The 544216-nt window shown below is 35.7% G+C and overlaps 1 protein-coding gene and 1 non-coding gene across 3 annotated transcripts; both read left to right on the top strand.

Moving 5' to 3' along the window:
• Positions 1-99653: 99653 nt before the first annotated feature.
• LOC145660711 (visual system homeobox 2-like) lies at positions 99654-502121 on the top strand. 2 transcript variants are annotated; one of them, XM_081726071.1, is made up of 6 exons: positions 99654-101210; positions 205508-205558; positions 368568-368652; positions 384011-384134; positions 472909-473083; positions 497994-502097. In XM_081726071.1, the coding sequence occupies exons 1-6, from the start codon at positions 100769-100771 to the stop codon at positions 498491-498493; spliced, it is 1377 nt and encodes a 458-aa protein (XP_081582197.1). In that variant the 5' UTR covers positions 99654-100768; the 3' UTR covers positions 498494-502097. The 2 variants fall into 2 exon arrangements, with proteins under 2 accessions (XP_081582197.1, XP_081582198.1); XM_081726072.1 differs by lacking the exon at positions 205508-205558 and having other exon boundaries at positions 497994-502121.
• On the top strand, positions 299360-299431 carry TRNAR-CCG (transfer RNA arginine (anticodon CCG)). The gene has a single exon. It is a non-coding gene; the product is annotated as a tRNA-Arg (tRNA).
• Positions 502122-544216: the final 42095 nt, after the last annotated feature.

The raw sequence follows: 544216 nt of genomic DNA, 5'->3' as shown, positions 1-544216 counted from the left end.
GCGGTATTGGCGCAGAATGCTGCTCATATCATGGACCGAAAGGGAAAGGAATGAAGACGTACTAAAGGAAGCTAATGAAGGACGACAGATCATGAAGATAATAGGAAAAAGAAGAAACAGCATGGTTGGCCATCTTATTCGGCACTCCGATTGGATCACCGTGTTGATAGAGGGAAAGGCAGAAGAAAAACCAGGAAGAGGAAGACCAAGCGTAGAATATCTAGGTGCAGATACGAAGAAGAGACCTTGCCAAAGTATAATACAGGTCTCCCAAAGAAAAGAGAAAAGTTTTAAAATTTCCATGTTTCCCGCCAACCTATGGTTGAGGTCAACAAAAAGAAGTAATATACATAAAAAAACTGAAATTCTTATATTATTGCAAACCTTTGTCCACTATTATCAAACTCTGAAAAGATGTGGTTGAGTTACAGGCTGTCGAAAGCGTGAAAAACTGAAATTTCGAGGTAAACATCTCTAAAACTATTAGCCACCGAGCTTAGGTGGCATGTTATTGTCTTAACTTGTAATTTGCTCTATCCAAAAATGCATGATTCAGAATCTTTTAGTGGCGGCAGAAGAAATTTCACCACAGGAAATATGAGTTTCCCCGTATATTCCGTTGGAAGAGATAGATCCGTTTCATGACACATGGAACAACGTCCCAGTAAATATCGAAAATTCGTTGACACAACATCGATATCTTGAACCTTATCAAGATGAAGAAGGATTTTGGGTGTGTTTCGCGTGCCTGCATAATTACTGCAGGGAATGAGTGCATTGCAAAAAAATGAAATGGAATAAAATCTTCAATTTTATGAGTCATGATCATATTCTATGGGCTATAGACGACAGATGGTTAATGATATTTAAAAATTTTAAAAGCGTTGGGGAAATGAAGATGCGGGAGGAAATGGGAGTATCCATCGGACAAAACACGGATACGATTTTTATCACGAAGTCATTTGACCTCTAATTGAAAGAGAATCCCCTTTGAGTCGAGGTGAACGCTCTACCACTTAACACTATGCACTCATTTCACTCTAATCCACATGAACAAAATATTATTGATAACACGGGAGGCAATCAGCAAAGTGATTACACAAAAAAGATCGAAAAGGTTGTGTTAACGAGGGAGACATCTTGGAAAGTGTAAATAAGTGATCCTTCGTGACCAAGGGCGCCGATTTCACTATATCTTGGGGATCCCATTCATAAAAAATACATATAACAAGAAAAAATTCATAGAAAAATACATATTCATAAAAATACAGGGGAGGGGCAGATGAGCTTAGGGGGGGCCCCCAGCCCCCCAGGATCGGCGCCTTTGTTCGTGACGGATAACGACAATGACGACAAAAGTGCAGTGACAGACAGTCCATAAAAGAACACAACATAAATTGTTGAAATATCCGAAGATCAGACATGTAATAGATCCCTCTGCGCATGAGTTGGGCCCTTTGGGACTCCTCTCTGTATAAGTTTCTGAAAGATATTGTAAAGTTGATCACCTGTACGATTGAGGCGAAATGAGGAACGTCTTAGATACGGTGTTGAAACTGTCCGGATTCGGCATCACAAATGGCAGCTATGAATATAGACTTGCCTGATACGTTAAATACGTATGATATTTGTGAGATTACTGCGGCAACTGCAATGACATTGGCAATGAGATCTTTGCTTGTTGCGATAGGTGTATTAGACGTATCATCTCACTCCAAAAAACAAATCCAATGGATTTATATTACGTGAGCATTGTTCACAAGTGACAGTTCCACCACAGTCAATCCAACGCTCTCCAAATATCTGATTGAGGAAATTCCTGACATCTGCGTCAAAATATGTAGGTGCGACGTCGTGTTGAAACGACATTCGTTGCCTAATTGCTAATGGAACATTCTTTCCACCAAAATGTCACGTAGAAACGAGAGATAGTTGCCTCCACAAAGATGGATAGGCAAAAAATAAGAAACAAACAGGTGGTCCTGTACTCTACTACATCATGCATTTAATGGAAATATGTGCTGATGGAGTTGCAAAAGAGCAACATACCAATTTCACACGCCCGTCCAACCAAATATTGTCTCGTCGGTCCAAAAACTAGAGTTGGAATCTCAAATATGTATGTAAATAGTTTTCTAGAGAAACTATTGGCAAAATACCTGACGGTAAAGAAAGTTTTTCTTCGATAAGGTCTGCACAAATCGTATAAGTGCATTTCTTCCTCACAAAAGACTCGTCACACATAGGATGAGTGCTGGAATCGACTGGAAAAGACAATAACTTAACTGCAAACCCTTCTTAGTTTTTACTCCTTTCAAATGTTCTTAAAATCAATGTTTTAAAAAATAATAATCTATCCCAGCTATCTTCAAACAACCTAGACCAATCATGCACTTTGAACAAGATTCATGTTCTGGGAAGAAAATCACACAATGTATACTGAGAAAAAACCGTATGTGGTGTACATATAAACGTAGATTACATGTGTAGATCCTGTATTTTTTGGATTTAACGTACAGCAAACGTATAACTGAAAAATTATATTTTATATGTATTTTCTGTTTAAGTGTTACGAATAAACGTACTTTCGGTATGAACGAAAAACTGTATATACTAGGTGGTCAGGATGTCACATACAGGTGGACGCTTGTAATATACAATTGAAGTATATAACATACGTGAATACGTGCATAATATACGGAAGACTTTTAGATTTCAGACATCCTGAAACTGCATAATGTAACATCTAATCGGAGAAAAGGGTAGTGCATATGTAGCATGTAGATAACGTTTCGTACTGATTTCTGTAGTAAACATAAGGATTCCGCATATTTGTACCGCTGTCCGGATAACGGATTACTCTCAGTTTACTCAAAGACAACGTTTCAAAGATATATTGACAAAATGAGAATATTTGTCATTATTAAACAATACGCAATTATTGAACATATCAAGCCTACCCTATTTTAAAATGTAACATAATGATAAACGATACATTAAAAGATCAAATACAAATAGAAATATCAGAAAAATATTAGCTACCAGCTTCGATGTTGTACATCACTTGTTACTAAGGTTGTTGGTCTAGGCAATACGAATTAATATTTTGATTTACGCCTATTTACTTCTTTTTATTTCACTATATTAAGGTGAGAATACTCATCACAAATTCACTATATTATATTATAATCTAAATTACTTATTTGTCCTCTTCACTATGTTGCCCGAAATCTTGGTTTACTTCAAATGTCAAATGGGCAAATGGGAAGATAGTTCTCGTGAAGATTTTCCAAACGTAATATAATCAACCTGTGGTTAAATATGAGTTAGCCTTTTTTCTACGATTGTATTCACCACCATAACTGTCCTTACGTACTTTAACAAATACACAAATGTCAAACCACGAAGTGTGTTAACCTTGCTTTACAATTTATAAGGAATTATATTCTAATAAAGAGGCAACACAGCAAATTCAGGCCATGTTTTAAACAGTTTTCAACTGGAAGAAAATTATTTTCTAATTATCACGCTATAATATTAACCTAGCGAGAAAAGGTGAAAGTGAACATACAGTATTAATAATTAAAAAAACATCTGGACGAATTTCGAAATGAATAGAATAAATAACTTTTATAACATTTTCGTAAGAAATATACCATGTTGTTATATAGAGACGTTTTGTAGCATTCCCGGTGCTACGCACAGCTTAAAGAGTTTTCACTACTTTTTTTATTTTGTTAAAAAAATAAATCAATAATTTCAAACCATTGGAATTTTTTTAAAAGTATTCCACTTAATACTTAACGAAATCCTATTAAATAAACTAATAATTAGTTTCTAGATCTTTCATGTTGTGGACAAATTTGAATGTCGGACACTTATGGATTCATAAGTTGTGACGGATATTTGGTCTAAAAGGAAATATCTGGAATCATTTCTTGCTTCATTTACTTTTGAATATATAATGTGGCTGATATTGTTTGTTGCACTTAACATTAAAGTTTGTGTTGTTGACTAACATTTAGAAATCTGGTAGGGATCATAGGGTAGACCCTTAATGGAGACCTCTACTAATGAAAATGTGCCTTCTTGCTAATGAAAATATGTAGTCTAATTCTCTGTACTATTTGTTTACCCGATTAAGTCTTCTAATACCTGTTAGGATTTATGTCTGTCCCTCCTTGCTTATAACCCAATGACAAAAAAGAAAAATGCTGATGTCTCCTCTGTGTCGCCTAATTTAACACTTGTGTGCAGATTATACGATTCGTGTATTTACAGATCTTTGAATTCTTAATAATGAAACAACTGAGTCAATCTATATGAGAATGTCGCCACCAACTTGCATTGAATGAAAGTTTCCCTGTAAACTATGTAACACTCTCCTCTCAGCTGTTAATGCTGTCGCCTATAAATCAGGAAACTCTGATGTTCAAGTAAAAAGGTGAGCACTCCTCGTCAAGGGAAGAGAAAGAAACATATACTCACAAGATAATTCTAAATTAGTTTATACTTTTTTTTTACATCTCTTTTAGATATATATACGAGGGCTGGAATTTCAATAGCAGCAATGTTTCTGTATATACACCATGGAACGGAAACATTGATTTCCACTTATATCACACGTGAGATCGATACATATGATAAATGTTCGCTTTTGAAACATAATCGGCGGTAGCTATTACGAAACTTTCTAAATAATCCTCTCATCACTTGGATATCAATGATCGACGGATATACTGCAACCTTTGGATGGTTTATTTGCTCGAGAGGAGCAGGGAAGTGGTCCATCATCCACTATATTCTCCAGATTTTAGCCTTTGTGCGTGTAATTTCATCCGCAAGATGAAGGAGTCGTTTTATCATTTTTCATTCCGAACTAGTGCTTTCCCGAAATGTTCAAGAGATTCAAGCAGACAAGAGGTTGCTCCATTTGATGAATCAATATGTACTGCTACAGGTATACTATGATTTCCACATCTATGGCAATAGATTGCTCAGAAAACTGAAGACACCGTTGAGGGAGGGTGTAAATAAATGGTTGCCACTATTAAGGTTCCATTTCATCATTTAAATATTTGTCAATAGTTTATGGTTTGTAATTGTCACCAAGGCAGTCTGCACCAATAGAATTTCGTCTTAATGTTAGATTAAAATTAAGTGCATGTTTGGAGTGATAATTTGAAGCTGTGCATTCGTTGAAGAATTTGATTCATTAGAGAATTGGTACTCCCTGATGCACTTGACTCCGGAACTGTTCTTCAAATTGAGGGGATTAGTGGTCCAACAATGGTCCAACCCACATTTTTAAAAATGGAGGAAAATCAAGTTAAACTTAAATACATGTGCTTTTTTGTACAATATAACAAAAGTAAGCACAAGTGGTTGAATGTGTCATACATTTTATATACACATATTGTACAAAAAACCACATGTGTTTAAGTTTAACTTGATTTTCCTCCATTTTAAAAAAATGTGGGTTGGACCACTGTTGCGCTTATCCCCTCAATTGAAACAAAGTAAGACAACACGAAACAGCCCCTTCCATCATTAACAAAAACCTATTTAATAATATACGATTACTTAATCTACAATTTTAATATCTATGTATTTAATAATATAAAGCGAACTATTAATCTCGTTACTTAATAATATGCAACAAAAACGATGTGATAAATGATAATCATAAATAAAACATTCTTTATAAAATATCGAAGCTTTATCGTGCCATATCTAAGTTATATTTAGATTCTAACGTATTATTGATTAAGTAAAAGTTGCTGATCGCCAAATGTCGAGACTTATCTCCAGAAGGCAAGGCCAGAGCAAATTAAAACGTACTGTGATACCGTAAATGTAATATTACTTGTTCCTCCAAGCCTTTGGCCCGCAGTATAGTTATACAGACGTAAATACAGAGTTAAAACAGCTCACTTTAAACACAGGCCAGTGGTTCTAGCATGACTATACTTTTGCATGTTATTTCAACACCGAAAGTCCGGTGTTGTGGTTAACACAGGCCTCGTGTGACCAGTTTAACACAGAGTAGCTGTTGAGCGGCGTGAAAGTAACACGCAGCTATATAATAGAATTAGGTGACTGGGCAATGGAAAACAGAGATAGGAACAGCGCCATATGATCTTTCTATATATATATATCACATGTTCTTCGTAACACCCTAGCTAGCATAGTGAACGCAGATGATTAATATACTAATAGTGGTGAACGAAGCCTTTCATTTGCTAAGAACAGTGACTTAATAAACGTATAACAAGTACCTCGAACTACCGAGTGTCAGATAGATGCACTGTATTCTATAATTTTAAGCCTGCACATTATCTGCCGAGGATATCATAAATATCTAACAACTGACATTCAGAATTGTATTATTTTTTATCATTTCTTGTTATGAGCAAAGATTTATGTGGTATATTTGACATTTAATGCAAACAACAAACTGACACATTTCCTGTAATCATTCATGAAAGTAGCTTTGTAATAATTTTCTCACAATAGTTTTGATTTTTGGTTTGATTTGATTTCAGTTCGGCATCTGTTTCAGCAGTGAGGCTATATGAGAAGTGGATCTACAGCTTAATGTGGGATCTGAGCCACATGAGCTCTCGCCGGGAATCGAACCCGATTCTCCCACACCAAAGATGGGGGTTCTGGTTAACCACGAGGGACCTCTCTCACAACATTTGCGTGAGTAAAAATTGCAATCTGTTATTTCTATGTTCATTATGTCCTTCTTCGTCGTGACTATATTCCATTCCTCAAAATACTTAATTTATTCCACACTTGTCTCTCATAAGCTATGTCCGTTTAATAACATTTTTTTTGTAAAGGTAGTTGTTTGACAATTGTCTATAAACGACATCTAGGGTGTGATACTAAAATAACTTATCATCATGTCCGGTGGTTGATTAAACGACTACCCTTTTAACATTTTACTCCAAGGAGCTAAACAGTTCAGGTAGCAACAGGCGTGTGTCAAAATGTTACTTCACTGAAGTGACATAGAATTGAATTGACACAGTCACTTTTTTTTCGTATCGTATTTATTATATTATTTATGTTTAACGAGGAGGCTAGGAGGCTTAGGTGGGCGGGTCATGTAGCTAGAATGGAAGAAAGTAGAAACGCTTTCAAAGTCTTGACTGAAAGACCAATCGGAAAACGAGCATTAGGAAGATCTAGGCGCAGATGGGAGGACAATATTAAGATGGATCTCACAGAGATTGGAATACAAAGTAGAAACTGGATGCAGTTAGCTAAGGATAGAAATCAGGGAAGAACATAGACTGAAAGTATTTGAGAACAAGATCCTGAGACGAATATTCGGACGCAAGAGGAACGGGAATGGGGAATGGCAGAAACTTCATAACGAGGAACTACATAATTTATACGGTTTACCCAACATTGTTAGAGTCGTCAAGTCTAGGAGACTTAGGTGGGCAGGTCCTGTAGCTAGAATGGAAGAAAGTAGAAACGCTTTCAAAGTCTTGACTGGAAGACCAATCGGAAAACGACCATTAGGAAGACCTAGGCGCCGATGGGAGGACAATATTAAGATGGATCTCGCAGAGATTGGAATACAAAGTAGAAACTGGATGCAATTCGCTAAGGATAGAAGTCAGTGGAGAGCTTTTATGAACGCGGCATTGAACCTCCGGGTTCCATAGGCCATAGAGTTAGTTAGTTATGTTTAACAAATTTATTTGTTACTTATTTATTGAGTATGCCCTCCAACTTCCCCGAATATCTGTCAATTCTGACCTGAGACAGTAGTAATCACTTTCTTTAGTAGGTTATTTCAAAAATACAAGTTGTGACAATTGTGATACTCTGTACTGTAGTTATTAATCACCTCAAGTGTTTTTTAAAGAAATTTAGAATTAAGATTTTACATCGAAACTAAAAACTAGCCCAGGACTGTTGGAACATTACTGACATAAAGACGTAGAACAAACTAATACATAGCTAACAGAATTACGACAGCATAATATTTATTGTGTGATTTGTTTATGCTGTTTGTTGTGTGTTAATCTCCATATATTTGAAGGAGGCACCATATTGGTATTAAGAGCAGTGTTTCAAATAATGCATGTGAATGGTTGTTTTTCCATATGAAAAAGTGCCTACCAAGGAATGTGCAGAAGTTAGGCCTCGACTGTGAATGTAATAGTAATGATGAAATGTGGTTGACAAAATTCAATCGAGAAGAACCTTGAATTATTTTCTACATCAGTGGCTAGGAAACAAAGATGCTTCTGAGGATTTACCTGTATATACACGCTTGCTACCACTAGTGCCACAGGACTAATGGTGTTGTAGAATGAGGAAATAATAAAATAAATCCGTTGCTCGAGAGACACCATCAAAAGGTTCAAGACTTGATTTCTTGCATTAATTCGGAAGCAGAAAGCACGAAACTGATTTTATCAGAATGGAGCTAAACTTAAAACGGAATCAAGAGCAGGAAAGGATACATACACATGGATGAGATTATTGAGAGAAATGTTCAGAAGTACGAAGCTACTAATGATTCCAAACAACACGGAGAGATTTGGACCATTTTCAAACGCTAGATTAATGCACAATGTCCAGTGAAACTGTCGTCTCATATGATGTTAATTCCTCATTCTTCATATATGGTACACTCGTGTCCAAAATTATTGTCGCATGTCTATAAATATGTTGTTGTAGGCATATATTTTGATAACGAATTCGCCCGGTATTTCTTACAATGTTAGTATGTGTATAATCGGCAAAGACATGTGTGTGGCAAATTTCATGTCAAGAGAGCAGTAAATAAGAACAATGAAACGGAAATAAAATTTTCTTGTCCATTTAGCAACACTTTGTTTTATTCATTCTAATTTTCGTATTTATATTTCTTTTCCTATGAAATTTACCTCAAATATTCATTTTCCGATTATACACATCGTATCAGTATTAAAAATACCCTGCACAATCATTATCAAATTATATTCTCACAAGAAGACAGTTATAGATATGCGGCAATCATTTTGGACATGAGTGTACATATGATAACAATAGTAGATAAATGTCTTTAAAAAAAAAAAAAAGACCATAAAGTAAAATTAATAGTGATTTTAAACACACAAAATAGTAGCGTATCAGCCCAAGGTTTCGACTACTTTGCCACATGGAAGCCTAGAAGGAGTGTGAGTGAAATCGGTATTTTATTATTAACTTAATGTTGCTATGTCTACCTATCTCTTTCTCTCTCTCTCTCTCTCTCTCTCTCTCTCGATATATATATATAAATGAAAATCACTTTTTTGGGACTTAATAACTCTCGAATCACAAGACCGATATCCATCAAATTTTTAACATAGTTGAGGTTCGGGCCAGGGATGTATTTTGTTATTTCATTTTGACGGTGTGATTTAAGGAAGGGGAAAATTTAAAAATAATCCAAAATAACAGATATTAGTGCCGAACCCATAGTTTTCGGGATAATTCCATATATATACTTATTATTATTAGTTAAACCATGGAACCTCACTAACAAATAATTTGATGGTATTGATTGCAATTCTCGCGACACCAATCTCACAAAATTTCATAGCATGTATGTAAGCAATAATTCAAAGACTGTTATACCATCAAGCAATAATGCATGTAGCGATATCTTATAGAGTGATTTCTGATTTCTAAGATTAAAGTGACACTCAAACTGAGATGCTTATCGTTTGTTTCTAGGATAGTCATGAACTCTTCCTTTAAAGGAAAATATTCATAATCATATTCAGAGTAAAATGTCAGAAATTCTCTCATGGGAGTGAGGCCAACCAGTGAGAACTCAGTATGATTCTTACGGGGCCTGAAAGCTGCGAAAGGAGAATTTTAACCACTAATTTTTGTTAGTTTTCAAACCTTTCAAACATTAAAATTAGTTATTTATGTTTTAAAATATAATGTGCCTGTATATCTCTCTCTCTATGTGTGTGTGTGTGTTTAAGTTGAAAACAGAACTATTGAAGAAATGTTCATCATTACAGGAAATATAAGTTAGGTATAATAATAGTAATGTGCGTTTCACACGATCACCAAAATCCACATCAGGTTTTCCATTTAATTGGAAAACACGTATTAAAACGGGAAACAATGTGCTTCAGTTTCTAATTAAATTGTAAATTACTTTATCCTGCGAAGTTCTGTCACATTAATTGATATTGAAGAAAATAAATGATACAGGACTCGTTAATTTCAGAACCAAATTATGCATTTCGTTCCACTTATCTGGACGATCGCAATTTTAGCAAATGTGTGCTGAAAATCAAGCTTCTCCCCGGTAAGAATGCTTCCCGTTTCTTTTTGGTAGTTATCAAAGAGGAAGTGGGATGATGATATGATTGAGCCCAGCCCAAATCCGTTATCATTTCGTGAAGCAAAATCTCGCTTATTCCACTTTTACGACTGACAACTAACTGGTTCATCTCATTAACAAACGCGATCAAAGCTCTCTCACCATCACGTAATTATCTCCCTCAGGCGCTGTCGTCGCCCGTTTGCTTCAACACAGCTTTATTAATGAAGAGACATCCGAAGAGAGGGTGGGGGTGGGGGAGTAGATCAGCCAGGAATGAAACGCCACTTTGCAGACAACCGTTTTCGTAATGAGCATCGACGATTTGGACAATTATTCGTGCCCTACTTAGTTATAAAGCATGCTCACTTCTTTTTTCTCCTTTTTTCACTCTTTACCGTCTAATTCACATTCTCATTATTTCATTCTGCGACGACAATTGCAAACAAGAAAAGTGGAAGCAGGAAGAAGAGGAAGAAGCAAAAATCACATTACGCTCGTTAAGGATGACACTTTGAACGTGTTTGTCAGAGCGAGTCTCAGCTTTATTTAACGTCTTCAAATTGGTAGCAGAAAGCGACTGCTCACCGTGAAATAAGCGCCTCGTATCTCCTTCCAAGAGAAAAGGGAGACAACGCAGGCGAGAATAGAAAACGAAAAGAGACAATGAAGCTGCCATCTTCTTCTCAATTGCGGAAGCAGGAGTTACGCACTGAAAAACACTTATTTCTCTCAATGTAATTTAGAAGACTCGAACGGCTTTTTCTCCTGCAGACGAAAAAAAAGAACTATCAACTCATCATGTAAATTAAAATGGTCACAAAATAGTTTTATCCACCTTTGATATCCACAAGGTTCAAACCCTTTTTTAGGTGTGATGAAAACAATACCCCACTAAAAGCGTTTGTGTAACCACAGATATTCAGTTTGCTAGTTTCCACCATCTCAATGAAACTTTAGTAAAGTTAATTGGAACTTTTGCTCGCTCAAACTTATCTCGCTAACTTCAATACAACTTGCTCATATCCATATCCGCCATTGCATACCTCAATAGAATTTAAATTGAATTATTCAGGTTCAGGGCGCTTGAAAACGTGTCCCGAACTCAGCAGCTGGAGACTCTCGAGTTTTTGCATTACGATAATCATCATCATCATTGCAGATATTCTGCCATTACTGGAAGATCACTTGCCGCAACTGAGAAGCTTGTATGGTCTACGGTCTTCCACTAACCTCTTCGTCTTCACGTACGATTTTTCTGTTTTGATGTCGTCCATCAATTGTAGCCTTTTTCGCCCCCTCCCTTTCTTTCCTGCCACCATACCCTGTAGCACGTCCGTTCCTTCTTGGCCAATATCCCAACCAGTTTCTCTTCCTCTTCTTAATAATATCTAAAATTGCTCTTTTATCCCCCACTATTTCTAACACCCTCTCATCCCTTTTCCGCTCTATCCAGCTAACTCTCTTCTTCTTCATCCCTACATTTCGAAAACTTCCATTCATTTTTCATCATTTTTCATCCGTCAATTTTCATGTTTGTGTCCCATACATTAAAATACTCCACACCATGGGAGCCCAAAGGTAGGGGCAGGATGGGGCCCGGGCCCCCTCTGGCTCACGAAAACAACTTAAGTTTCTTAAGATTTTCTTCATACAAATAAAATAATACCAAACGTAATGTAGATGGTCCTCCTCCCTAGGAAATTTTCTTCGGACGCCCATTCTCCACACGAAACATTTTATGAGTCTTTTTCTCAACTCTTTATTCAAGATCCCATAAAATAGTATTTTCCTTCTCCTAAAGGTTTCTTTGGCCATTCCTATCCCTGCTTTTATTTCACTTTCACACTTCATATTATCACTAATAATAACTACTCGCACCCAGATATCGAAAACTATTCACCTGTTCTATTTTCTCGTCTTCTACTTCTCTATTTATATGGGATGGAGAAAGACCCATATGGGATGAAAATAAATGTGAGAAAGACCGCTTCATGGCTTTGTCTTTCTCACATTTATTTTCATCCTATATTCTTCACAGGCTTTCCTCACGTTTTCTAACATCTTCTTGATTTTCTCTTCAGATTCCGATTACGATAGTAATTAACTTATATTTTTTATGCATTGATAATAAATCATGGTTTGTATTATGTACATAATAACTTTTGTTCCTTTTTTTAAAGCATCAGACATCTATTAATTATAATTAATCTATTATTATTATTATTATTATTATTATTATTATTATTATTATTATTATTATTATTATTATTATTATTAATTGGGTGATTTTTAGTAAGTGTATAGGGTATTTTGATTATTTATTTGTATAATTTCATTATTGTTAATCGTATCATAGATCATCTCTATTACGATTATGTATCTGGGAACTTAATACGTATCTGAAAAATACATTAATTATAATTAATGTGTTTCCCAAATACATCATCGTAATAAAGATGATTGATAAAAATAATACAATTAACAATAATGAAATTATACAAATAAATAATCAAAATATCGTGTACACTTACTAAAAATCACACAACACAGTCCTTCATGCTGTCTCCAGCACATCGCACATCTCATAAAACAATTTTGACTTTTTGCAAAGGGTTTTGATAAATTGATTCAACGGTGAGACATATGCCTGAATTTCAAATGAGGATTGTGTGGAGAAATGAGGAAAGACCGATCTACACATGTAGGTATAGTTTACAAACGTGTCTTATGATTTATTTTTATTTTATTTACTTTCTTACTGCTTAGGGAAACATTATTTTCAACGACCCACGTATTTTATCTAAGCTTTAAGGGATTAAGTTCCCTGAATTTTTGAAGTTTCCTTATTTAAGTAATATGAAATGAAAATAATTTTCAATGGTAACATTTGCCAAAAATATTCGATTTCGGTGCATGTCATTTATTTTCTTTGAGATTTCAAGATTATTTCCACTGCTTAGAGTTGAAATTAATAAAATCAACGGGGTGAGTAACCCCTTCCCACTTCCTCTGAGATTTTAAAACTATGTTCTGCGATGACATTCTTAATAATTATTTGATGTTTATATAAGTTACTGACTTTTCCCTCCTTCCATCCACATAAGAAACCTAGCTTCATACGAATGCTTAACATCTTAGTATGTAATGGTAGAAATATAAGTTTCTTCTGATTAATATTACTTTTTCTTTCAGGCTTACAGCAGAGTTGAAGCAAATTTCATAACTTTGGAATGTAATCTCGTCATGATTTTCTTTTCTTTCTTTCGCCAATGAAAGCCTGCAAAGAACAGTCACACTGAGATATGATAAGCATTGGGGAGGTAATGTAATTCCTGCAGCTCTATCAAAATTTGGGTACCTTGTTTCAAGACTGGCCATTTCATCGTCTGAACTTCAAACGTGTATACAACTTTTATATTGGAAAATCCAGCCATCGTTGATTCAGTTCCTTCAAACTTTCGGCATAGACTTCGGAGCACATTTTCAAATTTATACCCACCGATTTCTGGAGACACCATTTTTGTTTTGATTGTGCTGTAATCCCTAGTTCTTTGTCGTTTGTGCTTTTATTATACCTACTAACACGCATTCGTATTCATTTCTTCTAATTTTGTAATTCATTTGCTGAATTTTCTTTCTTTAAAGGACCGTGCAGGTAGTCATTTTTGTGCTGAATTCCAAAACCCGGCAATTCGTACTGCTGACGTCCGCAGGTTGCCGGATTGTTGAATGTCGACTTCGGTGAATTTCCATTATTGGAGCTTTCTTAGCAGTGAGTTATAAAATCATCTTCATATAAAAGCTTGCTGATTTGAAAATTTGTATATAATAATAATAATAATAATAATAATAATAATAATAATAATAATAATAATAATAATAATAATAATAATAATAATAATAATAATAATAATAATAATAATAATAATAATAATTTATTTATTTATTATGAATGATTGCGACCACAGCCTAAGCCATAATGGTCATATATACAAATATATACAATAGAATATTACAAGAAAAAATACAACAAAACAAAGAAATTAAAATACATGAAATCATGACAATCAAGTAGAGAAAAAGAAAAAACATTAACACGAGTTGAATTCAAACTAAATTACAAAATAAAATTACAAACACATCCTCAATTCAGAAAAGATTCAATTAAGTAGGATATATCACTAAGAATTTACATATGTAGATCATAAAAATAAACAAATTTAAAAAATTTTGTAATAAAACACCTGAACAAATATAAACCATATGGATAAAAGAAAGACATGAAAATTCAATAGACAATATACAAAAAAAAAGGTTAAATTAAGTATTTTAATTAAATATAACAATCCAGAAACTGTTTTCTAAGCACTAAAAAATTCGAATCGAAGAAATCAATTTTGAGTGACTTTTTGTTTATGTTGTCAACACAAATAAATAATGGCGAACCAACTAAATTACTATTACGCAGTATAGGACGATAAAGCCTAGATTTATACAAGGGAACTTTAATAAACAAGTATTCAATTACGTTCAGTTTCGCATGTATTATATCATGAATAAATTTAATTTGCCTTAAATTACGTCGAACTTCAAGAGCAAGTAAATCCAATCCAGCGAGAATCTCCCTATTGGGCAGATCGTATAGTTTAAATTTATATTTTAACCAAGCCAGAAAGGAAATCTGGACTGACTCCAAAACTTGAGTAATGCTAATGAGGTTACGGTTCCAAATCAAGCAAGCAAATTCCAAATGGGAACGTACATATGCACAATATAAAATTTTGCAAGTTGTAATATCCTTAAAATCTCTAGCAGCCCATTTGATGAGTCCCAGATTCCTTCTAGCCTTGGAAACCATGGTTGAAACATGATGGTCAAAAAGTAATTTAGAATCAATCATAACACCTAAATCTTTGTTAATTGAAACAGGTTGTATTCTATACTGATTTATTGAGTAAGAAAAATACGATATATTCGTTTTCCTGGAGAACGCTATACTTTTTATTTTGTTCATGTTTAATGGAAGTGAATTTTGTACAGACCATTGGTAAACTGAGGAAATATCGGCTTGCAATTTAAGGTGATCCTGATTACTAGTTATTTCAGAAAATATCTTCAGATCATCAGCGTACAGTAAAAAAGGACATTTCAAATAATTACCAATATCATTCACATATATTAAAAATAATAATGGACCCAAATTGGATCCTTGAGGAACACCCGAAGAAGTCTTGTAAACAGATGACTTAGAACCCAAATATCTAACTACGAATTTACAATCAAACAAGTAGGAAGCGAACCAATGAATCAAGGATTTAGAAATTTCAAAGAAATGAAGTTTATTAAGAAGCATATGACGGGATATTTTATCGAAGGCTTTAGCAAAATCAAAATAAATAGTATCAACTTGACCACGATTATATACAACAGGAGAAACAAAAGTCAAATTTATTCAAATTTAGTTCAGTTGATTTACCCTTCAAAAAGCCATACTGTTCAGGTATAATAGAATGTTCAACGGAACTATAAAGATAATTGTAAATGAGCTGATCAAAAATTTTTGGTATTACATCAAGATTATTAAATATTATTATTATTATTATTATTATTATTATTATTATTATTATTATTATTATTATTATTATTATTATTATTATTATAAGGCCTAGACCTGACTGTTACTCAGCAGGGTATGTCATATGCTGATGATGTCATTCTGATAGGAGACAATATGAAGACAGTACAAATAAATGAGGCGCCTAGTATCGAAATCCGCCATTTCCATTTCACTTAGTTTCGAGTAATCTCGCAAAGTGAAGCTCCATATACACGCGTACAAAGTCCCATATTTGAACTAGTTTTTTAGTATGGAATATTAAGCTTTTGAACAAAATTCTGTTTCCATGGAATTCCTTTAGATCAAACATATAACAAGCGATATATAACTCAATTTCGGTAAAAAAAAAAAAAAAAAAAAAAAAAATGGATTTGGCGGCTTTTGATACTGGGCACCTCAAATGCAGATGCTTTACAAAATTCCTTAACATGACTTTAGAAATGAATGAGCATGAAACTATATACATGCAAATTCGTCCTGACTAAAATACTGTAAACCATTCTATACGTTAAAATCAAGTAATAATTTGGACAAAATTGACACTTTCAAATATCTAGGATTAAAAAAGGGAATTCGTGTTATTATTCAGTTCAAATACTCAAAGTTTTCGAATTTCAAAATTCTGTTGAAGGATTTCAACCTTAATACTTATAAAACTATAATTATTCCAGTTTTTCTATATGGTTGCGAAACATTATAGCTTATTTTGAGGGAAGAACGTAGACTAAAAGTATTTGAAAATAAAATCCTGAGGTGCATATTCAGACTCTAAGATTGACGGGAATGGAGAATGGTGGAAATTTCATAACGAGAAACTGCATAATTTATGCACTTTACCTTGCATTGTTAAGATCATTCAGTCTAGAAAGTTCAGCTGGGCAAATCATGTAGCCAGAAGTGAGGAAACCAGGAACGCGTCCAAAATTTTAACTAGAAATCAAATCGGAAAAGGAGCATTAAGAAGACCTAGGCACAGAAGACGAATATCTTAGAAATAATAATTTTTAAAAAAAATGTAAAAATTGGATCCAGTTGGCTAAGAACAGAAGTCAATCGAGAGCTTGTGAATATGGCATTGAATTTCCAGTTCCGTTCTCCATATACATTATTATTGATGTATGATACATCAAGCGGTTGCTGAGGTCTTTTTATCCCCTGTATGTAGAAATAAAATGAAATCTTTACGTTTTACGTCCCACGTTTATGCTATATAGGCTAAAGGAGATGGTGGTGATGAGAAATAAATAAAATGATGGAATGAATAAAAGTGGGAGGAAACGGGAGAACCCCGAGAAAACCCATGCACACCGTTTTTGTCCACCACTAAGCTCACTTCATGCAACCTAGGATCGAACCAAGGACCCCAGCAACCAGAGGTGAACGCTCTACCACTGAGCCACTGCGGCCCTTCCCCGTATGAAGAGACAGCATAAATACACAGGGCCGAAACTTGTGCGGCAGGGGGCAACTGCTATTTTAAGACAAAATTTTCTTACTCCATATACGATACGAACAAAAAATCATAAATGAAGCATCAAACAGGTTCTTCACTACATTACATAAACAAAACAGCACACAAAAGTAAATAAAACAAAATGAATAATGGCCCATTTCGATAGAGGCCCTGGAAATAATATTTATTCGTATGGCTTTGAGATTTGTCAATAGTGTTCCCTTAATTAATTCGTCATGTATGTAGTCCCAAGGAAGTAACTAACGGCCCCGCACACCTAGCCGTGCGGGAGGGCCCACAGGATGCGAGGGGCCCATAAAGAGTAAGAGTAAGATGGAAAGAGGGGACCCAAGAATTAGGAAAAACTTTTTCTAGGAGACCCAAATACATGTATTAATGCTTCTCCCCCCCCCCCCGAGAAAAATCTAAGTTACGGCGCTGTATATACACATATAGGCCTAAAGGAGTTTTCTAAATCAAAGTCTTCAAGAATTCTCTGAATTCTTATTAAACACGGTTGAGGGTGAAATCGGTTATGGGTAATGGAATGCGGATACGAGGATACTTTAAGGGTACCTTGGGTATGCATGTTTTATACATAAAAGCACATATTTCCTTTGGACTTAAAAAATTATCTTATTGAAAGAGATTGAAATCTTTCAAGGCAAATCGTCGGTAAAGTGCTCCCATCTGCTTTGACAGGTTTTCTTTCACTATACAATACTAGTTATTCAGTCATCAACATATCATTTTCAGAAATATACACACAATTAACAAGAAATGGTTTGCCTCTATAAAAGTGGTTTAGTAAACTCGTAAAATGAATTTAGTAAAGACCTTGACAATATGACTTTTGCCCAAGGTGAAACTATTGGCTTGGCAGAACTACCAAAGTTATGGTAAAATGAAGGTTTGAGGATACGAATCTGAATAATGACGTAAGCTCTGCTTCAGTGCACTTGGAACTGGGGGGAATGTCCCCCGTAATAATCAAATTTGAAAAATGCTTTTTCGGGATAAGTGTGATGATTTGCTTCCTATTACCACAAAGGAAAGTGAGATGAAATTGATTTCTCTTGCCTTTTACATTTATCCTTAAAGATGTAAAGGTTTTAAACTTCATTACATTAAATTTGTCATTAATTATTGTTAGTCTATTTTGAACTATTTTTTTAATTCCTGTAATGATTTTCATGATGCTATTGAGATCATCATCATTATGCTCAAATAAGAGTATTGTTGCGTCATACATAATTGATATTCTTCATTGTTTTGGGGAAGTCAATTTTTATATTATTATAAAACAAGTCTCCTAAAATTTTAATATAAGCCTGCCATATTTTTTCCATGAAAATACGGGACACCTTCGATCTCCCTACCTAAACTTTCCAACACAATCCAATGAACTGTAGCTCTGGTTATGAACAACAGTAAAATAGGCGAAAGTTCCTTCAAGTGAAGCTATTTTTCTCTCTTCAGCATGATTCTTTTCTTCGTTCCCAGCCATATTGTACGAAGTGAAGATATTTACAACTCAACTACAAAAGAATCGACTTAAAAACTCAAGATGATGCTTTATAAAAATGATATAAGGGGAAACAACATAAAAATAATCTTGTTTTATTTGAATCAGTTTACAATGATAACGTTGTATATAGTATTTGCAATCTGTGTCAGCTTATAAAAAGGAATCAGAGGCGAATTATTTGAGCAGTATTATATATAAAGAAAAGAAAGACACATAGAGATATCGAGAGATTATTTTGTAATCGTTAACTAAAAAAGAGAGTTGTTGCTATGGAAACGTAGTAAATATGTGTGTATGTATGTAGACATCTTGTTAAATATGCAAAAGTTGATTATGTACGCTTCTCATGGTTGAATATTAAAAATCAGCTAAGAAAGTGATAAAACGTATGAGTTATTTTGAAGATTACTAAAATTTGAATTCTACGAATCACCTTCTAAATTGGTGCCTCAACACCGGGAAATATAAAAGTGTCGTTTTGAAGAATAGTAAAAACGGCAAGCTTTCAACGTGACCTTAGTGTTACCATATTGAGAAGCGGTAAGGTGATACACCGAAATATGGCCATGAATGCAACAGATAGTGATATAACTGGTGATCAGAGTGTGTATCCAGAAATGAATCCTAATGAAAATTTGACTGACATTTTAAGAGACTTAGCTCAACAAATTAGGAATCAATCTGAGCAAATTAAGGGCCAAGTTCGAAAAAGTGATGAGATAGCTCAGCAAATTAGGAACCAGTCTGAACAAATTAAGGATCAAGTACGAAAAAGTGATGAAATAGCTCAACAAATCAATGATCAAATTCGAAAAAGTGATGAAATAGCTCAACAAATTAATGATCAAGTTCGAAAAAGTGATGAAATAGCACGACAAATTAGGGAACAAGGTCAACACTTTGATGAAAAATTGGATCAGAAGATAAACCACCTAACCAAGGATTTTGAGGAAAAGATAGCGAGATTAGAGCAATGTAATGAAAGCAGATGGGATTTTATTCAACGTCAACTGAGTCAGATGAACCAACACAGTAGAAAAATTTGAACAGTATGACGAAAAAGTGGAAAAAGTAACACAAAAATTCACGGAAGTTCAAGATTCAGTAGATGGCCTAGAGTCAACGATAAACGCTCACGCCAATCACATTAAAATATTGCAAGATGAGGTGAACTTTATCAAGGAGAAGTGTATTGCCGAAAGTGCATTCCAGGACAATGGATACATGAATGTGGTGCATCCTACATCCACTGGTTGTAAACCTACTCGTCACCCCAGATCAATTTTGGAACTTAATGAATCTTCGAGCTGTGAAGAGAGTACTGATAGAGAAAGAAGAGTGAGGCAAACATCCCGGCGGAAACACAACTCCAACAGACGTATGAAGATGAATACAGGTAAACCGTTACGATTCAGCGAAGTTAAATTGCTTACTAAATTTAGTGGTGTGCCGGAAGATATCCCCGCTAGGCTATTTCTCGAAAAATTTCAGGATGAATGTGAGCTTATGGGTGTAGATGAGTCTCAGTTCTTAAAATTATTGCCGCATATATTATTACCACCCTGTTTAACATGGTTCAAAGCTATCAGGGGTAATCTTCGTACATATTCAGATTTCAAGAATGATCTATCAAATTATGAAAATGATTTTATGATAGCGAATAGAGATGCCGTCTTGCGAACGAAACATTTCAATCCAAAATTACACAGGAGTATTACAGAATTTGTAGTATCTACATATAATGAGTTACGATCACTAAATTCAAATCATCCGGAATCCCGAATTATAGCTTCCATTAGAATCTACAACAGTTCGCCATTTCGACTACAACAGTTGTTAATGTCGGCGCAGTGCATTAGCTTTAATCATCTAATTATGTTTATTCAGAATTATGAAAGTCAGTCGGCAATACAGAATAACAATAAAATGCAGGATAGAGGTCAGGGTAATTATGGACGCAATCAGACACAATATGCTTCTGTCCGTAATGTAAATGTACAACCTGAAAATAATTTTAATGTCCATAGCTTTAATAATAGAATGAATAGTTATAATGGTACCGATAACCAAACGCAACCTAATCACAGAAATGGAGTTAGGAATTTTAGAAATAGCAACAGGAATTTCAGTAGAAGTAATAATTATCGCCGATTTTCACAAAATCAATTTGCAGATGGCAGGAATTTTGTAAATAGGAATCAAAATATGGTATCACCCTATGAAAGACAAGAATGTACATTAGATTGTGCTATACAATGTTGCTTAAATGAGCCCTTCGAACGTATAACTTGAACTATCAAAAAGGCGTCCGATGGATTTGTATTAAATTGACCTTTGCTTACATCTATGGTTAATATGTTCTTCATTAGATTTATTATTAAAATGTATGTTAAAAATATATGTAATTGTGAAATAGTTCGAAAAAGTGATGAATTAAGTTATGGTAGTTAACTGAAAATATTATTGAATTTGTTCCTTATAGTATTGTTGCAATTTCCTTTTATAGTATTAACTGACGAAATGTTAATTTGTGTTTCATGCTCAGAAATTATCTAAAAGCTATATTGTAAGACGCTACTCTTGTTTTCGTGTTTTTATTCTATGCGAATTTCATGCGGATATAAATATTTAAAAATAAAAGATCATAATTTTAATGTAAACGTATGAAGGTAATAACAGATATATAAAATAGATGCAACTTATTATATAGAAAGAATATGAATAATGAATATCGAATCTCTTAATTTTTCAAAGTTTATTAATGTATTAAATGATAATTCTCAATGTGTTTATATGTTCTAATTTTGTTGCCTTCTGATCCTACTAATATTTAATATTATAGAGATCTTTATTTGTAATTAATGTTGTTTGAATATGAAGGAAATTATCAGTTAGGTTTAATTTTTGAATGCCCTCATCGACGATAATTGTAAATCGACGTTCTTAGAATTGATATATATTGATTAATATAAAAAATGTGTAATGTTATAATATGTTATATATAATAGAAGAGTAAAATATTTGTATTAAAAGTGATATTAAGTATATACGAGGGTTATTCAAAAGGTAGGTACTTTATAATCTTTAACCCAGGGTTCTTTCCTTCATAGGAAAACTATTACGGAAGTCCCGTCCGGACGACATCTACAACGATAACGTTGTATATAGTATTTGCAATCTGTGCCAGCTTATAAAAAGGAATCAGAGGCGAATTATTTGAGCAGTATTATATATAAAGAAAAGAAAGACACATAGAGATATCGAGAGATTATTTTGTAATCGTTAATTAAAAAAGAGAGTTGTTGCTATGGAAACGTAGTAAATATGTGTGTATGTATGTAGACATCTTGTTAAATATGCAAAAGTTAATTATGTACGCTTCTCATGGTTGAATATTAAAAATCAGCTAAGAAAGTGATAAAACGTATGAGTTATTTTGAAGATTACTAAAATTTGAATTCTACGAACCACCTTCTAAGTTATACAATCAACTTTCAATATTCTTCGCACGTTTAGCAATATTTATTTACATGGATCTTTTTGACAACATTACGTTTGTCAGTTTAGTGAAAACTTAACTGATGTTTCTCCTTGCATCGTGTGTAATTGTCAGCGCGAGATTTACATATTTCTAACCCCTAGACCAAAACATAATTCTGTACCCTCCCTCTCAAAAAGATTATTTATAATTATTTTTAACTTATCTATGGACAAATACCGTGCCCGTAGGTTTTCTCGGGGTTCTTCCGTTTCCTCTCACTTTCTTCATTCCACTATTTCAATAATTTCTCATAATACCGTCTCCTTTAGCCTAACCGACATAACCCTGGGACGTAAAACTTAAAGATTTCATTTCATTTTTTTCTTTTTAACTAATCTAATGTCTTGCTGGAGAAAAAGTCACTTATGTTCCCTGTGCTTGTAAATGTAGAAGCACTCGAAGCTATCTTAAGTTTGCTTGTTTTTTGGTGTTGGAGAGTGTCCAAGTTTGCACCAGGTGCAATGGACAAAGTAGCAATGCAAATTTTAGTCAACTTTATAGTTCAACTTCGTTGCTTTCAGAAACAGATTTCTCCTTCAAATTCGATGAAACCGTGAGTACACTTCAGGTTAGGCATTCTGTTGGTATAAAATTGGAACACTTACTTGTAATGTATTATAAACGACAGCTCAGCTCGTGTACTTTATCAAAGATTGCAGGTCCCCTTGACTACTAACGGACGATTGCAACTCTGCGGTGCAAGTCTATTGGCTTGCTTGCTGTCAAATCGGAGAGGGTGATGTGATATCTTCCTGGAAGCTGTTACATGTTATTGTTCATTCACTAATTACAGGGTTCTTAGCCAATGTCAGATTTTTATTTTTTACTTTTCGAGTAAGCTGATATTTATAGTAGAAAGAGGAAGGGATTAAAATACGGGACATTTGCTTGTCCCGATTAAATTTACGGGAACGTGGGACACTCGGGCCCAAAATCGGGACAGTCCCGTTTCTTACGGGACGTATGGCAGGCTTATTTTAATATGGATCATTGGAGATGCCTAAGTAGAAACATACCAATAAAATATGCATGTATTGAGATTTCAGAATATGTTCAATGCACTGATTTGTAATACTGATATGTGCCACTACTTCAACTACATCGCCTGATATTATAATATGCAACAGGTTTACTTCAGAAATCAGATTCATCTACAGTAATACGAGTATCATGTCCTCCCTCCCCCTTCCCGAATATGTCTAAATCCTCCCGTCTCTCAATGTTGAAGACAAATCTGCTCCCCTGATCCTCCACAGCATTGTGTTTTTAACTCTTCCCGCCCCAATTTTGAAGACATATTTGCGCTGGTTTTCAATCCAAATACCATTAAATGAATGTAAAGAATTAGTGAAAAGAATGTAACATAATATTATTCTGGTTATCAACAGGTGATGTCATAGATTACATAAATAAGCAAAATTTCAAAGTTGACACTAAATTTTGGGATTTGAAATGGCTCTAAGTTGTTACGTATTCAGCGAGCGAGAGTAACGAACAAGGGATGTCCTCTAAATACAAACCGCAAAAAGTAAAGGCACGAAGAGAAAAATAGCTCAATCCGTGGACCAAATGTGGCAAAAAAAAAAAAGTTTGAACTTAATAAGAGTACGAACCAAACCTCACATACTGGAATATATAGGCTAACAAAAAAACGTTGCCAAAATAAAGCCATTATCTTCGTTTTTTTTCCTAACTGCTATATTCCAAACTAATTCTACAGATGAATTACATCAAAATGATATAAGTAACAAAAAGATATGGGCCATCGCACTAAGTTTTCTCGCTCCAATCAGGCTTACCAATCACGCGATAATTTAAACCTTAATGTTTTATACGATGTAGGTGAGTATATGATAATTTTAGAATCCACACCTTTTCTTTTTTTTTTTTTTTTTTTTGTAGTTTTGAACGTGCAAATAAATTGTAGATGTGCATTAAATGATTATAAAACAAACAGAGACTGAGTCTTCTAACAGTCATTCCTGCTTAAATAAATCAAAAACGATTTGAGAATTGGTAAATGCAACCCTATATCTATTATTTGAATTCAACTACGTTTACGAGAATAGTGTTAGTAAGGATTAAAAACAAGTAGTGAGAACAGTGAAAAATATTTGGAGGTCAAAACTCAAGATTACTAGATAAATTTATTATATATTATTGCTATTATTAGTAGTCTTGTACTTGTTTCTACAATTAGGGATGAGCACGAGACGAGTCGAGACATCACTTTTATAGCACATTTTCGAGACGAGACAGCCTCAAATCTTGTCTCGTGCGCATCCCTATCTACAATTATCGCATGCGTAACGAATACAATAAATATATACACCTCCCGCTCTCCCAAATTACACCTTCAACGTGAAATGATAAAAACCATCCCAGACCGTAACCTCATCTATGTTGAAAATTTGATAGAGATCGGTAGGATGGAGTTACAAACATTGTCACTATCATTCATATATACAGCGTGTTAATGAACTATACCAACAAACTGTTTGAGGTGATTTCTTATATCAAAATAAGAGAAAAAGTTCATATATACCAATGGAGAAAAATGCATAGTTTCGGAGCTAGGGTTGTCCAAAATCGCGGAAAAACCAAACTTCAATAGGACCTACTTCGAATTCCAGAATCTGTGGATGGTGGTCCTTGTCAGGATAAAGGAAGTCAAGCATACATATGGACAAAGTCGCCTGAGTCGTTCTTTAGGAAACCCACCTGGATGTAACTCACGCCAAGAGCAAAGTGACCCTAGTGGATTTTTTGAGGGTAAATTATTTATGAGGATATTAAGAAGTTATTTATTTTTTAAATATGAACAAAATAGTTGAGAAAAATCATCCGAAAAAACTCACCTCCAACAGTAAACTACTCCTTTATATTATGTAGGAAACTCCTATAATATGTTATAGGGCCCCAAGTAAAACATAGATTTATGAAATATGAATAAAATGGTTAGAAACGTTTTTGAGGAAATGGCCACTTTTAATTTTTATCGTCCAGTAAATTATCCTCATTTTTAGGGTAAAACGAAAGTTTGAGTAACATCCGAAGGTAATCTTGTAAAAATATTAAATTTAAAATTTGGTGTCGATACGTTGTGTGGTATATTATGTAGGTATATGACCTTTAAGCAAGTGACTGCACGATATTGTATTTATATCGAGTTAAACGGGCGGATGGACGGACAAAGACACATACAATATCCTTTTCTTCCCATGTAGAAACCATGAAATGTATAAATCCGTTGAAATCTCGAATCTGATTTTTTTTTTCATCTAATACTACGGCCTATGGAACCCGGAGGTTGAATGCCGCGTTCATAAAAGCTCTCCACTGACTTCTATCCTTAGCTAATTGCATCCAGTTTCTACTTTGTATTCCTATTTCTGCGACACCCATCTTAATATTGTCCTTCCATCTGCGCCTAGGTCTTCCATCTGGTCGTTTTCCGATTGCATTTCAAGTTAAAACTCTGAAAGCATACCTATTTTGTTCTATTCTAATTACATGACCTGTCCACCTGAGCCTCCAAGACTTGATGACCCTAATTAGGGATGCATTCGAGTCGAGTCGAGTCGAGATTTAAGCCTGTCTCGACTCGTCTCGAGAAAATGTTGTCTCGACTCGTGTCTCGACTCGAAAATATGTTTCTGTCTCGACTCGTGTCTCGACTCGACAGTCTCTGTCTCGACTCGACTCGAATTCGAGTCGAGACGTCTCGAAATTCGAGTCGAGACAAAATGTACGAGTTAAAATATACGCACACATCAGCCAGACCATCATGACTACCTACCTAATTGTCAGTATGTCGACTTTTGGCATGGATAAAAACGGCGACACGTCTTGGCATACACGCAATGATCCTTGATAGGTCGCTGGAGAGAGCTGGCACCACATGTGCTCACTCAGGTCACCTAATTCCCGTAAATTCCGGGAAGGGGGGCGATGTGTTCTGACGTCACGTTCAATCATATCCCACAAGGGACATCACTCAAATGTCCGGCTCCAATTTCAATGAAACTTTTTTTGCTGATAGAAGGCATGTATGCATCATTACTTGTGATGACAAATTTTTGCCATGGTGCATGTTTTCTATTTTTTTTAATAACTTTTAAGAATTGTGATGTGGTTATTAGAGATTACTACAGAAGTCCCTTACTACCCTTTATAAACGGAGCGTTAATGAAGAAAAGTGAAGAAAAACCATGTGGATACATATAAGTCCTGGGGGGGAAGTCGTATGGTAGATATGACCTTGATGGCAGCCATCTTGAAATTCGCCATTTTGAATTAAGGTCAAGTTTTCAAAATGGGAATAGGGTAATATGATACATAATTTCGGGCTAGAATTTAATTAGAAAAATAATGGTGAGGTTAGTTTTAAGATACACCCATTTGGGGGAAAGTTACAGGCATATTAGTTGTTTTAACTTACTGTGTGCCCCTTCTTACTTTCGTCTCAAGACCTGTAAATCGATCGCAACGGCAGAGCCCGGTTTCGCACTAGTGCTTAAAAATCTTTAAACTCACTTGCGGCAATTATAAAAGGTGAGTAAGGTGCGTATGTATTTATAAGAAAGTTTATTTTACGAGTCTTTTGTGGTTCCGCCAACCTATTCTTTAGTTGTTTTTTTTTTTTTTAATACTCATATCTCATAAATAAAAGAGCTATTATAAAATCTCTTACCACTATTCTTTAATACTTATAAAATTTTATTTATTGTAAAAGCACTGGCGAGATATTTCTTATCGCCCACTAAAATTATGGTGGAGCTCCTTCGTGGCTAACGGTTAGCATACTTGCCTTTGGCGTGGGAAACCTGGGCTTGATTCCCGGTGGGTGTTAATGTGGTTCGGATTCCACGTTAATCAGTAGGTCCACGTCTCACATAGCCTCGCTGCTGAACGGGACGTTAAACTCAGAATCTATTCAACTCAAAATTATGGTTTTGACTTTATTATGATGTCATTAGTTTAAACGCCCAACTGCCCAGTAATTATAAACACTGACTACATTATAAAATTGTAATTTGTGACGACTAAAATATCAGAAATTAAAGATTATTCTTTGGGTTTTGGAACATTTTGAAAAACGTGAAAAACTGGTACTGCACCGATACAACACACCTTTTGGATTTATCATAACATATCTTACATAGCTTTGGTTCGATTCTCAACACGGACTGCAACTACCCGTTAAATTGTGCATCCGAAAGGCACTCTTTGTTAAACCTCGCTTATCACCGCTCATCTTAATAATATATATAACTTCACCGCGAAGCAAATATTGCATTTCTCTCTTTCATCCTAACACAAAACAAAACTAACCACAGCTGTGACACAAAGGAGCTATTTCGAAAAGAAACAAGCTATGCTTCATAGAGATGTGTACCAAATGACAGAAGTATAAAGTATTGTTTTCTTTACTGTTTATTGATATCAGTTGGTGTTCTTAATGAGTTTACTCATTAGTTTAGAAAGAGTATATATGGAATTTGGACATATGTTGTACGTATTCTCCTGAGAAATTGATGAGACCAGAAAAGTTATAAGGATAGATGGAATAGGTTTAAGCGCATCTACGTGACTTTATCAAATATTTATTCTCCATAATGGTACCACGCGGAAAACTTGGTATAGGCCTACTTTTATCTTTGCCTCCCTCTGTTAGCTGTTTCGTATCATATATATCGGATGGTTTTGATATTTCTTCTGATCATTAAAACAACGATGGTACCTGTGTGCGTGCAGAAATGCAAAAGCACAAGGTAACTTCCTATTTGTTTTGGAAACAACAAACCCATTTCACGTGTGAGAGAGAAATTGAGCACAGCGAGATCGGGTGTTTACTCACGGTCAGTTCGCAGCAGGAGTCCATGGTAAAAGATTTGGCTATCTCGAAAACACTCGTAAAACCTTACAAATACAAAAGACTGCGCTTCAAAGAAAGTTTAGACACAGATGTTTCAATTTTCTTTTAGTATCTTTCTTCAGCAAAAGAGTCGGTTGATTGTATTCGAAAAAGGGAAGGGAGAAAGGGTGAATTTATATTTTATGTGGGGGGTAACGTTGTAAGTAGTATAAACAATACTACCGCTTCCGACTCTTTACTGAAGTACTTCCTTTAGCGGTATATCACTAGATCTATTCTGACCCTCATCCCACCTCAAGTTGTAAAGTAGAAAGGGACAGAAGTATTCAACATGACTGCGCACTTGAGTTTCAGTTCACAATACGAAAACCAGTGAGCAAGTAAACAGTCTTTTGTAGGATCGTGTTTTACTTCTTGAATTTATTTTTGAACATTTCTGTGAATTCAACAACAGAACACAGTAGAAATACGGACTAGTTTTTACTCCAACCATTACTTTCGCTCCAACCCAGGGATGCCACATTTATGATTTCGTACTAGATTTAGTGATTTTACTATTGAACTAGTGATCTAGTACGTACTTTGGGTAAATAGGCACATTCTAGTGATTTTTTGCATTTTTTTTCTGATGCAGACAAATGAGAAGGAAATGGTTCTTAAAATAAAAGGAAGAAGTATATTGCAGTTCAAAACAAATGTAGAAACCTAAAATTATTTTTTCTTTTCCCTCTGACTGAATGAAACCCCTGCTGTGTAACGACCTTAGGTAAACAACGGCTATCTTTGGTCCGCTACCTCCTTTTGTTAGCCGACATGAGATGGGTTACTTTTTTTTCTGGAAGAAAGTGAAGAAATAATTATCCAGTACATTTACGTTTTGTCAGGCACACAGGCGCAGTCTGTACTTGTTTCCTAACGAATTTTAGCAACATAACATAAATGAAACATATGTACCAGAAAATAGAGGCAGTACAAACGGAAATTTTCATCTGTGACACATTTGATGAGAAATATAGTTAGATGTCACGTGCAAGCACTCTAAACATGTCCTATCCTGTAATTCTATTCGTATGTTTATGTAGGTGAGACTGAGAAATCAAGAAACAATAATAACTGGTTTTCTTCCAGGGGAAAAATCTAAATGTGAAGGGGTGTTACACTGGGACTTTAATTGCGTCCTTTGTACAAGATTAACAAGTAATAGCAATTTTTTAATTTATTTTAGTTCTTGGGGAGAGGAAGATGGAAATTACACAAAATAGTTTTATATATATATATTGAGTTTTAGTCAGGGTTTTCATTCTGCAGGAGAGGGGGGGATAGTAATACCTGACGAACATTTTCTATTCTCAGAGTGTTGCAATGATAGCATTTCCTCCATTATAACTTGGCCAAGCTAGTTGCATTATATGTAAGATGAAGTTAGCCTAAAAAGCTTAAATTTCTATGCCTGTTTTACTCTGTACCATATTATATCTATGGTTATATGAGGTATGGATCTCCAGTTTAAAGTGGGATACCGCTAACAACTTCATGAGCTTCCACCGTAAATCGAACCAGAGTCTCCCGCGATCAAGGCGTATGTGTTAACCATACAGCCACGAGGAAATTCACATAAGCACACACACATATATATTGTTGAGTTGATTTTGACTTTACCGTCTCTTTCAGCAGCGAGGATATATGAAATGTAGACCTACTGATTAACGTGGAATCCGAACTACATGAGCTCGCGCCGGGAATTGAGCCCGAGTCTTCCACGGCAAAGACGCGTACACTAGCCGCGGAGTTCAAACACACACACAGAATCAGAGTCCTCACACACCAAGAGTGAGAGATGTGCTACTGAGTCACAGCGGCCACGGGGCTAGGTCGAGTCCACTTTACGTTCATAGTTTCTTAGTACATAAATGTTACGATTATGAAATAGATTTTCCTTAATGAGCTGCACAAAAACAAAAGCTTTCGAAATGCATTAAACAATTAGCTCGATTTGAGTGTGAACTTAAAGTTATATCAGAGTGTAAATACTGATACGCACCAAAGCTCGAAAACTTAATACACTATTTCTCCTATATAGTCAGCATGTATCAAGCAATCGTTCAGCTTTCATTTGAGAGGATGGAAATCGAAGGCCCCTGAACAACTATGTTACTAATGTGCGGAATGTATTTATCTTACAGTGAACTGCTTTGATGCCAAGTGGCCTAACTCCAAAATTGAAATTTTCCAGGAGTGAAAGTTGAAGTTCAATATCTCATGAACAATCCATATTTCTTTTATGTTGGGAACCAAAACCATAACTACTGTATGTAGTTCATTGTTTTATAACTTAGTGTTTACAAAAATCCTTTTAAAAAATACCTATTCATAGAAGTGAATGATACTTATCTGTACTAGTTCTTGGCATCCAAGCAGTCCATTTATTGTAATACTAGCTTAATATACCCATTCTTCGCATGGGGGCTGTATTTGGAAGTTAACACCTGTGGAAGTATCACCATTCATTTCAGTGACCGCGAAAACTATGGATTTGACACTAATATCAATCAATATGGGCTATTTATACATGTCTCGGTATTCCTCACCCGCTGACACCCGGCCCGCATACAGTAGTAGCTGAATTTGCAAGCCATCGCTGATGGAAGTGTCACCATTGATCTCAGCGACCGTGAAAACTATGGATTTGACACTAATGTCGATCAATTTGGATTACTTTTACTACATGTCTCGCTAAACGCCCGCCTGAGACCCCCTGGTTCCAATTTTGACAAAAACGCTTCGCCTTAGACTGGGACCTGGACCAAGGTATCCGTGACCAAAATTTGGTAACTCTCGGTCAACTTGTCTGGTCCCCAGGTCGGTCCCAGTAAACGTCCCCCCGAGACCCCCCTGGTTCGAAATTTAAAAAAAAAACGCTTCGTCTTGATCTGGGGCCTGGACTAAGGTACCCGTGACCAAATTTTGGGAACTCTCGGTCCACTCGTCTGGTTCCCAGGTCGCACACAGACAGACAGACAAACACACAAACAAATCTTTATTTTATTTATATTAGATAAGATATACTATGTAAAATAGTCTCGTATCATAATATGTGATTTACAACAAATGTTACATTATTTATTATCCGTAGCTCGTGATATGCTGCAACAAAGTAAAGCCTCAGAATAGTTGAGCAAGCGAATAATCCAGAAGTTACGTGACCCTATTGCGTTCATGGGAACGAAAACACAATAATTATAACTATGCTAAATTACTATAGACTACCAACTGCTCATTCAGAGAATTTATGAAGTTCACTTTATCGCAATAGTTTTATACAAACTAGATTTAGACTACGGATAATAGTTTTATACAAACTAGATAATCAATTATTATTATTATTATCATTATATTTGCAGTACAACCAAATACAACGACATTAACTATTAGTTCTAATTAACTGTATTGAGCTGAAAATTAAATCTTGATCTTTAAAGATTAACTATTAATTTTATGCGTTCTGTACCTTTCTGAAGGAATAAAAGCTGGAATTGGTTTCAAGGCTGTTTCTGAGTGAATACTTTCTTCAAAATAATATTAAAAGTTATAGAAAGATTTTCGAGACATTCGAGTCGAGTCGAGATTTTTAAGAGCCGTCTCGACTCGACTCGTGTCTCGACTCGAAAATTCGAGTCGAGAAATACGTTTGTCTCGACTCGTCTCGAATTTTACAAAGTGTGTCTCGACTCGAATTCGAGTCGAGTCGAGTCGAGATTCGAGACATGTCTCGACTCGAGCGCATCCCTAACCCTAATAATGTTTGATAAACGGCATAAATTGTGTAAATCCTCGTTATGAAGTTTCCATATTCCTGTTCCTCTTGGTTCCAAATATTCGTCTTAGGGTCTTGAAGTTTTGAATATAATCATGATATTCTGTGCTTCTTTCGTCGCTCGAAAGTGCCAACGAATATAAGTATGCAATGAAATGAATAACCAAAAAAGCAAACAAGAAACAGAAAATAAAGTTAAAATCACTAATGTCGATGCCCAGGCTAATCCAGGCTGAAAACTGAGTAGTACGTTCGGTTACTTTAGTTTGTGTTATATTAGTGTAGGAGGCTCGCATAATTTTCCAAAAAATGATAGAATTTCGCTTATTTCTACTAATATTACGTTAGTTTAGGTTAGTTCGGGTTAGCTTACGTTAGTTTATGTTAGGTTAGATTAGATTTGGTTACGTTATGTTACGTCTAAGTACTTGCATCACTCATTCCTCCTGTAAATTTTGTGTTTCTTACGTGCTTCTGGACCCCTTGTACTAAACATACCCCTTTTTCTGCACTCGGAAAACGATAGGTAATTATAAAATACTTTCACCGATATTTTCAGAAAAAAATGATAAAACTTTATTGTTTTTGCAAGAAAAAGAGTACAGATGGAGTGTAAGATCAACTTTTCATGCTACATTAATCATTTTCCTGTTAAACAAGGTAGGTTTTAATGAAAAAGTGTACAAATGTATGTTAAGTAGGGAAGATTTTGGGAAGTCCGGGCTCGGTGGACCCAGTGGCTTATCTAGAAGGTAAAAGCTGGGGGCAGCCAGAACCCAGACTATGATATGTATATCATGAGTTTGCTACAAACTTTCAAAAATATATAAATAATAGCTTAATCAGAGGAGGATCTAGAAGGTAAAAGCTGGGGGCAGCCAGAACCCAGACTATGATATGTATATCATGAGTTTGCTACAAACTTTCAAAAATATATAAATAATAGCTTAATCAGAGGAGGATCTAGAAGGTAAAAGCTGGGGGCAGCCATAACCCAGACTATGATATGTATATCATGAGTTTGCTACAAACTTTTAAAAATATATAAATAATAGCTTAATCAGAGGAGGATCTAGAAGGTAAAAGCTGGGGGCAGCCAGAACCCAGACTATGATATGTATATCATGAGTTTACTATAAACTTTCAAAAATATATAAATAATAGCTTAATCAGAGGAGGATCTAGAAGGTAAAAGCTGGGGGCAGCCATAACCCAGACTATGATATGTATATCATGAGTTTGCTACAAACTTTTAAAAATATATAAATAATAGCTTAATCAGAGGAGGATCTAGAAGGTAAAAGCTGGGGGCAGCCAGAACCCAGACTATGATATGTATATCATGAGTTTGCTACAAACTTTCAAAAATATATAAATAATAGCTTAATCAGAGGAGGATCTAGAAGGTAAAAGCTGGGGGCAGCCAGAACCCAGACTATGATATGTATATCATGAGTTTGCTACAAACTTTTAAAAATATATAAATAATAGCTTAATCAGAGGAGGATCTAGAAGGTAAAAGCTGGGGGCAGCCAGAACCCAGACTATGATATGTATATCATGAGTTTACTATAAACTTTCAAAAATATATAAATAATAGCTTAATCAGAGGAGGATCTAGAAGGTAAAAGCTGGGGGCAGCCAGAACCCAGACTATGATATGTATATCATGAGTTTGCTACAAACTTTCAAAAATATATAAATAATAGCTTAATCAGAGGAGGATCTAGAAGGTAAAAGCTGGGGGCAGCCAGAACCCAGACTATGATAGGTATATCATGAGTTTACTATAAACTTTCAAAAATATATAAATAATAGCTTAAGCATTGGAGGATCTAGAAGGTAAAAACTGAGAGACAGCCAGAACCCAGACTATGATAGGTATATCATGAGTTTACTATAAACTTTCAAAAATATATAAATAATAGCTTAATCAGAGGAGGATCTAGAAGGTAAAAGCTGGGAGACAGCCAGAACCCAGACTATGATATGTATATCATGAGTTTGCTACAAACTTTTAAAAATATATAAATAATAGCTTAATCAGAGGAGGATCTAGAAGGTAAAAGCTGGGAGACAGCCAGAACCCAGACTATGATAGGTATATCATGAGTTTACTATAAACTTTCAAAAATATATAAATAATAGCTTAAGCATTGGAGGATGTAGAAGGTAAAAACTGAGAGACAGCCAGAACCCAGACTATGATAGGTATATCATGAGTTTACTATAAACTTTCAAAAATATATAAATAATAGCTTAAGCATTGGAGGATGTAGAAGGTAAAAACTGAGAGACAGCCAGAACCCAGACTATGATAGGTATATCATGAGTTTACTATAAACTTTCAAAAATATATAAATAATAGCTTAATCAGAGGAGGATCTAGAAGGTAAAAGCTGGGGGCAGCCAGAACCCAGACTATGATATGTATATCATGAGTTTGCTACAAACTTTCAAAAATATATAAAAATAATAGCTTAATCAGAGGAGGATCTAGAAGGTAAAAGCTGGGGGCAGCCAGAACCCAGACTATGATATGTATATCATGAGTTTGCTACAAACTTTCAAAAATATATAAATAATAGCTTAATCAGAGGAGGATCTAGAAGGTAAAAGCTGGGGGCAGCCAGAACCCAGACTATGATAGGTATATCATGAGTTTGCTACAAACTTTCAAAAATATATAAATAATAGCTTAATCAGAGGAGGATCTAGAAGGTAAAAGCTGGGGGCAGCCAGAACCCAGACTATGATAGGTATATCATGAGTTTGCTACAAACTTTCAAAAATATATAAAAATAATAGCTTAATCAGAGGAGGATCTAGAAGGTAAAAGCTGGGGGCAGCCAGAACCCAGACTATGATATGTATATCATGAGTTTGCTACAAACTTTCAAAAATATATAAATAATAGCTTAATCAGAGGAGGATCTAGAAGGTAAAAGCTGGGGGCAGCCAGAACCCAGACTATGATAGGTATATCATGAGTTTACTATAAACTTTCAAAAATATATAAATAATAGCTTAATCAGAGGAGGATCTAGAAGGTAGAAACTGAGAGACAGCCAGAACCCATACTATGATAGGTATATCATGAGTTTACTATAAACTTTCAAAAATATATAAATAATAGCTTAATCAGAGGAGGATCTAGAAGGTAAAAACTGAGAGACAGCCAGAACCCAGACTATGATAGGTATATCATGAGTTTACTATAAACTTTCAAAAATATATAAATAATAGCTTAATCAGAGGAGGATCTAGAAGGTAAAAGCTGGGGGCAGCCATAACCCAGACTATGATATGTATATCATGAGTTTGCTACAAACTTTCAAAAATATATAAAAATAATAGCTTAATCAGAGGAGGATCTAGAAGGTAAAAGCTGGGGGCAGCCAGAACCCAGACTATGATATGTATATCATGAGTTTGCTACAAACTTTCAAAAATATATAAATAATAGCTTAATCAGAGGAGGATCTAGAAGGTAAAAGCTGGGGGCAGCCAGAACCCAGACTATGATATGTATATCATGAGTTTACTATAAACTTTCAAAAATATATAAATAATAGCTTAATCAGAGGAGGATCTAGAAGGTAAAAGCTGGGGGCAGCCAGAACCCAGACTATGATATGTATATCATGAGTTTACTATAAACTTTCAAAAATATATAAATAATAGCTTAATCAGAGGAGGATCTAGAAGGTAAAAGCTGGGGGCAGCCAGAACCCAGACTATGATATGTATATCATGAGTTTGCTACAAACTTTCAAAAATATATAAATAATAGCTTAAGCATTGGAGGATGTAGAAGGTAAAAGCTGGGGGCAGCCAGAACCCAGACTATGATATGTATATCATGAGTTTGCTACAAACTTTCAAAAATATATAAATAATAGCTTAAGCATTGGAGGATGTAGAAGGTAAAAACTGAGAGACAGCCAGAACCCAGACTATGATAGGTATATCATGAGTTTGCTACAAACTTTCAAAAATATATAAATAATAGCTTAATCAGAGGAGGATCTAGAAGGTAAAAGCTGGGGGCAGCCAGAACCCAGACTATGATATGTATATCATGAGTTTGCTACAAACTTTCAAAAATATATAAATAATAGCTTAATCAGAGGAGGATCTAGAAGGTAAAAGCTGGGGGCAGCCAGAACCCAGACTATGATATGTATATCATGAGTTTGCTACAAACTTTTAAAAAATATATAAATAATAGCTTCAATTATTTTCTTTACTCAAAAAATTGGGGAACCTAGGCCTCCCAGTCCCCGGGATGGATGGGCTCGGGCGAGTTTTCTTTGAAACTCTACTCGACTCGAAACAAATATCTTTAAACTCAACTCAAGAAGTCGGCTCGAAAAATTTTTCTCCAACTCGACTCGAAACTCGATTCGAATTTGGGTCGAGTTTCAAGTCGAGTCGAGCCAAATCCTGTGTGTACTTTCAAGTACTCTCTTCGAGTATCCTACATAAACAATATAATTATTATTATTATTATTATTATTATTATTATTATTATTATTATTATTATTATTATTATTATTATTATTATTATAACAATGTATATAAGCATGAAAGATAGGCTGTTTGTATCTGAATATTAAAAGCTAATTGACTGCCGACCTCGGTAGTCGTGAAATATAGGAGGCAAGGATATCGTTCACGATGGTCTGGGTTTGAATTCCGGAGGAGAAAGTACTCGGGCTGGAGTCAAAAATTGTTAAAAGTTATACTCTGCCGGAAAAATGTGTTCAAAACAGCTCGGCTCGATTTAGGGAAGTGAGCCGACCCAACAGCTTACCCGAATGAACCCTCGGCTCAGTCAGGGCCGGATTTAGCATTTTGGCGCCCCTAGGCCCAATAATTTTTCCGCCTCCTAGTCTGGTTAAAGTTACTTTCCCAAAAAAGCTTTATTAAAATATTACAGCCAGTTCTCCCATGTTTGTGATTAATGTTGTAACGAAGTTGATGCATAATGTTGAAAAATAGTTTAACTTTACCAACAATTATTTGTTCCAATGAACTTCAAAATCAGAATGCTTTATTAGCCTGATTTTTTTAATCAATTCAAAAAATATGTTAAGTTATGGCTATTTATTTTTATTTCTAGATATTTTTATTTTTTTTTTCGGCCGTGCACCCCCTGGGAGCTTGCGCCCATAGGCCCGGGCATACCGGACCTATTGGGAAATCCGGCCCTGGGCTCAGTTCAGCAGATGGCTCGTCTCAACCGAGCATTTTCGAACGGATGGCTCAGCTGTGCCGAGCCGAAAGAAGCTCATTATAAGAATTCCTTGTCGTCTCGTTATCAAGACAAGACGAGATGCGAGCAGTGTCTTCTCTCGTGAGCAACACTAAAAGTATTCAACATTAGTGTTTTCATTTCTCAAGACTTCCGCTTTCCAGTCTAATCAGGCCATGACTTCAAAACGAGTTGAAACAAGCTGAACGAGCCGTTTATCAAACTCGACTCGGCTCGAAACTCGACCTCAAAACAGTGACTCGACTCAGAACTCGACTAGAGTAAATTACCTTAGATCGACTCTTACCCATTCCTAATCCGCCACTGGGGCCTGGGATCACACCTTCAAGGGATCTACTAAATCCACTTTAGATACCAAAACTAGGCAATGTATTAGGTATTAGAACTTAAACACTGAGAAAAATCCGTTACCCGGACAGCGGTATATTGTACAAATATACGGAATTCTTATGTTTACTACAGAAATCAGTACGAAGAATACGTACTGCACTTACATATTACATCATGTCGTTGCAGGATATTTGACATCCAATAGTCTTCCAGATATTACACACGTATAAGGTGTGTTACATACGTCCATCTGTATGTGAGATCCTGACAGCCTTTATAAACAATTCTTTCGAGAATATGTTTTATTTTGGACACAAAGGGCACCAAAACTGTCACCAATGAATTAGGACCCAAAAAACTATGAATTCGACACTAATATCGGCCATTCTCGATCATATATATATATATATATATATATATATATATATATATATATATATATATATATATATATATATATATATATATATATATATATTCTTTCTCCGCCGCCCCCAAGTTTCGGGAATGAATTTGAATTTAAACAGCATCGGAAATGTCACTGTTCATCTCAACGACCCCGAAAACTATGGATTTGAATCGCCATTTTCAATCATTTTTATATATCTCTTCCTCCCAAGTGTTGGGCCTCAATTTGGATTTACCGTGTGCGTGGGTTTTCTCGGGGTTCTCCCGTTTCCTCCCACTTTCTTCATTCCACCATTTCATTCATTACTCATCATCACCGTCTCCTTTAGCCTAACCGGCATAACCGTGGGACGTAAAACTCAAAGATTTCATTTCATTTTCAATTTGGATTTAAACGGCATCGATAGAGTCACTGTTCATCTCAACGGCCCCGCAAACTATGGATTCGACACCAGTGTCGGTCATTTTCAATATATATCCACTCTTCTTTCCTCCAAGTTGCACCTTGAAAGTAAAATGATAAAAATCCATTTCAGGCCCGACGCCCGAACCTCATCTATGTTGAAAATTTTATCGAGATTGGTCTGGTGGTTCAAGAGTTGTTAAGTTACAAATATAGTCACTTTCATTTTTATGTAATTTGTCGCACTAGAAAACATGTATTTGTTTACATATAAAATTTAGTACATAAGTTTTATATATAAGTCTATATTAAAATATTAAATAATAGCAATTATATGTTTTAATGCATGAGTATTAGTGAAATTTTCCTACTGCTCTCTCTTTTAAGAAGTAACTTGATTGAAATTAACAAAATTTCACCAGATTAAAGAGCACATTAAGAAGTCAGTTTCATTCAAGAGTAATATTTGTTGTAACAGAAACGCTTCATGATGGTAGATACGGTGTATACAACTATTAACATTCTGTAATTAATGCACAAACACGATTAACGACTAAAAAGCACAAAGGAAAGGAGTGCAAACTATAAATTATCAAGAATAGTTACAACAGTTTAATTTTTGAATATTGAAATTTCTCAATTTACCATTTTCACGCGTTCGAAAAGAAAAGGTTCCGTTAGTAGTAAAATTAACCTAATACAAAGATTTTTATTATTTTCCCAATTTTTTCAAATTTTCCGGGAAAACTGGAAAAACGATTTTTAACCGACAGGTTCAAAATTTCCGGAAATTTTACAACACTAGGCCTGCCCTACTCATCTGAAAAAATTAAATTCTGTAATTAATTTCTTTTTAGGCATTGTATCATACCGAGTACCTCACCTCCGAACACTTCCAAAAAATGACGTTTTAACATTTTTCAATATCAAACCTTCCCTAGTGAGAAACAAAATTTCTGACTTAATATTTTTGCATAAAATTGTAAATGGCCATATATCATGTGAACAGTTATTAAGTCAGATCCATTTCGCGTACCCGCTAGAACAACACGGTCTAGTGATCTCTTTTACATTCGAGCTGCGAGTGTTAAATATTGTCCAAAGGTCCCTTCTAAACCGAATTGTTAGCATGTATAATCAGTTACCAGAAACTGTAGACGTTTTTTCGAATGAGCATACCTTCAGATCATCTATAAATAAAATATCTTTGTAATTTTTGCCATTGTACTGTGCCATCTTGATTTCAAATTGTTATTCTATTGTCATGTTACGAATTGTTAAAATGTTTCAGTGTAAAATGGCCTAGGGCTGTATCTGAAACCTATTATAAATAAATAAATATGTTTTAGATGGGAACTAACCAACTGGAGGCCTCGTCCCCAAACCCGCGTTTACTCGGTATACAGCCTCGTATCTTATATGTATCAGTTTTTGCATCAAGAGTGAATTCCTTGCATTTGCCCTTAATATTTCCTGAATTTGGCCAGCTGGGGGCCGCGCCCCCAGATCCCATGTAGCTCGGCCTACGATCTTCACCTCTTAAACTCCCAGTTCTATCGAATTTCAAGTTTCTCTTCCTATTTCAAACCTAAAATATAAGATCTTGTGTCCAAGAAGATAATCTAAGATCTTATTTAAATGACATAGAGGTTTTTCATTTCCCCTTTAGTCCCCCTAAAAACTTAGAAAAATCACTTTTGGTAATTTTCCTGTGAGTTAGTCCAGGATGGTTACAATCAAGCCAAATTTCATTATAATTGTACCGAAAGTGCCTGAACATTTGGGGTGTAGAAAATGTTCCATATTCGTAAATAAAATGGCAAAGATTTTTCAATTGTCCATAAAACCCCACTAAAGTTGGAATATTTATTTTTTGCGATTTACTTAGAAAACGCTAACGAAAACGTATACGCATACCAAATTTTAACTTTTAATTCGAATTCAAAGTACCTAAAACATAATATTATAGGTCTAAAATAACGCGTATTTAAATAACATATGGCATTTCTTCATCTCCCTTTAGAGCCCCTAAAAATTAAAAATATTCACTTTTGTCAATTTTCTTGTAGTTACTCCCCTAAAACTACAATCATGAAAAAAATTAACTTCTCACGTCAACCGGAAGTACCAGTTATTTTATGTCAGTGAGTTGAGTTGATTTGAGTTTAGCGTCCCTTTCAGCAGCGAGGCTATATGAGACGTGGACCTACTGACTAACGTGGAATCCGAACCACATGAGCTCCCGCCGGGAATCGAACCCGGGTCTCCTACGCCAAAGGCGCGTACGCTAACCGCTTAGCCACGGAGGAGCTCTTTTATGTCAGTGAGTGAGTGACTTCATGTAGTTGTATTTATCTCGTAAACGTAACCTAGAAATTATCGTTATTCACTATTATTAATTTAGTTTTTATTTATTTTCAACAATGCATAGTCTTATAAACGTATATAGACACTCCTGACTGGTTGCTGGAATTGAACACGTGTGTCAAAAAGTGAAAGTGTAGACTAGCTATCTCCTTGGAAACCAACAATACTAATTACAGATCAAAGCCATGACTTCATTCAGACAGATGAAACTGAAAAGGAAAAGATTTGTAAGGAATTTTCAGGAAATCATCATCTCACTGCTGAAGGAACTCAATCCACTGAACTGTTTCTTCACCTTTTCTTCAACTAATCGTCTTTTTTGCGTAATGCATTGCAAACTGCTTTAGTCTTCGAATAGAGATTAGAAAAGGAGCCTCATTCAACGGAGAAGTCTCCGTTAGAAAGGTCGGATGACAAATGAGTGGGGGTTTCCGGCAACACAATAGCTCGAGCACATGTCCAATAAGTGGGAAGCCCTGAATAAGACAACCTTGATTGCTAGTGACAACCAGTGTTTAGTGGTGACGGCTCAAATTAGGCTGCGTCGTGTTATCGCTGCAGGAGAGTTCGTGGCCATTTTCCACACATTTTCCCACATGTTCATTTAAACACTCGCTACCTGATTTCAAATCTCCAGTTGCTTTCCCTTGCTTTATACCAAGAGTAAAGTATTATTTTCACAAAAGCACTGAGGAAGTGTTTAGCTGTCCTTGCGAGAGAAGTCAACACAAAGAATAAAGCATATTATTATAATTGCTTGTCAGTTCCCATTTTTTATATATTTATTATTATTATTATTATTACCTTTTTCAGTTAATCGCAGAAATCAAACAATAATACCTTAAGTAGTATAATTCTTAGAACAGATTTCTCATTACAAACTGCAACTTGGAAAACTAACAACTTCATTGTTTTTCAAATGATTTCTCTGGTGCATAGGGTCCTTGATTCGATCCTAGATCGTGTCATGTGAGCTTTGTGGCGGACGAACACCGTGTGTGGGTTTCCTCAGGGTTCTCTCGTTTCCTCCCACTTTCTTCATTCCACCATTTCCTTCATTTCTCATCATTACCGTATTCTTTTGCCTACACGGTATAATAGTGAGACATAAATATGAAAGATTTCATTTCATTTCATTTTGAAATGATTTCAATTAGGCTTAGGAATAGATTTCTTGGATATTGGCATCTATGGCCATGTTAGCCCGTCACTAGGATTAGGATTAGGAATTAGATTTCTGGGCTTTCGGCGCCTATGGCCATGTTAGCCCGTCACTAGGATTAGGATTAGGAATTAGATTTCTGGGCTTTCGGCATCTATGGCCATGTTAGCCTGTCACTAGGATTAGGATTAGGAATTAGATTTCTGGGCTTTCGGCATCTATGGCCATGTTAGCTCGTCACTGGGATTAGGATTAGAAATTAGATTTCTGGGCTTTCAGCATCTATGGCCATGTTAGACAGTCACTGGGATTAGGATTAGGAATTAGATTTCTGGGCTTTCAGCATCTATGGCCATGTTAGCCTGTTACTAGGATTAGGATTAGGAATTAGATTTCTGGGCTTTCGGCATCTATGGCCATGGTAGCCCGTCACTGGGATTAGGATTAGAAATTAGATTGCTGGGCTTTCGGCATCTATGGCCATGTTAGCCTGTCACTGGGATTAAGATTAGAAATTAGATTTCTGGGCTTTCGGCATCTGTGGCCACGTTAGCCCGTCACTGGGATTAGGATTAGAAATTAGATTTCTGGGCTTTCAGCATCTATGGCCATGTTAGACAGTCACTGGGATTAGGATTAGGAATTAGATTTCTGGGCTTTCGGCACCTATGGCCATGTTAGCCCGTCACTAGGATTAGGATTAGGAATTAGATTTCTGGGCTTTCGGCATCTATGGCCATGTTAGCCTGTCACTAGGATTAGGATTAGGAATTATATTTCTGGGCTTTCGGCATCTATGGCCATGTTAGCTCGTCACTGGGATTAGAATTAGAAATTAGATTTCTGGGCTTTCAGCATCTATGGCCATGTTAGACAGTCACTGGGATTAGGATTAGGAATTAGATTTCTGGGCTTTCAGCATCTATGGCCATGTTAGCCTGTTACTAGGATTAGGATTAGGAATTAGATTTCTGGGCTTTCGGCATCTATGGCCATGGTAGCCCTTCACTGGGATTAGGATTAGAAATTAGATTTCTGGGCTTTCGGCATCTATGGCCATGTTAGCCTGTTACTAGGATTAGGATTAGGAATTAGATTTCTGGGCTTTCGGCATCTATGGCCATGGTAGCCCGTCACTGGGATTAGGATTAGAAATTAGATTTCTGGGCTTTCGGCATCTATGGCCATGGTAGCCTGTCACTGGGATTAGGATTAGAAATTAGATTTCTGGGCTTTCGGCATCTATGGCCATGTTAGCCCGTCACTGGGATTAGGATTAGAAATTAGATTTCTGGGCTTTTAGCATCTATGGCCATGTTAGACAGTCACTGGGATTAGGATTAGAAATTAGATTTCTGGGCTTTCAGCATCTATGGCCATGTTAGACAGTCACTGGGATTAGGATTAGGAATTAGATTTCTGGGCTTTCTGCATCTATGGCCATGTTAGCTCGTCACTGGGATTAGGATTAGAAATTAGATTTCTGGGCTTTCGGCATCTATGGCCATGTTAGCTCGTCACTGGGATTAGGATTAGGAATTAGATTTCTGGGCTTTCGGCATCTATGGCCATGTTAGACAGTCACTGGGATTAGGATTAGGAATTAGATTTCTGGGCTTTCGGCATCTATGGCCATGTTAGCCCGTCACTGGGATTAGGATTAGAAATTAGATTTCTGGGCTTTCAGCATCTATGGCCATGTTAGACAGTCACTGGAATTAGGATTAGAAATTAGATTTCTGGGCTTTGAGCATCTATGGCCATGTTAGACAGTCACTGGGATTAGGATTAGGAATTAGATTTCTGGGCTTTCGGCATCTATGACCATGTTAGCCTCTCACTAGGATTAGGATTAGGAATTAGATTTCTGGGCTTTCGGCATCTATGGCCATGTTAGCTCGTCACTGGGATTAGGATTAGAAATTAGATTTCTGGGCTTTCAGCATCTATGGCCATGTTAGACAGTCACTGGGATTAGGATTAGGTATTAGATTTCTGGGCTTTCGGCATCTATGGCCATGTTAGCCCGTCACTGGGATTAGGATTAGAAATTAGATTTCTGGGCTTTCAGCATCTATGGCCATGTTAGACAGTCACTGGAATTAGGATTAGAAATTAGATTTCTGGGCTTTCAGCATCTATGGCCATGTTAGACAGTCACTGGGATTAGGATTAGGAATTAGATTTTTGGGCTTTCGGCATCTATGGCCATGTTAGCCCGTCACTGGGATTAGGATTAGGAATTAGATTTCTGGGCTTTCGGCATCTATGGCCATGTTAGCCCGTCACGTATATGAGGGATGACGTTCCTCGGCGAGCACACGAAAGGGAAGGAAGGAAGCGGCCTAGAGCCTATATGTTAGGTACCATCCCGGCATTTGCCTGGTGTGAATTAGGAAATCTTCACTCAGGGTGACTGGCCTGAAAAATGGTTTTACGCTATTCTGACCGAGTGTCCCTACCAGGAATCGATCTCGGAGCCGATCGCACCAAAGACAAGTGCGTTAGCGACTACGCTACGCGGGGACACTGAAATGATTTGGATTCTCGGTCAGTTCATTACTGAAGCCTTCGACACCATCACTTATTTAAAGGCCGCTCTGACTTAATTTTTGTCGATGAGAAACATGTTAAACCAAACTACTTCGCATAACAGACATTTTGACGGCCTCAGCCGCTCCAACGCCAACGTTGAACTACGTCGAACACGTGGTCAGTGCACTGCGTCGCTCTGGCTCTAGCAGGCGTATCGGGAGCTTTCTACACCTAGTGCCCGTCACATTCACGAGACTACCCAGTTTGCCTCACGACGCTGGGTGGACGCCGAAAATTGGGAAGCACCAGCCGGGAATCGAACCCGGAACCACGCGGATATGAGTGTGACGCTCTAACCTATGGTGTCCCCAATGACAATTATTTCACTAAATATTTTTACATTTTTTATGTATATTTATTTATTTACATCATTTGAAAACAATAAGGAAACACTGAAATGGAACTAATTACTACGCATAAAACTGTGACAAATATAATTCGGTTGTCATTTTCTTGATTGGTTATCGGATTCCCTAGCTTTTGTTTCTTAAAGCCCAGAAAACTTCGTAGTATTGTTATAGAATGTTATTAGATGCTATGGTACTTTGGTTCAATTCTTGGTAACGCTGCGATACATTATATTATTGAAAGTAATTTAACTTAATTTTATTTGCATAATCACTTGTGTTTATTAAAATCATGTTACTTGACAAAGGAAAGAGGAAATAGCGTTATGAAAATTATTTACATTGTTCATGAATTGTTATCTTTGTTACGAAAAGCAAAAACTGCAACTTAGTAACATTACGTTAAAGAGAATTTACATAATGAGGTTATTATATAACTGTTAAATTATCAGTATTAAATCAGCATCATGATTTTCTTCACTCTAATGCAAGATAATATTTCAGCATGTTTCATCGTCTCGAGACACATTTGTTTATGAAGGATATAATATTTAGGTTGCAAGGTATGTCTGATTTGATTTCATTTTCAGAGTTTAGCGTTTCTTTCTGCACTGAATTTATATGAGACGTGGACCTACAGTTTAACGTGGTATCCGAATCATATGAGCCCCGACGAGAAACGAACCCGGGTCTCCCACACCACAAGCACATACGCTAACCGCTTAGCCACGATTGAGCTTTGCGAAGTATTTAGTAAAAGTATGTTCAAATGTCTTAATGTGTCCGCTATGTACAATCTTTAATCTTATAATAACAACGCAAATATTTCCTGAAGACTGGAAAATAACACTAATTTGTCCAATATTTAAGTCGGGTGATACGTGCAATATTGAAAATTACAGGCCAGTTGCTGTCATTTGCGTTCCGGCTAGGGATTTGGAACATATCCTATATAGTAGAATTTTTAATCATGTAAAATGCTTTATAGATGTCAACCAACATGGATTTTACCCTGGTCGATCTACAACTACAAAATTTAATTAATTTCGTCCAAGATATACACACTTAATTTTCAAACAAAACTAGTACACATACGATTTACTTGGATTTTAGTAAAGCCTTTGACAAAATAAATCATAGGATACTTTTAAATAAATTATCATCATATGAATTAACTCAAACATTTTTTTTAAATTTAATTAAATCGTACTTATCCAGAAGGAAATATTATGTTCAATATAAACAAACAAAATCATTAGAATACGTAGCTACCTCAGGAGTACAAGGATCAAATCTTGGTCCATTATTTTGCCTATTGCATATTAATGACTTACAGTTCTCAATAAAACATTCCAAATACCTTGTATACAGACGATATAAAATTATATAATGAAGTAAGATGTATTACAAATACAGCAGAACTGCAAGATCTTGATTTAATATATAAATGGAGTGTAGAAAATAAGCTTAATCTCAATATTTAAAAATGTGCATGTATGATAATGTCAAGAATGAAAGAGCATATTAATTGTTATACTCTTAATGGTGAAAAATAGAAGAAATTACCACATATAAAGATTTCGGGGTAAACATTACACGTAATTTATCATTTGATAACCATATCACCGGAGTGGCTTTTAACGCCTATAGACAGTTTGGTTTTATTATACGGAACCCCAGAAATTTAAATGATGTTGTATCTATTTCTATGTTGTATAATAGCTTGGTTCGGGCCAGAATAGAATATACATGCATTGTTTGGGCTCCATATTATAAATCTCTTCAGGAAAAAATAGAAAGTATTCAAAAGAAATTCTTCAGGTATCTCGATTTTAAACAATGGGAGCTTCCGCTATAAGAAACAAAATATCGTATAAAACCCTTCTATATAAATTTAACTATGTTAGTTTGAGTATCAGACATGAGTTTTTTCAACAAATTATTTCTCTTATGTTATGAATTCTTATGTTGACAATAGTAATTTCTTACAGAAAACTGGACTCAATGCTACACCAGGCTATCTACGTAAGCGACATCTGTTGACTGTAGGTGTTCCAAGAACTAAACGTATAAAGTCTCACCATTATATAGAATGTGCAGTAGGTTTAATAGCATATCAGTATTAAACAAAGATCTAGATTTAGCATTACCTCTGTCTCTGTATACAAAGAAGTTAAAAATGATATTCTGTTAGAACGTGAATACATGTGTTTGCATACATATGTGTAAAGCAATTATTTGATATCTAATGGTTCCGTTATTTGTAATACTGTCCACATTTAATGGTTTTATACTCTTACGATAGTTATTATTGTCGTTGTCAGATAACTACATGAATTCTTCAGTTTTTTTATACAAATATTCTATGAACTATCTATATTATGTACCTTCTGTAATTGGAGATTCAATTCTCCCGTTGAAGGACAATAAATAAATAAATATTTAATATTACTTTTATTATATTATCTTTTATGTATATGTCTATGCAAAGAAACCAGTTTACGTTCAATGTTAATAAATGGGAAACCTCAGACTATTCTTCCATCCAGTGACGGATTGGCTTATTTTTACGGATGTACATTGCATTTTTTGGGATCATAATGTAGACATCCAATTTACAAATATATAGACTAGATGTGTGTTAAAAGTAGTACGATGTAGTCTAGACACCAAAAGAAGACATGTTACTCATTCTAAATAACTATGAATTAAGGAACCACAATGCCTATTGTTGCTGGAATAAAGCTTTTCTACTAGATTCTATCTTGTACCATAACATCCTGCTTTATCTTATCCTCCTACTCTCTTTTCGTTCTCACCACAGATCTTTATCCCAAAGGCTTCACAACTAGGAGCCTAAGCACCCACCTGTATCACCCATATAAGCAACGTCTCTTGCTCATATTAGAACACTCTATTCCATTATCCGTATGACATTCGGTCATTTATAGTTATTGTAGCTATTGAAAAGTCCAGCATTACACAATTTTCTACATTCACCAGTGGATTCATATCTTTTCGCAACAAATGATTTACCCTCTCAAACTGTTTTTACTCCGCTCGTTAACAAGAAAATTTTCCATTCTTACAATGCAACGAGAAGAGTCTTGTTTCATCAACTTTTCCTTTAACCCGTCAACGCCCAATGTCACCTACAGGTGACACTGCTTTAAAGACGTCCTCTTGTTCACCAATCGTCCATCAGGGGGTCCTAGTGGACCACAGTAGCACCAGCTACTTACATATATATGTTGCATCACCACCAGTAGCGTCATTTCAGATTTGGCTTGGAGCGGGCAAGACCCCTTGATATAAGTAAAATTTCTCATTTTTCACTGACTTACTACTATTATATTGATAAAATCTATATAAATCTCCAACTTGGGGGGCAAATGCCTCTCCCTGTCCCCCTAAATGTCGCCCCTGATCACCACACAAAATAGTTTCGAAATTGAAGTACTGTACTAGGAAGAAGACGCCTTTGAAGTAGCGTCACCTGTAGGTAGCACTGGGCGTTGAGGAGTTAATTTTCTCGATATTGGTAGCGATGGTGAAAGGTTTTGTATGAGGTTAGTTACATTCATTTCCACACACTGATCCACTTCATTTCCTTCTTGGATTTAGATCCGTTTTCTCTGTGCGATAAAGGTTTCGGATGGTCAGAAAATGTTTTAAAAAATTGGAAACATGCCTTCTAAAATGTTGCTCAATAATCACTTATTTATTTTTATTCACTCGTCAGTTTAGTTCGCGCTAAAAATAGATTTCCACACTAAGTAGCTTAAGTGTACTTTCGAAAGAATTTTGAGCAAGGAAACGATTTAGTATAAAAAAAATAGACTCTGCGTTGATGTTAATAAGCGTCTTCAATACTAAAACGAATTTTAATTAAAGAACTAGGAATTCTTCGCATGGCTGAGGAGAAAATGATTAAAGCCTGTATACAATATTTTTCTGATTCAGAATACTTGTTGATGCTGATTTGATTTCAATGGAATTACGTAAGTCCTCATACGACTTACGTAATTTTATACGACTTCAATTTCGATTTTCTAGTACTTGAAGGCAGTGGACGCACCTAAAGCCATATAAAGCGTTAGGCAAAATATTTAGTGAATTCCCATCATTCCGAAGCCACTTGTTTTTAAAGAAGCGTCTGTATTTTGTAAAAGTCAAGAGAGCGTTAAGTTACTTCTTTGCATCGACTATGGCAAGGTTTTTCAACGTTCCATGTAAAATGTTACTCAAAAATCATGTTCCTCGAAAGTACATTCTCAAAAAGTCACTCTTAAATGCACTTTCTAAGTCTCGAAACTTTGCCAAATTGATTTCTTGCATGAAATATTTGTACACTACATGCCAATATATTGTTGTAATATATAAATTTCATGGCTGCTAGTTGAGCGTTTCAAATAATAATAATAATAATAATAATAATAATAATAATAATAATAATAATAATAATAATAATAATAATAATAATAATAATAATAATAATAATAATAATAATGAGAAACCTTTTAATGACAATACTACCGGTACCTCTCGGAGTGAATTACTCAAAACTTTGTAACATATAGTTTAGAGTATGTAAAGAAAATATTTGTACAAAATTTCGTCTTCCTAGAGCGAGAAGAAGTCTAACCCCTTTTCTGGACCGTCACCAGTGAACTTAGTGATCTCAGAAACTATGGATTTGACAGTAATCTTAGCCATTTTGGACATTCTATTTTTCACCTCTTCTCACCCACTATTGACTTAGATTCTATAACGACTCACCAAGGGTAGTCATTAACCTGGTTCGATCGTTGATATATATGAATTTCGAGTGGTAGCAATTGTTTGCATGCAAAAATATCTTTAATAATTATATATACTATTATTCTCACCTTTTCTATAAGAATTATAAAGTCGATGAACGGAACTAAATGGTTTATTAGTTGATCCACTTTATAATATATTTTCATTCAAACTGTCATGCACACAGACATGATGATTAGGTATCCATAAACAACTACATAGCAACTAATTACATAACACTATCTATATCTCTTACAGATATTAAAAACATTCTTCTTTTGTTAATATTAAATTAACATTCTATTAAGTATAGTGCACATGTATGAGCACTTTCTGCCCAAGGTACAGGTAATTAATAATCTATCCAAAGTATTTCGTTATATAAAATGTCGCCCGACAATTGGACTGAATATAAAAGTCATAAGCAAGCTTGGCTTTTATCTTCAAGAACCACTGGTCCGTTTACAATAATGGTCTTACATTACATATGTTCATCACATTTTGATCGCCCCTCGTATGTATCTTCATTACATATCATAGATATAGATACATTTATAACAAATCTTTCACTTCATTAATACTTATCTTTTATTACATTAATTATATTTTATTATTAAAACGTCGTCGCCTATTTATTTAATCTTTGAAGGGTGCGAAATCAAAATCGTAAGAAGCAATTGCAGTTAAAACATGAGTTACCATTATCCAGGGCGCATTATATAGTAATTATATTAGGTGATATTTTAAAATAAACATTGGATCAATAAGGCATCAAAATATAGAAGAATCTCATTCAAGACAGTCGTTGAATAATTAACTTAATAGAATGAATTTTATACTTAACATAATCTTTGACAGTTAGGTTTTCAACACAAGTCAATCTAATATAAATAACCTTTGCTTTAAATCATTTATGAATCGAATTATAATTCTTCACATTAACAAGAGAGAATTAAAATCATTTGAAAATTAACTTTCCAGTCTATCTAAAACTATATCTAAGCACTTCAAGTATTCATAAGAGTCGTTTTCATTATCAACATTAACTCATAAAATTGAAAATAAAAGTTCACAAGAATCTATAACTGATATGGGTTTAACCTAATTTCATTAACGGTAATCAGCTTACATTCGTACTTGCATATGATTCTAATAAAGTACACTGTACTGCACAATCATGATTAGGTTCCCCAATATGCTGTATATGTATTTCATCGTGATTCTGATTTTGATACGAAGTGCCATCTCTTGACCTCCAATTACGTCTATCCACGTAGTTTGTTGTATTCTTGTAATTTCGCCCTATATTCCGATAGTTTTTATGTCTACTTCTGTTGGGTGATCTGACATCAGGATTACCACGATTAATTAGGTTAGGCTGATTCCCTACATAACTTTGCCTGTTTTGCTCGTTTTGATTGCTAGAATTTACTCGGCTTAGGTTGTGTTCCGTATCATTCACACTTCTGATATTTAGATTCCGAACAGGTACAAAATGATCTGAATTATTCTTATTTTTACCTACTCCTGCTTGTTGATTCAAAGCATGGTATTGAGTTTCATAGCATTGGACAAGCATTAATAAATGGTTGAAACTCATACACTGTGTAGAAAACAAGATCTGTTGTAACTTAAATGGGAGCAAATTTCGAATCGATGCTATTATTCTAGATTCCGATTGCAAGGGATTAACGACTTTTAATTCGTTGTATGTATTTACAACAAACTCAACAACAGATTTGTGCAAACGAGGATTGAAATGTTGGTTTCTAATGGTGGCATCTCGATTTGCAAGCAAAAAGTCATTTTCATAATTCGCAATCAGCGCTGCTTTGAATTCCTCATAAGTATTGATGTGATCACGTACGGCTTTAAACCATAAAGAACATGGTGGGAGTAATACATGAGGGATTAATTTCATATATTGTGATCTATCTATACACATTATATTGCATTCGTCCTGAAATTTTTCCAGGAAAGAAGTAGCGTTTTCATTACATTTACCACTGAATTTACTCATAGCCCGTATTTCACTCATTTTAACACTTAACTTTACCTTCCTTTTATCATTCCGTGTACTTATTGGGTGACAATTCCTATCCATGACGTGATGTGTCGTTGCACCATCCCTTTTCCGCCCATCTGTCCTCTTCGGATGAATTTCTTCCAAAATAATATCCTCATCAGACACAGGTGAAGGCGAAGTCATCTCTGGTGAGTGGGGAAAATCCAAGCGATCACTACCCATATTATTGTGGTATGTGTTGTCCTTAACCTGTAGCGTTCTAATTTCTTCCTGTAGAGTAGCTATCAATTGCGTATTTGCACGTATGTTGTTAGAATTATTGATGACCTGAATCTTTTGCTGTTGAACAGAAGATTCTATTACTTCTAAATCCTTTTTTACATCACTGATTTCTTGGCTCAGGTGGTTGTGATTATCCTGGCATTCCTCAGATATTCCTTTTAACTTTTCCTCGAACTGCGAGGTGATATCGTTCATCGTCTGGATAATTAATTGTTTCGTTTCATCTGACTTTTGTTCCATTCGTCTGCTTAATTCCTCGTATTGCTTGTTGGATTCTTCGGAGTTCTGCTCTATCTTCTGCTCTATCGTCTGCTTCAATTCTTCGTATTGCTTATTGGATTCTTCGGACTTCTGCTCTATCGTCTGCTTCAATTCTTCGCATTGCTTGTTGGACTCTTCGGACTTCTGCTCTATCGTCTGCTTTAATTCGGTAGACATCTGAATCAATTGTCGCTGTAAGGCTAGCAAGATTCGGTCTTCTGATGTCATTCCTGGTGCTACACTATGTTCACCGTCGTCACTATTATTGGATTCTTTCTCAATTGCCTCACCGTTCATTTTTCTTATAATTATTCTACCACTTCTTAGTCTGGTGAAATTTGTATTCATTAACTTTATTACAAAAGTAAATTCACCCTTACTTTGCTTCGGGATATGAATTTACAGCAAGTCCCGGGTGAGGTAAACCAAAATTTTTATAACGACTCACCAAGGGTAGTCATTAACCTGGTTCGATCGTTGATATATATGAATCTCGAGTGGTAGCAATTGTTTGCATGCAAAAATATCTTTAATAATTATATATACTATTATTCTCACCTTTTCTATAAGAATTATAAAGTCGATGAACGGAACTAAATGGTTTATTAGTTGATCCACTTTATAATATATTTTCATTCAAACTGTCATGCACACAGACATGATGATTAGGTATCCATAAACAACTACATAGCAACTAATTACATAACACTATCTATATCTCTTACAGATATTAAAAACATTCTTCTTTTGTTAATATTAAATTAACATTCTATTAAGTATAGTGCACATGTATGAGCACTTTCTGCCCAAGGTACAGGTAATTAATAATCTATCCAAAGTATTTCGTTATAATTCACGTGGCATCTGGAATGTCATTATTCATCTCAGCGACACCGAAAACTATCGATTCGACACTAATACTGAACGTTTTTGATTATTTTTATATGTTACCTCCTTCCTGTTCTAGAGATGCCTTAACCCCATAATAATTATTAATCTAGATTATAAGATATGTGTGTATATGAACGTGTCTTTAAGCATGAGTTTAGATACTACGTTTCAACATCGTGACATAAGAAGCTCATGAGGTACACTTTTTTTTTGTATATATATTTTAAAACCTTCTCCCTCATTCAACGTTCTCTCTTATCGTCTTAAGATATTCATAAAAGAATTCTAAATAGCAAACGATCTCTTCCAGACTTTGCTCTCTTCGATATAATTACTTACAAGTATGCTTAAGCACCGGCGTGTATTTGCATACCGGACAAACATACCAACAAACTAAGAAACAAACAACATTCATTTTCATATAAGATCATACCATACTTAAAATCGAAAGTAAACTTTAAGACATAATTTTGATGTCTATCTCTTTAGCTATCATCGAAGACATTAAGACCTTTCCCTTTTTAGGAAGTCTAATATCCTCGGACGGAAGAAGTGGAAAAGACGTAAGTTCTAGAATAGCTTAGCCTAAACAAGCATTCAATAGGAAAAGAGGACTACTAACATCAAGAAATGTGTCCTTCGACGTTCGTAAACGATTTATAAAGACACTGGTATGGAGCGTGGCGCTTTACGGATCAGAAACGTGGACATTGAGGAAAGCTGAAATATCCAAGCTGGAAGTATTTGAAATGTGGTGTTGGCGCAGAATGTTCCGAAAGGAAAAGGAATACAGACGTACTAAAGGAAGCTAGTGAAGGACGACAGATCATGAAGAGAATAAGAAAAAGAAGAAACAGAATGCTTCGGGACTCCGATTGAATCACCTTGCTGATAGAGGGAAAGGCAGAAGAAAAACCAGGAAGAGGAAGACCAAAGATACAATATATTGATGCAGTTACGAAGAGAGGCCTTATCAAAGTATAAATCAGCTCTTCCAAGGAAGAGAATAGTTTTAAAATTTTCATGGTGCCCAGCAACCTATGGTTGAGGTGAACAAGAAGAAGATGTCTTTAGCCACACAGTATACTGTTGTCTTGCAAATATAGGCTTCATATTAATGTGTGACTTGGTTATCGTACAGAATCAATTACACTGATATGCAAAGTTTTGCTGTTTTCAAGTGAAGAGGTGTATCGGAATCGATTTTTTCTGCAGATTACGAAAATGACCTTCAAAATTGTGTACCACGTCAGGTTTTTTCACAAATCACGAAAATGTCAAAATTTGAAAGGAACGTATTTTTTAACCTGTAGACGCCTGCCAGGGAATTCATATCTTGACGTTGTCATTCCTGGTGCCTCTCCTAATCGTTGCAGAGACATGAACCACTCCTTGTTGGAAAGCTAATAGAACAAGTAATACAACGAGCTATGTTTGGTGATCTGAGCCCCCATTCGTAGAAGAAGAAGAAGAAGAAGAAGAAGAAGAAGAAGAAATTCGAAATATTTGTAAAAAATGTCATTTTTTAAAATTTCCGGCTACGCTGGAACACTGTTAGTTATTCTACGTTGGTAAAAAAAATTAATACGAGTTCCTTACATCATCATATCAACCATATAGAAAAATGAAAGCCGTAGCTACAATAGTAAGCGAGGGAAAAAAAGCAAAGTGCAACCAACGTTTATAAATATTTTTGGTTCGTAAACATTCACCTTGTTACCCCTAGCGCCTCCTAATTGTCACAGAGACATGATTGATACCTTGTTGGGAAGGTAATAGAGCAGGAAATCCAACGAGGTATGTTTGGTACCCCCTGAGCTCCCATTGTAGAAGAAGAAGAAATTCGAAATATTTGTTAAAAAAATGAATTTCCGGTCCGCTGACAACACTGTTAGTAATCCCACGCAGATCAAAATAATAATAATAATAATAATAATAATAATAATAATAATAATAATAATAATAATAATAATAATAATAATAATAATAATACAAGTGCCTTACACAGTAATACCAACCATATAGAAAATGAAAGGCGTAGTTACAATAGGAAGGGCGAAGTGCAATACAAAACGAAGTGCAATCACCTGTATAAAATTTATAATTTGGTTTGTATGCATTCACATTGGCAACCCTGGCGTCTCCCCGACTTCTAATTGTCACAGAGATATGAATGACATCTTGGTTGGAAAGCTCATGAAACAGGGAATGAAACGACGTATGCTTCGCAGCCATAGTCTAATAGTCATAGAAGAACCGTAAGAAGAAAGAAAAAAAGAAGATAAACATAAATGCATAGTTTAAAACATACATACCTAACATTCGTCACCGGGTTTCCCTTAAAACTTCCTATTATTGGATTTTTCTTGGTGTTCTTCCATAGAGTATCTTTTTAACATCCAGCAATAGTCAACGATCATATTTACAGTCCGCCTTCCTTGGTATCTCTTTTCCATTACTTTAATGTCCTGATGGAAACGCTCGCCATGTTCTTACATAAAATCACCAAGATTGTCAGGAAAGTAATTGAGATGAGCATGAAGAAATTGAACTTTGACGCTCATGTTGCAGCCAAGCAGTTTAAAAGATTCCAACATCTCGTCGATTAAAACGCTGTAATTTGCAGCCTTCTTGTTCCCCAAAAAGTTTTGTACCACATTTCTGAACGCAGCCCATGCTTGTAATTCTATCACACTCATACTTTTCTCAAATGTTTCGTCCGCCATCTATTTTCGGATTTGTAGGCCTATGAAAATTCCAGCTTTAATTTTTTCTGACGTGTTAGATGAAAATTTACTGGCAAGGTACTGAAAGCATTAACTATCTGCTTAAAGCTCTCACTAATTTTTTCATTAAACCTAAATTTATATGTAACGGTGGCAACAGTATTTTAGAGGGATCAACCAATGGAAGTGAAACAATGTTATTTTTGCCAGGTATGAAAGTACTTCTGAATGGCCACTGCTTTCGAACTCAATGTTCAGTTCCTGCTCTGGAGTCCCACTTACACAAAAAGCAAGGATATTTTGTGTAGCCTGCTTGTTGGCCTAGCAATATTCCAATGATTTTGAAATTCAGGGATATATTTCTCTTTACACATTAATTCAATTTAAACTTTCCAACAAGTCGATCACATCGTTTTTATATATGGTTAGTATGACTATATGAGGCACTCATATATATATATTACATATATATATATATATATATATATATATATATATATATATATATATATATATATATATATATATATATTACCTGTGTAGGATTACTAACAGTGTTGCCAGCGCGTGGCCAGAAATTCAAAAAAAAAGTTAACATATTTTACAACTTTTTCAACCTTCTTCCTTTTCTTCTACGAACGGGAGCCAGGGTTACCAAACATATCTCGTTGGATTCCCTGTTCCATTACCTTTCCAACAAGGTGTCGATTATGTCTCTGTGACAATTAGGAGGCGCCAGGGGTAACAACGTGAATGTTTACGAACCAAAAAGTTTTATAAACGTTGGTTGCACTTTGATTTTTTCCCTCGCTTACTATTGTAGCTACGGTTCTCATTTTTCTATATGGTGGGTATGATTATGGAAGGAACTCGTATTAATTTTTTTACCAACGTAGAATAACTAACAGTGTTGCCAGCTGGCCAGAAATTCAAAAACTGACATTTTTACAAATATTTCGAATTTCTTCTTCTTCTTCTTCTTCTTCTACGAATGGAAGCTCAGATCACCAAACATAGCTCGTTGTATTACTTGTTCTTTTAGCTTTCCAACAAGGAGTCGTTCATGTCTTTGCAACGATTAGGAGAGGCACTAGGGATGACAACGTCAAGATATGAGTTCCTTGGCAGGCGTCTACAGGTTAATTTTTTTCTTTTTTAAATTGACATTTTCGTGATTTGTCAAAAGAAAAACTGACGTGATACGTAACTTTGAAGGTCATTTTCGTAATCCGCAGAAAAAATCGATATGGATACACCATTTTATTTCAAAACAACAGAAAAAAGTTGAAAATTTGCATATCAGTGTAATTATTTTTTTTAAAATATATATTTTATTGATTTTTTTAAAACTTCGTGAAAATCACATTGTTCAGCAGATTAAGAAGAAATGATAGGTGTATCGTCATATTTGGACCTTTGTGTATCTTTAATTCGTATTTGTAAGTCTCAAATTACCTGCTTATCCACTTTTCTAAATTATAATATTCTTTCTTATTATTTACTTACTTACAAAAATAGAAATATGAAAAGAATCGCAAATATTTCTGGAAAATTTAATGGAAGACCCTTAAACTAATTCATTAAAAAATAAAAAGTGTTAGGGATTGTTTCATTCGTTTTAAGCTTACCTGTTTTTCTGAGTACCGATTCTATATACCGGCATATGAAACAACATGGACATGCAGTTTAAGATGCGATTTGAAACATATGAACTCTCACCAGGAACGGAACTCAGGTTAATCGCCCCGAGGACAAATATGAAAGTAATTTACCAAGAAGAACCTTATAAAAGAGTATTTTACATAATTAACAAATATGTTCGTACAAAACAGTGTACGTTACTTCCATATACTAGGTAGATTTAAAACAGTGGTTCTCAACTGGTATGTCGTGACACATTGATGAAAATGAAATGAAATCTTTAAGTTTTACGTACCACGATCATGCCGATTAGGCTAAAGGAGACGGTCATGATGAGAAATGAAGAAAATGGTGGAATGAAGAAAGTGGGAGAAACGGGAAAACCCCCCAAAAAACTCACGCACTCGGTGTTTGTCTACCACAAAGCTCACATGGCGCGAGCTGTTATCGAGATCAAAGATCCCATGCACCAGAGGTGAACGCTCTATCATTGAACCACTGCGACCCTTCGCGACACATTGATGTGTCACGCAATCTCACAAGGTTTGTCGCAGGATTTTAAAATTTATTAATCAGTATACATTAATTAATTAGTTAAAACCAATTTTGAGATAGACTGTATCAGTCAACTCCACCTGCAACAATACTTAGTACTCACCGTCTCATATAGCCTCGCTGCTGAAAGGGATGTTAAACTAAAAACCAACTCAATGATCAAGGTTAGTACTCATTAGTTCATAGAAATTTATAGTCTTGCACTACTATAACTTCTGTTATTATTAATAAGAAATCAAGTGTGTGTGTCGCGGTTTCATTTACATTCAGTAAAATGTGTCATCTATCAAAAAAGGTTGAGAACCACTGGTCTTAAACATGAAATCATTCATGTATTTTTAATGAATAAATTTATTTATTTATTTATTTATTTCAAAAAAAATACTTTAAAATTCTTTCGGCGCTTGTCGTCGGGCCATTTACCTGAGATGGATCCATTTCTTCTAAGTATTTCCACGGCATGTATGGAGTGCAGTTATTTATTTTGCTACCGCCACCTCCACTCGACTTGAATTCCCTTGAAAGGCATGGAAAGATGTGTTTAGCGAGAAATCAATTGTTGAGGAATAAAGAGTGACAGCCAGCCCCTCGTGTATGGAAGGACATTTCTTTTGAGGGTGGGTGGAAGGTTCATTTTTTTATTTTATCTTAAAGGATGTTGTGATGGTTGCTTTTGAGGAGTAGCACGTCCGTTCAAAGAACCAAGAATATGGAAGAGAATTAACAAAAGGCCATTGAATTACTCTCGACAGGAAATCTACCACCGGGGCAAAGGAAAGAAGTTCCTGAGATTTTCACATCGCCTCCAGTTTTAACTCTAGAGGCAACGTCTGCTACCACCTACGATTCAACATGATTATGAAGGCATTCGTCAACACTAAGCATAGGGAACGTTTGGTTTTATTTTAGATGTTGATAAACCCTAGTAGCTGATAGCATTTAACAAGAATGTCATTAACATAATTATGTATACCGGTATTATATGGAGGAATTCTTTTATTACACTAGATCGCAGTGGCATATTTAGGATTTTGTTTCGGAGGGTCTACGGGGAAGTAGGGTGGGCAATTACCCATCTGAATTTGAGAATTAAATATATTTTCATTTATGCATAAATTGAAGTTTTACGGACTGGAGAATCTTATGTGATATGATACACACAAAAATTTAGCAGTGAATATAACCTTTTATTCCGTTCATAGAAGGAAAAGAAAACATCCTCTTGGCCTACCTAATTTTCCGGGCTACTTATTCCCCCTCTTGATTTTCTTTAATTCAAACATTTTCCTTTCTTTAAAACTAAACGATGTAAATATTACTTTACTATAATATACGGAGGTAGAATCCGTTCCTTGGAAGCTGAATCCATAGTTTTCGGGGTCACTAAAATCCTGTTATGTTGATATCCGTGCAAGTTGATAAAATGAAATGAAATGAAATGTACTGCACTTCATATACGGGTGATATTGCCCAGTGGAACACCAGTTTCGCTTATCTACTCCTCTTACTTTTGGTATTACTGACGACGGCCGACTTGAAACACAACTAACAACGGTCGAAAGTATGATAGGAGAAACGAAAGATAATAACAACTAAGAAATGAAACAAAAGAGTAGAATGAACGAAAGAAAGAAGGAAAAACGAAGTTCTTGCATGCAATGAAATTTGACAAATACAGTAGACCTATTATTTCTGAAAAAAGAGAATAAAGAAAATGGAAAGTCAATGAACTTCTTAGAAATGATAAGAAGGGTTATTGTTGTACGTGAAACGCGAAAAACTAACAAATTTATTTCGGAGGAGGGGGGATTGAGCCCGAAAGCACCCGGTTGCAATAGGTTAATAAGATCAGAAATAGAATCCGTTCCTTGGAAGCTGAATCCATAGTTTTCGGGTTCACTAAGATGAACAGTGATACTTCCGATTCCGTTAAAATCTAAATTCAGTCACGCAACTTGGGGGAGGAGGAGGGGGAGATACATAAAAATGATCGAAAATGACCGGTATTAGTGTTGAACCCATATGTTTTTGGAGATGAGGTAAAGAAGTTGTGCATTTAAAGTTTTTATATCAACCCAGCGAAACGGGTAATGGATGCTAGTCTCTTGTAATTCTATTTATGACTACGGGACAGCCCTCTTCTTCTTGTATTTTTAATTTTAGTAATAAACGTTACGTTACAGTTTACGTCTGAGCGGTATGCCGTCACAGCAGTGTTGGGAAGTAACGTAACGCAAGTAACGCGTTACTTTTTAAGTAACATTTCCTAGTAACGCGTTACATTTTTTTCCAAAGTAACTGTAACGGTAACGCGTTACAAATTTGTAAGTAACGTACCTAGTTTGCGTTACTTTTTTCGCGTTACATTTCGGATGAGTAACTACAATATATGTATTTTTTTTTTTTTCGGAAACAAATGTTTCTTTCCTGTAAGTGAATTTCTCAGAATGAAACAATCGAGCATGAACTACGTGTGTCAGTGACCGACAGTCACAGACATACAAAGAAACAGGTAAGTTCGTAGTGCCACTTGCTGTTTTTGGAAGATGAGGACAGCCTTAGGGAAATCACGTGTACTGATTGCAAGCACCTGGAAGATTTTGTCGTAGATTTTGACAGCTCCAAATCAATACATTCAGTGAGTGAACTAGGAGTGCAATGATACCGGTAGTCTATTTTACTTTAATTGGTGTTGTTTTTATAAAGATGGAGAACGAAAATATTTTACTGTTCGAACATTTGAAAGAATACTTTTTTCTTAAGAGCTGAGAATGATGGTGGACAGAATTTAAAAGTAAAGTGTCTGAACTGCCCCGGCAGAAAATATTTATCAACAACTAGGGTTCCATAATTAACGATTTACAGTAAGGGGTTAATATGAATAAACTGTTTTGATGAGCAGACCTACTTTATTACTAGACTAAGGGCATAATAGTTTGCTGATGATATGTAATATTGGACTTCTTTCAGATCAGTTTGCTTATCCTAGAGTCCCGTTGATTATAGAGTAGTGTAATGTTTTTCTATATTCTTTATTTTTAATTTTACATAACAACATTGTTATTATTATATAATTAGTTTAGCAGAATAATTATAAGCAACCATTTTTTCTAACGCATAGGGATGAGCACGAGTCGAGGTAAAATTCGACTCGACTCGAATTCAAGTCGAGTTTCGAGTCAAGTCAAGGGTAATATTCTCGAGTCGAATTCCGAGTCGATTCAGTTATTTTGCGTCGAGTTTCGAGTCCAGTCGAGTTTGATAAATGGCTCATTCGTTTTAAGTCGTCTTGAAATCATGGCCTGATTACACTGGGAAACGAAATCCATGAGAAATGTAAGCTAAACAGTAATACGGAAAACTTTTAGTGTTGCTCACGAGATGGGACACTCCTTGCATCTTGTTTCGTCTCGATAACGAGACCACAAGAGATTTTTTATAACAAGCTCAGCTCGGTTCGGCTCAATGAGCAGAGGGCTCTAGCCGAGTCGGTTGGCTGAGCTGTTGGCTCGGCTTACTTCTCGGTTCTGGTCGATAGTGAATGAGCTGTGAACCGAGCTGCTCGAGTCGTTGACAATTCTAAACCCGGGCCGAGCAGTTTTGAAGATATTTGGCCAGTGCCCTATAACTTTTAACAGTGTTCGGCTCGAGCCCGAATACTCAACCTACACCCTCAATCCAAATTCAGAAGCTCGTGAACAATGTCCTTGACTCCTAGACTTCACGACTACCGAGGTTGGCAATCAACTATCTTTTTAGTATAGAGCCTACCTTCCTTTTTATATACAGTGTTATTATAAATAGTAATAATAATAATAATAATAATAATAATAATAATAATAATAATAATAATAATAATAATAATAATAATAATAATAATAATAATAATAATAGCGGTAGTAATAGTAGTACGGAAAATTGAAGTCATAATTTTTTTCACATTTTTAAAGTTTCGGACCTAAAAGTAACGCGTTAGTAACGCGTTACTTTCGAAGTAAAGTAACAGTTACTTTTTGGGGACAAGTAACGCGTTACTAACGCGTTACATTTTAAGAGAAAGTAAAGTAACTTGTAACGCGTTACATTTTTACAAGTAACTTACCCAACACTGCGTCACAGAGAACATTTTATAGCATTCAGAGACTTCAGAAAAACTTGACAAGCAAATTTAAGGTCTGTCAAGAAAATAAGAAAGAAATGGGGAAAAGATAGAGGCGGATCGAGCAAGGGACGGGAGCACTTAGGCCTCCCAGATTTTTAGGTAAGAAAAAATGAATCTAGTATTTATATATTTTTGAAAGTTTATAGTAAATTCATGATATACACTGAGAAAAAAACGAAGAAACGAATGTAGAGTACGCAGAAACGTAGGTTACATGTACACTGAGAAAAAAAATGTAGGTGGCGTACTTAAAAAGATAGGTTACATACGTAATTCCTGTAGTTTTTGAACTTAACGTACAGCAAACGTATAACTGAAGACACGTTTTATAATACTTTCCGTGTAAGTGTTCCATACGCACTTTGCGTATGAAACAATATAGGCGGTCAGGATCTCACATACAAATAGATGTATATAACATATAGCTGACGAAGGTAACATAAGTATATGCATGTGATATACGGAAAACTGTTAGATGCCAGACATCCTGCAACGGCATGATGTAATATCTAAGGGCAGTGTGTTGTAGCATACGGATAACGTATTCTCCGTACTGATATCTGTAGTAAACAAGAGGATACCGTATATGTGTACAATATACCGCTGTCCGGAGAACGGATTTTTCTCAGTGTATAAATCTTGTAGCTTTTTGACTTAACGTACAAAACGTTTAACTGAAAAGTATATTTTATACGTACGGTACTTTCCGTATAAATATTAAGAATAAACGTGCTCTCCATACGAACGAAAGAATTGTTTATAAAAGCTGTCAGGATCTCACATACAGGTAGACGTATGTAACATACAGTTGGCGTATGTAACAAACGTATACGTATGTAATATACGGAAGACTCTTAGATACCAGACATCCTACAACGGTATCATGATATAGTGGGAAATGGACAGTACATATATAGCATATGGATAACATATGCTGCGTACTGATTTGTGTAGTAAACATAAGGATTCCATATACATGTACAATATGCCGCTGTCCGGATTTTTTTCAATGTACCTCCTACCTTTGTCCGGGTTCTGGCTGATCCCTCCAGTTATTACCTTCTGAATCCACCACTGGAAAATGTAGGAAATGGAGCGTTATCAATCCCACAAAATTTTGAGCTCCTGTTGCAGTGTTGGAGCTCAGCTCATTAAAATTCCTTTTACTAATTATCGTTGCCAATTTAAGATTTGATCCATAATGTCTTACACTTTTCAGAGTTGAGTGTATCACAATATTCCATGATTACTGGAAATCACAGGAAAATATTTTTAAGTAAGAGAATATTGCAGACAAGATAAGCGCGAGAAAGGCCTTCTTTGTAGAGGGATGCGTATGAAGTTGAGAGCGAAGAACCTGCTGGCCACTTTCCCAGGCGGCTGGCTTCTGTGTGGAGAGTAGAGAACGTAACAAGAGCTGAGATTAGGTTTTGTCACGTTGCCCCACTAATTGACCCCTTCTTTCCTTTGCTCTTGAACCCTCTTAACGCTATTACCATCTGTGGGAAACACCAAACAATGTTGTGACAGCATTTGTGCCAGCGCATTGTTTAAAGAGTAACTTGATACGCCCAATGACAACCCACTTGCTGGATGATTCAATTTCCACGTTACAAACATGTGGACCACACTTACATGAGATGCTTTCTTTACCTACTTCTGACACTCGACGTTTCGCTTTCTTAATACAACCAAAACAGATTTATGCTTCAGCAATTATCAACCTATAAATGGATCTTTAGATCCCTTTATATAAACTTTCGCAAGGAATTTTAGCTGAATTATATTATTATTATTATTATTATTATTATTATTATTATTATTATTATTATTATTATTATTATTATTATTATTATTATTATTATTAGCAATTTCTTTTGGGGGAATGGATTTAAGACAGAATATTGAAGTAAAAGAACATTAAATTTACTTTTTAAAAGACACTTCGACTTTATTTACTTTGTCACCTCATTTCCTGAATTGAATTACTTCGTGGCTAAGCGATTTGCAAACGCGCCTTTGGCGTGGGAGACCCGGGTTCGATTCCTGGCGGGAGTTCATGTGGTTGGGATTCCACGTTACTCAGTACGTCCCGTCTCATTTATAGTCTCACTGCTAGGGATGCGCAAGAGTCTAGTCGACTCGAGATTTAAGTCTGTCTCAATTCATCTATTGAAAATGTTGTCTCCACTCGTGTCTCGACTCGAAACTATGTTTCTGTCTCGACTTGGTTCTCGACTCGACAGTTTCTGTCTCGACTCGACTAATATACAAGTTAGAAAAGACAAAATAAACAAGTTAGAATATACACACACATCAGCCAGAACATTATGACTACCTACCAGTGCCGGACTGGCCACGTTGGCTACTTGGCGATCGCGAAGGGCCCCGCAGGGATCACTAGGTGCATGACCTGCCGGCCTTGATCGAATTTTTGCGATAGAAAATGCTTTCTCGAGACTTCCTACGAAAATGGTTGCGGAAGCCTAACTTCGTCTTTCCGAAATAAGTCTTCTCGGCCCCCCTTGCTCATATCAGTACGGCCCCGTGCAGAGATGGAGTGGGTCAGTGTGTCGGTGGGTCAGTGGGTCAAGTGGGTCAAGTTTTCCGAGTAGGTCAGTGGGTCGTGGGTCAACAGCATGTGACCCACTGTGACCCACCACCCACCATGACCCACTGTAACCCACCACCCACCATGACCCACTGTGACCCACCACCCACCGTGACCCACTGTGACCACCCACCATGACCCACTGCGACCCACCACCCACCGTGACCCACTGCGACCCACCGACTCAGTATGATCTACCGACTCTCTCTGTTCACTGCATTGTAGAGAGTATCTTCTGAAGACTGGTAAATTTGTCTCCGTTTTACTTTCAAGACTTTCATTTCCCTTTCTTTTCCACTTGTTTCTGTCTACTTACCTGAGGTGAGTATATCTAACCAAGTGAAAAAAGAACTTCGAGCACTTTTGGATATTGATATTTTTAATAGTAATAATAGCAATAGGACTTACACTACAATTTGGCTTTCGAGACCTGTGAGTTTTTAGAGCTAACTACTGGAAAAAATACATTTTTGAATCACTGTAATATATAAATAATTTATAAAAAATTGAATGTAAATATGTGTGCCTGATCATCACGATCAAATTGCAAAGTCAAATGAAATTACGTTTGGTATATAGTTAGGCCTTAATCCAAATTGGGATGTTACATTGCTTTTATTGTAATGCATAATATCCTAAGGAGGTAGTGAGGATCTGAATTTTTGCGAAAAAATAATGAGTATCTCGCAAGCCGTTAAACTTACGGAGCTGAAATTCAGTGTATTAACTCTTTATTGAAAATAAACTGAATGTGTCCTAGCACTTTTTTAAAATTCTCCTTTATGTGTGTGTGTGTGTGGGGGGGGCACTATCTATACATGAAAAATTGGTAGTGAGTTGGTTTGTAAAAATGATCGAAAACGATCGATGTTATTTCAGAAAAAAAAATCAGAAACAAAAAATACAGTGCTTGGCTTCACATATCCATTGTTTTCTGTATAATAATTGCTGAAGCTTATTTTATTGTATGGAGCGCTCACAGCACAAGGCAAACAACCATGAAGTTGTGAGAAAAATAGGCATAAAATTTGTACTGTAAGCTTAATTACACGGAAATTTGAAGTTTGGATTGTACGCATAATTGTATGGAAAATTTTACACTTTTTTTCCTTTTACGTTGGTCTACTTTGATTTGGAACTTTGAAATTTCATCCTTTTTTCCACTGAAAAGTATTGATAATTCAACAAGGAAATAATTATACTATGATAATTTAATTGAAATTCATCGTAATTTGGCACATGGCAAACACCAGTGTGGTAATTGAAGTTGAAGAAGGAGGGGAATTCCCATTCACCTCTGAATACTTTCCAGAAACCTCGTTCCCTTTCGCTTTCTAGACGGGGGAGGGAACTTGGTAATGGTATCAAACCTTCATGTGTAATTACAAAAATTAAATTTATAAACAAATAAGAAATCATCAGTTTATCAGGCTTTAATTGATAATTTATTCACAAGATTCCCTATCAAAGGTGTGGTAGATGAAGTTTCTGTTCTACATGGGTCGACACTGCCAACTGACATGGTCGATATGGAAAAGATGTATGGTGATAGAGAGATGATACTTCTTGCTGAGTATTTCAAAACTGACCGTGAAAAATCGTTATCAGACTTAAGTCTAACAAGTAGATTGTCGATGAGAAGTTGCAGAAATCGGGTAGAAGTATTATCAATTTCCACGACAGAATGCGAACGGGGATTTCCCCTTATGAATTTACAGATGACTGATATTTGAAATAGATTAAGTGCTCAAAAATTGTCTAACTTGTTGCTCATCAATGTTAATGGCCCACCGCTAGACAAGCTCAAAGTAGACGAGCTAGTTATTTCTTGGCTGAAGGATGGACATCATTCCACTGCGGATGATTTACCGCCAAAAAGTTACCAACAGGAAATAAATCCGATTTCAGATTTGTTTTAAGGTGGAAAATTACGAGTTACGGAAATTGTATACTTGTATTACTAATGGCTTATTTGTGTTATTCAACTTTGTACCTACTTTTTAGTAACTCTCTTCTTTGCTTTAGGTAAACTACTTTTGAATAAATATTCATAATAATTGCAATTATGCATATTTGTAACTTAAATTTAACGAGGTGTTTTAGTGATTACACAAATTACAATTATGAGCATACTTTATGGAGATGCTCTCACATATGGTACCCGAGCACCTTTATACCCTATGAACAACTGATTTTTCAAGTCTTTTGTGAGAAAAATACTGTGAACTGAGAAACCATAACCTTTTCCATATTGTACAGGGGTATTTTCCTGCGAATAGAAGTTTCTTGTGGAATGAGTTCAGAAATTAACACTTGCAAGAATACTCTCTTAGTGCAAGTATATTTTACGCACACACTAATTTCCCCTCACCTCGAACTGTTTCAATTTCCTCACTGACAAACGCTTTACCATTTTATATCGTAAAGGTCAGATCCACCGTTATTGTAACAGAGTGGTGCTTGAGCGATTGACTAGAAATTCAAACTCCGATTAGTGACAATTTCACAGTCTTGTTTTATTACAAGTGTAAACTCTTTAGTCAGTTCAGAAGAGGCCGTGAATCGTGTTCAGAGTTGATGACGATGGATTTTGGTGAGTCAGAATAGGTCAAAGTGGATGAGAGTGGCTCATGGTGGGTGATGGGTTACGGTGGGTGGTGAGTCAGAGTGGGTCACCGTGGGTGGTGGGTCACGGTGGTGGTGGGTCAGAGTGAGTCATGGTGGGTGGTGGGTCACGGTGGGTCTTGGGTCAGTGGGTCGTGGGTCAAGTTTTCATTGACCCACGTGAGCCAATAAAATTTCATACTTGGCAAAGGCCCCCTCTAGTCCGTAACGGTCCCTTGCTCTTATTCGCTTTCACCTGTTCTCATGCGCAACAGAGTGATTTCTTTAGTAATTTGTGCACTTCTTTCAAATTTGTTCTTATCCTCTTATGTACTCAAGTCACATGTGAGAGGACATTTTCTAAATAACTAGACTAAGATCTACGATAAATCAAAATCATTTGCTTCCTGTACTTTTTATGTTTACAGAAAGATTTATTCCAGAATATAGACAAAGGAAAAGTAGGCTAATTGATTTGATTGCCACATCAAGTGAAGAACTACTTTAAAAAAAACTGTTAAAGTAACTGAAGTAACTTCTCGATTACTTTTGATTGTCTCAGTATTATTGTAACCTTTTTTTTTTTTGCGATGTTTTGTCCTGTATATTTATTTAATGCAGAAAATATATATGATATGATTTGAATTCTTTTAATCATATACAAAACAGTAATAATCGTACCCTAGATCTAGTTTTATCAACTTCAGAATCTGTAGAAATTATCAGGGAATTACTCCCATTAGTGCCAGAAGATTAACATCATCCCACTATAGTAATAAATGAGCGTCATGAAACTTATTCAAAAGTAAGTCATGATTGCAATTTTAGAATGGCGAATTTTATGAGATTATATATCAATCTAAAGTGTGTTGATTGGGATTGCCTATGGGAATACAGTAATATTAATGACCTAGTGAGTAAGCTATATGATATGATCTATGAAGTATTCGATACGTGTGTCTCTCGCAGGAAAAAACTCTCCTTAAAATTTCCGTGTTGGCTCACTAAGTAGATAATTAATAAGCTAAAGGTGAAGTATCAACTAAAAACTAGTAGTAGTACTTCCTATTAAATGGAATTTATTCGTTTGAGAAGAGAGATTAAAAATGACATCAAATTTGTCTATGAAACATTCTTACGTAATTCTGAAAATCTTATCATTAAGAATTCAAGTGAATTGTGGATTTTTATTAAAAATAGGAAGAGACATCTACCGTCGAAAGCATTAAAGTTTCAGGGTCATAATCTTTAGTAATGAAGAAATAGCGAATACTTTCACGAAGTATTTTAGAACAATGTTCGTTCAATCTTCAGAAACGATAATTGACCGTAACATAAATCTGGGAGATAATAGGGATGGTAACATAAATTCACTAAATATTTGCCAAGTAGATTTGAAAGAAATACAAATGACTATTAAGAACCTTAAGTCCAAAACGGCAGTTGATTCAGACGGAATTCCCTCCTACTTTTTGAAGGGTTGTCCTGATATACTTAAATATCCCCTATTAATTGCATTCAATTTATCATTAAAAACAAACACTTTTCCAGACAAATAGAAATCATCTTTAATTTGCCCAATTCCAAAATCCAACGGTAGTCAAGATATTACGAACTTTCGACCAACAGCAATATTACCTACTTTTCCCAAGTATTTTAGCATATTTTGTATCGACGAATCTTTAATCATATCAAACCGGTTATCTCAGTTAATCAGCATGGCTTTATTCCACAAAGAACCACAGTAACAAATCTTGCAATCATTACAGATTTTATAGCGAATTCATTAGATGTAGGTAGCCGAGTCGATGTGATTATATTGTCTTAAAAAAGGCTTTTGAAAAATTAATCACAACATATTATTGGAAAAATTAAAGCTTTTTCACTTTTCTCCGCCCTTGATTAAATTCTTCTCGTCATACGCATCTAATCGTAGACAATCCGTTCTTTCTAACGCATACAAATCTAAAGAATATATTGCATCCTCAGGAGTTCCTCAGGGTTTAAACTTAGGACCATTGTCATTTCTCTTGTTTATTAATGATTTACCTGACTGCATTCCTGACCATGAAAATTACAATATGCGAATGATCTGAAAATATATATGCTAAAATCAATTCTCTGAACGATAACATAAGACTGCAGCAAAGTTTAGATCATGTGAGTAACTGATGCTCTTCTAATCAACTTGAAGCCAATGCAAGCAAGTGCAAAGTGTTATCGTTCACTAGGACCATATCACCTCGTCACTTTGATTACCGGTATGTAATTAATAAATATGTAGTAAATAGACATGATTTAGTTAAGGATCTTGGTGTTACGTTTGATGCTAAGTTAACGTTTGACAGTCACATTGCAAATATAACAAGTGAAGCATTCAAACTATTAGAATTCCTATTTAAACAGGAAAAGAATTTAAGAACTCTTCAACATTACAGAATTTGTACAATGTATATGTTCGTTCAAAGTTGGAGTATGCGTCTACTATTTGGAATCCTTCTCAATTAAAATATCGTAACCAATTACAAAGAATACAGAGAAAATTTTTGAAATTTATAAGTTACAAAGAAACTCACAGTTATCCCACTTATGACAGCTATAATACCATCCTTGAGAACTTTCGTCTTCCAACACTAGAACAAAGACGTCATGTAATTGATTTATTATTTATTCAGAAACTAACTCAAAATATTTTGGACTGTCCCGACTTAGTTTCTTCATTTAACTTTCATGTTCCTTCATTAAAAACACATAAAAACACTGGCCTCTATTACTGTAAAAACTCAAAAACTAATATATTGATGAAATCTCCAATCTGGAGAACAACAGCTTTGTATAATAGAATGTGTGTAAATAGCAATTAATTGAATATATGTGATATGTTGCCTAAGAAATTTAGAAATACCGTTATGAATATGTAATTATGTACTTCTCAACACTGTAATTGGGCTATAGCCTATTGTGTTGACAATAAATATATAATATATATAGGGCGTTTCAAAACAACACCGACAACGTTTGGGAGGTAATTCTTGACACCAAGATAAGACGAAAAGTATAGACCAACCTGGGTGCACAAATGCTTCCTTTCGGAGTTATAGGCTGCCGAAAACATGAAAAAATGGAATTTAAAGGTCCATAGCTCTAAAACTATGGGACCTACCGTAGTCGGGTCAAGAGTTTATTTTGGAACTAACATGTACCCTACCCAAATACCCATGTTTCAGAATCCTAAGGTACTCGCGGAACAATTTGTATAGAGTCAGTTTGACTACGGGCATTTAATTGAAGTACTCACCAACTACCTCCATGAAAATTGTTACGGAAGTATCGCAGGATACTGAAACATGGATATTTGGGCCAAAGGGCCTCAACTTGGCCAGCCGGACTCTGCTACCTACCTAATTGTCAGTGTTGTCCACCTTTGGCACGGATAACAACGGCGACGCGTCTTGGCATGGACGGAATGATCCTTGGTAGGTCGCTGCAGAGAGTTAGCACCACATGTGCAAACACAGGTCATCTAATTCCTGTATATTCCTTTTAGGGGGCGATGCGCTCTGACGTCACGTTCAATCACATCCCAGATGTGTTTGATTGGGTTCAGACCCGGTGATTTTGGGGCAGCCCATCACTGGGAACTCGACCCTGTGTTCCTCGAACCACTCCATCACACTCCTGGCCTTGTGATATGGTGCATTATTTTGTAGAAAAATGCCACTACCGTTGGGAAACATGATCGTTATGAAGGGGTGTACGTAGTCTGCAAATAGTGTGCGATACGCCTCGGCCGTCATGGTGATTTGCTCGAGCTTCACTGGACACATGGTTGCTTACGTGAATGTTCACCAGAGCATAATTAAGCCGCTGCCAGCTTGTCTTCGTCCAGCATTACAGGTGCCACCTAGCAGTTCCCTTGGATCAAGGCGGATTTCCACACTCCCATCGTCATGACGAAGAAGGTATCGGGATTCATCAGACATTGCAACACTCTGTCACTGCTCCAAGGTCCAGTGGTGATCGTCACATGTTCATTTCAATCGTAGTTGCCGATGTCTTGGTGTTAACATTCGCACATGGATGGGTCGTCGGATGCGGAGGCCCATCGTTAGAAGTGTTCGGTGCACTATGTGTTCAGACACACTTGTACTTTGCACAGCATTAAAGCCTGATATTAGTTCCGCCACAGTTCGCTGCCTGTCCTGTTTTACCAGTCTGCCCAGCCTACGACGTCCGACATCTGTAATGAGGTGGGGGGTGCCCAAGCTTTCGACGTTTGGACATCGTTTTCCCTTAGTTCCGCCATTTGTTGAAGACACTCACCACAGTACTCCACGAACACCCGACAAGTCATGCAGTTTCCGAAATTCTCGTGCCGAGTCTCCGAGCCATTACAACCTGCCCTCGGTCAAACTCAGATAGATCGAGCGCCTTCTACACACAGCCAAGACTTCACTAATTAACTGAAGTGAGCTGAAAATTAAATCTTGATCTCTAAAGATTAACTATTACGTTTATGCGTTCTGTTCCTTTCTAAAGTAATGAATACCGAAATTGGTTTCAAGGCTGTTTATGAGTAAATAATTTCTTGAAAATAATATTAAAAATTATAGAAAGATTTTCGAGACATTCGAGTCGAGACGAGATTTTTACGAGCTGCCTCGACTCGACTCGTGTCTCGACTCGAAAATTTGAGTCGAGAAATACGTTTGTCTCGACTCGTCTTGAATTTTACAAAGTGTGTCTTTACTCGAATCTCGATTCGAATTCGAGTCGAGTCGAGTCAAGATTCGAGACATGTCTAACAATTTGCACTTTTCTAGTTTCTCGTTTCAGTAAATTACCAATATCTTAAGAGGTACTGGGAAAATTCCTAAAATCCCCTGGGCAATCTGATAAAAATCTGAAGTTTAAAAGTTGTTCTGAAGGCGACGAATGTTCATATAATCAGGGGGATATCCAAAAATAACTTGTTCGGCATTTGACTAATGAAATGTGTAGATTTTTTGAAATGTTGAATTCGCTTTTCAGACTTCTTACGAGTAACTATGCTACACAGAGATATTAGAGAGACAGGATGACTGTGTAAGTCCGTCTGTCTAGAGGTATCGGAACAAAAATGGTGAGAGATGAGAATGTTTTTTTTTTGGTTTGGATTAGGGATGGAAAAAACTTTTTTTATGGAAACCGAGAACCAGTTTCTACAAAACAAAAAAAAAAACTAATATTTCGGTTTTGTCCCACTGAAACCGGTTTGACAAAAACCAAACCTTTTTTGATAGAAAATCAAACCGGTTTTAAAACTGAAATGGTTTTCTTCATAGAAAAGTGAAACGTTTGTACCGTGTGCACTGGTTTTCTCGGGGTTCTCCCGTTTCCTTTCACTTCCTACATTCCACCATTTCATCATCATCGTCTCCTTTAGCCTTGCCGGCAAAACTGTGAACGTAAAACTCAAATATTTCATTTCATTTTCATTTTTTGAAACGGTTGTAAAATCCAGTCTTCGAAAGTCTTCAGAACCCAGTTTTGTTTCTTCTAATAATAGAAAACCTAAATACCTATTTTTGTACCCTTATCCAACTATCAAAATCGAAAGTGGAAGAAATCTCGACATCCACAGAACAAAGTAGTAAGACGTAGAAATAAATGGTTTTCTCATTTGAGTTCCAACGTCTCAAGAATTGAGTCTATGTTCATCACTGTTACGTATAATAATTTCCATAAAGAAGGAACAGTAAGAAAAAGCGAGAGATGATTCTGCATATCAAAAATAGGTCCTATCTCGGCCCTTATTCCTATATTCCCGACCTGGCCTAGAGGTCATGATCCAGGAGAGCATAGAACCACACCCTCTAAATTTTCGGAGGGGGTACCTTGGCTCAATCCTAAATTTTGGGAGGTGTACATAGGAGCATATTCATTAAATTTTGAAAACTATCAAATTAAAAATTTGGTATGGTAGTATGGGGCATGGGTATGTACCTCTATAAATCTGGATGATCTATCTCGTGCCCTTTCGTGGGTATAAAATTGATAAATATGTATATTTCGGAGGATTTTACTTTGTCTTCCTTGAGGCGTTAGCTATATGATTAAGTACATTGCTCCATTCCCTTTCATAAGACATAGATACATTGACGCATCCCTTTTAAATTTTGGCGGAAATCATAGGACTACCTCTTATATTTGTGAATTGTCAAAAGTCAAAATTTGGTAATGCTTTCTAGAACTTACATATATTCCACTGTTAATTTCTGTAGTCCATCTTGTTCCCTTATTATGGATATAAAATTGCCAAAAATTCAAAATTTGGAAGGTTTGGACCTAATTATGACTTGTGATGAGGGTTTAATCACATTATATGGTTATATGGATGAGCACAGGGGCCCAATACCTTTAATAAGACATGTGTACGGGGGCCACCCTTTAAATTTAGGAATTGTCAGAAAATAAAATTCGGTAAATATTCTCTAGGACTCGATTGTATAACTTGGTAAATTATATATCGAAAAGGGAACTCTGCCACCCATAACTACCAGTTTCTCACTCCTCTGAAGAAAGTACTACGACTGTAATTTTTAACCACCATTGAAGATTGGCTTATGCCATAATTTCAACTCTGTAGGATTGTGTTTTATATATATATTATATATATATATATATATATATATATATATATATATATATATATATATATATATATATAAAGTGGGCATTCAAATTTATGAATCAGTATCGGTGGGAATTATGATAAGGAATAATGTAGAAATTAGGGTAATAAGACCTATTTGACTAAAATTATTATCTTTATCTTAATATAAATGGCAAACTAGGAAAATTTATTTTCCGATTATATTCGTCGTAGTATAAGAGAAATATATTATCAGTGCGAAGGAAAACCTTTACACTCAGCAGAAACAATTTCACAACATATGGATACGTTTCCACGAAAAGAGAATTCTTTCTCAACATGGGTGATGATTTGAACTTTAACAAAAATTATTATAATCACAGCTACAATAAACATTCTTCAATTAATTATTTTAACAGAATGTACGTAGTTACAGTAGTTCACGCTTCGTTAATAGAAAAATTACATCTTGAAAATAGATATCCTGTTTCTTCTCTAACATTAGCTATATGCTAAAACTTCCGGGTTAACAGAAGAATTCTATTTTTGTGGTTTTCTACAAATAATCTTGTAGTTTCGTAACAAAGCTCGTTATAACCTTCTTAAAGTGTAAATCTTGAGTTAATGCGTGAGAAACAGATCCTTGAATTTCTTGGGAAGTTAATACTTCAAGTTAACAAACTTGGATAAAGTTTTGGTCGTTACTTTGTGAAAGTAGGTGGATTACGCTTAATGAGAGAGGCAACAAGTTCGATGAATATCATTATTAAATTAAGATGAATGCAATATACAAATAGTAAAACTTCTGTAGTAAATTAATCATTACGGCACACATGCTTGTCAAAGTAGAAAAACACATGCTTGTCACAGTTAGAACATGGCAAGTTTCCTAAAAGCTAATTTCCATTAGTGAAGCATATACATGAAAGTAAGATTAGGTTCTCTTAAAAGGCTTCCAGTTTTTATCACTCTTATTCACGAATAATTCTGTTATAATTCATCCATATGGATTACCAAAGAAAATTACGTTGTGCATTAAAACGTAGGCGTACAAACGGGTGATATTTTTTCAATGTAATATTTTCAACGAACTAAAAATTTCGTTACTGAATTCTCTATGTATATATATTTCAAAAACTATTTCAAAGAAGTGATTTAATTTTTAGTGACACTCTTATCGTTTCCGAGATATCGACCAAAAAACTTCCGATTTCGGGAGATTTACTCGTAAGGAGCCACATCATGGGAATGGTAAGTCATAGAGAGATAATATTGGTGTTCATCAATACCTAAGAGGATAGTGAACATTGGTACCAAATAGTAACCGGTGGCCACTGTCCAACTGGTCACTGGTTTGGCCACTGGCCACCGGTTACTATTTGCTAGTACCGAAATGTTTCTATCCTCTTAGGTATTGACTAACATCAATTTCATCTCTCTATGGCTTGCCGTTCCCAAGATATTGACAAAAAAAGTTCCGATTTCGGAAGATTTAAGGAGCCATATCTCGGGAACCGTATGTAATAGTGAGCTCATGGTCGTGTTTTTCAACACCTAAGAGGATGGTTAACATCTTGGTACCAAATCATAACCGGTGCCAATCGGCCAACTGGTGACCGTTCACCAGATATTTTCAAAAAAGAAAAAGAAAGAAAAAGAAAAAAGAAAGTTTGGATTTCAGGAGATTTAAGGGGTCATATCTCGGGAACAGTAAGTCATAGAGCGATGATATTTTGCATTTTTTTTTTCAGTTTTAAGCATTCTATTTTTAGCATGAGTCTTCGTACAACAGCGTATCATAGAACGTTTTAACAGAACTTTTGAAGAAAACATGTGGAAAAAATTTAGTACTCAAGGAAATTATAAGTTGATGTATATAAGAATGTTTAATAAATATAATAATAAAGTACATAGAACAATTGGTGTAAAGCCTGTAGAAGTTACTTAGAATAATTAATTCTTTTTCAGTTAGTTGTGGCAATGCTCTTGGAGCATTCTTAACTTTTTTTTTCTAATTTTGAAGAAAAAGTTACATGTCAGCCTTACAATCACTAAATAACATAATTATTATTGATCAATGTTATTAGAATATAGTCGGAAAATGATTGTCCGAAGATGAGGAAAATATTTATCAAACTGAACAGAATGACATGATTGAGGGTAAAATCTTATGCGTAGTTTTTGAGATGAAAACAATTTCTTTTATTAACATGAAAATTGATGCTTTACGGAAACCACATGTGACCTATCAAGATGAAACGAAACAATATATCCTCATCAAATCTTTCGTTACGTCAGTGTACACTACTGTGATGGAGATATAATAACCAAAAATTATCATTAACTAATCATGTTTGTTTATTAACGTGATATTTGAGTAAAACGCTATACGTGAGCATATATTCTCATGCCTAGTTAAAATTCATAGTATAGTTTTGTTCATTTACTAATTTTAAACAATTGAAGCTGTGACTTCCATTACCACAAATGTCAAGCTGAAGACATATTGAGAAAATCAATAAAAACTTAATATTTCTTGGAAATTTTGAACTTGGAAATAAGACTTTTTCATACTTACACTTTGCTGAATAACAAATGTCACTAAGTATTAAAATAACAAGCATTACAAGTAATTTGTCTATAATAAAATAATGAAAATACTCTGCTTGTGTTATGGAGCTTATTAGTCTATTACATTGGCTCTAGACATTATAACTCTGATTTGGAAAAAGAATATACCGATGGTTGAGCAATAATATCTGGAAATGAAACAAAAACAGTCACTGTGCATAAACCCAGTCTCTATTTTCACAATAATGAAAGACAGCAAACAACACGTTTAGTTTACATCTTTCTTTCACTTAATCAGAATCCCAGACTTCCTGATTCCTCACAGCAGGGAGTCTGATCTTTACCATAGTGTTCCAGAAGTCTCTGAAAGTAAGGTTGCTCTGCAGGTAAAACTTGTGACACTTATTTTTCAATATTCCTGGCTTTAGCAGCTTTCAAGGGAATTTCAGCTCTATATGCTCTCTCCAAGTTTTTCTAATGAACTTTTGCTTTTTCTGCCATCATGAATGTTTCTGTAACCAAGCAGCTTCATGTCTTGCTTGCAGTTCTGGTTTTTGATCTGTATTCAATTAATATCATTTTCTACTTTTCTTGTTGTTTAGTAAGTGGATTCGGATTTTTAATTTTAGAAAAACCAGCCTTAAACTCTTTAGTCATACTTTGTTCCACTTGAACCGCATTAATAATTCTTGATGCATTTTATGACGTTTATCCAATCATCAGGTGTATATTCAACATCCTGCTTACCTTTAATTAGCGTGAGCGATGTCGGCTGTTTGCTTTCCAGAACAACACAGGACCATGGACTTTGTATTATTCTATAATTTCTTTTTGACTCGCGCAACATTGAATTTGCTGTTTTCTTCAGTCTCATCCTTCCATCTCATGGATTTCCGGTGAGAAACTGAATTAAGTTTGGCCCAGTTGTAAAGTCGCCAAAGCAGCAATTGCAGCGAAAAAGATGTTGTTAACGCAATCCAAGTTCGTTGTTGCGGGGGTAATTGACTCACGTGAATTTGATGTCCCGATTAGAACATACATACCTGTATATTATTATCAACAACACATTCTGTTAAATCAAAATTACATTTTAAACATTCAATTAATAATTTTGAAATGAACTTAACAACGAAATTCTATATTGTTGATTGATTGCTATCATATAACAGAATTGTATATACAATTAACATGAACCAAATAGGAAAATAACAGAACATATTCAAAGTAAATCTGGTAAGTAAATAGCATCTTGACAATAACATCACAAGGTTTATCAATTTTCGTATTACTTGCAACATTTGATGATGACGTCACAGCGACATACGCAGTAGTGAACAATCACCTTAATAGCCTGATAGGGAAACTGAGTTATAATAATGATGTCTTCAGTTATTCATTATGTTTAAGATGTTTCAATTTCCTTGGTAAATAGTTAAGTTATATGGCATGATAAATAACAATGGCATTAGAGCTTATAACTTGTACGTGAATGTTTATGGGTTATAATAGCAATATTGAATAATTCGTAGTTCATAATCGTATATTTTAATATTCGTAAATCTTCTTTAGTCTACAAACGTATTTTATTGACGATTACTTCTTTCTTCATTTAGGTTCCTGGTGTTATACTGAATCAATCGTGCAATTATTTAGACGTAAGCATTGCTATTACTATTATCGTTTTATCATTATTTATGCAGTTTTATCTTTTCTTATTATTTTATTTAATTATTCATTCTTATATTCATCATTCATTTACTATAATCATCATTATTACTTATTCTATATTTTATGAATTCCGTAATATTTAATTTTCCACTCTATTTTATATAACACATACGCCTTCTTGCATACATCATTGTAACACAAGATTATTAATAATATACTTGATATAACTTTTGCAGATTACCAGAAAGAATTAGCCAGGGATCCTAAGATGACAAAACAGAGGAAATCACAAGTAGTGCGTACTACAGATGAAATCACAAATATTGCAAACTGGAATTGCTGCTGTTTCACCCATTATATGCACGCATGATGACACATAGATCACATGTACCTTAATAAAGTATGCCATAAACTACGTCAGTTCCGTTATGCTAAATATTAAGTTCTTTGAACATAAACCAATTACCAAACCGTTGATTGTAACAGGTAATGCCAAATTGAACTTATACTGAGAATTTTGTTGATAGGTAACTGCCATCATTATAGATCTCTCATTTTGAGTGACTAAAGGTTATGAACGGAAAAGGTTTCCACTCTCCGAACCTGCTGTTCTAGTAGACTAGCATTTTAATCGCCATCATCCTTCCACCAAATTCTAAACTGAAATATATAAATAAATATAAAAGTCACAATACCTGACGGTGACAGAATTTGTTCTAAAAGAAACAGATTGCAATCGTCGTATATTGTTGTTCCGCGCGCCTAGAACAGAAGCTCTGTATGTCTGTAAGACATTAGTGAAACAGGTTATCTTTAACGACCAGCAAGTATCCTTAGAATGATTTAAAAACTTACCGCCTGCAGAACATACTTACGCAGAACTTCCTTTACTAACAAACAAATTTATTTCTTATATTAGATAAAGGCTCCACACGTAAGTCTATAAGTCGTTCACTCTGTTGCGATAAGCGAAATTAATGGTTGTATGAGTTTTTTTTAGATCTTCATTAGAGTGTTTGCATTCTTTTTCTATGTTATTTACATATATCTATTCATTTTTTAAAAAATAAAATTTCTCCTTCTTTTTGAGGTGCAAATTTATTTCATTAGCACCATTTGATTTTCCATTCGTAAAAATCATAACTTTAAACATAACCATATTTTTGAAATAATAATGAACAAACAACTCTTAAAATAATAACTGACACAGATTGAAATAAAATGGACGTGTTAATAATATTAATTGTAGCGTAGGCAATTTTAATTGTAGTCAGCTGTAGCGGATCACTACAACTTGCATGCTATTGTAACTCTAAAGGCCAGTCCAGGACCTGAGGAAGATAATACGGGAACCTGTGTTGTGTTTGAATGTGAAACGATATAGCTCAGTTAGACGATTACAACGATAGGTATATAACTCATATAGTGCCAAATGGTGGACTTGTGCGGTTATGGAATGCAAGGCTTCAATTGCTTCTTGAATGTTATAATGACCACTAAATGTATATTACTATGAAAAACACCAGATTGTAATTAGCTTAATGCTTGTTTTTCATATTTTATATGTCCTTATAGCCCTCAGTTCGTATATTTATATAATCCAGGTTACTGTTTTATCAACATCCATCTAAACACTTCATTTAGATATTACCTTTTTTTATTGTAATACGTAATAAATTAAACATTTACACATTTTTAAATATTGTACATGTATATATCACAAGATGGATTCTCTATATATTATATGTTTTCCGTTGCTATGACGACTTACAAAACATATCATATTACTATCACAACAGAACGTCAATATAATAGCAGAAAAGAAATTACTTTATTTCTCTTTATATTTTCTTCTTGTTCCTTTTGAACAGCTTGTGCATATTTTAAAAGCACATTTTGGCCGTAAATACAAATTATTATACAAAAAATTACACAATACCATTACAATGTTTGAAACGTCCTCCCCTTTAAAACAAAATAATGCGCCTTTCATTCAGTGCTAAATTTCTAACAGCTACAGTCGATGACACAACTAATATGCACCCAATGGCTGCTATATTACTATGTAACACAATTACACATATTAGATAATGTATTATATTGTAATGTTGAGCGTTGTTTGGAAATAACGAAGGTGCCTGTTGCTGTATATGTTTTAGAGAAACAGTTCCTATTTAAGGAAAAGCTAAACACATGTTTGCAGGAGAACATAAAGACAAGATAAGTTATGCAAATTAAGTGTTTCTCCAGCATTTCTCGTTGGTGAATCTGAAAGACCGCGTTTGCAGCCTTTCGAGTTTTCTTCTTCATAACTTCTTTCGGCTCAAAAGAATCATTAATATTCATGCACGCCTTCTGTTCCAAATATTTGCATTCATTATTAATTAATTCAGTTGATATGGGAGCCATTACTTATATCAGCAAAATCTTATTCATATCATGGAGTTCAACGAGGCCTCTTAGAATTTTATTACTTAAGAAACAAGAATTTCATTTTCATCCAGACATGTTAGTTTTCCTGGAAGAACTTCTATACTCAAGAGCTTGATTCCTTGCAATATATCGTCACTCATTATTTCGCATATTTAGAAATAATCGATTAATTATTCACCATTAATAAATATAGCAAGTACTGATTCATCTTTCAATTCTGACTTCGGTCATCTTTGTAGCATTTTAATATACAGAAACGTCGAAAAGCATTGTAATTATTCCTTGTTCACTTGAGACACCACTCTGTTCCAGAGAACAGAGAATTTGTGCTTGTTGGTATGTATTATTTTGAAAGAAAATAATCCTTTATTTTCCAGGATTCACTCGAAATGTATTCAGTCCGTTCATGTATTTACATTTCTAATAGAACAAAAGGTTATGTTTCCCATCACTGTAACATCTAATACTTCTTTCGGGAGATATGATGGCTCCGTGGTGCAGCTCTTATCTCTGATACATGGAGTTCTTGGTTCGATCCCCGGCCAAGTAACTTTGTACTGGACAACATAGTGTCCGTTGGTTTTCTCGCGGTACTCCAGTTTTCTACCACGTTTTCATTCCACCAATTTTTCCATAATCATTTACTTGCCTTGAACATCGTCACTCTTAGCCTAACGACTATAATCGTAGGACCTTAAACTGAAACATTTCAATTCATTTCATTTCTAATACTTCTTTCCACCATCCCTTACAAAGCCTCGTGGACGTTTTCTTATCTTTCTTTAATTCCAACTTGTTATTGGCTGGGAAATAGTCTTCATACAAAATCATGTCTAAAGAAAACGAATTTCAAAATTAGGTCATCGTGTGTATTTAATGTGAAATAAGTGTTTTGAATGAGAAATAATGTAACAAAATTTTACTGTTAAGTGTTTGAAATAAGAACAGCTTCAGAATTGCAATACAGAAGTTCTCGACTGAAATAAAGATTCAAACATTATGCAACACACCTCACACCAATGTAAAGCGGGTTGCAGCAAACACGAAACTTTTTCCAATGCTTTCAATTCGAAATTCAAGAACATGTCCACGGAGAGTTGGAATTTTCGTTCTATAAATAATCCGAAAAAAACTAGGAATGGACATTTTTAAAGTTTTTAATATTAAATGACTTTTTCGTTTGTTGAATAAGATATTGAAATTTATTTTATTTAAAGTTAACGACACGTGGTGTCAAAAGTTGTCTTTCGCCCTAAAAGTAACTTAAAAAAATGTAAATTTTTAATGAAATTTATGCTTTAAAAGATGATTATATACTTTCTTCTGGTTTTACTTCTACTTATAATCACGTATTTCCTTGTCATTGGATAACAGATAAAGGAAAATTGTATGAAGAATTTAAAATGCAATAATATATTTTTTACTAACATTATGATTTGATTCTTGCGAAGATGAACTGCTATGATGAATGTGTGGAGTGAAGCGGCAGGACGGAATTATAATAATGAAGTGATCCCAGAAGTAGTAAAGATGAGACTAGAAGTAGGACAATTTCAAGAAAGTAGACTTCAATGATTTGATCATACAAGAAGAAGACCTTCGGAGTACGTAGTTCATCGTGTGAATGCTATAGAATTGAATGAAAAGAAAGAAGAAATGGGGAGATTATGTGAAAAACGATATGGTGCTGTGAATATATATGTGAACTAAAAAAAGAAACAGCCAAAAATAAGGCAAGTAACTTGTATTTACACCAAAATCCTATTCTCGTATTGGAAACTCAACTTATTTTTTTAAAGGCTCTAGTGACACGAAATACAAGGATTCGAGAGCAGAAATTGAATGTGAGCTCAGTGGTAAATAAGAAAATGGGAGACTTATGCGTCTAAAAAACATCCTTACAGAGGTAAATGTGGGCAGCGCCTGTCGGTTTACGTCAATCACGATCTCTCTGCGAAGAGAAGTTGGCTAAGCGGTTAGCGCATGAGCATTTGGAGTGGAAGACCCGGATTCAGTTCCCGAAGGAAGCTCATGTGCTTCGAATCTCATCTTAGGCTCCAGGTGCACGTCTTATATAGCCACGCTGTGGAAAAGGACGATAAACTAAAATGATATCAAATGAAAATCTCTGTGAAGACACTCCATAGGTTTAGCGACATGAGCTAAATTTCAGCTTTCCATTCAGAAAAATACTGACAGGAAACTGGAAGTTGTTAAACTTGAGGACACGAGATATGAAATGCCTTTAACTTAGGCAGGAAAGACTTTTCGCATAATAGTATCAAGCGACTATCAAGAAACTATCAATAGTTGTAGAAAAACTAACGTAAACTAACGTTGTGATAGAAAAAAGTTTTGAAATTCATTTGCGGGTGGGGAACCGTGAAGTTGGCTTGCTCATTTATTTCTCGAATAAAATCGTAATTTTTGCGTAATTAACGATAGTTTTAGTAAAACTAACGCAAACTAACGATAAACTAACGATGTGAGATGGAAATTTATGATAATTCTTTATGGGCGGGCGAACTTTACATTTGGAGGGAAACCTTATTTCTCGAATAAAATCGTTATTTTTGCAAAACAAACGTTAATTTTAACAAAACTAACGTAAACTAACTATAAACTAACGATATGAGTTGGAATTTTATAAGAATTCAATATGAGCGGGCTAATTCACAGTTGGCAGGAAACTTTATTTCTAGAATAAAATCGTTATTTTTACGAAACTAACGATAGTTTTAGCAAAACTAACGTAAAGTAACGATAAACTAACGATGTGACATGAAAAACTTTTGAAATTCATTTGTGGGTGGGGAACCATGAAGTTGGCCTGCCCATTTATTTCTCGAATAAAAATTTTATTTTTTCGAAACTAACCATAATTATAGCAAAACTAACGTAAACTAACGATAAACTAACGATGTAGATAAGAAAAAGAAAAATTCGTTAGGTGGGCGGGACAACTTCACAGACGTACTCTTGTCTGCTGGTTACTTTGTGGTGGACAAACACCGTGTGCGTGGGTTTTCTCGGGGTTCTCCCGTTTCCTCCCACTTTCTTCATTCCACCATTTCATTCATCTCTCATAATCACCGTCTCCTTTAGCCTCACCGGCATAACCGTGGGACGTAAAACTCAAAAATTTCATTTCATTTCATTTCTTGTCTGCTGGTTGAAATCTTAGGAGTAAGTTGGGTTGCATCTATCAAGGCGTTGTGTTAGCAACAAAAGTATTGGACCGGGCTTAATGGAGTTACAGCAGTCAGGAGGAGATGCTTTTGTTGCTGACTCTATTAATCATAATAAATGAAGAGTACACAAAAAGAACGGGTTAAGTACATTTTTACTGAACATGAGTTGTTAATGCCGTTGTATAGTTCCTATGCTTAAATTCAATTTATGGAGCTCCTTCGTGGCTAAGCGGTTAGCGTACGCGCCTTTGGCGTGGGAGACCCGGGTTCGATTCCCGGCGGGAGCTCATGTGGTTCGGATTCCACGTTAATCAGTAGGTCCACGTCTCATATAGCCTCGCTGCTGAAAGGGACGCTAAACTAAAATCAACTCAACTCAAATTCAATTTATAAAGATGAGGTGACAGAACTCATGCCATAGGGACGTACACCGTACACTCTGCAATGAGAGAATGGGTGAAGTTCTTGGACAACGCGAAAAGAACGGAAAAATTGATAAAATGGATTTAATTCTCTCTTTTCGTTCTTTCCGTGTACTCTTCATTTTATTTATTTATTTATTTATTTATTTATTTATTTATTTATTTATTTATTTATTTATTTATTTATTTTTACCATAGATTTCTTGTGAAGTTATTTCCTCTGTTACGGTGCGGTTACCGAAAATCAAATTCATTATCACAAATGAATCAGAATTTGGTCATCAACGGTTTTTAGTCAGTTCTATAAATAGTTTAGTATCTCTTATTTATACTTTGTTGCTTTATTATAACATATGGTAGTAAATAAGGTTTCTTTAATTTTACGTTTAATATATACATTAACCGGCACTGCAGAGAAAAATAAGCACTTACCAATATGATCACGATTTATTTGGAACTCTCACAAACTTCAGTTTAGATCTTTTTTTTTTTTTTTAACTCAAAGTTGAATTGCAGTTATACTGTTATCATACGCAGTCTTGGCACGCGAGATCCGGGCTTGATTCCTGCTGAGAAATCATGTGGTTTATATTTCACGTTAAGCTGTGAGCTAAGTGTGATATAACCTCAGTGCTGAATAGATGTTAAATTGCAAAGCAACCAACAGCTGTTTTGACTTATAAGGATTATACAGATGCCGTATTTTTCGCCGAAAACTATAAAAGGAGGAAGTGCTACACCGAATATAGTAATGAGATTAATGCTTATGCATCTTTTCAAGGGAAGACAACCACGTTTAGTAGTGTACTTTATTCTATGTTCTATGTTCAATTCAAGCATATCTTTTAACATGGAAGTTACTGTCTCCACTTTCCATCGAAACCGAAGAAAATCTGGAAGGTTCGTGGCAGAAGGAAAGCTATGATTTTTGTTTCTTTTAATTATCAAAAAACTGTCAATTCAAAATTCATTTCTGAAATAATAATAATAAACTAGGAGATGTATGTGGATATTTTACGTTGAATGCGGAAGTACATTTGTTGTAAGGGGCATGAGATATGGCGAAGTAATAAAACTTTCTGCATTGCAATGTTTCTGCCCACCAGACACTCATTGCAGAGTTTCTCATCAAACGTGGAACTCTGCTTTACAACATCTGACTTACCTTTCGGATGAAACATCTAAAGACACAACAATTTTGAGTAAAAAAAAAAAAAAATGAGGTGCAAGATGCATCTCAAGAGGTAAAGATTCCAACCCACGATTTCCAGAAGCTCGCAAAAGTGTGTCATTGTCCAAATAGATTAGTTTGCTGGTTGTGTACATCGTATAAGGAAGTATAAGAAGTATAAGAAGAGACCCCGAACACCTGAGTTCCACCTGAACAGAGAAGTAGTCAGTAGCAAGGGACGCCAAACTTAACTGAGATTATGAAATAGAGTAGTAGAAACACCTACAAAATAACAGTTGAACCGAGCTCATGTTGGCAAATGTAAGCTTGTTTCTATACAAAGAACTCTGTCACTTGACGTTTTGTGAGCTACCCTACTGAGACGTAGGACTTGTAGTAGCGGAGAGTAGAGATATCCGTTAACATTACTTTATCCTAGAGGCAAAATATGCATTGATTCCATAACAATTGTAAGACAAACACAATTGCATAATTAAAATTAAAGTAAATAATCACTATCTCGTCAATATCACAATTTATTAAATATTTATATCAATCAGCAACAATAAAAACAATAATCATTTATTAAAGGTGAAATTAAAACTCTCTTTAGGTGTTTCATTTCGTACTTTATTCAAAACGTGAAAGTTCCACAAAATGTCATCCGATAGAAGTTTAAGTTCTTTTCTTATATTAGGGTTGTCAGATGTTTACATTTTTTAGATAAGAGTACTTATTGTATTGAAAAATATTGTCGAGACACCAATATGTCTTTTGCATTAAAGAATAAAATGGTACAAGTGTATTTCTTCGGCATAAGGAAAAGGTAAAAAGTAACCGAACGTTTTACTACCTGGTTAAAGTAATCGGAAGAAATTAAAAATATAACTTATATTACAAGTAATTTTATTTCTTTTCACTTTAGGTCACCGAACAAAGAACCAATTCTTTACTTCATGTACTGTATGACAAACTTGAAGAAGTAAAAATTTTATCAATTTGATCTAATTCGGAAAAGGTGAAACTGCATCGATTCATCCCACACATCTTAGATATTACATATCTCAATTTTAGTATTTTGATCTAACGTTTGGAAGGTGATTCCTGACACCAAGATAAGACCAACCTAGGTGCACAAATGCTTTCTTTCGGAGTTTTAAGCTGCCGAAAACATGAAAAAATGAACTTTAAAGGTCCATAGCTCCAAAACTATGAGACCTACTCTATAATGCAGTCAAATTACCAAAAAGTAAGGAACAAATTAGTAACAAGCTGAAACTTGGTAGAGATGTTGGGAATCATGTTCTAAACAACATACTAAAAGTCCCCTGAGATCCCACGTGACCTTCGCCAAAATATTGGAAAATGGCCGCCGGAAGTGCCAAATGAACAATGCTCCGATAAAAATAGTAATATCTTCTCTATGGTTGAACATAAAGAGATAAACTTAGTGTCGTTTTATAGAACATAGATAACACAATATATATATATATATATTTTTATAGAGAAACAATTTTTCATAAAACTCATACTTTTAGAAATATTTAGCTCTAATTTTTTAAATTTCGTAAACTATCGCCGTCAAACTGATTTAAAATTTTATGGAACTTAGGAAGTAATTATTAACAAGTTAAAATTTGACATAGATGTTTCTAAAGATTATTTAAATGACATACTAAAATCCCACAGCTTCTTAAAGGTACATAGCGAAGATATTGCTCCCCTCTCCCCACATTGTATTTATGAATATACAATATTTGGCATAATTTGAATGCAGTCTTAAAATCCTGATATATGCCTTTTGTATCTGGATAGGTCCCCCCAAATTTACATTGAAATCGGCGCCCTTGATATCAACGAAATGTTATACGAAAAGCAATAGTCAAGAGGGAAGAATACAAGAACTATAAAGGTAATATGGTGCCAAGAAGATCTATTCCAAATGTAATTTTGTGCCATTGTCCAGGTAAATGCAGTTATTCATTGATGATGACACAGAACATAAGATTTGAAATATTTCTATGGATTAGATACCAAAAATATGCAAGATACCTATTTGCAAACATTGACAGAAGTAGAAAAAAGTAAAGCATAGGGTGGAAACAAAGGTGATGTTGGTGCCAGTGAAGCATCACACTCATTAAAAAAAAAAAAAAGTTTTAAGTACAAGATAAGAATCAACGAAGTTCTTACTTCAGTTTGGAAAAATGTGTCTACAAATCCATGGACCGAGAGGCAGGGATTCAGTTACAAGAGTGCTAAGTTAGTTCAGAATAAGCTTACCCTTCTGGAAAGGTACCTAAAAATACGAGAAATAATTGACCACCTGGTTACGCTGAGTGACTACACTACAGGTTATGAAGATTTCTACGACATCCTTCAGTGGCCAACCACAGGAGTTATGTGTAACGTAGACAGGGAATATGAAGATGAGTAGTTCAGGACAGACAGACCTACATAGAAGATTAAAAGGGAATCGTGCCTTTTGTAGGACACTGATAACGTGATTAACTTCGTTATTATGGGTACATTCCTATTCTAATCATATTACGACTTTTCATGTGATATTCAAAAACATAGGTGTAGTTAATAACTTTGTGTTTTTCTTTTTAAAACAGAATACAACAGCAAATGTTGTTATTTCGCTTGTTAATTTTATGTTTCCTTCCGACACAACTAGTTTTATTGCAGAAACCCATTAACTGGAATTTTTATATATATTTTTTAATTAATTACGGAGTAATCTAGTTACAAGCATTATCCAATTCGCGAGCAAATTAACTAATACTCCAAATTTGATGGAACCCTCAAATTTGTTATTATGAAAGATAGAATGTTTTTTTTTTTTTTTTTCGTTTTCTCTAAAGTTTCAAAAAGTGCACTTAGCGGTTTCTGAAATAAACGATTCAATTGGAGTGAAAACAAAACTTTCGAGAAGGTTGTTGTATTTTCTTTGCTTTTCAGTTTCTCTGCGATTAGCAACAGCTCCAGCGTTCATTACTGACAGAGGGAGACTTGAATGAGCGTATGTATCAGCGCATGTGAAGTCCCACAATAAACATTTACCTCTCATCCATGGAACCAGTGTCATCTCATCTGGTCGCTTTCCATCCGAACGAAAGCAACCAGAAGGTTCCCGTATTGAAGGAAATCCAGCTGTGTTGAGGGCTCGTAGTATTAAAATATATCATTAACGGAGGAGTGTCGGGCGAATCCACCAGCGCTCTTCATGCATGTTCCTTATTCCTTAAAATAATCCTTCTTCTACTACTAAACTTTTTCCCCAGTTAGCTGGGATCGACTTCTCAAATCACTTTCCTGCACTGTTTCTACTTTGTGTCATATCCTCAGTGACATCCACACTGCATCATATTGTTTTTTACATAATTTCCTCATTTTACGAGGGCTATCCAGAAAGTAGATTACGTTTTGGAATAAAAAATCAACAAAGTATAGGAAACAAATTTTATTATATACAGATGAAAGCCACACACAAATACTACTTTTCGACATAGTCACCATTCAAATTAAGGCATTTATCGTAGCGATGTACGAGCTTGGAAATTCCTTCGTCGAAAAATTCGGCCGCCTGCGACTTCAACCACTTCGTTACCTCTTCTTGCAGCTGTTCGTCGTCATCAAAACGCTGCATAGCCAGCCACTTCTTCATTGCTGGGAATAGGTGGAAGTCGCTCGGTGCCAGGTCGGGACTGTACGGCGGATGAGGAAACAACTCCCACTGAAAAGATTCAAGAACTTCACGCGTGACATTTGCCGTGTGGGTCCGGGCGTTGTCGTGAATCAACAAGATCTTAGAGCTCAACATTCCTCTGCGCTTGTTTTGAATTGCTCTTCTGAGGTTTTGCAGAGTTTGGCAATACCTTTGAGCGTTTATTGTAGTGCCTCTTTCCAGGAAGTCCACCAAAATCACACCTTTTCTGTCCCAAAAAACAGTCGCCATCATCTTCCTTGCCGACATTGTTTGCATGCATTTCTTGGGTTTTTGGGGAGAACCTGTGTGCCCCCACTGCATTGATTGCAATTTCGTTTCACAGTTCACGTGTTTCACCCATGTTTCGTCACCAGTAACGATGCGATCGAGTAAAGAGTCACCATCCTTATTGTAGGCGTCCAAAAAGTGCAACGCTGCAGCCATTCGCTGATTTTTGTGGTCCTCTGTCAAGATTTTTGGAATCCATCTTGCACAAAACTTGTGGTAACCAAGCTTTTCGCTGATGATTTCGTGCAACAAACTTCGCGAAATTTGTGGAAAACTCAAAGAAAGTTCCGTTATTGTGAACTTTCGATTTTCACGGACTTTAACATCGACTTTTTCGACAAGTTCGGCAGTCACTTTGCTGGGTCTCCCACTTCGATCTTCGTCGTGAACATTGGTTCGGCCATTTTTAAATCTTATGACCCACTGTCGCACTCCACCTTCAGTGATAATGTTGTCCCCATACACTTCACACAGCTGCCGATAGATTTCTATCGGTTTACAGTTTTTTGCTGTCAGAAACCTTATTACTGCACGCACCTCGCAGCTCGCGGGATTTTCAATTAACGCAGACATTTCAAACCGTCACAGTATCTTAACGGAGCACAGCACGAACCTCTCACTAGCACGGCTAGATGCCGACTGAGCTGCGCAACGCTCTGACCCCAAGATGGCCGCGCTAGCCCCGCCCCTAGCGGACACAGACGAAAACGTAATCTACTTTCTGGATAGCCCTCGTATCTTTGGCTAGCCTCGCGCTCCTTTTCCATTTAGTTCTATAGATCCGCTCGGTGAGCTATGTACTCCGAATGCCTTCTTTATACATGACCAAACCATCTCAGCCTATTCAATTGTACTCAGACTTTACATCTTCTTCTGTTCTTGTATTTTCCAACAGTATTATCCCAAGTACTTGAATTTCCCTAGTTTAACCCGAGTTCTCGTCAATTTTTTTTATGTGAAATTGCATTACATCAACTTTAATTTTTGAAAGAAATTGTAATCCCTAAAACAAAAACTTTTATGTGCTAGTCTCGCCAGCTGCCGAAAAGTACCTTAAAAAGGTACTTTTCGGCACCTGGTTATCCGGGACTGTTCAAGAAGTGTCATATGTGAAAAGTATCGTACCTATGTTTTGGAAGACATTTCCGCCCGTATATTCACTGGACAAATCAGAATTGCAGGTAGATTTTGATCCCTTCTGAGGCAATTCCTATCAGTCACCGGTAGAAGTGATGGAGTTCAGGACACTTTTGAACATGTTTAAAGCTGACCGAAAGCCGTTACAAAAACATTAAATCATGTTCAAACATTGATTTATTTTTTGCAGCGTAGCCAAGCTTAACTTCAAATAATAGCTGATATACTTGTTCAACACTAAAGAAAATAATACTGATGGCTGTTCGGTTTATTTCCCTTTAGGCTAAGCGAGACTACTTATTGTGGTAAATAAAAGATGGTAGAAGAATCGGGGGAATGAGAATGAGAGAGAAGACCTACATTTTTCTCGTAGTACTCAGAGAAAACCCACAGAAACGATGTTGTCCCCATAAAATGACTTGGTCAGGGGATCGAACCTGGGACTCCATGCACCAGAGGTAAGCGCTCTACCACTGAGTCATCGTTTAAAGCAAATCCCCCACCAAGTTTGGTACAAATTGACTTAGAAACATGGATTTGTGAACTATAACCCTATGTATTCGATTCTAGCCCCAGATACAAGTTGGAGTGTTTTACATTTGAAAAATAATAGTTAAGAACTTACAGTCAGTGGCATACGCAATGAATCGTTTTTGGGGTGTAATCCCCTTTCCTCGACTAAGATATTATGGATAAATAAACATTTACTACATAGGCCTTGTATACAAAAATCATGCTTGTCGTGAAAGAATATGAGATTGGGTGCTTAAACTTCCCTTGATGAACTTTTGTGTACGCCACTGGTTGCACACTGAGAAAAATTCTTTATCCGGACAGTGGTATATCGTATAAATATACGGAATCCTTATGTTTACTACGAAAATCTGTACGAAGCATACATTATGTATATGCCACGTACGTACTGCCCTTTTACCGCTTATATGTTACATCATGCTGCTGCGGGATGTGTGACATCTAACAGTATTCCGTATATTACACACGTCAGCTATATGTTATACATGTCCATCTGTAGAACGTATAGATGAAACACTTACGCGGAAAGTATTAGGCCGTATAAAACATATGTTTTCAGTTATACGTTTGCTGCAGGTAATCGTACGTTAAGTCCAAAACTACAGGATTTATGCATGTAACCTACGTATGTACGCCACATTCGTTTTTTCTTCCCCTCTGTGTTGTTAATAGGGGATGAAAAAGAGGATATACAATTTACGAAAGATAATGGGCCTCATTTTTGTCCACCAATATTTCAACCGTGTAATCATAGAACCTGTGTACTATCATGTTTTTCATTGTGTAAAAGAAAATATCAGATACTTTGTCTGCTGAAGAAAGAAGTAGTACAGCAACCCTTTTGAACCGCTTCTGACGTTCTTATCTTCTTGATACACAAATAGTAGAACTAATATTTTCACTCAACCTTTCTGCAAATGCTATAACAATAGTGAAAGTAATATCCCCGAATTTTTGCAGTTGGAAAAATCTTTGATGCTCAATTGACAGCTGGCTTTTTCAAAACTGGTTGTCACTTTAGCGGGTTCCATTGCAATTCTTTCTTACTATTGACCCCTAGAATTACTGAGGATGTATGCTGGCACTTTTTTTCTTCTCGTCGAAGGAAGGCTATAGTATGGAAGTGGAAAATACTTCCATTAATACTTACCTTGTATTGTGTATAAGTGCAAAATTGATGGGACAATTCTGAAAGTCCCATTCTTTAAACTCTCTTTAATGAGATTCATGATTACGAACGTATGCAAAATAAAACAAGTATTTTTTTAAAAATAAATCAACCTTCGTCTAATAAGAACAACAACTCTGTGTAATCACTTTGATTGAGGTTTTCGTAGCTGTGAGGTATTAGACGAATCTCGAATAGGTAAAACTTGAAGCTTTGATATTATATTTGGCATACAAATCATGTTTAGAATTGTGTACTTCTAATATTCTAATATCGTATAAGAATGCAAACTGTCAGTTATAGAAATTAGAGGAGGAGGCCGCAGAAACTTTTGCAATGGGCCTGCAAACCTCAAGTTGCGCCTCTGCTATTCTTAACTCCATGTTCAACAGCAGGAGTGTAGCCGGCCATAATAATATAACGGACTCAAATTTGAAAATGAAATGAAATGAAATCTTTGAGTTTTACGTGGCACGGTTATGCCGGTTAGGCTAAAGAAGACGGTGATTATGAGAAATAAATGAAATGGTGGAATGAAGAAAGTGGGAGGAAACGGGAGAACCCCGAGAAAACCCATGCACACGGTGTTTGTCCATCACAAAGTTCACTTGGCGGGAGCAGGGTTTGAACGGACTCAAATTTGAGTTTCAACTACCAAAGAATTTTATTTGACCTTTTGACCTAGCCTAGGAAATTCTGCAAGACCAGGCCATTGGTGTTTATTATTATTGTGTTCTCTTTTTGCCAGATCCTAAGATTTTTTAAAAATTTGAGCTTGGATAGGCTGCTTCCATGTTTCTCAATCTTCAACTTCCTTCCAATATTTTCTTGTATTTTTCAAATCATCGATCAATTGTGTTCTTCTTCTTCCTATTCCTAGCTTTCCTTCCATCTTTTCTTCTATGGCAGTATGAAGAAGACAATTTCTTTGCGAGATGTGTCCAATCCAATTGCTCTTCCTATGAAGGATGGGGCTAAAAGCATCCTCTTCTCTCCTATCCATTTAAAATATCTTCGCTTGTTACTCTCTCTGTCCATTTTATCTTCTCTATCTTCCTCCAAACCACATTTCGAAGTTCCATTGGTACCGGGCGGGTTTTAAAGAGGAAAAAAGTAAAATTTCATTTGGTTACACTCAAACTTATCTAGCTGTATTCTAATTGCCCTAGACGTGTAAAACAGGAATCACGATTCATAGAAAAAAAACAACAAGGATCCAGAAAATGTGTAACTTCCCCACTACCAGTGAGCTATCGCCTCAGGAAGGAGGAAAGGTCCTGTGCCTTACGTATGGTTCATGTTCTGTCCTGAAGTCACTGACGAAGTGTTGTATTGAAGAAATTGTTGCCATTTTGGATATTACCAAATATTTTAGATAGGTCTACATTCTTGAAGTAATTAATTACATTAAGCAAATGCTACTGGCGTTTAGTGTTAAGAGAAAATAAAACATGTGATGATGATAGTTATTCTACAATCAGTTTATATTCTTAGTTGAATAACTTATTCCTGGAATATATTATATAACTATGAGTTACTATTTCATTGAAATAAACTTTTATGTTAATTAGCACTGTAAGGTATGTATTACCTCCATTATTCCGAAGAACTCAAGGTTTTGGAAGACAATATAAATGTAATATAAGTAGGACCTACAACACGTAATACACGAAGTACAAAAATAACATATAGACCTAATATGATCTATCTAATACTCTGCTTTATGGAAACCGAAGGTTCATCGCAATATAAGCAAATCTCTTTATTCGATTCTATCCTTTGTTATACCAATCCAGCTTAGGTTGTTAGTACCCACCTCCTCATTGTCCTGTGATATCCTGCTCCTCTTTCCTGTCCTCATACAGTTATACGAGGTGTTACATAATGTGTGGGAAATTGTCAAATAAATACTATTTAAACAGAAATCATTCTCAACTAATACTTATACATTAATGTCATGAACAGGGTCCCATTAATGTCTTGATAGAAACGGTTTTCACACAATTACAAAAAAAGAAAAGTATTCTAAGTAAGCCATGTGATGTCATAATCGCGTTTATTCATAATTAACTTTGCATCCTTATGATAAAATCATCATGACGTAGGCATTCTAGTAAGATGAAAATCAGTCTCTTGTATCATTTCCTGTTATTCCTTTTTTTTAAAAAAAAAAATAATAAAATATAATCAAGATAGCAATTTAAGTCGTGAGAAAAGTTCATGGTCCACAGTTCTTTCCGTCAAGGAAGGGAAATAATCACGTGGAACAAACAGATTGACAAAAGTAATAGATATTACCATGAAAATACAGAAATTAAAGTCACTGTGGAAGGGGCATATTGCAATAAGGGAAGAAATTATGGCCGATTTATTATACACAAAAGCAATTCTTTACTGAATACTAAAATACAAGAAACCCTAGAAACCATGCTCATACAAGGTTGTATGACGAAATGAAACAAGACTGTGAAGTGACGTGGAAAATAATTACCCAAAGTACATGGACATAAAGAAGAGTTGGAGAGATTTTCGTTCAGCATTGCATTGACAATGGTTACCTAAGATAATTAGAATATTTTTTTAAAAAATATGTGATTTATGAAGAAATTCTTTTTCGCGTTCTGTTGTAGTTAAAGCATTTTGGTAGCAGAGAGTCATATAGCAATTAAAAGTGTCGTTTAATTTAATTTAATTTCAGTTTAGCTTCCCATTCAGCAGCGAGATTATATGAGACATGGACTTACAGCTTAATGTGAGATCCGAACTACATGAGCTTTCACGGGAAATCGAACCCGGGTCTCTCACGCCAAAAGCGCACACCCTAACCGCTCAGCCAAGAGGAAGCTCAAGAGTGTCATTTGCATTTAAAAGAACTAGCTTATTCGAGACTTGATAAGGAACTGCGAGGAAACAAGAGCAGAGGATAATTTGTATTGTTTTCTGCAAATCGCCTCAACGCTAGGGATGCGCACGAAACGAGTCGAGACAGGATTTTCCTGACAAAATTCGAGTCGAGACACGGCTCTTCCAATAGAGAAATATACATTTTTCGAGTCGAGACATCACTTTTACTGCACATTTTCGAGGCGAGACAGCCACAAATCTTGTCTCATGCGCATCCCTATTCAATGCAGCTACGGACTAACGTGTTCCGCAGAATGCGGTTTGAGAATGAAGGTAATATAGTGAAACATTGGCAAAGGATAGAGATAAAGTACGTTAAGTGGTATGAATACATGACTCCACGTATTGTGGAAGTTCTAGCTGTGAATACGCGGAATTAGAAAGAGGGATGGTGTCATCTTGCCTAAATACAATAAAGGTCTATGGGAATTTGAAGTTTTATCAAAACATTCTCGCACCCATTTTTTTTTTTTTTTTTTTTTTTTTTTTGGGAGAAGTCGAAGCTTGGGGGAGGTCCAATATTACAAGCCACTAGGTCTATGTAGTACTGAACGGGTGTTAGTCGAAAAGACAACAAGTAATTGTAAAGTCTTTCACCTATATTTTCAGAAAAAATATACAACTAAATTGTTTTTTTATAAGAAAAAGAGGACAGATGAAGTCAAAGATGAATTTTTTGTGCTATATCAATCGTTTGTCTCTTAAACAAGTACAGTCTTATTGAAAAAGTGTGCAAATATAAGTTGTTAGAGAGTTTTTTTGGTGTGGGGTTCCGCACCCGGCGCTCCCCCCCCCCCCATTGAATGCGCCCCTGTCTTGAAGTAATCACATTCTTATCTCTTGAAACCCTTGAAACGAAAAGAATCCTTGAAACGAAAAAGTATGTTATCAATTGTCAATTTATGGGAAATATAGACCTTATGGTTGTGGAAATATAGAGCCATATATTTCTGTACTCGGAGTCAAATATGATAGACTAATACAGGGTGTCCAATATACAATGCAAAAGTTCTATCATAATAATTTCAAAGTTGTTTTTTTTATTATTGTTTTCAGGAATTGCACAATGTAGACAGATCCTTAACATACCTTTTGATGCACTGAAACATCAGCAGTGTTACCAATTTAGAGTGTTAATTTATGAAAACTACGATTTCCCTAGTTCCTTCTTACAGAGACCTCATCCGATTAGTTATCGGTGGAAATGAAAAATTATTTTTTCAGCTCCATAGTTTACAAGCTACTCCAACTAAACAAAGTTAAAATTAAGGGCAGAATACGTATGAGTTGTGAGTCAATTTCCATATTCTGCAAAAAATTAATTAATTAATTAAATGATTTACACCTTCCGTTACATCTGGCAACACTGTGTGGTTCCTAGTGTACTTCAATCGTTGCTTCTTAGTTTAAAAATATAGGCATGAACAAAGCTTCAATTTGGTATAACCATTATTTGTGAGTTGAGTTGATTTTGAGTTTTACGTCCCGTTCAGCAGCGAGGCTATATGAGACGTGGACCTACTGATTAACGTGGAATCCGAACCACATGAGCTCCCGCCGGGAATCGAACTCGGGTCTCCCACGCCAAAGGCGCGTACGCTAACCGCTTAGCCACGGAGGAGCTCTACCATTATTTGTGTATCGCTTCAGGTTCAAAAGTTCTACTATCCCAAACTCCGGGTTACATTGTATATTGGACACCCTGTATTAAGTGGGAATTTTGCATAGTAAAGAACTACAGTTCTTGTATCACGCGCTTCTTAGAACTATCCATGAACAGTAATGAGAATTCGATCAAACCAAAATTGTAACAACCGTCTAAGGCTTGAAATGTGATACCGCACCAAAAATTATAAACATCTAATCAGCGTTTTGTATACATATTTTGTTTATGTATGACTATTTCAATTTTATACCTATACACTTAATTCGTGGCTATTTGATTAGCATACGTGCCTTCGACGCGGAAGACCTAAATTCGATTCGCAATAGAATATCATATTATTCGGATTCCATGTCCATGTTTCACGTAAAGTCGGGCTTGAAACAAGTGCTACGCTACAAGCCAACCAATTTAAATGTACTGGCTGAACCTGCGCTATTTACACAGCACACAGTTCTACTATGAGCGTGAATCTCCTTCCCACTTCTCAGTATATCTATGCAAGTTCCTTTACGTTTGTCATTCAGATTAAAGCAAAGCGCCTGAAATGTCCATCAACCCGTTATACATAGCTCCTCTGCTGGTTGCCTTTCACAAGGGTATCAACCTAGTTGCAATAGTAACATTAATAGGGTCAAAACGACGCCTAAAATGTTGAATTTAGTATAAAAATAAAGACAAGTGATTTGAAAATTTGAATGAGAACTGGCAAATTGAAATCGACCAGTGAAAATTGCACGTTTCTAGCACTTGTGGTTTTTGAGATCTCATTGTCGAAAGGACAAACATATAAACTTTTCTAGCATTTTAAAATATAGATATACGTAGATAGTTGTGTGATTATTTTTCTAGTCAAGATTATTAAATCTATATTACTTAGTAAACCGTTAACATTTCTTCTTTCATTTGTAATATTCTAGCAGTAGTTAAACTTTTTGTCTCATCTTGAAAACGACATGAGAGCAAGCCGAGACGAGAAACTTGATATTTCTCCTCTTCTTTTTCAGACAACAATAAAGACGAAACGAGAAATGTCTCCAATCTCGTGGGCGACACTAGTTCATCTCAAATACTCTTTTACTGTTACATGATTCTTAGGATCAGTGGCGGATCTAGAAGGTAAACACTGGAAGGGGTTCAGCCAGAACCCAAACTATGATTTGCATATCATGTGCTTACTACAAACTTTCAAAAATATATAAATAATAGCTTAAATTATTTTTTGTCACTCGAAAAACTGGAGGACCCGGTGTAGATTCACCACTGCATACGATAAAATCTGTAAGTTGTTAAAAAAAAAGTATTTGTGTCAACACAATGAAGAGCATTTATCAGAGTTTAAAGATACACAAGTCATTACGCAATATACTCCAATAATAAATATGGTTTAAATGTTGTTATACCACACCTTCCGTGGACCTCCCGTGAAGTACACGAAAATGAATATGAAAATTTGCAAAACGAAACAATGAATAAATTTACAGAATGAGAAAGCTTATCTGGGAATCAGAACGAGGCGAGACAAAAAAGTCTTCAAGAATTGAGACGAAATAAGAAAACGGTTTCCCGTCTCACTCGTCTCATAGGTAACACTTCACAGATGTCATATCAGGACAAATGTAACTTTTATCCCTTTAACTAAGGGAAGGAAGTTTTCTTAATGTACTAATTGTTCTGTATAATAATTAGGTAAGTTTTCTTTCCTTAGTTTGAAGCCATAAAAGTTTGTTTTACCGATGCAGCCTCCCTCAGAAGCCGCCACTGCATTCTAATAAAATAAGACTTTATTCATACCTCAAGATAGGCGGCCAAATATCGAAAGAGGCAAACTAATTACCAGGAAGATAATGCCCTCACTCCCACCGGTGGCTTGTCGTTAAACAGGCAAGAAAAAAAAAAAAAAAGCCTCTCTAGAGTGTTTGTTTAATACTTGATCCCTAAATCACGAAAACTAAACAAGGGAGCATTCTCACACGCTGTCACTACAACCCATTTAGCAATGCATGTTGGTTATCCTATACATTAACACCTACTCAACATCAAGGCCACTCTTCTGATTAGTCCTAAGCTCGAATAACATGTTTTAGGTTTCGCGGCTCAACGACCATGCTCTTGTATAGCCAGCTAATATTGGAGAGCTTAGAAGCAATGCTCTGTCACTAATTGGTTACGAAAACCACCACTGAATAACTAAGGTTCATTTACAAGTCTCAGCTTTACAATTGCAAAGAATAGGTTTGGGCTCCATGTGTTTATGTGTAATGTTTGACACTGGCATCTCGATGAAGGTGTCGGCCAGTTCTACAAGCAATAATGATTCTCCCGCTGTATACAGCGAGCAAGCAGATAAGGTCGAAAGTTGCATGAAACAGTTCTCTTTGCGGGAAGTCAGTTGGTTTGTCGGGGCGGGCTAATCGAGTTGTAGCCTACCAATCACATGTACAACCGCGCCACCTTATTGGGCAACTCACGGAGCGGCCCACAGACTAGGAGAGGCGTAATCAACACACAATGGCTAATACTAGAAGCTACAGCCGTCCAACAACACCGCCCGGTACTTCAGTTTAAAAATCCGCCAATCTTGGATGACACCGGACGCGGATCTAGTTTTTCGCGTAGCAGACAAGACACCGACCTGTCTCGATTTCCCTCCCTCTCTCTCTCTCTCTCTCTCTCTTTCTCTCTTCCCTATCTTCCTCTCTTTTCCCCTCATTGTCTTTGGAATCAGCAACAGTGGGATCTCCATCGCCATTGTTGAGAGCGTGAGTTGTTGGGGCTACTCACACCACTTTGAAAGTGACAACACAACGACGTGCAGGCGAATACGCTTTCAGAAACAGTCGCCTGGTCGGTAGAAACAGGTTTCTATTTTGTTAAGAGACAAAGATGTGGCAAATGGTTCACCGGAAGCAGACTTCTTTGTTAGCCGGAATCAACATTTGTGAGATTAGGATCTAACCCCCAGACGAACTTTGACAATATGTAATTAGTTATTATTACATAATTAATTGTAAAGACAGTTGGTGAATTGCTGCTACAAGCCAATTCGCTTTTGAAATTTTAAAAACTGTTTGTAACTTGGTTCTTCATTTTTTAATCATCTGATTCTTGACACAGAAGTTCATAATGAGTGTAACAAGTCACTGGATTCATCAGTTGCGCCATACTCAATGCAGTTAGTTATCTCCGTTCATTTACTGGAGATACAGAAGGTACTAAAAGTATATAAACCAAAGATTTAATTACGGATATTAATCGTAATTTCAATAAATTGAAGAAGACTGGAGCTACAGTTTCCTACTGTAAAATGTGTCGTGATGCAAATTCTGAATACTTTGTTTACAGTGATGTGGAATTTCTTAGAGAACAGAAGCAAAAAGGACATTTCTCCAGCATAAGTAACGTTAAAATAACAAAACTGTGAGTGATTGATGACGGAACAGTGTGTGTTTAATAGTAATTTATTACGTAAAAAACAACTTAATTAAGTGTTTCCTACATCGTCTACTGTGCAATCCTAAATGTATACTATTTACAGTTAGTGAATTAATTTGTGATTTTATGAATGAGTACTAGTGACAAATTTCACAAAAATATTAAGAAAATTCTATTTGTTGTGGTTTTAACCAGAACTGTCTACTGTTAATACCATGAACTCTTTACAATCCGACAGAGGAGGTACGATTCACGTCTCAGCACCAAGCGTCCTCGGTTCGAGTTCAATTTCTCAGGTGACCCCACCGACTTCTATGCCGCAAAGATCTCCGTTTGCTATCCAAGAACTGCTGGGCCTAGGCGCCCATAGTGACTCTACTAGTCATCGAAGCCCGACGGCGGGGATTTCGGCAATTACACCAAACACTTACCCAACCCCGAGATCCTTGCTGTCGCAGGCATCTTGTTTCGCGGACCCTTTGAATTCCATGAGCTCCACCAGTCGAATGTATTTCAACGCCCAGGCGGCTGCGGCGGCCGCTTTCCTGCCCAATGTCAACGTCTCGATGCCGTCAAGCATGGCGCCCATGACTCCCGCGACGCCCGGGGTTCTCGGCCTCAACCAAGGCATCAGACACGATACAGCGAATACAACGGGTAAGTAGGAAACAGTTATTTTGTATTTCAATAATACAAGTGTGCAATTATAATTTTTCCTTACTTTTTAATCTAAATGTACTGCTGTTTAGTAGTAATCTTTTGTAGATTAAAATCAAAGTGTTACGTAGGTAGAATGTTTAATTTATGCTACAACTTTTTTAATTATCAAGTATATTAATGAACTAAATATTTGATGGTAAAACTATGAAGTTATTAAACCTATTACACTCTCTACCTTTATTTTTTAAAATAGTTGTGAACAAGAAATACAGGGAGACCTGTTCTGTTTAACTGATAATTTATTACATTATTAATTGACAGCATACTCGGAAAAATTTGCTTCTATAGCTTGAAATTTATTATTATTATTATTATTATTATTATTATTATTATTATTATTATTATTATTATTATTATTATTATTATTATTATTATTATTATTTACGAGAAATTCAAAGTTTGATGTGTAGTCGGATAGCAATGTGAGTTACTGCGGTTAATTCTGTGTTATCTTACTTTATGTATCAACGAGAAATATAACATTATTGACAAACGCTTCTCATTCCGAATTCCTTCGTTGTTTATAGATACAAAATTTAGTGAACTTTCATATTAAGTATAATTATTTTTAATCGTGTAGTAAGATTATTACATGAATATAAATTGTTAATTGAATTAACACATTGTTATAAAACCTTTTTGTTTTCTGGTTAGTATCATTATATACCATATCTACTACAGATATCTTTATGCTTCGGTTCTAATATTTTTAGAAACGCAACATAGCCATATCTTAATTTCACATGTTTACTCAGGTAGGCATAGGCCTATCTTCAGAATAATTTCTAAAATAGTGTGAAAATCATTATTCAGATCATTTAACTGTACCAAGAACATTTTCAAATTTAGAATTTAGTAGTATGTGAATAAGTTTTGTGAGGCGTTTTATTATTATTATTATTATTATTATTATTATTATTATTATTATTATTATTATTATTATTATTATTATTATTATTATTATTATTATTATTATTATGTTAACACTTTACAAGAAAAATACTTTTCAAGTAGCGAATTGTAGTTATCTGTACATTACTAATAAATGTAAATGAAATTTCTGCTTAAAATATCGGTATTCATTAGGTAAAAATAATGAGTTTTAATCGACTAAGTGTTTGAAGTTTATTCATAAATATTCCTGTTATCTTGAGATGTTTTTGCTATCTTGATTTGAGATTAGGGATACAAAAAAATTAGATTTTAGATTAAAGATTTTATTTTAGAACTTCCATTGTTAACCTTTTCCATTGCATTTTAATTTGACTTCAAGATTTCGAAACTTTTTTGCTTGTTAATATCATCATTTCGTGTTAATACACTATTGGCGCAATTGAATAGCCGTGTAACATTTTAAATTGTATTATTATTTTAAAATCAAATGCGATTATAAGTTATGAATGCTTATTGTATAAGTTGAATACTAGTTTCAGAACATATTATATAATTTTCCTTAACCAAGCAGTAATGGTTTCCATTTTATTTATTTTTGTTCTGTGTGAAGTGTTCACTTGAGTATCAGTTCAAACAATTTAATAATTTATTTGTTTGTTTATGTATTTTTATTTGTTTTTTTAATAATAAAGTAAAAACTAAAGTACTTATTGTTATGTTAATAATCAAAATATAGGAATCATGGATGCTTAAAATTTACACTTTTTTTAATGCATCTTGTACATCATAATTAAATCTATAATGAAACATTCTTCTGCCTAAAATTTCAAACAAAAAATACGAAATAATTTTATTCATTACAAAAAAGTGTGACCTGTTTTTGTTACTAAATATTTTATGTAGTAAAAACAGCATTGATACATTTAGGTTTCGCCTTGATATTTTCATTTTGCAATTCGTGTTTTTTTTTCTTTATATATCAAATAAAACAATATATCTCTAAAAATAAAACACAATTCTTGTAAAAGCAATAATCATAGATTGTGCATAGTAGTTCGAATATTTATGACTTCTCCTGGGACAATAATCTGCAAATTTTTCATTAAGATTTTAACTTTTGACCAACCTTTCACATTTATTAAAGCTTTGAATTTGTAAAACATGAAATAAACATAAAGTATTTAACTATACCGTATATTTTCCGCGACATTACAAGTTATTGAGTTTTCCAATATCTAATGGAAAGTATGCACAAAAGTACTCAGAATTAGTAACAGAAATATCTGAAAACGTAAATACAGGTGAAAAATGACCAGAAAAATAACATATCTAATAGCCATAATGGAAAATATTTATTATATTTTGATGTTATACTACACTTATCTTTACTAAGCCGAGCTAAAGCTTCATGAGATATCACAGAAGATATCTAAAGTATTAAACATGCTCTATAATCTAGATAGTTTAATATAAAACGATTCAATAGTATATTTTCTACAAAAGAAATCTATTCATTAGGGACGCTTACCTAGTAGATTATCAGTATTAGTAGCAAAATAAATGCATTTCTTTTCTTATTTATGATTTATATTTAGTATTCTTAGAGGGAGATTCTTTCTGACTATTTAATCTACTTTTATAACAATTAACATAGCACTCAATCTAATAATTTGCATCATTTGCGTCTTGTTCCTAATTAGCTATAGTACAGAATTTTTAACATAAATGAATATCCCTGCTTCGGTAAATGTTTTTTTGTTTCATAAAGTAAACATTAAAAAAGTTTCTATTTGCGTATCTTTGTGTGGAACACAAATAGGTGTTATCATACTCTTCTTCGTTTGGAAAAGTATATATACTCTTCAAAAGTTTTAAATGTTTTACTAATGAACTTTGAAATTTTTAAATTTATTAATTTATTAATTTATTATTCATCTAAGAAGTTTCCAGACGTAGCTTTCGAAATTGATTTATATTAGAATTAATAATAATAATAATAATAATAATAATAATAATAATAATAATAATAATAATAATAATAATAATAATAATAGCATTGAGAACTGTTACTCCAACGTATATTTAAACATACCATGCCTTTGTTCGGAATAATTCGAGAAAAATTCTGATAAAACCTTAGTCAGAATGGCCATTAACAGAGTTTAAATCCAGAATTACCGCATTGCAAAGCGATAACACTAGCCATTAGTTTACGACCGTATTGAAAACATATACTTATTGAATACAATAATGTTGCATCAATATTAATGCAATATAAATACGATTTTTATACATGGTAAATTAAAATATTATTATTCAAAAAATACCGCCAAAAAGGTTAATAGTTTTTCAAAATAAGCAGTACTAATAATAGTAAATATTGTTATCACGTTATTTGTCAAGAATAGGAACTACCAGTATTTTTAACAATAAGTTTCCTTGGGAGGGAGGGCAATATTAAAATGGGTCTTGCGGAAATAGGAATACAAAGTAGAAACTGGATGCAGTTGGCTAAGGATAGAAGTCACTGGAGAGCTTTTGTAAACGCGGCATTGAACCTCCGGGTTCCATAGGCCATACAGTTAGTTAGTTAGTTAGAGTTTTATTTTCTTAAACCAAAGTTATTATTATTATACAAACTACAAACTGTAACTATGTAGTAATCACTACACTGGTCCTAATATTAGTTTGTCCATTGATGTTATAGAGTTTCTGGGCGTTTTCTGGCCTTTTTTTGCTTCTCATTAATTTTTATTTTGTTCCAATATTCTAACGATGCTCAGTATGTAAAAACCCTTCGTATAATTTAGATAGACATTATTACAATTTTCTTAAACTCAATATTGAATGTGATGTCCTGTGTGTAAATGAGTGATCTGCAATTTGCTTTCTGATCAATTGTTTGTGTGTATGAAGTGACCAAATTGTAATACATGCAAGATATTACACTGTATACATTTCGGACGAGCAATATGTTTTTACGTGTCTATTATAGGCGTATATGATCTAAATCTTTTATTACGTTATTCATGAAATTGGATATTTACTTGATTTCACAAATAATAAGCAGGCACGTTGCTCTCTATGCGTATTAGGCTCGCGATAGCAAAACTTGTGTGTCGCGGATTCGAATCCCGTTCTGCATATGCAGTTATGAATTCAGATTTTTTTCGGGCGGGGGGGGGGAGCTCTGTTCTTGATTCCAATAGAGCAGCACGAATCTAAATTCGCGACTTGTTTTTGTCTGGTTAGTTGCAATAACCAACGTATTGCCATTTTCCCTAAGTAACGTTGTAAAGCGTTAGTGTGCATCTGTATCTAATTTCCAAGTTTTTTTTTTAACTTTGAGTTTATACGAGAACGCGCTTTGTTAATTAGAACAAATAGGTTGGGCAAAAGTAGAAACTAATTTTCTTTTAAAATACAAAAAATCTTTACTTTTAAGACTTTTACTTCCGAAAAATCAAACAGAAAAAAAAACAAATATTTCGATGCATGTGTAATTACAGATATTCCAGGAAGGGGCGCACATATATTCTAAGCTGATTCAGCCTCCCCCCCCCCTGAACATGCCTGAATTCAACATTGTACATGTGGATGTTACATATTGATTTCTTCATAATTCATTTTCCTTATTATTCACTCCTTATCGTCTTGTTATCTTAAAGTGCAGAATCGTGGAAATTAAAACTGTAAATATACAATACAATATAAGACTATACAACCATACAACTGTCTGTAGCGCTTATAAATTACAAAGTCAGTACATGACCAACTAAAACGTCCAATTTTCATTTACCTATAAGAAAGTTCATAAACGGAAATATCATACCCAAGAAACATATTTTGTCTAAACTCTAAAATATATCTCCAGTTTGTTTCTTATTACCTTGTAAATAGCTATTCCGCTTTATTTAGATTTTCGTTCAAGAAAATTTATGTTCCTAGTTTGAATTTAGAAGTTTAAACAAAAGGGTAAAAATTACCAACAAAACGTTCTTGCATCTTGCACACATGTTACCATGATCTATTAAGATTTGTTATTTTGTGGCTGAAACAGGTATACAATAGTAAATTGTTTATAAAGTACACTTTTCACTAATGAAAAATTTCCAGTATAATTAAATACTTTCTAACTATATTCTTTATACATATTATTTCTTCGTATATTTCATTACTTTTCCCACTCATTTACTATCTAATATTAGCGATAAATATTTAGTTACATTGTAAGAACTTGTTTTTACATATATCGACATAATCTTTTAAAAAAGCACTTTTTTCCGTTAATAAGTTGATTTTCGTTTTGAAAAAAAAATGGCCATTAATCATCTGGAACATTCTTTCTGCAACAACAACTTTGAGTTTAACGCAAGTTAATTAATCATAATGTCGAGGTAATTCTCCATTCATTTGCATAATCACAAAATAATGTGAAAATCAGAAAAGTTTGACTCATACTTCGACCCACAGACACTTGTTATTACAATTAGTTCACAAATTTAGTCTTATTAGTTCTAGTCAGTGTTACACTAAGGATTTTCATTAAAATCCCCACCTCTTATTTTTATGTTTAGCTATTTTGGAAATAACTCTATGACTCAATAATAAAAGAAATATGATCATTTTGGAAACTAGGCCTTTTTACGATATATTATTAAATTAATCTATAGCTGTTATCAAGACTTTGCATATAATACCAAAAAAAATTGAGTACCCGATAGGATAATTATAACCTCAAAAGTTGCGCATCTAAATTGTCAGCAAAGCAAGGATCTCAAACAATAATTAGTTTATGAATTATTTATGTAATATTGCTCAAATACTATGTAAATCGCTGTTTATTTTGAAAAAAATCTTTTTATAACCTTTATATTTTTCGAGAAACCTCGGAGGGCCAAATGAGGTGCAAATTGTACCCCACTTATATTTCTCTATGATAGCTCTTCATGTAGTAACTATTAGCTTTCCATTTTTCTTATAGACGACTTTAAATAATTTTTGTATAGAAAGTGTTATTTTTCGTTTTAGAAAAAAAGTACCATTGTTTGATTGGGGTAGAAAATGTACCCCACTCGGAACTCTGTGAAAATAATTTTAATTATTGCAACATGCATTCTTTTACATTTGGGCTGACACTTTTGCTTCATAACATAATAAATTCTGAGGTAAATATGCAAATTCTTTGGATACGGTATAGACATGGCGTTATTTGTAACGTGCAAATGAAAGAACTATTCCTAGAATTTCAAAGACTTTTCCTGGCACTTTCTCCTACAATGAGAAATAGATATCATGGAGCTGTACATTTTCCATTGGGTAATTTATTGTCAATTTCTTTCTTTTTATTTATTTTAATAACAACTTATAAGAAGTATTGGAATACTGTGTACAGAAGGAAACTTCATAGCCAATTTATTCTCTTTTTTGCAATTTCTAAAACAATATAACATCAGAAAAATAATAAACACTCATAGATGAAAATACAGATCAAGTTAGCCTATATCTAGTTGCAACATAATAGGAAACAAATTAAGGACTGTTTAAAAAAAACATAAACCGTCGATTATATTTTCGTTTATTTATCTATATAAATATAAATCCTACAGTGATAGCTAGAAATAATTATATACCTACTCACTTAAGCCATTATTTGTAAACACCCATAGAGATATGTGATAGAGCAACTTTGTAATAGATAATATTATTTTTCTTCGTGGCCTGCAATATCATATAAAGGAAAGAAAACAATCAGAACAAATTGCCATCGGAAGATATTTCGTGAATGATATAATGAATAAACCGATTTTGTTGTAGTTATTTTAGCAGAATTTTGTTCTCCCTGTATCAAAGAAACTTGTTTGTAAATTGCTTAATTTGTTATAAGGTGATTGACAAGAAAAACATGAATGAGAGTTTTATGGTAACTCTACAAAACAACGATCTCACAAAGAATTACATGAACGAAGTTACCTAATTATCATTGTGCGAACGCATCCTAAATATATTATCTTGTCTTATACCAACCAAATTGATGCTATGTAGCCATAACCATAACCAAATCATCAATTTAAAAATATGTATACAACGAACCAATAGCACTTAAAAGTACTGCTTGAAAATTCGGCTTATGAGTGTTTATATGAGTATTTAAATTCGGGATATTCATAGTATAGCTAAATCAAACACTCAATTCTTTATTCAAACTAGCAGTTGAGTTATTATTTTAGTTGATTGCATATTGAACACAAAAAATATATATTTACTGATAGTGCTCAGCATTTCTATTTATGGTTACTATTCATAAATGTTTCTTTTATATGCTAAATCATATCTTCAAAGTAAGAAATATATCAAATATTCGTGAAATATATCAACTGTAGGACTTTGTCTTTGGACAGTATTATACACCGTATAGTGTATGCTCCTTTAACAGGTATTACACCTAATACACTTAAGGTGTTGATATGTTCTGATCCTTCGTGAAATTATATCAGCGAGTGCATTTTCCTGTTCGGAACATGATAGAATTTTAGCTAATGAACTTAGCAAGTTTTCATGCACAATTATCATTGATAATTAATTAATGGTTGTTCAGGGAAAAATACAAATACAAAAGGGCGGGAACCTTTTATAAACAATGAGGCTGAAGTATTTTTATTGATTAAATTTTAAAACAACAAACATGTTCTACACAAGAGATAGACATATTCCATATATTTATCAGACAATTGCATAACTAATCTAAATATTCAGATCATTTACTTCAAATTTCGTAAACCTTTTGATTTAATTTATTGTCTAACTTAGAATTTTTTTCCAAAATTTGAGAAAGACAATTGGAAATAATTATTATTTCGTCATTTGTCTACCTGTGAATAAAGTGGTATTAACAAGTTAGTAATGAAACTTACGTTTAATGGATCACCATGTGTGTAAGGTATATACAAGTTTCATTCAAAGTATATGCTACAATTACTTCAAACTTTCACATCAGAAAACTCACCGCGAACTTACCATAGACAAGTGTGACTATGGTTAATCGTCAGAAACCATTAAGTGTCTCGAAGTTTCTTTTTTTTAAAGTCCATAATTGAATAGGAAGCGTACCAATTTGAACAAATATCATTGTCAAAGTTTATTTTAAAACGTCGAGGAAACATAAAACTTCCGACGAAATGTATTACTTTTATATATAGCTATATTAGTATTTACAGTTGGTCTTAACAGTAGGTCACAGAAGTTACTCCCTGTTCAGTAAGAACATTTGTAGCTGTAGCTTCGCATAGACATGATTGTCTTTTGCTTTTTGGATTAAAATATCCAATATATTTCAACAAAAAATTTCTTGTACGCCTTATATCTGGAGACCTACGTATAATGCAGCCAAACCCAAACTATTACTTAATTCAGTGTGATGTGCTTATTCCGTGGAAAATACAAAAACTCAATTTAGGGGCCATTCAAAAATTTTGTGGCCCCCTGATCGAGAAAGTAATTATTAGCCAAAATCGCAGTCTTTTGATCCATTTTTGGTTTTCCTAATTTTCGTTATCTTGATCGATATATTACATAGAGTAGGCACATGAAAGATGTTCAGTTTCTTTATCATAGCTTGAAGGCGACTTATGTTAAAGATAGTTTGAAAATATTTTATTTTATAGTATACAACAGCATAACCTCAATTAATTCGTAATTATGTATGTGGTGTAAAAGTGTTACTATTGTTTGGTTACTTTACTTATGTAATTATCTTTTTCGTTGTTTGTAATTAACGTAATAAACCAACTTATTTTTATCCGTAATTGCGCCTAAAGCATTAGAAACGTAATTATAGACCGCGTCACCTGAAATGGGGGTTGACGTTAGCCAATAAGCTTGCAGTGCTCTAATTCCAAACCTTCAGTGAGGAATTTAATCTTCGTAATTGATTTTCTTCGTATTTATGGTCATTTACGAATGTTTAGATACCTCACTGAAGATTTGGCAACAGTGCACTGCAGGCTTATTGGTTGACGCCATACGCCAATTCGAGTGACGCGGACTACAGTTTAAAATTTAGAATTAACCCTTAATTATTCCATAATTTCACTTTCCCGAAATTTACTAATTGTTTTGATGACAAACTAATGTAGGTATATTTCAAGTGAAACACTACAAACTATTGATTGCGTCTAAAATGCTCCATAACTATCTCTGAAAATTGAATATATTACTTATTCTATATTTACACTTTTAAACTTAAACTTTATTTACTTTTACGATTTATTCATGATAAGGACAGTAGAGTGTAGGCACATTGAGGGATTGCTGAGGATCTGACGTAATACTGCATTATATATAGACCCATTTCTCTAATATTGCACGATGTGTCATTCTTTATGTTTGCATATAACAGTTCATCCTTATACTGCTAATATATACAAGAATATATGTGTGAGTGTGTCATAATATTTTTACATACAAAGAAGCCACCCAAAGCCACCAAATTTTGTACACAGAAATCAGAAGCCACCTTCACCAGATCTAATCGTGTACTAAGCAGTTTCTTTTTTAAAAAAAATTTGGTTCTAGGGGGGGATTAAGGGGTCTGAAGATTGAAAAATTGTAAAGTATCTAAAATTCTTCAAAGTTAGACAAACTAAGCCACTCCATTGTGCTACAGGTTACGTATGTTCAATCCGTGCAAGAAACTGGCATTTCTGCTGGTACATAATATACTATTACTCACATATGTAATATAAGAGTAGGTTATTAATAATCTAGACCAATGGTTCTCAACCGATGTGTCGCGACACACTGGTATGTCACGTAATTCTCTAAGGTGGTCGCAAAAATTTAGAATTTAAAAATCATGAATAATTTAATAATAATTAGTTAAAATAGAGACAATCTGTACCAGTCAACGCCTGCAGTGCAGCTGCTTAGTGCTATATTGGGCCATTATAAAAACCAATTGGTTTCACTATTATAATACACATTATTATTATTAGGCCTATTTATAATTAAAAAATATCAAATAAGTGTTTCGCGATGTCCTAGATGAACAGTAAACTGTGTAGTGAGTCAAAAAGGTTGAGAACCACTGATCTAGAGCTATTCATATTATTTGCAGACTTGACTAGACAATTTCCTGATCATAATACTGTACCTTATCTGACCAATCGATATAAAAGTTTTAACAATATGAAGTAGGTTATACGAAATTGGAATATTTTAATGTATTGGAACAACGCAAGTTGTAGGGCTAAATCAATACAATTTTAGTTGAGAATTATTATGTCCTGTAACATATTAAAATATTTTTTCCCTTGGCAATTGTATGGCTTTATTTTATACCCGCATTAACTTGTAGTGATTTGCTGTTTGGCTGCTCGGTAGATCAAATTAACTAGTTCTGCAAAGTCTTAATTTATCATCAGAAGTTGTTTCAATAACTTCGAAGTGGTGATAACAAAAAGGACCTGCTGTTGTTTACGCAACTGCGAAGATTTGTTTCTTTATGGTAAAATTTGTCCTTTCACGATGAGTAATAAATCATAGTATCGGCCAACGATGGATGCAGAGAAAAATAATAAGTCTATGATGCTCAGGTGGGCACGTCATGTAGTCAGGAATGGAAAAAAGTAGGAAAGCTCTCAAAGTTTTAATTGGGAATCCAGCTGGAAAACGACCATTAGGAAGACGTAGGCACAGGTGGGAGGACAATATTAAGATGGATCTCGCAAAAACAGAAATACAAAGTAGAAACTGGATCCAGTTGACTAAGGATAGAAGTCAACGGAGAGCTTTTGTGAACGTGGCATTGAATCTCCAAGTTCCATAGGACGTACAGTTAGTTAGTTAGTTAATACTATAAAATTTGAAACATTGAGCCTAGAATGCAACAAAATTTCATTGTATATTATATTTGTTGTTCGTATATTTTAATACCAGTAGCAAACATTACCAACATTTTGCTTTTTTTTTAAAAAAAAATGTAAAGGTTAATTTGTGTTATTTCCCGATTTAGCAAATTAAAAGTTAAGAGAAGGATTCTCACGGAGCAAGATGAGACAGAATTTTCATGAAAGAATACTAGATTGAGTCATAGCTCTGTCAATAGAAACAGACATTCATACTCCAAGACGAGCTCGTACTTTCACGACAAGTTTTCGAGACGAGACAGACTCTCTCGACATCTCAATTCTCGTCTCGTAGACAACTTTAACAGATTTTCCTTTTTCAGAGAAGTAGATAAATTGATTTTTATTTTGATTTGTTGTTTAATGAGATTGTCGTCGATTACAGTTTTTGAGGACTAACTTACTTAGTAAAATATACGTATTTGAATGGCTAGTTATATAATTCCTTAGGGAAAGCAACCGCTTTTGTACCATATCCTGCGCCATATAGAGTCTATTCAATCTCTGTTGCTAATTTGATATTTTTTTTACTGATTTCTCCTACTTACGTGGCACACAGAATATAATATAATGTTATCTTTCTGAAAGAATTTTCACTGTTTCTTATATTGGATATCTCAACTTTTAGTTTTTAACTGTTGTAGTTTTAAAACGGGTACCCATTCTTCCAATAAGCCATAACACTTATATTCCGCAACGAAGTCTTTCTACTGACCGAGTGGTCTGAGGCTTTAAGCTGATGATTGTGAGGCGGAACCCATTGGGAGATCAAGTCCCTCTGAAGGATATGGGCACTTTTGTCGATGGTTTCGTCTTCACGTTCCTATCGAGACTAGTAGTCATGAAGAATATAGAAAGTGAAAATTATTATTATTATTATTATTATTATTATTATTATTATTATTATTATTATTATTATTATTATTATTATTATTATTATTATTATTATTATTATTATTATTATTATTATTATTATAAGTATTCTGATTGTTGGCAGATCCTGGCACTGAGTTTTTTTTCTCGATCTTCAGCTGCTCTTTTAACTCCCACTATTTTCTTATATTTTTGAAATCATCGATCACTTTGTGTTCTTCTTCCTATTTCTCACATTTCTTCCATCTTTCGTTCTATATATAGTGGTATGAAGAAGACAATTTCTTCGCAAGAAGTGTTCAATCCAATTGGCCTTCCTACGAAAGATGCTTGGCCAGAAGCGTCCTCTTCTCTCCTACCAGTTTTAAAATATCTTTGTTTGTTACTCTCGCTGCCTATTTTATCTTCTCCATCTTCCTCCAACACCACATTTCGAAGCTCTCTAAATATTTCTTCTCTCACTTCCGGAATGTCCAAGTATCTGAACCATAAAGTCCAATACTCCATATATAGCACTTTACCGATTTCTTCCTTAGTCCAATATTAAGCCTGCTAATTAAGAGTGATCTTTTCTTGTTGAATGCTTCTTTCGCGATGGCAAAGAGAACATCAGAGTGGATAATAGATTTTTCTCTTTTAAAATGGTAAACTCCTCATTTCTAGTGGAAGTGGTCTCTGTTTCGATTTCAGGTCATGAAAATTTGTCGTAAACAATATCGTGTCTGTGACTTTTCTCCATGTTCTACTATTTTCTTCCACATTCTCACAGGGGCAGATCCAGGACCGACTTCTGGGGGGGGGGGAGAATGGGTTGTCATACTGCTACTTTTAAGGGCTCCAAACTTCGGGATGGGTTTTATTTATATATATAAAATAAGAAAGTTTCCTCTTCTGGGGGAGTGATCTCCCCCCTGAATCCGCTCCTGCATTCTCATTGTATCAATTGAATAATTATTTGATAATCACTCACTTTCCTTATTCACTCGTTTCCTTTAACTTACAAGGCATAATAAGATTAGAAATTCCATTTCATTTTTCATTTGATATTCCTCCGCCCACACCAAAAGAAAACAAGCAGTATTGCTTCTAAGCTCATTTAATACTTCTGAACAGTATTGTCCACGAGATACGACGAACGTTTCTGAATTTGAGACAAGATTAGACACATTAGAATTCTAGTCCCGTTTTCAAGACGAGACAAAAAAAAAATCATGAGTTTCGTAAACAACGCAAATTCATCCAAGTTTCAGAACTCATACATTGCCTCATGAGTCAAAACATAAAATTAGAAATTGATAAGGTGATTATACCAACACAATGAAGAGCATTTATGAACATTTAAGAGTACACAAGTCATTAAACAATATGCTCCAAAACAATAAATATTATTGGAATGATGTTAGATATATCAAACCCTTCGTGATCCTCTCATGAAACGGAAGGATTTTAATAGCTTCTAGAGGATTTTTTAAAGAATCAGATTAGATTTTGTACATAGATTTACAGAACAAGTGGTGAAAAAATTAGTCTCGAGACAAGCGAAAAATTAGAGAATCTAGACGAGGCTTCTTTAAAATTTACGAGACGAAACGAGAAAACCTTATTTGTTTGCCTCTTCTCTTGTCGTTTACATCATCAATTTCAATGTCACACATTGCATCATGGTCCCTTACGTGTAACCCTCATTTTCAGTAGACCCATTTCTTCTGCATTCCTCAATTTGTACCTAAATAAGTTGTGAACTCAAGGTACTATCTCTCATTCTTATATGTATTTTGTCCTCAGACAAAATGCCCTAGGCTCTATTATATACTCTTTAGATGATTACGAAAAGTGTTGGGTTCTTTAGCACATGCTTCTGAATAAAAACCATTATTTAGTTTCAACCGACAACTAACCTACACGTACAACAACGATTACGAAAGTGGGTAGCAAGATTCAAGCATTCACGAATTATCCTACGAATGGCGCTACGTCAAACTAACAATATTTATGAAATAATATTATTCAGAAAAATTGTTATAATTTTACATTTTGTCTAAATTTTTTTCAGGGTATTGGAACTATTAAGATTTAAGAAATTTTTCTTCAGTTTTAAACAATAATTCTATAAAATATTTGAAGCTTGTGTCTAACAGTCCAAACAGCACGTCTTCGTTCGGTAAAATATGGGAAGAAAATGGATTTGAAATTCAAAATAATCTTCTAAGCAGTATTGACCACGAGATGAGAAATAAGGTTTCCTCATCTCGTATTGATTCTCGAAAACATTTTCTCGTCCAATTCAGTGATGGTAATCCGTGAGGAGAATCAAATATTGTGGGACTTTTTGAAAATGATTTCTGGAAATGGGATAAAGGAAATTTTCAAAAAATTGGCATGATTTATGGGATTTTTCATATCTCTCTCCCATTGACACCAAGAAAATTGACTAGGGACTAGAAGACAAATGGGTCTTGAATAGACGTGGAAATAAAGCCATTGTCATTTTTTTTACAATGAAATTAATGTTAGTGTAATGTTAATTCTAGTTTTCTATTTAAAAAAAGAGAGAGAGAAAGAACGGAATTAACGGAACAAAATGTATCATACTAAAAGACTGAAGAATGAAAGTTTATCTACTTTTATTACATTTAATAGAAGATCATAACTCAAAAATGTGATGGAAATACTAAACTGATAAGAAAATGTACTTATTTTCATAATCATTTTCAATTATTTCTTTCAATTAAGGAAAATATGTGTTCATAAGCTATTCGATAAACGTAGAGAATCGGATTTTTTGGATAATTCACTCATACAGCATATGTATTGAAGAAAATGAATTATATATACTAATTTCATTGTTCCTGTATCGAAACTTTTGAAAATTTTGATATTAGTATAACGTGGGAAATTCAAGAACAAAATAGGAATTTCTGCATCCCAAAATAGAATTTTATAACTTTTCAGGTTGGCATCACTGATTTCATCTCATGTTGTAAGTCTATGTAGAAAATTTTTATCTTAATTTCGTCTTGAAGTTACCAGAATCCTTTCACATCATAAGAGGTGCACGAAAGTTATGAAATGACAACACTTAAATAATATTTATTATTGGAGTATATTGTATAATGACTTGTATTGGTTTGAACGCTGATAAATCCTCTTCATTATGTTCGTATAATAATTTTATCAATTTATAGTTTTTATAACATGAATCACATAACACTAAATTGGTGTTTGAGATCTAAGATTAGAGTGAACTAGTATTCATCACGAAACTCTAGAAATTCATTGTCTCGTCTCGAAAACGAATCAAGAATTCCAGTTTTTTATCTCGTCTCGAATTTGAAACTGTACTTTCCGTTTGGACTCTTGTCTCATTTTAGGCAAGAATCGAGGCGAGAAATTTCTCGTTTCGTGGGTAACAGTAACTATACTTTTCATTGTTTTTCTATTGGCTGTACTTAATGTATGTTCTTATTTTTATTTTGTAAGTATATAGCCTACTGGTATAGGTCAGTAGGATAGAACTTATAAGCATTGCTTGTAAGAAACAATTCATACGCATGAAAGTTAGGATTAGGAATTAGATTTCTGGGCTTTCGTCATCTTTCGTCCATGTTAGCCGGTCACGTATGAGAGATGGCGTCCCTCGGTGATCACACTATCCGAGGAAAGGGAAGGAAGAAAGGATTGAGGAAGGAAGAAAGCGGCCTGAGACCAATATATTAGGTACCAATCCGGCATTTGCCTGGTGTGAATGAGGAAAAACTAGGAAAACCTTACTCGGGATGGCTGGCCTGAAAAAGCTATTATACTTTTTCAACAGAGTGTCCCACCGGGAGTCGAACCCGGGACCGCTTATAGGCATGAAAGTAAAGGCGTTTCTGTTTAATTACATACGTGTTGCAGTAATTTGGTAAAAACTTATTCCCTTATTAATATATACTATAAACTTGATTCACAATGCTACCTCAATATTACAGCACTAATTTCTAAAATAAATAATTTCAGTGGTTTGATTAAATTTTATCTGCGCATCCATGTAGCCATCTTGAACACTCCCTTCTGGTCTACTGGCTGGCTTTGGTTCATGTGGTTCCGAGTTCGACTCTCAGTTTGACAGTATTGAACATATTGAACACATTACAGTCCTTCATATTCCATCTTTATATAAGTCATATAGGTCCACGTTTTGTATGGTCTACTGTAGGTGCAGAAAATCTATGCTAAATTTAAATAATAATAATAAAAAAAACATCTCAACCAGTGGCGGATCTATCCTGGGCCCGGGGCCTTTCCCCCCTCAGTTTTGAAATGACAAAAATAATTTATGCCATTATTTGTATATTTTTGAAAGTTTATAGTATGATATACCTATACTATGTATAGGCCTACTATATACCTATAACTCATGATATACCTATTATAGTCTGAGTTCTGGCTTCCCCGCATTTTTTACTTTCTAGATCCGCCACTGATCTCAACCTTGAATTTTGTATGCGTAATTCAATTTGCGTTAATAACTGATTCACGGAATCCTTTTCGGACGAGAGGCGCGTTTATTAAATGAATAAACTTAAACATTATGTCTCTGAGAGTTTGTGTTTGAGATAATCTGTTCCTATGTTGAAAAGACAAACATTTGCTCTCGATCCGGAAGGCTGAAGTAGTGTACAGACGGTGTGAAAGTTAAGACTCATAGACGCATCGTCACCTACTACACCACGCTCTCTTCACCTTTGACTTTCAGGTTTCTCCAGGTAGACTCTACTCTCATTTCACAACAAAGGATTTGTGAAGCCTTGTCTCGCTTTCTGGACGAGAGTAAAAGATGAATAAATCCCGCCTTTATCAAGATCCAATCCTTCTCGTTCTGTTAGGGCTAGTAAGCGGACACCATTCGTCACCACGACTATTTGAGTTACATTGTATTTAAGGAGTTACATTGCAGGTTTGGTCTGTCCGTGTACCCTCCATTCGAGGAGCAGACACAAAATCTGATCAACGACTTGGTGGACCAACATCAATTTTGGCCAGGATTTTGGCATGAAAATTTAGAAATTGAGTTCGTTAATGGTGGTGATCCATCGACCGGAAGTGGTAGAAATAAGGCATTTCCGGCTTTAACGTTGATCAGTGTAGAGCAAAAACGATAATACATAGCGAGGAAACGATTATGCGTCCCAAGAATACATTTAATCTCCATCCTCTGGTATGTGCAGTCCCTGATTCGATCCCCGACCAAGGAAGTTTGTGGTGGACAACGTCTCGGGGCATTCCCCTTCCCTTCCACATGCTCATTCTACTAATTCTTCCATCATTTATTTGTTTTAATCATCTATCTCCCTTAGCCTAAAGGACATAAACGAGGGACGTTAAACTGTTAGATTTATCATTTCACTTCCCATCCTTAATTCTCTACTCAAACAGAAAGCGATAGAAGTTCCTGCAAGCTACAGTTTCAATCCTAAGCTACATAGAGTAAAAATCCTAAGAGATTACTAATTTATGAAAACACGAAGTTTTTTTATTTAAAAAAATCGATTTAGCGTTCTGTGAATAAGTAGAGTGAACAGAGGGTTCTGTCTTAATCCTCTATTCGAGCCAGAAGTAGCAGAAATCACCAATTCCTTCTTTAATGTTCATGAATATAGAGTAAAAATGATTATAAATTGTGAGAAGCAATGTCCAATCAATAGAGCATCTTAAGACTATATTTCGTTTTCATTCTAATCTCTCTCTACTAAACCCAGAAGTATTAGAAATCTACTACCACTACAATTTTCTATATTAATTGAGAAAATAACGGCCATACTCCTAACTCCTTCAGGTGGTGTAAATGTTACGCTTCTATTTGTTCTCAAATAACGATCTGCTACAATAAAACGGGTAGTTTTTCATTGGCAGAAACGATTCATGTTATCAACGTGTGTGACAACAAAATTTAGTGTTTGAGAATTTCTAACTCCATTTTCTCTTAGGGAAAAGTGATCATCTCAGGGAAAAGTGAAAATACAATAGTGTCTTGCTAATTCTAGTTGACTCGAACTGTGGCGACTACAAATTGTTCGGAAAGAGAGAAAACCGGTTTTATAATTTCACACATCTTAATGAAGTTTGATATAGTATAAACAAGCTACGGTAAATTTATTTTTAAACCAACCAAATAATACAATTTACAATTATACTCCTATTGGTTTTTAACTTGTTTACTTTCTTTTTTCTTTTTTCTTTTTTTTTTAAAGGAAAAAGTTTGTCCTGGACCATCGATAAATAGAACTGTTCTATTTTTGTTCCATTTTCAACGTCTATCTTCGGTGGCAACTTTACCCGTTCCACACTCGACAGAAATCTTTTGTGCAATTTCTCCTCAGTGTAATCTGCATTGTCTCTTAGCTTTCTATAGAAACATTTTGTTGTTGTTATTTTTAACACTCATTCTTTTAATTAAACACTCTAAATCAGGTTTTCTTTTAACCTATCGTCCATGAGCCTCGGAGAGCTGCAACATATTGAAAGGAAGTTCACGGAACATTACCTAGACATAGGGTATATAGAATCATTTTTATAGAAATACAATACTCTTAACGATCGTTACCTCATATTATTTAATGAAATGCAATCTCTGATTATAAAATTATTTATTTTATTTATTTATTTATTTTTGTAAAAATCGTGTATAATATAGTTCATTACAAACCCGTATCCAGGGAGGGTCTAGGGGGGTCGGGCCCCCTAAATTTTTGCTGACCTCCCTAAACTTTTCACGGTACGCTTGTAAATGAACTATAATATGAACTATCATATGGTTGGATCGGACCCCCCCAAACTTCAGCCGCCCCCTCCCTACAATTTTGGGTTGGCTACGGGCCTGGTTCATTACTCTTAAAATCAGGTCGAATTTATCTACGAACAAACCCGTAATTCAGCTGAGCGAGTTTGGAACACTCAACAAACACATTACACCGATATAACTGTGTTATTATTATGCATTTAGCTGACTGGTGCCCTAACTACCAGCTTAATTGACTCCCTGCACCTGAATCAATTTGTATCATGTGGTGAATATCTTGCTTTTTATATACCTACAAAAAATAACCACAAACTTTCGATATAATTAATAGCCTCACATGCTCTAAAACATGTAAATATGTAAACCATAAAAATCGTCATCGGATGTTAAATGTATGTCGAAGATTTCCGATGATCATTCCTCAAGAGTTAACACTAATAAGAATGAAAGCGGAAAGTTGGAGAAAGTCTTTGGAAGATAGATACTTAGAAATTAGAACAAAAAAGAAATATCTCGAGTTCAGCGGAAAGTAAGGCTACAAGAAGAACAATTGAATGAAGTAAAAAAAAAAATTAATATTAAGGAGAAAATACCAAAAATTGTAATTTGAATGTGAGAATAAACACAAAATGCAAGAGAAATGGCGAATTTAGAAGAAGGTATGTGACCGCAGACTCACCGTAAAGAACAAAGGGATGATATATAAAACAGGATTAGACCAACAATGAAGCAGAAACTTAAGAGTATTCACTCCAGTGAAATTAAACTACCGCTAATTTTAGAGTTTTTTTCTGTAATATCTTCAAAACAAATAAAAAATATTCGAAAAGCAGAAACGTAGTAAACTAGACAATACGACTTTACATGTGATACCTTTACCACAATTCACCTATCTGCTTTTGGAATGGCACTATATATAGAACCCGCAAAAAAAATGCTAAATCTATCTACAGTTGCAAATCGAAAGCGGATAGATGAGTTGTGATAATAGTATCACATGCAAAATTGTATTGTCTAGTTCACTACGTTTCTGCTTTTCAAATATTTTTATTTGTTTTGAAGATATTGCAGAGAAACTCTAAAATTAGCGGTAGTTTAATTTCACTGTAGTGAAGACCCTTAAGCAGTAAAGAAACCACATGAAAAGAATACTGAAATGAGAATGCTATGTTAGATGTATGGGACAACAAGAAAAGACAGAGTGAGGGAAACAACCAAGGTTATACATAGGGAATATGGGTAACAGTGTCATGTTTTTAATTAAGTATCCAAAGAACTCGTTTTTAAGTTCCACAGCTGGGCATCCTGACAGAAGTTATTCAGGGTACATCTTGAGCCTGAGCACTCGAACGTCGGAATTGCATCTTCAATATATAAGCTAGATCTTGTTCCTAGAATTTCTTCAAGTGTATACTGTACATACTTTTCTTTCTTTCATCAAAATTCTTAACCAACTTTATAGCTGTACAATCTCCTCTGTTGCATTCCTACTCTACATGTGATTAATTTTCGAAGTGAAAATTCTTTGCCATTTTCACTTACTTATTTACATCCCCAACATCTAGATTACGAGTCCTATTTCTCGTGCTACATAATTCTATAAGATATTACTTTCAATTACTGAAACATTTTTTCCATCACAAACTGATCATTGCTACTTTCTACTGCTGTTCTTTTGTCCTTCATTTCTTCTACAATACTTCCATAAATTTAACTTTCCAATACACATGTTTGTATTTTGCTACTTCTTCTAATTTCTCTACCTTCTCAGAGTTCATAATCATCATAGGTATTCTCCATTATTGGCAGGTTACATGTTGCAACTGAAAAGTCAGCATGCTCGACTGTGATCCTAACCTCTTCATCTTCACGTACAATTTTTCTATTTCGATATCGTCCATCAATTGTAGTCTTCCTCGCCCTTTCATTCTCTTTCCTGCTACCATACTCTCACGTCCCTCATGATACAGCTCCTTGTTAGCCAATATCTCAACCATTTTCTCTTCCTCTTTTTAATAATATCTAAAAATTGTTCTTTTCTTCCCCACCATTTCTAACACATTCTCATTCAGTTTTCGCTCGACTCAGCTAATTTTCTCCGTTATTCTCCAAACACATATTTCGAAAGCTTCTAGTCTACTTCTATAATAATACTTATTAGCTTTCACGGTTTCTCTTTTTAATTCATTATTTATCTTCGTGTGGGTGTTTCCTTCTTAGCTGCTTCCTTGTGTTCATTCCATTCTTGCCGCGTTCCCTTCAAGATTGCTGTGGAACTCGTGGCTACTCAGTTTTGCTCTGGTCCTGATACCCAACGAATTATCAAGTTTTATCATGGCTAAATACAGCTAAGAAAGAACCTTCGGTGCCAGAGATCTGGCTTCGGTTCCCGGCGAGACCTCTTGTGGTTTGGATTCCAATTGAAAATGTAGCTCCATACCTCTCAATCTTTTTCTGAAATGGAACTCTGAACTACATACCACGAAAACACTCTACACAGCTTGTTGAACACAAAGTAAAAGGATAAAAATTATTTAGTTTGATTTATAATGGGGTTATTCAACTGTTTGACTTAAGAGTAGGGGGGCGCGGTGGCTCAGTGGTAGAGCGTTCACCTCTGGTGCTTGGGGTCCCGGGTTCGATCCCAGCCCCCGCCAAGTGAACTTTGTGGTGAACAAACACCGTGCTCGTGGGTTTTCTCGGGGTTCTCCCGTTTCCTCCCACTTTCTTCATTCCACCATTTCACTCATCTCTCATAATCACCGTCTCCTTTAGCCTAACCGGCATGACCGTGGGACGTAAAACTCAAAGATTTCATTTTTGACTTAAGAGTTTCCTTTCTAAAATTTTCTACTCCCTGGATTCTAAAAGTTTGATAGAACTAAATGATTAAGATGTCAATATACACATCATAATCTTGGGACTGGCCCTCGCTATGTGATTCCACGTTCAATTCAATAGAGCGAAAATAAGGTGTCGTTTTATTAAAATATACAAAACTAAAATGTTAGTGAAAATTTTGTATGCAGCATCAAATAAAATGACTCAACGAGAATGTTCCAAAAATATAACAAAATAAATAATTTCGACTTTTCGAGGTCCCTTGTAGCTAAGCGTTTAGCGTACGCGCCTTTGATATGGGAGACCCGGGTTTGATTTCCGTTGGGAGTTCGGATCCCACGTTAAGTTGTAGATCCACGTGTCATATAGTGTCGCTATTGAAAGGGATGTCAAAATAAAATCTTTTAACTTTTAAGTTAATAATTCATTCTTACCATGTGTATTCGGGCAGAATCTACCGTTAGTTTTAGTATCCAACTGGGGACATACTTTAATCTTTGTTACACGTTTACATCTGTGGATGACTTCACTTGTCTACTTTTCCTTTCAAAGGACGGGGTTCGTGTGTCAATCACCGTTGAAAACCTTATTTAATCACGTGCTCCACTACATATCGAAACAACAACAAGAAGCAAGGAGCTTCGCAGGGGGCCAGTCTGTGGCAGAAACCCCATCATGTGAAGGACAAGTGTTGGGCACAGTTGTTGATTTTGTATGTTTCAACCAAGTACTGAAAAACGTATGTTTTTTGGTGTGTTTTGAAAACTAGTAAAGAAGACAGAGGTTTAAAAAAAAGCTGAAAAAATTCGGAAATTCCTGTACTAAGTTATATATTTAGAGACGAATGCAAAATTACGAACTATACGGACTTTATTTTCTCATTTGTTTATTGAAGTTTCGGCCACAGGTACCAGAGCCTTTTTACACTCATTATCGTTATACTCTGCCATTACTGGTGGCTCATTTGTCGCAACTGAGAAGCTTCCATGCGTCACGGTCCTCAGTTAATAGTATAACCTATGAGACGAGAAACAAGGTCGTCTCAATTTTGTTGGTCTCGTCTCGATTCTCGAAGAACTCTTTCTCGTCTCGTTTTGAATCTCTCAGAGATTTTTATTGTCTCTTCTCGTTTTGTGAATTTTGTATAAAATTTATTCCCTGATTATTTTTTAATTTCACCTAAAACTTATCGAAATGTAAAACAAAAGGTTATATATAAACAAAATATTATATATAAACAGTTTAAGTGAACGGAATATATTGCATACTCTGGAATTCCACAAGGCCCCAACCTAGGTCCATTATTGTTCATCATTCATTAACGATCTTCCTAACCATATACTATTAAGTTACAAATCGCTTTTGGCGGATGACCTGAAAATATACGCTAAGATGAAGATCATTCGTGACTATCTCAATTTACATGAGTTAGAAAATATTGCTGACTGGTGTTCTCTTAATAAACTTAGTGTATCATAAATAAATATAGCATTTTATTGTTTACTAGAAACAAAAATCGAATTGAGTTTAACCAGATCTTATTAAATAGATTAAATTCAGTCAAAAATATTTTAGTTACGTTTGATCCGAAACTGACATTTAATACCCATATAGTGAACGTAGTTAATGAATCTCTCAAGATGTTAGGGTTCATAATTAGAACTGGAATAGAATTAACAGTAGGTTATTACCACACTAACGAAAATGTATTACTCATGTGTCCGATCAAAACTGGAATATGCTGCTGTGATCTGGAATCCATCGCAACAGCAACACTGTCACCAACTGGAAAATGTCCAATCGAAGTACTTGGCGTGCAAGAGAATTGGAATTTACCCATCTTACGAAAACAATTTTACATTAATAGACAACTTCTGTATTCCCACACTTGAACAAAGGCGAAATGTGATTGATCTTATTTCTCTCCATAAAATTATACAAAACGAGTTCAACTGTATTGGTCTGTTGTCGACACTAAATTTTCGTGCCCTGACACTTAAAACTCGTGTTGACAACTCTGGCCTGTTTTATTAAAGAAAAAAAAAAAGGACAATGTATTATTGAAGTCACCAATCTGGACTAGTCTTATGATAGAATACGTGTCGAACATATAGAAATTGACATCTGTAATATGAACTATATGTTTAAGAAAACTATTGTAAATTTGTTTTGTAATACACCAACACTATACTTGGGCTTATGCCTGTTGTGTTGTTGTTCACAAATAAATAAATAAATAAATAAATAAATGTCAAACTGCTGCCGCTGAGACTATTAGTGAACCAATCCTTTAATTAATGACTAATCTTTTTCAGTTCTAAATAAATCATCCGGAATTGTACTTCGTTCAGTTGACAATCTTAAATGTAAGAGAAAGATATTTTCTTTCTTGGAGAACTAGAAACGTGACAGGTATTAGCAATTTTTGTAGGATGGCCATTTGACAACTTGAAAAGCTGAATTAGTGTCAACACAAGCACGAGACGTGGAAGATTATGTCCACCACAGTTCCCATAGAACAAGCAGCAGACGATTCAGGCCTACTTTCATCAGTAGCAGTATCGTAGAAGCTAGGGGAGGGGGAAGACGAAGGACAGGGATAGAGTCAAAAGGAAAGCGATCTCAGATGTGAAAAGAGGTGTGAGACTGAGTTAAGGAGTGGTAAGGGAGCAGAAGATCTTTTCAATGGGAGGACGATACTCTGACACTTCCTCAAGAAGTAGGTCATATTGTGGGAAAGCACCTGAAACCAGCCAATTTGTGTTGACAATGGACACACACCTGGAACATTCAATACCATTTCTTTCCTCCTCGACGTTACAATGAAGCACTAAAAGCATGATCGACACTCCCACCGGCATCGTACATCAACACCTATTTAACTCTATTATTCGCACCTGCAAATCTCTAAACAATGCACAATTCTAAATCCGCGATCACATTGACTGAACGTAGTACGGCGGACAGACAAATATGAATACTCATGGCCGACCTTTAATTGTCTCTTTAGGATAGTGCATATAGAATCAACGTTCATTAAATATCGACTGCTACCCAGATTCTACAGTTTCACAAAGTAAAATAAAGAATAAAAAATCTAATAAAAAAATAACAATTGCACAATTGCTATTAGTATGGATTCATTATACCTAGGTGGATATATTGACTATATTTAGTGCTTATAGTGACTATAATATATAGTGACTATAATATATAGTGACTATATATTATGCTTTACTAATTATAATTTTTCTTTTATGCCTTCCATTAAGAATGAAATTTTGTATTACTTTCGGCAGCACTATAATACATTGATTACATTGCAAAACAAATTTAATTTCCAATGCAATTTATAATTTTTGTATCCCATTTTCGTTAGCAATAGAAATGGATATTAGTTTTATATTTTAATGTTTTACGTTATTAAATTGTAAAAATAGACCATTTTTGTATATAACAAACCCGTATCATAATAAACAGCAAAATAGAAAAAGTAATTAGTTATTTTTTCTAGCATTGTGTCATTCTGCAGATTACCTAAGAAAATATCTGGTTTGCAATACTGCCGTCCTAAGCGAAAAGACCTTAACTCCACATTTTTCGAAAATCGAGATATTGGTATGGGAATGTTCGTAGTACAATTCTGCATCTATCTAAAGTGAAATTGACGTCGTTTGACCAATAGGTAGGAAGTAATGACGCCATGAGTGTGTACCTTATGTTCAAAACTGTAACTGAAAGTAAGCAAAAAGACCTTAAATGGCAATTCATAAGCAAAAATATTTAACTGTATTACCACACAAATTTTAGATCGTCGAAATATATTTAATAAAGTTTTACTGAAATACACCAAATTTGAACGTTCAGCCTAAGCCAAAACGCGTTTTGCTTATTGTATTGAAAGTATATGAAATGGAGATAAGGCCTTTACGCTTAGCAGGGCAGAATATGTCAATGAAGTTTATTATTATTATTATTATTATTATTATTATTATTATTATTATCAAGTGTATAATCCGTGATGCCATCAGGAAAGGAGAAACTGGAGTTATACAGTTTACGAAATTAACGTATACGCGTATTTCTATGACAAAAACAAATAACTTGATTTCACACAAGTATTCCTAATTCATACTCTGGCCAAATTATGTCCGGATCAAGTTTGATCCTCTTTTTGTTTTTGTTTTTTGTTTTGTTTCCTTCATTGTTTCAGTGAAAAACAAAAGGGATATCAAAGGAATATTTTTGGACCAATGCTATGAAATAACCATGCGGAGATGCCATTTATGAACCCCTTACTATTGTGCTGAAAATATCAGAAAAATTAGTTCAGCTAAAGTTCCATGTTTTCGCTATTTATCTAATTTCCGAAAAGTATGCTGAGCTCATGCATTTGTAAAGTCCATTCCAGCATTTTATTTCCATATGCCATATACATCAAAGGGCACATGGTCTCTTCGTCCTCAATTCTACGACCATTCTCCAGTAATGTAGTGTATAGTACATGATAGATTGGTAAATATTAATGAGAATCAAAGAGGCATCTAAAAGTAAACGCTTTTTTTTTTTTTTTTTTAGGGGAAATTGATCACAACTACATATGATCAGAAGAGCCTTTCTGTCATAAAGGAAAAGTAATATTAGGGTGTTGCATCGCAATTCTATGATTTTGTGTAGTAAACAGCGATGGGATACCGCTTTAAAAGAAACAGTGATACATACATACATACATACATACACACACACACACACACACACATATATATATATATATATATATATATATATATATATATATATATATATATATATATATATATATATATATATATATATATTATAGATTTATATAAACTACAAGATATTACAGGTTTCTGAATGAAATAGTGAATTATGAAAATTAAAAGAAATCGTTGTAATAGTTTTCCTGAAAATTACAATTTTTGATTGCACTATCCAGTAAATACATGTAATTCGGGGAATAGGGTGAAAATTAGAACTTCTCCTTCCCTGAGAATCTTATAAAAACCTTTAAGTTTAAAATTTAGTTCGAATACATTGAATGGTAGGGCTTCTGTGTGAGTGTATATGCGTGTATATCAATATTAACAGATGAACGGTGGGACAGACATGCGTAAATCACTTGCTTAGTATGTAGAGGTAATTCAACATGTAAATTCATTTAAGTCTGGAATTCGATTTGTTTCAGGATCACGATAGTTTCTTGTTGCTCGAAAGAAATACAATTCAAGAAATCAGGGGTTTGTGAGTGTAGAACAAAAGCCACTGAACAAATGTTTATTATTCCTATCTTGATAATACTGTACATCAAATGAGTTAGGTCTACTTTGGTGGTTAAATTATCATCTCAGATAGTTGACTACCAACATACACAGAATTTAAGTGAAATTGGCGTGTATAGTGGGCCACATAAATTCTTGAGGTACAAAATCTGTGAGTTAGGCAACCCAATTAACGCCCGCTCCAAGATTAATTAGGCCTGGTAGAGCAGCTAGAACAGCAGCATGAAGTTGACCCCACTGGTGAAAAGAAAAAACCGTAAAGAGTGTTTTTGTGCAAGAGTGAGGCAAAACGCTGGCTGACGAAATGACAAAAGGGAGTCTTTGGACACTTGTACTCACAGTAAATAACACAGTACCAGAAAAAATATACAGACACCAGAGGCAGCCATGAGAAGATAACAGTCGGGAGACTTAAATAATCTTATAATTAACTCAAATGAGGGATTATATAAACAAGTTAACTTACTTCAAATGACTATACTTATATGCGTATCAATGTACGGATAGATTATGCGGTATACACCGTATGTAGTAGGTTATTTTTTTTAAGTAAATACAAAGCCTTGGGCTGAGTTTTGAAACTATTAATAGTAGTGCTACCTGCAAATCAATTAAAGTATGGATGGATCATTCAGGGGAAGAACCCAGGCCGTAATAAAAATTTTGGGGACCTAACAGAGCCTGAGCTCCTAGGTTCCGGCGCCACTGATTGATACGTAATATTACTTCGAAAGAAGAACTTGTCCGATTTCATTATTCCTTAAATGACTTTTGAAAATGCTAAATATTGGTATGCAGTAATTTATTTGTAAATACTGTATTAAAAATGCAGAATCGAACCTGGGTCTCCCACGCCAATCCCTCATTTGAGTTAACTATAAGATTATTTAAGTCCCCCGACTGTTATCTTCTCATCGGCGCCTCTGGTGTCCATATATATATATATATATATATATATATATATATATATATATTGGGGGGGGTACTGTGCTGTGTACTGTGAGTACAAGTATCCAACATACTCCCATTTCGTCAGCCAGTGTTTCGCCTCACTCCTGCACAAAAACACATTTTACGATTTGTTCTTTTAACAAGTGGGGTCAACTTCATGCTGCTGTTCTAGCTACTCTACCAGGCGTAATTAATCTTGGAGCGAGCATAAGTTGGGTTGCCTAACTCATGAATTTTGTACCTCAAAAATTTATGTGGCTCATAATACATTTCAAAATGAAGTAGTAATTAAAATATTTTGATCTTTTCAGTGCTGTTTTTAAGTAATTCTTTCACATCATAACCATCATCATCACCATAGTTAATCTGTAATTGTTGCCAAGGCACTTGACTCAAACTGAAAAGCTGTTGTAGTCAACATCGTTTAACGTCCCACGAGTATATCCTTCAGGCTAAGGGAGAGGACAACATCGTGTCCGTGTGTTTTCTCGGGATACTCCCCTTTTTATCCACATTATCATTCCACCAATTCATCATCATCTTTCACTTGGCTTAATCATCTGTCCCCCATAGCCTAAAAGGGCATAGTCGTGGGACGCTAAACTGAAAGATTTCATTTCATTTCAAACAGAGAAGCTTACATGTATCACAATCTTCAGCTAATCTGTTCGTTAGGAATCTCTTGTCTTATTACTGTCCATTACGTAAGTGCAGGTTCTTTAGTCCCTCCCTCTCTTTCCTCCCATAGTACCTTCCCTCGTGTTCCTCATGACACAGTTCCTTGTCAGCCCCTCCCAACCAATTTCCCTTCCTCTTTCTAATTATTTAAAAATTGATTCTTTTCTCCTTCACTAACTTCTCATTTGATTATCGTTTGACCCAGGTAATTCAATCCATTCTTCTCCATACCCATATTTTAAAAGACTAGTTTTTGTCTCATCGCTTTTACGTAATGTCCATGTCCCTGTCTAGTAAAGTACAATACTCCATTCTTAATAATAATAATAATAATAATAATAATAATAATAATAATAATAATAATAATAATACAGATAATGGGTATATCTGTATGTATGTCTGTCATCAGTTTTTCTCATACAAAGAAGTCACCTAAAGGAAACAAATTTTGTCCACAGATATTTTTTCACCAGATCTAATCACTCATAAAGCTCTTTGCTAGAAATTTTAGTAAGGAGAGGTATTACGTTGGCTTAAAATGTATTCATAAAAGGAAATGATAAATACCCGGGACGCCGAATATTAATGATAAATTCATAGTTTTCGGGCTCGCTGAGATGAATAATGACCCTTCCGCTGAAGTACAATTTTAGCCCAAATTTTTATGGAGTTTGGCGGGCTCGTGAAAAATAACATGTTCAAAGTTTCAGATGTTAGTGTCGAATTCATAGTTTTCAGGGTCGTCAAACAGATTAGTGAACGAACATATGATATTTGAGTACAAATTTAAGCAAAAAGGGATATGGCACCCGGTCCGAGAACTGATAAGGACAATTTCGAAGGTCGTTGCTCTTCTATATTTATTTATTTCACTCATTTCTTTACCTTCAAATATGATATTCTCCCCGTACGAAGAACGGGTATCTCAAATATTATTAAATACTTTATGAGTCTTTTTCTTAACTCTTTATTCAAGAACAGATAAAACAGACTTTTCTTTCTCGTAAATGCGTCTTTCACCATTCTTATCTTTGCTTTTATTTCACTTTCAGACTTCATGTCATTACTAATAATGTTACTCAGGTGTAGGAAACTACTCACTGTTCTATTTTCACCCTGTATATTTCTAAATTTGACACCGACTGCTTCGTTTCAGTGATCATAGTTTTTGTCGTTCTGACGTATATTTTCATCTCATACTGTTCACAGCCCTTTCTCAAGTTTTCTGCCATTTTATTAATGTTCTTTGAGATTACGCAATTAGTATCATATCATCTGCAAACCAAATGCACCTATTAATAATTCCACCTCCTACCGAAACAATATATTCATTGTGTAGACTCTTCTTCACTGTCTCCTCTAAATAAATACCGTATTCAATAATGCTGGTGAGAAACAATATCAATGTCGGAATATTCTTCCAATTGCATTCTCCTCTGTCATTTCTTGGTCTATTCTAACATTTAATTGTTGGTTCATACATAAGTTTCTTTCATAGATAACTTTAAATGCCTAACGAGCATCATTGAAGTAATTTCCCTGCATGCCATAAATACTACGTCTTCTGGGAGGTTCTTTCAAGCTACTACAGCTACTACAAAGCATCAGTACAAACCAAAAGAGACTTTGGATGAACATAAATTAATCAGAGTAGTTTAAATAGAATTTAAGTTTGCCCAGGAAATTAGGTACATATACTAAATCAGGGATGCAAATAACCACCTGGTGCGGGCGAGTTTTTAATATCACTATTATTTCAAACTGAAAAGACTGGGATGTGGGCTTTTTTCTTGGGCTAGTAAAATTTTGATGCTTATTGGCATCCCTGCACTAAATGAATAATAATTTAGTTTCAAAAGTTCATTTTTATAAATGAAAATATCTTGGTTTTTACAAAAAAAAAAAAAAATATTTTTTCAAACAACTAATCAGCTTGTTTACGTTTAACATACAGTAATACTTCCCTCAACGGACACCTACTTACCTCAACGGATAAGTCTCAATATCGGACATCTACAAAATGCGGACATTTTCCTTTTTGTCTCGGAAAAAAAATGTATTACTATCGAAGAGATCCTAGTATTTATGCACGCTTCCAAACACAGACAGATAATCGTATTTTACTTCCAACACTTAAATAACCTCTTTATAACGAACAGCAATTATTTATGTTTATTTAGAAAGGAAATACTTTCTGTAACCTGGAAATAAATCTTCACTTAACACCCTAATTGATCCTACAATTACAAGCAAATTTCAACAAGAAACTAATGCCCGCTGGATTATACAGCAGACAATTATTTCAGACTTTTTCCTAAGAAATTCATAAAGCGCCATGATTGTTTAGTTCTGTCTAATTTTCACTATTTAATAATAATGTTGCATGTTCTTATTAGGTAACTTTTACATTTAATAATGTTAATATTACAAATAATGGATTTTTACAAGGAATAAGGGATACGTACTTCAAGAAAATGATCACATATGAAGTGTTACGGTACACGCCTATATAAACCCTCCATCAGCTATAGTTTTGCTTCTTTACAGAGAGTGTTTCTCTATCAATGCCTAGTAATTTGAACACTGAGTATAGTAGTTAGAATTAGCCCATACTTATATAACTAATGTATTTAGAGTATACTGTATCCAATTGTCTCATGAACTGATCTAAATCTGTGTAACCCCTCTCTAACTGACACCTTTCATACACTTGCAGATAATCATGTCCCATCGGTGTCAGCTATTCAGAGATTTCACTGTAAATACAACGTTATTTTAACGTATATATGTATCTATATTATCTATTTCTGTTAACTAATTTTAATGAATCTTTAATAGAATTATCTGTATAATTCACAAAAAGCTTACGACTTTGTATTTTGTACGTGACATTGTAAGGATCAAATTCTAATATTATAATGCTAATATATACAGAAAAAAAAACGAACTACTTTGGAACCTTTCAGACTTTTATGAAATTATGACTTTTATGAAAATTGTCCCAAGCATTTCTATTTCTCTCAGCACGATGGGTCTAATCCTACGCCAAGCCAACTCACTTGGATAAGTTATATTTTAAATATGTTTTAGCGGCATATTTGTTAAAAATTTCTTAAAATTTAAATCATCCATCTACTATCAGCTTAAATCATTTTGGTGACAGCAGTTCACCTTTTAGGTGTCAAAATGGAATCATGTCAACACTGGAGACTCGTGAGGCAAGTCGCACGACATAAACATACTGCATATTGTAGCTGTTTTTTTTTTTTTTTTTTTTTTGGCATTTTACTTATCCATTTTGAAAACTCAATGCTCTATGATTTAAAATTTCTGGTCTAAATGATGCAAAATGGTCCACTTTGAAGCAAGATCCTCTTTATAAATTCTACAGTAGTATTCTAAATCGGACCACTAATAAAATGAAGGTTTCGACTCTATTATGTATACACACATTGCATCCTAACACAGTGTCACCACTCAAGTAGTTTATTCAGGAAGCAATCCCATTTACAGTGCTTTTGCTCTATGGTAGAGATGCAGGGGCTCGGAAAAAAACCGGCTTTTTTGGAAAAAAAACTTGGTTTTTTCTGCTTCGCTTTTTTGCTTGGGAAATTTTGGGCTTTTTTTGAAAATTTTGCTTTAAACTGATAGAGCAGACTTTGTTTCGCTTCTCTACCACAAAAAAAAAACCTCATTTAAATAATGGTTGATGCAGATAATAATATGAAACCTCGAAAATAAACTATGAATTTCAAAAACATTTTTTAAAATTCTTAACATATTTACATTATGAATTCCAAGGGATTAACCAATATATGTAATAATATTTTAACCTCGTATATACAATAAGTACTTTAAAAAATGATACACAAATAACTAGCAAAATTGTATGTAGTATTTTTACTTCAAAATATCACACACCCTCTTTTTGAAGGAAAATAAAGAAAATCATGAGAGAAATCTGCACATCAAGAGCTTCGTTTTGGGTGGTTCTGTACATTAATGAAATTTTTCAGTTAAGTTTTAACTTTCATATACATTGTATGAATATTTCGAACAAATTTTTCACTGATTGATCACATACGTAATAATCAGTTACCACCTATCAGTACTTTCGGATCTGCAAAATCGGTAAAGCTCCAAATTCTGTAATGCACTGACTGCTCCTTAAGCTTGTTCAGAATTGGGAAAGTATCGAATTTTCTGTTCATGGATCATATACGTAATAGACGGTTCACCTGAACGTATGGTTTCCTAGGCTGTAGAATATATAACCACCATCACGGTTTACCCAATGCTGAAGGTTTCTAAATTTTTAAATGCTGAAGGTTTCTAAATTTTTAACAAGAAAATTCAACATATAGTTGCGATTTTTTTTACAAAAAGAAAAACTATGGAATACATTTAAAAAGAGTGGAAGAATCAATCACTGTTCCAATTCACAAGAAAGTCGACAAAATTGATTGTAATAATTATCGAGGCATTTCACTTAACATTCTATTAATAAGATTGACCCCATACGCAGATGAAATTATTGGAGATTATCAGTGCGAATTTAGTCGAAACCGACCAGATATTTACCATTTAACAAATACTCGAAAAGAAATGGGAATATATTACCCAGTACATCAACTGTTTATTGATTTTAGAAAGGCTTACAACTCGGTTAGGAGGGAAACACTGTATAACATTCTTACAGAATTTGGAATGCCGAAAAAGCTAAATTTATAAAGTGTTTAAATGAATCCCAGAGTAAAGTCTGAGTAGAAAAATGCGAGCTTCCACGTCTAGATTGGCCTGAAACAAGGATATGAGTTATCGCCGTTATTATTCAGCTTTGTTCCGGAGTACGCTATAAGAAAAATCAAAGATAGGAACCAGGGCCTAGAGTTGAATGGTATTCACCAGGTTATGGTGTATGCTGATGATATAAATCTGATAGAACGATCGAAAGAAATGCAGAGGCCTTATTAAACGTTCGCAGGGACATGAGTAAATGCAGAGAAATCTAAATACAAGGAAGTTACGGTAAATTATGAATGCGTTAAAATGTCAATTAATACTTTCGACACAATGGATACTTTCAAATATCTTGGATCAGTATTACCAGACCAAAATCATACCCACAAAGAAATTAATTGAAAATCAGGAAATTCTTGTTATTATTCAGTTCAAAATATTCTGTCGTCGCGAATTCTGTCAAGGAATTTAAAGCTTAAAATATATAAAATGATAATCATGCCTGTTATGCTTTATGGTTGTAAAACATGGTCGGTTACGCTGAAGGAGGAACGCAGACTGTAATTATTTGAGAATGAAATTCTGAGACGAATATTTGGACCCAAGAGGAACGGGAATGGGGAATGGTAGAAACTTCATAAGGAAGAACTACATAATTTATACGATTTACCAAACATCGTTAGAGTAATCAAGTCTAGGAGGCTCAGATGAACAGGTCATGTAGCCAGAATGGAAGAAGGTAGGAACGCTTTCAAAGTTTTAACTGGAAACCCAATCGGGAAATGTTCATTAGGAAATTCTAGGCCCTAGCAGAAATAGGAATACAGAGTAGAAACTGGATTGAATTGGATAAGAAGTCAATGGAGAGCTTTTGTGGCCATAGAGAAAGAGAGAGAGAGAGAGAGAATACATTTAAGTTAAGCACAAGTGCACAACAAACATGAGTGAGTGGTTATCTTTTGCGCTTCTATCGTGAAGTCTGGGATTCAATCCCGCATTCGACCATTTTGACAAAAGCTTTTTTTAATTCCATCTGTAAATGTAGAGATAGTGCGTGTACTGTGAGTCCTGGCCGACTCACTGTCTAATCGTTTTTAAATCTTTGTTATTATTAATTACCAGCAGTAATGGATTTGCGAAGAGGGTTAGGGTGGGGATGTCTTTCGGATTGAAGCCTCTATCCCGAAATTACGGAATTTCTAAAACAAACTAAATATTTGTTTTGCCTTTATTCATAAACTTCAAGCTGTCCTCAAATTAAAAAATTAGGATTTTTTAGAAAACTAATCATTAAAAAGAAACCCTCCCAAAATACTTTTCTAAATCCGCCACTGATTATCAGTACAAAATGGTCTCTAAGGTTGTATCTGGAAGATTATAGTTGAATATACAAACGAAACGAAATATTTGTTATGCCTGTACTCATAAACTTAAGCTCCTCTTAAATAAAAGTTAGAAATTTTTAGAAAAACCAAACATTATTCAGAAAAAAAAAACCCTACCAAATATTTTTCTAAATCCGATACTGATTATTTCTATCAAACGGTATTCAAGGTTGTGTCCGGAAGATTATTATTAAATCATTGCACAGCTACAGTATAACGGAAATGTGGAAATACGCTCTGACAGATATATTGAAAAACGCACCCTCTGATGGATACATTGAAAACCATAAGTTTAATTATGTGATAGAAGCTAGAGTACTAAGCTCTAAGAAGTGAAACACGGATGACTAAAAAGAAATGATCTAGAGAAGAAAAAATGTCGATAATTCAGAAGTTAAAATCAAGTTAAATAGCTTCTAAAATTGCTCTCAAATACTACTTTATTTTTAGTTTAATTCATAAACCATGTGCTCCATCCATCATGATGGTGAATTACAGAGCGAAATATGGCATTCAGGTCATGAAATCTTATTTAACTTTAGAGTATACTATAAGAAAGCTATTTAAACAGAAAAATCATGAAAATGAAAAAAGCCAAAATTTCCAAAATTCTCGTTTTTTTCCCAAAAAAGCCGGCTTTTTATGTGCAAAAAACCATCGATTCAAAAAAGCCGGCTTTTTTTGCATCTCTACTCTATGGTAATGAATATACGCCTAGGAGATATATAGCCCATTATGCATATGTGTCCGTTGGGTTGTATATCCTGTCCTCAAAAATTTTGAACACGTGCCAGCCTCCCTCTTCCATTTGTGTAGTGCGTTATAAATTATCTATATCTTTTATGTACGCATACATGGTATACCAACTATTAGTAATTGCTGAATAATTTATCGACTAATCGTTTGTTCATTTGTATTACACTTATTTTACAATTGTATGTCCAATTTTCATTTGTTCTCACTACATTTGTGGGTTCACAACTCACAGAGAAGTACTCAAACTCTGGGAGTTTATAGAAGAGTTATGTGAGATCTGCACGTCGAGTTTCGTGGCTATATGATTGGCATTTACGCCTTTGGTGCGGGGGGACCCAGGTTCAAATTCCGGTGGGGGCTCTTATGGTTCGGATGCTACATACCAGATTCATGTCTCATACACTTTTGATGATAAAACGGGACGTTAAGTTCCAAATCAGAATCACCGTACAGCAGAAGGAAAATAATTTGCTTTTAAAAATATATTCTTCTCGGGAAATTTCTTGGCCACTGATAGTTGCACGATTATCATTGCATCGAAGGATATTAAGATTAAAAGAAACAGCGATGATAATAATGACCAAAATGTGGGGTGTAGAAAGTGGAAGAAAACGAGAAATCCTGAGAAAACCCAAGGGCATGGTGTTTGTCCACCAAAGAGACTACTTTTTGCGAGGTAGGATCGAGCCAAAGAACCCACGTACCAGAGGCGAGCACTCTACCACTGATCCATAGTGGTGTCAAGAAATAAGTTATTGATAGTGAACAAATTCTCACATAGACAAAACTAGAGTCTCATATTTCTATTCTTGTGAACTAGAATAAGATAATTAGATTTTTCTTCCCTCACCTTGTAGCGAGAAAACTGTAAATTTTAGCGATGAGACTTGCCTCACGAGTCGCCAGTGTTGACACGATTCCATTTTGATACCTGAAAGGTGAACTGCTGTCACCAAAATGATTTAAGCTGATAGTAGATGGAAGATTTAAATTTTAAGAAATTTTAAACAAATATGCCGCTAAAACATATTTAAAATATAACTCATTCAAGTGACTTGGTTTGGAGTAGGATTAGACCCAACGTGCTGAGAGAAATAGAAATGCTTGGGAAAATTTTGCAATTTGAGAGGAACCCAACTATTAGGAAAGAGGAGGATTTGTTTCTGCGGCAATGGATCTTCTGTAATCTTCACACTTACAGTATGCACTTTTGCCCTGACTGTAGAAGGAGATTGTTTCCCTGTAACATGAACGTACACACTTGAATAATTTGAAACTTAATATATAGTGAATTTGGAGTGTTTCATTTTATGTCATTTATTTGCCTGTTTCATTAGCTTACAAAACGTGAGAAATTCTCATGTAAGCATTACAGTTGTCACTAAAATACATACAAAGTATTATCAAGTAACAGAAAGCATACACAATATTATACTTATGCATCTTACTAAAATATAAAACCATAAAATAGGAGATATCATGTATATAAATATGACCATTTACATCGTAATTATGAAACCATTTACACCAGAACTGGCAGGTAGTAAGGAGGAAGTATCAGTTACCAACTCTTCATTTAATGAGTCATTATATATTCCTTAATAGTATAATAACACTTTACAGGAAGTAGGTTAAACAACTTCTTACGAAAAACGGTAACATTAGTCATATTCTGTTACATACGAAGTTTATTATAAAATCTAACACAATTCATATACACAACTTTCCTTATATTTGCATATTTTTGGTGCATCACAAATATGTCACTGTCTTGTCCTGTATTATGGCTATGAACATTTTTGTTCAAGATAGAAAGATGCATGTTTTCACAGTAAAAAGAATAGATTTATAAATGTGTAAGCTGGGAAGTGTTAATTTTTTTGCTTCTATGAAAAAGTTTTTACATGACGACTTTGTGGGTAATCCGAAAATTATTCTAATCGCTTTCATTTGCAATCGGAAAATGCTTAAACTATTTTCAGCAATTCCCCAATGTATTATTCGAAAGCTAATTAATAAATTAAACTTGGGGTAGTGAAAGATAAGAAGTGTTTCTCTTGACACCTTATCTTGAAGTTTATATAGGTCAAAATACATATATTGAATGTTGAGGAATAATTTAGTATATTGTATAACGGAAAGAATATCTACAAGGATGAATTAAACAGAAATTATTATTTAAAACCCCAACAGCAAGTTGTCGTATCATAGGAGTAAAATTTCAATGGTTTCTTGTCATATTATGTAAATGTTAGTTCGAGCAGAAAGTGAATCGTCTCATTCCGATAAAAAAAAAAAAAAAAAAAAAAAAACACTTTCACATAACTTCGTCATGTTTTACAGATAAACATCTTTCTTAATTTTTTATGGAACATGTAGCACATGAAATCAAGAAAATAAATATATTTGCATAAAAATATAAAATATGTTAAGATGAGATAGAATTGGTGTGAATTTCACCACCAGGAGAAATTATTTTCAACGAACTTAAAAAGTTCGTTACTAAATTCTCTATGTCTGTGTCTGTCTGTTATTTCCGAATTTTTCAATTTTGAACCTTCCATCCGATACAACATCAAAAAATATCTGAGAAAGTCATGGAATTTTTCGAGTCACTCTAGATATTGGCCAAAACGTTTGCGATTTTGGAAGATTTATTTTCTAAGGAGTCGTGTCTCGGGAATTATAAGTGATAGAGAGATCATATTGGTCTTGATCAGTACCTAAGAGGATGGTAAACATTTTTGTAAAAAAAATAGTAACCGGCTACCACTGGCCAACTTTCGACTGTTCCCCAGATATTGGCCAAAAATGTTCGTATTTCGGGAGATTTAAGGAGCCATATCTTGGGAACCGTAGGACATACACAAAGATGGTATTTTGCGATTTTTTGAATTTTGAGCCCTCCATTTTGATCATGTGTCTTCGTAAAACAATATATGGTAGAACGTTTTAACAGAATTCTTAAACAAAACATTGAGTACTGGAAAAAATTGAGCACTCAAGGAAATTATAAATGGATAGATGTATTACAAGAATTATTTAATGAGTATAATAATAAAGTACATGGAACAATTGGTATAAAGCCTGTAGAAGCTAATAAGAAAAATTAATTGTTTTTAAGTTTGTCCTCACCATGCTCTTAGAGCACTCTCAACTGTTTTTATTAATGGAATATGTAACTGTTGAAATAAAGTAAATAAATTTATTTGAATAAACATATAAAAATGTTAAGGCGAAATAGAATTGGTGTGAATTTCGCCATCAGGGGATTTTTTAAATTACTGAATTGTATCTTGTACGTACAAAGCATGACAGTTTTGTCTTTAAAACCTGTTAAAATTCTGCAACGCAATATGATAATTTGTGAATTCATATTTCTTGTTGATTGATTTTACCACCCGGCTATGCGTCTTTTCTTTCCTTTGCAAGGCATTTTCTTTCTTCACACAGGTTTTAATAACAATAGAACTATTAGTGTATGTAAAATTAGGATGTATGAATGTTCTCTGGGCCTATGAGACACATGTTGTGGTGTAGGGAGGGGGACAGGGGAGCCAGATGAAAGGCGTGTAGAGGTAACTGGAGCTCGTCCGCCCGAGCAGCGGGGTTTCTCCTCCACTCGCCACGGGAGTTCCGGCTGACAGCTTCCACAATAGAAACTTCAAGCGTTTCGGAGGCAAGGAATCTTTCTACTGTAAACAGATATCTGGCAACCCTGCACAGCATTAAAAGGTAAAAAAAGAAGAAACGTATTCACTCAAGAGTACTCTCTCCGTCTGCACATTCAGAAATCGAATCATGGTCTTCCTGCTTGCAAAAGTCTCGATGCTGGAGGGAGAACAAGCAAATAAGGAAAAAAAGGTATTTTGTAGGTCAACTGCAGCCTGACCGGAAATGATAACATGTTGAAAGAAGCATAAACTTCAATGATGAGGTAAACATGTTATTAGGTGATCCTGCAAATAAAAAAACCGGAATAGCAAATTTGAACTTTTATTCGTATGAGTATCAGAATTAGGCCAATCTTGTAGCTTTGTTGCTGGCACAGTTATACTAATTTAGGACATATATTTAAATATTTTTAAATATACTAAAACTGTGGCGTTACAACTCATGCATGAGCAATGGCTAGCTAGACAGACCATCAACTTGGGCCATGTCTAGTTACTTCGAGTTTATTGTATCTAAATTCAAGTAATGCAATTATCTAACAATTCTGTCACTCGCACTGAGGATATAACCAAAGATACACGCGAAAGACTGTTACATAGGGGCTCCTGAAACTCGTAGATAAAGATGTAGAATTGAATTGAAAGGTACGGTAATAAATAAAACTGAATTACTGAATCTGCTGCTTCAATATGAACATACGTAACGCCTCGCATAATTCCAAACGATGAGACACTGGTGCCATCTATTAGATTACATGGAAAGGTTGTTGCATGAGAAATTAAGGGCACACACTCAGCCATATTGATTTCATTTGATTTGATTTTGAGTTTAGAATCACTTTCAACAGGGAGGCTATATGAGACGTAAGTCTTCAGCTTAATGTGAGATCCGAACCACATAAACACCCGCCGAGAATAGAGGAGGGGTCTCCCACGCCAAAGGAGGCACAGAGCCGCATCGAAAAATAAATCATTGACAAGAATTTAAGGAATGATCAAAAAAATGCATCAAAAGATTGCGATCTTGGCCAATAATTAGTTTTTGGGTCGGGGGCTACAAAATTTTTGAACGGCCCCTAAATCGAGTTTTCGTATTTTCTACGGAATAAGCACATCATACTGAGTTAACTGATAGTTTGGGTTTGGCTACACTGTATGTAGTTCTTCAGATATAAAGCCTACCAAAAAAAAAAAAAAAAAAAAAAATGACTGAAATATAATTGATATTTTGATCTAAAAAGCCAGCGCAATTTTGGATTGTTTATACTATGAAGTTCATAAATTTTATTACAGAAATTCATTCAGCTTTCCCCGTACGGGTCTAATATTGATTTTTTTAAAAATTTCTATAGACTAGATTTGCCTTAAAATTTGCTCCATTATATCTATTTTTAATCACAATGAAGATTTAATAAATTTCAACTCGCCCCTATTTGTTAAATGGGTCATTATTTTCTTGAACACATCCAGAAAGTGTTCAAAAATTATTACATAGGCATTTAAAAATAAACAATTTTTGGATATCACAAAAAAGAGTATGATAATGAAACGCAAAGCTGAGAAAGAAAAACGGAATTTATATTTTAAAACGTACTAACTTTGTTATTCTGCATATTGTATAAGTTGGTAACTAAATAAATGCATATTTAACTTCCTAGTTAAATGCTGAATTTGTAATACAGTCAAGAATAGAAAACAGGTAATACAGTCCAAGAAGTGAGACTTCATTTTTATGACAAACATTTAATAACTTAATAACACTCAAATGTTGATTCCTAGCTAATGTTTTAGCCAAATGTTAATCGGATCCAGTTATATTTTTAAACATTCTAAACCAAACACTAGTTAGGGGCCGCGGTGGCTCAGTGGTAGAGCGTTCACCTCTGGTGCTTGGGGTCCCGGGTTCGATCCCAGCCCCCGCCAAGTGAACTTTGTGGTGGACAAACACCGTGTGCGTGGGTTTTCTCGGGGTTCTCCCGTTTCCTCCTACTTTCTTCATTCCACCATTTCATTCATTACTCATCATCACCGTCTCCTTTAGCCTAACCGGCATAACCGTGGGACGTAAAACTCAAAGATTTCATTTCATTTCCAAACACTAGTTTCACTTTTCCACTCGAGTGGATAACAAAGGGCACTGTGAAAATAATATTTCAAAGCCAATTCTATATATTTAATTCTCTGAAAGTAAAATGGTGTCTTGAACGTCAAAAGCCCATTGAGCCACTTTGTTTCCCGGTATACGGACAAAATGTTGCGACCGAAACACCGCCGAACAAAATCTCATAGGTTAAAACGCGGTATGTGAAAATAGGCAGACAGAGATCGTGTCAGAACAAAACCTAGTCAAACAACACGTATGAGTTTGTAGGGTAATAATAATAATAATAATAATAATAATAATAATAATAATAATAATAATAATAATAATAATAATAATAATAATACAATTATTATTACTATCCAATTAATACAATTATCATTATTATTATTATTATTTAAAAAAAGAACATGGTTTAAATGTCATATCATACGCTTCAAGGACGGAGATTGTAAAATGAAACACTTGTTATGTTTTCCAAACTAAGCTATGCATAACTATTTATTTATTTATTTTATTTATTTAACGGCAGAGTTAAGGCTATGTTTGCCTTTTCTTACACTCAACCAACTCAAATGTATACAAGACATACATACTACAATTGATGTCAAATCCATAAAAAATACAATTACTACATTAATGCATATGTACATACACACACATATACCCCTACACACGGATCTGCTCCCTTACATACCCCCTCCCCCCATACCCTCATACTATTTATCATAAAAACAAGAAAACTATACACACAGCATACACAGAACGATATATTTATTCTTAAAAGTATACTACCTTATATTCCCCCTCCCCCATACCTCCCCACTAACCTAGTATTATAGATACATACCTCAAGTTTCTGTTTACAATTGGTTGCTACTGCTCAGCTTTATGGAAAAAAAAAAAAAGAAAAAAACATCATTCCCGAGATTGGTGTACATTGGCTAAGGCTATCAGATATTGCTTCAAATTTCTTTTGAATGTCGCAATTGAAGGTGAATTCCTTACATCTGGTGGAAGTCTGTTCCATTCTCTAATACCAGAGATTGTGAATGAATTAGCCATTTGATTCGTATTATGACGAGGTATCGACAGCAGTGTTGATCTGCTAGAGCGAGTATCACGATTGTGGCTATCTCTAACATACTGTAGTTTATTGTGAAGATATATAGGCACACCAAATGTCAAAACTTTAAATAAAATTGTCATTGATTGATATATGTAGCGAGCTTGGATATCTAGCCAGCCCAATTCATTAAAAAATGGCGTCAAGTGATCTGAACGTTTAAGATTAAAAACATACCGAACGCATGCATTCTGGACCCTCTGTAACTTTCTTAGCGCTTCTTTATTTACGTTGCCATAAGCTCCAATGCAATAATCAACATGTGATAGTACAAGGCTTTGTACTATAGATGCCTTAATTGGATAAGGCAACGTATTTTTCAAACGGTATAGAGAGTGCAGTGCACCAAACGCCTTTTTGCATACATGATTTATATGATCCGCCCATAGAAGATTCTGATCAAATATGAGGCCCAGATTTTTCACTTTTTCATCAAAAGCTATATGTGTGCCATTTAATGTAATTTTAGGAAGTGCGGTGCTCTGCAGTCTGGAGAGGATATTTCTCGAACCTATTATGATACATTTAGATTTATTGGGATTTAGATATAAATTATTAGATTGGGCCCAGGCACTTATGCGCTCAAGGTCTAAATTTATGAGTGAGATAGTTTCGTTTATGTCTCCAAGATCTGTCGAAGTATATACTTGAACATCATCTGCATATAAGTGATATTTAAGGTGGCGAATTTGTTGAGACAAGTCATTTATGTACATAGAGAACAGAATCGGTGCTAAGACCGTTCCTTGACTAACTCCACAGTGCACAGTTGTCCATGAACTTTGATTGTCCAGAACAGAAACACGCTGATATCTGTTCTGAATGTACGAACGAAACCATTTAACCGACGTATCTGTGAAATGAAAGAGTGACTTAAGTTTTGTTAGAAGAATTTCGTGATCGACCGACTGGAATGCTTTAGTGAAATCTAAAAGTAACAGTATTGTGAGTTGTTTCTTATCTATGCTTTCTCTAATGTCATCTGTAATTTTTATAAGAGCCGTATGTGTGGAGTGTCCTTTTTTAAAGCCAGATTGATATGGACATAAGAGATCATGGGAAGTTATAAAATCAGACATTTGATTTAATACAATATGCTCCAAAACTTTCGAAATACACGGCGTCACGTTTATTGGTCTATAATCGTTCGCCGTTAGTGGTTGTGCTATTTTCTTGAGGGGATGAATGAGAGAACTATCGGAAGTTTTATAGAACGGCTGTGTTCGTTTGTTTTGTCTGTCGAATATAAGGTGTCTAAAATGTTCATGTGAATTCAAAGAATTCTGTCTTCAAGCAACCTAATTGTATTTAAATGACAAGACTAGAACTCGAAAGAGGAAATTTTCTAGTTTCGTTTCGTTGACGAGAGATGTCGCTAGAGTACAGAAAGTGACACAGTGATGACATCTCCCGCCAATCAGTTAACGTGCTATGGGGGTACGGTGTTACAATGATATAGCACTTACCTCTAGTGCTTGGAGTGTGAGATTCGATCCCGGCCAAGTAAGTTTGTGATGGGCAACATTATATCCGTGGATTTTCTCATGGTACCCTCGTTTCCTCCCACAATTTCATTCCACCAATTATTTCATCATTATTCCCTTTTTGTAATCATCCGTGTCCGTTAGTCTAAAGCGCATAATCACGGGACTGAGGGCATAATAACTGAAAGAAAGTCAACTTGCCAACTCTTCTCACAATAGTATTCAAGGTACGTCAACAGTTCGGCTATCGACTCAGTGTGTGCCATGTAAAAGGAAGAGACTACGTTGAAGGTAGTGAACTAAAATTAGAATAATTTTGCATTTTGAAAAATTTGCATTGTTATTTTAAAAACATTATAACACTAACATTATAACACTTCGAAATCGGACGATGTATGTCCAGGCCCGTATCCGGGGGGGGGGTGTAGGGGGCCGCCCCCTAAATTTTTTCTGGCCCCCATAAAATTTTCACGGTAGGCTTGCAAATGAACTATAATATGGTTGGATCGCCCCCCCCCCTAACTTCAGCCAGGACCCCTACATTTTTGGGATGCCTACTGGCCTGTGAATGTCTATGTCAATGAACTTGAATTTTATTTATTTATACATATTTCCGGGAATTGCCGGCATCTACGTACGGCTTTAAGCCCGTCAAGCATGAGGGATAACGTCCCTAGGCCAGAAAATTATCCGGATAAGGGGGGAAGGAAGAACGGAATGGGGTTTGAAGGAAACAAACTTGAGTTTATTGAGTTGATTTTGAGTTTTAACGTCCCGTTCAGCAGCGAGGCTATATTAGACGTGGACCTACTGATTAACGTGGAATCCGAACCACATGAGCTCCCGCCGAGAATCGAACCCGGGTCTCCCACGCTAAAGGCGCATACGCTAACTGCTTAGCCACGGAGGAGCTCGGAAGCAAACTTGAATCTGCATGTTAGGTACCATTTCGTCATTTGCTGGCGTGAATGAGGAAAACACAGGAAAACTTCATTCACGATGGTGAGCCTGAAAAAACTGTTGCAGTTTTCGAACGAGTGTCCCTTCTGAGAATCGAGCTCGCGATCAATGAACTTGAAGACCTATTGTTTCAAACTGTAGACACTTCATTGAAATACATTAGTCGTTTCCAAGCTACACAGAGGGTACCACCTTGATGATTTTACAGACAACCTCAATTAAGAAATAATTTTTGACATATTCAGTATAATGTAAGATAATTTTAAAAAATCAAGTGAATTTCGTTTCATGGTTGTGAATCTACGGTAGACTTTCAAACTAATATTGAAATAGATCTATAACTTCTGACTGAAATAGAGGATAATGTGAGATGAATTCTGTTAATTAGTAGATTTGTACCGCTTCCAATCTTAGCATAAAATAAAATGAATTCTTTGAGTTTAACGTCCCAAGATTATACCCTTTAGGCTAAGGGAGACGATAATTAAAGCAAGTGAATGATGATGGAAGAATTAGTGGAATGAGAAAGTGGCAGGAAACGGGAGTAAGTGGAGAAAAACCACGAGCACGATGTAGTCCACCACAAACTTACTTGACCGGGAATCGAATTAGAAATCCCACGTACCAGAGCTAAGCACTCTACAACTGAGGCACTGTGCCCCCTCCAACCTTTGTAGCAGAAGATTGAATCTTTCGTTAAGACTATGAATCGATTGCAAAAATATCCTTGTCATTATCTCCCTAGTACCGTTTTTCTTCTACGGCGATGAACCTTAAACCATAGAAAGTGAAATCTACTCTTAGGAGGCTTAATCGATTGCAAAAACAGCTCCTCTATAGGGTCTATCTATTACCATATTTGCTCTGTATTCAAACAAGAAATATTAGTAAATTTCAAACACTTCCAGCTTTGGTAGAGTGTATAAGGTAAGGTATGATATGTTCTCTTAAGACACTGAAACGATTCCATAAAAACAGCTTATCGCTATCTATTATCGTTTTTGTTCTATGGCGATCAGCGTTGAAATCGGAAATGATTAATTTTTACTACTTCCGGTTTCAATAGAAGGTTAATGATGAAGATGGTACCTACTCTTGGTTCTCTGAATCGAATGCAATAAACCGCATCTCAATATGTCTTAGTCTGTGGCTATTTGAGAATGCGTTTTCGAAGCGTTACCCCGTAGAGCGAACGCGACCAAGGTGGCTATATAGTAGCTTCTTTAGCCAGAGACATAAATCATACTGTGAGCCAGTCAGGGTTTTCAGGTCTTTCTTGCCAAGTCCAGGTCTATAATAGCAGAGTCTCAAAACTCTGCACAAGGCATCTTCAAAGCAGCTGTTTCTTGCTAAAATCCGCTTGCCTGGCAACACGTCTTTCCTTTTTTTCCTTCCTTTTGACATCTTTTAAACAGTATGGGGTCTATTGTTCCGAAATGCACCAAATACGCTCGATCTGACGTTTTCTCCGCGTTTTATTGCTTTAGCGTTTGTGATTAGCCATCCACATTTAAATACATGGTCAGCGTATTCGAAGCGTACGTATGAGCAATAAAAACGCGTTACGATCGCTTCAAATAGCCGCCCTGTTATGATTTTTGTTCTGTTACTTGTCGACAAACGGAGGGACAGACAGCCGTTCTATACGACCTCCGAAATTCATACATAGCATGGTGAGGAAGTTTGAAAGAAAATATTTATTCATTGTAAAAAAAAAAAAAAAAAAAAAAGTTTTCTCATCTTGCATAAATATTTCCCTTATCCAACTTTTAAAGCGGTTTGTTTATCAAAACTTCTTTATATATGTATACTGTCCATGTGTCCAACTGTCCACCTGGGAGACTAAAACATCTAAAGAACTACTTGATGGATCATTACCAAATTTGGTCTCGAAGTAGAGGATAAAAACTTGGGAATCGAGTTTTTTGATGAAACAAATATTCATACCGGAAATAGCAGAAATTAACAATTTTCGGTTTTAAGGTTGATCACTACAGAACAAAAACGGTAATTGAGAACGAGAAATGGCTTTCTGCAGTCTATTAAACATCCCAAGGATACATCCCATCTCTATCCCTAACTCTGTACTAAAACCGGAAATACTAAAAACCCACTAGTCTCCGGTTTCAATATTGATGTACATAGAGAACAAACGATACCGATTTAGCATTCTAAGAATAGGTACAATCATATGGCTTAACTCCCTGTTCAAACCGGAAGTGACAGAAATCAACTACTTCCGGTTTTAATTTTAATCCTCATATAATAAAAACCGGTGGAAAAAATCATTGTTATGTCGTCCGCTTGCTTCGTAAGTAGAATTTTGAGTTAATTCAGAATCAGTGGTAGAGCGTTCACCTCCTCGTGGTTCTATCTCAGCTTGCGGTGGGCAAACACCGTGTACGTGTTTTAGGGAGGTTCTCCCGTTTCCTTCCACTCCTCTTATTCCAACATCTCATTTTTTCTTATCATCACCGTCTTCTTTAGCCTACACTGCATAATCTTGGAACATGAAAACTGAAATATTTCGTTTAATTTCATCTTGAGAATTCCTCGCGTACGCTTCATTTCTTTTCCTAGTAAAGAGTGGTCGGTTGATTTTACCTTTATAAGCACAACCAGTTTCTTTCCTATATCATCATATCTAATGACTTGTGTATCTTTAAACGTTCATAAGTGTTCCTCATTGTGCTCGAACTACTACTTCATCAATTTATAGTTTCTTATATTGTGAATAATACAGCACTCAAACAGCGTTTTAGGTCTAACATTTGGTGAGCAAATGTGCCTATGAGCAGTGTTCGAAGTGGAAAAAAAAAAGCAGAGGCGGTATGTTTTATTATGATTTTGACTCAACATACCGCCTATTTAAATATTGTCTTGATCACTGAAAAACCAGAGACGGTATGTCCTCATTACTGAAAAACCAGAGGCGGTATGGCATACCACCGCATACCGTCTCTCTTCGACCACTGCTTATGAGACTCATGAAATTTCTCGACTTGTCTCGAATTTAGGAAGACAATTTTCGTGCAAACTCTTTATCTCGTGAGCAACGCTGCTAGATAAGTGAGGATGAGGTGTTGTGAGTTCGGTGACGAAATGATGTTGTAAGTGTAAAGTCGACGGAGAATAGTATATAAGGAAACCTTCGGTTATCAACAACATTTATCATCAGTGGCGTATTTAGGGGGGGATTCTGGGCTTAAGCCCCCCTGAAATCTTACTTACTATAGTAAAGTATATGAAATATCTTGCAGAATTTTCACATTTTCAGGCAAATCCCCCCGAAAGTTAGCAACCCCCTTCCGAAACAAAATCGTAAATACGGCCACTGTTTATCATTATACTCTTCCGAAAATTTACAAACGAAAATTCTCTGAAGAAAGCAGGTAAAAATATCTTCATTCCTCTCTGTGAACGAGAAATATATTTGTTTTAAAAGAAAAGGGAAAGCAGCTGACATTTGATCATTAGATGAAGATCACACTCTTTCTCCCCTTATTTTGGGAAAAGGGAAATACGGGACTTTCCCACAAGAAACAATAAATTCCGTGTGGAAGCCAAGTGTGACGGAGAGTTAATGATCAAACACATAAACAGAGTTTTAAAAGCTGTGGGAAGCGAAGTTGCTCTTTCATTTTGTTTTCAACAGCAAAAGACCAGCAGAAATTAAAGTCTTAAAACTTGAACACAATTAAGAGATTATTGCCCCTTGTTCGGGGGCTCCTTGTTATTAAGGCAGCGCCCAGACGTCGTTGGACTAATAAATTCAATACTTGCGCAGTTTAAGAGCGTTATCAACGAGTTTTCCGTGCTCTACAAACATCTACCTAAGATTTGACACAAGTTTATAATGGTATTCTTGTACTCTTTTGGGAAGTACATTAGCGCCATGCAGAAATTGTGTATTTCTATTATTACGACTGGAAGCTTTTGTTAAACGTAGCTTGATAAAACGCGTGTTTTAAAACGCCACGCTAAATAATGCAATATTAACCCGTAAACATGTTGGTTTCTTTATCAACTGGGCAACATTCCCAGCGTTCCTCACAAAATGAGCTAACTTGTGGCTTAATTACTTGTTAAGTTAAGAATTTCATTTCGGAGTTTCACAAATCAACGCCGTTGGACGGCTGTGGGGTCGCTACGGACGAGGGTAACAACTCTCGTCAGAATGAGAAGCACCCAGCGAATGAAAACAGCGGAGTGCATACAAAAATAGCCATTTTGCAACTTCACAAACAAGCAAACCAAAAAACAAAAAACAATGAAGAAATCCGCATGGCTGCATAGTTAATGAAAGAATCCCGCAATTTGTTCACAAAATATCTCTGTAATTGTGTTGTATCATTACAGGCAACGGACGAAGCGCTGCTGACGAATATATGCTATTCTATTGTTTCATCCTATTATATTGTTTCATCTAAACACCCAAGGGAAACCGTACACAATTTCATAAATAACATTTCACCAAACTGTCCGTATTGTTAACAAACTATATTAAACTAGAATGCGAATGTTACAGAAAAATAAAACTTAGAGGGGGGGAAACATAAAAATTAACTTGGAAAAAGTTAATGTGCGGCGAGACTGGTCTGTACCGTATTGTGTTTAAAAAGTCACCACACAACCTAAATTTTCGAATCACATAACTTACAAACTATTTGGGAATATTGCGGTTTTGACGGAATGGGGACATATTATTAAGTTAAAATTTCTCTCTAATGTTATATTTATTTTTCTTTAAATATATCGTAATTAGGTAGGCAGAAATTAATGTTGGCCACTAGGTGAGAAATTTATCATCTGGTTTACCTTTTAAAATTCGAGACGAGCCAAGAAACAGGACAATTTTGGAACAAGGTGAAAAATTTTACAAGTCTCGGATTAGGGATTAGGGATTAGATTTTTGGGCTTTCGGAATCGATGGCCATGTTAGCCCGTTAAACATAAGAGGGATGGTGTCCCTCGGCAATCACAATGCCGGGGAATTGGGGAGGAAGAAAGCAATGGGGAATGAGGGAAGCGTCTCATGGGAGTCTCATGTTAGGTACCATCCCGGCATTTGCTTGGTATAACCTCATTCAGAATGACTCTCCTCAAAAAGCTGTTACACCTTTTCGACCGAGTGTCCCCACCGGTAATCTAATCTGGGACCGCTCGAACGAAATACGAGAGCGTTACCGACTACGCTTCGCGGGACCAAATTTTAAGAGTTAAATTGAGTTGATTTTGAGTTTAACGTCCCGTTCAGCAGCGAGGCTATATGAGACGTGGACCTACTGATTAACGTGGAATCCGAACCACATGAGCTCCCGCCGGGAATCGAACCCGGGTCTCCCACACCAAAGGCGCGAACTCTAACCGCTTAGCCACGAAGGAGCTCCCAAATTTTACGAGTCTCGTACGCAATTTTAAATGTATTTAAAATTATGTATTTTTTAAATTATGTATTTTTTAAATTATGTATTTTTTAATGTATTTTTTAAATGTATGAATCATGTATTATTACTAAAACAATGTTTGAGATATAAGACTTTGGTGAGCTAAAATTGGCTCAACCAAGCCTTAAATCTCAAACATTGTGTTAGTAATAATACATGATTCATACATTTAAAAAATGTAAATTGATAAAGGAATTGTACGAACACAATGAAGAGCTTTCTTCAACAGCTAAAGATACTCAAATCATCACATAATGCATTCAGATAGGGAAAAAAATACGGTTTAAATGTTGTTATATCAAACCCTTCGTAGACTTTTCGTAACGCGGAAGAACTCCGATACCTATACAGAGAAAAAAATTATGCGGTGTACGTAAAAACGTAGGTTACATGTGCAAAACATGTAGTTTTTGAACTAAATGTACGACTATATGCAACATCTTGCAGCACATGTATAACTGTAAACGCGTGTTTTATAATAGACCCTTCCGTATATCATAAGCGTACTTTCCATATGAAACAAGGAAATGCATATAGCCAATAAGGATCTCATATATAGAAGGAGTACGTAACATACGGCTGATGTTTGTAACATAGTATACGTATGCAATATACGGAAGAATCTTAGATTTCAGACATCCTTCAGTGGCAAAATTAACATCGAAGGGGGAAAAGGGTACTATCTACATATGGATAACGTATATTGAGTACAGATTTCTGTAGATACTAAACTTATCGATTCCGTATATTTATACAATATACCGCTGTCCGGAGTTTTTTCGGTGATTCTAGATGATTTTTTTTAAAGTCAGAGCATAAATTTTGTACATAATTTTACTAAAAGAGACGACGAAATATCCTTCAATTGAGACAAGACAAAAAAGCATTCGTTGAGAATTGAGACGAGAAAGGGTTTCTATAAAGCTCACGAGACGAGACGAGATAACCTTGTATCATATACGGATAGATACCTGAGCTCCTTCGTGGTTAAGCGGTTAGCGTACATGCCTTTGACGTGGGAGACCCGGGTTCGATTCCCGGCGGAAGCACATGTGGTTCGGATTCCACGTTAATCAGTAGGTCCACGTCTCACATAGCCTCGCTGCTGAACTCAAAATCAACTCAACTCAACTCAACGGGTAGATGCCGTTAGAGTCACTATAATACCCTGAATATGTTAACACAGTGAGTCTTTTAACTGAATCGGCTGGGAAAATTTATCTAGCTGTCTATTGAAAGGAACAGAAGTAAATAATTAGGTTTCGTTCAGGAGTTTAGTGTGGAGTAACGGACGGATGGATGGATTAAACGTACAGCCTTATAAGGCTCACTATGCTGATAAAAATAAAGCAGATACGACAAGAATGTAATAAATATACTGAGTTAACTTAATAAACTATTATTTGAATATCGTTTTTCTAATTTAATTTCTCCAGCCAATTAAGTTTGTGGTATGCAACATCGTGCCCGTGAGTTTTCTCGGGCTACTCTGTTTCCTTCCACATTCTCATTCCGCCAATTCTTCCATCATCATTCACTTGCGTTAATCGTCCATCTTCCTTAGCCTAACGTTCATAAATATCAGACTTTAAAATGGAAAATTTCATTTCTAATTTAATTGAAAAGCATTCAACAACGCTTTCCTTTGCACTATAAAATTTTTGTTTTCGTCCATGAGGGTTCATGAACAGCTACCCATTCTTCTTCCTTTGCATCAGCAGCCACTCACTAGGTCCGCCCCGTTATGCCAAGCAGTGTTGCCACAGTCTTCGCTCTGGAATGGGCTGAAAAATAGTACCAAATTGAAACAAAAAGGGCTGAATTCATCATTACTTTATACCCAGGGCCGGATTTAGCATTTTGGCGCCCCTAGGCCCAATAATTTTTTCCGCCGCTTAGTCTGGTTAAAGTTACTATTACAGCATATTAAAACGTTATTAAAAAATTATATCAGGCCTATATGTTAATTGCTTAAACACCACTTCACGATGCAATTTTATCATTGCAAGTTTTTTGAAAATTTTACTTGGTTCTGGGCTTAACAAAATACCGTTAATATATTAACAAAAGATTGGTGAATAACTGGTTTTGTTCAATTTAGCCATTTGGGGAAATAAATATCAATGTTGAGCAATCAATGTTGTAACGAAGTTGATGCATAATGTTGAAAAATAGTTTAACTTTACCAACAATTATTTGTTAAAATGAACTTCAAAATCAGAATGCTTTATTAGCCTGATTTTTTAAAATCAATTCAAAAAATATGTTAAGTTATGGCTATTTATTTTTATTTCTAGATATTTTTTAATGTTTTTTTTCTCTCGGCCGTGGGCCCCTTGGAAGCTTGCGCCCATAGGTCCGGGCCTATTGGGAAATCCGGCCCTGTTTATACCAGTGTAATACATGGCTGTATAACACGAAACTAAAAGGGGTGAAGTTCTATAACACTCCTCCTCCCCTTCTTCGAAGAGTCCAAATCAAGAAAGTGTTCTTTTTAAAAATTACTTTTTAAAACCATCCAAATAGGAGGACCCGGTGTAGGACCGTTTTCTTGTAGAATCTTTGCAACGACACATACATTACAGACTTACTTGAGCATACGTACTGATCTTCTTCAGAACATTCAACGTGTTATTAATATTATTATTATTATTATTATTATTATTATTATTATTATTATTATTATTATTATTATTATTATTATTATTATTTCAAGTTAAAATTTCCACAACACTGCCTCTTTCTCGTCTCCATGCGCGGCGCTGATGAGTCCATCTAGCATCATTTGTTTCCCCAGTATAGTTTGAATTACGAATATTCCACAAAACGTTCGTAGCGTTATGCGGTGCAACGTCACAGAATGAATGTTCAACAGCATTTTTTAAGAGTCCAACACGCAGTATGGGTAACATGAGATGTAGGAAAAGTCTTACTGACGCTTTTGAAAATGTATTAGTTAAATGGTGCTGAATTGGGTAGAATTAGGGATGCGCACGAGACAACATTTATGGCTGTCTCGACTCGAAAATGTGCTGTAAAAGTGATGTCTCGACTCGAAAAATATATATTTTTCTATTGGAAGAGCCGTGTCTCGACTCGAATTTTGTCAGGAAAATCCTGTCTCGACTCGTCCTGTGCGCATTCCTAGGTAGAATTGTACCAAATTTTTCACGAAAGGGGCTGAAAATGCCAGCGTGGTACCAACGGGCCGATGAATGACAAAAAGGGCTGAATTTGGTACAATTGTACCAAGTGTGGCAACACTGATGCCAAGAGTTTGTTAGTTTATTGTATCTGTATATTATTGCTTCTGGTTAAAAGAATATGGCATTCTCCTGAAGGCTATATTTGAGAGATTCTTTTGAAGGCTATACTTACAGAAAAGGCATTGACACTTCGAAACATTCAATTTTGTCTTTCTACGTTATTTTCCAAATCTATATACATCTTATTCTAGGGGTATTGTACGGTATTGATTAATATTGTGATCAGTTGTTCTTTCAGAAAAACTGTTCCGGGGGGCACATGTAGTATTACGGGGGCACTTCTGGTACTATTTATTTATTACTATATTATAGACGTATTATTTTGGTCTCATCCGGGGGGCACTCTCAGAGCTCCGGGTGGGGGGCAGTGCCACCCCAAAAAAAAAAAATGTCTGAAAGGAACACTGATTGAGATCAGTTATATAAACAGGTTCTATATAAAGATATACTCATTTTACAACGTAAAAATGAACTCTGGCAAACTTTCGAAGCTTTTTTTTTTTTTTTATGTACTGAATATCATATCTCCTTCCCGTCCAAAAGAAAAAAATGAAATCTTTGAGTTTTACGTCCCACGGTTATGCCGGTTAGGCTAAAGGAGACGGTGATGATGAGAGATGAGTGAAATGGTGGAATGAAGAATATGGGAGGAAACGGGAGAACCCCGAGAAAACCCACGAGCACGGTGTTTGTCCACCACAAAGTTCACTTGGCGGGGGCTGGGATCGAACCCGGGACCCCAAGCACCAGAGGTGAACGCTCTACCACTGAGCCACCGCGCCCCCCCCCCCATCCAAAAGAATTCGCCGTTTCGAAAGCGGCGAAACTGTTTTTCTCTTTGTGTCAGTAAGGGGGAAGGTCCATAGCAGAAAGCAACCAAGACTACCCAGAAATTTGCACATGGTTTGACTCCTTGCAAGATGAAAAAAATGTTGCATGTCCCTTTCAAGAATATGTTTACATGAAGAAATATTGTAGAAATATTGCAAGATTTTTTTTTAATGACTGCTACAAGATTCTTGCAGCATGGCAACCTAGATTAATAATAATAATAATAATAATAATAATAATAATAATAATAATAATAATAATAATAATAATAATAATAATAATAATAATAATAATAATAATAATAATATGAAGAAATATTGATAAGTTTCCTAATGCTTTTGGAAGTGGAACAAAATCTCTTCTTCTCCAGGAAAGGGGTGATTTTTTAATTCACATTTTAGTATGGTATTTCTTTTATTTTTCCATGACATCTCGTAGAAGGGGCCTAGAGTATGGTAACTAGCTTTACATACGCCACTGAGTGTACATATCTTTTACACAAATACGAAAACAATTATTCCGCTTAAACCTGTAATTACGTATCCTTGATATATATTTCTCTGTATCTAAAGGTAACTCTGATATTTATTACAAATATTCAAGAATTCTTGAATGAACACATATCACTTAATAACGGTGTGTTAACTTTGAAATCCCGCCTAGCAACATGCATTGCGGTTGTGAAATCTATAGCCTAATTTGTGTAAATGTATCTGTTTCAACCTGAGAACCATCTTCTTCCGCCCTAGGTGCACCGAAAGACACAATTAACCATCCATCTGACATCTCAATTGGATATTAATTCAATTTTCCGCTTAGTTTGTAGTCCAATAGACCTGTGTGATGAGGTGAGCTGTAAGCGATGTGGGAAATCCAATAATTGCTGCTACAGCGGCTCAATGATTCAATCCCAGTGGCCACAACAAATGTCGTTGGTTCGAGCAGTTCGTTTAATACGCAGGCGATTCACTCACGTTGACAATTACAAGCATTCCCTACATTAAAAGATAGGAGCAAGCTTTTTAATGTTTTCTTATGAAAATAGAAAGAAATCTAATTTCAAACTTTTATATTAACTCGACATTAGCCTTAAGTTTATTACTTAATAGTGACGTAGCAAGAACAAGGTGCAATGAAGTCGACCCATTACACACACTGATTATTATTTTATGTTATCATCATCATTATAGTATTCTGCCACTAGTGGCAGGTTACTTGCCGCAACTGAGATGCTTCCATGCTCCGCGGTCTTCCGCTAATATCTTCGTCTTCATGTACGATTTATATATTTTCATATCGTCCATTAATTGTACTCTCCTTCACCCCCTTCCTCTCTTACCTGCCGCCATACCCTGTAGCACGGCTCTCATCATACAGTTCCTTCTTTGCCAATGTCCCAACGAGTTTCTCTTTCTCTTCTGAATAATATTCAAAATGTCCTTTTTTTCCCACCATTTCTAACACCCTCTCATTCGTTTCCTGCTCGACTCAGCTAGTTCATTCCATTATTCTTCACACCCACATTTCGAAAACTTCCAGTCGCTTTTCCTCGTCTTTACGCAATTTCCACGTTTCCGACCTATACAGTGCAATCCTCCACACGAGGCATTTCATGAGTCTTTTTCTCAACCGTTTGTTCAAGGTCTCCCCCTCCCCTCCCCAAAAAAAACAATAGTATTTTCTTTCTTCTAAAGGCCTCTTTCGCTATTCCTATCCTTGCTTTTATTTCACGTTCACACTTCATGTCATTAGTAATAGTACTAACCAGGTACCGAAAACTGGTCACCTGTTCTATTTTTAGGATTGTCATAATGTTTTGATCCAAAATACGGACAAGCCTTAAAATGACAACTCATCAAAGTTACGGTGCCCAAACTCAGAACAAATATTTTGAAATTTCTTACCTAATAATTACCTTTTTAGATTATCACACAACTGTTTACTATAATACTTAAAACACTATTGGAAAGTAACATGTTTCATATTTTTTCATTAACACATAGCTACATAATAAATCATACCATTAAATTACGTGTATTAAATCTAACCAAAAGGAGCCTGGAATGGTAAAATGGGACTCTATTTAAAAACATAACCTACTTTATTAATTGTAACCAAAATATGATGAAAACACAATTCTTTTCACCCGAGAGTTTAATGATTCAGGACTCGGAAATTTTTGGTCAGCTCCAAAAACTGTCAAATACGGACATTTTCCTATTTCATGCTTTGTACGATACGGACACGGACATGAAACCAAAAGTACAAACTGTCCGTACAAAATACGGGCATATGGCAACCCTATCTATTTTCTCCCTCCTACTTCTATATTTGACACCGACCGCTTCGTTGCAATCATCACGGCTTTTGTCTCTCTAACATTCATTTTGATATATTCTTCACAGCCCATATTATTTTATGTGATATTAATTAAAATATACATGAAAATCAACATTTAAATATATTATTTTTCTGTAGTCATTATAAAGAAATTGCGCTGACGGTTTTTTTTCCTTTCTTTTTAAATGAAAAGTCAGTAATAGTTACAGGACTCTGATATTTTACATTATTACTGGTTCCTTTTTCTGAAAGGGCAAAATGAGTGGTAAACTAAGTAAATAAAGAAATAAAAAGTGTATCCGATCCCCGGCCAAGTAAGTTTGTGGTTTACAATATGGTGCCCGTCAGTTTTCTCAGGGTACTCCCGTTTCCTCCCACTTTGTCATTTCGCCAATTCCTCCATCATAACTCACTTGCCTTAATCATCGTCTCCCTTAGCCTAAGGGGTATAATGGTGGGACGTTAAACTCAAAGATTTTATTTTTTTTTCAAAAAGTGTATCACAGCTCAAATTGTTAAACGGACAGCCAGTATTTTTTAAAATATTATTTTTCCTTTCAGAATTTTACATGTTCCACATTGTTTATCCTTTTTTCTGAATTTTTGGTCCTTTCACAAAGGATCTAGCGATGACTGACAACATAAGAATAAATTTTGTTTATACACACAGGCTAGTTGGTACGTATTTTAAGCATTTGTTCCTCCAATATAATATTGGTGTACAGTCAGCAACAAAAGTTCTTTCCGTTTCGTAAAATTTATTTTGGGAATAACCATGGTATGACTGGAACGTAGGATGGTTGATGGCTGGTAGGGATACGCACGAGACAAGATTTATGGCAGTCTCGACTCGAAAATGTGCCCTAAAAGTGACATCTCGACTCGAAAAATGTATATTTCTCTATTGGAAGAGGCGTGTCTCGACTCGAATTTTGTCAGGAAAATCCTGTCTGGACACGTCTCGTGCGCATCCCTAATGGCTGGAACGTACAGAAAATTACAATCATTTTAATTTATTGAAAACTGAACTCAAATTATCCCTCCATTCTGAATATATTTAAGAAAGTAATTTTCGTCAAACGGAAAGATCTTTTGTCGCTGACTATACATGATAAAGTAGCAGAATGTCTCGCGGTGGCTCTGTGGTTCATGTGCGGCCATGGTTCGTTCTCAGCTCTTGCCACTTGACCTTTGTGGTCGACAAACTCCGTGTCCGTGGGCATTCTCGGGATTCTTCCGTTTCCTCCCATTTTCGTCATTTTAAAATTGTCATCCTTCTTATCATCACCGTCTGTCTGACCCTTAATGAATAATCAGGAAACATTCACTAAACACAATTAATTTTTAAAAAAAAAAAAACTACCATCGAGAGGAACAAACAAAGTTATTTAAAAAAAAAGCCATAATACGAGCTTTATCTGGTTTTCAAGAAACTTGATACATGCTTGATTTTACTGGAGTTACATAAACCCAGGGTTGCCAACCGTCCCGATTCTGTCGGAACTTTACTGATTTCTGACTTATTTGTCCCGCGTCCCGACCAGACTGTCGTCCGGAGGCATATTGTCCCGATTTATCGATTTTCAAACTTAATATTTTACTGGGCCATTTTTACAAAGGAATAACTTATTGCTTTACACACAGTTTTATTGTATAGAATCAATTTAACATATTTGTGTTTTAATTTAACGTATTTATTGATATTTCACGTTTATTAGAACTATAATGTACTTACAAATATATTAATAATTATAATTGTGTAACAATTATATAGCACGATATAAAATTATTGCATAGGTTGACCGTGTACATAAATAAGTTTGTTAAACATAATAAAGATTATGTGGAATTCCCAATGAATGTGACTGGCAATTTCAGTCCTCGCGGTGAAATATCGCACACTCCCGTTTTCATATTGTTCGGAGTACATTAAACGAAACATAGTGTACTTCGATACATGGTTCCATATCTATTCCATGGATGGGTTTGTTCACTGAGGCATTTTTCATAGGAGTATGCTGGTGGTATAGTTTGTTTTAATTTGACTCATGTTCCGGACAAATGTTCGGAACCGATGTTCTGACGACTTAATAAGAGCTGAGCTACTCATTACTTTAAACTTCGACATGTTTTGTGCTGACTTTATCTCAACTTCCAAGAGCAGCAAGAAATTGATGAAGGCTATAGGAGTACTGAGAAGTATAGCTATATATAGTGCAATCAAATTACCAAAAAGTAAGGAACAAATTAGTAACAAGCTGAAAATTGGTAGAGATGTTGGGAATGATCTTCCAAACAACATATTAAAAGTCCCCTGATATCCCACGTGATCTTGCCGCCATATTGTAAAACGGAGTGTCAAACAAACAATACCCAGATAAAAATAGCAATATCTTCGCTATAATTGAACATAAAGAGATAAACTTAAAGTCATTTTATAGAACATAAATAACACCATATTTTTTGTAGGGAAACGATTTTTCATAAAACGCATACTTTTAGAAATATTTAGCTCTAAATTCTAAAATTCAGAGAACTACCGTCTTTACCAATATCTAAGAGACCCCTTACATTAAAAAAATAACTAAAAGCAAGTCCGTATGGATCCATGAGCAGTTCCGGAGCAAGAGCTGTCCAAAGATGTGAAAAAATGCATGACGCTAGGTGATATTTCGAACATGAGAAACGGTGGAACAGTGGAATAGATAATTAATAACACTTCCGACTTCCTGCTGATGTATTTGGCGGTCACTGCTGTTAGGTCTTACTTTTTGCTTACTTTGGACTCACTTTTAGGTCCGAGCATGTCTTGCAATTAATTCCTTTGCGTGTCGAAAATTCCTTGCGTGTCCATTCTAAATTGTTCAATTATGTCTTTTTTCGATATGTGACTTCCATTGCGATATAGACAGCTACTCCAAGGTACACGTGTTGCAACATCGTATTTTTCCACGGATTTAGACGACTTTGAGTTGGAAACTCTGCACTTTTTCCCACAAGTCCTTACGAATTCTCTGTTTTTTCTACAGGGCTAGAATAAATGATTTATTCATTTTGAAAAAGCTATATTTTCGAAAGTATTACAGCTACACACATGGAAGATATATGAAAAGAAGCACAAACGTACCAAGTTTATACGCCCTCTACAAATGTTCAATATGTGCCCCTTTGATGCCACGACACATGTCCAAACGATACTCAAGCTCATTCCATACATTGTATAGCATAATTATGTCAGTTGTCTGTACTGTAGGACTGATGCGTTCTCTGAGCTCAACTAAGAATTGCGGATACTGGGAGTACGTAAACAAGATCCTTAACGTACTCTCACAGAACGCTGTCGCAGGGCGTTAACAGGTTAAGTGCCACCTACATTGCAACAAGAACATCTCCTATAGCCAAAATGCATTTTCTTAATAGTTGTTTTCTGTGCGTCTTTTTAAAGTAATAACTTATTTATTTTGGGTAATTCTGTAGTATCGGTACTATATAAAATTGATTCTTGTGGTAACACGTTGGTCTCACGTGGCCTCAGATAGACCGTGGTCCGGAGTAGGCTTAGTGAGCACGTGAGACCAACCTACTACACACTGCAATAGCTTTTAATGTAAAAAGTAAGATCAGTTAGTCACCACAGGATATAAGCTAACAAGAACTTGTGTGAGACCAACCTGGCACTATGGGCCGTAAGGAAATATTTTATGTGAGACTAACCTGGTCTCACAAGGAACGTAACGTGTTAAATCAGGAGATCTGGGAGGCTAGTGCTTTTTTCTTTAGACAAGCAACCAGTGTCCTTGAATTGTTGATACTATCATAAAATGTTTTGTTTACATGGCGGTTCTTTTCCCTACTTTCTTCTGAAAGTGCGTTGCACAGCTATAACAGACGAACATCTGGCATATTCAAGCACACAAACACTTCTTTAGCGCGCCATAGACGCACGCACTTGCATTACCAACATGTATGAAAGGTTTCTTTCATCATGCATCTTGAAAGAATTTTTTGCCCACACACGTACCAACGTGCTGTCCAACATACTGAAAGTAGTTTGAGAAATGTGGAGGACGAGGAAACGTATCCTTTTTCTTTCTGCAACTGCACGACCTTGGCATGCGACGGAGGAGAGACTCACGTGATTTCTTCCACTGTCGTGATTGGCGGACCTAAATATAAAACAGCCACCTTGCATGAACGAGCCCATACACGGTAAACATGCACGCAGAACGGCAAAAATATCAAACATGTTTTCAGAAGATTTTGAAAACTTTCAACATGAATGAACGAGGCCATACACGATCAACTTGCCTGTGGTTTTATCATTTTTCATACAAGTCGGGCTGTTTCTTCAGGCATGTGTTTACGTGTATGGGCTGCTTTTCTTGCTTTCCCTCCATTTTCGACCGGTCTTACCTCGTATTGCTACACTGCCACACCCGATTGGAAAGATAATGGACTCGTGCTGTCACACAATAGCAACTTGGTGAGTTTGTAGTTCCTTTCATATACTTTTCATGTGTGAATGTGTAATACTTTTGAAAATATAATTTTGAAAACGAATGAATCATTTATGCTCACCCTGTATTTTGATGTGACGAATAACCTTTTACAATTTGTTGGTCTAGTTTAATAACTTTGCGGGATTAAACACAAAAGTGTAGTAGTAGGTTCTCTTTGGGCTAAGTGTATTACATATGTGTTCAACAATGTAACCTATATTGTAACAGAATAACTGTTTTAAGGAAGTAGTTATCCCATTGCGTTCCAATAGCATACATTTAACATTTTTTTAAAAAATAGAACATTGCATATATTTATTTTATATGCAATGATGAACACAAAAGGGAGAAGCTCTTTTTCTCTCGTTTCCACACAAAATATGATCAATCCCGCTTACATTATTCCGTGACGTCGCCCAGGCTCCAAGCTGCAACTTGTATCCTCCCAAGTTATTTCAGAGCCTCGGGAATATATTCAGCTCCGTAGAGATGTTTCTTTCGATTTCTTCAGAGATTTTCCCTTAAGAACTCTTCGAATTATTTAAAGGAAAGCATAAAAGGCATTTGTAAAGTTACTGAACCTCTAAAATAAGCATTTATACGTAAAATAGGTTCTTTTATGCACAATAAAAGGCTATGCATGTATTTGAGATTTACAAAATGGCGACAAGCCGATCTTTACTTAATACGCTTTGCTATAGGCGGAAGTAGTCTGGAACTATAGGATTCCCCCTAGTTTTCTGGAGAAAAACTTTTTCAGTGGAAGAAACAGCTTGGAAACATTACTAGTACTTGTTTCGCTTCCAGAATACCATTGTTGCTTCTTTAGAATTAGTGCACAGAGAAAAATCCGTTCTCCGGACAGGGGTATATTGTTCAAATATACGGGATCTTTTTGCTTACTACTGAAATCAGTACGGAGCATACGTTATCCGTATGCTACATATGCACTCTCCTTAGGTATTATATCATGCTGTTGCAGGATGTCTGACATCTAACAGTTTTCCGTATATCACATGCATATACTTACGTTACCTTCGTCAGCTATTTGTTATATACGTCCATTTGTATGTGAGATCCTGACCGCCTACATTGTTTCATAGAAAAAGTACGTATAGATGGAACACTTATACAGAAAATATTATAAAACATGCGTTTTCAGTTATACGTCTGCTGTACGTTAAGTCCAAAAAGTACAGGAATTACGCATGAAACCTATCTTTTTAAGTACGCCACCTATAGAGGAAAGGGGGGCAAAGTGGATATATGAGGCAAAGCGAATAACGCAATTTACAGTCAACTGAAAACAGAGGGCAGGAAATGTTTGCCCCAGTTTATGACGTCACTAGTGAAATAAGAGAAGGACATTACTGTTTTGTGTGTACGTGTTGTTGTTTAGACGAGAGAGGAGAAAAAAGGAAAATACGCATTTTGCTAAAAAATTCAAGAGGTAAGAATTTTGAAATATTTTCTTACTATTCCGTAGAATGTTTGCGAACACACTATGCATGGATAGGGTGGGATCTTACCTTTGTTATCATGTTTGAGAATTATCGTAAATACGTCGTCCATATGCTGTAGACAGTCTTTTGTCTCATGTGGTAGTGTGGGGCAAAGAGAATAATTTTAGAAGGGGCAAAGCGAATAGCGATTCACTTTGCTCCAAGCATAATGCAGTACTGTTTTAGAACATCTGTTTGGCACTAAATGTGGTATTGATGGTACGTATACGTTTCAACACAGCTAATTTGAATATTGAAATTCATATTGAATTTGTTCCGTTAACACTCGCCGAACAAAAACAGCAGTAGTAATAGTAGTAGTGGTGGTAGTTGTAGTAGAGTAACATCAATAGTTGTTGTAGTAGTAAGTTGGCTTAGGATAGGAGTTCAGTTAAATAATCGCAGCGGCTATTAACGCAACTTATCCTATATTAAACTATGTAATTCTATACCACTGTTAAGAAACTATTAGTTTGATTTTACATCTTTTAAAATGATTTTAATTAACTTCAGTTGTTTGTCTGTTTCTTCGTTTCTCTACTTTTTGCCTCGAATCAATTTACGTAAAATGTTCCATACATGTTCAGTACTAATGACTACAGTGGCGTACGGTGAAATTTTGTTCGAGGAGGGGGGAAGCTTGAGGTCTCTACGTGCAGAGGAACTAATGAGTACCCTTATCAAGAAATGTTTAAAACAGAAGAGTGCGAAGAAGTATAGCAAGTCTACTATGTCTACCGAACCAATTACTGGTGTAACTTCCGTAAAGGAAGTACCAGAGAAAAGAAGGAAATCTACCTTTCAAGGTTCTCCTGCAAGAAGAAATGTTTTGCTGCGGCTATAGCTCTCCCAATTACATCTGGAATTACAAAGAAAAAACATTCGAAATCACCAGAAGGAGACGGTAGTTACCAATGCAAGTTCTGTCATGAATATTATTCAGATCCACGTAATGAAGACTGGATTCAGTGTTCTATTTGTCTGTCATGGTTTCACGAAAACTGTACCGATTATTATAAGGGGCAAGACATTTACATTTGTGATCTGTGTAAACCAAGCGTGTGATGTGATATTATTTTCAGCCTTAAGCGTTATTATTGTTTTTTTTTTAAATCTGTTTGCTACTACGTAGATTGTACTCATTAGGGTTAATATAGATTGGAAGAAACTAGATACTAGATGCCTACTTGATAAATAAATAAAAAAAAACTTCTATGGACTTGAGCTTTTTAAACATATTTAGGGATCATGTGTATGCAAGCTTTGTCTAGACTTAATTCTATATTTAAATGTGTTAGGCTAATACTCACAAAATATTAAACATTTTGATCTTCTGGTAGGTAAAGCAGGTCATTTAGGTGTCATTCTTTTATTATCTTAGACTGTGTACACATATATTGTTCTATACAATTTCTATTTTGCATATCTGTTTTAAACCCTGACTTTTAATGTATGAGTTTTTGCTTATTCACTTTGCCCCACTGTCATGATCCGCTTTGCCCTACCGGTGGGGCAAAGTGAATAAATTGTAGTAGTTCAGTAATTAAGCAATATCATTTATGTATATGCAATCCTTGTTGCTATTGTATTGTTATTTGAAAGTTTAATAATCATAAAATATTTCCTAAAAACTTTGGTTTCCTAGTCTTAATTTTAGTTGCCGTTTGAGGCCCTTGAAGTTAAGTGATCCGCTTTGCCCTCCTTTCCTATAATTTTTTTTTTCTCAGTGTGATAACGGTGAAAATTATAGTATCTCCTTCACTCGAAGTATCTAATTCATTAAAGTGGGAAAATAGTATTGAAGGCCCTGCTTCCTCTTACAGCATTATTTAAAAAAAAAAAAATGGCTTAAAATATGATCACAAGGAATCCAAGGAGGTATATTGGGGGCTATCGCTCCCACTCGATTTTTGAGTGTAACATTCGGTAAATGTTTTAAACTAATTCTTGTATATCGCCCTGAAGGATCAGCATCTAGATTTCTCGCTATACCAACACCCAAGGATTTCTTGCTATTTAAAATACTGTTCGAAGTTAGACAATATGCACCAGTATGTTATTCCGGATTCTTTTCGCATTGAAATGAAATATTTCAGTTTAACGGCCCACCATTATCATTGTTAGGCTAAGGGTGACGATGATTAAGGGAACTGAATGATGATGGAAGAATATTGGTGGAATGATAATGTGGGAAGAAAGGGAAGTACTCCGAGACGGTATTGTCCAGCAGAAACTTACTGGACCGGTTATCGAACCAGGTATCCCACGCACCAGAGATAAGTGCTTTACCACTGAGCCACAATGCCCCCGTCTTTGATTGAGAAAATACCGTTAAGGCAAAGTAGCATAACCCTTTAAGATCCTTTTATATTTCTCGAGTTTGGAGTGGTGTGAATTAATTTGCCAAATTACAGCATTTCGTATATAATGATACGTTTTCAAAGTTAAAACCCAGTACCGTAACGCCATATATTGTCAGGTGTGAATATAATACTTTAAATATTGCTCACTAGATGTAGTAAGAAGAAAAACAAGATAATAAACTGGTATTGGACGAAATCAACTACAGAAAGCATGTCGAGCGTGGGCCGATATCGGATTGGTAGGGTACGAACAATATTAAATGTTGAGTCCAGTGAAGCCATATCTAGCATCTTGGTGCTAGATCTGACATAATTCACATACATTTAGCATCTAGCATCTTGACTTTAGCATCTTGGCCAAATCTAGCATAATTTCATTCTTCCCTCTGATGAACAGAAAAAGAACGAAAATTTATATGGTTCAAGGGCCGTCGGGAATTCTTCTTCTTAGGCCACATTGCCACTTTAAATGAATCTTGTAGCTGTCATAAAAAGCCTTGCAACCCAATCTTTCTATTTACTGTGTACATATTACAACTTCTTGAAAGCAAGGAAGGTATTTCCACCTATGCAGCACTGCACTCTAGTGGACAAACAGTGAACCTCCTCATTAAAAACGTGTATTTTGGCGCACCCCGCCCCTCCCTGTCCAAAAGAATCCGTTGTTTCGGAAGCGGCGAAACTGGTTTTTCCTTTATGTCAGCGGGAGAGCGATAGCAGGTAGCAAGCAAGTCGTCCCAGAAAGTTGCACACTGTTCGACCCCTTGCAAGATGGAAAAATGTTTTATGACCCTTTCAAGACTATGTGTACATGCTGAAATATGGTAGGGTTTCAAGATTTTTTTATGACAGCTACAAGATCTTCTAACGTGGCAACCCCCTTTTAGTTGAAGCGATGGTTGGAACAATGAGACGCGGTTGTAATTTATTGTTGAATTTAGAAAAATGTTCAAAAATAGCAAAACGTGACTACAAAACTATTTACTTACCCATAGTTTTATTACTGTTAACTGAAAAATGATTGTTTGGTTATCTGGGATGTTTATGTCCCTTTTAATTTACAACTTGAGAGGGGAGGGATATGAGCGTCAGGGGACAGCTAGTAATACACTAAAAGAAATGCTTCAGGCCTGTGTCGGAAGCGGCATGTTGTGTATATATTTCTTAAAATGTTATCCATTCATAAAACATAAATTCGACCTTCCTCCCCTATAATATGCCATTTACCAATTTATTTCTTTATCATTCCTGACAGCGTCATATTAACTTTGTATATGAATACAGTTGAAACACTTCATTAAAATAATAAAGATAAGTAGGGGTGGGTCTTTAAAATTAGTTAGGAAAGATAATTTGAAAATCTGGCACAATTTACAAAAATCTAGCATAATTCAGACCCGTATTTGGCATCATCGCGAGTCTCGAGTGTGGCAACCCTGGTTGAGTCCTACCCGATAAATGTATAACAAATCTGATTATGATCTTAAGCTTTTATGACATCATGTTAACTCTGATCTGCTTGTTTACTTTACATTTACTGATGTTGAATTGGAAGAAGACATAGATGCTATCAAAAGGCTTATTCCTGAAACCTCTCTATTAGCCGACAAAACCCCATCATATATCATCAAGGTTTGTTCCGAGTTACTAAAATATCCATTATGGGCGATATTTAGATCTCATTTCTCACCTAGATATCTGTCCAATTCTCCAGGCTAATGCATATAATACTGATATAAGAAATTACAGAACAGTAGCATCTTAGCACCCGACACGATATTTGAAACTATTATTTAGAAAAAAATATTTACACTTTTATCCAATTATTTCGCAAAATCTGCATGGTTTTCTATCCAGAAAACGAACAGTAACTAATCTCGGGGAGTTAACTTACTAGCAACAGAAATTGCCAATAGAAGTGAAGTAGACAATTTATATAGATTTCATAAAGCGCTTGATGTCATAAATCATTATATTCTTCTTGGCAAACTTGCAACTTTTAATTTTTTACATACCTTACGTAAATTTCTATTATCGTATCTCCGCGAATAAAGACCGTGTTAGCCTGAGTTCTGAATTTGTACTTCATTAGGTGTTCCGAAGCGGTTTGAGTTGTTTGTAATCCTTGTGTATGTCCAAAGCTAGAATATGCGTTGATAATCTCGAATTCTAGTACAGAAAATTCGTACACCATGTAAAATTTGTTGGATTCAAATATGTGCGTTATTCAATATACAAGGATATAAGATCGGCCCTAGGCAATTTGCCGCACTGTGCAATGGTATCATTTGCCGCCCCTGTTTCTACAGAAAAAACAAAATTTAAAAGCAACGATTTTTGGTATGCTACCCCATCATGAACAACAAAGGGGAGGGAAAGTTCACTCGCACTCAGAAAGGCCTAAACACTACAAATACAATTTCGTTGTGACTTTTTTCTTTGAATAATAATCTATTATTTAGTAAAAGATAAAGCAAACACATCTGCAGAGGAAAGATGGTAATCCTTTGTATAGAATTCAATATCGAGCTTTAATCTCAATATATCAGTTTGCAATTCCAGTGCGCTTAGGTCTTTTATCTTTATTTCTTGGTTTTCCTTCTACGTCTGTTAAATTTAAACAAAATTTGCTTCTACTTTCAATGATAAGGAATTGTTTGCGAAAGACAAGACTGGTTTTCATATAAAAACTGTGATAAGTAACTAAATTCAACAGGTGTTCGATAATGTTCGAGAATTGAGTTCTTGAATTTGACAACAATCAAGCAATTTATGCTGGGATTTGTTTGACCATTTGCTTTAGTATTGTCCATATGACCTTAAACTAATGCGACCTAAACATGATTCGAATGAATGTAGTATTCAAATAAAAGATCAACTTACAAGGAACGGGCATGAACGTGTCTTCCGGACCTCCGAATCAAATCTAGTCCAAGGGGACGCGGTGGCTCGGTGGTAGAGCGTTCACTCTGGTGGATGGGGTCCCGGGTTCAAACCCTGCTCCCGCCAAGTGAACTTTGTGATGGACAAACACCGTGTGCGTGGGTTTTCTTGGGGTTCTTCCGTTTCCTCTCACTCTCTTCATTCCACCATTTCTCATAATCACCGTCTCCTTTAGCCTAACTGGCATAAGCGTGGAACGTAAAACTTAAAGATTTCATGAGCTACTCCGTGGCTAAGCGGTTAGCATACGCGCCTTTGGTGTGGGAGACCCGGGTTCGATTCCCGGCGGGAGCTCATGTGGTTCGGATTCCACGTTAATCAGTAGGTCCACGTCTCATATAGCCTTGCTGCTGAAAGGGACGCTAAACTAAAATCCACTCCACTCAAAGATTTCATTTCATTTTTTTTTTCAAATCTAGTCCATTAGATAAACATAACAAAGGTATGTTCATGCACAAAAAATTAGATGCCATGGACAACCAAGTAAGTTCCTGGGGCCCATTAACCCTGTTACTATAAAGAAAATCGTAGATTCGCAGTGAAATCAACACTGTTTATTGGAAAGTCATGGTTTATAGTTTATTCTCTTCAGCACAAAACAAGCTTTCCAGAATTACTATGTATTGGAGCCCATAATGTATTTCAAGAGGGAAAATTGGGAGAATATCAGGATCATTCCCTCCAAAAATCCCTCCCATCAACTTTGGCTCCCCTCTGGGGTGGCCCCGGACAAAAGCACAACATCCAAATGTATCTCGAAAAATACCATAGGAGTTAGGAAATGGGCGTATCAAGTTTCGTTCTGATAGACTGAATATGCATGAGGGGAAATGTTGTATAACAAAGTCCCCCTCTGAAGAATTGGGTATCTCCCACAAGTTTTGAACTTTCCCATGTTAATTTTCTCGGATGTGCACTTTACCTCCTCTTTGAAATGTCCAAAACGATAATCATGCCTGTTGTTTCGTACGGCTGGGAAACATGGTCACTCACTCTGAGGGAAGAACATAGACTGAAAGTATTTGAGAACAAGATCCTGAGACGAATATTCGGACCCAAGAGGAACGGGAATGGGGAATGGCGGAAACTTCATAACGAGGAACTACATAATTTATATGGTTCACCCAACATTGTTAGGGTCGTCAAGTCTAGGAGGCTTAGGTGGGCGGGTCATGTAGCTAGAATGGAAGAAAGTAGAAACGCTTTCAAATTCTTGACTGGAAGACCAATCGGAAAACGACCATTAGGAAAACCTAGGCGCAGATGGGAGGACAATATTAAGATGGATCTCGCAGAGATTGGAATACAAAGTAGAAACTGGATGCAGTTAGCTAAGGATAGAAGTCAGTGGAGAGCTTTTGTGAACGCGGCATTGAACCTCCGGGTTCGATAGGCCATAGAGATAGTTAGTTAGTTAGTTAGTTGAAATGTCCTTTAATTTGCACACTGACTCCTACCGGCTCCTGTTTCGCTTCAGAGGACGTACAACTGGGCAATAGGGCTATTTTGGAAGACATTTTTCGGACTTATCACCAAATTCCTCCTCCACATGCCATGAAACAATGTGCGTGATAACTATTGAAACGCTTGCTTCATTCTACAGAGAATGTGATACAAATCTTGATATCAGGATAAACAGTACTGAGTTCATATTTGTATATTATGTTCTCTTTATAGGTCAGGTCATGGATTCAGTTGGTATGTACAGAGTGTATTGATATATAACCTTTTCCCTTATACCTATTCAGTATATCAAAAAGAAACTTGATATTTTCTACACCCATTTCCTAAACCCTATAGTATTTTTCGAGATACATTTGGATTGTGTGTTTTTATCCGGAGCCACTATAGAGAGGTCCAAATTTGATGGGAAGGATTTCTGGAGGAAATTTTCCGGACATTCTCCCAATTTCCCTTGTTCAAGTACGATAGGGGTCCCAACACGTAGCACCTTTGGAAAGCTTGTTTCATGCTGAAGAGAATGAACTATAAACCATGACTTTCCAATGAACAATGTTGATACAATAGCTATTTCACTACGAGTCTACGATTTTTTTATACTAACAGGGTCAGGGGCTTACTTGGTGTCCATGGCGCTTTTTTTTTTTTTTTTCATGAACCTATCTTTGTTATGTTTATCGAATAGAATAGGTTTGATTCGGATGTCCGGATGACACGTTCATATCCATTCCTTGTTAGTAAATTTAACTACCATCATCATGAAGTATTTTTCCAACAAGAAATATTTATTTTAAATTATATAGTTATGACAGATTTTGCCGCCTTGTGCAAATGCACGTGTTGCATATATGGTAGAAACGGCCAAATTATCTATTGCATCGTCCTGAAGCTAAAAGAACTATTTTTTAAATAAGCGTATATATATATATATATATATATATATATATATATATATATATATATATATATATATATATATATATATATATATATATATATATAATGAGGTAGATTTAGCAATGTTACTGCCAGAAATTTCCTACCAGGTCCCGAACAGGATAGTGAGCTTGCGGCCACAAACATTTTACGAAACATCACAGCGTACTAATGTATTGGAAATATCGTCTATTACAAAAATGTGCTCTTTGTACCGGTATATACTGTCCAAATAAGAAATTCTACCATAGATATGTACTTGTAGGACTTGATCTGCAAGTAAAGCAAGACTATAAAAATATACTTTAGTATCTATATATTATAATGCTAGGTTTATGTATAAGTAGTCAAGAAAAGTTTATATGTTTGTCCCCAATCCTTTGGACAATGACATCTCGAAAACTACAAGTGCTAGAAACGTGCCGTTTTCGCCCTAGTCGATTTCACAGTTTGTGTAGATGGTCCAATTCTAATTGAATATTTAAGAAAAAAACATGGCCGTTATTTCTTTATTACATTTTTAGGAGGGAAGCGGTAGGGGTAGAGGTATTGAAACTTAAAAGAAAACACCATATCCTACGAGTTATACATTCCAACACTACATATTTGTATACAGGGGTTGTATATTTCTCTCAGGTGTTTGTTCCATGGCCAAATTATAATGAAAATCGAAAGATAACCATTTCTCCAGTATAAGATGAATCTTCATTGTTTGGAGTGTTTTACCCAATGAACACTATATATCATTGACATTATAATTAATTGTGTATGTACTGTATTTGCTTATTATATTATATATCACGTAAGAAGAAAGAAAGCACTGATCATACATGAATTAGAAACTGCAAACGGAAGTAAGCTTAATCTTCTAAATGGTGCGAGATATTGAAAAAATAATCGAAAAAATCTCCCCTTTATAGTACCCCTTACCGATTTTTATCAAGACGTCTTTCACTTGTGTCTGTAAAGGTACATGTACAGATATTATGAGGAATGACAAGGAGATTTATGTTCATGTGTGAATGACGCACTGTGTAGAGAGCCCACGTTCAGCTAGGCTAGAATAAAGATTTACCTTGTAACTATGTATGTACTATGTAGTGCTGAACACTGATATCAATAGGTGTATACCTATGTGTTCAATTTATTATGCGTGTGTGTAAGATGTACTCAAGTTAGCCCGTACTAAAATGACTTCAACCCCCTGTCCCCTGTCTTACAGTTGTGGCTATAGTCCTGAATAGCACATACAAAAAAATAAATAATAAAATGAAAATATTTATGTATGATACGTGATATTTGAGAAGAACTCTTGCGTTAAATTATGTTAGTTACTAACAAGCCTGGATATCGGTCGATGGAGAATTCCTCTCTCCTCCCCTGCTTTCCCTCGAGAGTTTCCTTGGACATTCTTTCATCCCCGGCTCCTTCGTCTGAATTACTTCAGTTCATTAAGTGGAAGGCCTTCACTAACGACCTCGCTCATTTTTCAAACGCTCGCTTAATTAATTCTAATAAAAGTGCATTCACACCACTTACTCATACATTCGCCCTACTACAATGAATAGTAGAACGTATGTGTTGCATATTGTTTCATATACCTATATTAACAGATATTTTCATAAACATTAGACAATTAGGAAATATGTGTAGTTTGAGCATTGCTTATACCAAAGGCCATTTTTAGAACTATCAAAGCATATTTCTCTGTCAGATTAAAGTGAACAGAAAGTAGGCTATGGAAGTGATAAGAAAGACTTTATGAGTCGAAATAATATGCATTTTTATTAATTTACAAGTACACAGAGAAAAAAATATGTAAAAATGCACGTTACATGCGTAAATCCTATAGTTTTTGGACTTAACGTACGATTATATGTGACATTCTGAAGCTAACATATAGCTGAAAACGTATGTTTTATAATGCTTTCTTTATAAATGTTTCATTTAGAAGTACTTTCCGTATAAAAGAAAGGATTGCATATAGGTGGTCAGGATCTCATACAGATAAACTTATATAGCTAACGTAAATAACATATGTATACGTACTAATATACTGAAGACTGTTAGGTGTCAGTCATCCTGCAGTTGCATGATATAAAATCTAAGCGGGAAAAAGACAACATATAAGTAGCTTATGGATAACGTATGTTCCGTACAGATTTCCGTAGCAAACATATGATTCCGCATAGTTGTACAATATACCGCTATCCGGATAACGGATTATTCTCACTGTAATATGAGCGTAACTGTTAGGAATACATGTGTATTTGTTAAGAGTATGTGTATCACAGCTAGGAGACCAATCCATTAACTTAACACTCTATCTTTACGAATGCTGTAGGTAAAGAAGTAAACAGTATTTTTTAGTAGAATAAAATCTCCTAATCTTGGCAACGAACAATATTCTTTTTAAAGCCATAAAATGAGTGCTTCTCTATTTTGTCAAAAACTACTTACAGGAATGTAACCAGAAACAATAATTCTGTTCATCGTGATGTCGACTAATAAACGAATCAACTTTGAATATTATTTTAGTTAAGCAGTTTTAAGTATTAGTGATAACTTTGGGCTACATCTCATTCATTATGCAATGTGTTGTCATCTTCTGAATATCACAATCACATGTCCCCTCCAATCTTGGAACTGGGGGGACTGTCCTCCCACCAATAATTCGATTTGAAATGTATTGTTTGGGGAAAAATGTGATGATTTGTGTCCGATTGCTACAAAGAAAAGTGAGATGAAATTGTATCCCTCCCCCCCAGAATAAGCCTCAAATCTGCCGCCTTCCAATGTTGAAGACAACTCTGCTCCCTGATCCTCCACAGGATTGTTTTGCAATTTCACAATTATTTTGAGCATCGCTTAACAAAAACAACAACGAAAAAAAGAAACAGTGTTACTTCCCCCCCCCCCCAATGTTGTACACAGATTTGCGCCGCTGATCATAATGGTCTCTCCTTTCCTCCCCCAATTTCCCGAGTAGTGTGATCGGAGAGGAACGTCATCCTTCATACGTGGTGAGCTTCGATAGGCCTTAGATGCCCAGAAATACAGTTCCTAATTTTACATAATATCTCCTTAGAGTCGACTTTTTTTTTTTTTTAATGAAATTACATTCCTGTGAACACAACTAATTTGCTGCTCCTTTGTTTTTCTCCTTGGCATTGGCCGTATACTTCTATCTCCTCACGAGTTAAGAACTCCCAGTTGAAGAATTCTTAAGTTGAGAAGAATTATCGTCCCGTCCATTGATTGGAAAATAATTTGCCTTCTTTCTAATCCTCAATGTATTTGTAATGGCAAGATTTCTCCATGACAGTTGGACTCTGAAAGTGGAGAGGACAACGTTGATGTCATTCGATATTTGTTTTGTGAAGACGTATTGTTGTGGGCAACAGCAGAGGCGTGGCGCTGGAACGGAACTGGGGAGAATTTGACACCTGGGATTCAGAGAAAGAAATCCATTTCCCCCGACGTCAGTGTCACTTTCCCTTTCTCATTCAACAACTCATCCGTTCAACAGATGGGAAGAGGAATTCTTCAGGGTCTTTCCTACAACAATTATTGCTGCTGGAAGGAATCATAAAGAAAGGGCAATCATTAAATAATTAACTTAGTCTTCACGTGAGAACAGAGTTATTTCAAATTAATAATTCAGTGAGTGAGAAGTTGTCTTGTACAGGTCCACAAGTACCCATTCTGGTATAGAAATAACTATGAACAACGGAGTTTCATTTCACAGTGTTCTTTCTGCTTTGATTGACTTCCAACCGATGAGGAAAACCGGAAGCTCTACTACTTCCGGTTTCAATATAGGAAAGATGAAACCTTTTATGGAGACAATAGATCCATATCAACCACTTTTCGATTCTCTTTCCATTTTCGAGCTGACACCAGTTGACAGACAGACAAACATAGAGATAGTGTGGGTCAAGTGGGTGAAGATTTGTCAGTTTGTCAGTGGGTCGTGGCTCAACAGGGAGTAACCCAGTCTGACTTACCACCCTCACTGACCCACGATCCACCATGACCCAAAGACTACTCTGCTCAGTGACAGTATCCTCTGAACACTGATGAATTTGTCTGCGTTTTACTTTCAAAGCGCCTGTTTTTCTTCCTTTTCCACTTGTTTCTATTTATTTACCTGAGATGAGTATATCTAAGTGAAAAAGAACTTCAGGATCTTTTGGATATTGTCATTTGTGATTGTAATACAGTGAAAGCTCTCAATAACGGACACCAGTGGGACATGAATTTTTGTCCGTTACTGAGAGGTGTCCGTTACAGGGAGGTTACAGAAATGTAATTTCTCGCAACGATAATTGTATGCAGTAATATATAGTAAATACATTATGTATGAGCATAAATACGTAAAATTCAATATGAAAATATTCTATTTAGTACGTATTTGAATTACTGAGAGGGATGAAGGAGCAAATCATTTCTGTTAAGTAATATTATTGCTGGGAGATGTATTAATATATTCGTATACTGCAAAAGATAATGCATGTATGGTAGTTTTCTTAAGTACATGTTATCACTCTGTAAAAAATCAATTAATTCACATACCACATATACTAAAAGCAAAAATAGTTTAATAAGAGCATGCAATATTATTATTAAATACTGAAAAGGTGGACAACAAACCCACCAACTGTGATTTTCTTGGGAAAAATCTATGAAATTGTCGGGAAAGATGCAAGGCCCAGAGGCAAAAGGACCAAATTTGTTAGGGAAGGGAAAATCTTTCGCATAGGATTCTTGGCCATACGACTGAACTACATGAGTGTTATTGCTTATTGAAGATTTTCTAGGATTTCCACCAGAAAGCAGTTTATTGCGGGCAAAAAAAAAAAAAAAAAAAAAAAAAGAATTTTAAGTTCAGCTTGAAGCTGTTCTATTTGATGGTTCATCAGGTACTAGTAGGGGAAATACTTTTCTGTCTATTGTAATATATCACAGAATCGAGAATAATTCCTGTCCGTTATGAAGAGGTTATTGAAACGTTTGCGGGAAGAAAGGACTGTCCGCGTCCCTCTCTGAGAGTGTCCGTAAAAGAGAGGGTTTTGTTCCGTAAGAGAACATATATTTTTGCCGGGACAAAATATCTGTCCGTATTATAGAGGTGTCCGTTATTGAGAGGTGTTCGTTAAGGGAGGTTTCACTGTAATAGCAATAAGACTTACTTTTTGCCTTTCGAGACAGTCGAATTTTCTCTTTTTTTTTTCTTTCCGTCGGCCAAATTTACCTTGATTTGAGACTCAAATTTTATCCTATTTGTAATTCACTGAAAAGTATTTGTAATTCAATAAGGAAATCATCATATATGATATTTAAATTGAAATTCATCCTAACGTGGCCCATGACAAACACTTTACCATGTTATATCGTAAAGACCAGATCCAACGGTATTGTAACAGAGCGGTGCTTGAGCGATCGACCGTAGAAATTCAATCTCTGATTAGAAATAATTTCACAGCTAGGGATGCGCACGAGACAAGATTTGTGGCCGTCTCGACTCGAAAATGTGCTGTAAAACTGATGTCTCGACTCGGAAAATATACATTTTTCTATTGGAAGAGCCGTGTCTCGACTCGAATTTTGTCAAGGAAATCCTGTCTCGACTCGTCTCGTGCGCATCCCTATTCATAGCCTTGTTTTATTACAGATGTAAACTGTTTAGTCAGTGGAGAGGAGAGCGTCCATCATGGGTCAGAGTTTATGACGACGGGTACAACGACTCACCAAAGGTAGTCGTTAACCCTGGTTCAGTTATATCTTCAGTGGCAATAATCGTTTTCACCTTAAAATATCTTCTGAAGTTATATTCACTAGTACGCTCACCTTTTCTACTGAAATTACAAGTCCATGATGAATATTAAATAATTTATTCTTTGATTCCCTTTTAATGTATATTCACACAAACCGACTTGCAATCTAACATGTTAACTGAGTATCTATAAACAACGACATAGCAACCCATTAGACAATAATGTATATTTCTTATATATTAAAACATTCTTCTTTTATTATTTTTAATTAACATTATAACAGGTATAGTGCTTGTGTAAAAGCACTTTCTGCCCGAGATATATGTAATTATGAGCCGATACAAAGTATCTCGTTATACGGGTTGGGTGGGTGGTAGATCATGGTGGGCCGTGGCTCCGAGTGAGTGACGGTGGGTCAGTGAGACATGGATCAAGTGTTAATTGACTCTGGATGGACATATATCGTCACCAACGCAAAATTATGGACTATCACTGAATGGAAGAGAGCAATAACTTTCACCATGTTTCCAACAACAGGCTAGGCCTGGAAGCACTGAATCTAGTGGTAGAGGGCTTACTTCTGGTGCGATGAGTCTTTAGTTAGATTCCCGTCCACATGAGTTTATGACTTGGCCGTGGGTTTTCTCCAGATTTTCCCATTTACTTCTTAGGATTCGGAATTAAGAATTAGATTTCTGGGCTTTCGGCATCTATGGCCATGTTAGCCCGTCACTAGGATTAGGAATAGGAATTAAGATTTCTGGGCTTTCGGCATCTATGGTCCTGTTAGCCCGCCACTAGGATTAGGATTAACAATTAGATTTCTAGGCTTTCAGCATCTATGGCCATGTTAGCCCGTCACGTATGAAGGTTGACGTACCTCGGTGATCACACTATTCGAGGAAATGGAAAGGAAAGAAGCATTCTGGGACCTATATGTTAGGTAGTATTCAGGCATTTGCCTGGTATGAATGAGGAAACCCAAGAAAACCACTCATGTCTCAATTTTACATTTTTTCGACCGAGTGTCACCATCAGGAATCAAACCCTGTGAGGACATAGTATGTTAATGAGGTTAATGTTGCAGTGTAATTGATGGCTAAATAATGCGTGAAGCAACTGAACCTTGTTGAAGTTACAGAAACTGAAACTAACCCAACTACTCAAAGATCCTGTTAAAATATATATCTTTATTCTATTAACAACCAATCATGTCTGACAGGAACCCACTTTGATCCTTAAGCAACTATATCACTTCTAAGTAAATCCATAACTATTCGGAATCTTCCATAATTTGTTTCCATAGAATATACTTCTTGCCTATGCCAACAACAAGGCATGTGCACAGTAGTAAAACACATTTAGCCCGCAAATACAACTCTTGTTCTAACCTATGTTTTTACGTACGCCGAATGTGATTTCTTTTTGTAACATAAAATTTCAACTAGCTTTTCAATTACCCTACTGTATATTCACTAAATAATTTATCCACCACATAGGGCTATATTCTATTTTGTCATTAACCTCGTATCAAGCACCCCTTTGACCATGATAGCTTGAGTATGACAAACAACAACATTTCGTACTTTGCTGGAAACTGTTTAGAAATTTATCCATTGGTTCGAAAGTTATAGCAGAAGATGTCGGATGGTTAGCTAAGACACACTTCTCTCAGCAACTGCACCTTTCTTACTGAAACAACGCAGAAAACCAATTAAAAACTTATTATTTTGACTTTAGTAACAATTGTCAAGATGAGAAGAAAAACTTTATTTCTAAAAATTCATGAACATTTCGAGCGAAGATATATTTTTTTTAATGTAAAATTACTGAAAAAGGATGTAACATTACTTGATTTCAACGGATTGACACATTTCAAGTTAGATCCTGAGTAACGTATGGTTTCTCTTGTCAGTAATCCATTCGTTCAATATATCAATAATATATTTCTTAATTAAGATAATTCTGGGGTTTTCAGGGAATATTATAATTATTATCCTCCACAGCAAGGGCGCCGATCCTGGGGAGGCCGGAGGGGCCGGCTCCCCCCTAAAGCTCATATGGGTCCCCCTGTATTTTTATGAATATGCACTTTTATATGTATTTTTCTTGTTATATGTATTTTTTATGAATGTCCCCCCCCCCCAATCGACAGTAAGTGTAGTTTACTGAAAGAAAATAGAAAACTATGATTTTCGGAAAAATGTCTCTAATCAATCATTTCGTATTTCATAAGTAAATATGTTATAGCTGACGCTAATCCACTGTTATGACACTCGTACCACTAAAAATCTCGTATACATAGCTACGTGTTCTGTATATGGTTGGCTAAGGACAGATATCAGTGGAGAGCTTTTGTGAATATACAAAAGGCAGATTACCGTTGATGACGAGTTTTCTACGATTTATTTTTTTCCAAAACGTCTGTAGAAACGATATATTTCAGTTTAACGTCCCTTATTATATCCATTAGGCTAAGGGAGACGATGATTAAGGCAAGTGAATGATGATGGAAGAACTGGTGGAATGAGAGTGTGGGAAGAAACGGGAGAACCCCCAGAAAACCCACGGACACGATGTAGTCCACCACAAATTTACTTGGCCGGGAATGGAACCAGAGATCCCACCCACCAGAAGTAAACACTCTACCACCGAACCACCATCCCCAAAAGTTCTGAAGAAATTTTAGTTACAGTTCCCAAGTAAGTATCTATATTTCAATACTAGTGCTACAATATGATTTAATTCATTTCTATAGGAAAATTCCCAGGAGGCTGATTTTTTCAGATTCGAATCAGGGATTAGGTTTTTTCGGATATCTTTTATGAAAATATGTGTAATTACGCTATTTCATGTGTATGTAAAACTTCCATTAATAGCCCTAAAACATAGGATGATTCATTTCTTAATCCGGTGGCTAGACCTACAAACGTAAGTACCCCTTCGTCATTTCTCTCAGAAAAAAAAATATACAGAAAGAGTAGTTTCCTATTGCTTGGGGATGAGTTGACTATGCTAGTGCAGATAACAAACTATAATTAAAGGTCAAAATTACTTTGTATTTTGAAGAATCCATAGCTTTATTGTTTAACCCCTCACCTCCATGCTAACGAGGGCATGAATTTGGACTAAATGGTATCAGGAATATCATTATTCATCTCAGCTAAGCCGAAATCTAATACCAGTTGTGGCGTTGTGCCTTAGTCGTAGAGCGTTCATCTCGGGTACCTGGGGTCCGTGGTTCGATCAAAGATCGCGACAAGTTGGTTTTATGGTGGACGAACACCATGTGCGTGAGTTTTCTCGGTGATCTTCCGTTTCCTTCCATTTTCGTCATTTCATAATTATCATAACCGTCTACCTTAGCCTCGATGCATAATTGTGAGATAAACTAAAAAAAATAAAAGATTGTGTTTCCATTATTTGTTTTTACCACCACTTCTCATTCCGCTCACCCCCATCAGAAACTTGTCAATGTAATATTATAAGAACCTTTGGAGATCTATAGTTGATAACCATACCAAATACTATTTTAAGAACCCTAATCACTGCGAAATGAAGATACCGCTAATTTTACAGTAATTATCTGATATCTTCAAATAGATAAAAGATAATCGAAATGTGGGACAAGAGCGCGATAGACAATATTATTTTGCATGAGATACGGTTATCATGAGTCACCTAGTAGCTTTCTGTTTGCAGCCATTTATAAACGCGAAAATAAATTTCAATTTTCTAAATGGCTTGAAACCGAAAGCAGATAAGTGAGTCGTGATAACAGTATCTCATGTAAAATAATATTGTCTAGCGAGTTCTTGTTCCACTTTTCGATCATCTTTTATCTATTTAAAGATATCCCATAATTACTGTAAAATTGGCGGTATTTTAGTTTCGCCGTGATAGGTAGGACCTCTTAATTAGTTCAGTAATTGTTGCGTGATACCATCACACACAAACTCACCTTCAATTTTATCCTTATATAGATTTTGGAGACGATTTTCTAAGATACCATGCGAAATAAATGGAAAAAAAGAAGCAAACATTCGAATTCAAAAATGTGTGTCTTTACCAGACATATAAGATATGAAAACACATAACCAATGAGAAACCGGATTGAAGTTCGTAATACTCCCTTCCAGCAAAGTTGTAGTTGGTTCTGTTACGCTCAATGTTAATAGGTAATTATAGGCTTATGGCATTCCACAATCCATAGTTTGCAGTCAGAAAAAAGTCAATTTAATATAAGCTCTTATCGTAAGCTAAGACTGAGATTGACTATGTAATTATTTGCTGACAAAAGCAGGCCCCCGGAGCAGAAGAATGCAAAAGAGACTTAAAACGTCGTTAATCAGCTTAATTTCTAAATTCCAAATTAGTTTCTTCTGAAGTGGCGGATGGCTTCATAATCCAATCGTCAGATTACATGGCTATCTATGCAGTCTTCCCCTTTTTCATCTCTTTAGATGCTGCGATTACCAATTCTATACAATGTTTTCTATCCCACTTTTATTCTCACAGAAACTCTCCAAGAATTCATAAAAGAAAATACTCACTTAAAAAAATAAATATTTAAATGCATGTTTTAATATTTATTAGCAATAGCAACTTCAACAATGTTCCATACAAACATTTCAGCATTATGCAAGTCATTTCGTTTAATGAATAAAAGGAAACATGCCTACTACCGAAAAAGTAGTCAACAAGTTTACGTTACTGGGATACACTTTTTTTTTTTTTTGTTTTATTTTCACACGATATGGGAGGGGGCAGCGGTCAACGATACAGTTTAGCAAAGGGATAAGGGGCGTAGTGCTTTGTCTTATGCAGAAATGGTGCAGTAGTGTAGAGTGTATTGCATTAGCAACAAACGTTAGTCTTTGCCATTCGTAACCTAATAGATTATGAATTATTAAAGTGAATGAATAACATTCACGTTTGTCACACTTTCACCGTAAGTGTTAAGGATAATGATATCCAGATTAAAATAATTATTCAAACAACCATTCAGATAACGAATAATCCTTCCAACATTATAAACGAATGTTCAATTATTCGAATATTCCAATAACAGCGAAAAAATATTCAAATAAAGAGTACTCGATAATTCTGACACCACTAGTTCAGGATATTCGCTATACCAAAATAGTAAGAGCTCCTTCGTGGCTAAGCGGTTAGAATACGCGCCTTCGGCGTAGGAGACCCGGGTTCAATTCCCGGCGGGAGCTCATGTGGTTCGGATTCCACGTTAATCAGTAGGTCCACGTCTCATATAGCTTAGCTGCTGAACGGGACATTTAACTCAAAATCAACTCAACTCAACCAAAATAGTAAGTTTCGCTATTACCAAAAGATAATTGTCCTTCACTGAGATGTTGAAGGAAATTTTACGCAACTGTATTTACAGCATAGCTAATCCATTATTTCATCATTTACCTTGTTATACCTCAAATTTGCTTTTTATAACAGCGTTATCCCATATATTTTTGTTCTAAATAGAAATTAGAGTTCTTTATTTATTTCTAGAATTTGACGAAGTCCAAAGACCAACATTGTTGGACTACGACTCGGGAACAAAAGGCCTGCACAACATAATCTAATATATAAAACTGAAAGTGGCTTCATAACTTTTGAACTACCCGACCGGTCTCGACCAAATTTTCAACATAACTGAAGTTTTGGTCTAAAATGGCTTTTATCATTTCACTTTCACGGTGCAACTTATGGGAGAGTGAGGGGGATATATTTAAAAATGATCGAAAATGACCGATATTAGTGCCAAATCCATAATTTTCGGGATCGCTGAGATGAACAGTGACACTTCGGATGCCGTTTAAATCCAAACTGAACCCCGTAACTTGGAGAAGGGCGAGGTGATGGAGATATATATATATATTTAAAAATGATCGAAAATGACCTATATTACTGTCGAATCCTAGTTTTTTAGGATCGCTAAGACGAAGAGCGACACTTCTGATGCCGTTTAAATCCCAATTCAGCCCACATTGCCTTTTTGTCCAAATGAAACGTATTCTCACCGTGCAAAGAACGGGCAAACTGCTAGTATTTCATAAATTCGTCAGTCTACAATCATGCCATATTTTTATCCAGATCGAATTGGTTGATTTGCTTCGTACGATATATAGTGTACTTGTGATCGACTTTTAAAAAAAGAGTCAAACAAAGGAATAAAAATACACTAAAAATATTGGAAATCTTTGACAATTGGAGATGCTACGTTTTAAGCGTAAATTTTAATGATAATCCAGTCAAAATAATATGTGTATGTAGTCTGTGAAAAAAAATACTGAACACTTATTTCTGTTTAAATCGCAGCACGATAATCTCAAAACTAGGGCCCAGAATTTGAGGAAAAATCCTCTTTTTTACGAGTGTCCAAAGACGAGGCTTAACATATGTTCATTTTGGGTCATTGTAGGGCAGAAAATGGTGGATTTTATTTGTCCTTTTTTTGCCTTTTTCGGCGATTTTTTGTTTATTAGTCTTTTTTTAAAGCTTTTCTTAGGTCTTAACGTCTTTTTTTCACTTCATCTTTCGAGAATAAATTTACTGGCTATTAACTGGAATCACCACCACCTCTTAAACATCTTTTCTTTACTAAAGAAAATTCAAAAGATAAGACATTCTTCAACGACTGGACTGATAAGACCAGATCTGCAACAATCACAAGTCAGATAAGAAGGCGTAACAATGTCCTCCAGCAGGTGGGGGGGGGGGGTTAGGATGGGAAAGTTTTCCTATTTTAGTTTGTACTTCAGTTTGTGGAAGAAGCACAGACCGTTAACCTACCAGAAGCTTGTATTTCTTGAGCATTATATTCATTAAATATGTAATTCTAATTAAATTGGGTCTTATTTTTACGTTCTTTTTTCCAGTTTTTAGGTCCTTTTTAGATATTTTAGGTCTTTTTATAGATCCTTTTTATGCCATTTTTAGGTCTCCAACTTCCGAGCATTACTCATAACTTCAGCAACGACGTCTCAAATTTTAAAGAATGGCTAAAGAAGATTTACATTTCATAGATAGTGTTGGTAATTTAGCCATTTTTGGCTATATATAATGAATTTGATATACTGATTAGCTATTAAAAATTGGTTTAGCTATTAGCTATCATTTTTGAAAATTCTGCTTGAATAACTGTCAATTTTAGCAATTTTTCTCTTAGCATCTTCTTTTCCTATTTTCCATTTTTTTAAAAGAGAAGTATAAATTGAAACAAAAAGTATAAGGTGGCCCATAATTAACTATATAATGTTTGACTGACTTTAGTATTGTTAATTCTGGACAAAAAGCTTCGGCAATACTGTATAGCCTGAGAGTGAGGATAACGGACTTAGAACCGTTAGTATATGCCAGACAGGATGAACGAAATATTCCCGTACCGCTGCATCTGTCGACATGGATCCGTGGAATTGCCAGCTCGATATCCTGACTTAACACCACCTGACTTTTTCTTATGGGGTGTTTTAAAGGACAAAATGCATCAGCATCACAAACAACGGGAAATTATCACAGAAGAGTAAGACAGGATATCAGTACTGGTCTGCCAAGCTGCTTCTGACATTGTTCTTCATCTCCAGGCATGTATCAATATTAATGGTGCATTGGTAAACCATGCAAGGGAGAACAAAGATTAAGATTCTTGTAAGGAAAGATATGAGAGTAATGTCTATATGTTCAATTTTATGTTTAAGTTATGTTGCTAGTTTCTTTACCGCAGTCTTTACATACTTATGGGCCATTCTGTAGCTTGCTATTTTCTATTCCCTGTACCTGCAACAGTACTTCTTCAACCTCTATCGCCACACAACAATAAGTATCTTACTTCTTTATTCTCACCTACGTCTCTCGGCCTCAGCGATAATCAGAGTTTCTGAAACTCTCAGTTAAGTTCAGCTTGGAGTTAATTTGTGTATGATTTGTTTAGAGTGTATTTATGGCTTGGGTTGTGTGGTTTTAGTGTCTTTCTAGGCTAGTAATGTCATTAAAATGTAACCAGAAATATTGCAACAATTGGGAACTAAAGATATAATTCAATCGATTTTAACTCTCCTTGTCAATGAAGGACTTAATGTACTGAAAATATTTTAAGTGTAAATCATTAAAGTGTTTAAGTCTATCAGAAACAATATTACAGTATGTTTTAAGTTAGAACACTAAAATTAGGAAAGAATTTGCTCACTTCACTGTTAAATTCTGTTAGTTATAATATAATTTGAGGTAAGTTTAACTATCTTTAGCTAGATTCTGTGAGTCATTTAGCTACTTTCTCAAGACATCTGTTGGCAACAGTGTTGATGGATGAGAATGCGTGTTGCAAGTTATTGTTAAACACTACACATATGGGGCCGTATGCAGAGTCATTTTGACGCGTGATTAGTGCCATACTAAAGAGTTCGACTAACATAAGGTTCCTGTAGTAGTCAGGCTTTTAGTATGACGTTAATCATACTTCAAAACGACTCTGCATAAGGCGGATGAAGTCTATGCTTCTTTTTGCGAGGGATGATCAAAAAGTAAGATTACAAAGCATGCAGTGAAACGTGTATATTTTATTTAATACAGCCAACAGATAATACACACATTAGGTTATTTCGCGACATTGCCTCCATATCGGCTGAAGCACTTGTCGCATCGTGGGATGAGTTTCAAGATTCCCTCCTTGTAAAAATCCTGTCCTTGTGTGTTCACGCACGTTCTCACAAAGTGTTTCACCTCCTTGTCTGAACCGAAGCGATGGCCTTTTAGGTACTCCTTCAAATGCAGGAGCAGTGAAAGTCGCTTGGAGCGAGGTCCGTGCTGTAGGGAAGGTAATCGATGATGTCCCAGTGAAAATACTTCAACAGCGTGGTGGTCTTCTGTGCTGTAAGCAGGCGCGCGTTCCCGTGAAGAAAGATGACGCATTCGGTTAGCAGTTCTGGTCGTTTCCTTCTGCTTGCTTCGCGCAATCGTGTTAAGGTCTCACAGTATCGGTCAGCCGTCAGCACTTACATGTTTCGCCCACAGAAATCGAAAAACTGAATGCATTTCTTCGCAATACCAGTTTTCCAAACGAGTCACTATTTGTGTTTACGTACAACTACTGCCGTAGGTGGTTGGTTGTGATTGACTGGTTCTTTTTCGAGATTTAATATACCTTTCAGTATCGTAAGACGTGGACATACAGCTTTACGCAAAACCATATGAGCTACGACCTGAAATCGAACTTGGTTCTTTGGCACAGACATATGTAGAAGATGAGAAGCCCTAGAATAACGTTGGAGCACAGGCTGAAGCTGGTATAGCCAGAAGTAAGGTACCATGGCCCCTTAGCAAAATATCCTAGTTACGTTAGAAGCTTTAGTAGTTTGACTCCACGTTCAACTGTAGATCCACGTGTCATATAACCTCTATGCTGAACGAGATGTTAAACTCCAATTGAACGATCAGAGTCACAGGCAGTCTGTTGTGGAGGTCCATCTCTGGCGCGTGGAATCCGTAGTTCGATCCCAACTCGCGCTATGTGAGCTTTGTGTGCTGAGAAAACACGGCATGGAAAAAGTCCTCCCGCTTTCTTCATTCCACTATTTCATCTATTATCCTCATCACTGTCTCCTTTAACCTCGGTGCATAATCGTGGGCCGTTATACAAGAAATTTTATTTCATTACCTATTTCCAAATCAATAACCAACATGGCCAATGGTCCCTTGTCCTGAAGGAGCATATTATAACCACACAGCCCCAAAAGGATAACTTACGTTCTTTTCTTGCTAACAGTTCTAAAGAAATATCATTTATGATCACAAGAGATTCATAATACCTTTTTTTTTTAAAATACGCCTTTCCTAGACAGTAGTTTTATACACTCTCCGACGGTAACGCTGCATTTACTTATATAGTTTGGAGTGTATATTCCATGTCTATAAATAAATATTAAAAAAAAAATAAAAACATAGTTAAAATTGGTTAGTATATTGTGAAGAAGAATCTAGTCTACTAGGAAAATTATTGGGAACCAACTTACTTTCAGGAGAGAGTAGGGCCGACCAGTGAATTGAGTTGATTTGAGTAACATCCCTTTCAGCAGCGAGGCTCTATGAGACGGGACCTACTGATTAACGTGGAATCCGAACCACATGAACTCCCACCGGAAATCGAACCCGAGTCTCCCACGCCAAAGGCGCGTACACTAACCGCTTTGCCACGAAGGAGCTCTCGACCAGTGAATTATTTGGGGTACTTCAGGTAGTTCCAACGCTTAATATTTTTCATAATTTCATATACAGTGTGTCCATAAAGTCTGGGTATATGTGAAAAAAGTACATTTTAGCCAATTTAATGTTCATGAATAATATTTTCAACATGATTTCCCTGCTGTTCAATGTATAATTTGATACACTTTGCAAGATTAAGGTGAATTCGATGGAATAGGTCTGAATTGCCGTCGATTTCAGCACACTGACTGGTAATGCGTTCTGTCAGGCGGTTTAAATTTCTAATCTTCACTTCACCATTGACATAAAACACAGTTTCATCACTGAACAACACACAGTCTTTAGTAAAATTGATATTTTCATCCAATTTATCTGCAAACCATTCAAACATCTGCATGAGTTTATCGGGATCAACATCATTTAAGTGATGCAATATCTGTAACTTGTACGGATGAAACTTCTCCTCTGTCAGAATTTTGTGGATGTTTGACCTTTGAACACCCTACTCCGTTGATGTCCAAAAAAGCGATTTCTTTGAGCTAGCATAAACCTTAGCCAAGAGAGACTCTTTCGTTTCTTCTGAAGTCTTTGGTCATCCGGGATGGGATTTGTCCAACATACTGCTTGTTTCTTTAAACTTTGTGATTAATTTCCCGACGGCAGTAAAACAAATAGGTTGACGATGAGGGTGTCGAATCAATTCTTCAGCAATTTTGCGATACGACCATCCTTCTCGTCCACTTAAGAGTACCAACTCGACTCGTTCTTCTTTACACAGAGCCATCATTCAGTCTGGAAAACAAAAACAAATCGTGAACAGGTCTTCTCGGGCTATCATCCAGGTAAATAGACCCCCTACTGTTATATCTTGCGACGTTTAGAGGGCTGATATCGTCCTCATCTTCAGGCGAATATGATGGGGCAATATAGTGTATGGAATATATACTTCATGTATGTGTGATTGGGCTCTTCTGATTGGTGGTTGAAATGGCGGGATATGAGCAATAGATACGTCGAAAACAAATTATTAGAATTCCCTATAGACCCCCTATAACCAGACTTTATGGGCACACTGTATATTTTTCTATTCTGATCAGGGTCGCCATATTTTAAAATTAGGAAAGCGGGGATTCTCAACCGTAAGTACTGATGTGAGCTTGTGTATTACAAATACTAACCTGGGATCCTTGTTTTTTTTAGTGATTTTTTTGTTTGTTTGTTAAGTGAACGAAACTAAAGTAAAGCAAATTTAGTTTTTGCCTTTAATGTTTTATTAAGTTCAAAAAAGGTAAGGATAAATAAGGATTACAATAAGATATCTGTAATTGTAAGGATATCTATAAGGAAGTTGTCAAAAAAAAAAAAAAAAAAAGCAAACGATACATGGCAGATATTGTTCATAAGGTTTCCTCTTTAAAAAAACACAAAATAATTTCTAAATTTTTATCATAAGAAAGGTATGTAAAACATATTTAGGAGTTTAGGTCCATCTCATAACATTTCTATACTAACATACAAAATTATCACGATTTCACAATATATTAAATACAGCATAATCATTTTAAAAGAAAAAAAAATATTAATAATGAATCTAATCTAAACAAAATGCTAAGGATACCGTAATTCAATTTGCAATCATTTCTGAACATATAATTAAAGGTTACATAAAAACATAAACTTGTACAGTTGAACTGGACAGAAAGGTCATCAAAGAAACACGCACCCGGGAGATCATACCTTAGTATTCATGAGTTGGACCATAATGTGTATGATTATGCCACATTTTTTACATATTTTTAACTCCCTTTAACTTTCTTTAAAAAAATCTCTATTGCATAAACCCTTCAGTCCAAAAAGCGTATGGTTTTCGTGATTAAGAGATAATTAAGCGGGGGACGAATGTAGGACCTGAAAATCGGGTGGTACCCGCTAAAATCGGGTAATATGGCAACCCTAATTCTGATCCATCGAAAAATACACAGTAGTCACTTTATATGACAAATCCGGAATATGGTGGACTTTGTATCCATGCGAAGGATCCAATGCGCCCGGAATTAGTCGTGAAAACTTCGTAACTCACATAAGTTTGTATGATTCTTTTTTAAATAATACTAATACTTTGTTTAGCAGAAAAATTATTATGTAGTACAAATATTTGATCTTAAATCTACTCTTTGATTGTACTCTTTCTTTTCTTATGAAAACAATCTGGTTCAATTATACATACATATATATACAGTGGCGGATCCAGGATATGATCAAGAGAGGGGCTAAACCATAATTTGCCGTTTTATCCAGTGTAAAGCAGAATTGAAGCCCATTTTATCCAGTGTAAACCTGAGCGTCAAGGAAGGGGGGCTATAGCCCCGTAGCCCCCCCTGGATCCGCCCTTATATATATATATATATATATATATATATATATATATATATATATATATATATATATTCTGATAATATACACAGATGGCAGTAATTAATAACTGTTTACTGTCTTTTCGGGCATAGATACACGGGCTTAATACCACATAGTGTCTTGTAGTATAGTCCTACCTTCAAACTTTAGACCCCTTAGAACCAAAAACTCTAGGTCCACACCTGGATCTAACAACCTAAAGAAGTAAGACGCTAAAGGTATTAAAATAAATAAATAATAAAAAGTTTGAAACAAAATGGTTGTAGGCTAGCGGTCAACGTTGTCTTGAACGGAACATGGTAGAAGTGTGTTGCACGTAATTTAGATGGCAGCACCGTTGCTTGAACAGCTGAAGTCTGGGCAGTGTTTATGTCAGTGTTTTCTGCTGCCATGCTGACTGTGTAATTGGGCAGAAGCAACTGTATATTCCAAGGCCTGATGAGTATGGTTGTAGAGGCGCGAAGAAACACTGTCATTGGAATTAAATGAACAAATGAGCTTCGTTGGGCTTTGTTAGCGTTTCCCTTAATCGCCGCTCTACCGTGTTATTTGCCTGTCACACCTCCGCAATTACCAATTCAATTCTTCTCCGCGTGGCTTCTCTAATGCGCAGGTAGAGGGAGCCAAACGAGGACTTTGACTGCCACTTGATTATTGTTTCCTGCCTACTTCTTCCACAGAATATTCTTTAAAACTAATTTCTTCTTCTTCTTTTCCTTCCTTTTCTTTTTTTAAAAAAATCTGTTGTAATAAACACTCTACGTTGCTACGAAAACTAATATAATTATGTCTGTCACACTTTATAGCGAGGCTGGTTTCATAACTCATTATTTCGTAACTTTGTAAATAGAATTCTTGCGCCAAGGATTCACATTATACAACTGTAACCTAAATAACGTCAACTTAAAATAATGAAAAGTGATAAATAAATATCTTTAAGCTTCTTCAAATGAAAGAAATTATTCTTTTGCTTATTTTTGATTAAACAAAATTTAATGTACCGTTTTTACGTACATATTTCTCGATTTAACGGATTTCCGAAGCAAAGTCAAAATCTGGAGGAGCTGATTTAGACTGAAAAGCCTAAGAAATGTTGAACTAAACTAAAATGAAATCTTTCAGTTTATTCCACAATTATGTCCTTTAGGCTAAGGGAGACGGATCATTAAGGCAAGTGAATGATTATGGAAAAATTAGGGCAGCCATTCCCAACTTTTTCCATACTGCAGCCCAAGGGTGCCCATCAGGGGGGGCAAGGTGGGGCGCTCGCCCCTAGAGGAAATTGTACTTCAGAATATCGAAAATCCAATAGAATTTTTACATTAGTTACAGCAAAATTTGGAACTATTTTTGAAACGTCGCTTATAATTGCCCCCCTTGGAAACCACAACATGGGCGCCCTTGCTGCGGCCCATTTTAGCGTCTACAATGCATGTAAAGAACCTCTTGCAAAATATACGGTTAGTATTTTTTATTTCTTCTACATATATAGGTGTGGGTGTAAGTTTATTTTTCTTTGTAGTGATATAATCATGTTAGAGCCGTATGATGCTTATCCCGTAATCGGGTAGTCGTGTCCTGAGTTTCAAACCTGGGGCCGAACACCTTGACTAAGATGTTGCAAATATATAAATAAAAGTACGTAGGCCTATAGTAGGCCTATAGGTAACTTCTTGTAGTCTAATATCACTTCTCACACAAATTGCCTTGTCATTATTAATTCGATCATTTAATTAAAATGGTTTCTTTCTCATCACTCTGTATGCTTTTTTCAGATTGGCTTACGAACCCCCTGAGATCGTCTTGAGGATTCCTGGTGGTCCACGGACCCCAGGTTAGGAAAGGCTGAATTAGGAGAATGAAATTGTGGGAGGAAAGGGATTCATCCCGAGAAACCCAACGTCCACTATGTTGTCCACCACACACTTACTTGGGCGGAGATGAAAGCAGCGACCCCACACAGCAGAGATAAATATTCTAGCACTGAATCACCGTGGTCCACCTGCGCTAAACTAAAAATGTTGACTTTACTTATTATAGTGGATAAGCCTATTTACAGAGTAGCAAGTATTTCACTCTCTCAGATTGGATAGTGTGCTTCATTAAAAGTATAAAACTGTATTTTCTCTCTCTCTCTCTCTTTCTTTCATAGAACCTCTTCTTCCTTTTTGTGGGGGGGGCACGGTAGCTCAGTGGTAGAGTGCTTACCTCTGATGCGTGGGGTTCTTGAATTGATCCTCGGACAAGTAAGTTTGTGGTGGACAACATAGTGTCCGCGGATTTTCTCGGGTACTCCCGTTTCCTTCTATCATCATGCATTTGCTTTAATCCTCCGTCTCACATCGCGTAAAGAGCATAATCCTGGGATGTTAAACTCAAATATTTCATTTCATTTTCTTCTTTGTTTCCGCGTTTGCCCATGTTTGTATGAGATGGCCTTTTCCGTCTTTAATTCTTTTCCTTTTCTCTACTCTATTCTTGGTGTCTTCTATTCTTCATCCTCTCTTGCTAATCATTTTGTTCCTTGTCCTTCCATCCCATTTTGAATTCTTCTTCTCTTCTTTTTATTCCAGCTTTCCTCATCCTTTCTTCGATCTACCTGTCCCATCCCAGCTATCTCAGCCTCCATTCTTGAAATATTTTACTCAAGGGTCCCACTTCAACAGTGCCCCTTATGTAGTTCCTAATTCTATCATTCCTCGTCACAGCACACATCCATCCTAACATTCTCATATCTTCTTTTCCTGGTCCCTTTTGATTGCCCAGGTTTCACTATTGTCCATCATGGCCGCTCTTATTATCTGAAAAAGAAGTCTTCGTATCACATATGAATAAAATCAAAACGGCTTACCTATCTGACTAAAGAGTGAACAACAATAACAAACACATATCCCTGAACACCAAGCTCAGACACTGTTGCACTGTCATCTGATCACAGGCTCTGTATGCAGCGAAACGTCAGAATGAACAAATGGTATGATCGAGAAATTGAACACCAAACAAAAATGATCTTGACAAAAATCTTGGAACCAAAATCTTTTAATGGTGAATTTAAAAGACGGCAATCTAGAAGATGGTTACGTGGCTCGAATGGGCTGAACAAGGTTGGTCAACCTGACATCTTCATCTTCTTCGATAACAAAAGACGAAAGAAATCTGGTTCAATGAAATAGGAAAAGATTGGTGGGAAATAAAATCACATATCAATATATTCAGGAATGTAAAGAGCTCCAACAAATTTCTGTGACAGAAGAAGCTGAGAGTGCTCTTGTTGTTCTGAATTATAGTCCAGTATTATTCCAGCATTAGTGAATTATAGTCCAGCATGATAGCTATATATCTATTAAATATATCTCCGTGATCGTCCGATACATCACTGCAACTTTTTAGAAAGAACTCCAAGTTTCAGTCCCTGAAATGCACTTTCAAGGGCACGTTGCATCATAAATGTTCGTAAGCGTTGATTACTTTATTCACAAATTCCTTGTATTTCGAGTGTCTTCTACTCCTAAGGAAGTTTTATGTAACTTTATTGCAATATATTCACGCTCGTTATTTCTTGGTCTGTTAGGCATGCTTCAAACTTTGATCTTGTTGAACTTGTTGAATCTGAGGAACCATAATTTCATCTCTAATTTTAACATCTGATATACGAGGAAATCCTTCTGCAGGATATCAGACTTATTGATTATTGAACCACAAACTTTGGAAATGTTTAATGAGATCCAGTTTTACGTGGAGGAATCAACAAGTATAATATCTTCACGAAACACCAGATTTTGCTGCTGTACATTTTAATAGTACTACTGTATTGGCAATTCATACTTACAAACATAGGAAATACTTGTATAAAGAAGGAAAAGAGAAGTCATAGAAATACTACGGAGACCCATTTACACTGAATTTCTATGTCCGAAGAATCCAAATAAATCAATTTTCAATTCATGTAAATCCATGCTTTCTTACTAAAACTTTATGGTTACCATCCCATATTATCTAAATAGTAATGTAAACGACTAGAAAAGAGTTAGAAATGCAAAAATCATTGCTAGTGTTCTCCACAGATTCACTATATTAGCTGCAAAAGGTGATGACTTGTGTTATCTCTGTATTTATTGAAGTTATAATTACTGATGTTCCTGGACTATCCCTGACAGTGAAATTCTGATTTCAAAACACTGTAATATCGTTTAGTATTACTGATTTCCATCCTACAAATAAAACCTTCATAACACAGTGGTATCGATCACTAGAGATTTTTTTTTTTTTTTTAAATATCGTACTAATGATATTACCTTACGTTTCGGAGGAAGGGGTGCACCCGCTAGGGGAGGGAACAGCAGGGTAAGGACCCACCCAAAACTTCCTAACTGAACATACATTTGTATACTTTGTCAATAAAACTATACTTGTTTGACAGGGAAATGTTTGATGTAGCATGAAAATTTGATCTTAGACTTCATCTGTGCTCTGTCTCTTATGAAAGCAATCTACTTCTATATTTATGTTTTCAAAATATAGGTGGAAGTATTTTACAATTACTTATCGTCTTTTCGAGTGCAGGATAATACCCGCTCAATACTTTATAGTGGCTTGTAATATTTGACCCCCTTCCCCCTAAAGCGCGGACCCCCTAATAAAAATTTCTGGGTGCGCGCCTGTTTGTACGGAAACGGAACTATTTCCCTTGATAAGCAGAGGTAGATTCTGTACACTATTGTCGCATATATATAACTGTCTTCTGGTAAGAATATAATTTGATAATGATTTTGCAGGATATTTTAATATTGATACTATGTGTATAATCGGGAAATGTATATTTATGGTAAATTTAATTTCATTTTCAGTTTTATTTTTGTTTTATTGTTCTTATTTACTACTCTTTTGACATGAAATTTGCCACATATACGTCTTTGCTGATTATACACATACTAACATTATAAGAAATACCGGGTGAATTCGTTATCAAATTATATTCCTTAGAACAACATATTTATAGACATACGACAATAATTTTGGACATGCGTGTACATTTGGGACTATCCCTTCTAAACCAGGATACCTTGGAGCTCTACTCATAAGTGTCCGTTATTTAGAGGTTTCACTGCATTAACATAAAAATTACCCATAAGGATTCGAAATTGGTTTTGCATTTCACCAACAGTACACGGTATCAAGTAATAAGTATTATATCCACAAAGTCCATGATTGGAAATGATTGTTGCATAAGGAGATTTCTAAAACTAGTGCTCATGATTTGATAAGTTGTCAATTAAGTCGTATGTGCAACGACAAATATTACAATATGGAAGATAAGTGGAAAAACGTCTAGAGGGCCATCTGTCTCTGAAAGAACACATTCTCACAGCTGTGCTTATTAAATTAGTATGTAGTCCAAGCTTTCGACCACAGCAAATCAGTCTTTATCACTAAGCAATTAACATCAAGCAAGCTGAATCGAGGAACAGCAGCATAAATTAAGTCCCAACTAGCGACAAATGTAAAACTAAACGCAAAACACATTGAAGACTGAACCACACAAATTACAGAATTAGTATTTCTAGTTAATTCCATTATATATTTCTGAATACATTATAGCTCTTATGGAGTAGAATCATGTATATGAGAGAAACGGCAGAAGAATAAAAATTAACTTTGAAAATATGTATGAAGAAGAATGGAATATAGCTGGACCGAATGAAAGCTAATAAGGAACAACAATACTGGATATATGGAGAGAATAGAACAATACTGGAAGCCATATGAAAGAGGGAAAAGAAACTGGGTATTAAGTTCCTGAGGAAAGATTGAACCTTAAGGGACATAATAAATAGAAGGTGTGGAGGAAGGAAAAAGATGAAAAAAGATGGTTGGGTAATATATAAACAAATAGTTCGTTAGTTAAAGCAAAAAGGTTAGGTAAAGAAGGTAATATACCGTCGTCAAATGAACTGTCAGTGAATGTCAAGTACTTAATTGATTATTATTGTACTTAACACAGACACACGATTCAGAATTTTAATATGCAATTTGACGTTACTGCCATATAGTAGCGTATTGTCTTAATTCTACTGAGTGAACCATCAAGAAAAGTATTTTAAATTCAATTAAATAAGTTTGAAGAAATTTTAAATTTTAAGAGAAAAAAGTACTATTTTCGTTTATTTCAACTTTTACGACCAGCGTTCATCAAAATAAAACCCAAAAGATATCTATTTTAAGAAAAATGTCCTGAAGTCAAATATTAGAAAAGCACATCTTCTGAGTCTTGACATTAAGTAAGTATTCTACTAAACCCACAAAAGAACTGAATATGTATGACAGTGCCGTATTTAGGGGGGGCTTCCGGGCTTAATTCTTTCCCGAAATCTTACTTACTATAGTAAAGTATATGAAATATCTTGCAGAACTTTCACATTTTCAGGCAAAGCTTCCCACCACCCCCGAAAGATAGCAAAGCCCCCCGAAACAAAATCGTTAATACGCCACTGTGTATAGAAGTTGAATGTATTTTATGTAAATATTCATTAGCATCCATTAGTGAAGAAAGAGAAATAAAGAAGTAGAGACGATTCTGTGTTGATTGTCTGATGGGAGAAAAGATAAAAAAGTGTAACGTAAGAGTAGTCTATCTGTATCCAAAGGACATTGTCCCCGCTCCCGGACTTCTAGTGACTATGCAACACATCTTTGTTTCAAATTGTATAGCATTCTCTGGGCTCCAACTCCCCATTATATTTATCTAGTCTACTTCAAACATTTCACACGCTAAGTTAGAAGGGCAACTTGGACGAAGGGCGTGTTATGTGACATTTCCTTCTAGAATTTTCAGTATGTTTCATCTACAAAGATGCGTTGAAGAAAATGTCAGACACACTTGGGGAGAAAAGCACATCCTTCGGACGCTGCATGATGTTATGACTAATTTAAACGCAGACAATTTGGCTCTAATTAGGAGGTTCTCTTATGGTAAGTTACAGTACAGCAACAATAATAAGAATCTTGATGAAATGGTGTTTCATATAACGCGAGCTACTTATAATAATAATAATAATAATAATAATAATAATAATAATAATAATAATAATAATAATAATAATAATAATAATAATAATAATAATAATAATAATAATAATAATAATGTAAATTCATATTAAAGAAATGTCGGATAAAATGCAGAAAATGCGGGGATACATCAGAAACAATTGAACAGATCACCTCATGTCGTATAATGGCCCTCATAGACTATCTAAAAAGACACAACAATGTTGCAAAAAGCATTCAACAGTGTTTGGCACATCACATGAAACTACTCACCGATACCAAGCCATACTACAAATACCAGTACTTGAAAGTGATAAATACAAACTCTACTGGGATCGAGAAATCAGAACAGATGTAACGGTACCCAAGGGCGCCGATTTCTCTGTAAATGTGGGGGGCTCATTCAGATGCAGAAGGCATATATATGAGGATTTTAAGACAAATTGCATTCAAATTATGCCAAATATTGTATATTCATAAATACAATGCGGAGTCCCACATGAGCTTTGAAGGGAGCCGGGCCTCCTCGCCCTCGAGGATCGGCACCCTTGACGGTACCTGCAAACAAACCCCACACCACTATTAACCATAAAATGGACCAAGAAGTAACTTTCATAGATATAACAGTGCCATTGGCTCATAACTAGACATCGGATTTTTATGCACTTAAAATTCATGAAATATGCATGCAAGTATGCTGCTGAATGTGTTAAAATACGCTCTTAGTATACACTAATAATGCATTAAAAGAAGGAATTTTCAAACGCAGCATAGGTATGACAAAATTTTGTAGGTGAAATATAACATCGAAAGGATAATTTACCTTTCGGGGACTTCTCTTTAGAATTTAATTTAATGATAGTTACAGTTTATATACTCTTAAAAAATAAACACAGTAACACGAGAACAAAATCTCTAGATTTTCTTCACATTTCTATTTTAGAGTACTTATTTTACACGAAATAATACGAACCTTAACATGTTTCCATTGTACAAAAAATAAATAAATAAATAAATAAAGTCGTTTTTAAGGATTTACTCTTTCCCGTAATTAGCCTCACAGTATATCAGAAGATGCTTTTTTTTTTTTTTTTTTTAAGTATCAGTTTGTGACATTTGTAGCCAGAAAATATCTGCTAACTTCAATAGATGTTACTAGACAAATTTTTATGGAGACGAGCAAGCTTAATGTCTACATTTTCTGGCAAGTTGAAATTTAACCCTTGAAGGTATTTTCCCATGTCTTCAATTGTTTTGTGTTCGGAGTTTCTGGCAAGAACATCCATCAATTTCTTTTTCACAGAACGCCCGAATTTATCAGGACCTGATTGGAGTTTACGCCTAATTTCAACTAGAGCTAAGCATTCACTGAACAGTATTCCTCGCGTCTCTTGTTTCTGAATTGATGTCTATACGATATGTACAACGTCTTCATTATTATCAGATTTCTCTTAACCATGGACGCCCAAAGAAAATTTTCTAGGGGATATCTCCCTGGTTCTAATAAGAAAATCTTAAGAAATTTAGGTTGTTTTTGTGTGCCAGGGGAGCGCCCCCCTCGGGTGTCCATGCTCTTAACACCTTGACAATTGTATGCGTCTTTGCTCTGCTGATCGGTTGCTAACATTATTGGTCCTCCACTAACTAGGCATTCTTCCATCCTCCCCCCCCCCCCAAAAAAAAAAGATTGCATAGACATGTAAGTACATTTAAAATACAAACTAAAACTGGATTTATTCCATACTATAAGCATACATTTAAAATAAAAACTTATTGAATATGATTAATATGCTATTAAGCACTAGCTCTAACCTTAGAAATATGCATTTATATGCACTATAAAACTTCAAATCCAAGCTGTATTGTTGTTGTTTAAAATCCCTACCAAGTTTAACAGAGATGCAAATTAGCAAACAAAATATGCATTTGCATAAAGTCTGATATCTACTCATAGCATACGTACAAAATTCAGTACGAAAATAAGTAAATATAAAGACTTGGCTGACGTAATCAAAAGTTTGGAACGTGCTTGAACCAGAGATGGAGTGAGTCAGTGGGTCGGTGGGTCAAGTGGGTCAAGTTTTCTGGGTGGGTCAGTGGGTAGTGGGTCAACAGCATGTGACACACTGTGACCCACCACCCACCATGACCCACTGTGACACACCACCCACCATGACCCACTGCGACGCACCACCCACCGTGACCCACCGACTCAGTATGATCTACCGACCCTCTCTGCTCACTGCATTGTAGACAGTATCTTCTGAGGAATGGTAAATTTGTCTCCGTTTTACTTTCAAGACCATTTCCCTTTTTTTTCCACTTGTTTCTGTCTACTTACCTGAGGTGAGTATATCTAACCAAGTGAAAAAAGAACTTCAGGCACTTTTGGATATTGATATTTTTAATAGTAATAATAGCAATAGGACTTACACTACTACTTGGCTTTCAAGACCTGTGAGTTTTTAGAGGTAACTACTGGAAAAAATACACTTTTGAATCACTGTAATATATAAATTATTATATAAAAAAATTGAATGTAACTATGTGTGTCTGATCATCACGGTCAAATTGCAAAGTCAAATGAAATTACTTTTGGTATATAGTAGGGCCTTAATCCAAACTGGGATGTTATATTGCTTTTATTATAATGCATAATATCCTAAGGAGATAGAGAGGATCCGAATTTTTGCGAAAAAAATTAGTATCTCGCAAACCGTTAAACTTACGGAGCTGAAATTCAGTGTATTAGTTCTTTATTGAAAATAAACAGAGTGTGTCCTAACATTTTTTTAAATTCTCCTTTATATGGGGGGGTCACTTTCTATATGTGGAAAAATTGGTAGTGAGTTGGTTTGTAAAAGTGATCGAAAACGATCGATGTTATTTAAGAAAAAAATTAGAAACAAAAAATACAGTGCTTGGCTTCATATATCCATTGCTTTCTGCTATAATAATTGCTGAAGCTTATGTTTAATACTTGGAGCGCTTACAGCACAGGGCAATCAACCCATAAAGTTGTGAGAAAAATGGGCATAAAATTTGTACTGTAAGCTTAATTACACGGAAATTTGAAGTTTGGATTGTACGCATAATTGTATGGAAAATTTTACACTTTTCCTCCCTTTACGTTGGTCTACTTTGATTTGGAACTTTGAAATTTCATCTTTTTTTCACTGATAATGCAACAAGGAAATGATTATACTATGATAACTTAATTGAAATTCATCGTAATTTGGCATATGGCAAACAGCAGTGTGGTAATTGAAGTTGAAGAAGGAGGGAAATTCCCATTCAACTCTGAACACTTTCGAGGAACCTCGTTTCCTTTCGCTTTCTAGACGGGGTAGGGAACTTGGTAATGGTATCAAATCTTCATGTGTAATTACAAAAATTAAATTTATAAACAAATAAGAAATCATCAGTTTATCAGGCTTTAATTGATAATTTATTCACAAGATTCCCTATCAAAGGCGTGGTACATGAAGTTTCTGTTCTAGATGGCTCGACATTGCCAACTGACATGGTCGATATGGAAAAGATGTTGTATGGTGATAGAGAGATGATACTTCTTGCTGAATATTTCAAACCTGACCAAGAAAATTCGTTATCAGACTTAAGTCTAACAAGTAGATTGTCGATGAGAAGTTGCAGAAATCGGGTAGAAATATTATTAATTTCCACGACAGAGTACGAACGGGAATTTCCCCTTATGAATTTACAGATGACTAATATTAGAAATACACTAAGTGCTCAAACATTGTCTAACTTGTTGCTCATCAATGTTAATGGCCCACCGCTAGACAAGCTCAAAGTAGACGAGCTAGTTATTTCTTGGCTGAAGGATGGACATCATTCCACTGCGGATGATTTACCACGAAAAAGTTACCAACAGGAAATAAATCCGATTTCAGATTTGTTTTAAGGTGGAAAATTACGAGTTACGGAAAATGTATACTTGTATTACTAATGGCTTATTTGTGTTATTCAACTTTGTACCTAATTTTTAGTAAGTCTTTTCTTTGCTTTAGGTAAATTACTTTGAATAAATATTCATAATAATTGCAATTATGCATATTTGTAACTTAAATTTAACGTGGTGTTTTTGTGATTACACAAATTACAATTATGAGCATACTTAATGGAGATGCTCTCACAGAGGGTACCCGAGCACCTTTATACCCTATGAACAACTGATTTTTCAAGTCTTTTGTGAGAAAAATACTGTGAACTGAGAAACCATAACCTTTTCCATATTGTACAGGGGTATTTTCCTGCGAATAAAAGTTTCTTGTGGAATGCGTTCAGAAATTAACACATGAAAGAATACTCTCTTAGTACAAGTATATTTTAGGTACACACTAATTTCCCCCCACCTCGAACTGTTTACATTTCCTCACTGACAAACACTTTACCATTTTATATCTTAAAGGTCAGATCCACTGTTATTGTAACAGAGTGGTGCTTGAGCGATTGACTAGAAATTCAAACTCCGATTAGTGACAATTTCACAGTCTTGTTTTATTACAAGTGTAAACTCTTTAGTCAGTTTAGAAGAGGCCGTGGATCGTGTTCAGAGTTGATGACGATGGATTTTGGTGAGTCAGAGTAGGTCAAAGTGGATGAGAGTGGTTCATGTTGGGTGGTGGGTCAGAGAGGGTCACCGTGGGTGGTGGGTTAGAGTGGGTTACCGTGGGTGGTGGGTCACAGTGGGTCATGGTGGGTGGTGGGTCGGTGGTGGGTCAGAGTGGGTCATGGTGGATGGTGGGTCATGGTGGGTGGTGGGACAGTAGGTCATTGGTCATGGTGGGTGGTGGGTCAGTGGGTCGTGGGTCAAGTTTTCATTGACCCACGCCAACTCTGGCTTGAACTCTAAAACACTGCAGGGACCGCGGTGGCTCAGTGGCAGAGCATTCACCTCTGGTGCTTGGGGTCCCGGGTTCGATCCCAGCCCCCGCCAAATTAACTTCGTGGTGGACAAACACCGTATGCGTGGGTTTCCTCGGGGTCCCACTTTCTTCATTCAACCATTTCATTCATTACTCATCATTACGGTTTCCTTTAGCCTAACCGGCATTGGGACGTAAAACTCAAAGATTTCATTTCATATCTAAAACACTGCACAGTTATATAGTCTAAGTAGTAGAGGAATCTTAAATATTTTTCCCTCTTTTATATCATGACCGTTTTTCATGAGTTGTTAATGTTGAGTAGACGTTTCTTGCTTTCTGTTTTAACATATTATTGTAAGTTTTTATTTGATTGTTTGATCGAAAGAATGAATGCAAAATACTACTACTACTACTACTACTACTACTACCACTACCACCACTACTACTACTACTACTACTACTACTACTACTACTACTACTACTACTACTACTACTACTACTACTAATAATAATAATAATAATAATAATAATAATAATAATAATAATAATAATAATAATAATAATAATAATAATAAGTCTACACGAACAACAACCCCATTCGACTATTAGACAGGAGGAAACCACTAAAAGATTTAAAATGCTCCAAAATATGCTGTAAGTAAATTTTGCATTGACTTCACCAATTTTCTTTAAACAATATGGTAGTACAGCGATTCCCAAAAGGTGTGTCGCGACCCGATAGTTACAAAATTTTAGATTTTAAAATTAAATTTTATAATCTATAGGAGCCTAAACCAATCTTTCCCAATTGGTGGTCCATGGATCCCCACGAGTTCGTGGCATTATTTAGATCTCATAATTTATACAAGATGTAAATAATGCCAGGAACCCACTGTATGTATGTGTTAATAATAATTAAAGGTTTGTTTTTAATTGTTAATGTCGTCACCTACATCTCAACTAGTCCTATATTAAGCACACACGAAAATTTAAAATTGTGGGGTTCCTACCTTGCCTGAAGAGGGTCCACAACTCTGAACTTACTAAGAACTACTGGTATGGACTACATACCGGTACGAGTTATTTTACTTTTAACATGAAGCACTTAAGGAGAAGTTAAAATTATATAATCGTAATATGGCCCATGGCTAACACTTTACCATTTTATAGCGTAAAGTTCAGACCCACCGGTATTGTAACAGAGCGGTGCTTGAGCGATTGACCGTAGGCATTGGAACTCGGATTTTAGAGTTAATTTCACAGCTTTGTTTTATTACAAATGTAAACTCTTTAGTTAGTGGAGAGGGGGTGGATCAAGGATCAGAATTGATGGCGATGGGTTTTGGTGGGTGGTAAGTCAAACTGGGTCCTGGTCGGTGAGAGGTTGGAGTGGGTCACAGTAGGCCACGGTGGGTGGTAGGTCATGCTGGGTATTAGGTTAAAGAGGGTTACAGCATGTAATGGGTTAGGGATGATGGGTCAGTGTGTCATGGGTCAAGTTTCCATTGATCCGCGCCATCTCTGTCTCTTTCAGCAACGAAGCTATATGAGACGCTACAACTTAACGTGGAATCCGAACAACATGAACTCCCAACGAGAATCGAACAAAGTTTCTCAAGTTAGTTAAATGAGAGCACAAAGTGTATCATTAATTTCAATTTTACTTATTTTAACATGTTGACGTCGTTTATTCGTTTATATTTAAAACGTTTTTCAGATGCTTTTTTAAACATTCTTCATTTTCTGTAAGATTTAAACATTAATTAAAATAAAATATAATAGATAAGGACGGAGGAATTTACCTCCCCGTGTCTACATCCTGAACTGGTGGCTCTAGAGGTACTTTCATCATTAGCTACTAGTCCAGATGTCACCCCCGGAAAATTTTAAAAATTGACTCTCCTGAAAATGCAATTTCAGGTATTTTTTAAAACAAAAATAGTTTTCTTTTCACAGTGGAAAGTGTTATTCAGTTCTTTTCACAGTATTTCGGGGGATATTCTTGGATTTTAACCCCTCTCTTAGTTCTCGTGACCCATTTTGAAAACTAATTTTGATTTACTAATTTTAAAGCAAATGAAGTTACATAAATAAAAGTAATCAAGGACATATTTATGTATAATGTCCATTCATACGATGAAACAAATTGAAATGAAGGACTTGCCTTTAGTTTTAAAAAATGTGTTATATCCTTAGCCCCTCTACGGAAAAATCGGACCCTACTACAATTTAAGAAATGGGGCGAAAGATTCAAACTTTTCCTTTTTTACTTTATTCTTTTTCCTTTCTTCTTCTTTTCGTTATTTTTCTTCCTTCTCTCTTGTGTGGGACTGAACACTCCTTAAAAATTCTCAGGTGTACTCGAAAACCGGAACAGAGCTTCTCTGTGGCTAAGCGGTTAGCATACGCGCCTTTTGTGTGGGAGACCCGGGTTCGATTTTCGGTGGGAACTGATGTGGTTCGGATTCCACATTAATTAGTAGGTCCACGTCTTATATAGCCTCGCTGCTGAACGGAACTATAAAAACAACAACAACAACAACATCGAACACCGGAACACCCTCGGGGGTGGCGGAAATTAGAATTTTTGACGTAACTGATAAAAGAAAGAGAAATCTAGGGCGTCGCCTGGCTAGAAACTATATCAGAAGGATACATTTATACTGTACAAGATGAGATAGAAATAAATATTAACTATCCTATATTCATCACTTATATTAAGACGTTTCTTCGATACACGTAAAAATGATTCGTTCATAATGTTTTCCAACATACTTAAACTACTGTTTTTCCAAGTACATTGTAAGTGTTTTTTTTTTTTTTTTTTTACTTGTGTTTTGTGCACTTTAGAATAACAAAATTATTATTGTGAAATGAGGTCGAGAGCATTTGCTTGTGAAACAGGCTTGCCAATCATGCGCTAATTTAATTTGATATAAGATCATTTAAACCCTTTAATTTAATATACGACAATGGCCTTGCCATAATATGTCAATATACGATAATTTTAGAACACACACTTTTTTTTTTTTTTTTTTTTTGCAGTTTTTGAATGTGCAAATGAATTCTAGATGTGCATTAAATTATTATAAAATATACACACATTGTGTTTTTAACAGTTATTCCTGCTAAAATAGATCAATAACGATTTGAGAATTGGGAAATGACAATCCTGTATCCATTTTTTAAATTCAATTGCGTTTTGGAAATATTTTGTGTTCAGAGTACATAGTGTTAATAAACATTATTTTTTTTTAAATGTTGATATAACGCCAATTTGGAGTTCGAAAATGAAGGTTACTAGATAAGTTTTTATACATTATTGCTAATATTAGCAGTATTATACTTGTTCTTACAAATATCACCTGCATAACGAATAAACGATAATTTATTGTAATATATGATAGGCCTAATTTAAAAGATAACAATCGATAATTTTGTCCTCTGAGGTTGGCATTATCATATAGTCACTCTTAATAACTGGTAACATCAAATAATGCCCCAACAGCTGCTTTGAAATAAACAATTAGGCTCCAAAAAATAATTATTAGTTCTTGATTTGTTGAAATAATCGCAAACAGATAAAATACCATTATAATTAATGATTAACAATCTTTAGTGATGTGAAACATTATCTTTATGTGATCAATGAATTTAGTAAACAGAATTAAGATACTCAACACATACAATGATTTTTCCTGTCATCTTTTTGTGTTAAATATCAAAATAATTGTTCGAATAAAACCGGTTTTAAAACATATAGAGAGCGCTTTATATTGAAAACATGTGGTTAAATAATTTTTCGTTTGTAGTTGTGGTTTTCTTGAAGGAACACATGCTTATTGTTATTTTAGGTTTTCCGCAATTGAAAACTTCCCTCAACACGGGGACTTCCTGCATGTTCGGTAAGTAAACAACTTTCACACTATATTTACAATTTACGTGTCATCTTTGTTCAGACGTTTGGTCCCTCTTTCAAAGAGAGAAGATTTTCAGCAGTTGTTTTACCCTTGTTCAGTGTTTTATTAATCTAAACAAAGATTGGATTTGTATTACGCAATGTTACTTTTTTCTGGAGCATAAATTGTCCAAACGTATTACACAGTCATTCTCAAATGTGCACTACAGTCAGAAACAAATAAAGAATAATAAACAAATACAAGAATTAATCTATTACGAAGAGTACAAACATAAATAGGTTTCAATAGTACAGAATATGTAATACTTCAATTCTTCTGAACCAGATAAAGATCTAGTTCGAATTTCTTTCATTTACAATAAGAACGCAATTTCTTACAAATTTTGTACTAGAGCAGTTTCTCAAAATGAAGGTCGCAAAGATAAGTGGAAAGCATAAATCTCATGCCGGGAAATACTTTTAAATATTATTTTGAATTTTGTTCTGATAGGCATATTTTGATTTTTATACATACTGTTAAGAACAACGAAAAAATAGGTCTACTAAACATTTTCAAAAGGTGCAGAGGTGTTTAAAAATCAATTTAAATGAAAGAGGTACGATACCAAACTAATGAGAACTACATTAGAAATACAACAAAAAATGCATATTGAAATATCGTACTAAAATCGATATGGTCTAAAATCACTGTCGGGTTCAATCTTCACGACCCACATTATAAAGTCATTTAAAATACTTAATAACTGTCCAACTCAACAACTGTCCAAGTTTTCTATCCAGAGTTAGAAATCACTTTATATTTTATCACATGACCCAAAATTAAGGGAGTTACAAAGTTTTAACATTTTTTAACGGCCATCATTTTAAAACAGTATGACGGATAGAATTCGATATTTCTAATATAATGAACTGACCAAATTTGGTTTTAATCCATTCACTTTTAGGGAAGTTACTGTATCCAGTATATACAAGAAATGGATTCTACTATTATTTTCTTTTCTATAGAAACAGACAGATATCGTGAGATAGGTATATTAAAAAATCCCACACAAGCTTATTGCAAACTAGTAATTATTAGGGGTCACTGGAAAGAGGATGTGATAAAATGGGGGTCGTGAGAGGAATTAAGTTAAGAACCACTGTACTAGAGAACAATAGCATACCCAAAACTTCATCAGGGAGCTGAGGTTTCCAAGTTCATTTGGTTTCAGAATTTTTGTAATCTTAATGTGTTAAATGTTTAATTTTTATACCTTTCTAAAGGTGAATTAAATCCCCTTTTAGTACGCCGCTGATAGCGATATATGTATTCAATATATCTATTCCGTATGTTATGTGTTCCGTAGACAGTTATGCCGTCTCTTTGGTAATGAATTTCTTTTGATATTCTATGAATGATCTATGTGAATTTTTTCTAGGTATATTAGTTTTTGATTTGAAGAGATAATAAAATAAAAATTATGTCTCATGCATGTGCAATTGATGAAAAAGAAGTGTACAATTAAAAATTAATTAAAGGTGAACTGTTGTGTAAGTGATTTATATACTTGTTTCTATTTTTATTTTTCTTATTTTTGTTCTGTTCCATTTTTATTTTCCGGATTTTTAAAATTAATTTTTGTAGTTTATTTAATTATTTTTTTTTGAATGGATGATTCAATTATTCAATAATCATAACACATTGACATAATAGATTAGAAAAAGATATACGAAGTCACTATTTGCTGCACCAGTATAGAACATGATTATTCTATGCATATCAATTCAGTTGAAGATTGAAACTAGTGAAAAATTTAACCCAATTCATTACAGAGCAAAAGATGAATAAATTAAGAGATGAAGGATTAACGGATGATTAGTGTTAGTTTAAGAAAACGATGCAGGTAAGTGCTTTGTACGGCCTCTTAAACTGGTAAAGAAATAATGTGTGTCGAATAATATAACAGTGACTAGAAAATGCTATTAAAGAACTTAACCTAATACATGAGACCTAATCGCAGACAAAATACCAATATTATTATAACATTTTATCACCTTCTCCATTTGGTATCCTTCCATCTCTAAAAAAATTGGTGATGCTCAAAGTTTTTTATTTTTTTTTTAAGTATCCATAAGAAAACGAAAAGTGAAAAATCGACATTCGATTTTGTTTCTTCAAAATGCGGTTTGCTTTCCATCGAAATTGTTTCCATTTTCTCCGAAAGAGTTTTGGGGTTTTTATTGAAATCAGTGTGATTTTCACTAAACCTGTCTCTGTTCTTGTTTTTCTAGTTTTTAATTCCAGAGAAGTTAACAAAGAAGCAAAAAGCAAACCAGTTTGGTAGAAACCCGAAATTGTTTTTGATAGAAAGCCAAAATTGTTTTTGATAGAAAACCAAAATTGCTTTTGATAGAAAGCCGAAATTATTTTTGATAGAAAGCCAAAATTGTTTTGTTAGAAAGTCAAAATTGTTTTTGATAGAAAGCTGAAATGAGTTTTGATAGAAGACCGATTTTAAAACCGAAACAGGCTTGATTAAAGACTGATCCAGTTCTAATAGAAGGCCAAACCGATTTTGAGAAATCATTTTTTCGGAATGTTTTATAAACCAGTTTCAGTTTTTATGTCTACCAATGTAAATTCCAATACCTACTAGATTACGCAATAATCTACACAAAATTGCGTGCAACTAACATAAAACAATTTTTTTTACAAACTTTCATAATTGAAGGAGTGACTTGGAAAAGTACACTTTCTATGTAATAGATAAACTAAACTATTGCTATTTTGCTCTTTATAGGTTGAGAGAAACAAGGAACACCTTTCTTAATTTTTGATCCTCTATACTGAGATTTGCGGAAAAGTCAGAATAGAAAATGAATCACATTTTTTTTTGGAAGTGCTCATTTTTATATCTAATGTCCGAAAGTTGAGATTTGTGAAATGTGTTCTGTTTTCAATTCACTTAACTAACTAACTCTATAACCTATGGAATTCAAAGGTTTAATGCCACGTTCACAAAAGCTCTCCATTGACTTCTGTCTTTAGTCAACTGGATTCAGTTTCTACTTTGTATTCCTATTTCTTAGAGATCCTCTTAATATTGTTCTCCCATCTGCGCCTAATGGTCGTTTTCCGATTGGACTTCCAGTTAAAACTTTAAGAGCGTTTCTACTTTCTTCCATTCTGGCTACATGACCTGCCCACCTGAGCCTCCTAGATTTGATGACGCTAACAATGATTGGTAAATGGTATTAATTATCCTAGTTCCTCGTTATGAAGTTTCGGTCATTCCCTGTTCCCGTTCCTCTTGGGTTCGAATTTTCGTCTCAGGATCATGTTCTCCAATACCTTCAGTATCAGAGTAAGCGATCATATTTCGCAATCATGCAGAACAACAGGCATGATTATCGTTTTGTATATTTTAAACTTCAAATTCCTCGACAGAAATTTCAATTTTCAATTCACTTATACAATTCTAATACAGCATTATGACATTTATCGTAATAACCACAGAATATAACCAGCCAGTGCTGCAGTAGTGTAAATGCATCTTTGTGCTTCAACGTCATCATCAGGTTACTGCAAAACTGAGACTTCAACTTCTTATAAATACTCAAATATTCTCCAAACATCATTAAGTTCATTCGCAGACTTCTAATCACTTTATCATCTTCCTGTAACTCTAATTGTATCCTTCATTGTAACTTGTCATCAAGAAAATTACAGATGTCTATCATGGATCCATTTTCTTCGATAGTTCTTCTCTGAATTTCCTTCACTGCACAAAGAACCTTCTTACAAGGGACGTATGCGAACCGTGACAGCTAGATATTTATGAAAATTGGTACACAGACTAATTGCGAATCGCTAATTATCGTGGTGATAGTCACTCGATGCGGAAATGCCTTATTTACCCGCTAGCCGAGTTATACCCCAAAAACTCCGAAAAAAGGGAGAAAATGAAAAGTGTATGCAGGTAACCTGATACCTACGGGAAGGGGACACGTGATCAAGAAGACGGCAGTAGTGTCACACAAGCAATGTTGAAATCCCAAAACAAACTTATAGTTTTTCAAATAGAACGTATACCATTTTATGGCATTAAAATAATTGGCATAAAACGTGAAAGAAAATAAGCAAAAAGTGGCCTATCAATGTAGCCAAATAAGAGAGATATGAGACTGTAGAGTTGAGAAATTATGGAGTTCTTACCGAGAAACGAACAAATGTACAACAACAAGAGTGTGGAAGAAACAAATGTACAATAGGGAGTAAATTGCAGCATGCACAGCATCAAGAGACTAATGGGCTTGATACAGGATTCATCTAAAAGAGCAGATGTTAAAATAGCCGCAGAAAGAAGTCCCATGTGACATAATACGGAAATGTGAACAGCAAGTATGCCTGTAGCACAGCAATTCCAATGGCGTTTGTATGGAACCGATATATTTAACCGTTCTCGAGAGCACTAAAATTGTCTGGGGTTGTAACACTGCACAAAATCCTGCATGCCTTCCAAACCACTGAAACGGCGGTGTAGCGCTTGAAAAGAGTACAAAATAGCTGTGGCATGAAAGTACATCAGAATCGACTCGCAAATATCAATGACTTGTGATAGGTGTCTTCGGGAGTATAGGAAACGTTAGCAAGTGAGACAATGATGAAGATAAAACACACTGCATTCAGATTTCCAGTAATATACGGGCGCAAAATATTTCATACGGAATATTTTGCGCATATAAAATATGCGGAAACTTTCTTATTTTATATATAAATAAAATCCATCCCAGAGTTTGGAGCTCTTGAAAGTACCTCTAAGTAGCAGTATTACAACCCACTGCTCCCCTAGAAGTCCATCCTGGGTCCGCCCCTGATATGATGTATCAAGCCCGTTAGTTACTTGATGCTGTCCATGCTGTAGTTTACTCCCTATTGTACATTTGTTTCTTCCGCACTCTTGTAGTTGTACATTTGTTCGTTTCTCTGTACGAACCTCATAATTTCTCAGCTTCACAACCTCATATCTCTCTTATTTGGCTACACTGATAGCCCACCTTTTGCTTATTTTCTTTCACGTTTTATGCCAATTATTTTAATGCCATATAATAGTATACGTTCTATTTGAAAAACTATAAGTTGTGTTGGGATTTCAACATTGCTTGTATAACACAACTACCGTCTTCTTGGCTGCGTGTCCCCCTCCCGTAGGTATCAGGTTACCAGCACACATTTTTCATTTTCTGCCTTTTTCTGGCGTTTTTGTGGTTTAAGTCTTCACAGCCTCACCCGGTCACTGCTCGGTATCTGTATTATACGTAGCGGGTAAGCAAGGCATTTCGGCATCGAGTGACTATCACCACGATAATTAGTGATCCACAATTAGTCTGGGTACTAATTATTATAAATATCTAGCTGTCACGGTTCGCATAGGTCCCTTGTTATTATACTTAAAGTTACTCCAAGTTTATGCTTTATTTTCTGTAATCCTTTCTTCCACCGACATATAGTGATCTTATCTTCATCTGAAGTTCTTGATTTTTTTGCTTTCATCTCCTTCTGGTCCCTTAACATGTTACTCATTTCTTCAGTACCAATGTAATGTTATGAACAATGTGAATGATGTGATAATGTGTATGAAAGGCAGATTATCATAAGATGTTGCTATACTTAGTGAATTGTTGAAGCATGTGATCTATTTCTACCCTCTCACTAATTTCAACCCTCAAACTATAGGAGAAAATCTCTAATCTCCAACAAGACACATACTACATCATTTCAAAACATATGAGTGTTGTTAATGTGGTTATACTATGAGGTATCTATGATAAACATAGAACGTGACGTACGCGAGAGGTATGGGAATAACCATCTTTATATATACAGAGGTGGAACAAAAAATCTAAAACGTTTGCAAAAGTGTGAAAATCATACCTAGTATTGTGTGGGGCCTCCTTTGGCGTCCTAAACAGCTTGGATCCCACGTGGAATGGACGTATATAGCTCCTGAATCGTGGTATGTGGAATTTTGAACCATTTTTCCTCCAAAACATGTTCCAGTTCCTTAAGGGATGCTGATGGAGGGTAATGAGAACGAACACGCCGTTCGAACTCAGACCACAATGGCTCAATGATGTTTAGATCTGGTGATTGTGGAACCCAGGAGAGGTATCATAGCTCCTGGTCATGCTCCTCAAACCATGATTTCACCGTTTTTGCAGCGTGATGGGGTGCCAAATCATCTTGGTAGATGCCATCACCATCAGGGAACAATATTTGGACCATGGGTAGAACCTGGTCCCCCAAAATGGCGTCATACGCCTTAGCATTCATCATTCCATGCAGGGCTATGATGAGACCTGCAGAAAACCACGATATCACTGCCTATACTGTAACAGAACCACCCCCATGCTTTATAGTTGGGAGCAGACAGTCTGTATCATAGGCCTGCGACGGTGATCTCCATACGTAAACACGACCGGTTGTTGGAAACAAGATGAAGTTCGATTCATCGAACCACATTACGTGTTTCCATTGCTCATGAGTCCACGCCTTGAGGTCCTTGCGCCACTCGATACACCTCTTCGCATTTACTGCTGTGACCAGGGGTTTGACGATAGCGGCCCTGCCATGAATTTTCATTTTATGAAGTTCCCGTCGCGCTGTTTTCGATGAAACCGGGTTCTGTAGGCCGGAATTGAGTTTAGACGTAATTTTCATTGCAGTGGTCTTCTTTTTACTGCTACAATCCGTCTTAATGCCGTCCGGTCCCTATCTGACAGGATTGTCTTTCGACCACTGTTGTGCTTTGCAGACGTCGTTTGTCCATGAAATGTGTATGCCCTCGTGACATTGGATACAGTGCCTTTCGATATCCCCACAATGTTCGCCACTGTTGCCACTGAAGCTCCAATCAGACGGCACCAACGATCATGCCTCTTTTTTAGTCTGTCAGGTCGCCCATTTTACAGCACCACTTTCACACCACGACATTCACAGGTGAACTGATTACTGCTGACGGAAGAGGAAGGTTCACATGACACATTGAAAACAAAACAAACAAACAAAAAAAAAAGAACGGTAACCGCAACACGTGTTGTACAGTGGAGGATCAAACTTACGTGTCCTGTATGGAGTGCTTTTAGATTTTTTGTCCAACCCCTATATATATAGAGTGTCCCAAAAGTAATGGTAAAAAATGAAACCACAGATTCCTGGCACCAAAACAAAAAAGTTTGTATAACCTATAGTCCGAAAGTGGACAGGGGCTGAGCTAGAAGCTTTGAATGTTGGGGAAAAAGAACTTCACACCTGTCAGCGACATAATGGTAGGTGCTAGAAAGGAGTTTCATAAATATATAAATATCTTCTTGACATGTTAAACGCATGTTACATAATTGCACCGGAAATTTTACATAAGTCATTTATTGATTCTTCGAATATCTGTACGGCAGGGGTATTGAAACAGTGCAGTAAAGATGGAAACCATACAGAAAAAAATTTGTCATCTGTGGCACGATTGCACGCACATGTACAATGGGAGGTAAAGCAAATACTATTTAGCATGGTTGCATAATATCAGGGGACAATGGAAAGTGGTATACCAGATAGAAACTTGCAGAAAGAGGATAGAAATAAGAACAAATATAACTAGTCGCGTATTGTAATGAAATAACAGGTAGAATACACAACCACGTACTTTATTTGTAGCATAGTATCTTACACAGAGTGGCACTAGGAACTACTAGGTCATACGTGCTAACAACAAAGGCACATAGAGAAGAAGTTCCAAGTGCTGTCCTCCCGTGTGTATGCAACGTGCTAATCGTGAGTTTGAAATGTATTCCATCACTCACAGTGTGTTCCGTAACTGTTCACACGCTTCTTCAGTGCGGTTTTGTAAGTCGGTAAGTTCCTTTCCCTAAGTGTGAAGTTCTTTTCCCCGCAACATTCGAAGCTATTTAGCTCCGCTCCTGTCCACTTCCGGACTATAGGTCATATAAACTTCTTTTTTGTTTTGTTTTAATGCCAGGAATCTGTGGTTTCATTTTTTAACATCACGTTTTTTAAGACTAGCTGACAGCTAGCCACCTCTTAGGATGTGAAGGACTGAGAGAAATGAGAAATTGTGGATGGTCTAAGTGAGGTTAGGTTATGCAGTATTTATTTATTCTTTATTATTCCTTATTCCATAGGGACATTATGATCTTTGCGACCATAATCATTCTGTAAGGTGGGATGAAAGTACACTATGTATAACATATAAAGCAGACATTAAATAATAATATGAATTATAAAACGCGTCAGTAATAGAAAAAGTGCAGAGGAACGATTACGAAAAGGCTTAGAGACGGGAAAGTATAAGTTCTGAGTTAATAAAGTATAATGAGAAATATAAATAGAAAGACTGAATTATAATGGGCATGAAGGATGAGGTGAGGTATGACATTTAACTTCTTCGTGAGGTTTCATGACAATTTTCATTTTAAAATTGCCGACTTTCGTGTAATATGTCGTACATTTTTTGAGCATCCCAATCACTCATTCTGCGTAGAGTTAAACTCAGCAAATAACAACATAGTGGTTTCCCAACTCCCTGATTATTTTTAAGAGTTCCATTATTGTCTTTGAGTTTCTTCCCCATAGCCCTAATGCTTGAAATTGAAATCAGTTAAGAATTTAGTTCGTAATGTGAAATGAATTATCTTCTCCCTCTGTCGATTAAAATATATGATGATCGATATCTTTCTTAGAAATATTATATTTTCGTACATGATTCCCGCTACTTGGATTTAAAGCCAATCGAGAATGATAGTAACCTTATCTTCCCATTTTCATGTGTTTTAAAAAAATAAGTTTTACGATAATTATTCGGTTTGACATACCATAGTTTATGTATCTATTGAGCTTTTCATTTAACCGTCACTACTTGGTGTTGAAGTCAATCAAATATGAGAACTCAGTCAAAATCCCTCGATTTTAAAGTATTTTACGCTACTTTTCGTTTAAAAAAAGAAAAAAATCTATGTTTTTCGAATATGACGTATTTTTTTCTGAGGATTTCCAATAGTCTCAGCTGCTTGGAGTTGAAATGGCTAAATAAAAAGGGAACACATTTCCCGACTTCATATTACATATTTTCAGTAAATATTTATTTTAAAAAATGATATTTTTATAGACCAAAGCGTGTGTTTTGTTGGAGATCAGAGACTTACATGTATAATTTTTTTGCCTGCTTAGCATCTCTACAGGTTTAGGTGTCCATAGTTATTATGAATGATAGAGTAGGATGTTTCTCTGACCGTCTTTTGTTATGGTGAGTTCGTAATATTTAGGGATGATGGGTAATACGTCATATCATCATCTAATATATGTTAAATCCCCCCCTCTCTCTCCATATATCCTAACTATATATAAAACTACATGAGCTGACATAAATTATTGAGCACTTTCTATAGGGGTACAATGATTAAATTTGGCATGATTGTAGCTTTCCGGAACTAACACACAGGAAAATTGCCTAAAGTGAATATTTTTAATTTTTAGGGGTCTAAAGACGGGATGAAAAATGTCCCTATGTTATTTAAATGGGCCTTTTTTGGACCTATAATCTCATGTTTTAGGTACTTAGAATTGGAATAAAAACTTGAAATTCGGTAAGCTTGTACGTTTTCGTTAGCACTACCTAACTAAATCAGTAAAAATAAAAAAATCCAATTTTAGAGTGGTTTTATAGGGAACTGAAAAATCTTTCCCATATTATTTATATGGGACACCTTTTACACCCCAAAATTATAGGGCACTTCCTTTAGTGCTACAATGGTTAAATTTGACATGATTGTAGCTTTTTGGGACTAACCAACATAAAAATTGCCAAAAGTGAATATTTTTAATTGGATGAAGAATTTCCCCGTGTTATTTAAATGGACCTTTTTTTGGACTTATAATCTCATTTTTAGGTACTTAGAATTGGAATAAAATCTTGAAATTCGGTGTGCTTGTAAGTTTTCGTAAGCGTTACCTAAGTGAATCATCAGAAATGAAAATTTCCAACCGTAGAGTGGTTTTATGGGGAACTGAAAAAATCTTATTATTGTCCCATGTTATTTATATGGGACGTCTTCTACACCCCAAAATGTTTAGACACTTCCGGCATGATTAGAACGATGAAATTTGGAATGATTATAGCATTTCAGAACTAACCGACAGGAAAATTGCCAAAAGTGAATATTTTTTAATTTTTTATTGGTCTAAAGGGGGATGAAGAAATTCCCGTGTTATTTAAATGGGCATTTTCTTGGGATACAAAATCTTATCTTTTAGATATTTGAAAATAGGAAAACAAACGAAAGAATTGTGGGTTCAAGAGGTGGAAGGCCGCAGGCCGAGCAAAGACTGTGTGTGGGAGCGAAACCCCCGGATGGGCAAATTCAGAAAATATGAGGAGCAAGTTCACGAAATTCAATGTTGATACAAAGGCCGATAGATAAGAAATGCGAAGCCGTAGGCCGAGCAATGTTGGGGGTCTGGGGGTTTCTATTGATATTTTCATATTTCTATTGCAATTTTCATTGATATTTTGATAGATCTATTGATATTTTCATTAAACTCTACTTATATGGTAGGATTTCTATTCTTTCATAGTTAACAAAATAAAATAAAAAATAGAACAAAATACGCTGACAAAATATGTATTGAGGAAGTATGAGGCGTGTTTTAAACAAGAAGAGAAAATGTACCATAATTGAGAACATATTGAAGCAATTACTGTAATATTCATGCAAAAGGAATGAAAATTTCATCCTCATCTTATCTGTCAAAGAAATACAAAGAGGAATCTCAAAAGGAAAGACAGAAATGTAAAAATTATTGTCAATATTTTCAGTAGTTGTTGGCAAATAATTTTGTAAAATACCTTGAAAAGTTTTCCATTTCTTTTTTCAAACAAAAGAGTGTATCAGTGCAATTTTGTAGTGGTTGAAAACTAATTTCAGTAGATAAATATATTACTATTTTAGATTTTTTTTTAAAAAAAAAAAAGTGTGTAGCTTTGATAGAAAAAGACAAATCATTACAGTAGCTGGATATCTTGGATAGACAACAGGTATTAAAAGCCAAAAAAATTTCCAGACAAAAAGAAGACAGGTCAAAACCAAAAGAAATTAAATATTATGTGTATTTGATGAAAATTGTGTCCGCCGTTACCAGAAAACAGATGAAATTTCATCAACTTCTGCTCCTTATTCATTACAATTCAAAGCAGTGGCGGATCCAGGGGGGCGATCGGGACGGTGTCCCCCCAGAAGGGGAAAGTTTCTTATTTTTTATATATAAATAAAAATACCCAGAGTTTTGACCTCTCATAAGTAGCAGTGTTCCAACCTACCGCCCCCCCCCCGAAGTCCGTCCTGGATCCGCCCCTGCTTCAAAGTTAGTATATGAACGTTGTGTTCAATGCTTCAATAGTACTTCAATAAAAATACACTATACTCTAACTTGTAATAAAAAAGCAGAAAATTGAATTTAGCAAGTTGAAATTTAATGTTCATTCATACACATTCTGATTAAAATATAAGTACCTCGTTTGAATTACATGATTTCCCATCAATTCTTGGGAGGAAAAAATCTTTCTTGTTAATTCGGAGTTGCAACGTACGGTTGAGAACTTTTTCGCAGTGGAGACTCCAGACTTCTTTCGCCACTGAATACAAATCAGTGATAATAACCTGAAATGCTATAAAATCCCATCCCGAGAGGCAAAACATTTCATTTTGCATCTTAAATTCCCACGCTGTACTCCTTTTCCTTCTCCTCCTCCAACTACTACAACAACAACTACTACTACTACCACCATCACTACCACTCTTGCTACTACTACTACTACTACTACTACTACTACTACTACTACTAATAATAATAATAATAATAATAATAATATATAAACATATCAAAATGAAACTTATGTATGTCATGTGTTGCAGTTGTTTTTCAATTTTGGGGGGAATTTTCATTAAATTTCGATCTCCCACATTTATAAAATAATTTGCTAAAAACTATTTTCCTTAATTAAGAACAAGTACCTGTATTTAGTTGTTGTCAGAAATGCAGTAACTCCATCACATTTTTGTACCATCACCTTATATGAGCCGAATGATACTGGGAAAGTTTTGTTCTCCATACATTTCATGTTGAACGTTTGGAAATAAATGTTTCTCGTTTGATAGTTTACTTTCTTTCACTTGTTCATTTTTTTGTATTCTTCTTTCTTCATATATCAGAGCACAAATTTCGTTTCTTAGTGTTTGATTTTTAAGAATCACTTATGCTTAATAAGTCACTTCTCACTAGCACGAACTTTGCCGATAACAAAGAAAAGACTTCAATCTAAAGGTGAAAACACTGACACGCTTATTGACGACTCATAAATACTTACCGCTCCCAGAGAATCTTGTAGGTGATGATTATATACAGTGGCGTATTTACGATTTTGTTTCGGGGGCATTGCTAACTTTCGGGGAGGGTTTTGCCTGAAAATGTGAAAATTCTGCAAGATATTTCATATACTTTACTATAGTAAGTAAGATTTCGAGTGGGGCTTAAGCCCGGAAGCCACGCCACTGATTATACATATAGTAAAAAATTTCATATATGTTGTCAATTTTGACGAAAATTCCTTTTATCCCATTCCAAGTAACTGTCAAAAAAATCCCACATTTTTTTTCACGAGTTGGCATCACTGAATGCAATTGTTGGCTGAGCGATGACAAAATGTATGGTTGCAGACCAAAATTAATTTGATTAATCAAGTTGGACAATTTTCATTCTTTTAGCCTTTCGAAATGATGCACATGGCTCGGAAATTTCATTTCCACCAACATAATCTTCAAACTCCGTGAAGCAGATGGGTCTTGTATTAATGAAGATACAGACAACTCGTCAGGTCTGTAGCCAGCCCAAGAATGTAGCGGGGTAGAAGTTAGGGGGGCCTGATCCAACCATATTATAGTTCCTTTGCAAGCCTACCGTGAAAATTTTAGGGGGAGGCAGTAAAAATTTAGGGGAAGCCGGTCCCCAAGACCCCACGTGGATACGGGCCTAGAAGTCGTGTCTTCAAAACCAGAAGCTGCAGCATTAACCATGTACCACAACATGAAATGTGCAAAAACTGTCTCGCCATTGATATTCCTGGACTGAAGAACAAAGGAGTGTAATTTTCATTTTTTTCTTTTAAATTTAATTACGGCTCGTTACTGATCGTTACAGCTCTCTTCGGCATAATGCAAGTACTTATTACTATTAGTACGAAGTGGCTGTGTCCCACTAACTTTAAAATGATGCATCGTTAATCCTGAGGTAATTGTGTTATGAAGAGTTACGATGACAAATGAAAGATAAGGGTGAAAACTGGTCTCATCTTTAATGCATCATGGCTACAGATTTTTGACTAGTACAGCGTGAGAAAAAAGAGGCAAAGTTTGTGTGAAGAAAATTAAGCGATTTGTTTGTTGAGGCGGAGGCTGTTCATTGTTTTGATGTTTGCAACCAGCCAATCTCTTGGCTTCTTCTTCCCTCCTTCCGGAAGGAAACATTAGCTTAGCAACGGCGTAATTGCCCAGCGATGCGCTAATTTCAACGGCGCCCTTTGTCAAGTCAATGTTTTGAAAATCATATTATCAGAACGAAAGCGTCATGCTTCATCGTCTTTCTTCGCTCTTAAATATGGTAGCTTAAGTGGCAGATTGTGTTCAAAGTGTGGGGCCAAATTACATGTTCTGCTATCAGTGTTTTAAGTGGAAGGGTGAAGTCTCGTTCTACAATACATTTACATCACACAACAAGTAAAACGTGAGGACAAATTACATTAAGTATAATGAACAACTTCTCTGATTTATTCAAATACATTTTTTTCTTGATTGAATGGCGTACATTTACTTTACGTTGACATTAAAAATTCCGTCACACTCATTGAGTATTCGATATTTCTTTGTCAACTACAGTATTAGTAGCTCAAACGTGAATGGAACAGTCACGAATTGATTGGCAGACAGTAAAGCCTCGGATTTCCTACAGAATTCAGTCCTCGAACGAATACAAAGCTATACATTTAGCCGTTCAAATATATACGGTACTCAAGAAAGTGTCCCCAGCTATAAGAGAAAACTTATGAATCAAGTGTATTTGAATTACAGTTCTAGGTGCATAACTCTGCATAGGATATACAACAGAATCCCTAATCGATGTGTCAAGCATGACATAGCCTACTTTCACCAATATTTCCGGCATCATTTCTATCAGAATCCTACTGGAGCTGTGGGTCAAGCATTACATGCAATCACCAATGTTTCTGGCATCATTTGTATCACGTGGGTTTGAAAGAAATTGGTGGGTCGCACTTTCACCAATGTTTCCGATATCATTTGTATCAATAGATTGGAAAGAAATGGATGGATCAAGCATTACATACTTTCACCAATGTTTCTGGCACCACTTGTGTTCGGCCGATTGAAAAAAAAAAGTGTATAAGTGAAATTTACTGTTTTTTTTTCTTTGCCTCGGCCTATAAACATTATAATCAAAGAGAGGATTGTACATTTTTAAAATTAATCTCCAAAATAAGTAATTTTAAAGAATAAATAGTTCAAAGGTAAGGAAAGATACTGGATGGAAATACGTATGGATTATCTACAGGCGTATGCTTGCTTTATCAACAAATCGTACTGTTTGGAACCAACAGTGTTTAAACCCTTCTGCTTTCTTTGCCACCGGAAGTTATAAAATTACTTGGGTCATGCATTGAAATGACGTTATCCTGTAGTCAGGATTTCTTTTAGGTAAAAAAAAAAAGAAAAAAAGAAAAGAAAAGAAAAAAGTGAGATGAAAAATGGCCTATATCCATTTTCTATATATTTCTTTCATAATCGTTTGTGGACTCTTCAACTTCTCCATCGGACCCTTCAACTTCTCCATATTCAGTCCAGAATGTGGTTAATTGTAGGTCATGTCAGTCAATAAGGACGCTAATAGTAGGTCATATTATTGGTAACCTACTTATTGTATAAAGGAATAAATCTCGAAAAACATAGATAGAATAAAACAGCAACTGAAGCCCGCGGTTTGTCAGTGGTGGAGCCTTCACCTTTTGGCACATTTGCAAATGTTTAATTAGGTATATTTTGATATGAATAATACAAGAAATATATATCTTCACGAAATGGCCATATTTTCTCGCTGTACGTTTTTACACTAGTCTACTGATATCACTGTTTACGAATATATTGAATATATACACGCAAAAGAGAATTAATAGAAGTTACCGGATATACGGTATATAGAAGTTACACTGATTTTTATCTCCAAAGCATCCAAATAAATTAGTTTTAACTTCTTAGAAGTTGATGCTGTAACTTTAAGGTCAACGTGTCACACTATCTCAACAGTAATATCAACGCCTACATAACAGTCGAAATGCAAAAGAAATAATGTTGCTACCTCTTTCCACAAATTCAGTAGATTTGTTTATTTGCTGCAAAATAGTGATGACTCACATCATCCAAGTATTCAAATTATAATTACTGAAATTACTGGAAAACTATGCCTGAGTCTGAAATTCTGGTTTCGGATTTGAATTTATTTCCTACAAAACCTTTTACAATTACTGATTCTTCTCCCAAATATAGAATCTTTGCAACACAGTGTTTTCGGAGTATATATGGAATACAAACATAATGACTAAATTTCTCACTTCTTATCCACGAAAGTTTCAACATTTCTAGTCTCGTCTCAATTGTAATATGGGAAACGAGACGAGAATTGTCATATATCTCGTCTCGCCTCAAATTTAGAAGAATAACTGTTGTCTCGTGGGTAGCACTACTAGAGACGCCAAGCGGCCTAGATGTAAAGCTTTGCTTCCGTTCTCAGTGATTATTCGATTCGTGTGTAGATTATAGCGATGAGAGTAGATAACCACCAACCGTAAACGGAACATTCACTGATTAATCCCACACAAACGACACATTACATTAGCCAGCGTTTCCCAACCGATGTGCCGCAAATGGGCCCCTGGTGTGCCGAGAGGAAATCGAAACAAAATTATTAATTCTAGAGCAACCAAATTGCAAGAAATAAGAAAAATATATATTTGTATTTCACATTACTATGATTATCTACAATGGAAAAAAATATTGTAATTGCAATATATTATTGTGCATACATTACTGTGTAGCAGGTAGTATTTCGAAAACAGAATTTTATTTGCCGCAACCTCTTACACATTTCTACAGCTATTTCTAGAAAGGCTGTGAAAGTTGTCATTCCATTTTCTACATCCTACTTAAGTGGAGCAGGATTTTCTGCAATGAACACAATCAAGTGTAAGAACAGGTCACAACTGTTAACTCCGGAACACGATATGAGAGTGTGTTTATTAACTATCCATCCACAATTGAAGAAGATTATGAAAGAATATTGTACTTAGTGATGTGAGGTGGAAAATTTTCCGCTATATTTTTCCGGAAAATTTTCCGCTCTAAAAAATATCAGTAATCAAGTAACAATTCCTCAGCAATCATGAAATTGATTGAATTCATGTATAGAAATGTTAAAAAGTGAAAGATCGTTTAAAGAACCTCAAAATTTTCATGGCTCAGACAATTTTCAGTACTATGTAGGAACAAGTGAAACAATTTTTCATGAATCCAAATATTTTCTGCCTTATATGGAAAAATTGAAGAACTTTTTATGAGTCGGAAAGTTTTCATCATTTTGAAGCAAAAGTAAAACAACTTGTTTGTGAATCGGAAAGTTTTATTGCTCTGTAGAAACAAGTGAAAGGAATTTTCATAGATCGGAAAATTTTTATCACGATGTAGAAACAAGTGGAAAACACTTTTCATAGGCCGGACAATTTTGGATATTATATGTAGTGATGTTAAGTAGAAAATTTTTCACTATATTTAACTGCACATAGAGCTGGAAAATTGAATTTCAGTAGAGTAAAGTTAGTCAGCAACAAATTATAATTTTCCAATTAGCTTTCGGGAACCGGAAAATTTTCTATTTCAAGTTGGGAAATAAAATTTTACAGTGTTTCTCTCTCTCTCTCTCTCTTGCTCTGCGAGCTATTTCGTTGCTAAGCGGTTAGCATACGGGCCTTTGGCATGGAAAACCTGGCTTCGATTCCCAGCGGGAGCTCATGTAGTTCGGATTCCACGTTAATCAGTTGGTACCGTTTTATATAGTATCGCTGCTGAAAGGGACGTTAAATTCAATTTTATGAACCCTGACGAATTGTTATTTCATCACTGATATTTGTTAAGAATGGAAAATTTTCCGGAAAAATATAGAAGAAAATTTTCCACCTCACATCTCAACTAAACAACGATGTAGGAAGAAGTGGAGTATGTTTTTATGAATCGGAAAATTTTTGGAAAATTTTCATTGTACAGGACAGACAATTTTTCGATTCATGAAAAATTATTCCACTAGTTCCTACATCGTACTGAAAATTGTCTGAGCCATGAAAATGTTCAGATTCTTTAAACGATCTTTCACTTTTTAACGTTTCTATATATGAATTCAATCAATTTTATGAATACTGACGAATTGTTACTTAATCACTGATATTTGTTAAGAATGGAAAATTTTCTGGAAAAATATAGAAAATTTTCCACCCCACATCTCGACTAAACAACGATGTAGGAAGAAGTGGAGTATGTTTTTATGAATCGGAAAATTTTCCGGAAAATTTTCGTCACTGTACAGGACAGACAATTTTTCGATTCATGAAAAATTGTTCCACTAGTTCCTACATCGTACTGAAAATTTTCTGAGCCATGAAAATTTTCAGATTCTTTAAACGATCTTTCACTTTTTAACGTTTCTATATATGAATTCAAACAATTTTATGAATACTGACAAATTGTTACTTCATCACTGATATTTGTTAGGAACGGAAAATTTTCCGTAAAAATATAGAAGAAAATTTTCCACCTCACATCTCGACTAAACAACGATGTAGGTATAAGTAGAGTATGTTTTTATGAATCGGAAAAATATAGAAAAAATTTTCCACCTCAAATCTCGAGTAAACAAAGATGTAGAAATAAGTGGAGTATGTTTTTATGAATCGGAAAAATATAGAAAAAAATTTCCACCTCAAATCTCGAGTAAACAAAGATGTAGAAATAAGTGGAGTATGTTTTTATGAATCGGAAAATTTTCATCACTGATTGTACTCAAGTTGGACATTAATTTTGCTTCGTGCACCAACCTGTTTTCCTTATTTTTGAATTTTTTAAATCTTCATATATTAGAAAATATTAATATTTTTTTTAAATAAATAATTGTAACCTTCAACCTAGATTTTATTGAAAAATTGTTAGATTGTAGAGAATATTATTGAACAATTCTAACCTTTGTGTAATATTTAAAAATTGTAACGTAGGCCTATATTAACCGTGTTAATAAATTATGTTTCACACTGTATTACTTTTCTGTACATTTTTAATGTCGAAAACAAGTACTTTTTATCATTGTTATAACCATTATTGCTTCTTTATTGTTTCAAACTATTTCGTAACTTAACTTTTAAAATATCATTCAATCCTTTCGACAAATTACCTACATTTATACTTTTAAAGTATAAGGGATTTGTTTGTTCGTCCGTTATTTAGTGATCTTCCATCTTAGTGAAAGGTTGGATACAGTTTTCGAAAGAGTATTTTTAAAAACCTGAGTCCTATATTTCATTGCGGTTATTTTCTATTTTTAAATTAGAATGAAATAATAAGCATAATGGTTTACCACGGGGAAAAACCAGTGATCGAGCTTTCTTCTTTGTGAGACGGAGATCAGTAATCACAGGGGGAAAAAAACACGGTATTTTATATTTACAAATGAGTGTGCCGCGAGAATTAACCCTTTCACAGAAGAAGTCGACTTTTGTCGACAGAAAGAAAATTTCCTTAACATGCGAATGTCGACTATAGTCGACAGGTTAAAATTTGTTTGTCCGTATCTCGGCTTTGTCGAGAATAGTCGCCGAAGTTGTACCGTTCAATTTTTTGTGTTCTACTGTTTTCGATAAACAATAGAAATCACAAAGAAAACCTTTGGCGACTATAGTTAACTAAAACAAAACCAAGATACAGACAAATTTTAACACGTCGACTATAATTGACATTCGCAGGTTAGGGAAATTTTCTTTCCGTCGCCTTCCACAGTGAAAGGGTTAAAATTACACCTGTAGTGTGCCGCGAGTTTGAAAAAGGTTGGGAAACGCTGATTACCAGTCACTTTTGAAAGAACTGCAGCGGGAAAGGATCAATTTTGAACATAGACAGAAGGTAAAGAAGACAACGAAATTTTAGGCAAAATGTTGCAATTAGAGTTTTTGTCGTGTCATCATAATTCTTGTCTCGAAAACAACACAAGAATCGAGACGAGAAGTACATATTTAAATTCAAGATGAAACGATAGTTTCATGAGTCTCGTGACCAACACTAGTTTACACAATTCTTAGATTTAAACATTGTTTTAGTGTTAAGTTATTCATAGTATAAAAGTATAAATTGATAAAGTAATTGTACGAACATAACGAAGAGCATTTATCAAAATAACTTCTAGATAAAATTAAGAAAGTTTCAAAACATAAATTTCAGACTAAGGAAGTTGGTCAAGTGTTATATATGGAATATTCGACTGTATGGTTCAGAGACTTACACAGTACTGAAATTAGAGAAAAAAAAATATTTAGAGTGCTTCAAAATGTGGTGTTAGAGAAAAATGGAGAAGATAAAATGGACAGAAAGAGTAACAAACGAAGAAGTTTTAAAACGGATAGGAGAGAAGAGGACACTTTTAGCTAGCATAATTGGTACGAAGGCCTATTTGGTTGGACACACCTTGCGAAGAAACTGTCTTCTTCATATCACCATAGAAGGATAAAGAGAAATAGGAAGAAGAAGACCACAACTGATTAATGATTTGAAAAATAGAAGACAATATTGGGAGTTAAAACTGGAAGCTGAAGATCAAGAAATGTAGAAGAAACATTTCCAGGTTCAAACCTAAAATTCAAAAAAAAAAAAAAGAAAGAAAAGAAAAGAAAAAAGAAAAAGGAAGAAAAATAAAAAATAAAAATAAAGAAAAAAAGAAACTTGTTGGTCCCAGAATCTGCGAACAGGAAGAATATAATAATTAGAGATGCAAAAAAGCCGGCTTTTTGGAATCGATGGTTTTTTTTTTCACATAAAAAGCCGGCTTTTTTTGGGGAAAAAACGAGAATTTTGGAAATTTTGGCTTTTTTCATTTTCATGATTTTTCTATCTAAATAGCTTTCTTATAGTATATTCTATACTTAGATAAGAATTCCATGCCATATTTCGCTCTAAAATTCACCAGCAACATCGATGGAGCATATGTTTTACGAATTAAAACTAACGTGAAGAATGTAGTATTTGAGGACAATTTTAGAGGCTATTTAACTTTATTTTAACTTTTGAGTTATCGACATTCTTTTCTTCTCGGGATCATTTCAGTTTGTCATCCGTGTTTCATTTCTAAGAGCTTAGTACTCTAGTTTCTAGCGCAAAAGTTAAACTTACATTTTTCTATATATCCGTCAAATCGTACTTCAACATTTCTGTTATACTTTAGCTGTGCAACGATTTAGCAATAATTTTCCGGATATAACCTTGAATACTAATTTATACAAATAATCAGTAGCGGATTTAGAAAAGTACTTTGGGAGGGATTTCTCTGATTGTTTCGTTTTCTAATATGTCCTAATTTTATTTGGGAGGAGCTTGAAGTTTATGAGTACAGATATAACTAATATTTCGTTTCGTTTATATATTTAGCGATAATCTTCCGGATACAACCTCATTCAAGATCATTTTATACTGAGAATCAGTGGCGGATTTAGAAAAGTATTTTGGGAGGTTTTTTCTTACTAATGTTTAGTTTTTCTAAACATTCGTAATTTTTATTTGACGAGAGCTTAAAGTTTATGAGTAAAGGCATGACTAATAGATATTTCGTTCGTTTTAGACATTAAGTAATTTTGGGAAACAGGCTTCAGTCCGAAAGACCGCTCCCCTAACCTTCGCAAAACCGTCACTGCTGGTAATTAGTAATAATAACAATTTTAAAATAATAAGAAAGAAAGTCGGCCAACTCACAGTACACGCACTATTTCTACTTCACAGATGGAATGAAGAAAAGCTTTGTCAGAATGATCGAATGCTGAGTTGAATCCCGGACTTCCCGATAAAAGCGCAAAAGCTCCACTCAGTCATGTTTGTTGTGCAGTTGTATTTATCTTAAATTAAATATATTCCGTAGTCCTTTTTTTGGGGGGGGGGATGAGGAGAGATCCATAATGATATGAAGGGTATGAGCCAAGAACATGATAACTAACAAATTTTCAATTGCTGAGTTATGCAGCACCAGATAGACAGCAACGCATACCGCTTCGTTTAATCCTTTATATATAATGTTATGTGAAAAATTAGCTTTCCGACTTTCAAAATGGATTGTGCAGCAGAAAATCTCTAATTTCTAAAAATAGTAAAATTGTGGGTTACCATGTTCTTGCCTCATACCCTTCATATGTTGAATCCCTCTTGTTAAAAAATCAGAAAACTTGAGGACTGAGTAAACCGTGATGGCGGTTATATAAAACTGTAGAATTTCAAGAATATACAAAACCAAAAGCTCTAGATTTGCAGCCTTTAAGTGTATCATATAAATCTAAGTATTTTTCTTATGTTTTATTTTAATTTTATTTTGTTCCTAAAAGATGGTATGGAATATTTTGAAAAATACTACATAGAATTTGCAAGTTATTTGTGTATTTTTTAAAAATAAGTATTTACTTTTAGGGTTGGCTGGTTTACACCAGCTAGTTTTTTTCTTTTTTCTTTTTAAATAAACAACTGGTTTAAACCAGAAAAAAATAATAAAAAGAACGAAAAATGCGAATCGTGTGAACTTCATGGTGACGTTTCCCCACATCAAACCATCTGCATTAGTTTTATTTCCTTTTCACCTTTTAATCAAGGTGTCCCATGTTAAATTCTCGGTCGAACCACAACCCTTTTTTCATGCGTAAACAAAGTAGCGGTTCGGATGTCACTTTAAGCGAAAGTCTTCTTCTTGATAACCTCGGTATTACGTAAGGATGTTAAGCCTGAACATACGAAACGAAACCAAATTGTATATTTCTGCATGCCTGAATGCCTGTTGTTTTATAAAGAAGCCAAAGTTACTTAAATATATTGATAGAAATTGGCAAAATTTATCGATTACCTACGTAGCTTCCAACATTAGCTTAGATTGGACTTTCAATGATATGTACGTACTAAATTTGTAATTTAATACCTCAGTTGTACTGATTATGATATGTTGACCTTTAAATTTTACATGCAAAGCAATAACAGGATTTTTCCGTTATTGTTTTACATTTAGAGTAATGACGGGATTTTCCCGATGGCTAGGGCGGGAGTTTCCTAATTTAAGAAATTTACTGACCGGACTTCTTTAAGCTTATGTGACCTCTTCCAGCATAACCCCATTGTTGCATAATAACACCAAGGCAAAACAAACTTATTTCTGTCAATATGTAATATAAATACATAAAGCAAAATATCTAAACCCAAAGAAGCCTGATTTAAACCAAAAAAACCTAGTTTAAACTCCCCCAAAAACGGGGTTTTGGTATTTTCAAAAACAACCACGGTTCTTGCCAGCCCTGCTTACTTTTGTATGTAGGAGGTTAAAAAAATCTCATTATATACATTGGTTAATCCTCTGGAATTCATAATGTAAATATGTTGAGAAGTAAAACTGTTTGAAATATCTTTTCGAAATTCATGGTTTATTTTCGAGGTTTTATATTATTATCGACATCAACCACTAATTAAATGACTTTTTGTGTTATAGAGAAGCGAGACAAAATGTGGTTTATCAATTTAAAGCAGAATTTTGAAAAAAGCCCAAAATTTCCCAAGCAAAAAAGCGAAGCAGAAAAAACAGAGTTTTTTTTCCAAAAAAGCCGGTTTTTTCCGAGCCCTTGCATCTCTATGTACAATACGTAAGTAGATGACCAACCCTACTTATTTGAAAAAGTAGTTGCCTAACTCTTAGGTGCACCCAGGTTAGGAACAATAATGATACCCATTCAATACTAGATGGAACTTGCTGATTCCTTTTGACTCTTTATTTCCGTATGATAGGCATATACTGCAGTGGTAGTTATAATCAAAGTTCATTTGTGCTGAAAGAATTGCTGAAAGAATAAATTGTCAAAAGTTGCTGAAAGAATAAATTGCTTAAAACAACAACAAAAGAAAGCTGGTTTGCTCCAACTTTGGATTTTTAAAATATAATAATAATAATAATAATAATAATAATAATAATAATAATAATAATAATAATAATAATAATAATAATAATAATAATAATAATAATAATAATAATAATAATAATAATAATAATAATACATTTTGTAGATAAATTTGCAAAACAAGACGAGAAAATTTTCGAGACGAGGCAAAGCATATTTTTCTAGAATTCAAACTAGAAGGTAACTATAAAATGTATGCTGCAGTACAAACTATGCTGCAGTAGCTGCTCATGGGCAATACTAGCTGCAGCACAAACAGAATGTGTTCAAATACAATCGTTTACAAAAACTTGCAAATGTAGAATTACCTTATTTAAAGTTCATTCGTGTTATTTCTGTAGTGTTTCTAAAGAAGGCTCATTGAAGTAGCCACTCAAATAAGCATTGTTATCACAACCAGTGTAGTTGGATATTACGTCAGAAAGACGGGCGAGACGCTTGCTTTTTTTCCCTACTGCTAACGGACAGCCTTTCGAAACGCGAAGCCAGCCCTCATCATGACTAGACATTTTCTTTTGTTATGATTATTTTTCTAAGCAAGCCACAATGAAAATTTCGAGTCATAACTCTACACACAAACACGAATCGCTTACTTGGAATAAGAAGCATATGAACTGAGATGAAACAGAATCAACTGCTTTACAAGTACAACTTATGATAGAAAACTTACGTAGATATTAATTTTTTGTGTCTTTAAATATTTTCAGTAACTGGGTACTAATTAGTACAAACGTAAGTAAAAGCAATTTCAAGATCACCCTTCAATTTGGTGACCGATTTTATATAAGGCCATCCTTAGACGTGTCTCAATGAAAACTTAATCGTATGCCTTAAGGCTGCAGACTACTAAATATTTTTGGAAAACTAATAATTTTTCTTTTGCCCGTTTTTCGTAAGTGGAAAGACGTAATAAAATGTAACTTACCACAATAATAGATAATATTATTCTACATTCGAAAATACGAATCGGAAGAATTTTCAGTGTTGCCATCCATAGAAATTACAGTGTGACCAGAATTTGAATTACTCAAAAATCTAGGTAAAGGCAGCGACTAGAAAAATGAACTCAACGGTAATTGATGACTTATTATGCTGTCTAGGTTTCTTGTTTACTACTTTTTAAATAATGTTTCTATTTATTTTGTAATAACTTATTTATTTTGTAATAATTTATGTAAGGGTTATAATATAAATAGAAATGATATTTAAAAAGTAGTAAACAAGAAACAAAGACAGCATAATAAGTCATCAATTACCGTTGAGTTCATTTTTCTAGTCGCTGCCTTTACCTAGATTTTTGAGTAATTCAAATTCTGGTCACACTGTAATTTCTATGGATGGCAACACTGAAAATTCTTCCGATTCGTATTTTCAGGTGTAGAATAATATTATCTATTATTGTGGTAAGTTACATTTTATTACCTCTTTCCACTTACGAAAAACGGGCAAAAGAAAAATTATTAGTTTTTCAAAAATATTTAGTAGTCTGCCCCCTTAAGGTGCTCGAAGGTTCATTCCAGCAGAAAAATAGACTTCTCCATTTGATTCTACGTACCAAGTGAATTTGAAGTACTACCATGAGCAAAATAAATGACGCGTCTCTTTATTCTGAAGTTTTTTGAAAATATCTCCATTTTCTTTATATGTTCGAAATTTCGGAAGGTTTCCCCAGCAGGACAGGTTAATAACAAACCCGTTTTTAATATTTGTGTTAGATATTAGCTTAAAATAAATAAATTAAAAGCAAAAAACATTAAATCGACAGAAATATCGAGAATCACCAACTCTGCTAAAGTGGGAAATTTTCAAGAACGCGAGGGAATTCTGCAGTTCAACACGAAGCAGCGACATCTATGTCAGTGAAAGAGAATGGATTAGATCTACAAACGAAACTTTTAACGAAACATTTCTAATGTGTCTTATTACATGCATTATCAGCGAACTCCAAATATATGAATCTGTGCTAAGTATTAACGTATAGATAGAGCAAATAGTGGAAATTACCTATGGAAAAAGACGAATTCTTAGCACAGTCGTAATGAAAAATCATCTTTACCGTAGAACAGGTTCAGTTCACGTAAGGAAACAAGTAGCTCAGTTAGTTAAAATAACTAGTCTATATGCCGAAGGTGTTGGGTTCGAACCCCATGGAAGTGCCGTTGTAATTTTTATTACTGTGGTTATTTTATTTATTTTTTATGTGGGAAAAAATCAAATTGTAACATATGTGTAAAACTCATGACGATACCAAAAAAACATGCCGTTCTCGCACTTGCATTAGTGTCTCTAATTTTTGTTTGCAAACAGTTTCGTAATAATTTCCCCTGTGCTCACTACTCACTACATGCTCACTGGTGCATAACGAATGTTTTCCAGAAAATGTTAATTCTAATTTGGAGAATTTTATAAAGTTTCACAATGTTTCTCGCTTGATAGTCTTCTATCTACTTTTTTGGACACTTTGATAACAGATTTCCCTATTAAATGTTTAATTTCCCCTATATATATTTAATTAAAGAAAAGTTTTACATGTATTTGTCTTAAATTGAAATTGTTTTGAATTTACCACATGAGGTAAGTAGCCCGAAGGAGGAGAACTGAAGTAACTGATATTCTACGTAAACGCAACCTATTGTAGAATTATTATGCTTCTTAACTTCAGCACATAATCTTTACGTTGGTCAGACAGAGAAAAACCCTGTTTTTTCCTGTCCTATGACCACTAATCTTAAAGCTCTACATGTAATGATTCGTGTCACATAATTTCGGCTCTTCAAAGACATTTATTATTATTATTATTATTATTATTATTATTATTATTATTATTATTATTATTATTATTATTATTATTATTATTATTCCTGAATATGCCACCCTTACATAATGTAACTTTAGATATCTTGGTTTAAAGTGCTTTCTTTAGTAATAATTTGAGCAACCATGTAACAAAATTTAAAATGTATGAGGGGGCAGGAAGTTTTACTTCCCCCCCTCTCTCTCTTTTCAGCACGGTCCCAACAGAAAGTATATAATTTCTGACAAGCAGAGTAGACAAAATGAATAAGAAATATATTTAAAGTAACCTTTCCTCCTTCGTGAATGGAATATCACGTAACATTTTTTATTCTACTGAAGACGACCCTAGGCCGTTATGGTTAGGTAACAAAAGAAATACCTAATATATTTATTGCGCCCCTTGACTGTAATATTACCTCTTCTTTATTTGTGCGAGGCCACCCTACATAACCAAGGGTGACAAAAAGAATAGGAAAAGTGTCTAAAGATTACAAAACACTTTATATTTTGTCAGAAACAAGGCAGTGTATACACAGCATTGCTTTCGTTAACAAGTGTTTCACTGTTGAGTCGCTTATAAAATTAGGCAGAATAAAGTCTTCTAGAGGGATTTGTCCAGGATGGTTTTGTGTCGGGCTAATAACGATGAGTATAATTATTTACATCACCGTTAAAGAAATAGCAAACTTTCTGAAAGGAACTTACTTAGGAAACATCAGATCCTCCTTCTACTTAATTGCAACTGGCGTTCTGAGTGAAAGTTCTATGGGACTATTAGAAAAATATATATTCCCGTTTCCACGCTGATGGTAGAATTTCTTAAGCAGTTATTGTATTACGTTCGAAGCATACACGTAAATAACGCCCCCGCAACCCTGTGGCGTGGGGACCGCACAAGCTGCAAGGCCAAAAATATACAGAAAGTACGCAGGGGCGGACCAGGCCAAATTTTCACCCGGGCAAAGTGACTTTTTTGGGCCCTTCCCCTAGTACTAGCCAATATTTTACATTTTATCATAGTGTTTTTTTAATATTTTAAACCCATTTTTCAAAAAGACATTCATTACCTAGGAAAACTTCACAAAGAATATGGCCCGCTATAAACAATACGAACTCCCCGCCCCCCGCTTGGTCTTGTGGCTAGCACGCCTGCCTTCTGTGGTACCGGATCCAATTCCCGGTGGATTACTGTTGAACGATACAAGTGGTTCAGATTCCACTATAATTAGTATCCACATCTCCTTTGGCCATTAAGGCATAATCGTGGAACGCTAAACTCAAGCAAACAAACAAACAATACTTACACCCCCGCCACTCTTTATTCTGCATGCCGTCTCCATTTTTCGATACAGCCCCCTTATTACTATGAAACTCTCTTCTTCCATGGTTATGTAATTGCCACTACTTTACAAGAATATAAACCAAAAACGTCAGTAGAAAACACGTTCTAAAATTTACTTTTTGAGGCTCGTTTTGGCGCCCCTCTTTCTCTGGCGCCCCGGGTAGTCGCCCGGCCCTTGGCACGCACCTGAAAGTACGGACGCATAACTAAGGACTGCGGAGGAGAGGTTAACCTTCATATTATGCCACTGGTTTGACGTGTTTGAAATGTTCAGTGACTGATCGGTTAGTGAAATAATTTCGACGGTTACTGATGTTTAAAGTTTAGCTAAGACAAAGTTACCTAAGCAAATACATTTGATATCGCGATGTCACAATTTGATTTTTCCTCACCTAAAAAAAGATAAAAACAATCAATAGTAATTAAAACCCTTACTCGTACTGGGCTCTAACTAACAACCTAATTCGTACAGACTAGTTGCTCTGACCAACTGAGTTTCGATTTCTTACGCGAAAGAAGTCTGTTATATTACGAGGCATGTTTTTCATTAGCAAAACTGTTCGAAGTAATACGAACATGGCTCAAGAACAGAGACGGAACTGAATTACCACTCGATTGACCTTGAGGCCAAATCACCAAAGGGTAGCTATAAACGTAAGTTCAGCATGCATTTCTGTGGAGTTCTGTTCAGTATTCCTATCTGCCAATCACGCTTGTTTGTAACAGTAATATTTTACAAACCTAACCTTTCGATAGAGCACAATAGCAAAAGAATAAAAGGGAAGGAATTCTTGCCCTTGTGAACGTTGGATACCACCAAGTGCAATAAAACTGTCGCGTCTCCTTGGAGTGATATTTTATCGAAAATAACTCTTTTCCCTTTATATATCCGAAGTTTTTGAGAGTTTCAAAATGAGGAAACGTTACTGACAAACAAGGACGCATTTAGGGGTGGGTACAGGGGGTCCGGACCTCCTCTGAAATCCCAACTTTTCTGTAAATTTAGCCTAATTTTTGGGATTATCTTTTAAAATTTTATTATAATTTATCCTAATATTGAAGTCGGGCCCCTTCCAAAATAAATTACTGTATACGTGCCTGCTGACAATTTTCAATATATTCGTTAAATAATAAAGTAAAATAATTAAATTAGGAGCAAAAAGCTTCAACACGGGCTAACTTTTGTCCACTGCCAATATTGTTAGAAGGGATATTAATAGCAAAAACTGCTAGTCAATGCTGAACCTTGAAACTTCACCCCGAACAGCAAGCCTATTATTGAGAACTACATATGAAACATTTTATCAAAACTTATCTAGCTTTTATCTGGCATGAAATTATTATATACACCAAAATGCACTATCCTAAAATGTGTATCTAAACATTGCTCTACGTATCTACGAAGCAATGAAAATTTTTTATCGAAATATTTGGGCAGGAAACTCTAACAGCCAGCCATTTTATTTAAATCGTAATAAACCCTGTAACCGTGCGTTAACGTGAAGACAAAGCTTGGTCCATTGGTAAAGTGTTGGAAGAATGAAAACTCAATGTTCGCAGGTTCGAATCTATCCACTCACCAGAGCATTTTATTCTTATGTGTAACGATGAAATAAGAAAGAAAAAATGTATAACCGTTAAGACAAAACTTCAACCAAGTCTGAAGAGAACAATACTAAAATAGTAACACAATGACATCAACCAAGAATTATTTCGTGTAGCGTTTGGACGAAATTACAACTGTCAACAATTGCAGAAGTAAAAACAGGCTGATAGGCGTAATGTAGTCTAGACTTCTGAATGCATTTACTTCCTCAAAACTTCCGTCTCGTCATTGGTATGCCGTTAGTCATGGTAAAACCTTTCAATTGGAAGTGAAATGACAAACTAAAACAGTTTTAAATCAATAAATGTCTATGTGTAAAAGTAGGTGTCTCTTATCTGTAGTTCTGAGTTTCTTTTACTTTGAAGTGACAAATGAGAAAAGAAAGTATGGTGATCGAAAAAAATCAAATTTGAGATTTCAACGAATTTACACGTATTGTAGCCCCTAATACCGAAAAAGTTATTTTTTGATACATGTCCATCTGTTCGTCCGTCCGTTCGCTACACTTTTCTGTGCACTCGCCTAGAGGCCAAGTGTTCAACTTATCTGCACCAAATTTTAGTTTAAAATTTTCATAGTATTTCCTATAGTTTCTTTTATTTCCCTCCTACTCCCAAAACAAGGGTAGTTTCCTGTACGATGAAAATAGAAAAAATATATTTTCTCATAACTGGCTCTAACGATCTTGTTTTCTTTCTTTTTTTATAAATCAATATTTAATTAGCAACCCTATTTTGTGGTATAAGGCATTTATCTGAGAAAAATCTACAAGGGGTAGTTTATACTTAGGGGTAAGTTTTTTCTCAGTGATTTTCTCAAAATGGACTCAAGTGTTTTCGTTCATATTTCATAAATAAATATTTCATTAATAACTTAACAATATGGCATAAATAACTCGTTTGTCCTAAAAAATGCGAGGGGTAGTTTATTCTTGGTGGATTGTGTTGTCTGGGCGATTTTCTCAAAATGACTCAAAAGAGTTTGTTCGTATTTCAAAAATACATATTTCGTTAATAACCGAACAATATGGCAAAACTAGTTTATCCTGAAAAAAATATACGAGGGTTAGTTTACTCTTGGGGGTGTTTTTCCTCCACGGTTTTCTCTAAAATGAATCAAGCAATTTTGTTCGTACTCAGAAATAAATATTTCATTAAAAACCTAATGATATGGAATAACTCGCTTGCCCTGAAAGAATCCTCAAGAGATAGTTTATTCGGGGAGTTATTTTTCCCTCACGATTTTCTCCAAATTTACGTGGACAATTTTATTGATAATTCATAAATAAATATTTCATTAATAACCCTATATTTTAGTATAAGTCATTTCTATGAAAAACAATTACGACGGATAGATTATTTTGGGGGTCAAGGCTTTTCCCAACAATTTTCTCGATCGACAGGCGATTTTGTTCAAATTTCGCAACTAAATATTTCATTAATAAGAAAAAGTATATCTTAACTCATTGTTCGAAACAATTCACAAGAGGTAGGTTACTTCTGACGTGTTCTTTTTGAACGACTTTCTCGAAAATGACTCATTTGATTTTTTCATATTTCATAAACAATTATTGCATTAATTGTTCTATTGTGTCTAATGAAAATGTGCTCAAAGTGTGAGTTAGTTTTGTAGTGTGGATTTTTTATTCGATAATCTGACATTCGATGTATTTGAATAATACGATATTTTTTTTTCGTATTATCCAAATACACACTTCAGTAACAACTGCGGCCTAACACAGTTAAGAAATTGAATTTAAAAAGTTTAGTGCGGTGGCCCTGTAATTGAATATTTTTTGGTAAACACCCTAGCTTTTTGTGGTAAACTCAGGCTTTTCTTTTTCGAGCGACAAAAGAGAGAAGAAAATATGGTGATTGTGAAAATAGTATATAAAATTCAGATTTCAACGGCTTTACATACTTCATGGCGTCTACATACCGAAAATGTGATTTTTCGATACCCGTCCTTCCGGTCCGTCTGTTCGGTACACTTTTCTGTGCACTCGCCTAGAGGCCATACCGTTCAACGTATCTACACCAAATTTTAAACTTAGGGTTTACATAGTATTCCTACTGGAGATTTTCCCATTTTTCCTACCGCCTAAAATAAGTGTGGTTTACTAACAGCCGAAAATCGAAAAAAGCTATTTTCTCCAAAATGGTTTTAACAATTTTGTTTATTTTTCATTAATCAATATTTAATTAACAACCCTATATTGCAGTATCAGATATTTCTCTTAGAAAAATTTACGAGGGGTAGTTTATTCTTGGAGGTGACTTTTTCTCGACGATGTTCTCAGAAAGGACACTGGCAAATTTTGTACACACTTCATAAACAAATATTTAACCTTGCAGCATGGTATAAGTCAATTGACCTGTACTAGCTTATTCTTGGAGTTGAATTTATTTCCAGTGAGTTTCTCAAACACGACCAGTTGGCAACCCTGTATCTTGACAACGAAGCTGAACTCGAAAACTGCAAGAGGGCTATTTGTCTTCTTTTGATGTCACGAATCATCTCCCGAAGTTTGTGGACATCTTTCAGGTTCACCCTTAATGAATCTTCTTTTCGAAAAGTTAACTATTAACTTTAGACATTGTTTATTTTTTAAAAAAATTACAAAAGCCGTTATTAATTTTAAGGCAGAGAGCTACTTTTGAGAGAATAGATCTTTAAAAATAATTTTAAAACTTAGACTTTTGTTTTCGAGACATTCCAGACAAGACGAGACATTTTAAAAGCTATCTCGTGTCCAAAACATTTGTTACGTCTTCTTTTGGATGTCACAAAGCGCGTCTCGTCTCTTTCTCGAGACATGTCTTATCTCGTGCGCATTCGTTAACACTTGGGAAGGACTATCTTTCTACTCAAAGCATTACTTTTATAATGGTTGCATATTTATGATAATTGCCGTCAACATAAATTACAGTTCTTTCAGTTGAATTAATTGTTTATTATTATTATTGAAATTAAAATTAAATGGAATATCTAGTTTAACGTTGCACGATTATGCACCTACGCTAAGGGAGAATGATGATGAATGAAATGAAATGAAGAAAGTGGGAGGAAAATGGAAAATTCCAAGAAAACCCATGCCCATGCACACGGTATTTGTCTACCTCAAATTTCACTTGGCGCGAAGTGGAGTCGAGCCACGGACCCCATGAATGCTCTATTATTATTATTATTATTATTATTATTATTATTATTATTATTATTATTATTATTATTATTATTATTATACTAATAATAATAATAATAATAATAATAATAATAATAATAATAATAATAATAATAATAATTGAAGTGAGCTTAACGAGTTTCAACCGTCCGACTCAACCAATCTTTGGGTGCCTGTTCGTCTACTCCATGACAACTTTTCATAAAAGACATTTCCTTTTAATGAAACTAGTAAGTGCCTTTTAGCTTTGAGAAGTAACTATGCTTGGAATTTGAAATCTGCAAAATATAAGAGGTAAAATTAACCAAATGGTGCAAGTTTACACTAATGTACACAAAACAATTTTGCAATATCAATTACGTGAATCTTGTCCCATAAAGAAGCCGAAACCCCTACACCGAAGAGCCCTCCGAGATTTGATAATTGTCCACAAGGACTGAAATTGTCATTTGAAGCCAAGACTTTAATATGAAGCCAATAATTTCTTTAAAATAGACGAAAAATTCGAAAGTTATAAGCATTTTCATATTTTTGCCTTTTCCCATAACGGAGCCGTAGCACACTATACTGATGAACCCCCCCGACTCCAGGATTTGATCATTCTCCATCGGACTGAAATTGCCATTTGGAACCAACACTTTAATACGAAGCCCAACAATTCTTTAAAATAGACGAAAAATTCGAACGTTAGAAACATTTTAATATTTTTGCCTTTTCTCATAAGGGGCCCGTATTAGCCTACACTGAAGAGCCCCACGAGATTTGATCCTTGACCACTGGGACTGAAATTCTCATTTGAAACCTAAACTTTAATATGAAGCCAAAAATTAAACTTTTACATCAATTTAAACTGACTGGGTTCCAGTTCACCCCACTATTATGTTTAGTTTAGTTAAGTGGTAATTTGTGACAGCTTCACATCATCAAAAGAATATTTCACTCAGAAGTTTGTGCAGGATCCGCCACTGGATTCAATAGACATTTTTCCTATTCTTTTTATCACCTTGTTGGGGCTCCCTCGTACAAATAAAGAAGCGGTAATATTACAATCAAGGGGCGCTATATATTAGGTATTTCTTTAGTTACCTACCCCTAACCGCACAGGGCCATCTTTGGTAGAATAAAAAAATGCTACGTGATATTCCAATCATGAAAGGGGAGAGGATGCTGTAAATATATTTCTTATTCATTTTGTCTACCCTGCTTATCAGAAATTACTTTCTGTTGGAAGGGTACTGAAATGAGAGGGGCAAAATAAAACGCCGTACCCCCTCCTACATGGTTGTTCAAATAATTACTAAAGAAAGCACTTTAGACTAAGATATCTAAGATTTAAACTAAAAAGCTAAGTTATCCTTACATTATGTAAGGATGGCATATTCAGGATTATTATTATTATTATTATTATTATTATTATTATTATTATTATTATTATTATTATTATTATTATATGAATGTTTTTGGAGCACCGAAATTTTGTGAGACGAACAATGGAATGTAGAGGTTTAAGATGGGTGGTCATAGGGAGGAAAAACCAGAATTTTTTTCTGTCTGACTCTCTAACGTGAAGATTATGTGCTGATGGCAAGAAGTATCATCATTCTACAATAGGTAGCTTTTACGTAGAATATCAATTACTTGAGTTTTCCTCCTTCGAGCTACTTATCTCATGTGGTAAATTCAAAACAATTTCAATTTAATACAAATACATTGTAAAACTTTTCCGTAATTAAACATCTAGGGAAAATTAAACATTTAATAGGGAAATCTGTTATCAAAATATCCAAACAAGTAGATAGAAGACTATCTAGTGAGAAATATTGTGAAACTTTATAAAATTCTCCAAATTAGGATTAACATTTACTGGGAAACAACGCCCCAGCGAGCATTACGTATAGTGAGCAGTGAGCACAGGGGAAATAATTACTAAACTTTTTGCAAACAAAATTAGGGATGCTAATGCAAGTGCGACAACGACATTTTTTCTTTTTTTGGTATCGTCATGAATTTTACACATATGTTACAATTTGATTTTTTTTCACATAAAAAAATAAATAAAATAACCATAATAATAAAAATGACAATGTCACTTCCATCTGGATTCGAACCCGCTACCTTCGGCATACTGACTAGTTGCTTTAACTAACTGAGCTATTTATTTCCTTACGTGAACTGATCCTGTTCTACGGTAAAGACGATTTTTCATTACGGTCGCGCTACCAATTCGTCCTTTTCCATAGACAATTTCCACTTTTTGCTCTATCTTTACGTTAATACTTGGCATATATTCATATATTTGGAGTTTGCAGATAATGCACGAAATAAGACATATTAGAAATATTTCGTTAAAAGTTTCGTTTGTAGATTTTATCCACATTTCTCTCAGTGACATAGATGTCGCTGCTTCGTGTTGAACTGCAGAATTCCCTCGCGTTCTTGAAAATTTCCCACTTTAGCAGAGTTGGTAATTCTCGAGATTTCTGTCGATTTAATGTTTTTTGTTTCTAATTTATTTATTTTAAGCTAATATCTAACACAAATATTAAAAACGGGTTTGTTATTAACCTGTCCTGGTGGGGAAACCTTCCGAAATTTCGAACATATAAAGAAAACAGAGATATTTTCAAAAAAATTCAAAATAAAGAGACGCGTCATTTATTTTGCTCATGGTAGTACATATATCCGTAAGATCTTGCTTTGTACTACCCTCTCGTGTTCATATTTCTTGTAGGCTTTGGGACTAAGAACCCATGCAGTTCCATGCAGTTCTCCATGTGGTATTAAAATTACGAAAACTATTCTTATTTTTTAAATTTCAAAACGCTACTTATTAAAAAAAAAACAAGAATCATGGTAGTTTTGTAGTAGCAAGCATTTTCCGCCCTTTCACTTCATTCCTAAGTATTACTTCTACACTTAAATGTTTAGGCTATTTTAATTTCTACTTACTGACTAAGGTGTTTCTCTGCGCAGTTTGTTAGAACAAAATATATCGCACAATCTTTAGAAATCATTTTATGCATTTAGGATGTGTAGGACTCCTAGACAATCCTAATATAGACGGGGAAGTTCCAGAGTTACATAATTTCTTCCTCCAAACATTGTTGAAAACCCCAAATCTCTCTCTATTTTTCTTCGAAACTTAAGTTATTCGGTATGTTCAAAAGTTCTACCCGTGTATGGTGTGCGTATCGAAGTGCTAAGAACACAAAATGTAACTAACCTAGGACTCTGTACCAGCTTGATCAATGACCTCTGTTCATTATTTCGTAGAAGATGAATTCTACGCCGATAAAACTCCCTAGGTTTGGAGTTGAAGAACTCACGTCAGAGCTTCTACATTAGCAAAGGTCTTCCTACTGAAGGAGGTTTGCAAAGTGCAAAGGTTTATTAATTTCTGACATGTCATCACACCAGTATGTGGGTTGTTAGCCTTATCATGTTGGATGCTATTCCGTTGGTACTGGCCGCTTACACTCTGATTATTCCTGCTGTCTTGTCTAGCTATTGACAGTAGAAGGTTGTATTAGTGGTTTGATTTGATTCCAGGACGTCCCAATGAATTATGCATTGAACATCTCAAAAACACCTTCTTGGGATGAAGTCGATGGCACTAAATTAGAAACGTGACAGGCAGTCCTCCGGTACATAACCCACTTCTCACCACCTGTGACAATCCGTAACAACAACCGTTATTGTACCGTTGAAGAAACATATCCTAAATCACACTATTGTTGAGTTACGTTCAGGTGATATGAAACATAGCATCACAAGCCTTCCTTCCATTTTTGTCTTGCGTACCTGGAAGGTTTCTTCTAATGCATTTACAGTAGGATTCTGAGTGGCTGTTAATATTAGTCCACAGTATTCTCTTCGGAAAATGCTGATGAACGTCCAGACCATGGTTATGCTTGACAGCCTCTGTCGCCTTCCCTGAGTTTTCGAACCACCGACGACATGTACGTTGTCAGCTCCATCTTGATCTTACACTTGCTCAATGTTGGCAGACAAGGCCCTACTACTGCCTTATGGAGTTCAAAAGTAAACAGAGCCTGATCTATTCCTTATTGGTCTCCATTTGATCAGCACAACTCTCTCTCTCCAGTTACTAGCCCTGTACGCATACGTTGATTGCTGCTGGTGTAATCAGTGATGACAACCTGAAACGCTATAAAATCCCATCTCGAGAGGCAAAAAATCCATTTCGCATCTTAATTTCCCATGCTATTCTACTACTACTACTACTACTACTACTACTACTACTACTACTACTACTACTAATAATAATAATAATAATAATAATAATAATAATAATAATAATAATAATAATAATAATAATAACAATAAAACCGTTCTTCCAATGATGACAGCATCATAAATATGATGGTTTATGTATACTTTGTAAATAATTAACCATTCGAAGGAACGGCTTGCTCTTCATGTAACAATACTATCTAAGTAGGTACTAAAAAGTAGACACTTACACGGTGTACCAGAAGTACTGACACATCTTTTGAATAATCAGTACATTTTAATTACAAACAAGAACATAAAACAAAATCGCACGTACAGAGGAATGATGTAAATATCAAGTACTTTACAGTATCTAATCCTTATTCTCCATTTGAATTTCCATCTGGCGGCCATTAACATCGATGCATGCCTGTAATCACAGACACACATTTATGCACGCATCTCGGCACATCTGGACAGGAATATTGTTGAATTCCTCAGTGATTCACGCCGTCAATTCATGTTCAGTCACCATATTTGGATTTTCAGGATGACAGTACATACAGTTGTGATGATTCACTGATCCTGACGCATGGAACTTTGTCTCGTCCGTCCAGGCTATGTGGTTTACGAAGTCGGGATTTTCCTCCAAAGTCCGATCGTACCACCCAACAAACTCGATACGGTGATCGGTATCGTCCTTCTCGAGTGCGTGCAGGAGGAGAGGATGATACGGGCGCAGTTTCAGGTCCTTGAGAACACTGGCAACCGACGACTTCGGGATATTCAGGGTGTGGGCAACCATCAAATCGATTTCGATTTCTGCGGTGATCTTACAAGTTCCACCTGTATCTGAGCAGCATTTGCGGGGTTGTTGAAGGACCTAGGCCTATCCGGCCACTTGGCGTCAATTACACCATCAGTGGTATCGAAGGCTTTGTTTACCCTTGTTATTACAGATGGTGATCAGAAAAATGGAAACACCTGTAGTTGGCAACACGTCAGATATATGGGTTGCAGTGGTGTCGTGGCGCCCGCAGCGCCGGACCGCTGGTGGTGGTGTATTAGGTCGGTCTTCATACTACGTCAGGCGCAGTGGAACAGCAGTGTCCAGTGGCTGCAGCAGACGCAGGTAGTGTAAAATGGGAGACCTCTCAGATATTCAAAGAGGGCAAATTGTTGGTGCGCGGTTATGTGGAGTGAGTGTGACGGCAGTGGCTACTGTGTTAGGTATGTGGGACAGTGTCGAAGGTAATGACGGCCTACACAACACACGGGAAAACCACATCAGGGGAGCGGCACAATGGGCGAAAGAAAATCATGAGTGACAGGTCGCGCCGGGTATTAAAGCACATTGTCACGCAGAACCGTCGTGCCAGTGCGGAGCAAGTGACAGAGGAACTCAATCAGCATCTCCTCCACCCTGTTTCGACAATCACAGTCCGCTGCGAATTACATGACATGAACTTACGGGGTCGTGTTGCACGGGCCAAACCGCTCATCAGGGACCATATCGCTTTTGCACGCCGCAAATGGTGCCGCGACCATTCAACTTGGACCGTTGAGGACTGAAAACGTGTGATATGGTCGGATGAGTCATCCTTCACCCAATTCCCAACCACGGGCCGTGTTTATGTGTGGAGAACGCCCAAGGAAGCTTGATTTGCAGTGTCTCCGCCCAACTGTGAAACATGGCGGCGGCTCGGTGATGCTGTGTGCCGCCATATCATGGTTTTCATTGGTTCCTGTGGTCACACTTAGCGGACGAATCACTTCCAACGATTATGTCGCAATTTTAGGAGACCACTTGCATCCTATGGTCCGGATGTTGTTCTCGGACAATGCCGCCATCTTCCAGGATGATAATGCACCCATTCACACAGCTGGCGTTGTTGCAGCGTGGTTTGAGGAGCATCGGGATGAAGTTCAACACCTCTCCTGGCCCGCCCAATTCCCAGATCTCAACATAATTGAACATCTGTGGTCCGTCTTAAAAACACGACTCCGGCGACGATTTCCTCCTCCATCCTCTCTCACAGAGCTGGCCGATGCCCTGTACGAGGAATGGTGTAAAATTCCACTTGCTACCATTCACGACATCTATGCCTCCATCCCACGTCGCATCAAGGCTGTTCTGAAGGCGAAAGGTGGCCCAACACCATATTAATCTGGTAAGTTGCAGTTTCGTTCAGGTGTTTCCATTTTTCTGATCACCATCTGTATCTTCCGCTGTGGCGCAGGATCGCCGTACAGCTCCTTCACTCATAGTTGGACTTCCGTGACGTTGTGTGTCTCAGAAAATAGGCGAACATATTGGACATGTTTCTCAAGCGTGAGGCGAGCCACGATCTTGTAGTGTTGCCAACTGAGAAAAGGAAAAACACCATTACACCACAACACAAACAAACAACATCAATCATACAGCCTAACCTACCACACCTAACAACAAGTGAGCCACTACTTTTGGGACACCCGGAATTTTGCTTTCCTTTATCTTGCTTGTACATTTGATAGACACTACTTTTGCAATCACCATTACGTTTTTCATTCTTACGCACATTTTCGTTCCATATTCATTACAAGTATACTAACATTATATTAGTGTCCTGTTCAGATTCATTTACAGTAGATCCTATCATTTACAGTCCTTAACCCTTGTCCGGGCAAGCTATTTTTGTAACGTAGACGGCAACTGGGGCCTTACCAACTCAATATATTCATGACTTTAACTTCGACTAAAGATAGAAGAACTCAGAATTTTATGTCATCGAAATATTTATGGTTATTGAGAAATTCGAAAAAAAAAGTACGAAGCTACTGGGCCTGGGAGGCCCCGGTTGCCCGGATAAGGGTTAAACACCTAACACTTCTACTTCAAGGTAAAATATTGTCTTCCGTATGTGAAACCTTCTTCACTACCTCTTCTAATTAAGTACTAACTAAAAGAGATGAAAGACTACATTCCTTTCACTCTTCCATTACTATACACAGTCATCTGTCATTTCTTTTCTCATTCTAAATTGTACTTGTTGGTTCACATCAGGATTTGCAGTAATTTCCGTAATTTAGGCAAATTTTTTAGCAGTATTTAGTTAAATAGCAAAAAGGGATTTTTAAAAGGCAAAATGCTGAAACCCACGAAAATAGTTATTTGAATTGCAGACAGACTTTTGTGTCCTGTTTTGCTTCTACCTACATTGGAAAGTAATTGACATGTTTCAAGCTTCTTTCTCCTGGAGAATAAGAGCATTGACGGAGGGAGATCAAAGCCCGTTATCTAGTTCAAATTCTTTTATATGTTTCAATTAAGAAATTATCAAGTAAACCATTGCCATAAGCATGCTTACTGTGTGTGCGGCAAGATTTAGGGGTAAATGTCCCTCCCTGGATTTTCGAATTGGCTTCAGAACTTATAAGTACATGGTAAAGCATATTGAGTTCGCTTATTGGAACATTATGATAAAATATGTTCATATTAAATACTATGGTAGTCACGTGTATAAAGCTATGCAATGCCTAAATAATTGCTTTGTTTGATTGTTTATTGAAGTTTAGCTTCCCTTTTCAACACTGAGGCCATATAAAACATGAATCTACAGTTTAAAGTGGAATTCGAACAACCGTAATGCGTTCAAATTTCGAGGCCATACACCGCAAACTGAAGCCAGAACCAACTACACTAAAGTTGGAAGCTCTAGTCACTAAATTAGACTTTTCAATCAGCAATAAACGTTAGCGTCACTCAAGGGCGCCGATTTCTCTGTAACTTTAGGGGGTGGGGCATTCAGATGTGGGTTTGCATATTCATAGAAAAATACATAGTCTATAACAATAAAAAATTATATTCATAAAAATACATGGAGCCCCAGTGAGCTTTGGGGCCCGGGCTCCCTCGTCCCCCCAGGATCGGCGCCCTTGGTGTCACTCTGATATTACTTACACTCATGCACCAACCAGGTAAGTATGTTTATTCGCGACTGCAGTCCAATGATCTCAACCTGGAACTAATGAGACCAATTTGGTCTCTTTTTGGCTAAATCTAACATATTTGGAGAGGCACTTAGACACAAATTCACAAAATGCTTATAGCCTTAAATATAGCTTATTCTTTGAAACTCTTTTGCCCTTTTCACCTTTTTTATTAGCCTGTAAATAAACTCCCAAAATACCTTTTTGTTTGAAAATAATGTGTAAACTTAAAAAAATGAGTATCTGTCATTATACACATTCGTATTAATTGCTTTCTTAAGACAGAGGATGTTTTATTACGCAACAAACTCCCTTTTTAAATTCTCTTCTCTCCTTACTCCACAGATTTGTAGCTACTTAACAATACTTATCAACTCAGAATTTCATGCTCCGGTAACGGCTCGATTTGCTACTTTTTAATTAATTTCGCATTTCATTGTATAAATGAGAATTTTCTAATACAAATTTAATAAATTCAGTTCTTCAAGCTTTGTAGATTGTTTTAGTTTATTACAGGAAACAAATAGATCTAATTATGAATTTAGTTCATGACTTCAAAGAATTCACACTATCCCACTATGTTGTTTTACAAATTGGAAATGAAAATTAAACGTGAATTTTATTTTCTGTAAATTTTGAACACAGTAATGAGTAAGTTATAGACCTAAACATTTATTTCCAGTTAACACATTTTGGATATTGTGTATTTTTTATGTGTAAATAAAAAAAACGCCTCAGTATCATCAGAGGTATCGAAAACAATGGCTGGTGGAAAATGAATTCAGGATTAGATTTCGGAAATTCCTTCAGATCCAACAAAAGCCCGATGTACAGTCAGGGGTAAAAGTGAGGGGGACGAAGAACGCCGTCCCCCATCATCAAAAAATATGTACAGAGTCCTCCCAGTTCCTAAAAGATTATAATGGGCAAAGATAGGCAGGGGGACGGCGTGACATCATGCCGCTACCCACCGTCCCCCTATCTCTTAAGATCTACTTTACCCCTGTGTTCAGCAGTGGCGGATCCAGTGGGGTGATGTGGGCAATTGCCCCCCCCTCCCTCAGAAGAGGAAACTTTCTTATTTTATATATATAAATAAAACCCATCCCAGAGTTTGAAGCTCTTAAAAGTAACTCTAAGTAACAGTATGATAACCCACCGTCCCCCAGAAGTCGGTCCTGGATCCGCCCCTGGCGTACAGTAGGTTTTGCAAGTGCGACATAAAGACTAAGAGGTACGATGTATCCCTCTAGCTGCGACATCAATGGTGACTTATTTCAATTTGACACAAATCAGGTGAGTTGTTGAATTTTATTGTAATTTAAAGTCATATATGTTACTTGCAAGTCTTCAATATATAAAATTCAGCATTTCGAAATTTACTATAACTCACTTATAGTCCTACATACCAAACAGAGGGGATTCAAAATCTACAATCTCGGGTATAGGTTAGCCGTTCAGAATCTAGCTATTTTTTTAATTTTTTTTATTTTTTTATTTTATTTTATTTTATTTTATTTTATTTTATTATTTTTATTTTATTTTTTTTTTTTTTTTTGCTTAAACGTGTTTATTTCTGAAGGCCATCTAGCCCTTTTTTTTTCTTGAGACGTTGTTGGCAACATTGCCTGGAACTTTCTAAAATCCCATTTTGTACGGCAGAATTTTTTCTTTTAAATTTCCCATGAGCTATACTAATTACAAAATTTATAAAATATGAAAATCAAAACTACTATACGTTACATGCTTTTTTTCGATATTTGAGTGAATTCTTCGTAAATTCTAATCTTCTAAATTCCTAATAAGTATTTTCCTCAATTAAAATAGACTATTGAAACTGTTGATGAAAACAAGCATATTTTGTTGTCAGAATTTAGTATTTTTATCACACTTTTGTGCCATAATGTTCTACTAAACATAATGAAATTAAACAACCTTCATTATAAAGTTATTCCGTGTGAGATGTTAGACAAATTGGCTGTTTATTGTGTGATAATTTACTTTCTTCTGTTCATGAATTTTTTTTTTTTTAACTTCAGAGTATAATTTACGTTTCTTGTTTCTTTTTTTTCTTTTCTTTTTTTTTTAAGATTCGCAGATTAATGCTTAAATCATTTTCACACCAACATGCAGTTTCAAATAACAAAAGTTTACAATAACACAGATTTCGCGCTGATTCAAGCATCATTAGTATACAGAAGTTTGTTGGTGTTGATGAAATAATCATATGATAAATCCCATATATGCTGACAATTTTGACGAAAATTACCTTTATCCGTATTCGAAAAATTGATCTAAAAAATCCCTCAAAATGGGATTTTCCCAATTGGTTGGCATCACTGCTGTAGGTTCTGCCCAATGGAAAAAATCCTGTGGCCATCCCTGGCTATAAGCAGTGTTCGCATGTTTCCGTAACAAAATTTCCCTCAAATTACTCCAAATGTTCCTCTTTTTTTAAAAAAAAAAATCAAAATTTCCCTAGATTGTTGAGTGTCCAATTCCTATGCCAGAAGTAATGTCGTAAGATGAATTTTGCTTTATTAAAGAAAGTGCCAAAAACATTTGTTTTTTGCTTATATTTTTCACAGAATTTCCCTGGATTTACAATGTTAAATCGAAAAATTCCTCTTTGCTAGGTTTACCTATGAAACTTCCCTAGATAACGTAAATTTCCCTTAAACTACGAATACTGACCGTAAGTACAGAAAGAGCTGTTAACAAAGTAAGAAAATTTAACTATGAAATGAATTTTTAAACTAAAATCACATCAAATTTTATTTATTTATTTATTTTCACCGTTTGTTGGAAACTTCACTCAGAAATTTCTGAATACTAGTTCATACATAAGTTTTTTTCAGGAGCTTTCTACTTAAATTGTACGTCAAATATTCGTTTAGTTCCGAAAAGGTTCGTGTGCACAATATTAGATAAAAACCAGGCATAAAAATAAGAAAATGATATGTTTACAGATGAAAGATTTAATCCGTGAAAACCACAAGATTCCGCAGGTGAAACAAAAGAGATAACTCGTTTATTGAAAGATGTTCCTTATTTATTTGGGAAAGGATTCCTTTGTTCTGTGTAAGAGAACATTTTTATTTTCCTAAAAGGAATCTAGCTAAGTGCTCAAATAATAACAGCATAAAAGGATAAAGATGGTGTTAGTTTTAAGGAAAAAAGTAGACGCTTTAAAGAATAAGAAATAAATCAATTGGCTTTATCAAGCCCTGTGCATGAATGAGACTCAGGTGGCTTTTTTGTAAGCCAGCGCTCAACTGGAAACACGGGACTCTCCGTATTCCTTGAATATCATTTCGGGAGTGGAAAGAAACAAAGGGAGAAAAAGAAAATACTTTGAATCTTACAGTTCCCCCCCCCCCCACTCTTTTTCTTATTTCTTTGCACATTCAGGATTCTTAAAACACACGTTCATCCAATCCATCTCCCTCCAATTCCAGCACAATGCGATCTTCATTTTTTCTTCCATTATTTCGTCGCTTCTTTTCCTGCTCTTTATTTCAGTCGAACGGAAGGATGTTTCAACCATGAGAACAAGAAAGAGGTGGGGGGGAAACGTAAGGGTTGCTTGTTTCAAGAACTTACGATGTGGAGAAGGAGAGGGGGAAGGTTTTTTTTTTCTTAAAGGCATATCTGCAAATGGAATTGTTTCTCGTGTTGCTTGTTAATCGATGTTCAGTTCTCTTAATGATATTCCTCCCCCTTCCAGCTCCCGTCCCTAAGAAATACTCATGTCCCAAGGGTGTCTTCCAAGGTTTCCCCCGGAAATTTTTCATTTACTTCCTCCCTATTTCCAACCTTAGATTGTGACTTGCAAAAGACACCACAATTGTCATAAAATGTGTGGAATTCAGAAGGAAGGAAGATTTAATCATATTTTTTTGAGGATTTAATTCCAGGTCATAGTTTACTCATTTCGTTATATAGATATATTGGTACTTGCTTGATAATTTAAACTGTAAATTTTTCGAATAGGTTACAAAGAATCACTGGCAATCACACTCTTTAAATAGCATTTTAAAGATAATGTCCAAACCATACTAAAACTTGTAATATTGCAAATAAATATAAATGTTTTGTACAAATTATTAGCGTATAAAGAAGTGTTCAAAGATAATGTATATAAACTAAATAATCAATATACCTAATTGAAGTAAACAAAAAATGATATTGGTAAGTGTATATCCTTATGCATAATTTAATCGACAGATATCTTGTCAAAATGGATGCTGTACAATAACCACACACCCTCATTAAGGTTGGTTTAAATGAACAAGTTTTGTTGACAGATGTCATTACAGTCTTCGTATCTCTCTCATGTATTTTTACCTTTCACGAAAATTCACAATTTTTCTTATAAATTTCAGCCTACAGACTTCAATTTTTTTAGAGAAAGAACTACATAACCTATTGAAGGCAACAATCCATGCCGATTTTTTTATTTAGAATTTTCTTGATTGTTGAATATCTTCATTGTTGAGATGGATATCCAAACCTTTAACAATGAAGAAAATACTAAATGAAAAACCGGCACGGAACGAATTGCTTTCGACTCATTATGAAGTTTATTCTCTAAAACGTTGAAGTCTTCAGGTTGAAATTTGTAAGAGAAATTGTAAATTTTCGTAAAAGGTTAAAAAAAAATACACGAGACAGATACGAAGACCGTAGTGACATCTATCTGCATAACTTGTCCCTTTACACCAACCTTAAGCAGGGACACATTTGAGATTGCAGGGGGGTGGGACAATTGAAAAGTACGGGGACAATGTTTTGCTCCGTCGAAGTGTTCACCAGTGGAATGAGAAATTCAAAAGTCTGCACTTTCTTCGTCCTTTACGCATGTTCGACTGCTTTTGAACTGTTCATTCCGTTGGTAAATACTTGGAAGTAAAACATTACCCCGGAAATGTATCAGAATTTTAGCTCCTGATACAGTAGACAACAAAAATGGGTTATGGAGAGCTGTTCTGTGGTGCAAAGGGACAGCAATGCGGCCATATTTGCTTCTTAACAGCGCAAAACGAACTGACTGAAGTGATAACGCTTAAACCTGTCATAAGTAAAGACAATGATGCCATCTAGCGGATTGCAAGCGCGGAAACCCGTACAGCGAACCTACAGATGATTAGATCAAAAGAGCACATACTTACTGTCTTATCCTCCTAGATTAACCAAAAACATCAGCATATATTCTCATTTATACATACTAGTATAACAAAATATAGGTCAACAGGTGGAGAGGAAACATATCCTCTTCATTATTTTTCCAAATATTGATGCAATATGATGGTAATATCTGCAATTATGTTCTAAATAGCTTCTTATTGGCTACCGGTAGGGCCGGACTTAAACCGATTGGACCGATTGCTTCTAATCGGGGCCCGAGCTAGAGTGTTATCAATCTCAGCTTGTCAGATACACACAAGAACATATTGCAATACACGACTTTCTTGACAATTCGAGCGGTTGTAGCACGTGGAGAAGGAAGTTTTTCCAAGTTGAAACTGATCAAAACTTATTTGAGATAATCAATTCTCCATGGAGTTCAACCGTTTCGCAATTTTGTCCATTGCATCTGAAATTAGCAGGAGTTTGAATTAAGATAAAATACTAAAAGATTTTGTAGAAAAAAAAGCAAGAAAAGTAAACTCTAATAAAAAGGGATAATAATATAAATTATTTGTAGTTTATGAATGATAAATAACTTTTAGAATTTCAAAAACGTCGTGCTGTCCGGAGATATTCTCGCCTACAATAATAATCACATTTCGGTTTTCCTAAGCGTAACACCTTCTTGACGGATTTCCTATGTGTAACAGCTTCTTGACGGTTTTCCTATGTGTAACAGCTTCTTGACGGATTTTCTATGTGTAACAGCTTCTTGACGGTTTTCCTATGTGTAACAGCTTCTTGACGGTTTTCCTATGTGTAACAGCATGTTGACGGTTTTCCCGATGATCATCCTGTCGCTAACATGTTCTATGTGGTTGTCTACCTTTGCCATCTCATGTGTGTATGGACACTTGCTTCTGTTTCCAATCTTCTTTTCATTAAGTGTTTCCATACTTGTGAAACATATTGTTCTGCTTGTTTCATATGTTATGCTGTACTTACACTGCAGATTTCGCCTTACAACCATTCGGCTACATTTCATATTCGTAATTTCAAGGTTAACTTCCATCAGCCCCTGACGGCTATGCCACCCACTCAACGGGGACAAAAGTATTCATTTTGTATCTGCGATGAAGATTTGATACAAAGTAATTATTCTTACTGGGTGGAAAACAACTCCATCCATACCCACTTGGACCCATCTTCACTTGACAGATTATCCGGGGGCTCCCTTTGCCCCTTTGGGGAATCCCTTAAGAACGCATTGCAGTGTTTAAAAAGAGTAGATATGACTTCAAAAGTGATTTTTAAGCTGGATTCTCACGTTGGATAGTTCTTGAAATATACGCCTCTGAAGTTCATTTTTCCACACTTTCGGCGGCTTATACCTCTGAAACAACGCGTTGCAGGACAAATGTTTAGCGATATTTTTGGTCATTTATAAGATGATTCAGATCTTGAAGTTTGTCAGTGGAATTTTTTGACACCAAATATATATACTGTATATATATATGTGTGTGTGTGTGCAAGTTGGCTGGGAATGTGGGAGCCAGTTCCAAGTGAGGCCACACTTCGTAAGCCTGGCCGGCTCTGGCTACCACTGTGAAAATTAAACTAACTTAACAAGTATATTTAAATAATAATAATAATAATAATAATAATAATAATAATAATAATAATAATAATAATAATACAATTTAAATCTCTTATGCCTTATAGGCTATGTTCCCTTTTTATAGTATAACAATTAAAGTGCAATAGCAATCAGGATGCAAACATATTTACATTATCATTATCAATATATTCCTTTCCTTTTAATAGCATGCGTGTGCTGTTATACTATTTTCTCTCAAGACTGGAAGCTTCAAGAATATTCTCACTTAAGGACAACTCTGAAATACGTATGTGCGGTTATGGAGGAATTTAAGGTAAATTTTTATTTTTACATAACATGAAAAATGGAGGAGGGGGTTTAAACAGGTTATTTTCTTTTTTGGATTTTCCTTCTAAATTTGCCGATGGAAGTGAAAAGTTCAAAGGCATATTTTTCACCATTTATCCATTTCTTGTTTTCTCCCAGAACTTATTTATTTCCAATAAGCTCCATTTCATTGTTACCATACGGTTAAAATAATTTCCAGACTGAATCCTTTATAAATCATAGTTTGTGTAATTTTTTTAAAAAATGAGAAATTATTTGTAGGATCATAAAAGTCCATATTACAGGGCTTCAGAGCTTTTAGTGGAACTTTTATTTATGAAATGAGAGAAAATTGACGAAATACTGTCTAAATCTCGAACTCTACCAGCGAAGTAACTAACCTACTTGTCGCCCGGGGTAAGAAGTCTCCTTAGCGCCGAGCTGACCAACCAAACCGAAATGTTCCCTCACATATTTGCCCAATTTTGCGCCCTCCGAATTCGGCGCCCGGGGCACAAGCCACATTTGCTCCACCTACTTAAGAAAATGAACTCTACCCCTTGTGAATTCATGGAGTATGGTTGTTAGTTAAATATTTATTTATAAAGCATGAACAGAGCCATGTGAGACATTTTTCAGATAGTTATCGGGAAAAAACTTAAGCCCAAGACTAAACTACATTTCTTCCCTCAAAAATATTATTTTTAGTATTTGGTCCGGATACATTCAACGTTATGGTGTATACAATCGGTACAAACGGAGAAACAATCCACAGATGCCCAAAATAATTTTTTCAGCACGTAGAAGCCACAGAATGTGTGAATCAGACCCGTATCCAGGGGTGTCTAGAGGGCCGCCCCCTCCTAAATTTTTGCTGCGCCCCCCCTAAAATTTTCACGGTAGGCTTGCAAATGAACTATAATATGGTGATGAACTATCATATGGCTGGATCGCCCCCCTCTAACTTCAGCTAGAGCCCCCTACATTTTTGGACTTGCTACGGGCCTGATGTGAATCACTTTAAATCTCAAATTCGATTTTATTCACAATCACCATAGTTTTACTTGTTCTATCATCGGTCGAAAGTAAGCTCCTCGGCTTGTGATAAAATGTCTTTGTCAGTTTGTGTTGTTATCGTTGAATCCTTTGTTGGTTAAGACGTAAAGTTAGTTCATTTATTGCAGAAATGTTTGATATGTGTGGAAATCGTAATATCTAATGAGTTAGTTCCTTTAATTCAGGGGTAAAAGTGGATATGAAAAGGTGGAGGGACGCATGACGTCACACCGTCTCCCAAGCCCATCTTTGTCCATTGTAATTTTTTTTAGAAAGTGGGGGGACGCTAGATATTTTCTGGAAGTGGGTAAACGACGTCCCCCCGCGTTCGCCCATCACTTTTACCCCCTGCTCTAATTACAATTCAACAATCAACCACAATCGAGAGACAAAATTAAAGTATATGTTTCATTTCACCGTTTCAATCTAGAAAATAAGCAAACATCACTCTTATCACTCTTTGTAAGGACAAACATATTAAAATAACTGATTTAATATGTGTCCAGACGACAACAAAGTACATTGAATGAAAATATTGCACACCAGAGATGGCGTGGGTCAATGAAAACTTGACCCATGACCAGGCCCGTATCCACGGGGGAGCAAGGCCCCCCCTAAACTTTGGCTAGCCCCCATAAAATTTCACGGTAGGTTTGCAAATTAACTATAATATGGTGATGAAGTATAATATGATTGGGTCGGGCCGCCCCTAACTTCTACTGGCCCCCCCTAAATTTTTGGGCTGGCTACGGGCTTGCCCATGACCCAGCACCCAGCGTAACCCACAACACACACACACACACACACACACACACACACACACACACACACGCAAGCAAAACAGTATTAACTTTTTCATGTAGTTAAGCGTAACGTACAAAGTTTATATCTCTTTTCGTTAAAATATTGTGAATGCCCCATATGTGCACTAATGTGAGCCGAGTTAACCCTATGACACACATATAAATGAGCCAATATGAAGGAATTGCCGTTTACACTCATGTTTAGTTTTCAGAACATCACCTAGTTAATAGAATCCTGAATTGGCACTTGAGGACACTTAAAGGGTAATATAAAAAAGGGTAATTAATATATATTATTTTTCACTCAGTTCAAACTAAAATAGTGGAGTCCCGATCATCCAAGTTTCGATTAACAGAGATTCCGCGTTATCCGAGATTAATTCAAACAAGCAAACAAAAATTTAAAAACTAGTTAGTTTACAACGACAAGCAGTCTGCAGACATTTCTTTCAGCAAAAAAAGCTAAAGTAAAGGTCGCGTAAAGATAACGACACCACCTGAAGTTGCCACACATAAGTGAGCGAGCTTTAATTGTTGCACGTTTTGAGTTTCAGTTTGAGAAGGTAGGCTCTACATCGAACAGCGAGACGACACGGCCAGCTGACATTATGATGTTGCGACGTCTGCACAATATAGTGACCAAAAACGAGCCAGCTTGAAGCAGAACACTATAAAACAGTTTTTTTTTTTTTTTTTTTTTTTTAATGTGTGTATACTAAACAGTACCTTACTTTTATTGTGTTTTACTTACTCGTATGTACCTATCAATATCTAACCGCATTTTATTTATTGTATTATAAATACAGTAGGGTATAATAATAAATAATGTAATAGAGAAAAATTAATAACCAACAATAATAAATACTGTACAAAAATTTCTATCCATCCATCCGTGTTCATAGGCTCCGACTTTTGGGGGGGGGGGGTTAAGACGCTTTTGACTTACCAATATTTATAGGTGGGGTCCTCGCCTCTCCAATATAATCCATTCAAGGAATAATTAACAAAGAGGAGCAAGAATTTCTGTCGTAAACTTCGTCGTGCTTTTAATTCAATATATGAAGAGCCTTTTTATTCGATAGAAAACGCCATTTTTAAAACTGTGTTTAATGGAGCACTGAAGCTTCAACCAACACTGGCAGCCCTGATATGACAAGTGAAGATCAGTGTGGGCTCAAACGTGCAATGAAGTTCCCAAATTTTGAACTTGAATTTGTTTTAAAGCCTTTAGGCAAATTTGCATTAGGTCGTGAATTTGGATGCAGCGAAGTGGATGCAGCTTACCGAGAACTAAGGGGAAGGGGGTCTTCATCAAGCAGTTGATAGAAAACGGCTGAATATGATGATATATTTATTCATTGTTTTGGCACCCCCAATATTTTCTTCAAGTCGGCGCCTATGTCCGTGTTATCCGACCTTTTGCTTATCCGAGGTAGATCTGGTCCATATTAGCTCGGATAATTGTGATTCTACTGTATTTAGAAGAAGTAACAAAAAGTCTGATGCTACTAATAAACGCAAACGTCTCAGTCTGTGGGTCATGCTAATCTAGGAGGATTAGATTTAGAAAATAGAAAACTGGCGTAATTTGATAATCCATCTAGGCATAGTCATGAGTATTTCGTTCTTCATGCCACTCTTGAGTTACCATATGGCAGACTTTTAAACAAGAGAACACTAAACGAACGGATATACATTACGCGCCAAATCTGTTAATAGCATAACGAGAAAACGTAATTTATGCAGTTGAACTTTTATAATGCAGATTACGAAACTATTAACTTTCTTTCCTTTGCATGTACAGTACAGCTTGGTCTGCTGTATTTCCTTGGGACTTGAATATTTCAATTTTAAGTCAAGTCAGTTTTCGTGTCGATTTTAAGATGGATGGGTTTCTAGCTTTCTTGCTACTTTATTCAATGTTCTTCTTTCCTTTCTCGTGTATGTGTATTTATACACGTTGAAAGAAGCTTACGTCTGTGTACCGATGACTGTGGATCTCTTTCTTTAGTGGACTCATTCATGTTTTTACTGTTATTCCTTGTGGCTTATCTGTTCTTCTCTTTTTTTTTTTTTAAATAAACATTCTCTTTGAGATTTAGTTTGTTAGTGTTCTTTTTTGTTGTAGTTAGTTTTCTTCTTTGTTTTAGTTAGTGTTCTTTATTATAATTAATGTTCTTCTTAGTTTTAATTACTGTTCTTTGTTTTAATTAGTGGTCTTCTTAGTTTTAATTACTGTTCTTTGTTTTAATTAGTGTTCTTCTTTGTTTTAGTTAGTGTCTTCTTTATTTTAGCTAGTATTCCTCTTTATTTTAATTAACGTTCTTTTTGTTTTAATTAATGTTCTTCTTTGTTTTAATTCCTGTTCTTTGTTTTTGTTTTAGTTAGTCTTCTTTGTTTAAGTTAAAACCTGGAATGTTTTGACTTTGGTATTTGGTAAACGCACCAGCCGGGCATCCCGGAATTTACTTATGAGAAACGGGTTTTAAGTATTATTTGTTTATGTTTCTATTATCTGTTCATGATATTAGTTTGTCAGAGCTTGTAATATTGTTGTTGGATTGGGTGTATCCTCTTCTGTGAAGTAATACTGATAAGAATTCTTGTGTTGTAGTTTCTGAAAGTATTTGAAGTTTAGTTGTTTTATTGTTTGTTTCATCTGTTTTAGGTCCACTAATTCGTACATTGTTTCTGTGTCTCCTTTGACCTCTAATATGTATCTTCAATTTTAATACACACAACAGTTATATATTACGAATCTTGAAGCAGTTACCTGTTCACCCAAAAAGAGGATATTTCCCATTTTTCTTAAAGCCGGTTCAGATCATTTTTAGAATTTGGAAAAGAGGACACCAGTAACCCTACGCCACTGAGGAAGAAGTTTCTAGCTTTTTAAAAATAACTAGATTTTTGTTTTTGACGTTATTTCAGTCATATTTTTTGATGACTAAATTTCTTGTAGACTTGTTTACTACATAGCTGTAAGTCAAAAACGGGACCCTTGTATTTATCTCGGGACAACGGACGACATTAAAAAAAAAAAAAAAAGACAATCCGGTTACAAAACGTAACGTCTGGCAAAATTACAATACTTTTAATAATAAACAGTCACATTGATAGATGTCCCTACCTGCTCTATTCCATGCCTTCTAACGGATAGGCTATAGATGTGCGCTAACCCCTTTACTGTATAACGAAATCCTTGAATAACTGCATAAATATGATATAAAGTATACCGTAGTTGGTAAGCAAACTATTTTTTTTAAAGAAAAATCTAATTATGAATAATTGGAGCTTTTATTTAAGTAAGCTTTTAGTCTACCGTGTGTAGGGGCTGAAGACTCGACGGGGATAGCTAGTAATGGTAAACAGACAAATGTGAATTTGATTTTTCTTCTTTAAATTATAATGTAGTTAACACTCAAATTATTTACTGTAAGAAACTTCTATGATTTAATTTTAAATTATTATTACTGTTATGCTATACTGACTAAAGTAGCATATTGTGGGTAGCTAAAGTTCTTCTCCAAACACTTTCCCAAAGACAGTTTCACACATCCGGCTGTTAGTTCCTAGTTCTGTAGAGGAAGAAATGGTTTGAAGAGAACCATAAACAAACTGTAACGAAGGGATAAATTGTTAATTATATGATATATATGTTTTTTTAGCAACAGGACAACTTTTGTTGCTCTGTGCATGAGAGTAATGTGATTACCATTGGGCAACGCCTTTCATTATTGGTGAGCAAACACTTTTGTTGTCTGTACATGTTGTTGTGGTTGAATTTGGGAGCAGAGCATGCAATTTCCATCCTCCCCCCAGGAGTTCACTTGCACATCATAAACATGGCGCAGGCAGGAGTAAGTGGATGGGGAGACGGTGTTTGGTATTGATTTTAGCTAAGGGCTGAGAGAGACCCCTTTAACCAGTCAGAATGAGACAAAGCCATTTCTCCGTGAACTTTCGTCCTCAACAAGCTACAACACAATAACAATGACGGGACGGATTCCTTCACCAACAGAGCAAGAGCTTAATTTACGGATTAATTATCCTATTTTTGCAACACTCTTTTCACTATTTCTAATATATTTCCCTTCAAACAAACTTGAATAAATTAGAAGTATTAGGAAATACTACAGGGCAATGCATTTCACACAAACGCTATGATATTTCCTAATGTTATTTCCGTTTCTCAAAATTGTTTTCTTCAGGAAACCTCAAACGATACAGAAATAGTGTTTAATTTTAACCCTTGTGTATTACCTTGAAAAATACAGCATATGAGCTACTGTGGGATCCTTTTGAGACTCGAGTCAAAAAGAAGTATTTGCACAGCCTCACAAAAAATTAAAAGTTCTGTGCACCTGACCCCAGACTATGGAAAGAAACCAAATTTCGAAACCCCAGGATGATTGACCCCAGACTATGGATTCAATGTATTTTGTTACACAGAATCCAAATTTCGAAACCCCAGGATGATTGACCCCAGACTATGGATTCAATGTATTTTGTTACACAGAATCCAAATTTCGAAACCCCAGGATGATTGACCCCAGACTATGGATTCAATGTATTTTGTTACACAGAATCCAAATTTCGAAACCCCAGGATGATTGACCCCAGACTATGGATTCAATGTATTTTGTTACACAGAATCCAAATTTCGAAACCCCAGGATGATTGACCCCAGACTATGGATTCAATGTATTTTGTTACACAGAATCCAAATTTCGAAACCCCAGGATGATTGACCCCAGACTATGGATTCAATGTATTTTGTTACACAGAATCCAAATTTCGAAACCCCAGAAAGATAGAACGTGTCTTTTTTTTTTTTTTTTTAATGGGCGAAAGACATGTGTGCAGTCTTATGTATATTCTCTCTATCCAAAATCGCTAAAGTTTTTCGCCATAAAAAATTGACATTGTCGATTGTCCTGGGGTTTCGAAATTTGGATTCTGTGTAACAAAATACATTGAATCCATAGTCTGGGGACCGGTACACAGAGCTTTTATTGTGTGTGTGTATGTGTAACTTAGAGACCTGCACGGGCCGAATTTTTCGGCCCGAGCCCAATCCAGCCCGAACGCACCTAGGCCCGGCCCGATAAGTTTTTCAAAATTCTTGGCCCAAGTCAAAATTTAGTACTAAATTTGACCTAACCCTCAGAAACATTTTCTAAACTTTGGTTCACAACCTGACGCTTGCCTTCCGAATCGTACCATTGCCTCCTAGAACTTTGCCTGTCATAGAAAAAACAAAACTCCATTCCTTGTAACAAAAATCTAACTTAATTGATTTTTAGCATAAAGTGAAGATGGCAATATTATTTAGCGACAGGCAAAACATTCCCACCCCTTCTTTTTATATTTTGAGTTCAGTAAAGGCCAAGGTCAGAGCTCAATTTACCGCATAATGTCTGCAATCCTCTATAGTGAAAGTGGAGCCGCTAAGCAACACAAACTGTAAATAGCTATTGCATTCTTTGTAACATTTTTCACGAACACACTTCTTCAACGTTTGGCTTTATTCCAATTATCGTTTAAGGAAAGTCAATAATTATTAAAGAATTGCAATTGATCGGCCCCAGCCCGGCCCGACCTGAAGACAAATCAGTGTCGGCCAGCCCAAGCCCGGCCCGGCCCAAATAAATAACAGATTCGGCCCACCCAAGCCTGGCCCGTGCAGGTCTCTAGTAGCTGCTATTGGTGTTCGGTACAGGAAATTTACACAGATACATTACAAAACAATACTTTATTTGCATTAAACTTCAATTCAGACTGTCACCTTGATATCATCGTCATCCCAAATACAAAAGAATTACTTGGGACAACAGACACAACTACAACCAAGAATAATAAAGTCACATTATGTTCTTGGGGTTGTTACCGGAACCAGGCCAGTAGCCAGCCCAGAATTGTAGGGGGGGTCGGCTAAAGGTAGGGAGGGTAGATCCAACCATATTATAGTTCATTTGCAAGCCTACCATGAAAATTTTAGGGGGCCAGCAAACATTTAGGGGGCCTAGACCCCAGTGGATACGGGCGTGACTGGAAGTAATAGGCTTTAACCCTTTAGAATTAGCCACTTTCTTGTTCACAAACTGTTCAAAAATATAGCTAAGCGGGTTTCGAGATATCTATTGCTTCAAACCGTAACTTCAGAAAGAAAGACACAAAGCCATAAACAATGTAGTGTAATGCAAGGTAACTTTTTCTTAGTACACATCCAACTTACTTTATTACGTCAATAATCAGGGCCGGATTTCCCAATAGGCCCGGTAGGCCCGGGCCTATGGGCGCAAGCTCCCAGGGGGCGCACGGCTGAGAGAAAAAAACATTAAAAAATACCTAGAAATAAAAATAAATAGCCATAACTTAACATATTTTTTGAATTGATTTTTAAAAATCAGGCTAATAAAGCATTCTGATTTTGAAGTTCATTGGAACAAATAATTGTTGGTAGAATAAAGTTAAACTATTTTTCAACATTATGCATCAATTTCGTTACAACATTGATTGCCCAACATTGATATTTATTTGCCCAAATGACTAAATTGAACAAACCCAAAGTTATTCACCAATCTTTTATTAATACATTAACGATATTTTGTTAAGCCCAGAACCAAGTAAATTCCTCAAAAAACTTCCAATGATAAAGTTGCATCGTGGAGTGGTGTTTAAGCAATTAACATATAGGCCTGATATAATATTTTAATAAAGGTTTTTAGGAAAGTAACTTTAACCAGACTAGGGGGCGGAAAAAATTATTGGGCCTAGGGGCGCCAAAATGCTAAATCCGGCCCTGTCAATAATGAAGAATTTTCGGTAACAATATATTAGTAACTTCTACCCTCTATTGAGCATTTGTATAGTGTTAATTTTGTTCGTTTGGTAAGACGAAACAAAAAAGAGAGACATAATTGTTTACTTACATAAAGATTACCTTGGGGTCCTTTTACGACCCAGTAGCAAAAAACAAATCACTTTGTGTATAACAGTATACAACAGCAAACGATATTTCGTTCAATATATTAACATATAACTGGAACAAAATACAAGAACAGGATTTTAGATACTTATGTTCATTTTTTAAGAGATATACGGTAGTAGATTAAATTTGTCTGGAGTTCCAAAAGAACCTCAATGTAGTACATAAGGGTTCAGAAAAGAAAAGAACTACCGTAAAATGGGGCTACTTTGACATTTAGGGTTACTTTGACATAGAGCGGGGCTACTTTGACAGATGAGTAATTCGTGCTTCCTGTGAGAATTGTTGCATATACTTTCATAGAAAAAGGCTGATATGGTGTCCACAGTGCGAATTGCCGGAGGAGATAAGGGATTTCTCCCATTGTATTTCTACCCCCTCTCAATATCCTTCCTGTCCCCCAATATATAATATAAGGACTTCTAGAAGGAAGCCTACAAAGGAAGATAGAAGGCTATGACGAAAACATCTGTGCCATTTGTATGTGTGACTATCGAAAGTACAAGGGTGGAAGTGAGTGGATTCAATGTGTCCTGTGCAAAAAATGGGTGTGTGAGTTTTGTAATGATGGATCAAAAAATCCTCAGTATGCTTGTTACGATTGTGATGTTGACGACTAAGGTTTTTGTTTCCATTGTTACATGTAAAGATAACATACCGGTACATATGTAATTATGTTAAAAGTAAAGTAAAGTATAAAAAATAAAGTCGAGTAAAAAAATAAAGTAACAATGTAAGGTAAAGCACCGTGTATGTTCAAAGTAAAAGATGTTAAAAGTAAAGCTTTAGAAAAACTTGTATAGTGGTGTATAATGATGTACCACAACAAAATAAAGATTTCGTGCTTATCAAGTATACAGCATACCGTACCTTACACATGACCAAAACAGTGTTTTATACACTTTACATAAATTCCATGTAAAAATAACTCCATACGTTGAGTAACTTTGACCTTATGCAGCAAATACATAAGATGTCAAAGTAGCCCCACCCCCGGGGCTACTTTGACCGGTATTCCTTAATTTCTTCCCGCCAAAACTTACTTGTAGAGACTTAGGTTTAGTAGTGGATGTGATAGCCTAGATACCTATTGTTATGATGAGAATAGTATCATTCATTGGTTGCAGAAAGTGTTTTGTGTACACATCTAAACTAGTCCAAAACCTGTCAAAGTAGCCCCGTTTTACGGTACCCATATTCATGATATTTGGATAGTAATGCATCTTATCTTAAGTTTGACTCAGATTCTTTAGCATCCTTGAAAGTGATTCGAACTAAAATTCAGTCTTTCTTCCTTTTAAAACGTCCAAACTATGCTACTTATCTGTACTGGCGCAAATCCCGGGGGAATAAGGGGAACATGTCCCCTCCAATCTTGGAACTGGGGGGACTGTCCCCCCAATAATCCGATTTGGAACGCATTTTTGGGGGAGAAATGTGATGATTTGTGTTCGATTGCCACGAAGGAAAGTGAGATGAAATTAATGTCCCCCAGAATAAGCCTCAAATCTTCCCGCCTCCCAATGTTGAAGACAACTCTGCTCTCCTGATCCTCCACAGCATTGTTTTTCAAATTCATAGATATTTTGAACATCGCTATAAAAAGAAAAGAAGAAGATTATGGGAACGGTCTTACCAGTCCCCCCCCTCCCCCCAATGTTGAAGACAGATTTGCGCCGCTGCTTATCTGTAAGGAAATTCTTAGAGAATGACTATACTGTTTCCTATTTGCCACCAAGTATCAGAACAAAAAGTATAATACATACCTAAAAATGATTTTTGATTAAACGTTCCAACAATAAATTCCAGTTCCAACTCTCTCTATATTGAAACCGAATCATCACTTCCGGTTTTAACATTGATTGATATAGAACAAAAGTAGTGACAAACAGATTTTTGATATGACGTCTGCAAGATTCCATATCTGGTTTTGTTTCGCTATTGAAATAAAAATTAGTAGATCAACAGCTTCAGGTTACAACATTTAATATTGTCCAGGAGACGGGAAATTTGCCATCTGGTCTTAAAAACACGAGACCAGAACTACGTTTTAAAATCCTCAACCAAATGAGAAACAACACAATTTCCGTCTCGCATACGAGACAGGAAGGTTCTGAGTCTCGTGGGCATTCTCACTCAAGTCTTAGATGTCAGACACTGTTTTAGTATTACACGATTAAAAATATAAAATCTATGAATTAATAAAGTGGAGACCATTTATTAACGTTTAAAGATTCGCAAGACATTACACGCACTGAGAAAAATCCGTTCTCCGGACAGCGGTATATTGTAAAAATATACGGAATCCTTATGTCTACTACAGAAATCTGTACAGAGGATATGTTACGCACATGCTACATACGTATTACTTTTTCCTTCTTAGATGTTGCATCATGTAGGATGTCTGATATCTAACGGTTTCCCGTATATTACATACATATACATATGTTACGTACGCCCGCTAAATGTTATATACGTCCATCTGTATTTGAGATCCTTACCGCCTATATAGAATTCTTTCTTTCGTGCGTAAAGTACGTTTATTAAGAACACTTATGCAGAAAGTACGTTTATTAGGAACATTTATGCGGAAAGTACGTTTATTAGGAACACTTATGCGGAAAGTACGTTTATTAGGAACACTTATGCGGAAAGTACGTTTATTAGGAACACTTATGCGGAAAGTACTTTATTAGGAACACTTATGCGAAAAGTACGTTTATTAGTAACACTTATGCGGAAAGTACGAATGAAACATACGTTTCCAGTTATACGTTTGGTACAAGATGTTACATAAGGTTGTACGTTAAATCCAAAACTACAGGATTTACACATGAATCTACGATTTTACGTACGCTACATACGTTTTTTCTCAGTGCAACACATTCCAATAAAAATATGGTTTGAATATTATTTATATCACAAACTTCGTATACTTTTCGTAACACAGAAGAATACAGATAACTTTTACACGAAGTTATGATAAAAATCATATCATAAATTTTGTACATAAATTGCTAAAAGTAGAGAAGACAAGCAATCCAAGTATCCAGACGACACTTCTACAAAATATCCGAGACAATACGAGAAAACTTTATGTCTCGTCTCGTCTCGTTGAGTATATTATTCACGATGGGTTCGCATGATTTTGAATGCCGACCGTCGCTTTACAATAGGGAACGAAACTCTCTTCTTTAAAAAAAATCTGTAGAACAAAAGCTTACGCTAAAATATGAACAATATAACTCATAGTGTAACTACATACAATTCATACCTTATTATTCTATTATATTTCCCTGTCGATTTTATTAAAATAATACATTTACTTTGTTTAGGAAGTCGAAGCTTAGAGCTTCCTGATGGGTGTTTACTTTGTAAACATTCCTTTTAAAAGAAATCATTTCACAGACAATTAGGTTTGCTTTCAATAACTAAATACAAAATTGTTCTGTAAAGAAAAAAAAAACATCTGTAACGATTGATGGATGCTTTTTAAAAAAAGAAAAATAAACAATAAACGTATTTTAAGATTCACTTTGTATTTACTAAATTTCGACTTATCTCGGGAATTAAGAAGTTGCTACACGTTTCACATCGGGAATTAGGAAATTTGAAAAATCAAACGAAATATTTCAGCTTAAAGTCTAACGATTATAACCTTTAGCTTAAAAGATATGATGATTAAAGCAAGTGAATGATTACGGAACAGTTGGTGGAATGAGAAAGTGGGAGGATACTGGAGTACTCCGACAAAACCCACGAGCACGATGTTGGCCACCACTAACTTACTTGTCTGGGGATCGAACCAGGGACTTTACGCATCAGAGGTAAACGCTTTACCACTGAGCCACCTTGTCCCCAATGAGAAAATTACATCTTGACTGTTACTCAAACTACATTCCTCGAACTAGGGTCATCCACGAGACAAGACGGGACATATTTTTGTGACGAGATGCAACAGGAGACAGAACTCTTTCCATGACGAGATACCAGTTTCATGGCAGCTTTTCGAGACGAGACCGTCGCAGCTGTTGTGTGGTAGGCAAGTTTATCTCGAGTTGCATTGAGTAGGATCCACAGATATCACAGATATCTAAAGCTAAGTCTAATACTCAAAGAAGGAACAGAACAATAGGAAGTTCAAAGAAAATGTTATCATTATGTTTTCACTTCATGGACACCCGATTTCTAGATTTCTGTAAGAGAAAGAGGCATTGTCATTAGGAATGATAGTTAATCGATAATTGGTATGAACTCTGTCATAAAATTAACATTTCATCCTCAAATAGTGTTGCTAACAAGACAAGAAATTTCTGGTGTCGTATCGGAAACGAGACAAAAAGAGTCGTTTTAAGGTCGAGTCAAGACGAAAAATTCGAGTAATCTATCAGGCAACACTAGTTTACTCAAACCTTTAATCTTAACCACAGGTTTAGTGTTCGACTACTCATAGTATACGCTATAAATAGATAAATATATTGTATGAGAACAATGAAGAGGAGTTACCCATGTTTAAAGATACAAATATGATTTGAATGATGTTATATATTATATGATGTTAAATGACCCTTCATGGACCTCTCGGAAGGATTCTGATACATCTAGATCAGACATTTGCAAGTTGGAACAAGGAGTGGACCAATCAGAGAGGACTTACTGACGTCGAGGGCCATACGAGACAATGTACAACATTTTTCACAAGAATTAACCTTTATTTAATTTATAAAATCATTCGTCATACACTAATATCACAGGAACATAATAACTGTTATAACGATAATCAAAATATTTATTTATTAAAGAAAAGCAAAAAAAAATGTGTTTCTTTACCATTTTAATGGAACATTTGGCCAGTTTACTAATGTTCGATGGTACACTCTACACTGGATGTTCCAGTTTTTCAAGGCGGACATCAGTTATCCAAGGAAAACTACCAGCTCAACTTAAGATATTACGTAAGATATTCATTTTCAATAACGAGTCAGGCGGGCCGGATTAAAGAGCTCTGTGGGCCGGGAGCGGTCCGAGGGTCGGCTGTTGCACATGGCTGATCTAGATGAACATTTTTAAAAAAATCAGAACAAATTTTTTACATAAATGTACAAAACGAGACGAGACGAGACGAGAAAATCTTGTTTTCCTCTTGTGCTAAGTAGCTTTATTTCTCCCATACGCAATAGAAGGGTACACGAAAAAAAGGGACTTATTACAGGTTTTGCGGAGAAGTCGATATGGGGACCACCTGTTTGTGCTAGTTTGTACTTCTAAATGCATTACGAATATTGTGAAAAAATTAACTCGTTGCAGAGTAACTTACACAAGAAAAACAGCCATACAAGAAAACAAGGCGTCCATCTACATTTTAAATTGCTTCTCCTGAAAAAAAAAATGTAAAATGCCGATTAGCCACTTCTTTCCCTGTGCCCATCAATAGAATTAAAATGTCTATGATAGAATAACAAATTGTACCAGTAAATTAATGAAATGTCTCAAATGATGCAATACTGTGGGGAATAAACTTATTGCGTAATTTCTCATACCCATAGAATCTCTTCTCACAATCAACACAAGAACAACTATGGCATTATTAACGCCACCCTGCAGTCACTTGTTTGTTTTTGTATCTTTGTTACTTATATCAAACCAGCGTCAATTACCCGCTTCGTTGGTTCAAAATAAGAAAACTTATAGTACGGAAGGTATAACGTCGTCTTCCCGCGAAAAGTTGTAGTGACGTTTATAGAGAGTGACCAGCTTGGTTATTCGTAGCTCGCTGAGCGCAGTAGACGGTTGGTGGTGATTGGCTACCCTCTTACCACACCCTCAGTGACGAGCAAGTCCAAGCGCGGGAAACCAACGACGTTATACCTTCTGGACTTTAGTAATATCTTCCGTTAGTCACTTAGTTTTCACTATTACTGAAGTGTTCTCTGATAACGGTTACTTTCGATCATTTTTATATATTTCTCCCTTCTCACTACCCCGAGTTGCAGGACTTAATTTGGATTTAAACGGCATCTGAAGTGTTAGTGTTCATCTCAGCTGTAGTGGATCGAAAGTGTTTGCATATATTGTTATTAGCCGTTTTAACAATTGAATAGAAAAGTGTGTACATTAGTTTGTCTGTGAGCATATTGTTGTTTATTATTTGGTGAATAAATAAGGAATTATTAGAGTAAAATGAATTATTATTTTTGAAGTTCTTTTCAACTAACCATAGTAAAGGGTTATGTCTAGTGTTGTAAAAAAACGGTTTTTTTTCTGTGAAGTTTTTTTCAATAAAAAACATCGTTCTTTTTCATGTTTTTTTTCAAATGTCCGTTTTTTTTCTGGCAACTATTATTTATTGATTTACGGCGCAGATTATTGAAATAATCAACAGAACTTGAGTCGAAGCCCTCGTAACTTACAAATCTTTTGTTTCTTTGCACCTATATACTAACAAAATGGTGTGATTATTCCTTCCGGCCCCAGGTCATTTTTGGCGTTTTCCTACATTTCCAGTTAGTGACTTATTACTCAAAAACCATTCATTCGATTGATATAGTTAAGGCCTTGTTTTTTAGAAAATGGATGTGGCTATCTTTTGGTGTAAGTTGCATTGCAGTGTTGCCAATGGGCGGGAAATTATTGAGGGAAATGTAGGGGTGAAAATTTATAAAAAATTCCCCAACCGAATTTCAAAAAAATTTTGTATCTAATACCACTGCTGCTATACGGGTTCAAGTCGCCTAAAAAAATCTTTGGTGTGTTGACAAGGTACAGTGAAATCCTGAAGTCGCTTGCTTCATCCAAAGAGGGAAAGAAAAAATTCTTTCATACACATGAAATTTTGACACTTTTTACGCATCACAAGCAAAAATCAAATATGCCGGGGCTACAGCTTCTCTAATTATCCTATTGAAACTTTTTATGCTGCGTTCTGTAGGGCAAAGAGGAAGCTTTCAGGTAGTGGTACGTTTGTTTCAATGTAGCCAGTAAGAGGATAATAATAGAGGGGAAAAGGGAAATTTTCCGAATTTTCCACCTAAAAGAGGGAATTAATTGTTTTAGCTGGAAACACTGCCATCAGACAGACGAAAACTATCTGGAAATAGCCCTTAGTACTCCAAGAATATATCCTACAAGTATTATGGCGATATATAACAAAGTAAGCATGAAATTTTTAAAAAAATCTCATTCTACCTCAGAAATTCACCATTTTCTTACCACTTACAGAACATGGTTTATTATAAACCTCAACTGTACTTTCCCTAATTATTCTAGTGAAACTTTTTATGGTGCGCTGTGTAGGCTAAGGATGAGGCTGTTAGACACTGGTACGTTTGTTCGATGTAGCCAACAAGAAGGAAATAATAGAAATAAAAAAGGGATTTTTTCCAAAATTTGCTCTAAAACCTGGAATTAAAATTTTCTGTAGCTGGCAACACTACTACCAGACACACACAAACTATCTTAAAGTAAGCTTTGGTATCCCTCTAATATATCCTACAAGTATTGTGACGATGTCTAATAAAGTAAGCATGTCAATAAAAAATATCTCATTCTACCTTTAAAAAAATCACAGTTATTTTCCCAATTAGAGAACAAAGTCTACTGTACTTTCCCTAATTATCCTATTGAAACTTTCTATAATGCGTTGTGTAGAGCAAAGACGATACTTCCAGATATTGGTACGATTGGTCCGATATGGCCAGCAAGAGGGATATAATAGAGACAAAACAGATAATTTTTCCAAAATTTCCCCCTAAAATCTGGAATTAAAATTTTCTGTAGCTGGTAACACTGCTACCAGACAGACGCAAACTATCTTAAATTAAACATTGGTACACGACGATATTTAAGGAACAAAACTTCTAATTACCAAAAATATATTACTGTAAACAGAAAACTAGGGAAAAACTAGAAAAATCAAGGGTTAGAACCTAAATACGAATATTTCGTGCGTTCCCTAATTACCCCATTGTAACGATCTGTACTTGCGTTTGTTAAGTAAGAACAAATGTTAGATTGGCGTAAGTTGACTTGCACTCAGACGTATAGGTACGGATTTATAAACAAAAATTTCTATTTTTCCCCCCAAATTTAGGAAAATTTTAATTTCCCTAATTGGCAACACTGTGCGCAGGCCCGTCCAATTGATGTCAACAGTTAGGTATCCATCCGAGGTATTTAGCTGGCAAGTATAAGGAGGTCTTTCTACAACTAAGGAAGCTACAGGGAAAAAAGAAGTAAAGGAAATTCGAAATTAGAAAATTCTCGAATTTTTGACTGGGGGAAATTTGAGAAGGAAATTCGACACCAGAAGAAAAATAAATAATATGATAAACTATAGTCCAACCATATTTTGCAAGAATAATATCCCGATATCTTAATTAGTGTCCACACAGGAGCGGATTAAACAAATGACACACCCGTGTGTGCCACTTTGGCTACCTGGGCCACCGAGTATACATTTGATTACATTTTTTGACTACTAACTCGTGTTGTTGTTGTAGTTATAGTCTCGACTAATAATAATATAGTTGTAAACAATAACTTTATAAGGAAAATTTTCTCTCCTTTTTACATCTTAGTTCCAACACTGTTGGTGAGAAATGCAGGGTGTTTCAAAATGAATTTTGGGATTTTAAGTCTTCGAAGTACTTATTACATTTTACGTACAATTATAAGCAATGCATCAAGTAAAAGAGCACCTCAAACAGTCTTTGCTACAAGTGTTCAATGTGAGATTCATTTGTCACACGGTACACATCTAGTCGATAGGCGAGAAAGGCCCATAAATTTTCCGCCATATGGCACAAAACACATTCAATTTAGGGGAGTCTCGTTTCAAGTGTACCATCTCCTGAGGATTTGCTGAGGGCCAGATACAACCATTGTGAGTGTTCACATTAGCTCTTAGGTGAAATGTCGATTTATCACTGAAGACGACACGATCCAGAAAATCTTCATTGTTATGCAGCAATATTTCACTTGCAAAATTGGCACGTAAACCGTAGTCTGTAGGCTTTAGACCTGTAGCAACTGCAAACGATAAGGACGTAGTTGCAAGCGTGTCCTTAGTATTCTTCACACAGACCGTTGCACTGTACAGATTCAGTCTCTATTAAAACACAAAAAACTTTCTTTCTCTAGTCTACATCTTTGTTGCTTGCTTTTTCTGACGGCAGACAGAAGAAACAATGCATGTACATGCGTGCGTACAAAACTGTTTGAGTTGCTCTTTCATTTAATATAATATTTATAATTGTAATAGATACTACAAAGTTTCAAAACCCAAATATTAATTTTGAAACACCCTGCATTACTTCAAATTGTGTCATCCTATATTCATGTCTTTTATATACATGTCATCAGGGCCGGTCCTAGTCAATTTGTCGCCCGATGTAATGGCATAATTTGCCGCCTCCCCCTTTCTCCAGAAAGAACAAATCTTAAAAGTCATGATTTTAAGTATGCTACTCCAGCATGAACAACAAAGGTGAGGGTAAGTGCAGTTGCACTCAGAAAGGCTTAAATACTTACTAAAAATGCAATCCCGTTGTGTCTTTTTTTTTTTTTTTTTTTTTTTTTTTGAAATATTAATCTATTACGTCAGTGAAAGATAAAGCAAACACACCTGCAGAGGAAGAATGGTAATCCTTTTCATAGAATTCACTATCGAGCTTCAATCTCAATGTATCAGTTTGAAATTCCAGTGCAACTAGCTCTTTTATCTTTGTTTCTTGATTTCCCTTCAATATCTGTTAACATTTTTTTTTAATGTTTCTATCTTCAATGATAAGGAACTTGTTTCTGATAAAAACAAGACTAGTTGTCATAACAAAACTGTGATAACTTACTAAATGGAACAGATATTCACTACTATTCGAGAACTGAATTCTTGCATTTGGCAACAACCAAGCAATTTGTTCTCGGATTTATTCGACCATTTGCTTTAGCATTGTCCGTGTAACCTTAAACTAATGCAACCTAAACATAATTTATGAATGTAGTATTCAAATAGAAGGTCAGCTTAGTAAATGTAACTACCATCATCATGAAGTCTGTTTCCAACAAGAAATATTTAATTTAAATAATATACTTATGACAGATTTTACCGGACCATCCAAACTTGCCGCTCCACGCAAATGCACGTGTTGCATATATGGTAGAGCCGGAATATTATATATATATCTAGTCGACAAATTATTTATATATGACATTTAGAAAAATACTATTAGGCAAATTAGTATTAGTTTTTACCTTTAGACAAGTTATTTGAATTGTATACTGTTCGTGACATTATTTTCGTATTTATTAAAGGCCTGCTTTCACGAAAAAACAAAATTTCATTTCTACTTTTATTTCTTAGTTGATATTGATGAAAACTGCTGAAACCCGAATTGTTAATAGGTATGGCATTCATGTAAAATGTAAAATATTTGTAGCGTATCAGTATCTAGCGTTTAATTTATGTTGCATTTTACGGTGATTATACCTATATAAAAAATTTTAATACTTAAATAGACGTAAGATGCATTAGAAATGACTGTTTGAAAAAAAAAACGAAATTTAGAAAAAAAACGAGAGGCAATGTTTTTTTTTTCTAAAAAAAAACGTACATTTCTGAAAAAATACGAACGGTTTTTTTTCTATTTACAACACTAGTTATGTTCAAGGTATTTTCGGTATATTAGTGGGGTAACTCTTTACTTTGAGCAAGGCAGTGATATTCTGTCACTGTTAACATTATTCACAGGTTGTCACTAATTCTTTGCTGTTCCTTATTCCTATAGATATTTTCTCACCAATGTCGTTGCCATTCCTGATACACATAGTATTGCGGAGCGAGCGTCAGCGAGTAAAGGCGGGTTTAGAACCCCGCAGGGCACGTTGTTTTCTGTCTTTCGTTCTTGGGAAGTGTAACTGTAACTGCGGGAACCGGTTCAGATGAATCGCTTATTGTCACTGCCTTGCCTAAAGTAAAGACTTGCAATTCCGGGTTCCATGGCTTTGTATAATAGCAGGTTATTATTACCCAACCGGTGTATTTGTGCTATTGCTTACCTGGTTCTATAGTAAACCAATGCTGAAATGTATTACTGCCTTATGGAATTATATGAAAAGGTCTAAAGTTATTATCAGCGACCCCAAAAACTATAGATTCGACACTAATTTCGGTCATTTTTGATCATTTTTAAATATCTCTACCTTTTCTAAAATGTACCGTCAAAGTGAAATGATAAAAACCATCCTAGGTTTGAACCTCATATATGTTGAAAATTTCATCGAGATCGGTCAGCTGGTTAGAGAGTTATTAAATCACAAACATAGTCCCTTTCATTTTTATTTATATAGTAAAACTCTGTCCCATATAGGTTGTAAGTAGAGCGTTAATAAGAAGAGCATCCGGAATCGACTCACACTACCGGCTTTTATTATAATTCCACTATAAACAGTATTTTACGAAAATACTGTAAAGATAATTTCTCTAAGTTTGCAAGGTTAGATATAGGTAGTCTTTGACCACAAGGTCGCTGACAGGATCTCCACATAGCCCTGTAGCAGGCTAAGCAGAGTGGGGTTAGGGATCCCAATGCTCCGTGGCAAGCAGAGGGTTGGTTAGATGACCAGAGTCCCGTAGCAGGCTAAGCGGTTGAGGTTAGGATTACCGACAGAGCCCCGTAGCAAGCTAGGCTAGGAGAAAGGATAAGCCAAGAGTCCCGTAGCAGGCTAGAGGCCTGGAGTTAGGTTACTCCTAATGTTCCGTTGCAAACAGTTGGAGGGACACCAGAGAACTGGTACTGGTCCTCAGTCTCAGTCTTGTTCCTCTCAGGCTTAGTTGCCTCTGTGAGAAGTTTCGGGCCGAAGCCCATGCCTTCGTTCTTTGATTGTGATTGGCTGTTGGTGAGGTGGTCAGATGTTGGTTGTGTTGCGGAGTCGCAGCTGTCGCGTCCTCCGGTGATCAATTACTGATCCTGATCAGTCGGGCGGTTTAGGCATCCTATAGATTTGTCTTCTGGGCTGCATTGTTCCAATTGCTTGCACATGTGGGTGAGGAGAGGTTCTGATGCTTCTCCAGAATTTTGCACTTCTTTTTCTTCGAACGTCCTCCAGAAGGGGAAGGTCCAAGTCTTCGTGAATTTGCTCCACCCTGGTGTCGATTGAGTGACCCGTGATGGCCCTGGCTGCCCTGTTCTGCAGGACTTGCAGTTGACGGAGTGTAGTTCTTGCTGCATGTTGCCACGCAGGGTGTGCGTACAGGAGGATGGGGCGGATACTCATCTCGTAGACGTGTTTCCTTGTCTTGTGAGTTAGGGATGGGGACAGGAGAATGGGTAGGAGTGCCAGGAACCTTTGCATTGCCTTCTTCGTTACTGTTGACACGTGTGTTCCAAAGGTGAGTTTTCGATCGAGCTGGACCCCGAGGTACTTTGTTTGCTCAACTTCCGTTAGCGGATGGCCATCTAGGTGGAGTCGCACTGGTGTCCTTGTGCGGTTTTTCGTAAAGTCGACAATTGCTGTCTTCCTTGCGTTAACTTTGATCTTCCATTTTTGGGTCCAGCTGTCAAGCAGTTGTAGATGGCGCCTGAGATATGTTGAGGCATATCTCTCGTTTCCGTGACTTGCGAATATGGTGGTGTCGTCTGCAAAGGTTGCGATGGAGGTGTTCAGGGTGGTAGGGATGTCATTGGTGTACAGTGCGTACAGGATGGGTGAGATGCAGGAGCCTTGTGGGACTCCTGCATGGATCGGATGGGGGGGAGATTGCTGCCCTGCGTGGGAGACGTAGAATGACCTCTGATACAGGTAGGAGGCGATAACTCGGATCATGTAGTGTGGAAGGGCTTGGAGATGGAGCTTGTGAATGAGCCCTTCGTGCCACACCCTGTCGAAGGCCTTTTCTATGTCTAGAAAGACCCCCAACGTGTGGCCTCCGTCGTTAAACCTGGACGTGATTATTTCCACTACTCGGACCAGTTGGTGTTCTGCGCTATGTCCAGTTCTGAATCCGTACTGGTGGTCGGGGAGTAGCTGGTGATCCTCAATGTGCTGCTTCAGTCTCCTTTGAAAGATTCGTTCGAATACCTTGCTGGTATGCGAAAGGAGACTGATCGGGCGATAGTTGTTTGGGTTGGACCGAGTAGTTCCTGGTTTAGGGATCATCACTATTCTTGCCTGCTTCCATGCCTTCGGAAAGTAGCCTGTAGTCATGATTCCGTTGAAGATTCTGCAGAGCAGAACCAGGGCCTTACGGGGTATGTTTCGGAGTGCAGCTGGTGTTATCCTGTCGGGTCCGGAAGCGCGGTGCAGGTTCAGTCTCTTGATGACTTTTTGGATTTCTCTAGGGGTGGTGAGAGCGGTTGGAGGCGTAGGATCGTCCAGGTCTGCTTCTTCCAGGGTGTGCCTGACTGCATCTTCAGTTTCCTGTGGAGTTTGGATGTTGTTTGTCTGCAAGATGCCTTCGAGCGTTTCTGCAAACAAGTCAGCTTGCTCTTGGGCTTCATACAATGGTCCTTGGGGTCCCAGTAGGGGGTAGTTCCGAGGTCCTGAGGATGGTTTGGTGAATCCTCTCACCAGTCGCCAGAAGTCCCGGTTGGGAGAGTCTAGTTCCTGCAGTCGCTGGTTCCAAGCCTGTAATTTTAACCGTAGCAGTCTCTTTTTGACCCTGGTGGTGAGGCTGTTCCACAGTTGCTTGAAGTTGGGGTGGCGGGTGCGTTGCCACTGCTTCCTGGCCCAGCGCTTGAGGTGAATCAGAACTGTTGTGCGTTGCTCTTCGGGTGGTGGAGTTGGGAGTCGTGTGGGGTTGGTTGTCGTGGCTTGTCTGAGTGCATTTTGGATTTGGGTGGTGATGGTGGTCACTGTCTCGTCTATAGTCTCTGGGCTGTTTACGGGGAGTCGTGGGTTAACTGTTTCTGCCAGCAGCTGCCTGAAGTATTGCCAGTCGATGGTGGTGATGTTCGGGAGTTCAGAGTTTTTCAGATGGTGGCGGATGGCAAGTGTCTGAATCACTGGTATGTGATCTGATTTCAGAGCATGGATGGCTGTTGGTCCTTCCAGGAGAGCGAGGTTGGCGGTAAGTACCATGTCCAGTACGTCTGGTCTTCCTCCATTGCGGGGTAGTGTGTTGGTTCGTTCGGTGCGGCCGGGAGCAGATCGATGTGCCTGAGGGCCCTGTGAAGGATGTTGCCATTCTCGTTAGTTGTCCTCGAGTTCCATTCATGATGTTTACAATTGAGGTCTCCCCCAATTAGTATCTTCTGTCCTTGCTGGCGTAGTATTCTGAGGTCCTGCGGCTCCAGTCGGGTGTTTGGGGACCTGTAGGCTGCAAATATCTTGACCGGACCCTCAGGTGAATGGAGTGTGATGCCCGTGACCTCAAGGGATTGGAGTTGGAGGGGAGGAAGGAGATCGTGGGGAAGGTGATTCTTGATGATGATTGCTGTACCGCCCTTGGTGGTGGCCCCTGGGCGGTCGGTTCGGTGAACTGTATAGTTTTTGAGGTTGAAGAGGATTGGAGGTTTTAGGAGTGTTTCTGAGATTAGGGCGATGTCAACTCTTTCTCTCTGAAGGAAATCTTCGAGGGTGTGTTTTTGTGTTCGGATTCCCTCCGCATTCCAATGGACGACCCTGAGGTCACGGGAGATTGTCGGCCTAGTCCGTACCATCATCAACCAGGGTTGCTATGACTTCGAACATGGTTGTTATCCTGGTGACCGGATCAGTAGCTTCAGCTATCTTCCTCAGCCCCGTCTTGATCTTCTCCAGGAATGTCCTCAGGTTGAGCCCTTGGAACAGTTGATCTCCCTGATCATGTCCATGATGGAGGTTGTGTCTGCTGGTGGTTTGGTGTCGTTTTTCTGGTCTGTGGTTTGGTCACCTGTCTCATTCTTGTTGGTTTTGTCTTCCGTCTGTCCTTGGTTGGGGGTGGGTGGCTTGGGGTCGCTGTTGAGTGCTCCGGCGTAGTTCCGTCGTCTTTGTGGTTTCTGAGTTGGAGTGCTCTTGTTTGCGGTATCACTGGTAGGGTTGGGGGGAGGTGGTTCGGGTTTTGATCTTTGTTGAGTTCTTCTTGCTTTGGCTGCCTTTAGTGTCGGGCACCCTTGATAGTTCGCTGGGTGTTCCCCACCACAATTTGTGCACTTTGGTGGAGTTTCTCTATTGGTCTTAGGGCACATTGTACTGAGATGTCCCTGTTCGCATTTTACACATCTAGGTGCGGCGCAGCACGTTCGTTGCGAATGTCCTACGCGCTGGCACCGGTAGCACTGAAGTACACTTTGTCCCCTATATGCTTCCACCACTACCCGGTAGCTTAGGAGGTGTTTTAGGTCGTATATTTGCGATACTCCTGGGGTCTTGACAAGAGAAACCAAGAATAGTAGGAAGAGGGGCTTCTCGCCGTCGGGGCCACTCCTCCCCCGGAGTTGAGTCACAGATTTGACTGGATAGTCAAGGTCCAATAAGTCTTGTTGTATGTCGTTTGGGTCGGTGTCAATGGGTAATTTCCTTATTACCACCTTGAAAGGACGATCCCGCTTCGGGGTCTCAGTTGCATATGAGCGACCGGTTTGTTGACAGAAGGTTTCTATCTTTTCGAAGTCACTGAGTGTGGCACATCGGAATGTGATGAAGTCTTTTCCATGACTGTCCACTTTGGGGGGGACGGCACATATGGCTGACACAGTTCTTGTGAAATTGTACACTTTTTCCACACCATAGATGTGGAGAGGGGGTATATGTTTCTTGGAAAATGTGCTTGCTTGCTCGTTTGTCTCGTCTGTGGCGTGTTCTGTCTGGGGGTCGTCGGGGCTTTCGTCTGCTAGGGGCGAGAATTGGTTTCTGAATTGTATCAGGGAGGGGATGTTGGTGGCTTCTTGCCGGCGGGCTCTCTTCTTGGCTTGCTTGAAGTCGTTGTCAGACTCTTGGTTGCAGTCCTCGTCTGAGTAGTTTTCCATGTCAATGAGGTTGTCTTGGTCTTGAGTCTGGGGGGGGCTGGGGCAGACTGTGTTTCTGCGCTGTCGGTCGTGGAGTGGTGTTGTGGGGGGGGCAACGCTGGGGTTAGCCGCCTCTTGTAGTTCGTCTATGCTGACTGGTATGAGTTTAGGCTTGGTTCTTCTCTTCTGTACTGCTCCAATATTGCTGAACCGCATGGATTTCAGCTGGTTAGTCAGAGTGGCCAGGGGGGTTGAACTGGGGGGTTTTCTGATGGGGGGTTCGGTGGGTGCGGCCCCTGATGCTGATCCTGTCTGCCCTGTTGGCGTGGTTTTAGTCATCTCTCTGCTTTGGGGGGGGGTCGGGGGGTTGAAAATTGTGGGGGGCTGGAAGTTTTATGGGGGGGCTTAGCACTGGTGTTGCACTTGGAGACACTTCTGTTGTACTATTGGTGTAGATTATGTGGTACGAGAGTCTGACTGTATAGAATGTTCGCCGTGGCCCTTGAAAGGACCGCTGCGCGTGGGAATAACGTAACTTTTAACCAAAAATCACTAAAAGTTTGTCTCTTGCACTGTTTATGCACGTTTTTGCGTGCCGGGGCTTTTTTTGGCTTGCGCCCGGCTGGCCGATTTTTCTTTTAGCCGATGTTACGAATATAATTATTAGTCACTAACGTTTTCTTATTGGATTAGTGGTCAATGTTTATTGATAATGAGTGGGAGCTAATTTTCAATTTTTGGGCACTGGTCACCACGATCCGCACACTGCCACTTCACTAGGCAGACTGGATGAATCCATCCAATCAATCAATCAAAACATTAACTTTTCTCTGACTAAGTCAGAGACGGGCTTCTAGCATGAATGCTATTTTGCCCAGTGTGAACTAAGTGTTGTATGGCAGTAAGTGTATGAACAAGTCGCGAGATTGGCTTTCCTGTGTTATTCCGATGTAGTGTGTTTGCGACTTATTGAAATTGACTTGTGGCTCTGTGTCCGTGGCTCCGAGTGGTGTTGTTTAGATGAATTTTGGTTTTGTATGCTAATTCAATTTCATATTTGAGAGTTTTATTGTTGATGTGTGTAAATTAGGTAGTGACTATTTTGGTTGGTTAGGTTTGGTGGGTTAGGTGGTGAGGAACGTGCTTAAGAATTGTTGGAATTTAAGATTTGGTGTGGCTTTTTTTTTTTTTTTTTTTTTACATGGTTAGGATGGCATGAAGGGTGGTTTTTGGTGGGTTTGTTGGAGTTCTTTCTAGTTCAGTGAAGTTATCTCTGAAAAACTGTTTGTCCATGATTCTTTCTTTGTATTTTCTGTTGAGCTTCATGATGACATCTTTGATTGGCTGTAAGCGAAATTGTTTGTAGTATGGCTTGATGTCTTCATCCTGGAAGTTGTTTGTGATCTTTCTTATCCAAAATCGTTCAGCTCTGGAGACGTCTGCTATGTTGTGTCTAGTGAAGAGAGGATGTCCATATATGAGCGTAGGTCGAATGATCATTTTATATAGGTACAGCTTGCTTTTAAGGTTCAACGTTGGGTTTATGCCTAGCCTGTTGATGGCTATTATTGTTCGAATAGCACGCTTTCTGACCTCCTGTATATGCGAATTGAAAGTTAATCTTTTATCAAGGAGAACTCCAAGATATTTGGCGGTTGTTGTAACAGGAACTTCTTGATTTTGTATTTTTATTTTATTCCGTGTGTCCTTAATGGAGTGTCTGCGTCTTCGAGGTGGGATGAATAGGATGATCTGGGTTTTATTTGGGTTTAGCTGTAGTTTCCATTTGGTGCACCAGTTTGCAAATTCATTTATTTGCTTTCTTAATCGACTGAGTACGTTGTGAGTAAGTAATGTGGAGGTCCAATACGCCGTATCATCAGCAAAGAGACCAAGTCTTGTTGTAAGCTTTGAGTTTATGGGCGTATCGTTGACGTACAATAGGTAGATGAGAGGGGCAATTGTCGACCCTTGTGGAACTCCTCGTTCTATAGAAATATTGTTAGAGTATAGATCGTTTAGTTTGATCCGAGTGGTCCTGTTAGATAAGAAGTTATGGATCCATCTGATAATAGTTGTGGGTAAATTATAGTGTGTGAGTTTGCATAAAAGGCCGTCATGCCATACAGAATCAAATGCGCCCGTGAGATCTAGGAACGCTGCTCCAGTGATATGTCCTTTAGAAAAGGCGATCTGTATGTCATGACATATTCTCATTAATTGGTCGATGGTGCTATGTTGAGGTCTAAATCCTGCTTGCTGTGGTAATAGGAGTTTGGTGCTGTTCAAGTATATATGAAGCCTTAGGGCCTGTCTTGTCTTTTATACGAAATTTGAATGCAGAATTGCTTCCGCCAATCAGCGTGCAGTATTTTCGTTCGAACTAGCCAATCACGGAAGGGTGCTTTCCTTCGGGTCCGCGCTTTCAGATGACTAGTTTTTGCTTTTCAGTGCTGTAGCGTTAGTCTGCTGTGTGCGTTTGGTGGCATGCACATGCACACACTAACTACAGCCTAGCTACTAAATAACACTTTCAGAGCACTTTCACAGCACTGCTTCTCACTAAACTTTCACAAAGTGTAGCGTTAGTGTTCCGATTGGTTTTTATAATGTTTCTGGGGCGAAAATGTTTATTTTTCCTCAGAAAAACACACGAATATCAGGAGTATAAACAAGCGTGGGTCCACTGTTTACAACTAACATCCGGGTACGGTACTGGTCCGCTGTCAGCCATCAAATTTATAGGGGTCCTCGGACGGCGGTGGCGCTGCTGCTTCGTGGGAGGAGCCAGAAGTCCGTCGTCTGCAGGTAATAGTGGTCCATCTGGTGTGTAGTAGAATCTTCTTGTAAAACCATGTGGTGGTGTTTGTAAACGTAAGCGTAAAGTTCTTCGTATACAACATCACGTGGGACATTACAATATAGAGTTTCATTATTAGACTTCCAAACTATGCTATGTATTAATACCGGAACTTTTATAGAACGACTACGTCCGTCCGTCTGCCTGCAACTCAACTTTTGATTTCAATATTGTCATGGAGCAAAAGCCGTAACAGATACCGAGAAACTGTTTCTCTGACATTAATTTAGTGAAAAATAGGTTGAATCTCAGCTTTAACGTCTATTGATATCGGAAGTCATAGTAATCTATCACTTCCGGTTTTAATATTCAATTTTTATAATGGAAAATGTTAAGAAATTGTTTCTCGATATAGATTCGGCCCACTTTTCTCTTGAAAACAGAACTCATAATTCCTGGTTAGAATATACACCACATAACTTGGAAGTCTACCGTAGTGTTAAAAATTAGAAATGGATGCTCTTACAATTTAATAGCACTATCTAGTTCTGTAACTGAACATTTACTGTAGTTCATTGGCCTCACACAAGGACTGGTAGGCACGCCCCATTCCCATACTGTTTTCACCTCCTATGCCACAATAATTGATTAGTTTACCATTTAATATAGGAAGTGAAATACATCTATTCTTACTTGTTTGACAAGATATGGATTTCAATATAATAGAATAAAAGATATGAAAAAATCGAAGACGATTCATATCAATTTATCAGCAGACTTAGAAGCACACTGAAACTACGAGGCGTGTTCAGAAATTAAGTTTTCCTAGGGCGGTAAACACACAAAACACTACTTTTCAACATTTTCACCACCGTAATTTAGACACGTGCTATACTGTGGAACCAACTCTTGTACTCCAATGTCGCAAATGTCAGTTGTCTCAGAGTGGAACTAGTCTACGACAACTACTTGTTATTGTTCATTATGTTTAACACACAGGAAGAAGACATGAAAATTCTACGTGAGTCCTTTTAGTGTCTATTTTGTATGTTTTACAACCTATATAAGTTCTAGTCTTAGTGAACATTTATTATAAAGAATGTTGCTTGAAAACATGAAGATTTACATGTTCAGTGGCGAGTTTAGACATCTTGCTGCCCTAGACAATTTATGATCGCAGGACTCTCGCCTACCACTACATCATTCCGCGATAAGCTACTAGTCTACTATTCTAGTAGTCTACTAGTGAAATTGTTCTAAATGATTACTTTTATTTGGCAGCCCCTCTGAGTTCTGCGGCCCTGGGCAGTTTGCCTTGTTTGCTAGTCGGGAGTCCAACGTTGCACATGTGTTTAAAAAGCCTTGTCCTGCTGCGTTGTATGAAACCTTCTGTATACCCCTACCTATTTTAATCACCAATTTAACTCTTAAAAAATGCTGTAACAATACCGATAAATAACTTATTACCTATCTTTTTTAAAATTTCCCCTATGTTGTCAGCAATAGAACCAGTACTCAGAAGAGTTTTCTAATTTCCATCAATTTCGTAATTAGTGAACATTCTAGAAGCGAAATTTAATTAATAAACTCACTCTTACTTCTCTATATTTTCTATACAAAACATAAACTATTTAATTACATAGTTTATTATACTTGTTGTCAATAGGGTGTGTTCTTGAACAACAATGCCTCAGATATAAATTATATCCGTCACCAGAGAAGCTCTCGCTGTTGTTTCGCAGAAAGAGAGCTATTTACTAACAGTGTCAAAGTCAAGGTTTTGTATACGGTAATTCTGGAAGAGTTACATACTTTTTTTTGTTAAAAAGTGTATTTATCTAAAAGTCTACAAAATGCCTCAAAAATTCCAAAATTTAAAAGGGTTAATGCAAGCTTAGTTTAGAATTTCTCTACTTGAATAAGTTTAACCAATACTTCGTCTATTAGGTATATTAATTAGGCCTAATTATAAGACAAATAATATAAATGAATACAAAGTGAAGATCTAAGATTTATTTACTACTTATTTTTATCTGCCGTTAAAATATTATAACTAACATCACGTTACTTAATATTTACATCACATTACTAAAATGGAAACATGGAAATGTAATATAGATGATGATGGGTCATCTCTACTTAAGGAAAATGTGGTTATCTCTTCTTATTTGTCTGGACAGACGCCACACCCTCATTCAAAGGTAAACTTCTCTTTAAGATGTCTGCTTACATTATAACATGTAATTTAATATATCCATTTAATGTTGTTAGTATTATTAATGTTTAATTCTGCCAAGTAAAAGATATAATAAACAGGGTGAACGAAAAAAAGTACAGAAACCCTTACAAAAATCATTAATAAAAAGTAACAATTTTAATTAAGATCTCTATGTGACAACTTCTCCTCTACTGCTATAATACGTCTAATATCTATGACACCAACTAACAGATGTTTTCAGAAATATGATTTTTCGTTGCTGTGGCATCATTCCTCGCGTGGCTTCTCTCCCGGAATAACACTAGAATATGCAGATAATGTGTTTTAAGTTACATTTAGACGTAAATTGCTATTAATTTTCATCAAGAGTAGTTCTTTAAAACTTTCAGTTTTACATCCCATGCCCTTTAGGCTAAGGGAGATTAAATCAAGTGAATAATGGAAGAATTAGTGAAATGAGAATGTTGGACGAAAAGGGAGTACCCTTAGAAAATCCACTGACACTATGTTGTCCACAACAAACTTATTTGGCCGAGATCGAATCAGGAACCCTACGCACCAGAGGTAAGCATTCTACCGCTGAGTCATCATGTCTCCTAAGATTGCTTATCACTAGAGTAAGGAATTTAATGTTTTTAAATCTACATTATCAGAAATATGTTCCCAAAGCTTTAAAAAACAGAAAATCATATCTAACCTATTGAGTAATTTCACAAAAAATACATGTAATAATAATAATAATAATAATAATAATAATAATAATAATAATAATAATAATAATAATAATAATAATAATAATAATAATAATAATAATAATAATAATAATAAAGTAGTAGTTTTAACATAGAATATTCATTAGAGATATATAATAAAAAATTAGTAATGTTCTAATAAAAAATTTTGCTCTTAAGTATCAGACAAGCGCGTCGGGACCGTAATACGGCAAATTGTGGATGCCTTAAAATATTAAATAATACTTTTGATAAAGTGGATACTTTGAAATATTTAGGATTGATATTAACAGACGAAAATCATATTCACGAAGAAATTAAATGTCGACTAAAAGCAGGGAATTCGTGTTACTATTCGGTTCAAAATCTCTTGTCGTCTCGAATTCTGTCGAGGAATTTGAAGCTTAAAATATACAAAACGATAATCATGCCTGTTGTTCTGTATGGTTGCGAAACATGGTCGCTTACTCTGAGGGAAGAACATAGACTGAAAGTATTTGAGAACAAGATCCAGAGAAGAATATTCGGACCCAAGAGGAACGGGAATGGGGAATGGCGGAAACTTCATAACGAGGAACTACATAATTTATACGGTTTACCCAACATTGTTAGGGTCGTCAAGTCTAGGAGGCTTAGGTGGGCAGGTCATGTAGCTAGAATGGAAGAAAGTAGAAACGCTTTCAAAGTCTTAACTAGAAGACCAACCGGAAAACGACCATTAGGAAGACCTAGACGCAGATGGGAGGACAATATTAGGAGGGATCTCGCAAATATTGGAATACAAAGTAGAAACTGGATGCAGTTAGCTAAGGATAGAAGTCAGTGGAGAGCTTTTGTGAACGCGGCATTGAACCTCCGGGTTCCATAGGCCATAGAGTTAGTTAGTCTAGTATAAAGGTGGGTGAAAGCAAGAAAGAGCGAGCGCCTGTCAGAAAAATTCCTTAAACGCATTAATCAATAAAATGGAACTGTTCTAATAGCTAAAGCAGTGACAACTATGAAATCTGCAGAATAAATAGTTTTGAAACATTGACAACCATGACAGATAGTAATGATTTCAGATTTTCTTCGGGGAGGAATTTCAACACACTGGGGGGGGGGTAAAAAGTAGTAATACTAAAATATTGCGAATTCACATTGAGTACAATAGGAAATATGGTCCCCGGGGGTGTATTTCGTGGGTTCGAAATACATTTCCTGAAACCAGTACTAGTCACATATAATTATTTAACCAAGCTTCAGAGACAGTGGGAAGCCAATTATGTGAATTACTTAGAATCATCATTAACATCTACTGGGAACCATCGGTTGAATCATTAGCATTAACCGACAACAATCATCAACTGAATCATTAACATTGAGCAACAATACAACAAAGGAAAAGAACAGACAGGTTCTACAATCAAAACCACTATTTCGACATTCGCCAGGAAAACTGTAGAAAACGTAAAGCACAGGTGAATCGCGGGACACCACATTCGAACTCAGGACTTCCCGATTGCAAAGCAAGAACGTTTACAACTAATAGACAACTCTTATTATTTATTTATTTATTGTAATTAAATCACAGCGTAGCTATCATCTGGTATACACGCACATTGTTTACATCATATCTTCCAAATTTTTTGTAACAAAATATTTTCGGATTTTAAAGAAATAAATTTTGGAAAATTTGAAGAAAATAATGGAAGATAATGGATTAATTATACCATCTTCTAAGATAGACAAGTTGTGCTCTATTCTAATGTTTTGTCACCTTATGCTCTTTATTCTATTGCTATAAATAAAATACTCCCGTTTCAGCCTAAAAATTCATCTATTCAACTTGCAATTTTTTCATGAGTTCGGAAAGTAGACAACGAAATATCTTATTATTATATCCCATTCAAGCAATGTTCATTATATTTAGAAATTAAGACGGAAGTATGTCGGTTTGTTTACCGTATTCTTCGCTTCCGACACTAACGTTCTATAGATACATTCCTTGTGTACGATGAAAGATCTCTTTTTTTCAAATTAAAATAAATTAATTGACCGAATAGTCAGCGATTACTTAATAGTTCGGAAAATTCGCAATCGTTTGAATGTGTTAGAACCTTTCTATTTAAAGTGTGGTCCTTCTGGCGCTGCTGCCAATGGGTGTTTTCACGTACCTCCCTCGAAAGAGCAGGGACAAGTTGTTGGGGCCGAGATCTTTCAATTGTTTGATGCGGAAGGGTTGCCACAATGACTTATTTCACGAACTTCGCTGTCTTCTATCTTGTTAGCCATTCTAAGTAGCCTACGATCTTCACTCGTCAAGACCAAGCGATTGAATGACAAATTGGCAACACAGCAGAGATCATTCACTTCTTTCCTAAAAGCAAAGGGGGAGTGGCCTCCGTCAGAGGGTGGTGGGGGTGGGGCTGAAGTATGTTTCGCATATTTTTCGAGGGTACACATGAAAGAGACAGGCTCTAGAACAGTAAGCGAGATAATAACGGTATTCATGGTAAGCGTTTACAGGAATGAAACGAAGTTTGTGAGTGAAAATCGAAAGTATATGTGTTATACAAAAGAAGCAGTGATCTGCATTTTAACTGCAATGTTTGAAAAAAAGAAGGAAAGACGGAATAATGCAATCGCAGAGAAAATATTGACAGATGAAAGATAAGGAATTGACAATGATGAAAGTCATGAGCAAAGAATCAGAGAACTTAAATGATAACATCTGATCAATGTTCAGCGTCATCTTTTCGCGACTCAATAACGAAATGACAAATGTAAATAGAAGAAATGTTCTATTTTTGTTTGTTCAGTATGTTATATTAGTTTTGATATGAACGATAGAGCTATCAGGGCTATGTGAGTGTCGCTTTGGGATTTGAACCTAACCTTTCACAATAACCAACGACAAATTGAATTACAGTTTAGCGCCAATTTCGGAATCCAGGCTATGTGACATAAAATTTCCGTTACTGAAGAAATCACATTTATATGGGATATTTCAACCACTGGAAACTAAGAGTTAACCACTAAAATGTGCCATCTTGACATGAAAAAATTAGCAGGCCGCTGTGGCTCAGTTGTACAGCGTTCACCTCTGGTGCATGGGAAACTTAATTCGATCCCAGCTGGCGCCAAGTGAGCTTTGTAGTGAACAAACACCGTACGTGAGTTTTCTCGGGGTTCTCCTGTTTATTCCCACTTTCTTCTTTCTACCATTTCATTCATTTCTCATCATTACCGTCTCCTTTAGCCTAATCGGTATAACCGTGGAAAACTTAAGAGGATCCTTCATGGCGAAACTAAAATACCGCTAATTTTGCAGTAATTATGTGATATCTTCAAATAGATAAAAGAAAATCGAAATGTGGAACAGGAGCTGGGTAGACAATATTAGGCCTACTTTACATGAGTTATCGTTATCACGATTCACTTATCTGATTTCGATTTCCAGCCATTTAGAAAATCGGCATTTATTTTCGCATATGGTTGCAAACGGAAAGCTAGTATGTGACACACGACAACGGTAAATCATGCAAAATAATATTGTCTAGCGAGCTCTTGTTCCACATTTCGATTATCTTTTATCTATTTGAAGATATCAAATAATTACTGTAAAATTAGCGATATTTTAATTTCGCAATGATTAGGCCTCTTATAGGTTTCATTTCATTTCATGAAAAAATTGAAGTCTGGAGAAACCTCAGTTAGAATGCGAGATTCGAATCCAATATTTCCGAATTGAGAAGTGAGGAAATTAAAGCTGACTTATACCAGGTCAGTTTGTGTTATTTTAAGCTGGGAGCCAATAAGCAAAGAGAATAAATAAAAAGCGCATCTCCTGGAAATCTGAGGACTTGAGAAGAAACTCTATCCATTGGGAAAAAGTAGCGAAAAGGCGTCGACAATGACAAAGTGTTAAATGTCTGTTTGTTGTCAGAGGGAGTGCGAGGGCTGAATTAGCAGCCACTGACAGATGGCTCTTGTCACTTGTTCTCAGTTTGTGCTCGAGATGTTCTGCTATCTTGTTTCCTTTGATTTCGGCGACAGGCGCCACTTTGGAAGCAGAAACATTGCATCTTAGCATCCTTGCCTTGAAACTTAACCCCAACTCCTCAAATTATTTGTATTCGGAAAGAATTGGATGGATACAACCCAGCAGTTGTCATAAATCAATAACTAGATTTACTGTTAGGATCAATGAATTGTTACATACTCGTTAAGATAAATATTTCATTTTATTTATTAACGTATTACAATTTATGTTTTCTAATTTATTGAAGACTACAATTTTATATTATTGAACTTATGACTTGTGTTTTACCATTCGACCCGATCAGGGGCGGATCCAGAATATGATCAAGGGAGGGGCTAAACCATATTTTGCCATTTTATCCAGTGTAAAGCAGGATTGAAGCCCATTTTATTGAGTGTATACCTGAGCGTCAAGGGGGGCTATAGCCCCTATAGCACCCCCTTAGATCCTCCACTGGACCCGATGTTTCTTGCTTGATGACTTCAGTAAAAATTATGCAGTTTTAATAAAGTTGGTGCATTTTTTGAAGTTTAAGAAGTACTCTATACGTATTGTTTGAAATCGAAAGCTATGAAAATAAAGAGATAAAATGGGGTATACAATGTGATAACGGACTTTTTTTTACTATAGATCTAATTTCCGTAAAAATGATTTTATTGTAATGCAACACGGCGTAGATAAGGCTTCTTAAGAGTCTTCATCCCGGCGAAATTAAAATACCACTAATTTTACAGTAATTATGTGATATCTTCAAATAGATAAAAGATAATCAAAATGTGGAACAAAAGCGCACTAGACAATATTATTTTACATGAGAAACCGTTATCACGACTCACTTATCTGCTTTCGATTTCGCGCCATTTTGAAAATCGGCATTTATTTTCGCGTTTCTAAACAGCTGAAAACGGAAAGCCACTAGGTGACTTGTGATAACGGTACCTCACGCAAAATAATATTGTCTAACGCTCTCTTGTTCCATATTTCAATTATCTTTTATCTATTTGAAGATATCACATAATTACTGTAAAATTAGCAGTATTTTAATTTCGCCGGGATGAAGACTTTTAATTATTCCCATTCGTTGGGATCAAAATTGTACAAAGTTTAAGAGGAATAAATTCAGCTGAAACTTCAAGGTTTCATCATAGTAGCCTATATAGTGTGATATCAAAGCATTTTTTCACGGAAACTTTTGTAAAAAAAAATACTTAATTTTAATACAAGATGGCATGATATTCTTTGATGTTTCGTATTGGATGGGATTACAATCATCCTTATTAATTAGGGTTGAAATTATGCAAGAATAAAGTGAATACACTCTGTCTTTTAAAAGATGTTCTTCGACAAAATAGCTGGCAACTATAGACATGCGCGGGCACCGATGTTCAGTTGTCGAAAATGATAGACTGTAGGTGTTGTAAAAGAGGTGTAAGAATGAAAACTACTTTATGTTAATATTCTACTGCAACTATACACTGAAATAGTAGTATAACTTCACATTACTTCTTCTTTGTTACAACCACAGTTAATCCAGCCAACTATCACATACTAAACATAATTATGCAACACTAAGCAAATAATCATAAAAAAGTATGTTTTATTGAAACGTATGTGAATCTGTAACTTCGCAAAAAAATACAAATGAAAACTACCCCTACATTATGTTATTTCCAGACCAGACCCTTCCTTCTCTCGTTGTCTGCAAGTTATTTTTTTTGTAATGTATGCCTTCTTAGCCCTATCCTATTCGTGGTACTTATGTAGCCTGAATAAGAAAAGTGTAATCTGTTCGCAGCATCCGTTGTCTCCTGCATCTATTCATTCTTCTCAGCTACGCCATCTAGTTCTTTAAAATTAATATTAACATATCTGATTATTTTTGCAAAGGTTACACACTCACGTACATTTTAATAAAAACTATTTTTCTATTATTATTGTTCAGTTGCTTAGCGTTGCATGAATATTCAGAGCATAATTTATATAACAATGACTCATTTCAATTCGAAACACTTGGAAGAAGTTGATGTTCTGTGGCCATCTAAAGCTTCTTTCGTCATCTGCTCCATTCTGTCAGGGCTTCACTCCCCCCTTCCCCCTCCCCCGTCGTGCAACAGATAGCTCGTTAATTAACAAAGCCATATAATAACACTTAATTGAAGCATTAAAAATGTGAGTTTAACGAACTATTTAAAGAGCCTTAAGTGACACGATTCATTTTCTACGACGCCCAATTACCTTTCAAACTGTAGGTGGGAAGATGTGGAGCAACAAAGCCCTCTGCTTATTTGTATAGAATATTCTTTTATCAACAAAGAAAAAAGTATTGTATTGTCTAGAAAAGAGAACACAATGCATCTTCTAATTGGCCAATTACATGAACAAAGTTGTCAATATAAAACACATTGTTTCCGTCATATTTACTAAAACAAACAAAGCAGTCTTTCTTCACATGTTATATCAAAAGCTTATTATTACTCCAATGAATAATATTTGCAATTTTCCATTCGGTCGTTGGAACATATTTAAGGGAACACTAATATTTGATAACGATGGTAATGAAGATGCTAGTTTCCTTATTGAACAATAGGTCTACATGTATCTCTAATACACTGACGCATATCTCTTTCTATGCTACAAACTAATAGGGTGAATACTAATGAGATACTAAATTAAAAGTAGTTTGTTTGTTTTTATTTTTAAGTGTATATTTGTTAGCTTCGTTTGTTTTTGTAGACCCTGTCTCAATTCTTTCTCAAAGGCCTCGCGTTGCCCAAAATTAGAATCACTCTTTATAGTCTCAATTAAGGATTTTCGTCCGCATTCCCTTTTCTCTGAATTTTGGCATACAACAAATACATAATCATTAATGGCGATTTTGGAAAGTAGTCAATTCAATCGTAGGAACTACATAATGTATATCGTTTTCCTTGCATTGTTAAGGTCATTCAGTCTAGAAAGCTCGGGTGAACAAGTCGTGTAGGCAGAATGCGAGAAAGTAGGAGCGCTTTCCAATTTTTAACTGGAAGTCCAATCATGAAACGACCATTAGGAAGACTTAGGCGCAGATGGGAGGGCAATGTTCAGATGGATCTCTCAGAAACAGGAATACAAAGCAGAAACTGGATCCAACTGGCTAAGGATAGGAGTTAATGGAGACCTTTTGTGAACGCGGCATTGAACCTCCCGGTTCCATAGGCCATGGAGTTAGTTAGTTTAGGCACTTCAATAGTTATTATCTACTAGCAAATGCAGCAGCGGTGTCATTTCAGAAGGGCAGGGCAGGAGCCCCCGAGTTTGAGTAATATATATAATTTCACTCATATTTACTAATATAGTAATAAACAATGTGATAAGCTTATGATAGTGAGGAATTAAAATCTGAATTTACGCTGCCGAAATGCAGTCGTGTATTGGCTAATGTTTTGCAGTCCCTCTCCTCAGTGGTGTAATGCTAGAATTTTTGGACGTTATTTCCTTCTCAAAAATATAGCGTATATCCATCCTGAAAATTTAAGATGAGTACACGATGAGCTATACAAATTTTAGGTTGGTATACACTGTATACTCCCGTATAAAAAACAATATATCCCAGCCACTTCCCCAGTCCCCTCTTTGTAGGTTGCGCATATAGTCCAGAAACAAATATGTAATAATATTGAAAAGGTTTTCCATCGGCTTTATCCCATAAAGGTAAATTTTAAAAGAAAAAAAGTTATACCTAGAGTCAATGGTTATACACATTAGTACAAAATTTCAAATACTTTGACCCAAAAGTTTCGATCAGGTGAACGGCGAAATGTAGTTGTATCACTTTTTCTTCGTTGTCTACGAGACGAGACGAGACGAGAAATAAGGCTTTCACGTCTCGTTATGTAATCTTTTTTACAAGTCTCGTCTCGTCTCGATTTTTGAAAGGTTCTTTAGTGTCTCGTCTCCATCCTCGGAAAGCTTTTTCTCGTCTCGTTTTATCTCCTCGTAACAACAATTCATAGAAAGAAGATCTTGCTATGTAAACAACCTAAAGGAAACTTTAATGTACACATGTCCAAAATAATTGTCGCATGTCTACAAACATGTTGTTGTAGAAATATAATATGATAACGAATTCGTCCGGTATATTCTAATAATGTTAGTACGTGTATAATCGGCAAAGATATGTATGTGGAAAATTTCGTGTCAAAAGAGCAGTAAATAAGAAGAATAAAACGAAAATAAAACTTTCTTATTCATTTAGCAACATTTTCTTTTACTCATTTTAATTTTCGTGTTTATAATTATTTTCCTGTGAAATTTACCAGAAATATACATTTCCCGATTATACATATGGTATCAGTATTAAAAGTACCCTGCAAAATCATTATCAAATTATATTCTTACAAGAAGACAGTTATAGATATGCGACAATCATTTTGAACATGAGTGTACACAGGTTTCCAGTAGCACGGCCACCCTCATGGTTAAACTCCTGTTTGGGTATCCCTTATAATGGGCAACTGAAATGACAAACGTGTAGCGATGATTTTTAATAAACGATACAAAGCAATTATCATTATACAGAAAATAATTATACAGTACATAACTTAGAGGTAAATAAGGAATTATTAATTTCATACTAAATGTAAAACTTGTTAAGTAAGAATACAAGATTTCCATTTCTGATGTATGATCATCATCATCATAGGTATTCTGCCATTAGTGGCAGGTCAGTTGCCACAACTGAGAAGCTTCCATGTTCCACGGTCTTCAGTTAACCTTGATATACGACGATAATTCAGAAAATTAATCTTTCAGGGATCTCATATTTCTTTTGCTTTATGGTGAATATAGAATGTATTGTGGTAAAATTGTAACCCTATGGCTAGAATCGTTTTACCTTTTTTCTGTAGCAACACAATAATCAAACAAAATGGATGAAGAGCAAGTAGCAAATGTTCTGAAGGTTGATAATTTCCAGAAGATCCATAAAACACTCATAAATATAAATTACATGTCCAAGATATTAAATACAAGTTTGTACATACTACGTGTTTAATTTACTTGCCACTTGTGTTGCTCTCTTCATACAAGACTGTACCGAATAAAGTTACACAAAAGCGACTTATGCATAAACGGTTTTCATACATTTTCCATATTGATGTTTTATGTACACTCATGTCCAAAATTGGGGGCGCGGTGGCTCAGTGGTACAGCGTTCACCTCCGGTGCTTGATGTCCCTGGTTCGATCCCAGCTCGCGCCGTGTGGACTTTGTGGTGGACAAACACCGTGCTCGTGGGTTTTCTCGGGGTTCTCCCGTTTCCTCCCACTTTCTTCATTCCACCATTTCACTCATTTCTCATTATCACCGTCTCCTTTAGTCTAACCGGCATAACCGTGGGACGTTAAACTTAAAAGATAAAAGATTTCATGTCCAAAATTATTGTCGCATATCTATAACTGTCTTCTTGTAAGAATATGATTTGATAATGATTTTCCAGGGTACTTTTAATACGATACTAGGTGTATAATCAGAAAATGCATATTTATGGTAAATTTCATAGGAAAGGAATTATAAATACGAAAATTAGAATGAGTAAAACAAAATGTTAATAAATGGACAAGAAAATTTTATTTTCGTTTTATTGTTCTTATTTACTGCTGTTTTGACATGAAATTTGTCACATACATGTCTTTGTCGATTATACATGTACTAACATTATAAGAAATACCGGGCGAATTCGTTATCAAATTATATTCCTACAACAACATATTTATAGACATACGACAATAATTTTGGACATGCATGTACATTTTTTGTTAACCAAAAAGCATTAATTTCATGCACCTTTGTAGCGTTTCCAGCCAATAATAAAAATAATAAGCAAGTTTCGCATCTCTTCTACTTCATATTTCTTTTATAAAAAAATATTTTCATGTAAGTAAAGACTATCTGATTGAAGTAATATTGAAACAGTTCCCCCAAACAAGCAAAGTAGCTCAAATGATAGAGCGTTGGCTTCGAATTTGGAAGGTCTGTAGCGCCCCAGAGGATGGCCCAGAACCTCTGAGTGCTACAGTGCGGAAGGCGTCTAACGTACTTAGAACGCAGACTAAAGAAAATCCAGAAAACTGAGTATCAAGGGGTCACCAGTCTGTGAAAGATGATATGACAATGAAGTATAGGGCGCACAGACAACGTCCGACAACATGAGGCTTGCCCACACCAGCTCTACGAGAAGGCATGAACAAACCCCCCTTCCTCTTCTTGCTCCTGCGTATACCATAATTTAGAAATAGCTAACCTTAAATTAAACTTATCTAGCTACTAGGGACTTGCACTTGAACAACAACACTTAAAATGGAAAAGATTGTTTATTATTTGATCAAAAGTTGGTGTTAGGGCCATGGAAGCTTGATATAGAACAGATACTTTATAACAGGTACATATACTATCATGCACGAGAACATATATTCGTATATTTATAAAAACAATAAAAAAAAGTCATGCGTGAAAATATTTAGTTATAGTTGCATGATTACATCAAAATTCTTGCAGCTATAAACAATTGAGGAGGGACAACCATCTTCACCTCCCTTGTATAATGATTGAAACATTAACACACTTCATAATAATATGCAAGTTAGATTCTTACCAAATTCCAGAAGAATTGTCACTTCTGAAGATAATGACAGAAATAGTTTAAATTTATTATGCAAAAGATAATATCGTATCATAATTGTTAATTGTTGTACCCTGCAACTAGACTTCAAAGATAATAATATAGCTATAAGGTACTAGCCAGCGTATACCCACCATCGGGTGCGCGCCTACATGTGCACTATTCAAACATAAGTGCAAAACTCAGTATTAAAATTGTTACCACTAAGAAAAGGTATGCAATAAAATTATACACATTCATCTAATAACCCATTGAGACTGATTACCTGTTACTATGAGATTTACATTCCACATATGGGCATTCTGTGCCCTTTTCTTGATTGAACTGGCAACATTATGCTCCACCCCGGTGAGAGTGGAGCTGCCATGAACACATGTAGCGTTAAGCTTGTTTATTCAACATTGTGATTCTTACCTAAGAATATGCACAAAGCATACTTACTAATGAATGATGCATGTATTCAGGATTGATGCTCAATAAGATAAGATAAGATGGAGACACTTTTGTGTAAACAACACAACTGCACTAAAATGCGAGTGGCCAACATTATATGGAGATTATAAGGGACACCTAGCACCGGTGAGAACACAAAACAGCTATTCGTGAAGTAGCACTGACAAATAGTAGAGGATACAGCTTACTGCAGCTATGAAGCAACATAAAAACAAGATAATTTAGTAGTGCACCACACTTGTAAACACAGTTCTTCAAAGAACACCATTGAAATGAGCTTGGAGAGATAGCACTATTATTATGAGAAAGCACTGGCTAATATGCCTCTTTCACTCAACTCAGAGAGCACTGAACATTATAAACACTAAAGAGGGCTTAGAAAAGTAAGCTTTCGAAGAGCTTAACTGGGCCTGATAAATTAACAGGCTATATCAAAGATGAGCTTTAATACGCACAAACATGCTCAAACATAATTGAACATAACTAAAACAACATACTCATCAAAAATGACGAATGTGGTTGCTACGAAGGCAACCTTTATCAGGAAAACACCTTTAAACTGCCCATCTTCATATAAGAAACACTAACACAACAGCATCTCATCTCACTACCAGTTGATCCTGAGCCAAGACTGGGCGGAGCTAAACCAAAGGGGGCTCCAAGGTAACTCCTTAATAATGGAAAAAAGTATGAAAAACTCCAGAGAAATGTATTGTGGTGTAAAATAACATGTCCCAGAACTGCATTGTCGCTCGACTAAACACTGAGCGAGCGGCGGCGAAAATAACGGGTGGATTCTTCATGCTGCTCATTCACCTGGGCTATGGGCCACTAAAATGCCTCTAAATTATTCCAACTGAATATGCGTTTGGCATAAATCCTGCACCACTCTACAAGCTGCTTGTTAATAGACTAACACTGCTCACTTAAGAAACTGCACTGGTTCACAACAACACATATGAAGGATATTGGTTTGGAATAAACATGCTACTTGCTACTAAAATGCCATAAGTAGCCATAGCATCCAATACTTGGTACAGTAACAAGTACACTAGAATGTAAAGAAGCCACATTTTTGTTGAAGTACATGTTTAAGTTCAAGGAAGTAGTGTTGTAGCAAATATATGAATGGGAATCAGCATTTAAATCGTTTGTACGTGAAAACCAAGTTACTTCCTGGGAAGGTACATTGCTGATTCGTTACAATCCTTGTAAAGATCTGGACTCTTGATGATTCTGTGCTAGATGTTGAATACATTGCTTCCTTCACTGATATGATACCGGACAGAGCGTGCATGGGGCGGGTTCCCACAGAAGTTTTTAGTGCTTCATTATGATTTCATACATTATCACAACTAAGAAAAACTTCATGAAAATTGCCATCATCGTATTAAATGGAGAATGTCACTAGGACGAACACAGAAACTTGAAATATAATTAATGGAGAGGCACACACTGACAGACAAAAACTTGTAGCTATGACAAAACACGTGGGAGACCACGTGCTCTCCTTTATAAATTCCTCTTGGAAATTGCACACCAAAATTATGATGAAAAAGTAACCGTAAAGCTTCACTTACACTCAATGTTGCTCTGTCAAAACTGTTGATTACTAATAAAAGGAGGATGGCTACGAGAGGCCTAGATTAACTATAATTTTAGGCTTCATTTTTACAGATATCGAGAAGCCATGCGGTACACAATCTCTTTCTTCGTAGTACAGCGGAAGTCACCCGCTCGTCTTCCCTCCACAGAAGCGGAAGTATCCATGTTGCCAGATCTTACAAAAGAGAGTTAACAATACTACTTAAAAATATTACTATTATAAAATAACACAATTACTAAGGGCACTACAGGTCATGGATTCGATTTTCGCTGTCGACAATTCTGACTGGGGTTTTGCAGATCTCCTCAGTCCTACCAGGTAAATGCTGGGGTGGTACCTACTAAATAGGCCCTGGTCGATACATTCCCAAATGTTTTCCATTGTTTTGTTGTTGTTAGATATCCAGTGTAAAATGGCCTCTGAGGTGTATCTGGTGATTCTTAAATAAATAAACGCATGTATTCAGCTTATAATCAATGTTTAAAGATATGCCTATTTTTTATTTTGTTATATACTTCCTGACACACTTCCACTAAAAATGTACTAAACTGCCAGGAAACTGGAATTTGCATATCTATATAAACACAGGAGCGACAGTGTTAATAATATTTGTAATCTTATCTTAATTAAGACAGACTACCTGAATGTGATTCAGACCATTAATAACGATTACAAAGGTCAGTTCTGTATAATTTATATCATTTTAAAAGCCTACTCTTGCTTGAAAGAATGACCAATATTTGCGAATTGGCAACATTTATTTATTTCAGTTCGCAGTCTCCCTCTTTTTTTTTAAAAAAAAAAAAAAAAGTGAATGGAAACTCTTTCTTTGAAGAGGGAGAGTGAAAGCCACGTCCTCCCCTTGTTCGCAATCTTAACAGTGAATCCATTGAACAGCATACTCGATGCACATCCCGAGCGCCTGCATGTAATCCCCTGAAATGCTCAGGGCTTAGAAAGTCACTCGTAACAGCCTCAGAGTATTGTTCAATCACTCAACATTGGCGTTGCCACACGACATGTAAGCCGATTAGAAGCAGGGAAAACTTTTCCTGTTTACATTCATCAACTTCCTGGAGATCACAATGCGATGTTTCTTTTTTTTTCTTTTTTACTTCAATGTTCAGTAAGAGCAGACCAGAGTACTTAATCAATTTATATATTTGTTGTTTAACCAGTTTATAATAAAATAATTAGTGAAAAATATATTATGAAAACAATAATAATATAGGCAACCAAAGCCATGTCAGATCTACCCAAATCAACTGCTAAATTTGAAAACATGTCGTTCCATAATATCGTCTCAAGCAAAACTCCGCCTAAAGGTTTACTACAAGAATAAACAAAATATACTAACGTGCATGTGTAGTCACACTCAACAGTGCTTTGCTCATATGGAGAGGATTGCGGTGACTCAGTGGTACAGCGTTCATCTCTGGTATGTGGGGTCCCTGGCTCCAGCTTGCGCCAAGTGAACTTTGTGGTTGACAAATACCATGTGCTAGTTTTTTCCCAGGGTTCTCCTGTTTGCTCCCACTTTCTTCATTCCACCATTTCATTCATTTCTAATTACCACCGTCTCCCTTAGCCTCGGGTCCATTTGAGTCGAACAATCAAATTAGACAACCAACCGTACAGTGAAGTAAGCAGGGTTGCCTGCATTCGAGGGGTAATATGCTTGCAAAAGCACTTTGTCTTCGCGTAAACAAATGCATATCATACATTAATGATTTATGTTGGAGTATCATGCAAATCGCTTTCAACAATATTCGTATATAAAATTAAAGATACAAGCCCCCTTTTTATTTGTGTCTATTTTGATTCGCTACGAACTCTATATTAGTTGATAATTGTGAAGCAAGTGAGGAGTTTTGAATTAAGAGATTTAAAAATCAAGTAGTTCAACGAGATGACTATCCATCATTGAGTTGAAAATGTTCTATTTCTTCGACCTTATCTTATGATTCAGACACCCATCATTTTAGAATTTTTGAGAGTCTTTAGATGATTTATTATCAAAGACAATTATGAACGAATGATGAATCTGAGTTAATTGGGGTCCAAGCAGGAGCTACTTAAATGACAGTCCACAACAGAGTTTTTCATCCTGGAGGTCGCCAACGGAGAGCGAAGAAGATATATACGTATTATTAGGATCTATAGAAATCATGACGATTCGTGAAGCCCAGTCTGTACACCAATCATAGAGCTGCTTTGCCTCACCGTGATGCATCGGAAGAATTCGGTACGATTCATGGAGCTGCCTTCCGAACGCACGCTTGCGAAAACTTGAAGCAACGGAAGTGCATCAACAATGTTGCAAACTTAGAAGACATTATGAACTAATGACAAAGATAGCACAACGTGAACACTAATAATTACTCGAATTAAATGGTAACAGTAATAAAAGCAAAATATGAAACAACAACAATAGCAATAACAAGAAAATGAAAGTTAGTGGCTATCCGATAACACTGCGCCCTCAGGAGATGTTCTCCAAGAGACGGCATTGGCAACATTTCATGGGTGGGGGTTGAAGACCTGGACATACCCTCGCGTTCTATTGGGTGTTGGAATTGGAAGATCTAGGTCAAGCTTCACGGCTCCTTGCGACCACTATAGTAGCGGAAAAATATTTTTTTAAACATTATTTTGAGTTTCTTGTTTTGCCAGACGTATTTTTATGTGAGAAAAATATTAAATGGATATCCTCAAATTCGTGAATTACATCATTATTGCCTACAGCGAGAGTTAATTTTATTTATTTATTTATTTATTTATTTATTCAACACAACACAACAGGTTCTAGGTCCAGTTACAGTGTTGTTCCTTAGAAATATATTTACCCACAGTTATACATTTTCATTGTCACGTATATTTTTAAGTCTATTCATATATACTGTCTCCGGTATTTCAATAACATCTATAGCAATATCGTTTCAATTGCATTGTTGGAATGGGGGGCGCGGTGGCTCAGTGGTAGAGCGTTGACCTCCGATGCTTGCAGTCGCTGGTTCGATCCCAGCTCGCGCCGTGTGGACTTTGTGGTGGACAAACATCATGCTCGTGGGTTTTCTTGGAGGTCTCCCGTTTCCTCCCCCTTTTTTCATTCCACCACTTCACTCATTTCTCATCATCACCGTCTCCTGTAGCCTAACCGGCATAACCGTGGGACGTAAAACTGTTTCATTTTCATTTTATGCATTGTAGGAAGCACTCATTCTCCATATAGGAGACTTACCGAGGATATTTGTTCTTGCCTTTTTGCAATAAAATATACTGCTATTTCATACGCGAGTTTTACCTGATGGGACATGCAATTGTACCCAGCGGCGCAAATCTGTCATCAACATTGGGGGGGGGGACGGGTAAGACCGTTCCCATCTTTTTTTTTTAAAGCGATGTTTACGGGAGCAGAGTTATTTTCAACATTGGGAGGCCAACACATTTGATGCTTATTCTGGAGGACATCAATTTCATCTCACTTTCCTTTGTGTCAATCGGAAACAAATCATCACATTTCTCTCCAAAAAACACATTTCACATCAGATTATTGGGGGGACTGTCCCCCCCAGTTCCAAGATTGGAGGGGACATGTTCCCCTCATCCCCCCCGAGATTTGCGACAGTGATTGTACCTTCCTAATAAGATCGGGACAGTCAATTTTACTATGCAGTAATTTGTACATAAAAATAAAAGATCCGTGTGTTCCCTCCGTTGTTATAAAATGTGCATATAAAGTTTTGCACTATTTCTGAATGACTCATATTTTGGATACATGCCAGTTCTTCCCTAAGCAAGTAATTTCAAGAATCATATCTATGCGTTTTAGTGTTTTTGGTGACCAAGACGGAGTTTCATATTCTAATTGTGATCTCAAAAAACACAAGTAGAGTTTTATGAATATAGCATCGTTTTGAAACCCTTTGTCTATTCTCATAATAAAACCAAAATTTATGTATGCATTATTAATAATTGTTTCAACATGATAAGTAAAACTTAATTTAAGATGAAATAGCACTCCTAGATCTTTAATTAAATAAGGTAGGAAATTAATTTTCTCATAACATCCCATGGATTGTGCTTCAAATATGAAATTTTATGAACTCATAATACCAAAATAAATAAATTCCCTCGGCATTTTCCGTCGGTTTCTAAGAGTTTTCTGCTTGACTTGTGTTCCACATCACGTGTATTTTCCTTTGTAATATTATAAATAGTTATCTTGGAAAGCAGTTTCGCTAATAGTATTAGATGGATTATCTTGTTTACAAATGTATTCAGAACTATATGTCCTGTACACTTCTTAAAATTCTGTCGTCGCTTGATTTTCCCAATAACATCTTGTTCACTGTCACAAATTACTTGAAATAAGTCTATAACTATTTCTGCTTTCGATTGATCGTTCCAAGAAGCGACAAATTTCTCCTGTGTTCATATTGCTTCCAATACCAATAGTGAGACATGGATAATTACTTAGCACCTACAAACATTGAACAAACACCTCGCAATTTTGAGTAAACTTTTACTCAAACTTTTGAGTAAAATAATACGAATAAAGAACAAGTTCTGTGATATTTAAAAATTAAACTCATTAACACGTTGTATGCCCTTAGCATGCTGAAAAAAATATTTTCAGATTCCGTATGTTTATTTACGTTTGACCTAATATAAGTACGAGAACATTGATCTTAAATCATACTGGTCAATATATCGATACCAAAATTAAAATTAAATTTTCAATTAAATTGTCCAATGGATTTTTTTTTAATTTTTCCTCCACGCTGCAAAAAATAAAGCTAGTTTACACGAAAGTAAAAATTAAAAATTTGTTTTCTAGAAAATGGCTGCAACGATTGCATTTATATTTCATAATCAGAGGTTTTATTAAGTAACGTATGATATGGTGTGAGTTATTCCTTTTGGAAAAAATCCTTAAATATAAGCTTATTTGAAGACAGAATTCTTACCGGACAATTTTCTCAAAAATGACTTGGTAATTTGTTTACGGTTTACAAATAAATATTTCACTGACAATCATACAATGCTACATAAGTTATTTCTGATGGGGAAAGTGACAAGGGTAATTGTAAGGCGACTTTTTTTTGTCTCAGGCGATTTTGTTTAAACCAGCACAATGCAATTTTTTAGACGTAATTCATGAACAAATATTTCAGTATCAACCTTAGTGGCATGATTCTATGATTTCATTTTAAAAGCGGGAACAGATAAAGTTTAGTTTGTTGCTACGTATCATTAAATAGTAACCAAAGGTGAGATATCTAATGACGTATATTACACAACCGCATATAAAAGAATAAAATTTTTACACGCAGTGGACCCCAGGGTATGAATTCGATGTGTTTTGTTACGCCGAATCCAAATTTTGAAACTCCAGGACAATTGATCGTGTCAAGTTTTTTTTATGGGCGAAAAACTTGAGCGATTTTGGATAGGGAAGATATTGACGTTTTTCACCCATAAAACAAAATTAAGGTTGGTTTAAAGGGACAAATTTTCGCTACAGTCTTCGTATCTGTCTTTTTTTTTTTTTTTTTTTTTTTTTTACCTTTCACGAAAATTCACGATTTCTCTTACAAATTTCAACCTACAGACTTCAAATTTTTAGAAAAGAAACTTCATAGTCTATCGAAGGCAACAATCCGTGTCGATTTTTTTTATTTAAAACTTTCTTCTTGTTGAAATGGCTTGATTGTTGAAATGGATATCCAAACTTTAACAATGGAACTGTTTTAACAATGAAGAAAATTCTAAATAAAAAATCGGCACGGGTTGATCCCTCTAATAGGTTATGAAATTCCTTCTCTAAAAATTTGAAGTCTCTAGGTTGAAATTTGTAAGAGAAATTGTAAGTTTTCGTGAACGGTAAAAAAATACATGGGAGAGATACGAAGACTGTAGTGCCATCTATCTGCAAAACGTGTCCCTTTACATTAACCTTAATAGGTCAATTATTCTATGGTTTCGAGATTTAGATTCGGCGTAACGAAATATATCGAATTGACACCCTAGGACCCGTTGCACAGAACTCTTTTTGTTTCTTTGTTTGTTTTTGCATAGCTGCAGTGGTGGATCCAAGGGGGCTATAGGGGCTATATTCCCCCCTTGACGCTCAGGTATACACTGGATAAAATGGGCTTCAATCCTGCTTTACACTGGATAAAAACGACAAACTATGGTTTAGCCCCTCCCTTGATCATATCCTGGATCCGCCACTGCATAGCTGTGTGGCGTGTTTCCCCCCCATCCAAAATCGATCAAGTTTCGTATAGCAAAATGCATCGAATCTATACCGTGGGATTCGCTACACAGAACTTTTATTTTTTGTGTGTGATCCTATTGCTGAAGAACCTTTGAAAATGAAATAAAATCTTTAAGGTTTTACTTCCCATGATTATGCCGGCTAGGCTAAAGGAGACGGTGATGATGAGAAATGAAAGAAATGGTGGAATAAAGAAAGTGTGGAGAAACGGGAGGACCCCCGAGAAAACCCACGCACACGGTGTTTGTCCACCACGAAGTTTACTTGCCACGATTTGCGATAGAACCAAGGTTCCCATGCACCAGAGGCGAACGCTCTACCAGTGAGCCACCATGACTCTGAAGAAGGTTTCATCTTGGGTGGATTCTGACGCGAAACATCTATATCCATAAACTGTCTAGTATTATACAACAGGAAAATAGTCTTTAATACCGCAGTACTGACTAGAAATTGACACATTGCAGAAACAGAACTATCCTTTAGGTGATAATCTTTATTAAACTTTGTGGTCGTTATTAAGAAAAAGTTAATTTTCTTTCAATTAATATTATTGAAAAAAATTAGAGAAAAAAGCAAATGCCTGTCTTTAAATCACTTTTTTGGTGTTATAAACTATTTGTTCTAAATTTAATGAAGCAATTCTTTCACTTATTAAAATAAATAGCCTTCTGTACTATAATAATGTTGGCACTTAATGGAATATTGCCACAATGAAAAGAACTTTCTTCCTCCGCACATTTTTCCTTTCCTAATTAAGAAGCGACACCCACTTTATTAAAATTAAGAAATTTACCTCAACATTCCTCTAATTCCACGCCAAGCAACCGACTGCAAAATAATAATTTTAAAAATCCGTCTTCTTCTTCTTCTTTCAGAAGGGAGGGGACTAAAAAGTTTCTCGTCGTGTGTTAATTTTTCCGCTTCCCTGCCTGTTTTAAGCTTTTTTCGTCCCTTCGTCCCCCCCCCCTCGCTTTTCGTTTGACGGTTATAAAAGAGTTTTCGCTCTAATCTGTTGGTAGGTGTGCCTCAAAGCCTAATGTGCTAATGACGAACCAGCCTCTTTCATGGCGAAGGAGAATTAGGAGCAGCCATGAAAAAGAAAGTCTCACTAAGACCTTTATTGCTTTTATTAGTTCCAAGTCTAGGATATTTTCTAATTTTCTCTCCTTTCTTGCACACTGCTTGTGTATCATACATAGTTTTTTTTTTTTTTTTCGGAAAACGCTAATAAAGAAATGCTAGTACAAAGAAATATCTATGCAACATATCTTATTCAATAATTTACTTTCTTTTTTTAGTTCTCGAACAATTAAAATCGTAATTAGGAACGAAAAAAATGCAAAAGGGAAGTAAACTATTTTCAGAGTTTCTTATTAACCTGGGAGTGGCAATTATAAGACCTTACTGTGAAAAGAAGCTTTGCGCTAACAAAAGTGGTTACTGAACTTGCGCAGATGGACCCAATTCAATTTGTCAAATCTACTACTTTTTTTTTCCTTCAAGGTTCTCTCCAGAGATTAACGCAGGGGACGCGAGTTGACTGGAATTCGTTCGAGTCTAAAGCCGGATTCACACGTTTCTATAATGATATAATGCGTTTGCAGTGACGGTGAACGTTTTCAGTACAATACTAAAAGAAATGTTATCGAATTACAAAGAAAAAGATATCATCTAATGATCCACGGTGAACTAATTAATATAAAAATATATTAGTTAGATTAGGTTCGAAATTGATTTGTTAAGCTAATTACATTTTTACTTGCGAACGACAATCCAGTTGTAGAAAATTGAGTAATTTCAAACGAGAAATTCAAGATTGTAGAGAAGTACGTTACATCATGTCGAAAAATGCTTTGGTCGACGTAAACCAATCTGCACTGAGAAAAATCCGTCATCCAGACAGCGATATATTGTACACATATACGGGATCCATAAGTTTACTAGGGAGCGTGGTGGCTCAGTGGTAGAGCGTTCACCTCCGGTGCTTGGGGTCCCTGGTTCGATCCCAGCTCGCGCCGTGTGGACTTTGTGGTGGACAAACACCGTGCTCGTGGGTTTTCTCGGGGTTCTCCCGTTTCCTTCCACTTTCTTCATTCCACTATTTCACTCATTTCTCATTATCATCATCTCCTTTAGCCTACCCGGCATAACCGTGGGACGTTAAACTTAAAGATTTCCATAAGTTTAGTACGGAAATCTGTATGGAGCATACGCTATCCATATGCTAAATACGTACTGTCCTTTTTCCTGCTTAGATATTACATCATGCCGTTGCAGGATGTCTAATATCTAACAATCTTCCGTATATTACATACGTATACATATGTTATATACGTCAGCTATATGTTACATACGTCCATCTGTATGTGAGATTCTGACCACCAATAGACAGTTCTTTTGTTCGTACGGAAAATACGTTTATTTGAAACACTTATACAGGAAGTACGTATAAAATTTTCAGTTACACGTTTGAAACAGGATGTTACATAGGGTTGTATGATAAGTCCAAAAACTATCGGATTTACGCATATAACCTACATACACCACATACCCCACATACGTTCTTGTCTTTTTGTGTGTTCATCTATTCTTATGTGCAAAAATCTAGCGCAGTGCTTTAGAACCCTTCTCTTATGTTGATATCCCATTAGTACATATAATTTTATACGACACCCATTCACTGATATTAATTGTAAAACAAAAAAGATTCTATTGCAACAGTGATGATTTATCTTAAAGAAGTATTACTTTTATAGGCCATTTTTCAAGTATAATAGCTACACTAAACATCTGTTTTCACAAATTGAAAATTTTATTTTAGTTAACGTCCCACAATTAGTTCTAAGACTAAGGATAGTAAACAATATGATGGGATTAAGAAAGTGGGATAAAACAGGAGAAACCCGAGAAACCCCGCACATGGTGTTTATTCATGTCCGCTTGACGCGAGCTAGGATCCAACCACGGACCCCATACACCAGAGGTGAGCCCCTTAACTCAGAGCCATCAGGGCTCCTGGAAACTTTCTGTGACCTTCTTCATGTGACAGTCCAATGACACACATTGGCATGAAGAGCGTTACAAATCTGTCTTACACTGGGAATATTCCCAAATTTCCACGGTTAACTGTTCGTAAATAATCATAACAGGAAAGAGCTTTCACATACATATATTGTAGAGAACTGTAGCAAAATGACGAGAGCTCTTTTACTTGCGTGAGGAAAATGTTCTTGAGCTGAAGCACAGAATTTGCGTAGATCTGATTGTTGGTGCTAAAATTCTAAAGTGCGGTTATTTTTTATGTGTGCCAATTTCTCTTCTACAATAAGTTTTAAGTCCACATGTACTAGAAGGTGCAAAAGAACTCGCTACTTTGTCATATTGACTTATGTTTAGTAATGAAAGATGTCCAGGTAAACTCTTCTTCAATCATATCACATGATCATGAACCAATTAATTGCACATTTAGAACTCAACGGAAATATTTCAAAATTGTTTGCGTCACCCATGCATGGACTTCATCTTTGAAAGCTGCAATTTTGTCTGTAGCGGCAAGGACATTTCCATCCTTATTTTGTGGACTAGCATTTTCGTGTTTAGTATATTAAGTATTTCGGGAAGGAAAGCTAGTTTTGTGAGCCGAGTCCGTCTTTTCGGCAGCAAATTAGGTTTTCTCTTCTTCTCAAATGAAGAGAATGCATAAAATTAAACCAACTCATTCAATGGCCTATGGAACCCGGAGGTAGACGTGTACCGAATCCCGGTTACTTGGTTTCGTTCGGTTTAAAGTTCAAATCGAATTTCTTTTTGTTTCAGAAACCAAACCTTAATTTGTTTCGGTCCGGTTTGAAAACAGACACTAGATTGACACTTTTCAGAACATTCTTAAATATTCTGGAAAAGTTCCGAAAGATATGTAATAATTTCTTTTTAGGTTAAGTAATTTGGATCTACTGTTTCACTTTTGAATGACATTACGATGTTTCTCTCTATATTTTTGGGAGAACAGGTTAATGGTCAATAGAAAATAGAACCGCTTTACGGTTTGGTTAACCGATTCATATTACAAACAAAAACTGAGATTTAAGACTCCTCGAACCGTCTAGCTCTACCCGGAGGTTCAATGCCACGTTCACAGAAGTTTTTCATTGACTTCTGTCTTTAGCCAATTGGATCCAGTTTCTACTTTGGATTTCTAATTCTACGAATTCCAAGTTAATATTGTCCTCTCATCTGCGCCTAGGTCTTCCTAATGGTCGTTTTCCGATTGGATTTAAAGTTAAAACTTCGAAAGCGTTCCTACTTTCTTTCATTCTCACTACAAGACCTGCCCACCTGATTATCTTAGACTTGACGACCCTAACAATATTTAGTAAACGGTATAAAGATGCAGTTCTTCGTTATGAAGTTTCTTTCATTCCCAATTCAACATTCCCGTTCCTTTTGGATCCGAATATTCGTCTCAGAATTTTTTTTTTTTTTCACAAATACTTTTAGTCTACGTTCTTCTCTAACAGTAAGCGATCATGTTTTGCGATCATACAGTACAACAGAAATGATTATCACTTAATATATTTTAAGCTTCAAATTCCAGAACAGAATTCGCAACGACTGAAGATTTTGAACTAAATAATAACACAAATTCTCTGCTTTCAGTCGTCATTAAATTTCTTCGTAGGTATGATTATGGTTTAATATTGATCCTAGATATTAGAAAGTATTCACTTTCTCGAAATGATTATTTGATATTTTCACGTATCAATAACTTTCAGTATTACGATCCCGGCGAAGTTTCACGTATTTAGGTTTTTTTTTTTCATTTACTTCTAAATCCGTGTCCCTGAAAGCGTAAAAGATCTTTGCATTCCTTTCTCTTTTTCTCCTATATCTCTCATCAGCTTTACATTATCTGTATACATTATTTGTATACACCACTAATGTGGTGAATACAGTTCAGCCCTAGACCCTTTTTGCTACCTTTGATTTTCCTTATGGGTACTCCAGAACAAAGTTGAATAATAATAGCGACAACGCGTCTCCTTGTTTCAGGTCATTCTCAAAGTGAAAGCTCGTGGCTAAGATTTTTCCTACTCGGACTTTATTTTGGGATTCATTTAAACACATCTTAATTAATCTAACTAGCTTTATTGGTATTCCAAATTCTGTGAGAATGTTCTAATTGTTTTTTCTAGCAGAGTTGTAGGACTTTCTAAAATCCGGTGTGGTGTATTGTGTTCCCATTTCTTTTCGAGTATTTGTCCAGTGGAAAATATCTGATCGATTGTTGCTCAATTTCACCTAACTCCACACTGATAATCTCCAATAATTTCATCTGGGTATGGGATCAATCTTGCTAATAGAATGTTTGAGAGGATTTTATAGGATGTTGACAGAAGAAAAATGCCTCGATAATTATTACAATATCTTCTTATTTTCCCTCTACATTAAAGGAAAGGATATTTTATCGGTGACCAAAGTACAAAATTGCTACAGTAAATTTGGAGCAACAGTGAAATCGAAAATATAATCCAAACACTAGACGCTATACAGTCAAACACTTCTTGTTGGAATTGGTAGAGCGTTCACCTCTGGTGCTAGGGGTCCCGGGTTCGATCCCAGCCCCCGCCAAGTGAACTTTGTGGTAGACAAACACCGTGTGCGTGGGTTTTCTCGGGGTTCTCCCGTTTCCTCCCACTTTCTTCATTCCACCATTTCATTCATTACTCATCATCACCGACTCCTTTAGCCTAACCGGCATAACCTTCGGACGTAAAACTCAAAGATTTCATTTTCATTTTTTCACTTCTTGTTGGAATGAATCATTACATGCATGACTCCCGGCTTCCTTCAGTGCTCAAAAATAGATTGGAAAAAATTAGCTATTTGACTTTGAATATTTTTGTTTTGTAAAAGACATCCTATTCCTAACAAACCATTTTTATGAAGATAATCATTCGTTTTCAGCACAAAGGTTATATGAGACATCATTCTACAGTTTAAGATTCAATCAAAGCCACTGTAATGTCTTCACATTTCAATGCTCTTACACTGGGAATTGTACCCTGGACTCTGTTCACAAAAGGCGCGCACATCAAAAATAAAAATCCGGCTGGAGAACGAAACAAAACATTCGTTTTCAAGCTTTGACAGCCCAGAGGCAATCACCGAGAACTTACTTAACTCAGTCAGAGCACACTGTGAATATCGTTAACCAATATTCAAAAACATACTTACCATTCAAGATACATCGGAATTATATAAAAATGAAGCCAGTTACCTTTGACTTTCCTGACTTCATGAATCCAAACCGACTCCGAATGAAGTTCTGAAAAAAAAAATATTACTTCCAAACCACATGCAAAAGAAATAAAGCGACAAGTCTACAACAATGAACTACGAACGACAGTTTTTAAGTTGAATTACCAATTCAGGTTGTCTCACATCCACGAACTTTTGCTACTGGAAGTTGCAACAATGCAACACACACACACACACACACACACACACACACACACACACACACACACACACACACACACACACAGAGGGAGAGACAGAACACACACAAAATGTCAAACAACAACACTCTATCTGTGCTACAAAATTATCTGCGCTTTAGAAATAAAAATATAGGTGAGCTACGAAATTGTCTAGGCTACTATAACAAAATTCTGTGCTAACAAATTGTCTAACAATAAGAATCTAAAGGTATTTAAGAAAGTTATGTAGCTTCCTATGGAGGTCTGTGTTCAATTGAGTTCAATGCGAATGGAGATAAGGCGAAGTTTCAGTTGTTGGTGTGGGTATATTCAGCATAATACCTGGTTGTGGCAGTTCAGTTACACCGTGAATTTCCGGAAGAACAGAGTGAACATGGAACCTCCACAGAGCGTCATAAGGGCGTGTATACTATAAAACTGGGGTCAAACTGGGGTCAAACGCCGCTGCAATGGGGCGGAAGATATGCCAGGCCTTTGGTGAGGGTGTCGTGACTATGTGGACAGTATAGCGGCGGTTTAACAAGTTTAAGGACCATGACGAAACACTCGAAGAAACACCACGTGCCGGAAGAAAAAATCTTCAAGCAGCAATTGAGGCGGACAGTGGGCAGATATGTGTGGAAGTGGGACTACAATTGAAATGAAATGAAATCTGTGAGTTTTACGTCCCACGGTTATGCCGGTGAGGCTAAAGGAGACGGTGATTATGAGAGATGAGTGAAATGGTGGAATGAAGAAAGTGGGAGGAAACGGGAGAACCCCGAGAAAACCCACGAGCACGGTGTTTGTCCACCACAAAGTTCACTTGGCGGGGGCTGGGATCGAACCCGGGACCCCAAGCACCAGAGGTGAACGCTCTACCACTGAGCCACCGCGCCCCCGGGACTACAATTCAGTGTGAGTGGAAAAACCATTCGGCAGCACCTTCGTCAACTTGGGAAGCACTACAAGTTGGATCGATGCGATCCACATGATTTGACTCCGGGCAAGAAGGCAATACGAGAAGACACCTATGTTTCTTTGTTGTCTCGTCTGAGGAAGGAGCCATTTCTGGACAGGGTGTTGACATGCGATGAGAAGTAGGTATACTGTACGAAGCTCCACGGCGCCGTCATCATTGGTTAGCATTTCATGAACCGGTTCTAAAATAGCCGAAACCAGAAGAAGGTCCTCCTGTGTGTTTGTAGGACTTCTCGTGGCATCGTGCATCGGCAACTGCTACCAGCTGATCAGAACATCAATGCAACTGTGTATTGTCAGCAGTTAAGCCGTGTTCAACAAAAACTGAAAATTCTGGAGCCAATACTTCTGAATCGCAAAGGGGTAATTATGTTACAAGACAACGCTAAGCCCTACGTAGCTAGGATGGCCTGGGACATTATTCTACCCCTTGTATGGGAAACACTATTGCATACACCATACCGTACCCCCCGGACATTGTACTGTCCGATTATCACCTGTTCTATTCCTTGGACAATCACCTTAGAGGACGCCAGTTCAAATCTGTAGTAGAGGTCCAATGCACTTGATACCTTCTTCACTACTTCATGGCTCACCAAGTTCTACCGCGATGGAATCCATAGCCTTCCAGAACTTTGGCAGAATGTCGTCGATACTGATGGGGTCTATTTTTGACCTTCCATGTACATCTTAGGTGATATGTCGCTATTCGAAAGTGGTGGGTGAAAAAGCGACAGAACTTTCTTGGTTACCTTTATACAACAAATTATAGCTGTGATACAAAATTCTTTACGCTTCTATAACAAAATTGTAGGTCCTACGAGATCATTTAGGCTTCTAAAATAAAATCTTAGGTGTGTTACAAAATTGCCCCGGTACTCTACAAAAAAATTGCAGGTATGCTACGCTTCTACAACAAAATTATAGGTGTGCTACGAAATTTCTCAAGGATTCTGGAACGAAATTCTATGCGAACTACTAAGTTGTTTAGGCTTCTATAACAAAATTCGAAATATACTAGGAAATTGCGTATGTTTTTATAACAAAACTTTAGTTTTCTACAAAATTATCTAAGCTTAAGTAAATAAAAATATAACTGGGTTACGAAATTATCTAGGTTTCTACATCAACATTCTAGATTGCTACGAAGTTGCTTAGAATTCTGTAATGAAACTGTATCTTGGTACAAAATTGTCTACGTTTCTATAGCAAAATTCTAGCAGTGTTACGAAATTGTCTATGTTTTCAGAACATAATTGTAGCTTAACTATGAAATATTCCTGAGAGTAAATTTCCAGACGTATTTTTATGTAGACTGCGCTATGTAACTCACTGTTTTTACCTATTTATTTTCTTATTTTTCTTGAAAAGTTGTTTTCAAAGTCATTCTTGGTTATTCATTGAGAATTACCTGCCAAGTTCCACACCTCTACGATAGTGCTAAAGTCGATAAAATATAATTTCTAGTTCTCCTGCAATTTTTATCTGCACCAGTACAATGTAAAGATACCGATTCTTGAACATAAAGCAGTGTCTAGAGGAAAAATAATTTCCTCCAATAGGCTATAAGGCTCTGCCTATATGCTAATAAAACAGGCACTCCCTTGCTTATAATAACATTAGGGAGTTTATTACGTTTTTGTCTTGCTAGTCTGCGGTCTTTTGCTTCCTCTGATAAATATATAACCTCGATTAATTCAAGAATCTTGAGCGACGTCGATGAATCCGTTTGTAAGGAATAAGGTTTACGCTTCGTTTTACCAATCATAAAATTGTTCGCCGCCATTTCATCCATCCACAAATTCTCCTCGATGTCTTCTTCCAGAGCATCAGGTAAAACGCAAATTAAACGTAGTTTTACTCTGCAAACGAATAGGAAAATCCTGTTTCAGACTTTATGGGCATTAAAAACAAGTCGCCGTTTCCTCTCATTACATACTATGGCTTCTTCCTTTCTTCCATTAAGCTAAATTTCTCTGAAGAAGACCATCTTTAAGACGTGGAATTGTTTTTATTACCATCCACCATATCTCCCGTCATACAACACAAAGATTTCTGCACGAGTTAACTGCCTCCAACTTCGATCTGGTCCTTCTAAGTAACTCAAACACGTCATTGTTCACGATTTGTGTTCGTAAGTTTTAATACGTAATAAATAGTATTAAGGTTACATGAGAGGCTGAGATCAAAAGGTGAGAATATGGCTAGCTTACGTATTTTAATGGCTAATGTCTCTAGTTTACATAGGTTAACAAACGGAAAAGTATGAATTCGTTTTACGTCATTACAAAGAAATGAATAAGTATTGCAAAATGCGGTAACCAGGATTGTCCAGGAGGCAAGAAGAGGCAGAATTTCGGTGGCGGGATATGAGTCAAAATAGAAACAGATGCATACACTTTCCGAGATGAAAGTAGCTTCTAGTATTGGACAAGGGCACCGATCCTGGGGGCCCCGGGCCCTTCCCCCAAAGCTCAAGTGGGCCCCCGCATTTTATTTGGCATAATTTGAAAGTAATTTGTCTTAAAATCCTCATATGTGCCTTCTGTATCTGAATGCCCCCTTCCCCCCAAATTTAGAGAAAATCCTCGCCGTTGGTATTGGACGCCCTAGACCCAAAAGCTTGGACTTCTCCCAACAAAAATTTCTGGCTGCGCACCTGATAAGAAACATCGTACTGTATTTTCTTCTTGTACTCATTGTCACTTTGTGAGTAGGCCTACTGTCTGAGTATCATACTATAAACAGATTAAGGTGATTTTTAAGGGGAAGTAAGGATAGATGGCAGCAGATGTTTGAATATATTGTGTAGGGACCAATAATATTAGAAATTATCCAAACAAATTAAAGAGATGAATAATGAAACTTTGTCCAAAGAAAAACTGAATCAATTATCCGTGTATTTTTTTATTATTATTTTTTCATTATTGAGAACAGTGGGATCTAGGCCGGGACCGGGAGGCCTAGTCCCCAGTTTTTTAAGTAACAAAAGTAATTGAAACTATAATTTATTTATTTATTAAATATTATAATAAACTTATGTGTATCATAGTCTGGCTTATGGCTGTGCCACTCCGTTTTTACCTTTTAGATCCGCCACTGATCCAAATTCTGAAGAATTAATATTATTATCTGATTGCTAATTCAACTTATCTTTGGTCAACGTTTACCGTCCAAACCGTCATTTGAATGTGATTGAATTGTTTTGAATACTGTTTTGCTCTCTACAAAATACATAGGAAGAATAGCAACCGAGAACCAGACTGGCTTTCTCTACTTAAAAATAGTTTTTACTATTAAAATAGCATATGTTGTAACAATAATTATAACGTTTTGGAAATTAACAGAATAACGTAAAATGACTTGAATTAAAAAAACTAATTTGTTGGCAAAATCATTGATTGGCAACATCCCTTCTATAGATATCTAATGACCAATGGAATAATATTTTAGTTCTTTTTTTGAAAATATACGTTGTTACAAATTTCACTGGATTAAAAAAATACAATTTTGATTTTATTTTCATTTTTTCATGTTTCAAGTTTTACCGTGCTTTTTTATTACTCCTAGTTATTTCTGGTTTTGTATTTAACAATACTTTCTTTTAAAAAGTTTTCTTATGTACTAAGTTTTTATCACATTGATTTCTTTAAATCATAAACTCTTTGAATAAAATCAGTAGTGCAAAGAAGAAAAATTTCACAATGAGGGACATGATGATTTTATAGAGGCCTAGATGGGGCACGGCCGAAAAGACGTTGGAAACCACTGGTATTAGTCAAAGGATTTTAATGAAACATCCTCGGTTATGCTGTTTAGAAAAGTGTTTAGGCTAATTGGTTTAATTTTTATGTAACTCAAGAATGTTTTCTATTAAAGAGGGAATAATACTTCTTTTCTTTCTTTTTGCTTTTCTGTGCATCCATCTCTAAAACCCTGCATGACAACCAAGTGAAATATAATTAACGAAAATTATTATATATTTTTAATATAGAATATTTAGTGCACTTTTTCTTTCACAAATAATATTTCAAAAACAAAACAGAAAAACAACATAATGGTCTATGTTTTCATCAGTTAAAAATGTAAATTTTTCTTTAAAAAAAAATAAGAACAAAACAAATTTTGTAACCTTGCAGTTGATTGATTGTTTTTGAATTAATTTCCAGTTAATAGACTACCCATAATATAATTTTCAATTTAGATGGGAAAGTGTTAAATTATGGATAACCTTCAGTAGAGAACAAGAAACGATTAAGCATTTTTCAAATTAGTAAATTTAGATGAAAGTAAGGAAATGGTAGACATTATTTAAGTTTAAATACTAAGGTCAATAATGTTCAAGCCCAGAAAGACTAGTTTACAGCCATACAACTTAATCAGAGCAGGATCTCTGATTGTGGATTCGGACGAACAACCAAAAGATAGTTCTTCTTTGGAAATTTTATAAGCTGTCCTTCTTTTACTCACATTGTAAATCAATGGTTCCCAACCTTGATTACTTACCGCCCGTTTCATAAAACTTGCATACTTCACGCCCTCAACCCTTGTACTTTTTGCTAGTTGGCCATATGTGTTTTCTGGCTGACCACTTCTGCGACTTCAGATATAGCTTTGAATTCTAATTTTCCAATAATAATAATAATAATAATAATAATAATAATAATAATAATAATAATAATAATAATAATAATAATAATAATAATAATAATAATAATAATAATCTATACTCACGAGTTTATATTTGTTTTCAGCAAGTCTTCAGCATATCATCATAATGCATTATTATTATTATTATTATTATTATTATTATTATTATTATTATTATTATTATTATTATTATTATTATTATTATTATTATTCATGAAACTTCAGTTCCTACTCAACATTTATTTTGCGTTTGTACATTATTTAATTTAAAGATTCATTTTATTTAATGTTTGTTACACTATTTATAATATTTGAAAGTTAAATAACCACAAAAAAATCGTATTATAGTATACTATACATTCCTGGCTCCTTGTAAATCAGTGCTATTTTTTTAGTACTGTCAAACACACCGACAATCCTTTCGACAATTAAAAAATCTCTTCCACTGACTATCATCTCTCCTGATTTCTCGATCACTTCTTGCGAGGCAAGATCTTCCCTAGTGATAAGGTGTTGCAACATGAAATTAAAGAATTCTTCAGATGGCAGATCTTCTTTCTCACGGTATCCAATCGTGAGCAAACGTCTGTTGCTGCAGTCGAAAATTACTTCGACTAAACAGACAGTAGTCATGTTTCTCTTTTGGAAGTGTGACACCCGTAAATCGGATAGTGTGGAGATATTATTGTAAAAAACGAAACTATCCTTTACCCAAACTATCCTTCATCCATTTGTCTTTGACTCCTTAGAAAAGTAAAAATTAAATCTTTGAGTTTAACGCCCCAGGATTATGCTCTTTAGGCTAAGGGAGACGATAATTAAAGTATGTAAATGATCGAAGAATTGGTAAAATGAGAAAGTGGGAGGAAACGGGAGCAACTGGAGAAAACCCACAGACACAATGCTGTCCGCCACAAACGCACTTGGTTGTGAATGGAACCAGGAACCCCACGCACCAGAGGAAAGCGCTCTACCACTGAGCTACCGTGGTCCCCTCCTTAGAGAAGGGAGCAAGCTTGTGGTACGTAAATCTCAATAATGCAACAAGGGATGCGCACGAGACGAGTCGAGACAGGATTTTCCTGATAAAATTCGAGTCGAGACACGGCTCTTCCAATAGAAAAATATACATTTTTTTAGTCGAGACATCACTTTTACAGCACATTTTTGAGACGAGACAGCCACAAATCTTGTCTAGTGCGCATCCGTAAATGCAACATACTAGCTAAAAACGTCATAAATTTACTAATGTAACACATGGGATAATTCACATGCTAATGAACAGGAACATGAACTACTTAGAGTACGCGCCTTTGGCGTGAGAGACCCGAGTTTGATTCCCGACGGGAGTTCATGTGGTACGGATCCCACGTTAAGCTGTAGGACCACGTTTCATATAGCCTTGCTGCTGAAAGGGACGCTAAACTAAAAATCAAATCAAATCAAATCAAGGGGGAAAAAAACTATATATCACATGCATGCAACTTGAGCGAATTGCCTCTTATGCTACGTATAATTAAAAACAGAAAGGAAGCCAAATCGATTCGCTTTTTTTCCCTTTAAATAAACAATACGGCTATGTATTAGTAAAGCTAAGGCACATGTCTGTCTGTCACGAAACCCTACCAGTAGCAGGATCATTTCAAATTTTGTTTGGGTAAGGGAGAAGGAAGGCTCTTCAATAACATGTTCTACGCTTTAATTAGTATACAATTGATTAAAAATACAGAAAGATGTAATATTTTAAGTTTATGTATGCCTTTATTCCTTACCCCACTTCATTTTCAACTCATTCTAAAAACTACATACGTAGACAAGTAATCGTTTTATCGATATATAGGCAGAATGAAGCCATTAGTAAACCAGTTGAGAATGCTCTAAGAGCATTGCCCGAACGAATTTAAAAAGAATGGAAAGATGGAGCGAGAAGGATAACTGTCATTGTTCCTAGATGTAAAAGTAAACCCTTTTATCCGCATCTTCTGTTTCTCGCAAAAATTCGCAAAATATCATCACTCTATGACTTACGATTCCCGAGATATGGTTAATTAAATCTCCTGAAATTCGATTTTTTGGGGGTCAATATCTGGGGAACGGTGGCCAGTTAGCCAGTGGCTATCGGTTACTATTTTGTACCAAAATGTTCACAATCCTCTTAGATATTGATCAACACCAATATGATCTACTATAACTTACGGTTCCCGAAATATGGCTCCTTGAATCTCCCGAGATCGGACATTTTTGGCCAATATCTTGAAAACGGTAAGAGTGACGAAAAAAAAATCCATCACTTTCTCAGATCGTTTTTTATGTTCTATCGAATGGAGGACTCAAAATTAAAAAAAAAAACGCAAATTGCACACACACACATACACACCAGAATTCAGCAACGAACATTATAAGTTTGTTGACAAACTCATTACTTCAATCATTATATTCTTTAATTTAGCAAGTATCACAGCCATCGACCATCCTTCGTATTTTGCATATACATAAGCTACGGGTATTAATTTCATGCACTAACAAGTCAAATTGTATGCCACAGGTGACCATTAGTATGTTATTGCTCGTACATTTGCTGCAAATAACTTACGTTTTGAAAGGATATGTCTTTTATAAAATTTATTCTGCTTCACTTTTATTACCGACTTCTCTAAAAAAATTCCCTTAAAAAGATCTTAGGATTCATTATTATTAACGTAGAACATACAACGATCAAATCACATCTACTTACTTCTTGAATGACATAAATTCAAAATCTTGTGGATACACAAAAGCGATGTTATTTTCTACTAGAGTTTTGGATTATTTCGTAGCGTATGATGTATTTGACGGCCATTGGGAACGCGCTTAATATTTGCAGCATAGGATCAAATTGGACGTTCCTCTGTCAGAAGCCGCGTGACAATCTCGTGCTTAGCTTGGGTTTATGAGCCTCTCGCCTGTATTTCGCGGTGCCTGCGGTTTTTACTATTACCGGACATGGAAGGCAATATGCGTGACCTCCTGGTCTCTAACAGACGTTCTGTCACGTTCACTCATGTGCAGGGGTTCTTGTGACAACGAGCCACACTGATGCTACAACACCACCACCACAGCTAGCCTCTTACTACAGACAAATTGTTTTACATATTTAAAAACAAATATTTTCTTTTTATCGTCTAAAAATATTTTCAAATTTGTATTTCAAACACTGATAACAATCTAATTTTGTATTTTCCATGCTTTACAAATCAATAGGACCTTAGGTATTATTGAGTGGCGCAAATCTGTCTTCAATATTGGGGGACGGGTAAGAACTTTTCCATATATATTTTTTTAAGCAATGCTCAAAATATTTATGAAGTTGAAAAGCAATACTGTGGAGGATCAAGGGAGCAGAGTTGTCTTCAACATTGGGAGGCGGGAGAATTGAGGCTTATTTTTATTTGGGGGTGGGGTGGAGATGAGACTCATATTACAGTAGATGAATCTGCTTTCTGAGGTGAACTTGTTGTATACTATATATCAGACGATGTAGATGAAGTAGTGACATGTCACTATTACAAATTAGTGCCGTGAACACATTCTGAAATCTGAATACATGCATATTTATAATTGGTATCTTTCTACTTAGGCAAAAAAAACACATTTCAGATCAGATTATTGGGAGAAAAAGTCCCCCCGGTCCCAAGATTGGGGTACATGTCCCTTTCATCACCCCCGGGATATGCGCCAGTAGTGGTATTATTCAATACTTTAAAACAGATAGTGTTTCAAACGATATCAAAATTACAGTTTAAAACAGAAGAGCTCGAAAGAAGATTGTATACAAAAGTGAAATTAGGGTTCATATTGCTGCCTGCTCATCATCACGACCAGTTTTTCGTTTGTGTTCTTTTGTGGCAAAGAAGTGGACGCGCATGTTTTCTGCGCGACGTGGTCTTAGGTTCAATCCCCGGTAGAGGTTGCATGACTCGAAAAGAAATGCAATTAATAAACCTCCCAAGCGGTGTAGTTACTAACGTGCATGGTGCATTTAGTGCGTGGTGTTGCGTTTGATTTTCAGTGGGAAAACATTGAAATTATTTGAGTATTACATCCCGGTTTAGTCGAGACAGACTCGAATTTACATCAGCTGTCTCCTTGTTCCGAAGAGATTGTTTCTTACTCCAGATGTTGCAGTTTAACTCAAAATACAGGGTAATGTCCTGTATAATGTATAAGTTAAAATCATACACGCAATAGTAAATAGAAATGACATAAAATAACCTTTTTTCTGTTCTAAAATATTTCTGTCTTCTTCTTGTTGTTGTTCACCTCAACCATAGGTTGGTGGGCAACATGGAAATTTTAAAACGATTCTCTCGCTTAGGAGAGCTGTTTTATATTTTGATAAGGTCTTTTCTTCGTAACTGCATCTAGATATTGTATCCTTGGTCTTCCTCTTCCTGGTTTTCCATCTGCCTTTCCCTCTATCAGCACTTATGGCCAAGTATGCTGTTTCTTCCTTTTCCTATTATCTTCATGATCTGTCGTCCTTCATTAGCTTCCTTTAATACGTCTTCATTCCTTTCCTGGTACTTCTGTAGATAGAAAAACTTAGTTTTCTTATTTCTAAACCACCCAACTCCCCTACCAAACCATATATTATTATCTGATGTATCTGTTGTAATGTTTTTTATACACATGTATTTTAAAAGCATTATCCATTGTTAAACATTTAGTCTCTTCTGCATAAAAATCCTGTTGGAAACGTTGATGTCTTTTTAAAAATAAAAAAGAATAAAAAACAAAATGTCACATGCATCGAGTAAAAATAACCTCCTTTTTTTAACTTGATTGGACTATTTTTTATTAAAGTAATTTATATGCAAATGTTTAAAAGTGCGAATTCCGTACATGACCTAAATATTATAACCTGTTAGTTATCAATTTATTTATTTATTTTTTTTTAAGGGAAAATAACAAAACTCACTTTTCTACGCAAAGTTTTCAGCCATATGATGCTCCTTCATAACAAAGAAACTCAACAGTTTTTGACGCCAAATGTGACACTGGCAAACCACAATACGTATGTTTGACGTCAAATGTTTCGTAGAAGAAATGTCTTATTTTAGGTCTCTGGTGTATTATTAAGAAAAGCCGTTTTTGTTTATTCTCAGTATCCAGTAATCACAAAAGCTCTCAACAGAATGGTCTAATTTTGTTAGGTGTTATGAAACAACATTCAATGACTCATTCGCGTGCACTTTTGATACCACTCACTGGACATGTGGCTAACGCACTGGCTTTCTGTGCGAGTATATGCTGCTTTGATTTCGGTGGGGGCTAGTGGCGATGATGGAGGGGTGATGACATCCAAATATGTAATGTATGTGAAGTAATATAAAGTTTATTTTCGGAATGCCAAAAAATCTGCACCCGCCGCCCCCTCCCCCCCAAGAAATTAACTGGCGTCGTCACTAGTAGGGGCACTCGTCTCAAATAAACGCCCGAATAGTGGTTTTGATTTCACTGTAAGTACCAGGTGTCATCTTGTAAGATCCTCAGTGCTGAGAAAGAAATACTAAGATCCAATCAAGGTATCGACCAAATTTTTATAAAATTCAGTCAAATTCTCTTTTTACAAAATAGGTGTCTAACAAAAGGCCTGTGTTTCTTTCAGGCACACTTTTAGAACGATTATATGTTACTGTTCTGCAGGGCAGGTCTTTTGGTATGTAATACAAAAGAATGATCGCTTATGTCTTCTCTTAGGTTAACCGTGTTTAAATCCGCATTCACGAAGTTCGAATTTTCTTTTGCTATCTACTTACATTGAAATAGTGTCCAAGTGCAGTCCCCTAATGGACAAAATTTTCCGAAAATCAAAAAGCCTGCAAAGAGCTATATTAAAATAGGAAGTTGGAAATACTTTCTAAGCATCTAGACAATATGCACCTAGCTAGACTACTTAACCAATAGTCTTCTTCTTAGTTTGAAAATAAATTATCACTTATCCTTCTGTTCTTGAATCAATATCAAGGAACGCCCTGAGCCCCAGAAATATACGAATTATTTAGTACAAACAAAAGTACTGGAAACATAAAGAAGAAACGTATTTCAGAGTCACGTAAGGGTTTCACTGTTTCTCCCACCACTTTTTTAGAAGGTTAATGAATAGCTTCAAAAGAGAGAGAAGAATATTAAAGAAAATTTTGAAGATAACCTATATAAAATATTATTAATTGAACTAAAAAGTGTTTAGAGATCTCTACAGGCGCATAGAATGGTTTATATCTTCCTCCAAAGTTACAATTGCTAATGGCAGCATGATAAGATTTGATGATTGTGTAGTAACATTTCTTTTTGACAAATTTTCGATATTGTTACTAGGCGCTGCGATGGCTCAGCGTGGTAGAGCGTTCGCTTCTGGTGCGTGGGGTTCCTGATTCGATCGCAGCTCACGCCAAGTGGACTTCATGGTGGACAAACAACCTGTGCGTGGGTTTTCTTTGAGTTCTTCCGTTTCCTTCCACTTTCTTCATTCCACCATATCATTCATTTCTCATCACCGTCTCCTTTAGCCCAGAAGGCATAATTGTGGGACATAAAAGTCAAAGATTTCATTTCATTTCAATATGTGTTATAAAATAAGCATGTTACTCCAATTGAGTATTGAGAGACACTTTGGTTCAGTGGTAGATCGATCACTTCTGGTGCAAGGGATCGTTGGCTCAACTCAAGCTCACGTTAGTCTCAGGTGGACCACTTCATGTCATAATAAGTGTCATCTCCAAATTCTTTTCTTCCTCCCACAGTCTCATTCTACTAATTCTTTCCTAGTCATGAACTTTGATTAATCATCCTCGCACTTCAACCTAAAGTGTTTATCGTTGAACGTAAAAGATTTCATTGTTTCATTTTACAAATAATGTTATTAACCAAGCATATAGATAGGTCGGCATAACCTCTATAATACATGTGAGCGGGTAATGAGACTTCTGACTTCAGTAATCAAGATCTTAGACAGTATTATCTCAATGTTCTTTGCAAGCAAAATCATTCACAGTTTACCATATTTCAGTATATTGCAACAAATCATTAGCAATTTTGCTAAAATCCTTGTTAAGTCTGAGTGCTGGGTATGGGCAACACAAAGTATATGATCAGGCGCACACCCAGAAACTTTTGTTGCATAGGGTCCAATACCTTTATTGTTCCGTACCTGAAAACACAATAAGTAATTGTATGTTCCCCCCCCCAAAAAAAAAAAAAGATTGAATTAAATTATCTGAGGAAGGTTGTTACATCGCCAAAACTGAACTCCGCCCCACATATATATACTTACTTTGGTCAATTGGAGTTTTATTAACAATCTTAAGAGTCTTCATCCCGACGAAATTAAAATACCGCTAATTTTACAGTAATTATGTGATATCTTCAAATGGATAAAAGATAATCAAAATGTGGAACAAGAGCGCGCTAGACAATATTATTTTACATGAGAAACCGTTATCACGACTCACTTATCTGCTTTCGATTTCGAGCAATTTTGAAAGTCGGCATTTATTTTTACGTTTCTAAACAGCTGAAAACGGAAAGCCACTAGGTGACTTGTGATAACGGTACCTCACGCAAAATAATATTGTCTAGGGCGCTCTTGTTCCATATTTCAATTATATTTTATCTATTTGAAGATATCACATAATTACTATAAAATTAGCGGTATTTTAATTTCGCCGGGATGAAGATTCTTAAATAAAACTGCTTTTTATAAGAGAAAGAGTACAGATGAATTTCACTGAGAGAGGTAAGATCAAATTTTCATGCTATACATCAACCATTTTTCTGTTAAATAAATATAGTTTTATTAAAAAAATGTACAAATATATGTTGAGTTAGGAAGTTTTCGGGTTTCCAGAGCCGATGGACTCCCGAAACGGCTCTGCATATCTACGATTGTTAATTAATAATCGTAATGATTCATTGTTGATATATTAATATCAACACTTTACCTTATGTTATTTATCTACGTGATTTAAGAAGGATATAATGACACCACATTTGACAGACACTCAATGTAATTTTAAAGTAAAATTGTCCGTTAGCATTGAATTCTGTAAGTAATGTAATTGGAAAGAAATGTAAATTATACAAAATGATAACAATAACACAGTTATTAACGTGTAACAATGTCGCTTCCTAAGAGAGAAAACACGCTCCTTTTGTTGCACCCTATTCAACGTATCGCCGACCAAATACCAGAATCGAATAGGTCAGCACTGAAATATTGATTGATAAGGACGTAATAGAACATGATTGTGAGGGGGAGGCGTATTTCTCTCCCCTCACTAAAGTCATGATGGACTACGTGGAAGAAGGGTAACACGCTGAGAAGTAAAGAGTTTAGCACAAGAGTTAAAATGGCTCTTTCCAATCGGAGACCAGATGCTGACTCAAGACCAACGTGTACCAGAGCACTCGACGCCTTGCAATTATCATAACGACGAATTACACAAAGCGACCATTCGCAAACTAAAATTAGATTTCGCTGCTTAAATTGTGATTGACACACGTGCAGCTGGTAGATTATAGGCTGAACTGCATAGGCCACTCCTCTGTTTGCAAACATGGATGATGTAAAAACTCCTGAGAATAAAAGGACCGTTTGGGTTAACTGCCAACAGACATAAAGGGTTGAATTTTTCACACAGAAACACACAACCCCTTCCTATTCTAAAATCCCAAAGGAACTATCGCGGTTTAACAATGACAAAATAATAGTCTTTGCAGCATTCACAATCCGAACATTAAAAAAAAAACCTTATAAAAAGTATTGTAGAAATAATAAGCATTAAGGCGAAAGACATTTATTTTATAATGTTCCTCGTTTCTTAAAAGTCTCCTTGGATTTGTCAGTCGCTTCCGAAATGGGGAACAGAGACGTCTTCTAACTGATCGTCACGTATTCTTAAGTAAGTAGAACCAACGCATTTCTTGTACAGATACAAGAACCTTCCTTATTCCTTCGTGTAGTCAATATAAATAGTCAATATATAAACAGGTCAGTGTTTTAAGAATTCTTCAGATAATTACGAGCATTCCATTAGTTCTTTTTTTTTTCTTTTATTGCAACGTCCCAAGATTATGATCGGAGGCTAAGAGAAGTGGTGATAGTGAAAATGATCAAAATGGCGGAATGAAAAAAAGTAGGAGAAAACGAGAGAACCCCCACATATACTGTTTGTCCATCAAAAAGCCTACTTGATGTGTACTAGGATAGAAGTAAGGACCTATTTCAGTATTCGTTACTTGAAATTTTTGTTGAGAAAATGTAATTTATTTATTTAAGAATATAACAGGTCTTTAGGGCTTAATTACAGTATTCTAAACTGCTTCAACAATTCTGCTCGGAAATCGCCTGCAGACATAGGCCTACTACATATACATAGGTGTATCTAAACTTTTATTTACGTTGCTGTACCTGTTATAAGAAGCACATATTCGCCACATAGAAGACTTCATTAATACATTCGTCCTAGCTTGTTGACAGAAAAAGAAATCTGTATTTGCTAGTATCGTTCTTAACGTAGGAACCTGAAGTTTAATCTTATTCGTTAGTTCGGAACAGTTTGTCTCATTGTTAATGATTTTGAATTAAAATAATACACCAAGAATGTTTCTCCTTTGCTCAAGGATTTCAAAATAAAAATTTGCTACTAGGATAGCAGCTGAATCAAATTTAGGGTAGTGACTTGTATGTTTATAAGTGAGATATCTTCCGAACTTAGTCTGTATTGTCTCCATTTGTTTTGTGTAAGTAACATGATTCGGGTTCCATATTTGGCTGGCATATTCTAATTTCGATCCCACGAAAGATGTGTATAATGTCTTGAACACATGCATCGTACTGAACTCTCTACCTATTCGTATTATCAAACCTAAGTTTCTGTATGCTTCATTAATTATATTTCTTACCTGAGTTTTAAATGACAATCAGCTATCATAGGCTATACCCAGATCTTTCAGTGATTCTGTCTTTTAAGTGGAGTTCCTTCTATCGAGGGTGGAAATGTATAAGGACTTCGGCTCTTATTCGAATTGTCAAATATCCCAATATTCGTTTTTCAATATTCATAAACAGACCGCAGTGCCTTAGCGATACAGCTCTCAGTTCTCGTCCATGGGTTCCCTGGTTGGACACTAGCTAAGTCCAAGTGGGCTTTGAGGAAGAGAAATACCGAGTGAGTGGACTTTCCCGGGTTTTTCCCGTTTTCTTCCACTTTATTCTTTCTATTATTTCATTCATTATCATAATCAAACTTCGTAGAGTAATCATAATAATGAGCATACGAAACTAAAAACCATTGAACAATTATTGGATTAACTATTAGTTATTGAAATAACGTTTGAAAGAATCCATTATTTGAAGGTTTCGAATTTTAAGACTACGAATAGAAAGCCCAGAAATTTGTTTCTACCCATTGCATACAAAGATGATAGAGTGGGGATGTAATTTGGCAGAAAAGGATTACTATTTAGAATGGGGGTATAATTCGAAAAAATAACTTCTGATTTTTGCTCTGAAATAAACTATTCATAGTTTTAAGTAAACAATACATATTTCCTGTTGAGATCAGTAGGAGAAAAATTAATTTCAGTTTTGATACGCTAACCGGTGTGGATTTGATCCTACATATGGACAGAGAGACATCTTAAAATCACACTTTCTCAGTATACATTCGTTCAAATCGCGAATTCATTTTCTTTCTTTCTTTGCAATTAACACTTCCTTAATTTCTATCATTGTTTGAAAGTAAAAATATTATACTTGCATATAGAATATGTGTTAATTTGTTCAGAGAGTGTCTTATATATATAGGGTCGGATCCAGAATTTTTTGACGGGGGTGCACCAATAACTACCAATACATTTTAATTAAATTTAAAATTTTTAAATGCCTTTAGGCACTGTGGTGTAAATTAGGGATGGGCAAAACCGGCTTTTATAAAAACCAGAAACTGGTTTCTAGAAAAAACGAAACTCGAAAACCGACATCTCGATTTTTCAAAACCGGTTCGGGTTTTCACCGAAACCGGTTTCAGTGAAAACTTTTGGAAAACACATAAAACTACTTCTGTGGAAACGGAATCGGTTTCCGGAGAACAACGAAGCACTATTCGGTCAGAAATAGAACAAATTTTTGAAATAAAACGGAACCAGTTTTGAAGAAAACCGAAACCGGTTCCGAGGAAAACCGAACCGTTTTGAAGAAAACCGAAACTGGTTTTGGAGAAAACCGAAAAAACGGTTTTTGTGCCTACCACTAGTGTAAATATGGAATTGCCCTGGAAATGATCAGTGTCTGGTCTTGGAAATCGAACCTACGACCTTCCAAATGCAAAGCCAACGCTTTACCAAGTAAGCCATGGCGAATGTTCATTATATAGTTAGCTTGGTGCCTCAGATCAGGATTTTTTTTAAATTCTGGACATTTGGAATGTGATGAATACTTTTATCATTTGAAAGTGTTGCTATTTGCACTGGTAGCTTCCCATTTTAGATAGTGTATATTCACAACAAATGGGTGCACGTGCACCCCTTAAATCCAGCTCTGCATATATATATATGCGAACCTCATTCCCTCATTAAGGATATGGTCTTAATCTCACTTTCTCTTGGTTGTTACTCTTCGTTCCGACTTTATATGATTTCACATATAACTCTAAAAGTACATTCAAAACAAACTTTGACGCACTTGTCTGCTTCATTGAACTATTTGTCACGTAAAATATGACTGTTTGCTTTCATTCATTGACATGATTAACTTGTTAAAACAGTTGGAAATGTGTACAAGGCACGTGATTTAGTCAAATGAGGGAGGAATTGCTTAAAAATATCTCCAATAACACAATAGATCGTGCCTTTTGACGTTCCCTCGAACGTTTTAATTTAAATGTAAACAAGCCTAATGTGACGCTTCCACTACATCAATCACTACTAATTCCACAAATCGTTCGATATTACTCGACGCAAAAATATTTATTCTGTGCATATTTTATTTTTAGAATATGCGTAGAATTTAACAAAGCTGAAACAGTACAGTGTCGCTAGAAAATTTAATAATGAACAGGAAAAGCTTTGTAGTAATAAAGATTTGTAATGATTATACATAGGCTATTACTGTAATAGATTGGCGCATAACAGTTAAAGACCATATTCAGAAATTCTGTGTTTCAAGTCTGTCTTCTTTATTAACCGCTTAACGGTCGAATTTATTTTAGAGAAACGTCCCAAAAAAGTTATATTTTTTTATTTCATATTTTAAATCTATCATAAATGCGTGCTAACACGATCTATTTTAATTGTCATTTAGAACCAAATTTCGAAAGTTGTAACCCCTCAAAATCCAGAGTTTTTTCGGGCACAGTTGAAAATAAAATAATTGTAAGATTAAATGAATTTGCGTGCAGAAAAAATATATTTTATTTAAACAAAAGCTTTATCTGCTAAGTCCTGAACAGAATCATGGCAAAATTTCTATCGTCTTATAAGCAAGGTGACCAGACGTCTCGTATTAGCCGGGACAGTCCCTTTTTTCCAACCGCTGTCTCGTTTTTTTTCTGATTCTCAAACGGGACACCTAAATGTCCCGTTTTTAAGCAAAAGTGACCTAAGTGTCCCGTAATTATTATTCAAAATATAAATGGTCAATGCAAATTCTACACTCTTCCTTACCAACTCTCATTGGGAAGGTGCAGCTGTGTCTGGATCTTCTGAATGTTCCAAGCATGGCTTTACTTCATCACCCATCAAGTTTCCATTTCGCAGTAGAAAAAAATACAAGGTCAAACATTTACAGTTTTTGAGGTAATTTCTGTTTTATATAATTTAAAGAAAAATTTAGCTTCAAAATCTCAAGATTGCTTCACTTCAGTAGCTGCGAGGAAAACTCTTGAGAATTTCGATAGGAGGAGTTTTATTTCTGAAAGAGCTAAGATTCGCCAGTATGTTCATACTTTCTATCAAACTGCAGTTGAATATTTAGATAAGTGAATAAAGGCCCTTGAAATTTTTGAAGCAATTTAGTTAGATTACGCTTAAAGGTGTACCATGTTGGCAGGATATATAAAAACTGTAGACTTTATTCAGGAAAATAGTCCTTTCGTTCAGATTGATGATACTGCTCTTTACAACGACTGTGTGTATTTAAAAGAATACTTGATACCAGAAATATTGACTAAGTGGAACTCAAATAGTGTATCTCCTGACAAGTTCTGGGTAGAAAGTATTTTCCCATTTCTGTTCTAACGTACCGTACTCAAATCTTCTAAAAGTTGTGGAGTTCCTTCTCTGTTTACCCGGGACTAATAATCCAACTGAACGTGTATTCTCGCACATGAATGTTTTGTGGACAAGTGAGAAAACCAAACTGTCTATAGATACTTTGAAAGCTGTGTTGATCAGCAAGATTAATTTTGATCACTCTTGTATTAATTTCTACAAACTGTTGAATGCAAGCAAAGAACTGTTAAAGAGAATCCAGTCATCCCAAAAATACCAGTGAAAGTTACGCTAGATGATAGTAAAGAATAACGGATGTTCAATAATGAGGTAAGTAGTTTATTAGTAGTTAAAAGTACTGTTGGATAGTACTTAAGTTAGAAACGATACTCTTACTTGTGTATTTTATAATTGAAAATACTAGTGAGTCCCAAAATGCAACCTAAAAGTCAGATATTTATCCCCCGTCGCCGATTAGTATGCTTCCCGTTTTCGCAAGTAAAAATTCTGGTCACCTTGCTTATAAGTTGAGGCTATTTAAAATGTGAAAACATTCAATCGGGATTATCCGGAAATATTTCGGGCACTGCAGGAGTAATACACTGCCGCCTGGTGTAAAAGTCAATAAACCAAAACAAAAGACGGTTAATTTGCTTGTTAAGATTTGCTGCCTGCACCTTTTCTTCTCACAACGAAACATTTCGCTTAAATACAGATTCGAACGGAAAAATATAGTTTCAACGTAATAACTCGGGATAATCAAGATTTACATATTACCCTTGAACGTAATAATTCGGGTAAAACCCTTTAAGCGGTTAAATAGGGATTTGGTTGACAGTTGTAGATTGTTTCTGATAGACACAATATCGTAAATACATATGTGTTGTTTCCTCTTACAAAGAAGATCACAAATTAGAGTTTTTAAAGAGAAATTACCTACACCTTTAAAAAGGAACGAAATATTTCGCACTTAGAACAATGTCTCAATATCTTGGATTTCAAAATTAGGAGACAGAGCGAACGCATGCATTGTGGGAGTAATGATACGTGCATGTACGAGTTTATTTATAGAACATGTTAGAACTTTGCTTGTTAGTTTTCGGAGTTCTCGTTTTAGTTTAATTCAGTGTCCTAAACACCTTTCAAAAAATTAGACTCCGACTGCATGTATGAAAGGTGAATGCTACCCACATTATGCTTTATTTTTTCCAAATTATGCTTTATTGTTAATTTCAATCATTGTTTAACATAAATCGTGTATAATGTATAATGTTTACTATACATTAAATATTCTAAATATCTTGATTTATTTATTAATATTTTATGCGACCAGTTTCTTTCATATTTAACACACTTTCGACTTAATGCACTTTAAAGAGATATGCTTTACTCGAGTCAGTTTTTTCTATCATTTGTGTGCGCCTTAGAGGTGCATATATACAGAAAGGGAAAGTAAAAGATACCACCAAAAAGTACAGAAAGTGCCGAAGTTTAAGAGGTACACATAACAATATAGTGTGGAGCTCTTGTGTACTATTCATTATTGGCGGAAATTTTATTCTTTTCCTTTTTCTCTTTTCCACATCAAAGGATTACACTGAAAAGTTTACAGAAATAAAAATAAGCTTTTCATTGTTGCATTGCTATGTTCTCAATAATTTTGCATTGTAAGTATTGGTTTTAAAAGTATTAATACAGCATGTTAAACTTGCGGTTAAGTGCTATATACTTTAAATTATGCTTTATGCTTTATTTTCTAAAATTATGCTTTATTACGCTTATAAAATTAGTTTCTTCTGAACCGTTAGACAACCACAATCATGTTGAAAGTATCAACTATATGTGTAAATTGCTGTTATGCTTTTTATGCTTTTGGGTTGCCCTAGTAATAACTGTTCCGTCTGTTCGTTATTTAAATATAGTTTAAATTATGCACTGAATATTAGAAAAATTAAATTGACGGTACAAAGATAGAGAAAAGAAGGGCATTATCATTGATAAAATGTGTGTAAAGAAAAAAATATTATCCTATATAATATACTTCACAACAAATCTTATATGAAGAAATTTTGAGATAGAAAAGATTTTATATTTAGGGAAAAACGAAAAGAAATGCAAATAAGGTACCTCCAAAGTTATGTCTATAGTTGCGGACCAAAACTCTCAACAAAAGCATTCAAGAGAAGGAAAATGTGTTAAAAAAATAAAAAAAAAAAAACATTCTGGAGGACATTTTGTCCACTGTAAACTTGAGAATAGATGCAGCCTTTTAGTTTCTCTTATTCTGACGCCTTTTCATAGTTTTTGCTTTCATATCTATCCATACCAACAGCAGGACGGCACGGTGGATCAGTGGTACAGCGCTTACCTCCGGTGCGTGAAGTCCCTCATTTGATCCCCAGCCAAGTACGTTTATGGTGGACAACATTGTGTCCTCTCGTTTCTTCCCACATTATCATTCCACTAATTCATACATCATCATTCAATTGCCTTGATCATCCGTCTCCCTTAGCCGAAAGGATATAATCGTTGGACGTGAAACGAAAGGATTTCATTTCACAACAGTATATTTTCGTAAACATCCTTACTTATCTGCTTTTTTTTTTAAAAAAAAAAAAAAAAACTGTTTCCCCACGAGCCTTCGGCCAGCTTCCCCACATTCAACAAATTTATTTATTTTTATTTCTCATCATCCAACTCCAGACTATATTTATGCAATTATTCAGACTTCATTATACAAACATGCGATAGAGCAAGTAACGACAGGTTATTATTATGATTAAAGTGATATTAGTACTAAAATGATATTAGGTTAATTATCTATTAGGGTTTTCTAATATAAATATAATTCCATAAATAATTACAAAATTATTTTCGAAACACGTGTTCCCATTAAATCAAATTTAGCCTCAGATTGATAAATGAACTTGGTGGGACAACAGCCATCCATAACTATTATTTGAAAATTGGTATTAATTGTGTTACTTCGTACTCAATTATTAAAATTAAGCTTTTGATTTATGTATTTGTTGTGGATATTCTTCTTAATTAAGTTGATCTTAAAATGGATAATAAATGTTTTGTAGTTGAGTGAAAATGAAATGAAATGAAATCTTTAAGTTTTACGTCCCGCGGTTATGTCGGTTAGACTAAAGGAGACGGTGATAATGGGAGATGAGTGAAATGGTGAAATGAAGAAAGTGGGAGGAAACGGGAGAACCCCGAGAAAACCCATGAGCACGGTGTGTGTCCACTACAAAGTCCACACGGCGCGAGCTGGGATCGAACCAGGGACCCCAAGCACCAGAGGTGAACGTTCTACCACTGAGCCACCGCGCCCCCTATTGTAGTTTAGTGATTATTGGTTCCAAATTATATACTATTTTAAATAAAGCAATTCATGGTTGAATGTTCAAAAGTTTGGCTTTAATGGACTTTTAATCATTTTTCATAAAATCAGATGAATTTTCAGATCGAGTATTACATTCTCGAAGAAGCACAACAAGAAACAACTCTGAGCAAACTCCTTCAGAAGAAGCATTATAACTTTAATTAAAAGAAGTACGTGTAATGTAACGTTTTCTACGGCAAGGTCACTTTCTTAATACTTATTTTCGGGAATGTTTGTTGTGTATTTGTTTAGCGTCCGTTTCACCACCGAGGCTGTATGAAACGTGACGAGGAGAGGACGAATGTTGCTCACGAGACAATACGAGATGAGAAATGTGGTTTTCTGGTGCCATCTCCTCAATTTTCTGGAAGTTTCGAATCTTGATATGGCTTTACTTGTCTAGGCTTGTTTTGTAAATTGGAACTAATCTTGGTAGCATTTTATACTTACGAAGTACATTAAAATACTATATACGAATAACCATTGAGTAACTAGCATTAATTGAAAGAGATACATAACAATTAGGCCTACATATTCCTAGCTTCCTTAATTAATATTCATATCCAAAAAGATTTCATAGCTCGGAACTACTAGTCATGCTGGCCATGGAAGCCCGAAGAAAATTTTCTAGTGGGGGGCTCAAATCCCTGGTTTTATATTACGTTTGATATTTTTTTATTTGTATTAAGAAAATCTTAAGAAATTTAGTACATTTTCGTGAGCCAGAGGGGGGGGGGCTCGGACTTCACCCTGCCTCCCCATTCGGGCACCCATGATGCCGACCGTCCTCCAATTATGTAGCAATATCGTCTAAAGCTGCAGCTTGTTTTCGAGTCCTCCTGACTTCCTGTTCTTGAAAGCACTTTGCTATTGACACGTCCGCTAATAATGAAAAGAACTATAGCCGTAACTGATTGGTGAAATTCAGATTTTTTCGCAAAATTGTGACACAGCATTAAATTTATATGTTTCCAAGGCAGTGAGGGTAAACAAATGGGCTGGACCAGACCGGAAATAACAGCGATGGAATACATTAACAAATTCTAATAAAACACATTTTGGAGTCTATGAAATGCAAAGAATCGAACTAAACTATTGACCACTTACAGGCACAAATAGTGTTTCCCACGAGAATCGTAAAATTTCTCTTATCGAGTCGAATTTCAAAATGCTCTTCTAGTTTCTGATGACAAAATTAAAGCATGTAAATTCTTATAGTGATCGCAATGAGTCGTGAAGCTTGGCCTAGATTCACCCATTTTATCACCCAATAGAATGTGAGGGTGTGTCCCCGTCGTCAAACTCCATCCATGAAATTTTGCCAGTGCCGTTTTCATGTTACACAAAGAACACCTCCCGAGGATACAGTGTTGTCAGATTACTGCTATTGTTGTTGCCATTATTTTATATTTTTGCTATTATTTTGTTAACGTTTACTTCGAATAATTGTTAGTATTCATGTTATTGTTGTTTAAGTGCTGGTTTTTGTCATTCGTTTGCCATGTTCTCTAAGTTTGGCAACGTTGTTGGTGCACTTTTGCTGATTCACTTTTTCTTAACTTTTGGTTCGGAACGAACCTCTACGAATCGTACCGAATTCTTCCGATGTATCACATGTGAGAGAAAGCAGGTCTATGCTTTATGTAGAGCCCAGGCTTCATGCGTCGTTGAGGCACTATAGTGGAAGAAATTAAGGAAGGCCGTAGTGCAAGGAAACTGGTAATTTGCTTTAAGTAGCCAGCCAACGATGGCAGAATACTTATGGTCATCATGATGGCGCCGATGACTATGATTACAGACTGGGGGCGAAACCAGAGGGGGCAGAACAAACCTAACATTCTGCGGGATCATTTATTCTTCCGATTTACGTGATTGTGATTTCAGTTTAATGTCCCTTTCAGCAGCGAGGCTATATACTATGAGATGTGGACCTACTACTTAACGTGGGATCTGAGCCACATGAGCTCCCGCCAGAAATCTAACCCGGGTCTCCCATCCCAAAGACGCGTATTCTTCCGATGAGAACCTTTAAAACATTCCCTGAAATAATCATATTAGTACCATGAGCAAAACGTGAATTTGTAGCATCGGTTGTTTTTGTAAAAGACTAAATTGTTTAAGAAGTTCAGCGACAATAATAATTACCAGAAAGGACGTCTTTCCTTCTCTGTAGGTTTTTCAAATCCTTTTTTTCTTAAAAAGAAGGAAAATCCACTTTGGTTCATTATGTCTTAGGGAGTTGAGTGAATGAAGAGATTAGCTAGTGTTGGTTGAAAAGCCGGATAAGTTGGCCATCAGGAAATCACGCTTTGTGATCGCTGGCACAAGAAAGAACAACCTCCATCCAATGGAAGACTCTCCCAGTCATTGAGAAAAATGAAAGAACACAATGATAAGAGCAAGGCAACTTGACTATTTCTTCCTCCACGACGTCTTTTTTCATTCTCCTCACTGAGAAAAAGAGTACAAAAGAAGGGGAAAAATCATGACCTGGACTCAATTTTCTTACATTACCTTCTCTGTCTTTTTTTTCTTTCCTCTGTAAAGACGATTTTTTTTTTTCGTTTCAGTCAATCTATCTTATTTTATCTTTCAGTTCCAGAGACTTACATGAAATAAGATGAAGCTAGTTTTCTTCGCAACGGGAAGTTTTCAATTTCGATTAATGCGTCTTTTCAAATGAAACTAGCTTTGTGGCTATTTATTTGGCTAGCTTGACTATAAATTTTCCCTCCACATTTTCCATTAATGTGAGTGAGAAATGCTTCCTGGGAAATTGATTTCATACTGACAAATCTTAATTACGTACTGAGTTTTCTCTTTCTCCTTCTTAATTTTCTTTTATTTCCGGAAATTGCTTTAAAAATATTTCTGGAATCCCTCTCTCCCGGGTGTTATAGTAAATTAAGTTATAGATAGCATAATATACCTTATATAGCAATAGAATATTTTAAGATCTCTTTCAAGAACTTAGAGGGATGAATTGATCTTGTAGAATGTGGCAGTGTTGCAACGTACTACGAAATTCGTCACCCGGTAACTGGTCTGAATCAGCCCCGAAGATGACAAAATACTGTGATACACATGGCTGTATAAGGTTGCTAATGTGATTCCAAAAACACGATTTTCTTTTTTCTCTTCTCTTCTGACTAAATTTATATTTTTTTCTTTCTTTCTTGCGTGTGTCTGTTTGTATCAAAGCGTTCTAGACAAAGTTTACCAAACGCATGGGAAAAACATAACAAAACTTACGCTCTCTTCTTATGAGAGATGATCAAATTTATTGGAACGAAGCCTGTAAAATTTGTGTTCTACGAGGGAGGATCGGAAAGTAAGGTTCCAAAGCCGATATTTCGGCTGACATACAGGAAAGAGGAGAGTGCGGTAATTTTAATACATGAGTTGGCAACTGTGCAGAGTTTCAGCTACCTGCCACTCACGGCGCTAGTTGCAGGTAAACACAAATGGCGACTCGCGAAGAAGTCCTCTCAGTTATTCGATTTCTGTGGGCGAAACATGTAACCGCGGCTGAAATTTACCTTCAGCTGGTAGAGGTTTATGGATGCTATAATGTCCCGTCAGCATGTCGCAAAATGGTGTCGAAAGTTTACGGTTGGCAGAGAAAACATCACCGACGAGGAGCGCAGCGGCCGACCACACTGTTGAAGCAGTTTGCTGGGACATCATTGACCACCCTTCTTACAGCCCGAACCTCGGTCTAAGCGACTTTCACTTGTTTACATACTTGAAGGAACATCTTGGAGGCTGTCTCTTTGCTTCAGACGAGGAAGTGGCAACGTGTATGAACACGCAAGGACAGGATTTTCACCAAACTCATCCGAAGAAGCGATAAGTGCTTCAACCGATATGGGGGCTATGTCATGTCTGTTGGCTTTAGTGTTATATAAATTAATATATACACGTTTCAGTGCAGGCTTTGTAACCTTACTTTCTGAAAACTCCTTGTAGAATATGTTAGATATAGGTGAGCCGAAATACATTTTGAGTACGTATTCAAAATCACTGCTCTATTTTTCAATGTAGGAAATTATATTTGAAACACCCAGGACCAGAGGTGACCACTTTGACCTAACCTCACTCAACCTCACGCTCACAAACTAATTTCGACCTCACACTCACTCAACCTCACGCTCACAAACTCATTTCGGAGCTTACACTCACTCGACCTCACGCTCACCTCACCGCTGTGACCTCACGCTCATCTCACCGGTCTGACCTCACGCTCGCATAACCAGTCTGACCTCACACTCACTCAACCTCACGCTCACATAACCAGTCTGACCTCACGTTCACTCAATCTCACGCTCACTGCGTGAGGTTGAGGTCGAGTGAGCGTGAGTTCCAAACTCGTGAGTGCCGACCTCATGAGTTTGGACACCTTTGCTCAGGACATGACACCTTGGTTAAGAAATATCACAAGGGAACGAATGGCATGAAGATTGGGACTTAACTAGTGAACATCATTCATCCAGTATGAACTTCTGCAATAGTGATATAAAGCTCATATTTTGGGTGTTTTTGGGTGTCCGAGTTTCCAATTCTGTCTGAATCGCAGGGTCTGTCCGGGTCATCATCTAAGCAGTGCCTCAGCTGATTTGTTAGTTTATTATACTGTATGTAAGAGAGTTGTACATCATTCGAAATTCCAAATTAACAGTGTCTTTGAGTTGCAAAAAATGTACATGATAATTTTCTTAATACTTTAGTAACGTACTGAATATGGTAATTCCATCTTTAATGTCTATTGATAATTATTCCTAAATATCTAATACACATTTTCTTCAAAAATGAGATCTTTATAATCTATATTTTAAAATGCTAGAAAAGTTTATATGTTTGTGGATAATCCTTTGAATAGTGAGAACTCTCGAAAGCCACAAGTGCTAGAAACGTGCCGTTTTCGCTGTTCGATTCCAAATTTTGCGTAGATTTGCCAGTTCTCATTCAAATTTTCAAATCACTTTATTTTTAAATTCAACTCTTTAGGCATCGTTTCAGCCCTATTAGTTTCATTATTGCAACTAGGTTGATATCCTTGTGAAAGGCAACTAGTAGAGGAGCTACGTATAGCGGGTTGATGGACATTTCAGGCGCTTTTGCTTTAAGCTGAATGATAAAACCTATTGTAAGCTGGCAACTTCGAAGGTTTGTGGACCCACACTCAGGCATACTCGGATATACTTGCATTTGGTATCTTCTATCACTTATCCAAGTTTGCCATAAACTCCCCCCAACATTCGATATATTAAAATATTACATTTACATGTTTGTCTATAGCAATTCACTCCGTTTGAGAGTATTCCTGTCCTTATCTTGTGTTCGTAAATGGACTTGCACAGATATAGTAAGAAGTGGAAAGGAGATTCAAGCTCAAATTATAACTGTGCGTTGTATAAATTGCGCAGACGCAGTATAGTCTTAAAGTTTTTCTGAGAAATATGCAATTTTAATGATTTGTATGTTGGCTGTCAAATAGCAGGTGAAAAGGTCTATCATATTTTTTTCTGAAAGAATGTTTCTTCCCCGATGTTGCCAATAAGCGAGAGAACATAATGAAGAAAAAAAATGTTGATGCTCATATATTGCTATTGAAGCGAACATAGCGAGTTTTCACTATTCTACTAAACTGGCATTTATGCGTCTCTTTGTCTGTCTGTTTAACGGAAATTTTCCAATTTTAATGAAACTTGGTATATATCACCCTCCAACCTTTCTCACTAATTTTACTGTTTGGGATTGGAATGCATCAAATATAAGAAGATAAAATGCTACTCATATTGTAAGTTTTACACATATACAGTGTACAGAGAGCAGTAAAAGTTAATCTATTTTGATAAAACATAATGCATAATGCATTTAGATCACCCCTGTTAGTTGCTGTTGAAATATAACGAGAATTAGTGGATAAGAGGCAGTTAGTTCTTTCGATAACGGATCTTTAACGGAAAATAATGACGATACTGATCAGGAATTTAGTTGTATCAGTATTATAATATTCTGTAAGTAGAGTTAATAAAGTCAAGGGATTTTAGCCCTTCGGTAGGTAAGGTATATTTGAGTCTTGTTTTTGTTGTTGTTCAATTCAAAAGCGGTAGGTAAGGTATATTTGAGTCTTGTTTTTGTTGTTGTTCAATTCAAAAGCGGTAGGTAAGGTATATTTGAGTCTTGTTTTTGTTGTTGTTCAATTTAAAAGCGGTACGTAAGGTATATTTGAGTCTTATGTTTGTTGTTGATCAATTTAAATGCGGTAGGTAAGGTATATTTTAGTCTTGTTTTTTGTTGTATCTAATTTCAAAGCAGTAACTGAGGTATATTTCAAGTCTTGTTTCTGTTGTTTCTGATTTAAAAGCGGTACGTAAGGTATATTTGAGTCTTGTTCTGTTTTGTTAAATTTAAAAAAAAGGTATGTAAGGAACATTTGAGTCTTATGTTTGTTGTTCAATTTGAAAGCGATCGGTATAGACCAAGGGCCAAGGGGTTGACAACTTCCCCCTCCCCCTAGGGAACTTTTGACACTATATTAGAAATGTTCCTTAGGGTCCTTAGAATCAAAAAATAGTTGTTGGTCAACGTATAAGTGCAACACCTGGGTCCTGGGGCCCTTAACCATTTAGCACTCGTGTATATTTACAGACATCGATGGGATCTCTTTAAATGACCGTAGATCAAACCGTTAGTGCAACACTGAAACAAGTTATACCTCGATCGATTTGTAAGACTGAAGGCTTTCAGTTTACGTTATGAACGGGACATTTCTGTATACAAGGGAAAACTAATTGAGGGATATTTAAGAAAATTTCCCCTAAAAAGTTCCTTCTCGCGATTCTTTTAGTTATTATGTGGCAACATTGCAAACTACGTGAATAATAAAATATATTTATGTGTCCCATTTCACGTTCAACTTACACTGAAAATTTCATCTTGATCCATCAAATAGCAGCAAAGGAAATTTGTTTTTTATAGTTTTCACAGAGTTCATTATAATAGATTTTCATGAAAGTACGAGTATGACTTTATGTCAATGTTCTGACCGTCAGTGCAACACTGGAACAAGTTATACCTCGATCGATTTGGAAGGGTGTAGGCTTTCAGTTTACGTAACGAAAGAGACATTTCTGCCTACGAAGGAAAAATAATTGAGAGAATTTAAGAAAATTTCCCTTAAAAAAGTCCCTTCTCGCGATTCTTTTAGTTCTTACGTGGCAACACTGCTAACTAGATGATTAATAAAATGTATTTAGGTGTTCTGTTTTATGTTCAACTTAAACTGAAAATTTCGTCTTGATCCATCAAATAGCAGCAGAGGAGCTATGTATTTTATAGTCTTCACAGGGTTCGTAATAATTGATTTTCATGGAAGTACGAGTATGACTTTGTGTTAATGTACAGTTATTACGTGGCAACACTGGAAGCTACGTGAATAATAAAATGTGTTCATGTGTCCTCTTTTATGTTCAACTTAAACTGAAAATTTCATCTTGATCCGTCAAATAGCAGCAGAGGAAATATGTATTTTATAGTCTTCACAATTTTCATAATAATTGATTTTCATCGAAGTATGAGTATGACTTTGTGTCAATATTCCGTTTTATTTTTCTATAGAAAACAAGTGATACAAATTATTTTAGTTGATTTTCTCATTCGTTATATTATGACAGATTACTAGTACCGAGAAATCCCCCAGGAAGGTTTTATGATTTGTTCGTCCATGGTATAATATAAATAATTTCAAAGCAATAATTTTACTGTTGTGCGGTTACATTATGTTCCTTTGAAAATACTTGTTGTTCTGTTATTCTACAATGAATACATTTCCAAACATGTCTGCTGATATGTGAAGTTATCAAACAACTCTCAAAGTTATTGCGTAGGGCATGTATTCCTATTACATGTGCATACAGATAATCGCACTTAATATAGTATGTAATATGTAGTTTTTTAATTGCCGTAATATTAAATAATTTGTTATATTCTTTGTGTTCTTGTCTGTCTGTAAGTGATAATAATAGCACATTCACCCTGAAATCAACGTGTTCTCAGTTATTCTGGAAAAGAATGACAAACAAAAGCAAGCCAGTCAGACAGACGACAATTGCAACAAGAAAAGCGATTACTGTTGTGAAAAATCGAAAATTCTGAGTAATACACTACGCATAAAAGGAAACTGAAACGACGACAAATTTCATTAAAAAAAAAATCCATAAGAATTTTCAGGTCAAAGTACTGCGGCAAGAGACTGACATTGCAAAACTGCACCACTTAACATCAGATTGCATCCCAAGTTCTACAGAATACGACATAAACAAACACGGTCTATTCCTGGGACTACCAAAGTTTCATAAAATTACCACGATTGCTAAGTCAGTCTGCTGAATCATGTGTGGCGGAAAATTGTACATTCTTAGTGGATAATTCACCATATTTGGAGCGTACTGTTATACGGCAGTATGTAGCAGACATCCTGTTTAACGAGCAGCAGTGCGTATTTGGCCAGAAATAGAGCTAAAATTGGGATCACGAAAAAAGGGAAAGGGTGTTTTATTGGAAACTCTAGTGACATGTGTCACTAGAATAGCTGAACGTGTCATTAAAGGAAGACCTATTCGATAGGAAGACGAATCACTACTGTTACAGATTCAAGAAGTGAATTTCATAGTAGCCGAAATGAGGTACCACAACTTGTACCAGATCATCGAGCTGAAATTGTTCATGGAACAAACACGATCCGAACACAGTGATCCGATTTTTGTGATCGGAAGGCGTATCAGAGACAGCAATCCATCAATGACTTTTGACACAATACGGGAACAGTGTCTTCGAACAGACTGAAAAATTCAGAAATGTTCGCGCAAGTGTTACGGACTACCGCTACGGCCACAAGTGACAACATTGAGGTACTCTTAGACAGACGAGTTGCTATTGATAAAGTAGCACATCTTCTGGAATTTAGTCATGGTTCTGTGAACGAAATCATCCACAACAGACTTGGGTTTCATGAAGTCACGTTCCTCTTTAGTGCAAATTTCTAATGGAGTGGCCATAATCTATCTGCAACAAAAGGAAGACAAATATAGTAAATAGGATAAAACTTTCATAGCATAACCACAACAGCATAGCAATAAAATAAACGAGGACAGAAGTCAATAAGAACTATGTAAAACAATTTATAGCTACATTGAGGATAATTTTTGGCTTACCCTCGTATATCTTTGAATACATTCTATAAAAAGTTGCAGGTTTAACTTTCTGACAAAGTAATTAGTTAATTTCTTTTTTTTTTTTTAACTCAAAATTGTATTATTGAAAGTTTAATTTTTCATTTCATACTAAAACATTAGTGTCATACTAATATTATTAATGTTAATTTGACTATAATAAGTGAATGTATATGCGTAAATAGCAAACACAATGTCCAACCCAATTAACGAAACATTTTCGACAACAACTGTGAAGCAAATTAAATCAGTATTAAACTTGAAACGTGTAAATATCAATTTATACGGCTAAAAATAGCTTGTACAGGTAGAGTCTAAGTTACGAAAATAACACTTAATGTTTCGAGTTGGGAGAAATTTTAGTCTGAGGGGCTGGTAGGTGTTGTGAGCCAGTCAGAGAACTTAAGTATCTATATAGGTTCAGCTAGTCTATATATTAAAATGCTAGGTTTATATATTTGTCTCCAAAGAAAAGTTTATATGTTTGTCTCCAATTCTTTCGACAATGAGATATCGAAAACCACACGTACTAGAAACTGACGTTTTCACTGGTCGATTGCAAATTGTGTGTAGATTATTTAGGCCTAATTAGATATTTTTTTTTGAAAAAAACATGGCCGTTATTTATTACATTTTTAGGGTTACATTGGAAGTGTTGAAATTTTAAAAAAGTAAATCGTCATATAAGTTATACATTCTAAAATCACAAATTTGTATACGGAGGTTAGTATACCTCTGAGGCGTTTATTTCATGGCCAAGTGATAATGAAAAACAAAGTATAACCATTTCCCCAGTCTAAGATGAATCTTTATTGTTTGGAGTGTTTTGCCCATCAAACACTGTATTTCACTGACATTATAATTAATTGTGTGTGCAATGTATTTATGCAAGAAGAAAGAAAACACTGATCATACATGAATCGTTGCGTGTTACTTGCCACGGTGTTACTTGCCACTATTGGAATTTCGTGTTACTTGCCACGGTTACCTTATCGCATATTTATCTATCTATGACAGCGTGTCCGTTGCCACGCACCTGCATCTATATTTGACCTGGAGGGGGTGGGAGTAATTTCCCTGTGTTGTTTTATCTTGGCTGGAAAGCTCATTCTAGTTTCTATATTTCTTCTTTAATGAGGCGTTTCTCTATTCCCTCAATTAATTTTTCATAGTCTTTATCACTAATTAAAGACATGCTAGTCACAAATCAAAGAATGTATTAGTTTCCATTGCGAACACTTCTTTTCACGCGCTACACACGGAACGAACTGTTACGTGAAAAAACTTGTAGAAAACATTTATTTTTTACCTTTCTATTTGGAGATATCTCGGCAACTTTTCTATTGCCGTCGCCTCAGTGAGCGGACTCCCATAAGATTCAATGCATTTTTAGATGTTGCGCAACTGTTCCGTCGCCGAGCTGTTGCCCTGCTGTCCCCTGCTTAGCAACACCTCGGCAACTTTTCTGTCGCCGTCGTCTCAGTGAGCGGACTCCCATATGACTCAATGCATTTAGCCAGAGCAACAAGATAGTTGCCCGACAAAATGTTGCCAGTAAAAGGTAGGCCTAAGGCAACAACTTGGCGACGAAACAGTTGGGCAACATCTAAAAATGCATTGAGTCTTATGGGAGTCTGCTCACTGCGGCGACGGCGACAGAAAAGTTCCCGAGGTACATCCAAGCAGAGAGATAAAAAATAGATGTTTCGAATTACTGAAGAACTTCAATTGTTTGTGTAGATTTGCGAGAATATTCCTTTCATCAGAATCTTGTTTTGTTTCTTGTATTTCGTGCGAGTTTTGTGAGTTTTGTGACACGCATAAATGTAACAAGGTTCCTATTTCTTAAATCAGAAATTTGCTTTGTTTCTTGTGTTTCAGGTGGTTGCCTTGCTTTGAAAATTGCTTGGAAAATTACTCCCACCCCCTCAAGGTCAAATATAGATGCAGGTGCGTGGCAACGGACACGCTGTCATAGACAGATAAATATGCGATAAGATAACCGTGGCAAGTAACACGAAATTCCAATAGTGGCAACTAACACCGTGGCAAGTAACACGCAAACACATGAATTAGAAACTCTAACCGGAAGTAGGCTCAAATCTTGCAAACAGTGCGAGATATTGAGAACATAATCGAATAAATTCCTCTTTATGGTACCCTTTTCCGATTTCTATCAAGATTTCTTTCACTTGTGTCTGTAAAGGAACGTGTACAGATGTTGTGAGGAATGACAAGGAGATTCATGCTCATATGTGAATAAGGCACTGTGTAGAGAGCAGCTTCAGCTAGTAACATTAAACATGCAAAATAACCCAAATACTTTAGATTATCAATAAATAATCATGACAAGCTTCAGTTTTAATTTTCTTGTATCTTTTTTCTATTTTCTATTAACGTCCCACGATTATGACCGAGGCTAAGGGGGACAATGATGATGAGATGGACAATAATGGTGAAATGACGAAAGTGGGAGGAAACAGGAGAGCCTCGAGAAAATAAACGCATATCGTGATTGTCCAGTGGAAGACAGCTTATGGGAACTGGGATCGAACCACGAGCCTACGCACTCGAACCGAGATCTCTATCACTGAGCCACGGTGGTCCTTATAAAGACATACACAAAGTGGATGGAAAAAGAAGGAGAAAAAGATATCCGAGGAACCACTGAAATAATGCAAAGAGGTCAGATAAGGACAATGAAAGATGGAAAGTTTCCTATTTGCAGTAGGCAATTCTTCAACAAAGGTAGTGGTTCTAACATGCAAAGCTAATTTACAAAGTTTTCAAGACATTCATACTCTTCCTGCATCCTGATGTTCCAGGTGACAGAGTGAGCCTCTTGAGATTGATAAGTTATTGTTAATCGAATTTCTTAGCGTCTTTTCATTCTCTTCAATAACTTAATTTCAAGCGAGGACTAGGAATGTGACTTGGTTTTGATTTTCAGCTACCAAATCTAGAGTCTGGCAGAAACAAAGCAATTGGCGAGAGAGAAAGGAATCAGCTCCCCTATTGTCTTTGCGCATGCTCGATATATAGGAGCGAATCCCAGGCTTCTCTTCTCCCCCCTCCGTTCTATTGTTTGGGAGGTGTGACGCAGGGAGCACCTAATGAAGACCGGAGCGCTGGAACTCCACAGCTAATGGCAATATTGGCCATTACGCGTTCCTGCACCCGCGTCCCCCCACCTTCTCCAGATAGTTGTGCGGGAACGTGCCCACAGAATTAATCAGCCTCCATGGATATAAACCGTGAATCGCAGAGGGGGTACAATGCAATCAGAAGTGCCTTAAATGCCCTAAATAGCTCTCCGTCTTAATTCCTGGATTCCGCTCTGTCTTAGCGAATAATTTCATTTTATCTCTTGGCCAGAACAGCGTCTCGTTCTCTTTATGAAATACCATTCATCTTTCAAAGGTATTTACTACTCTTGCTTTCTCTGACAGGGCAGCTACAAACTGATTGACGAAATGAGCTTCTACGCTCTTGCATGTCTTCGCGTATATGCCTGCCAATGGATTGCATAACTTCGTTGTGATACAAGTACTGGAGGTAACAAGAAACGTACATGCGGATATTATAGTGAAAGTAAAGGAACGGGAAGTACAATCTTGGTCTGATCTAAGGTAGTTGTATTGATATTCAAGAATTAATCAGAGACGGAAATGGAGTCTTACTTTCATTAACTTACAGTTTACCTGTTGAAGTGAATACTTCAACACCGAGGCTGGGTATAAAAAGTAGATCTACAGTTTAAGATGCAGTGACGAATCTAACGGGGGGCCTTGGGGCCTAGCCTCCACTTTTTTGAGTTACAAAAATAATAGAAGCTATTAAACTCATGATATACTTATCATACTCTGGGTTCTGGCTGCTCCCTCCCCCAAGTTTTCATCTTCTAGATCCGCCACTGTTAAGATGGAATCCGAACCACCGTAATGTGTTCAAATGTTAATGCTTTTTCTCATTGAGAATCGAACCCGAGACCAGGGGCACACGCCACCTACTACACCATCAGTGAGGGCTCATTAATTTACAGCAATTTTCCAGTTTGAAATCTTGTGATTGGCGTCGTTATTCATCTACAAGCTTAAGTGTTGGGAGATTGGAAAGATGTGTTAAATGCGTTAGTATTGGCAATATGAAAACTGATTAAAAGAATAAAGAATTGTATTGACTGTACATGATAAATTTATATTCGTTGATATGTCTTTTGCACGAAGATACGAAGTATTTGTTTATATTGCCCAAGTTTTATGTATGTGTTTATATTGATGATATATTGAGTGAGAATCATAGGTATATTTGGTATTAAAGTACGTGTCCAGTGGTACATTTTGTTAATGATTTATTTGCAGTATTGATATATAATTTATATATGAGAATGTTATTGTGTAGTTAGGCCTATTTAGTAAGCCTAACACTATATGGAAAGTTACTGTTTAACTATCAACTACAGGAGAAACATGAAATTTGAAGAGTAGTAACATTAAGAAGAATAGAATCCACTATTAACGTGGGTTTCGGAGCTACTAAGGATTGAATCCGGTGCAGTTGTCGTCTGCACAGAGTATTCAAGATCATGATCAACCCTCGTATTACTGGTCGATTCTCCACTAAACTATCCCGATGGGAACACTCGGTCAAGAAGTGTAAAAGCTTTTTCAGGGCAGCTATCCTGAGGGAGGTTTTCCTGGGTTTTTCCTCATTCACACCAGGGAAATGCCGGGATGGTACCTAATATAAATGTCCCAGGTCGCTTCCTTCCTTCCCCATTTCTTTCATCCTTCTACACTTTCTCGGGTAGTATGATCGCGGAGGGACATCATCCGTCATACGTGAGGGACTATAGATACCGAAAACTCCAAAATACAATTCCTGATTCCCTTAATTCCAGAATAAACAATTCAGATAAGGCATGAAAGAGAAGATCCTCAGAAGGGCCCTTTCAACCTACGCTATGCATAACTGTAATAAATCTTATAGAATGGTTATGGCAGTCCGTCCGTATTAATCTAATTCAGAAACGAGAACATATAGCAAAAAATGGTTTCCTGACATGGATTCAATCTTCCAAGATAGGTTCCATCTCCTCCTTTAACCTTCTATTAAAACCGGAACTAACTGAAATGAACAATTTCTGGTTTCAAGGTTCACCATCTTAGAACATAAACAGCGGTAGATAGCGATATTAAAAAAAAAAAGAAAGAAAGAAAAAAAAGATTCAGCATTGCATGAATTGGTTACATCTTCAGCTCTCTAAAAACTTTGGTAGAAATCTACTATTACTTTCGGTTTCAATATAGATCTCGTAAAGAAATGGTAAGGATAGCAGGGCAAGGGGCAACTGCCTCTCCAGGGAAGCTTCCCGCCGTTCGAGGGGGACCCACTTTAACACAAAATTTTCTTACTCCATTCACTCTTCACTATATTATATAAACAAAACAGCACACAAAAGGTAAATAAAACAAAAGTGAGTGGTGGGCCCATTTCAAGGAAAAATGTCTATTATTAGGGACCCTAGAAATAATATTTATTCGTATGGCTTTGAGATTTGTTAGTTGTCCCCTTAATTAATTTTTCATATATGGAATGGGCCCAGGGGCGTGCGGGACTGCCCACAGGCTCCGGGGGCCTACAAAGAGTAACAGAAAGATGGAAAGAAGGGACCTATTTTTAAATTTTGCGTGAGGGCCCAAAACAACTTTTTCTAGGGGGCCCAAATATTAATGAGGCTCCCTCCAGAAAAAATAATCTTAGATATGGCGCCGAAGGATAGGTAGATATAGATTTTTCATATTGATTCTACGTCACAACAATACGGTTTCTCTCCATACATATTCCTCTATTTATCCAAACCGGAAGTGGTAGTAATCTATGATTTTCTGTTCCAACACTAATCGCGATAGAGAGTAATACAGTAATAGAGAGCGAGAGGTACTATTATGATATGCATTCAGAGTAGTGAGTATAGGTTGTATCTCCGCTTCTTATATCTTTAGTAAAAATGGAATCTGCAATCATCTTCCATAAGCAGCTGGTTTCAATCCTGAATCCGTTAGAGCAGCAGCGGAATAGGAATTTTCATATGGAATGGGTAGCTGAAAATCAGTTTCTATCCCCTACCTTATTTTTACATTTGATCTCGAAGTGAGGGGTGCAACATTTCAGGCTTCAATGTTGAAGACCCAAAGATGAAGTGGTTACCGTAGTTTAACCATATGAAACCCAACTCACATTGTTTATTTTTTTTAATAGTCTTTAAACACTTGCAGGGGCACGGTGGCTCAGTGGTAACCGTTTACCTCTGGTGCGTGGGGTCCCTAGTTTGATCCCCGACCAAGTAAATTTGTGATGGACAACATCGTCTTTCTGTGTTTTCTCGAAATACTTCAGTTTCCTCCCACTTTCTCATTCCACCAATTATTCCATCATCATTCATGTGTTTTAATCATCATCTCTCTACGGATATAATCATGATACGTTAAGTTGAAATGTTTCATTTTATTTTTATTTCAAAACACTTGCATGTTGAAGTGCTGTGGCGATTCTTTATAAACTCCATTGTCAACATCCCTGCTTGCTGGTCTAGTGGCTACCGAGCACTTTTGGTTCAGTGATGCTTACGAGACGAGATGAGACAAGTAAGGTTTCCGTCTCGTCTCGTCTCAAATTCTTCCTCTTTGTATTTTATAAATTCATGTCCAGATCTTTTTCTCAATTTCATCTAAAACTGTTCAGAGTCCTTTCGCCATCGAAAGAGGTTTACGAAATAATTTGCATATCTTTAGACTTACATCGTGGCTAACCGGTTAGAGTATGCACCTTTTGTGTGGGAGACCGGCTTCGATTTCCGGCTGAGCTCATGTGGTTCGGATTCCAAGTTAATCAGTTGGTCCACGTCTCATATAGCCTCGCTGCTGAAAGAGACGCTAAACTCAAAATTAACCCAACTCAGTGTATTTTAAACATTAATGAACACTCTTCGTTGTGCTCCTACATCACTGTATCGATTTATAGTTTTTATACTATGAACCGTGTAATATTAGAACCAAGAAATCTAAGACTTTAGTGAATATTTTTGAATATGAAACTCGTGATATTTCTAGTGATGAGCAAATGCAAGACCAAGACCAAGACCCAGGTGGTCTTGGTCTTGGTCTTAGTCTTGGTCTTGTACATCCGGTATTGGTCTTGGTCTTGTACAGTCTGCAGCAAAAAACCTGCAACATGAGCATGTAAGTTTATTGTGAAAAGATGAAGCCTTTTGCTCTAAAATAAATGTGCAGGGGAGGATGCAGAGGTTTCTCTTGGCGTGATTCGTGCCACTTAGACGTTATATTGATTCTCTTTGCTATTAGGCGTAGTTTTACAATAAACTTTCATGCTCATGTTGCAGGTTTTTTGCTGCGGACTGTACATCCGGTATTGGTCTTGGTCTTGCTTGCAAGAGTGTTGCAAGTCTTGTTTTTAAGAAATCTTATGTTTTTCATAGGTAAATTTTACTCTGGATATAAGGGATAATAAATTCTACAATGTGCTAATAGTATTGGAATTACAATGTATGTTTTTAAATGTAATATAGTTTATCTTCGTGTAAGTATACAAGATAGACGATGGCCTTTATTTTGTTTTTAGTGGGTGCCCATGCTTCACTACTTATAAGATAAATCAAAAGTTTCGTATCTTTTTATATTATTTAACAGATCCAATACTCCACTGGTTCCCAAACTGAGGAGGCTATCCCTGGGACATATCAAAGAAAATCATGGCGGCACAGATTACTGAAATACTATGAACTTCAAAATTATTTTTACACTCTAAAGACGTCACATTTTTTTTTCTTTTCAACCACGATTATCTAATCTTTATATTGTACAAACTTCCAATTAAATATTGAGATTTTGTTTTACTGATTCCAATATGTATTCTATGAGGCAGAAACATAGACACTAAGCAAAAGCGAAAAAAAAAAAAAGATGGAGAATTTCGAAAAGTGGGTATGAAGAAAAAAGGGAGAATTAGCTGGGTTGAACGGAAACCAAATAACAATGTGTTACAAATAGTAGCAGTAGGGGAAAAAAAGGAGAATTTTAGATGTAATTAAGAGGAGGAAGAGGAACTGGTTGGGACATTGGCTGAGGAGGAACTGTTTTATGAGGGACGTGCTAGAGGGTATGGTGGAAGGAAAGAGAGAAAGGGGACGAAGGAGACTATAGTTGAAGGAAAGTATTAAATCAGAAAATTGCTGCGTCAAGACGAAGACATTAGCTGAGGATCACCGTACATCGAACCTTCTCAATTGCAGCAAGTGACATGCCAATAATGGCAGAATAGCTGTGATGATGATAATGACACTATGTTTAGCAATATTGGCCAAAAAAGAGAGAGGAAAAATAAAATAATAATGATTATAATCAAACCTCTTAATATTTTAGAATAATTTGAATGAAAACTTAAAAGACTAAAGTGTTTATGTCTTTTGTGTAAACTCAGTTTATGTAAATAGTTTTGACCTATATTAGAAATACAAAATAACGACATCAAACTCCAAGTTATTTTAAATTACTGTACAAAATCACTCTCACTTGTGAATATGGATTATTAATTGTTGTATAATGTTTTATCGCTCAATCCTTGATGTACCGTATGCCTAAGGAGGGTAAAAGTTATATTGATAAACAAATTATTCAACGTGTAAGCATCCGCCAATGAAATCGAACTTGAGGTCACATGCACTAAGTTTTTGTCAATGTCATGAAAATCTTATTTCGACATTAATTTTATGAGCACACATTAAAATTTGCAGCGGACGCTTGAGCCTCGGAGCCAAGGCCATACCCATGTAGTCGGATCGGCATCTATGGTGTACGGAATTACGGATATTTAATACTAAATTTCTTTTTAGTTTTGGAAGCAGAACACTACTATGTTTTGAAATGAAATGAAATATCTAGTTTAACGTCCCATGATTATGCACCGAGTCTAAGCGAGATGGTGATAATGAGAAATGAATGAAATGGTGGAATGAAGAAAGTAGGGGGAAACGGAAAAACCTCGATAAAATCTCCGCACACGGTGTTTGTCCACCAAAACAGTTCACATGGTGCAATACACATTTCTTTGCATCAAGCTTTGATTAGAATGACACATGTGTGATTTGTAATAACTACAGAAAACTCGAACAACCGTTTTAGAAAACGACATACTGTAGCTGTATGCTACAGGGGCAGATCGACCCACACAGATTGCATAAACTATTGGGAACACATTCACTCCAGCAGCATTTTTACTGAAGCCAAGAAATTCAAGTGAAAGATTCAACCGGTACTTGAGCAAGATTCTTGCGCAAGAGTCTTGATCTTGGTCTTGGACTTGCAGGTATGGTCTTAGTCTTGCATCGAGGTTCCTGGTCTTGGTCTTGCATGCAAGACTCTTGCACAAACTATAAAACCAAGACTCTTGCGCTCATCACTAAATATTTCTTGTATAGTATTATCTCGAAAACAAAACGAGAATTGCTGTGGTTCCAGCCTTCTTTCGTATTTGAAAAGTTACTTCTGGTCTCATGGGTAACATTATTTGGTACATGGTGTCTCGGGTTTGATTCCCGATGGGAGAGCATGAATCTTTGGGCACAATATAGTGATTTGAACTTCGCATCAAACTATAGGTTCATGTCTCATATAACGTAGGCACTAAAAGAGACGCTAAATTTCAATCCAAACAATCCGTTGTTAACATTAGCTGTGCTTTGCTTTCGTGTTGTAGCAGGGACTCGTAAGCTGGACTATTCGAATACGTCTCTTGAAATATCAACACAAACATCCAGAATTAGGAGTGTATACGTAGGAACGTACTCCTCGTAGGACAGACCAACGATCTGCCTGAGAACATTGTGTTGGTAACCAAAATAGATTTCCGCCACTGATCGCACTACTTCTGTCTGTCTTTCTTTCTTTTTCAGAGTTTACTGCAGTCGTGAGCTTGTCGACAGCATCTAGTGAAGTAGTTTTTCAATGATTGTGTCAGCAGCTCCCTCCTCTGCTTTCGAATCTCCTCCCCCTCCACTCTATTCGGTTTCTCAATTTCATGAATTACAAGAAGGTAAACAGGGAGGAGAGATGGATGTAGGTTCGAGTGCCGCTGCTGCATTATCATAGGTAATGGTGTGCTTGAAAAGGGCATTGTGACGTGGGCCAATCTAATTAACTAACACCAATAGAATACACAGAGGGGTTTGAATGGGAGACTCTACACTCTCTTTTGGGAATTCAAATCAATTCGAGTTCTTCCCAATGCAACACATCCTTCCTTTCTGTTGTTATAACCACCAACCATCGGAGCGAGAGATACATTAACCAGAAACGAAAAGCGTTCCTCCCCTTCTACACTTAGAGTTAATTCTATAAATCAAGACAGCGAATTAAAATTGTACAAAATTATTCTTTAGATCTGTTTGCTTTCTAATGTCTGAAGTTAGTGTGTTTTAATTATGTACTTACAGGCTTCTCCACGTAATCTGTCATTTCAAAAAAGAACCAAGTTTTTGTGAGCACTAGAATATATTGTGTTGACTAACGTTTATATCTGTGAAGTAATAAAAGTCGTTTATCATAAAGTGACTGCTTAACAAAACAATTCATTACAACTGTTGCAGACGTATTCAATATAAACCTTGATTAAGTAGATAAGCAAGTAATTAAGTAAATAATTAATTTAGTAATTTAGTGCACTAAAAGAATGTCTGCTGTCTCAAAAGACTACTAATGAAGCAACTTTATAAAATTACCAAGATCTGAAGGATCTGGTCTTTGGTGGGCCTATCAGGAGACCTCCATGAGAATATTTGTAAATACATTCTCAACAAGACAAATTCAACTTAATAAAAAAGGTAAACTTACATACAAATCTTCGTACTGAGGAAATTCTCAATTCTCGTTGAAATCTACTTAAGCCAGTAGTCCTTCCCCTCTTCTTTCTACATCACTGGAAATTTTGGGAAGTATTTATATGTATCTGAACAATACTTTCTCTGGCTTATAATACATAAACAACTCGGACGTCACACATCCTTGTAGGCTATTTTGGAGTTGTTTATGCATTTGAAAGTTTCTATATTTTAACAATAAATCATGTTTATAGGTCTTTGAGTTCCTGTGCACAAAAGTTTTTGATACTTAAATAATACAATAAAAATTTTAATATTTCACAGATATAAACGTTGTTAACGTTAGTCAACACAATATTGTCAAAAAGAATATATAATTTTATACTTTACATACAATATCAATGTCATACATAGAAGATACCGGTTAAAAAAAAAATGAGTCAGAAGCGAAAGGAACTGGAGTTTGGAAAGTGTTTATGATAACCTTACCGTGTATCCAGGAAGGAATTCAAGAAAACATTTGTGAATGCTGTGAGAATCAAACGTATGAGTTGAATCTTGAGAAACGATATAAGTAGGCCTAACAAAAATAGTTTCATATAGGAGTAACATATTTCCACCGAGAGGGGAATTTTTAGATTTACAAACCATGTTATTTCGAAGTAAAGAGAATTTCATAGACCATCCATCTGTCTTTAAGAGGTATCAGAGCAGAAATTATATGCTATAGTGAGAAACAATTTTCTGATATAGATTAAGCGTTCCAAAAATAGGTTTGACATCCTTTAGACAACAGGATTGGCTGACGCATAGATTCTCGACTCAGGAGTACGACCGAGTAATTATTCTCCCCTGAATAAGAACCCGAGGCGAGTGAGATATGGAAGTTATCGCCCTATATCAGAATGTCAGGTGTGGAACTTGTATCACTACCGCGAACACACCTGGATTTTCACGCTCACCTGTAATTCTACCGATATGCACACAACTTACACTACGTACAACACAAAAATGGCTTATATCGTTGAATACTATTGTGCTGTATTCAGCTCGCCCAATACCATCATTTTTGACGATGAACAGATGACAAGGGTAATCAAAGTGAGAACGCGAGAACGTACACCAGCCCCTACAATAGAATGCTTACTGTTCGTGAGCTTACATGATGCTCACTTGTAATTCTGACTGTACTGGCGGTTATCGTTCTGTTAGGATGACCCTGTATGGTCATTCTGTCCAAGCCCTCCCTGTGAGACTCAGGATACACTGCAAGAAATAAATCAGTGTTAACATGATTTCAACTATTTTTTCAGAAACTACTTTTAATCATTGTTTAACCCTTTTAGGATTTTTGGTAGCTTTTGTTACCATGCCGTAGTATCGTCTTTCATCGCTTATTAAGGTTCTATAACAGGTATTTAAGCCGGTTTTCTTTATTGGTCAAGTCAAGGATGGACCAAAGAATACCTCAGATGCATTTTGGAACCGGACGGACAACTTGGCGCGAGGGGCGTGGTTTTTTATTTTTTTGTTAAGGCAAATTTCAAAACTTTTCCATGTCTTTAATTTTTAAGATATCGGATTGAAACTTTGCATATTGATTGTATGTACCTTTGGGTATTTCTTCAATTTTTTTTAGATCCCTACGTGGAACCAGGGCCGAGGCCGAGGGGCGCAAGTGTTCCGAGGGGGTGATTTTTTTTTTTTCAGAAAAATATCCTGTGTTTTCCCATTTTTCCGGTTCAGGTGTACGATACGCGCATGTGAGTGATACATTTTATGTTGAAGGGATATTTTATGTTGAAGAAAATGACGTTTGCACCATGACTCTAGGCTAAATGACAATAATTTTTTTATATGTACTGTATAAAGGGCCTACATTTAGGCTTTCAACAATTTTTCCGCCCTCTGTTTTCAAGATACAATTGAAATTTAGCACATGTATTAGGTACATAACAACGTATTTTTTTTAATCAATCAGATTCCTACATGAACCCAGGCCCGGGCCAGAGGGGTAAAATATTTTGGCGGGATTAAAAAAAATCCGGGTTTTTTAATATATACACGGAAAAAAATGGGTCATCTTGAAACTTTCAAAAATTTCTCCTTAGTACCTTAGTTTTCAAGATACAAGATTAAAATTTTGCACACGTATTATGTACATAGCAACGTATTCTTTTTTTTTTTTTTTTTTAACTCAGATCTCTAAGTGAACCCAGCCCGGGCCAGAGAGGCGCATAAATTTGGATTTTTTTCGAAAAATCTCCCGGTTTTACCCGATTTTCCCGTTTTGGTGTATAATAAGGACAAACGAGTGGTACCGTTGAAATGTACGCTCTATCGTGAAAAAACACGAGGTATGAATCATGATTCTACAATAAATAGTAAGGAAGCAGTAGCTGTTTTAGTGAAAGTCTAAAATTTATCTCAAAAAATGGAAATCCTAAAAGGGTTAACATGTCCAAAAATATCCTGAAGTGTTCCATTAGTGAAAAAAGGTCTTGGCTAACAGTGATTAATAGAAACTTCCCTAAGAGTATGCACCTGGGCGATAAATACTAAGAAAGAAATTGATACACACAACATCTTATCATTCACAAGTTCAAATCATGTCAAACGCTTCCAATGAAAAAAAAAAAAAGTTTCAGGCGAGATTACAGGTAAAGTTAGTATGAGAGTAGACGATGCCACAGCTGTTCAAACAACCGCCGCAGATTTTGTTAATGAAATCAAAATTTTTCATTAGAGAGCATGAGTTGACTCCAGAGCAGATCATTAACGCAGATTAGTCCAGGTTTGATGAAGGATAATTCTGGCAGAACTTATGCTATTAAGAATAACACGATCTTTGATGCCATGGGTTCAATCGGCAACCGCAAGCTTTTACTTAACTCAACGCAAATGAAAGCGGGCCTAATTGCTGAACCATGCGTAGTTTTTGAGGTGCAGTATGAAAAATATCCAAACATTTAAGTTTTCCTGGCTACCACCATCGTCACGCACGTGTTTTCTTCACGTTTTTGCCATGTCCTCACTTTTTTTCTCCACGTAATATCAGTCCTGATTTTTTTTTTTTTTTTTTTTTTGCAATAATTTATTCACATACAGAATTACTTTGAGGCCTAAGCAGCAATTATTAGCACTTTGCCAACATGAGATATTACGCCCCAAAACATGGCATCAAAGTCAGTGTTCGCCTGATTCGTACGTTCTGAGCAACTGTAGTTTTTGTACACGCTTTCAAATTCAAAAATTGACACTCCACCGACAACGAAGATGGCCGCCATTCAATAACACTTCTACGTACGACAATGTGAATAGTGTTATTAACCTCCTCATACACAATGATCATTACACTATTTTTTTTTTAAACTTTCGGAGATGATCGAGCAAACACTTTCACCAAGTTTGGACCACTTCAGATGGATTGACCCATTACAAACTTGGATCACATTTGATGATAGGGAACTAATACGTTAATATGAAAAGTTGGAAAATTGCTCTCCTTAATCATCCCTTACTGTTTAGCTACTGGTTGTTGGTACATTCAGAGAGCATTCAATACCTATCTCCCTATTTTATTTCATTTTTCTATTTGGTGTGCTTCTTTTCTGTATGAGAATTCTTTCTGATTTTGCAAAAATAATTCAAATTTTGCTATTATTGTTATTTAAATACCGATATGTACTAAATGTTGTAATATTAAAGCATGTGGAGTGAAATACCTTAAAATTGAACATTTGGAAGTGAAATGTACAATTATAACAATTAATAAGTTGTATGTTTGTATATATAGTATATAAATGAAAATATATGTATGGATTCTCACTTCTTTCGTTTAATTGGATCTTTTGATAGGAATACAAGACTTTTTCAAATCAGGTGGGTTTTCATACTTCTGAACAAGGCTGCATACAATAAATAAATTTCAACGCATTTCTATTATATATTTTCTTTCACATATGGACTCGATAGTATTGACAATGCATGGGAAAAAATTTCCAGAGGTGAAATATGACAAATCCTGACGAAATTGGTGCGACAAATCGCCGCAGCTGTGAATGAGAGCACTTATAAACTGACAATCTCGTCTTCCATAAGTCTTTCTGGTACCATGTTTCAATCAAGTAAGTTCTACGTTAACCGGGTTTGTATATACAGTCTCCGAAATATGAAAATCTTTAGGATCATTCAAACCTCAATCGTTTTACAGGTTTAATCTGTTTTACGTAAGTTATTATGACGAGAAATTACACTTGACTTGTCTGAAAAGTGCGAAAAATACATTGCAAAAACTGTTACTTCGAATTATTCGCTGGAAACTCATCCGTATCTGACTGTAAACAAAAGCTAGTTGGTAGCAGAAAACAATTTTATACAAATATTTAAAATATGTTACAGATGGGATAAGAAATAATCATGCGTTTTTGAGTGAGTACTTTGTCAATGCGATTTTATGTGTCAAACCCTGTACAAAGTCAAATTTCCTTTAAATTTATTTCTTCGGGTGCTCCTAACTTAATCCACACACAGAATAGTTCCCTAAACACTACATTTGAAACTTCTTTCCTTCTAGACTTAATAGGAGAGAATATAATGCGAATCACTAATGTAAAATGTCATAGCTGAAAATAAAATATTTAATATGTTCGGTATACCCCCTATCCTCTGAATCGTAACATAAAATCATTTAGTAAGATTTTTTTTAACAAATATAATATTTTAATTGTTTTTTGTTATACATTTTCAAATGGAAAAATTATAGTTTCCTTGTAAATGATTGAAGTAAATACAATAGGTATAATGAAAATACTGCCATGAATGATCCCATTTCCGCTGGAGTGTTTACCTTAGATTAAAACTCGAGTACTATCTCAAATTGCACTTTAAAGTGAGTCCTCTTCTATATAAAACTGATTCTGGAAAGATACATGAAACACTAATTAATTAGTCGATCAATGAAGCTAATACAGTTACAAATATGACACAGTACGTAGTAAAAGTGAAAAAAGGAAATGAAATAGAACGTCCCACGCCTATGCCGGCTAGGCTAAAGGAGACGATGAGGATGAGAAATGAGTGAAATGATGGAATGAAGAAAGTGGGAGGAAACTGGAGAGCCCCGAGGAAACCCACCCTCACGGTGTTTGTCCACCACAAAGTTCACTTGGCGGGAGCACAAAAGTGAAAAAAGAGTAGTAATATCAAATATACGTAAGTTAGGATTTGGTAATATTTTTACTATTCCATGTTGTATACACTTGATTTAGTAGCGGCGCCAATCGAAAATCCGGTCAAATGCGAACTACAGAGTTCATACAAAGAGGAGCGACAATAAACTCACAAGCCTATTGTGAAACTCTCCAACGACTTCGACTCATTCAAAACAAAACGTGGAATGCTGTTGACAAAAGTGTTGATGCCAGGCCTCATGCATCAGCATGAACACAGCAGGAACTTCAGAGAGAAATCTTTGGTCATTCTCGTTAAAGCCATGACTTGGCACCAAGTGATTTTCACTTATCTCCGAAACTTAAGGAATTTTTGGGTGGAAAACAGTTCGCAAACGATGAGGAACTCAAGCAAGCAGTGATAGCCTGGCTCAAATCTTTGGCGACATATGAGTTTAACATCGGCATTGAAAAACTAGTCCCACGTTATAACAAACGATTACATAGAAAAGTACAGTACATTTATAAATAAAATTTTGTGCTGATATATTTTGCTTTTAACCATGCCAAAACGTCTTTTACTTTGTGGGCGACCCTCGTATTAAATAGTGTAATGAGTGAGTAAGCAAATCTAACATGTTTTGACATGTATTTCGAAGAACCAAACCCTTTTAAAAAATCCAGACGAGCATTCCTCCCTCGTGCTCCCTACTGCGAGCGTCCCTGCCCACAGTTCAATTGATTTAGATTTGATTTCAGTTAGCATCCCTTTCAGCAACGAGACTATATGAGATGTAGACCTACTGATTAACGCGGAATCCGATCCACATGAGCTCCGCCGGGAATCGAACTCGAGTCTCCCACGCCAAAGGCGCGTACGCTAAGAGCTTAGCCACGAGGGAGCTTAACCTACAGTTCAAATTTAAAAGCCATCCCAAGCATATTCTTATGATGTTGACTTCATGGGAGAACTATAACATTGCATTTTATGATTTTTTGTTTTATTTTAATCGATCCCATCTCGAACTCGAACTCTGAAATCTCGACTAACAAAGTAAATTCTCGAAGTGTCCCCTCGAGATTCGTGTAAAATTGATTCAAATACAAACTTCTTCGAGGCCCAATGTGTATTAAACTAATTTTTGTGGCCCATACCGATAATTTGCATATTTATGGGTCTTCACATATCCGAAATTCAATCATACACTACTATAACGCTCGGACACAAAATTGCTTTTAGTTTCTTTAGATGTAACTGGACATGTGTATGGCAAAACAAAGTGGATCAAGTACTGCTTCTCTGATACATGTTACCCACCTCGGCCGCCATCTTGGATCTGCCATATTGAATTCAACTTTCAGTTTACAGATGGGAATAGGTGCAAGTGATAAATCAAATTCATGTACAATTTTCTCAGAAATTCACTGGTGTATTGGATTTTACCGTAGATTGTACTGTTTGGATGGTATTACATGTTGAATCCCTTCAGGCACTTCACGAATAGACATTGCAGTTACGCTTTCGTTTCTGTTGTTGACAAATCACAACAATTTGTAACCGGAAAATTACTGTAGGTATAATCAAACTCTATACAAGATTGGTGTCATAATTTTACTACATTTCTGTGAATGATTATTATTATTTCCATGTTATACTATAACAAAGAAGTATTGTATTACGGTCAAAATGCCTAACGTAAATCCAGATACGACCAAAGTCCTACTATTTTCGTATTGACGCGGTCTGTGTATTTGTATCTATGTATGTTCAGAAAATATTTCGTCAACGACAAATCACGTAAAAGATTACTTATACATACGGGGCCCTGAACAACTTTCTACTTGGTTCAATATCCGTGAATTGCCTGACATTTAACATGCAATATCTTGTAAACGGTAAAAGTTACGGTAAAACACTGACTACACCAATGAATTTCCGAATTATATGAGATTTGACTGATCCTTTCACTTTGATGAATCTAGTATTATTCTGTGAAATGTAATTGTAAGATGACTACTTTAAATTTATCCTTTGTTTATCTATTTCTTTCAATCAGTTTGAAAGTTGTGATAACGTGGCAAGGAACTTATTTTCAGGGGTATCATTTGGGAAGGGCAGGGGCAATTGCCCCCACTAAGCAACAAATGTACATATAATTTAATGAATTGTATACTAATATACTGATAAAAGAGTGAAACTCTTATTTCCATGCAGAACTTTGTCCTCCCCTCCCCCCCCCAAAAAATCTGAAATGACTTTCCTGCTTATTCCACTTATTTGACTTTCAGGATGTGTGTGAAACTAGTTTTTTCTGTCTTTCCTTTTACGATACTGTGTAGGCCTATATTTTATATCTGATGCTATGCTTTATTTTTACTCTAAACTGTTCGCAATATTGTGCTAAAGTTTATTATTATTATTATTATTATTTTAACATAAGAATTTCAGAGGAATGGATAAATTGTTTCGAGGCAAAAGTTAAAATGAATTCTTATTTGTATTTTTTCTCCCAATTCCCAGCCGTTCGCTTCTCTTTGAGAGAAAGGCGGGCCAATGACGTCAGCGGAGGTTGAGTTTTGTACTCGCGAATGAAGCATCTTCAACAGCGCTGGGATCCAAATGCACCAACACTTCTTTCTCTCTCTTTTTTTTAGTTTTTATGGCAACCGAGCCGTGGCGCTAGTCTTTCTCATTTCTCTCATGGGTCAAAATGTACTGGAAAATCCCCTAAAGATTTTCCCTCCGCCAAGAAAATTAGTTCCGAGATCCCGAGAGAGCAGTTGGCTTGTATTGACTAGTTAGTTCCAGGCTTTTGCGTTTTCCCCCTGACACACACACCCTGACACACACACATACACGGATGCATGGTAGATAGAAGTAAATATAAATGGATTCTGTAGCGGGAGAAACGTGTTGTTAAATGAAAGAAGAGATCCGTTAGTACAAAAGATATTTTCTATTAATAAATACTAGTAACTACATTAGAAACAGTCTGGTTCCCTGCTTTCCTAGACTTTTCCTTTTTCCCTTAATAGACCACACGCATATAACACCATCCTTACATATCCCTGAAGATTTCTTTTTCTCTCTTTTTTTATACTATACACGAGACTCTAAGGGTCGGCAGATTAATATAATTAAAATCGTCCCCCTGGTATGTGAAATAGCACTGAGTTGGACTCGAAAAGAAATTAATCTGATGACCGCTCGTGGGATAGGAAGAACACAGGAACGGGTCTCGCAAATCGACCGTGAACTTGTAATCAGGAGGATAAAAGCCCATGAATAGCCATTCCATCTCCCTATACTGTGCATAAGGGACAACTCCACACATACAAACACACTCCCATTGGGGGAAGGAGGGGGAGATGTGTGTTATGTGGCGGAGGTCTAACACATTCTCTTCTGTGAATCCATTCCACTAACTCTGAAATTAAACAATAGAAAAGGAGAATGATTCTCCAAGTGCTAATCGAATAAGAAGCTGAAGGGATGAAAGTATAATCGACCGCTAACACTGTTCTAATCGGAAGAAGGATTTTGTTACAAAACACAGCTGACAAGGGAAATGGTATTCGCTTGCAAATCACGAGATGATGACTTGTCTTCACAGCAGGGAACGATTTACATTTATGTACTAACAACGTATTTACGGTAACATTCTCTTATTGAAAACTGGACTAAATGAACCAGAAGACAACTTAGTTGGTAGTCAAATCTGATTACCGACATACTATATATTTTAATTAAACAATTAACGCAAAATAATATATTACCTCTCAGAAAATCCTTAAAACCTTAACAATGTTTGCATCTTCACTTCACTATACAGTGGTATCACGATTTACCGGACTAATTCTTTGCAAAATGTTACTCGAATCATGAATATTTTGTCTTTGAATCAAATTTTAACTTCCCCACATAAAATAATAGGTCCTAATAATCATCTTAATTAGTTCCATATTCCAAAAGTACTGTTACAGAAATCAAATTAAATTATTATTATTATTATTATTATTATTATTATTATTATTATTATTATTATTATTATTATTATATTATTATTATTATTATTATTATTATTATTATTATTATTATTATTATTATTATTATTATTATTATTATTATTATTATTATTATTATATTATTATTATTATTATTATTATTATTATTATTATTATTATTATTATTATTATATTATTATTATTATTATTATTATTATTATTATTATTATTATATTATTATTATTATTATTATTATTATTATTATTATTATTATTATTATATTATTATTATTATTATTATTATTATTATTATTATTATTATTATTATTATTATTATTATTATTATTATTATTATTATTATTATTATATTATTATTATTATTATTATTATTATTATTATTATTATTATTATTATTATATTATTATTATTATTATTATTATTATTATTATTATTATTATTATTATTATTATTATTATTATTATATTATTATTATTATTATTATTATTATTATTATTATTATTATTATTATTATATTATTATTATTATTATTATTATTATTATTATTATTATTATTATTATTATTATTATTATTATTATTATTATTATTATTATTATTATTATTATTATTATTATTATTATTATTATTATTATTATTATTATTATTATTATTATTATTATTATTATTATTATTATATTATTATTATTATTATTATTATTATTATTATTATTATTATTATTATTATATTATTATTATTATTATTATTATTATTATTATTATTATTATTATTATTATTATTATTATTCTGCCTTTTGGCAGGTCCTGGGACTAAGGAAGGTATTTTATTCTCAATTTTAGACTTGGGCCTGGAAATGTTTCTCGATCTTCAGCTTTCTCACTTAACTTCCAATATTTTCTTCTATTCTTCAAGTCCTTGATCAGTTGTGTTCTTCTTCTTCCTATTCGTGGCTTTCCTTCCATCTTTCCCTCTATGGTGATATGAAGAAGACAATTTCTTCGCAAGATGTGTTCAATTCAATTGGCCTTCCTACGAAGGATGTTGGTTAAAACTATAATCTTCTCTCCTACCCCTTTTTAAACATTATCTTTTGTCATTCTCTCAGACCGTTTTATTTTCTCCATCTTCTCCAATACCACATTCGCAAGCTCTCTAAATGTTTCTTCTTTAACTTCCGTAATGTTCAATTCTCTAAATCATAGATTTCAGCACTCCATACAGCCTGTAGCACATAACCAGCTTCCTACTTACTACAATGTTAAACCTAGTAGTTAGGATGATCTTTACTTATAGAATGCTTCTTTGACTACGGCAATTCTTGATCTGATCTCTTTGGTGTAGTATTTACATGGTAACTATTGTTTAAAGGAAAGATATAACAACTTATTTGTATGAAAAATTAAGCGGTTCGCCATAGATTTGCAAGACTAAATTTGTTATATATGTTTGTTTTCTTTCTTCATCTCTTTATGTTGTTGTGCGCCAATTTTGCGTAGCTGATGTTGCATTAATAAATGCATAATGACATTTAAGCTAAACATGGTTTAGTATATCGAAGACAATATAGTATTTTAATAGGTATTTTCTTTAAAAGAAATGAAAACTCATTTCTAAACATAGATGAATTACACACAATTTAAGTTATTTTGCCATGTATAATATAAATAAAAATCTAAAATTACAAGAAGTTATTTTTTTTTTAACAGTACAATTAGTTACTTTACCATTTAATTCATACACTTCATGTGTTTCGCTCTTACAAGGTAAATTCGCGAAGTCTCTCCTCGGGATTCGTGTAAAATTGATTCAAATACAAAGTTCTCTGCTGTCCAACGTGTATTGTGCTAATTTTAGCAGCCCATACCGGTAATTTGCATATTTTTGGGCCTTCATATATCTGGAGTTCAATCATACGCTCGGACTCAAAATTGATTTTAGTTTTTAGATGTAACTGTACATGAATGCGGGCATATGCAAAACAAATTGAATCAAGTACTGCTTCTCTGACACATGTTACCAAGAATGTTATAAAATAGAAGATCTGCCCATACAACAAAATCGTGAAGTCATACGTCACAGCTTCGCCACACCTACTCTGCCCACTCCGAGCCACTAAGATCGCAAAGTTTCGAGCCAACAATCATGGCGGAAACGAGAGTAGCCAATCAGACGTTCCGGCTCGGACAATGCTCGGTTGTTTTTTGGCTTCATTGAGTTCATATGATGAAGATACGTATGGGCAGATCCTTGCATGTTACCCACCCTCCCACAATCTTGGAACCGTCATATTGGACTCAACTTTCACGTTTTTCAAATGGAAATAGCTTCAAGTGATACATGAAATTCGTGTTGTTTAACATAATTTGAATAAATTTATTTATTAAAAGAATTAGTCAACGACCCTAAAATTTCAAGTTTCCATTGTATATAAACTTCATCAAAAGCTTCCCTTTTACTTGTTAGGCTCTCTAATAATCGCATTAGTATTTGTTCCAATGCTCATATGTTCAAGGTGATCCATTTGCATCGTACAATTAGTAAAGTTGGACAACCAACTATACAGTGAAGTAAGTAAGTATGCAGTTGTCTGCATCCAAAGAGTAAAATGATTACGAAAGCACTTTGTCTTCGTATAAAAAGATGTATATTATATATTGAAAGTATTATGCAAATCGGTTTCACCGATACTAAAAGAAATGCGTTAAATTCGTATAGCATAAGAAACATGGAAGGTGTTTAGAAATCAATTTTTGTACCAAGAAACGTGAGATTCAACAACAATCTAAATTTACTGTAAATGAGAGATTTTTTTAAAAGAAAAATAACCTCAAAGACCGTACGAAGGAAATTGCTAATGCAGGTTATGTGCTTAAGCAATTATTTTATTATGGGATCAAGTTCCATAACAAAAGGTCTGATTAGCATCAATCGAGAGCAAGTGTTTCTAATAAAGTCTAGTCGAAACTCCTGAATACTATACTAGTAATTAGTAACCAAATGCTAAGTAATCAAAGATTCCAAGCATTTATCCATTTTGTTTACCAATTAATTAAATAAACAACCTCATTTTAGACAATCTAAACTACAACTTTGTTCTCAATTAGCAGAAATCAGTAGGTTTCAAAACCATCACTAAATAAGATGTCTTCCACCTAAAATAAGGAACCTCTTCTTACATATTTAAGCCTTCCATTCCAACCAATTCACAAAATGTCCTCTTGTATTTAACTTACTTAATCCAGATACGCCAAATAATAACTTCAAACGGATCAGTAAGAACATTACAAATACAATTAAATAATGTAGAAACTATCTTGTTTATCAGAAAACATTTTAAGATTACTCCATCGCCATTTGCCGAACGTTCCTAAAGGAGCATGCAAACCGAAGTGAATTATACAGAACACTAGTAAATGAGCATTTGAAGAGCATAAGTAGATGTTAATTACCATTCTTTCATGCTATGCCGTGAGTCGGTTACACCAACAACTCAATTGGAATATTAAAGCTTGACAAACGCATTAAACTAAGTTGGAGCGCATTCGGAAGAAACAACTTCATATCTATTGAAAAGTAAAATGCCGATATGCCTGAAACGGAAGATTTTAAAAAGAATTTATTCTATCTATTTTGACATACGGATCGAAGACTTGGACTTTTACAAAATCAGACATTCACCGTCTTCAGACTACACAAAGAAGCATGGAAAATGTATGCTTAGAGTAACCAGACAAGATAGGACAAGAAATACATGAATCAGACAGGTGATAGAAATGATGGATATAATCGCAAAAATAAATCTATTAAAGTGACAGTGGTCGGGACGCATTGTAAAAAGAACTGATGGCAGGTGGACAAAAGTAATCCTTGACTGGATATAAAGAGTCAAGATGAGACCTAGAAAACGTCCTAATACGAGGTGGCGAGACGAAGTTGAGAAGCATTGTGGATTAACTTGGAAACGGACTACCCAAGACAGATGGTTGTGGAGAAATATTGGAGACACTTTCATCCAGTACTGGATCAATAACGGTTGATAATGATGATGATGTTATTATTATTATTATTATTATTAATTTTATTAGATATTGGCCTCGAAAATAACAAATAGGCTTACAAGAAATTTATTAAATCACTGGTAATTTTAAAGATTATTCATTGTGTGTGCAATTATGTTTAAATAAACAAAGAAAAAAATGAACGCTTCACTTATGGTAATCCTAGTCTTCCGCAAATTGGATAGTTACCACTAAGCAAGAATCTCTCATGAATTGTTACTTTCCACTCGTGTTTTATTCCTTTCCCATATCTCTCCAAAGTCCAGCAACACTTTAGTCTTCAACAATTCCGCGTATTTTCCTTTTCGTGTTTCTTTCAGTAGATGGTAACCAAGTGTTTGTATACAAAAACCACCAAGTAAATATATTTTCATCTGTTTGGTCATTTTTTGGTTTTCCAAGTGCATATCCACTCTCTTATCTTTCCAGTTGGAAACACGTAGTTGTTCGAGCTCTACGGCAAGGAAGTTGTGGACATGTGAATCTAACATTTTATTTGAAAGTAAGTTTGCGAATATTATTTTTTCAGATTAAAATACATTGCAATATGGACGATATTCCACGACAGTGGCGTAGGGAAGGGGGTCCCAGAGCGGCCGGCCTCCCCAAAGAGGTCAGACAATGTACTTTGGTACTTTGACGTTTGTAATTTTTTTTAAATATATTTTTATGTTTATATATTTTTGTTTGTAATGTTTCTATATGTACCTATAACAGCACTTGGGTCCCCCCAAACACACATCCTGCCTACGCTACTGTTCCACGAGGATAAGAAATAAGATAAGGAGACAATTGTGCTGGGCAACATCTTTAGAAAAGTACATACGCAATTTACATTAACGCCTTTGAGTGAGGGCTCGATAGAAAGGATACCTTCGCGAAGACCCTGCAAGACTGATTTTTTTTTTACAACAGAGAGAGAGAGAGAGAGAGAATAAGAATGGATATTAACATCTTAAACAATAAGAATTTTCCTGATATATTTGATTGAACCCGCCATGGCTGTTCTCGCTCTGTTCACAGAAAAGAACGAACACTATCCATAGTAAGCCCATTGCGCAACATGAAGACACGAACTATTGTTTACTGTAATGCAATACGGCATTTTAAATGAAATTTCACAAATCACTACGACACCTCTAGGAGCCAGGACGCACAGTTTCACATTCATGGATTATTGAAGCAAAATTGTCAACTCGGAGTAGTTCATGATATAATAGTGTAAGCGTGAAGTCATAATTCTCAAATAAAATAGCATTACATACTTACTATGTGTTGGATCTTTTGAAAATAACCAATCATTCTTTTTACATTATTCTCGTTGTTACGTAGTCGTCTGTGTCTTCTTGCTTAACGTTGTATAAACTGTGCATTCTAAATCATTTCTTTATACCTAAATACATGTACCGGCAGTAGTAATCGTATTGGCAATCGTTCCTGCAGGGGTAAAAGTGGATCTCGAAAGGTAGGGGGACGATAGGTAGCGGTATGACGTCACGCCGTTCCAACTGCCTATCTTTGGTCATTGTATTTTTTAGGAACTGGGTGACGCTGTACATATTTTTTTCGAGGTGGGGGACGGCATTCCCCCGCGTTACTCCCACTTTTACCCCCTGCGTTCCTGATATAACTTTCGAGCTTCGCACGCACTTCGCTGTGTTTCACCATAAATAAGAATCGTGTCTGTGTACTCCTCACTGGTAAAAGTACCTGCAACACCAGGCATCTCGTCACAAATGAACTTTGATTATAACTACCACACCACTGCAGTATATGCCTATCATACGGAAATAAAGAGTCAAAAGCAATCAGCAAGTTCCATCTAGTATCCAATGGGTATCATTATTGTTCCTAACCTGGGTGCACCTGAGAGTTAGGCAACTACTTTTTCAAATAAGTATGGTTGGTCATCTACTTACGTATTGTACGGCACAAGTGGACCACATGATACGAAAATAGCCCAGTGGCCAGCGCAATCCTAATGAAAAGCCTTCTACTAATAGCAAACAAGCAATACTCGCTATTTTCTTCTTTCATATGCGTGATTCTATCTTCGTAGCCAAAAGAATCCTCAAATTGGTAATTAACAACTATAGATATTCCATTCTGTTACTTTCCTCTTCTCTCTTTATTATTTATTTATTTATTTATTTATTTATTTATTTAATCGAGGGAGTTGCAGATACGTGAAATATGCCAGGCCATCGTAGCGAAAAATAAACAAGGCGTGACATTTGTTACTTGTGTATTAACGAAGAGTGTGTGAAATTCACTATGAGCGATGCAATGCTTATTATTTAACTAGATTCTAAGCTGCAATTCATGTTCACTTAAAGGAAAGTTGTTATCATATGGAAATGAAGAAAAATTACAATAGTCTTTTGTTGTGCTTGTTAACGGTGGTAAGTCTTTCAGAAGTCGCAGATGCTATTATGTCAATCGTGTACCACGTAGGATTGTCCACGAGGCGCAGACGAGACAGAATTTTACTAACGCGATAGCGTACGAGACGCATAAGAGACAGAATTTTACTAACGCAATAGCCTACAAGATGCAGACAAGGCAGGATTTTCCTGACAAGATAGCCTACAAGATGCAGACAAGGCAGAATTTTCCTGACAAGATGCAGATGAGTCTTTTAAATGATACAGAAAAGTCTTTAAAAAATATTCTATTATATTTACTACAATTTAACTTGTATTCCTAAGGCGAATCTTCAGATCCTAGAGGAACGGGAATGGGGAATGGAAGAAACTGTATAAACGAGGAGCTGCATACTTGTAATATGTACCGTTTATCTAATATTGTTACGGCCAGATGGGCAGACGATGTACTATAATGGAATGAATTCGGAAACCTATCAAAATTTCAACACGAAACCCAATCTAAAAAATACCATTAGGAAGACTTAAGCCCAGATGGGGGATAATGTTAAGATGGATCCCGCGGATAGATATAGAGTAGACATTGGTTCTAGTTGGCTAGGGACAAAAGTCAATGGAGAAATGTTGTGAATGTGGTATTTATACGAAGGCTCCATAGGCATAGAGTTGGGTAAGATGGTTTCATTTCCTTAAAGATGGTTTCATATCCAGGGGTCCATTTACCACATGTTCTTGTACTTTTTTAGATAGTATTTTAAATCTATGTGACTTTTCTCCCTTCTTCTTGATGCTAATACAAAAAGAAAAAGCCACTTGTTGGTGGTGACCCAAATCACACTAGTGCGATTTAGGCAACATTGTTGTGATGCAATCTGTGTGCATAGGTCATTTTTTAAAAAATATGTTTTACTTGTCTAGTATTTTAAGTACAGATTACTAGCAATACGTTAATGTTGTATTATTAAACAACATTCAAATATGATAAGTAATTCAAATGTAAAATAAGGTACTCACCTTCCTTAAATAACTTTGTGAACCACTACAAAAAATAACATGTCAGTCTTTTCTTCAAACACACGCATAGCACATCGAACTTTACTATAAAACATCAAATTAATGGATGGTACTTGGGATGGTCTTAAGTTTCAGAAATTGACGGTAAATGTCATCTATATCCAATAGCTTTGTTAGAACACTAATGGTGCTATTTAAGAACTACTGCGATAAAGCAATCCTCCCGTGCTTACTGTTTTATTGAAAGAAAACTCATATTTTAAAGATATGATTATAGACCTAAGTGAATATACCTAGGTATAGAAGTTGGGAAGGAATAGTTACATATTACTTTTAATACGTTAATTTGTATCGTTACAGGAATCGGTCACCTGGACGCAGGCAAAGATTTCTCCACCGATGGCTTAGGATTTAATAAAAAGAAGAAGAAGAAGCGGAGACACAGGTCAGTGCTTTTATTAATATTAATATGACCTCAAATAGAAAATAAATTTGGCCTAATTATGAAAAAATCGCTATTCCATTTCTTGATTGATTGATTTGTACAGAGTTCTTTTGTCAGTAGCAAGGCAATATATAGGAATGACAAGATCTCTAGAGTTAAATTGAAACCTAAATCACCATAATATGTTCGATATTCTTATAATAGGAATCAAACCGGGACTTCGTTCACTAAAGGTGCGCGCGCTAGAGCAACGAAAGAAGGGCCAATTCAAGCGGTACCCATACGGTGATATCATCGATGTGTAGCACTAAAAGGTTGGGTTCACAGATAACTTATTTTATAGATGGTACAAATAACTATTGATATTAGCATACAGGGTGTTCGAGAAAGAAATGTAGACTTTCGTGTTGTATAGAAATAAGGCCACACTTGGGTAGTAGGATGATACGTACGCCATATTGTTTGTCAACTCAAATACTTTGTTTGGTGCAAAAACAAACGCATCATTCACTTCACGTCACTTGTTTAGATGATGTGTTCGATAAATCAATAATTTCACATCAGTAGGGATGAGCACGAGACAAGATTTGAGGCAGTCTCGTCTCGAAAATGTGCTGTAAAGGTGATGTCTCGACTCGAATTTTGTTAGGAAAATTCTGTCTCGACTCGTCTCGTGCGCATCCCTACACATCAGACCCTATCGAGCAAGTGTAGCGTAACAGTCCTAACACCTCGTTGATTCTTGCTGTCATGTAGTTTATGTTATCGAGTTTAACACGCCACACAGTATCTTTAATAAAGCCCCTCAACAAAAAACTCACATACAAACACACTTGAACCTTTCCGCCACAATAAAGGGGATTCTGGTAGCGCTTCATTCGTTTTTGCACTAAACAAACGAAACAGAATCTTACTCAACCACTAAAGTGCCATGACTTCTGCACAGGACTCACGAAGATCCTGTATATTGTGAAGCTGCGGATGTTTTTGTTCTGAAGCACAGCTTATTGTGATTTTACATTTGTTTCTCTGAACGCTTGACATCTTACGCCACTCAAGACCATATTCATATATTGACCATTAAAAAAACAAACATATATTATAGAAACTTGAAATGGCATTTTATTTAGCGTAAACATGACTTATATACGTTTATGCTTTATTGCATTCCATGTCGTGCCCAACCCATGTTTAAACGTATAATGATGATAATGATGTCTACAAAATCCATCGTTATTTCATTAAAGATTCAAAGTTTAAGACAACACCGAATTACAAGATAAAAAACAATTCGGAAAGAATTTTTGACGAGTTAAAAAAAAACTCTCGTCGGCAATAGTTCCTGCAATGCCAGGAAATTTAGTTTTTAAAAATAAATGGGAAAGGGCTCTCCTTCCTACTCTAATGGATACTAGAGAACGAGTGGCTATTTTTTAAAAATTTTATTTTAAAAGTCACATTAACAATGTCCATTTCCCAGGTTGGCCGTATATGATAGTTTTGAATAGACCTATTTTTTGTAGTTATTTTACAGTTATAAGTTACATTATTACATTAATAACTTATATGAGAATGTATAACACTTTTTAAAAAAAACTAAGTAAGAAAATCTGCACACAATGATTTTTTCAGTATTTTGGAAGTAAATTGAATGAAGATCGAGAAAATACCACTGAATCAAATGATATCTCAATTAAGCACGTTGTAGACTTCAACTCTAGCAAACGGAAAATTAAAATCAGCATAATTGAAAAAAAAAATGGTTACGAGATATTTTCATAAATCATAGTTATTGAACAACGTATAGGCCTATTTTTTGATATTTAAAACATTAACACCTGGAAAACTGTGTTTGTACGTTGAAGTTTAGCATTCCTTTTCAGTACAGAGACTGTATGGGACATGGACCTACTGTTTAAGTAGGAATCCAAAGCTCTGCAATACGTTCAATGCTGCTCGACCTGAAATTGAACACGTGGTCACGTATGCTAGCCACTAGACCTGCAGGAGGGCTGAGGGATCGAGTTTTCTACTGGAGAGGAAAAGCTACATAATTTTCTGTGTTGAGCTCTTTATGAAAATCATTGCAATCCCTATTGTTTCAGCAAACTACCCTTTAACTAAGCTTTCTCATGAATGAAGGTCAGTGGTTCAATGGAGGCATCAGCACAGGCCATTTGTCTCAAGGTTTCCCACAATTCAAACTCAGGTAAATCACTTTTTAGCATCAACAACCTAATTTCATGATAATCATAAGATCTCTTCCCTAAATGTGTTTTCCTATAATGATCGCATATTGAGCTCTTCTAAAACAGGGGATGGATCAGTAGTGAAGTTTTTATGCGTAGGGTGTGTGGTTCGATCTTTGGCGAAGTATTTGTTGTGGACAGCGTTCTGTTCGTGGGTTTTCTCGTAGTATTCCTATTTTCTCCCACATTCTCATTTCACCGATTCTTCCATCATCAGTCACTTGCCTTAATCATCTGTTTCCCTTAGTCTAAAGGGCATAATCATGGGACGGTAAACTAAAAGATTTCATTCCATTTTCTTTTAAAGCAACCAATGAGTGAGTTTCCTGAACATGAAACATAAATAACATTCTAAATCGCTTTCTTGCGCTTAATTTTTTTTTTTTTTTTTTTTTTTTTTTTTTTTACGGAATTCCATAAAAATGTTACAAGCCCATGAAGTAAACTTTCCTACAGGAGGTACTAAATGATTTCTTTTAAATCGAGGCCTCGCTAAATCGTTTCACTCCTCCAGCAAATGTTTGATTCACGTCATTATATGAGCATATTTAGCTTTTCCAAAATCACCTTTTTTTTTTTAATAGCCCTTCCAAGTAAGTTTTCCCAATAATGATATACCACTTAATCTATTTTACACATTCATGCTATTCCATGAAAATCTTCATGACCGAAAACTATAATTTACTCTCTTCCATGAAAATGGTTAGAAGCCTTCGAAATGAGTTTTCATTGTAAGTTGTGACTTACTAAATCGCCTTTTTTGTGCCTCAAAACAATGGACCACTAAACTTAATCAAAATCGTAAGGATCTTTATTTATAAATGCCATTAAACAAATTTCCCCAGCTTTGTTGCACTCGAAAATGTGTTTTCAGCAAATTTAATCACGATTCTTTGAGCCGTTTCGAAAAAAGAAAGAAGAAAAAATTCACTTCATACAATTGAAGTAGAAAAATAATAATTAAAAATAACACAGCATTCGACTTATATGAACTACTGGAACAACTAATATTTTCTATTGTTTAACAAATCACCTGCATATGTATTAGAGCGGAGAGAATCATTTTTTGCGTTTATTCTCAACATAATTAATTGAGTTACTATACTGTAAAAACGCAAAGTATAACTTAAACAGCACATACATCCCAATGCTGAAGAGTATGTCCTTTACTCTCAGTCTACATTCATTTAAGGAATAAGGTGGAAACAAGGGTACATCTTAAAAACAATATGTAACCAATATGTATTTTCCATAAATCAATTACATATACTTTATTGTAACTGATGCATACAAGTTATTTTATTTCTAACAGTGGATTGTACAGTAAGGGACACTTCTGGATTTTACACTCATATGCAAATTTACGGCAAAAGTGTACCATCCAGAAGTGTCCCTTACTGTACAACTAAATCAGTTTAATACTGTCCAGATATAGCTAGCTTAAAAGTAAATAGAAATTAGGACATTGTTCTGCCTTCAATTGTAGCCACTGAATGAGAACGCAATTTTCTCGTATTAAAGGTTAGTCACTTCGTTTGTTTCCTACAACTTCTCAGTAAACGAACACTTTAGGAAATAGCTACTAAAGTTCAAATAACTAGGAACAGTTCGAATTCATTTTTAGACCGTATAAGGAACATAATCATGCCTGTTGTTCTGTACGTTTGCAAAACATACTTGCTTACTCTGAGGGAAGAACATAGACTGAAAGTATTTGAGAACAAGATCGTAACGCGAATATTTGGACCCACGGAATCTTCATAACGAGGAACTACATAAATTATACGGTTTACCAAATTGTTAGGGTCATCAAGTCTAGAAGGCTCAGGTGGTAGGCCATGTAGCCAGAATGGAAGAAAGGAGAAATGTTTTCAAAGTCTTAACTGGAAGACCAATTGGAAAACGGCCATTACGAAAACCTAAATGCAAATGGGAGGACAATATTAAGATGGATCCCGCAGAAATAGGAATACAAAGTAGAAACTGGATCCAGTTGGATAAGGATAGAAGTCAGTGGAGAGCTTTTGTGAACGCGGCATTGAACCTCCGAGTTCCATAGGCCATAGAGTTAATTAGTTGTAAGGAACATTTTAATAAACTTGAACAAGAAACTATCCAACTCAAATCATTTAAATTACCATTTATTTCAAAAATAAGAATAATGTTCCCCGTTTACATCAATCAGGAGAGAAATTAATATTACATAGCTATTCAATAATCTTAAGTCAATTTCTGAATAATTGTTGAAGCTATTGGATACAGGAACCAATCACCAATGAAGAATAGTAAGAACATTTTACACAAAGCTTGAGCACAAGTTATACATTTAAAGACCCTATTCCAGTATTCATCTAATAGAATTGGGACAGCTCTTAAAAAAACTTAGTTATGTTGACCAGTGACGGGATGTAAACTCAGAGGTTACTCATTACAAAACAACAACGCCAATTGTATGTTTACATCTGCTATTAATATAGCGTAGGTTATGTAGGTTACTTGAACAACATAAATAAACAAATAAATATTTTTTTTCTAGCGTCACAGTAAATGAGGTGTTGTATATGGTTATAATGGTTATATTAGCTCAGTACATGAACGGAGATGAAGAACTCAGATTCATATGTATTGTTTTTATTAGAAGAAATGATTGGATAACGTATTTCCGGTTGCTTGACACCATAAAATTGTTTGTCAGAGGCGCCGTCGATCTAATTCCGAGTCAACAGCACACGAAACGCAACATCCGGCGGTAACTCCATTTATTAGTGGCTAATGATTCTGTCTGCAGTTTGGCAGCTGTTCTCGACTGCCGATTATCTCGTCAATCTTCGATCAGCTTTTACACAATTCCTTTCAGTCGCATCACCTAAATGACAATCATTTCACTTCTTTATTTTGTTTTCGAATGTACATGTGCTCTTCGATAGGACAATATTGCAGAATATACTACACATTGCGTAAAAACAAATGTTATATTAAGAGTTAAAACACTAGTTATCACCATCATCGTGTTCTGATGTCTATCCTCTGCTAGATGAATGCTTCTATTTTACTTGCAAAAGTTTCTGCCAGATAATTTTCTCATCTAGTGAGTAAGGTGGCTCAATGGTAGAGAGTTTACCTTTGGTGTGTGGGGTTCCTGGTTCAATACCTGACCAAGTAAGTCTGTGGTGGGGAACATCGTGTTGGTGGGTTTTCTCGGGGTTCTCCCGTTTCCCCCCATATTCTTATTGCGGCAATTCTTCAATCATCATTAACTTGACTTAATCATCCGTCTCCCTTAGTCTAAAGGGGATATAATCGTAGGTCGTTAAACTAAAAGATTTAATTTCGTTTTCTCAAGCACTGAATTCCTACAATATATATATAATTTTAATTTAATGTCGCATGGCTATGCCCTTTAGGCTAAAGAAAGTGGATAATTTACAAAATGGAATGATCATGAAATAATTGGTGCAGTGATAGTGGCGGGAAACCAAAACCCCAAGAAAAACTTGCACACACAATGTTGTCCATCACACATTCACATGACCTGGGATCGATCTAGGAATCCCTTTACACGAGAGTTAACTCCTCTACCACCGAACCTCCACATAGCTTGTACAAAACGTCCGATTCTGTATATTCGGTCGTCTTCTGGGTCCCTTCTTCTCTCTGAGAATTTAAAGGAGAATATTTATCATCCATCTCAAATCTCTTCTCGTAGCCATATGACCCGCACATCTCCACTTGTGTATCTTCGCAGCAATGATCATAGTACTTTATTTCAAAGTGGTTCATTTCCTTTATTCTCTATATTTACCACGCTGTCTCTCAATCGCTCTGTGGTGAAAGCAACAAGAAAAAAAATGAAATGAAATGAAATCTTCGACTTTAACGCCCCACGATTATGACCATTAGACTAAGGGAGACGATGATTTAGGCAAGTGAATGATGATGGAAAAATTGGTGGAATGAGAAAGTGGGAGGAAGCGAGAGTACCAGGGGAAAACGCATGGACACGATGTTGTTCACCATAAATTTACTTGGCCGGGAATCCCAGGAACTAGAGGTAAGCGCTCTACCACTGAGCTCCCCGAAAGAAGGAAAGAAAAACACTGTCAATGTATATCAACTTTCAAAAGTATTTTAACATTTCGCAGTCAATAATCGTTTCAAATAATTCAATGTTTACGTATCTCTGACTCTTATCTCAGTTGCACATTGACAAGACGCAAGACTATCAAGCCGAGGCAGAAGGAGCCAGGATAGGATGCAAAGAGAGAGAGAGAGTATTGGTGTATATTGACTGTATGTTTCAATCACAAGGTTGGAAAGGCCTTTGTCTAGCAGGTGCGGGACGAGTGCGTAATATGTAGTACGAAACTTTGTTGCATTCCTCAAAGTCCTGTCCCTCGCATCGGTTGTCATGTCCTGTTGTCAGTGTGCGGCTGGCTTTAAAGTGTACAACTGAAAATCTGTGCAAGCTATATAATAAAACGGTATGTATGTATAGGGCAAGGCGGATCACTTAACTTCAAGGGCCTCAAATGGCAACTAAAATTAAGACTAGGAAACCAAAGTTTTGAGGAAATATTTTATGATTATTAAACTTTCAAATAACAATACAATAGTAAGGAGAATTGCATATACATAAAGGATATTGCTTAATTACTGAACTACTGCAATTTATTCACTTTGCCCCACCGGTAGGGCAAAGCGGATCATGATATTGGGGCAAAGTGAATAAGCAAAACTCATACATTAAAAGTCAGGGTTTAATACAGATATGCAAAACAGAAATTGTATAGAAGAACAATATATGTGTACACAGTCTAAGATAATAAAAGAATGACATCTAGATGAACTGCTTTACCCACTAGAAGATTAAAATGTTTAATATTTTGAGTATTAGCCTAACACATATAAATATAGAATTAAGTCTAGACAAACCTTGCATACACATCATCCCTAAATATGTTTAAAAAGCTCAAGTCCATAGAAGTCTTTTTTCTTATCAAGTAGGCATCTAGTATCCAGTTTCTTTCAATCTATAGTAACCCTAGCGAGTACAATCTACGTAGTAGCAAACAGATTGAAAAAAAAACAATAATAAGGCTTAGGGCTGAAAATAATATCACACGCTTGGTTTGCACAGATCACAAATGTAAATGTCTTGTCCCTTATAATAATCGGTACATTTTTCGTGAAACCATGACAGACAAATAGAACACTGGATCCAGTCTTCATTAAGTGGATCTAAATAATAATAATGACAGAACTTGCATTGGTAGCTACCGTCTCCTTCTGGTGATTTTGCAGGTTTTTTCTTTGTAATTCCAGATGTACTTGGTAGAGCTATAGCCGCAGCAAAACACTTCTTCTTGCAGGAGAACCTTGAATGGTAAATTTCCTTCTTTTCTCTGGTAGTTCATTTACGGAAGTTGCACTAGTACTTGGTTCGGTAGACATAGTAGACTTACTATACTTCTTCGCATTCTTCTGTTTTAAACATTCCTTGATAGGAGTACTCGTTAGTTCCTCCGCACGTAGAGACCTCGAGCTTTCCCCCTCTCCGAACAAAATTCCACCGTACGCCACTGTAGTCATTAGTACTGAACATGTATGGAACATTTTACGTAAATTGATTCGAGGCAAAAAGTAGAGAAACAAAGAAACAAACAAAGAACTGAAGTTAATTAAAATCATTTTAAAAGATGTAAAATCAAATTAATCTTTTCTTAACAGTGGTATAGAATTACATAGTTTAATATAGGATAAGTTGCGTTAATAGCCGCTGCGATTATTTAACGGAACTCCTATCCTAACCCAACTTACTACTACAACAACTACTGATGTTACTCTACTACGACTACCACCACTACTACTATTACTACTGCTATGTTTTTGTTCGGCGAGTGTTAACGGAACAAATTCAATATGAATTTCAATAGTCATATTAGCTGTGTTGCTACGTATACGTACCGTCAATACCAGATTTAATGCCAAAGAGACGTTCTAAAACAGTACTGCATTATGTTTGGGGCAAAGTGAATCGCTATTCGCTTTGCCCCTTCTAAAATTATTCTCTTTGCCCCACACTACCACATGAGACAAAAGACTGTCTACAGCATATGGACGACGTATTTACGATAATTCTCAAACATGATAACAAAGGTAAGATCCCACCCTATCCATGCATTGTGTGTTCGCAAACATTCTACGGAATAGTAAGAAAATATTTCAAAATCCTTACCTCTTGATTTTTTTTTTTTTTTTTTTTTAGCAAAATGCGTATTTTCTTTTCTTCTCCTCTCTCGTCGAAACAGCAACACGTACACACAAAACAGTAACGTCCTTCTCTTCTTTAACTAGTGACGTCATAAACTGGGGCAAACATTTCCTGTCCTCTGTTTTCAGTTGACTGTAAATTGCGTTATTCGCTTTGCCTCGTATATCCACTTTGCCCCCCTTTCCTCTATTTTCCAGTATGATTCTGAAACGCCAGGAACAAATTCAATCAAACTTGGTGTACATATGAATGATGGATGTAAGCGTAAGACGCGCCTAGCGTTCCTAGTGGTGGATTGATGGATGGGAAGGGGGTTGCGTTACATAAAGTAATGTTGGTTGACTACGTAACAGGGGTAACGCATTTATTGAAATGTGTATCCTTCAGGAAAAGGAATTCAACCTTTCCATAAATCTATAATTTCCGTGCGAAGAACGGGCATTTCCGTTAAATTATTACTACTCAGTTTTTTGTATCCGTAACCCTACTCTTCCCAATCCATCTAACCACTTCTCTATAATTTCCTTTTTTTAAAAAAATAATATACTTCTAATTAAATAATAATAATAATAATATAATTACTGCTATTTGTAGGCTGGCACAATATCCATTACACTTTCAAATATTTTAATACTTCCAGCGTACCCTTAAAAATGTAATAAAGAAATAACGGCCATTTTTTTTAAATATTCAATTAGAACTGAACAATCTGCACAAGATTTGCAATCTATCAGTGAAAACGACATCTTTCTAGAGCTTGTAGTTTCCGAGATATCATTGTCAAAACAATAGGCCACAAACATATAAGCTTTTCTTGATCACAAACATATAAATCTAGTATTTTAATATATAGATATTAAATATTTCAAAGCTGTGATAATTGGTAAGAGGGACAATGCACTACTTTTGTCTAATTCAATTCAAGTGACATTTAATAAAGCTGGGAAAACATGCAATAAATTCTTCAAAACTGTTACCTAATACGTTTCATGCAACAAAAATCTAGTGATTCTTGTTTGAAAAGTGTGTGAGCTGTTTGATTGTGTCCAAATGGATAGCTTTTCTAACGACCAGCTAGACTTCTATTGCTCGATTTTCTTCAAAATTTAGAGCTCTTGTGTTTGCAAAAAACAAACAGAAAAATAAAATGAAAGAATGAAAGAAAGGAAAAACACGAGATGAAAAAAAAATCCACTTTGAGATTGAAACTCATTACATGATTCAAATTCTAATTTGTGTGTTTGTACGGATATGTGGCTAGTTCAGAAGAAGAGAAAACAAATATAACTCTGGTTTCAGGTTGCGAACAAAGTTCTGCTCAAAAATTGATGTTTTTCTAAAGGACTTCGGTTGTTTTTAGCTCTTTCATCCTTATTTTACAACTGAAAATAAATATTTATCAAGAAAACTGTATAAAATGTTATGTTTTAATTCCAAATAAGACAGAAAAATTTAGTACTGAATTTACTGAATTCACAAGAATATACTGAAGACAAAACTAATTGAAAAACAATGAATTATTCTAGTCTTACTTCAAAAGCGATGGTTGAAGGTGCGGGGAATCGGGAAGGGGGGAGTGAGACTGCTTCAAATGATCTTTTTAAGGTTAGTGTAAAGGGACAAGTTTTGCCGGTAGATGACACTACAGTCTTCGTATCTCTCCCATGTATTTTTTACCTTTCACGAAAATTTACAATTTCTCTTACAAATTTCCACCTAGAGTTTAAATTTTTAAAGAAGGAACTTCATAACCTATTAAAGGGAGCAATCCGTGCCGATTTTTTATTTAGAATTTTCTTCATTGTTGAAACAGTTCCATTGTTAAAGGTTTGGATATCCATTTCAACAATCAAGCCATTTCAACAATGAAGAAAATTCTAAATAAAATATCGGAACGGATTATTGCCTTCGATAGCTTATAAAGTTTCTTTTCTAAAAGTTTGAAGTCTGTAGGTTGAAATTTGTAAGAGAAATCGTGATTTTTTGTGAATGGTAAAAAATACATGGGAGAGATACGAAAACTGTAGTACCATCTATCGGCAAAACTTGTCCCTTTACACCAACCTATGTTATCATCATCATAAATATTCTGCCATTATTGGCAGGTCACTTGCTACAACTGAGAAGTTTCCGTGCTTCACGGTCTTTAGGTAACATCTTCGTCTTGACGTACAATTTTTCTGTTTTGATATTATCCATTCATTGTAGTCTTCTTCTCTCCCTCCCTCTTGTTCCTGCCACCATACCCTCTAGCACGTACCTCATGATAAAATTCCTTCTTAGCCAATGTTCCAGCTAGTTTCTCTTCCTTTTGTTAATATCTAAAACTGCCCTTGCCCTCCCCCAACAGTTTCTAAAACCCTCTTATTCGTTTTCTGCTCGACCCAGCTAATTCTCTCCATTCTTCTCCAAACCCACATTTCTAAAGCTTTCAGTCATGTTTCATCGCTTTTGCGTAATGTCCATGTTTCTGACCCATACAGCATAATATTCCACACGAAACACCTTATGAAACTTTCTCTCTACTCTTTATTCAAGGTCTCACAAAATAGCACTTTCTTCCTCCTAAAGGATTCTTTTGCCATTCCTATCCTTGCTTTTATTTCACCTTCACACTTCATATCATCACTAATAATACTACCCAGGTATGGAAAACTATTCACCTGTTCCATTTTCTCCCCTCTTACTTTTATATTTGACACCGACCCTCGTTCCAGTCACGATGGCTTTTGTCTTTCTAACTTTAATTTTCATCCTATATTCTTCACAGTCCTTCCTCAAGTTTTGTAACATCATCTTGATTTTCTCTTCAGATTCTATATTATGTTATAATACATAAATACCTATAACCATCCTACAAGCCCTGTAAAACACAAAGAAACAAGTGTTATTATAATATCAGAAGCATCCCATACTTTTTAATATAAATTGGGAATTATTTGAACTTCCAGAGCATACCAAAAAGTGTTTTCTTTTTCTTTCTAACCCAAATGTTTTGTCTGAAATACTTCTTTTTTTGTGTGTGTGTTAAACTAAATTGAAAGTGTTCTTTGTATTCATCTTGCCTGTGAACACACATTTTTTCGTCCCATTTTTCAACATCACTTCAAATGTAACTCCGAACAAACCGTACTTATTTGTGTGTGTGTGTGTGTGTGTGTGTGTGTGTGTGTGTTAGGAGCATATAAACTGTAACTGTCATAAAAATAAATTCTGAAGAGAAATTCCTAAATGGTAAAGTACACTTTCAAAGCTATATTTGATCTACAAAAATTTATCACAACTTTGTTGCATGTTTGAAAATGCACTCTTTTATTGCATTGTTAGTGCATATTTTAGCACATTTAACTGCATAGTTGCATGCATTTTCAGTAAATTTTAAGTGCATAAAAATCCGATGTCTAATTATAATTACTTCACAATAGTTTATTAGAGACAATAATGGCCATGAAGAAATGGAGAACAACAAATGCAAATATATCTTTCTATATTTGAAATTATTGCCGTGTATTGTTCACTAGCAATTACACAACACACGAAAAATACTGAAACACAAGAAATTGGTGAATAAAATATACATTTTCTTTTCAACACAGACGCTTCTTGAATGATATGTTTCCCTGGAAGCTCAAAGAAACAAAGATACCGATCATTTGCAAATATCATGATGATGGAAGAAAGTTTGATCGTATCCGAGAATGGGGTGGGTAAATAACCACTGCCTGTAAGAGAAAATGAAAATATATTAAATATAGTATATGTATTTAATATAAATATATTAAATAATACTTTTGTTAAAATGGATACTTTCAAATATCTAGGATCAGTATTAATAGACGAAAATCGTATTGAAGAAGAACTTGAATGTCGACTAAAAGCAGGGAATTCGTGTTACTATTCGGTTCAAAATCTCTTGTCGTCGCGAATTCTATCGAGGAATTTGAAGCTTAAAATATATAAAACGATAATCATGTCTGTTGTTCTGTATGGTTTCGAAACATGATCGCTTACTCTGAGGGAAGAACATAGACTGAAAGTTTTTGAGAACAAGATCCTGAGACGAATATTCAGACCCAAGAGGAATGGGAATGGGGAATGGCGAAAACTTCATAACGAGAAACTACATAATTTATACGGTTTACCAAACATTTTTAGGGTCATGAAGTCTAGGAGGTTTAGGTAGGCAGGTCATGTAGCTAGGATGGAAGAAAGTAGAAACATTTTCAAAGTATTGACTGGAAGACCAATCGGAAAACGACCATTAGGAAGACCTAGGCGCAGATGGGAAGAAAATATTGAAATGGATCTCGCAGAGATAGAAATACAAAGTAGCAAATGGATCCAGTTGGCTAAGGATAGAAGTCAGTGGAGAGCTTTTGTGCACGCGCCATTGAACCTCCGCGTTTCATAGGCCATAGAGTTAGTTAGTTAGTTATAGTACGTGTACATCAATAATGCAAATTTATCCGAAAGGATCAGTTGGTGAATTTTTGTTCTTCCTGCTCAGAACTTAGAATGTTTCAGAAAGGCCAGACATTTATAATTTTCTCAATACTTTGATTGTTTTGCTTCAACCTTGTGTCAAGTTAAAACTAAAACATAATGACAAAAACAAATTTAAAAGCAAAGTGTTATTATTTAGAGTGTTAGGAACAATGACAAGCCAAATACAGTACTTTTTTTTAAAAAAAAAATTAGAACTATGTAAAATAAAAGAAAATGTTAAAAAATTAAGAACGTTTACTTCCTTACCACAATTTCAGGCCAATAATGACTTACTATGGAAACATATTTATTGTCCTTTTGTTTAAATACACGAATATACAAGTATCGTAACTAATATTGTTAGGAATAACTTCTGTTATAGTTTCTTAATACCCTACTTAAAATAGTCCTTCTGTTACATATTATCAGTGGCGTATTTAGGGGGAGGGCTTCCGGGCTTAAGCCCCCCCCGAAATCTTACTTACTATAGTAAAATATATGAAATATCTTGCAGAATTGTCACATTTTCAGGCAAAGCCCCCCCCAGAAAGTTAGCAAAGCCCCCTCCGAAACAAAATCGTAAATACGCCACTGCATATTATAATATGTGATTCGTTCTCTTGCATAATATTAGAAATCCAATAAAGGAATAATAATAAAATCTATGTTTAAATAGGTAGAATTGGCGAAGCATCAAGGTCCTAGCCCTTCATTTATCCAGCAGATCCTCAATCCCGTGACAAGTATGATATCTAGCATGTAGGCTGTTTCTGTGTATTTCTATATTCCCCGTCATGCGTTCAAATGATCTAAGAGCTCAAATGGAAACAGTTCGAAGCTTACATTTCAAAACTTTGGCAAAAAAAAAATCTCCAAATCGATAACTGGTAAATTGATTGAGAAACTGATAAATTGTTTGTTCACTAACTTTGGGTTACTATATATCTTAAACTAGTTGAATATATCCATGATTCACACGGGGGCTGTATTTGGAAGTCAACGCCTGTGGAGGTATCACCATTGATCTCAGCGACCCTCGAAAACTATGGATTTGATACTAATATCTGTCATTTTGGATTACTTTTATATGTCTCGGTATCTCACCCACCCACGGTGATCCCCGGCCCGCATACAATTGTAGCTTAATTTTTCAAATTATCGCTAATGGTAGTGTCACCATTGATTTCAGCGACCGCGAAAACTATGAATTCGACACTAATATCGGTTTTACATGTCCCGGTAAACGTCCCCCTGAGACCCCCCTGGTTCGAAATTTGAAAAAAGGGCTTCGTCTTGATCTGGGGCCTGTACCAAGGTACCCCTGACCAAAATTTGGTAACTCTCGGTCCATTCGCACGCAGACAGACAAACACACAAACAAACTCTTTATTTTATTTATATTAGATTAGAAGATTAGATTAGGCTAGGATAAGAAAGAGAAGGATAAGTTAATTAACATCAACATCTTGTTATCTTTATTTCTGTTTCGCGTAGTGAATTATGCATTGCAACCTAATATACCCTATCCTTTCTATTTTATTCTAACCTACTTTACTTGATTTAACCTAAGAGATAATTATTGAGTCAAATTATCTGTTAGGCACGGTGGCTCAGTGGTAGAGCGGTTACTTCTGGTGTATGGGCTCCCTAGTTCGATCCCCGGCCAAGTAAGTTTGTGGTGGACAACATCGTGTCTGTGGGTTTTCTCGAGGCACTCCAGTTTCCACCCACTTTTTCATTCCACCAATTCACCCATCATCATTCATTTGTTTTAATCATCGTCTCCCTTAGTCTAAAGAGTATAATCGTGGGACGTTAAACTGAAAGATGTCATTTTTAAAAAAATATTCCTTTCTCTTTTAAATATGGTTCGTATTCCACGTTAAGCTGTAGGTTCACGTCTCATATAGTCTCGCTGCTGGAAGGGATGCTAAATTAAAATGCAGCTCAATTCATTTATCTTTTTATCAGAATGGTTAGCAATGCTTAATTATATTTTGCCAGACGACTTAGAAATAGGGATGCGCACGAGAAGATTTGTAGGTGTCTCGTCTCGAAAATGTGCTGTAAAAGTGATGTCTCGACTCGAAAAATGTATATTTCTCTATTGGAAGAGCCGTGTCTCGACTCGAATTTTGTCAGGAAAATTCTGTCTCGACTCGTCTCGTGCGCATCCCTATTTAGAAATGAGTATAATAACTTTCTCCTAGTTTGTCATGGAACAGAAAATAGTGTATTACTCATAGCATATATATACATTTTTTTACATATACATAGCATATTTTTTTTTTTTTAGTTGTACTCATACAGTACGTATGTATATTGATTATTTCAACAGTATCTGTGCTTGCAGGACGATCTTCACTAGCTACCAATTAGAAGAACTCGAGAAGGCGTTTAAAGAAGCTCATTATCCGGACGTTTATGCAAGAGAAATGTTGTCTTTGAAGACAGACCTGCCCGAGGATCGAATACAGGTAACTTCTTATAATACATGATTGTTGAGTATATGTTTGTTTGGCAAACTCTTCTTGCAGTACGAAGCTTGACTTTCAAAATATTTGGTAATGTTCATGTAAACATATTATAGCAATTTAATTATCTGAAATGTAGTTCTTGAAAGCGTGCGTATGGAGTGTACCACAAAAGATACTTTTTTTTTATCTAGTGGACTGCAAAATTTAAGCAGAAAGACTAAAGAAGGTTGAGATGGAATTAAAATATGAATGTATCCTCAGTGGCGGATCTATCCCGGGGCGGGAGGGGCCTATCCTCCCCTCAGTTTGTTGAGGAACAGAAATAGTTTAAGCTATTATTTATATATTTTTGAATATCATAGTTTGGGTTCTGGCTGTCCCCCAATTGTTATCTTCTAGATCCGCCACTGTGCCTTGTGAAGAACTTACGAACTAACAGATAAAAATAGAGTCAGAATAGAGTTAGAATAGAGTTAGAATGGACAGAAGAATGTGTAATTGGAACGGTTTTCTGCCTCAGGGAAGATAGTCAAGAATAAAGAAAGGTGTTTCGGCAAGAGGTAGAAAGATTAACAGCATTCACTCGGGATTAGTTGTGTAATTTGGTTTCTTCCAGACCGATAGCCAGTCCAAAAATGCAGGGGGGCTCGACTGAAGTTAGGGGGGCCCGATCCAACCATATTATAGTTCATTTGCAAGCCTACCGTGAAAATTTTAGTGGGGCCAACAAAAATTTAAGGGGGCCGGCCCCCGTAGACCCCCCATGGATACGGGCCTGGTTCCTTCACAGAGATAAAAGTGAGGGGAACACGGGGTACATCGTCCCTCCACTTACAAAATATCTATGGCGACCCTCCACTTCCTAAAAATTACAATGGGCAAAGATAGGCACGAGGGATGGCGAGACGTCATGCGTTCCCCTACTCTTTCAGATCCACTTTTACTCTTTTTCCTACACAATATTCATAAACGTTCTGTTTAGAGTAAAATAAAAAGAATTCAATTTCATAGAATGATTTTAATGCGTGTCAGTTATGTTTATTCGTGTCTGTTGAAGTGGTCCAAGTACCGTATCATAACTAGGTATACCGTATCGTAAGTATAACTCTAATGTTCAGGTTGGATCCAAGATTGGATACGGAGTCTAAGATCGCAACTAGTTTTAGGTAGATTACTTCTCTAACATTATTAGTGAAGTGCGAAATGTGAATGCGAAAAAATCGAGGATAGAATGGCTTTTCAAAACTGAGAAACTTTTTTTTTTCATAGATAGTGGAATAAAGAATTACGACAGACACTTACCAAATATTGAGTTGGGGACAAAGTTCATTCGATTTTCCGTAAGATTTTATTTGTAGCGTTTACTTTTCTTTAACTTTTCTTGGAATGATTTCCTGACGTGATATTGTAACTGTCTGATCAGCAACCATATTAATTTAAGCTTGTTCAAAATGGTGCAGTTCACTATTTAAGATGGAAGAAAATCAGCAATATTTTTGTCAATCATATTTTATTATTTCAAGAAGCAATAACGCAGCTAAAACACACATATACTCACATCCACAAAAAGATTTGCGCAATGTATGGTGAAGATTTAATTGATCGAAAATGTCAAAATTTATTTACGAAATACTCCACCATCCGGCAAGAGTCGGGTAGACCAGTTTAAGTTAATACTAATCAAATCAATATATTAATTGACAATAATCAATGTTTATGTGATATTATGTAGGAGATATCTGATATTCTGATATGCTGCAAATATCCTGGCAAAGCACTGAAAATAAATTGCACAAGCTTGGTATGTATATTATTTGCTCTGATGTTTGTATCATATTTCTTCATGCAGCTCTATACATAAATGCAGTTTTCTTCTGGCGGTACGCAACGGTACAACTTACCGGCACTTTCTAATGAGAACGCAATATTTCCTCTTCTGTCTTAAAAAGGGGATTACAAGAAACTTCGAAAATACCAAATGGTAAATATATAGTTTTATTAAAAATCAGTTTTTATTGTTTTCCTTTTCCTTTTTTCCTTTCTAGAGAAAGAGTTGTGAATCTTTGTCCCTTCTTGAAGTCAGTTAATTGTATTCAGGGACTAGAAATATCTGGGCCCTTTTGTCTTGCATTCGCTGGCACGTCCTCGCGCCTAGTTTTGTGTTTTAATTTCTTTTTCGCACGGTAATATAAAACATAAAGGCTCTGAACCGACCAGTTTTTTTTTTTTTTTTCTGAAAAGACTGACCTCCCACAACGAAATAATCCCAAGAAATTTGTCTGTCGCTGAAGTTCAACTAAACTGAAAGCCAGTACAAAAATTCTGTTGGGACTGCACCTCTGTACTTTCTCCCCAGAGTAGCCTTTGTTCAGTTCCCATTTTATTGTATCAAATTAATTGTTTTTATTCATTATTAGGAAGAGAATTAGGTGAAAACATCGCCTAGATTTTTCTCGCAAAGTATATCCATTAATTTAATAGAATTTTCTAGAATATTGTAGTAGCATGACTAGTACTGTGAAGGATATTATGTGAACAATGTACTATATGTATGTTGTTATTGAAATTCAGTATTTTTGGAACTCTTGATGCCTTTTGAAAACAAATAATAGCAGCTTACGCTCGCCCATTTACAGAAAGAGAAAAAAACAAAAAACAAATCACTAAGAAATATTGATTATCATTACGTTTATTGTATTATAAAATTAAGATGTAAGAATCAGACATTTTTAAAGCATCTTTATATATATCCAGTGGAACCTGGGTAAGTCGAACTTCTGTAATTCGAAAACTTCTTTATTTCGAATTTTTCTCTTGGTCCCAGGTTCCACACACATATATATATATATATATATATATATATATATATATATATATATATATATATATATATATATATATATATATATATATATATATATATATATATATATATATATATATATAAAGATGCTTTAAAAATGTCTCATTCTTATATATTAATTTTATATATGTACCTAGGAGTTTTTAATTACAAGACGCAGTGATATGCTACTGGACATTATTGTTACTATTGTTAATAATAATAATAATACTCTGAAACGTATGACACTTTTTATCCCTTATGAATCTGAGATCCAGCGTACCGGCACCTTTATTCTTAGAAATAAAACGTTGCATAAATGTAATACCATTCTGTTTTCAAAACAATTTGTCACGGACGAAGAACAATAGATACTTCAAAGTAAGAGATCGTGGTTCAATCGAAATGAATCATCAGGAACCAGCACCAAAGACTAATGTTTAACATTGATGGTACTGGAATGGAATCTAGGATCAATATTAACAGAGGAAAATCATATTCACGAAGAAATTAACTGTCGACTAAAAGCAGGGAATTCGTGTTACTATTGGGTTCAAAATCTCTTGTCGTCGCGAATTCTGTCTAGGAATTTGAAACTTAAAATATATAAAACGATAATCATGCCCGTTTTTCTGTATGGTTGCGAAACATGGTCGCTTACTCGGAGGGTAGAACATAGACTGAAAGTATTTGAGAACAAGATCCTGAGATAAATATTCGGACTCAAGAGGAACGGGAATGGAGAATAGCGGAAACTTCATAACGAGGAACGGGAATGGAGAATGGCGGAAATTTCATAACGAGGAACTACATAATTTATACGGTTTATCCAACATTGTTAGGGTCGTCAAGTCTAGGAGGCTTAGGTGGGCGGGTCATGTAGCTAGGATGGAAGAAAGTAGAAACGCTTTCAAAGTCTTGACTGGAAGACCAATGGGAAAACGACCATTAGGAAGACCTAGGCGTAGATGGAAGGACAATATTAAAATGGATCTCGTAGAGATAGGAATACAAAGTAGGAACTGGATCCAATTGGATAAGGATAGAAATCAATGGAGAGCATTTGTGAACGCGGCATTGAACCTCCAGGTGCCATAGGCCATAGATTTAGTTAGTTAGGTGTTGGAATGCTCTTTTTAATTATGAACTTTTTCAGGAAGACAAAAAATCTAGTTGCAACAAACACTGTTTCCATTTCAGGCAAAGCCGGTCGAGCTCAAGTGATTCGGATTCCACGTTGAGCTGTAGGTCAACGTCTCATATAGACTCGCTGCTGAAAGAGGTGCTGAACTGAAAATGAAATCAAATTAAAAATCCATTTAAAGGAACTGAAAACACTACTGAACGAGAAACGCCGGAGTTGTTCAGAGAAAATAGAAAAGAATGTTCCTTTGTCAGAAAGACGAAGAGTATTACAGCCTCGGTGGGAAGTTCAGACTCATTCACCTATTTACCATATATTGCATCGTTGGATTTCCATTTACTTCGATTTTAGTTAAATACTCTTAGTGAATTCCTAGAAGACTTCAAACGACTTCTAGAGTACTTGCTTATTGTTTTACAAAGAATCGGAAATATTAGCAACAGAAGTTATAAAATTTGTTGAAAGGTCTAGAAAGTATGGAGGAAGGAGAAGTAGGGAGAGGAAACAACAACAGTATTAAATTGTACAATTGCACGTCTAGACAAAGAAGTTAGTTCAGTATCGTGATGCATGTAAAGCTTCTAAATTTGCTTTAGAACAAAAAAAATGCTTTATTTTTTTTAAATGTTAAATGCATAAAAGTTCTTCATCACCAATTTTTGCTTGCATTGTTTCATTGCCTAATCACAGAATCGTCAGTTCTACAACAATACAACTAGCGTTGCTTAGAAAATAGGACAAATTTTGTATTTTCGAGAATCGAATGTTTTCTTTACTCTTGCCTACGAGATAATACGCTACAAGAAGTGACTCTTGTATAGCCCATCAACAATGACTGAAGCCTGGCATACAAGAATAACTATTTAGAGCAGTTTATGTAAAATAAGTAATCTTTATCTAATATCTTTTGCATTTTGCAATATAATACCCTCTTGTAGTATTTTAATTTTATTTTCGGAAATTCTGCTGAAGATTAAATCATTCTTGTTCGGGTATATTGAAACATTTATTACCTATTAGAATCTAGTCTGATATGAGACTACATGAAAGAGAGCAAGCATGATTAATATATAAAAAGTATTGCCTTTTCCTTTGACATATTGTCGATGCGTAATCCCCCCATTTTTCGATTTATTCATCACATAAATGAACGTCACATTACGCACCTCTAACACTATGATCATTTCTTTGTTTCCTCACGCAAAGTACAACAAGTAGCTTGATTGGAAATCTAATTTAATATAATTCTTTGTTTTCTGCGTTGCTTTAAAACTTGTGAAAGAACGCCAAATCTAAGAAGACCTCGCCTTTAATCACCGGTTGGTGTGAACAAGAGATTTAGTGTTTAAAATTAAGAAAAAGTAAATGAAAATTGAAGGATCTTAGCGCGAGAAATACAAATCAATAACCATGTTTGAGAGGGGGGTTGTATGGATCGCTATATGTTTGAATAACCATAGAGGATTGATCGTTGGACACGGAGACGGCCAAATTCAACGAGATGTTGACAGAAGAAAATTGCCTCTCCTTTCACGATTTTTCAAACATCAAATTCAGAGCGTGTTCTCCCCCTCCCCCTGTCTCTGAACAATTTTACAATTCTATCCTGAAGTTAACTAGTGGCAGAAAATCTCCTTCTGAAGTCAATTACCAGGAGGAACGAAAGCACATAATGCCAAAGCGTGCGCCTTTCCATTTCAATGGAAGTGGGAAGCAGGGAGCGAATTAACTTCTGTTACAAGCCTTCTAATATTTGCTGGCCCTTTGCTTCATTTCATAGGCTGAACAGATTTATCGACCTTTCTTTGCGCATGCTCCATGGGCGCCCTTGCTACGCTCTTCCTCTACATCAAAGTCCCACAACTAACACATAACTTGTACAAATTTGCTTCAAGGATTAAATTCCCAGACTAATTAATTTTACGCTTGATAATGAAAAACCCTAAGAGCCAAACTGTATTTCACAAGCACACACCAACACTGAAATCCGTTTGTATTCGTATCATGTTCTCAAAATTTCCTGTCACACGATTTCTTACTTGCTTCTTTCCTAACTTCATCGATCTACAATTTAATTCAGGCATAAAATGTTCAAATAAAAATTTTAAAAAACTAACTAACTCTCTAGCCTATGGAACCCGGAGGTTCAATGCCGCGTTCACAAAAGCTCTCCAATGACTCCTATCCTTAGCTAACTGCATCCAGTTTCTACTTTGTATTTCAATCTCTGCGAGATCCATCTTAATATTGTCCTCCCATATGCACCTAGGTCTTCCTAATGGTCGTTTTCCGATTGGTCTTCCAGTCAAGACTTTGAAAGCGTTTATACTTTCTTTCATTCTAGCTACATGACCCGCCCACCTAAGCCTCCTAGACTTGATGACCCTAACAATGTTTGGTAAACCGTATAAATTATGTAGTTCCTCGTTATGAAGTTTCCGCCATTCCCCATTCCCGTTCCTCTTGGGTCCGAATATTCGTCTCAGGATCTTGTTCTCAAATACTTTCAGTCTACAAATAAAAATTTACTATTTTAAAACTCTTTCTAATGCTGCAGAAAGACTTCTCAGCTTGTTATTTACAGTTGGACTTTCGAAATGCGGAACATCGATTTAGCAGAAAGGAACTCAAATTAGTCTCAAGATGTTACTACATATTTTGGTTTACAAATAATTATTTGTGTTCTGATGCCTTCATATGAGTTTCTATGTAAAATATAATACGAGTTTTATCTTCCAGTTGTCGTAGGAGTAAATATGTGCTCTTAATAGCGAGAAAATAATTCGAGATTTTAACACATATTTGTGTTTTATGACTCTGCATGGCGACAACGGAATTTCTGGGGTCTCCGTCTGGCTGAATGTTCAATGAATAGAAACCAAATTTTAATCTGAATGTTTCAAAGAATTCTGTTTTTGTTATTTAAACCCTATTACCAAGAATAAAAGGAAACCAGTTGAGAATAGGGATGCGCACGAGACGAGTCGAGACAGAATTTTCCTGACAAAATTCGAGTTGAGACACGGCTCTTCCAATAGAAAAATATACATTTTTTGAGTCGAGACATCACTTTTACAGCACATTTTCGAGACGAGACACCCACAAACCTTGTCTCGTGCGCATCCTTAGTTGAGAATGCTCCAAGAGCATTGCCGGATCGAACTTAAAAAGAAATAGTCTTTTTAAAATGTATATGAAATTATATATTACATTTATTTGATTAAATTCAATAGATAATTCACTTACATATTTGGAACCTGCGTATTAGGGGATCTATTGAATTAGCTATATTGAGCTGTCACTTTTTATCATCGTATATGCACTGAAAATGCAGATATAACCAGTGGCTACGGCCACTATTTGGTACCAAAATGTTCACCATTCTCGTGGGTATTGATCAATACCAATGCCATCTCTGTATGACTAACGGTTCCCGAGATATAGCTCTTTAAATCTTCCAAAATCGGAATTTTTTTGGCCAATATCTGGGGAACGGTAAGAGTGACGCGAAAAAATTCCATCACTTCTCTAGGTAGTTTTTGATGCTTTATCGAATGGAGGACTCATAATTGAAAAATTCAAAAATAACATACAGACAGACACACAAACACACACATAGAGAACTCAGAAACGAACTTTTTGAATTCGTTGAAAATGTAACTTCTTAAAAGTGACCTGAACTGTTTTGTTGTGTTTCATAAATCAATATAGCCGTATCAATAAGAGCCTAATAAACATAACATAACTTATATCTCTGAGAAAAATCTTTTTAAAAAATACTGATATGGTAAATTTTGTTAATTCGGTTTTCTGAAAAACGACTTGAAAAATGTTATTATTATTTCACAAATCGACATGTCATCCATTACTCTTAATTCATAGAAAGAGAAAGAAGAAACATGGATATTATGATAATATGGCCTTGTGTCCATCTTGAATAAAGAAAAACACAGCTTTCTTACAAGGCTGGCTACAATATTATCTATTATATAAAAGAGAACGCACAAATCCTTTGTTAGCTCATCACGCTAATACGGCTGAACCAATTTCTTTCATTTTTGGGGGGTTATTAGGATTTGGACCCTAGATGGTTTTTATCATATCACTTTAATTTTTAATTACCAGTGTCTTGAGATAATTGACCATTCAAGTGTGCATAACGTACAAATCCTTTGTTAGTTCATCATAGGTATAAAAATAAACGTATTTATATGCAACCCGCATGACCGTGTCACTCGGCGGGTTAACATAAATGACAGGCGCTATAATGTTAACATTTACTGCAATCACTTGAAAGCGAAAAAGTAAAAATTATCTAAGTAACAAAGTTTATTGCGTTCCGGGGTGACCGCAGCGAAGCGGGGCGGGTTAACATAAATGACAGGCGATATAATGTTAACATTTACTGCAATTTTCTATGGTTTTTATCATATCACTTGAAAGCGAAAAAGTAAAAATTATCTAAGTAACAAAGTTTATTGCGTTCCGGGGTGACCGCAACGAAGCGGGGTGAACGCTGCTAGTTTACTATAAAAATAAACTAGAAAAGTAACAGTTTCGGAAGTATAACACTTCCTTCCTCAGACTACACTCTACAAACCCTACATTCTACACTCTACACTCTACAAAGACAGTTGTAGAGATTAGTCTGAGGAAGGAAGTGCTATACTTCCGAAAGCGTTACTTTTCTAGTTTATGTTTATAATAAATATTCTAGCCAGCCTTGTAAGAAAACTGTGCTTTTCTTTATTCAAGAAGAAACACTGAATTTTGAATTGACTTGATTTGATTTTCAGTTTAGCTTCCCCTTTCAGCAGCGAGGCTATATGAAATGTGAACCCTCTTAATGTTCGATCTAAACCATATGAACTCTACTGGGAATTGAACTCGGGATTCCCATGCCAACACTCATTTTTAGAAGTGGCTATAGTCGTATGACGAATTCGACAATACGTACAAGCGTTTTCAAGTTAAGAAGCAACTATGTAGCATGCTACTGAAAGCATACTGTCATACCAACACCGTCCCTCATCTCCAAGCCGATAGGGGCTGAACTTAAGTTTAAGAGGTCCCATCACGGCCAAATTAAAATAACGCTAATTTTACAGTAGTTATGTGATGTCTTCAAACAGATAATAGATAATCGAAAAGTGGAACAAGAGCTCGCTAGACTATATTATTTTACATGAGATACCGTTATCACGACTCACTTATCTGCTTTTGATTTTCAACCATTTAGAAAATCGGCATTTATTTTTGCGTTTATGCATAGCTGAAAACGGAAAGCTACTATGTAACTCGTGATAACGGCAGCCAGGGTGCGAAATCATTTGAAAATGGTGGGGGGGAAGAAGTTCAATTATCCACACTAATGCTTCGTGGAGCCTCCAAAAATTGAAATATTAATATTATTATTATTATTATTATTATTATTATTATTATTATTAAAAATAATAATAATAATAATAATAATAGTAATAATAATAATAATAATAATAATAATAATAATAATAAATGCTCAAACTTGTCGTCATTGTTATTTAAAAATATTTATGTTATTTATTCATTTAACCAAAATTGGTAACTTATCTACTGCATTTAATATACACTTCGGTGCGTATGGTCCAGGGTTAGACTCTCATGGGAGCACAGTACCCTTGTGTTTACCATCATATTGAAGACCACATTCACGAAAATAGCGGTAGAGATCTATAAGTCAGAAATAATTGTCCTTGAGAACCGATGTCCTAACCAAGCATTAGAACTACTAACTTGAAGCGCTTCACCTGGCCAGCCATAGATTCCCATGAGCTGCAGAGTCAGAGTATAGTTTTTATTATTATTTATGAAATTCTCGTTTCTTCGCTAAGTACGTACCGTAAATGCGGGCTACTTGGACCCTTAAGGGGCTACTTGGACCCATACCAAAAACTCGTTTAAAGTCCCATATGCAATGCAATAATGAGTGAGTTCAGAGTTAGATCCGTTAGATGGGATCATAATGCAGGCGTACACACATTGAAACTAGTTCTGTGGTAGGCTACGATTGAGCAGCATTGGTGAGAAAGGTCGTTGACGAAAAGAGTGTATTTATTGACCGCCAAACTTTTATGTGTGGACACTATTTGCAAGGAAGTGGAACCAATGCTAAGTAAACACATAAGTAGTTACATATAGGTTAATGAAATTGACATGGTAAACTTTCTCATATACAATAAGATGTGTGCGTAATTGCATTATACAGTATATGAAGTGTGTACATATGACCTGGAAAACATGGATATTTTGTCCCACATCTTTTGTTATCTTTATCCCACCCCATCCTTTGTTATCGTTATCAATAAATAATAAAGGTCTGTTGTCACCTGTCACACAAGTAAGGACTTTTCATTGTTTCCTTAAGGATACCGGTACAAAATGGTACATCAATATAAAATATTGCCTGCAGGTCGAAAATATGCTGATTTTTCATAACAGCTTGAAGAATGTTTACCAGCAATTCAGTCGGGTAAAATGTCGCAAAAAGAAACAGAAGCTCACTTCAAGATAAGTCGTTCCACCATAGAAAGAAGATTAAAGAATAGGTCAAGGCAGAATCCGGGCCATCTGAAAGTGTTCACTGAAGAAGAAGAATTAGCCTTCGCTAGTCATCTTGATAGAGTTTGTGATTTTGGATTCCTCGTTAATTAACTTGATTGCAGATTTATTGTGAAGTCCTATTTTGCCATGCATGGGAGAACTGTCATTGCTTTCTAAGACAATCTTCCCAGTCGAGATTGAGTGAAGTTATTTTAGAAAATGCACCTCCAGTCAACGACTAGATTCGCTGCTTTTATAGATAGGGCTCGTGCAGCTACAGAAGAAAACGTAATCAGCTATTACAATCATTATATTTGATAGTACCTCTTAAAATGTTCTCTTTGTGGTTTGCAGTAAATTAAAAGTGTTGTTCTTGGAACACCTACGTCCTACTTAGTCTCAGAGCAGATTTCAATGGTTTTCTGTAGGAAAATATGGGGGTGGGTTCAAGTAGCCCGAGCGCGAGTCTTACTTGGACCCATTTTTTACAATAATCGCCTGTGCTTTGTTTTCAATATATGTAACTAAAACTGTCCTCGATATGTGCAATAAAGCCTGTAGTTTCACTTAATATGGGTAATGACAATAACTTTCGAGTTTTCGTGGATGAAAATAGGCCGAAAGAACGAATTTGTTGCAAAATTGGGTCCAAGTAGCCCGCATCTACGGTAGTGTTTCAGTTTGGTCGTTCAGATATTCGGTCACCTTTGAGCTCACCTCAAGTGAGAGGGATCATTGGCTGGATCCTAGCTAGCGCCAAATTCTGCTTGTGGTATACAAACAATTGTGTGGGAGGTTTCTCGGGATCCTCCCGCTTCCTTCCACTATCTTAGTCCACCATTATAATTCATCTCATCAGCCTTGGTGAATATTCGTAGGACGTTAAACTTTAGAAAATAAAAGCACAAACGCTATAATACGATTGATTTGCTGATTTAAGTTTAATGACCCTTTTCAGCAGCGAGGCTGAGATGTGGACTTACAGTTTAAGGTGGAATCCGAACCACGGTAATCGTCAAATTTTTGTAAGGCGCTCCCACCGGGAATCGAACCCAGGACCCCGTGCACCGAAGATGGTACGCGCGTGCTAGCAACTAGACCACCGAAGAGAGCCACAATAATACGAGTATTGAATGATTGTGTTACTATATTTATAGACCTAAAATATAATTTGTAATAATGTATCTTACCTTAGAGAAAAATTTTAAGATTAAACTTCACTTTCTTTCCGTGTGTAACGAGAGTTGAATATGTGATGGCCAGAAGAAACCCACGTATGAGCAGCAGTAACAGTATCCCATAATTTTAAAGGAAATCCCCTGAGTTTAATTATCAATAAAGACTGCAAGGTACTCGCCTACATACGGTTTCTTTAGGAACTTTTAATATGAACAACACTGAATCCACGTTCACAGGCAGCAGTTGATAATGACACAGAACGAACTTCCCGCGTTAAGGCTTTAAGAACTTGAAAATCATTTACCGACTTAGAACTTAACTTGTACTCTCTCCATTCTGACACTGTAGAACCCCCGCTTGGTCTAGTGGCTAGCACGCTTGACTTCGGTTAGCGTGGTCCCTGGTTATTCCCGGTGGGGTACAATTGAACGACCAAAGTGGTTCGGATTCCATTATAATCAGTAGGTCCACATCTCCTCTAGCCTAGCAGGCATAGTGTGGGACGTTAAACCAAATCATCCTGACACTGCAGTATCAAGATCCAATCCAAATAATTGAGCTGCTTTATATACGTCTACGTTACCGTACAAACCACTCATGCTATTACGATCTTTATTTTCAAACACTGAAAAGAACTTTACCACTTCATTAGAAGGAAACCTTCTTTCTACTTCGTCTACTAAACCCTGGATTACCTGCCCCCTTATTTGATCAAACTCACTATCATCACTCCCTGTATCAGATGCTGTCTGCAGTGCATTAAATATTTATCTTTACAAAGACTTTGGTATACATCATCTTTCATACGCATTTCTCTCAGAGCTTGGATTGTAGATTCAATTTTTTCTCTATTTCATTGTACGAAACTGCTTCCTTTTGCATCGTTTTACTAATATTAGACAGAATGGACGCAATATCCAGAAGAAAACCGAGCAATAGAATGTTCTTTTTCCCCTACTTTTTTTTTTTTTTTGGTAAATACCACTCAGTTGAAAACTGTCTCTGTTGAAATGGTCAGTATTTTCACACTCCAAAAGTAGGAATTGCATTATACAAGAAAAATATGTAAAGACTGCCAATAATGCATCCTTCTCATTAGAAATCCAACGTATGTGAAACAATCTTTTGATTTTCAGCAGTGTCGCGATACTTTTAAGTTTTGCAGCTGTAGATGACTTACTGAACACTTTGTAAAGTTCGCCTAATAAACATTCAAAGTTGTGAACAGCATTCACAACATCAAAATCTCTTTCAGAAACAAGATCAATTCGATGTGCCATGCAGTGTACGTTAATTAGGCACAGGTTGACATTTCTTCTAATTTGAGCAGCAACACTTTCGTTTCTCCCAGTAAACACTGCATCCCCGTCCGAACTAGATTCAACAAGTTTTACTTTAAAATTAAAAATATCAGTGCCATCTTCGGAAAATGCTTGAATAATTTTGTCAATTTTGTTTTGAAGGGATTTTGCATCCGCATTTTCTACAGGCGCTAATTTATAAAAACGACAACAATGGTTATTTTCTTCGTCCACATATGTTACATATAACAGCAAGTGCTTATCCGCAAACCTGTTTGTAGATTCGTCAACTGAAATTGAAAAACAATCTGTTTGTTTGAGAATTTTTTACCAATTTTGCATGCAACTGGTACGCTAGAGAATAAAGATCTTCATCTCATCAGCAACCAAACAACCGAAAAAGTTAAACACCTGCTCCTTTTACAAATAAACTAAGTTTTTTAAAAAGCATGCATTTAAAATTATTGTTTGTCTGAAAATTTTCATTATAGACCTACTTATATTTTCCTATTAAGGTGTCCCCCCTTACAGATTTTGGTGAGGGGGAAACGCAAGTGTAAAATTTTTGGCGGGGGGAAATCCCTCCCATTCCCCCCCCCCCGGGATTTCGCACCCTGACGGCAGCTCATGTGAAATAATATTGTCTAGTTCGCTCTTGTTTCACGTTTCAATTACCTTTTTTCTATTTGAAGATACTGTATCAAATAATTACTGTAAAATTAGCAGTATTTTAATTTCGCAGTGATTAGGCTTCTTAAACACCATAGGGAATGTCACTATTCATCTCAGCAAATTCCAAAGCTATGAATTCGAAACAAATGTTGGTCATTTTGGGCGCATTATTTCATCTCCCCTCTCATGGCGATGGGGTCTACGTTGGAGTTGAACGGTACCGGTAGTGTTTTATTCATCTCAGTGATCTCCAAACTGTTAGTTATACACTAATATCCGTCATCCTGGCTATTTATTCTCTCTTTTTATGCATACATTCCCTTTCCCATACCGATTTTTTAAAACGATTTTGTATGCGATTATAAATCGGTCTTATACATTCCCTTTCCGATACAGTTTTTAAGGGAGTTTGGCTACGGGCATATAATTTGAAGTACTCACCAACTACCTCTTTGCAGCAGTATCACAGGATTCTGAAACATGGATATTTGGATAGGGCACATACTAGTTCCTAAGTGAAGTCTTGATCCGACTACGGTAGGTCCCATACTATTGGAGCTATGGACCTTTAAAGTTCATTTTTTCACGTTTTCGGCAGCCTATAACTCCGAAAGGAAGCATTTGTGCACCCAGGTTGGTCTATACTTTTTGTCTTATCTTAGTGTCAGGAATCACCTCCCAAACATTGTCGGCGTTGTTTTGAAACACCCTGTATATTTCTATATGTTTACTCATTTTTATTAAAGCTCTGGTGCTTGGGGTCCCTGGTTCGATCCCAAGATCAATAACAATCAATGTTTCGCTCAACAACAAAATTCTACGCTGACAAAATTATATTTACTTATAACTATTTTCGTTTTAATTTTTAGTATGATTTCATATATTCTTTTAAGGAAACATATTTTCTAAAAGTATTATTTTAAATTTTATTTATTTTTTGGCAGTATTCCCAAGTAAAATATAATGGAGTGCTAAGAACGGATGTGTGGCAATATCCCCATATAAACGCCTTTAATAATAAGCGTTCATTTGATTGATTGTTGTGTTTAATTGCTTTATATATCGCATCTTTTCGACAAAAGTATACAAGTCAAAAAACCTTAAGGTCCAAGTTCGTATCCCTTACGAGAAAAGTGACATAACGTGAAATTTGTCATTTTTGTGTTAACACTCTGATTTTGAGATAATTTTAAAGCCACATTTACAACACTTTTTCACATAAAAGAACGAACCATTATGATTATAAAATAACTTTAAAACAAGTTACGAGTTATGTCGTTTTTCTTGCGACGGATACGAGTTTGGACCTTAAGGTTTTTTCACTTGTGTCACTTTTCTCGAGGGGCTGCGGTGGCTCAGTGGTAGAGCGTTCACCTCTGGTGCATGGGGGTCCCAAGTAAACCTTGTCGTGGACAAACATCATGTGCGTGGGTTTCCTCGATGTTCTCTCATTTCCTCCCACTTTCTTCGTTCCACCATTTCATTCATTTCTCATAATCACCGTTTCCTTTAGCCTAGCCGGCATAACCGTGGGACGTACAATTCAAAGATTTCATTTCGAAAAGGACCGATATGTTCCTTTCTATTTTATACAGATGAATGGTGTTCCTGGAGTAGGAGCTTAAAGGCGAATTTTTGTATAGCAAAATGTATTGGCGGATGTCGGTGCTTCAGACTGGAATTTAATTCATTCTTATGTTCTGCAAACTCCTTAGCCTACGGTTCGTGAAGCTAAATTGTCACAAGTTTATGACTATGCTTTTCTCAAAAAGACAAATTAAAACTTTGAGGGAAATAGTCATTATATAGAAATCATGTGTAAAATACGGTTTCTCAATAGCTACTAAAGAAACTCCGTGATAACACTTTTGTTTTCATTTTCCAATAGCCGATAACTGCGTTTGTTGAGGTTCATAAGAGGAGAACATTAACGTATTTCCGAGTTGTCGGTCAATCTGTCTGCAGGAATTAACTAGCGACGCTGCTCCTTCGTACCGGAGCCAATCACGTCTCTAATTGAATTGTCACCATCGCCAATCGGACGCATCCACTCTCGGGATGAGGGAGAGCATCGCGAGCGACTGACAAACACAGCGCTGCTTTGTTATCAAAGTTAATAGACTTAGGAAATTCAGTTTCTATTTTTGCTTATTTCATATCCCGTTAGTCGTCTTCATGTATATACGATTATTACAAACATTATTTAGACAGAACAAAGAATACATATTTCTGCTAATTGTTCGATTGAATGTCCTAGGGTCACTCGGATAAAGATTTCCGATCGTAAAAGAAAATAAACAGAAAAAGAGAATAATTCTATGTTGTTGTTTTGTGATTGAAATTGCCGATAATTTCTCCAGTACACATGCCACGTTTCTCTATCATTAAGTGCCAATCACTGTTTGTTTTATTTACCTACATTAATATGCATGTGTCAAACAAACACAGATTGAAACTGGAAATAGGATGTTCAAATATGACACCATAGCACACACTTTTAAATTAATGCTAAGTTCATCATCGTTTATATCAAAACATCCTACGGGAAATTGTTCAACCAAGAGATATTATTTTATATTTTATTTTACTGAAATGCGTACATTTCTGTAAAGTTAAACAAAAATGTAACTGATTAAATGTCGACTAAACACAGCGAATTCGTGTTATTAAATTAAAAATCTTTTGTCGTTGAGAATTCTGTCGAGGAATTTGAAGCTTAAAATATGTAAAACTATAATTATGCCTGTTGTGCTGTATGGTTGCGAAACATGGTCGCTTACTCTGAGGGAAGAACGTAGACTGAAAGTATTTAAGAACAAGATCCTGAGATGAATATTCGGACTCAAGAGGAACGGGAATGGGGAATGGCGGAAACTTCATAACGAGAAATTGCATAGTTTATACCGTTTACCAAACATTCTTAGGGTCATCAAGCCTAGGAGGCTTAGGTGGGCAAGTCATGTAGACAGAATGGAAGAAGGTGGGAATGCTTTCAAAGTTTTAACTGGAAATTAATCGGAAAACGGCCATTAGAAACATCTAGAAGCAGAGGGAAGGACAATATTAATAGGATACAGTTAGAAATACGAAGTAGAAACTGGATGCAGTTGGCTAAGGTCATAAGTTAATGGAGAGCTTTTGTGAACGTGGTATTAAACCTACCGGTGTTCCATAGAGCATAGAGCTTCATAATGTACAAATTGTAAGGGTACTGCAGCAATGAAAGCAATTTTTACCGAAATCACTCCATTCCTTGGTACGTACTGAGTACGTACCAATAGACAGAAAATAAAGACCTATAGACAATATTATTATTTCCCCTACTTAAAATGTAATTGGCATTAGATGTTGCGAATTTCAAGTATGTTCTTGCCATATATTTTGAAACAGAAATAACATTTTCAAAGCATAAGTCTTTATTTTCTGGTAACTACCATGCTACTACCGTGTTCGCCAATCTGTACGTGATATTTGTTGTCTATTGTAACTGTGCTTTAAATACCGCACAAGAGTAGTCATGCAAAAAAAAAAAGTATTGTATCCAACTTAACTACGCGTAACTATGGTAAAAACACGGTATTATGGAGAATATCTCTTTTGTACTTTCAATTATACTATTTTTGAGCATTTTAAAGCATTTTTAGGGCATTTAAAAAGATTTTTAATTTAAATGCATTTTTATTCTACATTTTCTTCAAATTTATGATGCAATGAAATCCTAAAATATGATTATTACATCCAAAATGTTGTGCCTGGCAGGAAAGCACCTTTTATTAAGCCTAAAGCGGGACATGAAGAGATTGCTGGTCCTTCAGACTCAAATGTGTACATGGTTCACTTTGTTAAGAATAATAGAAATAAATACCTTTTATTCATGAATGGACATTGCTTTGAAAATTTAAATTAGAATGTACAAAACTGAAAATTCTCAGCGTCATGTCATCTTGTTGTCGGTTAGTTGAATAAAAAAAAAATGAATCATTGAACAGGTAAAAATAAATATCATTGTTGATGATTTTACTGCTGCCAACAGGAAATACTTTAGCAATAAAATATATCAATATGTCAATAGAAGTAAATAATTACCGAGGTCGAAATTCTTTTTACTGAAATGTTACTCGTTCGGTATTTAGTAAGTGTTTTGGGTAATTTGACGTCCCGCATATAAATCGTCCCTTTTGGCGTGATTTGGGACGCTGAAAATTTTTTTCAACATCGTCATTTCTCACCCTATTTCGGGACAGGCGGCAAGCCTAGTCCCTTGGTACATCAAGACCTACGTCTTTTGGTATAAACATTACCCTATTCGCAAACAAATGAATTCTAGAAGAGGCACGCATAATAAATTAAAATTATCTTAATAGTAGATAGGTGGCTTAAATGTAGATTCAATTGTAAGTTACTCAGTGGAAGGGAGCTCATTTCCACTGCGAGGCGTCCCTGTTCGTTTCAACTCGACGTGAAATTTTGATGAACAATCATGTTCTCGAGGTTCTCCCGTTTCCTCCCTCATTCTCATTTTACTAGTTTATTAAGGCCATAATTATGGAACGTTAAAGATTGCATTTCTTTTCATCTTTAGTGACGGGGATAAATAGCCTCGCCGCTGATCATAATAATTTAGTTTTGTAATATTAGTAAACATGGTAAGTTCTCAGATAAATTTCAGATTATGTAAACTTTATTGTACTAATGTATTCAATTGGAATACCAATATTACACTGCTGTAAAAAGTAAATATTAGATAGATAAAGTAACACAAAATATTTCGTAATCGCTTGAAATGAATGAAAGACCGGTGGCGTGTTGACAAGGATCTCCCACACGTGCTTACGGAGAAAGATGTTGCATAGCGTGACGTCAGCGTGACCGTAGCTCTGAATAGGTCTGCCTTCTAACACGAAGCAGTTTAATGAAAGGGATGAGAAAGTATTTGTCAGTCAGAGAGCTGTTAAGCTGTATTCAGGTGATGTTATTCCCAAGATGGCTTGGAAGTAACGTTTGAGTGACTTCACACTGGGAAAAATCGTTAGAAAACTGAAAAAGGATAAAGTATGAGCAATGTGACCCGAGAATTTTGTATTCTCCAAAGCGATATATCAAGTAAATGAGAAGTATCTTCAGTCACAGACAATGCTGGGCGAAGGAGAGGTGGTGCTCGACCACGGTCAACTAAGCAGAGGGCCACCTCAGTATTTTGAAACAGGCAAGAAGATACCAATATCAAACAGTGGGTGCAATTTTAACACATTTAAGAAGAATACAAGTCGCTCAATCTCACGCTCCATGGTAGCATACCGACTTCATAAGGGTGGTCTCTTTGTGCAACGACCTTTACGTTGTATTCTATTGACGCCCGCACATCGGCAGTACCCTTTGTAGTGGTACAAGAACATCAGATCTGGACATGAAGAGAAGTGAGTTCGCGTTCTCTTCTGCGATGAGAGTAGATTTAGTCTGGGTAGTGTTTCTGGACATACACTCGTCTAGTGGGAGGTATAAACACACAGCAACATTGTAGAACATGATAATTTTGATGCTCTGGTGTTCTTGTAATGGCATACGGACCTTCTAATTTTTTGGTGTGGTATTCACCAGTGAACATTATTGTGACACTACTCCTCCACGTGCATCTTTGCAGAGGTGCATTCGACCACAACATCTTTACGGATGACAACGAGAGGCCGAATTGAACAGCTCAGGTCGCAGAGCTCTTGGAACATGCGGATATTCGGCGAATGGACTGGCCTGCATGTTCTCTCGACTATAATCTTACCGAGCACGTTTGGGATGCTATGATCAGAAGTGTTGCAGCACATCCAGATGCATCAAGAACCATCCAACACTTGTCAAGAACGCTAAAAGAGTAATGGAACTCCAAACACAACAATACATTATAGACCTAGTGAGCTACATAGGAGCACGTTGCAGAACAGTGAACACACACTTTTAAGTGTCATTTCACTGTGTTTGTAATGTTAAAAGGCATCACGAATAGCAGCGCTTTCAGTGTAAAATATTGTCTTTGTTAAGTGCCATTTTTGTACCTCTAATGACGTGTTCCTTTCCGTTGTTTACTGTCTCGTAGTGTAGCACTACTTTCTGTGTATGGTTCATGTTTCGTGTATATATGCCATTTGGGAGTGATATAGCATGCGAAACTTATTTTCGTCCTTAAGATTTGCACACCATTTACGTATTTTAAGAAATGTAATATTAGTATTCTTTATAAGATGCTGGAAATGTAATTGGAGCTTTATATTGTTTAGTAGTCAATAACTTAATGTGCTATTTTCTGTGAATTTCTCAAATTCTTACACGCGTTAACTATCAATGGAATTTTATTTCCCATTCCGAAACTATGATACACTTTGCAACTATAATATCCAATATTTCTGTCGGACGCAATACATTAATAGTACTTCCGGTTTCAGTGAAGAGACTGTAACGAGATGGAATCTCTCCTTTGTGGATTGAATTCATATCAGAAAATGGTTTCTTGCTCTCTCTGTTTTATCATTTTTTTTCCATTATGAAAATCAGTGTCGAACCAGAAGTCCATCTATTTCTAGTACTTTCTGTTTCAATAGAGAGACTCTGGTGAAATGGAATCTATATTTTGATTTCATACCAAAAAAGGTTTACTTGCTCTCCCTATCTTAGTATTTTTTTTCTTTTTGCTTTATCGGATCTAATATTGAAACTGGAATTTCTTATATTTCTACTGTTTTCGCTTTCACTAGAAATACTATAGAGAAGTAGAATGTATCCTATGTGGATTGAATTCATATCGGAAAAGGGTTTCTTCCTCTTATTAATTTTCTCTTTTGTTTATAGGAACTACTATCGAAACCGGAAGTACTCAGATTTCAACTACTTCCGGTTTCAGTAAAGAAACTAACGGGATGGAATATAGCCTCGCTGCTAAAAGGGACGCTAAACTAAAATCAACTCAACTCTATCCTTAGTTGATTGCATTCGTCTAAAAAGGTTCCTTTGTCTCTCTCTTAATATTCAGACTCCTGAAGTACGCAGAATTATCTCTGACCTGAAATATCTACATAAAATAGTTAATGAAAGCTTAAGATCGGAAATATTACTTCAGGAACTATCCTTACGTGTCCCTTCCCGCATCACCCGGAATACCCACCTATTCTATCTTGCCCGTCCTAGGTTGGCTGCTATACAGAGGTCTCTTTTTTATAGAATACCAAACTGTTATAATCAAGTAAAAACTGATGTGGACATTTTTTCGAGCTACCCAGTGTTTGAAACAGGAGCGTCATTTCAGATTTTGCTTGAGGGGGGGCAAAACCCCTCGATATAAGTAAAATTTCGCGTTTTTCACTCATTTACTACTACTCTATTGATAAAATCTATATAAATCTCAAACTCAGGGGGGCAAATGCCCCTCCCTGCCCCCCCTAAATGACGCCCCTGGTTTGAAAGAGCAATTAAACGAGCTTTAACGGAATAGTTTTACTTTCACACTCTTTTTTTCTATGTTGTTGTTATTGTTGTCTTGTTTTTTTTTTCTTTCTTCTGTTAGCATGTCCCTGTGTAAAATGGCAAAGTTATGCTATATCTGGGAATTTGTTCAATAAATAAAAATAAATAAATTTCTTCATTTTGCTTTATCGGAACCAATATAGAAACCAGAAGTGCTGGGATTTCTACTTCTTCCGGTTTCAATTGAGAAACTAAAGCGAGATGGAATCTATCCTTTCTGGAGTGAATCGATATCAAAAAAGATTTATTTTTTTTATCATGTTTTTCTTTTGGTTTTATGTAAATGAGTATTAAAACCGGAAGTGCTGAGATTTCTACTACTTCCGGTTTCAAGAGATTAATAAATAGAAAGTAGATAAATCTATTATTGCAACTCTTGATCCATATTAAGAAACTCTTTCCTTCCTGCCCATTACCGTTTCTTTTCAATAGCAATGAAAATCAAAACCAAAAATGGTAGATATTTCTACTAGTTACGTTTTAATAGGAGTATAAGGGCAGTTTGAATGCATTGCTAGGATGCTGAATTCATATATATATTTTAAACCTATTTTTGCCTTCTGCCACTAGTTTTGCTCTGATACTTTTGGACTGACGTCATAATCCTTCTCTAAGAAGATATGTATAGCATTCTTCAGAAATCTGAAATATAAAATCTGAGAAAATTTATTTTACTCCTTTCTTGGTAGAGTTTATTATTGTTGAAGCGACTTTTGTGGCTGGTAGTCCATTGCTCCGTGTACCGTAGCACTTCACCACGCGTCACAGTTTGAGCCGAATATTGTGTTTCATGCGTTCTCTCTAGTTACCTCATTAGTATTCTGAAAAGAACTTTCAATTTGTGATGTCGATCCAATTACATCATTAGCGAAGCCACTTGCACGCCTTCACAATTCCTCTAATTACATCATTACCATGTTTAGATATCAGTCGGATTACATTACTCCATATTCATTTCCATTCAATTAAATATTTGTTTCCACGATCTGTTGTTTTTTTTCCTCTTCTCTAATTATTTTTAAAAGAATAAAACAAACGTCTCTCGTATACAAGCAGACATCTATTACAACAATATCTGGTGTCATTAGGCATAGCTTTAATTCAAAGTGTACACCCAGATTCTGCAATTACAAATTTCCAGAAACCAAATTAGTTGTTCTCTTCGTGTTTAAATGAAATAAGAAAGAAAGTTCTTTTTCAAAGCAGTAAGGGAATACATCGAAACGTGTCTTGGTACAGTATTCAATGTAACGCACATTTTTGTCTACGTTTTTACTAATTTTTTTGTCATTACGTATTAACAATTTTATTTTCATGTTAATACAACACTGCTTTCATACTATTTGTCGGTTGAGTGCACAAAGGAATCAAGTTCACTTTTTGGTCATTTTGGATATACAGTAGAGTACCGATAGCTCGGCCTAATGTAGACCGAAGGGTTGCCGAGTTTGTGAAAATGTTGGGTTATCTGAAATGGGGTTAGAAAAGAATAAGTACAAGTGTTTCCTCAGAAAATACAGTACTGTACTTGTATGCATTAGTTGCTTGAAATTAGAACAGAGAATAAACTGCTCAATTACCCTTAAACAAAGGAAAAGTACACACTTTATGAAGGCATAGAACCTTTACTATACACGAAACTGAAAATTAATGAATACGTACTGTACAATAATTTACCTGATAAGACAGACCCGGCAATGACTTCGAACGGGTCTGTGCACTTTTTCTTTTTTTTTCTTTTTTTTCTTTTTTTTTTTCCCTGCCAGGATGTGGCCGACTTATCCAGACTACCGAGTTTTAGGGACTCTAATGTGTTTCATCTTTAAGATCTGCATCTGAAGCTCCTTTCAGAACTTAAAAGATTCATAAAAATGAAAAATGATATACGAGGTGTATCCAGAAAGTAAGTTTCCCACGCGTCCCATAGCTAGGAAACCGTATGTTGAGCGAAGCGACTGCGTGTACGTGAGAGAGTAAGGTCCTAACATGGTGCATACACTAGCGGACCTTTCCTAGTGCTCTCAGTAGCGTCGTGGCAGTGGTTGAAGATGGACTTTCCTATTCCAGCTCCCGCCGCGTGTGAAGTGTCAGGAGTGATAAAGTTTTTGAATGCACAGGGCAAAGCACCGATTGAAATTCATCGTAGCTATATCATTTCAAAAATGTCAATGCTGCCCCTGTGCGCCTTGCTTTGTGCTCTAGGGTCAGTTGCTTCAACATAAAATTTCTTGATCAACAGCCACTCCGTGACAGTGGTGTACAATAAGGAGCTGAAAATCTTGAGGAACTGTTTCCTCATGCCGTTAGTCCCATGGACCTGGCACAGCTAACGATGGATTTCGATTGGTGTTATGTCCTGTGCATTCAAAAACTTTATCACTGCTCGCACTTTACACGCGGCGGGAGCTGGAATAGGAACGCCAATTTTCAATCACTGCCACGACGCTACTGAGAGAATTAGGGAAGTTCCGCTGGCGCATGTGCCATCATGTTAGGACCTTACTCTCTCACGTACATGTAGTCGCTTCGCGCAACATACGGTTTCCTAGCTATGGGACGCGTGGGAAACTTACTTTCTGGATGCTCCTCGTATTTTAGTTTAAGGTCCCACAATTATGCCCTGTAGGCTAACGGAAACGATGATTAAGAGAAGTTAATGATGATGGAAGAATTAGTGGAATGAAAAAGTGGAAGGAAGTCTGAAGTACCCTAAGAAAACCTACAAACACAGTGTTCTCCATTTCAAACTTACTTGGCCGGGAATTGAAGCAGTGACCTCATGCACCAGAAGTAAACGCTCTAGTACTGAGCTACCATGCCTCTTAAAACATTAATATCCAGATGCAATATATATTAACTGTTATCGTGTAAAAACAGAGTTAGAATTTCCATGTACTTAAGAGTATCGTACAAACTTCATGTCATAACCTTGATAATTGAACTTGATTCCCTTGTGCTCTGAACGCCTCATTTCTATCTTTCGAAGTGCTGTGCCTAGTTTTATCGTATTCTTCTATCAATGATGAATTGTATTAGGTGAGTTTGTGTTTATTAGATTTAACACCCAGCGGTGAGGAAAACCTTGCTCTTGCATTCGACACAGGCTAGATTCATTAAGATTATTTCAATAAAATAATTTATTAGGAGCTGGTAATGTACAATGAGTATGTACATTTCAACTTGTGTGAAATCAACAAAAACATTATAAACATAAGATTATGATCATTAGTTTTACGAAAAGGATTATTTGAGGCGCCTAGTATCAAAAACCGCTAAATCCATTTTTTAAAACGTAAATTGAGTTATATATCGCTTGTTATATGTTTGATCTAAAGGAATCCCATGGAAACAGAATTTTGTTTAAAAGCTTAATATTTCATACTGAAAAGTAGTTCAAATATGGGACTTTGTTACACGTGTATATGGAATTTCACTGCACGTTGTGCGAGATTATTCGAAACTAAGTGAAATGGATGTGGCGGATTTTGATATTAGGTGCCTGATTTGAGGTCTTAGTGATAAACCTCATTTATAATAATAATAATAATAATAATAATAATAATAATAATAATAATAATAATAATAATAATAATAATAATAATAATAATAATAATAATAATAATAATAATAATAATAAATATGGGGCCAGAGATTTGTATTTCCTCAAGAGTATCCGGGTATTCGAATAAGAGGAGAAAAAAACATTGTAATAACGAACAATCATTTAACGAGCATAAGTCACGAGGTGTGGGGCGATATGGTAGCTCTGTGATACAGCACTTACCTTTCATGCATGGGAATTGTGGTTCGATCCCTGGCCAAATAAGTTTGTGGTGGACATCGTGTCTGTGGATTTTCTCAGGGTACTCCTGTTTCCTCCCATATTCTCATTCTACTAATTCTTCCTTCATCATTCATCTGCCTTCGTCCGTCTCCCTTAGCCTCGGTAGCATAACGTGGGACGCCAAACTGAAATATTTCATTTTCATACTAGTCACGAGATTATGCAACCCGAAATAGAAGTAATGTTAGCGGGTTGCATAAAGCATAAGGCGTTTTTTCTCAACTATGTTCTTTTGAGAAATTTGGTTTACCAATGTCTCCTTTATACTATGTTTATGCTGTCTGTCTGTATGTGTCCGTGAAACCAACATAGCTAGAACTACTTAATTCACCAAACATATTTTTCTTAAAAATGCTCCCCACTCATAAAAATGTCCCTGGGATGAAACTGTGTAAATTCAGGAACAGAAAATACACGTACAATTATCTGAAAAGCTATCAATAAATATATTATATATATCTGGCTGTTCACTAGAGAAGCAAAGTGAGTAATTACACGTTAAGACAGAATGAATCACAAATGGTTCCGAATTCTCTGATCAATGAGCACCACCAACGCAGCAATGGCCGATCGACGGTGTTTCGAAGTTTTTTATTTCCCTCGCATGTTGATAACATGTCAAGACCTCGCGTGTCGCTTCCACGTCGGCTGTCAATTAAACATGGGTTTCCAATCTTTGCAAAATAGACAAAGTGTCAAACCAATTTGCAAATCTATCCGTAAACTCCGCGGGGCTGCTTCTGAACCTCCACTCCTAATCAACTCCCGGCTGGACTCGTCAACTGTGGGGAGGGAGGTGAACAGCCACTGACACAAAGGGTGCGAGCTGCGTTGCACTGTTATTATAGGAAGAAATGTTTTGTTCTCAACATATAGCTTCTGTAATTATACGATTAACAAGTTCTACATGCTTTCTTTTCTTCTTTGTTAAATTAATCACGTAGCTTAAAAGCAAGAATAAAACCTCCATTCACTTTTGGTTTTATATGATAAACGTTGACTTATACGGGAATATAATAATCTATATTGTTTCACATATTCTTGTGACATGGGTTGCAGTACTGTATTGTAGCCTCACTCGAAACAATTTCACTTTCTTTCTTCAAGGGAATGCTGCCCTATTCATTGGGTTCTTCGAATTTTCACCTACACTGTTCTGTCTTCGTCCCCAGGAAAGACAAAAAATGAACATCAGCTGTTGGTGGCACGTACAGATGACCACAATCATTACCAATTCTTATAACTCGTGGTGGAGCTACTCTCAACTCTAATCAAAGCTCACCAACTGGTGAGGTTATGAACAAAGACCGGATGTTAGGCTAAATATCTATTTATTAATGCTTGAAGTATGATATTTTTTTTAAAACTTAAACGCAGAAAATAATTTGTAAAAAGCTCTAAAAGCAAATAATAATAATAATAATAATAATAATAATAATAATAATAATAATAATAATAATAATAATAATAATAATAATAATAATAAAGCACTTAAAAATAGAAAATAATTAATTACTATTACACAGGGTGTTACAAATAAGTGTCAGTATTTTGGGAACAGATTCCTCACATAAAAAAAGAAAAAAAAAAGAAAAAAGTTCATTTGGAACAGTGCTCAAAATTGGATAGTTTCAGAGTTATAGGGTGCTGAAAACATGAAAGAAGTGAACTTTAAAAGTTTATAACCTGCTGTGGATTCAAATGAGAGAAATTTTTGAATTGCTGTGTTTTGTTTACTTGCATATGAAAAGTCGCAGTTTTTGTACTGATCATACAATAGACATTCTACAATCATATGAAATCAGTTAATGACAGAAAGAACACCTTGATTAGCAACCGCTCTCATTTCTTAACCTATATTCCACATCAGCTGCTCGAAGTAGTTTGCACTGAATATATGTCCTATTTTAGGAGCTCATTTTTCCAAACATCATACATTTTTTTTTATTTATATGGTGGCTGGAATATTTTTGCTTTCAAATGAACCCAGAATTTCTCAATGGGTCGGATTTGTGGCACATTTGGTGAATGGCGCTCTTTTCCCCAAAACTGCACTCCTCCGGTCCAGCAGTTGCTGCGTCCCTATTGAATAGTGAGAAGAAGCTAAATCAGGTCAAAAGATGTAATCACCATTTGGATAGTTTTCTTTGATAAATGGGATAAGTCTCTTTCGAATGCATTCTTTTTGATATATATTTTGATTAATTGTACCCAATGATTACTTATGATAATATGACCGAGGATGATCTTTTCTTTTATTGCCATCCAGATGAGTGGTTTTTCTGGAAATTCAGTTTTGAACTTAAACTTTGCGGATTCAGGGAGAGGAATGTGACCAGATTCAAAGTACACATTTCCACTAAAATCACAATTCATATCAATATATATTTCGTCATCCTTTATTACGTCCCTATCGTCATTAGAGGCACCAAACTCGTCCCTGTTCAGAATGACTTTTTTTCTTTTTTTGTTTCTCACCTGCATATGAAGCATCCTTTTTTGTCTTCCGTTTGGTCCACAATTCCAGGAGCCACTTTTTCATAACATCACGACTGACTTTTAATGCACGTTCAGCACTTGAAATGGTACATTCGTCGCTCGCGTCCACCAGTCCTGTCTCTTTTTTTTTTCATTGAAATCCCATCTTTGATCCTTTTTAATGTTCTGTACGCAGTTGCACGACTCAATCCTTCTTTTTGAAAGTGATTCTCAACTTCAGCGTCAGAGAATCCCGCATTCCTCAGCAGAAAATAACGAACACGAGTCCGATTCACTTCCGCTTCTAACGGCTGTATATTTCCCGCTGATTGTCTCCTCAGCAGACAATGCCTGAAATCTCACAACAGAAAACGTAATGTATAAAACAGTACAAACATCAGTCTCTTCAGGTGTGTGTGTCATGAGTAATACGAGTTCAAAATAGTCTCATTTGAATCTACAGCAGGTTAGCTCCACTACTATGGGACCTATCGCAGTCAATTCAAGACATCAGTGAGGAACTGGTATGCGAAATATCCAAATATCCATGTTTAAGAATGCTCCAGCACTTGCACACCAATTTTTAGAAAGGTATGTGGAGAGTTATCAAGTACTCCCAAATAGTATCTCTAAAACAGGGGCGTCATTTAGGGGGACACGAGGGGACAATTGCCCCCCCAAGAGTTTAAGGAATACATATACTTTAATCGATTGTCTACTAATATACTAATACAAAACGTGAAAATCCTATGTCGGTGGTGCTCTTGCCCCACTCAAGTAAAGTCGGAAATGACGCCCCTGCTCTAAAAATGATTGTGCAAGTACAAGAGGTTCTGAAAGATGGATATTTGGATAGTTCACATAATTGTTCCTCAGTGATGTCTTGACCCAACTATAGTAATGGAACTATGGACCTTTAGTGTTCATCTTTTTCATTCTTTCGCCAACTTATAACTACGAACTATGCACTTCCGACCACAGTTCCATATGCATTTTTTCTCTTATTATGATGTGAGGCGTCTATTACTAAAATTTTGTGATAAATTTTTGTAACACCTTGCATTTAAAAAAATTAAGTCTGTACCAAGTCACACAGATGAATGTCTAATATTAAATTGATTGATATAATAATTTTATGACGCATCAATTTGTGTGACTTGGAAAGAACAGTGTGTATATAGATAATTCTCATGAATTATTTTCTGCTTTTAAGCGCTGTTTTATTACTATTATCTGCTTTTCAATGCTTTTAGTGCTTTTTAAAGTATGTTAATATTGTTCTATTCTTTTTGTTTTCTACTTTGTATGGGCATTTTTAAGTTACTTTTAAGTTTGTTTAATTTTTTTCAGTTTTTGTTACCCCGTAGCTTATGTAAATATTTTAAGTACAGATAGATAACTAAGTTCCTATAAAAGAGGTCAGCTTACGAAACCTACGTGACTGGGTGGACCATCTATTGTGATAACTCTTAAACTAACAGACAAAAGACGTTAAAATTTGGTACCATGCAATTCAGTAAGGACACATTGTTTGGAATATTGTTTGATATTACAAGGCGTTGTCAACCCAACAAAAATTTGTATTTTGTTTTTGATACTAAGTGAGAGGCACAGTGGCTCAGTGGTACATAGCTTACCTTTGGTACGTGAGGTCCCCAGTTCTGTCCCCGGCTAAGTAAGTTTGTGGTGGACAACATCGTGTCCGTGGCTTTTCTCTGGGTACTCCTGTTTCCTCCCAAATTTTCATTCCACCAATTCTTCCGTCATCATTCACTTGCCTTAATCATCCGTTCCCCTTAGTCTAACCGGCATAACCGTGGGACGTAAAACTCAAAGATTTCATTTTTTTTTTTTTTACACTTTTAATACAGTATTGCGAACTAAGGAAGCTACAGCATCCAAAACATCGAGAAACAACTATATTTTGGAGGGTTCTACAATAGTAATAAGGCAAGTGAGACGAACAGGGTAATCCACATCCAAAATACCTTAATATCAAATAATACGATCATCATATGAGGTATCTCGAGCAATTCAAAATTCGATTTTTTTTCCAAAGAACATTATTTCGAGAAAGTTATTAGATAAGTATCACATTCACTTAGGTATATGGTCTTCAATAGTCATAATAACGTTTACAGGAATTTGATATCTCTAACTACCTCGACACAAGTGTAAAAAGTGGTAACATTCGATATATTGCTGAAGGTACGCATTTGTAGGATTTTTTTATTTACTTCGATCCTATGATATCACAATACGTTTTAGTAAGTTTATTTACAGTAAGTTCGCGGAATTACATAATTTTAAACACTGTTACTAATTTTAACAGTATTTACTATTTCTCTAAACCATGGGGATTGCAACTAAGCGGACAGGTGTCAAATATGTTAAAAGGAGTTATAGAAGAGGTAGCTAGTTTTCTATACATGTGTAGTATTACTAGCGATGATATAGAGTGTAAACGTGAAATAAAAGCAGAGGTAGGAATAGCGAAAGAAACTTTCAGGAGGAGGAAAGTTAGAAAGGTCTGTTTCATGGGACCTTGAATAAAGAGTTGAGAAAAAGACTCATAAAATGCTTCGTGTGGAGTATTGTATTCTATGGGTGAGAAACATGGACATTACCCTAAAATTATGAAAAACGACTGGTAGCTTTCGAAATGTGGGAGTGGAGAAGAATAGAAAGAATTAGTTGGGTCGAGCGGAAAATGAATGAGAAGGTGTTATACATGGTGGGGGAGAAAAGAACAATTTTAGATCTTATTGAGAAGAGGAAAACAAAGTAGCTGGGACATTGCCGAAGAAGAAACTGTGTCATGCAGGACGTGCTAGAGGGTATAGTGACAGGAAAGAGAGGGAGGGGTGGAAAAAGGCTACAATTGATGGAGATATCAAAACAGAAACATCGTACGTGAAAACGAACAAGTTTGCAAAAGACAGTGGAACATGGAGGCTTCTCAGTTGGGGTAAGTGACTTGCCAATAATGGTAGAACACCTATGATGATGATGATGATCATGATTATGACGATGATGATATCTCCAGAACGATTTGTGATATCAAATTGCTGTAAATGGCATATTGATCTTCACATCTCTTAAGAACCATCTACAATTTTCAATCCCTTGTATATTTGTTTGTGTTCATTTGAAATGTGCATATACTCATTTTTTCATATAAACTTCCAAGTTGACTCTCTGGAACAGTTCTCAACAGTACAGGAATTTTATTAGCTTGTTGTAATCAGCATGAATTGGTCCTTCAAATGGCATGCTTAGTTTCTCTGCAGCCGAGTGCGTTCTCCCGAAGTTTCAGGTATCTACCTTAAAGACTTTCTCCAACTCTCTACTGTATTGCATAGTCCAATATCATCAGCATCATACACCAGGGAGTTTCATCTCTCACATCTTAAGTTATAACATCCTTGGCAATGTTGAAGAGCTACGTGTTTAAGACAGGAATTTAGCGTAATCCAACTTGAACAGGAATTTAGCGTGTTAATCCAACAATACTTCTTACTTGTGTCGCAGCTCCTGTGTACATATCTTGGATTATTATCCTTACAAATTTCTCTGGCGTTCCTTTCTTTATCATACATCTCTATACTTCCTGACGTGGTACTCTGTCCTAGACCTCAAATCAATAAAGACCATACTCAATCCTTTTTGTTTTTCATGATATTTTTCCATAGTTTGTCTTAGTATAAAAATTGAGTTCGTTGTACTCGTTCCTGCCATAAATCCGAATCCTTCTCTGATTGATGAAGAATCGCCCATCTACAATTTTTCCAAAATCTTCATCAAATGTGACGTTACATATTACGGAATTACATGTGAATCCACTCGGTTTTAATGCTATCAGCTGTTGAAGAGTTTCATGGACTTTGATAAAATTTGTATGGAACTAGAGAGAAAGTATACTTTTTGAAACTGAAAAGAAATAAAAATTTGGATACCTTCATTGGTAAAAATTTCTTTTATAGATAATAGTAATGAACTGTTTTCTGTTCTAAGCGCTTAGATAATAATAATAAGCGCTTTATTATTATTATTATTTTCAGATTTTTTTTAGTGAATTCTTTTAAGTCAGTTAATTCTTTTCTAAGTTTATACACAATGACGCCTATTTGAGTTCGAGACTGATTTTTTTCTCAACATGTGGCGCAGCTTTTCAAATGAGCTATGGTGCAAATAAAAGAAGAATGTTTCATGAGTAAGTGATACAAATGAAAAAATAGCACTATTAGTCATTTAATATGCAATTCAGAGTGAGCAAATTGTGCTGCAAGACAATGTTGAAGGGAGACCAAGACGTAGAAGATCATATGTAGATAGTGTGGAGAAAGAATGGTAACATTAACAGATGAAACAGCGGTCAGAGATTTGAATGCTTCCATGTTTCTCTCCAGCCTTTTGAGTAAGTAGCAAAGAAGAAAAAGATGAAAAATTCAATTGATAGTTACAGAATGAAGAAATTGAAGATCATATAAAGGTGATTGGGAAAACTATACTTGCACTATTTTCTGTTTTATTTGCTTTGTTAACGTAGAAATTCTTCTGTTTATTTTTCACTTTTTAGTTGCCGGTCCTCAAGTGGACTGATAAATAGTAGAACACATTCTGTTCCTTACAATTTCCGGTAATGTTAGATACATGTTTTCAAGGGGACAACCCAAGTCAATGGCCCGTAATTACATTTGACGCTTCGTTGATAAGATAATCATCTTTTGCTCAGAGGCGGAGCTACGGGACGAATGAAAACTCTTCTGTTGGTAGCTTTAGATTGGCGCGAACGAAAGACCGCAGATGCTTTGTGGCTTTAAAGGCAATATGGAGGCCCCAGGAGATTACCTGTAATCAAATGTCAGTTTGAGGTGGAAACTGCCAGCAACTTCCTATTGTTCTTCCGATATCTTTTAGGGTGGATGTTTCGCCGCACTGAATACTTCGACGGAATCGCTACCTGGGTATTTGAAAACCTTCTTGCAAGTGGAGGAAGGTGTCACTTCACGGATCTCCGTTCCCAGTCAGGCAATCATCATCTTCGGCCATTCATTATTTTATTTCGTCATGACAAGTTAACCTATCAACCCGTCTTCCTTCTCTTTGTGTACTCTGGAAGAAGGCTTCACAAATATGTGTTTGTGACGGACTCGCCTTTTTCTTTGGTATTCTTATTCACCAGTTGAGAAGCTATTTCAAAAACTGCTGAGTCATTATCTCTATTCAATTACATTTAGCTTCTACCTAAACAGAGACGAATGTAATTACTTGAATCACAACACAGAAAAAAAAATCAACAATACCATCTTATTACATATATATTAGGTATCAACTACGCAAAAACTTAGAAACTGATTTTTTTTTTAAATCAATAACATATCGTTTAGTTTGATTCTTTCATTCACAATAAAAGGGATCTCAGGTTCGAACTAAGTACTGAAAAAACATGATGCGCATTAAACATTTTGACAAACTTGATTTTATGGCAACGTAGTGTGTATAATACACTGCATTCCAAACTTATTGCACTTCGCGTTTTCATCTGCCCCCATAAACGAAAGAGGAAATAACTAGCCTACATAACAAACGTTTATACTAACGGTCCCATTCCCCGCATTCATAATGATCTCCCTCAAAACTCTCAAACACTCCTACTGATCAACTTACTAACTCTATGGCTTGTGGAACCCAAAGGTTCAACGCCGGACTCACTAAAGCTTTCTATTTCCTTTCGTCTTTAGCCAAGTGGATTCCGTTTCTACTTTGTACAGTGAAACCAATACTAACGGACACCTCCATTAAGCGGACACCTCCCATAACGGACATATTTTGTAATCCCCAAACACTCTAATAGGAAAAAAAAAAACATATGGGAAAACCTCTCTAAAGCGGACACTCTCTAGTACGGACACGGACAGACTGTCTTTCTTGTCTTTTATAGGTATTATTTACCTCCGTATTACGGACACTTTCACTAGAAACAAGTTGGAAAGTGCAGTAAAAATACACTTTTAGTAATTCATACGTATGTCACCATCACCAAGGAAGAACATGTGAGTGTGACATCATTTTGCCTCCTCAACTGTCTGTGCAGCAACCCAGAGGAAGTGTCTCTGTTTCACAACACCCTTATATCCTTTGCTTGCATTCCACTCCCACCCAAACTGCTTCAGAAACAAAAGTGATTGACAGTTGCCCACTGTTTGGAATGACACATCATTCTACTGTTCCGCTGGAATCTCTAATCAAACAGAAGACAAATTTGGTATTTTTGACCACGGGTACGCTTATTGCCTTAAAAAAAAAAGTCATTGCTGGACTGCAATTAACTCACAAATTAAAGCAACACACCGAAAACGTAGTAAGTAGCGATAAGTGTAAAGTGCAGAGAACTATAACATCTTATTCCCATGTTGTGCCTCGAATTGGATTTCGCAAGATAATACAGGTAAAGTAACTTTTTTTTAATATTCATAAATACGTGATTCATGCAAAAAAAATATTTCTAATTGCATATTACCTTGTTTTTTAATTTACGTAAGAAAATATTGAAACCTCTCTAAGGCGAAAACCTCTCTATAGCGAACAATTTTTCATTCCCCACGGCTGTCCGCTTTAGGGAGGTTTCACTGTATTTAGTTTGTGAGAGGTCCACCTTGATGAAATGAAATCTTTAACTTTTATGTCCCACGCATATTCCGGCAAGGCTAAAGGAGACGGTGATGATCAGAAATGAATGAAGATGATGGAATAAAGAAAGTAGGAGGAAACAGAAGAACCCAGGGAAAACCTACACACACAATGTTTGACCACCACAAAGCTCACTTGGTGCGACCCGGGATCGAACCAAGAACTCCATGCACCAGAGATGATCGCTCTACCACTGAATCACCGAAGCTCTTACGTCACTTCTCGAATTTTGAAAGGTCTCGACTATCTCGTTTTCGTTTTTGAGATGAAACAACAAGAACAACACTAATAAAATAAAATAATTAAAAAAATTCAAATAATTTCTTACAAGAAAGCATGCTTCTGTATTAATCAATGGAGTAGGCAGTGAAAAACCTTGCTGAAACTTCAAAATCTTTAGCATTTTCATAGTAGTAGTAGTAGTAGTAGTAGTAGTAGTAGTAGTAGTAATAACGTTCAACAAACTTTTATTTCCCAGATTGCTAAAAATGAAAGATGACAGCATAATCGATAGCAAACGTTATTGAGCATATTAACCAAACCATTTTATTGTTTTTAGCTAGAAGAAAGCTAGCGCAGCGAAAATAATATTTTTATGCACGACAATGAAAAATCAAACTAAATTATCTTCACTGTTGTGATAATTTTCCTCTTTACTTCAATAGAGATACTTAAATTATATTTATAAATATGCGAGAAATATCAATGAGCGTAGATCTCTCTTGTAGCTGTATTGCTGACATACGCCCTTTTGGCGAGGAAGACTCAGCTTCAATTTCCGGTGACAGATCATTTAATTCGGATTCTATGTTAAAGCTGCAGGCCCACATCTGATATACTCTTGGCTCTGAAAAGGAAAGTTAAACTCCATATCAAACAATAAGCAATGAACGTACACATTTATTGATATAACACATTTTCAAATAAGTCTGTGGGGCTAGTTTACGCTCGAATAATTAATAAACTCTGCTAAAAACAGTAAGAATGATCATACCTAGAAGTTTCAATTTTGTCCGGCAGGTGTCTGCTATCATCTAACATTGTGATGTATAATTTCCAGCATTGTAGAATGAACATTTCCTTTCTGACCAAAAGTTTTAATTTAATGATTCCTTCGTGTAGAACTACTGTTCAATACAGCACATACCAACAATCTCAGAAAAGCATTTCTTTATTATAGAGGTACAAAGATTCAAACAAGGCGAAAATGCGCTATTTACGTCACGGTTAAGCTGCTCAGGTCTGACGTCATATATTGGTTCCCCCTGTGGGCAGTATTGAAAGCTTGAGAGGATACTTCCATGTCGCAGTTTTTTGCTGTAAACTACAACTAAATTAATGAAATAATAAAAGGAAAGTGACAAAATAAGTAAAATATTTACTGTCTATGAAAATAACGTGTTAATAAAATCTATTCTCCTGGTTTAAAATACACTAAAAGTCATCTGTAATGTTCTATCATTTTAAATATTTTAGATTCTTTATATCAGCAGGATTATTTTATTATATTATTAGACCAGAAACATTAGGAGTTTAGATACTCCTAAAATTAAAAATAAATCATGCGCACATTGAGAATATCAGGGCCACCATACTACAGCTACAAATATATATTTTCTTTAATTTCAAAACTTGGCTTTCGGTGCTTTGAAAGTTCATGTTCTATTGGCGCTTATACCTTTCAATGACTCTTAATTGTACATATCCAAAGCTTGTCGGTATTTATATTGCAAATATAGTGAATCTCCATGTTCTTATACCGCAGATACAAATATAGTCCTTTCTACATTATAAAGCTCTCAATGCCTTTGAAATGATTCGTATCCTTAATTGTACACATCGAAAATTTGTTGGCATACATATTATAAATCTAGTAAATCCCCATGCTTTAACACTACGGCTATAAATATAGCACTTTTTCACCAAAATGCTCTTAATGCCTATAAAAGATTTGTATCCTACTACATCCTTTACATTATTTCTACTATTTGCTGTACACGTTATTACTTGATTACAGCACACTATGGCTACAACTATTATTTTAATGTATAAGTCATAAAACGATAATCATGCCTGTTGTGCTGTATGGTTGCGAAATATGGTTGCTTACTCTAAGGGAAAACTCAGACTTCAAGCGTTTGAGAACAAGATCCTGAGACCAATATTTGGACTCAAGAGAAAAGGGAATGGGGAATGGCGGAAACTCCATAGCGAGGAACTACATAATTTATATGGTTTACCCAACATTGGTAGGGTCGTCAAGTCTAGGAGGCTCAGGTGGGCAGGTCATGTAGCTAGAATGGAAGAAAGTAGAAACGCTTTCAAAGTTTTAACTGAAAATTCAATTTGAAAACGGACCATCAGGAAGACCTAAACGCAATGTTAAGACGACAATATTAAGACAATCTCGTCAATCTAATGAGAAGACAATATTAAGACGAATCTCGCAGAAATAGGAATACAAAATAAAAACTGGATCCAGTTGGATAAGCACAGAAGTAAATGGATAGCTTTTGTGAAAGCGGTATTAAACCTCCGGGTTCCATAGGCCATAGAGTTAGTTAATTTTAGTTATGGTATAAGAAGTCGTATTACGTAGTATCTTTATTGTTTTACTGTATTTCCACAATGCAAATGCTCTTGTGGTCACTGCGGTGGTTTGGAACTGAAGAAAGCTATAGCGAACAAAATGCAGACTAATAGTACTTTGGCGGAATTTATAATTTTCGCTTTGGGCTAAGCATAACTGCTCAGAACAGTAAATCTACTATTGGCAACACTGCTCCTGTGCAGCTAACTTTCTCCCCCCCCCCCTACCTCTCTTGCCCAACACAAAAACCATGCACAAGCTTTAAACGCAGAAGAACATAAGTACAAGAGATGAAAAGTATGTTAAAGCGCAAGTAGTTTTTAAGCATGTTTTAAAAAAACAGATTATTGTGTATATTACTCTTCATGACGTATCATAAACATTCGTATTTATTCAGTAATCAGGAAATACTGTGGAAAAGTGGTGTAGAACTCACTTTCTATTCGATGGGTATCTGGCTCGATCCCAGGCCGTGGTAATTTATGAAGGACGATATTGTGCCCGTTGTTTTTCTTGAGGTTCTGACGTTTCTTCCCACATGACCATTCCACCAATTCTTTCATAATAATTCACTTTTCATTAATCATTCGTTCCTCTTACCCAACAAGGTATAAAATGAGATATCAAATTAGAAATTCCACTTCCTTTCAATCAACAAGAAGCCAATTGGAACCAGTTTCTTATTATTACTGTGCTTCTATATCTTTTATTTGTTGATTTAAATGTTAAGTTCTGTGCTCAAAACACTTCAGTCGATCTCTAAAGTTTCATATGAACCACTACTACCAAACACTTTCAATTATATCGTTGTATACATTTCATGCAGAATACTGAATAAACAATTGACCAGTTTGTTCCCTTATGTTAAAAAAAGTGAAATAATACAGTATTGTTAATATGTAAACTAGTCCAATAATAATAGTGAAAAATTCTTACAAAGCTCATGGATATGATATTATCCTAAGTTTGTGCCTTCTAGTATTGAATTCAGTAGAGAATTAAACTATTTGTACTTGAAGAAATGTTTTCCCCTAGGTAAAGTTGCTATTCAACTTTGTTCTGTAATACGCTATAAGGAAAATCAAAGATAGCAACCAGGGCCTACAGTTGAACGGTATTCACCAGGTTATGGCTGATAATGTAAATTTAATAGGGGATGATAGGAGAACAATAGAAAGAAATGCAGAGATCTTATTAAATGCTTGCAGGGACAAGGGTCTAGAAGTAAATGCAGAGAAAACTAAATATATGGAAGTGCGTCAGGACCGGAATACAGCAAATTATGGATGCCTTAAAATATCAAATAATACTTTTGATAAAGTGGATACTTTCAAATATCTAGGATTAATATTAACAGACGAAAATCATTTTCACGAAGAAATTAAATGTCGACTAAAAGCCAGGAATTCGTGTTACTATTCGGTTCAAAATCTCTTGTCGTCGCGAATTCTGTCGAAGAATTTGAAGCTTAAAATATCGTATAAAACGATAAGCATGCCTGTTTTTCTGTATAGTTGCGAAACATGGTCGCTTACTCTAAGGTAAGAACATAGACTGAAAATATTTCAGAACAGAATCCTGAGACGAATATTCGGACCCAAGAGGAACGGGAATGTGGAATGGCGGAAACTTCATAACGAGGAACTACATAATTTATGTGGTTTACCCAACATTGTTACGGTTGTCAAGTGTAGGAGGCTTAGGTGGGAGGTTCATGTAGCTAGAATGGAAGAAAGTAGAAACGCTTTCAAAGTCTTGACTGGAAGACCAATCGGAAAACGACCATTAGGAAGACCTACGCGCAGATGTGAGGACAATATTAAGATGGATCTCGTAGAGATTGGAATACAAAGTAGAAACTGGATGCAGTTAGCTAAGGATAGAAGTCAATGGAGAGCTTTTGTGAACGTGGCATTGAACTTCCAGGTTTCATAGGCCATAGAGTTAGTTAGTTTATATATAGGGCTATATCTATATATATAGAAATAGGAATACAAAGTAGAAACTGGATCCAATTGGTTAAGGATAGAAGTCAATGGAGAGCTTTTGTGAACGCGGCATTGAACTTCCAGGTTTCATAGGCCATAGAGTTAGTTAGTTTATATATAGGGCTATATCTATATATATAGAAATAGGAATACAAAGTAGAAACTGGATCCAATTGGTTAAGGATAGAAGTCAATGGAGAGCTTTTGTGAATGTGACATTGAACTTCCGGGTTCCATAGGCCATAGAGTTAGTTAGTTTATATATAGGGCTATATCTATATCTATATCTATATATATATATATATATATATATATATATATATATATATATATATATATATATATATATATATATATATATAAATAGAAATAGGAATACAAAGTAGAAACTGGATGCAGTTAGCTAAAGATAGAAGTCAATGGAGAGCTTTTGTGAACGCGGCATTGAACTTCCAGGTTTCATAGGCCATAGAGTTAGTTAGTTTATATATAGGGCTATATCTCTATATATAGAAATAGGAATACAAAGTAGAAACTGGATCCAAATGGTTAAGGATAGAAGTCAATGGAGAGCTTTTGTGAACGCGGCATTGAACTTCCAGGTTTCATAGGCCATAGAGTTAGTTAGTTTATATATAGGGCTATATCTATATATATAGAAATAGGAATACAAAGTAGAAACTGGATCCAATTGGTTAAGGATAGAAGTCAATGGAAAGCTTTTGTGAATGTGACATTGAACTTCCGGGTTCCATAGGCCATAGAGTTAGTTAGTTTATATATAGGGCTATCTCTCTCTCTCTCTCTCTCTCTCTCTATATATATATATATATATATATATATATATATATATATATATATATATATATATATATATATATATATATATAGAAATAGAAATAGGAATACAAAGTAGAAACTGGATGCAGTTAGCTAAAGATAGAAGTCAATGGAGAGCTTTTGTGAACGCGGCATTGAACTTCCAGGTTTCATAGGCCATAGAGTTAGTTAGTTTATATATAGGGCTATATCTATATATATAGAAATAGGAATATAAAATAGAAACTGGATCCAATTGGTTAAGGATAGAAGTCAATGGAGAGCTTTTGTGAACGCGGCATTGAACTTCCAGGTTTCATAGGCCATAGAGTTAGTTAGTTTATATATAGGGCTATATCTATATATATAGAAATAGGAATACAAAGTAGAAACTGGATCCAATTGGTTAAGGATAGAAGTCAATGGAGAGCTTTTGTGAATGTGACATTGAACTTCCGGGTTCCATAGGCCATAGAGTTAGTTAGTTTATATATAGGGCTATATCTATATATATAGAAATAGGAATAGAAAGTAGAAACTGGATCTAGTTGGCTAAGGATAGAAGTCAGTGGAGAGCTTTTGTGAACGCGGCATTGAACTTCCAGGTTTCATAGGCCATAGAGTTAGTTAGTTTATATATAGGGCTATATCTATATATGTAGAAATAGGAATACAAAGTAGAAACTGGATCCAATTGGTTAAGGATAGAAGTCAATGGAGAGCTTTTGTGAATGTGACATTCAACTTCCTGGTTCCATAGGCCATAGAGTTGGTTAGTTTATATATAGGGCTATATCTATATATATAGAAATAGGAATACAAAGTAGAAACTGGATCCAATTGGTTAAGGATAGAAGTCAATGGAGAGCTTTTGTGAATGTGACATTGAACTTCCGGGTTCCATAGGCCATAGAGTTAGTTAGTTTATATATAGGGCTATATCTATATATATAGAAATAGGAATAGAAAGTAGAAACTGGATCTAGTTGGCTAAGGATAGAAGTCAGTGGAGAGCTTTTGTGAACGCGGCATTGAACTTCCAGGTTTCATAGGCCATAGAGTTAGTTAGTTTATATATAGGGCTATATCTATATATGTAGAAATAGGAATACAAAGTAGAAACTGGATCCAATTGGTTAAGGATAGAAGTCAATGGAGAACTTTTGTGAATGTGACATTGAACTTCCGGGTTCCATAGGCCATAGAGTTAGTTAGTTTATATATAGGGCTATATCTATATATATAGAAATAGGAATACAAAGTAGAAACTGGATCCAATTGGTTAAGGATAGAAGTCAATGGAGAGCTTTTGTGAATGTGACATTGAACTTACGGGTTCCATAGGCCATAGAGTTAGTTAATTTATATATAGGGCTATATATATATATATATATATATATATATATATATATATATATATATATAGAAATAGGAATACAAAGTAGAAACTGGATGCAGTTAGCTAAGGATAGAAGTCAATGGAGAGCTTTTGTGAACGCGGCATTGAACTTCCAGGTTTCATAGGCCATAGAGTTAGTTAGTTTATATATAGGGCTATATCTATATATATAGAAATAGGAATAGAAAGTAGAAACTGGATCCAGTTAGCTAAGGATAGAAGTCAGTGGAGAGCTTTTGTGAACGCGGCATTGAACTTCCGGGTTCCATAGGCCATAGAGTTAGTTAGTTTATATATAGGGCTATATCTATATATATAGAAATAGGAATAGAAAGTAGAAACTGGATCTAGTTGGCTAAGGATAGAAGTCAGTGGAGAGCTTTTGTGAACGCGGCATTGAACTTCCAGGTTTCATAGGCCATAGAGTTAGTTAGTTTATATATAGGGCTATATATATAGAAATAGGAATACAAAGTAGAAACTGGATCCAATTGGTTAAGGATAGAAGTCAATGGAGAGCTTTTGTGAATGTGACATTGAACTTCCGGGTTCCATAGGCCATAGCGTTAGTTAGTTTATATATAGGGCTATATCTATATATATAGAAATAGGAATACAAAGTAGAAACTGGATCCAATTGGTTAAGGATAGAAGTCAATGGAGAGCTTTTGTGAATGTGACATTGAACTTCCGGGTTCCATAGGCCATAGAGTTAGTTAGTTTATATATAGGGCTATATCTATATATATAGAAATAGGAATAGAAAGTAGAAACTGGATCTAGTTGGCTAAGGATAGAAGTCAGTGGAGAGCTTTTGTGAACGCGGCATTGAACTTCCAGGTTTCATAGGCCATAGAGTTAGTTAGTTTATATATAGGGCTATATCTATATATATAGAAATAGGAATAGAAAGTAGAAACTGGATCTAGTTGGCTAAGGATAGAAGTCAGTGGAGAGCTTTTGTGAATGTGACATTGAACTTCCGGGTTCCATAGGCCATAGAGTTAGTTAGTTTATATATAGGGCTATATCTATATATATAGAAATAGGAATACAAAGTAGAAACTGGATCCAATTGGTTAAGGATAGAAGTCAATGGAGAGCTTTTGTGAATGTGACATTGAACTTCCGGGTTCCATAGGCCATAGAGTTAGTTAGTTTATATATAGGGCTATATCTATATATATAGAAATAGGAATAGAAAGTAGAAACTGGATCTAGTTGGCTAAGGATAGAAGTCAGTGGAGAGCTTTTGTGAACGCGGCATTGAACTTCCAGGTTTCATAGGCCATAGAGTTAGTTAGTTTATATATCGGGCTATATCTATATATATAGAAATAGGAATAGAAAGTAGAAACTGGATCTAGTTGGCTAAGGATAGAAGTCAGTGGAGAGCTTTTGTGAACGCGGCATTGAACTTCCAGGTTTCATAGGCCATAGAGTTAGTTAGTTTATATATAGGGCTATATCTATATATGTAGAAATAGGAATACAAAGTAGAAACTGGATCCAATTGGTTAAGGATAGAAGTCAATGTAGAGCTTTTGTGAATGTGACATTGAACTTCCGGGTTCCATAGGCCATAGAGTTAGTTAGTTTATATATAGGGCTATATCTATATATATAGAAATAGGAATACAAAGTAGAAACTGGATCCAATTGGTTAAGGATAGAAGTCAATGGAGAGCTTTTGTGAATGTGACATTGAACTTCCGGGTTCCATAGGCCATAGAGTTAGTTAGTTTATATATAGGGCTATATCAATATATATAGAAATAGGAATAGAAAGTAGAAACTGGATCTACTTGGCTAAGGATAGAAGTCAGTGGAGAGCTTTTGTGAACGCGGCATTGAACTTCCAGGTTTCATAGGCCATAGAGTTAGTTAGTTTATATATAGGGCTATATCTATATATGTAGAAATAGGAATACAAAGTAGAAACTGGATCCAATTGGTTAAGGATAGAAGTCAATGGAGAGCTTTTGTGAACGCGGCATTGAACTTCCAGGTTTCATAGGCCATAGAGTTAGATAGTTTATATATAGGGCTATATATATATATATATATATATATATATATATATATATATATATATATATATATAAAAGAGAACGTACAAAATCCTTTGTCCGCTCATCACGCTAATACGGCTGAACCAATTTCTTTCATTTTTGGGGGGTTATTAGGATTTGGACCTTAGATGGTTTTTATCATATCACTTTAATTTTTAATTACCAGTGTCTTGAGATAATTGACCATTCAAGTGTCCATAACGTACAAATCCTTTGTTATTAGTTCATCATAGGTAAAAATAAACGTATTTATATGCAACCCGCATGACCGTGTCACTCGGCGGGTTAACATAAATGACAGGCGATATACAGCGGAAAATAGCTTGAATCTTCTGTTTAAAATTTTTTAATTGATTTGCTTATTTTTACAGACACTTTTACAATATGCCAGCACCGGGATGACCGCAGCGAAGCGGGGCGGGTTAACATAAATGACAGGCGATATAATGTTAAGATTTACTGCAATCTTCTATGGTTTTTATCATATCACTTGAAAGCGAAAAAGTAAAAATTATCTAAGTAACAAAGTTTATTGCGTTCCGGGGTGACCGCAGCGAAGCGGGGTGAACGCTGCTAGTATATATATATATAGAAATAGGAATACAAAGTAGAAACTGGATGCAGTTAGCTAAGGATAGAAGTCAGTGGAGAGCTTTTGTGAACGTGGCATTGAACTTCCAGGTTTCATAGACCATAGAGTTAGTTAGTTTATATATAGGGCTATATCTATATATATAGAAATAGGAATACAAAGTAGAAACTGGATCCAATTGGCTAAGGATAGAAGTCAATGGAGAGCTTTTGTGAACGTGGCATTGAACTTCCAGGTTTCATAGGCCATAGAGTTAGTTAGTTTATATATAGGGCTATATCTATATATATAGAAATAGGAATACAAAGTAGAAACTTGATCCAATTGGCTAAGGATAGAAGTCAATGGAGAGCTTTTGTGAACGTGGCATTGAACTTCCAGGTTCCATAGGCCATAGAGTTAGTTAGTTTATATATAGGGCTATATCTATATATATAGAAATAGGAATACAAAGTAGAAACTGGACGCAGTTAGCTAAGGATAGAAGTCAGTGGAGAGCTTTTGTGAACGTGGCATTGAACTTCCAGGTTTCATAGGCCATAGAGTTAGTTAGTTTATATATAGGGCTATATCTATATATATAGAAATAGGAATACAAAGTAGAAACTTGATCCAATTGGCTAAGGATAGAAGTCAATGGAGAGCTTTTGTGAACGTGGCATTGAACTTCCAGGTTTCATAGGCCATAGAGTTAGTTAGTTTATATATAGGGCTATATCGATATATATAGAAATAGGAATACAAAGTAGAAACTGGATCCAGTTAGCTAAGGATAGAAGTCAATGGAGAGCTTTTGTGAACGTGGCATTGAACTTCCAGGTTTCATAGGCCATAGAGTTAGTTAGTTTATATATAGGGCTATATCTATATATATAGAAATAGGAATACAAAGTGGAAACTGGATCCAATTGGCTAAGGATAGAAGTCAATGGAGAGCTTTTGTGAACGTGGCATTGAACTTCCAGGTTTCATAGGCCATAGAGTTAGTTAGTTTATATATAGGGCTATATCGATATATATAGAAATAGGAATACAAAGTAGAAACTGGATCCAAATGGTTAAGGATAGAAGTCAATGGAGAGCTTTTGTGAACGCGGCATTGAACTTCCAGGTTTCATAGGCCATAGAGTTAGTTAGTTTATATATAGGGCTATATCTATATATATAGAAATAGGAATACAAAGTAGAAACTGGATCCAAATGGTTAAGGATAGAAGTCAATGGAGAGCTTTTGTGAACGCGGCATTGAACTTCCAGGTTTCATAGGCCATAGAGTTAGTTAGTTTATATATAGGGCTATATCTATATATATAGAAATAGGAATACAAAGTAGAAACTGGATCCAATTGGTTAAGGATAGAAGTCAATGGAAAGCTTTTGTGAATGTGACATTGAACTTCCGGGTTCCATAGGCCATAGAGTTAGTTAGTTTATATATAGGGCTATATCTCTCTCTCTCTCTCTCTCTCTATATATATATATATATATATATATATATATATATATATAGAAATAGAAATAGGAATACAAAGTAGAAACTGGATGCAGTTAGCTAAAGATAGAAGTCAATGGAGAGCTTTTGTGAACGCGGCATTGAACTTCCAGGTTTCATAGGCCATAGAGTTAGTTAGTTTATATATAGGGCTATATCTATATATATAGAAATAGGAATATAAAATAGAAACTGGATCCAATTGGTTAAGGATAGAAGTCAATGGAGAGCTTTTGTGAACGCGGCATTGAACTTCCAGGTTTCATAGGCCATAGAGTTAGTTAGTTTATATATAGGGCTATATCTATATATATAGAAATAGGAATACAAAGTAGAAACTGGATCCAATTGGTTAAGGATAGAAGTCAATGGAGAGCTTTTGTGAATGTGACATTGAACTTCCGGGTTCCATAGGCCATAGAGTTAGTTAGTTTATATATAGGGCTATATCTATATATATAGAAATAGGAATAGAAAGTAGAAACTGGATCTAGTTGGCTAAGGATAGAAGTCAGTGGAGAGCTTTTGTGAACGCGGCATTGAACTTCCAGGTTTCATAGGCCATAGAGTTAGTTAGTTTATATATAGGGCTATATCTATATATGTAGAAATAGGAATACAAAGTAGAAACTGGATCCAATTGGTTAAGGATAGAAGTCAATGGAGAGCTTTTGTGAATGTGACATTCAACTTCCTGGTTCCATAGGCCATAGAGTTAGTTAGTTTATATATAGGGCTATATCTATATATATAGAAATAGGAATACAAAGTAGAAACTGGATCCAATTGGTTAAGGATAGAAGTCAATGGAGAGCTTTTGTGAATGTGACATTGAACTTCCGGGTTCCATAGGCCATAGAGTTAGTTAGTTTATATATAGGGCTATATCTATATATATAGAAATAGGAATAGAAAGTAGAAACTGGATCTAGTTGGCTAAGGATAGAAGTCAGTGGAGAGCTTTTGTGAACGCGGCATTGAACTTCCAGGTTTCATAGGCCATAGAGTTAGTTAGTTTATATATAGGGCTATATCTATATATGTAGAAATAGGAATACAAAGTAGAAACTGGATCCAATTGGTTAAGGATAGAAGTCAATGGAGAACTTTTGTGAATGTGACATTGAACTTCCGGGTTCCATAGGCCATAGAGTTAGTTAGTTTATATATAGGGCTATATCTATATATATAGAAATAGGAATACAAAGTAGAAACTGGATCCAATTGGTTAAGGATAGAAGTCAATGGAGAGCTTTTGTGAATGTGACATTGAACTTACGGGTTCCATAGGCCATAGAGTTAGTTAATTTATATATAGGGCTATATATATATATATATATATATATATATATATATATATATATATATATATATATATATATATATATATAGAAATAGGAATACAAAGTAGAAACTGGATGCAGTTAGCTAAGGATAGAAGTCAATGGAGAGCTTTTGTGAACGCGGCATTGAACTTCCAGGTTTCATAGGCCATAGAGTTAGTTAGTTTATATATAGGGCTATATCTATATATATAGAAATAGGAATAGAAAGTAGAAACTGGATCCAGTTAGCTAAGGATAGAAGTCAGTGGAGAGCTTTTGTGAACGCGGCATTGAACTTCCGGGTTCCATAGGCCATAGAGTTAGTTAGTTTATATATAGGGCTATATCTATATATATAGAAATAGGAATAGAAAGTAGAAACTGGATCTAGTTGGCTAAGGATAGAAGTCAGTGGAGAGCTTTTGTGAACGCGGCATTGAACTTCCAGGTTTCATAGGCCATAGAGTTAGTTAGTTTATATATAGGGCTATATATATAGAAATAGGAATACAAAGTAGAAACTGGATCCAATTGGTTAAGGATAGAAGTCAATGGAGAGCTTTTGTGAATGTGACATTGAACTTCCGGGTTCCATAGGCCATAGCGTTAGTTAGTTTATATATAGGGCTATATCTATATATATAGAAATAGGAATACAAAGTAGAAACTGGATCCAATTGGTTAAGGATAGAAGTCAATGGAGAGCTTTTGTGAATGTGACATTGAACTTCCGGGTTCCATAGGCCATAGAGTTAGTTAGTTTATATATAGGGCTATATCTATATATATAGAAATAGGAATAGAAAGTAGAAACTGGATCTAGTTGGCTAAGGATAGAAGTCAGTGGAGAGCTTTTGTGAACGCGGCATTGAACTTCCAGGTTTCATAGGCCATAGAGTTAGTTAGTTTATATATAGGGCTATATCTATATATATAGAAATAGGAATAGAAAGTAGAAACTGGATCTAGTTGGCTAAGGATAGAAGTCAGTGGAGAGCTTTTGTGAATGTGACATTGAACTTCCGGGTTCCATAGGCCATAGAGTTAGTTAGTTTATATATAGGGCTATATCTATATATATAGAAATAGGAATACAAAGTAGAAACTGGATCCAATTGGTTAAGGATAGAAGTCAATGGAGAGCTTTTGTGAATGTGACATTGAACTTCCGGGTTCCATAGGCCATAGAGTTAGTTAGTTTATATATAGGGCTATATCTATATATATAGAAATAGGAATAGAAAGTAGAAACTGGATCTAGTTGGCTAAGGATAGAAGTCAGTGGAGAGCTTTTGTGAACGCGGCATTGAACTTCCAGGTTTCATAGGCCATAGAGTTAGTTAGTTTATATATCGGGCTATATCTATATATATAGAAATAGGAATAGAAAGTAGAAACTGGATCTAGTTGGCTAAGGATAGAAGTCAGTGGAGAGCTTTTGTGAACGCGGCATTGAACTTCCAGGTTTCATAGGCCATAGAGTTAGTTAGTTTATATATAGGGCTGTATCTATATATGTAGAAATAGGAATACAAAGTAGAAACTGGATCCAATTGGTTAAGGATAGAAGTCAATGTAGAGCTTTTGTGAATGTGACATTGAACTTCCGGGTTCCATAGGCCATAGAGTTAGTTAGTTTATATATAGGGCTATATCTATATATATAGAAATAGGAATACAAAGTAGAAACTGGATCCAATTGGTTAAGGATAGAAGTCAATGGAGAGCTTTTGTGAATGTGACATTGAACTTCCGGGTTCCATAGGCCATAGAGTTAGTTAGTTTATATATAGGGCTATATCAATATATATAGAAATAGGAATAGAAAGTAGAAACTGGATCTACTTGGCTAAGGATAGAAGTCAGTGGAGAGCTTTTGTGAACGCGGCATTGAACTTCCAGGTTTCATAGGCCATAGAGTTAGTTAGTTTATATATAGGGCTATATCTATATATGTAGAAATAGGAATACAAAGTAGAAACTGGATCCAATTGGTTAAGGATAGAAGTCAATGGAGAGCTTTTGTGAACGCGGCATTGAACTTCCAGGTTTCATAGGCCATAGAGTTAGATAGTTTATATATAGGGCTATATATATATATATATATATATATATATATATATATATATATATATATATATATATATATATATATATATATATATATATATAAAAGAGAACGTACAAAATCCTTTGTCCGCTCATCACGCTAATACGGCTGAACCAATTTCTTTCATTTTTGGGGGGTTATTAGGATTTGGACCTTAGATGGTTTTTATCATATCACTTTAATTTTTAATTACCAGTGTCTTGAGATAATTGACCATTCAAGTGTCCATAACGTACAAATCCTTTGTTATTAGTTCATCATAGGTAAAAATAAACGTATTTATATGCAACCCGCATGACCGTGTCACTCGGCGGGTTAACATAAATGACAGGCGATATACAGCGGAAAATAGCTTGAATCTTCTGTTTAAAATTTTTTAATTGATTTGCTTATTTTTACAGACACTTTTACAATATGCCAGCACCGGGATGACCGCAGCGAAGCGGGGCGGGTTAACATAAATGACAGGCGATATAATGTTAAGATTTACTGCAATCTTCTATGGTTTTTATCATATCACTTGAAAGCGAAAAAGTAAAAATTATCTAAGTAACAAAGTTTATTGCGTTCCCGGGTGACCGCAGCGAAGCGGGGTGAACGCTGCTAGTATATATATATATAGAAATAGGAATACAAAGTAGAAACTGGATGCAGTTAGCTAAGGATAGAAGTCAGTGGAGAGCTTTTGTGAACGTGGCATTGAACTTCCAGGTTTCATAGACCATAGAGTTAGTTAGTTTATATATAGGGCTATATCTATATATATAGAAATAGGAATACAAAGTAGAAACTGGACGCAGTTAGCTAAGGATAGAAGTCAGTGGAGAGCTTTTGTGAACGTGGCATTGAACTTCCAGGTTTCATAGGCCATAGAGTTAGTTAGTTTATATATAGGGCTATATCTATATATATAGAAATAGGAATACAAAGTAGAAACTTGATCCAATTGGCTAAGGATAGAAGTCAATGGAGAGCTTTTGTGAACGTGGCATTGAACTTCCAGGTTTCATAGGCCATAGAGTTAGTTAGTTTATATATAGGGCTATATCGATATATATAGAAATAGGAATACAAAGTAGAAACTGGATCCAGTTAGCTAAGGATAGAAGTCAATGGAGAGCTTTTGTGAACGTGGCATTGAACTTCCAGGTTTCATAGGCCATAGAGTTAGTTAGTTTATATATAGGGCTATATCTATATATATAGAAATAGGAATACAAAGTAGAAACTGGATCCAATTGGCTAAGGATAGAAGTCAATGGAGAGCTTTTGTGAACGTGGCATTGAACTTCCAGGTTTCATAGGCCATAGAGTTAGTTAGTTTATATATAGGGCTATATCGATATATATAGAAATAGGAATACAAAGTAGAAACTGGATCCAATTGGCTAAGGATAGAAGTCAATGGAGAGCTTTTGTGAACGCGGCATTGAACTTCCAGGTTTCATAGGCCATAGAGTTAGTTAGTTTATATATAGGGCTATATCTCTATATATAGAAATAGGAATACAAAGTAGAAACTGGATCCAAATGGTTAAGGATAGAAGTCAATGGAGAGCTTTTGTGAACGCGGCATTGAACTTCCAGGTTTCATAGGCCATAGAGTTAGTTAGTTTATATATAGGGCTATATCTATATATATAGAAATAGGAATACAAAGTAGAAACTGGATCCAATTGGTTAAGGATAGAAGTCAATGGAAAGCTTTTGTGAATGTGACATTGAACTTCCGGGTTCCATAGGCCATAGAGTTAGTTAGTTTATATATAGGGCTATATCTCTCTCTCTCTCTCTCTATATATATATATATATATATATATATATATATATAGAAATAGAAATAGGAATACAAAGTAGAAACTGGATGCAGTTAGCTAAAGATAGAAGTCAATGGAGAGCTTTTGTGAACGCGGCATTGAACTTCCAGGTTTCATAGGCCATAGAGTTAGTTAGTTTATATATAGGGCTATATCTATATATATAGAAATAGGAATATAAAGTAGAAACTGGATCCAATTGGTTAAGGATAGAAGTCAATGGAGAGCTTTTGTGAACGCGGCATTGAACTTCCAGGTTTCATAGGCCATAGAGTTAGTTAGTTTATATATAGGGCTATATCTATATATATAGAAATAGGAATACAAAGTAGAAACTGGATCCAATTGGTTAAGGATAGAAGTCAATGGAGAGCTTTTGTGAATGTGACATTGAACTTCCGGGTTCCATAGGCCATAGAGTTAGTTAGTTTATATATAGGGCTATATCTATATATATAGAAATAGGAATAGAAAGTAGAAACTGGATCTAGTTGGCTAAGGATAGAAGTCAGTGGAGAGCTTTTGTGAACGCGGCATTGAACTTCCAGGTTTCATAGGCCATAGAGTTAGTTAGTTTATATATAGGGCTATATCTATATATGTAGAAATAGGAATACAAAGTAGAAACTGGATCCAATTGGTTAAGGATAGAAGTCAATGGAGAGCTTTTGTGAATGTGACATTCAACTTCCTGGTTCCATAGGCCATAGAGTTAGTTAGTTTATATATAGGGCTATATCTATATATATAGAAATAGGAATACAAAGTAGAAACTGGATCCAATTGGTTAAGGATAGAAGTCAATGGAGAGCTTTTGTGAATGTGACATTGAACTTCCGGGTTCCATAGGCCATAGAGTTAGTTAGTTTATATATAGGGCTATATCTATATATATAGAAATAGGAATAGAAAGTAGAAACTGGATCTAGTTGGCTAAGGATAGAAGTCAGTGGAGAGCTTTTGTGAACGCGGCATTGAACTTCCAGGTTTCATAGGCCATAGAGTTAGTTAGTTTATATATAGGGCTATATCTATATATGTAGAAATAGGAATACAAAGTAGAAACTGGATCCAATTGGTTAAGGATAGAAGTCAATGGAGAACTTTTGTGAATGTGACATTGAACTTCCGGGTTCCATAGGCCATAGAGTTAGTTAGTTTATATATAGGGCTATATCTATATATATAGAAATAGGAATACAAAGTAGAAACTGGATCCAATTGGTTAAGGATAGAAGTCAATGGAGAGCTTTTGTGAATGTGACATTGAACTTACGGGTTCCATAGGCCATAGAGTTAGTTAATTTATATATAGGGCTATATATATATATATATATATATATATATATATATATATATATAGAAATAGGAATACAAAGTAGAAACTGGATGCAGTTAGCTAAGGATAGAAGTCAATGGAGAGCTTTTGTGAACGCGGCATTGAACTTCCAGGTTTCATAGGCCATAGAGTTAGTTAGTTTATATATAGGGCTATATCTATATATATAGAAATAGGAATAGAAAGTAGAAACTGGATCCAGTTAGCTAAGGATAGAAGTCAGTGGAGAGCTTTTGTGAACGCGGCATTGAACTTCCGGGTTCCATAGGCCATAGAGTTAGTTAGTTTATATATAGGGCTATATCTATATATATAGAAATAGGAATAGAAAGTAGAAACTGGATCTAGTTGGCTAAGGATAGAAGTCAGTGGAGAGCTTTTGTGAACGCGGCATTGAACTTCCAGGTTTCATAGGCCATAGAGTTAGTTAGTTTATATATAGGGCTATATATATAGAAATAGGAATACAAAGTAGAAACTGGATCCAATTGGTTAAGGATAGAAGTCAATGGAGAGCTTTTGTGAATGTGACATTGAACTTCCGGGTTCCATAGGCCATAGCGTTAGTTAGTTTATATATAGGGCTATATCTATATATATAGAAATAGGAATACAAAGTAGAAACTGGATCCAATTGGTTAAGGATAGAAGTCAATGGAGAGCTTTTGTGAATGTGACATTGAACTTCCGGGTTCCATAGGCCATAGAGTTAGTTAGTTTATATATAGGGCTATATCTATATATATAGAAATAGGAATAGAAAGTAGAAACTGGATCTAGTTGGCTAAGGATAGAAGTCAGTGGAGAGCTTTTGTGAACGCGGCATTGAACTTCCAGGTTTCATAGGCCATAGAGTTAGTTAGTTTATATATAGGGCTATATCTATATATATAGAAATAGGAATAGAAAGTAGAAACTGGATCTAGTTGGCTAAGGATAGAAGTCAGTGGAGAGCTTTTGTGAATGTGACATTGAACTTCCGGGTTCCATAGGCCATAGAGTTAGTTAGTTTATATATAGGGCTATATCTATATATATAGAAATAGGAATACAAAGTAGAAACTGGATCAAATTGGTTAAGGATAGAAGTCAATGGAGAGCTTTTGTGAATGTGACATTGAACTTCCGGGTTCCATAGGCCATAGAGTTAGTTAGTTTATATATAGGGCTATATCTATATATATAGAAATAGGAATAGAAAGTAGAAACTGGATCTAGTTGGCTAAGGATAGAAGTCAGTGGAGAGCTTTTGTGAACGCGGCATTGAACTTCCAGGTTTCATAGGCCATAGAGTTAGTTAGTTTATATATCGGGCTATATCTATATATATAGAAATAGGAATAGAAAGTAGAAACTGGATCTAGTTGGCTAAGGATAGAAGTCAGTGGAGAGCTTTTGTGAACGCGGCATTGAACTTCCAGGTTTCATAGGCCATAGAGTTAGTTAGTTTATATATAGGGCTATATCTATATATGTAGAAATAGGAATACAAAGTAGAAACTGGATCCAATTGGTTAAGGATAGAAGTCAATGTAGAGCTTTTGTGAATGTGACATTGAACTTCCGGGTTCCATAGGCCATAGAGTTAGTTAGTTTATATATAGGGCTATATCTATATATATAGAAATAGGAATACAAAGTAGAAACTGGATCCAATTGGTTAAGGATAGAAGTCAATGGAGAGCTTTTGTGAATGTGACATTGAACTTCCGGGTTCCATAGGCCATAGAGTTAGTTAGTTTATATATAGGGCTATATCAATATATATAGAAATAGGAATAGAAAGTAGAAACTGGATCTACTTGGCTAAGGATAGAAGTCAGTGGAGAGCTTTTGTGAACGCGGCATTGAACTTCCAGGTTTCATAGGCCATAGAGTTAGTTAGTTTATATATAGGGCTATATCTATATATGTAGAAATAGGAATACAAAGTAGAAACTGGATCCAATTGGTTAAGGATAGAAGTCAATGGAGAGCTTTTGTGAACGCGGCATTGAACTTCCAGGTTTCATAGGCCATAGAGTTAGATAGTTTATATATAGGGCTATATATATATATATATATATATATATATATATATATATATATATATATATATATATATATATATATATATATATATAAAAGAGAACGTACAAAATCCTTTGTCCGCTCATCACGCTAATACGGCTGAACCAATTTCTTTCATTTTTGGGGGGTTATTAGGATTTGGACCTTAGATGGTTTTTATCATATCACTTTAATTTTTAATTACCAGTGTCTTGAGATAATTGACCATTCAAGTGTCCATAACGTACAAATCCTTTGTTATTAGTTCATCATAGGTAAAAATAAACGTATTTATATGCAACCCGCATGACCGTGTCACTCGGCGGGTTAACATAAATGACAGGCGATATAATGTTAAGATTTACTGCAATCTTCTATGGTTTTTATCATATCACTTGAAAGCGAAAAAGTAAAAATTATCTAAGTAACAAAGTTTATTGCGTTCCGGGGTGACCGCAGCGAAGCGGGGTGAACGCTGCTAGTATATATATATATAGAAATAGGAATACAAAGTAGAAACTGGATGCAGTTAGCTAAGGATAGAAGTCAGTGGAGAGCTTTTGTGAACGTGGCATTGAACTTCCAGGTTTCATAGACCATAGAGTTAGTTTATATATAGGGCTATATCTATATATATAGAAATAGGAATACAAAGTAGAAACTGGATCCAATTGGCTAAGGATAGAAGTCAATGGAGAGCTTTTGTGAACGTGGCATTGAACTTCCAGGTTCCATAGGCCATAGAGTTAGTTAGTTTATATATAGGGCTATATCTATATATATAGAAATAGGAATACAAAGTAGAAACTGGATCTAGTTGGCTAAGGATAGAAGTCAGTGGAGAGCTTTTGTGAACGTGGCATTGAACTTCCAGGTTCCATAGGCCATAGAGTTAGTTAGTTTATATATAGGGCTATATCTATATATATAGAAATAGGAATACAAAGTAGAAACTGGACGCAGTTAGCTAAGGATAGAAGTCAGTGGAGAGCTTTTGTGAACGTGGCATTGAACTTCCAGGTTTCATAGGCCATAGAGTTAGTTAGTTTATATATAGGGCTATATCTATATATATAGAAATAGGAATACAAAGTAGAAACTTGATCCAATTGGCTAAGGATAGAAGTCAATGGAGAGCTTTTGTGAACGTGGCATTGAACTTCCAGGTTTCATAGGCCATAGAGTTAGTTAGTTTATATATAGGGCTATATCGATATATATAGAAATAGGAATACAAAGTAGAAACTGGATCCAGTTAGCTAAGGATAGAAGTCAATGGAGAGCTTTTGTGAACGTGGCATTGAACTTCCAGGTTTCATAGGCCATAGAGTTAGTTAGTTTATATATAGGGCTATATCTATATATATAGAAATAGGAATACAAAGTAGAAACTGGATCCAATTGGCTAAGGATAGAAGTCAATGGAGAGCTTTTGTGAACGTGGCATTGAACTTCCAGGTTTCATAGGCCATAGAGTTAGTTAGTTTATATATAGGGCTATATCGATATATATAGAAATAGGAATACAAAGTAGAAACTGGATCCAATTGGCTAAGGATAGAAGTCAATGGAGAGCTTTTGTGAACGTGGCATTGAACTTCCAGGTTTCATAGGCCATAGAGTTAGTTAGTTTATATATAGGGCTATATCTATATATATAGAAATAGGAATACAAAGTAGAAACTGGATCCAGTTAGCTAAGGATAGAAGTCAATGGAGAGCTTTTGTGAACGTGGCATTGAACTTCCAGGTTTCATAGGCCATAGAGTTAGTTAGTTTATATATAGGGCTATATCTATATATATAGAAATAGGAATACAAAGTAGAAACTGGATCCAGTTAGCTAAGGATAGAAGTCAATGGAGAGCTTTTGTGAACGTGGCATTGAACTTCCAGGTTCCATAGGCCATAGAGTTAGTTAGTTTATATATAGGGCTATATCTATATATGTATAGAAATAGGAATACAAAGTAGAAACTGGATCCAATTGGCTAAGGATAGAAGTCAATGGAGAGGTTTTGTGAACGTGGCATTGAACTTCCAGGTTTCATAGGCCATAGAGTTAGTTAGTTTATATATAGGGCTATATATATAGAAATAGGAATACAAAGTAGAAACTGGATCCAATTGGCTAAGGATAGAAGTCAATGGAGAGCTTTTGTGAACGTGGCATTGAACTTCCAGGTTTCATAGGCCATAGAGTTAGTTAGTTTATATATAGGGCTATATCTATATATGTAGAAATAGGAATACAAAGTAGAAACTGGATCCAGTTAGCTAAGGATAGAAGTCAATGGAGAGCTTTTGTGAACGTGGCATTGAACTTCCAGGTTTCATAGGCCATAGAGTTAGTTAGTTTATATATAGGGCTATATCGATATATATAGAAATAGGAATACAAAGTAGAAACTGGATCCAATTGGCTAAGGATAGAAGTCAATGGAGAGCTTTTGTGAACGTGGCATTGAACTTCCAGGTTTCATAGGCCATAGAGTAAGTTAGTTTATATATAGGGCTATATCTATATATATAGAAATAGGAATACAAAGTAGAAACTGGATCCAGTTAGCTAAGGATAGAAGTCAATGGAGAGCTTTTGTGAACGTGGCATTGAACTTCCAGGTTTCATAGGCCATAGAGTTAGTTAGTTTATATATAGGGCTATATCTATATATATAGAAATAGGAATACAAAGTAGAAACTGGATCCAATTGGCTAAGGATAGAAGTCAATGGAGAGCTTTTGTGAACGTGGCATTGAACTTCCGGGTTCCATAGGCCATAGAGTTAGTTAGTTTATATATAGGGCTATATCTATATATATAGAAATAGGAATACAAAGTAGAAACTGGATCCAATTGGCTAAGGATAGAAGTCAATGGAGAGCTTTTGTGAACGTTTCATTGAACTTCCAGGTTTCATAGGCCATAGAGTTAGTTAGTTTATATATAGGGCTATATCTATATATGTAGAAATAGGAATACAAAGTAGAAACTGGATCCAGTTAGCTAAGGATAGAAGTCAATGGAGAGCTTTTGTGAACGTGGCATTGAACTTCCAGGTTTCATAGGCCATAGAGTTAGTTAGTTTATATATAGGGCTATATCTATATATATAGAAATAGGAATACAAAGTAGAAACTGGATCCAATTGGCTAAGGATAGAAGTCAATGGAGAGCTTTTGTGAACGTGGCATTGAACTTCCAGGTTTCATAGGCCATAGAGTTAGTTAGTTTATATATAGGGCTATATCGATATATATAGAAATAGGAATACAAAGTAGAAACTGGATCCAATTGGCTAAGGATAGAAGTCAATGGAGAGCTTTTGTGAACGTGGCATTGAACTTCCAGGTTTCATAGGCCATAGAGTTAGTTAGTTTATATATAGGGCTATATCGATATATATAGAAATAGGAATACAAAGTAGAAACTGGATCCAATTGGCTAAGGATAGAAGTCAATGGAGAGCTTTTGTGAACGTGGCATTGAACTTCCAGGTTTCATAGGCCATAGAGTTAGTTAGTTTATATATAGGGCTATATCTATATATATAGAAATAGGAATACAAAGTAGAAACTGGATCCAATTGGCTAAGGATAGAAGTCAATGGAGAGCTTTTGTGAACGTGGCATTGAACTTCCAGGTTCCATAGGCCATAGAGTTAGTTAGTTTATATATAGGGCTATATCTATATATATAGAAATAGGAATACAAAGTAGAAACTGGATCCAATTGGCTAAGGATAGAAGTCAATGGAGAGCTTTTGTGAACGTTTCATTGAACTTCCAGGTTTCATAGGCCATAGAGTTAGTTAGTTTATATATAGGGCTATATCTATATATGTAGAAATAGGAATACAAAGTAGAAACTGTATCCAGTTAGCTAAGGATAGAAGTCAATGGAGAGCTTTTGTGAACGTGGCATTGAACTTCCAGGTTTCATAGGCCATAGAGTTAGTTAGTTTATATATAGGGCTATATCTATATATATAGAAATAGGAATACAAAGTAGAAACTGGATCCAATTGGCTAAGGATAGAAGTCAATGGAGAGCTTTTGTGAACGTGGCATTGAACTTCCAGGTTTCATAGGCCATAGAGTTAGTTAGTTTATATATAGGGCTATATCTATATATATAGAAATAGGAATACAAAGTAGAAACTGGATCCAGTTAGCTAAGGATAGACGTCAATGGAGAGCTTTTGTGAACGTGGCATTGAACTTCCAGGTTTCATAGGCCATAGAGTTAGTTAGTTTATATATAGGGCTATATCTATATATATAGAAATAGGAATACAAAGTAGAAACTGGATCCAGTTAGCTAAGGATAGAAGTCAATGGAGAGCTTTTGTGAACGTGGCATTGAACTTCCAGGTTCCATAGGCCATAGAGTTAGTTAGTTTATATATAGGGCTATATCTATATATATATAGAAATAGGAATACAAAGTAGAAACTGGATCCAATTGGCTAAGGATAGAAGTCAATGGAGAGCTTTTGTGAACGTGGCATTGAACTTCTAGGTTTCATAGGCCATAGAGTTAGTTAGTTTATATATAGGGCTATATATATAGAAATAGGAATACAAAGTAGAAACTGGATCCAATTGGCTAAGGATAGAAGTCAATGGAGAGCTTTTGTGAACGTGGCATTGAACTTCCAGGTTTCATAGGCCATAGAGTTAGTTAGTTTATATATAGGGCTATATCTATATATATAGAAATAGGAATACAAAGTAGAAACTGGATCCAATTGGCTAAGGATAGAAGTCAATGGAGAGCTTTTGTGAACGTGCCATTGAACTTCCAGGTTTCATAGGCCATAGAGTTAGTTAGTTTATATATAGGGCTATATCTATATATGTAGAAATAGGAATACAAAGTAGAAACTGGATGCAGTTAGCTAAGGATAGAAGTCAATGGAGAGCTTTTGTGAACGTGGCATTGAACTTCCAGGTTTCATAGGCCATAGAGTTAGTTAGTTTATATATAGGGCTATATCTATATATGTAGAAATAGGAATACAAAGTAGAAACTGGATCCAGTTGGCTAAGGATAGAAATCAATGGAGAGCTTTTGTGAACGCGGCATTGAACTTCCGGGTTCCATAGGCTATAGAGTTAGTTAGTTATGGAAAGCTATCATTAAAGTCATCGGTACCTGTGAAGTGTTTAATGGATCGACTCCATTGTAGTAAGAAAAGCCATATATCAGGCTTTTGTAGGCAACCAATATTTTTTGCTACTGTGCAGGTTGCATAGAAGCTAGGGATTCTTATAGATTTCTAACGGGATATGGATAGCTACCATTAAAGTCACCGTTACCAATGGAGATGTTAATGGATTGACTCCATTAATGAACTCGGTGGAGATAATTGCAATAAGAAAAGCTATATATCATTATATTGTAGGCAACCAACATTTCTTTGCTACTGTGCAGGTTGCATAGAACTAGGGAATGTTACAGATTTTAAAGGAGAATATGGATAGCTAAATCGTTACCCATGAAGATGTTAATGGATTGAGTCTATTTACGATTTTGGCAGAAGTAATTGTTCTGGTTATCTTTTGAAGAAAACGCAATTTAGGGTGGATCACCACCCGGAAATCTGTACATATTTGAGCTCATTCCCTTAACTACTGAGCAATGAAACATTAGGCCTACATACTGTATTATAAATGTTGTGCTATAAAATAGAGTTCTGTTTCAGCTACAACACAAGACATTGATTCATTTGGTTATGTCTTCTGATATTGAAAAAGGTAACAAATAGAAGAAAATATTTGATTCGTTTTACAATGAGCACACAAGATGGCACTTGCTGTTAGATCTTACTAGAAGTGCTAATTTTTATGAAATGTTTATTTGTATGTGTAAAATATGTAAAAGTAACAATCTTATTAGAAAATAGATATATTGTTTGACCGTTTTTCGTGTTATGTTTCACATTTTATTTAAATATTAATTTACATTTAAAGAAATAGATTTTGAGAAGAAACTTGCGCAGAACGCCATAATGCGTTGTTGCCAAATTTGTACGTTTTTTTAGGTAGTCACAATAAGAAAATTCCTAGATTCTGGCATTGCAGTACGAGAAGTGAAAATCAGCTATGAATTGCGGTAAGGGTCGAAAAGTAATTTCTCCAGTAAGTATCCACGCAGAATTTCATAATTACTTCCTCTATTATCTGGCATCAGTAAACGCTTGACACTATCTGGCAACTCCGCACTATTTATTATAGCACCGAGAACACCTAGTGACCCACCTTAAAAATCATTTTTGTTCAAGAGTCACCGTGTGGAGTAACGGACATATGGGTGTATGAACATGGGTGTATGAACATGCTTACATTACAACTTGTATAAGTCCCACCGCATTTTTTTTAATTCGAAGAAAGACTAACTCGATGTGATAGAACTAAAAAAAAAAAAAATAACACCAAAAAGCTTAGTTATGATGCCCGACAACGGTATCACCCAGGTATACTGATTGGGAAGCAAGAAGAAAACCACTAACATACTCTCGTGAATTGAAATAGAAGTCAAACTAGAAAGAAATCTTTTTCTTTCTTTTTCTTAAAAAAAAAGCTTGATACAGGTGAACTCATATGTCTTTGAAGCATGGATAAGTTTCGGAGAAAACTCTTTCCATGTCTGTGTGTGAGTACGACGGAAAAGGCTACAATTGCAAGTCTCAAGGCAATCAACGTGTGGCAGAAGAAGATAATTAGACTCTTGAACTCTCCCTTTACGGTGTACGACGGGCTAATAAAAAGACTGAAAAGTTTGAATTCTGTTTTTTTGGCGTCTCGCCTGGCACTTCTATTACCCTCGAAACGAAAACATCTACCTCATGTGTCACGTCTCTTTATCTGTCGCCGAGGCCTCGAGAGGATTTTCCACCGGAACGAGTGTGTCGTATAGTTTCTTCTACGCTTTTTTTCACGTTCCATAAAAAGCATGCGAAATGTGAATAACGCTACAGCAACGGAAAGGTGCAGTAAAAGAAACGAATAAAACATTGCTACAGAAATAAGAGAGGAAAGTGCCTCTCACTACAATAGACTTGTTTCCTTTTCTCTCTCTCTCGTTACCACATTTTCTCTAATTAATATGAATTGAAACATCATGCATTTTCATTATAAATGTACAGACATACTTTGTCCTGGGTTGCCAACAGGGTGTTAATTAAATTGACAAAGAAAAAGGTAAAATCTGTTATTATCATCATCATCATCTTTTTTTAGTATTCATCTACTATCATTCATTGGATGTTTATTTACTGAAAACCTGAGAATCTTCCATTCACTATGATCCTTCCCGTTATAACGTAAGATTATGCATTTCAATGTAATATACCAAATTCAATCTTATTCTTTCCCTTCCTGTTTCGTCTTCCATCATATATTTTATTATATTCGCCTGTTTATTTCGAGAACAACATAACTCAAAAATCGCCCTTATTGACTTATAGGCAGAAAATGAAAGCTAATCTTGATGTCAATCTCTGGTAAAAATTTCACAGATGCGATTACAGAACTGGGCTAGAGAGCACTTTGTGTCGTTCTTGCGCCTATTTGTTTTCATTGAGTTTCGAAACTTGAAACGCTTCTTCTGAAAAGTTAGAAATTTTGAGTTATGTCGTTCTTGAAATAAACAGACGAATCTCTAAGAGATTTGAAGTCAGTCAGTATATTGGGAGTAAAATCTTGATCATAGATCAGCGGATTGTGTGTCAACAGTGACAAATTATGACACACTACCTACTGTGATCTTGGTCTAAGATTTTAAAATTTCACCCTATTTTCCACTGAAAAGTACCTTCTGTAGTTCAACTGTAAAACAAATGTAGAAATTGAGATTTATCGTAATGTTGATTATCATTCACCTTGTTCATATCTTAAAGATCCTTATCTATAAATGGAAACAAACATAACAAACGAGAACCTCCTATCTTGTTTAACACCATTATTACAAGTATCCTATCCAAAACTCTTCTTTGAATGTCTGTTTCCCAGGAGAGACCAATAACCCAGTAGAGCAGAGGTAGAATGGCATGCTATACTCTCCTCTGTGGACCAGAAAGGATTACGGTAAGTTTGAATTTAAGAGGTGGTGTATAAGATAGGGTTACCACTTCATCCCGAATTCAGTGGGATATTCCGAACTTTAAGAAAACTTGTAGCGTTCCGAAACATGCCTAAAAGGTGCACATTCATATAGAAATAATCCAAAACGCTTACAGAAGATGAAACATAAGTTCTTAGCGGCATTTGTAAATTTCGACCCACGATGTGTACCTATCGCGCTATCATCATAATTTTATCGCTAAATCTTTTGTATTGACCGCAGTCAGTGGCGTAGCAGCTGCCCCCGCAACCCCCGCAGTGCGGGGGGCCCCGAGGTATAGGGGGCCCCGAAGTCTTGCAATGAATAAAGATTTGAAGAAGTAGAACCTAAACCTTACTTCTATAGGCTTTACAACTAGGGCCCCTTCTCCATACTTTGCGGGGGGGCCTGCAAAAGTGTGCTACGCCACTGACCGCAGTCCACCAACGATGTTCTTGTTTTGCCGGTTCAATGTTTCACAGCTTCTGTTCCAGTAACCGACAACAAGCTCACGTTATGAGTTCTCTGTTTCGTGTCTTTTTCGTTTATTTTCATTGCAATTTGCATTCATGAACATATGTGTTCCTTTTTATTATTATTATTATTATTATTATTAACGTTCCACGTATAAATTTGGGTTTGAGGAACTGGCAATAAATAAGCATGTCCTGCTTTATTCTTACGAAAACGTGGCAACCAAAGTACAGGAGTAAGTTGAGTATTAGGGTAGGGATACAGCGTGTACACTGTTTAATTAGACGTCATTACACAGGTAGTCATTTGTTCATCGCAAGCAATAGTCCTTCTCAGGTGCATACCCACATGGGGGTCGCACCGGGCCCAGACCCCCAAACTTTATGATTCGACTCACTTAATAAATCTGCTCTTGTTTAGCGAAGAAATGGTTGATGTAGTCTAAAGATTTGAATTTACAATTCATCTGCTCCCTTTCTTTTCTAATAAAAACAATTTAATTCTATATTTCTTCTGAGAATATAGGCCTAGGTAGCAGTAATTAATAAAGGATTGTCGTTTTCTCAGGTACAGAATAACACCGGATCCAAGTACGTACGCAAAGGTGGGCCTGGGGATTCGGACCTTCCCAAAATCCTGATTTTTGTGTAAATTTAATGTAATTTTACAGGTGATTTAACAATTTTTAATACAATTTATCCTCATATTCAATATCGATCCCGAAAATCTTTGCATCTCTCCTTAAATAATTTCCTTTGTACGTGACTGATTGGGTTAGTACTACAAACGTAGTATGTTTTAGTACTGGATGTATCAACAAAAATTTGTGGATACGCGTCTGGTCCTCTGACATTTTACAGCCTGTGATTGTTCATTTTTTTTCAAACAAGAATGTTTGTTATACATATTTCTGTATCCTCCTTCTTTAAATTCTCCCTTTTCAGAATTTAAAATAAAATTATTGTCTCACTGATGTTATTTCTTGCTTTCCAGATTGGATCTTCCTCCCTTTTAACTGAAATAAGTTATGGGTTTTCTGAAATTGGCAGGTTAACACCGAAAATTCTCTATTCTTACAAGCACTTGGCTTCAAAAAATGTTTTTTTTTAAAATTACCTTCATATTTTACATATAGCATTCATTAGAAACAGAAGGCAAAGAAACATTAATATAAGAAAAATGTTGTCGTATTGTCAATCTGTAGCGTATCTAGTAAGAGCTTAAAGAAAAGAAAAGAACGCGAATGAAGATGTAACAGTTTTCTCATCGTCTTCTGTTCGTGTATAGATCAATGCTGACTACCGTTCGTGACAAACGACGGGACAACGGCGTGAAAATAAATTTATTCATTTTAGACTTGATATCGTTTATGCTCGTGGTAGTGTGTGTCCATAATTTGTCATTACATGAAATGTATCCCCCCATTTGAACCCCAAGTGGAATCGGTTAGTGATGAGAGGGGAGAGAATGACATGATCATGTCTGAGATAAATGATCCAGAAAGAAATTTGATTATGTAAAGTTGAGTCTGGTGCGTGCAGTGCGACGTTTCCTGGTTTCGATGACATCAGCTGCCACACTTCCGTGTTCCTCCATTCTCTTGCTTTGGGTGATGGATAACTGTTGGTTGTGGACCTGCTGCTAAATTCAATTACTTCAAGTGATTTCGGTGGAATGTCAGACTCTACAATCACAAAATTAATAACATTAACTCACGTGAAATAATTACATTAGAACATAAAAAATAGCAACATTACTGGCAAGTGTAAATTCAAATTATTATTGTCTCTTCCACCACATTCAAGAGATGTCCCTTTTGTAAATTTATAGTTATGACTTGACAATTTGACAATTTAAACAGTCCTCCCCCTTACACATTTCCTTCTCACTTTTACTGTAAAATATCTTTAAAAAATTATATTATTAATAATATATTTAGTGTTTCCATCAGCGTATCCCTTAGAACAAAGTTTCTCAAACTGGGGGTCGCGATACCTTGAGGGGTAACGAGCAGGTTTAAGGGGGGGTCATGAAGATAAACGGAAGTGATAAATATAATTAGAATCTAATACCGGAAAATATATGTTTAAATATTATTTTGAATTTTGTTCGGATAGGCATATTTTGATTTTTATACATACTGTTAAGAACAACAAAAAATAGGTCTACTAAACATTTTCAACAGGTGCAGAGTCGTTTAAAAATCATTTTAAATGAAAAAGACAGGATATAAAATTGAAATACCAGAAAAATACAAATGCAAGAAAACTTGCATATTGAAATACAATTAAAATTGAATGCTAATGAGTAGGGCAACCCAAAAGCATAAAAAGCATAACAGCAATTTACACATATGGTTGATACCTTGAACACGTTTGTGCTTGTCTAGGGGCCCAGAAGATACTAATTTTCAAAGCATAATAAAGTATAATTTTTAAAAAATATAGCATAAAGCATAATTTTAAATATATAGCACAATTCTTGGAAAATTCTGTTTAAGCTTAACGTACCGTATTAATATCTTGTACAACCAATATTTACGATGCAAAATCTTTGAGAACATAACAATGCAACAATGAAAAGCTTATTTTTATTTCTGTAAACTTTTTGGTCTAATCTTTTGACGTGAAGAAAAGAAAAAAGGAAAAGAAGAAGAAAACTTTCCGCCAACAATGAATAGTACACACGAACTCCACACTATATTGTTATGTGTAGCTCTTGAACTTGAGTACTTTCTGTACTTTTTGGTGGCATCTTTTACTTTCCCTTTCTGTATATATGCACCTCTAAAGCGCACACAAATGATAGAAGCATATCTCTTTACAGTGCATTAAGTAGAAAGTTCATTAAATATGAAAGAAACTGGTTGCATAAAATATTAATAAATAGATCAAGATATTTAGAATATTTAATATATAGTAAATATTATACATTATACACGATGAATGTAAAACAATGATTGAAATTAACAATAAAGCATAATAAAGCATAATTGAACAAAAAAATAAAGCATAATATGGGTTGCTCTACTAGAGTTTAATTATACAGATCCCATATCAACACTAAATTTTCATGTCCTGATACTTAAAACTTGTGCTGATAACTCTGCCCTGTTCTATTGAAAAAAAAAAGCAAGGACCAACGTACTGTTGAAGTCACCAATCTGGAGAATAAGCTCTTCCTATTACGAAATATGTATCGAACACAAAGAAATTAACATGTGTAATATGAACTATATGTTTAAGAAAAGTATTGTAAATTTATTTAGTAATACACCAACACTGTAATTTGGCTTATGCCTGTAGTGTCGATGACGAATAAATAAATATACAGATTCACAACAATCCGTTCAGTAACAAAACACATCATTAAGAAGGCAGTTTTATCATCATTCATATCATCATCCTGTATGATAATTAAAGGTGCAGATTAAGATCACGGAGGCACCTTTTTTGGGGGCTAATTTGAGGTAAAATCTATGTATTTGCAAAGGAAACAGGCAATATGTGGAGAGAGATGTTCAATTGTCTCCTCTCTCCTACGTTTGAGAAATGTATATTTTTAATATATTGTATATTAATATAAAAACATGAAACTCTTAAATCGAAGGTGGGGAGCTTCTTCGTGGCTAAGCGGTTAGCTTAAGCGCATTTGGCGTGCAGTGCCGTGCCGTGTGGGGGCGAGTGGGGCGACGGCCCCAGGCGCCGAAGTAAGGGGGCACAAATTCTGGAGGAAAAAAAAGAAAAGAAAGAAAAAAAGAGAAAATACTTGGAATATTTTAGATCAACAGCAATATTTTTCCATCTAATATTTAATTTGCATGTGCACATATATAAAATAAAAAGAAAAAATAAAAAGAAAAAGTAATAAAAAGTGCTCAAAATCAAGGAAAAGCATTTTAATTTTTTTTTTCTGCTTCGCGCCAACCTGATGGCTCTTCGCGGTTGCTCTGTTGATCTCACTCATATGTGCGAGGGCGGCATCGTATATTCCCGTCCCAAGCGCTGATTTTACACGACACTACACTGTTGGCGTGAGAGACCCGGGTTCGATTCCCATCGGGAGCTCGTGTGGTTCGGATTCCAAGTTAATCAGTAAGTCTATGTCTTATATAGGCTCGCTGCTGAAAGTGAATTCAAACTTAAAATCAACTCAACTCTTAAATCGGTGGAGAATTTTAACCCGCCCCCACTCTAAAGCATTATCTGAAATGCTACTACTAACAGAAAGAGTAATGTTTTAGAAACTTATTTATGTACACGTCAAACATGGAAGTCATGTATCATCAAACAGCATTAAGGAAAATAAAGCGTTTAACGACACAGAACATTCAATGATAGACTGACTGTACGAACATAGTATCTTCAACATAAGTTCGTATGCGATCATAATTCCAAGTAAGAGTTCTTTCTATTCGAATGATTTTCCAGATTTTTCCGTGTGAATCGATCTACTCGAACGTGATAGAAGATCCACCCATTTTTTATCATATGACCTGGCCAATTAGAATATTATTTCACAATGTCGGTTAACTTCCGCAAAGTTTTTCATGATACCTCTCCCCTCTTGATATAAATTAAAGGACCAACTTACTCTGGTGGAAACGCATTTTGGAACACATCGTGAGGATCTTTTGATTTGAATGAAATTTGCACTACAAAATATGTTTGCCCTATCTGTTGAAGACATACTGATCTCATTCTAATAAGTTCATCCCACCGCCAGAGTGCAAGCAGATAACGATCAACTGAAGAGCGTAGTATTGTATAGTGGGGGCTGCGAAAGGCCACATCGTTTTTTTTTTCTTTCTTTCTTTCGCAGAATTGGTATTCCTATCCGTCGTGATTTATCTATGGATCATAAAGGTTAATTCACACATAGTGTACCGTTTTCCATACCATGTCTCGTCTTTGCCGTAGTCCAAGAAGTTTCTTTTTAAACTTTTACATTGAAAATTCATTGCGTTGTCTTTTTTTTTTTTTTTTCAATTCTCTCGTTATTTGAGTGCCTGTGTCGTTTTCATCCCGTGCTCCGACGGGCCGCTTTGAATAGAAAACAGCCCGGTCGTGGCTCGTTGGCCGCGATCTTTCGGCTTTCTTCGGAGCACACGAAGCGACACAAAGTTTTCTTGCTTAAAATCTATCTTGGGAAAGGGAAATGGTGTAGAAAACAGCAACAGTACGGCATGACGTTCTTGAATGGTCGCGGCCGTGGCACAGCCTGAGCGTGGAAGGGGAACGGCATGAGCACATCAAATACCAGTTCGTAACTTGGGGAGTCGAGCACCTTAATCTATTCAATTTGTCATTAAATCAAGACCTTCAATTAAATCAGCACTTGATTGCGTGTAAATATTAGGCACAACATAATAATAATAATAATAATAATAATAATAATAATAATAATAATAATAATAATAATAATAATAATAATAATAATAATAATAATAATAAACAGTCCAATTTTCAATGCATGGTAATTAGCTATTAGGTCCTAGATATGTTTAAACTGTGTAGGTGTGCAAATGCTCTGCTCAATGGACGTTCTAGGATTTAAGCTGGACACAATAGGAATAGAATAGGACGGAGTAATTGATCGTTTCTTCTCTGGTTTAACAGTAGATGAACAATCGGGAATTAGGGAGCTATAGGATTAGGGAGGCTACGTACGAGAACTGAGAGACAACTGCATACTCTGGTACCTTCTTGTACAGTCTTGTTCATAAAATCCTGGCCTCCACCTTTCTTTAAAATATCGCATTCTCACAATCGTAATTCGAAAAATTATAATTTTAGCTTGAAGTAAACGAGGAATGAAGGTTAACTTTTCTTTGATTTACTGTTGCTTTTGGACAAGAGTATATTTTTTTACTGCTTAGAGAGACGTGTTACTTTATATGTATATTTTCAACAAGACAGTATCTGCCAATTAATATTCCTCCGATATGAATCTCTGTAAATCTTTACTCCTTTAAAAATACTTCCTCGGTAGAAAGCGTTTAAAATTATAAAAACATAGAATACCTTAAGTTGTTGATGTTTTAAGGTAGCTCATATAAATATTTATTTTTCATGCCAATATAAGCAGAGGATGATTTTGCTCCACTTGGAGTGAATCGAAAAATACATTCTGTCTGCTCTGCAAACGCTTAAAGTTACACATATAATTGGTTAAACTAGTGATATAGTATCCTAAGTAGAAATCAAAGTGAAATGAAATATTTAATTTAACGTCCCACGATTATGCACCGAGGCTAAGGGAGACGTGATGAGAAATGAATAAAATGGGGAAGTGAAGAAAGTGGGGGAAGCGGAAGAACCCCGAGAAAATCCACGCATACTGTGTTTGTTCACCACAAAGGTCACTTGGCGCGAACTGGGATAGTACCAGGGATCCTACGCACCACAGGTGATGCTCTACCACTGAGCCACCACGACCCTAGAAATCAAATTACCTAATGAAAGGTGTGGTACATGATTGATTCAAGCCTACATATCAGGCATTCTTTATTTAGATTGGTTTGTTTTCAGTTTAAGTTTTTATCACGAGGATAACATGAGACAGACCTACAGTTTAACGTGGAATTCGAATGATCGGGATTATTGGTAGAGTGTTCATCTCTGGTGCATGGGGTCCTTGGCTCAATCTCAGCTCGCGCCACGTGAACTTTGTAGTGGACAAACACTATGTGTGTGGGTTTTCTCGAAAGTCTTCCGTTTCCTCCTACTTTCTTGATTCCACCATTTCTTTCATTTCCCATCATCACCGTCGGCATAACCATGGGAAGTAAAACTTAAAGATTTCATTAGTTTTCGAATCATCGAGAATAGAAGCACTGCCTCCCGCAATGAAGCCAAAGCTCTTAGTCAGGAAGGAATTGACGTTGTTTCGCATAGCATAGTGTGTAAAAATTTGTATTAAAGAGGAAATGAAGAGAAGATTATTTCTTTGGGAAAATGCCACTTATTGTGAAGCACGCAATGTTGCTGAGAAAGATGAGAGTTTCTGTCGTGGGTGTTTGATTAGGTGTTCGATTGAAGCGAACTCTTTCTAGCATCGCTCGAGGGGCGAAAGGGGAACTTGCAATTCATTGGCTTTCCTGGCGACGGGGGAGGGGGAGAATCCAACTCCCGGAAATATAAATGAGCCTCAATCATGGTAATATCTCCAATTTGCGTTATTCGATTTCCATAATGAGATAGAGGAGGAACGCGACAAACCTTACAGCCTATGAGTGATTGATTAGTTCTCTATACACGATGACAACGAGGAAATTGTAATGAGGTGGAGAACTAAATACTCAATCCTTTCCCGTACAGAATGAATACACGCTGCTGATGACAGTCAATACCGATTGTATGAATATGTACTGTAATCTTTAATAGGAAAGAAAATTAAGGAAAAGATCTCATTAAAACATAAACGTTAATTGCATAATTACTTAATGAACAAATAAGTACAATTATTTCACATAATTTTCACGGATGTAATCCATTAAATTAAATCTTTGATGTTCTATGCATAGTTTATTTATTTAGACTCATTGGGCCTTATGCAGAGTCATTTTGAAGTATGATTAGCGCCATACTCAGATTTTGACTAAGCCATGGTTTTCAGAAGTAGTTAGAGAATCTCTGATTAGCACGTAGTAGTTGACTAAGTTAATCACGGGTGACTAATTAATTTAGAGCAGAGGGTACCCTGGTTTAGCCACAATAAACTTACATTTCCTTTCACCTCATCGGGTGAGTTAACTATGAGGCAGCTATAAAGTCGAGTCCTCTACAATAGCAGAACTGTTTCTTAAAGTGAACACTGAGAGATGAGTAGAAAATTTCGTTTTATGAAGGATAGACTCTACATACAATTGATCGATAAATTGTCTTCCGTTATAATTGATTTCCGGTCGAAAAAGTGTAAAAAGCCTTTTCAGGCCAGTCATCCTGAATGAGGTTTCCTTGGGTTTTCCTCAGCACACCAGGCAAATACCGGGCTGGTACCTAACTTATAGGTCCCAGACCGCTTCCTTCCTTCCCTTTCCCCGGATAGTGTGCTCGCCGAGGGACATCATCCCTTATACATGACAGTCTAAATGGCTATAGATGCCAAAGGCCCAGAAATCTAAATCCTAAATCCTAATCCCTTATAATTACAACTTAATCCTTCTATTGTCGCTAATATTAATTGACATCTACTTATTCCTGCTACACTGAGAAAAAAATCGTATGCGGCGGCGTAAAAACGTATGTTACATTTGTAAATCCTGTAGTTTTTAGACTTAATGTACAGCAAAAGTATAATTGAAAACGCATGTTTTATAATATTTTCTGTATAAGTGTTCCATCTGTACGTACTTTCCATATAAAGCAATATAGGCAGTCAGGATTTCACATACAAATGAACATATATAACATATAGCTGACGAAGGTAACATACATATATGTATGTAATATAAGGAAGACTGCTAGATGTCAGGCATCCTGCAACGGCATGATGTAACATCTAAGGGCAGTGTCTATGTAGCATACGGATAACGTACGCTCCGTACTGATTTCTGTAGTAAGCAAAAGGCTTCCGTATATTTGAACAATATACCGCTGTCCGGAGAACGGATTTTTCTCAGTGTATATATACATCCCTCAGAAAGTTAATTATAATCTGATTTCGTAATTATTTATAAGTTGTTTGGATGTCAAACCAAAAAGAAAACATTTCGAATTTCGTGTTTCATATATTTTCATTTCTACAGACTACGCATTATTTTTCTGACAAGATGTGTTGGGGTTATGTTAGTTAATCATACCCCAATCAACTTATTAGCTGAACTCCAAAGAGACTCTGAATACCAAAAAATATACTTTCCTTAGTACAGAACTAATACGACACGAACTAATCATGTGACTAACGCTTGATTAACGAATTTTCTCTGAATACAGCCAATTGTCTGAGTTATAATAAACATTATACAGTAGCGTAGGTTATTATGAGTAAGAAGTGTGTGTTGTAAACAACATTAGCATTTTAGATGTCTTAGGTATGCTCTTATTTTTACCAGATGTGTCTCACTTTGGTAAAATCTTCCTCCTTGCTGTAGTCTTCTAGTGATTCCTTCTCTAATTCGCCAATGTTTCATTTCTACCATTTCCAATTTGAATAAAGTGTTAAGAGAGGGTACGAAATCTATTCACGGGATACTTAAGAGTCTCTATCACTGCGAAATTAAAATACCGCTAATTTTACAGTAATTATGTGATATCTTCAAATAGATAAAAGATAATCGAAATGTGGAACAAGATCTCCCTAGACAATGTTATTTTACATGAGGTACCGTTATCACGAGTCACCTAGTAGCTTTCCGTTTTGCAGTTATTTGGAAACGCGAAAATAAATGGATTTTCTAAACGGTTGGAAATCGAAAGCAGATAAGTGAGTCGTGAGAACGGTATCTCACGTAAAATAATATTGTCTTGGGAGATCTTGTTCCACTTTTCGATTATCTTTTATCTATTTGAAGATATCACATAATTACTGTAAAATTAGCGGTATTTTAATTTTGCAGTGATAAAGCATCTTAAGTATCCCGTGAATAGATTCCGTAATTTCGCAGTGATAGGGCCTCTTAATCCATTCTCATTAAAATCAAATGAAATCTATAAGTTTTACGTCCCATGATTATGCCGGCTAGGCTAAAACAGAAGTGATTATGAGAAATCAATACAATGGTGGATGAATAAAATGGGAGGAAACGGGAGAACCCTAAGGAAATCCACGATTACGGTGTTTGTCCACCACAAAGCCCACTTGGTGCGAGGTGGGATATAAACCAGGGACCCCACGCACTAGAGGTGAAAATCTACCACTAAGGCACAGTGTCCATTTTCACTAATTCTTACCGTTTCTGATCTGATAGTAGTCAACAAACGGACACCCATAGCCGTTCTATAAGACAACCCATACTTATACAAAGCATAGTTTGAAAGTCTAAAACAAATGAATTAGTCAAATTAGATCCCTTCTACAAGTAAATTCCAAAAATGGAACAATTCTTCAGCAAACGAAAACATTAATATTTCAGTATTTGAGATTCCGCCGGAGACCAATTGGCATGTCTACTATTACTGTGAAGATTTATTTATTTATTTATTTTACTTGCACAATACTAATATTAAGTTTTGGCTTAAACTCCGAAGTTGATCGTCTGTTTCTTGCAAAATTTTGAAAATTTACCGAGAAAAAATGGATAATTTGCTCGTTTGTGTGCTTGATAATATACATATAAGAACGGCGGAAGTTCTGTTTAATCTTTTATAAACGGTTATAAATATAGAACTATATGCAACGGAGGGAGCTACTTGGTGCAAGGTTACCGCATGCTTAAATTGTGGAAAGGTAACGAGCATTTATATTCTAAACATGACTGCAGGTGTACAGAGATGCTCTAGTTCGTATCCTGACGCAAAGACGAGAAAATACACTGTATTAACTTTAACAAAATGGGTCCAAACGTTCCTAACCCTAAGCTTACCCGATCCTACCCTACTCTCAACCTACTCAACTATACCCTAAGAGCTCTTTCGTGGCTAAGCGGTTAGCGTACGCGACTTTGGCGTGCGAGACCTGAGTTCGATTCCCGGCGATTCGCAAATTTTAACATACAAACTCAGGTTACCAATTATGTCCAAATTCTCATTGCTTATCATTGATTAATCTATAACACACCCGGTGCAGTAATTTTACAACAACATTGTTGTCAGGGGCCGCGCATCTGTAAAAAATAAATAAATAAATAAATAAAGAAAGAAAGAAAGAAAGAAAGAAAGAAAAAATTACGGACTTACATTAAATAGCCTTCTTACATGGCAACATTACATCAACTTTGTCACATTTTCGCAACAATGGATAAATGTTGATGCATACTGCACATATACGCAAGGATTCACCCGCAGGAAGTCCAGTTTTCTGCAACTGAATATTTATTTTCTTCATTCTCTACATTTTTTATTTTACACTTTCGGTAGTTTCTTTCGTTCTCACACAAAACATTACAATTCTAACATTGGTCATGATCTCGAAAATATCTGCATAGAACACGCTTACATTTGTTTTAAGTCCCAGGTCTTTATCATCCTTGATTCAAAAGATATACGCAATCAAACTTTGGGTTGCACAAATTTACGGATACACTGTATAATGTACAATTTCCAGTAAGTATTGAATTCCATAATAGTTCCACACTGTGAAACGAATCTTACTTGTTTTAAGTGGAACCGTTTATTAATGAGAACTTTCTATGACTCACTTTACCTTCGTTCTCTTACACGTACCACAATATCAGTACGTATACTACTTATACAGGGTGTTTCAAAACAACCCGACAACGTTTGGGAGGTGATGCCTGACGCCAAGATAAGACAAAAAGTATAGATCAACTTGGGTGAACAAATGCTTCCTTTCGGAGTTATAGACTACCGAAAACATGAAGAAATGAAATTTAAAGGTCCATAGTTCCAAAACTATGGGACCTACCTATTCGGGTCAAGACTTCACTTAGGAATTAATATGTGCCCTATCCAAACATCTATGTTTCAGAATTCCAAGGTACTTACGCAACAATTTTTATAGAGGGAGTTTGGCAACGGGCATATAATTTGAAGTACTCACCAACTACCTATATCAACTTTTCATCTTGTTAAATTGTATAACCTATACGTATAAGATTCTCAACCAGTGGCGGATCTTGAAGGAAGTAACATCGGTAAGGAACTGAGTTTTATTGCTATAACGTAAGCCTAAGGGAATTAAGGTTACCTAATGTAGTAATTGTTGCATAGAAGTTTCCTAAGCTGTATGAAGCTTTCTTTCATAACTTGTAGCTTGTAGCAATAAAAAATGTTTGTTTGCAGGTGTGACTGCTCTCAAGAGCGCCACTGTACTCAGCTGTAGTGTGCAATACGAAAACACTTGAATTTTACTTATTTGTTCATTTCTTGTTTTTGAACCGATGTTCAATGTAAGAGAACCACAAAAAGACAGACTTCGAGGATCAATTTTGGTGCCCGGACCACAGGTTGATACACCTTGTGTTCTATTGGTTATGTGAAGCATGATTTTAAAATCAAATAAACCCACAAAACCTTTAATAAACTATTAGATTACTATTTCAGAATCATTAAGCAACGAAAAGGTGAAACAAAAATTTGCAAGTGTAACACGGAAGTAAAGTTGCTCGGCTTTAATGATCTGCATGAAGGGGAAACTTGCTATGAAAAGGGAACGAAATGCGATTTCGTTAAACTCATGTTTCACTGTATATTGAATAAATAACAAAAGCAAAATTTAATCACCTTAAAATGAGGAAATGCATCCTCCCAGCAGCCACTTTGTTCAGAACTAGTTGATCAATAGTCAAAGCCATAAGAGACAGGGATAAAGTTATCATCATCATTTGTTTGGTGGGAAATGGCTTCTCGCACGGAACTTTCACCTCAACAGTCTTTTGTTTCCTTCTTTTTATCTGTTCCCCCATCGTAACTTGGACTAGTTGCTAATATATTCATGGGATGGCGTAAGAAAAAGATCATTGGGAAACCAGCGTACAATTGCTCAGCAGGAGGCGAAGGCCCACCGCAGCACGTCGCCAGCATCATTATCCGGAAGTTGGAGGTAACCGCGGGTCAGTGCAACTTGCTGTAACGACCCGATCTGCACGTGTAAGATACCTCATTAGCTCTTGATTAAGGGAGCTATGCAGTGGCACACTGCCCACACCCCTTTCGTCTCGCACCTTCCACAAAGAGAATGGGAAAGAAGGAAACACACAAAACACAATCCACCCTATTCTTCCCTCTTTCCTTTCTATGCACAAATTGACCGAATGCATGAGACTGATTATTACTAAACTAAGGGTGAATCTCTTACGTTAAAATCGTTAGTTTTTTAAACATAGTTCTTATGCCAAAAGAATTCACATGCTCTAGTTGACCGCAGAAAGTTCCCTTCTATAGAACTGACTATGTTATTATTATTATTATTATTATTATTATTATTATTATTATTATTATTATTATTATTATTATTATTATTATTATTATTATTATTATTATTATTATTATTTAGGTTGCTTCCAAACTATGTATAGCTTTATAAAACGGCTATGTTCTTCCGTTCGTATATCTGTCTGTCACTATAGTAGTGTTCAATAGTTTACTATACGTATTTTAAAATTAGAATTTGTTTCCTTCCTTGCCCTGTTAACATTTTAACAGGACATTTCAAGAAAGGGCGCGTTCGGAAAGACTTGACGAAATTGAAGATGTTCATGAATTAATCTGTTGCAGTTGTTTTCCGAAAGTTCGTTCGTTTCGTTACTTCGTGAGCGCCATGAATTGGTTGTCATATTAACTAACTATACTAACGCAGAAGTGGAGTCGAACTAACACTAAAAACGGTGTTAATCTGGTAGTCTGACCTTGAATTTTAACACAGGAGGTCTTAATTAACACCAAAACGGTGTTACTTGTATGGCTTTGACCTACAATTATGAGATGGTGTGTTGAAATAATACGAAAATGATGTTGAGATAACACATTGACAATGTGATATTGATGCTTGACATGGTGTAATATTAACGCAAAATAATTAACACACTACACACTGTGTTACTTTCTACGTGTTTGTGCAACACCGTCACAAAGTAACACTCAACACTTTTACGCACACTACCGACTCTGGCATGGTGTCGATCAACACCGAAAATACTAACACAGATCCGAATTTAACATCACTCAACACCGGTTGTGTGTTAAAAACGTAACACCCCCCCGTGTTAAACGCCAACATCGCAAGATCAGTGCTGAATTAACCTTCATAGTGGTAATTACGCTGGAAATACTGCCCTGTTAAAATTGAATTAAATTAAAACAACATTTTTTTACTGTGTACGAGTTACAAAAGAACTGTACTTACAAAATTAACCTCATACATTTCCACCGAACAGGACCACGAGCAAATAAATAGCCTAAAGTAAATGCCATAAACAAGGTGTATAACAGTTATAAATTAATGCTATGAGTACATGAATACACGAGGTGGTATAACTACTCTGTTTGTCTATATGTACACTCATGTCCAAAATGATTGTCGCATACCTATAACAATCTTCTTGTAAGAATATAATTTGATAATGATTTTGCATGATACTTTTAAAACTGACACCATGTGTGTAATCGGGAAATGTATATTTCTGGTAAATTTCATAGGAAAAGAATTATAAATATGAAAATTAGAATGAGTAAAACAAAATGTTGCTAAATGGACAAGAAAGTTTTATTTTCGTTTTATTGTTGTTATTTACTGCTGTTTTGACATGAAATTTGCCAACATTATAAGAAGTACCGGGAGAATTCGTTATCAAATTATATTTCTACAACATATTTATAGACATGCGACAATAATTTTGGACATGAGTGTACATGCTATCACCTTCAAAGTAGTCCTTGCACAGGAAATAGCTCTTGCCACTCTGGAGTATGTCCTGGAAGTTCACTTCTTGAGACGTGTCAAACATTTTCTGCAATTCGCACTGGGTCTCTGCCATGGTCCGTAATGGTATCAAAACAGCGACCTTTGAGCTAGATTTTCAACTGCGGGAAAGGGCAAAGTCCGGAGAAGCCAAATCTGGAAAATACAGGGCATGCAAAAGTGAGATCTCGTTTTCCTGAATAGAGATGTTTAGATGCTGAAAAACTATACTAAAATAAGAAAGGAAAGATAAATTTATGTTCCTTTTGCTATCTTCACCTCCCTAGGACGTTTCTAAAATTTCAGGTTTCTATATCTTTCTTTCGCTCTCCTACCTATGTATTAACTCAGGTATTGTAATTCCTATAGTTAGTGAATCATATAGATCTTATAGATGTTGTGTCTCTTTCTTTCTCTTCTCTCTACATCATGTCTGGAGGTGAATGTTCTGACAAATAGCCTGCAGAGGCAATTTTTAAAAATCAACACAATCTACGCTAACAATGATACATGTTAACTAACTAACTCTATGGCCTATGGAACCCGTAGGTTTAATGTCGCGTTCACAAAAGCTCTCCACTGACTTCTGTCCTTAGCCAACTGGATCCAGTTTCTACTTTGTATTCATATTTCTGCGAGATTCATCTTAATATTGTCCTCCCATTTGTGAATAGGTCTTCCTAATGGACATTTTCCGATTGGATTTCCAGTTAAAACTTTGAAAGTGTTCCTACTTTCGTCCATTCTGACCACGTTACCTGCACATAAGCCTCCTAAACTTGATGACCCTAACAATGTTTGGTAAATGGTGCAAACTATACAGTTCTTCGTTATGAAGTTTCCGCCATTCCCCATTCTCGTTCCTCTTGAGTTCGAATTTTCGTCCCAGAATTTTATTCTTAAATACTTTCAGTCTGTATTCTTCCCGCAGAGTAAGCGACCTTATTTCACAACCATACAGCACAACAGGCATCATTGTCGTTTTATATGTTTTAAGCTTCAAATTCCTCCACAGAATTCGCGGCGACAAAGGATATTGCGGTGTTTACTTTAACATATAAGACAATAAATCGAAAAACTGAAAATATGAATCTTTTCAGAGATGACAGTGCACTGATGCTTCAAATCTGCGCTTTTACTCCGTATACCTACGTTAATTCCCTAGTCAAACTAAAAACTCCTCAAATTAATCACAGATTCTTATGCAACTTTCCCTTCCTTGGAGTACTTCGCGATCACATACCAGTCACGGCGATGTAAAAGCACTTTTGGCGATGAGGATACAAGTGTGTTAAATTTGACTGTACTTAGATGGAGACTTCCCTACAAAATGCTAAATGACCCCTAATATGGGTCATGTGACATCTGGTTCAAAACCTGACATGACTCTTCTCTTCCTAAATCTATTAGTTTCTCGGAAGCTTACGAAATACTTTCTCAGTAATAGTGCTTTCATATTTCAAGGGTGGCAATTAATTTCACATAGGAATTAAATATTTCTGTTATTTACCGGTATTTAATTCTCGCAGTACTACAAGGGCTTATCAAAGCAAATAAGCAGTGTCGGTAAGCTTTTGGCCCTGCAAAATAGGAAGAAAAAGTTTTACTGTGAGGTTTACTCTCTTCCGGCAAATGCGAAATTGACTACATTTTCCGGATTAATCTAACAATTTAGCATGTCAAAGAAGAAAACTGGAAATTCTTGGTTTTCATGCAAGCACTCTTTCATGTCTAGCGCTTTTAAGCGCTCTCTTCCCCTTGTTTTTTATGCTACCTTCTGCTTCACATTTCCACTTGGCTTTGTCACTGTACTAGCAGTGACTTAGAATTTTTTATTTGTTACTTATTATTGTAGCTTTATGAAATCTAATGTTACCTATGAATTATTTTGTAGAGACAATCCATTATCATGTTGATAACTTGAAGGATCCTGTTGAAAAGCTTCCAATTAGAACTTTATTTTCAGTTATGACGAAAGTTACAGAAATACTTCAATGTATAGGATTTACCAGGTCCGCACCCACGGAGGGGGGAGGGGATCTGGACTCCCACAAAATTTCCTAACTCAACATACATTTGTACAATTTCTCAAAAAATCTCTACTTGTTTAACAGAGAAATGATTGATGTAGCATGAAAATTTGATCTTATACTTCATCTGTACTCTTTCTCTTATAAAAACAATCCATATATACAGTAGTTCTATCATGTTTTTTAAAACTGAAAATATAGGTGGAGGTATTTTACAATTACTTATCGTTTTTTTGGGTGCACAACAATACCCATTCAACACTACCAGTGGCGTATTTACGATTTTGTTTCGGGGAGGGCTTGGCTAACTTTCGGTGGGGGGCTTTGCCTGAAAATGTGAAAATTCTGCAAGATATTTCATATACTTTACTATAGTAAGTAAGATTTCGGGGGGGGCTTAAGCCCGGAAGCCCCCCCCTAAATACGCCACTGAACACTACGTAGACTCCGACCCCCAAAGCTCGGAGACCTCTCAATAAAAAACATCCGGGGTTTATCAATAGTAACTCAGAACTTTAAAATTAGATACAATGAAAACTACAAGTGACATATATACACCCTCCATTCCAAAAGAAACCGAACGTTTAAAAAAAACAAAAAAGCAATGTACATTTTGGAACAAATCATTTTTATTAATCAATGTATTCCCCTTCTGCATCGATACACATATTTGCACGCTCCAACAAGTTGTCAAACGACTTCTCCATGTCCTTTATTGGAATGGTCTTTAGGACGGCGGTCGTCGCCTTCTCAATGCCATCAATCGATGCGTGCCACTTTCCTTTCATCGCCAAATGCAGTTTCGGGAACAGATAGAAATCGCACGGAGCGAGATCTGGTGAATAGGGCGGATGATGCAACCGAATAATGTGATTTTTGACCAAAAATTCAGTTACAAGTCGCGAACGATGTGATGGTGCATTATCGTCCAAAAGAGTCCAACTGCCGATTTCGCGATATTCGGGCCGAATACGACGAATTCTTGCCAGCAAACGCTTCATGACGCCCAAGTAAAACTCTCCAGTGACTGTCTGGCCGGGCTGAACAAATTCTTTGTGGATAATTCCTTTTGAATCGTAAAAACAAATCAGCATCACCTTAACTTTTGACTTCACCAAGCGACATTTTTGGGTGTTCCTTCATCCGGCGCTCTCCATTCAGCACTTTGCCGCTTTGTTTCGGGCTCATATTCAAAACACCACGTCTCGTCACCAGTTACAATCGATTTCAAGAAGTTTCGATCCTGCCGAGCACTTTTAACGATGTCTTTGCAATGCGCAATTCGATCAACTTTTTGGTCTTCGGTGAGTTTGTGTGGTACAAACCGCGAATTAACCTTCTTAAGGCCCAAAACTTCGGTCAAAATGCGGTATGCGGTTGTTTGAGGAATGCCTAATTCCATTTCAATAACTTTCACCGACGATTTTTTGTTATGTTTGATGAATTCACGCACTTTTTCGATGTTTTCTTCCGATAATCCGGTTCTGGGACGGCTTGATCTTTCGTCATCATCCAGCGTCTCTCTACCCGATTTGAATCGCCTGAACCACTCGTAAACTTGCGTACGGGATAGACACTCATCACCATATGCATTTTGTAGCATTTGGTGCGTTTCACTAAAAGTTTTACCCAGTTTAACACAAAACTCAATTGCAGCTCGTTGTTCGAAACTCATTTTCCGACCGATGTACACAACACACTGACAGTTGAAACGCAATAACTTTGTTGCCGTGCATCCAAATGTCATGACATTTATACCAGTTGTCAATGAGGGACTACGCCATCTACCGGAAAAATATTACAACAGATGGCACTAGTGGTACTATTTGTTTTCAAAAGTTCGGTTTCTTTTGGAATGGAGGGTGTATAAAAACAATCAATGGTATTATGTTTTGAAGACAGTGTTCAAATGTTCTCCTATGCTTCGGTGGGTGGAACGGGTTATTCCGTACTTTCTGCACGAACAGTTCCCCGGATACGTTTTATCGAAAGAAAAGGTAACGAAAACTAGCCGTACAGAATGTGATTTCTCCTCCTGGGTTATTTTCTATGAGGTTAACTCAAGTCTTAGGTGTATGATAATAAGGCGCCAATTAAGGCTAAGAATGAGAGGGAACGCGGGGACATCCCCCACTTACTAAAATATCTATGACCTCCCTCCACTTCATAAAAATTTACAATGGGCAAAGATAGGCACAGGGGACGGCGTAACGCCATGACGTCATACATTCCCCTATCTTTTCAGATCCACTTTTATCTCTGAAACCAACACTTACTTGAAGGAAACATTGAACACAGCATTACGAATCAATTACGTAATATGTATACAAAAGTGCTACAAAATAGTACACAAAAGTGAAATATACAAAAGTACCTTCAGAATTCATTCTACCCACGGAAGCAGAGGAGGACATGTGAATGAAATTAACTTCAAAATATAATGATATTGGTTACTTTTGAAAATAAAATTAAAATTATTTCATTATCTCTTGAAGTTTTCATTCAATTTTGTTATAAAATGTTGACATTCTTATTGGTGAGCACTTTATTTGGAACAGTTTTAAAAGACGAATCAGAGAAACGATAAGATTGTTTACATTTTTTTTTTCAGTTTAGAGTGGTCAAAATTAGGATTGAAATGCCACACGTTGCGTTTAGAAGGCGACTACCCCCTCGTGTATCTTGTCTTCTTGGCTTACATATTTCATTCATCTTGGAGATATGGTTGGGATCCCCTCTTCCGTCGTGTTTAAATACTTGTGGAGTACTAATTCTCCCTAATTCTGCTGGTAAGAAAGTCTTTCATAGGAGCGAAAGAAATATGGCAGTTCGCACTCTTGCCTTTATTAGAAACAAGCTGTAGTAAAGACCAGTTCAATTCATGAGAAGCATTTTCGACACTAATGAAGTCGAGGAGCTGCAGGTCGCGCTATTGAAACCTTCAAACGCCGTTCAATTAATGGATTCCTCCGAGTGTTCGGCGAGTGATTAACTTAAGCGTACATAGTCAAGAGGCTATACACTTCCTTCCCCCTCCGCCCTGACTCAGTGACCTGGTATGTCATTAGCGCCACCATACGAGGGGGAGCCGATCCCTAAGCTGCTTTTCTAATCTGATAATGGGAGAGCGAATTGGGGGAACATATGTGATTGCGCATGAACGAAAGCCATTTTATTCTGTGATGCTTTGCAAATTTGCATTTCTTTGGTTGTTGCCACACCTCGGTTCTCATCTTCCGGTTAACATTATTCTGTAAATATCCTTTCCATTCTGTTTATATAGACTTGTCTCAAAATATAAGTGGAAATCTATTAATCTATATAATGGACTAACTGGTGCTATGTCTTCAGGAATACGAAGATTATCATTGCTGAGAAAAAGCTATCCTATGACAATTCTAAGGTATTAGTTGTGATACCTTCACATGATCTTTTTTTTGTACTATGCTGTAGTCAGTATAAACTAGTATGGCATACCGATAGTAAATAAGCGTACCAAATATCATATTAACTATAAAAAAATTAAAAATAAGCTCTACTGCATTGGAATACACACTCGTTCATTTGTCATTATTTTCTTTCTCTGTCTGTCTCTCGTTTCTTTATCATTCTTGCTGGTTTGAATTGTACTAATGACTTCCTTTTCACTAAACACCATTTATTTATAAAAAACACAATCCTAGACATGTCGCCTCGCGTAGAGTAATCGCTAACGCTCTCGCCTTTGGTGCGAGCGGTCCCTGATTCGATTACTGGTGCGGACGCTCACTTGAAAAAGTGTAAAAGCTTTTTTTCAGGCTATTTCCTCATTCGCACCATGCAAATGCCTGGATGGTACCTAACGTGCAGGTCTCAGGCCACTTTCGTTCTTCCCCAATCCTTCCTTTCTTCCCTTATCTCGGGTAGTATGCTCGCCGAAGAACGTCATCCCTCGTACGTGATGGGCTAACATGGCCATAGATGCCGAAAGCCCAGAAATCTAATTTCTAATCCTAATGCTAGTGACGGGCTAACATGGCCATAGATGCCGAAAGCCCAGAAATCTAATTCCTAATCTTAATCCTAGTGACGGGCTAACATGGCCATAAATGCCGAAAGCCCGTAAATCTAATTCCTAATCTTAATCCTAGTGACGGGCTAACATGGCGATAGATGCCGAAAGCCCAGAAATCTAATTCCTAACCCTAATACTAAAAATCCTTGATGTATCAGTAGTGCTTACGACCTGCTTCAGACAATTCTGTAACAATGCACATTCAATATTACAGTTTGCACGTAAGAGAAGTAAAGAAACAAGCGGGTTTCGTTTCATAGATCTCAAACTGCAGTAAGCTTCTAAACTATGCAAATTCATAGCTGAAAAGTTGTATAACTATGGACTGGAATAGGAGGATAGAGCCGCTTCTGATCTTAGTAGAGAGAAAGAGGAGAAGATTGAACCCTTGCTTAAGACGCTGAATCGATTACTGAAAACGGTTTCTTGCTATTTGTTACCTTTTCTGTTCTATTTTGATTAACATTAGAAAAGGAAACGATTAATTTATACCACTTCCGGTTTGAATATAGAGTTATCTGAATAGATGGAACCTATTCTTGTTACGCTATATTGATTCCATGAAACCTGTTCTCGATATCTCTTACCGTCTTTACTCTATATAGCCTCAATCAATATTGAAACCGCAAATACTAGAAAATTTCAAACACTTCTGGTTTTGACAGTTCTCTAAGACTTGTCATGCCTACTCTATGCATGGCATACTTTGGAAATCTAAAATATGTGATAATTGCTTCTATCGTGATTTCTGAAAATAATAAAATTAAAATAATTTAGTATATAAAATTGAAAGTGACTGTTTGTGACTTCGTACCTTTTGAACTAACCGACTGATCTCGATCAAATTTTCGACATACAGGGTGGCCCAAAAGTAGGTGTACAGTCTCGTACTGATCAACTCATTGCTTTTTGTATCATTTCTTATTGTTATCAATCAGGTAGACTAATTTTTTTATTATTTATTCTTAATATATTTTTACTTATACCTTAAGCTCGGTACCGCCGATGCAAATAAACCCGTAAACTAGAATGTTACACTTGATCAATGCAGGGGTGTATACCTACTTTTGGGCCACCCCGTAGATGAGGTTCGGAACTGGGTGGTTTTTCATTTCACTTTGACAGTCCTACTTAAGGGAGGAGGAAAAAAGAGTTATTTAAAAATGATGAAAATGATGCATATTTGAGTCGAATCCATGTTTGGGGTCGCTGATATGAATAGTGACACTTCTGATGCTGTTGAACTCCAATTTCAGCCTCGCAACTGTATATAAATATATGATTGAAAATGTCCGATAGTAGTGTCGATTATATATTGTGTTTTCGGGGTCGCTGAGACAAACAGTAACACTTCCGATGCCGTTTAAATCCAAACTCGGCCTCCATTGCCCTTCCAGTCCAAAATGAAACCTATTCTCCGCATGCGAAAAACCGGTATTCTGCTAGTAGTAGATAAATAGAAGTGATTATGTATTTAATGCTTGTAATAATACTGAAAACTTTGTTGTCCTACTTTAGAATCTGCATCGGACAGCAGTTGAACAAAGGGACAGTATCAATTAAAACAGAATATCTGGCCTCCTTAGTGAAACCACAAATTAATAGTGTAGTCAGGGAAAAAAGAAAATAAGAAATTGTACCCACATTTTGATTGGTCGTTTGCATGTTTGGAGTTTAACGTCCCTTTTCAGCACCGAGGCTACTTGAGATGTGTATTTTTGTGTGAATCTCATAGAACCTGGGATTCATGCATTGATGCCACATACACTAACAAGGGAGCACTACATACATTATAAATATCATCCATACTTTTTATTTTATCTATGGTTCTTCAGCGATAGTCAAAAATTTGACAAATGCTCCAAAATCCTAAAGTTTTTTTAAATTATACTTAGAATATCCGATGGAGTCATTCCCTTGCAGCTCACAAAGGAAGAAAGACAGCTTGAGAGGATCGATAATTTAAAATGTGTGGGAAAATTTTTGACGAGAGACGCCGCTGACTGCACCAAAGAGATCAAGCCAGAAATTGCCATAGCTAAAGAAGCATTTATCAAGAAAAGATTCCTCTTAACTAGCAGCCTTAATATTGGACTAAGGAAGAAATTGGTAAAGTACTAGTTATGGAATATTGGCCTTTTATGGTTCAGAGACTTGGACATTACGGAAGTTAGAGAAGAAACATATTTGTAAATAATGGTTTATAAAATGATGAGTACATGGTCGATAAATAAGGCCAACAAAAAATCTACTGGCTCTCATTATCTACAAAACATTATACGTTATAAAATACTTAGAAACTGACAAAGTTGAATGTGAGTTTGTTGTACTTTCTTGGCCAATGCCAGTCTCTGTAGTAGGGCTGTCTATCATGTTCGGGCCTAGTTGTTGACAATGGGGAGTTGGCAGGTTCGAGTTCTACATTGGTGTCTTTCATAAAGTAAATATCTAGTTATAATGCATGCGAATGGCTCACACCACTATTTTGGGGTATATTCTAAGCACATTTTCGTGCGGTCCTGTGTGTTCGAGGTATCGTGATATCGTTCACAATGCGCGAATAAATGGATCGGTGACATGCGAAGCTGTAAACAGTGCGGTGTATGGGTATATGACGAATGCATTGTCTTAGTCGATGCCGATGATGAGAAATTCATTTGCTACAAGTGTTACCAAGTGTAAACATTGTTGAAAGTTTGTGTGAAATCTGTTTTCAATGGTGACTTGTTTATTATATGTTCAAGCTTATTCTTTAAAATTCAGTTAGTTTGTACGACTTAACTAACGACTGCATAACACATGGAAGATTACCTATATCCTTATTATTTCATATCCATATTGTTACTAAATGTCCTTTTATTATTAGTATTTAAAGGGCTGTGAAAATATTAGGTGTTAATTGAGTTCCAATGGTCTCTCAGGTCGTAAAATTTTACTTTTCAAATAGTGGCCTTATTTACCTACTGTGCTGGTAATAAGGCCATTTTGTAAGTTTCTCTTTTAATACGTTTTTCATACAGTTAGATCAACATTTAAGTTAAAGTAAATATACCTTAAGATAGATAAAACATTTACAAATGAAGTGGGTATCAATTTAGGTCTAATACATTATAACTATTTAAGTAATGAAGCAATTTTTCTTAGGTGGGTCTCATTTGCCACAAGTACCTTATATTTTTCAAAATTTATGGTAAGCGTTGCCTTTCATTCTTAATAGGATACTTCTACGATAACATTAATAGTGGTGAGTTGTATTTTTATATTCAATATTTATTTTCGACGATAATTTCTAACCTAAAGGTTAATTGCAAAATTTTTCCATATAAAGTGCAATGTCTTGTGACTAATCTGTTTAGCTACCATACCTGAAAATGCCTACAATGTATTAATTGCTAATTCGTACTTGATGTTTAAGTGTAACTAGTGAATCGAATCATTCGTTTTTTGTTCCTAGTTCCTGTTAACGAAGTGCGTTAACGTATTTCAAATTAAAATTATTTGCTTAAGCTCATGATCCCGCACTTTTTACCTTCTAGATACTCCACTACCTGTAGGATACATATATCATACATATAAGTGTTACCTCTCTTATGTACGCAACCAAGGGCGCCCATCAGGGGGGCAAGGTGGGGCGCTTGCCCCCTAAGAGGAAATTGTACTTGGAAATTGTTATGTTGTTAACAACTTTTAAATAATATTTAATCCCTATTTAGGTTAAGTTCTCTAATTCACACAACAACTGTTAGGTTAGGTTCCCGCTAATTTATTATTTCCTAAGGTAGTTTACAAATATATCTCTTGTAACATACCAGCGCCCAATGCCTCCATATGTTTCTTGACTTCAGCTATTTATTGTTACTTTTACACAAGTACAATTACAACTCTTACAAACTCCTTACTTCACTTCTATCAATCATTTCTCTTTTCTGCTAATTATCTTTTATCTATTTCCTCTCTACATCTAACTTCTTTCAAGTTCCATTTACTATTTATCAATTAACTAAACTTCAATCTGTCTAAACTCAAAATCAACAACTGTTTCTAACCACATCAAAAACTCTCGTCCTCCTTTTCTTCTTCTGGCTAGTGCTATTTTTTAAACATTTCTAACCTAACTTCCTACACTAATTTCCTACTACTAACAGAAATATCGAAAACCTAATAGAATTTTTACATTAGTTACACCAAAATTTGAAACTATATTTGAAACGTCGCTTATACTTGCCCCCCCTTGGAAACCACAACATGGGCCCCCTTGTACGCAACCAACAGTAAGTTACGAAGTGTTGTCTAATCTGTTAGAGGCTGTCATAAAGACATATCCCCTTTCCACCCACCCTACACATATTAGAGGCGTCTTAGCCCCACAGTCTTTTTCTTTTATTATTGTTGAATTGTTCTCTTGAATATGTGCATCAATTTTGATTGAAATCGCTCTATGTGTTCACAATGATGCTAGAACATATATATACGAGGTCCATTCAATAATATAACCGAAAAAGTATAAAAATAACAAAACTTCGACAAGGTTTGTGCTTCTTTGTTATTTTTTGGTAGTGTCTTAGAACTATTATCAGATGGGCCTGGCACACCTTTCTCGCGAAAGAAATGCTGGTAATCAGTGAAACAAGGTGGCAGCACCCTTGCAGATTTGCACCAATATGGAGCCCACGGAGTGTCATTAGATTATTGTTAGCTGAAGTGTTGAAACCAATGGAATTTCACCGTCGGAGAGCAGTGTAATATGGTGAAAGTTCTTTCAGTCGAACACAAGTGAACGAGTGGACAGATAAATTCAAACTGTGTGTATCAAGTGTTAAAGATTCGCCACGCCCAGGACACTTTCTATTCTATGCAGTCACAGAGAGCAACATTGTGAGAATTGATGAGAAGAAACGAGAAAACAAGAGTTTCGCACTTGTGTTCAACGCAACCAATTTTCACCATATTGCACTGCCATTCGAAGGTGAATTCCAATTGGTTTTAATCCTTCAGTAGCAGAAATCTAATGACACTCGGCTGTTTCAAGTTGGTGGAAACCTACAAGGTGCCGCCACCTTGTTTCAGTGATTCCCAGCATCCCGTTCGCGAGGCAGGCGTGCCAGTCCCATCTGATAATAGTTCTAGAATACTACAAAAACAAAAAAAAAAAAAAAACTTTGTCGAAGTTTTGTATTGTTTATACCACTTTTCCTATGTTTATTGAATGGACCTCGTATATGTGTACTGTATATGGTAGATTTGCTACAATCAATGAATAATGAATATTTCCGCTATGGGTAAACTAACTACTTATGCAAAGTATACAGTCTATAAGTAATATACAAATGCACTTTTCACATTAAAACTTATTTCTTTCTTAAAATGTATTGGTGGATATCAGTTGTAAATTTATTGCTGTTCAAATGAGTTTAAAAAGTTCATCAAATGCAGCTTTTGCCTTATTATTTAACATTCAACGTGAGTACTTCTTCAACACACTCCGTTAAATATCTTTGTATATTGGTTTGTACATTTCCTTGTATATAACTTTATTTTCTTTGTTTTCGTCTACTCTTTCTAACCCAAATAACGATCTCATTTCACGCTTCCCTGAATATTTGCTTCGTCGAAATAAGAAAGCTGTGAACAAGGGTTTATTGTGTGTAACGAAATTCATAGACTTTGCAGTTAATGGCGTGTAAATGTACAGTGTTCCTATATCTTCTTTACTTATTTCGCTACAACGATTGTCTTCTTTTTTTCTTTCTTTGTAGGTTTGGTTTCAGAACCGACGGGCAAAATGGCGAAAGACAGAGAAATGCTGGGGCAGGAGCACCATCATGGCAGAGTACGGTCTCTATGGCGCCATGGTGCGCCACTCGCTTCCTCTACCGGAGACCATATTGAAAAGTGCTAAAGACAACGAGTGTGTTGCCCCCTGGCTGCTAGGTAGGAAAACACTCTGAACTAAATACTTCATTGTGAGTATTCTCTACCAAGACATGGGTATTAATCTAATCCCGAGACGAAATTACTTCAACCATTTTAACACTATAGCACAGTTCTCTTCAATTGCGTTACCGAGAATAACAATCAATTGTTGCTAACATTGACGTGTCTGGTAATACTTTTCTTGAAAGTCCAGGTGAACTTGTACAAATTAACAATAAAGCAATATATGGCCTGTCGTGATTTCGAGGATTAAATTTAAATTTAAAGCACGAATTCTCAATTAAATAATTTAAATATTGCTGAACGTTTCGGCCTTTATAATATATAGAATTGCATACGAGACAAGAGCCTACCTACCTCGTCTCGAAATGTTCGTTAAAGTGCTGTCTCGCTTCGGAAAATGTATCTGTTTGTCTTGTCTTGCACCCTGTCGCAAAAATGCTATCTTGTTTCGTAGATAATGTCAACAACGATAATCTTCCTTAAGCAGAGAGTACACTATATATACGGAATATCTAATTTACTGACCAGAACATTTTCTTGACCACCGCCGAAATTATGACAGCCACCAATTTGAAATTTCACAAAAATGTGTAATTCAATATCACCAACATACTCACCAAGTTTCATCGAGATATCACAATGTTTGCCATATATCTATATCAAAAATCACTAAAATTTTGGTATAACTTGTCCACCTCCGAAACTATATGTAAATTAAACTGTAGCTCAAAGAAACCTGGTGGATATATTGAAAATATTAAGTGATATATTTTCGCCAAATTTGAAATTGGTAACCATCATAGTTTCGGCGGTGACTAAGGAAATGTTCTGGTCAGTAAATTAGATACTAACCTATACATAGGCTGAGATTACATCATGAAAATACAATGATAGAAAACAGAAGAACTATTCTTCGTATACTTGTGACGAAAGACGAACAGGAGCTGAGAAGTCAAGCGTATTGAAATACGCAATTAAGAATTTTATATTAAAAAGAAGTAAGTTCTTTCTAAAAAGTGACAGTTCCCTTACACTATTAACTTTTTCAGGAAGACTTGCTACCTCCGCATGATTAAACAGATGTTGATTTTTTAAATTTGATTTTTAGTTTAGAGTCCCGTTCAGCAGCGAGGCTATTGAGACGTGAACCTACATCTTAACGTGGGATCGAAACTACATGAACTCCTGCCGGGAATTCTAACCTAGTTCTCCCCAGGGGCGGATCCAGGACCGACTGGGGGGGCGGTGGGTTGTCATACTGCTACTTTTAAGGGCTCCAAACTTTAGGATGAAACCCTTTGAGTTTTACGTCCCACGCTTATGCCGGTTAGGCTAAAGGAGACGGTGATTATGAACAATGAATGAAATGGTGGAATGAAGAAAGTGGGAGGAAACGGAAGAACCCGAGAAAACCCACGCACACGGTGTTTGTCCACCACAAAGTTCACTTGGCGGGGGCTGGGATCGAACCCGGGACCCCAAGCACTAGAGGTGAACGCTCTACCACTGAGCCACCGCGGCCACCAACTTTGGGATGAGTTTTATTTATATATATAAAATAAGAAAGTTTCCTCTTCTGGGGGGAAATCACCCCGATCACCCCCCTGGATCCGCCCTGGTTCTCCCACACCAGGAGACACGTACAGTATTAACATAGCCACAAGGTAGTTCTAAACAGACGCTGAAACAGTACTTCGGATTCACAAGTCAATGATAAATTACCGCTTGTTTACAAAAAACAAAAAAAGGGCAAAAACTGGATTGTATTTTCTTTACTAGTTATTATTTTCTATTTTCCTACACGCCTTCTAGTTTTCTTTCGTCACAAGTGTACAAATAAAATCAGAGGCGGCTCGTGCATAAGACTTTATGGTGCCAAGCCTTTCCAAACATTTTTAATTAATTGTTATCGTTTTTATATGATCATAGAAAAATGTCTGTATTATTGAAGCTGTAGTTTCCCTGTGAACGAAAAACAATGATAATGACTCTTTCAAGTCAGTTTTTTTTCATGTTCTGTCTCTCATATGGGCATACCATTGACGCGATTAATGCAAAATAAATACAAAAAAGACCTGATGCGACCTACTATTTCCTGCGTTGAATTTTACTACAAACAATCTGAAAAGCCAGTGTGAAGATGGGTGGCATGGCCGGCCAAGGAAAGCCCTCGCCACCTAAGATTAGTAGAAAATGTCTTACCATTGCAACTGATCAACACCGAACAAAAACAAATGTTTTAAGGCAACCTAATATTGTTTGTCATCAAAATTTACTTTGTCAACAGAAATTGAACCGTCAGGGAATGAGTCCGAAAAAACTGCATAAATGATAGAGTCTTCATCCAGTAACCATTAAATTTGTTCTTTAGAACTTGAGAACTATAAATTATACCACTTGCATATAGAGCAAAGCTTGGAGATAATGTAAAATACAAAAAGAGTTTTTCGATTTTTTGGTCTTTATTCCCTTCTTGAAAGTAACGATTCAATTCTTGATTTCCCATTTTCACTTGTTTTGTCCCGTTACGCTGCTCTCTTATTTTATCTACCACTGAAGAGTTGCCATATGTTGATCCCTCAACTTAGTTATGCATCCTCTGAATGTGGTTTGTGCTACTTCCGTTTCCGGTGCTTTTGTTAGATTGGGTGGCTAGTTGAAGTTTAACTTCCGTTTTCAGCAACAAAGCTATATGAGAAATTGATCAATGGTTTAATGTGAGATTTGAACCACCGTAGTTCTCTCAAAGGCTCTTCCACCAAAAATCGAACCCAGATCTCCATACACTAGGCATTAACTAGCCATTAGCAGTTCGGTGTTTTTGTGATTGTATATATAAAGTTAGCCAAGAAAGTTCTGTCACTTTTTGTGGAGGCCTGTGTTCAATTGGCTCTCACACCGTGAGTTGAATGTCAATGGAGATAAGGCGAAGGTCAGTTGTTGCTGAGGGTATATCCAACTTACTACCTGGTTGTGGCAGTTCAGTTACATCGTGAACTTGCGTAAGGAAGAGTGAACATGAGACAACAGAGTGTCATAAGGGAGTGTATACTGTGCGAGTTCAAACTGGAGTCGAACACCTCTGCAGCGGGACGGAATATATGCCAGGCCTCTGGTGAGGGTGTCGTGACTATGTGGACAGTGTAGCCGTGGTTTAACAAGTTTCAGGACGGTGATAAAACACACGAAGACGCACTACGTGCCGGAAGACCAACACATGTACAAAATTATCTTCAGGTAGCAATTAAGGCGAACAGTGGCCAGACATATGAGGAACTGGCACTACAATTCAGTATGAGTGAAGAAAGAATTCGGCAGCACTTCCATCGACTTGGGAAGCACTACAAATTGGGTCGATAAGTCTCACATGATTTGACTCTGGGCCAGAAGGCAACGTGAGCAGATATCTGCGTTTCTTTGCTGTCTCGTCTGAGGAAAGAGCCATATGTGGACAGGGTGTTGACATCTGATGAGAAGTAGATCCTGTACGAAGCTCCACGGCGCCGTCATCGTTCGTTAGCATCCCATGAACGGTTCCAGAACAGCTGAAACTAACACTGCACCCAGAATAAGGTTCTTCTGTGTGTCTGGTTGGTTGCTCGTGGCACCATGAATCGGGAACTGCTACCAGCTGGCCAGAGCATCAATGCAACTATGTACTGTCAGCAGTTGAGCTGAGTTCAACAAAAACTCAGAACTCTGGAGCCAGCACTTCTGATTCGCAAATGAGCCCTCCTGTTACAGGACAACGCTAAGCCCCACGTGGCTAGGATGACCCGAGACACCATTCTACGCCTTGGATAGGAACACTATTGCATTAGCCATACTCCCTGGATATTGTACCGTCCGATTATCACCTGTTCCATTAATTGGACAATGGCCTTAGAGGACGCCAGTTCAAATCCCTAGTAGAGGTGCAAAATGCACTTGACACCTTCTTCGCTTCACGGCCCACCAAGTTCTACTGCGATGGAATCCATGGTCTTCGAGAACATTGGCAGAAGGTCGTCGATGCTGGTAAGAACTAGTTTTTGATATTCCAGGTACATTTTAGATGACATACCGATGTTCGAATGTGATGGGTGAAAAAGCGACAGAATTTTCTTAGTTACCTTTATAGTTAAGAAAACGAACTAGGTGAAAACGTGTAGTTGGAATCGCAATTTTTAACTTACTATTATTTTGGTAGTGCTAGTAATAACAAACTATTTGTTTTAAACTTGACCGATGCTGCTCTTTGTTCCACAGAGTAAAGTATTCTTCTGTTTTCCATCATTATACTTTATTAGTACTTTTATGATGTAATCTATTCATAAGTGTTCTAAGTATACATACAGTGTATTCTATGGTTATGGAAGGTTCGCAATGTGGAATCGGAACGCTTTCTGATATATATACGGATAATCTTGTATGGATTAGTTAATTCAGAACTATGGAGTAGTTTTTGTTTAAACTTTATCAGAAATAGTTCAAATTATCATAATTATAAATTAACTTTATTTTTAGTTCCTTTGTAGTTTATGAAAAGTGATTGATATTCTGTACTATAGTGTATATGTCCCTACCACATGCATGCAAAATGGTTGTCTCCGATTTCTGGAAAGATAATTATATTAAAAGTTAACTGAGCAAATATTATCATTTTCATCATCATAATCTGTATTCAGGATTGCAAGATGAGGATCTTTAACGTTCTTCCTGAACCTCTTCGTTTTTACATAAAAATAGTAATCTGCCTATTATAATATTTTCCTCCCCTTGCTTTTGTTCCATCATATTTCTAATACATCATTCAGAGTACAATTCCTGATCAAGAATTGTCCTTAAAAAAGTTTTTTTTTTTAAATTTGTAATACAGTGAAACCTGTCTCTAGTGGAATTGAACGGGAATCGCAAAAAATTCCGTTAAACATAGGTTTCCGGTTAACGAAGGTAGACTTATGAAAAAAAAAAGTACGTGCATGTAATGGACATACTGAGATAAAATAAAATGCTGTACGTATCTCTGTCAATTTACTGTATTTCTTTCTGCTACGCATTAATACATGCGAAACTTACAACGAACAAAACAAAACAAAACAAAACAAAACAAAACAAAACACGTTAATTTAATTTTTCTAATAGTCAAGAAGGGTTTTCTGTACACATCGCTACTTGTCTGTTCAACTTTACAAAAGCTTGAGAAACCACATTAACCATATCAGTGTCATTTCGACGTAAGGCAAATGTTGCAGTTTCTTTAAACTTTCAACAGAATCTTGAAAATCTTTAGCCTACACTCTTGTTCTAACTGAATGCCTTATTTGTCTTCTACTTCCACCTCCCCTTTCCCTTTCAGACTTTCCGTATAATTCTCAATTAAAGTATACATATCTGTTATGTCTGTTTCGGTTTGCACATTACTGCCTGTTTTCCTAAAAATATATCTAATTTATCATAGGATGTCTAAAAACTTTTTAATGCTGCAGTCTGAAACCTGAAGTTTTCCGTTAAGAGGCTTATTTTGATTTTCCTTCTCCGCTGAATACACGTTTTACTGTATAGGCTTCTCTATAAGAGAGGAGAGAGAGAAAGATTCTCTCCTCAAACATCTTCAATACGAAATTATACGAATAAACCAAGGCTGAATCAATCACCTAACAGAAGTAGATTAACAAAGATGATTGAACATTATTGATAGTAGTATTTGTTACAATGAAAGTTAATACATTTTAAAGACAATAAAAATAGAACATTATGTCATTTTACTAATGTGTCAGATTATGTCATTTTTCTTTGCTAGACAAATTACATATTTTTTCTATGTTCATAGTATCTTATTCTATTGTTGTTCTTCAATTGACTTTTCAATTTAAAAAAAAAAAGAATAGAAGGGTAGTGTATATGTCATACGATATCGACGACGAAATGCATCCCATCTTATTTATTTATTTATATATTGCTAGATACAACAGGCTACATAACCCAATTACAGTGTCCGTTACATGTATTAAGCAACTATAACACATTCATACATTCATATTAAAATACATTTATAGTTATAATGTGGTTGCAATATCATTGATGTTCTTTCATTTACAATTATTTCTTATTACATTACAAAGAACTTCCTTGAATTGACTTACGCTGTTACTATTAATATCCAAATCTATTCTGTATTTTGTTAATCTATTGTAGGTTGCACTCAATCTCCATACTGGTGACCTCTTGTTTACATTCGTGTGTAATATGTCGCAATAAAAGAAATTGAAATTTTCAAGACGAGTTACATTTGTAGGAGTGCGTGTTTTAAATTCTTGCAGTAAATTGACGCAGTCGATTTTATTATTAAATAGCTTACATAGAAACACCATATCTTATTCGTCGCTGTTCTAAACTTAATGTATTAAAATTAAAATTTAAAGATTTACTATTATATGTTTTCGGATATACTTCTGTCTCCCTATATGTCAAGTACCTTAGATATTTATTCTGAACTTTTTCTATATTATTTATATTTGTTTTCATGTGAGGGTTCCATACAGTGGCTGCGTATTCGAGTTTTGTATATACATACGTAGTGTTCATATAGCTTTCGGATAGCGATAATACTACTAAACTCTTTACTGATCTTAATGATAAATCCAAGGTTTCTGTACGCCTGGTCAATCATGTGATTTATCTCATTCTTAAATGTAAAATTTCTGTCATACACCACCCCTAAGTCCCTGCATGACAGTATCCGAGGTTGGTAAAGTTATGCTATTCATCTTATACGAAAATTTCTGAGGGGTTTTGCGATTTGTAAAGGACATTACATTGCATTTGTTAGTGTTCACGTTTTTGATGTTCTCTTTGGACCATCCCATCGGTTCATTCAAGTCATTTTGAAACATTTTACAGTCATTTAATCTTTCTATTGCCATGGATATTTTAACATCATCTGCAAATATCAGCGTCTGAGAGTTTTGTATACTTCGCGGAAGATCATTGATAAACAGTAGAAACAACAATGACCCTAAATTTGACCCCTGTGGCACACCTGATAGTTACACATACTCCTGAGACTTATAACCCTTGTAATGAGACTTATAATTGTTTTCTGTTTTCCAAGTAAGATTTAAAAAGATCAATAAGTTCGCTGCTGAATCTAAATTATTTAAGCTTGCTGAGCAATCTGTTATTATTTACGTTGTCGAACGCTTTCGCGAAATCTATGTATATTACATCTACTTGTCCCCCAAGTCTAGTGTTTTACTTATAAAGGTAGATATTAGACTAAGATTTGCGACCGTTGACCTACCTGTAAGAAAGCCATGTTGCGATTCTGTTATAGATGGCCTCACGTGTGCTATTATCCGCTATTATAAGACTGTTTCATAAATTTTAGCAAAGGTGCTTAAGATTGAGATGGGTCTATAGTTTTTAATTTCTCTCTTATTATTATTCGATTTCGGGATAGGTGAAACTGTCGTTGTTTTCCTCTCATTAGGGAATTTTCCGGATTTAATTGACAGGTTAAATATGATTTTCAACGGTGTTAGGAAGTGATCTATACAACCCTTTACAATATAGCTTGGGATTCCATCGGGTCCTACTGCTCTTTTGGATTTCATCTTTTTTATTATATTAGGAATTTCCTGTATTTCTATCGATGATATACGCAGTATATTTAGACCGTTATCTACCCACACTAACTGTTCTGTTGTATTGTCTTTACTTTTACTGTATAGAGACTGAAAGTAGTCCGCAAACTCCTTAGCGATTTCGTCATCGTTGTTTATTTCTTTACTATTATCAGATAAGAATTCAGCATTTAAATGCCGTGTCTTACTTTTTACAAAATTCCATAATTTGGATGGATTTTGTTCTAAGGATGCCTCGGACATTAATACAAAATTCTTATATGCATTCCGTACCTCACTTTTAATTTCTCTCCGTAATCTATTGAACTCTTGTTGATGGAAACTTTTACTCCCCTCCCTCTTTTTTATTTTCCTAAAATTGGTCAGTGATAGAACTTAATAAGCTTAGTACACGTAAGAAATATGATGTACAGTCCTTTGGTTCCTGAATTATTGGCCATCAAAGTTGAGGTTCATCTTAGTGAAAGTTATTACCTAGATATATGCGGTATGCTATCAATGACACTAATCCGATCTTCAGCAAATTTGGTATGATAGTAGACCTCGTGTAGTTTAGTAAGTACATTAAAGATTATGCTATACAAATCATTGGTTCTTTAGTTATTGACCACCAAGCATTGGTTTGGACATAGTAAAATGAAGATACGTCAGTGAAAGCAATTGATGGAACTCATTCGATATTGGTCATTTTTTTAATGATACAGAGGTTGAGTTACTTATATTGATCCGAATTTGAGTGTGCCATTTACTTAGCAGATGCTTCCTTTCCACGACCGGATGTCTTTGATCTGCGAATCACCTCTACTGACTATTGTCCAGCTTTGGAGTTTCAATTGCAGGAGATTGTGTTGCAGTTGGACGATGAGTATTGCATCCCACCACTCTTTACTGGCTTTCCACAGCCCAGTGATGGCGCGGACTCGAGGATGGGATTGTTGCCGCTGGAGAAGTCCGAAAGCACAATTGCCAATTCCGCTTGCATCTGGACTCTCCACGGGATGTTAGTGAAGAGAGTTGTTGAAATTCCAGTTACTTGTATCATAGGTGATAGAGTACCAGCGATGGTTTTGCCATATGGCTAGATGCGTTTTCTTCGTACACTTAAACTTGTTTCACATCTTGTCCATACAATCCTGGAATTTCATGCTGATACATTTCAGTTAGAACATGAGTGTCGTAGTACGCACCATTGTTTTTAACGTTTCATTCCATCTTTCGGAGACCAAGTTTGCCTCTATACGAGAAATCGACCACAATTATGAGCCCTTTTGGGAAACAGTTCTAGGTGGTCGCGTCTGTGTGGCGGGGAAATGGGGAAGGACTCCGTGGCACATATTTCCGTATAATACGATTCATAGTGACACGACATACTCAAAAATTACTCACTTTACACATTTCTAAACTGTGCCACGCCTTAAGCTTAGCGTCAGAAAGAGCCACTATGAACTACTCCTAGAATATGTTCAGTTTTGGCAGCATTAGAGTCCGCTCGACTACAGTTGTCTACTGCATGACTAACGAAGTACTGTTGCTTGCCTCGTTGCTATCTCATGGAGATGGGTTGCACAGGCGCTTTACAGTTGCACATTGACATAACTGAATCAACCTCTATAGTAGACCTCGTGTAGCTTAGCATGTACATTAAATATTATAGTATACAGATCACTGGTTCACGAGTTATTGACCACCAAACTTGGGTTTGGACTTAATGAATTGAAGAAATTTCACTAAAAGCGATTAAGTGGACCTCATTCGGTTTTGGTCAAATTTTGAATGATTTTAGAAGTGTATCAAGGATATGAAATATTATCTTGTGCAGATCTTTCGTCCTCCATCTATTTGATATTTGGTTTACTCGAGTCCAAACTCCAAGTCTGATAGACAATACCTGTAGAACTTAATGTCTGTACACCATGCTGTTTCACACGCATATTAAGCTTGTTAAATTATCAACATTTCATGGAGATCTTTAGCTCCCGAGTTATTGAGCAAGAAATTTTACGGGAAGTAAGTGTAGTACGTATTTATAATCAAGATTTAATAAAAAATAATGTACGACTATTTTCTTCCTCTATACAGAGAAGATTACTAGTTAGCTTTTATCTCTTGCGTCTACTACATTTGGGAAATAATAATTAATTTAATTATGGTGGAATAAAACTACGACAAAATAGAAAAAAACATAGATAGTAAAGGGCGCATGTGAAAATCGGTACTATGAATGCTTTTGTGAGGAAAAGGTAGGACAAAATAATACTTAAATATGATCTAGATGAAATAAATAGAGAGAAGAGATGAATTGATAAACTTTTGCCAACAAAACTTGCGAGTGAAAGAAACAGTGTAGTACAATCACGACAAGAGAAGAAGGTAGATTAAAAAGTCTCCATTTCACGAGCAGGTATATCAAATACATTATAAAAGAATGTAAAGGATATATTTCAAAACACTAAAAAAAACTTAAAGATTCTCTCTGGAATAATACCTTCTCAGTAGGACTTTCATGATCTGGTGCTGGAATGGAATCCAACTGATGAAAGTTTAAGTTAGACCTTGCAAATTTTAAATATGGGGAAATTCGAAGAAAAGAATGAAAGAAAAGTGGATAATCAAAGTTGTTTGACAAAGACAAAGCAGTATACTATAGACATAATATACTTTAATGTGATAACAAAAGGAACGAAGGTAATAACAAAAGATAAATTAAGATAACAATAGGGAAATTTGAATAATGTGAATAAAGTCAAACTTAATGGAAATAGGAAGGTAGCAAAAATGAACTACTATCAAAATATAGAAAAAAGTTAAAATGCCTTTAATGAGCAAAATTCCGTTTCATAGAGATGGCAGGAACAAATTGAGAATTTGTATGAAACCAAGAATCAACTCAGTATTAAGAATGAGAAAGCATTTGCAATATTCAGAAATAAATTCGAGAAATACCGATATTATTTTTGAGTTTATTAATAACGTGAAAGAAGTAAATATATCAATATTCCGAATTCGTAATCAAGTGGAAAAAAGAATGGCCATAACACGTCTTGAAAGAGTGAAGATTTCGTTAGTTAAGAACTTGATTTAAAAAAGAAATGAGGAATATAAATCTAGTAGTTTAAATACAGTGCAGCCAAAATTCAACTGCAATGATCAAAAAGAGATTATATGAACGCATAGATGAAAAAATTGAAAAATATTTTTGATTAAGAAGGAAAGGGTACGAAATATACTATATACAAATCCTTATATAATCCTTATATATACAGTATAATCCTTAGCCAAGAAAATAACTATATCTAGTGTTCGTTGATTTAGAAAGTACTTTGACTGCGTGAACTAATATCTGAGGTATCAAAGATGCTTTCGTAGAAATGGAAAGATAAAAGACTCAAAAGAAAGATATGTGATCCAACCACTAAGAGTTAGAAGAAATTAGAGAGGATAGTGTAATTGGAAGAGATATCCGACAAAAATACTGCCTTGCATGGATATTTAAATATATATTTAATGTCAATTTGAAAGAATAATGAAGTGTTTGAGTAAAGAAGAGGTTTCTGTAGGAGGTGCAAGGACAACTGCATTTGCTTTACAGATAACACAGGTAAAGTGGAACCTAAATCGAAAACAAAACATAATCGTAGCATAAGAAAACAAAAGTGATTATAAATACAAAAGGATGGAGAACGGATATAGTAGTGCCTGGACGGAAGTATTGGAAGCTGTGACATCTACAGAAGGGTAAAGAAATTAGTTTTCAGTCTCTAGAAGTATTATTAACAAAGATTGAAGGAACTAAAAAGCAAAAGTAGAAGTGATAAATGGTATTTTAGATTTTATGATGAGAATAAGTCGGTGAATGAAGTGTTACAAGAAAAACTTATCAAATATTGATATTGCACTATAAAGAGAAGAAGCGTGAATATTACCCATAAGTGATGAATAAGACTATGAATGTTGAAAAATGTTTGTTGTAAGGAAGCAGAAACCTAATTGAGTGAATAAAACACAATGCAGAGTATTGGAAATAATAGGAGGGAATAATTCAGTTGAGTTGATTTTAGTTTAGCGTCCCGTTCAGCAGCGAGGCTATATGAGACGTGGACCTACTGATTAACGTGGAACCCGAACCACATGAGCTCCCGCCGGGACTCGAACCCGGGTCTCCCACGGCAAAGGCGCATACGCTAACTGCTTAGCGACGAGTGAGCTCCCAAGAGGGAATAATATAATCGGAGATAATTCAAGAGAATATAAGAAGTTGCTGAAGGAGAAAATGTATTTTGAGTGACATGGTAGTAGGTATGGTGAAATGAAGACAATGAGGGGAGAAAAACTTAATTTAATAGATATTATTAAAGCAGAAAATTCATTTGAAGATGACGAACTTGGTAACTGAGGGCCGTAGTGCATGAAACCTTCTTTTTTTGTAGCGAGTGATCTACCTTCTTCTTGTTTACCTCAACCATAGGTTGGTGGGCAACATGGAAATTTTAGAACTTTTCTCTCCCTTGGAAGAGCTGATTTATACTTTGAAGTCATCTACCAGTGATGACAAAAATCATAATGGATGAAACTTGCACTGGCAGAGTAATGTTTCGACCTTAACACAGTGTCTTAGGTATAATTTAGTACTCATAAGCACCTTAACCAGCAATCAATTCAATAAGGAATTTTTATTCTGTCTCATAATATTCGATCTTAAGACAGCCTTTGACAGTATCTGGCAGTGGATTGATTTATAAACTCCATTTATGCCGATAAATAATGACTTTATAAGCCAATTTCTTTAAAATAGAAAAGCTAATGTATCTGTTAATGACAGCTTAACCTACTCGAATTTCGAAGGAGTTCCCTAGGATTCAGCGTTATCTACATTCAATAATCTTGCATATAAATAAGTACTACTTCTCACATTTTGCAGACGATAGTGCCCTGGTAGTCTCATAGTATTACAAGGCATGTAACCATCACGAATTCTCAATCTAGTATTGTGATTGTAAGCCTAAAATCAATAATGTATAAGGTATGTAAAACTATTTTATTGAGTTTCTAATTAGGCAGTCATTACAATAAAATATTTTAAAATTTCTTGGCATTTAAAACTCACCAGAGTGGCTAATGCTTAGATATGATTCTGTTCTTTACTGTCAAGTGTAAGGAGTTTTACACTAAACTTACTTTCAGCTTCAAGCATAATGTCAGAAGCTCCATCATAGCTTATTCTAAAAAGTAAAGGAAACAGGTTTGAAACGGTAGAAATGTTATTCTTATTTAATCATTGTTAACTTTATATGAAATGCAATTTTGGGAAACATTCATTCATTTGCGAATTTTTGTACTTCGCAGGTAATTTCATGAAAAAAACATCAACATTTAGCAGAAATAAAATATTTTATACTGTCACGTTTAGTTCATTTTTTATTAAAAGTTAAAAATAAACGTATTTTTGAACAAAGAATTAAGCGAAGGATTCATGAAATCATTTGTATTATAGTACTCCACGGCGCAAAAACATGGATTCTACATACACGCGACGAACAACAATAAAAAACACATTGGGAATATGAGTGTAGAGAAGAATTGGGAAAAATAGGAAGATGGAGCAGAAAACCACTGATAAAATATTGAGAATAATATGGCTGAGAAAAACAATATTGCATGTTATTAAAAATACGGAAAGAAGTAGGTTGAGGTCAAGGGCTCCGATCCTAGGGGGGCCGAGGGCCCTACACTCTAAAGTTCGTGGACCCCCTATTGTAGTTATGAATATACAATATTTGGCATAATTTGAGTGCAATTTGTCTTCAAATCTTCATATATATATACCTTCTGCATCTGAATGGGCACCCCCAAATTTACAGATAAATCGACGCCCTTGGTTAAGGCGTTGTCTGACGAGGAGCCATGTGCTAAGGGAGAAGGTACAGTGGAATGATAATAATAATAATAATAATAATAATAATAATAATAATAATAATAATAATAATAATAATAATAATAATACATTGGCAATATCATAAACTCTTTTCTTGATGAAACCTAGAGTTGAATAATATTAATAAGTAACACGTATATAATATGCCAAGAGAGTAATAAATGTTCCATTGTAGATTTTAAGATAGCATCATAACTATTTAACGCTAAAAGTGAATATTTTCTCATACTTTGTCAGATACAGCATCTGTTCTAGATGGGATTGATAGCTTCTTTATGTTCTCAGAGGGCAGACTTTGATGACTGGAGAGGGACGTCTCTTTCAACTGAAAATTAAATATACGTCTACCTGGCAACAATATTTCGTTGTTACTGTTGTCTCCCCTTGAACCCTCTCCCTCATCGGAGGAATAATCCAAAGCAAATTGAATTAATCCAAAGAATCTGTCCTCACAATCTCGAGGGACAGAGGAAGTTCTCAACTAAAAAGAAAGGGAAATCACAGAATACTCCAATCAATATGAGGAAATCTCTCAAAGTTGACAGTTAAAATATAATCAGAGTCTTTTATACTTACAAGTAAACCTTACGTTTGGGTGAATCGAGTTGCTGACTGAGACACATATGAGAAAGTAGTACTAAATTTGATCAGTATTCCAGTGAAGTTGTAGTTGCGAAGCCCCAAGGGATTAGGAGATACAGCTACCAGAACATCACATGGAAGTACAGAATAGTGTTCATACAGTTGGAGGTAAAAGCTCTGTAAGACCTCTTGTAACGACAAAAGGTGAATAACAAATATATGGGTACATATTAGGACTAGGGGGAAGTCATATAGTAAGGGTATACCTGATGGCGGCCATCTTGAAATCCGCCATTTTGAATTAAGGTTAAGCTTTTAAAATAGGAATAGGGTCATGTGATACATGATTTAAGGCGCAAATTTAATCAGAAGAACAGTGGTGACGTTAATATTGATTTACGCGCAATTGGTAAAAAGTTACAGGGAAATTAAATATTGTTGCAGCATATATATATGTCCTTTACCCCACCTTGTAAATTTTGTTTTAATGATAATAATTAAATAAAAAGCAGGTGGATAATTATTGGGTCTGTGGTAAGAGTTGCCTTGATGGCGGCCATGTTCAAATCCGCCATTTTGAATCAGACAAAAGTTTTAAACAAAACGCATAACAGTGACACCTTATTAATAGCAAATTTGAACATGGCCGCCATCAAGGCAACTCTTACCACAGACCTAATATTTATCCACCTGCTTTTTATTTAATTATTATCATTAAAACAAAATTTACAAGGTGGGGTAAAGGACTAATACATATGCTGCAACAATATTTAATTTCCCTGTAACTTTTTACCAATTGCGCGTAAATCAAAATTAACGGCACCATTGTTCTTCTGATTAAATTTGCGCCTTAAATCATGTATCACATGACCCTATTCCTATTTTAAAAGCTTAACCTTAATTCAAAATGGCGGATTTCAAGATGGCCGCCATCAGGTATACCCTTACTATATGACTTCCCCCTAGTCCTAATATGTACCCATATATTTGTTATTCACCTTTTGTCGTTACAAGAGGTCTTACAGAGCTTTTACCTCCAACTGTATGAACACTATTCTGTACTTCCATGTGATGTTCTGGTAGCTGTATCTCCTAAACCCCTGGAGCTTCGCACCTACAACTTCACTGAAATACTGATCACATTTAGTACTACTTTCTCATATGTGTCTCAGTCAGCAACTCGATTCACCCAAACGTAAGGTTTACTTGTTAGTAATAGAGGAGAATACCCATGATAATATGGTATTTATTACAAAGCATCTGTTAGAATTCCTTTGGGACAATCAGAGTACAACATAGACATATTGTTGTGCGTTATCGAAGCGAACTTCTACCATTCGACCCAGCGTGCATATCCTTTTTCTCTGTTCAAAGATAACCACTACCAGACTTAATGTATTGCCATCCCTAGCTCGAAAGGTGTTTGCCACCCTCAGAATTTTATTTTAACAGAATAGAAAATTTTATAAAATAAACTTCTATTATGGATACCTTTGTTTCGACTTTTTAATGTAAGTTTTAATAAATATCCGTATTGAATTTGCTACAAATTTACGTTGTTTTTAAAAAAAAGTACAGAGAATAATTAGTATTATTTTCATAATATACTGTATACTTATGCAATAATAAAAGTAAAAATGTCACTAAAACGAATTGAATAATTGTTTTGATTGTTGGAATGTATGTTTATACTGAAACACGAATGATTATTTTAATTACAAGAAATATTTTTCAATATTACCTTTTTTCCATTCACACGAGTCATAAAAGTAATTGAAACAGTAGAAAAGACTATTATGACACTCAGCTTCGCCCAACGCGCGCCCCTAAGAGCCAGGGGCTGCTAAATATGCGATTCGAACTGGCATTGGTCGCTGGAAGTGTGACGTCACGCGGAAGAGAGGAAATCGCGTCTTCTGCTTTTAGCATATACTTTTTGTATACTCCGAGCATATTCTAACTTCATTTGATTGTTGAAACTACATAGAGACAAAAATATTACTAACACTACAAATACGGAGGGTAAATTGCTGTATTATAATAAATTTATATTAATGTTATCATCCACTCATTGTTATTGTTTTATGGATATTGATAGGAAATGTTGGTGATAATTCTAATTGCAGCCCTCAGAAGTCACAGAACCCGGACGCATTAATTGTTTTTCCGTGCACTGTGTTTCTTCATTGTTTGGGCTTTATTTTTTAAGGTTGAGATTGCTCAAATAAATGTTTTTTTTTTTTTTTGTTTTTTTTTACATGTGTTTCTACTATATTTTGGGTTTAGTTCACGGAAAATGTGCCCGAATAAAATTCGTAAGCGCGAGTGCCAGGAGGCTAATAACTGTATGTCTCATTAAAGGATCTGATCCAGAACCTGACTAAGTACGAGCCTGAATGAAGGATGTGAGCTAAAGCAAAAATGAGTACAAGCCCTACCAATGCCAGTGAGCTCGAGTCCCACTGAGTGTTGAAATCTGAGCCCAAGTAAGCGCTTGCCCGAAAGAGATCAGAGAGCACGAGCTCCAAGGAACCTAGTTAGTGCAAGCCTAATTGAAAGATATGAGCCCGGGGCCAAATAAACACGAGGTTCTGCGAGAATAATGAGCATGATCACACTAAAGGTAATGAACCACATTAGTGAAAACAGCGCTTTTATCAGTGAGCTCGAGTTATATTGATGGTAGTGAGAAAGAGCCCAGCTGGCGGAAGTGAGCCAACACAAGTGAGCACGAGTCCAATCCAGATTAGTGTGCCCGAATCCAAGCAAGTGCGTGACCAAAGGAGACTAGACAGCGCGAGTTCCAAGGAGCCTAGTGAGTTGGAACTTCATTAAAGAATGTGATTTCTAGACCAAGAAAGCGCAAGCCTCAACGAGAATAAATAGCGCGAACCTCACTGAAAATATGGAACCCGAGCCCACATTAATACACACTGGTGTCAGTGAGTTTGAGCCCCATTGATGAGTGAGCTCGAGCCCAGTTGACGGGAGATAGCACGCGCGAGTGAGCAAGAGTCTAATTAAGATCAGTAACCCCGAACCTAACTAATTGCGTGCTCGCTCGAAATAGATTAGATTGCGCGATCTCCAAGGAGCTTAGTGAGAGTAAGCCTCACTGAAGGACGTGAGACCGATCCCGAGTAAACGCGAGCCTCATTGAAGGATATGAGCCTGAACTTGAGTAAGAGCGAGCCTTAACGAGAATAGTGCCCACTGAAAGTAATAAATTCATTGCAAGCCCCACTGACGTTATTGAACACGAGGTCATTAATGGTAGTGACCCTTACTGTAATTCAGACTAGTAAGCCCAAGTTTTATTGAGTGTAGTGAACCTAAACCCAATAAAGTGTATTCCAATGAAATGAAAATGAAAATGAAATGAAATGAAATCTTTAAGTTTTACGTCCCACGATTATGCCGGTTAGACTAAAGGAGACGCTGTTTATGAGAAATGTATGAAATGGTGGAATGAAGAAAGTGGTAGGAACCGAGAGAATCCCGAGAAACCCACGAGCACGGTGTTTGTCCACCACAAAGTCCACACAGAGCGAGTTGGGATCGAACCAGGGACCTCCACCACCGGAGGTGAACGCTCTACCACTGAGCCACCGCGCCTCCACCCCCAATGAAATTAGTGAGCGCGAGCTCCCAGCAGTCTAGTCGCCCCGATCACCCCCTGGATCCGCCCCTGCAATCGATTAAATTATATGTATTACTCAAACTCTTGGGGGGTATTTGTCCCCTCGTGCGCCCCTAAATGATGCTCCTGTGTGTTCGTTCTTAACAGTTCCATACCAATTCGATATATGCAGAAAAGAAATTGCATGAGGGCGGAACTTTTTTTTTCTTACAGGTAGTTTATGAAGTTCGTGTTGTAAGTCTGTCTCACAATCTTTCGGTAAGAAATGAATAAAATAAATATTAGCATTGTTTACATCGACTCTGTCTGCGCGTTTACACCGAAAAACTCACTGTCGTTGTATCAACATTTTAGGAAAGGGGTGCTATGTTATACATGGAGTCTTCCTTTCTCAATTCGGACATTGAGCAACAACAAAGTTATTTTTATTCATTTTTGTCTCAATAATTACCCATTCTTTAAAAAATTCACGCATCGACACCGCTTACTGTATTCCCTACAACGTGTTTGTTTCGTGCTCTCTTCCACGTGACGTCACGTTGCGCAAGAATTCTGGGTAATTTTTTCTCTTGATAGCAGAAAATATGCTACCTGTAATACTCTATATACATTGCCTAAGAGCATTGCATCCCTAGTGCAGCGTTGCCAGACTCACAGATCGGAATTATTCCAAAACCTGATCGAAATTATGCTAGATTCGGTCAAATTATGCTAGATTTTCATAATTACTAATTCAAGAGTTTTAAAAGAAAAAAAAACGAAGTTGACATACGATAATGTAACTTAAAATACGCAGAGCGCAAGAATGAGTGGATAGAACTCAATACTTCACGCACCAAAGCTTTAACTCAATTAAACTAGTGCAGTCGTTGCCAGACTCAATGGCGTATATATCGTATAAATGAATGCAAAGCGTTTGTTTACATATTTTGAGAGAAAATTACCTCGCAGCATAAGCGGAGTTGAGAATTGTCTGCTGTACTTTTGGTCGGTCTCGGACCTTTCATTTCAGGAATAAAGATGGTCATGAAGTCAGAAATAAAGATGGTGAAGTTGTCAAAAAGTTGGGGGAGAATGGCCCCCATAGCTCCGCCCATGCCTCGCAGTTAGAGGATTAGAAAACCCTGGGTGGAGTCACACACACACACACAAAAAAAAAAGCCCAAAGCCGTTTCTAACTTACTTCGGAAAATGAGACTTTCTGTATGGTTTACCGACTGTATGAATCAATGGGAAAGGATTCATTTCTGCCGTTCTTTATCTTCCCACGACCAACTTCTTTCTCATCTCCAGGTTTCGCGGCTTTTTGATAAACTTGCTGAAATTATGCTAGATTTGGGCAGGATGCTAAAAGCAAGATGCTAGATGCTAAAGGCATGCAAATTATGCTAGATCTGGCAACGCTGCCCTAGTGGTAAATCTAGCCCTCATGTTAGGACTAGCTCGGAAGAGTAATGCTCGCGGAAGTAGGAACGAAATACACAGTTCTGATTGGTTGATGTTATCCATTTCTTGCCACGTTGCATTCAAATAGAAAAAAAAATCAAACGGTTGCTGCTGTCGGCCCTCGTGACCAAGAGTGCTAGTAGCGCTATGTGCTAGTAACGAATATTGCTTTTGGCGTGGGTTCAAACCTGGCCCAAGAAAAGTTTTTATTATTATAATTATTTTTACATTTTCATAACACTTTTTAATTAAAATAAGATGAAAATAATACTCAGAAAAGTGATTTACTTACTTTTGTGCAGATAAGTAGTAGTAGTAGGAGGAGGAGGAGGAGGAAGCCCCGCAGGGCTCGTTTTGCTCCACCTTGATCCCCATGATATAAATTTTTGGCCAACTTAAAGCAGTTGGCTAGGATAGCGCGTAAAATAGCTGGCTCGAGTAGCGCGCGAAAAAAGTACTTCCGGGAGCATTACTCTCCCGAATGGGTCGTCTGATCATTACTTATGTAACATTGAGCCGATTGCAATGAAATCTGGTGAGTCTTTTCTTTCGGACTTAAAAAAAAATCAACTTGAAAATTTCTGCATATACAGTACTGTTTGTGAAAATTGTAACAAGAAAGAAATGGAAGAGTGGAAGCAAGTTTTATCCACAGATTCGTTACATGACTATAGAGAAGTACAGTATTGGTTTTTTAAGATAAAACATTGACATTTAATAACGGACGTAACTAGGTAAAGGTTAGTTACGGAGCTAATTTTCGTTGCACTATCTTCATGAGAAATGAAGGTATAGATGTTCAAAAAATGCCTGAGTTGCTTCATGTAATACACATACTGAGTGTTCCAGCCAGAGATCTCGTTGTTAGAAAATATGCATGTAGGAAAGGGAAACTTGGTGGCTGAGTTAGCGTTATTATCTTTGACATGGATGACCAGGGTTCAATTCACCTGCGAATTCGTGTCGTTCGGAAAGCACATTAAGCTGTAGATCCGTGTCTTATATAGCATCGCTGCTGAAAGGGACGCTAATCACCGATCTAACCAACCAAATCTAATCACTGATCTGATAGGAAATTGAAGTTTTGTCTCCTATTTGATGGCAGTTGCCCTACCACAGCTTTGGCCGCAAAAACAAAATTTCAATTTTTGTCCTATTCAATTCTATGTTTTCTGAAGAACATGAGTTACTGTATGATATTTTTGTTTAACCGTCAACGGTTTTGTTCAACTTCTTTACGATACCTTGAAGGTGTATTGTTGCTCTCCTTTTCGACAGATTATAGGGAGGCACGGAGGCTCAGTGGTAGAGCGTTCCCCTCTAGTGCATGGGGTCATTAGTTCGATTCCAGCTCGCGCCAAGTGAGCTTTGTAGTGGACAAACACCGTGCACGTGGGTTTTCTCGGGGTTTTCTCGTTTCATCCCACTTTCTTCATACCACCATTTCATTCATTTCTCATCATCACCGTCTCCTTTAGCCTAGCCGTAGAATTTCATTTCATTTTTCCTTAAAAAGAAGGACATAGTCGTGAGACGTTAAACTGAAATATTTCATTTCATTTTTCGGCAGATTCGTGGAACGTTAAACTGAAATATTTCATTTCATTTTTCGGCAGAAATGTGGGACGTTAAACTGAAATATTTCATTTCTTTTTTCGGCAGAAATGTGGGACGTTAAACTGAAATATTTCATTTTTCGGCAGAATTGTGGGACGTTAAACTTAAATATTTCATTTCATTTTTCGGCAGAATTGTGGGACGTTAAACTGAAATATTTCATTTTTCGGCAGATTACATTTCTAAAAACCTTATTTCTGTATTTATGTTTATTGAAAATTCCACCTCTTGTTCCGTTTCAACTTGAAGTTCGTCAGTTTTATTTGGAAACATACTTAATGATTAACAATCTAAGCTACTTTTGAATTTTTTAAAAAAAAAAAAACAGAATTATCTTTTGTCGTTAAGAAGAGTGAAACGATAAATTCCCAAGAAGCATATCACACACTTCTCTAGTTAACTATTCGCGAGAACTAATTTCTCCTCCGTTTTCCACTTTTATGAGTTTTCTTTTGTTTGTATTTGGCTGTGACACATTCAAAGTTCCTAATTTGTGCCTCTGGTTAGCCTCGAGTTCAGAAGCCAAAGCCCACAACTATTTCCTTTCTCAGCTACTCCTGGAATTGATGACGCCATTAGGAAGTCTTCGCTCTCTCTCTCTCTCTCTTGCTTTCACCGTTCTGTTTACTTCACAATACGAGCCGAATCTATTTTTATAATTTTTATACTTAAACTAAAACTTCTCTGTAATGTTTTCGTGGCATTTAACACATGTAATTAAGAAAAAAAAAAGTTTTCTCTCACTAAAAATTGTTTCTCATAAAGAGGACAGGGAAATTGTTAGGGCAGTGACTAAGAAGAAACTGTATTCTGGGGGTCATGATAGAAGGAAAAAGAGGGAGGGGTGAAAGAGGCTTTAATTGATGAAAGGATTAAAACGGATAACTGCTAGATCAACGAAGAGATTAGATAAGGACAGAAAGGTAGATCGTCGTTATTATTATTATTATTATTATTATTATTATTATTATTATTATTATTATTATTATTATTATTATTATTATTATTATTATTAGATTTTCATCACTTCCAGATTTTTTACCTAAAAAGGAGAAACTTCTATCTACAGCCAGGGTTCCTACTGATCTGGAGAAATCTATTTCCCTGACTTTTCCCTGACTTTCCCTGACCTTTGGCAGGAAATTCCTTGACTTCCATGACAAGTGTAGGATGACGTTGATATAAAGGAATAGATAACGGTGATTATTTATATATGAGAACATTTATTCTATAGAGACAAATAGTAGTCAATTGCTCGTATACGTACATTCCACTTACTTTCCATGAAAATCTTAACAACGTCCATATAATGGTTGGCTAAGCTGAAATTCGTATACAACTAATGTTAGAAAACATATATTTTATAAAAATTTCCCTGACTTTCCCTGATTTCCAGTGTTTTTGCCTGATCTTCTCTGACCTGCGCCATTTTCCCAGAGTTTTCCCTGAGCAGTAGGAACCCTGACAACGGTCCTCAGCGGATTTCTTTGCTTGGATGTAATAATTATTATCTTGAGTATCATTCATCATCTTCTTACTATCCTTCATTTTCCTTATTCTATCAGCGGAGCTTCAGTGGTGTAATAAATACTTAAGGCATTTGCCGAAGGCTCGTGTTCGATACTCGGTAGAGACAATTTATTCTTTTGCCGCGTTAGGTGCAATGCGGCTCTGAAGTCCACCCAGGCTCTATAAAATCCAGACTTATACAAATGTAACTATATAAAACGGCTCTTTATATACAGGGTATTTCAAAACAACACCGACAACGTTTGGGAGGTGATTCCTGGCACCAAGATAAGACAAAAAGTATAGACCAACCTAGTGCACAAATGCTTCCTTTCGGAGTTATAGGCTGCCGAAAACATGAAAAAATAAATGTTAAAGGTCCATAACCCCAAAACTATAGGACCTACCGTAGTCGGGTCAAGACTTCACTTAGGAACTAACATGAACCTTATCCAAAAATCCATGTTTCAGAATTCTAAGGTTCTCACACAACAATTTTTATAGAGGGAGTTTGGCTACAGGCATATAATTTGCAGTACTCACCAACTACCTCTATAAAAATTGTTCCGTGAGTGCCGCAGGATTCTGAAACATGGATTTTTGGATAGCGCACTTGTTAGTTCCTAAGTGAAGTCTTGACCCGACTCCAGTAGGTCTCATAGTATTGGAGCTATGGACCTTCAAAGTTCATTTTTTCATGTTTTCGGCAGCCTATAACTCCGAAAGGAAGCATTTGTGCACCCAGTTTGGTCTATACTTTTTGTCTTATCTTGGTGTCAGGAATCACCTCCCAAACGTTGTCGGTGTTGTTTAAAAACCCTATATAAATGCATATTCACATTTCTTTCGCTCTAATACTAAACAGCGCCTCATTTTTTTTATAGCTTGGATCTTATTATAGATGTTCTAGGCTTGCAAACTTTTCACTTATAACTAGACACATTAATGAATACTATTTTTCAATATAACGTATTTCGGCTCATAACAGGGTAAGGTTGAAGGGTCATTAGAACCTATCCCTATACAGAAGATATACCAGCTATTTTATACAGATCCTCTATCTCATTGTTCGTCCTCGGTGCGAGCGGTACCGGGTTCGATTCCCGGTGAGGACTTTCGGTCGAAAAAGTGTAGAACGCTTTTTCAGGTCAGCCACCCTCAATGAGGTGTTCCTCATTCACACCAGGGAAATGCTGGGGTGGTTCCTAACTTATAGGTCCCAGGCCGCTTCCTTCCTTCTCGAATTCTTTCTTCCTTCCCTTTCCCCGGATAGTGTGCTCGCCGAGGTACGTCATCCCTCAAACGCGACGGACTAACATGGCCTTAGATGCCGACAGCCCAGAAATCTAAATCCTAAATCCTAAAATCTATCTCAATGTTTTCACAGCAACATACATCGAGAAAGGGATTGTTCTTTTGTCTTTATTTTATTATTGCTTGGAGTAAGCCAACGCGTTTTCTTTTAACTTTATGGAAAAGTGTGGATTTCCTCACTGAATTGTTATTCAAAAAAATTATCCTACCAAAAATATGTCGGAATGATACAAACATCGCCATATCTTGAGATCAAAACATCGGATCAAGATGAAATAAAGAAAACGAAGTAATTATCTTGAGCCTAGATTCCAATAATTTATCAGAGGGTGAGGTGTGTATTAGTTTAGTATCTGATGTATTGTCATCCTTTAATACAAGACTTAAATATATTTCCTGTTTTCTTTTGAGGATAGTGCTTCCACTGCCCCTGCTCTATATCCGTTGTCATATTAACGGAGACAACTACAGATACTGCATTAATAATAAGCATAGGTACTTTATACCTGAAGTAGATGACCCTCATATATTTTATTTTGTTCTTAAGATACTATTCTCTTTGAATCATCTCGACAAGTTCTCGACGGGCTACAGCCCTGAAATGACGCATTTACGCCTCAAAGTTGATATTTTCTTTTGATATTTTTGTGTAGGCCTATGTATGGAACGCTCAGAACACAAGAGAATCAAGTCCATTCACCAGAGTTGTAAGGAAAAGAGAGACAGTTTATGCGGTACGCTTAAGTATCTACATGGAAAAGTTAACATTTAAAAATATATATATATTGTAACTGTCTTTTTTACAATATTTGGATATGAATCTTAATACTCTGATGTATAAAATGACAAAAAACTGCATTTGATCCCCTTGTGCACTGAACGCGAAATAAATTCTTTAGAAAATTAGAATCGATTCTTGTAACGTTTTGTATAAAACATGAGAGTCACAATGACAGAAAATTTGAAGTGCGCATGTAAAAGTGATAAAATTAGCCACTTTGTGTCAAAGATTTTTTACTGTTACGTTAGAGTAATTTTCTTTATGATATGCCACTTTTAAATTACTAATTCTACTATATCAATTTAATACTGCCATGAGTATAATTAATATTTCGTTTGTTTTCTTCTGTAGTTCTCCAGCGTCACTTTCTTTCATAAGTCGCAGTATAAAATGTTATTAGTAAGTTAAGTTGTTCCGAGCAAGAATACTTATTTCAACTTTAATTGTATATCCCTTAGGTATGCACCGGAAGTCAATGGAGGCCGCACAGCAGCTGAAAGAAGTTGAAGACAGCGACCGAGAATCCACCACTTCCCGTGACAAGTCGGACAGCTCACAGTCTCAGCCCCAGCACCAACACCAGCCTCAAGAACAATGCAACAAAGACCTCAGCAGACTACCAGCCCATCATCAGCAACAACATCACCACCACCAAGAACAACGTTCGTCCCAGCAACAGCATAGTTCATCCCAAGGACCTTCGCCACAGCAGACCTTACAAATCCCAACGGACCCCGAAGAATTCCGTAATAATAGTATCGCTTGTTTGCGGGCCAAAGCACAAGAGCATAGCGCCAAAATTCTTAGTGACGCCGTTCGACGTTCAGCGGCAGCTGCTCTACTCAATGGGAACGCAGAGGGCGCTCACGAATCAAACACAAATATTACCAGTCAATTGGCAGAACGAAATCACGGGGATATTTTGACGTCATCAGACACGTCATCTTCTTTGTTTTGACAAAATCAATATACAAATATCTACACCACTGTAGAGAATAAACAAATTTAAATCCAAAGAACAAACAAGTGTGTTCCCTTTGGAGACTAAAGACTTCAAAGTGCGGGAATATAACTGATCTCTCCGTATTCTGTACTTAATGTCTAGCAATGTTGTATTATACTATGATAAAAAGAAAATATTGTTTTCAATTACAAATAGATCTGTTTGAAAAGAAACAGGAAGAATCCGCCATATCTCTGGTTTTAATTGAATATTTGGCCCCGAATGTGACTCCAAAGTGGCAGAAACCTGTTGGCAAAGTGAAAATCCCTTTACAGTTAGTGCAACAAACCGTGTGGAATGAGCAAGTTGTGGTTTCACGTGACTCGCGAGAAATGCGTTTAGAACCTTCGTTTATCCATATTTCTTCTCTCTTTGTAATGTTTGTGCTAATTTCTAAAGTGATTTCAACAATCCAATATTCCAACTCTCTCAGTCTAAGAAGATAACGAAATAGGTTAGAAACGTTCCATGTTCCATGTTCTTCATAGTTCTTGTTTCCCTTTCTGAAAAAAAAAATAAACCTTTCCTTCCATAGAAATATCAACAAAAACTAAAAGCTCTTCAGGGTTTGGTTTCTTAGATATCATTAATGTGCTTACTTAGAAATTCAGTTACAATTTTTATATGTACATTTTCTTTTGAAAAGCTGTAAATATATGATAATTAGTTTTACGATATCAAGTCACTTTGTAGTAATATAAACAAAGAAGAATCCTCAACAGTAAATGAGCATTATCCTTATTTATGCGTAAATTATTCTGCGCTCACGAGGGCGAAAGACCAATTAATAGTTTAATAACATGTTCGCCAACAACTCCGACAAAAAATTGGAAACACGGAAACATGACAAAAATTGTAGATCAACGTGGGTGTACAAAAATTTCGGAGCTATAGCTACCAGAATTTTTTTGGAATAATACAAAAAATATTTCGAGAACGAAATGTCGGATCAAGGTCGAGTGAAAACCTTTACTGGTTATTTGCAGATATAGATTTTGCAGGATGTCCTGAAAGTCGCGCAACATGAATTTTGGAATATCAGAACTTACAAATCACAAATGCTAATGAAATGAAACTGCTACACAGGAAAGGTATGTTGCTGTAGATATTTTTGAGTTATAAACCTCGGAAAAGGGGTTCGACATTCGTCTCCTCGAATGACAGAAATATACGAAATTGATTATGTTTTTAATGAAACGTGAAAAATCATGAAACGTAGATAGGTGTGGCATTGTTCTGGACAAAACGAAATACTAATGGATAAAATTGATGGGAATGTATCGTTCTGAAACAAGAATGACGCCACTGGCACCAAGCGCAGGCATACCACAACCGTGACAATAGCATGCCATAAAACAAAGTACCTGTTTTCCAGCATTATGGCGTAATATGGTAATATAACGATACCAGACAGTGTCAAAACACACCAACTATACAACTTTCCACTGCATTAATGTAACAGTAGATGTACTGTAAAATGTATAGCTATCAGTTTACTGTTCCTGATCTCCGTTGTTCATTTGTAAATGTTACGAATTTTTTACTATGTCTTAAGGCTAAACTTATCGCCCTCCCTGGTCCACTTTCACTAACACAATAATTAAATCTGCCACTCAAAATAATCACTAAATGCTTTAATCCGATCTTCATCCGACATTTTGTTTTCGAGTTATGATCCTATTTCTATCATTCAGACATATTTCTGGCAGACTGCAGCTCCAAAATAGGACATACGTCGTGTTTGGTGCACAGGGAAATCACGGCCACTCTTTGGATATTTTGCACACATTTCATCTTTAAGATCTATGAAGCTCCTTTCAGAGCTTAACAGATTTATGTCCAGTTATTGTAAATAACTGCTGTAAAATTTTTAAAAAACTGTTAAGTTTTCCATATATCTAAGCGCACAGTACAAAGTTTTATGTCTTCATCTAGCAACTTCGGTAATTGAATCTGATACCCTTGTGCTCTCAACGCCCCACTTGTGCACCTACGTGATCTGTAATTTTCACTTCTTTTCATTTGGAAGGTCATCTACCAACATTTGCTGGTGTTGTTTCTAAACAGTCTCCACATTTGTTTATTAAAATTAAAACTGAATTAAAATTAAAATTAAATTAAAATAAAAAATGTTCACTGTTCACAACTGGAGCAGTCTGAAAGTTTTAAAATTATTGGAAGCCATGCTGATTTATGAGAAATGTGTGACTTAGAACTTATAAACTTTCTGAAATTAGAGTTCACTTCTTGCAACTATAAAGAGTTTCATTACAAATAAGAGGTAAATGAGATTTTGAAATTATGATATTTCAGATTTGTGATATGCTATGTGTAGATTTTAAGGATTTAGATAATATGGATGTTATCTACTGATGTTAATACTGAACAACTATGGGGAATAGGAGACGTGTGTGGAGTGAAGACCGAGAGTCCAAGGTTAGGCAAAGGTGCCAAGGCAGGCGACCGCCATGTTCGACTCGGTACTGGAGAGACCGAGATGTGAGCATAGACAAAACACGAAAATCCTACAGCCATATGACCGTCCATGACCTCTTTACGTCACTCCTTGCGATATGAGTCCTTGCATTACCAGTACCGTTGAGACTTCCCGTCAAAGGTTATCTGAGAGCGTTGTGAAGCTGTCCATCCAGATCGAGCCTAGGAAGTCCAAGCAGCAGAAATCCGACATCAGGATTCAGAAAGTGACCCGGAAAATAAAATAATTCATTAAGTACTGTGCTTGAAATCCTTCTTTTAAAAGATGATCCTTCTTTCCATCCCTCTTTTATCTTCTACCATAACTGTTTTCTATCTTTTTTAAGTTTTGGTTTTACTTGGGAACGTAAGTACGGATCCCAGTCATGATTGTAAGTCCTAGAAAGGGTTTGTCAGCTCAAATCTCTAAAACATTCTTTTTGTGTAATTTGAAACGAGATGACACTAAAATTACTCATGTTTGACTCCTAAACTTAACTTCTTCAGATGCTAATTTGCCTATACCTCACAATCAAACGTAGTTGACTCGGACTCCGAGCAGAGAATGGACACAAAGAGAATGAAGACGTAAGTTGACATTCTCATCCTGGTTCAACGGAAGCACGTTATTAACATATTAATTTTCTCTTCCTTTATCTCCTCTTGTTTGTTTGTATTTCTGTGCCAGCAACAAATTAATTTCTTATCTGAAAATAAGAATTTAGCTAGCACAGTGACCGTCAGGTTTCTATCATATGCACCCGCACACTGTAAATCATCTTTAATAAGTGATATATGTTTCTGGATAGACATTTGAGTACCGTGGCGTAATACCAATTTTAATTTCCCAAAAGCATAGCAAAATAAGGACTTTCCCTCAAATTGCTCATGTTCTCATTTCCTTTCCTGAAACCGAGAACATTAAAAATACTTTCGAGAGCAAGAATCAAACACCCTTTTAATTGATCGTAAGACTAACAAAGTCATCCCATTTTCTCAAGGTTAGAAGCTACGATCTAGCAGAATCTCTCTATAAGTATTAGAACTTGTTTCTTTTAAACGTCCATGAAATTGTGAAATATTGCACAAATCTCAAAGTAATCTAAAACTGATGTAAATCTTCACCTATACCACGAAAAAAACTCCACTTTAACTATCTGATCTATGTCGGTAGCGTATTAGGGTCAATGTCTCCTGATATAATAATCATGAATGTCTAATTATAAAACCGTACACCGATATATAAATATATATTCGCAAATTACTAAAATAAACATAAAATCACTTGCTTTAAACTAATTACGTACTAAGAGAACAAAGAAGAATGAGTTTATGACCCTCCTGAAAACGAAATTTCTCAGAGACAAGAATATGTTCATAAACAAAGCTGTACGAAGGAAGAGTGCTATAAAAGTAAAACAGCATTTATCATTATGTGCAGCTATGGGAATCTCAGTAGTATAGCACGTCTCCAATTACAGCAAAGGAGATGTTTTGTACATTTGAGCTGTGAACCCATCCTAGAACTTACAACTCTATGACTGGGATCTGTGCTAGGTTGCGAAATCAAACGAAGAGTCAAAAATAAGATCAATCATACAATTGTGATTTAATGTAAAATAGGGTGAATTAGAACAGGATTAGCTTTAAATGTACGCGAACACACATTACAACCACAGTACCTTAACGAATGTTGCGGTTTTCCGGGTAATCTCTGTATCTTGTTGAAATCCTGCTCATTGAACTTCATGAGATTGGGCTAAACAGACATCTTTTACGGCTATGTTTCAGATAACCTTTCATGAAAATCTCAACGGGACTCTTCTGCAAGGACTCGCTACTGCAAAGTGACGTAAAGAGAATGGACGGCCGGATGTCTCTGAGTTTCTCGAGTCTTTTTCACGCTCATATCTTGGTCTCTCTTCAACAGCGTTAAACTTGGTGGTTACCGACCTTGGCGTCTCCCCTTGGTCTTTGAACCTCTCGTCTACCCTTTAGCCTGTCGGTCCTCACACGCCCTCACTCCACACACCTGTCCCCAACTGCTTCTCGAGTTATTTTATCTCGTGCTTTTCGCTCACCTGGATTCTGAACTATACCGATGCTCGCTTAGGAATAGACGACATATGTCAAGAATGAGCTAAAAAAATCTTGTCTGTTGTTTATTTTCCATTCGTTAAAAATATTTTTAAAATGGCTTTAAAAGATTCTGTGAATTCTTTTGTCTCGACGACTGACGAATAAAACTTCCAAATATATATATATCGTTCTTCAAATACCGAACTTACAGAACATTCACAACACAACGTTGAAACTTAAATGCTTCAAAGTATAGTATAATTCCAAAATATAGTTACCTTCAATCAAGTTACCTTTATTTAAGAGTACAATAATTCAGAAAAAAATGTTGAGGAAAGAAGGATTTATTTAAATGACGAATCGAAACTTTTTTAAAAAAATGATAGCTATAAAATATAGAATATTTTCTATGAAATGAATTTACAAATACACATTCATCATCGACATCAAAGGTTACCCTAATTTTATAGCAGTTATAAAGTTCAAATTCCGTATATTCTTATTCGTAAAAGTGCCTTTGTATAACTAAGCAGTATTATTTACTGGGCACCTAGGATTCGAGCCAAAATAGGGAAGATAAACTAAACTGCAGTAATGGTTTGGACACTAATACAATTTGCAATAGTTGCGTTATATCTATTTCACTAGATTAGGAGTGACTTGTAAACAAGAAATTATCCATTATTTACAAGTTCCGAGCTCGATTCTTCATTCGTCTCAATACAACTCATTAGAACTATATTATGGTGTATATCCAGGAATAGTCCCTGTTCGGGCGCCATTTTAATAATAGTTCTGATTTCAATGCTTGGTTGTTCCTGCACATCGGAGGATAATTTTGTAACAAAGACCAGGGTTTGATTCGGTTTATTTCTACTTGAAAAACATTTCATATTAATTCATATTTCAAACCCAGTATGTACATGTTCATAAGGGTGATCTAGAATATCGGAAATAATATTATTAGCACCCCGTGTCTCGAACCCAACTTTGGAAGATAATCCGAACTATTAGTCAGGGTTTGGACACTAATACAGCTCGTAATAGTTCTGTTTATTTTCACTCGCCGAAATATTTATTTCACAAGGTTAAGAATAACTTGCAAAACGAAAGAAAAAGAAATTATGCATTATTTGTAAGTCTCGGGTTCGATCCTTAACTCTCAATACGACCTCAGATCTTCTGGAATAAGACTACATATTATTGCTCAGAAGGCAATGTTACTATGCTAATGTTGAGCAATAATTCAGAACTGTTATTACATTGTATCGTTATATAAAAAAGAAACTCACGTAAAAATGACATACTTAAAACTAGCACTATAACTTACCCAAAATATAATGTAAAAATGCTTATGTTAGTTTAACTAACACTTCATTTTTAAATAAAAAATATTTTAAACTTATTCGAAACTTATTTTCTTCACATTATATTTTTTTCAATAAAACTGATAATACTCTATGAAACACAAGTTATGTGTTGGTTATAAAAAATGGCCCTAATAAAAGCATCAGAAAAGCAATAATTAAAGTCGTCGATGAATCTCACACGATCGAATATCGCGTTCGCTTACGGAAAAGCCTGTCTCTTCTTCACATTGATTCACTTCACTTCTAACATAGCTAAGTAAACATCATGGTAACCATCACATCGAATTATTGTACTAATTCAGGACACCCATCTTAATTGCTTTTGTAGATAATGAAAATATATATTGAAGGCGAATTTAACTTCATATTTTGAATTTGCTGCTTAGCTTCACTTTGGTGGCAATTTCAAGATATTGGAAATATAATCGATATCGGAACCACCCCTCCCTGATAAACACCACCTTTACGAAGACATTTATGTGTCAGATGGGGAGGATTGCGTGATACAGTGAAATTTAGAGCTATATCGGTGGTAGTTCACTACCAGGATGGCCACCCCTACCAAATTGGTCTAAATGGAGTAGCCAGTCGAAGATTGTTCTGGAAGAAGGCAACAGTTCTCCAGTAGCCAAGTTGGCGGAAATCATAGTGATTGGTGCAGTAACTTGGACTTTAGTATCAGGAGTGGCCAGAGTGACTTTAACGACTGGGATGCTACGGGGTGGAAGGCAACGGAGTACCACCACGATTTTTCCCTATGTTGCTAACAGCAAAACGAGAACATATGTTCAATGGTCTACTGAGATCAAAATATAGTTCCGGAGGTAAAATATTCCCCATTTGGATATCCAGAAGGGACGATGGCTTGGGAAGAACTATTGGACGAGAAAGTAATAATGTGCGGAAGACAGATAGGGAAACAAAGAGGTGCTAGAGCTAAATCCTTAGGATAGGGGCATGGAACGTACGTATCATGTTAGAAGGAGGGAAATTAGAAAATGTTCATGAGGAAATGAAACAAAGTAATCTATATTTGATACTGGTCTGTGAGATTAGATGCGAAGGTAATGGGGTGTTGAACATGGAAAGATGTAAAAATGTTTTACTCAGGTAATGAAAAGGGTGGTCATAATGGTGTAGAAATAATTCTTTGTAAGCGTTTGTAAGAGAAGGTAGTAAAAGTAGAATATGTTGATGATAGAGTTATAATGTTAAAACTTAAAGGAATAAAGAAGGGTCTAGTAGCGATACAGACATATGTACCGACGACTTCTCAACCAATTGAACAAGTAGAGAAAAATCACGAGAAAAAAGAAGACATTGTAGAAGAAGAGAAATGCATGTGCAATTGTAATGGGAGATTTCAATGCAGTTGAGGGAAAAAACAAGAAGCCAGTGTGGTAGACAAATGCGATTTAGGCGAAAGAAAGGAAACGGAAGAGGGACTAATGAATTTCTGTAAAGAGAATTTGCTAGTAATTGGGAATATGTGCTTCAATCAGTACAAGAGAAGAAGATATACATGGAAATCCTCAGTTGACAGTGGAAGATATTAGATAGACTATGCAAAGATTCAGGACAGATATGGAAATAGCTTGAAGAACGCGAAGTTCCTTCCTGATGCTCACATTTTCTCTGATCATAATCCTATGCTGGCAGAAGTGGATATTCAACTGAAAAATGTTGGCAGACGAAAAGCAGGCAACAAGATGTTGAATACTGAAAACTTAAAAAGCAAAGAAGTGAGAAATGTTTTTGTTGAAAAATTCGAAGAAAAATACTCAAAGGAGAAAAGAATAGATGCAGGTAGTAACAGACGGTGGGAATATATTAAACTTGGCATGCAGGAGACTGCAGAAAATGTAGTAGGTTACAGCGAACAAAAAATGCTAGGGAACCGTGGGCTACAGAACACATGTTGCAGAAAATGAGGGAAAGGGAGACGTGAAAACAGATTGATACAGAAGATGACAGAAAGACATGCAGGAAGTTAAACAAGTTGCGAAGAGAAACAGATAGAGCAAGGGAAGAGTTTTACAAAAGAAAATGCGGGGACAGAAGAATTGGGAAATAGTTGGGACATTAGAAAGAGTTGGGAAATATGAGAAAATGTACAAGCAGATGAAATTTATGGAACTCCGGAAGAAGCAAGGAGGTGTTACGATGCCAGTAGGAAATAAGAATCGCAAGATAGTCATTGAAGTCTTAGAGAGATGGAAAGATTATGTGAGGACTTACATAACAGTAGGATTAGACCATATGGCGTAGAGGCTGAAGTAGAAAATGAAGTAGGTGAGGATGATAAAGGATTTAGTATTCTTTGGGATGTATTTGCAAAAGATATATGCAAGATTAGGAATGCAAAGGCAACCGGAGTAGGTAATATACCAATTGAATTCATTAAGAGTATAGGGGACAACAACAGGAAAGAATTGTTTCGACTTAGCAATGAAATATGTGAAACAGGAGAGTGGCCAGAAGACTTCTTGAAATCAATCATGAAACCGATGGCTAGGAAATCGAACCCAAAGAGATATGAGGATTATAGAATTATTAGCCTCATATCTCAAGCAGCAAAAAATTTTGCTTCGAATTCTGAACAGAAGGTTGTATGCAAGAACAAATAAAGAAGTTGGTGAGGAACAGTTCGGGTTCAGGAGAGGTAAGATTCTTGTCATTGCGTAAAGAACCACCATGTTAAGGCTCAGTAGGATGTAAGTTCTCACTAATCCACTGAACTCAAGAGAAGTAAAACTTAATTAGTATTATGTTATTAGTACACTATGCAAAGAACGAATAAATTAAATGATGCCACGTTTTTCTCGAATTCGAACTCAGCTAAAGAGTGACAATAAACAAAATCTGTTTTGTTGATTCGGATTGAGATCATATTTGAAACTAGAAATTAAACAGTCAAAAGGAACAAAATCATTAAGTTGGATAGAAATACTTTTATCCGAGATGTGAAATATAGTCATAAAGTACTATCATCAGTGATGACGTTCATAAATATACTTGGACCTCACCAGATGCAAAACACACAATCAAATTGAGCTTGTTGTAATAGATAGAAGAAGTCAGTCTAGCATAACTGATGTTCAGTCTTTCAGAGGAATTGACTCTGACACTGATCACTACCTGGTAGGAGCGATAATAAGAGAGAGATTATCATTGAAAAAAGAAAATGTTCAACATCTGAAAAAGGAGATATTTAATTTTAAAAAGAATTGAAGAAGAACCAGGTAAGAGATTAATATCAGATTAAAGTGTTGAATAGATTCTCGGTTTTAGAAGACTCGGAGTGCACTAGTGTTCAGGATAATGGGGTTGAAATAAGTGGTAGTACTAAAATTTCAGCGAAACAAAAGTTGAGGAAAGCGGAGATACGTGCCAAAAACCATGGTTGGACCAGAAATGCAGTAAACTAGCAGAAAAGAGAAAAGAGTCGAAATTACGTTGGATATATAATCCGAATGAAATAACTACACAAAATTTCGTTGACATCAGGCAGGAAACATTCGAAACATATATAAGGGTATCAACGAATTTTAAAAAGGCTATCAACCTCGCAATTATATATATATATATATTAAAGAATGCAAACGGAACAATTCTTACTGGTACATATAGCATCCCGAATAATTAGAAAAATTTCTTTGACGATTTTCTCAACACGGCCAAAATCTAATGTTTGTAGAGAAAGGGAAATGCACACAACAGAACCGTATATTCCAGAGCCTAAACGAACAAAAGTAGAAATCGATATAAAGAAACTAAAGAAATACAAATCTCCGGGTGTAGACGAAATTCTGGCTGGGTTAATTTTAGTTGAGGGGATTGTGGAACAAGATACACAAACTCATTCTCCTTTTCTGGAATAAGGTGGAATTGCCACAAGAGTGGAAAGAATTAATCATTGTTCCAATTTACAAGTAAAGCGACAAGAGTGATTATAATAATTACAGACCGGATGTTTATGCATTAAAAATCTAGAAAATAGGTAGGCACATAGGCACTTATTATTTTTTAAAAAAAGCATTAAAATAACTCAAATTAATGAAATTAAATACTCAATACAATTAAAAAATAAATTCAAGTCTTAGATAATGTTCAAAGAATATAGAAACATACCCGTTTATTAATATTTTTACTGTATACAGAAAAACGACGCTTGGCATGTATTCCATGTATATTTGGTAAATATATTCTGTACAGCACTTTATCACTATAGTTAACTGTCCAACTTTTATACGATTTATCAGTACAGACAGCAGTCTAAAGTTTTACATTTTATTACTACAAACAGCACATTTATTTGTCGGAAGAGGCAGAGTCCTTTTCTTGAAACACTAAACTATATATTTTTCCCAATAAAGTCTTGTTTTGAAGAAAATGCATAGAATAGACAACACTAGGCACTATAACAATTATTTTAGCAGGAAGGGATAAAATAGGCAAAATAAAATTGGTTTAAATTGAAAGTATAACCACCAATATGAACATTAAAAAACGTTATTTTTGACCATTTCTTTAATATTAAAAAATAGGCATTTTGCCTAACATCCCGTCTCTAATAATAATTATCGGGGTATTTTTCTTCTATCAACATCGTATAAAATCCTCTCAAGCATTCTATTAACAAGACTGACCACATATGCAAATGAATACAACATTTCCCCGGTACATCGATGATTTATTGATTTTAGAAAGGCCTACGACACTCTTAGAAGCGGGACATTATACAACGTTCTTACAGAATTCAGAATAACGAAAAAGCTAGTTAGATTAATTAAGATATGTATAAATAATCCCAAAGTAAAGTCCTAGTAGGAAAACTCTTGTCCATGAGCTTTCACGTCGACAATGACCTGAAACAAGAAGATGCGTTGTCGCTATTATTATACAACTTTGTTCTGGAGTACATTATACAGAAAATCAAGTACAACAACTAGAATCTAGAGCTGAATGGTATTCACCAGGTTATGGCGTATGCTGATTATGTAAATTTAATACGGAGAACAATATAAAGAAATGCAGAGATCTTATTAAACGCTTGCTGGGACGTGAGTTTGGAAGTAAATGTAGAGAAAGTAAATATAAGGTAGTTCGTCGAGATTGCAATACTACAAATTATGAGTCTTAAAATATCAAAAATAATACTTTCGACAATGTGGATACTTTCAAATATCTAGAATCATTATTAACAGACCATCACCATATCCACGAAGAAATTAAATGTCAACTAAAACCAGAAATTTCATATTATTAATCAGTTCAAAATCTGTTGTCGTCACTAATTCTGTTAAGGAATTTGAAGCATAAAATATATAAAACAATAATCATGCCTATTGTGCTAAACGGTCGCTTACTCTGAGGGAAAAACACAAACTAAAAGTATTTGAGAACAAGATCATGAGACGAATATTTGGACCCAAGAGGAATGGGAATGGGGAACGGCGCAATCTTCATAACGATGAACTATATAATTTATACCGTTTACCAAACTTTGAAAATGTAAAATTACGGACACTAAAGTTTATCTTCCTGACCCTGTCTAAGATTTTCAAGTATTCTTAAGTATTCTCTTAAGTTTGAGTATCCTGGACATTCTACAAGAATGTCCTGAATACTCAGTGGGACGATACAGTCTTGGCAATACGGACTGTAAACGCCACACACTAAATAGAAAAGCGTGAAATATGAATCTCCAATGTGCAAGCGTGTCAGGATCACTTCATCTCGGCCGTCTAGTATTACCAAAAAAAGTCTAACTGAGTGTATTTTATTTCCATTAGCCTGGCTGCATTCTACTTGCCAGTAAGAGGGCATCCTTTTGTAGAAAAACCTGTTAAGATCACGGAAAAGAGTGCTCAAGTGCAACATCTGTCAATGCGGCATTCTTGGCTGCTGTGTGGGCATGCATATTTATCCGTATGCCAACATGAGCAGACACCAAAAATACAGTCTTATTGTTGTAGCTGATGACGTCTCACAAGAACATGTTGCACACACTGAGAAAAAAAATTGTAGGTGACGTACTTAAAAAGATAGATAGGATGCGTAATTCCTGTAGTTTTTGGACTTAACGTGCAACAGACGTATAACTGAAAACGCATGCTTTATAATACTTTCTGTATAAGTGTTCCATCTGTACGTACTTTTCGTATGAAACAATATACGAGGTCATGATCTCACATACAAATGGACGTATATAACATACAGCTGAGGAATGTAACGTAAGTATATGCATGTGATATACGGAAAACTGTTAGATGTCAGACATCCTGCAACGGCATGATGTAACATTCAAGGGCAGTGCCTATGTAGCATACGGATATCGTATGCTCCGTACAGATTTCTATAGTAAACGCGAGGATAACGTACATTTGTACAATATACCGCTGTCCGGAGAACAGATTTTTCTCAGTGCATGCAATAGAATTGTCATTTTTCTAACTCACCGTATAAAACACATTAAAATAGGGGTACTTCTCTATCAACTCCAGGCTGTTGGTTAAGTTCCCTGGAAGTTCTGAGCTGTCTGGAGTATGATGACATCACTTGCCATTGTGGAAGAACACAAAGATATATCTAACAAAAAGATTGTAATAGAGAATTAATATTAAAGACACCATGGGATTTATGTAAAAATTAAATTAAATTTATGATTTAGGCTAAAGCAGACGGATGATTAATGAACGTAAATAATTGGTGAAATGATAATGTGAAAGGAAACTTACGGATAGTGTTATTCACTGATGAAATTTTCTAATATTAAAATATTTTTCATCATCATTTCTTTCAGTTCTTGTACTAACGTCATGTCATTAGTAAAAGCAATTCAGAATTCTTTGAATTGTGTTAAATGAAACATTACTATAATATTTCCCGGAATATTAAAAAAACAACTAAAATCTTAAATTACTTCAAATTTTTAAATCTTGGACATAAATAACTTGATGGAGAAAAACAGTCTATATATATATATTCGGAAAATACCGTACTTAGTTAGCATGGAGAGGTTTTACGCATTAAAACAGTAAATAATATAATATAATATCGTCTATTGTCTCATAAGAAATTTGGACTCGAATTTCCCCTCTTTTCCACAAAATTATGCTTCTTCTTTACAAGAAAATAACCTTTTTATAAATGAAGCTAACACATCATTTTATGCTACTTTTAAATATCTAAGAATGGACATCATACGCTGTATTATAATAAACGTTGAGTTAAGAATTGATTTTCAGGACTGTATGAGTTAAATAGAAGTGGAAATTTAAATTGCACGGTAATGAAGTGAGCTGCGTTAAAAATATACACTTTGAGAAACATAAAATGTATATTTTCTGTAACATAGTCATTATTATAACAAGTTACTTCTTTTCTAATTTTACAAATAGTTATGTAACGTTATGTATAATTCCACTTAATGTATTGTAATGGTAGCCATGCGAATATCTCGAAAGAAATTTTAACATTGAACTCACCACTGCTGATGGTGATTACATGTACACTCATGTCCCAAATTATTGTTGCATATCTATAACTGTCTTCTCGTAAGTATATACTTTAACAATGATTTTCCAGGGTACTTTTAACACAGATACTATGTGTATAATCGGGAAATGTATATTTGTGGTAAATTTCATAGGAAAAGAATTATAAATGCGAAAATTATAATGAGTAAAATAAAATGTTGCTAAATAGACAAGAAAATTTTATTTTCTTTTTGTTGTTATTTGCTGTTCTTTTGACATGAAATTTGCCACATACATGTCTTTGCCGATTATACACATATTAACATTATAAGAAATATTGGTCGAATTCGTTATCAAATTACACCTACAAAAACATATATATAGACATGCGACAATAATTTTGGACATGATGTACCAATTTGGTATAAGATGATATATAAAATCTGAAATTAATATACCTACAAGAAGTACATAGATAACAGACATTTAAAAAGGTTACATTAAAATACCTAATTTTAATTGAACGTTTGTTTTTAAATTTTGTGTGATTTTTAATTTTATTTTTATTAATTCAGTAAGTTTTCATAACAATCAACTAGTGTTCCCAACTTCCGAAAAATCACAATTTACATTGCATAGTAATGAAAATTATAATTTTAAATTTTAATGGATAAATTTGAAACTAATTTTATTTGTTACTTTTTTCTGACATAATATCTCATCTAATCACGTATTTTTTCAGTTTTAATTTTTAATTTTAAACCGTTAAAGTTTTCATTATTTTTTCCAACTTTCCTGTTTACGTCGCATCCATTGTTGACATAGTACAATATGATGGCAATTGACCAAACTTTCAATACTGTTTCTCGTTAATATTTCGGAACGTTAAACTCAAAATCAACTCAACTCAACTCTCGTTAATATTTGAGTCAGAAATTTGTCACCTACAAAGGATGTTCAATAAGTTTTGCACAGTGATCTCTAATTTTTCTTATTTGTTGCAGGAGGAGAATTAATTTTTTTGTGGACATACTTGGAACATTTAGCTATAAGTTGGTATATAAAAGTATTTTCTTTTATTTACAGGTGAGCCATAATGGACCGTGAAGTAGATGTCACGTTGCGACAACGTTCGGTGATGGAGTTCCACTTCAAGACTGGCGATGACTCTGCCACATCGATTCACAAAAAGTTGCACCCTGTTTTGGGTGGACACATTGGATCGTAGCAGTATCCAGCGGTGATTGCAAAGTTTTAAAGAAGGTGATTTCCACTGGACAATCCACGATGCGGTAGACCATCGACGGTAGTGATGATGTGAATAAGGAGACCATTAATCAAATCATCCAAAATGACAGGTGTGTGACGACACGACAGCTTGCTGAAATGACTGATTTGTCATTGGGTAGTATGGTATCAGTGGTACAGTCACTAGGGTACAGAAAAATCTGCGCACGTTGGGTGCCTAGATTATTGATAAGAGAAATGAAAAAGATGAGGAAGGATGTGTGCGAGGGTCTCATGACGACCTTTACTGAAGAGTGCCGTGTTTTGACGGCATCATTACCCAGGATGAAACATGGTTGTTTTTGTCCGAACCTGAGAGCAAAACACGTCTGAAGGCCCGCCTGCGCGATGAAACATTTGATACTGAGAAAGACCTTATTTCCTGTGTCAAGCGATGGTGTAAAAGCCAATCCCCAGAATTTTACCAAAGTGCATTTACATCATGGAAAGAACGTTGGACCATATGCGTTACAGCTGATGGATTCTGCATTGAGTATGCTCAGTGTATAGCTAAATGTTCCAAGTATGTTCACAAAAAAATTATTCTCCTCCTGCAACAAATAAAAAAATAGAGACCACTGTGCAAAACTTTTTGAACATCCTTTGTACATACATAAGTTTCTTAAATATTCCCCACGGCTTGTTCTATATGTAATGAGATAGCTAAATGGCATAGAGTAATTCGGAGGGAAGTGACCATACTAAGCATGAAAGTGAAAAAATCTAACATAGAAATAGTAGCATGGTTGATTGACAAAAATATATGAATAGGACAGGCCTTCTGCATTCTGAAAATAGCAGTATCGTGTTTCAAGTAATGTCACAGAAAGAAATGAATCATACAAGGTAAATTATTTACTTCACCTCACATGTGGGATGAAGTGATTATATATGTGGGGTGAAGTGATAAGAAGCAAATATACATACCAACTCGAGATCGTATCCAAAGTGCCGTCTCGGGAGCATTAAGTTGTTTGACCTTACAAGAAAGAGCACAATATTTGAGTTCCCAATAGGTCTTGAACCCAGATTTCTCTTACACGAGACTGTGATTTGGATGACAGACAAGAAATAGATGTAAATATGTTCTTTGGTCCATGTTGTATACATGGAAGGATTAACTGGAGTATTCACCATCCCAAAATATGTTAGTCACTTCACTCCACCTCGTCGTTTTTTATCAAAACCTTTTTTGTTTCTTTATGTTCGCAATATATTGAGGCACATCTATATACATGCATACCTAATAATCGCCTCATGCTGCTGTGGAAGTATTGCGTACAACATGATTACTTAAAGAAAGAATTACTCTAGTTTCTTACTGTTCATATTACAACAGCAACAAAAAGAGGCTACAAATCTACTCACCTTTTCCGCTGTCCGTGCTCGCTGCATTCAAAAGTATATTTCTTTCCTCTGTACACTACCCTCTTCATCAGCACCAGACTCAATACTGCACACACGGGGGCTTTGCAAGGTCAGCGTCGATCATGCTTTATTGTCACATATCATTAATCATAATTCTATTCACTTCAGGACTACGGTCACTTCCCCCGAATTACTCTATATTTAATTTTTATTTTAGACATTATTGAAAACTTTTTAAGCTAGTTTGTTTGCTTGTGCATTGATGGAAGTGTGTTATTAGATCTTCAGATGTTGTTGGTCAAACTTCCTCTACATATTGAAAAACCTCTGTGTTCGAATTTTTTTTCTAATACAATCATTAGAATCTAAGCGCTCAAAATACTAGTTAGGATATACTCTCGTCTACACTAATTACTTATTTAGGAATGGTTTTGTAGTTATAACGTTATTGATTGAAATTCAATCTTTCTGTTCCTCAAATTTCAACCTTTACTTCATTATTTTCGATATGTCTGGAAATTCGACAACAAAGACTGGAAATAGCTTCCACTGAGCTTCTATTCAGACCAACGTCATAGAAACTTACTAATTGATGAAAATTCTGTTCGTGTCAACAACATACTGAAGAATATTCAATACTTAATACTCTTGTGCATCCAATATTCAAAACAGAATATTGGACAACGTAATATTAAATCAATTGAATAATCGTATGAAACACTGGCTTAACAGATTGAAGAGTTCCATCATTTGGATAGATTGCCATCAATCGTGAACCTTTATGGAGGAAAAGGAATCAAGCACCTAGTTATTAATCTTGAAGCTAAGTGGTATAAATCATGCTTCATCCATTATAATTCAAATCGAATTAAGAGAATCAACAGAAAATCAAGAAGTTTACTGAAGATATCGTTCCATATCAAACATCATCTTCTAGTATTGATAACGAAGCGTGTTTCATAACTACATCATGTGTTATATCAGTTAATATTTTTGCGAATATACGTATACGCAGACGAGAAAAACTGTTTTGAATTAACAGATAGTGACCTTTCAGATAGAATCTTAACTTAAACGTGCAGCAATACAAAAAACATTTGCAATACTTGGTCCCAGACTCCAAGACAATTCATATCTCAAGAATTAAAATACTAAAGCAATGTATAAATAATTATATGAATTCCTTGTAGCCCAGATCCGTCATTGATTATGGTAAGTTAATGTGTGAAAGAATTGCAATCGCAAAAATAGTATTATACATTCATGTAAACTTGACAGAGGGAATTTATTTCATTTTTAAGATGTGTGATCTAAGTCAAATATATGATGCTAGGCTAAACCAACTGTTAAATGTAGAAGGCGTTATGCTAAGTGTAGAAGAATATTACACAGGTTTCTTGTGGCAAAGAACTGAAATTCACTTTCTCCAGTTTATGTCAATCAAAATTTAAAAAGGATATACCCTTTTAGCGACAAGAGTAACTTTGAAAACTGTGCAGAGAAAGAAAACTATGATGGAAAGGCTGTTGCCTATATGGAATTCTTAAAACAAAAATCTCAGAAAAGAAACTACAGTGAGTTTGTTTCATTTTCTGGAGACTTCCGGAACATCCCAAGAAAAATCAGTACCACATACACTGTTAGGCATTGTTAATTCCATTATTTATGGATCGTCAGTACTAAAGAAATGTACTGCAACTCAACCAGTCTTGACAGTCAATCTTCTAATAATACTCAACTACCACGAAAGAATGCCTAAAGAGACCTAGTGAGAAACAAGAAACATCATGTAAAATTTCCTGTGTATATTGCTCTTATCAGTTCATGAAAGGTCATGAGACAAGTCAACTGTTGATGAATTATATAGCCTTGAAATATGTGTGCCATTCATAGCGGTATAAAATAACAACTAGAGGCACAATTGGTATCACTATCTATGTGATTTCCAACTACTAGTGCGTTGGCAATTTAACAGTAATTTCTTTTACACCTGGAATGCAAAAGCAATCGCCTGCTGTTTGTTTCAATGTATAAGTGATGCCATCAAGTTTAGATCCAAACAATATTTCTGACTAGAACTCACTTAAAACATATTAATTATTTAAAAAAAACAATATTACTGATGGATTAAAAGAGTATCATATTTTTGAAGCTTGAAATAATGGAGGGTTTTTATTGCTTTTATAAATTCATTCGGAAAGTTATTTCAAAGTGGAATAAGAAAACCTATGCACACAAACACAGAGTACAAATGATACAAAGGCATAGATCCAATAAATATGTCAGGCTTCTGTACAGCTCATAAAAAACGCGTTGCTACCTGTGTATTAAAAAAAGCTATTCAGATTTAACTTCAGTAGCGCGGTTTCTTAATAAAATGAAGAAATAATATATTTAATTGTGCGTAAGTAAGATATGCTAATATGTTGTGTCCATGCAAAATATATTAATCTATAAATTAAATAAAATATATACTTCTACTAAGTAAAAGAGATAATTATTAGAAGAGCATCATTTAACGTATGTTTTAACTGTCACAAAGATTCTAAGCCTAGTGTAGAAATTACCTAGGATGAGGGGCAATCTTCCCTTGTAATTAATAATAATGATTTCTATTATAGAATATAGTTCCAAAAAGATTTCTACAAATTAACAGTGCTTCCGCTCCTAAATAGTAATTATATGTTGTTTAGAAAATGAATTGTATCGTTGTAATAAGCACAAATAACATTTAAACATTTCAATGTACTTACTCGTAATTTAATTATTACGAACACATACAAAAAATTCCTTGATTCATGTTAGCCAAACCAAATCAGTATTTTAATATCTAGGCTGACGTCAGAAAATAAAATTGGAATGGGAGTTCATTAAGGAAGGACTCTTTCGGTTTGATTGATTGCAAGGATTAATAACAAGTTTGGTTAATGAATTTAATTTCTTTTAGAAAACTAACTATCAAATACATAGTCATTTAGATTACAAAAATGGGACTGCTAAAGTTTCTGAAAACATTAGATTTTTAGTTTAGGATTTTAGGATTTAGAATGGCCATAGGGCTTTCGGTATTTATGGCCATTTAGCCCGTCATGTTAGAGGGATGACGTCCCTCGGCGAGCACACAATCCGGAGAAAGGGAAGGAAGAAAGGATTGGGGAAGGAAGGAAGTTACCTGGGACCTATAAGTTAGGTACCACCGTGGCATTTGCCTGGTGTGAATGAGAAAAACCCAGGAAAACCTCATTGAGAATGGCTGGCCTGAAAAAGCGTTTTTGCACTTTTTCGACCGACTGCCCCCACCAGGAATCGATGAGATCAGACAGACAGCATAATGATTGCTCCACCACTGGCTGGTTGAGGTGAACAATCCATAGTGAAGAGTGCACTCCAGAGTGGACAATACAACCAATAATTTGGCAAGCGTCCAAAGAACTACTAAAATGTGGATGCAAGGGAGGGAATATTTATCAAGTAAATGCTTCTGCAAATCTGCTAGTGTTCCAAAAACGCTGATGTGTTCTAACTGCAGAGGAAAATGTAATCAGGAATGAAAACAACTAGGTATGTCTTTTGTACTTGATTTTCTATATTTAATTTTGTTACGCGAGGTGTTTCCAATGCTTCTGAATCCAGAAAAGGTGTTTCCAATCTACACTCAGCAAGTTAGTGTTCCTCCACATGACGCGCAGATACGATCAGATACGATACGCGATAGAAGTTGGATCAGCATTTCCGAAACCACCGTGGCCACTACGTTCCCCAGAACTTTTATCTATGAAACACATAAAAGCCATTATGAACTAGGGATGCACACGAGTCGAGCTAAAACTCGACTCAACTCTCATTCGAGTCCAGTTTCGAGTCGAGTCAAAGGTAATTTTCTCGAATCGATTTCCTAGCCAAGTCACTGTTTTTAGGTCAAGTTTCGAGTCGAGTCGAGTTTGATGAATAGCTCGCTCGTTCAGTTCGTTTTAACTCGTTTTGAAATCATGGCTACACTGGAAAACGAAAACCATGACAAATGTAAACAGTAATGTGGAATACTTTTGCTGTTGCTCACACTGCTCGCATCTCGTCTCATCTTGATAACGAGACAGGCTCAAATGTCGTGAGCACCAAAATAAGTATACGCTTATTTTTCTTTTCTTTTTCTTTTTTCTTTCTCTTTCTCTTTTTCTTTTTTTTAGCCAAAGCAGAAGTCCAACCCGGGTAGTGATGTCAACCGGCTCGACTCGGTTCAACTGAGATAAAACTGAATAAGGGAAAGAAAAAGACAGGGAAAAAGAAAGAAAACTCAGTAACAAATAAGATGCATGGGATAAGTCGTGATTGGGAACCCTTCACCCCTGGTGGGGGATATTCATGAAGCTATCAGCTTATGTCTAATATATATATATATATATATATATATATATAATTAATTTCTTACTTTCGAACCTACAAGATTCAATCCAATTGAAAAGCCTTTTATATCGGACTTCCAAAGAAAATAAAAGAAAATAAAATAAATACATGACCGTGTTTATTATATATGGAATTCCCAGTCACGACCCCCTTTTCAGTTTTATTAAAATAGAAAAAGAAGTAAAAAAGAGAAAGTTGGGATAGGAAGAGAGGAAAAATAGGGAAAGTAAGAAGATGAGAAAATAGGGAAACTGTTACTGGATATTTTTGAGAAATATGGTAAAGGAAAGTGAATAATTATCGAATTGGGATCAGTTCCAATAGCTATTAGGTGAATATTTGGTATTAAGGTGATCAAAGGTAGACACATGTTAACCCATACCTCCCAGACCTAGATCCATTTAACCCCAACTACCGAATTATTCCTATCTAGCTCTGAGATAGATGAGAAAGTTTAATTTAACAGTTTATTCAATATTTCCGAAATTTCTTGAATAGTATCCAATATTTGAAAGATAAATGACGAAGTTGATGACGTTAGAATCGACCACAGAAAAAAAAATCAGAGTAACACATATTTGTCGAAGATTTTGACTCTCGAAGTTCTCCTATGATGATCATTCGTTCAGGCTATCACCGTCCCTTTTGCCTCCTTTATAGAGCCAACTTAAATTAAGTTAGTATTGACTTTCAACGACTTTAATTACCAACTACCATTAATTATAGTAAGTCACACATATATGTTAAAAGAATTGGTGCACTTAATACTAAATCTACATTTCACTCACACACACATTCATACAGGACAATGTATACTTCAGGTTGCATTTAGTTGAATTAAACTAACCTAACTACATTTCTATAGACATTTATTACATTCCAAAGAAAAAAATCTTAGTTCGACATAACAGAAAAAGTTTGATACATGAATTTTAAAAAAATAATAATAATATTATTATGGTTTTTAGACATGCACAGAAATCTGTTACTTTCAACAATATCGAATAACACATTTGTCTTTGTAAATACATTTAAAAAATTGGATTATGTTAAAGAAATCGACCAAACGAAAGATGAAGAGAGAAAAAAAAATCAAAAGTCAATATTGGACATATTTAAGATTCAGTACAAAGAATACATATCAATGTGAAAGAGGAAAGGAAAAAATATATAATTGGTTAATCATTTTTTTTTTAAAAAAAAAAAGCACTTTGGTAGCATTTTTATTGTCTCTCTCTCCCAAGAGGAGAAATTTCGACAATTTTATGAGTCTTTTTCTCACGTCGTTAATAACTCCTCTATCAACTCTCTTTATACACTGTGATTGGCGTCCATGAGAGTATTTTATCGTTTGTCTTAACTACAGACAAAAAAATAGTTTCTTCATATTATATATATTTTTCATTTCGTCACTTGACGCACTTGATATAAACATTCAAAATTTATTAAGATTAAAAAAATATATCGAATCCAGTCCCAGATATTGGGAACATATTTCAATAATACTATATGATATATCAATGGAGCTAGTTCTCTGGACCTATCCTAGGTCCTGTATTTACACTACTAAATTATTAATCAAATTTCAGTTCAATTTAAGATCACTAAATTTCATTCCTGGTCTAGATCGTGGAGTCAAGAGATTCGAGTCACTGAACTGGCGAATGACAAATAGTTAGGTTTCCGATCGTAGGGGAAGGATTTGGGGCGCACTGTTTCATAGTTTACTGATTTCACTATTGTTTTACAAAATAACTTTAAATACGGATTAGGTTTTTTTACGACCTGCTACTTGTTCCATTTACATACAACATTTAACAGTATTAAACTTTAATAGTTACGAACATTACTAAGAAATCAGTAAGGTGTCATTTATCACAAATTACGCGGTAATACTTTACAAACACAAATATTTGGTCAACTATCGAGTGTCAAAATCTATGGCAACCTAAAACAAAAAGGGTAAATACCGAGCCCTTTACATACATATTCGCTCATATATATATATATATATATATATATATATATATATATATATATATATATATATATATATATATATTCCTCAATATAATAAATTTTATTCTAATATCAATCTTAGTATTCCATCGACACTTAATTTTCTACATAACCTTTTCATATTTAATACGTATTCACATTTTCTTGGCTCAAAATAAAAAAAAAACCCTGGCTAACAAAAATTCCTTTCATTTAATAAGGTTGCAACATTGAAATGTATATATAAAACCGATTATCAATAATAATTCAATTTTATTAAGACCCGCGTATAGAGAAATGGTTGATATTATTTAATAAGTCGACACAAAAGTGGAAATACAGCAAATAGAGCAGGCACGTAAGTTTCCAAACTATGTAAGCACACATATATAAATGTATATACAGAGAAAGAAAAAAGAAAAAAATCAAGATTATTTAAAATTAGTGGGCCCAAACTACTAATACATACACACCATATAACCAATCAATAGAAAGAAAACCAGAAATTAGTAATCAATGTGTATAGTTTGTACGATCGATGAACAACAATTAAGTTTCTGGGAATCTGAAATCGTAGTGTACCTTCTCGTCAGTCCCTCCCATGGTGGATTGAGTATCGTGAAAAATAGTAGTAAGTTGTTCTGAAATACCGAAAATACCTCCACGAATTGTATCCCTCGATGTCTCAGTTAGTATTACGATCGAAATAAGTGATATGAACATTGTGTGCTTTCATGAGTTTCAGAATCCGGGGGGAAGGTTGAAATTAAAAAAAAAACCTTTAGAGAAGAAGTAGAAGAAGGATAGGTAAAAAGAGAAGAAACAGAACACTAAAACTATGAAAGATAAGTGGTCGAATTTATGTATACAACTTACTATAACCAAATATTCTCTTTTATGCCAAAAGGGGTTCGGCGTACCAAATAAATAGCCGAAAAACAAATGTCTGCAACGACGAGACGAGTCTGTGCCCTCGATGGGATTTTCGGAAAGACAAAGGCTTTAGGAAAATCCCACCACTCACCGTATCCGGTCAACGCCATTGAAGACCCCGGAATCCACCATAAGGTTAGAGAAGGCTCTAATTTAGAATTTAAAAAAGGAAAAAAAATCATCCGACCTCTTAGAAACTAAGAAAGTCCAGAATAGTAATGAAACTAGAGTAAAATAATAGCTAAGATATCCCTAACTAGATATTTGCCAACATAAAAAATAAAAAATAAATAAACTGAATTTTGGATCGGTGATTTCAGTGACCAAACATCACCGGTGGCTACCCTGCGCAGACATGCCAAAGTCTGGGATGTCGTTAATTTCCATCATCTAATTAAACTAAGAAAAGAAACGAAAAATACTTAAGAGGGTCAGGGGTCGACATCCGGCTACGCAATGGACAAATATTAATTTAGTAGCGGTTGATTTAATCGGATAGCCCGATCTAAGCTGTTAGCTATATGAACACTGCATAGTAAATAAGGTAAGCAACGAAGAAAAATCTCGGAGAGTCAATGAATGTTAAAGGTAAAAATGACCAAACCTGTACTTTTCGATGATCACAGGATATAGCAGTTATTTTTCTTAATTATCATTTCTGTCAACCTTTAAAAGTAATTCCCACATGATCCTACCCTACCTGATGAAAGGCTTAAGATCCGGGGCTGTTAATATGAGGTACTTAAATGCGAAATAACATACAATTCCCAACTACACATTACTATCCAATAGCAAACTCGTTTGGATCAATGTACTGGTGTAGAAGTCAAAACGCGAGAGATTTTCAGTAAACATATTCATATTTTCCATATATAATAAATATACACTGGGCCTATTCAGTTAAGTATGGGTGTCCTATCATCTCATTCATTTCATATTATAATCGTATTATTATTATATCGTTACATTTATTTATTATTTACTCATTTCCACACGAAGTAATATTTTACAGACACCCTATTTCATATATTTCAGGCCATATACATATTACATTACGCATTAATAAATATATAATTATCACATTCCGTCAAGCTTAAACTACTACACGATAACATTCATCGAACCACGGACTCTTTGTTTCGAAGCACCCAAATTATATTTACTTCGCAGTTTAAAAAAAAATTATACGTGCATTCACTAAAAGTTAAATTGTCAACGATTATTTTATTTCTGATTTGCTGATAAAACTAAAGCAACAATGGAATTTTTCTACAGCCACGGGAAAAGAGAATTTAATATTACATTTTGAAACAAACAGTAACATCATGTGGGCTTCACTTCTATTAAGAAAATAGGCATTCTTGATTTCAGTGGATATTTCGGTTTCTAATTGACATAGCAAGCTGTAATTTTCAGAACTACGAGATCTCATGCTATTTCATTGAAATGTACACTCATAAGAACCGAAAACCATGTCCATGGGATATAATTTAAGAATAAGGGGCTAAAATCAAACAATCTAGCTCACTAACTCATGCAATGACGTAATGTCAACAAACAATTGATTACCGAAAACGAACACGATGGCGCTGTGGTAGAGAAATAATTTACTGTGTACTAAATTTTACCCTTACACTTATTAACCAGAACTATAATATTTACTCTGGTTTAGTATACTTCGAGTTGTACAAATGGTACTAAATTAACGCATATTTATACACTGTTCTTACGGTAAAATCATGCACTCACACAGAACTACGAACTACACACCACTATAAATACTACACATAAATACTAACTAAACAAGCACCATTTATTATAGGCATGTGAAAGACAAGTACCTTCAAATACATTACTCCTTGTCGGTATATAGAGTTGGCTCTATTGGACTTTAGGGGGGCAAAATGAGAAGGGTAACCCTAGGTCCAATTGACCTGGCCAATTACTTATTACTTAAAACTAGAATTTGAAGCCCTGGGGGCACCTTAACAAAATTTATTAAAGGACCTTTCCCCTGAGAGGGGAAAAGGCCATAATCACGAATATTATCTAACCCATCCCCCACTAGAAATGGTTCAATTTGGAAAGAGAATAGGAGCCCCTTTTTGTTAGCTTAAGCTGCCATTATGATAATTAGTATTACACTACAAAACCTACTACGTACAGGCACTTACTGAATAAAAAAAATCACATTTACCAAATACAAGAAAAAATGCACGAAACAGGTCGTATTTCCCTAATCCCTAACTGAATTTATGGTTTGAAAGAAGAGGAGGGTAAAATCACACTTCCATTATATTTGTTCTAAAATGATAACATCATGGCGTCCTGGAAACAGAAATCCGGAATTTGATATTTCTCCTTGGTTTTGCAGTTCTTTCAACTAAAGTATAGGTTTACAGGCTCCTATATAATCATATAGCGTTTATCAATGAAATTAAATGGATATTACCTTAAGTTCGTTTGAATTTCAGTCCTATTCAGCCAAAATGTAGTAGCAAATAATACGAGTGGTGCTCCTTGACGTGTCTTCGATTATAATAATAACATTGCGCCGAAAACGACAGAGATAGGAGGATTCCACCAATCAGGGCGAAATCTTTCAGCCGCGTAAATTACAAAACAAATAGAAATTGGTGAAATCCAGATATAACCGGATCTGAAAGTGACTATGGACTAGTGAGAGGGGGTGAGGGAAAGTTTAGGTACCTGGCCAAATTCTACATTGGTCTGAAATTAAGAAAATTTATATCCAATGGCGGAACTATGTTTCGGTATGACGTCAGAATGGTAAACCTTGTAACTATTCAACTTGTATATGCGAAAATGGGATTTACAATTAATCAGAATATAAATAAATGTTATTCCGTGAAAATATGATTCCTAATGAGACCTTTCGATTCATTACATTTAATTTGAAGTAAAGAGGATACATACATCTTGTAATTAAACTGAAATCGAATTTTTAAAAAAAAATTACTAGGTACAGGGTGAGTAAAAAAAGTTGCCATTACTCTCAACTGTAATGGTACATTACAGAGAGAAGAGGTCGAGCCGGCTCGGTTAGGATGAGCCGTCGGCTTACTTCGACTCACACGTGCCGACAATCCTAAACCCGAGCCGAGCAGTTTTGAACATGTTTGGCCGACAGCCTATAACTTTTAACAATTTTTTGGCTCGAGCCCGTAGGGTAAAGGGCAGATACAAAATACAATTGAATTATATTTATTGATGGCAAACTGACATCTATGGCCGATGACATTAAGAGGGGATGGGGTGGAAGATAGCAGCCTGGGCCTTTTGTGCAGAACAAGATGTGCGGTTTCATGTGAGCAGTGTGCACAACGAGATGGAAACTTAGAACACAACAAAACTTAGAACACATACTACAATTGCCACATTTAAGGAATGTTTCAAGAAGTAGGTGACTTATACTGCAATTAGAAGTGCTAGTTTGGTTTGGCATCTCTTTGTGGGTGTTGCAGTACTTTCTCCTGATACCATTCATTTGACATAGAAAAAAACACGGTACACTGTTTTCATCTACGATGTCGGAGTAACACGTATATTAAAATAGTCCTGACCTGACAGATAACTTTCTCCATTTCTTTCCAATGACATAAGCCAAGATGCAAGTTTGCTGTAATTAAATTTAATTCAATTCCGTTTTATACCTGTCCCCTCCCCTTTGACGATGACTTCAGGGCTGTGAAAAATGAACATTAAATTTGTGTGTGATTCTTAATCCTTCATATGCTCGTCCCTCCCATTACCTTGACCCAGAGTACTTAAAACTACGTACAAGATTTGGCTCGTTTTTTCTATGTGACGTAAAGTAATCATGAAAGCAAAATTAGTTTCTACTGATAATTCATGTTTTAATTAAATTCCCAAACACGGGTTATCACAACTCACAGTTCCAGAAGTTCAATTAAGCTTTAGGGAGGATTAACTGCCCTGACCGTTGATGCTCCTCAGGAATATAAACTCGGAACGTCGTGAACGATGTCCTTGTGTCCTAGATTTCATGACTACCGAGGCCGACAGTCAACTAGTTTACAACTAGTTTAATTAGTTTTTAGTATTCAGATACAAACCGCCAATGTTTCATGCTCGTACACGGTGTTGTTATAATAATATTTTGTAGTAATAGTAGTAGTATCACAGTAATTTTATTGTCTATGTAAGATAGTTGAAGAGAGTATTTGAAACTACACACAGGATTTGGTCTGACTTGACTCGAAACTCGATCCGAATTTGAGTCGAGTTGGAGGAAATTTTGCGAACCGAGTTCTCGAGTCGAGCTCAAAGATGTCTGTTTCGAGTGGAGTCGAGTTTCAAAGAAAATTCGTTCGTGTCTATCCCTATTATGAACCAGGTCAAAATCAATAGCATCCTTAAACTGCAGCAGCACACAATACAATCCTCTGCCAACTTTGATCCTGATGTAGTCAGATACACATAGAGTGAACTGGGTACACATTGAGCTTGTACTGTAACATCTACAATAGGTGCTCAATTAAGAAATGAATCAATATCAAAGTAAAGTAAAAGAAACAATATCGAATTCGTATTTGTACTGACTTTCTAGCTTCAAAGAATATATTACATAAACCATTTCCATTTGAAACATTTAGTTGCATTCAAAATGGTGTATTTCAAGGTGCTATCATAATGGCCAACCTCAAATAAAATATCACGAATTTCATCCCAATCCCTGGAGACATTTGCAACTTACAAGGATGTATCCAGGCTTTTGAATTATCCATTACTTCTTCTGAACTATACAAGAAATATCTTATTATAACCTGCGTACCATGCTGCAAGAAAGAAGAAAGAAAAAGTGAAAAGAAAGATGGTAAGCAGAAGAGGTAGAGGTATTTAAATAAAGAAAGTTTTTAATATCAGATTTGAGTATGTATTCTTGTTCTTCTTCTTCTTGTTCATCTCAACCATTGGTTGGCGGGCCACATGGAAATGTTAAAAATTTTCTCTCTCTTGGAAGAGCTGTTTTATACTTTGATAAGGTCTCTTCTTCTTAACTGCATCTAGATATTCTATCCTTGGTCTTCCTCTTCCTGGTTTTCCTTCTGCATTTCCCTCTATCAATATGGCGATCCAACCAGAATGCCGAATAAGATGGCCAAGCATGCCGTTTCTTCTTTTTCCTATTATCTTCATGATTTGTCGTCCTTCATTAGCTTCGTTTAGTAGGTCTTCATTCCTTTTCCTTTCGGTCCATGATATGCGCAGCATTCTGCTCCAACACCACATTTCAAATGCTTCCAGCTTGGATGTTTCAGCTTTTCTCAATGTCCACGTCTCTGATCCGTAAAGCGTCATGCTTTATACCAGATGAAAAAAAGTATAATATGTAAGTAATCTGTTCCAACGAATTGAAACGAATCCTAAATAATTTATTAGTTTTTCCAGATGGATAACACACACTGAACATTAAGATCTTACTCTCTTTGACGTCTCAAGGTCGTTTTTGAACTAGAAGATAAATTTCTTTCACTGAACACAATTCCCTAACTTGCATGTTAACGTTCAAACGAATTATATAACCATATATAGTAAAGGAAACGACCAGAAAGTCGAATTTTCATTCACTAGTTTTAAGAAGGAGTAAAATTAAATATATGCAGATAAGCAATAGATTGAAACAAAATTAAGCCTTTTTGAAAACACCTAATATTCGAGTCTAACTAACTAAGTCTATGGCCTATGGAATCGGGTCGTTCAATGCCGAGTTCACAAAAGCTCTCCATTGACTTCTATCCTTAGCCAACTGGATCAAGTTTTTACTTTGTATTCATATTTCAATGAGAAGTAAATAAATTTAAATCATTTTTGTTTTAAGAATTAGGCCTTAGTTTTACGTTAATGTTTTTACTTATTTTAAAATTGCATGCATGTAAAATGTTCATTATTTTATATTTCCTGCAATTAACTTAGGCAATGTATAATTTATCTTAAAATGTGTATTATTTTTCTGCTCTTGTAATATATATATATATATATATATATATATATATATATATATATATATATATATATATATATATATCAAAACTTACAGTGCAGTACATAACAAACATTTATAAAGTACTGTCTAAAGAGGTCAGAAAATATGAATAACAACAGGTTTTGGTACAGCGTGTTTTCAATGTTATTGATAGGCAGGAACTAAGAATTATGAAACTACGATCCATCCGCCTTTTCTCTTATCTGGCCTGCCCTTCCGCCACATTACGCCCGGAAAGTCGGAAATCTACTGTATTTTCATTCGAAACATTAAACCATCAACTACCGTTAAGCACATATGATGAGTTGAAGGGTATATATTGCATTATATTATAATATTCGGTAGAGTAACAGTACACGAGTTTCTGCCTCATCTTTTTTATTACTAAAGTTTGTTTTTTCCATTTTATACACTAGATTACAAACAAGTACTTTCTCTAATAGTTTTTCCTCTATCAATTGGATCTCCCGTCCATAGCAGATCGGAAGTTAAGGTTTGTTGATTAGGAACGACCCTGCTCGTTGCAGCTGGGTTTAAACGAACCTTTAGCCCGAGCAGCTTAGAGGTAGATTATTATCTCCTCACTACATAATACTCAACAGGGGGGTAATTATTGCCTAGGCAATTTATACCCCCTCCCATATTTCATTAAATACACATTGTCGGCACATCAAAGGTGGCTTATTGTTAACACACTACATAATACTCAACAGGGGGTAATGATTTCCTAGGAAATTTATACCCCCTCCCATATTTCATTAAATACACATTGTCGGTACATCAAAGGTGGCTTATTGTTAACACACTACATAATACTCAACAGGGGGTAATTATTGCCTAGGCAATTTATACCCCCCTCCCATATTTAATTAAATACACACTGTCGGCACATCAAAGGTGGCCCATTGTTAACACACTACATAATACTCAACAAAGGGTAATTATTGCCTAGGCAATTTATACCCCCTCCCATATTTAATTAAATACAAATTGTCGGCACATCAAAGGTGGCTTATTGTTAACACACTACATAATACTCAACAGGAAGGTAATTATTGCCTAGGCAATTTATACCCCCTCAAATATTTCATTAAATACACATTGTCGGCACATCAAATGTGGCTTATTGTTAACACACTACATAATACTCTACAGGGGGTAATTATTGCCTAGGCAATAAATACCCCCATCCCACATTTCATTAAATACACATTGTCGGCACATCAAAGGTGGCTTATTGTTAACACACTACATAATACTCAACAGGGGGTAATGATTGCCTTGGCAATTTATACCCCCTCCCATATTTAATAAAATACATATTGTCGGCTCATCAAAAGTGGCTTATTGTTAATATACTACATAATACTCTACAGGGGGGTACTTATTGCCTAGGCAATTTATACCCCCCTCCCATATTTCATTAAATACACATTGTCGGCACATCAAAGGTAGATTAATAATAACACACTGCATAATACTAAACAGGGGGTAATTATTGCCTAGGCAATTTATACCCCCCTCCCATACTTAATTAAATACACATTGTCGGCACATCAAAGGTGGCCCATTGTTAACACACTACATAATACTCAACAAAGGGTAATTATTGCCTAGGCAATTTATACCCCCTCCCATATTTCATTAAATACACATTGTCGGCACATCAAAGGTGGCTTATTGTTAACACACTACATAATACCCAACAGGGGGATAATTATTGTCTAGGCAATTTATACCCCCTTCCCATATTTAATTAAATACACATTGTCAGCACATCAAAGGTGGCTTATTGTTAACACACTACATTATACTCTACAGGGGGGTAATTATTGCCTAGGCAATTTATACCCCCCTCCCATATTTCATTAAATACACATTGTCGGCACATCAAAGGTGGCTTATTGTTAACACACTACATAATACTCAACAGGGGGGTAATTATTGCCTAGGCAATTTATACCCCCTCCCATATTTCATTAAATACACATTGTCGGCACATCAAAGGTGGCTTATTGTTAACACACTACATAATACCCAACAGGGGGATAATTATTGTCTAGGCAATTTATACCCCCTTCCCATATTTAATTAAATACACATTGTCGGCACATCAAAGGTGGCTTATTGTTAACACTTATATATATTCTACAGGCGGGTAATTATTGCCTAGGCAATTTATACCCCCCTCCCATATTTCATTAAATACACATTGTCGGCACATCAAAGGTGGCTTATTGTTAACACACTACATAATACTCAACAGGGGGGTAATTATTGCCTAGGCAATTTATACCCCCCTCCCATATTTAATTAAATACACATTGTCGGCACATCAAAGGTGGCTTATTGTTAACACACTACATAATACTCAACAGGGGGGTAATTATTGCCTAGGCAATTTATACCCCCCTCCCATATTTCATTAAATACACATTGTCGGCACATCAAAGGTGGCTTATTGTTAACACACTACATAATACCCAACAGGGGGATAATTATTGTCTAGGCAATTTATACCCCCTTCCCATATTTAATTAAATACACATTGTCGGCACATCAAAGGTGGCTTATTGTTAACACACTACATTATACTCTACAGGGGGGTAATTATTGCCTAGCCAATTTATACCCCCCTCCCATATTTCATTAAATACACATTGTCGGCACATCAAAGGTGGCTTATTGTTAACACACTACATAATAACCAACAGGGGGATAATTATTGTCTAGGCAATTTATACCCCCTTCCCATATTTAATTAAATACACATTGTCGGCACATGAAAGGGGGCTTATTGTTAACACAGTACATAATACTAAACAGGGAGGTAATTATTGCCTAGGCAATTTATACCTTCCTCCCATATTTCATTAAATGCACATTCTCGGCACATCAAAGGTAGATTAATAATAACACACTGCATAATACTAAACAGGGGGTAATTATTGCCTAGGCAATTTATACCCCCTCAAATATTTCATTAAATACACATTGTCGGTACATCAAAGGTGTCTTATTGTTAACACACTACATAATATTCTACAGGGGGGTACTTATTGCCTAGGCGATTTATACCCTCCTCCCATATTTAATTAAATACACATTGTCGGCACATCAAAGGTGGCTTATTGTTAACACACTACAGAATACTCAACAGGGGGTAATTATTGCCTAGGCCATTTATACCCCCTCCCATATTTCATTAAATACACATTGTCGGTACATCAAAGGTGCCTTATTGTTAACACACTACATAATATTCTACAGGGGGGTACTTATTGCCTAGGCGATTTATACCCTCCTCCCATATTTAATTAAATACACATTGTCGGCACATCAAAGGTGGCTTACTCTTAACACACTACATAATACTCTACAGGGGTGTAATTATTGCCTAGGCAATTTATACCCCCTCCCATATTTAATTAAATACACATTGTCGGTACATCAAAGGTGGCTTATTGTTAATATGCCACCTAATACTCTACAGGGGGGTAATTATTGCCTAGGCAATTTATACCCCCCTCCCATATTTAATTAAATACACGTTGTCGCTACATCAAAAGCGGATTATTGTTAACACACTACATAATACTCAACAGGGGGTAATTATTGCCAAGGCAATTTATACCCCCCTTCCATATTTCATTAAATACACATTGTCGGTTTATCAAAGGTAGATTAATAATAACACACTGCATAATACTAAACAAGGGGGTAATTATTGCCTAGGCAATTTATACCCCCTTCCCATATTTAATTAAATACACATTGTCGGCACATCAAAGGTGGCTTATTGTTAACACACTACATTATACTCTACAGGGGGGTAATTATTGCCTAGGCAATTTATACCCCCCTCCCATATTTCATTAAATACACATTGTCGGCACATCAAAGGTAGATTAACAATAACACACTGCATAATACTAAACAGGGGGATAATTATTGTCTAGGCAATTTATACCCCCTTCCCATATTTAATTAAATACACATTGTCGGCACATGAAAGGTGGCTTATTGTTAACACAGTACATAATACTAAACAGGGAGGTAATTATTGCCTAGGCAATTTATACCTTCCTCCCATATTTCATTAAATGCACATTCTCGGCACATCAAAGGTAGATTAATAATAACACACTGCATAATACTAAACAGGGGGTAATTATTGCCTAGGCAATTTATACCCCCTCAAATATTTCATTAAATACACATTGTCGGTACATCAAAGGTGGCTTATTGTTAACACACTACATAATATTCTACAGGGGGGTACTTATTGCCTAGGCGATTTATACCCTCCTCCCATATTTAATTAAATACACATTGTCGGCACATCAAAGGTGGCTTATTGTTAACACACTACAGAATACTCAACAGGGGGTAATTATTGCCTAGGCCATTTATACCCCCTCCCATATTTCATTAAATACACATTGTCGGTACATCAAAGGTGCCTTATTGTTAACACACTACATAATATTCTACAGGGGGGTACTTATTGCCTAGGCGATTTATACCCTCCTCCCATATTTAATTAAATACACATTGTCGGCACATCAAAGGTGGCTTACTCTTAACACACTACATAATACTCTACAGGGGTGTAATTATTGCCTAGGCAATTTATACCCCCTCCCATATTTAATTAAATACACATTGTCGGTACATCAAAGGTGGCTTATTGTTAATATGCCACCTAATACTCTACAGGGGGGTAATTATTGCCTAGGCAATTTATACCCCCTCCCATATTTAATTAAATACACGTTGTCGCTACATCAAAAGCGGATTATTGTTAACACACTACATAATACTCAACAGGGGGTAATTATTGCCAAGGCAATTTATACCCCCCTCCCATATTTCATTAAATACACATTGTCGGTTTATCAAAGGTAGATTAATAATAACACACTGCATAATACTAAACAAGGGGGTAATTATTGCCTAGGCAATTTATACCCCCCTCCCATATTTAATTAAATACACATTGTCGGCATATCAAAGGTGGCTTATTGTTAACACACTACATAATACTCAACAGGGGGGTAATTATTGCCTAGGCAATTTATACTTCCTCTCATATTTCATTAAATACACATTGTCGGCACATCAAAGGTGGCTTATTGTTAACACACTACAAATTACTCAACGGGGGTAATTATTGCCTAGGCAATTTACACCCCTCTCCCATATTTCATTAAATACACATTGTCGGCACATCAAATGTGGCTTATTGTTAACACACTACATAATACTCTACAGGGGGTAATTATCGCCTAGGCAATTTATACCCCCTCCCATATTTCACTAATACACAATGTCGGCAAATCAAATGTGGCTTATTGTTAACACACTACATAATACTCTACAGGGGGGTATTTATTTCCAAGGCAATTTATACCCCCTCCCATATTTCACTAAATACACATTGTCGGCACATCAAAGGTGGCTTATTGTTAACACACTACAAAATACTCAACGGGGGTAATTATTGCCTAGGCAATTTTGACCCCCCCATGTTTAATTAAATAAACATTGTCGGCATATCAAAGGTGGCTTATTGTTAACACACTACATAATACTAAACAGGGGGTAATGATTGCCTAGGCAATTTATACCAACTCCCATATTTCATTAAATACACATTGTCGGCACATCAAATGTGGCTTATTGTTAACACACTACATAATACTCAACAGGGGGGGTAATTATTGAACAGGCAATTTTTACCCCCCTCCCGTATTTCATTAAATACACATTGTCGGCACATAAAAGGTGGCTTATTGTTAACACATTACATAATACTCTACAGGGGGGTAATTATTGCCTAGGTAATTTATACCCCCTCCCATATTTCATTATATACACATTGTCGGCACATCAAATGTGGCTTATTGTTAACACACTACATAATACTCTACAGGGGTGTAATAATTGGCTAGGCAATTTATACCTTCATCCCATATTTAATTAAATACAAATTGTTGGCACATCAAATGTGGCTTATTGTTAACACACTACATAATACTCAACAGGGGGGTAATTATTGCCTAGGCATTTTATACCCCCCTCCGATATTTCATTAAATACACATTGTCGGCACATCAAATGTGGCTTATTGTTAACACACTACATAATACTCAACAGGGGGGTAATTATTACCTAGGCAATTTATACCCCCTACTATATTTCATTAAATACATATTGTCGGCACATCAAATGTGGCATATTGTTAACACACTACATAATACTCAACAGGGGGGTTATTATTGCCTAGGCAATTTATACCTCCCTCCTATATTTCATTAAATACACATTGTCGGCACATAAAATGTGACTTATTGTTAACACACTACATAATACTCTACAGGGGGTAATTATTGCCTAGGCAATTTATACCTCCCTCCAGTATTTCATTAAATACACATTGTCGGCACATCAAATGGGGCTTATATTTAACACACTACATAATACTCAACAAGGAAGTAATGATTGCCTAGGCAATTTATACCCCCTCCCATATTTCACTAAATACACATTGTCGGCACATCAAAGGTGGCTTATTTTTAATATACTACATAATACTCTACAGGGGGGTAATTATTGCCTAGGCAATTTATACTCCCCTCCCATATTTAATTAAATACACATTGTCGGCACATCAAAGGTGGCTTATTGTTAACACACTACATAATACTCAACAGGGGGGTAATTATTGCCTAGGCAATTTATACACCCCTCCCATATCTCAATAAATACACATTGTCGGCACATCAAAGGTGGCTTATTGTTAACACACTACATAAAACCCAACAGGGGGGTAATTATTGTTTAGGCAATTTTTACCCCCTTCCCATATTTAATTAAATACACATTGTCGGCACATCAAAGGTGCCTTATTGTTAACACACTACATAATACTCTACAGGGGTGTAATTATTGCCTAAGCAATTAATACCCCCCTCCCATATTTACTTAAATACACATTGTCGGTACATCAAGGGTGGCTTATTATTAATATGCCACCTAATACTCTACAGGAGGGTAGTTATTGTCTAGGCAATTTATACCCCCTCCCATATTTAATTAAATACTCGTTGTCGGCACATTAAATGTGGCTTTTTGTTAACATACTACATAATACTCAACAAGGGGGTAATTATTGCCTAGGCAATTTTTACCCCCCTCCCATATTTCATTAAATACACATTGTCGGCACATCAAAGGTAGATTAATAATAACACACTGTATAATACTAAACCGGGGGTAATTATTGCCTAGGCAATTTATACCCTCCTCCCATATTTAATTAAATACACATTATCGGAATATCAAAGGTGACTTATTTTTAACACACTACATAATACTCAACAGGAGGGTAATTATTGCCTATGCAATTTATACCCCCTCCCATATTTCATTAAATACACATTGTCGGCACATCAAAGGTGGCTTATTGTTAATATACTACATAATACTCTACAGGGGGGTAATTATTGCCTAGTCAATTTATAACCCCCTCCCATATTTTGATTAAATACACATTGTCGGCATATCAAAGGTGGCTTATTGTTAACACACCACATAATACTCAACAGGGGGTTATTATTGCCTTGGCAATTTATATCCCCTCCCATATTTCATTAAATACACATTGTCGGCACATCAAAGTTGGCTTATTGTTAACACACTACAAAATACTCAACCGGGGGATAATTATTGCCTAGGCAATTTATACCCCCTCTCATATCTCACAAATACACATTGTCGGCAAATCAAATGGGGCTTATTGTTAACACATTACATAATACTCTACAGGGAGGTAATTATTGCCTAGGCAATTTATACCCCCTCCCATATTTCATTAAATACACATTGTCGGCACATCAAATGTCTCTTATTGTTGACACACTACATAATACTCAACAGGAGGGTAATTATTGCCTAGGCAATTTATACCCCCCTTCCATATTTCATTAAATACACATTGTCGGCACATCATATGTGGCTTATTGTTAACACACTACATAATACTAAACAGGGGTAATTATTGCCTAGGCAATTTATACCCCCCTCCCATATTTAATTAAATACACATTTTCGGCACATCAAAGGTGGCTTATTGTTAACACACTACATAATACTCTACAGCAGGGTAATTATTGCCTAGGCGATTTGTACCCCCCTCCCATATTTCATTAAATACAAATTGTCGGCACATCAAAGGTGGCTTATTGTTAACACACTACATAATACTCTACAGGGGGGTAATTATTGCCTAGGCAATTTATACCCTCCTCCCATATTTAATTAAATACACATTGTCGGCACATCAAAGGTGGCTTATTATTAACACACTACATAATACTCAACCGGGGGGTAATTATTGCCAAGGCAATTTATACCCCCCTCCCATATTTCATTAAATACACATTGTCGGTACATCAAAGGTGGCTTATTGTTAATATGCCACCTAATACTCTACAGAGGGTAATTATTGCCTAGGCAATTTATACCCCCTCCCATATTTCATTAAATAAACATTGTCGGCAAATCAAAGGTGGCTTATTGTTAACACAGTACATAATACTCAACAGGGGGGTAATTATTGCCTAGGCAATTTATACTCCCTTTCAATATTTCATTAAATACACATTGTCGGCACATCAAAGGTAGATTAATAATAACACACTGCATAATACTAAACAGGGGGTAATTATTGCCTAGGCAATTTATATCCCCTCCCATATTTAATTAAGTACACATTCTCGGCACATCAAAAGTGGCTTATTGTTAACACACTACATAATACTCTACAGGAGGGTAATTATTACCTAGGCGATTTATACCCCCCTCCCATATTTCATTAAATACACATTGTCGGCACATCAAAGGTGGCTTATTGTAAACACACTACATAATACTCTACAGGGGGGTACTTATTGCCTAGGCGATTTATACCCCCCTCCCATATTTCATTAAATACACATTGTCGGCACATCAAAGGTAGATTAATAATAACACACTGTATAATACTAAACCGGGGGTAATTATTGCCTATGCAATTTATACCCCCCTCCCATCTTTAATTAAATACACATTGTCGGCATATCAAAGGTGGCTTATTGTTAACACACTACATAATACTCAACAGGGGGTAATGAGTGCCTAGGCAATTTATACCCCCTTCCCATATTTCATTAAATACACATTGTCGGCACATCAAATGTGGCTTATTGTTAACACACTACAAAATACTCAACCGGGGGATAATTATTGCCTAGGCAATTTATACCCCCTCTCATATCTCACAAATACACATTGTCGGCAAATCAAATGTGGCTTATTGTTAACAAATTACATAATACTCTACAGGGAGGTAATTATTGCCTAGGCCATTTATACCCCCTCCCATATTTCATTAAATACACATTGTGGGCACATCAAATGTGACTTATTGTTAACACATTACATAATACTCTACAGGGGGGTAATGATTGCCTAAGCAATTTATACCCCCCTCCCATATTTAATTAAATACACATTGTCGGCATATCAAAGGTGGCTTATTGTTAACACACTACATAATACTCAACAGGGGGGTAATGAGTGCCTAGGCAATTTATACCCCCTCCCATATTTCATTAAATACACATTGTCGGCAAATCAAAGGTGGCTTGTTGTTAATATACTACATAATACTCTACAGGGGGTAATTATTGCCTAGGCAATTTATACCCCCCTCCCATATTTAATTAAATACACATTTTCGGCTCATCAAAGGTGGCTTATTGTTAACACACTACATAATACTCTACAGGAGGGTAATTATTGCCTAGGCGGTTTGTACTCCCCTCCCATATTTCATTAAATACAAATTGTCGGCACATCAAAGGTGGCTTATTGTTAACACACTACATAATACTCTACAGGAGGGTAATTATTGCCTAGGCGATTTGTACCCCCCTCCCATATTTCATTAAATACAAATTGTCGGCACGTCAAAGGTTGCTTATTGTTAACACACTACATAATACTCTACAGGGGGGTAATTATTGCCTAGGCAATTTATACCCCCCTCCCATATTTAATTAAATACACATTGTCGGCACATCAAAGGTGGCTTATTGTTAATACACTACATAATACTCAACCGGGGGGTAATTATTGCTAAGGCAATTTATACCCCCCTCCCATATTTCATTAAATACACATTGTCGATACATCAAAGGTGGCTTATTGTTAATGTGCCACCTAATAATCTACAGGGGGTAATTATTGCCTAGGCAATTTATACCCCCTCCCATATTTCATTAAATACACATTGTCGGCACATCAAGGGTAGATTAATAATAACACACTGCATAATACTAAACAGGGGGTAATTATTGCCTAGACAATTTATACCCCCCTCCCATAGTTAATTAAGTACACATTCTCGGCACATCAAAAGTGGCTTATTGTTAACACACTACATAATACTCTACAGGAGGGTAATTATTGCCTAGGCGATTTATACCCCCCTCCCATATTTCATTAAATACACATTGTCGGCACATCAAAGGTGGCTTATTGTTAACACACTACATAATACTCTACAGGGGGGTACTTATTGCCTAGGCGATTTATACCCCCACCCATATTTCATTAAATACACATTGTGGGCACATCAAAGGTGGCTTATTGTTAACACACTACATAATACTCTACAGGGGGTAATTATTGCCTAGGCTCTTTATACCCCCTCCCATATTTAATTAAATACACATTGTCGGTACATCAGAGGTGACTTATTGTTAATATGCCACCTAATACTCTACGGGGGGGTAGTTATTGCCTAGGCAATTTATACCCCCTCCTATATTTAATTAAATACACGTTGTCGGCACATCAAAAGTGGCTTATTGTTAACACACTACATAATACCCAACAGGGGGATAATTATTGTCTAGGCAATTTATACCCCCTTCCCATATTTAATTAAATACACATTGTCGGCACATCAAAGGTAGATTAATAATAACACACTGCATAATACTAAACAGGGGGTAATTATTGCCTAGGAAATTTATACCCCCCCTCCCATATTTAATTAAATACACATTGTCGGCATATCAAAGGTGGCTTATTGTTAACACACTACATAATACTCAACAGGGGGGTAGTTATTGCCTAGGCAATTTATACCCCCTCCCATATTTCATCAAATGCACATTGTCGGCACATCATAGGTGGCTTATTGTTAACACACTCCATAATACTCAACCGGGGGGTAATTATTGCCTAGGCAATTTATACCCCCCTCCCATATTTCATTAAATACATATTGTCAGCAAATCAAGTGTGGCTTATTGTTAACACACTACATAATACTCTACAGGGGGTAATTATTGCCTAGGCAATTTATACCCCCTTCCCATATTTCATTAAATACACATTGTCGGCACATCAAAGGTGGCTTATTGTTAACACATTACATAACACTCTACAGGGGGTAATTATTGCCTAGGCAATTTATACCCCCTTCCCATATTTCATTAAATACACATTGTCGGCACATCAAAGGTGGCTTATTGTTAACACACTACAAAATACTCTACAGGGGGGTAATTATTGCCTAGATAATTTATACCCCCCTCCCATATTTCATTAAATACACATTGTCGGCACATCAAATGGGGCTTATTATTAACAAACTACATAATACTCTACAGGGGGTAATTATTGCCTAGGCAATTTATATCTCCCTCCCATATTTCATTAAATACACATTGTCGGCACATCAAATGTGGCTTATTGTTAACACACTACATAATACTCAACAGGGGGGTAATTATTGCCTAGGCATTTTATACCCTTCTCCGATATTTCATTAAATACACATTGTCGGCACATCAAATGTGGCTTATTGTTAACACACTACATAATACTCAACAGGGGGGTAATTATTGCCTAGGTAATTTATACCCCCTACTATATTACATTAAATACATATTGTCGGCACATCAAATGTGGCATATTGTTAACACACTACATAATACTCAACAGGGGGTAATTATTCCCTAGGCAATTTATAACCCCCTCCCAATTTAATTAAATACACATTGTCGGCATATCAAAGGTGACTTACTGTTAACACACTACATAATACTCTACAGGGGGTAATTATTGCCTAGGCAATTTATACCCCCTCCCATATTTCATTAAATACACATTGTCGGCACATCAAAGGTGGCTTATTGTTAACACACTACAAAATACTCAACCGGGGGTAATTATTGCCTAGGCAATTTATACCTCCCTCCCATATTTCATTAAATACACATTGTCGGCACTTCAAAGGTAAATTAATAATAACACACTGCATAATACTAAACCGGAGGTAATTATTGCCTAGGCAATTTATTCACCCCTCCCATATTTCACTAATACACATTGTCGGCATATAAAAGGTGGCTTATTGTTAACACACTACATAATACTCTACAGGGGGTAATTATTGCCAAGGCAATTTATACCCCCCTCCCATATTTCATTAAATACAAATTGTCGGCATATCAAATGTGGCTTATTGTTAACACATTACATAATACTCTACAGGGGGGTAATTATTGCCTAGGCAATTTATACCCCCCTCCCATGTTTAATTAATTACACATTGTCGGCATATCAAAGGTGGCTTATTGTTAACACACTACATAATACTCAACAGGGGGGTAATGATTGCCTAGGCAATTTATATCCCCTCCCATATTTCATTAAATACACATTGTCGGCACATCAAAGGTGCCTTATTGTTAACACACTACATAATACTCTACAGGGGGGTGATTATTGCCTAGGCAATTTATACCCCCCTCCCATATTTCATTAAATACCCATTGTCGGCACATCAAATGTGGCTTATTGTTAACAAACTACATAATACTCAACAGGGGGGTAATTACTGCCCAGGCAATTTATACCCCCTCCCATATTTCACTAAATACACATTTGCGGCACATCAAAGGTGGCTTATTGTTAATATACTACATAATACTCTACAGGGGGGAAATTATTGCCTAGGCAATTTATAACACCCTCCCATATTTAATTAAATACACATTGTCGGCATATCAAAGGTGGCTTATTGTTAACACACTACATAATACTCAACAAGGGGGTAATTACTGCCTATGCAATTTATACCCCCTCCCATATTTCATTAAATACACATTGTCGGCACATCAAAGCTGGCTTATTGTTAACACACTTTAAAATAATCAACCGGGGGGTAATTATTGCCTAGGCAATTTATACCCCCCTCCTATATTTCATTAAATACACATTGTCGGCACATCAAATGTGGCTTAATGTTAACACGCTACATAATACTCTACAGGGGGGTAATTATTGCTTAGGCAATTTATACCCCCTCCCATATTTCACTAATACACATTGTCGGCAAATCAAATGTGGCTTATTGTTAACACACTACATAATACTCTACAGGGGGGTAATTATTGCCAAGGCAATTTATACCCCCTCCCATATTTCATTAAATACACATTGTCGGCACATCAAATGTGGCTTATTGTTAACACATTACATAATACTCTACAGGGAGGTAATTATTGCCTAGGCATTTATACCCCCCTCCCATGTTTAATTAAATACACATTGTCGGCATATCAAAGGTGGCTTATTCTTTACACACTACATAATACTCAACAGGAGGTAATGATTGCCTATTCAATTTATACCCCCTCCCATATTTCATTAAATACACATTGTCGGCACATCAAATGTGGCTTATTGTTAACACGCTACATAATACTCTGCAGGGGGGTAATTATTGCCTAGGCAATTTATACCCTCTCCCATATTTCATTAAATACACATTGTCGGCACATCAAAGGTAGATTAATAACAAAACATTGCATAATACTAAACCGGGGGTAATTATTGCCTAGGCAATTTATACCCCCTCCCATATTTCATTAAATACACATTGTCGGCACATCAAATGTGGCTTATTGTTAACACATTACATAATACTCTACAGGGGGGTAATTATTGCCTAGGCAATTTATACCCCCTCCCATATTTCATTAAATACACATTGTCGGCAAATCAAATGTGGCTTATTTTTAACACACTACATAATACTCTACAGGGGGGTAATTATTGCCTAGGTAATTTATACTCCCTCCCATATTTCATTAAATACACATTGTCGGCAAATCAAATGTGGCTTATTGTTAACACACTACAAGATACTCAACTGGCGGTAATTATTGCCTAGGCAATTTATACCCCCCTCCCATATTTCATTAAATACACATTGTCGGCACATCAAATGTGGCTTATTGTTAACACACTACATAATACTCTACAGGGGGTTAATTATTGCCTAGGCAATTTATACCCCCTCCCATATTTCACTAATACACATTGTCGGCAAATCAAATGTGGCTTATTGTTAACAAACTACATAATACTCTACAGGGGGGTAATTATTGCCAAGGCAATTTAAATCCCCCTCCCATATTTCATTAAATACACATTGTCGGCACATCAAATGTGGCTCATTGTTAACACATTACATAATTCTCTACAGGGGGGGTAATTATTGCCTAGGCAATTTATACCCCCCTCCCATGTTTAATTAAAAACACATTGTCGGCATATCAAAGTTGGTTTATTGTTAACACACTACATAATACTCAACAGGGGGTAATGATTTCCTAGGAAATTTATACCCCCTCCCATATTTCATTAAATACACATTGTCGGTACATCAAAGGTGGCTTATTGTTAACACACTACATAATACTCAACCGGGGGGTAATTATTGCCTAGGCAATTTATACCCCCCTCCCATATTTCATTAAATACACATTGTCAGCAAATCAAATGTGGCTTATTGTTAACACACTACATAATACTCTACAGGGGGGTAATTATTGCCTAGGCAATTTATACACCCCTCCCATATTTCATTAAATACACATTGTCCGCAAATCAAATGTGGCTTATTGTTAACACACTACATAATACTCTACAGGGGGTAATTATTGCCTAGGCAATTTATACCCCCTCCCATATTTCATTAAATACACATTGTCGGCACATCAAAGGTTGCTTATTGTTAACACACTATATAATACTCAACAGGGGGGTAATTATTGCCTAGGCAATTTATACCCCCTCCCATATTTAATTAAATACACATTGTCGGCACATCAAAGGTGGCTTATTCTTAACACACTACATAATACTCAACCGGGGGGTAATTATTGCCTCTAGGCAATTTATACCCCCTCCCATATTTCATTAAATACACATTGTCGGCAAATCAAATGTGGCTTATTGTTAACACATTACATAATACTCTACAGCGCGGTAATTATTGCCTAGGTAATTTATACCCCCTCCCATATTTCATTAAATACACATTGTCGGCAAATCAAATGTGGCTTATTGTTAACACACTACATAATACTCTACAGGGGGTAATTTTTGCCTAGGAATTTATACCCTCCTCCCATATTTCATTAAATACACATTGTCGGCACATCAAATGTGGCTTATTGTTAACACATTACATAATACTCTACAGGGGGGTAATTATTGTCTAGGCAATTTATACCCCCTCTCATATTTCATTAAATGCACATTGTGGGCACATCAAATGTGGCTTATTGTTAACACATTACATAATACTCAACAGGGGGGTAATTGTTGCCTAGGCAATTTATACCCCCCTCCCATATTTCATTAAATACATATTGTCGGCACATCAAATGTGCCTTATTGTTAACACACTACATAATACTCAACCGTGGGGTAATTATTGCCTAGGCAATTTATACCCCCTCCCATATTTCATTAAATACACATTGTCGGCACATCAAAGGTGGCTTATTGTTAACACACTACATAATACTCTACAGGGGGTAATTATTGAACACGCAATTTTTACCCCCCTCCCATATTTCATTATATACACATTGTCGGCACATCAAAGGTGGGTTATTGTTAACACACTACATAATACTCCGCAGGGGGGTAATTATTGCCTAGGCAATTTATACCTCCCTCCTATATTTCATTAAATACACATTGTCGGCACATCAAAGGTGGCTTATTGTTAACACACTACATAATACTCTACAGGGGGTAATTATTGCCTAGGCAATTTATACCTCCCTCTTATATTTAATTAAATACACATTGTCGGCACATCAAATGTGGCTTATTG

This window comes from Thermobia domestica, chromosome 9, assembly GCF_964235325.1.
Source record: "Thermobia domestica chromosome 9, izTheDome1.hap1.1, whole genome shotgun sequence".
NCBI lineage: Eukaryota > Metazoa > Arthropoda > Insecta > Zygentoma > Lepismatidae > Thermobia > Thermobia domestica.
The sequence above is the reverse complement of the archived record's forward strand: the minus strand, read 5'-3'. Positions and strand labels throughout refer to the sequence as shown.

Coding starts and splice junctions, on each gene's coding strand:
- LOC145660711 (XM_081726071.1), top strand. CDS start 100,769: ATGAACTCTTTACAATCCGACAGAGGAGGTACGATTCACGTCTCAGCA. Junction 368,653..384,010: donor AAGAAGAAGCGGAGACACAG/GTCAGTGCTTTT, acceptor CTGTGCTTGCAG/GACGATCTTCACTAGCTACC. Junction 473,084..497,993: donor TGTTGCCCCCTGGCTGCTAG/GTAGGAAAACAC, acceptor TATATCCCTTAG/GTATGCACCGGAAGTCAATG.